Raw genomic sequence first — 553,108 nt, forward strand, 5'->3', positions numbered from 1 at the left:
ATAAACCCAGAGAATGGCCCCTGATAAACCAGAGAATGGCCCCTGATAAACCAGAGAATGGGCCCTCCCCAGTTAGGATTTATTGATATTTCAGTCATGTGTGTTGGATCGTTAGCATTCATGCTAGCATCCTGGCTAACAGTTAATTCCTTTTAGAGATGAAAGTGTGTGATGCTGTTATTGTTACTCTTATGGAAATAATTTACTTGCTTTTCCTTTTCACTATTGCCACTTATTTTGCCTCTTTCAACCAATTTTGCCATTTTTCTTGCCACTTTTGTCCCATTTTGCCCATTTCTCATCTTTTTGAAACGCTTATCCTTTTTTCCACCACCTTTTTGCAGCTTATTTGCTGCATTTTTCCATTTTGCATTTTGTTGCTTTTCGCCCATTTTTCCACTTCCCTCCCCATTTTGTGCCCCGTGTACCATTTGAGCCATTTTTGTCTGCTTTTCGCCCATTTTTGCATTCTTTTTGCCATTTTTTTGTCCACTTTTGCAACTTCTTTTTACCACTTTTTTCCAACTTTTTAAGTTTTTAGCCACTTCTAACCCATTTGTGCCACTTTTTTCACTATTTTAACCCATTTTTTGACGGTCTGTCGTCAGGCAAATCCACCTTAAAAAGTTCCATTCAGCACCTTATGTGCCACACTGAGCATGGTTTGGACCAATCGGCATCATTGAAGGAGAACGAGGCGGTAGCTAGTAGACCTCTGCTAGTAGCGATTAGCGACAGTTAGCTCGGATGTAGCGACAGTTTTATCAGAATTGTAGCACATTTCTGCAGAATAACGAGCACAGAACCACACTGAAAGCTTCCAATGATGGAAAAGGTGTTCTTGCTTCTCTGCCAGCCTGCTTTGGCATGATAGTTTTAGCTCATTTGTGTAACCCCCCATTTAATGTAGTAAAATAAGAAAGTGCCAGACTATAACCCAGTACACCAATATCACATTAGCAGCAGTGTAGTAAAGGCAATGTTGCTACTGAGTGTTTTAATATCTGCGTGCAGATGAGGAGTGGAGGATGAAAAATGGAATAAAGAGTAAAGGGGAACCCCACCCGCCCGTCCTGTAGTCCACCCACCCATAGGTGCCCCTGTCAGGCAGCAGGGAGGGATGTCAGAGAGTCGATTACACGGCGTTTATTAAAGCATTATGTGAGTGACGCTGTATGAAGTCAGCACCTCGACCTGCACAAAGCTGAGCATTGTGAGTGTTTGGAGTCTGATTTCCTGTCGGTCCTCATGTGGTGTGTGTTCATCTTAATGAGATAATCCCCGTTAGCATGCTCGCTAATTTAAAGATGAGTTCTGTTACAGACGTTTCCTCTGCTCCCTTAAACCGGAGTCTTCTCTGACCATGTTAGAGCCTTTATTTTGGCTGTTTTTATCCAGCCGTCTCCAGGCCTGCTTTATTTCTTTCAGGTGACTTCATGGTTGAAGTATCAAAGCTGCCACGTTTCCTTTTATAGCCTGTAAGCTAACATCAGTCTGACAGCTGTATGATTAGCATTTTCCACACAGAACACTTTTCTTTTTCTAATGACTCACAACAATCCTGATTGGCTCTGCAAACATAGATTCATGAAATAACTGATGCAGCCTGATCGGACTGGGTGGGATTTTTAAGACCGGCGTGTTTGACCTGCTTTTTCTGGAGCGTTTCACCAGATTTGATTGATCTTTTTAGCCCGTTTAGGCTGACTCTATTATTATTCATTTGATTAATGGGAGTTACACAATGTCGCTTTTGGCAGAAGCCGTGCCAAATCATGCCGTCTGAGTGGCGTTTACCGGGCAAGAGTCCTCCAGAGGTATTTATACAGAACTACCACTGCCAGCGTGAAATCAGTCAGTTAGCTCCTAAATATCTGTTGTAACAATGGAGCGCCAGAGTGGCATCTACAGGATCTCTGGAGCTCAGTCAGAGTGACCGTCAGGTTCCTGGTCTCCTCTAAGGCCCTTCTCCCCTGATTGCTCAGTTTGGGGACCAGCTCTAGAAGAGTCCTGGTTGGTCCAAACTCCTCCCATTAGAGGATTCTGGAGGCCACTGTTCTCTTGGGAACCCTCAGAGCAGCAGAAATGTTTCTGTAGACTTCCCCAGATCTGTGCCTGTCAGCAATCCTGTCCCTGCAGCTCTGCAGCTCCTCTGACCTTTGACCCTTGGTTTCTGCTCTGATATCATTGTCAGCTGTGAGGCCTTCTATAGAGAGGTGTGAGCCTTTAGAATCATTTCCAATCAGTTTAATTTTTAACCCTTTTTTGCCCTTATTCACCCATTTCTGTCACTTTTTTGTGCCTCTTTTTGACCATTTCTGCAAAATGTGTTTGCAGATTTTGGTCTACATTTTTCCACTTTCTGCTGCTTCTTACTCATATTATTGTCTTTAGCTACTTTTATCTTTTATTTGCCCTTTTTCACCCATTTCTGTCACATTTTAAACCATTTCTGTTTTCATCCGTTGCTGTCACTTTTTAAATCTTTTTTCTCCTTTTTTTCCCATTTCTGCAAATGTTTTTGAAATTTTTTCCTTCTTTGGCTCCCTTTTGCAATTTTTATTCAGTTTTCACCCATCTGTCACTTTTTTAACGTTTTCCTGCTCATTTTTTCTTATTTCTGCAAAATGTTTGTACAACTTTTTGCCTACTTCAGCAGTCTTTTATTACTTATTTTGTGACTTTTTGATGCACTTTGCCTGGTTTTGCCACTTGTTTGAACTTTCTTTGTAACTTATCCAGTTTTCACCCATCGCTGTCACTTTTTAAACCATTTTTCACTCATTCTTTCCCATTTCTGCAATTTTTTTGCAATTTTTCTCCCTATTTAAGCACCCTTTTGCCATTTTTATCCAGTTTTTACCACTGCTGTCACCTTTTTAAACATTTTTTGCTAATTTTTTCCCCATTTCTGCAATGTTTTTGCAATTTTTGCCTTCTTTAACTCCCTTTTGCCATGTTTATCCAGTTTTTACCCATTGCTGTTACTTTCAAAACTTTTTCTTTGATTCTATTTTCACCATTTCTGCAATGCTTTTACAACTGTTTGTGTACTTTAGCAGCCTTTTGCCGTTTTTATCCAGTTTTTACCCATTGATGTCACTTTTTTAACCTTTTTTGTTCCTTCTTTCCCCATTTCTGCAATGTTTGTGCAATTTTTGCCTTCTTTTACTCCTTTTGCCATTTTAATCAGTTGTCACCCATTGCTCTAACTTTTTCAACCACTTTTTGCTCCTTTTTTCCCCATTGCTGCAACTTCTTTTTGCAACTTTTTGCCTACTTTAGCTGCTTTTTGTCATTTACCCCCCTTTTTGCTGATTCTTTCTGCATTAAACCCTTTTTTGCTGCTTTTTATCCATTTTTCGATACTCTCTGCCCATTTATTTCCACTTTTTGTCAATTTTTTTGCCTCTTTTCACCCAGCTATGCCAATTTTTCCATTTATACCACCTTTTGTACCTTAAAACCATTTTTGCATTGTTTTCTGCCAATTTCTGCCATTTTTTTCTGTGAAAAAATAAATTCACATTTTGTGTCTTTGATAAGAGAGGTTATTATTCAGGTGAAAAATAAAATATGGTTTTCACAGCTTAACTTCACAATGGACCATGACTTTCCTGACCTCCATGGGCCCCCAGTTTAGCTGGGTCTCAGAGAGCTCTCCCCTTTATCCCCCCTCATGGGCGGCCTTGCTGTTCTGTCCATTAAAGGCAGCAAAGCCCCAAAATTAAAGATCCATATTTAAGTCTGACAGGTAAACTCTCCACAGGCTTCCACCTAACCCTCACCCTTCTCCTCTGTTCCAGCTCCTCCAACGACCCCGAGTCCTCCGATGACCTCAACTCAAACCAAACCTAAACCTGGACTAGCCGTAGACCCTGAAAAGGCTGAAATCCAAACCAGAAGACCAGATTATGCTGCATACTCACCCACCCAGAGACCGCACACATCCACTCCAGACCAGCACGCAGCCCCCACCGCCGCCCCCGTGATCCCCACCGTTGAGTTTGTCGACTACGATGTCGCGGACTTTGACTCCCGCCAGGTCGAGTCAGTCCCACTCAGAGGAGACATCTTGGCCCCCATGCACCTCCCGGCGCTACCCACCACCCGCTCGCAGCCCCCGCAGCTCGACATCTCCAGCGGGGAGGCGGGCAGCAGCGACAGCAGCTCCAGCTGGGTGGTGACCCCGATGCCATCGCATGTAGGAGTGGAAGACGCATCCAGACCGCCACTATCAGGGGTCATTCCAGAGACGGGGGCCGAAGAGGACAGGAGACCGCCTGCTGTGGTTTTTAAGGAGGATGTGACTGGAACCGCCCCCGTGGTAGACATCGACCAATCAGTGGCTGTTCCCGGAGACTCGGACAAACCGCCAGTCCATATCATCATCGTCAACGTGCACGACCAGAACCAATCAGGTGAGTTACCTCATATTTAACCAATGAGAAGATGAACAGTGACAGCTGGCTGATTGTCAGGCCTGCTGTCAGGAAGTAAGGATGGAAAACAACACTTTCAGTCACATTTTTTCCCATCTTTTTGCCAGTTTAAGTCAATTTAAGTCACTTAAGCCACTCATTTTTGCTACCGGTTTGCTGCTTTTTGCCAGTGTTAGTCACATTTTGCTCATTTTTTCCCATCCTTTTGCTGTTTTTCACCCTTTTAAGTCATTTTTTACTTATTTTATCCCACCTTTTTGCTGCTTTTTGTCCATTTAAGTCTCTTTTCATGAATTTTTGGCCACCTTTTTGCTTCTTTTGGCTTGTTTTAGTCACTCTCACTCATTTTTTCCAATGTTTTTGCCTTTTTTGTCCATTTAAGTCATTTTTCAGTCACTTTAATTTGATTAGCTTTGACTTTCCGCCATTGAAGCCCGTCTCATGGCCGTCTGATGGCCGTGGGCTGAAGAAATCACTGTAAAAATCCAAAAGGATTTTACCCATTCATCATTCAGACCTCAAAAATTATCCAAAATGGGATCTGGAAGTGCATAAATCTGCTCGACATTTTTATCCATCTGCATCTCTGAAAAGACTGCTGAGCTTTGGGACTGAAGTTTCCTGTGAAACTTTCAGTCCTTTAGAAGCATTTATCTGCTGAAGCGACCCCGTATTTGTTGTCTCCATAGGAAGCAGCTAACCGTTTGCTACCTTTGTGTTTGCATGCAGACAAATATGACGCTCACAAACACACACTCCAGATGTGGAAAAGTTCTGAATTGAGTCGTAGCAGCAGCGCGTCCAGCCTTGCAGCTAAACATGCTGTAAACACATCACTGTGGCGCTCTGAGGGAGCAGAGAGATGTAGGAACATCACATAGATCAGGTCAAAGCGGCCTGTTTCTCACACAGTCAGACGGACTCTGGTGGTCTGATTGATCGGCCTCTGTTCTCTTGTGCAAGCCTTTCTAAATATTCAACTGTAGGCCAAGCTGACAACACACCACAAATATTTGCTCTAAGTTGTCTTTCCTCTGAGGACCGTCCTAAATTACTCTAACTTCTAACCTCTCCATAAACGTCTGCACTCTCCCTCTGTTCCCACATTAGTCTGAATTAGTTTTACATAAATATATGACAGGGCACAGGACCAGAGGGCTGACAGACAGAGGAGACGTACTCTAAAAATAAGCCTGCATGCAGACACAAGTCCAACCGTGAACTCAGTACTTCAAGCAGTGAAACTCAACGTCTGGCTCTGGGGCCTCATGCAGCTCTTTTGTGATTATTTGAGGCTCTTTTATGTCTTCATTTAAAATATATTTCCCCCAGAAAACCTTGAAAAAGGGAAACTTTTGCCCTTTTTCACCATTTTTCTCCAATTTTGCCCATTTAAGCTACCTTTTGCTGTTAAATACCACTTTTTCCTATGTTTTTACCCATCTTTTGCCGCTTTTATCCCATTTTTACCCCTTTTCACCATTTTTTCTCCCCATTGTCACCTTAGTCATTAAATTCCACTTTTTTCCTGTCCATTCTAGCCCCGTCTTTTTGCAACTTTTTACCCTTTTTTTTCCACATTTTGCCCATTTAATCTACCTTTTGCCATTAATTACCACTTTTTTCCTACTATTTTGCACATTTTTGCCAATTTTTTCAACTTTGTACCCATTTTTGCCACTTTTTCCAATTTGTTGCCACTTCTATCCCAAGTTTGCCCATTTAAGCTAGCTTTTGCCATTAAATACCACTTTTCTCTACATTTTTACCCATTTTTTTGCTACATTCTCCCATTTTTGCTCTTTTATGCCATTTTTTCTCTCCATTGTCACCCATTTAAGCTACCTTTAGTCATTAAATTCCACTTTTTTCCTATTTTGTCCATTTTGGCACATCTTTTTGGCAACTTTTTACCCATTTTTGCCACTTTTTTGCACATTTAAGCTACGTTTTGCCATTAAATACCACTTTTTTCCTACATTTTTACCAACTTTTTGCCACTTTTATCCCATTTTTCCCTTTTACACCTTTTTTTTCTCCCCATTGTCACCCATTTAAGCTACCTTAGTCATTAAATTCCACTTTTTTCCTAGGCCTGTGCATGCTTTTCCTATCAAAAGACCTTTCTATAAACTCCCTAATAACTGCTTTATCATGGTTTGAGTCGCTATTTGCAAATCTAATTTTAGCAGCTTCAGTGCAGACAAAGCCTCGTGCCCCCCCTTAGATCTTCGGCATCCCCCTGGAGGGTCCCAGACCCCAGGTTGGGAACCGATGCTCTAAATTCACATCACAAGAACTCTGTCAGAATCAGCTTTATAACATCACATGTTCAGGCTTTTGCTGACTTTGCTAGAAGGTGGAAATCTGATTTAAAATCAGCATATTTATCCTCTAGTGCACTGATCATCAACTGGTGGCCCGGGGGCCATATGAGGCCCCCAAACCTTCCTGTCCGGCCCCCAAAAGGTCATTAAATTCAGAAAAGGAGGAAAAAAAGATGCTGTGATTTTTAGAGAATCTTTTGGCTGCAGCTGTTAAATCCATCCCACAAAATATTAATATTGAAATAGTTTTAAAATGAGTTAACATTTGATCTGTTTTACAGAAATGGTCATAATTAGTATATATTTAAAAAAAGAGTTAAGGTTCCTGCAAAAATGACCAGATAGTGGTGAAAAGAAGTTAAAATCTGGCAAAATTGGTTAAAAAGGGAAAAAGTATCATAAATTGGTAACAAATGACAAAAATTGTTCTAAAAGTAATGAAAATGGGTTTCAAATTGGCAAAAATGGAAGAAAAGTAGCAAAAATGGATAAAAGAGTAGCATAAAACATGAGGGCAAGTGGTTCAAATGGGTTAAAAAATGGGGAAAAAATGGAATAAGAAAGAAAAAGGGGCAAAAAGTATCAAAAATGGGTTAAATTGGCAACAATAGCCTGGAAAATCAGTGAAAAAGTGTTCAAGTGGAAGGGAAATAATTGGCAGGAAAGTTGAAAAAGGGGTGAAAAGTTGCAACTATTGTTGAAAGAAATTAATGAAAAGAGGTTAAAAAGTGGCAAGAACTGGTGAAAAGAAGCAAAAAGTGGTGAAAAGTGATTTTTTTTGCTGCTTATTACCTGTTTTATTCATTTTCTCCATCTTTTCCCCGCTTTTTGTTCATTTAAGTCACTTTCACTCATTTTTTGCCACCCTTTAGCTGTTTATTGCCTGTTTTAGTAACTTTTCACTCATTTTATCCCACCTTTTTCTGCTTTTTGTCCATTTTTTTGCTGCTTTTTGCCCATTTTAGTTACTTTTTACTCATTTTTTACTCATTTTTGCCACGTTTTTTCTGCTTTTTTGACCATTTTTGCCATCTGTTACTAATTTTTGTGTCACTTCTTACCTATTTCTTCCCATTTTCTTCCTATTTCTTTTTTGACTAACCCCTGCTTTAGTGTGTAGCTTTATTAACTTGAGTTGATTTAGGATTTATTCAACTTTTGCTGCTCCTGAAAGCTGCAAATGCTGCAGAAGCCTCTTGTCTTGGCTTCTGACAGGGTTTGGTGTAAGCTGAACTCTCCTCTCTGCTCCTGTGTTTGCCCCCCCCCAGCCGAGCGGTGCCATCTTCCTGCAGCTTTGTTTATTATTGAAATGTTTGCGGTGGATTCAGTTGCAGCTCGTACATCATCACATGAAGCCGCGTTGGTGCGTGTGAGGCCCAGACTCTCTGTTTCCACGTCCCGAGGAAATCAGGGAAATTGAGCATCAAGCGTTTTAATGAGAACTTCCTGTTTCATGTTGGATCGTGTTCTGAGTCACACAGAGGCTCTCCAATCCTCGGCCACATGCTGCGGCTAACACGGGTTAACTAGTTAGATCAGTCCGGTTCAAAGACGAGCCCCCGGCGGGAGCATTCGTCGTCACACACATAACCAAACTCAGGTCCGTGTTTGCGTCACGTTTGAGAGTTCCAGTTCCCACGATATAGCTTCCATGTGTACCGTAAAGTCTTAATGAAGACACACAGGCGTGCATTGTTTGAGAGCGGCCCCCCCGGCACACGCTGACCTTAATCATAAGCTGACTGTTAACATCAGGGTCTGCAGAGAGGCTTGCTTTAATAAACATCAGAGCTGGAACAGGAACAGGAACAGGAGCGTGTTTAGGACTGGTCCAGGATCAGCCATGAGTCCAACCACACATGTTTACTCTCCTTCTCTGTAAATTCAAGTATTGGACGATTCTACACCACTCTACTTCAGATATATCCCATTTCAGGAGAATCTTTGTACTCAAACTCTATTTATCTGACGGCTTCAAACTCTTTCGTTCAAACAAAACCCAGTCCAGATAGCTTTTTATAGACTCTAGTTCAACAACATTGTTGTTCAGTGACTCACAGAGGATATCAGGATGAAGATCAGCAGACTGTGTTAGGTCCATTTGCTCTCCACATGCAGCCAGATCTGGTCCTGCTCCTGCAGATCCTGTAATGACGTGCAGAGTCCCAAATCATCCATTTATGTGGATCCGTGGCTGTAGCAGTAAAATATATCAGGATCATTGGCCTTTGGATGGGTGATGTTTAGTGCACACCGTGCCCGAGCATGTTTGACCTATGGGAGTGCTCCGTACTGCGTTCAAGCTTAGTCCACTTCCTTGGCCTTGGCAGGATGGAGGAGGGGGGCGTTGGCATGATTTCACAGCAGGCTGAGTTTGGTACTACCCTCCCTCTAAACCACTGAGACTCAGCGCAGAGTTCTTGAGCCTCATGTGGCTCTTTTCTGTCTTCATTAGAAACATTATTCCCCCAGAAACCTTAAAAAGACAAACTTTGACCTCAGAAATTATCCATGCAAGTCACATTAATAAGTTTGTTTCCCACACTTATACAGTTGGCTTTAATTGTTAAACTTGATTGTAGACCTTTATTTTTGTTTGTATATTTCCATTGCCCTTTTTTTGCAATTTTTCTTGCCCCTTCTTTCCTGTTTTGCTACTTTTAATCAATTTTGCTGCTTTTAGCCCATTGTTGACACTTCTTTTTGCCATTTTACAATATTTTTGCAAATTTTTTCCTGTTTTTGCCTCTTTTATCCTGCTTTGCAATTTTTCCCTTTTTTTAAAACTTTTTTTGCCCATTCAAGCTGCCTTTTGCCAGTAATACACCTTTTTTTTTCTCGTTATTGCCACTCTTTGCTGCTTTTTGCCCATTTTAACCACTTGTCACTCATGTTTTGCTACCTTTTGGCTGCATTTTGCCTCTTTCAGGCACTTTTTGCTCTTTTTGCTCATTTTTTGCGCATTTTTTGCGCATTTTTTGCACATTTTTGCCCATTTTATTCAATTTTTTGCTCATGCTTTGCTACCTTTTTGCTGCATTTTGCCTCTTTAAGCCACTTTTCACTCATTTTTTGCGCATTTTTTGCTGCATTTTGCCCGTTTTAGCCACTTTTCACTCATTTTTTGCTACCTTTTTGCTACCTTTATGCTGCATTTTGCCTCTTTAAGTCACTTTTAGCTCTTTTTTTGCTACCTTTTTGCTGCATTTTGCCTGTTTTAGTCACTTTTTGCTCATTGTTTGCCACCCATTTTTGGCGTTTTTTGCTGCTTTTTGACATTTTTCCCACTTCTTTTCACCACTTTCTGCCAAATTTGCTACTGTTATTCTGTTTTGGCCCTTTTCACCAGTTTTTGCCCTTTTTTTCTAGGGTTGTTCCGATACTGATACCAGTATCAGAAATATGTCCGATATTGCTTAAATACAAGTTTTGTATCGGCGAGTACACGAGTTTATATTTGATACCGTTTGGTTGAACTTTATATTTTGCTTCATTTAGCCAAGTTAACTGTTAGCTCTATAAACCAGAAATAAATTCTTCTTCAAAGCCACTGTCTGAGCGGACTTCCGTTTTTGGCGCAGCGGCAGTGAAGAACAGCTGCAACGTAAGTTGTCTGTGTGACAGTTTTCTCAGAATGTGATCGTTAAAATGGCTTCCAGACCGGCGCTGTTGTACCAGACAAGAAGTGACTCAGTTTATAAAAAGTTAAACAACTTTTGAACTATAAATTGTTGCCTCTTGTTTGACTCTTAAAGCTAGCCGTTAAGTTTTCCCATTGACACTATTGATGCCTTTGAATCCCCTGCAGCAGCATTTTCGGCGACCCTGGAACTCGAGTGTTTTTATGCCATTTATGCCACTTTTCACCCTTTCAAGCTGCTGTTTGCCATTAAATGGCAAACTTTGTCACCCAGTCGCCAATTTTTCTCCCAATTTTTGTCACTTTTAACCCAGGTTTTTTCTTGACGTTTTGTGCGTATTTGACCCATTTTCACCCTTTTTGCCACAAATTTGCTGCTTTTTTACCTTTTTTTGGCGCTTTAACTTATCTTTATTTCCAGTTTCACTGTTTTTTTCACCACTTTTCACCACTTTTGTGGCTCTTTTTCAACAATTTGTCTCTTTGGTTGAGGAACACTTCAGTTCAAACTAGGAGACTGTAAGAGACTTAAACAACTCTAAATTAGCCACGCAGTCAGTAAGTTGCTCTCTGCCTGGTCCTCCTTTGTGCTGACTCTTGTGAACAGAGTCACATGTGTGTTGTATTACACTGTCATGAGGTGTGCATAGGAGATAACCATGCTCAGGCCTGCAGCAATGTGAATACAAGCCACGGCGGGACTGGGAACAGATTTAGCCCTCTTTTAGACTTTTAGAGACCACTAAAGGATATGTAAAGCACCAAAAGTAACTTGCATGCATTAATAGTAAAGGAAAATATTTTGGTATAACATAAAACCAGGTGTAGAAAATGATAGAACTGTTCTATTTGACATTTAAAGTCTTGTTCTCTGTCTGTCTGCAGTCGACCACGTCCTGGACATCCTGAACAAACCTATCAGCGAGTTCGATGGCGCCTCCTTCCCTCAGATCACCGACCTTTCACAGTTCTCCAGCGGCGCCGTCCTGGGCAGCGGAGACGTCGATGCTTTCGGGGCTCCCATCACTCTGCCTCCAGCTATCAGCTTCGTCAACGGGAAACACGAGGTATCATCAGAACAGGAGATTATTTTATTAGTTTAGCTCTTTTCTGTTACTTTCTCTCAATTTTTGGTACTTTTTCACCCCAAGCTTCAAGTTTATACCTGTCTTCATGTGTGGCACAGCATTTATACTCCTTATACTCTGCAACCAGTAGTCACCTGTATATTTCCATTGCCCTTATTTGCATTTTTTTCCCCTTTTTTCCTGTTTTTGTTGCCACTTTTGATCAATTTGTGCTACTTTGAGCCCATTGTTGCCACTTTTTTTTTTTTTTTTTTTTTTTTTGCATTTTGCAATTTTTTCCCCTTTTGTTAAACATTTTTTTGCCACTTTCTGCTCATTCAAACTGCCTTTTGCCTTTGCATCCATCTTTTTTCCCATTTTTGGGACTCTTATGCCCATTTTAGTCACTTTTTGCTTCTGTTCTGCCACCACTGCCTCCCTTTTCACTCATTTTTTGACACCTTTTGGCCTGTTTTAGTCACTTTTCACTCATTTTGGCACCTTTTTTGCTGCTTTTTGTGTGTTTTAGTCAATTTTCACTCATTTTTTGACACCTTTTTGCCTGTTTTAGTCACTTTTCGCTTATTTTTGGCACCTTTTTGCTGCTTTTTGTGTGTTTTAGTCACTTTTCACTCATTTTTTTGGCATCTTTTTGCTGCTTTTTGCCCTTTTTAGTCATGTTTTGCTCATTTTTCCCATCTTTTTGCTGCTTTTTGCACTTTTCAGTTACTTTTTACTCATTTTTTTCCCATCTTTTTGCTAATTTTATGTCTGTTTAAGTCACTTTTTGCTTATTTTTGGCACCTTTTTGCTGGGTTTTGCCCGTTTTAGTCACTTTTCACTCATTATTTGGCACCTTTTTGTTGCTTTTTGCCCATTTTTTGCTGCACGAAAAGTAGCTTGCATGCTTTAATAGTAAAGGAAAATATTTTGGTATAACATAAAACCAGGTGTAGAAAATGATAGAATTATTTTATTTCATATTTAAAGATCTATTGCTGTAAAAAGAACTTAAACATAGTTTGCACTGACTCTTTTTACTTTATTGCACAGTGTGTAAAAGTCAGACCCATGTCAGAGCATCACTAACAGAAAGCTGCTCTGTTCTCATCCTTTCAGGTGACGTTTGCTCCACAGCTGCCGGAGGAAGCCAGAGGAGACCAGTTTGAGACGGTCACCCCGATCCTGTCCAATGAGATAGGAGAACCAGAGGATGACTTCAAGGAGGTGGATCATGTGACCCCCTTTGACTACGGTACTATAATCCACACAGAGGAGATGCCTTCAGAGGAGACCGGTGATGGAGCCTCTCCTCCTACAGAAACCTACCCAGAGGAAGTCCTAGACCTCTTCCCTGAGCCTGACTTTGACAGAGTCAAAACTGAAGAACCAGGAGACCACACAGTGACCAGAACCACCACCATGACCCCCTACATGTCCCACGCCTTGTCATCTGTATCTTCAACAACATCAGGCCCACGTCAAGCCGTCTCCAAGCCCGGTCCTGATGGACTCTCCCCGTACGAGGACACAGAAGGTTCAGCAGGCCGTGGAACCGACGCCGAGGCAATAGTGATGGAGGAGGGCTCTGCAGGCGCTGAGCCCACCGCCGCTGCAGAAATCCAGGCAGTTGATAGGACTGATGAGACAGAAATCGGAGGGACGGAGCCTCCTACGCTCATCCCAGACATGAAACCACAGCAGACCACCACACAGACCCAAACTGAGGACCCTGAAGGGTCAGCGTCTGGAGTAGAAGATGAGGCTTCAGGACAGGAACCACCCGAGATGCCGAGAGGAACCAGCACGGTGTCACCAATTTACTCCCCAGCTCAGACCCAGCAGCCCCGCACTGATGTCCCAGAAGCCTCTGCGGTTCTCCCGGCTGTGGATGCGGCGTCAGAGGCCGGTACTGATGTCCCAGAAGCCTCTGCGGTTCTCCCGGCTGTGGATGCGGTGTCAGATGCCGGTACTGATGTCCCAGAAGCCTCTGCGGTTCTCCCGGCTGTGGATGCGGCGTCAGAGGCCGGTACTGATATCCCAGAAGCCTCTGCGGTTCCCCCGGCTGTGGATGCGGCGTCAGAGGCCAGTACTGATATCCCAGAAGCCTCTGCGGTTCCCCCGGCTGTGGATGCGGTGTCAGTGGCCGGCACTGATGTCCCAGAAGCCCCTGCGGTTCCCCCGGCTGTGGATGCGGCATCAGAGGCCGGCTCAGATGGAGAGCAGCTGTCCGGAGAGGGGGAGAGGGAGGGGCAGGTTTCTGGGGAGCAGGGTGGTCTGGTTGACCTTCCCACAGGGGTCTCTGCTACTGTTTTTCCAGATGTGGCAGCTGTGACGTTTGGAGAGCAAACCACGCTCGCCACAGACGTTCAGGGCATGACCTCAAAGACCAGCGCGCCAAAACCCACCACACTGCCCCTGCCTGCTGCTACAGGTGAGAAGAGACAGCCAGCCGAGGCCGGGGCTCAGACCCCACACCCCACTGAGTTTTCAGTAGCCCACGTTGATCAGTCCACCACCAGAACCACGCCACTGTACACCTTCGACCACAGCTCCCGCTCTGTCCCACAGTGGGCTCTGGTCCCCGACCCTGCCGCAACCCCTCTGGGGGAGGACTTTGAGGACTATGATGGACGCAGAGAGACTTCCATGGTGGAGTCTCAGCCTCAGAGACCACAGCAGACCACGGAGCAGCCAGAGAGCGGCACGGACTTGGACCATTCTCTGGAGGCCAGCACTGTGGATGTTAGAGGTACATAAATCATACCAGGTTTATTCTTTGCTGTCCGCGCCGTTAAAAACACAGCATGCGACAAATTTTACCATCGGCATGAGGAGAATTGTCTTTGACTCCAAATGCTGCACACATTTTTCTCCTCCTGCAGTAGAAACAATAAATAATCAACGCACATGTAAAAAAAAACCAGACATGCCGATGCAAACCAGAAAAACGCAACAAGGTGTATTTCACAGCATTAAAAGACACATGACAATAGAGCACTGTCAGGGTTTCCTCTGCTGTTTGCCTGATTCTACACCAATGAGTGAACAGCTTTAAATGAACCTTTAACTGAAACACTGCAGGGAAGAGTTATAGACTGAATGCCCCTGCATGATAACTGTCTGTATAGCAACATTTTACTCAATCAAACAAGCAAATGGGCTTCACATGCAAATATATGAATGAAAGCAAGGCATGCATGGTCTCAGACCCTAACCCTGCCCCTCAAAACATCCCACAATCCATGCACAAGGTGAGAAAATGTGTTATAAATAATGAAGGGCTCTGTAAAAGTAGGAACTGAGGAACTGAGGCAGTGATGTCTTGAATCCAAAAAGAGGAAACAAAGATGGTTAGGTTAAAATCACAAGAGCAGTGTTACTCAACCCTGCACAACAAAGAGCCACAATCAAAGTGGTGAAAAGTGGCAAAAAAAAGGGTCGAAAGTGGCAATAAAAATAAGGTAAAGGTGGCAAAATGGCAAAAACGTGGCAGAAACCGGGTGAAATAATTGGCAATAAAGGGAGAAAGTGGCAAAAATGGTTGAGAATTGACAAAAGAAGGAGTTACAGGTGGCATAACTGTCTAAAAGCAGCAAAAACATGGCAGGAAGAGGAGTTAAAATGACTAAAATGGGCTAAAAGCACAAAAAAGGGGGAAATTGGGCAAAATTAAAAGAGAGGGGCACAAATGGGCCAAAAGGGGCATAGTAGGCATAAAATGGCAAAAACTGGGTAAAAAGTGACAAAAGTAGGGAGAAACAGTGGCAATAAGGCAGAAAGTGGCAAAAATGGGTGAGAATTGACCAAAAATGAGTTACAGGCAGCAAAAATGGTCAAAAAAATGACACAGACATTGCAAAATGAGTGCGAAGGGGATAAAACAGTTAAAAAAACAGCAAAAAGCCATGAAAAATGGGCAACAGCAGCAGACAGTGGCAAATTTGGGTGAAAGTGGCAATAAAAATGTTAGATGGCAAAAATGGTGATAAAACACCAAAAAAATGGCAGAAATTAGGTAAAAGTAACAGAAATAGGAAGAAAAAGTGGCTTAAAGGCAGAAAGTGGCAAAAATGGGTGAGAATTGACAAAAAAATGAGTTGCAGGTGGGGAAACAGTGAAAAAGCAGCAAAAACATGGCAAGAACTTGAGTGAAAGTGACTGAAGTGAGCTAAAAGCAGCAGAAAGGTGGGGAAAATGGGTCAAAAGGGGCAAAGTAGGCATGAAATGGTGAAAACTGGGGAAAAAGTGACAAAAATAGGCAGAAAAAGTGGCACAATATGGGCAGAAGGTGGCAAAATGGGTGAGAAGTGACATAATAAGTTACAGGAAGCAAAAATGGTCAAAACAAACAGGATCAGTGTAAAGTGAATAAAAAGCAGCAAAAAGGTGGGAAAAATGGTCAGAAATAGGAAATAAAGATGCATTAAATGGCAAAAGTGGGCTTTAAGCAAAAATGGATTAAAAGTGGCAAAAATAGAAATAAATTGGCCAAAAATTGCAAATAAGGGCAATAGAAATATACAGACCAAAAATTAGGACTTGACATTTAAAGCAAACTCTACAAGTGTGGGAAACAAACTGACTGCAGTTGATCATTTCTGAGGTCAGATTCCCTTTTTTAAGGTTTTCTGGGGGAATAATATTTCTAATTACGACATGAAAGAGCCTCAAATCATCACAAAAGAGCCGCTAGTATCACTGCACTAGAGAATTAAACAAAGAAAAAGTCTGAAGTCTGTCTGAGACGACTTCTTTGGTTTCCTTGGAGCCAGAGAGGAGGGGCGGAGATCTTGGTCCAACTGGGTCCAGGGCTTTAGGCCATGTTAGACTGGTCTAACTCCAAGTGCTTCACAGCTACCCAGTCCCCATGTACCCAGAGTAACATAAACTAATGCACCACACATGCCCATGCTACTGATGGACAGTAAATGCTAATCATATAATAAATCAGAATGAGGAAAAGATCAAATGCAAACAGATAAGGAACAGAGACCACCATGAGATTAGTACACAACACTTACAGCCTCAAGAAATGTTTGAAATTTCAGCTGAGATGGTACTAACACGTACTTAAACTTGTTCTGCTGCCTATAATGGAGCCGCTGATGTGATCTGAAAGTATTTAATCCATGCTTTTATCTGTATTTGTGGTAATTTTTGCAGATCTCCTGCCCTGCTCCACCAGCGTGTGTCAGAACGGAGGGTCCTGCTACAAAAAAGGATCACAGAATATCTGCGTGTGCGCACCTGGATTCACGGGGCCGCGCTGTGAAACAGGTACGCTCTCATTAAACCTGCAGTCCTCTACTTTAACTGGCCCCGCTGACCCCGTACTGACAGATAAATGATGCCGGATAATATCGGCCTGTGCCGTGTGTCCGCAGATGTGGATGAGTGCCACTCTAACCCGTGTCTGAATGGAGCCACCTGTCTGGATGGAGTCAACTCGTACACCTGCCTCTGCCTGCCCAGTTATGCCGGGGAGCGCTGCGAGCAAGGTCAGACCTCCTTCACCTTCAAATTCCTGATGCTACAGTAGAAGACTTTTCAATTATATGAAAAATAAAACTGAAATATCACCTTGATTTAAGTATTCAGACCCTTGACTCAGTCTTAGCTGAAGCACCTTTGGCAGCGATTACAGCCTCCAGTCTTTTTGAATATGACCCATTAAGCTTTGCACACCTGGATTGGAGGACTTTCTGCCATTCTTCTTTGCAAATCCTCTCAGGCTCAGTCAGTTTGATTCGGGGCCGTCAGTGTACAGCTATTTCCCGGTCTTCCCAGAGGTTCTATAGGGCTCACATCAGGACTCTGGCCAGGCCCCTGGAGGTCATTCGCAGAGTGGTCCCTAAACTACTCCTGTTATCTCTGCGGTGTACTTGGGGTCAGTGTCATGTTACAAGGTGATCCTTCGGCCCGGTCTGAGCTCTGCTGAGCAGGTTTTCATTGAGTGTCTCTGTACTTTGGCTCTGACTCATGGCTTGGTGGAGTCCCAGATCATCAAATTATAGTGAAATCATTTTTCTTGTTTTTATAATCAACCACCAGGACTTGTTAATAGGCATGAACAACATTTCCACTAAAGTTCTGAATTTTCCCTTCCATAATCCACACAAACTCCCTAAAACTTCAGAGAAATCTCCTGTGACAATTCTTGAACATATTTTTAAAGTATCCCATGAAAAGTACCCCAAAATTTCTGAAAATATGTCACAAATGTTTCAGTGAAACCTTATCATAAAGCTTAAACATTCCAATAAAAATGTTCCAAAAATCCATAGAAATCCTGAATATTTTCAAGCAAATTCTGCATAAAATAAATCAAAATTCTTGCAAAATATATGCAAATACATATCCCAATATTTTATGAAAATAAGAGGAAAAATTCCTCCAAAGCTCCCAATAAATTATCTTAAAATTTTCTTTAAAATTCTTGAACATATTTTTGAAGTATCTAATGAAAAGAACCCGAAACATTCCAAATAAAATTTTTCAAAAACATCCATATAACTCCTAATTTTTTCAAGCAAATTTCACTTAGAATGAATCAAAATTTCTTAAAAAAAAGCACATATATGCGAATACATATCCCAAAATTCCATGAAAATGAGTGAAAATTTACTCCAAACTTAAATTCCTTAAATTTCTAATAAATAAAAAAAGATTTAAATCAAATCCCCTGGAAACAGTCAAATCAAATTCCCAAAATGTGCAAATGCATTTCTCAAATTTCTTGAAAATCCCCCCAAATTTTCCCTAAACGCCCACGCACATTTCAGATTTCCCAATAAAATGCAGGAAAAAATCAAAAGTAAACTCCATTAAAAGTTCAATCCAAAACGGACAAACATTTCACTCAAAATTCCATGAAAGTACTTTAAAATTTCAAAGCAAATTCCCCAAATTATTCAAACAAATTCCTTAAAATTTCATAGCAAACTCTCCCAACACTTGAAGAAAATTGCTTGAACTTCAGTGGACACTCCTGACAATGATCTCAAAAATTATAATCGCAGAACATTATAAGTATGCTGCAGGAAAGCCAACATGTGGTGTCCTCATATGTGCCTGCAGGGTCTTAGAAGGTTAACAGGAGTCGTGTCCACTCACCCACACAGGTGGACTGAGCGTGTGCGGCCCGGCCGTACATCAGCCTCTCCTCTCAGCTGTCTTCCAGCGTTGGGTGTAGCCTCTTCAGCAGAGATTAGTTCCAGCTTCTCCTCCAATATTTGTCCCATTACTCAGCAGCTAATCAAAGTTCAGCAGACTCTGGGGATTAATTTTTTCCATGAAATTTACCAGCATTCGAAGGATTACAGATGTCTCTCTTTAATTCCAACACAAGGAAACAGTCATCGGGTGAAAAAGCTGAAATGATAAGGTCACATTCTTTGTCTATAGAAGAGTTTGGTTGTTATTATAAGCCGTCCCACTGAGATAATCTATAATTTAGCAAAAACGACCTTGTCATTAATGTTTTATTCACTAGCAGATTAAATACCGAGGTTTTACCTCTTAAAGTACTGAAAAAACCAATGTTGGATTTCATTCTGACTCTTAACCAGGCATGTGAGGCGTGAAAACACTAAGCTATACATGTAAATGAAATGATAAATGGGTTATTTCTAAGCTGTTTGATGCTTTGTTTTCACTTTTTCCTCCGTCTTTAGAAGGTGGAGTGGGCTGAAGTGGAAATCCCCCAACCTAAATTCCCAGTTTGTAGGGCGTATCCATGTATGGAAGACGTATGCATGACATAATGCAGAGCTTTTGAATGGATATGGGCACTCTGCTGTATATTTCACCCATATATTTCATCCCTGCAGTAATAGTTCGACAAACCTCAGACACAGCTGTCCTCTCAGTGGAAAAAGGAGGAAAAAAAAACAGATAATTGCTCTTTTATTTTGCCAGAAAGCTCTTGCAGCTGTGTGGCATTGAATAGAGCTAAATACTGCCCCGGACTTCTGCAGGCTCTTCAAGAGAAAGCTGACTGCTGCGGTGCGGGAAGTTATGGATGCATTTATTAGAGTCCCGCAGACCTCAGCTGGTCCTCCATGTGGCTGCAGGGTGAAGTTATTAATACGAGGCAGGTTGGCGGTGGCGAATACCCCGAAGCCTCCGCAGCAACTGCATCCATCACTGCTTTATTGGCGCTCTCATTATTCTAAAGCCACAGATACAAGACAGCCATTGTTCACAGAGCCTGACAAAGCAGAGAGCTGATTATACGGCTTACAGGCATTGTTCAGATAAAGCGTGCTGTACATTAACTCCAGTGTGTTAACGAAGTCCAACTGTCGGACACTGAGATCATTCAGGCTGGACCTCCTCTTTCTCTCCCTCCTTCTGGCCTGAAGAGCAGAGTATGGTCAGAAATAAACAAATCAGACATATTCCAGCTGTGAGAGGTCACTGCTACAACAGCTGAAACTAAAACTGAGGAAAACATGGTGGATAAAAGCACGTTTAAGTACTGAGGGGTCACTGCTACAACAGCTTCAACTAAACCTGAGGACAACATGGTGGATAAAAGCACGTTAAAGTACTGAGAGGTCACCGCTACAACAGCTGAAACTAAAACTGAGGAAAACACGGTGGATAAAGTATTTAGCTCCTTCCTGATTTCTTAATTTGTGACGTATGTGTCAGATCATTACACAGATTTTGGTATTTGACAAAAAAGAAACCTGAGTAAATACAAAATATAATTCTGGAAAGAGTTACAAAGACATTTCTAAGCCTTTGAGGCTCTGAGAGTCATTACCCACAAATGGAGAAAACTAGGAACAGTGGTGACTCTTCCCAGGAGTAGCCACTCGTTACTTAGGCTTTGGGAATCCAACAAAACAATTTGACAGCTATTACTCACAAATGGGGAAAACTTGGAACTGTGGTGAACCTTCTCAGGAGTGTCCGGCCTACCAAAATGACTCAGAGATTGTAAGGACGACTGCAGGCCTCACTTGACTCTGTCAGCATTTTTCTTGTAGAAATACAAGGCGAGGTTCTGACCATGAACCTTAAGGAATATTATTGCTGGAGTGGAATGTGTTATGTCTAATTTTCTCAACAAGATTCTTCTGTTTGCTTCATCATAATCTATATAAAACTAGAGCTGAGTACCCAAAACCACCACCAACATGTCTGATACCTACCAGGCCTAATCAAAGTACAAATTTTGGTTCTTCATCTCAGTACCTCCTCATCTTACTTTATCCTTCCACAGCTGCCGTTCTTTAACGTGCTCTTTTTCTCTTTATCTTTCAGACACTGAGGTTTGTGGATACGGCTGGCAGAAGTTCCAGTCTCACTGTTACAGATACTTCACCCACCGTCGGACCTGGGACTCTGCTGAGAGGGAGTGTCGGCTGCACGGCGCCCACCTGACCAGCATCCTATCGCACGAGGAACAGACGTTTGTCAACCGTAAGTCCATATGACAACTATCAGACTGGTTCTCCTCAGAGTTGGTTCAGAACTTTATGTAACCCCTAAAGTAAACCCTGGAGTCTGGCTTAGAACTGATTTTTGGGGTTTGGTACCCTTCAGCAAATGCTTGGAAATATCCAACAGAATCCTCTTGAAGGAAAGTAGTAGTCAATATTTTAAGGTTTAAATGAGCTTCTGTTTTAAGTACCTCTCATATATCGGTGGCTCTCAAAGGCTGTTGCAGCAGGATACCTGGAAACTGGCCTTTGTCCTAAAGCTGGTATCATAAGTCCCGCCCCTCCTCCATTTTGATTGGTCAGTGAGGAAAACGTGGCACTGACAAGCATGACGCTGTTCCAGAGGTGTGCTGTTCAGCTTCTAGAAACACCTGGAATAGAACAGTAAACCACACAGGGTCTTAAATTTAAACATATGGTAACTAACGACTAACCAAACATCTTCTCAAACTGAAAACATCTTTCACATTTTAAAAAAGTGCTTCCATTTTTAATGAGAATATTTACTGAAGTGTTTCAGACAAACAGACATTCATTGGACCATTATTAAAGGAATGTGTGATGCATTAAATACTGCATAAATAATAGTTTTAATGGTGTTTACCCCACTGATTCCACTGCTACTCGGACAAATATCTGAAGTGAATCAGCCTTTATTATCCTGTTTTTCTGCTTCCGTTGACAAACTGGCCTCTCTCAGTGGGTCTGAGTCTTTACTGGAGGCTGCATCGTCTGTAAAACTATAAAGCTGCGGTTTAAGGTCAGTGTACTTGGAGAAGTTTATGTGTTTGGAAAGAAGCAGGTAATAAATGCTCTCTAATCCGACGATGAGTGTTAGGACGATAAAATAAAATGGTTTAAACTGAGACTTTCCATATAAGATCAAAGCAGAGCTTCTCTGAACAACATGCAGACAGTCTGAGGGTTTATTGGGGAAACTGCTGACTGAGATGAGATGGACCCGTGCCACGGAGCCGCGGCGTTTCCTCTGCTCCCCACACTCCTGTTTGTTCACACTCGGGTTGTTCACCGCAGCTCCTGCTGCCGCACACATGTTCGGACCGCAGACTTGTAAAACACTGCATCAACACTTCAGCTCCTTGTACGTCTTCTTCATCGCTGCTCTCTTCTCCAGCCAGAACTCCCCGAAGACCCGCTCTGGCTGGAGTTTTCTCTGTTTCCTGTTTGTATAAATAAGATGAGTGAACACAGATTTCCTCATGTTTCCTCGCTGCAGGTCTGGGCAGTGACTACCAGTGGCTCGGACTCAACGACAAGATGTTTGAGAGAGACTTCAGATGGACGGATGGCAAACCAATGGTAAGACATGTGATGGATGAGTCTGTAACTGAAGCATGATTGTCTAAAGAAAACATGGGAGTTAGCTTTTTATTGCATGTGGTGTCATTTTAACCTTACTAAGCCGATGGATAGTCCAGATTCCAGATCCATCTTGCAAGGCTTCAAGCTGATACTCTTCTCTTAGTGAAAAAATGCCTGCACTAATGAAGGAGAAAGAGGCCTTAGCTATGGCGTGTTTTAGTTGGAGCGACTGCAAGTCTGTCAACAAAGGTGGCCAGTGTGGAGATGATTGTGGAAGCAGCAGGGTGGTTGTTCAACAAGCTTTTTCAGACAACAAGTCCAGGTGAGACAAAAGAAAGGTTAAAAAGAGCTCAGAGGGTTAAACATCAGCAGGTCAGTGTTGTAGATGTTGAAGATTAAAGTGAATATCTTCCATGGGAATCCACTCTTCTTCTCCCTAATCAAACCAAAAACATAAACCGCATCACTTCCTCTGGGCTGCACTTTTCTGCCTTGCATCACCTACACTCATCCGTCTCTTACTCATGATGTCACGTTCTCTCAGACTTTCTCCTGGGAACGTTCAGCTGTCAGAGAAACCGATGATGGTCTGAAACCTGAACCTGCTGTTGTAATGTGTTATCATACAGAGAGAGGCACACCCTCGACTGTTTCTGAGCGAGTTTTCTACTGTAGCACACACAACTGTGGCACCAGGGCCGTCAATACTGCAGGGTTTTAAAGTTTAATACAGGAGTAGTGATACAGAACATCTGATGCCACAGCTACAAATGCAGAAGTCCTAGGCAGGCTCTGCATATGACTGCTGCTCTACCAACTGAGCTGAACCGGCGGATTTTGTGCTGCAGATCAGCATGCATGTTTTTATTTACCCTGTCTTACTCTTAAACTAAAGCAGCTTGTTGTAGATTTCCTCCTGCATGTGAACGACAACACGCTGCTGGATTGTGGTTTGCTCCTGCAGCACCACTGTCTGCTCTGTTTCTGAATTACATCCATAAACAAATGTGCAATGAGTGCCATCTGTGCATGCAGAGAGGAGCTACTTTGAGATGCTGCAGAGATTATTTGATAAAGTGGAAGCAGAAGAAATGTAAACTTCATATTTATTGAGTTATTGCTACTAAAGCGATAAAACTGAATCTGTGTGTTTCTGCAGCAATTTGATTACTGGAGGCCGAACCAGCCGGACAGCTTCTTCCAGTCAGGAGAGGACTGTGTGGTGATGATCTGGCACGAGGGTGGCCAGTGGAATGACGTGCCCTGCAACTATCACCTCACCTTCACCTGCAAAAAGGGGACAGGTACGCACACACATGCACAACCTCAGAAATCTACAGCATCACTGATCAGGCTGTAAAATAAGTAATAATTCCAGTCAGACTTTTCCATAAGAAAGGTTGTGGAGACCAAAAACAGAGCACTCAGTGATCATTCCTTAAACGTCATTACATAAAATCTTTCTCTTTTATTTGTTTTTTAAATGTGTAGACATGGGCTTTGTGCAATTCATTCACAAGTAACAGTGCTAAAGGGTTATGTGCAATAGTGATAATGTGATATGTGCAATAGTGTTAAAGGGATATGTATAGTGTAATTATGTGCAATGAAGACAGGGATATGTGCAATAGTGATTATGATTATGAGAAATGTGCAATGTTATCATGTGCAATAGTGACAATGTAAAAAGTGCAATACAATTATATGTAATAGTGTCAGAGGGATATATGAAGTGGAATCTTGTGTAATAGTGACAGATGGGTATGTGTAGTATAACAATGTGCAACAATGATTCAGGGATATGTGCAATAGCAACAAAAGGATATTTGCAATATATTCATGCACAAATGTGAATTAATTAATGCTTGGTGGCTTGCCTCAGTCTCCCTGCTTTTGTCTGTTTGTGCGCACTATGTGTTGTTGTTTTTTTTTTCCTTTTTGTTTGTCTCTGTTTTTGTTTTTTGTTGATTTTTTTTTAACCTGCTAATGGGACTCGAGATGGAAATTAGCCGTATGGCTATAATCTCTTGTATTTATGTGTAAATGTTCATTAATACGAACTGTCCCATTTTAAAAATAAATAACTTTACTCCTTCTCCAGTCTCCTGTGGTCAGCCTCCTGTGGTGCCAAACGCCCGGGTCTTTGGAGCCATGAAGCCTCGCTATGAGATCAACTCCTTGCTGCGTTATCACTGTAAGCAGGGCTTCATCCAGAGACACGCCCCCACCATACGCTGCCGCCCCAACGGCCAATGGGACACGCCTAAAGTCACCTGCACGAGCCGTAAGTTAAACTGATGTTTGAGGAATATTTTGTTAACAATTTTAAGCTCCTTCAATTTTAATGTGCCTTTTCCATCCGTCTCCTCAGCCGCGACCTTTCACAAGTCAGTAGCTCTGCGGCGCCGCACCAATCAGATCCCAATGCAGCAGAGTCAACCGTATAACCAACACATCCATCACACCAAGACTCCTCAGTTACACAACCCAAAACCAGAGCAGCCACAGAGCTACAACTTCTTCCAGCGTCTGTTCCAGAGGGCGAAGAGGCATGAGGAGGAAGAAACACACATCGAGGACCAGATGAGACGCTGACGGGTTCATGGGGGTTCATCAGAATGTTTGTCGCTCCAGAGGCATCGTTAGACCGAAAGATTTACGGGTTATCGATGCCTCTTTAGAGGGAAAGGGACGTGTTTTACATAAATGTCCAAAAACACTTCAGATTCCGAACCATAACACTAGTGAGGATTTAGATCGTTGTTAAAGGTAGATCTCAATGCCCCATACTGCAAAAACGGTGCCTTAATGTCCTCACTGTGTGCTACTTTTTTATCTCTTAGCCATCATTACCGTGTTTCCAATCCAAAAAAATCTATCAGCCCAGAGAAATCTCATTTAAAGGAACCCTATGGAGCTTTTATAAACCTGCAGACTTAGTTTGACATTCCTTAGCAAAACTTGTTTGTGACTGTTGATTGTTTCCTTCAGGCCTCATGTTTCTAAAGGCATTTCCATCCTCATAAAGCATTAGCAAGGATTTGGAGCCTAACTTTGTTTACATTCATGTTGAAACTCTTAGGGGACCTTTTAAAACCTGCAAGACTAAGGTTAGGGGGGTTTACACGTGGAGCCTCCTATAGCTCATTAAACATGCTCCTACATAAGTGAGGTTTTAAATACCAGACTTTTACCTGCAGCTTTACTGTCATCATAGTAAAGAATATGAATGCATCTCTACTTCTGCAGCAGCACTCTAGCAGCTGCATGCTTTTTGTCATGCATACATCTCTTACTCACATTTCAGCTTTGTTTAGCAAGAAACTGAGCTTAAAGCAAAGACAAGACACAAGTATGGAGCAGCTGAAATGTGACAAACCATGTTTGCATATGTAGAATTCATGCATCATACAACTTTAGGATGGATTTATTGATGCATCCAGATGTTGCTGCTCTATGCTTCTGCTCTCGCTCCTTGTCTCTTCAATCTGCATGCAAGCTTTGATTTAACTTTGCATTATTTGAATGTATTTAATACTGTGGTTTGCTAGAATTGCAAAGCAAAGGAAGAGAAGAAGCAAAGCAGCTCATTATCTGTTACATGACTAACTTTGTTTTTGCAATTTTTCTCTGTTGCTGGTGAACAAAGGAAATATTAGACAATCTGTGGCCAACAAAAAGGTTTATTCTTGCAACGTCAATCAACACGTACAGCAGTCAGTAAGCATTATAGACGGGGGGGGCAGGGAGAAGGAGAGGGAGAGGGAGAAGTGGAAGGGAGCAGAGTCAGAGACAGAAGAAACCCCCAGCATCGGGAGACTAGCACCTTTATCCTTGAGCTACGCCCCCTCTGTCTGGGCAGAATCCACGCCCCTAAAACATACTTCCTGCCCCCTCTGTCTGCTGAGACCTTCACCAAGACCGGGCTTTGTTTCCAGGTGGTCTGGACATCACACAAAAGGACCCTTTGATTCAGTCATGGGCTCCAGGTTTCACACCTTGTCAGGAAACTGGCCCAGCCAGCCGTTGTTGTTTTGCATTTACATATGCAGTAAGGTGGACCTTCCTAGTCCTATCGTTTCCCCATGTCTGTGAGAGGATAGGCGACATAGAGAGAGAACAGTAAGAACAGTAGAGGGTGTTGGGGATCACAGTTGGAGTGCTGAGGCAAAGGAGCTAATACCCCATTACACTTTCACTGCAAAGACTCAAACCTAACCTGTTTTTGTGTTGCTTCTAGCAAAATACTCTAAGTTTAAGTCCAGATTAACATCCTATTTTAAGATAATACAAGCGAAAGTGACATGAAATGAGATGCACTTGCTTGTTTGGATCGTACGTCTCATTTCAAGACAAATATTTTACTGCTTACAAGCAAATCAGGCCTCATTTTTGGGTCCTATGTCTTGAATTAAGATATTTTTCTGGATTTGTCAGGTGAAAATAGGTCAAAACAGCATTTTTTTCTGATTAGGTATTAGATGCATACACATTATGTTTGACTTTTTGCAGAGCTGGAAGTACCCGGTGAATATGTTGAAGCATTTAGCTGCAAAACATTGCAAAAGCTGCTAAACTGACAAGTATAGTAAAATTATTTGTTGTGTTTAAAGACTAGATGGTCTTGTTTTAAGGTAAAATGCATCCCCAATGGTCTTCTTAAGATCCTTGGTTGCAATTAAAGTAAAATTTGCTTTTTTTGCATGAGCCTTTTATGCAAAGCTTTAAACTTGATGCTACAAGCTTTAAGCAGTGAAATTTGTTTGTTGATGTTTTTACTTCCTACCAGTTATTCAAGTGCATTTCATTTTTTCTTCTTTTTATGTCTTGAAATAAGACATTTTTGTGCACCTATCAGGCAGATACAGGTTAAAACCTTATGTAAATAGAAATTTACACTTCATAATATTCACTTTTTTGCAGTTAAGCAAAACATTTGGCTTCTTAATCCCGCTTTAATTGCAAATATTATTAAGTCTAATGGCCTTATATGGAAATTAAGACATAAAGAGTCTTGTTTCAAGTATGAATATATTGCCAGTTGTTTTCTTAGGAAAAACCTTGATTGCATTAAAATGCATTTTACACAGTTTGTCTAGATAAGCATTTTTTCCTCATTTAGGAACATTATCAAGGGACATGTGTACAAAACACTTGGCAGATATTTTCACTTCTAACAGATTTTCTTGCTTTTTGTATCTTGAAATAATACTGACTTTTTGGCTTCTTTGGCCTAAAAAACTGTGCAGACATGCATGCTTGGATTGAGTTTTTGCAGCGTTGCAGGTCGTAGCAGCAACTCAAGTGCTTTTTAGTTTTAGTTTTATTTCTCTGCAGTATATGCCAGCTGATACATGGATAGCAGAGCTTTTTTATCATAGCAAGTGTTTGCAGAAGCATCTTTACTTTACTGCAAAAAAAGAGAAAAGAACACCCTATAAACACTCCTTCTTACTTCCACAAGCTCGTATAAACTCCACAGGGTTCCTTTAAATTACGGGTTGATCTTCGGTGCATTTGAAGCTAACATTTCACCAGCCAAAAACAAAATGTGCACCTAAATATTTATGCATTATAAAGTTGAGTTCTATCATCGTCCATCCTTAAATGAAATCCATTCTTTGAGCCACTTTCACAGGAGAATTATCCAAACATATTAGCATGATTCATCACTTTAAATTATTTTCATTGAATATTTTTCATAGCATCAGTTTTCCTTGGTCCATTTTAGCCGGCTGATGTCCCTTGTAGATTTTTGTACAAAATGTTTTAGCTGAGAGGTTTAAAAGGGAGAGCAGCACAGACACACAGATGAGGATGAGTGTGCAGCGCGCTCTGTGTGTGTGTGCCGCTGCTAATAATCATAGGATTTATAAGATAGATACTCTATGAAGCCATATGGATTTAACTTATTGTATACTTTAAAACTATGAATGAACTGTGATATATAAAGGTCATTGGATCGATGACTTCCTTTGCTGTTTACAGACTCTGTCATGTGTTCGCTGCACGTAGCATCTTGTTAGCGATGTTAGCTTGTCGAGCTTTTGATGTGACTCCATATCGACCCGACTTCTTCCCCGCCAGCTGACTTTTTTTGAGCATTAAAGTTTCCTCAGCTGGAGGTTTTATAGATTTTTGTCACAGATCTGGAATCTGTGTTTAAATCCAACAAAAAAGGGAATGTGAAAAACTTCGACGAACTCCAGGAGATTTTTCTATGTGATCTTTATTCATTTTAGCTCCTCTTCTTCATGCTCTTTTCCTTTTTATATATTGTTTTTTCAGTGTATATGCATTTTTAAATGTTTTTCTACTCCATGTGGTTAAAGAGGATCACTGTATCTGTGGCACAAGAGCTTTTTTATGTAATCATTGTTTCTTACTGTAAAAGTGTCCATCATCTTCCTGGTTTCATTGTCAGCTGTGTGTGCAATAAAACAAACTCTTATAACTCTTAAACTGTTGGCTTGTTTCCAGTTTTTCCTCATGACGTCATTTAAATAAGTCCGGTTTTATTCAGCGTCAAAGAGGTGTTAAAGCAGCGTTACTCAACCCTGCTCAACCAAAGAGCCAAACTGTTAAAAAATGCCTTTGCAAGAGCCAAAATCCAAGTGGTGTAAAGTGGCAAAAATGGTCAAAGTGGCTTTAAAAATACATTTATGGTAGCAAAAATGGCCAAAAATCAGCAAAAAATGGGTGAAAGTGGCAAAATAGGCATACACTGGACAAAACTAGAGGGAAAAGTAGCAACAATGGGTGCAAAAATGAGTAAAAAAGACTGAAAAGGGCAAAATATCTGTAAAAAGATGGGAAAACGGGGGAAAGTGACATTTATTGGCAAAAGGCAGCTTAAATGGGTGACAAGAGGCAAAAAAGGGGGAAACGTTTGCAAGAAAGCAGGATGAAAGTGGCTAAAATTGATGAAAAAGGGCAAGAGTAGCAAAAATGGTGAAAAGGTGACTAAAAGAAGTGGTTAAAATGGCTTTAAAAACACGTTAATGGTTACAAAAATGGTCAAAAATCAGCAAAAAGGGGCAAAAATGGGGCAAAGTAGACAAGATGGGGAAAAAATGAGGAGGGAAAAATGGCAAAAATGGGTGAATGATAACCAAAAATTGTATTACAGGTGGCAAAAGTGGGAAAAAATAAATAAATAAAAATAACAGGTCAAAAAAATGAGTGTATAAGTGACTAGAATAGGCAAAAAATTTTGGAAAAATGGAACAAAAGGAGAAAAGAGTGGCAAAAAGAAGTGGTTAAAGTGGCCTTAAAAATACGTTAATGGTGGCAAAAATGGTCAATAATCAGCAAAAATAGACAAAAATGGGGAAAAGTAAACATGAAATGGCAAAAAAGGGAAAAATGTGGAGGAGAAAAGTGGCAAAAAATGGGTGAGAAGTTACCGAAAATTGAATAACAGGTGGCAAAAAACGGGGGAAAAAAGAAAAGAAAAAAAAAACAGAGCAAAAAATGAGAGTTTAAGTGACTAAAATGGACAAAGAGGTAGGAAAAATGGGGGGAGTGGAAAAAAATGGGGAAAAGATTGGCATTTAATGGCAATAAAGCTTATATGGGTGAAAATTGGCAAAAAAAAATGGCAAAAAGGGGGCAAATAGACTTAAAATAGCAAAAAAATGGGTAAAAGGGAAAAATGGGGAAGGAAAAATGGCAAAAATGGGTGAATGGTGACCAAAAATTGACTTACAAGTGGCAAAAATTGTAAAAAAAAAAAAAAAAAAAAAGAAAAGAAAAAGAAAAAAAGAAAAAAAAAACAGCAAAAATGAGTGTTTAAGTGACTAAAATGGACAAAGGGGTAGGAAAAATTGGGGGGAAAGGAGAAAAGAGTGGAAGAAAACAGGTAACAGATTGACATTTAATGGCAATACAGGTTGTAAGGGCGAAAAGTGGCAAAAATGGCAAAGAAAAACAGAAAAATTGCGAAACGCAAGATAAAATGTGCAAAAAATGGTTAAAAAAGTGGCAAATATGGGATAAATGGCAATCATTGACTAAAAGAAGTGGCAAAAGCAGACATAAAACAGTGAAAATTAATTAATTGTGGAAAAAAATGAAAAAAATGGCAAAAATTGCAAATAAGGGCAATGGAAATATACAGACAAAGAATTTAAGATTGGCAATTAAAGCCAACTGTGTAAGTCTGTGAAACAGTCTGATTAATGTGACTTGCAGTGGATCATTTCTGAGGTCAAAGTTTCCCTTTTTACACTTTTCTGGGGTAATAATATTCATAACATACTTATTATATATAATATTTATATATAAAAATTATAAAGGAGCCACAAATCATCACAAAAAGCCACATGTTGAGTATCATTGTCAAAGCAACATAAAGGTGCTGATATGTAGGGTGAGCGGCTGCTATGCTGCATCCATCCACCAGAGGTCACTGTGCTGCTTCAAAGATGTTGTAGAAGAAGAGGCAAAGAGTTCAGAAGGCTTAACCCAGAAATAATGTGGTGTACTGACTACAGAGACAGATATTCCTCCCAGAGGTCGGTGAGACCTAAAACAAACCATCTGGGTTTTATTTTGTTTTGTTTTGTTTTTTGACAAAAAAAAAAAAAAATGTCAGTTTAACAAAAATAAGTGACTGGATAAATATAGGTCCAGCCAATCAGTGCTAGGAGTCTCACAATTAGTGGGGATCACCTGAGTGCGGTGAATGTGTCTCAGTGATTGTAGTATTCACAGTATTCATGGCTACCATTACACCATGAAGACAAAAGAACACTCCAAACAACTCAGAGAAAAGGTTATTAAAAAGTCCAAGACAGGGGATGGAGACAAAAACATTTTCGAGGCTCTGAACATCCCCCAGAGTTCAGTTAAATCCATCCTGAAGAAATGAAGGGTTATGTCACGTGTAAATCTGCCTAGATCAGACCGTCCTCACAAACTGAGTGGGCGTGCAAGAAGGAGACTAGTGAGAGAGGACACCAAGACCCCTATGACTACTCTGAAGGAGCTCCAAGCTTCAGCAGCTGAGATGGAGAGACTCTGCAGACAATAACTGTTGGTCGGGTTCTTCACCAGTCAGAGCTTTATGGGAGAGCGGCAAAGAGAAAGACACTGTTGAAGAAAACTCAGATTCAATTTGGACTAGAGTTCACCATGCACATCACCACAAACACAGCATCCCCATTGTGGAGCACGGTGGTGGCAGCATCATGCTGTGGGGATGCTTCTAGGCACCCAGCCCTAGAATGCTTTTAAAGGTAACAAAATTTTAGAGTCCGGATGTTTGAGCCTGACTGACACCTATCCACACAGACTCAGACTTGTGACTTCAGCCAAAGGTGACTCTAAATACTGACTAGAAGGGGGGAATATTTATGCATTCACTTATTTAACATTACATATGTGTTTAATTGGTATTACTTTGTATAAATCTGGCCTCACTTTGACATTAAAGAGGGTTTTTGTGTTTTTTTTGTCTAAAGAGCCAAGTTATATTGACCATGATTAAGTTCAGCATGGGTACTGTATGTGCCATCGCTCCCTTATTAATCTATCTGGACTTACTCACGTAGAGCCACCATGGAAAAAGTGAACTGACTCGATTCGGTCCTTATTTGGTGTCCCAAAAAGCTTTCATATAAAGGCTGAGGTTCAGCCAATTAGGCCATGCAAGCACATCCGCATGTCCAGAACTGGTCAGATGCAGCCGTTGTGATAAAGACTGAACAAGGATTCAGCCCAGGGATGTCAGACTAATCACAGCAGGGGCCAGATTCTGAATCTGGGTCTACCCTGAGGGCCTAACTGGGCCAAAATTTTCATAAACTGTCAACCTCATCTCCAAACCAAATATAGAGGAAAAATGTAACACTGATGATAAATAATCTTGTGATAAAAAATTCAAAAGTTAAAATCCTGATCTTTAACAGTTAAAGTGCAAAACAAAATCCAAATCATGAGTTTAAAAGGTAAAAAGATGACATTAAAGATTTCAAAATATTGACTTTTTTCGATTCAAAAAGGTTTGGGATTAAAGTTATATTTAGGAGTTCAAAAGGTCAAGATATTACAAAAAAATCTAAATAAAGAGTTTAATAGGTGAAAATATGAGACAATATTCAAAATCAAGTTTTAGAAGTCAAAATATAAGATAGAATTCTAAACCATGATTTTTTTTTTTGGTCGAAACATGAGATAAAATTAAAAATACTTAGTTATAAAGGTCCAAAGATGGATAGAAATTAAAGATTTTAAATCAAGAGGTCAATATTTGGGATTAAAATTCAAAGTTAGGAGTTGAAAATACCAAAATATAAGATAAAATGCAAAATATGACTTAAAAATTCAAAATATGAGATAAAAAGTCAAAACCAAAACTCACAAAAGTCTTAACTGTGAGATGCAAATTAGAAAATATGATACGAAAACACCAATTTTTCTCCCCACATTCCTGACTTTTTATCAAATTATTTTAACTCTTTCTGATTCTTATGACTTTTAAATGATATTTTCAATCATCAAGGTTAAGTTTACATTTTTATCCTGGTGGAAATCTGCAGACCTCATACTGGTGGGTCAGTTAGAATAAGTTTGACACCAAAAGTATTGGTGCATTACTTGTATGACATTGGAAAGAGTTTATTTATTGTATTTGTTTGCAGATTTATCTGCTCAAGTTGGAGGAAATGGTGGATTTGTAGGACCTATAGGATTGTTCTTTGAACAAAAGTAAGGATATATGGATCTGAGAGAGAACAAAAGTCAGTGTTAAGATGGATTAGTTTTCACTAGTTTTCAATGCTATTGTTGATTTTGGGGATTTTTTGGCACGGCTGTCTGTAAAAGAACCCGTAAACATAAATAATTTTCTCCTTGAAGGCTTAGATGTCCTCATTAATCAGCTATCCATGCCTTTTTAAATGCAAACAGACTTTTAATTAGATTTTTACCTTCATAATACATCAGAAACATCCAATGACCATATTTGGAGCCATACTTTGAGTCAGAGTGCTGGTAAATGACATCCTGACACCTGTGTTGCCCCACCTTCACCAGCGTGAGAATATGAACCAACATAAAAACCAACACGTCACCAGCATGCCGTCACTCCGTTCCTAAAACAGTGCCATTCTTTGCTAACGTGTTCTTCAGCTGAAAGTGTAAGCAGCACCATGAATGGCCTCGGTGTTCGAGTGAGGAAAACATTCAGCAGCCAGCTTCCCTCCCTCTGGAAACACATCGACCACATTACTGCATTACCCTGGAACTACACCTGGCACCGCCTGCTAATAGCCATCCTAGAGTCAATTACAGAACCACCCCGGACGACGTGAGCTCTGCTGACTCTCGTATCAGCAGTGTGATTTCTCTGAAGCTGTCATGGTGAATTTGGGACAACAGATGAACTCAGAGACCTCTGTTTAAAGAGACAAAGCAGAGCTGTGGTTGGACTGTCTAATTGTCCTTCTGTCCTTAAAGTTTCTCTTTATGCTGCCATTACAAACAAGTCTCCTGATGGGAGAAATGGTTTACCTGAAACCGTCCATAGACGGTGTTTGGGAAAGGGCAGAGCCTTTGAAAAAAAACTTGGGCGGTGATTGGATGAAGGTTCTGTCTGTCACAACTTTACGGGCCAATCAGAGCAACAAAACACGAGACGTCGTAGCCGCTACCCAGGAGTAAACTCCATAGAGAACTGCACAACGTGAACCATGGCGACTGTAGACATGTCAGTACACGACTTTTGTCGTTTATGAAAAGAAAACAACTCACTGCTGTTCTTTGTTCTTCTATAAACAAAGAATTGTTGTCAAGTTTTGATACAACTGGCGTTTTAGCAGCATCCATGCTAATGTCTTCCGCCATATTTGCACTGGCCTCTTGTTGCTGCCTGCATACGTCACAACTCTGTCATTCCAGAAAGTACTGCCCCTTGACGCTGATTGGTCCTGTCACTTTCTAACCGGGCCCAAACGGGAGCTTTGCAAGATGGATTCGCCAGTGAGAAACACAGAAACAGGCGTATCCATCTGCTTTGCAAAGTTAGGAACTGGTCAGATTTAACAAATAAATAAGGCACTATACCTCTAATTTACACATACTACACCTGCACCATGATGCTAATGCAGCACTTTGCTCTGAGTGAAACCAACAACCTTGCATGTCTGGGGCGCTGCGCACCAGGACACCAGGAACTCCAGGTTTCTGGTCCTTTGCAAAGCTAAGCTGACTTCGAACTTAAGCCTTCAGTTTTTATTCAGCTCTTTATGTTTTCTTTTTTTGTCCAACCCAAATAAATACGTTGCTAACAATAATGGATTTCACGGAGGCAACTATTCAAGCCTCATGCTGCCATTAATATCTAATAATTGGACACCTCGTTAGGCATTAACCCTTACTTAACCAAGCTAAGATTACAACTGTGAGCTGAGACCTTAAATTGAACACAGTTGTAACAGTCTGCACCTCTAGGGTTAATTTAGCTAATTATATCCTGTTTTGTGTATTTTTCCCTGTTGCATTTCTTTCAGCTTAGCTAAGCTAAGCCCCCGCTATGTGGAGACTCATTTCGACTTAAGAGTGCATCTCTAAGCTAGCTTACCAGCCTTTCATGTCTCAGTTAGCTTTAGAACTGGTGGTAGCTAGGCTAACTGTCTCCCTTTGTTTCCAGTTAGTTTGACAAGCTAAGCTAGCATTCTGCTAACTAGAGTTTCATTTAATGTGTTTGTATCATTCTGCAATTCTAATTTTTGACCTATGAACATGTCATAATTTTTTCTGTAATCCTTGCCTGAGAAAAAAATATAAATACAGCTGCTTTTGGTGTCATTGGCTCTGACTGTTTCTTGGAAAATGTCTGCAAGTTTTTCCCAAAAACATTAAGTAACAGCAAGTAAAAGGAAAAAGTTGAGCAACACATCAGACAACTCATCAATAAGTGTTTACTTCACAGCCGTTGTTCTGTAAAACCGTTTTATTTCCTACAGTGTCTCATGGCTAATCATTACAGAAATCTGTTTCTACGAGTCTGCCCAGCAAGTCTTGAGTGATAACAGCAGCAGGCGGACTCTGATTAGTGGAGCCAAGTGAAGCTAACTCAGTACCAGGCCTCAGTGGATGATCTAAACCAGGATCGGGGCCAGCTGGGACCGTGTACAGTGAGCTTACACTTGATCAATGTGCACCGTTTACGCTCTGATACCCTTACATGGAAGAAGCCCTTTAGTGGCTCCATGCAGGAATTTTTGTTGTTTTGAAGGTATTGTATTCCTGTCTCACTCAGCAGGCCGGTGCAGGCTGGCTGCAGGCCCGCTGGGTCTGAACGGTTCCTCAGAGACAGGTCAGAGCTTAGATAGCAATCAGAAAGCCAGTCGCTGCCAGGAAAACCATGCTCACTCAGGGCCTGGCGTTGTCCCACTGGTGACTTCAGCAGTCCACACGTTACTCCATGATTCAGTCATTAAGTTCCCCCTTTATTAACCTTAACAGGACCTTAAACACATTATCTATTCACCTGAATCCAAAGACATTAATGAGCATCATATAAGAAAAAAGTCATTACTCTTGAGCTTGCTTTAGTAGTGTGATAAACTGTTTTAGTTTGGAGGCTCAGTCACAGATTTGGTGAATGTGCCACTGGAAGATCTGTATCCGGTGGTTCTGTCTGGGTAAAGTAGGGTCAAAAATACACTGAAACTAACAACCTTACTATAGTTTAAGTTGGTGCCAGTACAAAACCAGTGTAGCTCAGTGTTTTCAGAGTTGGATCTTCCAGATTCCATGTCAGTCATCAGGTAGATCCACCTTGCAATGCTTCGAGCTGATATGCTTGTTCATGGACAAAGTCAGAATGGCAGAACCAATCAGTGTCACTGGAGGAGAAAGAGGCTGTAGCTATGGGCGTGGTTTCGTTGAAGCAACCGTAAGCCTGTAAACAATGGTGGCGGGTGAAGAGGTTGGTGTGCATGTCATAATATTTCCAGAAAAAATCATAATATTAGTATTGGTTTCACAAATAAGGAAATCCTTCATCTTTTGGCACATCAGCATCAAATTATTATCAAAATCAGGACAATACTCCGTCGTAGATCCACGGCGCCACGGCAGACTGTCTTTCTTGTAATATTTTATTCTCGTAATATTACGACTTTTTTCTCGTAATATTACGACTTTATTCTCCTAATATTATGGCTTTATCCCTCTAATATTACAACTTTTCTCTCATAATATTACAACTTTTTCTCTCATAATATTATGATTTTTTTTTCCCCTAATATTACAACTTTATTCTCGTAATATTAAAAAAAAAAGTTTTATCTATTTATTTATTTTCTCTTCGTGTGGCCCTAATACTCAGTCATAGAACAGTCTATGTGGTGTGTCTGGTAAGTGAAATGTATCCCATGCAATATATGTGTGAAACAATCTTTCTGGCGTTTCAGGTTAGCAAATATGCCCTTGGGAATTTTGTTGCACTTTTATTTGAGAAATTCAACTTTCTGGACATTGCTCATCAATGCCACCTCTTCCACACTGACCAATCAAATTTTGGAAGGGCGGAACTTCTGATACTCTCTTGTGACCTTGGTGCAAAAAAGGAAAAAAATAAAAGGCCACTGGTGGACACAGGTGGTAATTCGCCACTTTACTCAATTACAGTTGAAGTTAGCAGGAGGCTAATATCTGCCTATGGCATAGGTAGCAGGGGTCCTAATCCAGGCAGTTTAAATTGACGGCAGAAAAAATATTCAACGGAAGGAAAATAGTCCTCAAATCTATAGGTTTTAGGAAGGAAGGCCACTAACTTTTAATGCTACTAAACAGAATGTGCGGCTATGAAATTACATCACTTAAAAAACTGACTAAACATTGTGGGAATAGACCTTGGTGTGACATAGTAATGTTTGTTTTACAATGATAACCACTGAAATGATGCACAGCTTCTTTACAAGAATTTCAACTGTTTAGTTTTATTGGTTTTTTTAAGAGCCCCCTAGTGGCAGAAATTCCAAACTGTGCCTCTAAATGTTGGTTTGAACCCCAGTGACGATTCAGTCATGCTGTGCAGAAAGCAGACAACCCAACGATTACAGCAACTCATCCAAATTTGACTTTTTCTCTCAGAAGTTTGTGTAGGAATTCCCAACAGATAAATCATGGAGTTATGTCTGGAGATGAGGCTAGCCTCGACTCTGCTTGTTCACTATAAGAAACTACAGTATTTGTATCAAAAATAGCAGTTTATCAAGGCGCTACAGATAGATCTACACCGACAGCTGCTTGTAGAAGCTACGTCATGCTCTGAAGTCTAACATGAAGCCAAACAGAGATACAGCCTCAAAGTTATTCACGGTAAAACTGAGCTTAAACTGCAGCACAGTCGGCTTTTTAGTCTTGCCAGGCATTTTCTACTGCTGCTGCTAAGGCCAACTACTGTCTGCTTTCTCCTTTAGACATCTTCTACATGTTCAGTGCAAAATTTTATATCTTTTTTTTAAAGTGTGGAATATTTCTCCACTGTAGTTATGTTGTGTTTTATGTAAACCAAAGAGACTTGGATAGTTTGGCCGAAAAGACAAATAATAATAATAATAATAATGTAAATATTTCTACATTATATCAAAAAATAGTCATAAACAGAAATACATTTCTAGATAACATTCTACGTATTAAAAGACATAAGCAATGCTAACATGTTCCTGTTTCTTATGTTTGTTGATGACACTGATGTTTGGTCCAACACATTAGTACAAAAACAGAAAACACTGGACGGTTTGATGAAGTACAAAGTACCAGTTGTAGCACCTTGAGGAAAGGTCATTCCAGTATTTTGGAACATAGAACCTATCTTCACATATTCTCAGGCTTTTGTATGAACTTATAGTTTTGGAATTGCTCCAACAGATGGCTTCAGCTTGTGGCCATGCAACAGGCTGTCATGGCTGTAACCTTGACTGAACAAAGTGCACCCAATAAAAATGCCTATGTCCACTACTAGTAGGCTTGCATTTTAATTCTGTCTCTTTAGAAGGTATAAATTAAGAGATAGAGCTTCTTTTTGAAGTAGGACAGTGAGTTTTAAAACTAGGAAAAGCAGCCGTATCACTCAGTCTAAAACCAGGGACTCTCCTGATAGGGCAAATGTTTTTATCTTGCAGGCTACAGTGGTATTTGCTGCTGCAATCAGATAGTTTGTCTGTAATATTGTATTTTACACAAGTATTGCATTGGATTAAGCCGGGTATACACTGTTTGATTTCAAGCTGAGCATACGACAGAAGTGGCAGAATGTTATCTCATACTGTACGACTGAATTGCTTATGATGCATGACCATCACGTACAAGTTGTGTGCTCACACTGTACGATCCCACGGGCGTGCACAACCTGAGCGAGGGCTGTGTCGGGACAGACTGTGGCAGAAACCGTTTTCTTTTTAAAAGTCTCACACACTGAGGTTGAAGTGTCTCCAGTCATATTCTCTTTCTTTCCCCCCTCCATCTCTCCCACGCTCTTCTTTCTCTCTCTCCCTCTCTCCCGCTATCTCTCTCTATCCCATACACACAAACAGCATCACCTCTGTGTCAGCTGCAGGTCCGCGGATAGGAACATTTCCTGCTTGTTTATTTCCTTTATCATGGCAGGGTGCATCAGAGAGTCATTCCAGCTGTTGTCATGGTAATTTAGGATGTTGTCTGACCGTTTACAAAGGAAAACAATCCCCAAAGTTGTTTTTTCTGCTCGCGTTTCTCTTCTCACTGTGAAGTGTCAGGAGTCATACAACCAAAATATCAAACATGCCAGAAATCCTCACGACCAGTCGGGAGCAAGTTGTGGGGTCGTAGTTGGGCCATGGTCGGCCACCTTACCCCCTGTACACTGCACGACAAACGGCCCGACTTCAAAGTGAGTCATGCAACTCTAAATTCGTGGCTGAATTGCAGGAAAGTCGCACAGTGTACACCCCGCTTTAGCTCCTACCATTTGAAACAAAACAACCCAAAAGCAGATCCTGTGGGGTGCGAATGGCCTAGTGGTTGGGTCAAGCAGGATGTATGCATGCTGCTGGGGTTCAAGCCCGACCTGTGGCTCCTATTTCTAATTCTGTCTATCGTCCTTTCTATATAAACAACGGCATAAAAAGCCCAACTCTTAATCTAAAAAAAAAAACAAAAAAAACCCCAGCAAATCTGAGGCACTGATGGCTGAGTGGTTGGGTCATGGGTGTGGCTGTCCTGGTTTCGGGTCCAGCCTGTGGCTTCCTTCCCTGCTCTCTCATACCTGTTTCCCACTATCCACTGTCTTGTGCCTCCTACAGACTGTCCATTTTTAGCAATCTTTTAAGTTCCTTGCATGCTACACTGTGCAAGATAAATCTCATAATACATCAAGTTTGATGTGTGCAGACTGAACAATGACAACTCCCGCTAAACACCCCTGAATCACAGGCTACGCCGAATGCGTGTATGCAGGAAATGTACATCATCCATCTACGCCACCAGTGCCATGGTAAATACTGAAGCAGGGTTAGGGGGCTAATGCTAACCTGATTGTTAATGTCAGTGTCATGTTTATTGTTATGCCATTCCTTGCTGCATTCCTATTGGTTGGTTATTCAGCTTAGGTTGAAGCAGCAGTCACATCATGAGATAGACAGCCTAAATTTCGAACTCTGTTGGCCTATCTTTGGTCACAAGACCAAGACAACCCATCTCACAGTGCAACGTAGGACCACTGACCAATCTCCACGACTGTTCAAAAAAAGCCCAAAGACATATCTAAAAAAAAAGACAAGCAAATATTTACCCTGTGCAGTTACAGTCATGTACATAACTTTTAGGCGTGTACGGTGCTTAGGAGTCATCACGGGCCCCAATGTGCCTCAACCTGAGGCTTCAGACAGGGGAAGGGGTTCGCTAGAGTCAAGCTCGACAGATGTCTACACACATGCATCGCTTGGTAGCCAAGGTCAAGCGTGACTGCATCTCTTTAGACCTGGCCTTTTTACCCCCGGTGATACTCCCATAGACTGCTGGTGGTTTTCAGGCTCTTGGGTATCCACAGGACAACCAGGGCTCATGGAAACCCTACTACCCAACCAGACAGCATCCAATACCATGCTTACTCACTATATCCACGCCCTACTCTGCCCTCAGCTTTAAAATGTTTTCAACTGATTATTTTCCCATGGCCCTGGTAAATGCAAGGACATCCAGAGTACGACTGGGGTTGTGTCAATCCTCTGGCATATTCTCCAGCAGACGCCTTACTTTAGCATTGATTTTTTGGCCCAAACATGCCTCAAAGTTCTGCACTGTACTGTATATTACTGTTCATGATAAAATGTTGTTGCTTCTAAGAGAGTTAGTTAACCAAAGAAATAAGTGTAGTCTCAGTGATGTCAGCCATTAGCCCAATAATAGCAGTTACTATGTTAATAAGGCTGTTTCAAACTAACCTTTTAACGATGTAATAATAAACACAAATGTGGAACTAAGTCAAGCTTAAGCCTCCTTGTAAAATGCTACAACACATCTAGTTCAGTCAAAACAGACATACCACCAGTAACACATATTTAGTCATAACTCTGAGCCTTAAAACAATCTAAATGGATAAGTTATAAAATGCAAACCTTGTACACTTGTGCAAGTAAAGAACTGAGGTATTCCACCATCTTCACCTTTGAAATTGAGCTGTAAACATGGTTATTTGTGCTGTAAAAATGTGATTTTTAACATAAGCATTCATAGGACTTCTGGGGCTTTTGCAGCCAGCCTCTAGTGGTCAAATGAGGAACTGCAGTTTCTTGTACCTTTGTCAGCTTGACTACAAATATCAGAGGTTGCAGTTTGAATTTAAAAAATGACTTACATTTAAACTAGAATGTCAATTTCTGCAGAAATCTATATGTTGGTAGAAAATAATCTAACCCTGAACATCTGGAGGAGCAACTTGGATTTGGTGCATGTGCTTCCTAGGATAACATAGCAGCCATTACAACCTTTTTCCAAGCTTTGTGCTGAAGCAGTCTGCTGGAACAACTCCAAAACTTTTTGTACTTTGTTTTGTTTAATACCCTTAAATATCAAAAATAGGGCCTCGGTTGAAAAATGCAGGAATTTCCCTTTCAGTATGGACGCCAAAGATCAGTTCTGTTGTGCTCGGCTTTTGTATTTTCCTTACAAGTATGACAGGATTTGAGCTTTTCTGTATTTTCTGTTTCATGGCTTTGTTCTTGTTGTTTGTAGTCTTGAACAAAACAACATTAAGTGCCCAAAGTGTCCATCCAACCAGGTCGTTCTGCTGTCAGACATGTAGTTCCTCGTTAGATGGCGTGTTGAGTCCGGTCTTGAATGACAGTGTGGCTGTAACTGGGATATCCCCGACCCTTAACCCCCCCCACGACAACCCCCCACCCCCACCCCCCCCACCCTTCAAAGGCATTGATTAAATAATATGGACCTTGAATATGTGTAAACTATCCTTTGTGGAGTAACAGGTCCCAAAATACAACAACATGACTCAAGAATGTCAGAAGGTTTCCATCAAAAAAAGCATCACAGTTTGAAAGTCTGTTGAGTCTCATGAGTGTGTCGATGTGTGTGTTTGTACATGCCAATGTGTGTTCAGGTTGTGTAGCTTGTGTTGTTGTTCTAGCTCAGTTTTGGCCCTTGAAGCAGTAGACTCCGTACAGCTTGTGCTTCTTGTCAGGGAAGCCGTTGAACCTGACGGCAGCTTCCGTGGGGCTGCAGCGCCGACGAGGGTTGGAGATGGGATAACGGACACTACCGTCGGCCAACCAGCCGGCGTCACAGCGGTCGTAGCCCAGCAGCTTCCAGGCAGCGTACATCTGGCCAACCTTGGCGATTTGAGCACCATCTTTCTGGCATGCCCTGACCGCCTCATCGTAGGTCAACTTAGAGGGATGGATCAGGTAATAAAACCTTCCTAAAAGACAAATAACAACAAGACAAAAACATTAGTTACTGCCTGCATTTTATTTTGAAGCCCCACTAACACCCCCCAAAAGGAATGGTTCCCTTTTTGAAGTGGGGTTGTAAGTGCTTGTGCTTGTCTAAATGTTGCTAAAACCATAATATATCTAGTCTTAACAAAAAGAAAATTTCATAATGAAGGAGAATTGCCTTGAAAAAGGCACGAGGTTCCTGCTAACAGCAGTCCCAGGATGGACATGTGCTCTGGTGGAAAGTGACTAATTACATTTACTCAAATGATGGCTCGTAGCACATAGAAAGAGAATGAGCCCACATTTCATCCCAAAACAGCTGTTGCATTTTACTTTAGCATAGGTCACACCATATGATAAACAACCTAGTTGTACATAAAGGAAAAATTATATTTCACTGTGAAAATTCCGATTGCAGGGGTGTCAAACTCAAGGCAGGGGGCCAAATACGTTCCATGGTACAGCTGTACACAGCTTACAAGATCATATTATATTTTTATTATAACTGGCCCACTTGAAATATTCTTACCCTCTGGTACCCCTTGTGCCAAGAATGCACTCTTAGTTGATATGTAAAAAACAAAACAAAACAAAACAAAAAAAAAACTCTGTCCTCTTTCACAATTAATTTTATCATGTATTGTATTTTTTGTTTATTTGGCACAATTTTCCAAATTCTGTCCCAGCCACAACAATCAGCCCAACATAAATAAAATAAACCTTTTTCATAGCGTTAATATCCCTGGTGTGCAAAAAATGCGCATTGAAACCCATTCAAACCACTTCTTTTGATCCATACACCATTAAGGCATGAATCATGCATTTTCTGGTTTCTGGGCTTCATTTGAGAGTTGGGGCTTTACATTTGCACCTGGACCATTTCTTTTCCCCGTGACCTTACTTTTTCCATATACGGGTGAGGGCAGGAAATACATGTTTTTTCCACTAGATTTCAGTGTTATACTGCCCTCTGCTCCCCTTCTCACTAACTCTCTGAGGCTTTGTTTAAGTGCAGATCCATGTGTGAGTCTGTGAGTGTGTCTGTGCAATAATCAAAAAAGAAGTTATCTAATTTTCCTGTAGTAACTTGCAAAAAATTATTTTTTTGTGTATTTTGCATCTACCAATGCAGCAACATCATCAATGAAACATGGCATTTAAAGGGTTAAAAAAATTAAAATGAATGAGTATTTGACATTTATGATTAAGGCTGACCTTAAATGAGAAAAATATAGTTCAATAACAGTAAAACAATTTTGAAATTTATGATATTTATAACGTGATTTAAAGGTATGCATTTTTGCGCAGAAGGATGAAAAACATGAGTATTTTAGAATAATTGATCTCACAAAATAATAATAATAATAATGATTTATTTTAACCAGTGTTGCTACTAATCAATGACATATGCCAGGCTGCAATCACCCATAAATAAATTATTCACTTTCAGTGTAGTATCCTGGAAAAAACCATTTTTTGTTTTTTTTTTTTTTCTTTTTTAATCAAAAAAATTTGTCTGTTTACATTACAAACATGGCAATTAAAGGGTTAAAAGATATCACAATTATTGAGTATTCGGTATTTTTGTTAATGGCACAAGTTGATGAAACAAGGAAAAAAATAAACAATTAAAAATACACTTATTTAACTTTTTTATTTACAGTAATAACCCCCCTGTGCTTTTTTTTTACACTAGGAGGAAAATGAGGCAGCAATTTGTAGGGATACCGGAGGGTTAAGTCATAAAATGTTTTTAAAAAGTAAAGAGTAAAAATAAATAAAAAATAAAGTCAGGAATGTGGAAAAAACAAACTAATTTATGTAATCATTTTGTGTTTTAGATTTTGCATCTCACCATTCTAACTTTAACTCATCATTTTGACTTTCTATCTCATATTTTCACCTTTAAAACTAATTATTTCAACTTCTATATAATTTCTTGACTATAAAAACTTGTAATTTTGAATTTCTCTCACATTTTTTACTTTCTAGCTCATATATTTACCTTTTACAAACATTATTTTGACCTTAAAGTTCATGTTTTGACCTTTTATACCAATAAGTTTGAGCTTTTATCTCAGATTTTTTGTCCTTAAATATGTTATTTTGACTTTTTTGAAATTTCAAAATCATATATCATTAGTGTTAAGTTTTCCCTCATAATTTATCGCTGGTGAAAATAAGGTTGACAGCTTATGGTTAAATGCTGTCCCATAGGACACCCTACACTGTGGTGTCAAAAGTCCCTTCTTAGTACTCTGTACTTTGAGTAACCTTTAAATGACTTACCTTTTACTTTTACTTGAGTAGATTTATAGACCAGTACTTTCACTTCTACTTAAGTAAATTTTAACCAAAGTAACTGTACATGCACATTGCCTGTGCCTTTTTAGTGCATTTCTCCCTCATTATGAGAAATTTATAAGTGAAAACAAAATGTTTGTTTTCTGTTTAGTAAATATGAGGTGCTGTTTTTATTGAACATTCAAAAGAAGTAAACAGAGGAGATAGGCAGCACTGGTCTGTACCCATCATATTGTGTTGTTTTGGTTGAGAGCCCCCTGGTGGTGGAGTTCTACATTTCATGCATTTAATAAGCAATGTATTATAATTGGTTGTTTTTACTCCAACCAGTAGGGGCACTGTTGAACATACTCCAAGGTCCCTTTTGGAAAAAGTTCACCAGAGTGTTTTTGATACGATTTTGTAGCATGTCCAATAAGAAGTCCCCTGTTGGTACAAAACCAATGCTAGGTACTAAGTTAAATAGATAAACAAGCGCTCGCTCTCGCTCACACACACACACACACACACACACACACATACAGGTATAAAGGTAAACCATGTCCACCTTTGTAATGGGAGGTGAAGCAGAACACGTCGTAGTGGTTCTTGTCTTTGTCTCTCAGACCGTAGTTCCTTATGCCGGGTACCGTGTTCTTCCCTCCACAGGGTTCTCTGGGGACGTTGATCGGGTACTGGACGGTACCGTCGCTCAGCCAGCCGGCGTTACACCAGTCCATCTTCCCTCTCCACGCCTCATACAGTTGGTCAAAGGACGCCACAATGGCATCCTGGTCCCTACACGCCCGCTCTGCATCATAGAAGTTCAGGTTGTAGCGACCGAGGCGGGGGTAGTAAGGGAATACAACACCTAAAGGGACAAACAAAGACGTTACAACCTATTCACAAAGATTTTAAATTCTTAACTGATATTTCAATTTGAGACCTCACATGTGGCAACCAATAATTGCTGATTTTACCATTTTGGAATGACAGTGTGTGCTGTAGAACTAGAAGATCAACTCAGCACACCACACACAGATTCTTTTCTCTGACTACCAGGATCTCGACTCTCAAACCACCAAATCTCACACAGTCAAACATGAAACTGCTAATGTTGTTGTTTTTTACAGCACACATTGTTAAACACTTGTTTTGTTGCCACAAATCTACAAGTTGCTCATCCATTTATGGCGTCTATCTAACTTTATGCTTCCTGTTTATAATCTGTGCCATGGCTGTGTTTTCATTTTCCTTCCTCCTTGACCAGCTTGCTTCCTGATTGGTTATTGCTCCGTTCCATGTCCAGAGGACAGAACCTGAATCACAGTTCTCGTCACGCCTGCTCAGCTGTCCTCAGAGCTCCCCACACACAAAAGGATTTCTGGTCATAAATACTGAACATGTTTTATGTTTCCACTCTTGACTTGGTTTGCCTCTGTCCAGGTAAGGTAGGAAAATATTCATTCTTCACACATCACACAGCAAAATCTGGCAAAATAATCTTAAGAACCAGCCAATAACTGGGCCTTTTCTGATTTTGGTCAGAAGTGGGGATTCAGGCTGACATTTGGCACAATAGTGGCGTAGTGTGTGGCCCGCTTTAGCAGATCCACCCAGGTTCTGTCCTCTGGGTTTTCATCCGATGTTTTATCTAACCTGAAGACTGAAACTGACAGCACGTCTCGCTGAGTAAGCACAGCTGTTCCTACGTCAGCCTGCTGCCAGCGCTGCTGGCCTCAGGCTCTAATGGCTGATTCTCCGGCTGCTCTTACACATAATGAAGCTGCTCTGGCTCTGATGAACACTCTGCTTACAGAACAAACTGGCTCCTGACTGACTTTGCCCCGAGCACTCCCTGCTTCCAAGGCTAAATTTAGCCCGCCTATTGGGAGAAATCATATATAATAGAAACTGTGAAGGGTTTTTATGTTTTACCTTCAAGGTCGAGGGACACAACCACAGTGCCATCCTCCAGCCCGTCGATAACTTCACATTTATATTTCCCATAATCCTCCAGGGTGATCTCTGTGATGACCAGGGAAGCGTCCATGGGGGAGGAGCCTTGTAGGTGAACACGTCCGTGGAAGCTGCCATAGCTCCTTTTGTGGTAATCCATAGCAACAAAAACATCCACCTGGAGTAAGAAAGAGTCTTTTTATTAGGTGTGCATTTATGATTTTACTTGTGGATGAAAACTGCAGAAAAGATAAAAACTAAGAGATGAGAGAAGGTATGAAATCAGACAAGTTTGCAGGGTGGCAACACAAGTATTTTGTTGTTAGAATACAGTCTTTTTATTGTAAGACAATGGCAGATAGTTAGCTTAGGTTACCACATAGTCCCACACCCTTTGGCTATGTCCCAATCTGGAACCTCCTCTGGAGGGTGCATTTGAAGGCCGTTTATGTCACAATAGGCGTGTCGAAGGCTGTCCCAATTTGATAGTTCTTTTAAAAGTGTCCTCCTTTCCTCATTAGAAGAACGACCCATCCAGTGCTTCATTTGTGGTCTAACGTAACCAGTGGTTCATGTTACACCAGCTCAAATGAGCTAGCCAACTCTCAGATAGTTGAGTTCTACAATTTTCAATGGGAGTAATTTGTTTCCACTCAATTAGCTACCAAAAATGTCAGAAGACAAGAGACACCTATAAATTCTTCTTTTATGTCTCACAACAAGATGTACAATTTTTGCACAGAAATCCATCCATTTTCTACACTGTCTATCCCGTTGGAGCTCACGGGGCTGGAGCCTATCCCAGCTGTCAATGGCTGAGAGGTGGGGTACACCCTGGACTGGACGCCAGTCAATCAGAGCTGACATGTAGAGACAAAAGACCAGGCGCTCTCTCAGTCAAACCTACCGGCAATTTAGAGTCACCAATTAACCTAACGAGCATGTCTGTAGTGGTGGGAGGAAGCAGGAGTACCCAGAGAGAACCAAGGAGAACACACATACTCCGTATGGAAAAGCCCTGACCAGGACGCGAACCAAGAAACTTCTGGCTGTGAGACAACAGTGTTAACCCCTGTCTATATCTAAATTCATTACAGAATGATGACTCCTACAACTATGGTTGAGAATTCGCATTACGTAAAATATTTCCAACAGTTTTCAAAGCGAGAGAAATTCATAATTTTAGAGTTGTAACAGGATTTTTACCATCTTGTGTATATATATGTATACATTGTCCTATGCATATGTTTTAGGCTTGTAGGGTGCTAAGGTTCCACCGTGGGGCCTGACATCCCACAACCTGGGGCTGGGGGTTGCAACACAGCCAGAGTCAAGCTCGACACATGTCTAAGCACGTGCCACTTGGCAGCGAAGGTCAAGCTCAATGGCCTCTCCTTAGTCAAGGCCTTTAACCCCTGGTGGTTTTCAGACCCTTGCACGACCAGTGGCCTGTGGCAGCCCTACTACCCACCCCAGCGGTACCCTAGCGATTTCATTTTCCAGCAGGACTTGGCACCTGCCCACAGTGCCAAAGGTACCAAAAGCTGCTTCAATGACCATGGTGTTACTGTGCTTGATTGGCCAGCAAACTGGCCTGACCTGAACCCCATAGAGAATCTATGGGGGATTGTCAAGAGGAAGATGAGAGACACCAGACCCAACAATACAGATGACCTGAAGGCCGCTATCAAAGCAACCTGGGCTTCCATTACACCTGAGCAGTGCCACAGGCTGATCGCCTCCATGCCACGCCGTATTGATGCAGATATTCATGCAAAAGGAGGCCCAACCATGTATTGAAGGCATAGAAATGAACATACTTTGCAGAAGCCTGACATTTCTGTTTAAAATATCCTTTTTTTATTGACCTTATGTAATATTCTAATTTTTTGAGAAACTGAATTTTGGGTTTTCTTATCTGTAAGCTATAATCATCAACATTTCAAGAAATAAAGGCTTGAAATATTTCATTCTATGTGTAACATGTCTATGTAAGGTTTTCACTTTCAGAAAAGATGACAAAAAATATTGAACTTTTTCATGATATTCTAATTCTTTGAGATGCACCTGTGTATACATAGGTGTGTGTGTGTGTGTGAACATCCAAGAAATCATGTCTGGCCCTCGGCTTTCTGTCCTTAAATTACTGACTAACTGACTAATTGGGGAACCCTGCCCTGGGCCATGTTTACTCCCCACGTCGAACCCTTACTCTGCCTCAAAGGAGTCGACCTTTAATTTTTTCAACAGATAGTTTTCCCATGCCCTGGTAAAATGCAAAGACATCTAGAGTATGATCTGGGTTGTATAAATTCTACTTCCTGCCCAGTGGTGCCTTCAAGCAGGCATACTCGCCACATCTACGCCTTGCTTCAGCTGTAGTTTTTGGCCCAAAAATGCCTAAATGTTCTTCACAAGAATGTTTATTCAAAAACTACAGAAATAGCTATTCTTCTCATGTGTACACTTTATAGTTTTATGTATTTGGATGCCACTACATTTTGGGATTAGTTGTTTTTCTTATCTAATAAAAGCAAAACCTTCAACAGCGAGAGCTAAGCCCTTTAAGGGCCTGATTGGGCCCACCAACTCTTAATATACAGAAAACAGCCGATGAACCTCTGCCCCCGCCATGTGGACAGGTGATAGATTAAAAATAAGTGATTACCGGCCCCAAAGCGTGTTCATCCAGATGCCAGATTACCAGTCCAGCCCTGCCAGACTGTCTCAGTCCAGTTTAAACGGACTACACAGGCTGCGAAGGATGAGTACTTGGAAGGTAAACCTCTGATATGATGCACAGTTAGTATCTTGTTTTCTAATTTATAAGAAATGCAAAATTTAAATAATGAAAGGCCAGTTTCTCAAGTATTCCTTATGCCAATAATGGGTACTCTGCTTATCTACTAAATGATACCTAGCAGCCATACTAAAAGGAGTCTGAGCTGGATAACTGGCCTAGCAGCCTTCCAACACTGATCAGTGCTGGCATGTAGAGTCATTCTGACACCAGAGGAGCAGTTCATGAAACAGAACATAAATGTTGAACCTCTTTCAGGTAGTCCGAGGTCAGTTTGGTCCATTTGATCCTCATCTTTCGATTCGGAGCCAATGATTGGTCTCTTTGGATCCTGCATGGTAAAGTGGCGTTTCCTCCTCTTCTTGAAACGACCTTCGTCTGATCTGCAGCCACTGAGAGTTTAGGGCCATTTTCTGCAACAGAGACACACAATCACTCCATTTATGCTGGTCTTACTGAGTATAAGAACCTTTAAATGCTTGATATCTGCTGCTTTAACCTTCAGCCTCAGAAACTCTCGTCCTCTCCTCAGATCTGAACAAGCACAGCGATTCACTAGCTGCTGTATAAGCATCAGTGTTGGTCAGTTAACCTGATTGATCATTGATCCACTGTTCTGTTCTGGAGAGAGGTTAAAGAGACAGTCTGCGTTTTCTTCAGTTGTTCCTGAGTTAGCACACTGCCCTTAAAGACTTTATTTATCTTTATTTCTTCCTCTCTCTGTGTTATCCTTAGCTTTTACAGTTCAGTTCTTTAGTTAGTGAGTTTGTTGGTTACAGCGGTGGTATATAGCTCCTGAGTGACATAGACGTGAATATATAAATCTGATTAGTTCATACTGACAAAAATCCCTCACCATCTGTGTGAGAATGGTTTATGTGACTGCTAGGATAAACATGCTTTGAGTGTTTTTTTGTTTGGTGGTCGGTAGGTGGATTGAGTCACTGGTTGGTTGGAAAGTTCGCTGGATGGTTGGATGATTAGCTACTTTTCAGGATGATTGGCATGTTTGTCAACTGGTTCGTTATTTCATTGTTCGGTGGTTAACTGGAAGCCTTGTTGCTGGCTTGCTTCGGTTTGGTTGGTTGATTTCTCTGATCGCTTGTTTTAATGGCTGGCTGTTTGTTTGCTTCCCATCTTGTTTCATTTTTTTGGTAAATCAGTTGGTTGTCTGATTCTTGATTTGTAATTTGGATGGCTGGATGGCTAATTGGTTGGTTACCTTAATCAATATTTTCTTGATTCAACAGTTGGTTGACTGATTGATTGATTGTTTGATTGATTGATTGACTGATTGATTGGTCGGTTGGTCGGTTGATTGGTTGGTTGGTTGGTTGGTTGGTTGGTTGGTTAGTTGGTTGGATGGCTGATTGGTTGGTTGGTTGGTTGGTTGGTTGGATGGCTGATTGGTCGGTTGGTTGGTTGGTTGGATTGGTTGGTTGGTTGGTTAGTTGGTTGGATGGCTGATTGGTCGGTTGGTTGGTTGGTTAGTTGGTTGGATGGCTGATTGGTCGGTTGGTTGGTTGGTTAGTTGGTTGGATGGCTGATTGGTTGGTTGGTTGGTTGTTTGTTTGATTTGCTGGAAGCTTTGTCCTCCTTTTCTGTTTCGTCCGTCAGTTTTATTCCTATTTTTTCATAGTTGACACATTTATTAGTTTTTGTTAAGTTGCATTTTAACCTTTAGTTGTTGGTTCAAAGCTTTATGTTTTTAATGAATTCATATTGAACTGTTTAAAATGTATTTGCTGCTTAATTTCCCTTTAATGAGTGAGTAAAGATCAAGTGAGCTGTTATTTCTATACCAAACATTTAGCCTGGTGTTCAGGTAACATATTTATGTAACCAACAATATATTTTCTTATATTCTCTGTTCAGTTTTGAATCTTTCTCGGAGTATATAACTTGGCTGACAGTTTTTTATTAGTTGCAAAATTTAAATGCGTTGCATTTTTGTTGGGGGTAATGAGGTATTATTTGAAAGTTAAGATTAATAGAGTCAGCTACAGCCATTTGTAGAATTTGTGACTGTGCCTGTAGAGTTAAGGGTCATTAGCCAGACTGTTCTTAGTTCACCCAGGAAAACTACAGAAGGAGCGGTTGGTCAGGACGAACACACTGAGGTCTAATTTTTCATTGAAAGGAAAGGTCATGGTCTAAATTTATGAGGTTCGGATGGTTTCAGCAGCATGCAACAAGACTACTGTATATGCTTCCTAGAAGTTATACTGACCAGTTGATTTCTGTGAAGTTAATAGGATTATTAATACCAGATATCAGCTGAACTCATTAAGATGAACAGATAAATAAAGGAAGCGTTATTCTCCGTACTCAGCAGACATGCAGAAACAAAGTTTTCATCTGTCAGAGTAGATTAGTTTATCTGAGTGAGCTAACAATCCCCACATAGCAGCGTTATCTCCCAGCTGCAGCAGCAGGACGACCTGATAAACAAGGAAACAGACGACATGCAGAGAGAGCGTCCGGGACGAGTCTCAGAGAGGACGAAGAACCAGAGGAAGATGAGAGCATGACGCTGCAGCATCACAGAAAATACTCCAACTCACCGAGGACATAGATGGTTCTGGAGTGCTCGAGCTCAGGGAACAGGATGTCTAAATCACTCTGTGCTAAACTCAGAGAGACGAGAGCACAGATCAGGACAGGAATCATCTTCACTCAGCAAACGGGGGGGTCGATCACTGCAGACACAGAGAGAGGAGGGGGGTTAGGGTGGTTAAATATGCACGATGCAGAGGGGCAAGGTTCCCTTTAAGAGGAGGGTAAGTAACAGGCTAAATAAAGCTTTTTACAGTAAAGCATTCTGAAAAGAAATTAAAAAATAGAGGACAGAAAAACTAAAGTATCAGTGAGGTAAGAAAGTGAATCAAACAAGGTCTTTTCTTAGTTTTATATTTGTGGAATGGAGCCAAAATGATGAGAGTTACAAAGAAAATGTGTTCAAGAAACTGAAACTACAAATATGTTCCTGATTACAGTCACATTTGTGAGAAATTAGGGCAAAACCTTTGAAAGAAGATGTTTAAAAAAGGCTTAAATGAAAAGAAATGGAGCCCAAAATGCTCAAGAAGAATTAAAAAGTCAGAAAAGATCAAAAATAAAAGTAGAACTGTTCAAATAAATTAAAAAAAAAAAACGGTGTTAAGGACACGCATGACAAAAAGATAAATACAGTTTAAAAGAAAAGAGCATGGTAAAGAAAAAGTTGGAAATAAATATAAAATCATAGATGATATTTTTCTGTCAATGCTGAAAGTAAAAACACTGAAACGATGATGAGTATGACTAAAAAGCTATAAAATAACATGAGAGAGAAAATATTCATGTTTGAAGCAAAACTTTTTAAAATAAAAACAAAAAATGTTTGAAAATAGAGAAGAAAATAAAGCCTGAATGCAAAAGAAAAGATATGAAAGGGACAAAATGTGGAACTGTTGAAAAAAAGGACGAAATATCTTAAATTGCAATTCATTAATTTAAAAAAAAGCTGAAATTGTTAAAGGAATGAAAATAATTCAAAATGAAAGAAAATTTGTTAAAATGTTAGAAATCAGAATATTAAAAAAAAAATCACAGAAATTTAGGACAAAAAATAAATAAAGTTAAAGTAAAAGCTTACAAATTCAGCTGAAATAAAAATGATAAATTCCAAAAAAATAATGGAAATTCAAGTGAAAAGAAAAGATTCCAAAAAAGATTTCAAATAGTAAACAGTAAAAAACAGGACAAAAATGTTTGAAAAGAAAGAAAGAAAATGACAAAAGTCAAATAAAAAATAAAAACACAATGAGGTAAAAATCTGGGAAGGAAAGAAAAATTGTAAAAAGAAATTAGAAAAGTTCTAAGAAATGCAGACGATAGATTCTGAAGAAATTACATTATATATATATATAAAAAATTTGAAAAAGTAGAGAATGTTTAAATAACTAAAATTGTATACAATTAAAACAAAAATATTGGAAATAAAGGGGAAACTTACAAAGAATTACCATTAATGCACACTCAAAAAGAAAATAAGGAGGGAAAGGTTAAGAATAAAAACAAAACTGTTCAAACTTCAGTCTAAATAAAAGAGGAAATCAACAAAAGTCTGCAATGTCAAAGAAGACAGCAAAAACGTTGGAATAAGACACTAAAATGCTGAGGATGGGGGGTTTGCTTTAAAAAAGCCCAAATGTCAAAAACGTCAATAAATCTCAAGAACATAGTGAAAATCAAGTGAAAGAGTCAAAAACACATGTGAGAACTTCTTTCAAAGCCAAGAAACAAACATTTAATTAGACAAGGAATGGTTTTTAAGCCTTTAGATTGTCAAAAATGAAGTCTAAATATCAAGACAAAAAATCAACTTCCAGTCTTAGTGCTATGTGTAAAAAACAAATTATTGATGGAGAATTATTTCCATGAAAATAAAATTTAGATCTGAAAAAAAAAATTAGAATTGTATTTTTGGTTGTCACAGATGTGGACAGTCAATCAGAGAATGATTTTTGCTCAGACCATTCAATGCAAATAAAACAAAATGTTGTAGTCTTGTGTTTTTAAATGCCTTTAGCTGTGACTCTCCTCCACATAATCAGAGCAGAGTGTGACCCAGAGTTTCTATCTGCAGTGCTGTTTCTCCTCTGTCAGAGCTGCAGGAGAGCAGAGCAGCCTGCAGCCAAATCACTGAGACTAAATCTGCACAAACACACCTGATATAACCCCTTTTCCTTAAGTTATCAGCACACAAAAGCTCTGCTGCATGATACAATAATGACATAGACCTGATGTTGAATGCATCAATGGGACGTCCCATCAGAGACTTCACATCTCAGCTGACACACACGACACAAGCTGCATGACAAACCCACACACACTGCTCAATGCTGGCAGATCCGGCGTACGTACTGTGCAGTAAATGTTTCCTGTCATCCAGCAGAGCGAGGAGGCAGCATGTCCCGGTGACACTGACAGACCACAACTTCAGAGAGAGACTGATCCACAGTGCAGCGTCACACACACCACTGCTCAGCACTCACACACACACACACCTCAGGCTGCACGCCCACGCTCACACACACTGCAACCTGTCCTCTACACACTCATCCAGAACAGAGAGGGTTTCACCATTTGACTCCAACATAAGGGGTGTGCTGTATGGAAGCCCAGAGCTGCCAAAAATTTAACTGAAGTCAATCAACAATATCTGTAAAGATTCAAAAATGATCAATTTAGACAGAACAGCACAATATAATACGATATGTCATGATAGGATATGTCACAATGAGACATGATATGTCACAATAAGGTATGTCACGAAAGGATATGTCACAGAATAATATGTCATGATACAGTATGTCACGACACATCGTGTCATGATATAATATGCCACGATATATGTCACAAAACAATAAGTCATAATACCATATGTCACAATATGATGTCAAGATACAGTATGTCATGAAAGGATATGCCACAAAACAATGTGTCACAGTACAATACATCAAGATACAATATGTCATAACACATCATGTCACAATATGATATACCAGGATATGATATGTCACAATACAATATGTCAAAAAGAAGTCACGATAAAATATCACGATACGATATATTATGATGCAGTATGTCACAATATGATATGTCGTGGTACAATATCACGATACAACATATTACAACGCAATATGTCACAATACAATATGTCATGATAAGACATGTTATGATACAACCTTACAATATGATATATTATGATGCAATATGTCACAAAACGATATGTCACAATACGATATGTCACAATAAAATATCAAGATATAATATATCACAACATGATATGCTAGAAAAACAATATGTCACGATACCATATGTCACAATATGATTTGTCACAATGCCATTTGTCACGATACGATATATCATGATACTATATGTCAAGATACAATATATCACAACATGATATATTACAAAATAATATGTCACGAGACAATAGGTCACGATATGATATCAAGATATGATATATCACGACAAGACATGTCACGGTAAGATATGTCACAAAATAATTTCTCCGTGATATGATACGTCATGATTGATGTCACAATACCATACAATACATCATGATATTGTACAACTGTGAAATTACTCTACAATTGAGCTGGACTTTGACTTTTAAAAGCACAAACTGGAGGTCCAATCATACAGTCTATATCTTGCCTGTGGTGCATTCTACCGATGAGGAAATAGAAAGTTTGAGCATAATTTGAAGTTTAGAGATCAGCTTTGTTAATCAAATGTTCTTCAGCTTGTGGCCTTCATCAGGGCCATCAAGAAGCACACTGCTGATATATTTTACCAATGTTGACATTCATATCTGCCAAACAAGGTAAATACAGATCTCTAGGATTTTCCTGCACACTGTTCTGAGTAAAAGTAGGCAAGGCCTCTATTCTCTAGATTCTTGAAGAAGATGCGGTGCTCATGCAGTTAGATTAAATAGTTTATTTCAAAACTGGCAGCCCAGGACTTCCATAGACAAGAGTTTTTGTGATTCTTTTTAGCTGGTGTGTGAGTTGAAGGAGTGTTGGTGTGTAGATAGTGATTTGGATTGATCCCCCCCACCACCCTTATCTCCATTCACCATCCCAAACTGCTGATGCTCCGGCCCCTCTGCCAGGTGGAGCTCCTGCAGTCAGCAGAATAACTCTGCAGCACTCGCACACCCTCCCTGCCTGAGAATAGTCATTACGCATACGGGGACAGGAGGAGGCGGTGGTGAAGCTGCAGGGATAAGTAGGTGGAGCAAGAGGAGGAAAACTTGATTTGTCCTTTTGAAACAGGGTGAAAACTTGAAGCGTTCTCTGCAGGAGATGAGGAGCAGCTGAGGTGTGAAATGAGAAAAGAGGAGAGGAGATGAAGATGATGAGATACAGAAAGGAAGATGCTGAAGCACAAGTGGAGAGGGGGGGCTCTGCAGCAGCAGAAATGATGCAGAGAGCTGGAGTTTAATGCTCCATTAACACCCAGTCCTCTGTCGGTAATGTACTGGAGTCCTCCCATTACATAACAGGTTACACCAGTTAATTTCAACATGCATTTTCAAAATCAAAGTGAGCTTAAATGATCAATCATTTGAAAAAAAAAAAAAAATCAGCAACTGTTTTCATGCAAAGATGCAAAACACTCATGTGTTTCACATTTCAGATGTTGATCCTCAAAAACTTGCATCACCCTCCTCCGTCTTACAGAGCAGGTCCAAGCATTCATTCTCCTCACAGTATTTTTCCAGTTAGAAATATTTTACTTAAAAATAGTCACATTTTCTCTGTTTTGAGTATATTTATTATGAGTCATTGCCAGAGTTAGAGTAAAAACACAGGAAATTCTGCAGGAGTAAAACTTTAACCACGCCCACTCATGTTTGAGTTCAGCTGCCATCACTCATGGGCGGTCACAGCTGCAGCTCGTTAGAGTCCCAGCCGCTGATAATCACTGCTAATCAGGATCTACACACCTGGTGATGAACTTTCACACACCTGTGGACTGCAGCCTCCAACCAGGTAACCTGGCTCCTCTTCAGCCTCTGAATCTGGTGATTTTTCACTCATATGAGTGCACTGCAGGTCAGTCTGATGTACTACAATATTTTTAAAATCTGAGCTGTTTTAGAGATGTGAGAGCACACAAGATGAAGACTAATGACAGATGTAGTGTGTGGTGTGTGTTTTTTTAAGGTTTTCTTGGGGAATAATGTTTAGAATTAAGACATAGAAGAGCCTCACATGATCACAACAGAGCCACACGTGGCTCCAGAGCCACACGTTGAGTATCACTGCTCTACATTAATGCCCCATCTGATCTGGGACATCCCAGCAGGAGCTGGAGAACTCAGGACCGTCTCTCTCAGCCAGCTGCGACTGGGCATAAGGTTGGATCTGAGAATCAGGACTTGGTCGTGTTAAAGTAAAGATCATAAAGCGGGTTAATTACTGGCCAGTGTGGCTGACATGTCTTTTTAAAGCAGTGACCTTCAGCAGGTGAGAGCTGCTAACGCTCAGCTGTTTACGATGAACACCTCCACATGGCCCAAACATCAACAGAGAGATCCGTGGTCACAGACGGCTGATCTAGATGACGGCATTCCTCAGAGTCCATCTGTGTGGAGGGTAAACAGGACCAGGGCTTTATAGGCCAGGTGTACCTCTGTTTAAATGAGTGGCTCACATATTTATCCTTAAACATGGAGATGTTCGTCTCAGAGTGACTGGACCTTTGATGCTGTGACAGTTTGACTCTGCAGACTATTTCAGCTGTGAGGACCTCAGGGGATCATTCTCGTTCAGTTTGATTTAACAAGAGCAAAGGCAGAAGATGCACTGAGATTTAAAATTGTACATGCTCTCTGTACTGAATCAACATTGATTTAACCATTTCTATAACTCTCTAAATGCACAGTATCAACTCTGCAGATGCATCAGTATTTGGAGCTGTCATGCTGTGAACTGTGATGCCTTAGAGCAGAGGTGTCAAACTCAAGGCCCAGGGGCCAAATCCGGCCCATGGTACAGTTGTACCTGGCCCACCAGGTCATATCCTATTTTTATTAAAACTGGCCCACCAGTATGAGGTCTGCAGATTTCCCCCAGTTTAAAAATGTAAACCCAACCCTGATTTTTTCTGTCATAAAAACAAGAAAAAGTAAAAATACTAATAATACTAATAATAATTAGATAAAAAGTCAGGAATGTAAGAAAAATAAATTTCTGTTTTCATTTCATATTCTTGATTTTGCATTTCACAGTTATCACGTAAAGTTGTGGTTTTGACTTTTTATTTCATATTTTGACATTTTCAATTCACATTTTGACTTTTTATCTTATTTTTCCTTTAAAGATCCTCAATTTTGAATTTTAAGTAATATTTTCACCTTTAAACTCTCAATTTTTATTTATTTTTCTCACGCTTTTTTTTTAGCTTCTTGCTTTGACTTTTATCTCATAATTTTGCCTTTTGTGTCCCTAATTTCAAATTTTAAGTAATATTTTGACCTGTATAACTCAAAATGTCATCTTTTTCTCAGCTTTTGAAATTTTTAACCGATGATTTAGATTTTATCTCATTTTTGACCTTTAAAACTCATGAGTTCACATTTTTATCTCTCGTTTGGACCATTAAAAACATGATTTAAACTTTCTTGCTTGTATATTTGCCTTTTAAAAACATGAATTAGACTTTAAATGCTTTTTGGGGCTAATAAGTTTGAATTTTTATCTCAGATTTTGAGCCTTTAAACTTACCACTTTTACTGTTTTAACTGTCAGAATCATGGATCATCAGTGCTAAGGTTTTTCCCTCCCATAATTCATTGCTGGTGAAAATGAGGTTGACAGTTTCTGGTTAAATCTTGACCTTGTTCGGCCCTCAGGTTGGACCCACATTCAGAATTCCCCTGCTGTGATTAATTTTGACATCTCTGCCTTAGAGAAAAAAAGAAAACAATAGAAGAGAAACATGTTTCAAAGGGAGGAGGTCAGATCAGTGGATGCTTGGAGCAGATATTTTCTTGTTTTTGGATCAGAGCTGAATTATTGTTCTAGAAAAACAGACCTCCACCCGCTCTCTGATTATTGGGAATCAATGCAGGATGCCAAGCACACGCAATCATAGAGACTTTTATTTTGAAAGGCCAGCAGAATTTGCTTGTTTGCTTGTATGTTTAGAGCAACCTCTTTGTTTGTTTTGTTGTTAAAATCCATGAGGTGAGTCAGTTAGGTACTCAGCTGGATGGAGGTGCAAGCCCGGACTGAATCAGACTGATGTCTTTGTCCCAGACCAGCACCATGGAGGACCCGTTTATCCCTGAGAGGATGTCTGACTGCTAAGTTAGGAGCTTAAATGCTTCCTTACAGCTCGATGGACGTTCTTCAGGTTGACTTTGTTGAACAGTGACAACATAAACTTTACGACTCAGTATCTTCTTTACGCACTGTAAAGTTTACAAACGCTGTACATGCTGTCCCTCTAACTCAGTGGGTCTCAAATGGTGCGGCAAGGCAGGCAAGTCAAGGTTTGCCTCGGGGATCTGGCTGGGCCCTTCATTAATTCATGCTTCTTTTAACAAAGTTAACAATTTTTCTACCCATTCTGACATTTTGACAACTTAAACTATTTTGCTGCTTTTTTGCAATTTTGTTGCTTTTTAAAATGCTTTTGACCCATTTTTCAACTTTTTTGGAACTTTGTACCACATTTAACCCATTTTTGCTCCTTTTTTCTTTGACAGTTTTTGCCTACTTTTGCTATTATTTGGACATTTTTTGCCATTTTTCCATCATTTAATCCATTTTTACCTCCTTTTGAGCAACTTTAACCCTTTTTGCCAGTTTCCTCTACCAATTTTCACTCACTTTGCCTTTGTTTGGCCACTTTTTGCCCGATTCTGCCCATTTTTTAAATCACCTTTAACCCGTTTTTACTACCTTTTTACAACATTTCACCCTTTTTGGTCACTTGTAACCCATTTTTTGACTTTGTCTTGCCATTTTTGCCCAATTTTGCCGTCTTTTTTCATCACTTTTAACCCCTTTATACCACCTTTTAGCAACTTTAACCCTTTTTGCCACTTTTCTGCCACTTGTAACCTATTTTGCCACCTTCTTGCCAATTTTTGCTTACTTTGCCTTTGTTTGGCCACTTTTGGCCCAATTTTGCCCATTTTTTAAAGCACCTTTAAACCTTTTTTACCTCTTTTTTTATATTTTACCCTTTTTGGCCACTTGTAAATCATTTTTGCACCTTTTTGACACTTTCAACATGTTTTCGCCACATTTAACCCATTTTTGCTACTTTTTTGGAACTTTTTGCCACATTTTACCCCTTTATGCTACTTTTTTGCCAGTTTTTGCAAGAGTGTATCTTGATGCAGACAAGATGGCCGACATACATCCAATCCATACCGGAATTCCGTACGTCTAAGGTTAGGCTTTGGCATTAGAACCCACTGTTTCCCAAATGCTTTCTACAGGTTTCCCAGATGCGACTGTAAGATCCCAGATGACTGGGAAATATGCAGCAGCTTTATGAAACAGTCTATATGACGTATCAGGTAAGAAGAACCTGCAGGTGTGACACTGCCTGGATCTTAGATGCACACATAAACTGTGCAGTAGAGCATTAATTTTTTTTCCCTTCACCCCAAACGTACCAGTACATCTGCTGATGCCCAGTTAGGGGTGCATTTGACTGTTTATTTTCTGAATTAGACGGTCTTTTGGACTCATTTGTGCAGTTTTAGTGGGCATAAAGCTGCACAAATCTTTGTGAATCAGCCCTCAGTCTTTACAAAGCCTCACATGTTATTAAAACCAGCATTAATCTTCTTTATCCCATCATGTTTATTCAATCCCTCCCACTTTGGCGCTCTGACTTTATCGATATCCAACCAAAGTAAGCTGCCAAATTTCCCTGCCTGCCTTTAATTCACTGACATTGTTCTGATTCAAACTGTGATGTATCTCCAACATAGTCCTATAAATGCCTTTGACCTCAAGAAGATTCATCTCCTTATTTTCACACGTAGAAAAGAGAAACAGACATAAGACATGGGCCAGAAGGGATGTGAGGAAAACTGGTTGAAGCTAACGTCACTGTGAGAGCTGAGGGACCATGCAAAAATAAACAAGACGCTACAGCATGGGCCTGATTTCAAACATCATTACAGCCACAACTCTGAGGTAAAATAACCAGCTCTATCAACACTCACTGTCATACTGCTGCTTTAGTTCAGTAAAATCCACCTTTATTTAAACACGCATGTCTGTGTGTTGATCTGAGGTAGAAGTCTTTTAAAGAGTTGGATGGACCTTTTTGTATTTTGGCAAACTTTAAACATGACACAGTCAGAATTAAGAGGAAAGACGAGTGTCTGGCACAGGTGGAAAGTTTCCGCTCCTTGTTTGGTGATGTTGTGTTTTTCTCTGCTAACAACAGAACAGAGATTCTACTCACTAATGCACTCCATTAGACTCATGTTTATACAACCTTTAACCCCCTCTAAAAAGCCCTTTTAGCAAATTTCATCATCTCTAACGCCCATTTAAATTCTAGTAAACAACTCTGTACACAGAGACTGATGTAAAATCTAACTACAGATAAGAATACAGTGACAGAACTTGAAAATGTTGACTTTTCAGTTGTACATCTGCACATCCTTTTCTTGCTTTCTTCTCATTTTCTGTATGTCTCCGGGGTCCTGAAGGCCCTAGGGAGTCATTTTTAATTTGCAAGTGTATATTAGCTATTTCTCTGCATTGCTGAGATGTGATCCTGTGAAAACTCAGTGTTGGTAGTATTGATTGTAGATCTCTGAGTGTCTGTCAAAATCTCTGACATGCTCGCTGACTTGAAATGTTTTATACCATGTTTTCAGTCCTTTCCCCACTTATTTCCAGAGTTATTAAGAGACATCTTTTTGGTTTGATTTGTAAAATCTTGGAGAGTGATGGCATGATGTTTCAGATGATATTTGAATTTTAAAAATGTCTTTTTGTATCCGTGTAAATATCAGCATTTTGTCTGTCTTTGGGACCTCCTGGATAAGTCGTCCATGCAAACAATTGGGGAGACCAGTCACTCCTGGGAAGGTTCACCACTGTTCCAAATTTTCTACATTTGTGGACAATGGCTCTCCCTGTGGTTGGCTGGAGTCCCAGAGCCTTAGAAATGGTCAGCAACTTATTTGAAGGTTCTTCGCTGTTCCAAGTTTTCCTCACTTGTAGATAACGGCTCTCACTGTGGTTTGCTGGAGTCTCAAAGCCTTAGAAATGATCAGCCACTCCTGGGAAGGTTAACCCGTGTTCCAAGTTTTCTTCATTTGTTAATAATGACCCTCACTGTGATTGGCTGGAGTCCCAAAGCATTTGGAATGGCTGGCCTCACCTGGGAAAGTTCACCACTGTTCAAAGTTTTCCCTATTTGGGGGCAATGGCTCTCACCATGGTTTGTTGGAGTCCCAAAGCCTTAGAAATGGGCAGCCACTCCTGTGAAGTTTCACCACTGTTTCAAGTTTTCCTCATTTGTAGATAACGGCTCTCCCTGTGGTTTGCTGGAGTCCCAAAGCCTTAGAAATGGCTGGCCTCGCCTGGGAAGGTTCTCCACTGTTCCAAGTTTTCTACATTTGAGAATAATGGTTCTCACTGTGATTGGCTGGAGTCCCAAACCTTAGAGATTGCTTTGTGACCCTTTCCAGACTGATATTTTGTATTTACTTAGGTTATCTTTGTCTAAAGTCAAAATTTGTTTGCTGATCTGAAACATTCAAGTATGACAAACATGAGAGGGAAAAGGATTTAGGAAGGGGGCAGATACATTTCTACAGCACTGTTCATGATGATGGTTACTAAAGGTCTTCTTTTGGAGTCTTGAGTTTGAAAATGCCTGAATGTTCCCTCATAGAAACGGGTGTAAAATCCACATTTTCTGTTTTAAAGTCATCAGCTTTGAGCTTGAACTAGCTAAGCATCATACTTTGGTACAGTTGAGTTTCCATCTAATCCCTCTCAGCTACAGTCATCTACAGGCCTCTATAAAAAAACACACCATGTATTTGCCTGCACTCAAAATAGTCCAGACAAGCATTCAGTTTATTTTGGATATGGCTGTGTCATCATTTTGACTCATTTTACCAGGATTTCTATTTAAAAAGATGCTAATGTAGAAGAGTACAGAGTATTCCATGTATAAACAGAAGGTTTAGTTCTTGAAGAGCGTAAGGTCTCATTTCTCTCCTGAGACATCAGTCCTTCGCTCCTCGGACGTCCCACCGCTTCACGCCTGTTGTTGCCAGATATTTATGACGAAGCTGAAAAAGGAGCGAGAGGCCACTTGACCCTCACAAACCCGGTCCAGCAGCAGAACTAAACGACCTGTGAAACTGCAGAAGCCTTCGAGTCTGACGGAGACCCAAGGGGACACTAGAGACAGAAGATTGAAGACAGAGAGGAGGGTACAACAAAGTACAGTGAGAGAGATGTGTGGACCGAGGTCTGCACGGGTCAAACATGGCAGACAGATGCTTTAAGACAGGGATACTCGATACGAGAACAAAAGGTGTTTCCATGGCTTTGTGACCGATATAAAGACGTCATAATGTTCCCGAGGTTTGACTCCATCTCTAACAAAGCAGTTTAGTCAAATGAAGTTCCAAATAATCAACGTGTGTCATCAGCATAACTGCAAACCCTCAGGCATCACTTTAATTTACTACACTTTAAAGCCTTTACAAAAACTGCTATAAAAACTTAACAGATTAATAATTTTTTCTGCTTTTTTTTTTTACATAAATCTCTTAAACAACTTCAGCTGTGCTCAAAACTACCAAACATTCAGTCATTTGAGGACTTTCACCCTTTAAATACTAGTTTGATTACTTCAAGTCAATGTTGTTTTTATGAAAAAAAAGGGATATCTTAAACATATGCACACACACGTGCACACACGCAGACATACAAGCACAAAAACTAATGACATGACAGGCTTTTCATGCATAGGCCTATAATGGTGAAATGGCTGATTTTAGTGATGAGCATTAAAAGTGACAAATTTGACTATTTTTCTCAAAAATGAAACCATAACATTACAGAATGCTTGATTATATCATGCAATGGCTATGAGATCAAAAAATCTGGTTTAAATGGGAGTCAGTGGGACGTTTTGTCCACAAGTGACTCAAAAGGGTAGTAAATTTTAAATCTGATGCTACACAAAAACTAACAATGCATCATAGTCAATATTTTGGCTAATCATGGATATATCCAGGCTGGATTCAGAAATAATGCCCCAGCCATCCATTATTTGGTTTAAGGAAGATTTCACATTTTTTCACTTTTTTTCATAAAAAAACAACATTGACTTTAAGTAATTAAACTGGTGTTTTAAAGGGTTAAAATCCTCAAAATGATTGAATGCTTGGAAGTTTTGAGCACAGCTGAAGTTGATCAAAAAATTTGACCAAAAAAAAAGCAGGAAAAAATATGAATCTGTGAAGTTTTTATAGCAGTTTGTTGGAAGTGGACATTTTGTCCTTAATGGCTTTAAAGGGGTAGTACATTTGTTTCAGTGTTTTCCTGACCTACCTGAATTGAAATGTGAGTTCAAAAATTTGCCAAGAAAGAACATTTGTTACAAAAAATTAGAGCATGCACTAACACAGCTAAAATGGTGAGCAGAGAAAGAGGACAAATTTGCCCAAATGGACAAAAATGTCCCTGGTGATGCCTGCGGGTTAATCTAATGTTGTGTTTCATGTGCAGGGCGTGTTATGGGTGTGTGGAGTAAACGGCTCAGTAAATCCGCTCCTGAGAGCCTCAACTTGGTGAAACTTTATCTGAGACTTTAACAAGCCAGGTGGAGAAGACATCCATCTTTATTTAGGGCACACTGGCAGGTTTTACTTGTGGAGTATTTACAAGAGCTTCTGATTTCCCAGAGATTTACCTGCACAAATATTAACCACTGACCAAAGTAGCAGGGTTTTGCCTGGTTCTGACAGGGGTTTTATCTCAGATTGAACAAGTTTTCACCAGTAAACTGTCCTGGATCTACAACCACAATGAGAGCGCAGATGGTCACATAGTTACGTCCCTTTCGAGATGAAGAAGCCAATTCAGAAGTTATATACCAACCTTCAGTAAGGATACCAGAGTTAAATGAAGACATCCATTACAGTGCAATGTCAATAGATTTGCTCAGTGCACTGACTGAAAGAAAGTGGTGGTGGGGAAGTTTTAGGACTGAGTGATCAGCCCTGAGACCAGGTGGATTATCATCTGACAGTGATCCTGTTAATAAGCTGCTTTTGATCAGTGCAATAATGTGTCAATTTTACCCACTGGCTGCTTTAGGTGTGTAGATTCCTGGCAGTGTTAGTTACAAGACTTGAACCATGAAGATCAGTTGATCAGTTTAGTCAAAGTATGCCTCAGATTTTGCACACAGCGCTTGAAAGCAACGATCAGCTGATTTATGCTTGTCTTTGCAAACTTTTTAACCTGTTTCACAACACCTGGAAATTAAAATCCATCATCTCTTTAGGGAATTCTAAAAGATGTCATGCAGAAAGTTGTTCTGCAGAAAATCATGCAGAAAGTCTTCCTGCTCTCTTTGATAAATATACAGGTTCTTTCTAAAATTTAAAGTGCTGAATGACTGAGAGAACTTTGCGTAGTTGAACTCTGGTGATGCTTCAGTTTAAGTGAATCTGACTGCACACAGGAGGGCCTCTCTAAGTGTGTGTGTTTATGTGTTTAAGTGTGTGTTGTCGTAACATCGGGGGCCTCAGCAGCTCTCAGGCAGGCCGATAAACGTATGGAGTCTATTACACACATGTCATCCTGACATGAACGCGGACTTATGTTGAGAAAACATGATGTCAACCTGTGGGTTCTGTTTCTCCATCAGACGGACAGATTTACTGATGTAACTCTGATTAACTTGTGTTTAAACTGCTGAGACAGAGGACGCATTACTTCAGTTTTCTGCTTTAGATTTGTCCTTAATAAACAACATGAAGCTTCAGGATATTTGGTAAGAATGTATTTCCCACAGGAAGGCTCAAAGTCTTATAGATCATCATGTTACAACATGCTGGCTGCATGTGGTGAAAGTTTTTCACTTCTTTACTGTCTCTAAAGGGAGCGGCGTGAAGTCTGATAAATGCCTCAAGTGATGTCACTTAAGGCACCTTTGCATGCACAGTATAGTCAAGCTATGGTTATTGCAACTTACATAGTAGATCTTATAGCTTGTGCATGAAAGTTTTAGATAAAGCACAGACTCAAAGATCCATGAGCTCATGCATCCATGAGCAGGTTGAATGATCTTATCATGCATGCATCTTTGTTTAACGTGTTCCCTGCTGTTTGCAGGGAACCCTAAGGCACCTTGGGAGCACTGGGACATTTCCCAGTGCCCGTATCAAAATGCACATATCATCATATGTGAGGCAACTCTTGTGGTTGGTTTATTGTGCTCAGTAAGTTGCTGGAGTCTGCAAAAAAATGCATTAGCTCCTCATGCACATAGCAACCGTCAACCTGCTGCTTTTCAAACCACACAGTGACATCATCACCAGGTAAAACAGACTGTTAGAAGGTTAGGAAAGGTGGGGTAGGAGGGGAAGGAATATAAGAGATAAAGGCCCTGTACACAGAAGCAGCAGAATGCTTCAAAATAAATAATATTTTCACTACCAATTAACCAGTTTATGGTGTTTTTACATGCGGTGTGATTGTTTTGCACCATGCAAAATAGTTTAACAAATAAAATCGGAGCTATGACTGCAACAGAGCGGTCATATTAAACTGAAGGTGGCATTGCAACCAGTCGGAAACAGTGTATTGAAAATGCAGAGCTGCTTCAGCGAAAAGCTTATTAATGAATCTGTTGTTTTTGGCTACCACATTTCCAAAAAAGCTGAGGCGCTGTGAAAAATGTAACTTAAACAACATATCCGATGTTGAAACGGCTGTGATGGATGTGGTATGTGGTTTAGCATCGTCTGGATGGAGCATATCTTGCTCTAAAAGCTCTCTCTACTTTCCAACATTGATAGTTCCTTTCCAGATGTTAGAGCTGCCCACACCATAGGCACTAATGCAACCCCATACCATCAGAGATGCAGGCTTTAGACCTGAGCCAGGAGAACAAGCTGGATGCTCCCTCTCCTCTTTAGTCCACAGGACACGGCGTCTGTGGTTTCCTCTGACCACAGAACAGTTTTCCATGTTTCCTCAGTCCTAGTAAATGAGCTTTGGTCCAGAGAAGACGGCGGTGTTTCTGGATCCTGTTCACATATGGCTTCTTCTCCCCATAATCCAGCTTTAGAGGGATATTTCAGTACTTTTGGAGACGGGCTGTATGAGGTAGGTAGCAGTAGTAGTGACGTTATCCTCCAGTGATTTTTTGGCATTGCTCCTTCAAGGACTAGCTGGTTGTACCGACCAGGGTATAAGTTCTTGGTAAAAATGGGCCACAAAACAATGTCGGCTCAAACTGGGGCACTACTTTAAGCATTTTAAAGACTCTGTGTTTTTTCACTATTTTACAGTACAGGCCTTGGCTACCAGTTAGCTCTTGCACTGAAAAATATTGACAAAAACACAGCGACTTTTTGGGTGAAAAGATAGCATGTTTATGCTATAGCCTAGCCTCCTGGTTAGTGCAACCAATGAGTCCTTCCTAAAGGAGCAAAGCTCACTAAAACCACTGGAGGTTAATGTCACTACTACTGCTGCATACCTCATATGACCCAACTTCATAAACACTGAAATATCCCTTTAACTGTCATTGGTGGATGGCACGGCCAACTGTGTTGACAGACAATGATTTCTGGAATGTTCCTGAGCCCATGCAGTGATGTCAGTCCAGAATCATGCCTGTTTTTAATGCAGTGGCCCCTGAGGGCCCCTTACTCACAGAGATTTCTCCAGATTCTCTGAATCTGTTGATGATGTTATGGACTGTAGTTGGAGGGAGATTCAAGTCTTCACAATTTATGGTGAGAAACATTTTTCTGAAATCGTCCTGCAATTCTGAGACTCAGTTTTTCACAGATTGGTGAACCTCTGCCCATCTTTACTCCTGAGAGACTCTGCCTCTCTAAAATGCTCCTTTTAACATTTTTCACAGCGCCCCAGCTTTTTTGGAATTGGGGTTGTAAGAGACAGATGTATATTCTGTGCCTGAACTCGTCTAGATAAACACAAAGACTTGATAACAGGCTGTTTCAGCTGAACGGGCAGTTTGAAGGCTTAAATAGCAGAGGGCCGGCGTTGCCGCTATCTCTACGTCTTCCCTCTGAGAACACGGCTGCAGCTCAGAGCTCTGGAGAACATTCAGCTCACCGGGCTGACACTTCCACTCCTGATGAACTGATAAGAGATCACTCTGAGTGTCACTGCAGAGATTCAAACCATCATCACTTTAATTGCTATGAAAACAGACCATTTCAGTTCAATCTGAGACCATAGAAGGGGGGTTAAAGGGGGTCCCGGTATGCTGAAGCCTTTTATTTTGGCATATTTTGGAGAGTAAATGACTAAAAAGTGCAGAATGAAGCCTAAATTTTGTGTCATTCTCCAAATAGAACCTCTTTTTAAAAAAGCATGGAGATCTCAGCCCTCCGACCACACACATGGCCCTCTGTTTTAAGTGAATATAAACCAGAGTGGAGCTTTGGAGAGGGTATTTCCTCCTCTAACAGAGCCTTTTTATGGCATACTCCCCTCAGACCGGCTCAGGAAAGATTCAGTGTCTCTGTTTCACCAGAGGAACCGTTGATGTAACAGCTGTGAGACACCCCGCCGTGGAAAAGTCGACAAACTCCGTCACTCCTGTATGTTTGTGAGTGGGTGGGTGGGGTAGGAAGTGATGGGTGGGGTATTTACCGTACACTCTCTCTGGTATTCACAAACAGCACGCTAAGGTCCCTCTATGTGTTTCTCAGAGGTTAAAGAGGAGGGTTCAAATGGGTCCACACGTCAGCCTCTCACCACAAAGAGTCCTCAGAGGGAGCACAGAGCCGCTGTCAGGGCAGGTGTTGGGGGCGGAGACTCAGGCAGGGCGGGAAGAAGGCTTAAGGGATACATCATCCAATCAGAAGAGCTTCATAAGAAACATTCACGGTTTTCATGTTTTAGCAGCAGATTTCCTGAACTTGAGGCAGCGTCTATGAGCTCAGCTCTCTCTCAGTCAGCCATTCATTCAGCTCCCGCTTCATGAGGATTAAAATCTAAAAATAGCCTCAGTCATTTTTGGGATATGACATTACTAAAGCATATTCAGAGAATGAACTAATGTCAGCCTGAATAATCCGCCTATCCAAGTCGTGGTGGCAGCGTTTCCCAGCTCCTCCATTTCCCAGATCTTAAGGCGTTCCGAAGCAAAATGGGATATCTAATCCCTCCAGAAAGTTCTTGGTCTGCCCTGAGGTCTCATCCCAGTTGAACAGGCCCAGAAGCCCTCCAACAGGAGGCAACCAGGATGCATCCTGATCAGATGATCAGTAAGTTGCATCTGTGACCAGTGGCTCTCAAACGGTGTGGCAAGGCACTCTGGGGCGCCTTGAGCCAAGTCTTGCTGTGCCGTGGGACTATCTACAACCATAATTACTACAACTAAACAGTAACTTAAGTACAGCACTTTATCAAGGAACACTCATGATGTGTGGTTATAAATATTTTTTCTTTACTAGCCGTTATGACACTGATAAAGTCAGAGGCAGAATAAAGGAGGAGCTGGGGTGGAGGATGGCTGTAAAAAGAGGCTTGCAGCGGGAGCAGCAAAGCATAGACCAGCAAGAGCAGTTTAAACATGGCAGCATGAGCGCAATTAGCCAATAGCATGCTTAGAATAAATCAGCTGGCCGTCAGCTGATGACGCCTTGTGAGATCAGCTGATCCCAGTTATGTGGCAGCACTTAACACCATGGACTACCTGAATTAATGCTATATACTTGTTTTACTGTAGCATGTAAGAGGCTGTTTTGTATTGATATGGTTTTGGAGTGCCTTGGGCAAAAAAGATTGAAAACCACCGCTCTAGTCCAGCCTCAGTCTCACAGGGTTCTTGAACTCCATCACTTAATGTGAAGACTCACTCCCTACCCAGCAGGCCTCGGATTTAGAAATACTGACCCTGCAAACGTCTCCAGTGCATACTGGACTTCCCTTATTGAAGAAGGCAACAGAACCACATCATCTGCAAAAAGTATTGATGGAATTCTGTTGTCTCCATACCAGAAACCCTCCTCTTCCCAGCTGTGCCTTGAGATCCTGGCCATGAAAATCCTAGATGGTCTCTGACAAGTAAAAGTCAGCATTTTGACTAATAAATCGCACTGTCTTTAATGCATTTCACAGAGTGATTTGGGGCGTGCCTGACTGATGCAGAGAGTTGCTTGATTATACATGTATGTATTTAATGTAACATGAATTAAACCAATCAGAGCCAAGTTCTTCTGCAAGCTGGCAAGTTGTTATTAACCTTGCAGATTATATATAAATGGACTAAACTTCAGCTGGCTTTATAAACTTCTCTCCTTTCAATAAACATGCAGAATGTAGGATTTATGTTTATGTTAAGCCTTAGTTTCAGCCTTTCTGTTACCAGAGCTGATCAGTTATCAGAAATTTTCTTTAATAAATTTTCAGCCAAATAAAGACCTGACATTTAGAGGCATTAACTGTTTCCGTACCAGGCTGGGAGCATGATTATTTTTGCTTTAAAGTCGCACATTTTAACATGGAGGTCTATGGGTATTGACTCACTTTGGCAGACAGCCCCAAGTGGACACCAAAGGAACTGCAAGTTCTTGCACTACAATGGCTCCACCAAAGTCACTGCTAGCTCTCCATTCAGTTAGATACTGTACCAGTCCTGTGACTCCAAACCTAAGAGCCTGGCCTCTTTAGAGGTCAACACATGAATCTGAAGGGTCACAAGACAGAATAAAGAGAGAGGCTCAGCAGCTGTCTCTGCAGAAAAAAACACACGGGAGGGCTTGTTCTGAATAATTTCCTCGGTCTTGTTTAAGCAGAGCTGTAAGTTACAGATCCTGATTATATAACCTCTGCTGCCCCCCATCCCCCTCTGAGAGGTTAATTTACAGCCGCTCTCCTCTCTGTTAGCCACTGAACTGACCCCAAGCAGAGTCACACTGTTAAAAAGTGGATCTGGCTCTGCATCCCTGCATGCACTGTGTTTTAAATAAGAGTTAGTGTGTGTGTGGGGGTGTGTGTGTGTGTGTGTTCGGGGTTAGAAACAGAAGTCAAAGATCAGTGCTGGTCTCAGAGAGAGTTACAGGCAATATTAAAGAGGTTAAAGCCGCTGACTTCAGGGTTAGAGCTCATTTCCTCTCACTAAGGCAGTACTTCTTTTTAAACAGTTAGAAACAAGGATGTAACTCATCTATCTAAGCCTAAATATCTAAACACAGAATGTTTACAGCTCTACATTTATGCCTCAGTGTCGGTGACAGCCGGGGACAGAGGGAGTATGTTTTCCATGTGCTGCTGATGCTTCAATCCAAACTTTGCAGATGACTCAAGGATCTACTGAATAGATTTAGGAGGTCAAAGGTTATTTGGCCTCATGTTGGGCCCCCTTGCTCATAAGACCAAAAAAATCACACCACAGAAATCACCCAAACCTGTCGCCCTGACCCGTCACTGTACTTTCACTGTCCTGTAAGTACACACTGATGGAGGTGTGTAACCACCTGGTGATAGTTCTGTTTAGGATGGTAACCATAGGACCATGCCAGGAGTACAAAAGCAGCGTCTGTGTGAGGGTATGGGTTCTGCAGATGATGTCCTGCAGTAGCAGGGGACTCCCTTTAGGGGGGCGAGTAGTGATTTCTACATAGAGAAACAAAAAGCTACAAAAAGACCATGTCTTTGAGCTTTTTTACCACTATGCAAAGCAGGGGTGTAGCACAGGGGGATAAAGGGTACTGATTACCCCAGCCCACAGTCAGGAGGGGCCCTTGGGAAGCCTGCAATGTTTGAAGGCTTGCAGTCGCTCTAACTAAACCATGCCTGTAGCTACCGCCTCCCTCTTCTTTATTTCTCTGGTCATTCTCTGACCAAGGGCAGGCATGGATCTTCCTCGTAACAGACCTGGAGTCCGGACGGTCCATTGGCTTTGTAAAGAGGACACTGGGAGCTTAAACACCTGACATGTCCAGATTCTCTCCTCACAGGTAGAATGACGTCTCTCCACACCTAAAAACATCTGTGTGTACTTTGTGACACATCAGAGCAGCAAGCTAACTTCATTAATGTTTGGTCTAAGTATGGAAAAGTTCATAAAAAGTGTCCTCATGAAGGTGTTTGCTGCTCAAATAGAGGAGAAAACAGTCAAACAAACACCCACAGGGACTATTTAGAGCCCCGTTTCCTCTAAAGCTGCAGCTCTGGGTGAAAACACGTTACCCAACACGACACAAACTTCTATTCATGAGTGAGAAACACAGACGTCCTCTTAATGGACACAAAAACACGCTCACGTTGTTTCCTCGTCAGCAGCGTTTTACTCTGATTGGAGCTGACTGTGTGTTTGTGAGCGTGTCGCTGCAAAGAATACACCCCCCGTTTCCTTCAGGGGGGCTGACACTGCAGGCCACAGTCTGTGTGCCGGGCGGGTGGGTGCAGGGAAACGGGTGGGGGTCAGGGTGGAGCCGCTCAGTCTAAGCCGGCACACAGAGAGGGGTTGTTGGGCTCTGGGTGTCGCTCACAGCTCCTCCATGTTCTCCGGTTCTAAATCACCCGGCGTCCTCGACCACAACTATGACAACTCTCACAAACACGAGCGGCGGCGCTGACACCTCGCTTAGCTGAGCGCCGCTGAGGATGTTTCGCACGCCACTTCTCCACATGACTGACGGGAAAACGGCGCGGGTTGCAAAAGGGCAATAAAGCAATCAATCAGACTAATAATGTCAAATACTCTCCATGAAGGATGCTGTTGTTTACACTGAAATAAATATGGTTTTAATAAGCCAATTTAAAGGGACACTTTTGTAAACATCACACATCTTTACAGTAAAAAACAAAACAGCAAAGTAACTTAGCTTAGCACAAAGACCGTTAACGAGGGAGGAAAAAAATGACTAAAATCACCCACAAACTTTTATAAATATACCTTAACCTTTGCCAGGAGACAAGGATGCTCATAAGGGGGGGTAAAGGGGAGAGCTTTCCAGGGCCCAGCCGAACTGAGGACCATGGAGGTCAGGAAAATCCTGGTCCATTGTAAAGTCAAGCAGTGATAAAATTAATAAAAGGGGACAAAGAGGGGTCAAGAAAGACGACAAAGGCAAAATGGTGGAAAAAAATGGTGAAAGTGGTAAAAAGTGTCTAAAATGGGTAAATAAGAGGAAAAAAAGTTGATAAATAGTAAGGAAATGGTGAAAAGTGGTTAAAATGTGGCAAAAATGGGATAAAAGTGGAATAATGGATCAAAAACGGCAAAAAGGGGGCAAAGACGGGCAGGAAATAGTGAAAAGTGGTTAAAAAGTTGCAAAAAAGGGTTAAAATAGGCAAAAATGGGGAAAGACCGGTAGCAAAGGGGGCAAAAATGTTGCAGAATGAGTAGAAAAAATGGTGAAAAGCAGTTAAAAAGTGTCTAAAATGGGTAAAGAAGGGAAAAAAAGTTGGTAGAAATAGTCATGAAATAGTGAAAAGTTGGTCAAATGTGGCAGAAATGGGATAAAAATGCAAAAATGGATCAAGAAAGGCAAAGATGGGCAGGAAATAGTGAAAAGTGGTTAAAATGTGGCAAAAATGGGTTAAAAAAAGGGAAAATGGGTAAAGACTGGTAAAGGGGGGGGGGGGGGGGGGGTCAAAAATGAGCAGAAAATGGTGAAAAGTGGTAAAATAGTGATAAAAATTAGATACAAGTGAGAAAAAATGTGGAAAAACATTTTAAAAAATGAAACAAAAACCAGTGAGGAAAATGTGTTCAAGAGTGGCGTACATCAGTAATTTGAATATCAGTACGCAGTAATAGTAATGACACACTCTCAGCTCCAACATGAAGAAACTGTTAGCCAGGATGCTAGCACCAATGCTACGATCAGACACACATGCACTGATATGTGCCTGATGAACCAGGCACACTTTTGCACCGGTGTGCAGCAACAGAAGCATTATGAGCTCCAAAAATGAAAGGGCACAGCAGAGCGCAGACTGGCAACAAGACACAGGTAGACCACTCAGGTCTGAAAGTGCACCAGCAGGGGGCGCTCATGACATACAAAGCACTGGTTGAGGAAATTCAAAGAGGACATAATGCCATGAATGACATGGTGCATTCCCTTTGATAGAATTTCTCGCAGGCCTAAATGCTTCATTCAGCTGCTACTGCAAGAAAATCAATCAACTAAAAGCAATGAGGCTGTCAGGACTGCAGGTCCACAGTTGGTGCATTTTAAAAGATATATTTTTAGCTTTTTACGTCTTGATTTATGGACAGATGAGAGCGGGGAGTAACATGCAATCAAAGAAAGGAGCCACAGGCCAGATTTGAACCTCAGCCGCCTGCAAACATGGAGCTCTACCTAACTGCTAGGCTACCTGCACACCACTATTTTTGTTTTAATCGCATTAACTGCATGCTTTCTTAAGCCATGGAAGCGTCTCCCTGCAGTCACATGATGTGAAATAGGTCCACCACTGCTCCTTAAAGTCTCTATGACACATAATATAAAACATTACTGTTCTACCATCAAGCATGTCTCTAATGGGAGCTGTGTCTGTGGAAGGATATGTAGAAATGATCATCTCTGCTAATCAATCACATAACACAAACAACATACATAAAAAATAGAAAAAAATAGTTACAATGATATAAAACAACTCACATCCACCTAGACCAGAGCTTCTCAACCTCTTCAGCCCGCGACCCCCAAAATAAAGGTGCCAGAGCCCGAGGACCCCCACTGTACCTGAAGCTGGCCGAACAGCCATGAACATGCAAGAACAGTCATGTGCAGACAAGGCCGCCCATAAGGGGGATAAATGGGAGAGCTTTCTGGCACCCGGCCAAACTGGGGGCCAAACTGGAGGTCAACAAAACCATGATCCATTTAAAAGTTATGCTGTGATATCCATATTTTACATTTAACCTGATAAAATAACCATTCTTAATATCTTTTTAAAATCATTTGTGTGGTATATAGCCTTCCTAAAAATGTAAATCCCTTTTGTTAAAAATGGGGGAAAGGTGGGAAATGTGGTAAAATTAGGTTTTAAAAGTAGCAGAAATGAGTTAGAGGTGGCAACAATTACATAAAAATGGTTAAAAAAAAATCCAATGGCAAAAATGGGTTGAAGTGGAAAAAATGGGCATAAATAGTAGTAAAAGGGGGTTAAAAAGTGGCTGAAATGGCTTTAACTTGGCAAAAAAAGAAAAAAAATGTGTGGAAATTTAGTGAAGCGGGATGAAAAATTGATATAAACTGGCAAAAATGAGAAAGAGAAAATAGGCAGACATTGGCAGAAATTGGTTAAACTAGCAAAAGTGTGCATTTCAGAGAGTAAAGTGTGGGTAAAATGGGGAAAATTGGCTGTAAGAGTAAAAAGGGGTTAATAGTGGCAATAAGGAGTCAACAGAGGCAACATTAAGATAAAGTGGTAAGAACTGGTTTAGAAGTGGCAAAAACATGACAGAACTAGAAAAGCACTCAGAGAGCGCAGGCCTTGCCATTAGCCATATCTCCCAATAGTGAAGAATCCTTTAAAAATATTCCTGGACCCAGACGGTGATCCGGGTTACTCCCTCCCCAGTGGGGTGAAAAGGTGGTGAGGTAAAGCATTTGTTTTGCGACATATGTGGACTGTCATGGTGGAAGCATTGCCTGCCGGTGCCAACAGACGCACTGACAGTCTCACCCATGGTCTCACTGGATGACTGGAAGTCATGTCAGAGGGTGAATATTCCTCTATTCCTCCCAGCATTGTGAGTATTCTCGCTACAATTCGCTGTCTTTCTCTCTGTTACGCTCCGACTCGTCTCCTCGACCGGGCGTGTGTCTTTCAAACTCTATAAACTCCAAAACTTTGAATAGAAACACACCCAAACATGCTGCTGGGATTGAAGTTACTCATGTCCGCCATCTCCTGGTGTAAAGTGGTAACAGCGCAGACCTCCACCATTAGCCCTATCTCCCAATAGTACAGATTCCTTTAAAAAAATTCCTGGATCCAGACGGTGATCTGGATCACTCCCAAAATTTATGCAGTTCTTCCTTATGCCATTTCTGACATTTCCTGAAAATTTGATCAAAATCTGTCCATAACTTTTTGAGTTATGTTGCTAACAAACAAACTAACTATCAAACTAACAAACGAACAAACCCACCCGATCAAATAACCTCCTTGGCGGAGGTAAAAAGTGGTGGAAAGGGTTTAAAACGGACAAAAAATAGGTGTTAAACTGCAAAAATGTGGTAAATGTGGGTGGAAACTGATAAAAGATGGGTTACATTTTATGTAAAGTTGCAACAGTGTAAATTTAAAAATATTTATTCTTTAGGGAATCTGGGGACCCCCTCTCAGTGTCTCGCAACCCCCAAGGGGGTCCTGACCCCAAGGTTGAGAACCACTGGTATAGAGGACTAAAAAAAGGCACAAAATGCACTACAAATAGTAGTTAAGAGCATCCTCTGCAAACAAACGTAACAGTCTCACAGTCTGCAGTCTAACAGACTCAAAAAGAATATGATCAGTCCCATCCTCAGCGACATTCTCTACCAATCTGAGGCAAAAAAGGGCATTAAATCTGCCCCTGTCAATCTGTCAGATATGATCCTTAAGATAATTATCTATATCAGTGTTTTCTCCTCTGTTAATCAGCTCCTCCATCTCTGACAAAGTTCTTCTTCTTTCAGCTCCACAACATTTCCAGCATCCAAAGAAAAACCTTCTGGTTTTTCACAAGTCCGGTTCACAGAAGACCCCCCTGGAGTGACCAAACCTCAACCTCAACTTCTTCAATAGGACCCAAAATTCCTCCAATCAGAGGCAATCCAAAGATACACCAGAGGAGAAGCAAAAATAAATCTACCCATTTTAGTGCCGAGCCTCATAAATCAGCTTTATGGTTCAATTAAAGTTTGTCAATCTGCAGGAATTCACTCAAACCGCTTAAAAGTTGTAAAAGCAAACATGACAAATAACACAGCACTTTAAAGCATATTTATCTGACTTATATTGATGATTAAGTTTATATTTAACTTAAATCTGTATCAGTTTCAGATGAGGTTTCCTTCAGCTCCAAATCTTCAAAGACATCAATGATGCTTTATCCAAAAACCTCCAAGGCACTTTAAAATCTGATTTTTGCTTTTTTTTAACACTAAATTGGAAAGATGATGATGCTGGGAATGACAGAGATGCAGATTTTTATCTTTAAATTCCCTTTTCTTCTATTTAGAAATTATTTTTCTGCTTCTTTGTCTGTTTCTGGAATAAAAACTTGATTTCTTGCTATTCTCATTCATTTTCTCTGACTTTTTGCCTTCAACATGAGTGAAATATTTCAATAAATAAAGCTGTAAATCACGAGGTGCTGTGGTTTTAGCGTATTAGTGGTCTCTGTGAGTCAAATCCCCAGCGTCTGTCTCTGATTGTCAGCTCTGTAGTGAAGGCACAGTGCCAAGAAAAGGAGTATTTGGGCCAAATTCTTTACTACACAGCAGAAAATCAAACAAGAATTTCAAACGGAGCCAGATATCTTCAGAACAATGATTAGAATGAGTAGAAACAAAGTTTCTGTACCTGTTCAGAGCGCTGTGTTGCGGTGAAGTCTCTCCTCGGGCGCTCCAGACGCGGAATGAAGCGTAAAACGTTTACGCACGTGAAGGTAGCGCGTAAACAGCCCGCGTGGATGTCTGCAGTCTGTCCTGTTTGGAGGTCTGGAGGTAAAACAAGTGTGGCACGAGCAGCGAACAGGCGCACTCCCTCTCCCGTGTGTTAGTGGGGGTGTGTGTGTGTGTGTGTGTGTGTGTGAGGAGTGTGCGCTCTGACGCACACAGGTGAACTTTACGCACAGCCGCCGTCAGATCTGCAGGTTTTTATTTCCACATCCGTGTGAAATGAGCTGAACTGCCTGTGTCTCTCTGTCCCTCATCTCTGCAGAGGAAACCAGCTGACCTGATCCGGATCTGCTGCCTCTCTGGGTTGTTGTTTTTTCAGCCTCGAACAAAGGAGGACCCCAGCCCATGTTGCTCAATGTGAGATTAGGGATTTGGAGAGTTGCTGTCTCTGCTCCTCCTGTCGCTCAGTCCTAAAAAATCCTTCTGCAGAACATCTGCTTGAATTAAAAGATTATTTTAACCACTCTGAAGATTCTGAGGACACCTCAGCCTCCATTTATTTAATTAAAAGTGTAAAATCAAATTCATTTCCATGCTTTGATCCAGTCACCTGGGTTTAATGACACTGTGTGCCATGCTTTGGTCCACATTTGATCTGGATCAAACACCAGGGGAATTTCTGACTCTGTATAAACCAGCTCACATCGCTTTGTGTCTCTACCCTCCACCAGGGGGCTCTAAAAATAGATACAAGATTATTCAGAGGGTTTCAGGGAGTCATGGGAGTTAACCATGAGCAGAAGAACCTCCTGAATCCTGGTCCATCATAAGTGAGCAGCTCGGCTCAGAAGATGACCAAAGAAGAGCAACCTAGCACTCTGGAAGCGCGTCTAGAGCGATTCTCCACAGCGTTGAGGTCAGGGTTCTGTGTGAGCTCTTCAACCCATGTCTTTATAGTCCTTCTTTGTGGTCTGGGGTCAGAGTCATGTTTTCCCCAAACTGTTTCCACTCAGTTGGAAGCATAGCATTGTCAAGAATGTCTTGGTCGGCTGAAGCATTAAGATTGGCCTTCACTGGAGATAAGAGGTCTAGACCAGACCCTGAGAAACAGCCTCATACCATCATCCCTCCTCTACAGATCACGTCTCCACCGCTCCACAGTCATGTCAATGTGCTTTACACCACTCCCTCCGATGCTTGCATGCAGCTGTTACCATGGAAACACATTCATGAAGCTCCTGCTGCAGTTTTATTGTTTAAATGAATGCCAGAGGAAGTTGAGAACTATGGAATCAGCAGAGGGCCGGAGACGTTCACCCATGATCCTTAGCAGTCGTTGACCCTGCTCTGTGATTTTGCGTGGTCTTCCTCTTCAGGGCTGAGTTGCTGTTGTTCCTAAACTCTTCCACTTTCTAATAATATCACTAAATCTAACTGAGAATATCCAGCTGGGATGAATTTTCACAGATTGTCTCACTGCAAAGGTGGCATCTGTCACAGCGCTAGACTTGAAGTCACCTGGCAGTGAGTCTGACTGACACACCTGAATCCAATAATTAATAGATGTGGCCAAATACTTTTGTCCAAGTAATGTATCTGACCATGTAAAAGACATGAGAAAGAATTGTTAACCTTTTTTGAAGGAAGACAGGGTTTATTTTTGATCTCAGGCTATAGCACTAAATTACCCATAATCCTAGAGCAGTGATACTCAACATGTGGCTCTTTTATGTCTTAATTTCAAATATTATTCCCCCAGAAAACCTTGTGAAAGGGAAACTTTTTGCCCTTTTTTAACCATTTTTTGCCACTTTTCACCCATTTAAGCTACCTTTGTCATTAAACACCACTTTTTTCCTAGTTTATGCCCAGTTTGATGTGTTTCTTGGCAAATTTTTAGCCATTTTTTTGCCAACTTTATCCAATTTTTGCCCCTTTTCACCATTTTTTCTCCCACTTTTCATCCAATTATGGTATCTTTGTCATTGAATACTACTTTTTTTCCTACTTTTGCCCATTTTGACACTTGTATTGCAACCTTTTACCCATTTTTTTGCCAATTTTTCCCATTTTTGGCACTTCTCACATTTTTTTTTCCCAATTTTCACCCATTTCAGCTACCTTTTGTCATTAAATACCACCTTTTTCCTAGTTTTTCTCAGTTTTGCCACTTCTATTCGCCACTTTTATCCCATTTTTGCCCCTTTTCACAAATTTTCACCCATTTCAGCTACGTTTTGCCATTAAATACTGCTTGTGTCCCATTTTTGCCCATTTTTTGCCACTCTTGACTGCTGTTTGCCCATTTAAGTAACTTATCACTTGTTCTTTGCCACATTTGGATGATTTTGTGTCACCTATAACTCATTTTTGTCATTTTTCACCCATTTTTTGCTACTTTCTGAACCCTTTTCCACTTTTCTTCCCCATTCTCACCCCTTTTCATCCGTTTTTGTTGCTTTTTGAACATTTTTGCCACCTTTAACTTATTGTTAAAGGTGGCAAAAATATTATTTGTTGTTTGTTATTCAAGCTGGTTTTGCTTCACCACTTAGATTGTGGCTCTTGCAAAGATATTTGTCAACAATTTGGCTGAGAAACACTGTCCTAGAGTGTCAGCAGTATCTCTGATTGGTGTAGCCCTGAATTTTGGCTGTGGCAGCTACCAGTGAAGTTAACAGCAGCAGAAAACTGTTGAGCTCTGTGGTGAAGACAAACGTTGCAACATGTGTCACCAGATCAGGACGTAGATTTCTTTTTTTTTTTTTTTTTTTTTTAATCAGTTGCAGTTGACGTTTATTCCTGTAGAGGGCGATCATTATGTGCATTTCAATGCAAAATGTAGAATTTAAATTCTTTGAACTAAAATGCCAATATTTGGACCCCTAATGATCAGCAGCACTTCTAAATCCTCACAGACTTTACAAAGTTTTAAATCTGAGGACCCTTAGCTTGGACGATTTTGGCACCCCTCTGGGCAACACACCTCTTATTTCTTTGCTGATTTTGTCCATTAGATGTTGAAGTGGTGCTTTAAGGTTAAATGAAATCACATCTTGCTGTCTTCTGACAGTTCTTATATCTCTCATGAGGAGTCTTTGCCATAGAAGTCAATAAAAAGTCAATCAAGAATGACAAACATTGAGAACAGAGGAGGGGGAACGTTGTGGGTGGCTGTGACTCATGACTTCAGTGTTTCTGAACTCCTGCCTGCAGATCTGTTGTTTACATCGCCCTCTTTATTGCATTTGAGGATCGAGTTCTGCTGAAAAATGAATTCAACCTGCTTTTTGCAAAACATCCCAGATAGTCAGTAAATCTCTACGGTGGAGGATTAAGTCTCTCACTCCAGTTTTTTATCTGAACTTGGCACAAAAAGTAAGGAAATGAGTGTTTGGTTGATTATTTATTTGTTGTAACAATGCTTCTCTGTAGTAAAGCCTGTTTATTTCCCTTTTATATGGAGCCACATTTGTAAGGAACATGCATTTGTGGGATGAGCAGCAGAGCTGAGTGTGTGAGTTGGTCCATGAAAAATGAGCCAAATCTCTGCCAATGCCATTTTACTGTCATGGACAAAAGTATTGGCACCCCTGGAATTTTTCCAGAAAATACATAATTTCTCCCAGAAATTGTTGCAGTTACAAATGTTTTGGTATACATGTGTTTATTTCCTTTATGTGCATTGGAACAACAAAAAAAAGCTGAAGAAAAAAGACAAAATTGACACAAAACAAAACTCAAGAAATGGGCTGGACAAAATTGTTGGCACCCTCAACTTAATATTTGGTTGCACACCCTTGGGGAAAAAATAACTGAAACCAATCTCTTCCTGTAAGCATCAACAAGCTTCTTACACCTCTCAACTGGAATTTTGGACCACTCTCTTTTGCAAACTGCTCCAGGTCTCTCAGATTTGAAGGGTGCTTCTTCAACAGCAGTTTTGAGATCTCTCCATAGGTGTTCAGTGGGATTTAGATCTGGACTCATTGCCAGCCACTTCAGAACTCTCCAGCTTTGTCTCCAACCATTTCTTGGTGCTTTTTGAGGTATGTTTGGGGTCATTGTCCTGCTTGAAAACCCATGACCTCTGACCCAGACCCAGCTTTCTGACATTAGGCCCTACATTGCAGCCCAAAATCTTTTGATAGTCTCCAGATTTCATGATTCCTTGCACCCAGTGCCAGAGGCAGCAAAACAACCCCAAAACATCCTTGAAGCTCCACCACATTTGACTGTAGGTACTGTGTTCTTTTCTTTGTAGGCCTCATTCTGTTTTCTGTAAACAGTCGGTCCACAATCTGTCCACAAAATGTTCTCCCAGAAGGATTGAGGCTTACTCAGGTACATTTTTGCAAACTCCAGTCTGGCTTTTTTATGTCTGTTTGTCAGCAGTGGGGTTCTCCTGGGTCTCCTGCCATAGCGCTTCATCTCATTCAGATGACCACGTATGGTCCCAGCTGACACTTTTGCACCCTGAGTCTGCAGGACAGCCTGAATTTGTGTGGAAGTTGACTGAGGATGTTTATCCACCATTCCAACTATCCTGCGTTGCATTCTTTTGTCAGTTTTTCTCTTCTGTCCACGTCCAGGGAGATTAGCCACAGCTCCATGGTTATAAACTTCTTGATTATATTACACACAGTGGACAAAGGAATTCAGGATCTCTGGAGATGGTCTTTAACCTTGAGATTGTTCATATTTTTCCACAATTTTGCTTCTTAAGTCCTCAGACAATTCTGGGCTCTTCTTTCTCTTCTTGGTCCTGTCACTTTCTAACTGGGCCCAAACGGTTCAGACGGAGCTGACAAACACAGAAACAGGCGTATCCTTCTGCTTTGCAAGGTTAAGTTTATATCTGATAATATGTAAAGGAGACATATTGAGGACTTTTTGAGCATTCTTTTGCATCCATATTTGGGTATCTAACCCTGGAAATGAGGAAAAAGCCAAATCAGTCCTGTCTTCTGCTCTGCCTACATTTGAAAACATGAAATCTGACGGTCTGTTCAGAGTATGCTCTCCCTGAGATGTTTCAGCATCAAGCTCAACGTTTACAAAGGTCGCTGTACTTCATATCTGCTACCAGCAGGGGGCGTAGCTAGGGATTTTGATTCAATAATGGCACTAAATCAGTGATACTCAATGTGTGGCTCTTTTATGTTTTAGAAACATTATTCCCTTTCTTGCCACTTCTTCTGGCATTTTTATCCTGCTTTTTGCTTTTTTTTTTTGCCCCTTTTCACCCATTTAAGCTGCCTTTTGCAATTTAATGCCACATATTTCCCATTTTGTCACTCATTGATGCATTTTGACCATTTTTCCACCTTTTTTCAGATTTTTGCCCATTTTAGTCACTTTTCACTATTTTTGCCACGTTTTTGCAACTTTTGGACCATTTTTGCCACTTCTCACCAATTTTGCCACTTTCTGCCCTTTTTGCCACTTCTTTTTGTCACTTTTCACTCATTTTTGACACTTTTATCCTGATTTTGCAATTTTTTGCCCCTTTTTGCATATTTTTACCACTTCTCACCAATTTGTGCCACTTTTTCTCCCCATTTTTGCCACTTTCCCTCAGTGTTTGCCCCTTTTTGTGTAATAATTGCCCCTTTCCTCCACTTAGATTATGGCTCTTGCAAAGGTATTTTTCAACAGTTTGGCTCTTTGGTTGAGCAGGGTTGAGTAACGCTGCACTAAATGCTAGGAAAAGTAAATAAAATCACACTTTTTATTGTGGGCTTCTCAAGGGCCCCTTCCTGCTGTGGTCCTGGGTAATCAGTACCCTTTTCCCCCCAGTGCTATGCCCATGGCTACCAGCATGCATCGAACTTATTCCCACTTAGCCAGTGATAGCCAGGGCCAATGAAGGCTCACCTACACCTGACTGTCCATGCAATATTCTTTAACAGAGATTGTTTGTATTGTAAAGCTGTGATTTAAGCTGCTTTTTCTGTATATTTACAGAGCATATCTTAAATTTTTCCACATCTGCAGTATTTACAGGGTGTTTGTTATGTGCAGTTTTGTTGTTCTTACAGATGTTAAGGATCCAAACAGTCCCTCCAATATTTTCAGAGGACAGTTTTATTGTTGCCTTGGTCCTCCAGTCTCTCTGATTGGATAAGACTCTGATTCCTGCAGATTTAGAGCAGCCAGAGCCTAAACAAAGCTCCGCCTACACTGAGTCACCATCAGAATGCCAAGAATCATGTAAACAGAGATTTTGTAACTCGTACTAAATGCCAGTTAAATGATGTTTCTGGATGCACGTGCAGGACGGCTGTTCTGTTCTGCAAGTCAGAGTCAGAGCACCCACTCCTCACATTAATGAGGAACAGCTCTGGGTGTTGGGTTTGTCTCCGCTCACAGGAACCACACGCTTTCACAACACGTCCGCCCGAGGATTCATGAATCTCTCATTATCACATTCCCCCTCTCTCTCTCCACGCTCTTTATTTCTCTCTCTCTCCTTATCTCTCTGCTTCACCTGATTTACAACACGGTTGACCCTGGTCTCCTCTATTAACCCGTCACATCTGTTGTTTTTGGGGTACAAAGACTCGTAACAGTGACAGGACTCAGAGTCAGCTCAGCCTCACGGCTTTATGAGGTTACTGAGAACATAACTCCAATATTTAAGAGGAATTTCACATCATAAAGCACAGAAAGCATCTAAATAATGTCTAAGCTTGAAGTTTTCATCACCCTCTATTCAGTTTTCTGACATGTATTTCCCAGCAAACGAAAAGGGCGTTCAAAAATGTTCTTACTTTAGAAGACTGAGTTTTCTCAAGCCCTTAAGGAGCTCTCACTGATTAAACTAATGTCAAACATCCAGAACCACCACATCTAGAGCCTGAGCGAAGACAAAGAGCTGTCAGGAGTAAACGCCAGAGCCAGAGGCTCTCAATCAAAACAAGAACAAAAGATGATGTGTAGGGGTGTGATGGAAACACTCCATTCACGGCACAGAGATCAGTGCAAAAACCCATAAAGCAGGGGTGTCAAACCCAGTCACAGCAGGGGCCAGGTTCTGGATCCAGGTCTAACCTGAGGGCCGAACAGGGTCAGCATTTAACCATAAACTGTCAATCTCATTTCACCTGTAATAAAATATAAAAACAGCACTGATGATAAATCATTTAGAAATTCAAAAAAGTAAAAATAATAACTTTAAAGGCTCAAAACTGAGATAAAAGTCCAACTTATTAGTTCAAAAGATCAGAAAACGATATTAAAAATAGAAACATTGTGTTTTTAAATAGAAATATACAAGGAGAAAGTTGAAATCATAAGTTTGAAAGTCAAAATATGAGATAAAATTTTAAATTGTGAGTCTGATAGGTCAAAATATGGGATTAAAAAGCCAAAATAAGAAGTTAAAATGTCAAAATATGAGCTAGGATTCAAAATGATGACTTAATAAGTTAAAAAATATGACTTAAATTTAAAACTGAGAGTCTAAAAGGTCAAAATATGATATAAAAGTTTTTAAAAAAAAGTTTTCAATCTCAAAATATGAGAAAAAATTAAAATCCTGGGTTTAAAAGTCAAAATATGACTTAAATTTTAAAATTTTGAGTCTGATAGGTCAAAATATGGGATTAAAAAGCCAAAATTAGGAGTTAAAATGTCAAAATATGAGCTAGGATTCAAAATGATGACTGAAAAAGTTAAAAAATATGACTTAAAATTAAAAATGGGAGTCTAAAAGGTCAAAATATGATTAAAAAAGAGAAAAAAAAAATCTCAAAATATAGAAAAAAAATTTGAAATCATGAGTTTAAAAGTTTTTAAAAGGGTTTCAAAAGCCAAAGTAAGGAGTTGAAAAGGTCAAAATATGACTTCAAGTTTAAAATTGGGATTTCAAAAGATAAAAATGTGACATATAAGGTCCAAATTATGAAAAGTATTGAAAAGTATGAAATAAAAAGTCAAAATCATAAGTTTGAGTCGTAATCTTGTTATGCAAAATCAAAAATATGAAATAAAAACACAAATTAATTTCTTTTCCCTTTTTCCACTTTTTATGAAATCTTTCCTCTTTACTTTTTCAGATTTTTATGGCTTAATAACTCATACTGGAGTAAATCTGCAGACATACTGGTGGGCCAGTTAGAATATAAATATAATATGATCTTGCGGGACTGATATAATCGTTCTGCGGGCCAGATTTGGCCCCCAGGCCTTGAGTTTGACACCCCTGTGATACTCAACCTGTGGCTCTTTTATGTCTTAATTTGAAATATTATTCCCCCAGAAATCCTTAAAAATGGGAAATCTGAACATTTCAATTCCCCTTATTTGCAATTTTTGCAATTTTTTTGTTTTTGCCACTTGTAATAAATTCTCACTGCATTTAGCCCATTTTTTGCCAGTTCTTTTTGCCACTTTTATCCCGGGCCTCACAAGAGTATAGTAGGATCAGAAAGAGGGAGGTTTCACCACTCGCCTTGAGCCTGTCAGCCTGGATCCCCACCCCGGCCCCCAGCCTGTTAACCGGCTGACGAGTCTCCTCAACAGTTGGTGGGTCTGAGCTCACAGGTGGGTCAGCACTCTCTGCATCTGCAGCATCCATTTGGACTCACGACTGGGAAGATCTGCCTGATATGACTCCTCAAAGTAGCCAGACCATTGCTCCTTGATATCTGACTCCTCTGTCAGGATCATTTGGCATCTTTGCTGCAGAGCAGCGTGGAGAGGATGCAGCTGACCTGAGGCTCTGGATGGCCCTGTAAGCTGGGTGGACATTACCTTTGCCCAGGTGTTCTCCTACCATCTTAAACAAGCCATGAACCCTGGCCTCCACATCACCCTTGCATCCTCACACCTCAGTCTCCTACCCAGTTTGGTTTTGCAATCAAGTCTTGCTCCTCCACTCACATCAGCGTTATTTTTGATTTCTTCAGCCCCTTGGGGATGCATTCACTGGCAGCAGGCAGGGTACTGGACTTGAAGTCCAGAGGTGACCGGCATGCAATCTGATTCGACCAGGGTCATCCTGGGATGCCTCAGCTGTGATTTAAGGGTTGCAACCAGAAGCCGACGGTCACTACTCTGTATCCAAAAACCCAAATGGATCAGTACTGCGAATCATAAATAGGGTCGAGCTGATGATCCTGGTGTGAAAGCACCCTGAATGTAGAACTGAAGAAAACTGACTTTACTAGATGTTAAAGCTTAGATTAATCAGTTTTCAAATTGAACCAAGCTTGAAAAGGGTGTATTTCCCCCCAGAGATGTGGTTTACATTTGTATGTTTCACTACATTGAAGGAAACTCTGGGGCCTCAATGGGAGAGAAACTGTCAGTAAAGTTGTTGCAGAAACAGTTTAATGTTGATGGTTGGAGGATTATCCTCCACATACAGGTGCAGATCTTTAAGCTCCCCCAGAGTCTGCTCGTCTGCAGACTTTAAAGCGTGCAGCGTAGACTAATTCACGTGATCAGCCTTTAACGGAGCCGTCAGTGCACCGTCAGGTCAGCCTCCATCACCACCCAAACAGTTTACTGAGACCCAAACTCATTAAGAAGAGAGGAAGATTTACTCTGAGAGGATCCTGTTGTTCAGCCGTCACAGCTGACAGGCCGACTGCTGACCTTTTCAACCCTTTATGACTTTAACCTTCTGCTGAAAGCTCGCTGACCCAAACCATGTGAACTTAAGGTGCACATTTAGCAGAGCGAATGGGAGAAACGCAGCGGGGACGTTTTCTCTTTACTGACCACATACCTGAATCCTGCAGACATGCAGCGACTGAGTCCTGCAGACATGCAGCATCTGAGTCCTGCAGACGTACAGCGTCTGAGTCCTGCAGACATGCAGCGTCTGAGTCCTGCAGACGTACAGCGACTGAGTCCTGCAGACGTGCAGCGACTGAGTCCTGCAGACATGCAGCATCTGAGTCCTGCAGACGCACAGCGTCTGAGTCCTGCAGACATGCAGCATCTGAGTCCTGCAGACGTGCAGCATCTGAGTCCTGCAGACATGCAGCGTCTGAGTCCTGCAGACGTGCAGCATCTGAGTCCTGCAGACGTGCAGCGTCTGAGTCCTGCAGACGTGCAGCATCTGAGTCCTGCAGACTTGCAGCGTCTGAGTCCTGCAGACTTGCAGCATCTGAGTCCTGCGGATGTGCAGTGTCTTACTTTGCCTTTAAAGCAGATGTTTGTTTGATTATTAAGGTTTCTGGCTGATTTCCACCCACAGAGGTTTCTTCCTCTCTGTTCAGCTCCTTTCACACAGCTTTAAGCTCCATTGTCTGTTGGTGTGTTCGTGTCTCTTTGCAGTCATCAATTATGCCAGTTCCTGGGTCCAGGTGCCACATTTCCTGCTTGTGTGGCAACAGAGGACAAGGGAACCTTATGCACTTATTATGACACCGAGAGAACCATGGATGAGGAAATGCACGTCTGGAGAAGGATTTTGAATACAGAAATGTTGACCTTCCAGAAAATCATGCTCATTTAAGCAGTCTGTACTTGGTTGGAGCTCCTTTTGCATGATTCCTTCATCTACTGTATACTCATGTCATGGAGCCGATCAGTCCGTGGTCCTGCTGGCGTGTTTTGAAGCCCAGGTTGCTTCAATAGTCTGTAGTGTTGAGTCTGGTGTCTCTCATCAGGTCCTTTGTGATATTCAGCGCGTGGCTCTAGAGCCACATGTGGCTCTATTGTGATGATTTTTGACTCTTTTATGTCTTAATTTGAAATATTATTCTCCAGAAAACCTTAAAAATGGAAACTTTGACCTCAGAAAACTTTCCCCCATGTTCCCACCTTTTTACAGCTTTTTGCCTTTTTGAATCACTTTTTACTCATTTTTTGCAGCATCTGTACTGCTTTTTGACCATCTGTAACTCAATTTTTGTGACTTTGCACCCATTTTTGCCATGTTTCACCAAGTCTGGTTCAATTATTTACCTATTTTGCCCCTTTTTCATCAATTTTTGGACATTTTTGTCACCTGTCACTTTTTTTTCTATTGCCACTTGAACCCATTTTTTCCACTTTTCCCTTCTGGATGAATCTAAAATATATGGAAGTTTAACACTCTGAAGTAAATCACAGGGGCAAAGATAAACTTTTACATGATATTCTAGATTTTTCAGATGCACCTGTAGATTTTTAGTAGTTCTTTAACTGTCTGCAGCCATTTTTCTCTCAGCAGAGTAAACAGAATTACTCCAGGAGGAGAAGGGTCTACGGCTCTTTCTTAAAGGTAGAAAGGGTCTCTGTTGGTAACTCACTCCACCACCTGGACTCTACAGAGGAGACGAGTCTAGCTGCTGACTTAGAGCCCTGTTGTGATGAGAACACCAGGTGGCTTTCACTGCCAGAACATAGCGGGTCAGAGGGAGAGGAGACCTGGAGTTCAGGTGGGCTGGAGCCTTTTCTGATGCTGTTTTGTAAGCAAGACGGAGAGAAATAAAGATCAGAGTGGCTGCTGCACTCTGGATCATCTGCAGGAGTTTAAATGTGCATGCAGAGAGGAGCTGCAGCAGTCAGTGTGGCGTATGAGTCTGAAGCTCTGTTGCATGCTCTGATCTAGGTACTCAAAGACAAGGGGAACCTGAAGATGTAGTTGGTCCTGGATCGGGACAGTTGCCCAGATCCTGGGGCAGACTGAGCATGCATGAGCTGGATCCACATTCAGGGGCATCACCAGGAACCAGTGAACATGGTGCAAGTTTTCACTGTTTTTAAAGCTGTTATTATAAACGTGAGCGATAAAGTTTTAACCAGCTGTTGTTCGTCTGTTGTGCAGCGTTTTATCCATGCAGTAAAACTCAGAGTGGAGTGCATAGAGAGGGGGTACAGGGGGTCTTTTGTCCCTGGTCTGGGTGGAGCTGAGGAGAATTTGGTTTAATGACATGAACACACAGAGCAAACACAGAAACGTTAACATGCTGCAGCCCCACCCCGACTACTTAAAGGAGAGAGAGCCATTCACCATTCATGCAATAGAAGAGCTTTTATTGTTTACTGCTTGTTTTTACTGCCTTTTTATTTCAGATTTACAAATCCTGGGAAAATAAACCTCTTACATCTCCTTAGACCTCGGCTTTGTTCCTTGTTTACGGTTGACTAAAATTAGCTTTATTTGATTGTTCATGATTGGAACCAGGACTGGGTTTTTTATTTCTTCAGGACTAGAGTCACGTTTATATTTGGCTGGTGTGAGAGATTTTTTAAAAGATTTTTGGGGGTTTTATACCTTTATTTTGGAGAGGACAGGAGAGTGGATGGTGAGGGTTATCGAGGAGAGAGAGAGAGAGGGAATGATCGTAAAGAAGCCACCGGTTGGACCAGAACCTGGACCATCAGCATGGATGACAAGTCTTAGTAAATGGGGCACAACTTAATGTGCTAGGATATCAGCGCCCTGGTTTCATAGATGTTGAAGCCTGAGTCAGGGAGACGGGCCGGTTGAAGGTGAGATATGAAAGTCCATCTGAGGTCAACAAGTGAAGCAGCAGACTCTCCGCTGTGTCCTATGAGTGAACTTCAACTCTGTCAGACTGAGGTCGAGTTTCAGCCTCCTCTCTCTCTCGTCTTGAACTCTCTCCTTGTTTCTGAGCTGAACATGAAGGTGGTGTGTGTGTGTGTGTGTGTGTGGGGTGGGGGGGGGGGGTTATAATGAGCGAAGCGTGTATTTACCTTATCCAGAATCAGCAGCTGCACAGAGGAGGCTTTCTGAGGACGCTAACATGAGAGAGAGAGCAGCTGGAGCATGTATGCTGGAAACAGAACAGAGGACATTCAGCCTGATGGGGGGGGGCAGGACGAAGGGGGGCGGGGGGCAGGGGAGAAAGGTGAGGACCTGGACCCCGAAAGCAGCTACTGTTTTTCCTCTGACAGACTCTGATTCAGCCTGTTCAGAACCAGACTCCACTTAGACCAGGTTTATTGAAGTTCCTCATCAGGACTGAACATGACGTCTGTTCTGCGAGAAGAAACAAGTCAAGACCGGATCAGACGACGTGATTCCAGCAAGATTTAGCCCCGGTGGCGTCCCTGCAGCCCATCATCAAATGCTCTTGTCGTTGGACAATGAGTCTACGATGCACAACAACCCTGTTTGACAGGACTGACGTCAGGATTTTTCTTGCATCTCCTGTCCAGTCTAACATTAGTGAGGTATATCCTGATGCTGGCCAATGGGAAGCTTTGGGGGGCCTGATATGGCCCTCGGGCCACCAGTTGATGATCAGTGCTCTTAAACTTCCCAGCTGGCCTTGGAACGCCTCAGGATCCCCCAACAGGAGTGAGAGGGACCCAGCTGCAGTCAAGATGGCCGACATAGGCGTCGCTATACATCCAATCCATGCTGGAAGTCCCAAGCAGAAGTTTCTTCTTCATGTTGGACTCAGCTGCCAGTGTTTGTCAGTCTTTTTCGCGCCTAAGCCTAACCTTAGACATACGGACTTCCGGTTGAGACTTCCGGTATGGATTGGATGTATGTCGGCCATCTTGTCTGCATCGAGGTACTCTGGACAGGAGTTGGAAGATGCTGCTGTGTAGGGGGATGTCTTGGTTGACTTGCTCAGCCTGCTACTACCAAGACTTGACCCTGAATAAGCAGAGGATAAAGATGGATGGACGGATGGATGTAGGCTGCTTGTGGTTGGATCTTTAACATGTCAGCAACAGAGTCAAAATAAAGTCTTTCATTGTTTGGGTGTAACTGACCCCTAAAATGATCACTACTGCGCTGATGTGGAGCAGATTTGTGCTCAGAAAGTTACACCCTGCTCTTTCTTTCTAGATAGTTCTACTTTAGTACACTTCAGGGATTCCGTCCTCCTCAGCTGGGTGTGACTGGATGAGTTTTATATCATAAATGCAGATAAATCTGACATTGTTTATGCACAGCTGAGTTCTGTAGAGTTGTCTTTTCTGCACGTTTTCTCATGCTCTGTGCTTAAATACACATCTAAGGTTGCTGAGCGTCACGTCTTCGTTATCTCGTCGTCTTTCCTGAGCGGAGGAAGACGACGTAAAGGAAGAGGAGAGAAGACGAGTCTTTGAGGCCCAGATAGAGCCTCTATCTCCGCTCACACACATGAAACAGGAGACCCTCTCACTGATAAGCGGAGACCCAGCGGCTCCTCGTTCACGCCGAGCCGTCACTGCTGCTGAGAACTCTGGGAAATCCGTGATAGAGCTGAGGAGGAGGTCTGAGGTCAGCGAGGGAAGCAAAGCTTTGAAGAGGCTGGATTTATGGACGGAGGGATTAGGACGCAGCTCTGGGAGACAGTTATTCTGGAATATTCTCTGTCATCTACTGAGGACTTCTGAATGGATCAGTGTTAGAAAACATCCAAGGGATTAAAAAACTCGTCTAAAGCATACATTCAGAGGTCAAAGGTCACATATGTCCTTGGCAGATGCTTCAAATGTAATGCTCTCTGATAATTTATGTTAATTTATGGTAAAAAAAATGTAAAGACAACTAAACCTGCAGGAATATTTCATGAGAGTCTCCCCGGAGGAAAAAGATCCGGTTTGGGTTTTAAAGACTCAGCAGAGACTCAATAAACAAGAAAAATGAAATATTTTAATGAAAGATTCTTCTCTTAAAGAGGCCCTGCAGAGATGTGTTCATACTCAGCCTTTCTTCATTTAAACTATTGTGTTCTATTAATAACTCGGGGTTCTTTTCCCCTCTTTTCCGCCATCGCAGACACTTTGCCGTCCTCTGTGCTCATTAGCACACGCACATTCAACCACGCAGAAAAAATAACAACAGTTAAATATCCAACTTTTAGTGACAGAATAAGGAGAATTCAAACCTTAAACTCAAGGTCATTAATCAATGCCTTACATTTTTTAATTGTATTAATTGTTTGCTATTTTGTCTTTTTAGGTTCATTAGCTTAACCTTACAAAGCAGATGGATTTGCCAGACTCCATCTTGAAAATCTCCGATACATAACGTTTGTGCCAACCTGACTGACCAATCAGCATCATTTAAGGAGAAGGAGGTGGTAGATAGGGCGGGGTTTAGTTGTGAAAGCTGTTTGCAATGTTGCCTCCCCTCAAGGCCGCCCATAAGGGGGAGAGTTTTCTGGGTCCCAGCCACACTGGGGGCCCATGGGGGCCAGCAAAATCATGGTCTATTGCAAAGTTCAGCTGTGATTACCATAGTTTATTTTTAACCCCAATGATAACCAGTCTTATCAAAGCAGCAAAACATGAGTTTTAGGCCCTGTCCACATGGAGATGAAAACGATACATTGCCATTTCACTTTGAAAAAGTTTTCTGTAAAGACGGGATCGTTTCAGGAAATATCCGCGTAAGCATGAAACCAGTGGAAATGACTGAAAACGCTGTAGTGCATATGCCAAGCCTGTGCGTGGCGCTGTGTTGCTGCCACAGAAATGCACCAAAAGAGAAGAAGATCACAGAAAACTGACACAAACCTTCTTCTAGTTGTCCTTCTGGTTGTTCTTCGCGTTGGGTGGGTTGGGTTTCGCGGTGGTGGTAAAGGAGCATCAGATTTTGCTGTAAAAGCCATAACAAGCTCAGTAGCTTCTGCAGCACGAACACAACCATGTAGTCCGCCATGTTTGTTTTGGCCGGACCCGCGCAGGCGCCTTAAGGGAGCTAGGCTGTGTGTGACGTAATCGTTTCAAGAGAGATGCGGGTAGCCGTCCACAGAGAGACGAAACGGTAGTCGTTTACGGATTTATGCACTCTGGGAATCGTTTTCAAAAAGTGTCATTTACAGTCACCTGAAACACTGTTTCCGTGTGGATGAAATGCTGGCATGACAAAACGCTTTTGCGTATACTCCTGAATTCGTCTCCATATGGACAGGGCGTTAAATATGGTGTATTACCACTAATCCTTGCTTGCATCAATGCTGATGCACCATGCTGCTGCTGCAAAGCTCCACCTCCTCCATCCCAGCCTCCTCCTTTATAGATTAAAGCTTCACCTCCTCCACCCCAGCCTCCTCCTCTATAGATTAAAGCTCCACCTCCTCCATCCCAGCCTCCTCCACTATAGATTAAAGCTTTACCTCCTCCACCCCAGCCTCCTCCTCTATAGATTAAAGCTCCACCTCCTCCACCCCAGCCTCCTCCTCTATAGATTAAAGCTCCACCTCCTCCATCCCAGCCTCCTCCTCTATAGATTAAAGCTCCACCTCCTCCACCCCAGCCTCCTCCTCTATAGATTAAAGCTCCACCTCCTCCACCCCAGCCTCCTCCTCTATAGATTAAAGCTTGTTGCACCCTCAGATTCAGATTCATGCTACTATGGATTAATTGCTTTTGAAATAATTCAGTTGTTTGGTTAATAAATAAAAAAATACAAAATATGGAATATAAAAACGTCAGCTTACAAAATATAACTAGTATTTACAAACAGTTATGTACAGGTTGGATAAATTACATTGGGTGTGGTGGAGATATTTATATGTACACCTATATGGATGGAGATCGGAAACGACAAACGCAAGAGACGTGGTAGAATGCCAGTGATGGCGGAGGCCGCCTGCTGGTGTCAGAATATGCAAATTTCATGACTGAATTTACTCCCATCACAAAGTTTGGGTCATACTGAAGATTTTCTGAAGGATTCTTTACTATTGGGGCTAATGCCTGATGTCTGCGCTCTCCGAGTGCTTTTCTAGTTTTTTAAGTGTGATCATTGATTTAAAAGTGAATAAATGAATCAGTCAGCAGGCTGAGCTTTGTATCAAATAGAGTAAAATACAATCCTGGAGGGCTTACTCCTCTCTTAAAAATGTCCAAATGGTGTAGTACAGCGCTGCAAAATAATGCACGTTCATTTAGTTTAACGGTAGTAAAAATATTGCTCATAAATTAGGAAATTATGGTTCAAAAAGACATTAAAATGCATAGATATTTGTAAGAACGAAGCATTTGTGGGGCGCGCAGATGGTCGCGTGGTTTATGGTGCTACCCACGTACACAGGCGGCCAGGGTTCGAATCCAGCCTGTGGCCCTTTACTGCATGTCCCCACTTCCCTACTCTCCTGTCTCTGAGTCTATCCACTGTCCTCCTCTATCTAATAAAGGCACGAAAATGCCCAAAAATAAAGAAAGAAAGAAAGAAATATTTGTTTCTCGGCTCGCTGGTTAAGGGGGGCCCTGTGTAGCCCTAAATCCCTAGCTACGCCCCTGAGTACAACATAACCTTTGTCAAAATGTAAATCCTTCTTATTAAAACAGAATTACCGAAAAATAGACAAAAAGCGGCCAAAACTTTGCAAAAAGGCAAAAAGCCTCTAAAGTACACAAAAAATAGCAAAGAGATGTAGCAAAAATGGGCAAAAAGTGGTGGGGAAAAAAAAGAACAGGCAAAAAAATCTTCCAAATATGAAAAAAAAAGTGTTTTAAAGGAGTGGTAGAAATGGGTGAAAAGGGGCAAAATGGGCAACAGGTGACAGTAATGGGCAAAAATGGGTTAAAAGTGACTAAAGAGTGACAACAAGGCAAAAATAGCAAAATGGGTGAAAAGCAAAGTGAGTTGACAAGAGAAAAAATTATCCAAAAAAGTAGCATAAACAGGCAAAATGGGTTCAAATTGACACTATTGGTGAAAAGTGGCAAAAAGGGAAAAAGGTAGTAAGAAGCAGCTAAAGTAGTTAAAACAAGTCAAAAAGAAGCTGCAGAAATTAGTAAAAAGGGGGAAAAATCCCTTCTGAAAATGTAGCAGCAAAAAGCAGCAAATACTGGTTAAAACTCTCACAAGCACCAAAAAGGGAGTAAGGTGGCTAAAGAGTGGTAAAATGGGGCAAAGTGTGACAGAAGTGGAAAATCGGCAGAGAGTGGATAAATAGATTAAAAAATGTGTGAAAAGTGGCAAAAAATCTCAGGAAAAAGCAGAAAAAGTTGCACAAAGATGTTGCATAAACGGGCAAAAAGTGGCAAAAAACAGGCAGAAGATCTCTCAGATATGGGCAACAGGTGGATAAAAAAGTGGTAGAAACGGCTGAAATCTTGGTAAGAGGCTGGAGTGAATATAAAAGGAGCTCAAACTCAATGACTTGTTCTCTGGATGCTTTTAAAAGAATGCTGGATGGCATGGAGCCAGACACACCTGTGTGTTCTTCCTGATCTATGGAGTTTTTATGATTGTTGTCCAATACTAACAAATATTTCCCTGATTTAACTTTGTTCACTGTGCTGGTGTGTGTCTCGGCCAGGGAACTCCTGAAAAGGGATGTCTTTAATCTCAATGAGGTTTTTCCTGCTTGAATGAAAAAAAGTATATGAATCGATTTCTTGTCAAGTTTACAAATGTTCATAATATTTTTAAATGACACACTCTGTTCTGTTTATAGTTTGAAGATCTACCAAAACTCTAACAATGCAACAACTTTTAAGTCATGTTTAACTAAAAGCTGCTGCAACTGAGAGGGAAAAAATAGACCAAAAGCACTGGTAAGATTTATGTAACAGGTGTTACATGAATGAACATCACAGATTTCAGTTTTTCTATAGTTTATTTTCCATGTTCGTGGGGGATTCACCAACAGAAGTTTGATGATTAAATGATGAATAACGCAGCATTAGGTGCCTCTGACTTTTCTGTACCGGTTACTGTCCTCATCCTCAGTCAGCAGGTGTCAGACTTTATTTACAGGGAAGGTGTAAGGTTTAATTGGATAATATATTATATATTTATCCTCACACACTTCTAGAGTCTGTAATTTTAGAGAGCTCTGCACTGCCATCTAGAGGAGATAAGTTAGACAAGAATATTTACTGGGTTTATTTAGGCTGCCTCAGCATCATGGACTTAAACATTTTAACAGTCCTGATCCAGTTTGCTGCTGAGCTGAAAAGACTGTGGAGGATTGAAGCTGTTGTGGTTAAAGCTTGTAAGCCATGATAAACGGGTTTTGTGTTTAAACAAAATACATTTCAAAAACTTGAATGTTCAAAAATGTTATTTTTTTATTAATGTCAAATCATAAGTTAACTTTAAACATGACAAATAAGCATTATGCCATAAGCAATATTAAGTAATTGTTAAAAACCATCACTAACGAGGAGGCTGTTTGATGATTTCTATAGAAATCAGGCTGAAATAAACGGATCTGTGAGAAATATGGGACAGCAGAAAGTTAAGACCACTTTTGCCTATAAGAGTGAGAATAAATCAGTCATAACTCTCTGTAAACGTCGTACTGACATAAATATACGGCCTATGTCTGTGATGTTGAATGTGATGATGAATAAATACAAAAATAAATCTGTTAAATGGTGTTTATTGAGCTCCATGAGGCACAGGAGAACAAACACATTCCACATGGGGGCGGTGATGCAAAAACAGATGAGGTTTGAACCACGGAGATGCCGAAGAAGGATCCAACCAATCAGAGAAGACTTCACTGCTGCCTGGTGACCAGTGACCAATAGGAAGCGTCCGTATGAGCGCGGATAAACGGATTTGTTGTTGTGTCGGTGTTGCTGTGATTTCTCTGTGCTGGACACCGGCTACGTCTTATTGAACATAAAATAACCGACTAAAATGAGTCTTTCTCTGAGGTGAGACTTTTGTTTTTACCTTTAGCTGTTTATTAAAGCTGTCTGGTTCATTCTAATGAAGCTAACGGTTAGCCGTGAAGAGAACACTAGCTCAGTTTACGTTAGCTAACGTTAGCATGTCTCTTAGCATCTGTGACCACAGGTTTAAATACCTGTCAGTTCATATTTTAGCCATAGATACTCAGATCTTCATGTGTTAACATGCTTCATGTTCTGCTGCTTTAGACGGTCCTGAACTAGGCTGTGATACAGAAGGTCAGATAAATGAGTTAACACTGTATGCTAATGGTGCAGTATTATCATGTATTTTAGCATCCATAAAGAGAAGAGTTGTGTTCCTGTGAGCTATCAGTACCACATAAGCGTTTACACTTTAAGATAAATGTATCTAAGTGTTGCAGAAATGAAGGTAGGAATAGTAAATGCTGATTCTAAAATAATTATGAGATGATCGGTTCATCTTATGAGGGGTGGTTTCATGAGTTTAAAGAGAGTTTAATCCAAAATGTGCAATAAAAAAGTCAGCCCAGACACTTTCCAGCTCTTCCTGGGGGATCAATAACAATAATTATTCTATTTTAGCATCAAAAATATCATTTGGGTTAAAGAGCTTCTACATATTGGTGTATTAACAGTTGCAGAAACATCAAAAATGATTTTGGTAATTACCAGTGCTGTTAATTTAGGGCAGCTGTGGCAGAAACCTGACTTTGGGTGGTGGTCTAATAAATTTGTTAAGCACTGTATATATATATATATATATATATATATACACACACACACACACCACACACATACATACATATAATGCATTGGCCAGCAGGATGGTGCAGAAGAAATGGAGAAAAATCAGAGAAATGGTTGTTTTTTCTGGTCACTAACTTGCAAATTTGTCTTAGAAATTTAATGAAATAAATCGTCATAAAATTGAGAGCGTCATCTGACCATAAAAAAAATCATGATATGATTTTTTTTTTCCATATCGCCCACCCCTAATCTGCACCAATGCTTGGATACCAAAAAATAAAATAAAAGAAACTGGGCATAAATGAGTTAAAAGTGGAAGTCAAAGGCAAAAGGTGGCAGAATGGGTGAAGTGGCAAAAAAGGGCAAAAAAAAAAAAACCCAACAAATAAAAAATGGGCAAAAAGCAGCAAAAATGGCTTAAATGCAGCAAAAACTGGCAAAATGGGGAAAAACTGACTAAAAGTTGTTTAAAATGGTGAGAGAAACCAGTGGAAAAAGGGCTTAAACTGGATAAAAAAAACTGGCAAAATTTGTGAAAAGCAGCAAAAGTGGCAATAGGCTAAAGAGGGCGAAAAATTTAAAAAGCAAAAGAGCAAGAAATGGCAAAAGAAAATGGACAAAAAGTTGTTAAAAGTGGAAGAAATGGGGCAAAATGGGATAAAAGTGGCAAAAATGGAAATTTGAAAAAGTGGTGAAAGTGGTTTAAAAGTTGTACAGATAAATCATTCTATCACCAGAACCCAAAAACAGCTTGACACACTTTCCAGCTCCAGAATGAGGGAACTGTTAGCCAGGATGCTAGCACCAATGCTACTGATAAAAGACACACAAGCACTGATATCAGTAATGAATCAAAACAGGGGAGGGCCCATTCTCTGGGTTTTCAGGAACCAGTCAAATCTGTGGGCAGGCCTGTCTGTTTGTGACACTCTAAAGACTTCCCAGCATTCCTACTCTTATGTCTAGTAATTATAAAATAATGTCTGTGTGGCTGTTTCTTGTTGTGAGTGAGGTTGTTTTATAATGCACACTTTCTTGTGTTTGATTATGTATCATTTGTGGACTATAAGGCTTGGAGTGTAACCTTAAGAAAACTTCATCTCTGTTTGCATATCTACTTTATCATTTAAAATAAAGGCACGGCTGCAACAGTTCTTTGACATTTACTCAAAGATTTAAAATAAAAAAAAAAAAATTCTTGACAGCTCCAAGAGTATCTGGTTTATATATCGTGTTTTCTTTCCAGGACGGACCTTACAGCAGACAAAAACAAGAAGAAGAAGAGGAGAGAGCTCACCGAGGATCAGAAACATGAAATCAAAGAAGCCTTCGATCTGTTTGACACTGACAAAGATAAGGAAATCGATTATCATGAGCTGAAGGTGAGTTATGAAACAAAGCTCTTTCTTCAGTTCTAAATCCCCTGCTTCTCTTTTCTTCAGCTTTCTTTGACCCTTCAATAAAAGCCAAAACTGTGCTGCTTCATATTGATTCAGGTAGAGAGTAGGTGGAGAACACTTTCTGGAGAACACAAGAAAACAACAAACAGAAGTACAGAAGAGCTGGGCTGAACAGTTTGAAGGCTGTTGCCCAGGCTGACAGTTTTTTCCTTTTGTGAAGGTGAAATGTGACATTTCATCATGGATTCTGTTGTGAGGGACAAAAAAACTGACGATGCCAGTGGTTCCATTACTGTTTTTCTCTTTCATTATACCTAGTTAATGTTTGCCAGGCTGATGAATATTGAGGAAGTTTAAGACAAGATGACTCATAAGAGTATGAACTTCTAATGGTGGATTTGCCTTTTTCAGACTGATTTGATTTTCTGCATCAGCCTCTGTTCTAGAAGTCATTTGATGACCAAGATACACCATATGGATAAGGCTTTTTCACACATGTTCTCAAGTATTTAAAGAAATCAAATCTTAATCTGAACATCCCGACAGGTGGCGATGCGAGCTCTCGGTTTCGAGGTGAAGAAAGTCGACGTTTTGAAGATCCTGAAAGACTACGACAGAGAGGGAAACGGAAAAATCACTTTTGATGATTTCAATGAAGTTGGTAAGTTCGTCTTCAACTCATTATCTTTTTTGTTTCAGAGAAACTAACTAGATATGGCTGTAACACGTAAGGAATAAAAAAATCAAATTTGTCTCTGCAGTGACGGATCGCATCCTGGAGCGAGACCCGAAAGAGGAGATCATGAAGGCCTTTAAGCTGTTCGACGAAGACGAATCAGGAAAAATCAGTCTGAGGAACCTGAGACGAGTCGCTCGAGAACTCGGGGAGAACATCAGCGACGAGGAGCTGCGCAGCATGATCGACGAGTTTGACACAGACGGAGATGGAGAGAGTAAGAGATCAAATCTTTACCCCTACACTGCAAAAATGATCTGTCTAGATTTAAGAAAAAACTTGATTCTAGTCTGAATCTTCTCAAATCAAGTGAAATTATCTGCCAGTGCAGTGAGATCATTTGACTTGGCAAGATATCTAGAAATAAGTAAGTCGACAGAACCCTTCAAAAGGCTTAAAATAAGCAGAAAATGCTGGTTTTAAGCTTAGATTGCTTAAAATTACTCGATATAAGCAGATATATTACTAACATTTCAACCTAATGAGCATGTTTTTGGTGGTGGGAGGAACTTGGTGTACCTAGAGGGAACCCACACATGCTTGGGGAGAACATGCAAACTCCACACAGGAAGGCCCTGACTGGGAAGCGAACCAGGGACCTCCTTGCTGTGAGGCAACAACCCTAACCCCTGTGCCACCGTGCAGCCCGAGTCTAAAATTCATTTTAAAACTAAAGCATAAAACTTAAAACCAGTCCATATTTTCAGACCATACATCTTAATGTTTCTACTGAAATCACAACCAGGATGGCAAGTATGATAAAACTGTCACTGTTTATTAAACTGTCAGCACAATCAACAGTGAGTCAGGCTCGCTGCACATTCTCAAAATCAGTCTGACAACATTCAAAACCTTTTTATGGCTCAAAGACATTTTAACAGAACTTTAGCACCACAGAGCAAATGGTAATCATACAAAAACATGTTCTTAATGCCAAAGGAAGACAAGACAATCCAAAGGAAAAAAGGAAGAATACAAATGAAAATAATGCTCTGTTACCTCTCAACCATCTCAGTTCTACATCAACATTTTTCAGTTGAAGTATCTTGTGAAATTCAGGCCTCTGTAAAGTAAAAATTAGACCTAAGATGAACCCGGTGAGTGATTTAAGCAAATAACAGAAAAACGTGGTATAACAAGCAAGCGAGGCGGGGTACACCCTGGACTGGTTGATGCTTTTTGTGTGTTTTCTTAAATCAAGCAACTTGAGTTTGTTACTGACTCTTGAAACCAGATCTATTTTAATGAGACTGTGGGTGAGAGAACTAATGAAGCTTATTTTAAGAGTTATTTACTTAGTTTAAGGACTTCCTGTCTAATTGAGACAAAAAAAGATATGATCATGCTTGATTTAAGATTATACTTCAAAGTTACACACTTAAAATGATAAATTAACCTTTAAACAAGATAAACTATCTAACACTTCTTAATCTAAGTTTTTAGATTTTGTTAAGCACCAAATAATTTGCAGTGTATTATTATGCCTGGCAAACTGGCGTTACATTATCCTGCAGTAGTTGTCTCTAATAGAAATGGAAAAAGGTGTCTGTCATATGTGACCTAAAATATTCAAACTAGCCATGATACAAGGAGGAGGAAACAAATGTCTCTGTGGTGCATTGTCTGTTTGCAAAGAGGTGCAGGTCAAGTTAGAAAAATGTCTGTCAGCAGGATGAGAGAAGAATTGCAACAAACCAAAAATCTCAGCATGACAGAAATTCCTCTTTAAGATCAGACACCACTTCCTATTAAGTGTTTTTGGGAGCAGAATAATTCTTTAAATAGTCTTCTAATGTGATGCTTTCTGTGCAGCTGTGTTGCTCTTTTTTGTTTGTAATCTTGCTAGCTAACAGTTTTTAGTTGAGCTCTTGGCCCACAGTGAAAGCTATGAAGTTGACGGACACAGCCTCTGCTGCTTACTTGTCTACAACTGAGGAGTCTTTTCTATCAAACCAGCTCTCCTCGAGGTTCACATTCTTAACAGTTTGTCACTGTTTTACTTCAAGACAGGATTATGAGCCAATAAGGCAGAAAAGCTGTTAAAAAGTGTTGCTAAACTCAGCTGGTCTCGCCGTGTATCCCAGCATGTTTTGGGCGGCTGCTTGCAAACCACAATGAATGCGTAAAATTTGTACTCCTGTCAGGTGTTGTGCTCCGTGTGATGTTGGAAATAATCATTAAAAAATCTTCTACACCAAAATGTACATATTTTCAGTAGTTTATGCTGAAAACAGGGTTTTCTTCGGTCAGTTTGTAAGATTAGAATGATCAGTAAAAAAAGATTGTGTATTTAATATTGGAATGTTCAGGGTTTATTGTTATAAAATGTTTATCAGGAGTGTATTTTAGAAGATGACCAAGTTTCTTTTCTCTTTTCCAGTAAATCAGGAGGAATTTCTCTCCATTATGACCGGAGACTCGTGATTCATGGAGGATGTTTTTGTTGGATCGGTCGTCCACATCGACAGAGAGGATACATCGTATGAACTTGATGGACTCTGGAGGGTCTGAAGAAGTCTGGACCATCTTTATTGGTCATTTGGTTTCTTACAGTTGATGATCAGATGTCTGAACAGACGTAGTCTGGTCAGTCCAGCTCTATACTTGGTTGTTAATGTCATGAAGGGGTTAAATTCTGTGCTGTTGACTTTTACATGTTTGTGTGTGAATGTAAACGTGCTGTCAGAATATTTCAGACTTAATTTTATCACTTTAGATCATTTTTATTCAGCTGATGTTTAAGTTTGTTTTCTGGTCACCTCAAAAATAACTGTTCATGAGTGAGTTTGTGGTCTTTTTTTATTTTGAGGAGAAAAAAACAACACGTTTCAAAAATGACCATTTATGACTGATCCTGTTTATGGCTTGATTGTTTCATTGTGCTATTTATTTTATACAAAATTAAATGAGTTTGCCAACACATCTTTTCCTAAGTCTATGCTTGCTTTTTAAGTTTGCATCCAACAGCTCAGCCTGGTCTTTAGCATCATTTTTACCATTAAAAAACCATGAGATAAAGAGTCAAACACTGAAGAATCAGGAAAGGAAATACAATCAAGAGGGAGAAGAGAGAGAGAGAGAGAGAGAGAGAGAGAGAGATATAACAAGAGATATAACTTTAGAAAATAGGAAAATGAGGAAAAGAGGTCAATCTTAATCTGAGGGAGGCAGCGGGTCTTGTGTGTCTTTGCTGTCATGCAGGTCGTTCTAGTTAATTTTCGATTTTTATGTTCTATAAAAGCTGCTCTATCTCTCTGTCTTCATTTCCCTTTTTGTGCATCTTTCTGTATTAGTTTTGCACCTCTTTGGCATTTATACCTCTGATCTGACTCCAGTTTAGGTTGCTCTTAGTCTTGACTCATTTCTTGTGTGCACAATCCATCTTATGATGATTACTACCTCATTTTGGTAGAAATTTTTAATCTCTTTAGGTTTACCCCCCCCCCCCCGTTATTTTTTAGTTGACTGTAGCATTTTATTTGACTTGAATTTTATTGTAAGTTTATTTATGTAAGTGATACTCAACATTTGGCTCTTTTATGTCAATCTTAAATATAATTGTTAAATATATATTATTAAATACCACTGTTTTCCTACTTTTTTTGCCATTTTTATTCCATTTTCACCTATTTAAGCTACCTCTTGCCATTAAACACCACTGTTTTCTCTACTTTTCACCCATTTTTTGCCACTATTATCCTGTTTTTTTCTGTTTTTCACTATTTTTTCTCTCCATTGTTACCATTTCAGCTACCTTTAGTCATTAAATACCACTTTTTTCCTACTTTATTGCCCATTTTAGCCACTTTTTTTCCTACTTTTTGCCCATTTTGGCCCTTTTTCACAATTTTTTGCCACTTTTCACCAATTTAAGCTACCTCTTGCCATTAAATACCACTTGTTTCCTCTTTTTTGCCTGTTTTTGCCACTTCTTTTTGCCACTTTTATCCCATTTTTGCCATTTTTCACGACTTTTCACCCATTTCACCCATTTCAGCTAACTTTTGCCACAAACTACCACTTGCTCCGTAATTTTTGCCCATTTTTGCCCCTTTTGGCTGCTTTTTGCTCATTTAAGTAACTTCTTACTCATTTTTTTTGCCACTTTTGGACCATTTTTTGCCACCTTTAACTCATTTTTTGTCACTTCTCACCCATTTTTTCTACTTTCTGACCCTTTTTCCACTTTTCCTCCCCATTCTCATCCCTTTTCACCCATTTTTGTAGCTTTTTGACCACTTTTGCCACCTTTCACTTATTGTTGTTGCTACTTAAAGCCAGTTTTGCCACTTTTCATTACTTATATTGTGGCTCTTGTAAAGGTATTTTTCAACAGTTTGGCTCTTTGGTTGAGTCACGCTGACTTTTGTGTTGTTTCACGTCTCTTTTGCATTTTTTCCTGGTTAGTTGTCATTTTACCGCTGCTTTCGTCTTATATCAGCATCTTTGTTTAGTTTTTTTCCCTTTTTGTATCACTACAGGAGTTCTGACCATCTTTATTGTCACTTTCTTGACTTTTAAACATCTTTTGTGCTGTTAACTATAATTACTGTTTGGAAAAATTCCCCCAGCATCCTCCCTGCTGTACCTCAGCCGTCCACCAGAGGGCAGCACTCATTCACAGCTCTCATTAACTATAGGGGTGTGTTTGATGACAGTGAACAGCTGAAATCCACTCTGACTGCTTTAAAGTGCTTTAACATCCATTTTCCTCGTCTCTGAGCGCTTTCTACTCGATGATCAAACCCACATCAGACTCCAGTCCTAACTTTTTCCATTAGAATAACACAGAGCTGGGTCTTTCTGTGATGATGAGTGTGTTGAAAAGCTTTTGTCACACTCCTCGCTCCCAGCAGAGACGCAGGATCTGGACCACAGAAACCCCTCTATAGGCGGTTCCTCCTGCTCTCTGTTATTTGGCTACCACAGATCTTTAAGCATTGATTTAGATGAAGGTCTGTGGTCTGCTTTTGCTCCGGTTAACCCCTCGCCTGCTGCCCTCATGATGAATACGAGTGTGGTCAGCTAGCCCAGTTTGCTTAGGTAATAACAGGAGCCAATCACACAATGACAGGCTGCAGCTCTCTGCGGCTTTGCTCCCCCATCATAAAGGGCTGAAGTTTCAGGGCCAGACAAATGAAAGTGAGGCTGTGAAGCACGGCGATAGAGACACTTCTTTAGCATACACCAGATTATTTCAAAAGAGATATAAGACAGCGTATATCCACATAGTTAAAGCTGATGTTTCATAGAAGGACGATGCTCAGTAAAAGACTGTAAGAACCTCTAACAGTGGTAAAAGCACTGATGTGGCTCCATGTAGAATCATCCTCATGTTCTAATCAGAAATGACATTAGTAACACACCCTAGACACCCAGAGGAAGCTTGATTTCAATAAGGTCAAAGGTTGCTGGTCTGAAACGCTGTCATACAGGGCCGTTCTCTATCTTCCCCCTGTGTGTGCTTCACTCTGGTTTCCTCCCACAGTCCAGAGACGTGGTCACAGTGGGTGGAAGTGGCAGGGAACGACCCTCACTCCTCGCCACTTCCACCCACTTTTCCTCATGTTGCTAGTATATTTGTGCATTTTATGCTCCGCTCAGACATCATGTTTCAGGGAGCAGATGGTCTGGTGGTCAGGTTGTTTCTCATGAACACAGATGGCCGAGTTTAAGTCTTTATGGCTCCCATCATTCCCCACTCTCTCTGTCAACCCTGCTCTCTAATAAAGGCATAGAAATCCCAAAATCTTAATATCTTACCCAAAAAAGTCTCAGCTGGTTGCAGGTCATCGCTGTTTTTCCCTTTTTTCAAAGTTTACCCACATTTTTTCCAACTTGTATCCCATTTTTGGTACTTTTTAACCATTTTTCACCATTTCCAGCTTATTTTTGCCTTTCTTTACGGTTTCCTATTTTATCCCTTTTTTGCAACTTTCAAATCACATTTCACAAATTCCTGCCCATTTTGCCCCCTTTTATGCCCTTCTTTACCAATTTTTTTTGTCAAATTTTTTGCCACTTTTTAACCACTTTTCACCTTTTTGCCATTCATTTTGTCCCTTTTTTGCATTTCTTGATTAATTTTTTCCACTTTTATCCCATTCTAACCACTTTTAACCCAATTTCACCCCAATTTCACCCTCCCCTGTCCAGTTTTGCCAACCTTTTATCCTTCTTTACACATTTTTGCCAAATCTAACCCATTTTAATCACTTTTAAACCCTTTTTCATCATTCTGCCAATTTTTGCCTTTTTTGACTTCTTTTTCAATTTTCTTTTTTTTCTAATTTTTGCCACCTTTTAACCACTATTCACCATTTTGTCTTTTTGTCTTCCTGGGCCCTATTTTCTTTTCTATAACCACTTTTAAACCACTTTCCACCATTTCTGCCCTGATATTTTTTCCTTTTTTTTTTTTACCAATTTTTTGCCTATTTTATCCCTATTTAACCACTTTTCACCATTTTTCTTCTCATTTTGCCCCTTTTTGCCTTTCTTGAAACATCTTTTCCTCTTTAAACTCATTTCAACCACTTTTTAACAACTTTTCACCATTTCCTGCCCATTTTTGCCCCTTTTTTGCCTTTCTTGATCCGATCTGAAAGAGAGTGCCTTGGCCTTTTCTTCCTGTTTGTTATCAACTTTATGAATCTCTTTTTCAAAGAACACCTCAAACAAACTTTTTATTGAGTCCTAGAATCCCTCCTTCCTATGGTTTTTTTAAACATTTTAAGAGTGGTTATTATTCAGGTCATATATAATATATGGTTTTCACAGTTTAACTTCACAATGAACCAAGATTTGCTGACCTCCATGGCCTAGAAAGGTCTCCCCTTTATCCCCTTTATAAACGGCCATGTTCCTATCAGTTAAACAGTTTAAAACTGACGATAAAAACCGATCAGGTAAATTTTTTGAAAACAGAAAGGTCGTGAATTAAAATGAGTTTCCAGGTCTACAGGTGCTGCTCATGTCAGGACAGGATTACCTTTAGAGGGTTTTATGTTGTCTTTCAACATCTATTAATTTTTACTAGAATAAATCAGAGTTCATCATTCTGATTTTATGACCATCATTTGTTATTTCTGACAGAAAAAATAATCCAGTTTTATTCCGAGTACCGCCATAGAGCTAAGAATTATTGAGATTTTATTTTTGCTCCGTATCGCCCAGCCCTAGCTCTCTCTCTCTCTCTCTCTCTCTCTCTCTCTCTCTCTCTCTGCAGAGACCGGTGCGTTGAAGGTCAGCAGCTCTGATGTTGATGACCAGAACCTGGACCCGCTCAGTCCTGCAGCAGGACTGTGCCCTTGCTCCGGTGCATGCTCAGCTGTCGGTCCACACGCTCCAGAAATAAACCAAACCAGTTCCTCCCCAGTTACAACCTCAGAGTCGCCCCCCTGTGGTTAGCACCGCACCTCCCTGCACACACACACACACACACACACACACACACACACACTCAGAGTCTTTTGTAGTGCTTGTAATCATCAGAGTTGATGAGAAATCTATAAATAGGCTTGTCTGGGGGAGCTGGTCATGGTCTGATTGCTCTTTGGTTTAGGCTGTATGGATGAGCTAATGTGGAGGTTTGGAGGTTCTGACATCTTTATTTTCAGTCATCTCTGGCCGTAAACACCCAAACTTTAGAATCAACCCTCTAGATGTCCAAGAGACAACACAATCAACAAAGAGAAGGACTAAAAATCAAGTTTCAGATAGAAGATGAAGGCATGTCTCCTTCTGCAGTAATCTGAGGAATTTTAATCAGATTATGGAGACAATAAAGCAACAACCCAGCAAAGGTCTTTGAGTGCAGCACACAGGCTTGTGAGTGGAGATAATAACGGCTATGCATCAATTATTTATGTAATATTTAGGCTTCTATCAGCACTTTACAGGACAGTTTGAGATTTGAAGTGGAATTTCTCTGCAGCTTTCCAAGGATTTGTATATTTTAGCGGCTTAGCACATTTTTGGCTAGTTTGGCTCAGGCTGCCTTATTTAAAGTGCTCCAGTCTGGCTCTCTTTGCTGCTCCCTCCTCCACCCCAGCTCCTCCTCTATTATGCTGAATCAATGTCATTCTGTTGTCATAGGCCCCGTCCACACAGAGACAAATTCAGGTGTGTACACAAAAGTTTTTAGTCGTATCAGCATTTCAGCCACACGGAAACGGTGGTGACTGTAAACATTACTTTTTGAAAACAGGTCCCAGAGTGCATAAATGCGTAGGCAACTACCATGGCTCTGAAGTCTCACACATTCAGAGTGTGGCACACGCATTTAAACCTTTTCACACTCTCACCCACCACACCTGGTATTTCTCACGCATGAAAATTTATTGTGTGAGGGGGGCAAGATCACTGGTTTATGCCAGTTTAACTCTGACAGGAAAACCCCAATAAAACAGAGCTAAAATGTGGGATTAATGTTATGATGAAAATAACTCTTAAAAAGTCAGATAGACATTAAAAACATTATATTTATTATTGCAACAAGGAATAAGATCATTGGAAGCAATTATCATTTTTGTGACTTTTTTCAGATTAAAGTTATTTTTCTGAAAGACACAGGTCTGTGGTAGTTTTTAGGTGCCATCCTTGATGATGACTCAATTATAACTAGTTTTGGGGGCGGGGATTTGGGGCCTCATATCAGGGTCTGCTTAGGGCCTCACTTTGGCCAGGGGCGGCCCTGCCTACGTGGCTTACGCTGGACTCAAACAGTTGAACAGAGTCCTAAAGGCCACTGAAATTCATTGTATAGCCCCGTCAATTTCCTCCCTATAGTAGCATAAAGACCACATTTTTTAGTGAAAATGTTTGGGCCTGTATTAATTTTGTACCCTGGGCATGCCCACAATGGGAGGAAAAAGAGTGAAAAAAAGATGTTCAACTCAAAACAATTCAAATGTAAACAACACATCTGACAATTAAAAGCAAAAGAGAATTGTGTTGGATGTACACATTCAAATTGTTGAATTTAATTAAACATAACTCCCCTGGTTACGGCACACACAGTGTAGCTCTCATAAGACGCCTGCGCAGGTCTGCATAAAACAGTAATGGCGGATTACAGGGTTGTGTTCGTGCTGCAGAAGCTACTGAGCTTGTTATGGCTTTTACAGTAAAATCTGATGCTCCTTTACCACCACTGTGAAACGCACACATCATATGTTCTTAACTCACTGAGTGCCAGCCCTGTTAAAAAATGGAAAGTGGCTTGTGCCAGCATTTTTGGCCATTTTCAGTCATCTTTCAAGACCCACAGAATATTTTTGTTCTATGATTCTGAAAACACCAAAAAGCTCAAATGAAAGCAGAAACTCTATTTCATCATGGAAAAAAACGTTTGTTTGTAGCTTGTTCCGTTCTTGATTTATCTGGATTTAAGTTGAGGCTAGTTTCACCAAAAAGACCACTTTTTTATAGAAAGCTGAGAAAAATGCATTTTTGTGAAAGAAAGTCTGTCAAGCAGAACAGTGATTTTAATGTTATAATTTTACCTTCAATGACATAAAAGACATCTGAAAGTTGAATTACAAATGTTATTTTATTGTAAGATAAGAAACAATGCTTCCAGTCACTGTCATGCCATTCACACTCTGGAACTGGACGACCTCCACGTGACCTCCCTATACACCCACGTCCTCTCCTGCTTGTCACTGTATGCATCCAGCTGGCGAGAGGCTGCCTTATTTCTCCAGATCTCGCGGTACTCTTAGCCTATAGCCTCTTTGCCGGCCGAGGCAGATGAATGAAAGCGCTGATCCCTGGATTCGCTGTCGTTAAGTTCAGTGCCGGTTTCAGTGAGTAAGAGATTTCTAAGGCAAAAAGTTTAAAGTTTCTTCCAGCGTCTAAGTTAGAACTTTTAGCTTAGGTTACCTCCGTAATGATCGCTCTGCCCTTTGACCCCAGGGTCTCCACCTCTGATGTTTGATCTACTGTCACTTCCGACTTTAGTGTTCCGACTACGTATCCCAGAGGCCCCAAAATTACTCACAGGGAGTGTGAGAGCGCCCCCTTGTGCCAGCCGCCAAAAAAACACTTTGACATATATATACGTCTATGGCACTCAAGCGTTGGTTTTTAAATGACGTATATATATTCATGCCAATGGCACTCAATGAGTTAGATGCGTGGAGAACAACCAGAGGGGCAACTAATTAGAAGAAGGTTTGTGTCAGTTTTCTGTGATCTTCTTCTTCTCTTTTGGTGCATTTCAGTGGCAGCAATACGCCACATACAGGCTTGACATATGCACTACAGCGTTTTCAGTTGTTTTCAGTGGCTCCGTGTTTACGCGGGTATTTCCTGAAACGATTCCATCTTTACGGAAAACTTTTTCAAAATAAAATGGCAATATATCGTTTCCGCTTGTGTGTAGACGGGGCCATAGTTGCCTGCCCTGCTCTGGATTTTCGCTGCCTCAGGATTTCCTTGTTGGCACAGGAAAGTGTGCTTTTCCTGTGAGATACTTTCTGCGTAGGCTGGTGGAAGGGCAGGAGGATCCCAGAACAGCCGCACCGCCGAACATAAATAACAATAAGTGCTCATTAATAACCGCTTCCAAAGAAAGATATTTATAATCACAAACCATGTGTTTCATAACAAAGTGGTCCTGACTGAACTGATTGTTTATTGATTTTCTTTTCTTTCATGAAAAAAAACTGAACTGGATTAAAACGGATCTTTTGGATCCCTCTGCTCCTCACTTAAATCAGAGTGAGAGCTGACTTGTTTAAAGGGGCAAAGAAGACGCTGCTGTAAAGGAAGGTTGTCCATTCATCACTCATGAAAAACAAACAAACAAACAGAACGAGTGCATTCTTACAAGCCAAAATTATAATTGAAATTAAAACTCTACCTACTTATCAGCTGATTTATTCTCTCTGTAAACATTTCCCTAATGAGTTGATGGACTCCATCTCTAGTTCCAAGTCTTCTTCAAAACAGCATGATGTTCATTTAGTCAATAATGGTCCCATTTACAGTCAAACAGACCAGAAAGAAGGGGCGGGGCTACCTGGGATTGACAGGTCATCACAATGGAAGCACAATGGTTTTGGCTGTACCAAACTTGGACGCTCACTGAGTGAATTTCATTGAGTTTTTGGCAAAATGAATACCTCGACCACCCTCTTGATAAAATTTGATTGATTTTGGACTCAAAAACCAAGAGAATGATGACCAGAATGCACACTTCATAATCTTAGTCAGTGAGTAAATGAGGCATGTTTCTGGGTTCCTATAAGTCCTCTGGTCTAAGAACCACTATCAGAGACGTGGTTTCCCCATAGGTAGATTCATATTTGTCACATTCAGTCAAAGTCTACAGTTGTGCCAACTTTTTTGGAACAGAGCTGTGTTTCTTCTTTACTCTGCCCGACTTGAAACACAGTGTAGGGTTCATATAACGGCAGGCTTTGGCACAGTGAGAATTAAGGCTCAATGGTCCTTTTGTGGGCCGTCCTGTTAATGAACATGGAGTTTGTGCGTCTCAGCGGAGGAGACAGAGGGGCTCTAACGAGAGCTGAACAAATGTCAGATCAGATCATTGTCCCCAATCAATTACAGGTCAATTAGTGAGGGTATGAAGATAAAGAGTGCACAGTTATATCACAACAGTTGGGTCTGAAAAAGGCCCTCAGTGTACAGCGGGGACAATAAAGGTCCAAAAACCACTTCATATTTAACCCCTAACTGCTGCAGCAGGACAACCAAATGTGACCATGTGTCAGGGGACAACCTGGTGCTGAAGTTTTGATTTAGTCGTCTTTATATGTTCTCCACAGTGTCAGAAAGTTTTCCTGTTAAAGCGCTTTGTTTATATTAACAGCAGATTAAATTCTCAGTGGTACCGGCATGTCTGTGCTGGTTTCTACTATTTGGAAAAATCCTCATCAGGCCCATATAGTTATGGTCTATCAAAATACATCTCCATCATCCTATTAGGGTATTGTCATACCATATTAGGGCCACTCTAAATGCTCTTAAAATTGAAACGGATTCAATGATTTTTGGGGGGAAAAAAGGGGGACATTTCTGAATTTCTAAAGTTCTAAAGATTCCAATGTAACTAAAGCTGTCACATAAATGTTAGGTAAGAAAACACTGAAATGCTCCAGTTAAGTGACTCAGAATAATAAGTGATTATAAACCCTAATGAATCAGGACACAGACACTCTCACCTGCTCAGGTAAATGTTGATATTTACCTCAAACATCCTGGTGTTAGTCAGATATAAGATCCATTCCTCCTGTGCTGTGTCTACCTCATCTTTAGGGGTGATTTAAAAAGGGCCAATGAAAACCTTCAGACGTGTTTTCAGTGTTTAAACCTTTGAAGTGCTCTGTAGTTTGGCGTCCTTGTGTTTGCTCGCCGGGCGTCTCGTCAGTAACCAGAGTCAGAGTTCAGCTCCACGTCCACCTGTCAGTCATTAGAGCAGATATGTCGACCATGTGACAACACTTACCCTCCGACCCCCGCTCAGACAGGGGACCAGAGAGGGGAGTAGAGGGGCTGTTTACTGCGGGGTTTAGGTCTGAGATGATCCTGACTTTAATAAACATAAAAACTTTGATTTCAACATGAATAATCCTTATATTTAACCTGATGATGAATGAATCCTCAGAGCGCAGACAGAGAGAGATGTCAGGATGATCCCGAGTGTTTACGACGTCTGTCAGCTGGAGGGTGACACTAGCCTCCAGGTGGGGGCCCCGACCTTTGACCCCTCCGTAAGAACGACCTCAACCTGCACGGCCACCTCGAGGGGAGCTGCATGGTGAAATGATCGGCGTGTTAAGCAGCTCATTATGAATTTTTTATGAACATTTTTAACCTTAGAGTTGGTTTTCTATTTAGACTCTCTGGACTTTAAGGCTGAGGTTTAGACGAGCTGAAATACTCAGCTGATGAACTCATCAGCAGAATTAAATCTAGTACATGTTTACTTCAACAAACATTTCATACTGTTATTTAGTTCAACATGTTTTTTCTTCTATTTTTTTCAAGGTAAAATATCTCTGTTCACAAGATATTTCATTCAGTTCAGAAAATATAGGGTTATTCCTGATTTAAGGGGTCCATTCTCTGGGTCTATCAGGGTCCATTCTCTGGGTCTATCAGGGTCCATTCTCTGGGTCTATCAGGGTCCATTCTCTGGGTCTATCAGGGTCCATTCTCTGGGCTGTTGTGTAGCTGTGCTGTAGAGGTTGTGAAGCTGTGTTGTAGATGTCATGTAGCTGTTGCGTGGCTGTTGTGTAGCTGGGTTGTAGCTGAGGTGTATCTGTTTAGAAGCTGTTGTTTCGCTGCGTCGTAGATGTTGTGTAGCTGTTGTGTAGCTGTTCTGTAGACATTGTGTGGACACTGTGTAGACGTGTAGCTGTTATGAATCTGTTGAGTAGCTGTTGTGTAGATGTGTAGACATTGTGAAGCTGTTGTGTAGCTGTTGTGTAGCTGTGTCATAGCTGTGTCATAGATGTGTAACTGTTGTGTAGACATGTAGACCTTGTGTAGCTGCTGTGTAGCAGTGTTGTAGACATTGTGTAGCTGTTGTGTAGCTGGGTCGTAGATGTTGTGTAGCTGTTGTGTAGCTCTTGAGTAGCTGTTGTGTATCTGGGTCGTAGATGTTGGGTAGCTGTTGTGTAGCTGTTGAGTAGCTGTTGTGTAGCTGTTGTGTTGCTGGGTTGTCGATGTTGGGTAGCTGTTGTTTAGCTGTTGAGTAGCTGTTGAGTAGCTGTTGTGTAACTGTTGTCTTGCTGGGTTGTAGATTATTGTGTAGCTGTTGTGTAGCTGTTGTGTAGCTGTTGTCTTGCTGGGCTGTAGATTATTGTGTAGCTGTTGTGTAGCTGTTGTGTAGCTATTGTGTAGCTGTTGAGTAGCTGTTGTGTAGCTGTTGTGTAGCTGTTGTGTAGCTATTGTGTAGCTGTTGTGTAGACGTTGTGTAGCTGTTGTGTAGCTATTGTGTAGCTGTTGAGTAGCTATTGTGTAGCTGTTGAGTAGCTGTTGTGTAGCTGTTGTGTAGACGTTGTGTAGCTGCTGCTCTCTGGGAGCGGACACAGACATGAGCAGGGAATGCTTCGAGACATGCTGAGGATCGTGGACTATGCTCGGCAGTTGGGTGAGGATGGATTAGTTTACACACGCTCATGGCTTTCACAGTAACTCTATCTCTCACACTGAACCAACTTCACCCAACACACACTCACGGCATCTTATCCAACACTCAGAGCAGCGAATCAGAGTGAAACACATCCTAGTCTTTGTAGCACAAACAGAAAATATCAGAGGAGACCGGCTCTGATGCACCACTGTAGAAACACAGAACATACTAGAACTCTGAGATTCTTACATCCATCATCAGTAGATCTACCACGGACAGGTGGGAGTGACCCGACCTTCAGGAGGAGTTAGCAGCATCTCCAGCCATATAAACAGGATACTGTCATAGCTAGATAGACCAGTGATGAATGACTTAAGGCTCAAGTGAAGGAAAAGTCCCTTAACTCTGTACTCCAGGTGAAATACCTGAGAAAATGAAACAGGCCGATGTGGAGCTGAAGAAAAGGTCGACGAGGCAGAATCATTTCTGGGCTCACATCTGGTTCTCTTCACAATGAGCTTATTGCTTCTGTCACAGCTTGTTTATGTTTCTACAACACCTCATCCTACGCCTACAATATCTGCCTACACGGACAGCAGGCATGGATGAACACGGGCTAACACAAACACAGTCACACATTACATATGGAGCTGCATACACAGACATACGGGACATGAAAACATTATTTTACTGAGGCAGGAAGGCTGAAATCCTCAAACCGCCTCAGAAAAACTCAGTCATGGCTGTGCCATAGAAATAAATGTGTTAGAGAAAGTACATGTGGGGTAAAAGGTGAGGAATATAGGATTAATGATTTAGAAAACAGATGGAATTTAGCAGTTATCACAGGAAAAGTGATTCAAACTAAAATATGGATGCATGTCTGCTTAGGGCCTTCACATTATGAAACCCAGAGTGTAATCCAGTGCAATTCTGTCAAACATATAATAGTGGTGCAACATGCTGCACAAGCCTTGAATATCTGGAATATGATATATGATATGATATGATATTTATTATTTTATTGCACTTAACTTTTACGTCTCATATTGTGCTTTTCTACTATTGCATAATTATTCAAAAGAGACATTAATATTTAAACTACAATACCAAACTGTTCTATTCATCTTCATATTATCTTTATAGTTTGTTCCTCCATAAGGCACCTATAACATCTCATTCTTACTGGACCACATTACACTGCCCCATGTTCATGTCACCCCGCTGCTGTGTCCCTAACTGGATGCTAGTGTACCATGTCACTTTGCATGAACACGTGTCTTTTACTGTTATTGTCTACACAGGATGTCAATTGTATTTACTGCCAGTATTTTTTTCTAGTTTTTTTATGATGCCTAGCCCTGTTTGCTATTGCTCTTTGCTAATCCTGCTGTATTTTTACCACCTATTTTTTCTTGTGTTGCTACAATAACAGAATTTTCCATCTGGGGATCAGTTAAACCTTATCTTATCTTATTGTATCTTATCGTATCTTAATTAATTGTATTTTATATTGCTTCATTGTATCATAGCTTTTATCTTATTTCATCTCATTTTATATTTTCCTATCTTATTTTATCTTATTTCATCTGATGATATTTTTCTTATTGTATCATATTTTATCTCATCTTTTTTTCTTTTCCTATTTAATCTTATCTTTTCTTATATTATCATACAGCATATTATATTTTTTCTTAAATTATTTTATTGAATCTAATTTTACATTTTGTCTTATCTTATTGTATAATTTTTTTTTATCATATTTTCTTTTATCTGATCTCATTGTATTGTATTTCATCTTACCTTATTATATCATGTTTTATTTCATCTTATTTCATTCTATCTTATCATTTTTATCTTATTGTATATCTTATATTTTCACGTCTTTTTCTTTTGTTTCTTATCTAATTTTATTTAATGTTATTTTGTTTTATTTTGTTTTACCTTGTATTTTATCTTAAATGTTTATATGATCTTATTTCATCTTGTATCTTTTTTTGGTTGTATGTAATGTAATTTTATTCAATCTTATTCTATCTTATGATGTCTTTTGTGTCTTATTTTATCTTCTTTCACAAAACCAAATAAGGTCTGCAGTGTACTCTAACTTATAAATCTCAAAGACATGTACATCATCTGCATAACAGTGGAAGGAGATGTCTTAAACCTGGAAAATAGGTGGCAAATACAACACATACAATGAAAATAGGATGGGGCCAAAGCTACTAAGGCCTATTAGGGCCACTGTTAAAAATAAATAAATAAATAAATAACCCATTAATTTTCATGAGAAAAAAATGATATTGAGTTTAAAGGAAAACAATTTTTTTTAGTTCAAATGGTCATAAAATTACAAGTAAAAAGATTTAAATTCTTGAGTTTAAAAAATTGTAAACTTGAACTTAAGTTTATTAAGTTTGTAAAATAATAAATTCATGGCATTATAAAGTTTTAAATTTAATGTTTGGATATGAAACTTCAGACACTTGTCAGATCAGAGTAGGTAGTTTTCATCTGAATATCTCCAGTTTGTGACAATGAATCTTCAAAGTCCAGACCAAGGTTATAATAGTTTGGGATTTTTCAGTAGTTTTTGTTTTTATTTCGTTTTCACTTTCTTTTTTTCAATTTCAGTTTAGTTTTTATTAGTTTTTACTGCTGGTTTGTTAGTTTAGTTTAGTTCTTATTCTGCAAAGATACTTCGTTTTAGTTTAGTTTTTATTAGTTTTAGTGTTAGTTTTAGTTTTTTGTAATAGATGTTGGGGCTGAAGGAACGTCATACATTTTTAAAAACATTCAAACAGGCTACTCTTCACTTTTCATTTTGTTTAAAGATGATGATTGAATACAACTCCAGATATAAAACTACCACTGTGTGAAGTCTTAACCAATCAGATCATGCAATTTTACTCTCTAGACTCTGGTGTAGGTGCTAGTCAGTATGGTTGTGTCAAGGACTAAAACTAAGGATATTTCATCTCAATTTTCATTTTATTTTAGTTAGTTTTGTAAGCGCACTATACAGCTTTGGTTAGTTTTCGTTTTTTTTTGTAAAGCTTAATTTTGATTTAGTTTAAGTTAACTAAAACTATTATTGAATTTTAGTTTTAGTTAGTTTTAGTTAACTATAATAACCATGGTCCAGATTATGATGATGATGATGATTATGATGATATCTTTATTCTGGGTAAAATCCAACTACTTCCATATATCAGTCCCAGTAAAAAAGCATCATTTGATTAGGCTCTCAACTGCAGGATTTCATCTAGTTGGATGTCATCTAGTTTTTATTTATTTTTGATGTTATAATCTCAAAAATTCAACATTTTGCTCCTCTTAATTTTACCACTTCATTAATGTGAAACACTTGAATTTTTTCTTGTAAATTTCTGACTTTTTAGACCTAAAGATTTTAAGTTTTTCTCACACAGGAAAAACCGAACAAACTCAAAACCTTTGAGTTCAGCTTCTCATGAATTTACATTTCAGTAAACTCCAAATTTTCAGTTTTCATCAGGAAATGATCTTTTATATTTTTCTTAATTTTCTGAATAGCCTTAAAGAAACTCTCATACTTCCTCTGACACCAACTGTACATGTGTTCATCTCAGAAGAGGAATAGTCCCAGGGTTAACAGAGAAGCTCCAACCTGGATAAGACTGCAACACAAACATACATTTCAATATAAAAAAAACAGATTTAAGGGTTAGTTCTACCTTAAAAATGTTTAGAGATGCTAAAGTGAGTGTTTGTCTTTGAGGGCCATGAATCAAGCATCATTTTCCTCAGATCTGTCGATCTGTTGAAGCTTTTTTGTGCTTTTAAATCAGAACCTGTAGTCATGGGTGCACAGGTGAGGATAAAACTCTCAGGTGAAGGTTGAATGTCTGCTCCAGCCTCCAAACTGAACTAGAATCATTTTCCTGTCAACTCAAATTTGCCATAATTCAATTCCAGCCTCATGTTTTTCTCTTTCCTGAAGACGGGCTGAAGTACAAACAATCACTGTTCGCCTTTTTCCTCTCCTTCCCACCTCTTTTCATTTCCTCGGCCTTCCCCAGGTCTAAATGGTGCCGACAGGAGTCTAAACAGCCCACCGGGGGGGGGGGGGGTTAAATGAACAGCACGTTTCTTTTTTCAGGTCGAGGTAAAAGGATGGATGCGAACCAACGGAGGGGAAATTAAAACACGTTAAATTAACTCAGCAGAACACTTTACACATTCCCCCGAAGCCTCGGCGCTAACAATCTGCCCCCGTCTCCATCTCTGCGTGGTTGAGGAGGGAATCAGGCACTAAGTTTATTTTAAGGTGGGATTATCATTCATGCTTCGACTGTTTCCTTTCCATCACCACGTCCTCACGACTGAAACTCTCTGACCTGCAGGAGGGAGGCTCCTATAGCAGAAGGTATCAGCTGCTCAGAATTATGAATATTATACCACTAAATCTTTGATGAAGACACAATTGGTCTATGTTTGTTGTAGGTTGGACCTGTTGACAACCATGAGGTAAAATAAAAACCCTTTACAGTATAGTACAGATGACCTTGGTGGTCTTTTGGCGTCACTGAGCCAGAGATGCATCAAGGTGTTTCATGTTAGCATGCTAAATTGTCTCATTAGCACAAGAAACCTAGCATGAACAACTTTCTCATACTGCAAGAAGATTACCCTGTGGAACCTTGTGGACATTTAGAACTGCTGCATAAAAACAAAACGCTTCTTCTGACCAGGTTAAAACTTCTTATCAGCATGTCAGACCTGTAAGAAGGTAGAACTTCTGAGTGAACATGCAAGTTTCTTTTATTTTTAACAGTCAATGAAAAAGGAGGGTTATCTATGATTTCTTGTATTAAATAAAAGAGTATCTAAGCTACAACCTGTTTTTGGAATCCCCCAGAGGAAAAAAAGGTTTCCATCTTCTTGCCTCCTGATAATTAGGGCCCAAGCATTGACCTCAGTCAGCGAGAACCCTTTTGGATAGGTAGGTGTAAATTTTCTGACACAATTGCTAATTTGGGGGCTTTAACACGCTCAGAAACTCACCAAACTTTACAGAAAATTGTCCCCCAGTGGAAGTTTTTGATTCTGTTGGAACTGTGCAAGTCCGTCATGCAGGGGCCCCACAGGGACCTGAGCTAGGGACTGGGTAAGAGCTACATGCATGAAAATCAGCACATATTTGTATCATGACTAGACAAAAAAAAAGTCTCTTGGGGCCATCCTTTAAAATGTACAGGAAGTGTACTACTAGCAGCTAAAGGTCAAATTTTGGCGTTTTTGGGCGATTCACAACTTTGCTGTTTAAACAAACTAGTCCAAGGAATTTCATTGGATTGACTCCAGATTTTATTTGCTCATACTAGACAACCTGGAGATCTTAATTGGTGCAAACTGGGAGATTTCACCATAAGGTGGGGCCGTGACCATAGGCCAAACTTAAACTTCTTTTTCTTACATGTTTTGCAGTGAAAATACACCAACAATGCCTTATAACTTTTTAATGCTTATGTCAATCATCACCGAATGTTTTTGTATTCCTCTCTACGTTCACTTCTTCATTAATGGACCTGTAGTTTTAAGTTTCATCTTTCTCCTAATGAGGTGTGTCAAGGTGCTAACAGCACCATGTTTCCGAATGTGGGCTGTCACAATAAAAGCGCTCAGAGAAAACAACACTTATGGATGTTTATTGTGAAGGATTTGTCAGCAGTAGCATGTTTATCATTGATTTAAGTTTGCTTTAGCAGCAGTACCAGCAAGTTTAAGCCACTATGGGTGTTTTCAGACAGACATGGTTCTGGTTCTGGAACTGGTTCCATTCTGGAGACTCAGAACCTTGGTGCTTTATGGCAAACCAGCCCGTGTTCATACCAGTTTAAGCAGAACCAAAGTGGGAGGGCATGATGGACATGTATTACCACCAGTCCCAGTATTCCTTCTTCAGTTTCTTGAGTAAATCAATTATTTGGTCTGGTGTTCAGGTGAACCCAGCCTTTGCCATCTCTTCCACACATAATGTGCCTTTCCTTTTTCTACTCTCCAGCTTCACCTGGAATTCTGTCAATGCCCTGATCACAACCAAACATTTTGTTTAGCAACAGACCATTTTTTCTTTTTTTTTCTGCTCATCTTCACAACCTAGAATGTAATACGCCCACTGATGATGTCACAGTTCCCAAGAAAGAACCAACTGTTTTTGGTTCCAGCTGAGAACCAACTTTTCAGGTTCAGAACCAATTTTTTTCCCGGTTTGAACGTGCCGGCTGGTTCAAATTTGGGTTCAGGAACCGGAACCAGCACAGAGCCCTGCCAGTCTGAAAGGCCTATATGAAGTCTACAGCTGCTTGCAGTGTTAATTTTGGCAGCTATTTTTAATTTTAGTCTTAGTTTTAGTCTTTAAATGAAATACATTTTAGTTTTAGTCACATTTTAGTCATGTCTATCCTTTTTAGTTTTAGTCAATGAAAACTCAAAACATTTTAGTCAAGTTTTGGTCCATTAAATCTGGGGTCCCTGCTTTCTACAGCTGAGAGGCAGAATAGGTACAGATGCATTGTTTTTTGATAGATTTACCTACAGTGGAGAAATATCACAGATTTTGAATGTCCGACAAAAACTACATTACATTTTAGTCTAGTTTTAGTCATCTTAACACAAACTAAACTTAGTCTTTGTCAGTTTTAGTCATCACAGATCTATTTTTGTTAGTCTTCGTCTAGTTTTAGTCATGGAATAAAGGCTGTCGACGAACATTTTTAGTCATAGTTTAGTCATAGTTTTAGTCAACGAAGTTAACACTGGCTGCTTGTTTGTCTCCATATTATGGACTTGAAACAAGCAAATTATCAGTTTAGACAGACCTCTACACTGTTGTTTGAGATGTTGTAAGACCAGTCGCTGCAGCGCAGAGCTAAAGACAAACTGTCTTGAGTCCAAGCTCATGTTAAAGCCCCTGACACTCGCTTCATGTTGCTATTATTACATCAAACTTTAGGAGAAGCAAACACACCATTTTTCCTTATTACTGTGCTTCACCTGAGCAGATTTTCAATCAGACCAACCCTCCACAAGGTTTATTCACCAGATAGTTTATCACTGTTTCCTTTAAATGCAGAATTATGGCCTAGCAAGGGTGAAAAGCAGTTAAAAGTTGGCACCAACCCTCACCAGTCTGGTTTGTGCTGCTACGTATCTGAGCAGTTCAGCGGCTGCTTGCAAAACACAATGAATACAGGGAATTTTCAGTCATGTTAGGTCTTATTTGCTTCATGTGTGATAATGACTGAGCACTCTATAATGGTTTATTGGTTGCACTGATGTGTGGGATGCAGCCAGCTTTTTAGACAAAAAATATGTATAAGCTATGTCTCAATCTGTCCACTGCACATCTCATTTCCTGACCTCTTGATGCAAAGATTGCTGTTGTCTTGTTAGAATCATTGGATCCAAAGAGATTCATACATCATCAGGATGACAAAGAGAGCATCCCGGTGTAGTATGATGGAGCTCAGGAGGACGTGAGTCAGCGTCATGCCTCTCCGTCTTCCTGCTCCACTTATCTTTGGTGTGGAAACCAGCGGGGGTGTGTTGGTTTTGGGCTTTTCAGTGACTCAGTCGTGTTTCTGTTCTGATCGTGCGTAGATTCATAGATCACCTAGTGAACCAGCCCTGCTGTTCTGGTCCTCTGGCTGTGACAGGAGAAAACAGCTGATAGTAATCCTGGGCCCTGCAGATGCTCCGTGTGCTGATATGTAGGACAAGCCTGCAGGTTTGATCTCTCTCTCTCTCTCTCTGGATGTAATGTGTCGAGCCGCCGCTCTTTGGAGCCGTAATCCTGGGCTCTTACGCCGGGGCCCGTCGAGGCCCTGAGTGTCAGCAACACATTTTTCTCTGCCACACACACACACAGGCTGCATCAGTGACACCTCCGAGCTAAATATACCGCGAGTGACAACGACAGGTGACCGGGCTCCTCCACAGACCGCCGCCCGGACACCGGAGGTCACAGGGTATACGACTGTGACTGTAACTATGTGTGTGAGTGGAGGGGGTGGTGTTTGAGTGTCACCACTGCCTCTCCTCACAGCGATCTGAGCTCAGATCCAAACGCAGCCCAGTTCTGGGTCCCCCTCTCCTCTAAGCCAGCTGGTCTGGCTTAAAGTCACTTTTCTTTCTTTCTTTGTTTTTAAAAATCCTTTCTTGTTTGATACAAGGGATTGAGCGAACTAACCCACAGCTGGAGCTGCTGGGGAACCTTCCAGGTGAAGACAGGACAAAAAGCACAGGTGAGTGAGCTCCAATAGATGCTATCAGTGGCTGCTAAATCTGATGGAAAACTGAGATTTACAACATTTTTGTAGAAATAAAGGGTTTACTAGACTGGAAAACAGTTGACAGTCGGAGATGGACATGGAAGTGCAGTAAACAGGTGTCTTCTTACATTTTTGACCACATGGGGGCAGCAGAAACAAGCTTTTTACAAAATAAAGTGAATATGGCTGATGAGATGGCAAAGTCCCACTTTTTATGACACTCGACAAAATTTAAGTCTAATATTTTTGGTCTTTTTGCTCTGTTTTGGGTCTCCACCAGTTATGGGGAAATTGACGTAGTTTATTTGCTTGAATATGTTCACCATTATGTTTGTTTAGTGTTTGTTTTTTGCTGGCTGCAAAATATCAACCTAAGAAAGTTAATATATTAATGATATGCTAATATGCAGTATTTCATTTGCATACATTTAAACACTCAAGTTTAAGTCAAATATTTCCTTTGTTTTGACTCTGTTTTTGGTCTCCACCAAATCCTGAGCAAAATGTCTGTCTTTTTTTTTACTTTGCTTGAATACCCATACTGCTATTCTTCTGTTTAGATTTTTTTATTATGATTATTGGAGAAAAGAAGGACTTAAAAGAAGGTGGTAAAGTTTCCGGAAAGATATACAAGGAAAACAGGAAAATACATATTGCTTTTGTACAAAATTATTGACCTTAGAAAATTAAGTGATATTTCAGTATTTTTAAGTTAGCCTGTATGAAATACATAACAGCAGCAGTGGCATTAGCCTGCAGTGATTTTAGTGAGCATTGCTCCTTTTTAAAGGACTCACTGGCATACCGGCCTGGAAGCTAGGCTATACAGGCTAACAGATGGGTAGCTACAGTTTCTTTGGTGAGTTTTTTAAAAAAAATGGGCCACAAAACAATGTTGATTCAAATGTATGTAACACCAAAAGCTTTTGAAAGCTTTTATTTTTTACCCCGAAAGCCTCTGTGTTATTGTCACTATTTTGCATTGAGGGCTTTGGCTACGATTTGCGTGCACTTGCACTGCAAAACAGCAACAAAAAACACAGAGGCTTTCTGGATATGAAATAAAATGCTTCAAAACAATTTTGATAGTGTGTACTTTTTGACTCATTATTTTGTGGCCCATTCTTACCCAAAACTTGCTCAATTCGACAGAGAAACTGTATCCATCTGTTAGCCTGTATGGCCTAGCTTCCTGAGTCCTTCTTAGAGGGTCAATGCTCACTGAAATCACTGCAGGCTAATGCCACTACTACTGCTATGTACCTCATACAACTCAGTTTCAAAATACTGACTTGACAAAAGGCCCAGGTATGGCCACTTTTTCGACATCTGAAAAAATTCAAGTATAATATTTCCCCTCTTTTGGCTCTGTTTCTGGTCTCCACTGACTCCTTAGCAAAATAACTGTCTTATTTGCTTAAATATTTTCACTGTTGTGTGTCTGTCTGACTTTTGTTTTGGATTTCTGGAGAAAAGAAGGAATTACAAGACAGCAAAATATTTTCCAGGAAGAGATAGAAGGGAAAATGTCCAATATTTCCTTTTTTATATCTCTGTTTTTGGTCTTCACCAATGTCTGGGTGAAAAAACGCTGTTTAGTGTTTGAATATATTCTCTTCTATGTCTGAATGGTTTAAGTTTTGTCTTTCTGGAGAATAAAAGACTAAAATACTAAAAGTTTTCAGTTAGAGATTGAAATGAGGTGGGGAAACAGGATTATCAATCTGATGATGACATAACGTTGCTTCTATGCTCACTTCTTTTGACATTTGTCAAATCTGAGTCCAATATTTCCTCTCTTTTGGCTCTGTTTTTGGTCTCCACTCACCCCTGAGAAAAATAACTGTCTTTATTTGCTTGAATATGTTCACCGTGTGTCAGTTAAGTATTTGCTTCAACTCTATGGAGAAAAGAAGGAGTTTGATAAATGCAAAATAGTTTCTAGAGAGAGATAGAAGAGATGACAACTTGGAGGCTGCAGGATAGTGACCTCAGACAGTACATATGACCAAGCAGTTGGGGAAGGATGGCTAGAATCCTGCTTTTTGACACTCAACAAATTTAAGTCTTGTGCAGTCTCTCTTTTTTGGCTATATCTTTGGTCTCCACCAACTCCTGAGGGAAATGTCTTTATTTATTCTGCTAGATGTGCAATTTTTCTTTGCTGTTTATGAAGTAGTCAACAGCAGTGGATCTCTATGTTTATGTCTATATTCAGAAGCTTGATAACCCTCAGTTACTACCATCTCTTGTTACCTCATCCAGAGCTAGGGATCCTCTCAGGAGGACGTCAAAGATCTCAGGGGGAGCTTAAAGTATTTCCTGCTCTGATGCAAAAGCCTACTTTCTCAGGGTTTTCTCTGAAACAACTACAACTGATGTTGAGTTTTGACGCCACCATGCCTCTTTGGAAAAATGGATGGGAACCACTGAGTTGTTTAAGAGGGACAATTTTAGAACCAGAACTTTAGGGATGCTCAGGTCCTGAGGACTCTGTGGTAATCAGAAGAGTTCAGTACTCATCAGAACAGATACTATTTCCCTATGTATATCGTTTATTCAGTTTACAGCAATACAAACTGAGTGACATGAGTTTTAATCCTCAAAATATATCTATATATCTGTTTTTACTTTTAAATTCTGCATGTAGTTGCCACCATCTATTTTTTCCCGCCTCCCTTGGACCAGCAGCTTTACCTGCCTGATACCATGACCATCACATGTCCTCTGATTTCTGAAATGGTCATTTAAGAGAGAAAGCAAAAAGAAGAAAGCAGAAAGCTTTTAAGTGTTATTTTTAAAGATCCTACCTCTAGGGGAAGTAAATGTGTATGCCCACATTACTACAGTATTCTAATACAAATTTAAGGCAAAAAAAGAAAAAAGATTCATTCCAGTAATTAAGCCTTTATTTTCTGTGTTTTTTTATTATTGTTGTTGTTTGTTGTTGTTGTTTGTTGTTTTTATCTCTGCTTTGCCTTATTCTATAAGGGTCTGCTTTAATTATTTCTAAACTACAGAAATGTGCTAACATCAGGTTTCTTTTTTGTGCAATTTCAGGTTGTTTAAAATATCATGCTTCTTGGCCCCTTTTTCAGGGATGCTAAGATGATATTTGGGGAGCATCAGATAAAAATCGCCATCTGAATTTTGGGTAAATGCCAGAAGGGTAACTAAATCATGGGCTGTTTAAGCCAATTAGATGGCTCATTATTTAATCAGTTAAAACAAACAAAAAAGGAAAAATACAAACTATTTTAATAATTATATTCTTAAGAAGGTTTTTAATAGGAAATGGATACTGATGAAACATAAAGCCGTTGAAATCAACCTAATTATAAGCTCTAACAAGGGCTGTCAAATAATTTTAATTTTTAATAGTGATTACTCTCATATTTTCTGTAGTTAATTGCCATTAATCACATCCTTTAACTGGATTTTAAAATTCCACTATTTTCCATCCAAAACTGATTTTGTGTCATTTTGGATTGTTCTACTAAAGGTAACTGACTTCCTGTTTGGATGCAGCCATGCTTTTATAGGTAGATCCAAGATTTTAAACATCAACTTAACCATGGAAAGAAGACTTTGCTATGGATTGAAAAGGACATAAGTGGCCAGTTAAAAGCTATATGATTGATAACGCAAGGGGCACATGACTTATGACAGGGATGTCCAAACTTTTTCCGCTGAGGGTAACATGCAGAAAATTTTAAGGATGGTGAGCCGACTGTCATATACCTCCCCTTTATGCTATCAAAGTTAGTCAATCCAGTCCAATTTAGGTACAGATACACTTATTGATTCTATATGCTTTAAAGTTTATATCAAGATAAAAAGCACATAAATGAATTGTCTTGTCAAATTGTTTGTTTACAAAATTAGCAGGGTAGCACAGCCTAGTGTTGAAACTAAAACATATGCCAGTACAAATAAATTCAGACCACCCTCACATACCGTGATTTTTTTCTGTCTTCTTATTGACAGACAGGTTTAGTTTTGTGTTACCTTCCCGAACAAGCCCCCAAAGTAACATTAAACTATACCAATCTTTAAATATGAAAACACAAATAAAATATACACTACAGCCAAGCATGGCCTTCAGGTTTTATTGTGGGCCATTTTCACTTATGTTTTAGCATTTGCTGTAGGCTAATTAAAAATGGGCCAAGGCCTGCATTTGGCCCCTAGGTCATAGTTTGGACACCCCTGACTTATGGCTCATCCACTGAGCTGTCTGTGAGTTCTTTTTAAGTGAAATTAGACAAAAACAGGCAGTGGTGTATTTATTTTACACCACATTGTCTGCACAGAGAAGCTGATGTGGCTTAGCCACAGTGAGCTGAAAGGGACAATAAAGCATGAGATTAATCATGATTTTTTAAATGAGTGCACTAATTTAGTCATGATAAATGCAATTATTCTTGACACCCATAGTTTTAACTTTTGAACTGCAAAGGTATGCATTTTGATTGTTTGATTGGAGTATAATTCAGTTTAATTCAAATTTATTACAGGCTTGAGGTCCACATTAAATAACAACACAACACATAAAAGGACAGCACAATACATACATTTTTAGAAAGGCATCATAAAAGTTAATAAATAAAATTTGATATGAAAAAGTTCCAAGTTGAATCAAGTTGGCAGATAAATTTTACACCAGATTTCTTAATACAGCATGTAGAGCATTTACTTGTGCTTGCACTGCACTATCTAGGTCTCTTCAGTAATTATCTCATATCATCATTATAGGCTACTGTAGCCTCTGCACACTTGATTTCTTATAGTTTATCCATAAGTTTGCATTATCTACTTCCCTTGTCATTGAAATGGTAGAATCTTAAGTAAATTTGGCCAGGTTATCCGCTGACCAAAAGATGACTGTCTCACAGTTACAACAGCACCCATCATATCACAAGCTCTCTATATTAACAGCTTGGTTGGTGTTTTTTTTTTTTTTTTTTTTTTTCGAAAGAGCCAGTCTGTTACAAATGCCAGGGCCTTTTTTTGATCCCAGTCCGCCTACGCTGTTTAGTGAGATAATATTATTTTTAGGCTTTTTTATTTTACAGACGTGTCATTTAAGTACTGGGAAAGGCCTCATAATGGTTGCCCGATAATACACAATACTCTGTGACATGTCCTGCATTCAAAACGTTGTTTAGATAGTAGTATAATGGTTTTAGAATTAAATTATGGCTGGACTTATGGAATGAATAAGGGGAACTGTGTTTTCTTTTTCTATAAAAAGTGTTTTAAAAGGAGTGAACACTTTCCAGGAAGTCTAAATGTCACAATTTAATAAGCACCTGTAAAAGTCTGATGCTAAAATCCCCCCTGATTTATCAATAAAAGGGAGTAACGTGTATTTCGCTCTGAGTTGTAGTTTCAATAGCGTTCGCAAGGAGGCAGCCTTGAGCCTGGTGTGTTACACAAATGTTTGTCCGCGTAATTCCACTGTTTGTAGGCATGAACCTGTTGAAAACAAGCGATAAAATCAAAGTAACAATAATAAACCTGTTAAACTGCACTTTATATGCTTCAAATGACGTGTTCTTTTAGTTTTTATTAGCTTTTTCCATGAGTCCTCACTTCAGAGCTCATCTCACGGTTGTCGTCCTTGTTTGTTTGCTTGGTACGTCGTCTCCTGACGTCCAGGTGCTGACAGCCTGAAGCAGCGTGTCTCCAGGAGATTCACGAATGGACTGAACCGCTGGACGGAGGAAGAGAGAGCAGCAGGAAGAGGACAGAGAGGTAAGGCTGTTCGCGGGTCTCTGTGGATGTGTTAAAGTCCATGTGTGTGGGTCTGAGTGGGTGGGTGAGTGGGTGAGATGCGGGGCGTGCGGGTTTGACACGCCAGGAAACAAACAGCAGCGGGATAATCCTCCTCTGGTGTGTCCGTGGATCTCTTTCCTTCACTCTCATCTCAGTAGATCAAGTGAGGAGGAGAGGAAAACGTCTCTGGAGAACTTTCTGGCTCCTCCGCTCGGTTTTTGTTTTCTCACCGGGAGCTTCAAGTTTCTCTGCCCGGAGAGGAGGCTCGTGCAACGGCGCTGGTCGGTTCACGTCCCCCGGCAGACTCGTCAGGACACTGGGGAACTTTTCTGTGAGGAATGAGAGAGTTGGTGTGTCATTTTTCTACAGAAACTCGGGGTAAGAAGAACAGATATAGCTTATGTTAAAGCTGGAGAAGTTTGGTTTTCATGTGAACCAGAACATGCACCGTGTTTAAGGGTAGATGTTTTATTTCTAGGATCGTTGTTAGATTTAAGTTTCCTCTTTGACCGTGTTTTTATGCCAACATGAGCCTGTGCTACATTAACACGTTAGTAGCCAGGGCCGTACTGAGCAATTTGGGAGCCATGGGGTGTCACTTGTGCCCTATAAAGCCCCCTTTGTTCGGATTAATCTATGATGTGAAATAATACATTTACTCAATGCTAATTGAGTCACTCTATAGAGGCATGCATTCTTCTGTGCATAACCTGTACTAAAACATTTCACTTGGGAAAAAACATTCTGAATACTTTTTTGTATTGAATCTGAAACTACATGTTTTTTTTATCAATCCTACTACCTTGAGTGATACATTTTTTATTATATGAACCACTTATATGGATGCCAAGAGACACAAAAATATATAGCGAGTGAGGGCAATATTTTGAGGCCAGATCAGACTTTTCCACCATTTAGGAAACAAAAAGTATAAACATGGTCATCAGAAATATAAGACATTTAAAAACCAAATGTGAAATAAATATTAGAATGCATAACATAAGTGTAATTGTCCCAGAGTCATGTCTCTGAAGTTACCATATTGAAAACTGACTTTTATTTTGAAATTAAAATCATGCTGAGGATATCTCTTGACTTCCTGTGCCCATTTCTTGATAATCTATGTAGAAATGCCAGGGATAGATCTGCTAATCCTCCATTTTTTTTTGTTCAAAATTATCTGTTGATAAGGGCTGAATGATTCATGAAAACAACCTAATTGCGACTGCAATTGAATATGCAATTATTTTTAGGTTCCTCATCTTATATATTTTTCAATAAATACTAGCAATGAATTTTTAAATTATAACCTACAAAATACTAGAAATTGAATATACTACGGCAAAAGAATTAAAAACAAATAGCTAGTTGCATTTCTTTGGCTCATATTCCAAATTTAATATCAATTGCTACATTGAAGGGATGATCATTTTTATGTCATCTCATTTTAAATAGTAAAAGAGGAATTTCTATTCAAAAAAAAAACTTGAATGTTTGATGTGCATAAGTATCAGCTGCAAAACATTAGAAATGTAACTGGTATTTTGACACATTTCAAGTTTAAGAAATATTGCAGCTTTTTTGATTTTTAAAATGCAGCAGGCCTTATTGCAATTTAATCTGATTGGGATTAATTGCCCAGCCCTATTCTTGATTATACATGAAGTTTTTACCCACTGGTGTTACCCACTTTTTCAGGAACTATTCATTAATTATAATTTCTCAAATATTTTAATTTTTGAAATACATTTATTGCTGCCACAACAACTGTTGCCATTGAGTTGCATTTAAAAAAATATGTTTAAAATAGAAAAAATATAATCTTCTGTTTTTTTTTTTTTTGTTGTTGTTTTTTTTGCATTCCCGTAATTCTTCAGTGACTCTGATTACATCTGCTAAAGAGCCTGAGATGTACTTTTTCCCAAAGTCTCTTTAATGTGGCTAATAGGATAGTGTAACACCAGTGACAAAAATATGGTAGATTTATCTTTATCGAATGCCACCTTAAAAATTTTTAAAAATCTTTCAGCTTTAATTTATGCAAATTCACGGAGCAACAAAGTTCTTTAATAAAGTACAATAAGATGAATTGTTAGGAACATATTTATTAGCTTTTGCATTTACAGCTGTAAAGGTGCATATTTCAGTTGAATGATCCCATTATTGATTGTGGCTGTTTGTTTGCAAGAAACTTAAAGTATTTACAGCATAGCAAAGAACGTGTTAAGATTCTTTTTTTTTTTTTTCAACGACAAAAAAGATCCATCATACTTGTGACTGGGATAAATGGATAATCTTTCATTGGTAAATTGACCTGTCTAGATGGCGTTAGCAGGTCTGAGCTTTTTGCGACATCAGTTGCCTCCATGCCAGGTAAAGTGTTGGGATCGTATTCATTGTATGTAGAAAGTTTTTGATGATAATTGCAGCGTACAGGTCCATTTAGAGCTCTAAAGTACTAACTTTCCTCCATTCACTCCAATGGCTGTCCCCCACTGCCTGACAGTGAACAGACATCTGTGATCATGTGACTATGAACAACCTTTATATATTTTTCTATTCAGGACTGTTGTCAATCAGATTTCCTCTTCTTGCACCAGTCTTTTGAGTCAGCAGGTCTTCCTGTTAACATGTTAGTATGCAGGACCATGACGAGTAATTTGGAGGATTTGGCCAAACTTGGAAATGGGGTCCCGCTTGTGCAAGTCCCTTCAGTTTAAAAATAATCCAGCAATGTGAATTGTAGGGTCTAACATAAATGCTAGTATTAATTAGAGATGTTTACAGGCAAGGTTGCTCCCTGTATAAGTAAATATCAATTAGCACAACAAAAATGGGAGTTTGAGAAAATAAGAAGAGAAACACATTTTATTTTTTCACTCTGTCTATTCTTAAGATCTAATCTTTTAAAATAATGCCATTTGGCAATCATGCATTATTTTATTAAATGTAAAATCATACATCTTTTTTGGATTTTTTTTTTATTGCAATCAGAACAGTGGAATTTGCAGTTCTGCATTATTTTTTGTGGCATTGCACCAGCTTTTGATAGTTTTAGCAGAGAAATTATCATAAGCCCAGGTATGCAAGAATATATATTAATACCCTGTACATATGTAGTAAACTCTGGCTATCATCTTTGCTCTTTACTGACTTTTTACTGATTAATTAGCAATTTTGAAAGCCCAGCTCAGCCTTTCTGCATAGAGCTGATGTTATCGTGACTTTGGATGTCTATTTTTTGAGCTTCGGTTGATGCGCCTCGCTACGTGTGTGAGTAGAGCGTCAAAAACATGGCATTCCTGGAATTTAAAACCAGGTTATACTGACAGTGTTGCAGTGTATTCCTGCTGTTCTCACACTGACTAAACTTGAAAGACTTTACAACTGGCTTTGCAATCTGAGTATGATTCACATGGGTTGATGACCTGGTTTCATATCTTTAAGATCTTTTATGATCTATGAAGGCTCTCCTGTCTCACCTTTAAGGTGCAGAATGTTTGTGTTTGGGTGTTTGTGACGTAGATGACATCTTCACTCTGTGGTTCAGCAGCAAGACGCCTCTGTGGAACTTTAAATATTTCTCATCTTCTTTGTCTTGTGTCATCAAATATCTAAAGAAAACATGCCTCAGACACTTTTCTCTGCAGCCTGCATCACTCTGTCATGTTTCCAGCCGGTTGGATGGATGACTCTGATGTCAGTTTTATGTAACTTTAACCAAAACAAACCAGCATTGAAAGAACTGATAAGCATGAAGTTAGTGTGGAAAAAAGTCATCGAAAGCTTTCGTTTATTGTCTGTTAAGAAGGAGCTGAGGCATCCTCTTGGTTTAAAAGAAGAGTGCCAAACCTGCTTTCTTCTTGATTACCAGTAGGGGGTGACTGCATTCATAGCACAAAGAAATTTGGTTGTCTAGACTCAGCCATAGCCTCAGTTTCAGAGCACTTCTCAACCGTGCTGATTGTTGCTAGGCAACTAACATGAACTTCTTCTTCCCTCAGTTACCAAATTGGAAAAAGCTCCTCCTGCTGATTTTTTTCTATCCCAAATAAAACCCTGAAGGAATCCTGCCATTAGTAGCAGCTTCACCCTCAAATTCCACATACTCCATCTGAGCACCCTTTCTCGTCAGTCTTTGTCATTTCATTCCACAGCACACGCTGAAATCCATGCCTTAAGTGCTTCACTATTCTTCTTTGCTAAGATACATGCTCGGTCTGTTTCCAGTAGAGTCCTCAGTTTTAAATAATTAAAACCAACATTAACAAAGTGGCACCGTACACTTTTTGTTCTTTTTTATGCTTTTTAGTCATTTAAATGCAGAAATCTCGCAGTAATTAAATTGCCAAATCTGCTTTAAGAAAAAAGTTTATTTGGCGAGCTTTTTTGGTGGAGGTGGCTTGTAGGAGGATGAGCATATGACTTGATGCTGGTGAACTGGAATAGAGGTGGCTGGGGTGGAGGAGGGTTGCAGCATTTACATTGAGAAAGAATAGAACTGCTTGAACTTCCACTGAGATCCATTTCAATCCATTTCCATGTTTGTTTTTCCCAAAATGATTTTATTTATTAGCCCTGCAATTGACTGGTGACCAGTCCAAGGTGTACCCCGCCTCTCGCCCAATGACAGCTGGGATAGGCTCCAGCCCCCCCAGCGACCCCGAACAGGATAAGCGGTATAGAAAATGGATGGATGGATGGACGGATGGATTTTATTTATTCAAGCTTATTTAACGAGGGAAACCTTATTAAGATCAATAATCTCATTTATAAGAGTCTTCTAGCCAAGACAATTGGCAGCACTTTCAACAGAGTCACAGACATAAAACATAAAACCTCTTTGAATACCTTTAGAATGATGAAAATGTCGATGCTGATTTACTTCAATTGGTACAGTCCCTTATTCCCCTAGTACATCGGTTCCCAACTTTTTTCTTCAGGGCCCCCCCTACTCGCATTGAAGAAAGCAAAGCCCCCCTTGGACCCACTCGGAAAAAAGTACACATCATTTGAAATTGTTTTCACTGACAAAATCCCAACATAACAGACCCATATAGACTTGTTCTTGACTAAGGATCTATGTCTAAACTATCCATTAGTATGACAGTGCATTAGGACCACTCTTGGAAAAAAGAAAGACTAATTTCGAGAAAAAAATCAGGTTTAAAACATTGATTCATTTGAAAAATTACATTTTTATGACTTTAAAAGCAGTAAATGTCCCTGAACTCCACATAAGAATTTTTAAGGTTAAAAAGCCCCAAAGTCAGAACCCGACCACTGTTTACAGCTTGGTTTCTTGTGAAGTTTTGACTTTACACTGTTGTAAAAATAGGATTTAAAAAACTTTTAAACTTAAAAAAAGTGTATTAAAAAAATACGTTTCTAATGTCAATTTAAGACTTTTGAAATCCTGAAATTTTGATTTTTTTTTCTTGTAAATTCCTGACTTTTCAAACTCTGAAATGTTGTAAATATAAGACTATCATCTGAAAAATTTGGATTTTTTCCAAACAAAATTTTGACCTTTTTGATTAGAAATCCACAGATTCTCCTTATATTTTAATTTTTTAGGTTGGCCCTATACTCTTTTGTACATTGGGTTTGTAATCATGATTTATTTTTATAAAGAACATCTAATTTTGACAATGTCAGGGCAGACAGGGTCCGGCGCCCCCCCTGAAATCTGAGCCCCCCCCCAGGGGTTCCTGGATCCCAAAGGGGGAACCACGACCCTAGTAAACATTTGCCTACTGAGCTCAAGGTCTTGATCTTAAGTTTTAAGTCTTCTCAAATATGACAGGTGTCAAAATACAGTCTCATTCAGAGTAAAATGCACATTAAAGTAAAGGTATGTTAAGGAGTGGCTACCTCGGCCACCTTTGTGTCCAGTATGGTCACTTTCAGTGCCAAAAAACGAGCCAACAGGAAGGAAAATTGTAAAACTCGTGGCTCTGAAACTGTAGTCCTTAAGCCAATGGGCGTGGTCGGTGTAGCTTCGTCCACTTTTTTTTTATAGCCTGTTCTTTTGCGTGGATGTGGCGGAAGTCAAGCACGTTTTTGCTAATTTGTTGTCTAAATTGTTTACAAATCCACAGCGGCTTTGGCTCAGGGGGAGGAAGAGCCGGCCGGCCGCTAATCACAGGGTTGGCAGTCCAAATCTCCACTCTTCCTGTCCACATGTCAGAGTGTCCTTGGGCAACATGCTGAACCTCACCGTGCTCCAGATGGCGGGGTTGCTGAATGCCGTTTTTGTGCGAGAAAGGGTCATTTAAAAGTATTTCATTTTTAGTTTAAGGGCATTAAAAGCAGGCCATACTAGCTGTTTGTAGTGCACCCATGCTGTCACAGTACTAATTTAACCCTTTAAAATCTTCAAAATGTACAAATTCTGCTGTAATAAGTTTGTGCACAGATCTGTCCTAAGGTCCAAAAAGAGTCTGCATGCTGTGGAGAAGTTGCAGACGTCGCTGTAACATCATTCTCGTATGCTGAGCATGTGTCGTGGCGTCTGTGCCACAAAGTGACTCACTTCACTTCTTATAGCGGGGCATCCCTAACCAAACCACATTTGTCAGATCAAGTTTCCTGCCCTGACACCCGAGACCTTAAAAGGGACTTATTTAGTTGCTTTTTAAAGAAAGGCAGCATCCTCCCCTGCCTTGTTTCACATCCAAACAAACCATCTTTCACTTTTATAATTGGCCTACATTTAAGCACTCAGGCATTAAAAAGTCCCTCATTTTGCTGAAGGGGGTTGTGTTATTTTTCCATCAGTGATACCACAAAGATGCTTCCCGCTCATCACTGCAGTAATAAGAGAAGTTCACAACATATTGTTGAGTAGCCTGCAGTCAGAGAGGCTCAGACAGAGGAAGCCTTGTGTCTGAAGATGTTACAGTACACCAAATGTTGTGTTCTGTATGTTTCTGTGATTGTCGTGTGGTTATGCAGCAATAAAGAGTCGTAACTCTGAAAAGAAAATGATCTTTGCACCTACAATCTTTTATTATGTGGATAATCTGTGTCATTAAGGTGAATAATAAATCGCTTTGATTGCTGGTGTTATCTTTCAGAGTTCAGGGAGTTTACACTGTGATCCTGGACCAGGATCCTTCGTCTTTCTTAAACATAATCGGGCGTCACGTTGCCTTTGGGGACCGGGCATTGATGGGTCTAAATTTGGATTCTTTGTTAGTTAACTGGCATGTAGTACACTGTGTACACTATCCATGTGCAATGACTTTCACCGGGGCTGTTCCCTCTCAGTCCTGAAGCTGGATACATACCAGGCAATGTGGAACCAAGGCCCAGCTCCTAGCCCACTTGACCCCAAGGTCTGGTTCCACTTGGTCCATGTGGATGCAAGCACAGTCTAGTTGAAAAGCTGGTTTAAGGCACATGGGAACCCAATCATGCATTTTTTTTTTTTTTTAATCAGGTATGCATTTCCACCACACACACACACACACACACACACACACATATATATCTATATCTATATATAGATATAGATATAGACATATATAGATATATATTAGGGGTGGGAATCACTAGTGGACCCACAATACGATATTATCACGATATTTGGGTCACAATTCGATATTTTTGCGATTTTAAACATTTTGCTATACAGTGAGTTTTGCAATGCCATATATTGTGATATATTGCGATTTATACCATTTTTTCACCTGTTTAGCTGATTTAGCACTAGCCTTGCCCTCATGTTTGTCATATTTCTGCAGTATTTTATTTTCATGTAGCACTTCTTGCTAACCTCGTGTCATGTCCATCTATTTCATGCCCTGCTTTCATTCCTAATGTTCTTCCCCTGGTGCTGCCATGTTTGTTGTAATAACTTTCTCCTGCTCTATAACCCTCACCTCTGCTGACCTCACTGGACAAACAATTGATTTTATTTTTCCATTATCATAGACTTGAGTTCATATTAGCAATTAATTTTAAAAAATCGATACTCGGTGGAGAAAACAGTAGAATATATCACCAGACAAAATATCGTGATACTGTGCTGTATCGATTTTTTTCTCCCACAGTACTTAACACATTTATTAGACCACCTGTCATATTTGTCAGAAAAATGAGAACAGAACAGAAAACAGAAAAATGAGTTTTAGGGGTTGAATGTTATGCTTGATTCATTTCTGACTTCTCAGAGAAGCTCAGTGAGCCGGCTCAAATTTGGGTATAAAAAGGTGAATTCAGTTTGAAATTCCTCATTCCTGTTCAAAATGGTAAAATGTGGAGAGCTGACTGAAAATGAAAGAGTCCGCATTAATCAAATATGATTAAATATTAATCAAATCGCAGTTAGTTTATTTTCCCAAATCGTTCAGCCCTAGTTTAAACCAGGAATCCACCAAGCAGCCAAAGCTCCATTTTCATCATCAGCAACAGGTAACCACAAAAGCATTCAGCACGTTATGTTCTGTGGCCTTGTTCTGGACATATTCGTCTGTGAGGTGGCGTTTTGGTCTAATTTTCATGACTTTGCTTTCACTATCTTGTGGTAAAGAGCAGAAAGGAGAGGCCTTGTTTCTCTCTGCCTCATCAGGCAGAGGATTTGTGCTGATTTGAGTGTTACATAGAATTATCAGGAGGCAGCAGCTGTCTTTAGTTGACTTTATTAGCAAGACTTGACTTGGTCTTGACTTGGCACATATTCGCTAAGGTGTGTCTTCTAACATCACTGCTTGTGTTGACATCACTCATGTATCCCTACATCTTATACTGCATGAAATAGTGCCGTTACATTATAATAGTAATCTAGAATAATCTTATCTTAATGGTCAGCCTTTTTAAAGAAGGGGCCACTCCGTTTCCTTTCTTTCTCGTCTTTTGCAGGCTGTATTTGCAGCTACTTCAGCATCATCATACCAACATGTGGCTGGTATCAATCATGCTGTCACACTCCTATAAGGAAGCAACTTACCACTGGCTGTTGAACTTTTTTGCCTCTTTAGAGTCCTGTAATATTGAGTAGGCAGACTTTGTTAGAAATAGGTTGCTCATGCTTACTTTCCTTGTTTTTCCAATCAATTCAGATCCAACTTTGCAAACATTTGAGGTCTAAAAGAGAGAGCATCCACCTTCTGTCCGTCAGCCACCATGCAGGAGATCTAACACCCTTCCCCCCTCGCCCCTGACCCTCCACCGACCACCCGCCCTCCCCGGCTCGCAGACACCGAGACACACAGAGTGTCCTGCCAAGAAATACAAGGGCAGTGCCACATGTCACCCATTAGCCCTCAGCGGCGTTCTGCTCAGACTCACAGTACGTACATCACATATGCACACGGGCCGCTCGCATACAGCCAAACTCTCCCGCTGCAGCTTCAGCGTGTTGGAAAATCATTGGCAGGGGAGCAGCTGAGGACTGCATGAGATGGCTGATTTCCATCGCTCTCTCTCTTGTCTGTGAAACCAGAAACCAGTCGTATTGTTGTTTGGGGTAAAAAGTTCATTCTTTTATTTTTGGAGTCCTTCTGCTTTACACTGAGCCTAAAAATAGCGCAGAGGTTTGTGCACGTGGGCGTGTGGAGGGTGAGATGGGTGGAGATTTGCTGTCATCCTGGAAAAGATCAAGCTGCGTATTAAATCATACCTACAGATAAGAGCACACACCCACGCTCTGATTTTTATTGTTTTATGCAATCTCCCCTCAGCGGCTCACGTCTCGGTTTGGCCTAAAATTCCCTTTTCACGACAACATGCTGAGTGTGCTCGTCTGCAGGAGCTCTAAATTTAAACCGTGTTGATCCTTGTTCTGTTTTCCTGAAGCGAGGTAGGCTCACAGGCAGCGTGACTCAGACACTAGATATTCATGTAATGCTCTCCGGCTGGCGTGTTGCTGCTCGCTGCACATCACTTTGATACTATCACGTCGCTCCACTTAATCAAAGTGTTTGGTTTTGCTGTGGCAAAACACATCAATTATGACTTTATGTCAGAGGCTGTCAGTTCATATTCAGCCATTACTAATGTGGAAAAACAAGGAGCGAGGAATAACAGAGAGGAGGTGGAATTACACAACTGTGCAATTAACGCTTACTGTCACAGATTGATGATCTGTGGATCATTTCTGTATCAATCGATTAAAGTCTTTGTCATTAAAGTGTCAGGAAAAGTACTCCCAGTCTAAAGTGACGTCTTTGTTTGTTACTATCCAGCTAAAAAAAAAGTTATTTTATCCATTTAAAATCATCATAGGGATTAAAAGAAGCTAGAAAGACGACAGTTAAACAACGAGATTTTTCTTTTTGAGTCACCAAACCCCTTAAAATAGTCATCAAACATAAATCGAAACTTTCTCTGCAGAAGTATGGAATTTCTGGAAGACTTATTTACATCACAAGGTGGACCAAAATTTCCAAGAAACACAGTATTAGCCTAAAAAAGAGGAATTCAGAAGATAGTGGTTTAGGGCAGAGTCCAGAAGTGGTGTATGAGCAGTCCTACGAGACAATTCTCATTTTTAAGAAAGTCCAAACATGCACTTCCTGTGCAGCTGTGCTGCTCTTTTAGTTCCATCTGTTATGCAAGGGCTGAATGATTTGGGAAAATAATCTAATTGCCATTTTTTACCCCAGTATTGCAATTGCGATTTGAGTTGCGATTATTACTAAAGTTCCTTATATTGTGTTTTTAACCAGCCAACACAAGCAATGAATAAAACTATATAATAACCAGCACAATATTAGCTAAAACTAGAGCTGAAAAATTCTGAAAAATATGTACCTGTGATTATGATGATGGTTATGATTATGGCTCGTACTGCAAATTGGATAGGAATTGGTGTATTGAAAAGAGTTACAATTATAATGTAATTCTTAAATTTAATAAGAAAAAAATATAAAAAAAGAATGATTTTTTGTAAACTATTCTAAAAAAAATGCCTGTGGATGATTGCATATGTCATGCACAACATCTCTGCTACAAAAAAAGTTTAAATCTGCTATTTTGACACACATTTCAGGTTAAATAGCAGGCCGTATTGTGATTTAATCTAATTTTCAATTAATTGCCCAGCCCTAGTTGTTGCCTAATGGCGTTTGCACATCTACCATGTATAATACGGTAATTCAGCTGCCCATCACCTGATGATCATCAATGAGTGTTTCCAGTCAAACCAGCTTTCAGTGGTAACAGTGCGGTCCTGTTTCTTTAAACGCACCCTTTTCTCCCTTTACAAGGGAGAAAAGTGGCACCAGGGGTGCTGATGGCCTAGCAGCTAGGTCACACCCCATGTGCGTGGGTGGCCTGGGTCAAGGCTCCTTCTCTGCACGTCTTTCCCCCACTCTCCACCATCAATTAAGGCAGGGGTGTCCAAACTTTTCCATTAGGGCCACATACAGAAAAACATAAGGACAGAGGGACCACTTTTATAGAACTCTCATGAGGAAATTAAAGTTGGTAAAACCGATCTTATGTAGGTTAAACTGCTTTTAGTGATTGAGTACACCTAAATGAATTGTTTGTTTGGCCCTGGCTCTGCCCCTGAAATGTTATTGGTCCTGCTATTTGCTGCCATAATCCATCAGGATGTTTTTATGTTAACCATGTACAGTGTTCCCTCAATCTAGTCACAAAAACTCATTAATAAATTCTACCAGTTTTAAACTTTTTGCTGCGGAGATGTTATGCATAACATATGCAATCATTCAAGTGCCATTTTTTTAGAATAGTCAGCAAAAAAATCCTACCCTCTTAATTTTTGTTATTTTGTCTTATTAAATATGAGAATGACAAAACCTCTCAACGAAACAGTTCATATCTATTTGGCAGTAGGAGTCAAAATCATCAGAATTCAGTATTTTTAAAGAATTGTTCTGCTCTAGTTTAGGGTTAAAAGGAAATTAAGGAATCATAGTGTATCAAATAGCAATCGCAATATTGGGGGAAAAAATCACAATTAGATTATTTTCCAAAATCATTCAGCCCTACTACTACGTCATCAACTGCCATCGGAGGACTGTCTCCGTAGCTCCAAAGGACGCTGTTGTAGCGAGCCCAGAACTTTGGTGACTTTTCTGGGTCTTTGGAGATTAAATCCACAGCGTTACATCCGATAATAAGTGTTTTTTTATCCACTTTTAATCCATTTTCAATCATGTACTTTGACTTTCTTCTGTGGGCAGCCATATTTTTTGGCATGCAAAGCATTGTGGAAGTTGTAGTCAACCAGTTGCGTCTCTACTGCGTAGAGGAGACGCAGGAGTAGAGAATAAACAATGGTAAATGCAACTGTTAATTCACATGTCCACCATTATTTACTATAAGACTATTATACAGCGTTTTAACGTCGTCTAAGTTGCATCTTTGTGAAATAAACAAAGATAATATAAATATAAGAATTTGTGTTCATGCACAGTATATATCCTGTGTATATCAATGTTCTTATTTCATATATTGGCCGATATATCGGATATCGGCTTTTTTCTAGACCCCCAATATCAGCATCAGCATCGGCCCCAAAAATCCCATATCCGTCGGGCTCTAATTATTTTGATTACATGATGGTGTGATAGCTTACTAGACAGCGCAGGGTAAAACTTGTGAAAGTTGTTGTCAGTGCCCCTCCCATTTTGATTTCTGCCGCCGCCGTGTATTTGGGCGTGACCCTTACTATGATGTAATCACGCACACACGCTAGCCAGTTCCAAATGTGTGTTCAAGAGTTGCCAGGGAGGACTCTGGAAGATCCTTCCCACAGAAGAAGGATCCTGGACTTTGAGAAGCAGCTGTTGTGTGTCTGAGCAGGTTATACCAAGGGTTCCCAAACTTTTCAGCCTTTGACCACCAAAATAAAAGCACAGGTGACTGGCCACCTCCAGAGCTAGTTAAAGCATATGATGTTGCACAAAGCTTCAGTACAAATTTACATTTAAAGGAGTCTTTGTACACATTACTGGCATTTAAGAGCAAGTCTTAGATATATGTTTTTTTTAAACCTGAACTCATTTAAAGATTTTTTTTTACAATAATGGATACATCACAGAAATTATTTTAAATTTCTCTTTGCTGCTTTGAGAAGCATCCCTTGTCTTGGGTTCTGTCCCCCCACTCTGGGAACCACTGCTTTGTACTATACCTGGTATGTTTAAGAATAGGTATTTATAGGTATTAAAAGTGTACCTCAAACACTGGATTTTACAGTAGGTGGGTATTTTAGGCTAGTCGACTAAATGCAGTTCTGATATGCATTCAATCAGATGTGAAATTATCACCTAGGACTGAGATTTTCCAACTTTACTCACCTACAGCTGGGCGTACTGTCATCTCAAGTCACCCAGTGCCCACATTGTCCCAGTGCAGCTGAGCCAGACTAGGAGGCACGAAGAGATCGAAGTCACCTATAGTCTTGTTTTCACATTTCAAAAAGCTGCATCAGCATCAACAGCATCTCCAGCAAACACAACTAGCAGTTAAATAATGACAAATATTCAGCTGGAGTTCCACGGAAAGGCTTATTTTCTGCCTGTTATTATAGGGTAAGCACTTCAGAAAGACATTGCTGCTGTTTTCAGGGTGATTTAGGATGCTGTCTGACAGTTTACTAAAAAGCCTCAAAGTTGAGGATCCTGTTTGCGGCTGTGCTCTTACCGTGGAGGCGTGTGCAGCCGTGCAACCGAAACGTCAAACAGGACGGAAATCTGTTGGGCCGTGGTCATCCATTTTTGCACTGCGTGACAAATGATCAGGCCGAAATTCAGCCTGACTTTAACGGGAGTCATGCAACTCCAAATTTGTGTCTGTTCCGGCTTGAAATTGCACAACATACGCCCAGCCAAAGGCACAACTCAGGTCCTGCCTAAATTTCACGGCACACTGTGTTCATTTCCAAACAAAACATCTTCCTTTACACACATTCCTGTGCTTGAAGTTGTTATAGTTGTTTAATTGTGTGTTGTAGTAATAACATATAGTTGCGCAAATTCCCACGGCACACCTAGACTCACCTCGAGGCACATGAGCGTGACATAACACCGTTTAGGAACCACTGAACGTCAGTGATTCCAGTGTAGATGTGCAGGTATGAAGCAGTGATGGGTCTCATCAGAGACGGTCTACAGCCAGTCCTCTGTACGCGGTCTTCCAGGCTGCAGGATTCAGGATTATAGAGCCTGATAGCTCATGGTGATGCAGCAACAGTCATACAGTGGGTCTGATTGGCATGTTTTTAATAGTTTCCCCAACAATAGAGCTCTATGGCACAGAGGAAGAAGATCCACACGCTATACTTGTTGGTAGAATAAAGAGCTGAATGTGTGACGTCTCTTTGTTGAGGCTTCACAGGCGGCATTGTTCAGCACATGTGTTATTGTTTTTGCTCTGCTTGTTTCCTCATTCTTCGCCTCCTTGTTAACACATCGGTATTTGGCTGCTGGTGAACGTTCAAAGGAGGAGGAGGAGGAGAGAGGGATGAAGGTTTAACAGCTTTAGAGAGGGTCTTTGTGGAATCAATACGCTCTTAGTTTTGGTCTTCTGGTTGCTTTTTAGTGCAGATAGTGCATGCACATCAATCTGATGTTTTCAGATTCAGATAAGAGTATACAGAAGATGATGCAGACGTTTATGCTCAGTTGCTCTCCCTGATTGGTCAGACCTAAACCATGTGACCGTTCACTGGAAACAAAGACTTCTCAGCAGTTAAATTACAGAGTGAGTACTAATTACAGGCATTGTCAAACATATAAGCTGCTGTAGATCCTGCTTTTTCTAACACTGCTGCTGCATTCAGACACAGAAAGGAAATGATTATTCAACAGCTTTGGAACAATTCCTATGTCAGCAGTGTTGCTCTGTGTTTTTAGATGTGAAAAAGTGGTGTTAGAGAGACTGTTTAAGCACAGCAGACTCACCTCAGCTGGTTTTCTGTCAAAATAAAGACAGAGAAGAACATCTTGTTCCTCTGTTTCAGTGGAGCTCTAAAAGAAAGACCAGAGAGACAGCTGAAGACATCTATGACAGGATAAATGTGCATGAGGGACAGATTTAGCCCTGACAGAGACTCTGGGGGCCAGATGTTCAAATAAACAGAAATTAAATCAATATTTTGGCCTAATTAAAAAATGATTGTGGAAGTATTTGTATTTTGTTTTCAAATCCCAGAGGATGAGCCCTGCCCAGTTGTGATTAAGCACCATTATTAACTCATTTTTGTCAATTTTTAACCCATTTTCACTACTTCATTTGCCCATTTCTGCAACATTTTTCCACTTATAGCCCATTTTGAAAATTTTGGCCACTTTTAAGCCAAAGTTTTGCCACTTTTCGCCCATTTTGTCCCTCTTTCATCTCTTTGTGCTACTCTTTAACCATTTTTTACTACTTTCCCAGGCTTTTGCTATATTTTTGCAGGCTTTTATAACATTTTTGATACTTGTTTCCCCTTTTGCCTCTCTAACCAAATTTTTGTCACATTTTAACCTCTTGTCACCACATTTCCTGCCAATTTTTGTCCCTTTGTGCCACTCCACAGGCCATTTTGCCACTTTCTAACCTCTTTTCACAACTTTATCTGGCCATTGTTGCAACATTTCTGCCACATTAACCACATTTTTGACCATTTTTGCCACTTTTAAACCAATTTTCCCTCTTTTTTGCCCATTTTGCCATTCTTTAACCCATTTTCCCTAATTTGCCTGGCTATTTTTGCCACTTTTAACTAGTTTTTGATACCTTTTGTCTCTTTTAGCCCCTAACCTATTTTTTGCCATTCTGTAATCCGTTTTAACCACTTTTGCTTCATGTTTTTTCACCTTTGTGCCACTCTTTTATCCATTTTTGCCACTTTTCATCTATTTTTCTAGTTTATAACTGCTTTTCATAAATGTTTTTGACCACTTTTTGCCACTTTTTAACCCTCTTTAGTACTCTTTTGCTCCATTCTTGCCTCTTTTAACCAATTTTTGATACTTCTGACCCCTTTTCACCACTTTCCTCAATTTTTGTAACATTTTAACCTCTTTCCACCACTTTTCCTGCCAATTTTTGTCCCATTGTGCCACTCCACAACCCATGTTTGCCAGTCTAACCCCAGGGATGTCCAAACTTTTTCCACTGAGGGTGGCATCCAGAAATATATAAGAATGGTGGTGCCACATTCATATCCCTCGCCTTGAGTATATTTAAGTAAGACCAGTCCAGTGTAAGTTAATACATACTTAGGGATTGAATAGGCCTGAATGGCTTTTTAATTACTGACAAGGCAAATAGAGAGTCATTTTCAGGATTTGGGGGATCCAATCTGATTTCAGGGGGCCCTGTTTGGCCCTGGTTACCACTAGCTCGACCCCTGAAATGCTACTAGTGTTGACATTTGCTGAAGTAATCTATCAGGACATTATTAATCACGATATCTTCTTGTCAAAATGTTTGTTTACAGAATCCACATGGTAATATTTTGGTTAGTTTGGACGTAGAGCTCGACTACAACATAAGTAAATTGAAGAAAGTGTCGGGGGGCTGAAGACTTTTAATTGCGCTGTATCTCCTCATCAATGAACATTTTCTATCTTGATGAATTTATGAGTTTGTAAATAGAAAAAATAAATTATGTTAATGGAAATTTTCTCTGAAGCCAAAGAAAACCTGCAGTAAGGTTTTATACAAGCCTGGAAACACTAGTTTGATGGTATAGATGGGGAAATAATTGACATTTTTAGTTTAAGAGAATTTAATCAGTTAGTTTAAGATATAAAAAGAAGAAGAGCTGCATCTAAAAGCAATAGAACTTTTATACTAAATGCAAAGATGTGGAGTTTCAGTTACCAAAACTGAGTATTTCTAAATGTCACACTTGGATTTTGTCTATTTTTGGAGCTTTTATAGCAAAAATAATCTGAAATTGAATAAAACGTGGGCACGATTGCTTCATTAAGTCCTAGTTTTCTCTCTAATGTGGTGGTTAATCAGTCTAATAATGATGAAGAACATTCAAGGATGTGTTCAGACTTGAAAGTATCGCTGCCGTCATTATCTCCTCTCTTTTTTGTTCACAGAGAGCACACCTGCGTCATCCTCTTACGTCTTCACGAATCCCAATTTCATTCTCCATTTCCTTGGCGTGCCTGAGGGCCGGTACCTCCTGACGGCGAGCACGCCTTTCTTTTCTTCTGTCCCTCTTTTTCTCCTTCGCCCCGCCGCGATGACAGCGACCGAGCTGCCAAGAAAACCTGCCGTGTGTTTGTGTTTGTGTGCGTCTGTCTCAGCGTGTGTGAACATCCAGTTAACTTGGCGACCCGAGCTCTTAAGCTCCACTTCAGGAGCGACACACGGGTCACATGGCACACACACACACACACAGACGGTCCTGCACAGCACCACACCTGCTCTGTCTCTTCTTTGTGCTCTCCGACTGGTTTTCAGGCCCTGTGGCACAAAAGAGATCGACAGAAGGTTTGTTAAAAATCTCAGAAATAGAGCTCAGCAGTGACAGCTCACTCTCTCCACAGCTCTGGTAGTAAATTTCCCACTCAAATCTTCTGTTGACATCAATATTTTTATCTTAACACCAAGCCAACCTGCTCCTGAAGACTCTGTCTGTCAACAAAAAATGTTTCTGCAGAAAAAAAGTGTTTACAAAAGATAGACCATCACTTTTCTTGGAGTAATGAGACTACACATCCCACAGTCCATTGCAAGTCCTGCAAATGACAGTTTCAAACTTCCAAACTATACACAGACCGTCTTTTCACATTTTTATGAAGGTTTTTTCCTCCAGAGACTGGACCTTTTGTGTCAAATGCATTTTTATTTTCACACCCTTTTTTAGGGTCATTAGCGCCGTGAAAGCTCAGCCTTCTCCTGGAACAGGAAGTAGTTTTTACCAAAATTATGTCCACACATTTTCTGAAGGTCCTGTTTCTACACTGGATCAGTTTTTAGAGCAGATGTTCTGGCCGTGTGTCTTTTTTGGGGTCTTCAGTCATTTAGGAAGAGATATGATGGGGGTCATTTTGATGGTGGCCCTTAAGGACTGTTTGAAGCCAAGCATGAACATTTCCACTTATAGCTCTTTATTTCTCTGAGATTTTCCTGTCTTAAATCCACACAAATTCCCAGAGGAATCCCTAAACACTGTGCAAAAATTCTCAATCATTTTTAGAGTATCCCATAAAAAGTATTCCAAAATTTCTCCTAATATTCCCTAAATGTTTCAGTGTAATTCACATCACATTCCAATAAAACTCCCAAAATGTCATGGAAATTAGTGAAAACCAATTTTCAAACAAATACAAATATATGTTCCAAATTTCCATGAAAATGCCTTAAAATTTTAGAGAAAATTTGCCTCAAAATTCAAATCAAATTCCCCGAAATTCTAAGTAAGTTTCCAAAATTTCCCTGGAAACACCTCAAAATTTGGGGAAAATTTCAACCCAGAATCCTAACAATTTCCCCAAATTCTCATTTAAATGCCAGAAAATTAAAGAACATGCTCCCAGAACTTCCAATCAAATTTTGCAAAAACATTCCCCCAAAATTTTTGTGAAAATGCATAAACATTTCCTAGCAAAATCCCACAAATATCCAAACATATTTCCCATTATTACTTCAACACTGTGGGAACGTTCTTAAACATTTTTAACGTCTCCCATAAAAAGTATTCCAACATTTCTTTGAATATTCCCGAGAAGTTTCAGTTAAACTTTATCATGAGGCCTAAACATTACAATAAAAATTCCTCCTAAATTCATGTAAATTCCTGTAAACTCTAAAGCAAATGGCAAAATACATTCCTCAAAGATCAATGAAAATTCCCCCTAATACTCAAACAAATTCCATGAACTTTCCATGAAAATTTTGAAAATTACAAAATACAACCTTAATTCCAAACAAATACAAAAACTAATTTTACAAATTTCCATTAAAACACATCAAAATTTCCAGTCAAATTTGCCCTAATATCCAAAGAAAATTACCAAATTCCCATTAAAATGCCAAAAATAAATAATTAAATAAATGAAGAACATGCTCTACAAAACTTTCAGCGTGATTTTTCAAAAACATACTTCCAAAATTTTCATGAAAATATTTAAAAATTTTCAAGCAAATCCTACAAATGTTGCAAGAAACTCCCCTAAATTTAAAATGATATACACTGTGTGAAAAATTGAAAATTAAGGCATTCCATAAAAAAATATTCCAACAGTTCTTCTAATATTCCCTAAAAGTTTGAGTTAAAAGCCTTAACATTTTAATATAAATTTTCAAAAGTTCAAGGCATATTTCTACTAGAATAAAAATGGAAATGACAGAAAATTCCCCAAACAGCCATACAGATTGTGTGAATTTTTCATAAACCTTTTTGAAAATTCCAAAGGACACCCCCATACCCATTAACAAAAAAATGCAAAAAAAATCTCCAAATTTACCTTAAAATGACCTTAAAATTTCAAAGCAGATTCCCCTCAATATTAAGATACAGTTTTCCAAAATTAGAATTACATTTTCAAAAAGTTGCTGAAAAAGTCCAAACTAATTCCCCCCAAAATCCAAACAGATTTCCCAAATTCCCCTTAAACCTGAACCCAGGCCACCTTCATACGAGCTGTATGATTTAACCATTAGGCCATCTTTGCCCCAGTTTTTATGATTTATTTTAATCTGGGCATTACTGATTTCTTCTGCTATTTTCCTGTGTGCCTTCTGTGTTTGCACACTGCCCTGCAGTCTCATGCCCTTATATGGGCATAAAGGGGACTGTCCTAGTGAGGAGAAACATGCACAAGCTTCCAGCTTATGAGACAGTTTCAGGACGTGTCATGAATCCTATGTAGATTTCTCTGGTAAACAGATTCTAGAAGAATCTAAGGAAGATACTGGTGCGTGAGGCCATGTGTGTACCTGTCAGCTGAGGTGTTGGTGTTTTAATTCCTCTGTCTTATTAAAAGCTTGGTTGACACATCAAAGAAATATAATCACAGATTTTAGACAATGGTTGAGGTCTTTGGAGCCCCTGACGTGTAAAAAATATTGCTATCAAAATTAACATCAGCCTTGATTGTTTTAAGTATTAAACTCCCAGGAAAACAGACCAGTATACACTCGTTTCAACCAACAGACATATAATGAAGCATATGATTAAAGACTTTCTTTCTTTGATTTGTGTTAAAATGTGCAGTTTTGACAACCCTATGAAAGCAATGACTGTCTGAGCTGCAGCCAGCACGCAGCAAACACGCATCCAGTCTGACACCGCTGTAGAGAGCAGATGTTTTCTGACCGCACCAGTTTTTCACCTGACAACTCCTCATTCTGAAAAAAAGAGTGCAAGTTCTCTGTTATTTAAACTGGATGAGTGCTGGGCATAGAAATGACACCTGCATCAGGTGGACAATAGGATGAACTCCTCTATGGCAGACCTGAACGCTTAGCAGCAGGAAACAACAGCAAATTGATGAAATCTGTCCCTCAAAGAAAACCTGCAGTAAATTTGGTGCTTTTGCGGGGTCAAATGCTTTTCTTAAATAGCTTAACTCCTTTTTAAACTGAGCACCTTTTCTCTTTAAGAAGTTTTAATCTTAGGAACTGATGTCTCTTCCTCCTCTTGCTGTCTTAGAAACAGAATGTCATTAAAAAGACAAGAATGATGGAAATCAAGCTCATCTTTTCAAGCTTCAGAAACATTAAAAAAACTTTTGAACTTCAATGAAAGTTTAACCCCAGTGAGCAGTGATTAACCTTTTAATCGTCTTGTATTTACTTTTAATTTTAATCAATTTCACATCACTTATTCAACATCTCCAAACTCTCTTATTGGGATCAGCCTCTGTTTACTCATTTTATCCCTTCTCTTGGTTTAAATTAAGCATTCCCTTTTGCTGGTCTGGTCCCAGCCTCAGTTAAAACAGAATCCTGTCTTCAAATGTGTGTTCTCAAACCTGCAGATGTTTCATAATGCGGTGTCTGATCGAGCCAAGTTCATCTCTCTCCATGATTTGCATGCTTACGTGCCCGTCTGTTTCACTTCCTCATGAGGGTGCAGCAACCCCCCGAGGAAGCCGAGTCTCTGGGTGTGTCGGGGGAGGGGGGGGGGGAGATACGGGACGAGCATGCAGACGGAGAAAATGCAGCCTGTCTGTGCGTGCATGGCGGTTAAACTCCGCATTAAAACATGGCATGATACCCACACGCTATCCAGCTTTTGCTATTAAACGCTGCGTTCATACATGTTTCTGTTTACGATGCATCACCATAGAAATGTGTAAATGTTGACACGCCAACTCTTCAAGTGTGACAGAGGATCCTAGAACCAGTTTATCCTCTTCCTGCCGTCCGTGTGCAGGCGTGTGCCAATGACTGATGCTCCGGTTTATGTCTTTAGCACTAATGATTTTGTTTTTCTGTCTGTTTTTGCAGGAGCCAGCAGTTTGGCAGTGAAAAGTGAAAAAGTGTGAGAAGCTGAAAGTCGATTAAAGGAGTCAGACAAGAAGAAGAAAAAGAAAAACGACAAAATATCCAAGATGGGGAGGAAAAAGATCCAGATAGCGCGGATTATGGATGAACGGAACAGACACGTAAGTTTAAAGAAGAATGCAACTCCTCTAAGATGTGGACCCACTAAAGTACACGCTCTAAGACAAAAGCCGCTGCATGACATTTGCAAGAATTTGTATATTTGCCTATTTGCATACAACCTGAACCTGCACATCAGCAGGAACTCATTACTTATGAACTTACATATAACAGTGGAAGCATTTCTATTAATGTGGAGCCTCTGACATGAGTTTGCGCACAAGTTAGAGCTAAGACAACTAAATCAGTGGAACTGACTTCAGCAGTCAATCTCCTAGTAAAGGCAAGCTACCGCCAGTGGGTTACACACCTCTGTGACCTTGCTAACTGTTGTTGATGTTCTGTTGTATGCCTCTTTTTGTTTGCATTAGCTTACAGCTATAAACAGACTGAAATTGCAAGCATTTGCACACATGCATAAAGAAGGTGCATCTCCTAAGAGGCTATGACATGGTGCAAGGTCACACTGACCTATGACCCCCAAAATCTAAGAAATTCATCCCTGAGCTAGAGTGGAGATTTATGCAAAGTTTGAAGAAAACCCCATGGTTGTAAACGATGGCGCTTTCACACCTTAAACGTTTAAAATTGAGTCAGTTTGTTGCAGGTTATTCATGCTGGTGTGAAAGCTGTTAGCTGCAGACTGAGTCCAGCTATAAAGGCGGCTCAGCGTGGTTAGTCTGTAGTATGAACAGGAACCAACTTCGATCTGAGGTATCTGCAGGAAGCATTGAGCCTTTTTGAATCAAACCAGCTACCGTAGCCAGTCAAATGGGTTAAAAACCGCAGGCAGACCTGAAGTTACCCATGTATGAATCTTAGCGTTGGTTCATGCAGGACACAGTAGTCATTCACCCAGCAGAGCTGATCCCAGTTATCGCCTCCCAGCTCCCACAGCCAATCACAGCTCTTTCTCTTAACACAACGGTGTATTTAAATATGACGTACCTCTCTCTAATCCCTGCTTACTTAATGCTAAAGCACCGCTCTGCTGCTGCTAGCAAAGCTTCACCGCCTCCACCCCAGCTCCTCCTTTATAGCAGTGATTCCCAACCTTTTTTAATAAGCCCCCGCCCCAACAAGACCCACTTGGAAAAATAAAACCTCAGTTTTATTATTTCATCGAAAAAAATCCCAACACAATAGTCCTACGTACATGTTTTTCTTGACATACTAGCTATCAATTATTATAATGATGTATAATAAAGAAGATCAGTTAATTGCCAAGAAAATCTCCAAATTTTTAAGTCTTAAAAGTGGTTAATTACAAGAAAAAAAAAATTACTTTAAAAGTTGTAAATGTACTTGAACCAAAATGTAGAATTTTTGAGACCATAATGTTTAAAGTCCAACCACTGTTTTCACCTTTCTCGCATTTCTTTTCACTTTACACTGTTGTAAATTTTAGGTTTTAAAACTTGACATTTTGAGTTTTTAGTGTCAGAATTTAAGCCTTTTTACACTTTGAAATTTCACATATGTTCTAGTAAATTTCTGACTTTTTGGACTTTTTTTTCCTGAAAATGTTGATGGTTTTGCACAAAAATCTAAAGATTCTCTTCATTTTTTCATCTTTTAGGTTGGCCCTTATATATTATGCTTTTCTCAGCATGGTTTAAAAAAATATTTATGCACATGTAATTTTGACAACATTAGAGAAGACAAGGTCTTACGCCCCCCCTAGCGGTGCCGAGGCCCCAGGTTGGGAGCCACTGGTTTATGGCATAAAGCTTCACCTCCTCCATCCCAGCCTCCTCCTTTATAGCATAAAGCTTCACCTCCTCCACCCCAGCCTCCTCCTTTATAGCATAAAGCTTCACCTCCTCCACCCCAGCCTCCTCCTTTATAGCATAAAGCTTTTCTCCTCCACCCCAGCCTCCTCCTTTATAGCATAAAGCTCCACCTCCTCCACACCGGCCTCCTCCTTTATAGCAGTGGTTCCCAACCTTTTTAGAAAGCCCCCCCCCAACAAAACCCACTTAGAAAAATTAATGGTTTTGGATCTTGGCATTGCCATAAATGTATCCGTCCATATGGAGATTTCTAGGCATGCACTTCCTGAACTCTTTAGACCAGAGCCTTCTCCACTCAGTAAAACTGTAAAACTATTCTGCAGTAAAACAGTTAAATATGTGACGAGTGTCCCTGACTGAAATCCATTGCATGGATATATTTCATATTTATCTGGGAAACCTCCCATAAAGCATGTAGGAAGGGCAGGACTTTTTTTTAGGTGATTGGACAAACATTTTTCTGTCAGATTCAAGATTTAGACTCAGAGCAACAAGATGAGGCAGTCGGCAGCTCCAGTAAGAACCTGAGCTTGGCAGAAAACAGCAGTGGTGGTTTTCCAATGGTGGAGCTTGTTGATGGAACTGATGCCAGGGCCGGTCGAAAGAAGTGCAAAAACATAATCTCTCCGCCAAGAAAAGCTTTCAGTGTGGCACTTTGCTCTTCTTTTAATATAGGAACTCAGTCCAGTTCTGATAAAATGGCAGCTATGCTGTAGCTATATCTGAGCTAATCGCTATAATGGCAGCAGACACTGCACATTCACCCCCATGAATAATTTACCTTTTTATTGATTTTATAAATCAGTCATGGTGAAGATTAACATGTTTGTTTGTTTGTTTGTTTGTTTTTTTGGCAAAAAAAAATACAAAATAATCTTCTTTAATGTCCAAGTGAAAACAGATTTCTACAAAGTAATGTCAATTAAATAAAAACATGTATGGTAAAATAATTAAGTGCATAAATATTCTCCCTATTTAAAGTGACCTAATTCAACAGAGGTCCATCCAACTGGTGCTAGTAATCTCACAGGTAGTGAAATGGGAATCAGCTGAGTGAAGTGAGTTTAAGGACACCTGTGTCTGGAAGCTCCAGTCTCTTATTAATCAGTATTCCTTGCTACCATTACACCATGGTGACAAAAGAACACCCCAAGACACTCAGAAAAGAAAGTATTGAAAAGTCTAAGTGAGGGGATGGAGACAAAAACATTTCCAGGTGTCTGAACATCCCCCAGAGTTCAGTTAAATCCATCATGAAGAAATGAAAGAGTATGGCACATGTGTAAATCTGCCTAGATCAGACCGTCCTCACAAACTGAGTGAGCGTGCAAGAAGGAGACTAGTGAGAGAGGACATCATGACACCTATGACTACTCTGAAGGAGTTCCAAGCTTCAGCAGCTGAGATGGAGAAACTCTGCAGACAACAACTGTTGGCTGGGTTCTTCACCAGTCAGAGCTTTAAAGAAAGACACTATCGAAGAAAACTCAGATTCAGTCTGGACTAGAGTTCACCAGAAGGACTGTGGGAGACTCCATGGTCAAGAGGAAGAAAGTTCTTTGGTCTGATGAGACCAACATGGAGCTTTTAGACCATCAGACAAGAAAAACACACCATCCCCACTGTGGAGCAAGGTGGTGGCAGCATCATGATGTGGGGATGCTCCTCAGCAGCCGGGTCTGGAAGGCTTGTAAAGGTAGAGGGTAAAATGAATGCAGCAAAATATAGGGAAATCCTGAGGAGTTTTATTTTCCAGTAAGACAATGAGCTGAAGCATGCAGAGAAAGCTAAATAGAAATGGTTTAAAGACAAGGGGAATGTTCTGGAGTGGCCGAGTCAAAGCTCAGATTTTGTGGCTAGTTGTGCAACCTGACAGAGCTTGAGCTGTTTTTATAGAATAGAGTAAAATTGTCCAGATGTTTGAGCCTGACTGAGACCTATCCACACAGACTCAGAGCTGTGATTGCAGCTAAAGGTGACTCTACTAAATACTGACAGGAAGGTGGTGAATATTTAGGTCAATGTTACTCAACCCTGCTCAACCAAAGAGCCAAACTGTTGAAAAATACCTTTGCAAAAGCCACAATCTAAGTGGAGAAAAGTGGCAAAAACGGCTTGAAGTAGCAATATAAATAGGTAAAAAAATTTAGTTTAAGTGGCAAAAATGGTCCAAAAGTGGCAAAAACATGGCAAAAAAATGAGTGAAAAGTGACTAAAACAGGCAAAAAGCAGTCAAGAGTGGCAAAAATGGGCAAAAACATAGGAAACAAGTGGTATGTAATTGCAAAAGGTAGCTTAAATGGGCAAAAAGAAGAGGTAAAGATTTGGATTAAAGGACACAAATTGTATTTAATGGCAAAAGGTGGCTTATTTGAACCTAAAGTGGCAAAAAATGGTTTTAAAAAAAGGGCAAAAATCAGATAAAAGTGGCAAAAATGGGGATAAATTGGCAAACAGAAGTTGAACAATTGGCAAAAAATAAGAAAAAAAATGGATATTTAATGGAAAAAAGGTACCTTAAATGGGCAAAAATTGTGAAAAAGGGCAAAAATTTGATAAAAGTGGCAAAAATGGTGAAAAAGAGCAAATATTTGATAAAAGTGGCAAAAATGGGGGAAAAGTGGCAAAAAGAAGTTCCGCAATTGGCTAAAATAGGAAAAAATGGGTTATTTAAAGGCAAAAGGTTGCTTAAACGGGCAAAAAGTGGCAAAAAAATGGTGTGAAGGGCAAATTAGGATAAAAGTGGAAAAAAATGGAGAAAAGGTAGCAAAAAGAGAAGTTGCAAAATGGCCAAAAAATAGGAAAAAATAGGTGCTTATTGGCAAAAGATAGCTTAGATGGGTGAAAAGTGGCAAAAATGGTAAAAAGTTTCCCCTTCTTAAGGTTTTCAGGGGGGATTATATTTAAAATTAAGATCGAAAAGAGCCACAACTAATCACACTAGAGCCACATGTTGAGTATCACTGATTTAGGTAGCCATTTTTTTTCTTGTCAAAAAAGCCAAATTAGAGAGCTTTTTTATTGCACATCACAGATTTTGGTCCTCCTCTGTGTAACAGCGACCAAAGCTGACGTTGTTGTGCATCAGAGGAACAAATCTGTCCATGATTCAGACCAGAGCAAATGATCTATAGGTGTGAAAACATGCTGAGTCTACTAATGTCGTCCAGTTTAATGAGAGAACTGTAGAGATGAGAGCTTGTTTTCAATGAGGCTGAACTGCATTTTCACACACAAACGCTCTCACACTGACATACACTCCTCTACAGAGTCACGTCTTGTCTGGGGGAGGGGTTCTCTTCCTGTTATGACAGGAAATGCAGGCACATGTGCTTCCTGACCCCTGCAGCAGAGCGGGGCACGTCTGACCTCATCACAGCGCTCCTGTGGACGCTGTGACGAGGTTTGTGTTGTTCAGTTGAGTTATTTTTTAAAGGGTCATTCTGGTGTTTTTATGCATTTAAACTCAATCTTTACAATCAGAGAATCTCTGATTTATTACAGTTTCGGTTTCATTCTCATAGCTACAGATGTTTGGATGATTTTTAGCATCTTTACTAAAAACAGCTATCTTAACAGGCAGCAAACATAATCAGACTGGGAATAAAATCTCAGGTCTGTCTGGACACAAATATGATATTTAACAGTTAAAGTTTCAGCTTAAAGTGTCCAATCACCAATCACACTCTGATTTCCTGCTTTAACTTTGACCCTCAGTGCTTACCGTAGTGTGCTCACACTTTTCCTGCTTTATGAGTGATTGCCACCATAAAAGTCAGGTGCATTTATGAATGATCTGTCTTTGTTTACATGTCTGCTCATCGCTCCATTCACCTCTTTGAATGTGCAAGAGACACTTTAGATAAAAATTCTCCAAGATTTCTGCCTGGGCGACATTATTGTTCATGCATTTCACAAACCCAATTACAAAAAAGCTGGGACGTCATGTAACGTGAATAAAAACAGAGATTTGCAAATCCTTTTGAGCCTAAATTTATCCGAATCCTGCAAAAGGAAAAGGTATTTAATATTCAAACTTATGTGATTTTTTTGGAATGCACATATATTCTGAATTTGATGCCTGCAACATGTGCCAAATAAACTGGGACAGGAGCATGTTTCCTACTGTGTTATGTACTTTTTTTCTAAAACAACACTTTGTAAGAGTCTGAGGATTTGAAAGCAGAATTCTTTCACTTTGTTGTTGTTGTTCATCTTAAGTTGATCAACTGGATCTGTTCAAGGGCTGGGAAATTAATCTAAAATTAGATTAAATCGCAATATGGCCTGCTGCAATTTTCAGATCGCAGACGATGCAATATGTCTTTGACCTGGAATTTGTGTCAGATTTGCAGATTAAAACTTTTTTTGCTGCAGTTTCTTGTTAAGTGCAGAGATTTCTCCAGATTCTCTGAATCTGTTGATGATATTATGGACTGTAAACGTCAGATCTATTAATACCTTGCAGTTGCATGTTGTTGGACTATTTGCCCATGCAGTCTTTTGAGCAATCTTTGATTGTTGAAGTGACACTCTCATATCCAATCATGGCACTATCACCTGTTACCAGTAAACCTAGGACTCACCTGTGTAATGTTCTCTTTGATTTTGAGCATTCAGCTCTATCACAGATATTTCTTATACCAACTTTTCTGGAATGTGTTGCATGCATCAAACTCATAATGTGTGTAGATTTACATAGAATTATATTGATTATGAGTTGACATTTTTAGTACCTTGCTCCGGGCTATTTTCAGTTGAATGTAGATTCAAAAGGATTTACTGTTTTTACACACTGTCTCAACTTTTTTGGAATTTGGGTTTGTAAATTATTTTTAGAGTAAATCAATTGAGAGACTTTTGAAAGTTTTATGAGATGTTTCTCCCCCTACAGAGAGCTTCAGGTGTGCATTTAGTTCAATTATTCATGAGTGGTAATGTAGTTTTAAGTGCAGATTGATTTAAACAGGCTGCACTTTGTCACCTTTTATTGCACTGAAATAAAAAGGAACAGATGCATGCCAGGAGACGTCGATTAAGTACACAGAATTATAATAAACTACAACAACCATCCTGCCATGTGTTACTACTGGTGGGCAGTGCCAGTACAAGCAGGAGGCTTTGGTTTGAGTTATAGAAATGAGGCCCAGTGATCCTCAAACCTCCACAATCGAATCACTTCACCTTTGACCCTGCTTGGTCTTTTTCTCTCCAGGTGACCTTCACCAAGCGCAAGTTTGGCCTGATGAAGAAGGCGTACGAGCTGAGCGTGCTGTGTGACTGTGAGATCGCCCTCATCATCTTCAACAGCACCAACAAGCTGTTCCAGTACGCCAGCACCGACATGGACAAAGTTCTGCTCAAATACACCGAGTACAACGAGCCGCACGAGAGCCGGACCAACTCTGACATCGTGGATGTGAGTAACAGACCCACGTGTACCAACCTGCAGTGCAGATGCTGGCATCGGAGCTTTAATTGATTAACTGATCAGTCAATTAGGAGTAAACAAGGTGCTGTTGAATGAATATGACCATGAGTTTTGGTCCCGGCTTGCTCCATTACCTTCCTGCTTTAACATCGTCTGTGATGGCCAACAAAAAGGTTCAAAGATTTGTTGTTTGATCAGATAAAAGCGAGCTATTAAATATGTGGTTCTAAATGCAAAAAATCTTTGTTTCACTTTTAGATCATTTTCATATTTATAAACAGTGTGACATTTTTAGCTTAGCTGGAGACCAAACATTCTTCCTCATTGGTGGGCCAGTGCTGGCTCTCGAGTCCTTTTTGGCTTGTTTTCAACAATTGCAAAAGATAATGCAAGTATCTCTGAACATGTGAGGTTGCTTAGGGTGCTTTTACACCAGCCAGTTTGGTTTGGTTAAGTTATAAAACTGCTTTAAAGAGATGAGAAAAAAGCCCTGACATTATCAGATGTGGTGCAAATAAGGACACCTAGCTCTAAGCTTTATTTTCCTCCGTGCTCTGTTCCCCTGCAGCAGCACAGAGCCACGCACTCAGCCTTTACATTAAACTGAACCTTGCTCTGCCTCCACTTATGTAATGGTGTTAGGAGAATACAATAGCAAGTGTATACCTGCTTGGACACATGCTAATACACACACACAACACACTCACACTGGGCTCTGGCTAAGCACGCCATGTCAACAAGGTCGAGCTTAATCTGTGAGAAGTCAAAGATCAGGAGGAGTCTGCTGCTGCTGCAGCGACCAAGAGGCCGAGGTTTTATACCTGATGCACCTCCTTAATCAGCGTACATGTAAAAGCATTTAAAAGAATCGTTTAGGGTCATTTAGAACAACCCTAGAGTCCAGTTATGACCTGGTGAAAACCTTCAGAATAAAAGAATTCTCCACTTAGGCTTGAGTCGGTCATGCGCCGCTGTGTGCACATGTACTTCCTGTGTACCTGAGCTTTCCCTCCACGCGGCCCACCACATGGACTCTTGGCCGGCTCCGTCAGAACCGGGCTTACACGCTCTGTAATCCTCCATAATCTATTGCAATCCAGTTTAGCTCGTTACTCTAATCTGCCCGACAGCCTCTTCTTCATCTCTGCAGAGGATCTGCATGCTGCAACCAGCCCGGGTATTTACCAACACCCCTTACATCCATGCTACCCTGCTATCACTTTTACTGTCCAGTTTTCTCCATGCATGCTTAGATTGCACTTATTTATTTACTTCTTTGTTCTGGAGCTTTTAGGTAATAAAAATAGGGTTTTAGCTACATTCAAGCCCAATATTTTCTTCATTTTTTCCCTCCAATTGTTTGCAACCTTGCACAAATTTCCTCATCCTAAACAATTACCTCAATTTTTCTTCTGCTAGCATTTTTTTTAGCTTTTAAATCTTAAATAATTGTTGAATTTCTGCAGATTTCTCCAAATAAAAGAAGAGTGACGCTTAACAGGTGATAGCACTTCAATGCATAGAATCATTTTGCCAAAAAATGTCCAAAACTAACGAAGAATGGCTCCATTTAATATTTCCTTTGTATCAGATCAAATGTGACAATACGTTATGTTAATTAAACAGTGCACTTCTAAAAAGCTGGTACCCTTAATCCCTTGAAGTCATCAGAGGAGCATAAATCTATGCAAAAGTAGCATGACGTCTTTGGTTCAGATGGACTTGAAGGACCTGTGCTGTCACACGTTTGCAGCGATTCCCGTGTTAGCGGTTAAACTTTTGATTAGTTGCCAGCGCAGCAGGTTTAATCTGCAGCGCTCTGAATGGAGGATGAGAGGGATAGAAGTCTTTGAGAAACATGTGTAACCTCTGAGGATAAAACAACAACAACAACACATGGCACAACACGGCGCCAAGGTCACTGCCAGAGTCAGAGGAGAGTCTGTGAGGCTGGCGTTTAAAGGAGGAGTTCAGCGTTTTGGCTTTTGTAATGACAGCAAAATTATACCGTAGATACGTATGTGAGGTTTAGAGCTGGAGTCTGGGGTCCATATGTACTGTTTTTGTGTTTTCAGCAGCATTGACCCATCATGAATCAGCAGGCTTTGGCAGGAAAAACAGTCTGCAGTATGAGCAAAAGAGGAAGCATGCAAACACAGAACTTACTGGTGATCACTTTGATGAAGATTTGGCCTTTTTTTCCACTTCTATAAACAAAAATCTGCTTACAAATGCAGTAAGAATACACGTTTGGCAGCCTGGTTGCATCTGAAGCTGCAGTCAGATTGCAGAAAAGGAAGTCGTGACCACAGGCAGGGTTGACAAAGTTTTGCATTCTTTACCACCTGTACAGTACACTTCTGACTGTCTGTTGTAGCTAGTTTAAAGCAAAAAACCTTCAATGTATCATGAAATTGAATTAAATTTAACACCTATCCATGCAGACTCAAACATCTGTGATCCTGAACGGGTCGTCCTGAAGAGCTCAGTGACTTCCAGAGTGGTACTCTGATGTTGCCACCTTAGCAATAAGACTGTTGGTGAAGTTTCATCCCTGCTGGATATTCCAGAATGCTACCTGCCTGACTGTGAAGTTTGGTGGAGGAGGGATAATGGTATGGGGCTAGACCCCTTATCTCCAGTGAAGGCCAGTCCTTGTGCTTCCAGACATTCTAGACAAAGCTATGCTTCCAACTGTGTGACGACAGTTTGAGAAAAGGCCTCTCCTATTCAAACCAAGGATTTTAAAGACATGACTGGCCCACGCGGAGTCCTGACCTCAGCCCCATCCAGCACCTTTGGGATGAACTGGATCAGAGATTTTGAGCCAGGTCTGCTGGTCCAACATCAGTGCCTGACCTCATAAATGCTCTACAGAATGAATGGGCACACATTCCCACAGAAACACTTCAGAATCTTGTGAAAGCCTTTAGAGAAGAGTGGAGGCTGTTAGAGCTGCAGAAGGGGGCCAACTCTGAAGACAACTGAAAATGTTGTCCTCAAGCTTATTTGAAGCAAACTTGAGTGCCCTGAGATGTGCATTAACTTTTAAAGTCACTCTCTATGTATGACTGCTTAGCGAGGCCACACATTAGTAGCCCTGAACTAATGTCAGTAGTGAATGTTTATCTGCTGTGTTGCGCTGAGTTAATGCTAACATTAAGCACATTTAACAGCTGATTCAGAGATCACTTAAAGACTATTATTATGGGGCCAAAGATATGACCTATTGGACAAACTCTGGTCTGTTTTCATGGTCAAACATGAGAGGAAATGTTGTTGTAATCAGGGTGTTACACCAAAGGAGCAATGGAAAAACATTGGTATTTGCTACTGGTTAAACTGTTATTTTAAATATTAGTTTACAGTCCATGCATCTCTAATTTGGATGAATAAAAGTTTGCGACAAGCCTCAAAGAAAGATGTTCTCCCATGATTATCGGTGCCTAAAACAGGTTTAAAGCTTTCTTATGTGTGGTCAGCCTAAAGCAGTGATACTCTACGTGTGGCTCTTTTGTGATCATTTGTGGCTCTTTGATGTCTTCATTAAAAATGTTATTCCCCCAGAAAACCTTGAAAAAAGGGAAACTTTTTCACCATCTTCACTAATTTTGCCACTTTTAACCTATTTAAGCTATCTTTTGCCATTAATCCCTCCCTTTTTTCCTTTTTTGGGGCCTTTTTCCAACTTCTTTTGTCACTTTTTACCCATTTATTCCACTTTCATCCAATTTTTGCCCTTTTTCACCATTTTTTGCCCATTTAAGGTACCTTTATCATTAAATACCCCCTTTTTCCTATTTTTTGACCATTCTGCAACATTTTTTTTTTCTAATTTTGCCACTTTTAGCCCATTTTTGTCACTTTTTTTTAACCATTTTTGCCACTTCTTGTCCAAATAAGCTACCTTTTGCCATTAAATACCACTTGTTTCCTTTTTCCCCAATTTTTTACCTCTTCTTTTTGCCACTTCCCATTTTTGCCCTTTCTCACCGTTTTTTGCCACTTTTTGACCATTTAAGCTACCTTTTGCCATCACATACCACTTGTTTCCTATCTTTTTGCACATTTTTGCCACTCTTGAGTCATTTTTGCCCATTTTAGTCCCCTTTCACTATTTTTTTTTTTGCAACTTTTGGACCATTTTTTGCCACCTGTAACTAATTACTTTGTCACCCATTTTTGCTACCTTCTGACAACTTTTTTCACTTTTTCTCTACATTTTCGCCCCTTTTCACACATTTTCACTGTGTTTTGACCATTTTTGCCACCTTTGACTTATTTTTATTGCCACTTTTCTCCACTTAGATTGTGGCACTTGCACAGGTATTTTTCAGCAATTTGGCTGTTTGGTTGAACAGGGTTGAGTAACACTGGCTAAAGGCTCTAGCACACCAGATGTTTTTTGTTTTGTGTGCAAATACTTTGCACATATTTTTTTTTCCTTTTGAGCATGTGTTGGTTTGATGCAAACTTTCAAACCAGCACTGTTATGCAGCAGATAATCTCATTCCATCTGATTTGCATAGAAAGGTGTATCCTAAATGTGCCTAAATTATTCACATGTTCATGATGTCCATGTGTCGCCTGCAGTTTGTAATGGCCGAAAGGCAGTAATTTTCTCATTTTAGTTCATGCAGGACATGGTAGCCATACGCCCAGCTGAGATCAGCTGATGGCTGATGTCCTCCCAGCTCCAACAGCCAATCACAGCTCTTCTCTGTCAACACAGTGGTGTATTTAAATATGACATACTTGTCACTAATCCCTGCTTGCATTAATGTTGATGCACCACGCTGCGGCTGCGGCTGGCGAAGCTTCACTTCCTCCACCCCAGCCACTTCCTTTACAGCATAAAGCTTGTTGCACCCTCACATTCAGATTCATGCTACTGTGTGTTAATTGCTTTTGAACTAATTCTATTGTATTCAATATGCATCGTCATAAATGCATCCATCCATATGGGGGTTTCTGGCCATGCACTAGAAAGTCAAAGCATGCTTGACTAACCCAGAGTCTTCTCCACCAAGTAAAACTGTAGACCCATTTTGCAGTCAAACAGATGCATGACGAGTGTTCCTGAAATGTCTCCTGAAGGTCAGAAACAGTGTTGAGGTGTGTGATACAGTTCTCTAAAGTCCAGAGCAACATGTCCAGACTAGTTTTGTTTCATGACTCAGTCCTGAACTCAAAGAAATGTCATTTTCCATCACGTAAGATGAAGAAAAGCACCAAAATCCTCTCTGGTGAGCAGCTGGAAAAAGGAAATATTGATTCTTCAGCTTGCATAATGACTATAACGATGATTTATGGCGTTTATATTCACTCGTCAGTGTGTTTGGAGTGTGAGGATTGTATGGTAGTAGCTGTGAAAACGCTCTGCACCAATGAAAAATCTGCCAGACAGGAATTCAGTCGAAGAGAGGCTCCTTTGTTTTGGTCATGGTTTTTTTCCCCCCTCATGTGGCGGGCTGGCACGTTGCCCCCGTGTGTGAGGCTACATGATAACTATCAGCGTATTGTATTTGTTCATTTAGCCTGGGAACTTTGCAGCTATTTATAACTCGGAGGAGTTCTGCATTCCTCACTTTTGCTCTGTTAACCTTATTTTGACGCTCCGCTGTGCGTGCATGGTTGTGTGAGTGTTTGAGATTAGAAACAGATGAAGTTCTCAGTAAAGTCACACATACACACTCTGTGACGCTCACATATGCTCGCAGAGTTAGTCCAGTTCCTTTGTGTTGGCCGCGTTCCCTCCCAGCTAAATGGCTGGAAACCGGTAGTGGTCTAAAAATAGCCCAGAACACGGCTAAGAATAGCCATGACGGGGCTGTGAGTGTGTGAGTGCGGTTTGCCTGCTGGATGAGTGTGAGTGTATGACTGTGTGAGCCGCTGGAGGAAAAGGAAGAGGAGGAAGAGGAGCGACTTAAGGCTGAGTAACCCAGTCTGAGTTCCCCACAACCTCCACTTCTCCTTCTTCTCCTTCTTCTCCTTCTTCTCCTTCTTCATTATTCTTCTTCTTTTCCTTGAAGCAGAAAAGTGCAGAGTAATGAACACATGTCACAGAAAAAAACATTTATGGCAGATAAGCTTAAAATCTGTATTTTTAATTGAAAGATATGGTTGTTTGCAGTCACATGATCCCAGTGATGCACTAGTGGGGGTCAGGAAGTGGGCAACAGCTGTTAGGAATAAATGGGGACCGAGGAAAGTTAGTTCTCTACAGCTCACAATGGACCTGAATGCTGCAGTTATCAGCTGAAAAATTCTACTTACAGTGAGTACAATACCCAGAAAAATTGTTTTTTTTTTCTACAGCAGTGTTACTCAACCTTGCTCAACCAAATAGCCAAATTATTGGAAAAATACCTTTGCAAGAGCCACAATCTAAGTGGTGAAAAGTGGCAAAAATGGGTTAAACTGGCAATAAACACAAGTTAGTGTGGGTAAAGTGCTCAAAAAGTGGCAAAGAAGTGGCAAAACATGGGTGAAAATGGGCAAAGTAGGCATAAAACTACAAAAACTGGGTAAAAAAAATGGCAAAAATGGGGGAAAAAAATGAGTTACAGGTGGTAAAAATGGTCAAAAAGCAGTAACAATGTTGCAAAAAAAATGAACGGAAAGTGACTAAAGTGGGAAAAAAGCAGCATGAGTGGCAAAATGGGTAAAAAAGTGGCGTTCAATGGCAAAAGGTAGCTTAAATGGGCAAGAGGTGGCCAAAAAATGGCAAAAAGGGGGGGAAATTTGCAAATAGCAAAAAGCTGGATAAAAGAGTCAAAAATTGGTTTAAAGAAAATGGCCAAAAATAGGAAGATAGTGGGAAATAGAAGTGGCAAAATGGGCTTAAAAAGCAGAAAAATTGATTAAAAGTGGCAAAAAAAAGGAAAAATAAGAGGGGAAATTACAAATAAGTGCAATAGAAACATACAGACAAAAAATAAAGGTTTACAGTTAAAGCTAAAGCTGCACAGCAGTGTAGCTTTCTTCAGTCTGAGGTCAAAGTTGACCTTTTTTTAAGGTTTTCTGGACAAAACAAATTTCAAATGAAGACATAGAAGAGCCACAATTCACCACTAAAGAGCCACATGTGGCTCAGGAGCCATGCGTTGAGTATCACTGTTCTACAGTCAGGTCAGATGAAGGGGGACCAGGGTCTAGAGGAGTCTAGTTCTCCAACAAGAGAACAAAAAAAAAATAAAGAGAATCTCCTAAATTCTGAGCAAAAAAGTTTTAGGTCAAAAATGTCCAAATTTTGGAGATTGTAAAGTTGGATATTTACAAGAAAATGAACTTTGAATTTCAGAGTTTTAAAACTCTGACATTTACAAAATAATCCTGCAATTTCTGACTTTAAAAAGTCTTGACTTTTGAGAGTAGAAACTTAAAAAATGTACTTTTTAAAATTCCTACGTTTACCAACAAGTGTTAAGCCAGAAAATATTACAAGAAACCAAAATGAAAATAGTGGCTTGATTTTCAACTTTATGATCTCAAAAATTCTTTGTTTTGGTTCACATTCATTTACACCTTTTGAAGAGAAAAATGTCTAATTTTTTCTCATGAATTAATGACTTTTTAAACATGAGAAGTTCTAGGTTTTTTCCTGAAAATTAAAAAAAACGTCTTTCTTTTCTTTTCCAGAGTGGCGATAATACACTGTTCTAATAATGGATAGTTCACACATTTAATCAGATGGAGGCCCATTGGGAACAAAAATCTCTTTACCAAGAGTGACCTGGCCAAGAGGTAGTGGTCCAAAATAAGTCTATAGGCCTATTATGTTAGGGTTTTCTTGATGAAAACAATCAAAATTGATGTTTACTTTTCCCAGCTGGGTCCTGGGGGGGCTGAGTTTGTCTTAGACATTAGCATGGGGGCTCTAAGGAGTAAAGGTTGAGAACTGATGCTCTAGTTAATTCCAAATGTCTAAAAATTGTGAAATTCAGGAAACATGATCAAATCTGCCATGGAAGTATGAAAAAAAGAAACATTTCTGCAATTATCATTGATTACTGGTATTTGGCAAGAAATTAGATATAATTGGCTTTGATTGTTGCTGTAAAAACATTTTTGATTGCATCATTAAATCCATTTGTATGACACAAAAATAAAGGAAAATATGCCAAGAAACATCAGTGCTCATTGCACAACTAAAATGCTATGTATTTATTTTATTATTACCAATTTATGTATTTATTTATTCTTTATATTGGCTGAAATTCTGTCAAGCTGATTAATTAAGTTAAACATTGCTATTTGTATGATGAAAGTGATCCATTTGTTTTTTGTCTTAATTTCAAAGTAATTCTAATTGTTAAAGTAAGAGTATCACACACTTCATGACAATGTGGCCCTCTGAGTAACCACAGTTGTCCACCCCTGCTTTAGATGAGGCTTTTTTTCATTTTTGCCATTTCTAAGGCTTTAGGACTCCCGTGACCCACAGTGAGAGCCATTATCCACAAATGGATAAAAACTGGGAACAGTGGTGAACTTTCTCAGAAGTGGCTGGTCTACCAAAATGACTCCAAGAGCGCATGGACGACTCATCCAGGATGTCCCAAAAGAACCCAGAGCAACATCTAAAGACCTGCAGGCCTCACTGACTCAGTTAAGGTCAGAGGTCATGATTCAACACTAAGAAAGAGACTGGGCAACAATGGCATCATGGAAGAGTACAAGCAGTCATTAGGTTTAGGGGGGACTGACTTTTTCACATAGGGCCAGGTAGGTTTGGATGGCTTTTACCCTAAATAAATGAAATAATCCTTTAAAAACAGGCTTTTACTTTTACTTATAAAGCGCATTGTTGTCTATTCTAATAATATTTTTACTCCTTTCGTGGTCTGAGGTGAAGGCTGGAGCGGCTGAGTGACAGTCAGGAACCGTGGACTGGTAACCAGTCAATCAGGGCTGACTGCTTGAAGCTCTCTATAATAAATAATAAATAAATCTCTGTGTTTATTTAAAAATCTCTGACTGCACGACTTCTGCTTGTAGTGTACAGTAGTGTTTACTCAGTGTGGTGTTTGTACACCGCTGCACACATGCACTCCTCAGAGCATCATCAGATGTGGTGAAGAAGAGGGAGGAGGAGGAGGAGACCACCCACGAAAACCAGTCCAGTGGAAGGAACTGGAGCCATTAAAAAAAAAAAAAAAAAAAGAAAAAAATCGATGGAAAAGTAAAGCAGAGCGGGCGGAGGTGTCGACGGCTTTGGGAGGAGCAGGAGGGGAGGGGATGATGGTGGTGGTGGTGTGATATTACGGCATCTTCATCCTCCTTCTCCTCAGCTGTCCAGAGGAAGCTGCTGAAACCACCTGCTACAACACAAACACGCCCCGACACACATTCCTGACCACGGGGATGGGAATATTTCCTCCAGAGTGGTTTAGAAGCTCTAAAGATTCTTGCCATACCTCTCATGGGAATCCTGATTTTAATTAACTGCATTTAAATGACAATACAGCAGAGGATACTGTGACAGATTCCTCACTGCTGACTGCTTTTATGGTCCTGTTTACATCAGCTGTTCCAGACCAAAAGTTCAGGACCCCCACCGTGGGATTAATTCACCAACTGTTCCTAGGAAGGAACTTCTTCTTTCAGCCCACTTACTCAGTTTTAGGAAGATTCTGACGTTAACCAAACCTTTCTTATCCACTAAGATAGAAAACAGAACATCAGAGAACTCTCAAAGGCACACTTAGAGCACAAACACACGGATCTTCTTATTCCAGCTTCATGCACGTCAAGTTGCTCAATATGAAGCTTAAAAGTCAGAGAATCTTCAGTTAAGGTTTTTATAAGACGACTACATCGCCCTGAGATGTAGGTTCAGAGGCTTTTTATTAGAGTTTGAAAACATGAGTTTGGTTTAGTCAGGATTCAAAGCCAATTTAAACTCATTGTTTTTTCAGTAAAAAATGACCACAGGAAGTGGAGATTTGGAAATGTTCATTCAGTTGTCCTTTCATGGAAATTCAGAAACCAAGATCAGCAGAATTAGAAAGATGCACTTTATTTTAAGTGTTGACATTTAGAGCTCAGCTCTGTTTGAAACTTTTTCTTACTAGTTCCTTTGTTGTCCGTTAAGAAACCTTTAGATAAAGTAAAATAACATTGGATTATACAACTGTAACTCCTTGGCATTTATACTCAAAGTTTTTTCATTACATTAAAAAAAACAATTTTTGACTAGATGTTGTTTTATTTTAGTTTCTATTTTTGAGAGGGCGGGCCTACAACGTTTACATGCATATTAACAGGATAAATAATTTCTGCAACCATGTTTTTGGTCTTTTCACATTAGGGACTGAGGCTCTGATCTGAGTTGATTGGATGGTCCTAGGCACCTGTTCCTATTCGTCTAAACGCCAATTTAAAATGGGATTTAACGGACTGGTCTAAAGAGGAGAAAATACCATAGGCTGCAGAAAGAATTGGACAAACCCTGTGTGACATTAGGCGGACTCAAACAGCTATTGAAGCCAATCCGCAGAGGCTTCCATATTGAAATCGCAGTCTCAGCTGAACTTTGGATCAACTTAACGGCCCGCCCACTAAGCTCGACTTCCTGTCAGCTAGCTAGCTAGCATTCTGAATGACAGAAACGTAGCATCTGCCTGTCAAGCTATCTGTCAATCAAATGAGACACGCCGATCAGTCCTCAGTGAGGTTTTTCATCAATATAATCAAAACAATTGTGGTATGAAAAAATTCATCCCCCATACAGAGGGAGCACATGAAGACACTAGCTAATGAGACACGTTTGGTGATTTGAACCAGGCTGTAAACCAGTTTATTTCTAGTGTAAAAACTGGCTGTTTAACAGGTGTCCAGACGGGACTTCCGGTGGTCCTGCAGCCAGCCTCTAGTGGACACTCGCTGTACTGCAATTTTTTGCACTTCCGCATTGGCTTCATTTTTAAGGACCGGAGGTTGCCGCTTGGAAAATGCCCATAAAACAGCCAGAATCCCCACAGGGTTGTTGTCAGTGATGTGAGCCTGTTATACTCTGTAAAGCGGGGCTAATGTTAGCAGCTAGCTCAGCCAGCCTTCGTTCCTCTTTAGAGTAATATCATGCTTTGATGTGTGGCCTTTTCACTTCGAATGAGGTCAAGCCTGGACAGCCTGCCTACCACTTTATTTGCATTTACTACTTAAACTGTCAAACCGCGATGATCCTACTATGCGCTAACTGCTAAGCTAACGCTAAACTTCGCATATTTACATCTGGTGAAGTGCCGGGAGAAAACTCAGTCAAGAAGGCAGCTGTTATTAACTGAAGCTACACAACCTCTTGTGGCGAGAGGTCATTGCAGTTTAAAAGAGCGTTTGATAAACGCCAAAGCTAAAAACAAACTGTTTAACCACGTGCATCCCTAATATTGACCCTAGAATGCCTTATGTTGGTACTGGACCTGAGTCTGCTTGTAGACGTGGTCTCTGGCAGGATTCATGTTGGTTCAGACATAGTGCATGGGAAATGTGAACCGTACTGTGCCTGAGTACAGCATCCTCATCAGTTAGTAGTTAATAAGCGAACTCTCATGATCTCTAGTCTCTTTAAAAACCTTGGTATCAGTGCAGCATGGGCCCATGTCATCCTCTGAGCTCCATGGTAGACGTGGAAGTAGGTAGAGGGTCGTTGTTGACGTCTATAGAATGATAAAGACATCCATAGTAGAAAGATGGACTCCATTGTCCACATGGAGGGTAAACAAGTCTCAATGCCAGGGGTTACTATGGCTGTCCTCTTACTTTTTCTTGAGAGATTTTCAGACCAGCTACAGGCAGTGTTTTCTTTTTTCATGAGAGTTTTTTGTGTTTTTTGAAAACCTGTAGTGGTCACTTGATGTTTTTCTTGTTCTCCTCTTCAGTAGCGTCTGTTTTGCTGAAGAAAAAACTGCAAAAATTCTTTGTGCAGAGAGATAAGGGGGATACGGCGGCTAGGATGACCTTGAAGTTTGGTTGCGCCTCGTCTAAGCAAGCGGCTTGATCTCGGGCCCAGCCTCTGGCTCCTTTCCTGCATGTCATTCCCTACTTTCTTATCCCTGTTTCTGACTCTTTCCACTATCCTATCTCTATAAATAAAGGTCTAAAAAGCCCACTGGGACAGGTCTCTCCCTTTGTAGTGAGTTGGGACCAAAAACAGAGATAAAAAAGTGAGGATATGAGCCTAGATTGATGAAATGGACCAAAAACATGAGCTTTAAACAGCTATGATGTCCTCCAATGACTTGATCTTTTAATAAACATAATGATAACTCATTTAAAGGTGATTATTTACTGATGTTGAGTTTATTTGGACTGTAAACAAGCGAAAAAACGGTCAGTTATTGTAGGTCTAAAGGAGCGATCTATTCCAGGCTGCTCTGAGGAGGTTACCCACACCAGCTCTGTTTCTTTTATTGAAGAAGGAAGCCGTGGGTGTCTTCTAGAGATGTCGAATGTGTGTTTGAAGAGGGGAAAGTGGGCTGCTGGAGTCGGTTTTATGTTTTAATAGACGAGCCAGATTGACAGATTGCGAGGGAGGGATGGGAGTGACGAGAGTCTCTGCCACGGAGCAAAAAATAGCCTTCTACGGCCATCCCTCCGGTCCACAGGCGAGCATTGGTGGTGGCTGCCTCACCCTGCCCCCCCCCCCCATCAGACCCCCACTCCTTCTCTCCACAGCCAAACAGGTGGACATGACTGGGATGAATGGGATAGCTGCTCTGGGCCAACCGCTGAGCCCAGTCTCTCTGTGTGAGTGTGTTTTTCAGTGATCCAGTGACAGAGCCGACTAATGGGCTGTGAAGTGCTGAAGCAGGAGACTGAGAGCCAAACCACAAACCGCATACAGTACAACACACAAACACAAGTTTAGAGAGAAGAGGTTTAACTTATGTGAAAGTTAGGGATGGAAGCGGATTTAGGAATAGTCACAAAGTCAGTAAAGATATCTAACACTCGACAGGACCGTTTACTCAGTTTATAAACAGACTTTTAGTAATGCCAGGTTGTGTTGTGGCAGACGGTGGCTGTAGAGCATCTGAGAGCTGTTTACTACGGTTGTTGTCGGGCTAAATACATCTCTGTTCATCAACATAATGGGAGAAAGACTGTGTAAGGATGTGTAGGCTTGGAATTTCCCACTGCCTCATGATACACGTTGGTTTTGGATATTAAACATGCCCTGCACAGATCTCACTACAGCACCTGTTCTCTATTGTCGAGGATATTAGCTCAGGCGAGGTTTGAGGGCCCAGTAAATCAAAACGCTTACTCAAATCCTCAGAAATCCAGGAAGTAAACTGGAACTACTCTGTCTAAAGTCACTGAGCTATTAATAGATGCATGAGATTGACCAAAAATGTCTACTTTTATGGTCCGAAATGGACTGAAGTTTTGGAGAAAAATCACATACACAGCCCTGGGCAAGTTTCTGGCACGTAGGGCGCTAAGGATTCCGATACTCCACAATGCCGGGCTTGATTAAGGGCAGCCAAGGTCAAGCTCAATGGCTCTTCTTATGTCGGAGCACTCTCACACCTGGTAATACTCCTGGACTCCTCCTCGTTTTGGCCCAAACAAGTTCTATCAGTACTGAACAGTCATATGTAAACCCTGCCGAGGCTTTTTATGCCTTTATTGACAGTGGAGGACAGTGAATAGAATCCCAAACAGGGAGAGATGGGGATAGACATGCGGGAAATTGCCACAACCCGGGCCAACCGCGTACATGGGGCGTGCCTTAAACCACCAGGCCACCTGCGCCACATAGGCGCCGCAGTTAGACAATGACCTGACAGGTGAAGATTCAACAATAATCCTTTTTATCAGCTATGCTGTTCCTCTCTTGTCTTTACAAATAAAACATGAAATTTCTGCTTGTAAACATCTGATCCTGTTTAGAAGTTGAAGAAAATTTCAACTTTACAGCACTATGCAGTTCTAGATGTGACGGCACAAACCGCCCTGGTTTCATAAGCCTAGCTGACGTTGCTAATTGCTAATTAGCCTGGTATCTTGTCATGTAGGTGCAGATTGGTTGCATTCCTTATGACTCATGTCTGGTTGAAGAAACTCAAAATAATTCAGTGCCTTTTCTTTCAGTCTACTGGCAGCAGAAAAACTTCCTCGTCCGTGTTAGCTGTTTGTTTTGATCTGAAGCGTGTGCTACATCATGCATTTTTGCAGCCACAGCGATGCTCTGACATCTCTACTGATGCATGCATTGGCAAGAAGTATGTTTATGGTAGTATTTGTTTCTATTTTTGAGTGTGTAAGCATGTCAGTAGTCAAGTTCTAACAGGTTATAGTCTGGGTGACTCTGCATCAACACAGTGGCAGTGTCTACTCGTTTTGTTGATGATGTTCAGACACATAATGAAATATTTTTGACTGCTCCTCTTAAATAAGGCGTGGCCACATGCAGTGATACACAAAACTGAGGCTGCATCCCATTATTATTCATCGTGATGCATCTCGGTACCAAATCAAATCCCTGACAGGAAAATGGACCTGAAACACGAGACCACCAGTGATTCAGTCACACCACAGCCATTACAGCCGGTATGATCGCTGCAGAGGTCTCCTGGAGTCATTTCATAAATGTTTTCATCATTTAGACCTAATACATGTTCAGAGCGAGGGCCCTGGGTTAAACATGCTCCAGGATTTTGGTTAAGTGCTCATTATGCAAGATTACAGACACATATTTATCTGAAACAGGTCAAATAAAGCAGAGATTAAACGGAAAGTACCTCACCAACGTGCTCAGGCTTATGTAAAGGTACAAACAGATCATCATCATCTGATAGCAACGTGAGAGCAGAGATTTCACAACACTGAGATGAATCCTCGACTGAACCACGTCACATCCACACTGAGTTTACTTTCAGAAGTTTAACTCATAAAAACTGCATAAAGTCAGATCATTTCTGACGTTAAAGAATTTTAAACATATTCAAGCCTGATTGAAGGTGTTACCTTTGAAAATGCTTCGCTGTTTGACTCCAGAAGTGAGAGGAGGATGATGACGGCTCAGCTCTGTTAGGATATGTACTCACATGGCGCCCTCTTGTGGTCAAAGTGGACATTACCTGGTCCTGGTGTGGTGATGGTGAAAATATTTTAGTGTTTTTATTTCTTCAGCACTAAAGTGATCCACTTATGAAAAGATGAAAAATAAATCTTCAGAAAAAAACAAAGAAGAGGAAAACATTTTTTTCTGCCACTGAAAGGAAGAAACATTTCTTTCTGATGATAAACAGGTAGCAAGTTTGAGAAGAAAGTTTTCCAACTTTATTCATGGAAATGCCCCACTATAAGTGTGACATGTGACTGTAATTCTTCATCATTTATAAAATATTGATGATGAAGAAAGAAAATTATTTCTGGTCTGTAAAACTAAAGCAGAAGAGCTGTGGCTTGGGAGTATTATTACTGAATTATCTAATCCAGGCGTGTCAAACTCAAGGCCCAGGGGCCAAATCCAGCCCGTGGTACAGTTAAACCTGGCCCGCCAGATCTTTTTTTTTTTTTTTAATTATAACTGGTTTTGACTTTTATCTCATATTTTGAACATTTAGATTCCCCATTTTAATTTTTAAGTCATATTTGGATGTTTTAAACTCATGAAGTAGAATTTTATTTTACATTTTGACATGTTCAACTCCTAACTTTGAATTTTAATCCCAAATATTAACCTTTTTGATTTAAAATCATACGATTTTGTCTCATATTTGGACCTTTATAACTTAGTATTTTGAATTTTATCTCATATTTTCACCTTTAAACTTGTGATTTAGATTTCTTTTCTCATATCTTGTCCTTTTCAACTCCTAGTTATAATTTTTAATCCCAAATATTGACCTTTTTGATTCAAATTGTTATTTTTTCTCTCATCTTTTAACCTTTTAAACTAATAATTTTATGTTTTGTCTCATATTTCAACATTTTAAACAATTGTTTTTTAATTTATCTTAAATATTGACCTTTAAACTCAGGATTTTTTAAAAACTTTTTTTTTGTATTTTGACTGTTTAAATTCATGATTTTGAATTTTGTACAGTATTTTGACATTAAAAATCATGATTTTATAAATTTATATCATATTTTGACATTTAAAACTCATATTTGTGAATTTTATCTCCTATTTTGAATTTGAAACTCATGAATTTGAATTTATTTCGTACTTCAACTGTTAAAAATCTTGATTTTAACTTTTGACTTTTTTAATCATTTAAAAAAATAAAAATCATTTATCAATCTTAGGTTTTCTTTCTCCACTATAATTGGTTACAGGTTAAGATGAGGTTGACAGTTTATGGTACATTTTTGCATTCTTTGTTTTGTCTAAAACAAAATAAATATAGTTTTTCAAACGTATGATAAAGTATAGTTTTACAAAAAATTACTCTTCAGGATACCTTCAACAGTAATTGATGATCAAAATTATTATGAGCAATTTCCCCTTCTATTGACTGATCAAAGTATCGATTAAATATTTCTGCTCTAAAGCTAATCTGTCACATTTTACCACTTAAATGCTGTTGAATTTTGAGTACTTTAGTATTTTAAAGAATCCTGTTGTTTCTGTTTGTGTTCCCTCTGATCAGACTCTGCGTAAGAAAGGTTTAAATGGCTGCGACAGCCCCGACATCGAGGCCGACGACTCCGCCGGTCAGAGCCCAGAGTCCGATGACAAATACCGCAAAATCAACGAGGACATCGACCTGATGATCAACAGACAGAGAATCTGCGTAAGCTCACACCTCAGGGATTCTTGTTCTGAACTTAGCACAGAAAGTAAGAGAATTTGTAGATCAGAGTCTAGATTAGAGTCTGTTTATTCCCCTTTTAAATGGAGCCACATTTGTAAGGAACATGCATCTGTGGGATGAGCAGCAGAGCTGAGTATGTTGATAATAAAACATTCCAAATCTTCTCTGCCAAAAAGCTGATTCTGCCATTGACTCTTGTTTTGTGTTTGGTGGATTTGATGATTGAAGTTTGAAGAAACAAGACATATTGGCAATTTAACAATTTATTCATTTAACAGCCAGGAGGCTCAGTAGAAGAACCATACACAGCCACAACAGCCTGGCTCCTCCTCCTCATTCTACTGTAGAATGGCATCCCATTCTTCCAGTTGATGCAGCTTAGTCAACATGGTTGTGTTGGTCACTCTGGCACCAACAGCACACCCAAGCTGATCCCACAAGTGTTCAGTGGGGTTGAGGTCAGGACTGGCAGGTCGTTCCATCCTCTCCACTCCCAATTTCTGGAGGTAGTCTCTGATAAACCCTGCTCTGTGGGAGCCTCGTTTTTCCAGTGAGAGAGATGCCACCCCACACCATCACGCTGCCTCCACCAAAAGATGTTACTCTATCGGTACTCTGTCAGCATAGCGTTCTCCGCGTCTTCTCCACACTTTGACCCTACGATCCAGCTGCCGTAGGAAAAATCTGGACTCATCGCTGAACATAACATTCCTCCACATGTTCAGGTTCTGGTGCACGTGTTACTGACAACAGTGCAAATGGGTCTGACGGTGAATGGCAGTCATGCAGGCCTATGAGACCAGAGATTGGCTGTGTGCAGTCTTTTCTGGATTGTCTGGACAGAGTGCTGTCAGCAATATCATCCAGCAAAGCTTCATGGGCACAACCTGCATACTCAGCTCTGCTGCTCATCCCACAAATGCATGTTCCTTACAAATGTGGCATCATTTAAAAGGGAAATAAACAGGCTTTCCAACAGTATGAGACTTATTGACAAGAAGCAACAAAGAAATAATCTACCGAGCACACATTTCTTTTCTTTATCTGCTGAATTTATTTTCAGGTTTGAAAGATTTTCCACACTGTGATGCTTATTAATATCACATGTTTGAAAACAGCACAATCTTGGTTATTTTAATGTTTGATAATACTTAAAAATAGAAAACCTTTTAAAAACTTCAACCCTTAGTCTTACTTTTAACCAAAATCTGCAGCCAGAATAAGAAGAGCATGCAGTCAGGTGATTTTTCCTGGATTATTTGGTAATAAAAACAAGAAACGACCCATTATTGTGTGTCTAGGACTCCTATTTTAGTAGCCATGATATCAAATGTACTGATATTGTTTGATTTTTCTGTTTTCTCCTCCTGCTCCGTCCAGCAGGGTCTGCCTCCCTCTAACTACGACATGGGCGTCTCCCTCCCTGGCGGTAACCCCGGCGGTCTGCTGTACTCCCACCCCGCCGTCGGCTGCGGTCTCTCCAACCACAACCTGCTGCCCGTCTCACATGCACACACATCCATGCAGAGGAACAGCATGTCCCCCCAGAGACCCTCCAGCGCTGGAAATGCTGGTGTGTTAAAGTAAACGTCAGACATTAAAACAAAATAAGATTGAGCCGTGTTTCATGAATTAATTTTTCTTATCTGTGCCTGCAGGACTGATGGGATCAGAGCTGCCGGGATCGGTGGTCTCCAGCGTTGGTACGTCCAACATTTATTTATATATCTCAATCAATTCATGTAAGACCATTTTGGAAAGCAGGTGATTACTTGGAAATGCTTAAAATCTGTGTTTTAGGTTCATCTTTAAGGAAAGAAAAGCACAGATTTTTCTTGAATTATCCTCAAAGTTCTTTTTTCCATGCAAGCATCAACAAAACATTACAAATAAGTCAGCAACCTCAGAAATGTTTAAGACTGATAAAGTTTTTCCCGCCTGATTTCAATTGTGTATTTAATTTCTAATTTGCTTTGGATGGAACATAATGCTTTCAAATGTAAAATTTTACTCAGAGCAAACTTTTTAAAAGTATTTCATGGCAGCTAATTCTAAAATATTGCTGAATTTCCTCCTAAAAATATAAATATCTGATTCTGATTTACTGACTTGATCGTAGTACTAAAAAGCTGAAGTGTTATTGAAAAAATAACAGATTCATGATAGATTTGCTCAAATTTAAAGGCACATAAAAATGAAGCATATTGAGAAATCAATAAAAACAACAGCAGTAAAGAAATACTAAAGGATTTCTTGTGATAGAACTATAAAAAAATACAGTCACACCAAAAAAAAGAGTTAAGAACAAATAGCAATAATGTAGTTACCAAAACAAAGCATATTAGGTAACGGACAAAAAATTAAAATGCCAATATTCAATAGCACTTTATTTTAGTGGGCTATAATTACTGACTAATTCTACAGAAATAAGTGGGAATTATCTAGTAATAAGTTTTTATTTTACCAAGTCAAACCTTGGTAATAATAAGGAAGTACTTACCTAGTAATAGTGTATTAATTATGAGAATTTTTTCATAATATTGTGTCAATTTTCTGATAGCTTGGTGGTGTTTTACCAAGTAATTTCTTAGAAATAAGATCATAATTTTCTATATAAGTTGCTTGATCATTCCAAGGTAATTTTTTTGAATACCCCCTAACCTTAAAAATTATTTTAAAATATTCATGGAGGAATTCAGTGGGCCAAACTAAAAAATTACCTGGGAATTATTAGACTTAGGGTTAGAGGGTAAGGGTTAAATACCACCTAAAAACCAGAGAATTGCCAGAATATTACAAGGGTAAGGGTTAGGGTTAGGGTACATAACCACCTTATTATGGGAAAATCGTCACAATATCAGGAGGGTAAGCGTTAAATACCAGAAATTTTTATCTCAGATTTGAGCCTTTATACTTATTATTTTTGCTTTTTTGAATTTCCAAATGATTTATTATCAGTGCTGTTTTTTATATTTTATTACTGGTGAAAATGAGGTTGACAGTTTACAGTTAAATATTGACCCTGTTAGGCCCTCAGGTTAGACCCAAATCCAGAATCTGGCCCCTGCTGTGATTGTGTTTGACACCCCTGCGTTAGAGGATAAGCGTTAAAGTTGGAGGAAAGTCCCACTAAATTATGGGAAAATTTCCACAGTATTATGAGAATTAGTTTTAGGGGTAGAGAACTCTTAATATTACCATCCTTCTGAGTTAAAACTGTGAAGTGCCAGCTTTTTACAAGGTAATTTCAACCTTATTCTTAAGAAATTACTAGACCAGCCTTTCCAACTCTTCAGTTTACTTCGGCCCAATTTGAGACCTGAAAACCGTCTCAGGGCCCCTAAAAGCCCTTGTACAACCAGCAGACTGGAATATTTAGCTTTTATTTAGCATATTTCTGTTTCATAAACAGGGAATTAAAATGTCATTTTGTTTCAGATACAATAACAATAACTCAGAAAGTGTTTGGGGAGTCACAAAGTCCAACTATTGTGCCACTGTTGTTTATTTTGTTTTATTTAGACAGCTGCAAAGAGACTTAGATTTTATTTTCTGATCTTCACCTCTGTAAATGAATGCTGTGGCCCAGCACACTCTTTATAAGTTGCACTGATGTGTTGAAGATGCTGATAAATTCCAAGCGAGCAGCATCATAGAATATTTAAGGGAGTGACACCAATTATTTCAACACCAGTTAGACCATGACACCGCTGAGACTGAAATCAGATCAGATTCAGTCATATATCTTGGCTATTTTCTTAAAACATACAGTGTATCCCTCTGAATTTGCATGTAATTTTCATTAGATGTGGTTTACATGCATAAATATCAAACTGAGACGTAAAGATAACCCCGGTCCTGTCCTCATCCTCAGTGAACGGCAGCTACAGCAGTCACTGCTCGTCCCCCGGCCTCCTCTCTCCTGGAGGAGTCTCCAAGAGCCTGCAGGAGAAGAGTCCACCTCACATGAACCTGAGCCGTAAACCCGACCTGAGGACGCTGATGCCCCCGGCCAACAAGTGCACCAACATGCCCACCATCGTGAGTCTGGTTTAACCCTTTATCACCCGTCATCTCTGTCTGTTGGACTCATTTTTAGCTGTGTTCAGTTTTGTGTACAGTCCTTTATTCATGCATGAAAACTGGCTCTGTGCTTTAACGCTGCGCTGCAGTGTGAGGATTTTGATCTCATGTTGGTGAGTATTTCTTTAAGCACATGAGAAAAATACTCAGATATTAGGACAAAATTATGCAAGGCTAAACCAGCCGTGTGTGAATTCTGGCTCTTTAGACTGTTTTTATTGATTAATCTTTATTTATAACATCATTAGTTCTCTTATATTTGTTTCATTATTAAATATAATTAATATATCTTGTGTAGTATCAAATCTAATGGTATTTTGTTATTTGTAGGTCCTTTTATGTGATTTTAGTTTAATCCACCCATGCTTAATTGCTGTGGTATTGAATTAAGCCATTGTCTTTGTTTTGGCGTGCATTAGTCTGTGTTCCTCATTTTATCTCCCTGTGTTTGTGAGTCATTGTCAAGCATTTATGTTAATGCTTTATAATGTATACTTATTGATCATTATATCAGGTGAAAAGTGTTAAATTCTCAGTATTTGTGGCTGTATAATATCTCATAAATTCGTCTTTTCCTCTCCAGAATCAGAGAATAAATCACTCTCAGACGGCTCAGACTCTCTCCACCCCGGCCGTGTCGCTCTCTGCTCAGACTCTGCCAGGACAGGGGATGGGGGGGTACCCGTCCAATCTCTCCTCGTCCTACGGCACAGGTGAGAGCAGCAGAAGCAAACGCCTGCAGCAGACATGAGGCTGCCTTGTGTAGGATTTGATGAGTGTGTTTCTGTGTCTCTCAGAGTTCTCCCTGGGCAGCGACCTCTCCTCTCTGTCCGGGTTTGGAGGTTCTGGTCTGGGATCAGTGAGCTGGCAGCAGCAGCAGATCCAGAATCTGCAGCACTCAGCACTCGGACACATGGGGTGAGCTGCTGGTCTTTTTGTCTACTGTATCTTTAAGACTTCAGATGTGTACGTCTAGATTTTAGGCAAAGAGAATAAGATGTTCAAAAGTATTTTTACTCTTTAAAGGAAAAGGTCTGTGTCTGTTGGGATCTTTTCTGTGATGATTTTAAAATACTAGGATGCCTTTCCTAGGCTTGTAGAGTCACAAACAGAAAGATTACCTCCAAACGGGTGGGTTCAGATGTGAAAAAAAGATATCCCAATTTTCCATCATTCTCGATCATTCCATTTTTAAGACAACCGATAACCAGGAAAAACAAATTTTCTCTCTCTTATTTGGATGCACAAATACTGTGTTCACAAGTCTGTTTTTTTTTCTTTTTTTTCTGCAACAACCTGTTGATCAATGCATTAGGTCAGGGGTGTCAAACTCAATCACAGAAGGCGCCAGATTCTGAATTTGGGTCTAATGTGAGGGCCTAACGGGGTCAATATTTAACCACTGAGTGTCAACATAAATGAGTTTGAGACTGTAAGGTCAACATGATAAGTTAGAAACTCAAAATCTGGGATAAAAAAATCAAACATAAGTTTTAAAGGTAAAAATATGGCATCTAAAGTCAAAATCATGTTTTTAAAAGGCAAAATATGATATAGAAAACTGAAACCATGATTTTTAACAGTCAAAATATGAGATCGAATTTCAAATTCATGAGTTTTTAAAGTCAAAATATTAAATAAAATTCAAATCATGGGTTTTAAGGGTAACAAATTAAATAAAAGTGAAAGTTAGGAGTTGAAATGGTCAGCAAAACAGATAAAATCCAAAATTATGATATTTAACAATCAAAATATGAGACAAAAGTGAAATTTAGGAGTTGAAATGTTAGCAAAACTGAGAAAAAAAATCACAACCATGATATTTAACAATCAAAATGCAAGATAAACATCAAAATTGTGAGTTTAAAATGTCAAAATATGAGATTAAATTTCAAATTCATGTGTTTTAAAAGTCAAAATATGAAATAACTTTAAAAATCATGAGTTTTAAAGGCAAAAACCATGATAAAAGTAAAAGTTAGGAGTTGAAAAAGGTCAAAATATGAGACAGTGGTCAAAATAATCAATTGAAAAGATCAAAATATTCAATAAACAGTGAAAATAATAAATTGACAGTCAAAATATGAGATAAAAGTCAATTATAAATTGAAAAAGCCAAAATATTAGATGGAGTCAAAACTATAAGATGAAAAGGTCAAAATGTAAGACAAAAAGTCAAAATAATAAATGTAAAAGGTCAAAATATGAAATAAAAGTCCAAATAATAGATTGAAGTCAGAATTGTGCAATGAAAAATTTACAATAAGAAATGAAAACACAAATGAGTTTATTTTCCCATATTTATTTTTATCTCATTATTTTTACTTTTTATTCTTTTCACATTTTTATGACTTAGGGATAATTACTATCATACATTTTTAGACTGGAGGAAATCTGCAGACCTCATGTTTTAGGGACAGTTATAAAAAGAATATGATATCATCTTGTGGACTGGGTGTGACTGTTCTACGGGCCGGATTTGGCCCCCGGGCCTTGAGTTTGACACCCCTGTATTAGGTCTTTTCCCAAAATATTTAAGGACCAAACGTTTATTTTTCTGCACTCTTCAATTTTGTTGATCAAATTTCAGCATTTTTCTGCCTGGTTAGTTAGTTGTAAAATTTAAAGCTCTGCATATTCTGACCCCGCCTCTCCGTCTTTCATCTTTCAGGAACTTGTGTCAGAACTCGAACATGAACCTCCCGTCTGCTCACCAGCTCCACATCAAGTCTGAGCCCGCCTCCCCTCCCCGGGACCGGAGCATGATGGGAGCCGGACTCGGAGGTGGAGGCGGCGTGGCCACGGCCGGGTACTCCTCCGCCGTTGGCCGGGGTCCTAATGAGCCTGGCCGCTCCCCCGGCGACAGTGCGGCGTCCAGCTGCGGGAGCTCGTACGAAGGCAGCGAGGAGCGGGAGGATCACCACGGCAACGACAACTTCCTGCTGCGGCCAATGTCCGGTCAGGAGGAGCGGCACAGCCCGTCGGTGAAGAGGATGAGGCTATCGGAGGGATGGGCCACATGATGGGAGGGGCCTGCAGCCAGAGGGAGAGGGGCTTAGCAAAGTTACCTTATAGTGTTATTATTATTATTATTATTATTATTATTATTATTATCATATTCTTCTGTGCTGAGTGGGTGTGCTAAACGTGTACGTGAGGGGGGCAGACGGTCTGATCATGTGGATGCAGACGTTACCTGCTGTATTTACATCACATACTGTCAGAGGAGCCAGACGACAGACGGACGCCTGACAGACAGAGAGCAGGGTTTATTTAACTGCTGGAGAGTGACAGAAATCTTCACTGGAAATACAGAATAAAAATACTCATTAATGAGCTTTGTACTCCTGTTAAAGAAGGTAAACATTAAAGGAAGATTTGCACACTGAAATGCCAAGTTTCATGAATGAAGGCAATAATTTGACTTATTTCCCAGGGTTAAAAATAATCGAGGTGAAGCAGCTCTTAGTTCCAGGTCAATGTTCACTTAATTATCCCCATGAAGGGCTGTTTATTTTGCAGCCAGCAGTCAAACATACGCCCAGACCAATCATAAATGCAGTATAGAAAACACAATTAATCGAGGCTTGGATAAGTCACTGTAATTCTACGTGAAGATTTTTACTCTCCACAGTTAAATACCCAGCGTCTGAGTCGAGCGTGTCCGTATGCTGCCTGAGAGTTTGTACATCCTGTACTGCTTGTTTTGTGTGCGTGTGTTGAGGGGGTCGGGGGGGGAAATCTACGTAAATAACAAATATGTTACATGCACACTGAGTATGTGCACACATGTATGCAAACTAACACCAAGTGAAGAAGTCTGGTACTCTGAAGCTACTGCTGAGATTCAAACGTGGAGGAGGGCGGGCGAGGAGAGGCAAGGCAGGGCGCTCCGTCCACGCCGTGTTGCAGGTTCAACATTTAGAGACTTTTAGCACATTTAAATATGAATGTACGGGAGGCAAAGAGGGTCAAAAATCAGGTGGAAAGAGAGAGGAAGTCCAGAGAAAGAGGAGGGATGATGAGGAAGAGGAAAGAGAGGAGAGTGTCAGTGTCAGTGAAGAGGAAGTGATGTAAAAAGGTTGATAAGAATAAAAGCTTTGGATAATTTCACGAGATGTGGAGATTTTTGTCAGCGTTAGAGGGTCATTTTCAGAAGAAAGTTTGAAAATTTTATTTTCTGTTAATGTAATCCACATGCACGATTGTACGGAAGCAAACAAAGGACAAAACACCTAATCAAAAAATGTACATGTGCTGTTTCCTTAAAAGAAGACACAAAAGTACATGCTAAAATAAAATAATAGTAATAATTGAAACAAAATATGCCAGGAAAAAAAGACAAAAAATAATAATTTTATCCTAGAAAATAAAAGTAAAGTAAAACTATAAAGAAAAGACATAAGAAATTAACTTATTTTTTAAGAAAAACATACACAATTTGCACATTTTAAACTACAAAATTATACTTTGATACATTTTTTGATTAAATTCTGCAACATATATTGCAAATTCTCCAAAGGTTTTTTGCAATTTATGGGGATTTTATTTCCAGTTGCCGATCTTTTAAAGATTTCCTCCTTTGTTTAGGTTTTTATTTCAAAGTTTCACTAATTCTTTTTTTTGAAAATTCAGGTTAAAAGTGGACAAAATCATGGTTACATCTGTTTTACTGTAAACAGTGATTCTTTTATTTGTGAGCAAATAAAAAAATCAGATATTCTGATATTATTAAAATATCTATTTATATTATAGGTGCATGTACGAGTGGTAATGGTTTAAAGTTTTGACCTTTATTTGCCTCCGTACAAACAAAATAAACTGGGTCACTCTAAAACAAGCAAAGCTTCTGTGGATTGAAACAAACTGAAACTCGATTGAAAACGGCCATGACGGCGTTGTTATGCACAGAGAAGCCTGATGGAGTCGTTGAGCGAGGTCGAAGAGGTCGAGCATGTGCTGAAAGCTTTCGCAGGAACTCGTCGGAGTGACGACGACGCTGGCGTCACTCCTTAAAGCCATATCCACCCGGACAGAGATGCTTTGCTGCACAGACTTTCTAGTGTTTCTCGTGTTTTTGAACTCCTTATTGTATCAAATTGATATTGTCAGATGTCTGCAGCTCTATTTAATAAGAAGAAGCAGTAATATAAAAAAGTCAGACATTTTCTATTAATATTTCAGGGAGATTTTAGGTCGGTTTGAAGGTTTCTGTTCAGCGGGTGTCAGGGGAAACACGAAGACAATCAGAGCACAAAAAGCACAACATGGATCTGTTTCCTGCAGGGATTCTGGTGTCAAATTAACGTCTGGGCAGCTATGGAAGAATTTACTCAACTACTTCTCCTCTGTTAAAAGTCCTTCATTAACACCTAAATAAAACAGCAGTGTTATCGTAAAATTTACTTTTAATTACCTTAAAGAATCACAATAAAAGAGCCAATTCTGCACTTAAATTTCTGATTATGTCCTATTTACAGTATTGGTCTAAATGCATCAGTGGTAGAGCTGCATTTTAAAGTCACTCAGTTAAATTAAGTTGTTTTCAGCCCCTTAAAAGAATCATCAGCTAAATCTGAATGTTTGTTCCCATTGAGTTTTTATTGTTAAAGAAAACTATCTCCATTTCTTCAACCATTTATTCCTTTTTTACTTGGATATCAAAAATGAACTTAGAGAGGTACATTTTCACCTTCAGAGTCACTTCATCAAAGTTAATTACTATTCAGTTTGAGTCCATTTACATGGACACAAGGATCCCCACTTACTCGGCTTACTTACAGAGGGATTTCATGTCCCATCTGGCCTGGAAACCCCCCCTGAAGGAGCTGGTAAACATCTGATGTCTGGGTTGACTTGCTTATCCTGCTTTACTGAGACCCAGCCCCAGATAAGCATAAGAAATGGATGATGTCTTTTGGTTTTACATAAATTTATACAGTGTCCCTACATTTAAGAATTGGGCCTCTCCAGCAGTTTCCCCCGCCATGAGAACCATCCTTCACCTTCCCATGTTTGCTAGTTTGCACCTTCCTGTTTCATGGCGAGGCTGCCCCCCTGGATGTTGACAATATTGGCACTTTTAAACAACACTATTTCCATTGGACAAGACTGAAGAAAAACATGCTCCTTCTCCTTCATGCCATGTTTACTAATAAACAGCTTCCTGTTTCATGGTGAGGCCGCCCCCCTGGATGTTGACAATGTTGGCACTTTTAAACAACACAGTTTTTATTGGACAAGACTAACGAAAAACATGCTCCTTCTCCTTCATGCTATGTTTACTAATAAACAGCTTCCTGTTACATGGCGAGACCACTCCTATTGGATGCTTGCAACATTGGCACTGCTAAACAAGACTATTTTCATTAGACAAGACTGAAGAACATGCTCCTTCTTCTTCCTACCATGTTTACTAATAAACAGCTTCCTGTTTCATGGCGAGACCATTTTCATCAACTAACGACTTGTGATATTATTGAAAATATTTGGGTTTATTATAATGCCAAAATGAGAGAAAGACTGCCTTAAAAAACATGTTTAATTATGAGCTAAAAACTTTATGACTCTTATTATTTTCCACTTTTAATCTCAGATTTTGGATTACAATATTGTAATTCAAACCCTTTATTTCTTTTTTTTTTAGAATCAAGGTTCTCTAGTAGTCTGTCATGTACCCTCTCCACCCCATCATGTTTACTAGTTTTTAACTTCCTGTTTCATGGCAGACTGCTCCTATTGGATTTTGACAGTGGTGGTGGTGTTTATCCACTTTTCAAAAGACAAGGCTAAAGACACATTTCATTTAAAAGTTCTTGTGTTATTTATTTATTTTACTTTTAATTTGGCTTCTTATCCGATGATTTTGACTTTTTACATCATATTTTTTTTTAGAATTGGTATTCTGTTAGAACAAGAACCACATGTTCCAGATGTTTCTTCTCCCTCTCACCTGGTTTACTAGTTTGCAATTTCCTGTTTCATGGCGCGGCAGCTCCTATTGGTTTTTGACAATGGCAGTGCTATTAAAAAACGCCACTTTCTTCAGGCAAGACTAAAGACTGATAATATAAACATGTTTGATTTCATCATAACCCCAAGATGAGAGAAAGACTGCCATAAAACAGTGAAGCTTACGATTATTGGCAGCCTTATTTAGCTTTCCCCAACTCCAAAACCATCATTGTTCCTCTAAAATGTGTGACTTTGAAACAGCTTGAATTAGTGTTTGGATGAAGGCTAGCATAAGACACAATGATTTTTTTTTTGTTTTGTTTTCAAGTATTTTATTTATATTTTAAAACAAGAATCGTTGATCCCTTTATAAAATCTTCTTTATTATTGATCTTCTTGTTTTGAACACCAGATTGGTTTGCATTGAAGAGAAAAAGAGGTCAAATTAAAAGCACAATATCTAACAATGAGAATCAGCAGAAGAAATAAGAAGCTGCACTTTAAACAGGACTGAAAAGCTCTGTCCACTGCTGTGTATTTGTGCAGTAGCTCCAGAATCACTGCAGACTTACTAGAAATATCGTGTGCCTTCTGCCTAAGCTGCTCTGACACCATAAAGCTGAACAGACTCCTTTGACATCCTCAGTTTTTTATCTTTAGCAGACAGAGTGGTGGCTGGGGGTTGTTCACATTTGAATATTTTGGTTTAAAAACTGTATATTTGGAACTCAGACCCTCAGCCACAGTCGGCAGTCTGTACGTCCCCCCGTTAGCGACTAAATTCTCCGGTCGAGCCCCCGTTAGCTGCACTAGCTGCCTTTTAGTTAGCCGCGTGTTGAAGGGCAGAGCCCACGTGTTTTTATTTTTCGGCACTCCTTTATTTTACGATGCCGTCTCCGGGTTTAGACTCGCTGAAACGCACCGGCCCGGTCTGAGCCACCCTGGGGGGAACGGGGAGCCAGGAGCTCGTCCTGAGGCCCCCGGTGGAGTCGGCCGTGAGCGGGTGGAGGTGAAGGAGGAGTGTCAACTAACCAAAGTGTGAAATAGCCTGTTTCTTGTGTTTTTGGTTTGATTCTTTAATGAGTAACTGCCTGATGAGATGATTAACTTTGTATTTGGAGACATCAGTGAATGTCCTGTACTGTAAATGTACACGCTCCCCTCTTTGAATCAATAATCACATTAATAACCACCAGTATCATATTCTTAAAGTGAGATTGTTAGCGGCATAAGCTGGCCTTTGTCGCCACTTTGGAGACAATGTTTCTCAGAATATTCAAGTGTTGTCGCAGTCAGAGATCATGTACAGAGAAGTCCCTCACTCACAAATGTGCTAGTATTTGTATTTTGCAGAAAAAATATACAAAAATATACAGGCTCTGTTACAAACATCACTGTGTGCTGTGTCGTCATTTCTTCTTTCTTGTTTTTATATATAAATGTTATGTTATGTTTAAATGTTTGCAGCTGTTAAATCCATCCCACAAACAATTTATACTGAAATAGTTTGAGAATGGCTTCACATTTGATCTGTTTATGGAAATGTACTTTTCAGTCATACTTATTAGTTACTTAAAAAAAGGGTAAGGTTGGCAAAAGTGTTACAAAAATAATAGGTGATAAATGGTAAAATGGGTTGTGGGGTGGCACAAAGGGACAGAAATTGGTGAAAAAGTGATGAAAACAGGAAAAAAGGCAAAAAGTATCAAAAATGAGTTAAAAGTAGCAAACATACGGCACAAATAACCTGGCAAAGTAGTGGAAAGGAGTTAAAGAGTGGCAAAATGGTTGAAAAGTGGCAATATTTATCTAAATGTTGAAAAAAAATGTAATGAAAAGGAGTTTAAAAAGTGGCCCAAAATGGTGAAAAGTACATTAAACATGCAGGAAAAGGGGTTAAGAGGGGTTAAAATCTTGCAAAAATTGGTGAAAGAAGAAAAAAAGTGTCAAAAAGTATTAAAAACTTGTTAAAAGTGGCAAAAATAGTGCAAAAAATGAATGACAAGGTGGAAAATAGAAGAAAAGTGGCAAAAATGAATAAAAGCGTAGCCTAAAGAGGATAAAACATGCAAAAAAAGTGGTTTAAAATTGGCTAAAGAATTGAAAAAAAAGAGTCAAAGAGGCAAAAAGTATAAAAACGGGTTAAAAGTGGCAAAAACAGCAGTCATAGCCTGGCAAAGTTGCAAAAAGGGGTTAAAGAGTGGCAAAATTTGTTAAAGTGGCAAAAACTGATTTAAAAGTTGCAACAATTACTGAAAAAATGTAATGAAATGGTGTTAAAAAGTGGCAAAAATGGATAAAAGAGTGGGTAAAACATGCAGGAAAAGTGGTTTAAGAGGGGTTACAAGGAAAAAAGTGGCAAAAAGTATCAAAAAGGGGTTAAAAGAGTCAAAAATGGGGGATGGATAGGAATAGATCTCACTGGTAATGAGTGAAAATGTCCTGTGTTTTTAAAGAAAATACAAACACTACAATAATATTTCAATCAGACCAAAATATTTCTTTAATTGTTGTGTATTTCAAAGTCTGGCCCCCAGGGTCTCTGTGGAGAATAAACCTGGCCCTCGTGCAGATGTACTTGATGACCCCTGAAATAGAGTTTAAAAAAAAACCCGAAGCTTTTCACGATGGAGAAGATTTAACTCTTGTACCAACCTGCCTCAGCATTAGTTAGTGAGAGTTACAGGTTGGTCGTTGTACTGTCAGTGGTTTTATACAATGGCTGCTAGCAGAGTAGCAGCAGTTTGGTCAGAACTGGACAACATTTTTTAAAACAGTTTTCTGAAACGTCCTGCCCTTCTATGTGCTTTCTATGGGAGCTTTCCCAAATAAATGGGAAATATATCCATGCAGTAGTGGAAGGGAACAATCTATCTGGAGTGTCAGGTTACTGATTTATCAATTTTGTATTTAAAGCAGTGGTTTTCAAACTTTTTTTGACCAATGCACACCTAAGGTTAAGCCAAAATCTCAAGGCACGCCATATTTAAATTGATACAAAATAGACCTTTTAATAATGTCACAGTCAAGATGGCTAATAAGTAGAGATAAAAGTGAACAGCTTTCTGGGGCCCAGCCAACTGGAGGATCATGGAGATGGCAAAAATGGGTTAAAAGTGACAAAAACTTCTTTAAAATTTCAAAATAGTTGGCAAAAATGTGTTACAGGTGGCCTCAAAGAATTAAATGATGTTAAAAGGTGGTAAAAAGTGATCAAAAAAGCAAAATCGGGCAAAAATTGGCAAAAAGGTGGCAAAATAGATCACAAGTGGCAGAGAAGTGGCAAAAAAGGGTTAAAGTTGTTAAAAGGTGGTAAAAAGGGTTATAAGTGATGGGGCAAAAATGGCAAAAAAATGGCCGAACTGTAGTTTAATAGTGGGCAAAAAGTGGCAAAAAGGGAGCAAAAATGGGTTAAATGTGCCAAATGTGCAAAAATGCTTTAAAAAAATCAGCAAACTGGTTTAAGTTGGCAATAGAGGTGGCAAAAACGGGTAGAAAAATTGGTTAACTTGGTTAAAAATAGCATGAAATGAATAATTTCAACAGAAATTTCAACCCAATAATAGCTTGCCATGCTTTTCAGCTCTTAATGAGGTAACTGTTAGCCAGGATGCTAGCACCAATGCTACTGATCCAACACGCATGCACCGATTTTACCAATAAATCCCAACTGGTTAGGTCCCATTCTCTGGGGTTTTTCAGGGGTCCAGTCTGGTCTGTGGGCAGGCCTGGTTACAGTACTCGCCATAAAGTTTAGTGATGACGTATGGTACAAATTCCCACGGCACACCTAGACCTGCCTTAAGGCACACCAGTTGAGAACCTCTGATCTAAAGACATGATCAGAGCACTGCAAACCCTAACCCAGTCAACAATTAAAATCATGTGTATTTTTTCATAATTAAAAAGTTATTCTGAAACGTAAGTAACATTGTAATGGCATTCAGAACACCTGTTAATTTTAACTTTGTCGAAAACACATGTTTAGATCAACTCCTTTAATAACTATTCTGCATTTAAATCAGTAAAATCAATTAAGAACGCATGATTTACAGCTTAACCCTCTTTTCTTTTATCCTGTATCTGTTAAATGTTGTAGAAATAAAGAGACAAAGCTAAAATTAGACTGAGATTTTTCTTAGACTCTATTAACAAATAAAACTATGACTCCATCTTCTAATTTTTGTGTCTTCAAATGATAAAACTCCAAAGGCAGGTACTGTCCTGATGTAATGTTGAAGACTGGCCACCAGGGGGCGCCACTGGCTGCAGTATTCACTCTGTCAAGAGTCCCTTTGGTAAAACAGCTGCTGATGTAGGACTATGATCAAGGATTTTAAAAATATGTTGCAGCTGATGACGTGCATTTGATTAATATTATTTATTTAAATAAATGGATCGGTTTGTCTCAAAAGGCTCACCAAAAAGCCGAGGTTCTTTCTTGTCTTGGGTTGTCCCACCAGATAAAAACATCTGCATTATTATTTTCATACTAACCTTTTCAAACAAAAATATTGAATGTATTTGATATTCCTCCTCTTAATCACTTCAACCACTTAATAAATAATTTATCATCAACTGTCATGAAAGATTTATGAACAATATTTCATTTGCTGTCAGTTTTACTCTCTTATAGGCCAATCTTTATGAATCAGTATTTTTAGTGTTTTAAATTGATCTTGGTCTGATCCTTTGGTGATCTTAAATCCTATCAAATAATTGATGAAACACACGTATTTACTCACGACTCACTGCTGCCCCCTGGTGGTGGAGTAGTAGTTTCATTCACAAAAGTTAGTTTTGGACCCTGAATGGAAGCATGTTGCTCTAAAACCTGTATGTACCTCTCAGTGTTAACGAGGCCTTCACAGATGTGCGAGTGACCCCTGCCGTGGGCACTAATACACCCACAAACCACCGCAGACGCTGACTTTTGACCTTTGATTACAATCTGGACGGTCCTTTTCCTCTTTAAGCCGGAGGACTCAGTCCTAAAACAATCTGACATGTGGACTTGTCAGACCACAGCACACTTTTCCACTTTAGGTCGGTCCATCTCAGATGAGCTCAGACCCAGAGAAGTGGGCGGAGCTTCTTTGCATTTGCATGGTAGAGTCTAAAGTAAGACTTGGATGCAGAGATTTCTCCAGATTCTGAGTCTTTTGATTATATTGTGGACTGTAGATGGTCAGAAGTATAAATTTTCTTCAGTTGCATTATAACAATCAGCTTACCTTTCTAAAGCTTAGTTAAATATCATGGGTTCAAAACTACCGTGAATTATACTTTGATTTTGGTCAGTTATTCAATTAAAGAGGCAAGGGATCAAGAAGTCCTGAAGCTCAAATAATCAGCCAATAACTAGAAAAATCACCACAGAAAACTCAGGTGTAAGCTTAAGGGTTAATTTAATGATCAGAAATTAATCAGTGAAAGGTTCTCCTACCCTAGCTATAGTCCCCTTTAAGCCTGCAGATCAGGCCCTGAAATCCCAATTCCCCCAAAAAAACAAAAAATAGAAGAAAACGTCCTCCAATTGTTTTGGTTTCCCCCTTAGTTCCCCCCAAAACTCAAAAAGTGGAATAATCCAGCCCAAAAGCAAAAACCAAAACCAATGCTTTGCAAAAATCCAAAAATAATCCAAATGCAGCTGACTCACCAATCCTGGGATCGTTCTTCTATCAGTCTGACTCTTGTGGGTTCTTCTTCAGTGATCTCCAGTATTTATGGCCCTCTTGCTCGGCACTGATCAGGTTCACGTCCAGAGGAGGCATCACCATAACAATGGAGTGGTCTTCAGTTACCCTTCTCTGGGAAAACCACAGTCCTTGTACAGATCCACAACCACATCCAGGAGTCACAGCCACTTCTCTCCAAACATTTCACCTCAGCCTTTGTTCTGCCTCAGCCCCTCCCCCACCTCACACCTGAGTCAAATCTGGCTGCAGCAGGTCACCTGACCGGGCAGACTGCAGCTAAACAGACTATTTAACAGGAAAAATAAACTCAGATAGGGAAAGCTAGGGGATTTAACCTTGCAAGGGTTTTTTTCATGTAAATCCCTAAATTAAAAATTAGCCATCCCCACCCCTTAAATTTTGTGGCTATGTCACAGCATGATGAGGAACAACATTTATAAACTGCTGGGCATTTTTCCCACACAGTTTTTCACAGAGTGGAGCCTTTCAGGAGTGCTATCACCTGTTACCAGTTAACCTACGTGTTCCCAATGTTTCTGAGAATTCCACAGCTGTCCTAGTCTTGTTTCGCTTCTGTCCCAGCTTTTTTGGATCACACTGAAGACATCTTATTCAGAATGTGTACATATTTCCCCAAAAACAAAAATTTATGTGTTTTAATCTTGTCTCTGTGTTTGTTCAGTTGAAAATATTTTGAAAATCATTTTCAAATCTCTCTCCTCTGTTCCTATTAACATTTTATACAATGTCCCAACTTTTATCTTATCATTTATCCCTACAACAGTGGCTATATGAGTACTAACATGTTTCCATCACTGCTATTGGATTGGCATCCTGGAGCCAATAGTGCAGGAGAACCCAACAGCAATGTTCTCAGTGCCTTCAACCACAGTGCCAGTGGTGTGCACGGGGGCAGTGGTGTGCACTCTAAAGTGTCCTCTTGGGAGCCAAAACACATGCTAAAGTGCCCTTGAGAGGCAAAAACTTGCTAAAGTGCCCTCGCGAGCCAAAACGCATGCTAAAGTGCCCTCTTTGGAGCCAAAACGCTTCCTAAAGTGCCCTCGAGAGCCAAAACGCTCTCTAAAGTGCCCTCTTTGGAGCCAAAGTACACATTAAAGTGCCCTTTTGGGAGCCAACACACATGCTTTAGTGCCCTCAAGAGCCAAGACACATGCTAAAGTGCCCTCTTGGGAGGCAAAACACGTTCTTAAATGCCCTTGAGAGCCAAAACATGTGCTAAAGTGCCTTCTTGGGTGGAAAAAAACACACTAAACTGCCCCCTTGGATGAAGAAAACACACTAAACTCCAGAAGACCATTAGGACCAAGAAATACTATGAAACATTACTATTGCAATGACTTTTTGATCTATACTGAGCCAGAACTATAGCTGACAGAAGCAGTTTGGATTATCTGGTGCTAATATGGTGTTAAAATGCACTGGAATACAAGAAATGGCATCTTCTTCATTGATAATGTTCAGGGGGCAGACCCCCAGACCCCCTAGGGATTTATTTATTTATTTATTTCTATGTGTTCTTCACAGTCCAGCGTTGAATCTACACAGTTCTTGTGGATGCTGATATTAACTACAAGCTAACTTGAGTAGTCTGTCTAGTTAGTCTGTTTTAAGGCTATATAATGTGTCATTGGTAGAACATATATGTCTAAAGTGCCCTTGAAAACACACCAAACTTAGTGCCCTCTTCAGTGGCGAGAACGTGCTGTATTTGCCCTTTTTTTTCTTTTCGCCCCTGCCCTTGAAAAAGTCTGTGCATGCCACTGCACAGTGCTGTAGTTTTGATGCAGATCCATGATCTGATGATTAAATGGGGGATAGGTGGAGAAACTGCTGCTCTTCTCTGGCTCATTTTAAAAATTTCCATGCATAAACTTAAAGTATGATGATAAAAATTGATTTGACCAAACTTGGCTTCTCCAGCGTGTCTTGTTATTACAGCTGTGGTTTATTTTCTATCTCTGGTGCCACCGAGGAACAAGATTTTAAAATACAAACTGCTCATAAATTATGTCTCAGAGCTTTGATATGAACGCAGACAGCTCGGGGTTTTATTTTTGGCAGTCTGGGTAACGTCCATAGATTGTTGGCTCGCTGTCTGCACATGGACGAGATGCCAAAACACAGGGTGAGGGTTTCAGCACTTTTTCAAGAAGACTCTCCTGCTTGTCATCAGGATGGAGTTTAATGTCTGTAAACAGCTGTAGAAATGGTGTGTTTGTCTTCTGGTTTTCTGCACACAAAGTCTGGATTCGGTTAAATTGAGGGTTGACGTCGGCCAGTTGGAAACAGCTGACCCAAACGAGGACAAGCAGCCAATCCTGAGCCGTGTTTAGAAGTCACCAAGGACAGCCTGTGAACTGGCCCTCAGCCCACATACCGCACACCACCTTGCACGTTTGCGTGTGTTCAGGGTGTGTGCATCAGCGCGCACATGTTTGTCTGATGCATATGCAATTTAAGAAGTCATGTCAATACTTTAAATGCTTGTGATGCCATGCCATGGTTTGGTCAACATCATCTATACGTATTAATAAACCCATAACATCAGCATGTCAGCCCTCCTATTGTTGAACATTTACATCCACTTCAGTTCAGTTTATTCTTAGAGGTGATAAAAATGCAAATGCAGTCAATCATGATTATTCATGAAAATGTGACTCCTGAGAAGACGTGCAGCAGGTGAATAGAGGCCAAAAATCATTCCAGAATTTACTTTATATAAGCAATGTGATCAACAAACACAAATCCCCTTTAGACCTATGTTTGAAGCTGGTTCTCTTTCTCCACAGATGCATAATCTGATATGTATATTTGAGTTTAGGTTGCATAAATTGAAGGTCTATGTAACTGGAGTGCATACCTCTGAAGTATTTATGAATTAACATTCCTCCGGATGGTAATCCATGAAGCTTCATAGTACAACATGACATCAGTTATTTCATCTTTAGATAACTGTGCTCAATAAGGGATCCATGAAACCCTCATTCGTCGAGCAGTAAGCATTCATAATCTAGTGAACACCACAGACAACACGACTGTTAGACCGTCAGTGGTTCTGCAGGAAGTATGCATGTTCAGTACAGACTAGAAAAATAATTGGTTAAGCCAAATCTCCTGACAATTTGTCCAAAAGTAGAAAAATACTGTGATGGGATGTGACGTCTAAAGACAGACACGATGTGTCATCGCTGGAAATGCTGGATGTTATGCCAGCAGTAATTTCAGGGTAACCTACTCTGGAAATCTCCTAACTTGCTTGTTTGCAGGATGTTTTCCTGCTGCTTAAACGCCTGTCAGTAAAGGGGTGGGGGAGGTGAAATAACACGGAGATTTTAGGGTAAAGTCTGGGTAAAAAACTCTGTGTTCACACATGCAGATCACCGAGGTAAATTCAGGACATTTGCAGGAGTTCTGTGGAAGCATAGTAAGGTTATGTTTTCAAGTTGTCAGTCTGTCTGTACATCTGTCCAAGCCATTCTTAAGAACACAATATCTAGAAAACACTTTGAAAATGGGAATAGTTTTCAGACCAGAAACTTTGATAAAAGTATATTACACTCCATAAATATGAAAAATACACGACAAAGTTCTGCATTTAAAATCAAAGATGAGTAAAACAGTCTCATATGACTGGGATTCATGCTTCCATGCCAGCAAAATCCAGGTCCAGATTTGTGATATTTACAGGTTAACTGGCAGTCCATCCGTCCATCTCTCTCTGTCCATCTGTCTGTCTGATTATATGTATGACCATCTTTCCATCCATGCATCCATCCATTTGTCTATCAGTCTGTCCATCCATCCACCCAGTGGTCCATCTGTCTGTTCATTCATCTGTCTGACCATCTATCCATCCATTCATCTATTGATCTGTCCACACATCAGTTCATCTGTCTGACCATTCATCTGTCCATTCGTCCGCCAATGTGTCAGTCCATCCATCCATCCATCCAGCTTTCTATCTGTCCATTTCTTTTTTTCCATCCATCCATCCATCCATCCATCCATCCATCCATCCATCCATCCATCCACCCATCCATCTAGCCATCCATCCATCCATCCATCCATCCATCCATCCATCCATCCATCCATCTATCCACCTAGCTATCCATCCAGCTTTCTATCTGTCCATTTCTTTTTTTTCCATCCATCCATCCATCTAGCTATCCATCTAGCTATCCATCCATCCATCCATCCATCCATCCATCTAACCATCCATCCATCCATCCATCCATCCATCCTCCTATCTGTCCATCTATCCATCCATGCATCTGTCCATCCATCCTCCTATCTGCCTTTGTCCATCTGTCCATCCAGTTTTTATCCATCGTCCTATCCACCAGTCAGTCTCTCTGTCCGTCAGTCAATCCATCCATCCCTTGGTCTGTCCATGCCCGCATTTCTGTCCGTCTGTCAGTCTTTTTCGTCCATCAAGGTCATTTTTGTGAAATACCCTGTCTCAAAAGCACTTTTAGGGGCTTTTCCTCAACCTTTGCAAAAATTCCTGCTGTGATTCAAGAATGAACTGAAGAGATTTTGGGGGTCAAAGTTGAAGGTAACTAGGACTCAGGTTCAAACATGAAATGTCAAAAATGCTCAGAGAGACTTTCCTTAAACTTTGCACTGATGTCCATTTTGCCTCAGGTGTAGCTACACTGAAAACATTTTAGATACAAGGTCAAAGGTCAAGGCCTGTTTTCTTGACCCACCCTTGGACTTCATGTCTGATTCCTCTGATAACTAGATACATTAGATGTATCTAGTTATCAAAGGAGTGTGGTTTGCTTTAAAGGAGGACTGAGGTGTTTGTTTCTGACTCTATCACATTTATCTATCTCCTCTATCCTCTGTAATATCATCAGACACTTAGAATAAAAATCTGATCCCATCAGTGACACAAAAAAACAACTTTTAGTGAACAAACTTTAGCAGAACAAAAGCCCTGAAGGATTTCTTTGCAGCAGTTGTTGCCTGTTTAATTTCTGCAGACCAGAGCGATGTAAAGAAGCGATTCAAAAACATCATTTAAGCCTTAAAGTCTGTGAAACATGCAGCATGTCCCAGATTTAGAAAGGCCTGATTCCTCTTTAAGACGGTGAATCAGAACCCAGAGAAAATGTTCCCGTGTCTCCAGAATCCAGTTTCAGCCAGCTTTACATCGCTCCAGCCGACATTTGGCATTAAACACGGTCATGTGAGACCTGCATGCAGCTTCTCAGTTCATGAAGTTTTTCATGCACGCTTACATTCATGCTGATGGATTCATGCTGCAGAAGTCAGGAACTAAATGTACCCAGACACAGCAGAGAAATTCTCATGCTTGTGCTTCACATTAGGAGCAGCTTTAAAAGGCAGAAATCTACTCATGCAAAATAAGTCTAATATCAGCCTGTCTACTCATATCTGTTTGTTATACTCCAGCAGTGTTTAGTTGTAGAGAATGCACGTCTTTTTGGGCTTGATTTTCCTCTCATATTTGTGTCCGAATCACATGAACTCAGCAGAGATCAGGGCTGACTTGTTGACATGTTTGTGTCTTTGTTTTGTTCAGACACCTTCCTGACGATCCAGTTTCACCCTCTCATTCCAGATATTCATTGCACCAGGAAATAAAGCAACTCTTTTCCCAGGCCATGACATAATAAAACAAAATGGTATCATTCGTGGCAGCAGGACAAGGTCTTTGAAAACCCGATGCCTATCTGTGTGTCTCTGTATCTGTGTGCGGATTCCCTCTGCAGCCTGCCTCTCCATCCAGTTCGAACCAGTTTGTGTTTATCAGGCGCACAGACGCAGCCTGTATAAGAAGAAGCCAAAACATTGTTCATGTGACCTCTCATCATTCATACCAGTGTGTCTCTCTTGGTATGTGAGAGTTGTGTAATGAAGAGTCAAGGTAAAACTGAGAGCTAGCAGAGACAGAGCTGAAAGGTTAGAAGAAGGAGAAGAAACTGTGCAGAGATATCTGTCCGACACTGTGCAGAGATAATAATATATCTGAGCTGCTCTTCTGCCTGTTTACACATGCATGGATGTTTGTGCTGTTATTTACAGCAGTGGGGGAAGTTTTCACACCAGAAACTTTAAGAAAAATGCCAAGAAAGGACTCCTAAAAATGCACAAAAAGTTCTGCAAAATTAAAGATGAAAATGGCAACATAAAGAGAGTAATATTGATGCTTCTGCAGATAATCAATGATATTCATGTTATAGGTGGTTTTACCATGAAGCAAAGGTGCCTAGGCCGTATTCTACAAGAGTCCTGAAGATTTAACTGTTTGAGATGTGTATCAATGAGCTTTATGTCAGAAATTACTGAATGTCAATAAGAGGCCAAGAGTGAATGCAATAGCATTAATTTAGTTTTTTATTGTCCAGAAAGTCCCTGGAGAGGACCCCGACCCCTAAAAAACCCAATCTCCTGGGTTCTGTGTTCAAATTTTGTGTTTAGCTTGTTTTTGTGTCGTAGAGGAGGCTCTGTGTGTTTATCTCTCTCGCTGCAGGCTGGTTGGAGAGAGCTGGAGCTCTGGGCAGTCACAGCTGAAGCTTGATAGGCATCACCCAGTCTTTATGTAATCAAGATCTCCTCTTTACAACCCGATGTTGGGCCTTCAGAGTTTTCTAAAAATACATAAATGAATACAAGAAATTCAGTAGTGCTTCATGACTGTGTTATTTACAGTGATTTAGTGCATTTATTGATAAAGTACTAGTATTGTTTGAACTGAACTGCTGCCCACCAAGAAAAAAAAATGTTCCAGCTCAATCAAAGCATGCTTTACCAAAATAATGGTGTCTTCATTCCAGTGTTGTAGTCTCTAAGCCTCAAGTCTGAGTCCAGTCCGAGTCACCAAAGAAAAATCCGAGTCATGTCCCCTTTTCTTGAGTCAGAGTACCCAGTACCATGTTCAAGTCCTCAATGAGTACCCAGTACCTAAAATCTAGAGCCAAATTAAATTTAATTATTAATCATTTTTAAGCCTTTCTAGCTTTCCAGACTTGCTGCGTTGATGTGTTGTATTAACGTATACATTTATTCAACTTTTTATTTTACAGGACTAGAGGAACTGTTTACAGCAGGTGTGTATGAACAAAACCAGACACCTAAGACCCAGTGGTGGAGAAGCCTTAGAGACGGTGTTCATTTTGGCAGCCATTTTTAGTTTTAGTCTTTAGACGAAAGTACGTTTAGTTTTAGTCACATTTTAGTCCTAATCGCCCTTCATAGCTTTAGTCAATAAATACTGAAAAAACATTCAGGTCAGGATGAGAGTCATAGATTTCTGTTGATATTGATGCTCTTATTAAAACTGCTTAATGATCACACTCTTCATCGATAATGTTCATTTTATTAACCATGGCAATCAAACACAGGTGAGACTAAAACAATCAAACACAGCTGAGACTAAAGCAATCAAACACAGGTGAGACTAAAACAATCAAACACAGCTGAGACTAAAGCAATCAAACACAGGTGAGACTGAAGCAATCAAATACAGGTGAGACTGAAGCAATCAAACACAGGTGAGACTGAAGCAATCAAATACAGGTGAGACTAAAACAATCAAACACAGCTGAGACTAAAGCAATCAAACACAGGTGAGACTAAAACAATCAAACACAGCTGAGACTAAAGCAATCAAACACAGGTGAGACTGAAGCAATCAAATACAGGTGAGACTGAAGCAATCAAACACAGGTGAGACTGAAGCAATCAAATACAGGTGAGACTAAAGCAATCAAACACAGCTGAGACTAAAGCAATCAAACACAGGTGAGACTGAAGCAATCAAATACAGGTGAGACTGAAGCAATCAAACACAGGTGAGACTGAAGCAATCAAACACAGGTGAGACTGAAGCAATCAAATACAGGTGAGACTGAAGCAATCAAACACAGGTGAGACTGAAGCAATCAAACACAGGTGAGACTGAAGCAATCAAACACAGGTGAGACTGAAGCAATCAAACACAGGTGAGACTGAAGCAATCAAATACAGGTGAGACTGAAGCAATCAAACACAGGTGAGACTGAAGCAATCAAATACAGGTGAGACTAAAGCAATCAAACACAGCTGAGACTAAAGCAATCAAACACAGTTGAGACTAAAGCAATCAAACACAGGTGAGACTGAAGCAATCAAACACAGGTGAGACTGAAGCAATCAAACACAGGTGAGACTGAAGCAATCAAATACAGGTGAGACTGAAGCAATCAAACACAGGTGAGACTGAAGCAATCAAACACAGGTGAGACTGAAGCAATCAAACACAGGTGAGACTGAAGCAATCAAACACAGGTGAGACTGAAGCAATCAAACACAGGTGAGACTGAAGCAATCAAATACAGGTGAGACTGAAGCAATCAAACACAGGTGAGACTGAAGCAATCAAATACAGGTGAGACTAAAGCAATCAAACACAGCTGAGACTGAAGCAATCAAACACAGTTGAGACTGAAGCAATCAAACACAGGTGAGACTGAAGCAATCAAACACAGGTGAGACTGAAGCAATCAAATACAGGTGAGACTGAAGCAATCAAACACAGGTGAGACTGAAGCAATCAAATACAGGTGAGACTAAAGCAATCAAACACAGCTGAGACTAAAGCAATCAAACACAGTTGAGACTAAAGCAATCAAACACAGGTGAGACTGAAGCAATCAAACACAGGTGAGACTAAAGCAATCAAACACAGGTAAGACTAAAGCAATCAAACACAGGTGAGACTGAAGCAATCAAACACAGGTGAGATTGAAGCAATCAAATACAGGTGAGACTGAAGCAATCAAACACAGTTGAGACTGAGGCAATCAAACACAGGTGAGACTGAAGCAATCAAACACAGGTGAGACTGAGGCAATCAAACACAGGTGAGACTGAAGCAATCAAACACAGGTGAGACTAAAGCAATCAAACACAGGTGAGACTGAAGCAATCAAACACAGGTGAGACTAAAGCAATCAAACACAGCTGAGACTGAAGCAATCAAACACAGGTGAGACTGAGGCAATCAAACACAGGTGAGACTAAAGCAATCAAACACAGGTGAGACTAAAGCAATCAAACACAGGTGAGACTGAAGCAATCAAACACAGGTGAGACTGAAGCAATCAAACACAGGCGAGACTAAAGCAATCAAACACAGGCGAGACTGAGACAGTCAAACACAGGTGAGACTGAAGCAATCAAACACAGGTGAGACTAAAGCAATCAAACACAGGTGAGACTGAAGCAATCAAACACAGGTGAGACTAAAGCAATCAAATACAGGTGAGACTAAAGCAATCAAATACAGGTGAGACTGAAGCAATCAAACACAGGTGAGACTGAGGCAATCAAACACAGGTGAGACTGAAGCAATCAAACACAGGTGAGACTAAAGCAATCAAACACAGGTGAGACTAAAGCAATCAAACACAGGTGAGACTAAAGCAATCAAACACAGTTGAGACTAAAGCAATCAAACACAGGTGAGACTTAAATAATCAGACACAGGTGAGACGTAAATAATCAAACACAGGTGAGACTGAAGCAATCAAACACTGAGGCAATAAAACACAGGTGAGACTAAAACAATCAAACCCATGTGAGACTTAAATATTCAAACACAGGTGAGACTTAAATAATCAAACACAGGTGAGACTAAGACAATCAAACACAGGTGAGACTAAAGCAATTAAACACAGGTAAGACTTAAATAATCAAACACGGATGAGACTTAAATAATCAAACACAGGTGAGACTGAAGCAATCAAACACTGAGGCAATAAAACACAGTTGAGACTAAGACAATCAATCACAGGTGAGACTAAAACAATCAATCACAGGTGAGACTGAGACAATCAAACACAGGTGAGTCTAAAGCAATCAATCACAGGTGAGACTGAGACAATCAAACACAGGTGAGTCTGAAGCAATCAAACACAGGTGAGACTAAGACAATCAATCACAGGTGAGACTGAGACAGTCAAACACAGGTGAGACTAAAGCAATCAATCACAGGTGAGACTGAGACAATCAAACACAGATGAGACTGAGGCAATCAATCACAGGTGAGACTAAAACAATCAAACACAGGTGAGACTAAGACAATCAATCACAGGTGAGACTGAGACAATCAATCACAGGTGTGACTTAAATAATCAAACACAGGTAAGACTGAGACAGTCAAACACAGGTGAGACTGAAGCAATCAATCACAGGTGAGACTTAAGCAATCAAATACAGGTGAGACTAAAGCAAATTAATCACAGGTGAGACTGAGACAATCAAACACAGGTGAGACTAAAGCAATCAATCACAGGTGAGACTGAGACAGTCAAACACAGGTGAGACTAAAGCAATCAAATACAGGTGAGACTAAAGCATTCAATCACAGGTGAGACTGAGACAGTCAAACACAGGTGAGACTAAAGCAATCAAATACAGGTGAGACTGAGACAATCAATCACAGGTGAGACTTAAATAAACAAACACAGGTGAGACTAAGACAATTAAACACATTTGAGACTAAAGCAATCAAACACAGGTGAGACTTAAATAATCAAACACGGGTGAGACGTAAATAATCAATCACAGGTGAGTCTTAAATAATCAAACACAGGTGAGACCAAAGCAATCAATCACAGGTGAGACGAGGTGAGAAGTTGGGAATAATTATTAATGGAAGAAATTTAAACAAGACTTGTAACAAGAGAACTACAAAATAAAACAGGAAGTAGGAGAGACCTCACTAAAGTACACAAAATGAACACAATGTGGGATTCATACAGAAACACAAGGGAATGACTTTAGAACTAAATTTGAAGCTTGTTCTCCTTCTATTGGATAATTTAATATGAAAACAATGACCTGAGTTTAAGTTACATAAATAGTTATATAAATCTAGTTTTATGTAACTGAAGTGCGTACTACTTTATGTATGAAGAATCTGTGAATTAACATTCCTCCTGATGATCTGTGAAGTCTGATCGTACAACATGATATCAACGCGGTTTCATCTTTAGGTAACAGTGCTCATCAAAAATCCATGAAACTCTGATCATTCAGGCTTTTAGCTTTCATAATTAGTGTATCATTTAGTTGGCGGTTCTGGTACGATGATCAGACACCATGGACATGATGTTACTTAACAGCTCTTTTCTACGAGGTCATTTATCACTAAACACAAATATTAGTCCAACGCTGGTGCTGCAGGAAATATTGATATTTTAAAGAGCAACAGCATAACTGATCAAACAAATCTCGTTACAGCTGGTCGAGTACTTACCCAGCTTGCTAAAGGTTTTTAAAGCCTTAACCTTCATACGGGATATTTCTGTTCCTCAAAGACAACGTGTTTATTGTGGCTGTGGAAATGCTGGATGTTGCGTCAAAGACTGCAAAATAAAAAAGCGTTAACAGTTGCAGGAAGCTGCTGTTCTGTTGCTGTATCTATCTATGATGGGATTTCTCTCTGACTCTGTATTTTGTTGCTCGAGCTTCCAGTGTTTGTTCTGGTCCACCGTGAGTTTGTTTCCATTCGGGATGAGGGGATTGATCAGCTTTTGTTTTGTTTAAAGAAGAGCTCATGAAGACACGTTTAGCTTGACATTGGCAGCTGAAGACGAATCTTGGCTCTTACCAACCTTACTGCTGTTTTGAGACATTTTCCTGCACAAGCAGCAGAAATAACTGACTTATTTTTGCTTTAATCCTTCGCCACTTGTGTCAATTTCATCTAAAATCCTCCCTCCACGCCAAGATAAGTTTTAATCCCAACAAAGTGCTGATGAAGTCTTCCTAAATGTTCCTTGACTCAGCCCCCATAGCCTACAGTAAATCCCTGTTTAACCTATAAACACCCAAAAACACAGATGACCGAGTATTTACGTCCAAATCTTCCATCCAGGAGTGAGTTTCTGTTCGTACGGTCTAGATTTAATTAACTTTAATGGAGGACATCTGCTCCTGCTCCCACTCAGACCTATTTCTGCTGTTTACTACCAGTTATGAAATAGCTCGGGTGTAAATAGCATTAGTCAAAACGCTCAATTCTATTTTTCCCTGCATGCATTTTGTCTGTCTGTGGTGGGGATTTAGGTCAGCAGCTCACGTGAGAGTTGTCCTACATCTGGTTTGCTGTAGCTTCATCCGACTGGAGGCAGAAAGTGGTGGAGCGAACCGGCTGGATGAGGAGGACGGAGGAGCAGCTGCTGCAGAAGGTCGCCCAGAGGAAAAGTCCAGGAATGTTTAAAGTCTGACGCCATGCAAAGGAAGTAGATTTAGTGAATAAGTGAGCAACACACACAAGGCTACAACTTGGCCTACATTTCAGCTAAGTGGCTCCATCAAATTAAGACAAACTAGCTGTTTTTGTCCAGTCACGATGAATATACACATCACTAAAACTGGCATTGTTTCTATAAAAAGGTCAACAATGAGAAGATTTTCAAAAACTCCTGCTGCTAAGAAAAAAACATGATTTGTTTTGTTAGGATTTTGAAGCTGTAGATCTCCAGTGCTTATAAGAGGTAAAGATATAATGTGGGTCATCTGATAAATTTTTTTAAGTATCCTACAAATGGTTAATTCCTGTTAAATGTAAGAGAGGAGACCGAGAACCTGATGGTCTCTGACTGAGCTCCAGAGATCCTGTGTGGAGATCAAACAAAGTTCTAGAAGCACAACCATCACTGCAGCCCTCCACTGATCTGGGCTTTATGGCAGAGTGGACAGATGACACCTCTCCTCAGTGGAACCATGAAAGCCCGCTCAGAGTTTGCATAAAAGCACCTGAAGGACTCTTAGACTGAGATAATCAACATCAACCAGCCACCACCCATCACCTGCCCAGTACCTTTCTGGCAGATCCATTTCCTGGTTTAAACCAGACTGAAAAAAAATGGGAGAAACTCTCGTTTTTCCGTTCTTGACCAAAAATGAAAAAAAAATGGAAAAACAAGCCATTTTTCCGTTTTTTTTCGTTTTGGTCACAAAAACAGAAAAATGAACAACATTTTTAGAAACTGGTCCAATTTTCATTATTTTCAATTCCATTATTTTGTTTTCTTCATTTAGTGGAATTCTTGGGTAAAAGGAAGTCATGTGGCCATTGAGAAAGGTGAGCATTTCAAAATAAAAGCCTCCATGTCAAAACAAGAGCCATCTACTGTGTTTTACAGTATTACAATAGGCTAAAACCTTCTTTATACAAAAAGTATTATAAATAATTTAAGCTGTAAACGTACAGGGCATTGAATGGATTTTAATTCAATTACCTTTTATTATCTTTTATTCTCAATCCAGGTCCATACACAGCAGGCCTTTTGCAGTATGCATTTGCTGATGTATACTATTATAATACTGTCCAACTTCCTGCAGAGATAATGATACTCTAGCACAGTGGTTCCCAACCTTGGGGTGGGGACCCCCTTGGGGGTCGAGAGACACTGAGAGGGGGTCTCCAGTTGCCCTACAAAAACTAAGGATATTTTTTAAATTACACTGTTGCCACTTTACACCAATTTTGTCAATTTTTTACCCCTTTTCATAATTTTTCCCACCAGTTTTAACACATTTTTACCTCTTAACACCTATTTTTGTCACTTTTTGACTCTTTCTACCACTTTTTTTCTGCCCATTTTTGCCACTTCTAAACCACTTCTTGCCACAAGTTTAATATTGTCTCTGTTGGCCCATTATTGCCTCTTTCAGGGGAGAGTGGGGTGAGTTGTGCCTTTGGGGAGAATACGTTGGGGTAAACTGTGCGAGTGATTACTGAAGATTACTGAAGTAAAACAGAACATTTTAATCTCATAAACTGTAATGCTATATAAAAGCAAGACAAAGTCAATACAAAATTACTCATTTAAGGTTTATTTAGATATCATCACCCTATTAAACTAATGGCATGAGTCATATTTTCTAGTTTTTGGATGCAATAGATGCCTGTTGACATACATGTCAAATGTATAACGTATGTGAATAAAGTGATTTGGGCCAGTTTCTGAACATCTCATTGTGACTTAGGCCGCTTAAAAACTGAATAACACTGCTCTTTAATAACAGTGCAAACCCTAAACTGAAATCAGCATTAGCTAAATTAAACAAATGGCAGGTAAATCACACACTGATGAGGCCCATCTCCTCACTCCTCCAGCTGTTTTTGGCCCTTCTTTGCTGGGTTCTAGGTGTTTAGGGTTTGGTGTGTGGTTGTGTGAATTTGTTAGGGAGGGTGTGTGTCTGGGTGTGTGGGTCTGGGTAAGAGGGTGTGTGGGTTAGGGTCTATGTCAGTTGGTCTGGGATTTGTGTCTCTGGGTGTGTGGGTCTGCATGTGTGGGTCTGGGTTTGTGGGTGTGCCACTGGCACAACTTAACCCAGGCCCTTTGGCACAAACCCCCCAGCCCCACCATTTTGAAAAGCTAGCATAATCCAGCAGTTTAGAGCTAACATCATGCTAACTGTATAGACTCATTGTGTAACATACTAAAGCACTAAAACGTGTGAAACGTTTTCAAACTTGTCTATAATTGTTTAGACACAATCCAAAAACCTTGATCATAGAAATTTTACTTTGAAAGGCAAAAAACAGTTTTTGGAGCTAAAATGTGCTTACCTCTCATGCCATGTGTCTCTGTTTTATGCAGGATGAGTAGAATGGATGGCTCTTCAAAAATATGTGGTCACATGACCAATTTCTTCTATGGTTTTGTAGAAACAAGGGGTGGCACTTCCCCTTTGGCACAAATCCCCCCACTCTCCCCTAACCCTTTTTTCCACTCTTTATGCCCAATTTTCCCCATTTTAACCACATTTCACCATTTGATGTGCCCATTTTTGCTAGTTTAACCAATTTCTGCCAATATCTGCCTTCTTATCTTTCTCAGTTAACCCTTTTTGGCCTGTTCATATTAATTTTTCATCCCATTTCACCAAATTTCCACCCATTTTTGCCAATTTAAAGTCATTCCAGCTACTTTTTAACTCCCTTTTACCCTTATTTATGCCCATTTTTTCTTTTTTGCCATTTTTATCTTATTTTGCCACTTCTAACCAATTTCTGCTACTTTTAAAATCCAATTTCATGACATTTTCCATCAATTTTTACAATTATTAACCCATTGTAGCAACTTTGAAACCTTTTTAATTATTTTTTAACAAAGGGGATTTACATTTTTAAAAGGCTATTTACTACATGAATGATTAAAACAGTTTTTTTTAGAAAAGTGGTAATTATTCAAGGTTAAATACAAACTTGGATGTCACAGCTTAACTTTACAATGGGCCATGGTTTTGCTGACCTCCACGGGTCCCCAGTTTGGCTGGGACGGGCTTGTCTGTACATGATTATTCTAAATTGTGCATGTCTGTGTTCAACCACCTTCAGGTACAGTGGGGGTCCCCGGTCTCTAGCACCTTTATTTTGGGGGTTGTGGGCTGAAAAGGTTGAGAACCACTGCTCTAACATAGTGCGTCTACAAATGTAAATCTGACTGAGTTAGAACAAACAGGAAATGCAAATGGGTTGTGGGTAAACTTAAATTCTTTAGCCCTCAATACAAGTTCATGACAGAAATCTGAATAAAAGTGAAGCAAATAAAAACAAAGAAAAGGTGTAAATATTTTATAAAATAAACTTTTATTTTATCAAAAGTTGATCATGACAGCAGTAAGATCATGACAATAATATATAATGCACAGAAATGGAATAAACAGCGACAGAGTATATGAAAAACTAGTGCAAAAAAATCACAAATACAAAAATATATTGCACTTGGTACTTTGAAGTTTCAGGTGGAAGAATTCATGTTCAAACAACATTCTGGATCTGATAAACTCATCTGTAAACATTTGATTTTTTTTTTAAACATTTTTGTAGTTCGTTTTGCAAGCACTAAGCTTCTTAACATCGAGTTTTAGAAAAGTCTACAGCGACAGAAGCTTCAGTTCAGAGCAGGAACCAGCAGGCGACTTATGGTACTTTTTCTACGTTGGTCGGACTTGTGCTTTTTCTCTTGACCCTGTCTCAGCGGATACGTGGTCTTTAAACCAACACACACTCTCTCTCTCACACACACACACATTCATACACAGTCTGAGCTTTACTAAGTGCTCCAGGTGGTCGATTATTCACACGTTTCTGCTTTGCATTATGTCTCTACTGACTGAATTTGTTCTTAAAGAGGTCGTTTAAACCTTTCATGATCGTCTGTTTTGGCATTCTGACACCAAGCTGGCTGCAGTTTAGTACGTTCTTTTATACTTTGCATTAACGTCTTCAGCACATGCATTATTTCCATGGCTTGTTTACTTTAACCTTATTCATGTCTGTACAGCCTCCATCAAGTCCGCCCTTCTAAGCAGTTTAGCACTGTGCCCCTTGACAGCTCTTTTATGGCAACTTGAGGGAGAAAAGCCGTTAAAAAAGCAACCCTTTTCCCTTTGGCTTGTGGTTAAATATCCCTTCATGCTGCATCAGAAGCTTATAGATGTAGATGGAGATAAAGAGCAGCCTCTGGCATGGCTGTGTGAATGGGTCTTGCATTATAAAACTCTGTTAAAATCCAGTATATAATACATGCCTTTGATATAGTTTTTACCCAAGAACCTGTCTGCATGCTAGACACTAGTGCAACAATATATGTGTAGAAAATGCTCATACACACCCTGTCACGACTGCTACAGCAACAGCAACCATCACACATTACTCACAACTAGGGCTGGCAAAAAGCGAATTTTTAAAATCACAATTAATCTCAGAATGTATTAAATTAAACAGGATTAATTGCAATTTAAAATTCAGCTATTTCATTGAAAACAGGGTTGGATACAGACCTCCGGACTGAAGATTTTAACATGAATTTAAGCACAGAAAAAGGAACTTGTTCTGGATTGCAAAGGAGTAAAAAGGTGACTTTAACAGCAGTGATGGACTTATTTTACTTTGCTCTGGCTGCAGGGAGACGCTGGTGTGGCTTAACTAAAGAGTGCTGAAATGGTCAATAAAGCATGTGATTAATCAGTTAATGCACTAATTGTGCAACTTTATTTATCACAGTTAATTTGATTAATCTGTTCATTTTTTACACTGAGCTGCTGCTTCATTTTTCAGTACATGAGGGGGTGACTAACAATGCAGAACAAGCTGACAGGTGTTGGCGCTACTTTTTAACAGCTTTTGCCCCTCATATCGTTGTAAAAGTGCATTTTAAGAAAACAGGAGTCTACTGTTAAGTACATAAAGCTTTTGGAGTGCTAGCTTGATTGAAAAGGCCCCTTTAAAGCCCTGTTTACATGTTGCATTAGCAATGCCCTTTCCATGCTCTGCATTAATAGTCTGTTTCAGTGCTGACCCGATATCTGAGCTCACTGTCCTTTCTCTCACTCTAACACAGCCAATGGTGAATGGGAGTGAATTAGCTAGATTGAGATCGGACGTCATGATTTGAAGTTGGTGTCAGGTGTGAAGCAACTTCCTGTTTAACAAACTGTTTGCCTGATGAAAGTCTAGTACTGAAGCATTGCGAATATTGACATAAAAAAGCTGTCTAAGGGCAAAAAGACCGACTCTTCTTACTGAGCCAAGTCTCTAAAAAGAACCACAATTACATTCCTTTGAATGAGGCTGCACAGACAGAAATAAGACACACTTCTTGCTTAGTGGCGAATTACCACTGACAGTGTGCATGGACGGGATGGTCTTTCACTTATGCCAGTGCATGCACTACCAGTCCAGTCTGGATGAAGGCATCCAAGACCCCCTTTGTGCACAGTCTAAACTCTCAGATATCAAATCATCAGTACACGTTTTGGAGCCTCCAAACAAAGCGTTAGGAATTACCACAAGGTATAAGGATGCCAAACACAGATGTTAATGTGAGGTATAAACTCACAAAAAGAGACCACCTGCTGCGATATTGACCACGCTCGCATCTGATTCGATCAATTTTCTGAAATAGCTTTGTCCTGTCTCTACATGTGCCTTTAAAAATGTCCTTATCGTTTACATCTGTGGACAGATTCTACTGTAGCATAAAGGCCTGCGGCAGTCTGCAGAATATAAAACCCACCCCTAGAAAAACAGTAACAACGGTATGTGCAAAATTCTCTGTGAGGCAGGAGGAGGCGTCTTCTGACCACCGGCGGCCATCTTTGATTCCAGCCTCGTCAGAGTCATAGTGGTATCAAAGAGAAGCTTTTAATTTGCCTCGTCTGGAGCACAGGATATGGAGGATCCAGCATGGCTCGAAATCCCTGGTCCATATGTCAATGGTCACCCAATACTCTCCCAGCTGACTCCCCCCTCCCCCGGTGAGGGAGGGTCCAGCCGTATTTATGGTGCGATATAATCTGGTGAGAAGCTGGGGGTGACGGTGTCGTGTTCGTGCAGAAGCCCTTTGAGCTCTCAGGCTCTCCTCAGCGGGACGGACACGTGTCGGGTCTCCTGACGTCAGAGGGCCCACACACCTCCACGGGGTCGGGGTAGGGGTCAACCTGAAGGTGGGGGGTGGCAGAGACAGAGATGCATGTTTACAGGCTGCAGAAAGATGGACGTTGACTAAAGAAAACTAACTTTAACAATGCATTTTAACTGATTTATAACACACTCTTTTTGCAGCTACTTTTGAAATGTTTGGGAGGATTTTGTTTGCCATTTTTATGGATGCAAAACTCAACAAATAAAACTCTTGATTTTGAAATTGTACTGCATTTGTTTAACAATTATAAAATGTCACTATTAACTTTTTTGCAAGTTTATGGGAAAATTCTCCTCTTTTACTTCTATTTAACCAGATACTTGGCATCTTTAACTGAATCATGACAGGATTCTTACCCAGTTTTAAATCTAACCTGGTTATTTGTTGATTATTTATGAAATATTAACTGTATATTTTGTTCTCTAATCATTGATTGATATTTTGTACTTCATCATAGCAACGATTCTGGATTAACCTCTCAGACCCTGCATGCACATATGAGGACATTACATTTTTGCTTTTCTACACCACAGTAATAATTTCTGGATTTTTAGATAATTGTTCAGAATGTCCGTTAAAGTTTAAGAGATTTGCTTGAAATGTTGGCATCATTTGAGGTTTGGATATGTTGGGTGAACACTGAAATTTTGGTTCTACTTTTGCATTTTTGGAGAGCTTCATTGGAAGTTTTGGGGAAATTGCTTTGCACTTTTTTGGCATCTTCATGGGGAATTTGGGAAATTTATTTGTGCATTTTTGGGAATTGGATCTTTTGAAACTTTTGGGAATTTTCAGAAAATTTCAGGGAATTTGGACATTTGGATGTTTCTGTCATTTTCCATGAAATTTTGGGGAATGTATGTAAAATTTTTAGAATTTGCTGAGATATTTTTGGAGGAATTTGCTTGAAACTGTTCAGGAATTTGCAAGGCTTTATGATCAAATTTCACAGAAAGATTTGACCATTAAAAGTAATTTGTGTGGTACTTTTAAAATATTATGAATGTTCACAGAAATTGGAGGTATTTTCTATGAAATTTTAGATAAATTCAGAAATTGGAGAGAGAATTTTGCAAGAATTTACTGTTCAAAAACAACACTGATGTTCTAAATTATCACTATTTATTCCAAATACGTGGGAGAAACTAAAAGTGCTTTCCAAACAAAAGCTTGGGTCTTAGGAGGTTAATTGTAAGTCTTTTAGGACTTATTGCCTTATCAGTCAGTATTTTTATTTCTATTTTAGTGCACAATTGAATGCTTTGATTTCATTTTGGTGGTCACTCTTTAAATATTCAAAGGATTTTTTCTTTATGTTTTGGTACTTTCTTTGTTTTCTATTTTTGGACTTCTCCAGTACAAAATATACATTTTTTTAATCACAATTTTGCACTCTTGTCACACCTTTATAGGAACAACAATGATTCTTTGTAGCCCCTTGATTTAACATTTAGAGATTTATAACGTCGTGTTTCTGGACTTTTGCTGTAAAAGCATTACTGGTTTGTGAAATCTTTAATGAACATAATCTAGGATTATTTTATTGAATCACCCTACAGATGTAATGGTTCTGTTAATATCACTGTTAAGAACAGGGACTTTTGGAAGCATTTTGGTTTCCCGGTGTTGAGAAAGCAGGAAAGGTGACGGATTATTCAGATTGGGGTGAAATACTCTACAGGGAATACGGTAACATAAGGAGCAACTCGGCAAATCATCACCCCGTCAAGATCCGCAACGATGCGAGGGGCAGAATCTGGCCAGGTCAGAAGACTTTTAAGGAAGTGTTCACAATCCCACGTCACCGCAACAGCGCAGTGATTCAGCAGATCGTTGAAAATGTACGAGTGAATAAATCACCAAAGACCTACAGCTGTTCTCAGCGATGGATGACGAAGGTTTTAGACGGTTAGTAAACACTGGAGCTTAAGAATGAGAGATTTTTAAGCCTGATGCACACCTATGGCACCATTTTCTTTTTTAAGAGATGTACAATATTGGATTTTTGCCAATATCTAAAGATACATTTTAGCCGATATCGATATTTAAATATGCTTTCAGGACAAGAAATTTCAGTTCTGGACACACTTTTAGGTTTGAGGATGACCAAGGACACAAACTTTAGTCCTTAAAAACACTGCAAAGTTTAAAGAATGAGGATAAATAGAGAAAAAGAACTCAACTGACACGGGTCTGTTGGTTCAGCCAAAATCTCCACTCATTTATTTATATTTATGAGGGTTGAACGATTAGAGAAAATAATCTAATTATGATTTCTACATTGTGATTGAGATTTAATGTGCCATTATTTCTCAAGTTCTTATCTCATGTATTTTCCAACAAAAACAAGCAATAATTCATTCTAAACTATAACCAACACAAAATTAGATTAAACTAGGACTGAACAATTTGGAAAAAATTTTAATTGTGATGATTTTGACTCATTTTGCATAAATGGATACGAACTGTTGTATTAAAGGAAATGATAGTTTTTATATAATTCCAATAATTAACAAGAAAAACTTACAAAAATGAAGAAATTAGGATTTTTTTTTGGTATACTTGTCTAAAAATATGCCACTAGAAAGACTGCATGATATGTAATATTTTGACCTCATGTTGTCTTTTTAATCCCATATTTTGACTTTTAATCTCATGATTTCAATTTTTTTCTCATATTTTGACCTTTTACACTCCCAATTTCAAATTAAGTCATCATTCTGAATTCTGGCTCATATTTTGAGGTTTTCAACTCCTAATTTTGGCTTTTTAATCCCATATTTTGACCTATCAGCCTCACAATTTAAAATTTCATCTTATACTTTTACTTTTTTTTTAAAGGTTTATTTTGGGCATTTTTGTGCCTTTATTTGATAGAGAAGGATAGTGGATAGAGTTGGAAACAGGAATGAGAGCGGGGGAGAGACATGCGGTAAAGGGCCCCAGACCGTCCGCGTACATGGGGCACGCCTTAACCACTTCGCCACCTGCACCCGTCATATTTTCACTTTTAAACACATGATTTCAAATTTGATCTCATATTTTGATCTTTCAAACCTATGATTTCAACTTTCTCTTCGTATATTTGCTCTTTAAAAACATTATTTTTCTATTCTTAATGTCGTGTTCTGATCTGTTGAACTAATAAGTTGAACATTTTTATATCAGATTTGAGCCTCTAAACGTAATATTTTTACTTTTTTGAATTTCCAAATGATTTATCATCAGTGCTGTTTTTTTTTCATATTTTATTACAGGTGAAAATGAGGTTGACAGTTTAATGTTGACCCTGTTAGGCCCTCAATCCAATCAATCCAATCCACTCAAAGTGCCTTCACTACAGTAAAACTCATGAACAGAAGAGCTATATGAACGGATTTAGTTCCCACATGAAGTCAAACTCCAGAATTCCTGGTATTTGAAAATGCAGTTAAACTTTTTTATGATTCAGATTCTATCAGAAGATTTGCTGCTCATTTACGCAATTTCATATTGTACTCTACACTTTTAATGACTTCTCTCTGGACATTTTGTACTTAAAAAGCATAAATAAGGCATTTTTATACTCCTGTTCAACCTGCACTGTAACCTTTTATGAGCTCTTTTCACACATGTAATCCTGATTTTGTTCTCTGAATATTTTTCAGGGTAAGCTCAACTTCCTGGCTGTTTAATCTCATCCCTCACTGCAGGAAGTTTTCCTCCGGTTTTCCTGTCTGTCAGTGGTGGGAATATAAGAAAAATAGGACAATGTCAGCAGCTAAATTTAAGGGTAAAATCAGGTTGAAAAACATATCTGTTCGCATTTCTAAATGCAGCTCATCCTGATAAATTCAGGACATTCTCAGGAGTTCTGTGAAAGTGTGAATACAGCTTTAGATAAATCTTTAACTGTTTACTAGATATTGAATTGTGATTTTTGCATTGCTTTTGCCTCATAACTGGAGATTTGTCAACACTGACTAAATATTTTGTTCCCTTTAATTGCAATTTGTCTCTGCATTTAGCTTGGATTTCTTTTTTCACATTATACTGACTGCTTTTTTGTTACCCATTTTAATAAATGACATTTTTACTCTTCTTCTGTAATGAAACTAAAGTTTTAAGCTCTATAAATGCATCTGCAAGTATTCAGAGCTCTTTTGTGGCCTCCCTGAAATTTAAGAATCCCTTTCTTGTTTGATTTTGACCACTTTTTTGTTGGGTTATTTCTTTTCTTGTGGGGCATGTGTTTTATCATATTTGTATTTATTGGAGTGTTTCTGTGCTGCTTTCTTGTCCACGCCTCTCATTTATGAGGACACTTTATTTGCTTGCAGCTGATGAAATGATAAATGTTGTTGGTCACTTTGCTGTCATATCTGAAGGTCCACATGTGTCTGTGTGCGTACTTCATGTGTTTGTGTGTTGGTATTAGCTGTACCTCTGAGTAGAGTGGTGGGGGCAGATATCTGAACTCTGTGATGTATGTAAGCAGAGATCCCGGGTCCTCTCCCTCCCCGTCAGACCTATCACAGCCCTGCAGGCAGTCCCGCCTTTCTGACTCTGATATCGCCAGATCGCTGTAACTTGGCGGTGCTGCAGAAAAACAACAAAACCACAAGAGTCAGGGATCATTTCATGCTGTCTGAGAAGTCAAAGAAACCAGAGCAAACATGCGTGCTTGTGTTTGCAGTCTGTACCCTCAGGCCTCTCCTGCAGGCCCAGCCAGCTCAGCGTGCTGCAGTTGCTGCTGATGCTGGAGGTGCGGGAGGCGCAGGCGTGCAGAGGAATGGTCCCGATCACCAGCGGCAATGAAAGTGACAAGTTCAACCCTCCGGGGACATCCACGTACACCTGCGGGCAGAAGAGGGAGGGTTTCAGACTTTAACAACACGGTTTACAGCAAACATTCTGTCCTCTTGAAGCCAGTTCTGCCTGTTCATGTCGGGTTAAATCAGCTCCTCGGGTGATTATTTTTCATTTACACAACACCTATGCTGTCTAAAAGTACCTGGCGAGCTGGAAACTAGGACACTTTGTCCCAAAACAACATCACGTTTTTTCTGATTAACCCACTCACCTGCCTTAACCGTCTCTGGATGAACTATCACCAGATTTACAACAATAAACTCACAAAAATTACATGTTCAAACTTGTAAAAATAGCTGCAACTTTGGGTGATTTCCATTTTGATCATTTTCCTTCTAAGTGCTTAAACAAGTCCCCCCTTGTTCTTTAGGAAACAGAATACCATTTAGTGATTATCGAGGTCAGTAGGTTGTTCTTTGGTGTGTTCTGAGCAGGGACTGTCTGACTTTTTGAGGCCTGTTAAGAAGGTTATCAACAAGTTTCTTTGAAGGTATTAACCAGGTTATCTAAAGGCATTTAGTGGGCAGATTTTGTCTCATTTTCAGTGCTTTGAGGGTTTTTAGTAGGTTGTTAAATTGCTATTATCTTTGCAGTTTGCCGGTTTTTAGCCTGCAGAGTTTTCACATTTGTATGCTGTGTTTCAAACGATTTTAGCATAAAGACACCTGTGTCTGAAAGGTCCAGTTACTGGTTAATTAGAATTCATGGCTACCATTACAACATGAAGACAAAAGAACACACCAAGACACTCGGAGAAAAGGTTATTGTAAAGTAAAAGTCAGGGGATGGAGACTACTCTTCCACTCTCTTACAGTCACAAGGATGTGTTCAGGTACCGAAACATGGTACCATTTGATTTTACGTTACAGAATTTGGTCGGTACCTCTAAAAGTACCAAATTTGGTACCCATCCCTAATCATGATGTGGGGATGCTTCTGGGCAGCCGGCCTTGGAAGGCTTGTAAAGCTAGAAATGGTTTAAAGACATCAATGTGAATGTTCTGGACTGGCCCAGTCAAACCCAGACCTCAATTCAATAGAGAATTTGCGGCTGGACTTGAAAAGGCTCGTCACGCTCAGCCCCTGTGGGACCTGGCAGAGCTGGAGAAGTTCTACAAAGATGTAAATGTGCAACCCTGATTGAGATCTCTCCACAAAGACTCAGAGCTGTGATTGCAGCCAAAGAGGGAACTACTAAAGACTGACTTGAAGGGGGGAAAATTCAAGCACTCACTTATTTTACATTACAGATTTTTTAAGTGACATTATTTTATAGAAATCTGTTTTCACCTTCACATTAAAGAGTTTTTTGTTCATTTTTTTTGGTAAAAAAATCAAATTCTATTAACCATGATAGATTTAAAAAATCAGTAAAAGGATAAAACATCCCAGAGGGTCAATACTTTTAATAGGCACTGGTGAATCGATGCAATGTTTCCTTTACCACTGATTTTTACAGTAATGCAACTGAAAAGAGGCCTGTTGCAGAGACCTTCTGTTTTTAAAACACTGCTCATGCTGCAGGGTCTACTGCAGGGTTATTTTGTATTTCTTGTATTCCTGGGATTAAACACGTGTATTTCTACTAAATCTAAGTATTTTAGTTTCATTTTTCAGTGTTTGGGTTGAGCTAAACTCATGGTAGTCTTAGACTGAGGCTGAACTCACCACGAGGGCGTACTCCACCCTGATGATGGGACAGTCCAGGATGGAGGGCGACACTGGGGGGATCTTGAGTAGCTTCCCCTCCCAGCTCTGGCTCTTCCCCTGCGGCAGAGGGTCTCCTCTCAGGTTGGACACCAGCTGCTGGATCTGCTTACCCTTCCCCTTAGCGAAGAAGGTCTGAGTCTGGTACAGGGCGGCTTTGGGAACCACGACTCTGGAAGAACAGTTCTCCACCTCAGCGAAGATCTGGATGGATTCGCCTGTGAGAGAAGGAGAAAGGATCAGTCCGTCAGACTGAGGGAGAAACGACATAAGTGAGGAGGTAAAGATAAGGAGGAAGAAGGAGGAGAAATGGAGGAGGTGGAGGAGGTGCTGCTTACCTGGTGTGTAGCCCTTTCGTTCGATCTTGGCACTGAGGGAGATCGGACCAGAAGCACAGAACCAGCAGCACAAAGTTTTCTCCTTCGTCCCTGCCTGAGGAGCCTGATGATCACAACGAAAACACAACATTCATAAAACAATACATCCAAGCCAGCATGTTTTAAAGAAAAGGATGAACTTTAGATGATATACTTCTTCTGTTTATTAACAATGGCAAGAGAGAAAGATTGATGCCACTCTAATGTCTGCATGCTCTATAGGAAGCTATATTAATTATTAATTAAATATAAATTAGAAACACAGATTTGGCTTGGACCCTGACAAACTAAGAGAATGTGTCAACCCCAGGTGTGATTTATTGATGTTATCCATTCATGTGTGTTGGATCAGTAGCACTGGTGCTACTGGGAATCAGTTTAGCAACATTTTTTTCCCATTTTTGCATCTTTAAAGCAAATCTTGGCTACAGTTTACCCCTAACCACCACCTTTTCTTTCCATTTTTACCACTTTCCACCTAGTGTTGCTTCTGTTGGCCCATTTTTGCCCCCTAATACCCATTTTCAAAAAATTTTTTCCTGCCAGTTATGGCTACTTTTGACCCATTTTTGCCACTTTCTGCCATTATTTTCCCTTTGTTTCCCCTTTTTGTATATTTAAACCTGTTTTTTGACCATTTCAACCCATTTTCAACATTTCTATCTGCTAGGTTTTTTTTGCCACTTTAAACCGTTTTTTGCCAATCAAAACCTGTTTTTGCCACTTGTAACCCATTTTTGTTCATAATAACCCTTTTTTACAATTCTTTCTGCTGGTTTTTGCCTCTTTTAACCAATTTTTCGCCCCTCAAAACCTGTTTTTGCCACTTATTACCCATTTTCAACATTTTTTCTGCTGGTTTTGGCCACTTTCAAACCATTTTTTTTACTTTCAGCCTTTTTTTCCTTTTGACCAATTGTTGCAACGTTCTAACATCCTCTATAAACCCATTTTTGCCACTTTTAACCTCTTTTGCTACTTTTAAAATCTTATTATTCCAACTTTCTGCCCATTTTAAACATTTTTTAATCGGTTTTGGCCACTTTTAACTCATTTTTGCTACTAATAACCCCTTTTTAACATTTTTCTGCCAGTTTTGGCCACTTACAACTTATTTTAGCCACTTTCCGACATTTTTTCCCTCTTTAGCCAATTTTTGCAACTTTGTTTTTTTTCCCTCTGTAAACCCATTTGTGCCCCCTTTGCCACTTTTAACCACTTTTGCTACTTTTAAATTCTTATTACTCCAACTTTTTGACCATTTTTGCCACTTTTAACCCTTTTTCAACATTTTTTTTCTGGTTTTGGCTACTTTTAAGCCATTTTTGCTAATAAAAACCCCTTTTCAACATTTTGTTTTGTTGATGATTACCTTTTATGCCTCCAGAAACCTATTTTTGCCACTTTTAGCCTCTTTTGCTACTTTTTAAATGGTATTTGACCACTTTTTTTGCTCATTTTTGCCACTTTTAACCCATTTAAGAAAAAGGATCAGCATTTTAAAGAAGGCTATATTTCTACAGCATAAACAAATTAATACAATTTTAGTTGCTTTGAGAAGAGTGGTTATCAAAATAAAATATTGTTATCACAGCTGAACTTTACAATGGAGCAGGATTTTACTGACCTCCATGGGCCCCCCATTTGGCTCTCCACTCTATCCCCCCCATATGGGCGGCCTTGTTCCAATGTTCCGATGTTATAAATACTTTTTGGTTGAGTTCAGACTAGCATATTTAAGCCAACATGACTAATCACTGCTGTGGAAATATTTTATTATCTGAAAGACTGCTACATGACGAATCATGAACTGCTACTGGAAGCTGCTGTTCTGTTGCTGTACCTCGTTCATATTTTGTGCTGCTCACTTTTGATGAAAGAAAATTATTCTCTGAAATTGACTGGAAGTTCAGTAGGCCAAGCTCAGCCCCCATAATGGAAAACACCATCCCCCCAAACCCCCGTAATGTTGTGGCTAAGGATGCAAGCAGTTAGGTGAACCCCTGTTTTGGTTTCATGGATGAATTTCACACAGTGAGGGAGAAAAGTGGTCAAAAGTGGCCTTTATAGTTTGTGCTAAAAATGATCACAGAATGCTTTCTTAATTAGCTTGCAGTGTGACCCAGAAAGGCCACATTCAACTGCTTTTCCCCCTCATTTAAAAATCTGTTTAGTAAATACACCCTATGGAGTGCAGTTTTCTTCAGCAGAAACCTCAGTTTAAAACAATATAGGCTGCAGAGGTGGGTGAAGCTGAAACTTTTAATTTTTTGTTTGGGCTGTAAATGAGAGCCCCTCTGGTGGCATTCTGAGCGTTTCAGCAGCTATCGCGCTCTCGCTTCAACCACCTGGAGGCCCCAAAGGAGGGTTTAAGATACTATCTTACACTCTTCAAATTTGCTTGTAAAATAAATCTGCGAGGAGTGATGAAATCAGAGCTCAGAGCCACACACTGATGTTCTGCTGCTGGGATATTTTCAGTGATGCTTGTGTGTGAGATGAACAGATTGCATTGCTTTTCTTTTCAAAAATGTGTTTTTATGGAAAATAATTTACAAGAACCTTGCTTTTCATGTGTTTGTAAAGGAACGATGTGTGTTATCAGGCTTAAATGTGACAATTTGACGGCATAATGTTGGCCCAAAGCACAAATTAACAGCAACTTATTAATGCATCGCTGTGATAAAGATGAAAATTTATTCTGACATTTTTCTTTAAGTTTGGTTGCATGTGCAGATTATTGGATGGACAGTTTTCTTTGAGTATCACTCTAATGCTCTGTATTCCTTCTAAATAGTCCATGCAGTCACATTGCCGTCTCGCCCATATTTCTAGCTCCTTTGCAGAGCAAAGCTGGCTAACTTCAGCTTCATATTTACCATAAAGACATAAGAGTGGTGTCATTTTCCCCTCATTGGCAGAAACATTTATAAGCATTTAACCCAGAAGTGAAAACAGAGCGTGTGCACAGCGTGTACCAGCAGCAGCGGCGTGTTGATGTCGATGTGCTCGAACACAATGAACTCTTTCTTCACCCTGACCGGCAGCAGCCATGGACGGTGCAGTTCAGCTTTCACCCAGTACCTCACGCTGCCGTGCTTCCCCTCGAAGGACGTGGCCAGAGCCCTGACGGACGAGAGGAAGAGGAGGAGTGTGAGGAAGGAGGCGGTTTGTGTGTGCTGTATATGACTGAGAACACACTGTATGTTCTCACTACAGGAAATAGTTAGTCATGCCTTTGTATGACGATATCTCCACTCTGTTGTGACATATTTAGGTAATTTCTTCCCTCATGTAACAAAAAGTTCGCCATCTCATATGTGAACTCTGATATTGAGGTAGTTTTACTGCTTGTAAAATATTTTTTCTGAGCATGACTGATGTAGTGGGACTTTCTACCCAAGGCCAACACTGGAGAAAGGGTCGTTTGTTATTTGAATCTGTTCCTTTCCAAGTCCTAACTGTCATAGCAAAGATAAAATCGATCATCCTAGTCAGAGGTATTTCATCTGATCAACTTGTACTCTGGCAAAGAGCTCGAAAAGACCTTGCTTATGAAAAATTATTCTGGACTTTTCCGCTGATTGAAAGGCTCGGCTGTGGTGAGCCCTCAAATTTTGCAGTCTGAAAAATGTGTTGTTGACAGAGGTTTCAATAATAGCCCTCAGGAATTGTCTCAGTATCTCTCTTGTGCTTCTACAGAGCAGCCCCAAAAATTACTTTTGCCTAGAGTTATGAAATTTGGTAGGTAGATTCGGCTTTTGTAGATCTATAAAAAAGTCTCTTGGGGTAAAACCCTACCTCCAACAGGTAATCTGCCATTTTGATTAAATTAGCAAAAGATTTGGTATTATGGACCTGTTCTGGGAGTCATATTTGACCGTACTAGTCCGTGGGATTTCATCCGATCTACTTGTACTTTGGCAAAGCGCTAGAAGAGACTTTGCTTATGAAAATTTATTTGGGACTCTTCTGTTGGTCAAAAGGCTTGACTGTGGCAAGCACTCAAATTGTAGATTTTTTAAGTGCATTTAGAGATGCACATAAGAAAGTTTTAAAAGGACCAATTACAGCCAATTAAATCCACTAATTTCTTTAGTATTTTACAGGTATTTGGATTTAAATTGGGGGCCATATTGAGTGAGTTGGAGGGTTGCATGTGGTACCTGTGCAACCAGTTGCCAAAACCTATTTTAGATGCTTAAAACAATTTAGGAAAGAAAAGTGAACATTCCTGTCAGTCACTCCTGGTACCTTGTCATCTCCCTCTTTTCTTGCTTTTTGCCCTTTTAATGCTAGCTACAGAGGAGAAAATAGGAACAACAGGGGTTAATGGGGAAAAAAAACTGCGCTGCATCACACACGTTGATGTTGTTGTTGTTTAGGGAACAAGTGCTCTCCTATTGGTCAGTGTCGGAATAAACATCATTGTCCTCAGGTCAGGGTGTCAAACTCGACAGAAGGTACCAGCGAACTCTGACACACCAGTCTTATCAAATCATGGTCACATTGTTGATCATGTCACACTACAAGAGCGGTCCTTATCAGGCCTGAGCTGCACCAATGCAATCAGGTCAACATCAGGCTAATTTATGTAGTCTGATCTAGGCTCTGATCAGATTCCCTATCATAGTAAGTCATCAAATGATCTGATTAGGCTTGCTCCATTTCCATCTGCTGTAAAAATCACTAGAATGTTATTAAACCCACAGAATGTAAAAAGCTAAAGGGGCTGATGTACTCATTTGCAAACAGCCGGAACATTTTCTTCTATACTGTTTGTGCACTTTGTTTTGCATTCTGCATGAAAAGTAGCTGTGCTTTTAGGAAAACTGCAGACTGTGCTTGTAGACAGTAAAGAATTGCTGTATTTTCACTTATTTTAGATTTCCTTTGGTTTAACATTTTTTAAAAACATGCAGATTTGACTTTGAGTCACTTGAAGTGAACTATAAAGAAAGTCAAATCTGCTGAAACCTCCAGTTTTTATCTTCCAAACATGTTTTTATGTAAGATCTAGGTACGTCTTCCTCCCCTTAGAATAAAGCACAAGCCTTAGTCCAGTCTTAGGTAAACTATGAGCAAGCACTCACATCTGTGGCAGGTTGAAGCTGAAGGCAAACTCGTGCAGCCCGGGGTGCAGAACAGTCAGACCTTCCTCGGGACAGTCCTCATCTGAAACACAAAGAAAAGCAGGTTTTTAATCCATCTGTAAACACAAAAAACCCTCCATCTAGTCTGTAAATCCATCCTTATATACTAAACACAGTGAACTTTGTTCATCATTTCACCTCAAAGGACTCTAATCTCACTGCTAGAGGCATGTAAGGAGAATATATTAGTTTTACTGAGCATAAAAACAGCCTTCAAATGTGAAGATTTATGACTCTTATGACAGGAAAGTTAATATATCAGTTTTGAGCTGCTAGTTGATTAAAAACAAACCATTTGAGGACGTTATCCTCATTATTTTCTAAAGCTTTAGTCTTTTCCAACATAGAAAAAAATTAACCTTGACATGCCAAATAAATTCCACAAAATATCCAAACAAATTTCTCAAATTCCCATGAAAAGGCAGAAAGAAATCAAAGCAAATTTTCCAAATTAAGCCTTTAAAAATACACAAAAATATCCCCAAGATTTGTATTAAAATACTCAAAAATTTTTAAAACCTAACCTGCTAACATTCAAAATATGCATTAAAAAACTTGAAAATTTCCATGCAAATTCCCTTAAATGTACATGAAAATTTCCAAGCAAATTTTCCCCAAAACCTCCAATGAAAAGTCTCAGAATTTACTAACATTTCCCCCAAAATATGCATTAAAATACTTGAAAATTTCCAAGCAAATTCCCTTAAATTCCCATGAAAATTCCTGAAAATTTCCTGGCAAAGCCTCCAAACATTTTGAGTGGATTATTTAAACTTTAACAGGACCTAAATGGACATTTAATGTTCAATTATCTAAAAAAAACTCTAATAGCACACATTAAAACTAGGTTGTAGAAAAACCAAAATGTAATGTCCTCGTATGTACATGCAGGATCTTAGGAAGTTAAGGGTGTTGTGAAAGTATTGACAGATTTTCTCAGCTTTAAAAAAGTTGGGATATTTATGGTACTGTAAAAACTCAGCTTACATATAAATATATAACATAAGTTTAGTCATCTTTAAGTTATTTCAAACATTTCAGTGCCAAAATTCGGTGTATTGTCCCTTTAACTTGTTGCTGTAAGTTCATGCATACATGCTTTATTGTATAATTAAAACATTTTTGTATTTAGATGATGAACTTTATCAAAAATGCTGCTTAGTCATCTAAAAGTGTCGAAGATTTCACCCTGCCTCAAAGAAAAACACAAGTAAAAGTTAATATAAAGGAAATGAAGACATTTCCTTTTGTTCTTGATAAACTGCATCTGAAAATGGAGTGTTTTTGTTGCGTTAAAGGGCGTAGAGACAAGCAGCAGCAGAAACACACCCTTTAATAGAGAGAACATGACCTCTATCACTTCCTCCTTTCTTGTTTTTATTTGTATTACTGTAAATGTCTGAACTGAACCAGATGAACTCGAGCTTCCTGCCAGCTCAGCAGCCGCTCAGCCTCCTATCTGTCTGTCCGTCTGTCTGTCTGTCTGTATGTTAGAGATGTCATAAACAGCCTGCATGTGTGTCAGTGTGTCTCTATGTGTGTGTGTGTGTGTGGGTGTGTGGGTGTGTGTGTGTGTGTGTGCCTAAGTCAAGTCACCGGCTCGCAGCCTGAGCAGGAGCAGACCGGTATGAACCAGCCTGAGCTGCAGCTTCCTTCAGCTGGAAACTCCAACGCATTGCATTACAACTTGGCCTCCCATTGGTCGACGGCCTGACATGAATTACAGCTCGCGCTCTGATTGGTGCGCAGCCGACAAGCCCCTGCCCACATGAGCACGGCCATGTGGTGTGTTGCGTGAGAGGGAGAGGGTGAGGAGGAGGGGGGAGGAAGGGTGTCCCACTCTGACTGTGAACTCCAGGTGGACCTGAACGTCTCACGCAAACAGATGATGGAAGTTAGCGAGGACAATGGAGAGAACGTCACTCTCACAGCTTTTTATTCCACTTAAACAGCACATTTAAACACAGAAACAGATGCAGAAATAGAACTAAATCAGCAGAGTTACATCACAGTTTCATTTCTGTACAAAGACAGTCAGAAAGTTTGGGAAACTGAGCTTGGAAACTTGTACAAAAACACAGTAAAGCCCCTTTTAAATACACATTTTGCAGCTCTTCTGGACCTTTCTCAGCAAATAGAGCATGCAGTTGCAGCTTATAACTTTGCAAACCTTAAATGACTTCATCATTTGCAACTTTAATGAAGCTCGACCCAACTTTTAGGTGAATTTTGCAGGCAGTGTTGCCAAAAATCATCAGATTAAGCTCCTTAAATGTGGAGATTTGCAGCTTTCCTTTAACTAATGTGACATTAAACTGATTGTTTTTGGGTTTTAGCCTTTAGTTCAGATAACAGAAGAATTTTCTAAAGTTTTAAAGATGAAAAACAAGGAAAGAAAACGTCTTTTGTTGACAGTTTGTGATGTCTGTAGCCAGCTGTGTACTCCTACTTTATTTGACATTGCATATGTGGATAATTGCATTTCAAAATTAATATTTTAATGCACAATAATAAATATCCTTTGCTTCTTGCACAACTAACTGATATAAAGACATGATATAAAATGAGTCTGGCAGTTTTAAAGAAACAAGCCTTTGCTAAATGGTGCTAAATCTTGTTCGGAATTTCCATCCCACATTTCTCTGCCACATAAACTCAGATTCAGTTCATCTTTATTGGATTTAAATTATCCCATATGTACTTTAGTTCATCAGTGTAGCTCCAGTGCACTCCAAGAATTCCTCCCTGTACCCTGTCATAAAAAACTGGCTCGCTCCGTCTGCTGAGGAAGATCATGTGAGGCGTTTGAAAGCTCCAGAAACAGCCGACATAGACGGAGGCAGTCTCTCAGCTTCCGATGGAGCACAAGGGGACTTATGTTAAAATAAAACACGTATGAAACTGAGAATTTAGAGGTATAAACTGTGTGACGAGTTTAAGCAAATCTAGTAAATCAGGACTGTAGCAGTTTGTTAAAACGCTGCTAAATCACAAGACCAAATCCTAACTGGAAGAGATGCTGTAAAATTGTAGAGAAAGACTAATTGATTCAAGTTGACGTGGAGGTTTCGGGCTATAAAAGGGTCAAAATAACGCTTAATTTTTTCCAGGAGGTCCTCGTTAAAATCTAGTCTAGTAATGACTCAATGCTTCCTTACTTTTCCTTACATTTACACCTAAAATTTAATCTTATCAAAGCCAAACTGGGTTGTTCTGGCGTCTTAAACTGCATGTTTAAGCATGTTTTTGAACAGCTAGTGCATTTATTTGTTTTTTGCAGAAATGCACTGCAAAGACGTCAGTGCAATTTCACAAAATATGCATGAAAAAAGCCAAACTTTTCAGAGTGGAATACACCAACAAAGTTCTGTGTTTAAGGCTGTAGAAGCATTCAAAATCATACATGTTTTTATAAGTTCTCCGTGGGATTTTCAGAAAAGATGGGATGCTATCTTTTGTTTAAAGCAGCACTTTTCTCCTTTCTTATGGCTCACAAGTCGATGCCCAAAGCAGGCATGAATCATACACTGATTTTACTTTGTTTTCCTGCAATAAAGAGTAAATTAGTTTTTATATCAAGATTTTTGCAACCAAGGAGAAGGTAAATAAGTCAGAAAACAAGTGAAATTTACATGTTATTACAGGGAAAAGGAGCAAAGGAAATGCAAGGATGCATGACCGCCTAGGGCAGGGGTGTCAAACTCAAGGCCCGGGGGCCAAATCCAGCCTGTGGTACAGTTATACCCGGCACGTGAGATCAGATCATATTTTCATTGTAACTGGCCCCTCGGTATGAGTTCTGCAGATTTCCTCCAGTATAAAAATGTAAATTTTACCTCATTGGTTAGAAATATCCTTGTTAAGTCATCAAAATTTGAAAGAGTAAAGAGAAAAATGATGAGTTAAAAGCCAAGAAGGTGGGAAAATAAAATGAATTAGTGTTTTCATGTCAAATTTTTAACGAAGCATCTGAAAATTCCAACTTAAGCTTATGATTTTGGCTTTAATTTCATATTTAGACCTTTTCCATTCATAATTGTGACTTCTTATCTCATACTTTAACCTCTTTTTTAAATTTCAAGTCATATTTTGACCTTTTCAACTCATGATTTTGAATTTTATTCCACATTTTGACCTTTTCAACTCCTAACATAGACTTTTAATCCTATTTCTTAACCTCTTAAAACTCGCAGTTAAAAATTTAAAACTCGCGATTTGAATTTTATCTCATATTTTCTCCTTTTAAACTCATGATTTCAAATTTTATCTCATACTCTGACCTATAAAACTTGTGATTTCAAATTTCTATTAAATATTTTTACCTTCTAAAAGCTTTATTTTGATTTTTAATTTCAAGCTTTGACTTTTAAAAAAAATGGTTTGTTATTTTAGATTTAGATTAGATTTTGAGCCTTTAAATGTATAATTTGGACTTTTTAAAAACTCAAAATCATCTTTCATCAGTTCTGTTTCTCCATTTTCATTAGTGGTGAAAATTATGTTGACAGTTTATGATTAAATGTTGACCCTGGTAGGCCCTCAGGCTGGACCTGAATTCAGAACCCGACCCCAGCTGGGATTAAGTTTGACACCCCTGGCTTAGGGCTTCCGTAGAGTCAGGCATTCATCTCTAAAAAATGACATATTTCTATGGGAAATATCAACATTTTGGCACCCTCAATCACAGTTCTCCAAGCACAAAAGGCCGTACAGGATGTTTACAAAGTCCTCTGAAACATGTCAGTGATATGGCTGCTTTCCTGCAAACTTTTGGTTGGATTTCGACAACCAGCATGCCCAAAAATAACAAGATAAAGAGGTCAAAGTTTTAAGAAATTGACCAAAATTTGCATGTTATCACAGGAAAGTGGCGCAAGAGAAATCTAAGGATCCATGCCTGCTTATAGGGCTCCTGTAAATTTAGAAAATGGTTTTTGGATGAGCTCCATCACTGTTCTCCAGCACAAAGCACTAACAAGGTGTTTACAAGATCCCTGAGACATCTGACACCGATCTCCAAAATTTTCTCTCAAAAAATTGCCAGTTTGATTAGTTCAAGATCAAAAAATGTGGTTTGAATGGGAGTCAGTGGGGCGTTTTTGTCCACAAGTGACTCAAAAGGGTAGTAAATTTTGAATGGGATGCTACACAAAAACTAATAATGCATCAAAGTCAATATTTTGGCTAATGTTTGACATACCCAGGACTGATTTAACAACAAAACAAACAAAAAGTTTGCCCAGAAAGAAACTTTGTTACAAAATATTAGAGCATATGCACTAACACAGCCAAAATGGTGAGCTGAGAAAGAGGACAAATTTGCCCAAATGGACAAAAATGTCCCTAGAGGGTTAAAGAGTCCAAATTTGCCCCCCAGTCTTTCAATATCATATGAACATGTTTAATTTGAATCCAGCAGTAAGAGCAGGGGATTGGCTCACACTCATCCTGATGTAACCGCTTTCATTTACATCAAACTGTCTTTTTACACATTTGCATCACGCTTTACGGGCAAAACACAAATCAACACAGGTGGAGGAAGTGGTAACCAGCAGCTGAGATCTTATTCCACTCACATAACAAGCACACAGTCAGCCGGGTCCTCCCTCCCTCTCCTCTCCTCCTCCTCCCCCCTCCCCTCCCTCTCTGGCAGTTTCTGAACAGGTTTGAACCGCTTCTAACAAAGGGAGTTGCCTGTGCTAGCCTACTTCAGGATGTCATCAGTTAAAACGTTAATTCCACATCAGTTTATGTGCTGCTCTGAATGTGAAAAACACCAAACATTCGGTTCGGTTTCGGTTTTTGGATCGATTTGCGTCTTTTTACGCGAACTGTCCCTCCAGCATGGCAACTTTTCCTGTCTTGGTGCTGCAGCAGAAAGATGATGCAGAATGAGCCTGTTAGAAAAGCTCACACATCTATGAGGTCTTTGTGGGTGTCTGGGTGTGTGAATTGTTGATTTAAAGAGTGGGGGGTGTTGGTAAGGGGGGGCTGCATCAATGATCAGCTGTTGCATCAGCACCACTGTAACTGAAGGAGCTTTTTGGGGCTCTGTGCGTCATTTTTACGCACGTTTGCAGCCATTTCTCGTCTAAATGAAGTTTTCTAGAGAAGTTTGCGTGGCCCAGCTGAACCCCCATCTTTCCACTCAAAGTGTCAGTAAAAGATGCACGCGCTCTCTTACCTCTCTCCTCTCCTATCAGCGTGTCATAGTGGTGGAGGTACTCCACCTCCTCCGTGTAGTTCTGAGTGTAAGCCGTGTTCGCTCCAGCGTTCCTCGACTCCGTCCAGCGCACCTTGGCGACTCCTCTCGCGGTTATGTCCAGGCTCTTGACCCGCACATCCCCCGTCACGTCCACCACCACCCTGCCGGACACCAGGTCCCCTCCGGAGAACACGGGCAGGTTGTTCTCATTCAGACTGTCAAAGTAGACAGCCAAGGCCCGCACTTTGCCCAGCACCATGGTGGAAAAAAAAAAGACCAAAATTAATCAAATTAAGAGTCTAAAAGGAGGAGAAGTTGATGGGAGAGCCACGGACATGCGCCCTAGCTCCAGGAGCCCAGCTCTGAGCCGGGTCTGCGGCCGGGGCCGTGGTGGCTCATCTGAGGGGGAGACACTCAGCTGATGTGCCGGCTCACTCCCAACTCTCTCTCCTCTCTCTCTCTCTCTCTCTCTCTCCTCTTTCTCGTGTCAGTGCGCTCCTCTCTGCTCTCCTCCTCCTGCCGCTCCGCTCTTAAAGCCTCTGTGCGCAAAAATAACCTCACTGAGCATGTGCGCACAAACCGGCCGGCCTGCTCGCTCTCTCTCCTCCTCTCTCTCACTCACACACACATAAACAGAGAGGAGATGAGGCAGTACAGCCTGTAGTACTAATAAGAGCTCCGAACAGACAGGAAACGTCCCTGCTTGTCCTCACATAACTTCTGTTTAATGGAAAAGAGAACATTGGCAAGAAGAGTTATCTAACTCCATACCACTGATGTCAGACAGTGATTTCACTCTGATATTGTAGTCTTTGAGGTCTGGGATTCAAAAACTTACCCCCAAGATACCAGGGCCAGAGTTCTGTTGGGACCCCCAGTGTTCCTGGAGGTGATGGTAAGGCTGGACACGCAGATGTGGGCCAAAAACGCCGGGTTAGTTTGGTCCTAGTCTGGCCCTGGTGATAGAAGGTAACAGCATATGGAATGGAATGGCCTTTATTGTCATTATACAGAATGTACAACGAGTGCAATAGATAGATGGTTAAGTTAAAAAGAGAGTATACAAAAATAGTTAAAAGTGTAAAAGGTTGTGAGAAGACTTTATATATACAAGATATATACAAAACAAAAGAAAAAAATCCTGACAGACAGCGCAATTGAAACTCTATGTACAATATGAGGTAGAGGATAAATATTAAGAATAAAAATATTCCTCTTTTCTAGTTCTCGATATTTCTATTGTATATGAAAATGTATTGCACAGGACAGCTGAGTATATACTGAATACTTATAGTGCAAAAGGTTACTAGTACTTACAGATGATTATGTCACATACGGGATGAATAAATATAAGTATTGAGGTAGTATTTTAAAACACAGCATCAGTGACAGTGGTAGAGATATTGCACATTTTTCATTATATTGATGGCTGGGGCCGTTGCATGTGCGAGTTCAGGGTGGTGATGGCTCTCGGGAAGAAACAGTTTTTTTAGTCTGTTTGTCCTTGTTTTGATGGACCTGTAGCGCCTGCCAGAGGGCAACAGGTCAAACAGCTGGGCACCGGGATGTGAACTGTCCTTGATGATGTTGTGAGCTCTGCTGAGGCACCGGGTGGAGTAGACGCCCATCAGGGAGTGGAGAGGGCAGCCAATAATCCTCTGTGCTGCATTGACTATCCTCTGAAGCCTCCCTCTGTCCGCCTCAGGACAGCTCCCGTACCAGATGGAAACACAGTACGTCAGCAGGTTCTAGATGGATGCATGGTGGAAGGCCAACAGCAGCTCCCTATCCAGGTTGTTCTTCCTGAAGACTCTCAGGAAGTGAAGACGCTGCTGGGCCTTCTTTATGACAGCTGAGATGTTGGCTGTCCAGGAGAGGTCATCAGAGATCTGGACTCCCAGGAACCTAAATGTGTGGACCCTCTCCACACACTCGCCGTTGATGTAGAGGGGGGGCGGGTCAGTTCTGTTCCTCCTGAAGTCCACGATGATCTCCTTTGTTTTTTGGGTGTTCAGTGTGAGGTTGTTGTCTGAGCACCAGGTCGTTAGCTTCTGGACCTCCTCCCTGTAGGCTGCCTCGTCTGCCTTTGATATCAGTCCAACCACTGTGGTGTCGTCAGCAAACTTGACGATGATGTTGTTCCTGTGGGCCGGACTGCGGTCGTAGGTGTAGAGGCAGTACAGGAGGGGGCTCAGCACACAGCCCTGTGGTGATCCGGTGCTCAGGGTGTGCGGGTGGAGGAAAGGTGGGGGCCAAGTCTCACAGTCTGGGGTCTGTTGGTGAGAAAGTCCTTAATCCAGGTACATGTAAGAGGCACAGGGTGTCCAGTTTGGTGGTCAGGATGCCTGGGATGATGGTGTTATATGCTGAGCTGTAGTCCACAAAGAGCATCCTGGCATAGCTCTGCTGTTGTTCCAGGTGGCTCAGCACAGCATGCAGGGCAATGGCGATGGCGTCCTCCAGGGATCTGTTCGCCCAGTATGCGAACTGGTGGGGGTCGAGTGTGGGGGGAAGACAGTCCTTGATGTGCTGGAGAACCAGTCTCTTGAAGCACTTCATGATTACGGGTGTGAGGGCAACAGGGCGATAGTCACTGAGGCTGGATTTAGGTGACTTTTTTGGTATGGGGATGATTGTGGTGGATTTCAAGCAGGTGGGGATGACTGCTTGGGTCAGGGAGAGGTTGAAGATCCTGCAGAAGACACCGGACAGCTGGTGGGCACATGCTCAGAGCACCTTGCCAGGTACTCCGTCAGGGCCAGAGGCCTTCCTAGGGTTCACTGCCAGGAGCACACGCCTCACATCGTGCTCTCCTGCAGTGAGTGGGGGGGGTGCTGAAACCTGGTGGGGGTGGGGGCAGGGCTGGAGCAGTTGAGTGTCACTGCAGTGATGTTTCAAAACGGGCAAAGAAGCTGTTGAGCTCCTCTGCTAGTGACAAGCTCAGGTCTCGTGATGTTACATCACATCCTCTGAAGCTAGTGACGCTTTGTAGACCCTGCCATACCTCCCGTGGTCTGTACACCTCCCGTGGTCTGTGTGTTTTAACTTATCAGATCATAAAACAAATTATAATATTAGACAAAAAAAACACAAAAGTCAGTTTTTAAATGAGGCTGTTGTTTATTAAGGTTTCAAATCCATCCAAACCTACCTGGCTCTATGTGAAAAAGTCGCCGCCCCTCCTTGTTAAATCATGAATTAACTCTGATTAACTGACTTTAATTTCTCTGTCCAGACCAAGACCTGATTATTACCAGACCTGTTGAATCCAGAAATCTCTTAACCCCTTTGGATCGTACTATGTACTTTTTGAGGACATTCATCATTTTTATCATGATTATTTTGAATTGATAGTCACATTTTTATAGTGGAGGCATCAAATTTGGCCAAAGTTAGCATTTTTCTTCATATTAAAAAATAATAATAATATAATGTGTTGCCTACAGAACTCTATTGACCCCAAATAGCTCCATCCATCCTTGTTTGTCCAAAATCTGGACAACAGACTTCCATTAAAAACATGTTTTTTGACTGTGTGTCTATGGCACCAAAACAACATATAGCAACCTTTTCTATGCAGTCACTCGATTACCAGGGCTCTAAATTTCACCATTCCACAGTGATCCAGCAGATGGTGCCAGCACATCTTTTAACCCCTTCAGCTACGCTGAAGCTTTGGTTGAGCACAGTGTTAATTTTGGCAGCTATTTTTAATTTTAGTCTTAGTTTTAGTCTTTAAATTTAATTCATTTTAGTGTTAGTCATATTTTAGTCTTTACTTTTAGTCCAAGCATTTATTCTCTTGTCTAAATCTGGTACCAAATTATGGTAGTGTGTTCTCTGTCTAACCTGGGGTCCCTGCTTTCTACAGCTGAGAGGCAGAATAGATAGAGATGCATTGTTTTTTGACAGATTTACCCACAGTGGAGAAATATCACAGATTTTGAATTTCCAACAAAAACTACATCACATTTTAGTCTAGTTTTAGTCATCTTTATGAAAACTAAACTTAGTTTTTGTCAGTTTTAGTCATCACAGATCTACTTTTGTTAGTTTTAGTCTAGTTTTTGTCATGAAAAAAAAGGCTGTAGCCGAATAGTTTTAGTCATAGTTTTAGTCAACTAAATGAACACTGGCTGAGCAGGGTTGAGTACACTGCTCTAAAAGCTCTCTCTACTTTCCAGCATTGATAGTTCCTTTCCAGATGTTAGAGCTGCCCATGCCATAGGCACTAATGCAACCCCATACCATCAGAGATGCAGGCTTTAGACCTGAGCCAGGAGAACAAGCTGGACGACCCCTCTCCTCTTTAGTCCACAGGACACGGCGTCTTAGGTTTCCTTTGACCACAGAACAGTTTTCCATGTTTCCTCCGTCCATGTTAGATGAGCTTTGGTCCAGAGAAGACGGCGGTGTTTCGGCTTCTTCTCTCCATGATCCAGCTTTAACTGTCATTTGTGGATGGCACGGCCAACTGTGTGGACAGACAATGATTTCTGGAATGTTCCTGAGCCCATGCAGTGATTTCAGTACAGAGTCATGCCTGTTTTTAATGCAGTGGCCCCTGAGGGCCCCTTTAGCCTTGTCCCTTGCTCACAGAGATTTCTCCAGATTCTCTGATGATATTATGGACTGTAGATGGAGGGAGATTCAAAATCTTTGCAATTTTACATTGAGGAACATTATTCTGAATATTTTTACAATCTTTAGATGCAGTTTTTCAGACTGGTGAACCTCTGCCCATCTTTACTTCTGAGAGACTCTGCCTCTCTAAAATGCTCCTTAAATACCCAGTCCACTTTAACCTAATTGGTCTCAAGACTCTCCTCCAGCTGTTTTCCATTAGTACCACTTTACCTGGCTTTTGTTGTCCCATCTCTGCTTTTTTGAGACGTACTGCTGCCATCTTAATTTTTTTAAGCATAAGAAGTAAGGTGATGCAGAAGCTTTGACCTGAGAGAAAATGTTGGTCAGCACTGGCTAAACTGTTGTCTCGATCCATATCAGCCCTAAATTCAACAACTGGGACATCTCTGTTAATCTCTATGAAACATATATATTTTAAATTTCAGGTTCTAGCTATAGGTTGATAAATTTTCTTTTTTAAATTTGTATTTTTATTCTTGCTATCATTCCATTAGTGCCTGTTTTAAAATGTCTCTTTATCATCTTGTGTCTGTTGTTGTGATTTCCATCCTTAAGATGAAGTTGTGAAACTCTGGTGACACAGCTGTCTGCCTCTGAACGGTAAAAAGGTCAGGAAGTGTAAACAAACCTGCTGAGCTCAGCAGAGGAGAATAAATCAGAAGATTCTCTCTGTGAGGGAGTAGACTGTCACTGGGAAGAATGGAGCAGAGTTCATGTCCAGGCCCACAACATCAGAGGAATGCTGCTGAGGAGAAAACAAGATAACTTTGCTTAATAATTAAAACTGTGTCAGAAAAATAAATCTGAAAAGCTCCTGTTTTTAATTCATGCCTTCATGCCAGGGAAAGCCAAGATTGGAGGCTTTAAGTCTACAGGTTGTCCATCCATACAGACGTCTTGTCAGCACGATTTCTCAATAACGCTTCGACAGACCAGATCCTGACTCAGACATGGACTGGTTGCCTTTTGTAGGTCATAGTTCAAGGCTGTGGGGATCATACATGGGCGTAGCGGGGGGGGGGTTACTGGTAACTCTGAAATTCTAAGTTTATTTTCCTGTAAACCTAAAAATTATAATCTCAAACAGCTCTATTCCCCCACCCCCCAAAAAATGTCAACTTTTTTGCCCAAAATTATTGGATTGTCTTAATGTTTGTTTCTTTTAGGGTGACATAGTTGTAAATTATGTTTCTAATTATGTTTTTTTTTTTTAAACATATGGACATCTTATTATGACAGCATCAGAGCAGACAGGTTTGACGCCCCTCCTTTGGGTGCCCCGACTCCAGGTTGTGAACTACACTAAAGTGTAGTCACTTGGTACGGAAGCCCAAAGTGTAGTAACGATACAAAACGGGGTCTGAGACTCACCTGAGACAGATGAAGAGGAGCTACAGGAGGATGTGATGAACCAAGAAAAGGCCGGAGTCTTCTTGAAGAATTACCAAAAGGTGGTTGTTATTTCCAGAGGCTCATCTCCAGGCCAGCTTTTAAGTCTTTCTCCAGTTTGTCTGAGTGAGGTTTCCTCTCTTGCTGCAATGGTCATGGGAGCTTTTCCTTAGATTTCTTCAAGGGGGACAAGTTTTATAATGTGTCTTGTTGTAAATGCTGTAAATTCCTCTTGAGGTAAAATTGTGATTCCCTAAAAAATCTAAAAATATGATTCATTAAAAGTGCTGTGAAACTGACCTCTCCAAAAATAAAAATAAATAAGCCTCATAATCTTGTTTTTTTTTTTTTCTTTTAACTACAACTGATGGAACAAATGACCTCAGGTATCTGTTGGATTTGGCCCTCCAGCATTTAAGTCAAAGCCCACAATTTCTATGTAAAGTTTAACCATATTTCCTAGTCTGGTTTTGTGAACCACGCTGAGAAATAAATGGCTAATTACTTATTTTCCCTCATCAATAGTCTCATTGTTGGTAATAAAACTAAAACTGTAGGTGAAGAAGGAAGATCTCAAAGGTTAACAAAATACTAATGGCTTTTCAATTGATTTGGGATATCAATCAATGATCTTTGGAGCACTGGTGGTATCTCTCTTCTTTCCAAACAGGAAGCAGAAGAAGACATCCTGCTGCAGCAGCTGCTTGGCTGGAAGCTGGTCTGGAGGTGAAATGGCTCCCTCTGCTGGTCAAATGTGTGCACTACTACAAGCAGGATTAGCGCCACACTCCAGTGTCTACATGCTCATTTGATTTTTTTAATTTTCTGGGTAAAGTTTATATAAAAAAAAAAAGTGCAAAACTATTTAAATGAAAATTAAGCCTATTAATGTTTGCCCCATACTGTGGCTGGAAAGTCCATAGGCTAGTACTGCAGGAAAATGAAAGTAGCCTAAAATAATTTTGAAAAGTCAAAAAAAAGATTCACCACGTGTGCCTTATAAAAGTTTTTAAAAATGTGGGCATACTTTTAGAGGGGAAGGAGGAAAGAAAAGAGAAGAAATTAAGTGTTTAGTCGAGTAAAAAGACAAAAGATGGCAAAATATCAGCTCAGTTATAGATGTTTTAGTTGTATCATGAGAAAATATATGATATAAATTATTTTATATATATTTCTAACGTCTAAAAAACATAAATAAACGTAAACATACAATAAATAAAAATGTGACTTACCTTTCGTGAGTAAAGGTCCGTACATCCACAGAGAACAGATGAAAACTAAAGGACTTTTCAAGAGTATTAAACTTTTATTTAATATCGAACTGTTTTAGTTTTACTTATGGACCTAATTGTGTAATATTCGTAAACAGGAGCTCTAAAAGCCGATTCGTTATACTTTTAATGGCGCTAATTTATCCAAACAGATCATTTAAGCTAGAAATCGCTAGTTGATGCTAGTTTTAGTTTACGTACTCCAGGGAAGCTAGCATACTTCCTGTTTACATTAGCCAATGCATTATGGGAACTGTTGTTTAAAATAAACAGATAAATAAATCCTCGGGAGGGAGGGATACAGTCAAAAATAGAAATAAAAAAATAAAATATACAATGTTTGAAAAACGAATATATAATGATACCTGTATTCAGAATGATATTTAACATAAGCCCTGTCAAAAACGTAGAAATCTTTATAACTATCAAGCTTAGATTTTCTGTAGTTATTGGTGATTAATCGCAATATTTTTATAGTATTATATATTTCCATACTTTTGAATTCAAACTGTTTTTTGTGTTGTTGTTGTTGTTTTCTACTGCCTGAAATGAGTAATTGACTTCCTGTTTGGACACAGGCCGGTCAGGAAGAGAATATAGGGCCACGGAAAAAAAATTGAGACGAATTTTTTTTTTGTTTGTTTTTTTTTTTTTTTTTTACTTGTGAGAAAAAAGTAATAATTCTGGGATTAAAGTCATAATTCTGACTTTTTTTCTCAGAATCAGAATTCTGAAAAAAAATATGAGAGGAATTTTTTTTTTCACTTGTGAGAAAAAAGTCAGAATTCTGACTTTTTTTTCTCACAAGTAACAAAAAAAAGTCTCAATTTTTTTTTTCTTTTTTCCAGTGGCCCTAATTTTCTTCCGTAGACCTGCTTTTATAAGAAGACTGAGTATGTTAGCATGAACTTAACCACAGAAAAAGGAACTTGTTATGGACTGAAAAGGAAGTAAGGGAATAGTAAAAATGTAAATGTTAGATGACTTGTCCGCTGAGCTGTCTGTGAGTTTTTAAAGTGAATGAGACATTGGTGGACTTCTGCAGGGATGGTAGCATGGATTAACCAAAAGTGTGCTGGAAGAGATAAAGCATGAGATTAAACACATTTTTTGAATTAGTGCACTTATCGTCAAGCTTAATTAGTAACGATTAATGCAATGAATCTATACAACCCTATTTATAATGGTTGATGATTTTTCTTTCTAAAGGTGCAAAAATGAAGATTTGTTCACAGAGTATGCACCAACTCCTCAGCAGAAATAACGATTCAAGATTCTGAGACTTTTAAAAACTGATATTCCTCTTCTCATATTCAGATATTTCTGTGAAGTTGTAGATAAGTTCCAGAGTATTTAACTTTTTTAAACTCTGAAAATGATTATCAGTCTGGAAATGCAAATCAATTTTAAGAGACACCTTGGTGGTATTTCCCGACATTTAGCCCACTGAAAATGTGCTCAACTTTATTTCTAGCATCATAATAAAGAGAAAGAGCCGGCTGTGTGTGTGTAGAAATATATTTTATCAGACAAATGCTACACAGTCGTTAAAGTCGGTCCAGACTTTATGGCAGTAAACGCTCACCAGCAGCAGGAAGTGCATCAGGAAACAGAAACTGACAGAAGTGACGGAGATCGGGTGGTAAAGAGAGAGTAAACATTATACTTGACATTCAGTTTCTGTAAATGCTCTTGCATATAAGTTTAGTTCAGTCATGCAAAGAAACACTGAGACACGGACGGATGACAGACCACAGACATGCAGGAAAACATCTCACCATAAATCACATAAATCTGAAATCAAGCTGCAATGTTTGAGCTTACTGTTAAATAAAAACACAAATCAGCAAAAGGTGAGGCTGAGACGTTTTACATAATATTGCATTAAAAGTTCATTTTCTTGTAAAACATTTCATACTGTTGACTTTATAAGCTTTACTCTTATTTAAAATGTTTTATGGGTTTTTGTGCAAATATCTTCATCTGTAAACTAACTAAAGCTGCCAAAGTTGCAAAAAAACAAACATCTAAAAATGTAAACAAACCTAACTAAATGTTGCTGACAATTTAAATAAAGGAGTCCAGACCTTAATGTGTGAGTGAAAACAGAAGAGTGGTTTTAAATCCTTCCAACCTACATCCAGCTGAATACAGCACAAAAACATGCTCAAATTAAAAGTCTTTGTTGTTTTATGGAAATATACACACATTCTGAATTTGATGCCTGCAGCATGTTCCAAAAAAAGTTGGGACAGGAGCGGGAAAAGACTGGGAAATTTGTGAAATGCTCAGAAAGACGTGGAACGTTCCACAGGTAAGCAGGTTAATTGGTTACCATGAATGGGTATAAAAGTAGCCTGTAGCCTTGTACTCTGAAAAGTATTTAAAACCTTTAGATCCAGCAGTCGATGGACTGATTCACAAAAGGTTTGCTCTGCTTTTATGCATGCTAAATTTGAGCAAAAATTAGTCTTAAAGACCCAATCGTGTGAACAAAAGATCCTCAGAGGGCTGAATACTTTTCTCACTGTGTTGCATGATTGGGAATAAAAGGAGCACTCCTCTCAGCGTGAGGTTCTCCACTTTGTGAAAGACTGCATGTGCAAAAAGTCTAACAGTTTATGAGCAACATTGCTCAATGTGCAACTGAAAAGATTTGAGAGATCTGACCATCTACAGTTCATAATATCATCAAAAGATTCAGAGAATCTGGAGAAATCTCTGCACGTAAGAGGCAAGGCTGAAAACTCCAGCATGCTGCATAAAAAACTGTCATCACTCTGTAATGGATATGACAACGAGGGCTCAGGAACACTACAGAAAAACCACTGTTAACACAGTACATCACTTCATCGAAGACTCGAACATGCCATATACAAACAACATCCAGAAGCCCCGCCCACTTCTCTGAGCCTGAGCACATCTGAGATGGACTGACCTAAAGTGGAAAAGTGTGCTGATGTCTGATACTGGCTGTGGAGGAAAAGGACCATCCAGATTGTTATCAAAGTTCAAAAGCCAGCATCTGTGATGGTGTGGGGGTGTTTTAGTGCCCAGGGCACTTACACATCTGTGAAGGCAACATTAATACTGAGAGGTACATTCTGGTTTTGGAGCAAGATATGCTTCCATTCAGACGTCTTTTCCAGCTTATTTTAGCGAGAAAAACCCTAGACACATGCTGCACGAGTTACAACACCATGGCTTCACAGTGAAAGAGGGGCCTTAGCACTCCGTTGAGCAACTGAATGTGAACATCAGCAAGAATGAGAAAAAATTCCACTTTCAAAACTTCAACGATAACTGTCTTCATTCCCCAGATGCTTAAAAATTGAGCGATAGGTGATGGAACACAGTGTTAACATGCTGCTGTCCCAACTTTTTTGGAACATCTTGCATGCATGCAATTTAAAATGTGTGTACATTCCAATTAAAACAAAAAGAACATTAAATATCTTATATTTGTGCTGTATTCAGTTAAATAAAGGAGGAAATGATTTGCAAATCACTGTTTTCTGATTGAATTGTCTCAGAGTGATTCAGTGAGGTAAAAACATAATTATTTAGAAATCTTAATTCATTAAAAGGTGGAAATCCTTTCATCCATAGACTTCTTATAAGGAACTGACATACTGTAGCCTTGTGACTTTAAAAGTTTTTATAATCTTCACATCCAGCAGTTCATGGCCTGTGCAAAAAATGAGTCTTAAAGACACAATCTTATGCACAAAAAATCCTAAAAGGGTTGAATGTTTTTCTGAGTTGCACAGCAAACGACATCCCTGCAGGGCTGTTTGTGTACTTTAAGAGCTTTTGTGCTGTTATTTTCCTATGAGTTGTCCTGTCATTCTCTATTCAGAGAGGAATCTTGGTTTAAAACAGTGAAGCATCCCATGTTTTCAGAGGAGTCCACCCCTCATCCTCTTTGGGTGGACAGAACTGAGCTCCGTCAGCGTGAGAGCGGCACTCTGTGCAGGGTAATGCTGCAGAGAGCTTCTCCCCACATTCAGACACAAAACAAGAGCAAAGTGCATGCTGAACCACAGCTTTATGGGTCTGTTTTTGTCCGAGCATCATCAGAGCTGTGAGCAAATAATGCTCTGTTTCTGAGCTGTTAGCGTTTGCTCTACATTCTACATGAACTAGGCCCCGGTTAGATGTAAGTCTGTAAGAAAAAACTACAATTCGGCTGATTTATTCCCTTTGTAAACATTTTCCAAACAATTTTATGGTCTTAATAACTAGTTGAACATCATCTCTATTAAAGTATGGTATTTATTTAATAAATATGCTTCCATTTGGGTCAAAGAGACCAGAATGAAGAGGAGGGTTTTTTGCAGTGCTACCTGGGACTGCTAAATTGCTACCACGTTACATTTTAAGTGTTTTGTTTTGCATATAGTTGTCAGGAAGACTTTCTAGGAATTGAATTTGCATCCTTGTGACCAGCAAACTTTGCAAAATAATCTAGCTAGTGCTAGCTACTAATTTAGCATTATTTAAGTCCATATTTCTCTACTGATCTGCCCTTTTCGTCCATTACTGGTCACTTTTAGGCTATAAAAAACACATTTATGAAGCCAGATTTCAAGAAAAATAAGTGATGTTTTTGTCAAGGCCAAGTGAAGACGTTTTACAGTTTTTACAGGCTGAGTAACAGGATTAAACTGACCATAATTTTAAAGAAAAATGGTGTAATGCCCTTTTTTAAAGAAGGTTAAAATGTATAACTGTTTTTGCATTGCAGTGCTCACAAATTAAGTGCCTTAAAAGCTGTTTTTCACTACGTACATAAAGGAATACTCAATGAGTTTAACATGCTACTGTCAGTGTGGGGTAGCTTTGACCATATCTGACATGTTTTTGCATATGAAGTCTTATTACTGAGCGTGTAAATATCGTCTTACATGTAGTAACGATGGCAGTAAAATCATGCAATCCTATATAAAAGTTACATCGGACACTGACGACACAGCCGAGTTAAAAATATCCCAAAGAAATATAAAACATAACGATCCATGCAACAGTAGCACACTGTCATACATGCATACTGCAACACACGTGTACATTCATAACATACGTTATTAACATGTATACATCCTGTATGTGTGGAGTGTTCTTACAGGAAATAAAAGGGATTAAAAAACTTTCTTTACAAGCTTTAGAAAATAAATCTTTCCACAGTAACAAAACAAAAGACAAACAGAACTTCTGGTAATAATGTCAAATATAGCAGAAATATATAAATAACGTAGTTTACAGTGTTTACAGGTAGAGAGGAATGACGACGGAGAGCTCAGAGAGGAAGCGGACGCTAGCTCGGGTTCGTCCTCCTGCGCTTGTTTGGACTTTGACCGGGGTCCAGTTTCAGCTCGCGATACTGCATCTGCACAAACACAGATGGATAGAACCAGAATCAGAGATAAACACATGAAGGAAAGTAGCTCAAAGGCATGTTTACACCACGGATGTTTGCATGATTGCAATCACTGAATCAGAAGGGAAGATGGTGCAAAGTTTAAAGAAAATTGCTTAGTGCATTCTTGACATATCATGTTTGTAAACAAGGAACTAACATAAGGCCTGATTACCCTGACCTTTGACCTATGGCCACCAAAACCAGATCAGTTCATCCTTGAGTCAGAGCGGACATTTGAAGAAAACCTCTCAAAGCTTTCTTGAGGTATCAGATTCTCAAGCAGGGTTGAACATGAGGGAAATATTGACCTACGACCTTGAAAATCTGAGTGGACATCTGTGCAAAGTTGGAGAAAATCCCTAAAAGGCCTTTGAGATGGTGAGTCTGCAAGCAAGGGATGAATAGGATGCCATAGGAGCTTTCCCATCAACCCGCAAAACCAAATCTATTCTTTCTTTTCATTTAAGCTTGAAGGAAAGTATTCAGAGTATTCTAGAGATGTCTTGTCTGCAAGCAGGGGGTGTGTATGAGACTTACTGACCTTACCTTTGACCACCAAAATATAACTAGATCAAAATTGCAATTTCAGCTGACATTGCGTGCGGATGCTGAGAGCTGAATTGTGGCGTAAAAATAGTTGAAAATGGAATTCATTAGCTATAAAAAGGATAAAAATAGCTTAAAGTAGCCTAAAAATAGCTGAAAGTAGCCTAAAAATAGCTAAAAATAGCTTAAGAATAGTGGAAAATAGCCTTAAAATAGCTGAAAATAGCATAAAAATAGCTGAAAATGGCATTCAATGGCTGAAAAAGCATAGAAATAGCTACATTTTAAAAATTACAAAAGTTAGAAATGAGAATGGTCACAGCAGTTGAATGACAAAGAAACTGATTTTTTTTAAAGTTTAAAGGAGATAGCCAGCGTGGAAGAAGAATTATAAACAAAATGGCGGACGCGAATATCAATAGTGTGGATGCTCATCATGAAAGTTTGAAGAAAACCCCTCAAAGTGTCTGAAAGATACCGAGTTTGCAAATAAGAGGTGAACATGAACTCCTAGATTAAATCAGATCATCCTAGAGTCAGGTCAGATGTGCATATGGACAAACAATCTAAATTCATAAGAACCCAGCCCCTGACTATCACTAGCACAGAAACATAAAAAGCAAAAATGACTAGCTACTGGACATTTTGACAACACAGGTTACTAATTTTTGTTTTGAGCCACAATGCTGCAAAGTATTCCTCCCACAACAGCCATGATGTTTACACTTCTATCAATTTAAAAGGTAAACTTTTTCTCACTTTCTTTTTATCACACTGGTCACATATTTGACAACAAAAATGGGAGATTTTTCTTTATCCTGCAAACTCGGACGCTGCAGCATTTGCAGGAAGACACTGCAAATACAAGCCTGAGTGTGTTTGCATCCCCATGATCGACCCTACCCCCAAACTCTTCATATTTCTGCAGCGATTTTTGGTGCAGACGGCCTAGTAGTCACTCACCACTTGCACATCTGACGGCACTCTGGAGAGAAAGTCGAGAAGCTCGTTGTTGTCAATCATGTACGGATCACGAAGCTTCTTCGTGAATTTATTCACACCTGCAAACAAAAAAGAAAACACAGTAAGGTTTTAGGAACTATAAAAGTCTGCGTGTTGGAGTGACCATCCGTGTGAATGAAAGTGTTTCTCACCCCAGGCCAGCACGAGGTAGCGCAGAGGTATGAGGTAGAGCAGAACGGTGGCCAAAAATAAGGCAGTGATCGCCAAGCAGCTGAGAAAAGGCACTGTCCAGTTCACCGTGCTGCAAGAAAACACAAGAGCAGAGCATTAGTGCATGCAAAAATGAGCAGCTTTTCTTTTCAATGCACAAACTATGAGGTTATTTCTGTGGTTTTACCTTAAGTCAAACAAAGATTAGAAAGCAAACATACTGATACTGCAGCGAAAAAATAATGTTTCTCTGCACCCCACTGACATATTTCTCAACATTGTCAGCAGTTTCACCCAGATATCTTGTTTTCTTTTGGAGTTTGGAAACCTTTGCTCTTAAATCTGTTCTGTTTAATTGCAAACTAACATCTCGTCTTTTTGGTCATTTCCTCTCTTCTCTTGACTGGACACTTAGCAGAAAAATACTTTAAAAAATCAATTTAAACTAGACAACAGCTATTAGAAAATAATTCTGCAAGAACAGGACATGGCGTGGAGAAGAAACACTGTAGTAATGAGACCTACTTCTTTATCCTCTCTCCATACGAGGCCACTTCATCAAGAGCGCTCTGCACGCTGATGAACACGTCCTGGATGGCGTACAGTTTATTCATGAAGCCCTTGTGCTCTGACTCCTGATGAAAACAAAGGAAAAATACACATTTTATTTAATCCAGAATAAATACAAGCCACTATAAGACAGCTTTTTTTACTGATGTTACCTTGTCCTCTTTATCCTCCTCATCTTCTTCCCATTCAAACATGGCCTCCATGGACTGCATGGATAAAGATATCATTAAACATTTGACTATTTTAAATGATGGTATTAGAAATAGCATTTTTTTTTCAGGATTGTCTCACCATGTCAGCTGTTTCTCTGCTGGAGGAGAAGAAATAGTTCCAGACGAGCAGCAGCAGCAGACCCAGAGGCAGCATGTAGAGCTCGAAGTTCCACACAACCACCACAAAGAGCTGAAAACACATTAAAATAACATGAAGCTGAATCATCTGACCAAATATTGGAAAGCCAATGGATTGTTCTGTCATCAGGCAGATCCAGCTGCAGACTTTCTATGTTCTTGACAGTATTAACCACCATCTAATAGCATGGATTAGTGCCTCTGAGCTGAAATCATTAAAATAACTTGTTGAGTATAGTAGCCATAAAATAAAATTGATGAAAATCCCTGAATCTCTGTTTATATATTTGAGTTTTCCTTACCACAAAGGAGACGATGCTCCTCTGAGCAGACTCCCACTCGAAGCAGCTGTTGATATACGTCCCATAGCTGATCAGGACCATGATGCACCTCTTCACACGGTTAAAGTTCTGCTGGAGTAGCTGAAACACACAAAACACATTCCACATTATGTAGATGACACACAGATTTCCTAACATGGATCTACATGGATTTGGTCCAGTAAAACTCCTAACTGAGTGAAAAAGTTATTGGAAATTTGTGCAAAAGATTCCTCTAGATCAGTGCTTCCCAAAGTGTGGGCTGGAGACCCCTGGTGGGTCCTAGGGGTACTTCAGGTGGGCCGTGAGAGGCCTTTTACTTTTTATAAAAACCACGAACATCATTGTAAAAATTAAAAGCAAGTGTTAAATTATCATATAATACTTGATCAAATGCTAAAATGCTTTTAAGTCCAAGAAGTAATAAAAACAGCCAGAATATTTAGCCTCCATGTCATCTTCACCTTTTCTGCTCTATTAAACATTCTACTGTGGCGCATTAATGTTACTAGGAAAGGATTTATGGAGTAGAGTGTACATTTTAGGATTTTAATGTTAGAAAACAAATCAAAGGTACTTTTGTAGATGCCTCTTTAAACAAAATAAAAAATCGCAACAAATTAATTGTACTTAATGACAATGCCACCATTTTTTGCAGTTTTAATGTCTAAAAAATGGCCTTGGCTTTGAAATCCTCTGTCTCTGAAATAGAAATAAAAAGGTTAATACTTAAAGTCTCATGTTAAGGTTTAATAAAGGATTTGGTGGTCCCCAGAAGAGTTTCAGGTCTCAAATTGAGCCGTAGCGCACTGAAGTTTGGGAAAGGCTGCCCCCGATAATCAAGGAGAAAAACAGAAACAACTGTCTTTGCTAAAAGAAGAATAATTTTAAGCTAGCAAACAGTTTTAGATAATAAATTAGTCCATGAACTGTTTAATACTGGGCAAAAACTTTGACCTCCTGAGACCTGAGCTTTTGTTCGGAGTGCATTTTTAGATTCTCCCTTATTTGTGGGGAAATGATGTCTACACACCTCCTGAAGGTCAAGTTTTAGCAGAAAATAAAGCACTGGGTCGGTTTTAGAGCAGATGTTTTGGCTTTGTGTCGGACAGTTGGTCAGTTGTTGGGGGTTTTCAGTTGGTAAGAAATGGTGGAGTCATTTTTCTCTTTACTTTGATACTGATCCACAAGGACTTGTTAAGGCAAGCATTAACAAAATTTCCTCTAAGTTCCTTTCCAACTTACAATCGAATTCCTTAAAATTTTCTGAAATTTGTGTGAAAATTCTTCTATCCCATAAAAAGTGCCCAAATTTTTTGAAGTATTCCCCAAACGTTTCGGTGAAACTTTTTTTTTATAAAGCCTTAACATTCCAATAACAATTTACAAACAAAAAAAAAGTTTCTCAAGGAACTTCCCCAAAATTTTCAAGCAAATTTCCACTGAAATGCCTGCTCAGATTCCAAAGGAAATTCATGTCACAGAATCCATGAAAATGAGTGAAAAATTCCCACAAATTTGCTGAAATTTCTTTAAAAACATTCTTCAAAATTTCAAAGGACACCCCCCACAAAATTTTCAATCGCATTCCCAAATATTCTCTGATAAATTTCCAAAATTTTCCAAGACATACATAAAATTTCAAATCAAATGCACCTGAAAAATTCAGATCAAAGTCTTAAAATTCACAACTACCCTTCCCAAATTTCCTTGAAAATGCCTGAAAAGTTCCAACTTCCCCCAAACATCCATACAAATTTCCAAATTCCCATGAAAACGCAAAAGAAAAAAAACAAGGCAAATTTCCCCCTAAATTTCCAAGCAAATTCCACAAAATATCCAAACGTATTTTTGCCATGAATTTTTAAGAAAATTTGCATGAAAATTTCTTCAAATTTCATGGCAAATTCTCCCAAAATTTCAAACTTGAGTAGGCATTCGTGACAATTATCAAAAAATTTCTGATAGCAGAATTTATTATTTTGTAGGAATTGTAATGTCCTCATATGTGCACGCCTGGTTTCAGGAGGTTGATATTCAAATAAAATACAAAAGTCAGCAGAGTATTTATGATATTAATAAACATGTATCTCAGAAGGAAGAACTAAAGGACATCATCATATGTCTCTGATAAATCAGCTAAACTTTTAAAACTGAGTTTCATATCAGTTCCCAATCATGAAGGGGATGTTTAACACAAAATTGTGACAGTATTTTTGTTGTTGCATCAAGTGTGGATAACTGTCTCTTAAATTTACTCTCTAAACTAAACAAAACTGCAGGTGAACTAACCTGTTTGGAGACTTTTGGTTCCTCCTCGATGTATTTCTGCTCTGCAGGCGTCACCGTCCTCAGTGCTGCTTTGACCTGAAGAACAGAAAGAGGATAAAGTCAGTGGAAGATCCAACAAAGGCAGAAAAATCTTAGCACCAAAATCCTGCTACATCTTAAAGTACTGTTACTGGGCAGCATGATTACTAATGCATATGCACTTAAAGAAATCCTGAGATCTGCTGCAAAGCTTGAATGAAACTACTCACAGTGTTGTAGATGACATCGATCTCAAGGTAGATATTTCCTTTAGTCGGGCCGGTTAACTCTTTATTCTTCAGCATGTAGCTCTTCTGCTCACCGTTACGGACCTGTGAAGACATTAAAATGTAGTTTAGGGTTTGGGTTGATATGCTTTTCTGTGAGACAGGTAAAAAAAACTCATCCAAGACCTATGGAAATCACAAGGCCATCTAAGACTTGTGTCTGTGCCCAGATTAGTGATGCAACAATGCAGTTAGCATTGCAACAGCCCGCACCTCTGTTATTTGGTCACAGATTTCTGTTTAGTTCTGATGGCCCAGCCGTCTGACTGTTTTTGTTTTTAGGAGTTTTTAGGGGCTGTATTCAGCTTTCAGAGCACTGTTTTATGGATCATTTGACACCAGGCTCTGGGATAATGCTATGACTACTAAGCTGCTGATTATTGTCAGTTATTGGATCGATGCAGACATCACGAGAGAAAGGAATAAGGCTTTTTTTGCAGATCTCCATGACACATGCATGTGCCTTTTCCTGCTTTGATTCTACTGAAAATCTGCGCAGGGATTTGTTGGCAGCAAATTTATTTATTACCTCTAGAACTGCAAGCACTTTAACTAATTCAGTCTATTTCACCTGAACAGTAGTGAGTAGTGAGAGTAGTGAGACGAGAGGGATCTGGGTTGCAGCCATGAACTTTAGCCATGAACTTCTCACATTTGTCTGGAGTTAATTTCAGACCCTTGTCTGTTTGTTTACTTGCAGTGATGAGTTTCTTTCTCCCAGCACATTGACTCACAGGCACAGAAGCAAAGCCAATTCAAAGAAATGTGAATAACTGAAAAAAGTGCAGTTCACATGTACAAATATTGAACCATGACAGCGAACCCAAAGGGACAATATTGTACTGAACTTTGCTGCAGGGACGCAGCTAAAGGTTCCTATTTAGTCCCCTACTGAATCTTTATTTTTCTTTAAATTAGCCTTTTTTTTCTTTACCCAGACCCAGACTATATAACTGAACACACTACAGGTTTAAAGAGGATGCTTACATTAGTTTTAACGAGACAAAACACTCCTAATCACCCTGAATTTTACTTTCAACCATTTAGACCGGGATAAAAACAAGTTTCTTGCACATTAAATGTATTTTTATGGACATTTCACTCACATGTAATAAAGGGATGACCACTTTCCCAAGAAAGTCGGCACTTCTGTCCCTGTCTTCATCGAACACCGTCACCTCCAGCACTGAGTGGATGTCCTTCACATTACTGAGGGGAAAACAGAGAAGACAGAAGAATAAATCAGTTCACGCATTTACATGCAGGACTATCTAACCTGAAGTATGGTTTACTCATTGACCTTGGGCTAGGCCAGTGATACTCATCATGTGGCTCTGGAGCCACACATGGCTCTTTTGTGTCTTAATTTGAATTTATTCCCATTTTTGTGACTTCTTTTTGACACTTTTATCCTGTTTTTTGCAATTTTTTGCCCCTTTTTTGCCTTTTTGGCCACTTTTTGCCCATTTAAGCAGCGTTTTGCAAATAATTGCCACCTATTCCCCATTTTGCCACTCTTTGATGCAATTTCCCATTTTCCCACCTTTTTGTCCATTTTAGTCACTTTTCACTCATTTTTTGCCACTTTTGAACCATTTCTTCCATCTGTAACTCATTTTTTCACCCATTTTTTGCACTTTCTCCCCTTTTTTGCCACTTTTCTCCCAGTATTTGCTGCTTTTTGCCAATTTTGCCACTTCTCTATGTCACTTTCACCCATTTCTAACACTTTTATCCCACTTTTTGCAATTTTTTGCCCCCTTTTGCCTACTTTTGCCACTTTTATCCTGCTTTATGCAATTTTCTGCCCTTTTTTGCCTATATTTGCCACTTCTTGCCCATTTAAGCTGCATTTTGCAGTAAAATTCCACTTAATTCCCATTTTTCCACCTTTTTTTGGATTTTTGCCCATTTTAGTCACTTTCACTCATTTTTTACTATGTTTTTACCACTTTTGGACCACTTTTGCCACCTGTTACTCGTTTTTTTGCCATTTCTCACCCATTTTTGCCACTTTACCCCCAGTGTTTGCCCCGTTTTGCCTATTTTTGCCATTCTTGCCCATTTCAGCGGCCTTTTGCTATTAAATGCCACTTTTTACCCATTTTCCCACCTTTACTTCAGATTTTTGCCACTTTTAGCCACATTTATCTAATTTTTTGGTCACTTCCCACCCATTTTTGCCACATCCTGCCCTTTATCATAATGTTTCTCCCAGTGTTTGCCACTTTTTAAAAACTTTTGCCACTTTTCACCACTTGGACTGTGGCTCTTGTAAATGTATTTTTCAACAATTTGGCTCTTTGGTTGAGCAGGGTTGAGTAACACTGGGCTAGGCTTTGCTTTCATTCCTTTACTGATTAAACTGTGTTCTCTTTCTGCAAACTTGTGGTCATTACCACTCACTTGGACTTAAGCCCATGTAAGACACACAGCAGAGGGAATCCTCCTTCTCTCTGAGAGCTATATGAACAGCTGAGGTCTTTGTCTGACAGACAGACAGCAGACAGACTTTTATAAGAAGGATTACTTCAAATGTGGAGCATTCGGTCACACTCTTGGCTGACACACTTCCTCTGATTCGTCCTAAAACCTCAGGATTATCTGCAGAAGCTCCAAACTAGGTTTTTAGAGAGGACACTTCATGCACTGACACTCTGCTGCTTTAATGCTCTTTTCTCTGCTTCAAGTTAAGCCGCTCTTTATTCTCCTTCATGAAAAGCACTTGAAGCTACAATTCTAAATTTAGGGCCTATAACAACAGTAATTAATTTCATAATTGTGTATTTTTATCGTTATCATCAAGAAATATTTACAACTAAATCTTGCCAGCAAAAGTAGGGACGCACTGCTCAGCTCCACCACTTATTCAGCTAAAGAGCCTCTTAGCTCAGTATAAAACATGTTGCTGAGTTTTGTTGTCCATATTCACCGCCACAATACAGGAAGTGATGATTCCTTTGGCCAATAAGCATCCTCCAGTGAGTCTAGCTCCAGTTTTTAGGTTTGGATAGGTGCGCTGGGTACCTCAACAGATGGATACCAAAATGCTCAGTACAAGACATGCTGCTTGTGTGTTTTTTGTCCATTTTTACCACCACTAGACAGGAAGTAATTATAATCTCAGCCAATCAACAGACCGCAGTGAGTCAAGCTGGACAGGTGCGCTTGCAACCCCAATAGAAGGAAAGCAAAAGGCTCAGTACAAAAGGTGTTATGGGATTGTTTTTGGTCATTTTTAATGCCACTGGACAGGAAGTGATGATTGTTTTGACAGTCTATAGACTGCAGTGAGTCTAGCTTCAACACTAAGGGTCAGATATGTACAATTGATACTTCAACAGAAGGATACCAAAATGCACAAGAAGTTGAAAGAAGCTTTTTTGTTCATTTTTAATGCCACTAGGCAGGAAGTAGTGATACTCTTGGCCAATCAACAGACTGCAGTGAGTCAAGCTCCAACTCTCAGAGTCAGACAGGTACAACTGAAACCCCAACGGATACCAAAATGCTACGTGCAAAACATGTTGAAGGCTTGCTTATCCATTTTTTCCACCACTAGACAGGAAGTGATGATTCCTTTAACTGATCTACAGACTGCAGTAAGATTAGCTCCAACCCTAAGGTCAGATAGGACTGATACCCCAACAGAATGATACCAAAATGCACAAGAAGTTCATTGTTCATTTTTAACGCCACTAGACAGGAAGTGACAATTCTCTTTACCAATAAAAAGACTACACTGAGTTATGCACCACCCTTAAAGTTTGGATAAGTATGTTTAGTCTGCCAACAAAAAGATACAAAATACTCTGTACAAAACATGTGGGGTTTGTTTGTTGATTTTTAATGCCTCTCAGCAGGAAGTGATAACTGACCAATCAAAAGACTGCAAAGAATGAAACTTTGGAATTGAATAGATTGGTACCCCAACAAAGGATACCAATATACTCAGTATAAAACATATTGCGTTTTTTTGTCCATTTTTACCACCACAAGACAGGAACTACACTAATCAACAGACTGCAGTGAGTCCGGATCAAACCTTTAGGGTCGGATAGGTATGCTTACCACCCAAACAAGGGAATGTAAAAAATGCTCAGTACAAAATAAGTACGCAGACATTTACATCCATTTTTATTGCCACTAGACAGGAGGTGATTACTCTTTTGATCAATCAACAGACTACAGTAAGCCTCTGTAACGCCACTAGACAAGGAAGTGATGATTCTCGTGGCCGGACAGTAGACTGCAGTGAGTCTAGCTCCAACCTTGAGGGTCAGATAGGTATGCTTACTGCTCCAACAAGGGGATGCCAAAATGCTCAGTGCAGACCTATTATGGGATTTTGCTGTCAATATGTACCGCCACTAAACAGGAAGTGTTGATTGACGAATCAAGACTGCAGTAAGTTTGGATGCAATCTGTAGAATCTAATAGATTTGATACCCTACAGCAGGATACCAGTATGCTCAGAACAAGACATGTTACAGGAGGGTTTGTCTGTTTTTAACGCCATAAGACAGGAAGTGATGATTTTTTTGACCAATCGACCGACTGCAGTGAGCCAAGCTCCAACTTTTAGGGTCGAATCCATTTCCTAAGTACCCCAGCTGAAGGATACCAAAATATATAATGATATGCATAGGTTATTCTGGTACCTTTTCAACTTTCAACAGTTCAAATGCAAACAATTGCTGACCATGAAGAACCAAACTAGTGTTAAGGTTGTATCCTTCGCGCAGGTTCAGATCTAACCTGTGGCTCCTTTCCTTCATGTCATTCCCCACGCCCTTTCTGGATTTCCTACACTATCCTAGATAAGTCAAAAAGTCCACATAAAAGTGTTTGTGCTCACTCACAAAGTAAAGGCTTTGTTCCACTCTGGATTGAGGTTCTTGTAAACAGTGTGCGTCTGTAGTCTGTCGTTATTCAGCTCCAGCACACAGAATGGATCGCTCTTACCTGGAAATGAAAGGGCATTATCGGAGATTTAAGTACAATAAAGCCTTTAAAAATACAGCATACAATGTGTAAAGTGCAAAGTAAGATGTTTCAATTAAAGATAGAGAGCTTCAGCTACAATACAGAATATTTTAAGCACACTGAAAGATGTTTAAAGATAGTTACAGGGATCTGGAGCACAGTTCAGGAGTCTTAAGGTCATTACAGAGGTGAAGTATTAAGTACAGGATGTATTAAGTACAGCACAGGAAGCATAAAATAAAGGAAATGACTTTTAAATACAGCACAGGGTGTAGTAGGTCCACTACAGGAATCTAGAGTACAGAGAGGAGACAGAAGTACTCTCCTGGGGTCAAAACTCTATTACAGGAAGTTAAAAAAAGTGTTTAAAAGAACATTACAGTATGTACACTGCTGAAATCTAAACACAGTAGATGGGTTATGGTGGTTTGGCTTAGGTATAGGATGATTACACTACAATTTGGTGTCTTTAAAGTCCAGAAAACTAATTTAAGGGTGCAAGAAAAGTGTTCTTCAGTACAGTGAAGAGGTTTCAGGTACATTTTCAGGGGTTAAAGTTCAGCACTGGACCTCTGGCCAAAATTAAAATGACATCACTTATGCCTAAGGATAAATCAGTCTACATATTTAAGTCTAAGTAAAGTGAAAGATTCCTAGGTCATTGTTGGAGCTTGGAGTACAGTTACCATTGTATAATGTAGATCAGTGACTGTCAACTGGAGATCAGGACCCGGAAGTGGGTCATAGAGCCATTTAAGTGGATTGTAGACGTGTGTCTGGACATAAAAGTTGTTTCAAAAGTTTATGAGGCACTTTTTAAAACATGTTTGATTCGCTCTGGCTGTGAGTGCTTTCATATGTATGTCCTAGCTGCAACATTTTTAATTGCAATAATCTGATTGGTTGAAAATACTGGAAATTTGGGCCAGAATGTGTCTTTAAGGACTTCATAGTGAGGTTAAACCATAAGTAGAGTATGACTCTCAAGTGAAATAGAGCATTATAGAATTACGTTATACAGGTTTGAAAGGATTTCTAACAATAAGTGGTCTCTGAAGTTCATGAGATGGGCCTAAAGTAAAGCTCAGGATTTCTAAAGTATATAACAGGATGTAAAATATAAAATTAAGCATGTAGGCATTACCCGTCACATCTGCAGCCATGAGCCCTTCAGCCCGCAACACCTTCACCTGCACAATGCCGACATCCTTCATGTTTGACAGCGACTTCAGCACGCCCTGCAGGAGCAACGTTACAACAAAAACAGGAAGTTGAGCATGGTCTGAGTATGCATGTTGGAATTGTAATGTGATCTGTTGTGCTTACATATCGTTTGAGGATCTCTCGGCGCTCCTGCGGGTCGTCCAGCGGCGTCACGGACAGGTCGGCGATGGAGACGTGAGCCGAGGCAGTGAGAGTGACCAGAAGCACCACGATGCCCCGGGACTCCTCCAGCTGCAGCTCCAGATGATGAGTCTGCTCCTTTGTCAGCGTGGAGAGGTCCAACTGACAGCTGGAGGATGGAAACGGGACAATGAGCTCATGATCGTTAAAGAAAGAGAAAACGAAACCATGCTGACTCACTTCTTGATGCTTTTGGGTTGTTCTAAAGTCTTTGTGCAGCTTTGTGACGATGGGGGGGAAATTTAAAGTCTTATTAGAGGTTCTTGTACCTCCACATTTTCCAATTTAAAATAAACAGTGGGTTAATAGAGCATATGCTTAACAAGAAATGTGAGGTATATCTAGTTATTTCAGTGTATTCTGCTCAGAAATCCTCATTTTCAAGGCTAATATTGCACAAGTTGTTGCAGTGGATGGCATGAATTTTAGATTTCCCAAAGAAATCTGCATCTTTCCTGCTTTATATTTTTTGTGATGATCTTTAAAAATGTTTGATTAAAGGGAAGAGAGAGAAAGAAAATTTGTACTTTTCTTTTGCATGTGAAACCAATCTAAACCACAGTGACCGCTCTCTGACTTTAGTCAGGGTTTCATCTGTGCTCTCTAGAGAATAAGTTGATATTATACATGCAAAACTTCATGAGGAGATGTGCAAATGCTTACACACCATGCGTTTGCAGCTCTGCGTATGCATATGTGGATCTTTGGATCATTCTTCTGAGATTTTGACAGATTCATTTAAATATCTACAGATAACAAAACTCTTCCTGTTAAAACTTCCATGCAATCTAAAAAATAATATAATATTCTGGTCACTGATGTAGCTCAGACCTCAGTATACCATGCTACCATCAAATGAGGAAGGGAATCATTAGTGGCGATGCTGAGTAAGCATCCACACTACTGATATTCGCGTCGGCCATTTTCTTTATTGTTGTCATTCTTCCGCGCTGGCTATCTGCTCCTTCATACTTTGTCGTGTTCAAATTTTATTCAACTCGGCCTCTTCTCGGGACAATTTCCATGACTTTTCTCATTTCTAACTTCTATACTTTTTTAAATATTTAACCTTTTCTGCTCTTTTTTTTTGCCCCATTGAACTGAATAAATATAGTGGTCTCCCCTTTACTTAGTGCTTTTGAAGCCTTTCAACATCTCTGACACCTCTGTCAAATTTCTTTTTTTTACAGCCATCATTGGCATTGGAAACAATATTTTTGGGCCTCTTTGAAGACATGTAGTCCATCTTTATCCTCAGATTGTTCATCAGCTAGTTCTGCGTCTTCTTCCTCTGTTTCTGTGTCTTTCTGTTGCATCACATTGTCTGTTTGTCATAATGCACTTCCAAACTACACAAATACATAAAGCTTATACTGTAATGGATTTAAAACTGTAAACCATATCTCCACCATCTTTAGCACCATCTCACACAGCATCAGCTTTTAGACTCAATAGACCGTTCTGTGAAGCAGTGTTCAATTTTTCTGTACTAAATTCACTAAATTCTATATTTTGAGAATATTTTTTCACATTTTTCACAAATCAGGTATTGCTCTCTTCAGATTTTAAGCTATTTCCAGGCTATTTTATGCTATTTTAAGCTATTTTCATACATTTTCAGCTGTTTTCATGCTATGTCATACTATTTCGTGCTATTTTCAGCTATCTTATGCTTTTTCCGCCATTTTTATGCTATGTCAGCTATTTTCAGCAGTTCTTCCACAGTTCAGCTCTCAGCATCCCCAAACAAATTCAGCTGAAATTGCATTTTTATCTAGTTGTTTCTGTGTTTGTTTTAAACTTCTACAACTCTAGAGATATATGATAAAGGTTAAAAAAATCTACAGACGCATGCATGTTTGCATAAGGCCTCATATAAAGTGTATATTGTACTATTTTACTGGTTTCACTGGAAGTTAAGGAGAAGGTTCTTGGGTGTTTTAGGAGATAAATAAAAAATGAAGGAGGTTTTACCTTTCCATTATGAAACCTTGTGATCAGTTCATCAAATACAGTTTTTTTCACAATGTTAAAGGAGATTTTTAAGAGGTTTATTGGCAATAAAAGCAGTTAATGTGTAATATTAAACACTGTAGGGCAACTGGCGGCCCGAGGGCCAAATCAGGCCCCCAAAGCTCCCTATCCGGCCCCGAGAAGATCATTAAATTCAGAAAAAGAGGAAAAGAAGATGTTCTGGTTTTAGGAGTATCTTTTGGCTTCAAATGTCTGCAGCTGTTAAACCCATCCCAAAAACAATTACTATTGAAATAGTTTTAGAATGATCTGATTTTGATCTGTTTTTACAGAAATGGGCAAAAAGTGGCAAAAATGATCAAAAACAGGTTAAGAGGGGCAGAAAATGGCCAAATGAAGTAATAAAAAGGGGTTAAAAGTGACAAAAATGAGTTAATATTGGTGCTCAATCACAACTGGGGAGGTCCCATTCTATGTGAGTTTCAGGAGCCTGGACATTTCTGGCCTGTCTCCTTGTGGCCTGCTGCATAGATAATAGGGATAGATCCCACTGGTAATACCTAAAAATTTCCTGCATTTTGAAAATAATTACTAATACAATAATATGTTAATCAGAAAAAAATATTTATACAATTTTTGTTTGTGTGATTGTCCGGCCCCCAGAGTCTCTGTCAAGACTAAATCTGGCCCTTGTGCAAATGTAGTTGATGACCCCTGCTGTAGGGTGTTTTTAAAGTTTAATGGCCATTAAGGACACGGCACAAACTCAAATATTACCTATTTTGTATAACTATTAGTCTAAAATACACGCTGTTTAAATTAGATGTTACATCTCATAGCAGAAACTTCAGCAGACTTTGCTGCTGCACTAGCAACTTTCTTGAACTCATTTAAAGTCCTATCTTTTAGTTTTATATCAAGATGCTTATCTTGACTTTTCATGTGATGTGGCTTCTCTCAAGTTAATGAGATATATCTGATAAGAAATTAGATCAATAAACGACTGTTGTCTTGTATTTCTTGTGCAGGCTGGGCTTTGTTTTCATGTTAGAGCGAGTGCTCTGTCTGTCTTGTGAATTGTCGTTCGTTCTCTGTTATTGAAGGAGAGTGAGTCCTCTGTCTTTGTTTGTAGCTTTGTTTGTTTCATGTGTTTGTGAGTAAGTGTGCTGTCTGTTGGTCATGTGGATCTTTGTTTCCCCTAAGGTGGAGAACAATGATTGGCTGGTGGAGTGGGTCTGGCAGGAGAGGGGGGGAGAGGGCTGACTCATCAGCAGTCAGATAGGCAGCCTGCAGAGGCTGGTGGGGTTTCTCACAGCTGCATCCATCTTCAGCTTCAAGACTGAAGTTTTTGTGCTAAAGACTGGATCGTCTGTTTACTTTTGTAAAAACACCTGCTGTTAATTTTTGGTAATGCCGCCATTTTTGCTTTCTTTCTGGTTAATTCTTATTTTTAAAGAAGCTAGTACCCCTTTCTTGTGCTTCCATGTGCTTTTTATTTGAATTTGACCCACTAGTCCAGTTTTGGAACTAGAGAACATTTTTAAAACATGTTGCAGACTTGCAGCCTGCATGGCTGCATTACAGGAAAATAACCTTCTAGCTGTAAATGTGTGAATATGTTTACCCTAAAGGTGGTTTTAGTGGTCCCTAACAAGGTTGTAGTGCTCATTATGCAGGATTTTTTTATTTTTGGACATCTTTAGAACACAGAGTTCTGCAGCTTGTATTATTTTATGGATGAAATAAATACCACTGAGATAAACAGATAAAAGCAGGCTGACCGTCCAATGAAGTCGTCTCTCCTCCCAGTGTCTCTGTCCCACACAGTGATCTCCAACACTCCTCCCGTCTCCTCATAAAGGTGGAGGTCAAACTGCTCCCTCCACTGAGGACTCAGCGTCTTTGGCACCGTCTGTGCACACAAACATACATAAAAAAGGTGCATTATGGGAAACATGCTCTTATTCTGAAGGACCAGCAGCTGTGTCTCTGATCATGAATGTCTCTTTCCTAATTTTTGCTGATGAACAGCCAAAGAAATGCATTTTGTACCTTGCTCCTGTACTTCTGGGGTCCCAGTCTGAACTTGACGTAGGGGTCACTTAGTCCGTTGGGGTCCATGGGGATCAGGTTTCGTCCTTCGATCAGAGCGATGCTGACGATTCCTCTCCACAGCTGAGATTTACGGTGAAGCTCAGAGAGACGCTGGGACTGCTGCTGCAGGGCCACAAACACACAAAACACACAAAAATCACACACAGAGACACAAACAATTAATATTATGTGTGATTTCTCCTCTCAGAGGTCTTTTAGAGGGCTCTGTTCTTCTGTATTTGCAAGATCTAACCAATGATGTAAGAAACACATCAGGATTTTGGTTGTTCTTTTTCTATCACAAATTGAAGACATATGGAAATCTGTTTGTATATTGAACAAATTTTACCTGCTCTAATATATAATAATCAAAGTTTCTGGATGCAATCAGCCCAAATCCACAGAAAACATGTTTGTTTTTACTTTAATAAGGGAAATTTGATGACAATTTGTCATTTATATGGTAAAATGCATGCACCATGGAGCATGAATTTTGATTTTCAAGCATGAAAACAAGTAAAAAACAAAATAAAATACTAGAAAATATATGCAAAGGTTGTTATGTGGACTGTTTAAGGGACATTTTGTCCATTATAATGTAATTCTAAACACTTAAACTTGATATAACTTCTCCAAATCAAGATTAATGTGCAAACAAGTACCCTCACTCTATGTGAAGAAGTAAGCATGATGATTTTACGCTGTTAGCTTGGAGTTAGACTGGTTTAATGTCAGGTGAAGAGCAGAGCCCTGATGGAAGTTGAAGGATGAAATAAAAGCAGCTACAACACAGGACAACAATCAACATTTATGAGCTGGACTCTTTTCTAGCATGGATTTGGAAACTAAACTGTGGAAAAATCACCGTAATGTGACAACAGAGAGCTTCTGCAGCTATAATGACATGGCAGAGACGGACAGAAAGGTGGAGCTGAAGGTGAAGAGCACAAAGACGACGATGATGATGGTGACGATGAAGATTTACCTTCGTGGATCGTTTCCAGGACCTCCTGAGCAGCATGGTCTGAACATATATTAAAAGATGTTACTAAATGAAGCCTGCACAGTGGAAACCTCTAACTCAGTGATACTCAACCCTGCTCAAACAAAGAGCCAATTGTTACAAAATACCTTTGTTAGAGCCACAATCTAAGTGGTGAAAATGGGTTAAAGTGGCAATAAAAACAAGTTAAAGTGGTGAAATGGTCAAAAAGTGGCAAAAATGGGTGAAAGTTGGTCAAAATGGGTACAAAAAGTGGCAAAAATTGATCAAAAAATAAGTTAAAGGTGGCCAAAAATGAGAAAAAGTGGAATTCAAGGGCAAAAGGCAGCTTAATGCAAGAAGGGGCAAAAAATGACAGAAAGGGGGAAAAAATTAAAAATAACAAAAACCAAGATAAACGAGGCAAAAACTGGTTTAAAAAATTGTAAAAATTGATAGCAAAAAACAAGTTACAGGTGGCAAAATTGGTCAAAAATGGTACAAGTGTGGCAAAAATGAGTGAAAAAAGACTACAATGGGAAAAAAAAGTGGCAATATGGGAAAAAATTGGCAAAGAAATGGGAAAAAATGGGTGAAAATTGGCAGAAATTTGGAGAAAAAATTGATTAAAAAATGAGTTGCAGGTGGCAAAATTATCAAAAAACTGTAAAAATGTGGCAAAGGATGAGTGAAAAGATACTCAGTTAGACAAAAGTGGCAAAAATTGATTTAAAAATACGTTATAGGTGGCAAAAATGAGAAAAAGTGGCATTCAACGGCAAAAGGCAGCTTAAATGTGCAAGAAGGGGCAAAAAATGGCAAAAAAGTGGGAAAAAAATTGCAAAGAGCAAAAAGCAGGACAAAAAAGAAAAAAAACTAGTGAAAAGGAGCAAAAGAAGTTGCAAAAGAAAAAACTAGATTAAAAGTGACAGAAAAAGGGGGGGAAATTGCAAATAAGGGCAATGGAAATATACAAAAAATAAAATAAAAGTTGACAACTGTACAAGAGTGGGAAACAAACTGATTAATGTGACTTGCAATGTATAATTTCTGAAGTTAAAGTCAATCTTTTAAAGGTTTTATGGGGGAAAATATCTCAAATAAAGACATAAAAGAGCCACAAATCATCACAAAAGAGCCACACGATGAGCATCGCTGCTCTAACTTTTAAAAGAGATCTGCAGAAGAAGAAGTGCAGTCCACTAGGGGGAGCTACAGGACGGGTTTATTTCTAAGAGGGATCTGAAAGCAGAGCTGAAGGAGAGGAGTGCATCCCCACTTAAGCTCCATGAATAAAGCATCTGAAAATAGACTCAAGGAGAGAAAATCTCTCTCTGCTGAATATTCATGCTCTCATTAGCTTTCATCTCTCCGTGTTCGGTCTCCTGGTCCTCCTGCAGCCTTTCCTTGGAGGATTGTTGACTTTTCCACATCTTCATTCCTCTCTTTTCTTTATCTTTTACTGTCGTTTCTCTGTTTCTCTCTGGCCGGAGCTGCAGCAGGCTGAGACTTACACCAATGATTAATTTAAATATTCTGAATAAAACATGGAAGAGGCCGACTGCGTGTCGAGGAAACACCCTCTGATACTCATATTCTTAAAGAAAGCTAGTTAGTATTTGACTGGACTGAGCACACAGACATCGTGTTAATGTGTTAAAAGTTTGGAAGCAAAGAAAGTCTAAGCTCTCAATCTTTAGGAAAAAAACATGCAAAGTGTGACATAGTTGTGTAAATTTCATAAAAAATATCAATTAAACTGCATTCAGCCATTCTCTACATTATGAGGGGTGCTTGAATGCAGAATTCCCACAGATACACAGATCATTAGCTATCATGGTGATGTAAATTCTTGTGCATGGTTACATCCATGTGCATGCACAAGAATCATGCAGTGTTTTTTGTTTTTGTTCTGCAGGTCTGCTGAAACACAAATTTTTAGATCTGCATGGCTTCCCAATAGTCATGCAAAAATGCATTAAAATGCATTTGAAGGTCTGCACAACCACTCATTAAAAACAAAGCATTTTAACCATTTTATAAGCGTGCTTTAGATATTTATGTTGTTAAATCTACTACTGCATGAATCCCTTGGCAATCGCAGGGATGTTGGTTTTATATTTATGCATTTTCACTAGGGTAACCTGAGATTTTTCACATTTTTAAAGGGGGCCTAAACAGAAGAGAGGTTGAAAAGCACTGCCTTAAATTAACCACTGGCTCTAACACCTGAACTAAACTCCTGCAGTTTTCAGGATAAGCTGATGTGAGACTGCAGCAGAATAAATCAAAAGAATTCACAGAATTTGATGATGTTGATTCCCTGTGATCGGTGCACAACCATGCATGCATGCAACCAGTGCAATCTCTGCACATGATGAGTCTGCTTCACTATATTTTATGTTCACCCGTATGTTCATCTCTGCTATTTTCTTATTGCTATTGTGTCAAACCACATGTAGCAGTGCTGTGAAAAATATGTGCACCCTGTCTTTATTCTAAATAAATGTTAAATGTTTCAGATTATAAAAGAAATGTTAATATAAGACAAAGATAACATGAGTAAATACAAAAGACACTTTCTAAATGAGGATTTCATTTATGAGGGGGAAAAGCCATCCAAGCCTACCTGGTCTGAACGAGAAAAAGTCATTGGCCCATTGTGAAATTGTCAGACCTGTTGAATGAATAATCCCTTAAATAGAACCTGTCTGACACTGTGAAGTAGGCTAAAAGATCTCCAACACATGAAGACATTTCCAAGGCTTTGGGACTCCTGCCAATCATGGTGAGAGCCATTACCCACAAATGGGGAAAACTGTGAACAGTGGTGAACCTTCCCAGGAGTGGCCAGCCTACCAAAATGACTCCAAGAGTTCATGGACAACTCATCCAGGAGGTCCCAAAAGAAGCCAGAACAACATTTAAAGACCTACGGGCCTCACTGACTCAGTTAAGGTCAGAGTTCATGATTCAACAACATGAAAGATACTGGGCAAAAATGGCATCATGGGAGAGTTCAAAGGCCAAAACCACAGCTGAGCAAAAAGAACACAAAGGCTCGTCTGACATTTGACCAGAAACATCCTGATGATCCCCAACCAACAGTCAGACATGGTGGTGGTAGCGTGATGGTCTGGACCAGGACCTGGACCTGGACCGCTTAATGGAACCATGAATTTTGCTCCGGCCATCAGTTCATGATCTCAAGCCCAAGACCACTCGGGTTATGGAGCAGGAGAATGATCCCAAACACACCAGCAAGTCCACCTCTGAATGACTTATGAAGGTTTTGGAGTGGTCTAGTCAAAGTCTGGACTTAAATCTGATTGAGATGCTGCGACATGATCTTAAACAGGATGCCCATGCTGGAAAACCCTCTAATATGGCTGAGTTTCAACAATTCTGCAAATAAGGGTAGGACAACATTCCTCCACAGTGATATGAAAGACTCATTTGCAGTTGCATGCAGTGATTGCTGCCAAGGTTGGAACAACCAGTTATCAGGTTTAGGGGTCAGTGACTTTTCCACATAGGGCTAAGTAGATTTGGATGAAATCATCATTTAAAAACTGACTTTTGTGTTTACTTAGGTTATCTTTGTCTAATGTTACCATTAGTTTGATGATCTGAAACATTTAAGTGTGACAAATGTGCAAAATAGTAATCAGGAAGGCTGTTGTTTTCAGTCCTTTCATCAGAAATTAAAGTATAAAAAAGCCAAAACCTTGGAGCTTGCAGCAAGAAATCCTACTGCAACTAAAAAACTAACAATGACAACACTAGAGAGAAAATGTTAACATTTTTAGAAATGTGTTATAGGAGTGCAGATTCCAGCTACTGTGACTAATGACGAACACAAACCTAAATACTGTGGGAGGTAAACTAGGACAGGAATCTAGGAGGATGGAGCTACGGGAAGTCAGCACGGTGCTAATCACCTCTACCTCTGCACTCACTTTATTCACATAGGGCTTCCAGCGATAAGTCTTAACCTCCAACTGCTGCAGGACAAAGACAGGCAGCAGAGACATTCACTGAGAGGAAACTAGGGATAAAATCCTCAGAGATAGCAGAGAGTGATGAAAACAGAATTTACTGAACTACTGAACTCTGTTTTGTAACCAAATAATGTTGAAACAGCGACTGGATTCTTTGATTAGAGTCATGGTTTCTAACTTTTATGTAAGGCATGACTCATGAGTCCTTCTGTCACTGGTTCTTCTGTAAAAACAAAGACTTATTCTGCACTTTCTATCTTTTAAACTTTAGAAAACATGTCCAAACTTGCTCTCTGTCTAGTTTCTTTAATGTCCTCCCAAAGAGGGGTCTGCAGCCCCAGGACTGCCACAGCTGATCAACTGACTAAGGCAGGGGTGTCAAACTCAAGGCCCGGGGGCCAAATCTGGCCTGTGGAGATGATCTCATATTTCTGTTCTAACTGGCCCATCAGTCTGAGGTCTGCAGATTTCCTCTAGTATAAAAATGCAAACTTATCCTGATGATTTAAGATATCATAAAAACTGAAAAAGTAAGGAGTAAAAATATTTAGCTAAGAAGTCAGGAGTGTGGGAAAGGAAATAAATTTGATTTAAATTTCACATTTTCAATCCAGCATCTCACAATTACGACTCAAACTTATGATTTTAACTTTTCATTTCATGCTTTGGCCTTTTCATCTCACAATTTGGACTTTATATGTCACATTTTTATCTTTTAGATTCCCAATTTTAAATTTTAAATTATATTTTGACCCTTTCAACTCCTTACTTTGACTTTTTAATCCCATATTTGACTTTTAAACTCATGATTTCAGATGTTTTTAAAATATTTTGATATTTTATTTTATTTTATTTTTTTACTTTTTATATCATATTTTGTCTTTTTAATCACATATTTTGACCTATCAGACTCACAATTTAAAATTTTAAGACATATTTTGACTCTTATTTTGTACATCTAGCATTTCAACTCATAATTTTGACTTCTTTTTTTTCTATTTGTTCTATTTTGCAATTTTACCTCCTAGCTTTGACTTTTTTAATCCCATAGTTTGGCCTTTTAGACTCACAATAAAAAAAAAAAAGGAAATCATATTTTGACTTTTAATTTAATTATCACAGATGTTACTTTATATTTTGACCTTCTAAGCTCATAATTTTGACTTTCTTTCTAATATGTCTGAAAATTTCTAATGTATTTGTTTAAGAAACATTATTTTTCAATTTCAAGTTTGACCTTTTTGAACAATTTAATCTCCTTTTTTCATATTGTGAGCCCTTAAACTTCACTTTTCAACTTTTTTTAATTTCAAAATCATTTATCATCAGTGCTTTTTTTTTTTTTTTTTTAATTTATTATCACTGGTAAAATGAGGTCGACAGTTTATGGTTATAAAGGAGGCCCTGTCTGGCCCTCAGATTAGACATGAATCCAGAAAACGGCCCCGGTTGTGACTGAGTTTGACACCCCTGGACTAAGGGATTAAAGGTTAAAGTTGTTCATTACATCCAGCAAAAGCTGCTGAATTATTCCCTCATTGCATCAACTCTTACTTTTTTCAATGCAACTATCCAGCCCACATTCAGTGTCAACAAATTTTACACAAATGACTTGGAGTCAAATCCAGTTGAATTTCTGATTTAAAAGACAAAGCTGGAATGAGAATCTGACGTACCGTGGAGTCCCGTCGTTCCTCCAGAGGACTGTCTTTAGGAGTCAGAGTCACAGCGAGCTCCAGGGAGCCCAGATCCTGATCAGGGTGTTGAGGATCCTTCAGGACCAGAGTTACCGGGATCATCCTGAGACAGAGGGAGACACAAAATATGAGAAAGAGCGTAAAAACCCTCTTTAATGTCAAAGTCTGTGTGGATAGGTCTCACTCAGGCTCAAACATCTGGACTCTGCAATTTTGCTCCTATCTTCTTTGCAAAACTGCTCATTTCTGTCAGGGATCAGGTGTGAACAGCCCTTTTTAAGTCCAGCCAAAGACTCTCTCTTGAATTGAGGTCTGGGCTTTGACTCGGCCACTCCAGAACATTCCCCTTGTTCTTTAAATCATTTCTGTGTAGCTTTCTCTGTATGCTTCAGTTCATTGTCTGACTGGAAAATAAATCTTTTCTCAAGCCTTCCAGGACTGACTGCTGAGAAGCATCCCCACAGCATGATGCTGCCACCACCATGCTTCACAGCGGGGATGGTGTGTTTGTGGTGATGTCAGTGTTTGGCATCACCATCCTGGTCTCATTAGACAAAAGAACTTTCTTCCTCTTGACCATGGAGTCTCCCACATGCCTTTAGGTGAACTCTAGTCCAAATTGAATCTGAGTTTTCTTCATCAGTCTTCCATTAAGCTCTGACTGGTGAAGAACCCGGCCAACAGTTGTTGTCTGCAGAGTCTCCCCCATCTCAGCTGCTGAAGCTTGGAACTCCTTCAGAGTAGTCATAGGTGTCTTGGTGTCCTCTTTCACTAGTCTCCTTCTTGCACGCTCACTCAGTTTGTGAGGACGGTCGGATCTAGGCAGATTTACACATGTGACATAATCCTTCATTTCTTCATGATGAATTTAACTGAACTCTGGGGGATGTTCAGAGACTTAGAAATGTTTTTGCATCCATCCCCTGACTTAGACTTTTCAATAACATTTTCTCTGAGTGTTCTTTTGTCTTCATGGTTGCCAGGAATACTGATTAACCAGTGACTGGACCTTCCAGACACAGGTGTCTTTACTACAATCACTGAGACACATTCACTGACCTCAGGTGATCCCCATTTCAATAACTGTCGGACCTATAGCATCAATCGGCTGTACCTTACATATGTTTTCTGTATATTTTTATAGTCAAAAAAGCCAAATTTTATCGACCAGGATTGATTTATAAAATCATAAAAAGATAAACATCCAAGGGGTTGAATACCTTTTTTATGCACCTTATGAGGCTTTCATGGATGCAGACATAAACCCAGCCCAAACAGCGGCATGAATCATATTAACATGACCAACCTCTGCTGCTCCAGAGACTCCAGGTAAAGGTGAGCTGAGCCCATGAAGTCGTCCTGAAGGCCGAAGTCATAGTCAAACACCTGCAGAGGGAGAACAAACCTCGGCTGACTCTCATGTTCATTAATTATTAAAGTGGAAAAGCTCTGAGCGTGTTTATGTCAGTCTTTACCTTCACATACAGAGGTTCACTCAGACAGTCCAGGATCAACGTCGTCTTCTCCTCCCACACCGGGTTCAGGTTTTTATGGATGGTTTTGCTCCTGAACACTTCTTTACCTGAAAGCTTGAACTTCACATATGGGTCACTGGTGCCTAAGGAAACAAAAAAAAAAAAAAAAAAAAAAAAAACCCACATGAACTACAGGTTGTGTTCATCCCTTTACAGTACATCAGTGACAGTTAAAAAGTGACTGAACAATTTTCAAAATAGTCTAGTTGTGATTTTTTATTTGTTGATATTGCAACAAACACAACAAACACAAAGAAAACCATTCTATATTCTAACCAGCACAAGATTAGCTGGTGATTACACTAAGGATGGAAGATTTAAATGTGATTATTTTGGCTCATATTGCAAATTTGAAAGAGCTGATCATTTTATGTCAAACTTGATTTGTTTAAGAAAAACATGCATGAGTACAAGAAAAATTGGGTTTTTGAAAACTATTCAAAAAAAAAGATGTAAATGTTTGCATAGTGTGCAGAGCACAACATCTCTGCTGCATAAAGTTGCATTAAACTGGTATTCTCCCACATTTCAGATTAAAGAATATTGCACTGTCTGCAACTTAAACATTTCAGTATGCCATACTGCAATTTTATCTAATTTTCAGTTAATTTCACAGCCCATAAAGGATGCACAACAAATACAAAGAAAAAAACTGCACATAAGAGATAAAATTGAAACCAAGAGACGTAAAAAAAGACTGCAATAAAAAAAGCACACTTAATAAAGACAAGGACACAACATAATAACACAAACAACATCACTAAAAAGTGCTTGAAAATTAGCAATTCTCACAAAACAAGATCAACAAATGTTAGTCAGTTAAATAAATCCCTGCAAAGTTATGCTCAAGACTGCAATAAGCTGTATAATTACTGCAAAGATGCAGAGTAAGTACAGAAAGCATGGCTTCAACACTTAAAAAATGAGTAAAAACAAACACAAAGCAATGGGAACGATGGAAAACGAGGGATGCATGATATCAGACTTTTGCCAAAATCAAAATGTTGATGTTTTTAAATCCATTTTAGCTGATAATGAAATATAAATGTGGTTCTTTGAAAGGCCACGCCCTGCAGTGGGTCTCCATCCCAACATAAAGGATGCACAAGGCTTTGAGCATGCGCAGTTTTAATGTTTAAAATGTATGGACTAGGGCTGTCAAATAAACACTATTTTGAGTCAAGATTAATCTAGATAATCCCAATAAATATCTCCATCATGAAGTTTTTAAGATATCTTCAGCTAAGAGTGATTTGCATCCTGTTTGGCTAAAGACCTGCTTTTATTTTGAAAGAAATGACTTATGGATTGAAAAGGAAATAAGGGACCAGTGCTGCACAATTAAATGCAAAAGAAATCATGATGTCAAGTTGCCAATCACATAACCACATGAAAAGCTGCTGTTATTTTAGTACTGAGTGGTACTTTAAAGGTTTACATAAATGTCTTCAGAAAGGCCTTTGAGTTTATAATAGAGCCACTATTGCAAATCATAGCATTGCCTTTATTTTCTGAAGAGAAAAAACACTTACATTTTTTGAAAATTGAAATTATTTTGAAAGCATCCATCCATTTTCTTTATCACTAATCCCAATCAGGTTCGCAAACAGAGACAGACAGCCAGGCATGCTCACCTACGGGCAATTTAGAGTCACCAATTAACCTAACGAGCATTTCTTTGGTGGTGAGAACCCATGCATGCACGTTGAGAACATGCAAACTCTGCACAGAAAGGCCCTGACTGAACCAGGAACCTTCTTGCTGTGAGGCATCACCATAACCCCTGTGTCCATATTTTGAAAGCAGTACTGTAAAAACGTCAGCTTTGTATCTTAATGCTATTTAATATTTGCATGTCTTGAATTGAGAAATAAAACTAGCATTATTCTCAGTATTCTCCTTGACAACAAAGCAAGTAGAATCATGATTAAGGCTAAGCAGTTAATCCATATCTAGATTAAACTGCAATACGTCCTGCAATTTTCAAATTGCAGAAGCTGCAAAATGTGTTTTTTGTCCTGAAATGTGTGCCAAAAAAAAAAAAAAAAAAGATGCATTTTTTTTTGCAGCAGTTATGTTATGCAGATTTACATTCATTTATGAATTACGTCTTAAATGCAAATCCCAATGTTGTCCAATAAAACTGAAATTGCATATTCATACCAAATCGTGCAGCAATATAAGTGAACAGTTAAAGGTAAATATTTGAAAACACAATGTGCATTTGACCTCTGCCTTCTCCTCTGAGCCATCTGTGAGCTTTTAAAGTGAAATGAGACTTTAAGGAGCAGTGGTGGAATTATTTCACATCACTGTGGCTGCAGGGAGTTGCTGATGAGGATTAACCAAGATGTGTACACAGAGACAATAAAGCTTGCAATTTAAATAAATAAAAGCAGTAATTATGGATCTTTATTACTTGCAATTAAAGCATAAACTCTGACAACCCTAATATGGATCTTCTTTCATAAAAGGAGCATAAATGAGCAATAGGCACGGAGTGATACGCCCAGCAGCAATCAGCTTTGTCTTCCATCATTCTCTGCCAATCACAGCTCATTTTCTCAAAAAGACGGCCCATTTAAATATGACATATAAGGCTTCATCAACCCTGATCACACCACACTGCTGCTGGCTTTTCACCTCCTCCACCCCAGCCTCCTCCTCTCCAGCTGAAGCTTTGTTGCACCCTCATATTCACTTCTATGCAGCTGAACTAGACTTTATTATATCAAATATGCATTATGATTAATGCATGTATTTATTTAAAGGGGGTTTGTCGCTCTGTGCTCTCTGAGAAGGCAGAAATGCTGCTTCATGAGTCCAGGGAGCGTCTTTAGAGCAGAGGCTTCACCATGAAGCACAACTGTAAATCCATTTTGCTATGAATGCTTAAATTCAGGAGTGATGTCCCTCAGAAATGAACCTGAAGACTGCAATAGACATAAAAGAAAGAAAAACTACAAAAGAATACAGAGAGACCAGCCAGTGTTAAAGTAGGCTACATAAACTAAAAATGAGAGTCAAGTTATGGGCGTACCTCCTCTGTCCCTGACGGCCAGGTTGTTTCCTCTCTTCAGCTCGATCTCCAGTTTGTACATCCCTGAACTCGGGGCCGCTCTCTCAGCCGAGCCCCCTGAGGAGCACGGAGCACCCATACCCTGTCAGGAGAGAAAAGATTCATTAATACAAACCAGAAATCAATTACCATGCCATACACAGGCCACAAATCAAACTCACCGCTGACATGCTGAATAGAAATAAAAGCTGCAGCAGGAGAGAAGCCCTCACTTCTCTTTCCTGTGAGTGCAGCGTGCACACCGCTACCTCTGACTGAAGTGTTTAATTCAGATCAGTGACGCTCCCAGGGGTGACCACTGACAGGAAATTACACCAGAGTAACTTCCTCCTATAACAGCAGAGTGTTGATGATTTTTTTTGTTCCTGTAAAACTCTTTACTTTCACCGCAGCGGCGTCACATTGACCGTCACAGCGCAGACTAGAAAACATGACTGAGACAATTATGGCCAGACACTGATGTATTAGTATCTGAGAGGAGTTTCTATTAACTCTGAGAAGATGAAGCGTCAGAGAAGTCAGCAGCATCCATCTAGAGCTTTCTCCATCATGTAGAGATTTATGACTGCAGGTGAAGATGATCAGGCCTACATCACAGGAGCTAGCCTCATTTTCCCTGTACTTATAAAACCGTTCAGATCCTGTCCTCTGCAGGTTCAACACGTTTGCTTCTCATTAGCTGAGCAGGTTGGAAAGTTGGAGCCATGTCTGCAGTTTAGTGACACTTTTACACAAATAAGGATGAGAAATGTAGAGCAGACTGCAGACTGTGCATGGCTCAGTAGTCAGAGGTGGGCGAGGAACATCTAATGAAAATGAAACAAAGTTATTTTGAAACTGTAAAGGATGTGAAGTAAACAGCTGTCTGAAAAAAGTATGATCAGTTATGGACGCACAACGTTATCAGCATAATAAGAGCAGTTATTATGATAACCATACATCAACTGTAAATATAGACTGAAGTTACAGGTCTGAGCTACACTCAACAGCCACTTTATTAGGTACACCCTGCCAGTACCAGGTTGGACCCCCTTTTGCCTTCAGAACTGCCATAATACCTGTTGGCATAGTTTCAACACGCCGTTGGAAACATTCCTCAGAGATTTTGGTCCTTATTGACATGACAGCATCACAGAGTTGCTGCAAATTTCTCTGCTGCACATCCATGATGTGATGTCATGTTCAAGAAACTTGTTTGAGATAATTTGAGCTTTGTGACGCAGTGCATTATCCTGCTGGAAGTAGCCATCAGAAGATGGGAGATGTATTTTCCAACCTGAATAAGAACTACTCTTATCAAATCAGCAAAAATGAATTCTATTTATTTATTTATGCTGTAGTACAGTATAGCATTGTCAAAATGTAAACCCCTTTAAGAATGACCTTTTTATTTGTAATGTTAAGTGTTAACTGATTAGGAGAGTAATGTCAGACTGCATGGCTATGCCATGATGTGCACAAATGTCAGAAAGCATGAAGTAGGAGAAACTGAGACAACCTTTTTGAAAAAGAATAGAATAATTGTGACGAGAGAAAATAAGTGAAAAGTAAAAAAAAAATCAGTTAATAGTCAAAAATGGGTAAAAGCAGCACAACAGTGGCAAAAACTGACAAAAAAGGTGACAAAAAAAAGAAAAAAGGGCAAAAATTGGTGAATAATTACAAAGTCAGGGTGCAAGGATTAGTGCTGTTACCTCACAGCAAGAGTCCCTGGTTCACTTCCCGGTCAGGGGCTTTATGTGGTTGTGTGTTCGCATGTTCTCCCTGTGCACACGTGGGTTCTCTCTAGGTACTCCGGCTTCCACCCACCACCAAACCGTGCTTAACAGGTTAATTAGTGACTCTAAACTGGCCGTAGGTGTGAGTGTGCCTGGTTGTCCGTCTCTAAATGTCAGACCTGTGATTGACTGACGTCCAATCCAGGGTATACCCCGGCTCTTGCCCAATGACAGCTGGGATAGGCTCCAGCCCCCCACCCCACCCCGTGACCCTGAACACGATAAGCGGGATAGAAAATGGATGGATGGAAAAAACATAACCAGCTGAAATAGACAAAACCTCAGAAAAGATGTTGCAGAAATGTGCAAAAAGGGCTGAAAAATGGGCAACAAAGTTTAAAATATGGGCAAAAAGGGGCAAATAAGGAGAAAAGGCATTTTAAAACAGGGAGGGAAAATGGGTGAAAAGGGGCAAAACAGGATAAAAGGGCGAAAAAATGGCAAAAATGAGGAAAAACTGGCACAAATGGGTAAAAGAAGCAAAATTGTGGCATAAATCGGCAAAAAGTGGATGAAAAACAGCAAAAAAATGGCAAAAAATGTCTGAAGAGATGTTAAAGGTGATAAAAGGAAAAAATGGCTGAAAAATTGTGAATGCCAGCCAAAATGGGCAAAACCTTATAAAAAGTTGCTGCAAAAATGTGCAAAAAGGGGAAATAAGGTTACAAATATGGAAAAAAAAAGTTGCAAAATGGGGAAAAATGCATTAAAAAAAAAAGGTTGGGGGGCAAAATGGGTGAAAAGGGCCAAACCAGGATCAAAGTTGCAAAAAGCTCCTTAAAAGTGGTAAAGATGGGCAAAAAGCTTCAAAAATGGGTTATAAATGGTAAAAACAGACGGAATAAGTGGTGAAAGGGTTTAAAAAGAGCACGAATATGTCATTATTAGTAGCAATAGTATACCACAGTAAGTAAAACACCAGTTAAGTATCATGTTCAACGATTTAATTCTGTGTTTATCTCATTAAAGAAGCTGTTTCTATTTGATCAACATAAATGTTGGTGTAATAAACCATCAGGAAAGGAGAATATGCTTCTTTTCATAGAATTATTTATAATCACAGGGATTAAAGTGAGAATATCCAACAATCTGTGACAATTTATAGGCAAAACCACAAGAAGAAGACCCTAAACTGCTAAAAAAAAAAAAAACCTCAGAGGCACAAAGTCACCATGAAGAGATGTAAGACTGCAAATAGATCAAAGAGATGAAATGGCGGCAAAGAGAGGAAATATGTGGGAGATAAAAACCACTACTGAGAACAACAGTTACCACTAAAATGTAGAACAACTGTTAGGTAACACCCAGGAGAAACATGCAGATAGAGAATATCACCAAAATAACTGAAATGTTACAAATAAACTGAGAATAAACACAGAGGAGGTGCAAAGATTCCTCAGAGACACTGAAAGATGCTAATCTACTACTGACAACAGAGACGATGAATAGAAAATACAATAAAGATGCAAACCAACTAAAAAAAAGACATGCAATCACCCCTAAAGAGCTGCAGAGATTTCAAAGACAAATGAACCACTACAGACATTTAAGAGATGTAAAATAAAAGTACATAAATCACAGCTTTCCCTACTCTAAAAGTCCCAAATCAGTAAAAATCTGCACATTAAAATGAGTGAGATCCTGTTCAGATCGCTGTGGTTCATATAAAAATAAAAGTTCCAAACCTGATCCTGCATTAGCCTGCTCTCCTGTACGGGAGTATTTTCCTGTTTGTTTGAGAGCAGAGGCTGTTAATCAAACATTTATCTCTACATTTATCTTTTCTAAAGCAGCAGAGCCGCTCTGCTGGGACCGCCGCTTCCTGTCCACACAGACAGATCCACTTCCACTGAGATGCTGCGATCGATGCTGTTAGAATGAGATATAATGTTTGATGGCAGTGGTGATGAAAAGAGGCCTCACTTCTCTGTGTTTATTACAGCTCACGTGTCCACAGGATCCACTCTGGGTCAATACGATCAGAACAGGAGACATCACAGCAGGTTCATCACTGTTTCACTGGAAAAATCTACGTTTGAATGCATGAACACAGCAGGAAGCGTGTGAGAAAGGAGGAACTAAGGGAACAATCATCAATTATCTCTATATGCTTCAATAACAGCACTGTAAGTGTTCTAAACCACAGCTGCTGCACGTATGGCTGCTCACGTTTGAACGCCTTCATGTATTAGGGGGTAACTTTGACCCTGTGCTTCCAAAATGTGTTCAGGTTAGCCTTCAGTCAGAGTGGATACTTACACAAAGTTTGAGGAAAGTCCCTCATGTTCACAACAATGAGCTGCAAGGATGGAAACCCCAAAACCACAGGGCGACTTGTCTACAGCAGGATGTGGCCAGGGGGGAAAATGAACTCATTATAACCCTCCAGTCAACTTCAAATATCAAAAAATTATAAACACGAAGAAGACATGAGGAAACCTGCAGCTGCAGGCGCAGCATCATGCACAAAGTGAAAATGCAACCAAGTAAACAAATAAATATTTATCATTATCCTGCTATTAAGCAAATAGAAATCATTTTTGTTATCCTAACTGACCTAAAACAGGAAAAGCTTAGTCCAATTTAATGTCAGAGACAGAGAAATCAAGGCTAGGTTAAAACCAAGTATATGGCTGACCGCAGCTCTCTGGGATGCCGGCTTTAATGCCAACAGGGGACAGGAGTAGCTCCGCCTACTCCCCCAAACATAGCGCAGAGCAGTGGTTCTCAAATGGTGTGGCAAGGCACACTAGTGCGCCTTGAGGAAAGCCAAGGTGTGCCTTGGGGATCTGGCTAGCCCTTTAAAAACCCCCAGAGAGTGGGCCCTGCCCAGCTGTGATTTATTGATGATCAGTGCATGTGTGTTGGATCAGTAGCATTGGTGCTAGCATCCTGGCTAACAGTTACCTCATGTGGCAAGCTATTAAGATGAAGTTAGTGTTGCAATTATCAATTCATGCTTCTTTTAACAAAGTGAACAATTAACTATTTTCTACCCATTCTGCCACCTATTCTGACAACTTAAACCATTTTTGCTGCTTTTTTTCAATTTTACAACTTTATAAAAAATATTTTTGACCCATTTTTGCAACTTTTTTGGAACTTTTTTCCACATTTTACCCCTTTTTGCTACTTTTTTGCTGGTTTTTGCCAAATTTTACCGCTTTTTGATACTTTTCTGCCACTTGTAACCTATTTTGCCACCTTCTTACCAGTTTTCGCTCACTTTGCATTTGTTTGGCCACTTTTGGCCCAATTTTGCCCATTTACAAATCACCTTTAAACTGTTTTTACCTCTTTTTAAACAATAATCACCCTTTTGCACCTTTTTGACACTTTAAACATGTTTTTGCCACTTTTAACCCAGTTTTTGGTCCCTTATGCCAATTGTTACCCATTTTTGACTTTGTCTTGCCATTTTTGCCCCATTTTGCCATCTTCTTCATCACTTTTAACCAATTTTTCCACCTTTCAGCCACCTTTTGCCCACTTTTGCCACCCCAAGTTGGCTGGGCCCCAGAATCCTCCCCCCTTTATCTGACTGCTATATTAGTCTATTTTGTATTGATTTGAATATGGTGTTCCTTGGGCAATAAAAGTTTGAAAACCGCTGGCGCAGGGGTCAACTATATATTCAAAAGGACCAGCTTTATTCTCAGCAGACATTTAAGGCGCCAGACCTTCAGAGGAACAAATGTGAACATTCTGCTCTTATTAATAAATTATTGTCAAATATTTTATATTTTCTTGTAAATTCAGCCTTTACCTTTGAGACCACCTATACGTCAGCCTGCCACAAGGGGGCAACTGAGATATTTTTTTACAATTTTGGGCCTGATTTGCTGTTCAAGACTACATTTGATGCTAAAACGCTGTGTTTCGATTGGTGGAAAATCTGTGCAGGAGGGTGATTCTTATGCATGTATTTTCACTCTCCAATAAAGGGAAAAAGACAAAAAAAAAAAAATATGAAAAACAAAAAAAAAAAAAAAAAAAAAAAAAAGAAATTCAAGTTTCTCTTCCTGACAATAAATACAACCAAACTTTTGCTTGTTGAGTGAAATATCTGAAACTTTTCCTTCTTTGGGCTCCTTGCTGTTATTCAAATGAAAGCTTTGCAGAGATAAAGCTTCTTTGGTTAAACCAACAACAGAAAAACGTGACACAGGGATCAAAGAGTGGGGTGATTTTTATAAGAGGTCACAGGTCAAAGATGTTTAAAACCCCTGCTTTAATATTTAACAGTCTTTTATTTGCATTTTTCTCCATCTTCAAGCTTTAAAGCTTTAAAATCACTCTTAAAACACTTTAAATTGCTGCTCCTATAAAGTCATTCACTCCTTTCTTTCTTTGACTTTTAAGCCCATAAAATTTATTTTTCATAGATCAAATATTACAATCCAGTTTGCAGGTGACATGTTTTGTCTTTTTCAATGAATTTGGAATATTTATTTAACAAATTTAATAAATTTTCCTCACTCTAATGAACATGAATGATTTTTTACAGTGTGTAAAGTGTTGGGGCATAACTACATTTAACTACCAAAAAAAAAGAAGATTTTAATACACATCATCCCAGTATTAGGTCATTTCTTGTTTAGAATTACCAGAATTGCACCAAACTCTTGCACACTTTCTAAATTGCACAAACACATTGTCAAACTTTGGTACCAATGTTTTCATGCAATGCAATCAGTGCTCTCTCTCTTTCACTTGCAGCAGCTTTGAGTTCAAAAACAGAAGCTTTGCTACGTTCTGATCATTAAATAGCAGAGATTTACAGTTTTAAAGCCGCTATCAGAAGGAATCACAGTAGTGAACACTCTAACAGCCCTGCTCTCCCTCTGGCTGCAGACAGAGATCAGTCACACACATTAAAACACACATTATGAAACTCTCCTGTTTCCTGACAGCTTTTCAAGTGAGCCAAGATCTGCTGTGAAATTTTGCAAGCTGCGGAAATTCCAGCGAGTAGTGAAAGGACTCGTAAATGAGCGAGGCCTTCCTGACGTGAGCGGGTTTTTACTGCAGGTGGAGGTTAAATGTTATGCAGCCTTCGTCCTCAGCTCCACGTCCCGACTGGAACGGGCTAAATCCAGTTCAGACATTATGTGTTGAATAAGGAGATAAGAAGCCAGGTACAAAAGGAGAGCTTGGCTTAACAAGGTCAGCTTTAGATAACTAAAAACATGGACAAATTACCGCTGAATAACGCTGCTACTGTCAGCTGATAGTTGTTTTATTGTTCTTTAAATAGGCACAGTAATTGTTTGATCGTGCTTCCAGCAGACACAGAGGAACATTCAAGAGTCTTATCTGTGTCCAGATTTAAGTCCTGTTTTTTACCTTTCATCTAGCTTTATTTATGCTGAATCTATGCTTTTTTTAATTCCATAAAATGGAATCTATCAGTCAGACAGTGAATCTGTTAATCTACAGTACCTATCTATTAGTGGAGAAGCAGTAAACCAGTATCAGCACAGTCACTGGTAACATTCCTGCAGCACTGTCCACACAGTTTCAATGCATGCACTGAGCTGTAGTGTGATGCTAGTGTTAGGGAAGCAGAGTGATATGTGACATCTCAGTCTGAGTCCAGTCATCAGCATTAAGGTCAGCCAGGTAACTAACTGAACCTCACCCACTTATGCAGCATGGTAAAGGAAAAACATGGTCTTTCCTCTCCAAGATTGATGTGTGTAATAACAGCAACATACAGCGAGCATCCTAGATGGACCTCTAATACTCGCCACTTGTTGCATGAGATCTACTCGCTTTGCCTTTGGCCCAGCGCTGCAGCAGCCTCATGAAAACAGATTAAACAGCTGTTTAGGAGAGTTTTAACTCATGACTTGCTCATTTTAAGTCCAGAACGATTCAAAAAACCCAGCTGTGGCATTAATGGAGGTCAGAGAATCAATTGTAGCAGCTTAGACCCACTGGTGCTGATGCTAAGGCTAACTTAAATACTGATTAACTGTTTCTGTTAAGATCCTCTACAGACATTACAAGTCTGGAGCTGTTATGTTTCTCAAGTGCTTTTATTGCAGACAACTCAGGAGGAGAAAAATTAGACTTAACAGTATAGTTAGAAAGAAGTGAACACAGACAGACTTTTACAATATGTCTCCTTGATCTTACAGTCAGACATGACTTTAGTCTGCCATCACAGGTTTGTTTTAGAGGGAGAAAGGGGACTGTAGCACCTATAAATGCATTTAAGTGTTTTATCTCTTTAGTGCTGTAATACCATGTTATAATAGCAATACCAAAGAAGCAAGAAAAGTACTCTGATATGATTTTCAGGGATATTTGGGAAAATAATCGAACTAAATAATCTAACCCAGGATTGCGATTGCAATTTGATATTTGGTTATTTCTTAAGTTCTGCAATTTATATATTTCTCAACAAACATAAGCATTTAATTAATCTACAATATAATCCACATAAGATTAAACTAGGGCTGAATGTTTTTTTTAAAAATATCTAACTGTGATGAAATTGACACATATTGCAAACTGCATGTGAATTGTTGTATTGAAAATTGTTGTATTTGTGAACTATTCTAAAATAAGGCACTTGAATAATTGTATGATATGCAGTGCATAATCTCTATTACAAAACAAAGCTTTAAACTGTTTTTTAGGAAATATTGCACCTTTTGCAATTTGAAAATTGTATATTGCCATACTGCAATTTCATTTAATATTGGATAAACTGCCCAGCCCTAATTCAAGCAATGGCACCAGAGTCAGAGGAAAAAGAAGGTCAAAAGAAATAAAGAAAATTCCATAAAATGAAACTAAGAATAAAATCTATCAATCTATTGATCTATTGATTGGAGAGACATATAGATAGAAAGACAGATAAGGTTGGGTACAGATGACCCCACGTACACAGGCGTACGCACCCCAGCCTCCTCCTTTATAGCGTAAACCTTCACCTACTCCACCCCAGCCTCCTCCTTTATAGCATAAAGCTTGTTGCATCCTCATATTCAGATTCATGCTACTATTAATTTATTGCTTTTGAACTTATTTTATTCTATTTAGTATAAATTGTCATAAATGCATCTTTCCATATGGAGGTTTCTAGTCATTTCCTGGAGCATCTTTTGATAAGAGCCTTCTCCATTTTGCAATAAAATGGTACAGTTCTCTGTGATAAACCTTAGTTTCTCCTAGAGAACAATAAAACTCCTCATTGTCCCATATATCTCTAGAGGTTGATCAGCCAATATCAGAGGAGGTTTGATTAAAAACATTTGGCTCCAAGCTCCTCCTGAGACACTCCTCTCATGATGACGATTGGTGTTTGACAGCATTAATGTGGCACAGCACCAACATGTAACTCCACATCTAATCACCTTAGCAGGTATGAATAGAGAGGCTGAGTCAGAGAATGAACGGAGCGAGCAGAGTTAACAAGCTGCTTAGGAGATTAACTGACGTGTCGCGGTAAAACAGGAAGCACCAGGCTCAAAATAGATGCAGATCACACAAAATCCCATCAGCCATACGGATGCTCTTATTTTAGCACCACGCATTTATGTTTACACACAAACGGGCACAGATCTGAGAGTGCAGGAGAGGATTCTTCTGTCTGCTGCTGAAGGATTACAATCATTAGACATAAAGCTGCAGCTCCTCCCTACTTACATCTACTGTTTTAAAGATTTAATGTTGAAAAATGTTGTTTTGTTCAACCAGAACCCCAGAGTCATCATGTTTTTGATGATATATGAGAGGGAAAAGTCTCAAACATTCCCATTAAAGAGGCTGAGAACAAAGCCTGAAACAGTTTTTATAACTTTTGCTTGGCAGAGCTTAAAATAGGACCAAGTGACTGAAGCATGAAGACATTTCATTTCTAACCAAAGACTGTGTAAGAGCTGTTGAGGCAAAAACTTTCAACATCTTTTCTGGACCAAAGCTCATTTAACATGGACTGAAGCAACATGGAAAACTGTTCTGTGGTCAGAGGAATCAAAATTTGACACAGTGTCCTGTGTCCTTGCTCAGGTCTAAAGTCTGCATCTCTGATGGTATGGGGTTGCATTAGTGCCTACGGCGTGGGCAGCTCTAACATCTGAAAAGGAACTATCAATACTCTAATCCAGACGTCTCTGTCAGGGAAGGCCTTGACTATTTCAGCAGGACAATGCTAAACCACATACCACATCCATCACAACAGCATGGCTTCACAGAAGAGTCCAGGTCCTGAACTGGCCTGCCTGCAGTCTAGACCTTTCATAAACAGAAAACATTTGGAGCATCAAAAAAGGAAACACCAAGAAAAGAAGACCCAGCAAGAATCCTACATCAGAAGAGAATGGGACAACATTCCTCTCCCAAAACCCCAGCAGCCACTCTCCTGACTTCGTAGACGTTTACAGACTGTTGTTAAAGGAACAGGGGATGCTACACAATGGTAGACATGACCCCGTCCCAACTTTTATGAGATGTGTTGCTACCATCACATCAAAATGAGCTGAATGTTTTTGTGAAGTGGTAAAATGTCTCAGTTTGTTTATGGTCTGTGTATGTTTTACGCAATGTCCCAACTTTTCTGGAGTTGGGGTTGTGATTTGAGTTTGCTGCTTACTGCCACTGTTGTTGACAAAGGCGTTCATCTCTCTGGTTCATGCTTTATGAGAAACAAAGATGAAAAGAACCGTGTGTCCAAGGCAGGGGTTCTCAACGTTGGGGTGGTGAAACACTGAGATGGGGTCTCCAGACGCCTTAAAAAAACTAAGAACATTTTTTAAATTACACTGTTGCCACTTACACCAGTTTTGCCAAATATGAATTCACTTTCATCACTTTTTCCAACAAATTTTTATCAATTTTAACCCATTATTGCAACTTTAAACCCATTTTTTGCCCATTTAAAACCCTTTCCACCACTTTTTTCTGCCTATTTTTTGCCACGTCTAAACCAAATCTTGCAACTCTCTCCCTATTGTTGGCTCTGTTGATCCATTATTGCCACTATTAACCCCTTTTACCACTTTTTAAGCCACATTTCACAATTTGATATACCCATTTTTGCCAGTTTCTGACATTTTCTGCATCAGCTAAGTCTTATTTTGCTGGTTTATATCAATTGTCAACCCATTTCACCAAATTTCCACCTATTTTTGTCTCTTTAACGCCATTTAAGCCACTTTTGAATCCCCTTATACCACTAAATATCCCATTTTTGCCACTTTAACCCATTTTTTTTGCCATTTTTTTAAATTTTTTTGCCACTTCTATCTAGGTTTTGCTATTTCTAATCCATTTCTGCTACTTTTAAAAACCAATTTCACCACCTTTCCCACCATTTCTTGTCATTATTTACCCATTTTAGCTATTTTTAATGTATTTTAATTCGTTTTTCAACAAAAGGATTTACATTGTTACTACACAAATGAATTAAAATTAGTTTCTTTGAAAAAAGTGTTATATATAAAATGCCATAGTTTAACTTTACAATGGACCATGATTTTGCTGGCCCCCAGTTTGGCTGTGTCCCAGAAAGCTCTCCCATCCCCCCCAAATTCTTGAACATGCATGACTGTGTTCATCCACCTTCAGGTACAGTGGGGGTCCCCGGTCTCTGGCACCTTTATTTTGGGGGTCGCAGGCTATATTACCAGGGCGGTAATATTGGAGTCACTCTGACTAATTGTAGGGACCTTTCTTTATGTCTCTGTTTAACCCTTGTGCCCTCCTCGGGCATTTTTGGCCATTTTTCTCAACTTTTTTTTAAAATTTGTGATAATTTTGCTTGTGGCATGAATTTTTACAGGAACTTTTATTTCTAGTTAAATTTTTGAAATCCAACATGGTTTACTCCTAAATGTCATTCATACTCAGTGAATTTTGTACCCTCTGGACACCTTCAAGGCAAAAATGTACATGTGCAAAAAAATGCAATTAAATCAGCATACATCAATATTTTTTTCTACTTTTTCATAAATCTCTTAAACAACTTCAGACCTGCTCAAAACTACCAAACATTCAATAATTCCCAGAATTTTAACCCTTTTAAACTCATACAAAACTCTCCATAATATAACGGGCAAAAATACAAGAATTTGGTGCATGGTCCTACAATGAGGAAATGGTTGAATCTGGTGGAATACAGTAAAAATGTCAAATTTTACTAGATTTCTTCAAATTGAAATGCAGACATTAAAGAATGCATGATTTTATACTGCAATGACTGGGATTAAAAAACGTGGTTTTAATGGAAGTCAATGGGGCATTTTTGCCTTGAAGATGTCCAGAGGGTATTTCTGACATTACATAAAAAATATTAATGCAATCAAATCAATTTTGTTGCTAATCTTTGACCCATCTAAGACTCTTATTACCCCCCAAAGCTCCATCTTTCTACTATTTACTATATGGAAAATAGTTCACTTTTTGTGTTTTTTGCAGTTAAAAATGAAATATTTCAATAATAAAACTGGCATTAAAAGGGTTAAAATTCTGAGAGTTATTGAATTTTTTGTAGTTTTGAGCAGGTCTGAAGTTGTTAAAAAGATTTATGGAAAAAAAAGATAGAAAAAAATATTGAGGTATGCTGATTTAATGGCAATTTTTCTGTACGTGTACATTTTTGCCTCGAAGGTGTCCAGAGGGTGCCCTCATGTTAAAGCTGGCACGACATAAAAATACTAATGCAATCAAATCAATTTTGTTGCTAGTCTTTGACCCATCCAAGACTCTCATCAGCACCAAAGCTCCATCTTTCTACTATTAATTTTATGGAAAATAATTCACTTCAAATGTTTCGTGCCTGCCCCCTCCAATGTGGCTAATTTGCTATGCTAGTAGTTGTAAACTTTGAATAAACCGGTCTGACTGAGTAAAATATGGCGAAGTTTGATATACGTCCGTACGTGTTAGACCCGGAGTCTGACCCTGATAGTTCGGAGAGAGAGGGGGAAGAAAACCAGCAGCAGTGAAGGATAGAGCAGGACGTATCTGTTTGGTGTTACTGTGTTACTAAATGGCTAAAAGGCCTTGTGGGGGGCGGTCTGTTCCGCTTTGCTGGCAGCACGGACGAACCAGTCAGGAGATCTTATTGCAATGACCTCATCAGTTCGCTCTGTCGAAATCTCATCTCGGGAAGATCTTGGAGAGATTACCAGCGAACTGTTTTCATCCGTTTACACTCTAATTCCAAGATTACTGCCACATACATTTATCTTGCAGTTTGAAAATTTGGATACGTGAAGTATGGACACCCAACATTGTGACTTTATATTTATGTTTTAAAAATCAGAAAAGTTTAATACCCCCTCTTTAAAGAGATTTATGAAAAAAAAGTAGAAAAAAATATTGACGTGGGGATTTAATAGCAATTTCTGCACATGAACATTTTTGCCTCGGAGGTGTCCCAAGGGTAGTAAATTTGAGGAGGGCACAAGGGTTAACTTTCTTCAAACTCCAGAACTCTGATGATCCTGGCATCTCCACAGAATGTCCTAGAGCTTTGGACCATGTGGTTAAAGCAGGAAGTCACACTTTAGAGTCTGGCAGCAGAGATTATGTGACATTTCTGTTTGAGAAATGAGCAAAACTAAATCACCATTGATGAAAAAAACTATTGAATTCAATTTGAATCTTTGTCTTCAAATATTTATGTGTAAAGTCGAGAAGTCAACAGTTAGAGACGAGTGAAAATGAGGTTGCAGCCCCCAGTGCAGCACTGGCAGCTTGATGCACGGTCGATAAACCCACGAAGGCGAGCTGAATACATGTGAGCAACATATATCTTCTTCATGTCAACAACAGAGGCTTCCATTACATGAGGCTGTAACCTCAAGGGCCCATTAACATCAATGCTGCTGCCAAGTGATCGATGAGACCGAGAGGGAGATGAAGACGAGCTGCCAGCCGGCTCGGCTCAATCCGACAGAGCTCAACGATGTTTTCATGCACTTACACTTGATGGTTCTTTCTGCTTTATACAGAAATGATTCAGAGGAATCACATCCATCAAAAGGTGGGTTTAAAAACAGCACATCGTCTGAAATTCAATCAGCTGTTCCAGTCATTAGCCTTCCCATCACATCTCATGAAAAAGTGATCTAAGTTTGTTTGTTTATGTGTGTAAACATCAGAGGAAGCACATGAGAGTTCCTGCAGAGCTGACTCAGCAGAGCTGCAAAACGGCCCCATGACTGTGGCTAGCAATAACTTCCTGCACAAATGCAAAAATGTTGCTGCCTCACCGTGGAGAATGCATGAGATGCAAAAGATAGCTCTGTCCGTTTACCTTGAGGTCCTGATACTGATCACATGTTTGATCAAATGCAGGTCAGGATTAAGGATCAGAAGCGACAGGTGACTCTACACAACAGGACTGGGACACGTCCTGGATAGACGGACTGATCTCTAATCAGTCTGGGTCAACCATCACACACAAATACACTCACACATTTAACCTGCTGGAGTCAAACACCAATTAGGTCAGACCCGTCCTTTATTCCAGTGATTCTAGACTGGAGTGTCTGGACTTAAAAGTGAGTCGCAGAGCCGTTTTCAGTGAGTCAGGTTCAGGTTTCTTCATCTGTAGCTGCAGGTAGAAAAATACATGGGACTAAAAGAGTCAAATCGTCATTATAGCCAGAGTGAGCTGTCAGTCCTGTGATTTAAAAACTTGATGCAGTATTATATGGTCACATGCACCTTTCTGATGCATTTATTGATACAGGATTGAAACTAACATAAGTATTGAGATGGGAGATTTAACATATACATACCCAGGGTGCAGTTAACACACTAGCCAGCAGATGGCAGCAGTTGGAAAACTGCATGATGCAACATACACATCCTCACTCCAAAAAAAGTTAGTGATCATAGTTTTTATCTACTGTCAGAAAGACTTCAAGCAAAGATACTGGATTATTTCAGCTTTTTCGAAGTCATGAAAGTAAGGAGTTGGATATGAGTTTTGTAAACTATGCAATAAACAAGGTAAAGCACTGCAGCAACATCAGTCTTCAACAGTACATGACACCTGGCTTATTGGCAGATACCATCAACAGCTAGGCTAATCTGTGATGCCTCCTCACTCTAAAACAAGTCAGAGATCAAACTTTAAACTTTGTGTTTTAAGGACTGAAGTTTGAGCTCTGAATTACATCTAAGTATCTATATACAGCAGTGTTACTCAACCCTGCTCAACCAAAGAGCCAAGTTGTTGAAAAATACCTTTGCAAGAGCCACAATCTAAGTGTAGAAAAGAGGCAAAAACGGCTTGAAGTAGCAATAAAAATAAGTTAAAGGTGGCAAAAATGGTCAACACAGTGAAAATGTGTGAAAAGGGGCAAAAATGGGCAAAGATGAGTCAAAAGTGGCAGAAATGTGCAAAAAAAATAGGAAACAAGGGGTATATAATAGCAAAAGGTAGCTTAAATGGGCAAAAAGTGACAAAAATGGTGAAAAAGGGCAAAAATGGGAAAAAAAGTGGTAAAAAGAAGAGGCAAAAATTTTGGAAAAAAGAAACAAGTGGTATTTAATGGCAAAAGGTAGCTTGGACAAAAAGTGGTAAAAAAAATGTTTAAAAACTGACAAAACTTCTGTTTTCCAGAGTGCTAATTTTTCATTCAAACCCACAGTAGTCCAACATTTTCGGGGCTCAGCATCCTCAGAGCAAATATTACACTCAGCAACAGCTGTTTTTAGTCCCAACGCTCTTGATCAAAAAAAGTTAAACTTCTGGAACAATGCCTACTCGTCACTGTCACATCTCCCCGGCTGACCAATAAAAATCAGGAAGGGGCGGGACTATAGACAGATGAAATATTGATCTGACTGACAGGATTCATTTGTATTGTTTTCAAGCCTCTTGGTGAAATTTCCTTCAGTAAAAGAAAATATTTGGTGCAAAGAGCTGTTCAGAAATGCTGTTATAGATACTACTGATGAGAGCAGATGTCACCTGTCATCACCTAGCAACGATAAACACTGATGAGATGATGGATTAGCAGAAATGGACATTTCTGTGGGAATTTACAGCTGATATATCAGCAGAATGTACCGTTCTCTACAGCAGAGGTTCTTAACCATTTCAGCTCGCAACCCCCCAAAAAAAGGTGTTAGAGATCGGGGACCCCCACTGTACCTGAAGATGGTTGAACACAGCCATGAACATTCAAGAGCAGTCATGTGGAGACAAGGCCGCCCATTAGGGGGGAAAAATCAGAACGCTTCCTGGGGCCCAGCCAAACCGGGGGCCAGCAAAACCATGGTCCATCGTAAAGTTAAGCTGTGGTATTTTATATTTAACCCGAATAATAACCACTCTTATCAAAGAAACACATTTTAATTCATTTGTGTGGTAAGTAGTCCTCTTAAAAATGTAAATCCTTTTATTGAAAACAGAAATAAAATACATTAAAATAACTAAAATGGGTAAATAACAAAAATGATGAGAAAGGTGGTAAAATTAGATTTATAAGTTGCAGAAATGGGTTAGAAGTGCAAAAATCAGACAAAAGTGGCCAAAAAAACCCAGAAACATGGCAAAAATGGGTTACAGTGGCAAAAATGGGCATAAGTAGTAAAAGGGGATTAAAAGGTGGCGGAAATGGTGTTAAAGTGGCACAAATAGGTGGAAATTTGATGAAATGGGAGGAAAATTGATATAAACTGGCAGAAATGGGTTAGCGGAGAAGAGAAATAGTCAGAAACTGGCAAAAATGGCCATATCAAATTGTGAAATGTGGCCTAAAAAGTGGTAAGAGGGGTTAAAAGTGGCAGTAATGTGTCAACAGAGCCAACAATAGACAGAGAGTTGCAAGATTTGGTTTAGACGTGGCAAAACAGGCAAAAAAAAAGTGGTGGAAAGGGTTTTTGAATAAAAAAATAGGTTTTCAGTTGCAAGGATATGTTAAAATTGGCAAAATTGGTGAGAAAAAGTGATGAAAATTGGTTAAGATTAGGCAAAACTGGAGTAAAGTGGGAACAGTGTACTTAAAAAATGTTCATAGTTTTTTTGAGGCATGTGGAGTCCCCCTCTCAGTGTCTCGAGACCTCCAATGGGGTCCCGACCCCAAGGTTGAGAATCACTGCTCTACAGTGTTTCGTCTAATAAGGAAAAAAGCACCATGGCTGTAGAGTTTTAAGCAGAACCATGTTTACATCAGTACTGCACTGGTATCAGAAATCCACCTTGGCTTATATAGGACTTGTCTAGTCTAACTCAAAATGCTTTAACAGCACAGGTCACTCTCAGCCATTGGCACACTGATGGCCTAAGTCTCCATCAGTAGTAACTAATCTCATTCATGCAAATTCAGACAACTGACGCAGCACTAGGACTAATTTGGGGTTAGCTGTCTCGCCAAAGGACTAAATGTAAACACTCCAGTGAAGTAGAATATCTTTTTCATTAAACTTGAAGGTAGTGGCTGATTCCTTACAGTGGTAGAAGTGAGGTTCACAATGAAGAAGTTGTTTTTTTGTGAGCTAAAATGGCATTTTTCCTGTCTTACTTTGGAAATAAACACACCTTCCTGTCCATCTCCAGATCACTGTTCACTCGATCTAAAGAGAGATCACCCAGAGGTCTACGTTTCTCACCGACAGCAGCCGTCCACACGTGGAGGCGAGGGAGAAAGACTCATCGTAGGAGCCGCAGCGAAGCAACCCTCTGATCACTTGACGGGACTCTGCCACCACCGGGCCCTCGCTAATGAGGAGATCCAGGGTTCGAGGAGGACGCAGCGGGGCGATGCAGACCGGGGGAGGAGAGGGTAAGGAGATCTCCGAGGGGAGGAAGGATCTTCTTAAGAACACCGAGACGATGTGGGAGACGTTTTGGAGGGAGAAAAATAACGGATAATTCCAGGATAGATCCAGATTTGCAGAGAAACGAACGGCTGCGATACCTCCGGAGAAAAACAACAGCCGGTGAGGTTCAGCTGAATGAGAGAAGGAAGCAACAAGTGAGGAGGAGGAGGAGGAGCTGGGAGGCTTCACTATAATCCTCCTGTAGTGGACTAATCCTGACGGTCAGCTGAGAGGAAAGTCTCTTGAGGATACAGACAGATTTAGGGTCAGGTAGAGTCCAAAAATATAAAGATGTCATGACAGGAATATCAGCCGTCTTTTTCAAGCTGACCGCCACATCGAGCCCGAGCTTTAAAGATGGATCTAGGATGGTTTTAAAGGAATGGTTACAGGCAGGCAGCATGGTTAGAAAGCTCAGAAAGAGCAGCATCTGGTGGTTGAAACAGGGTACTACAAGCAGATCAAAGATCAGATTTTGCAGCCAGTGCCAACCTTATAAAACTGTTATTTTAGTAGCAACATCCAAGGCTGAAAAATTGCCAGTGAGAAATTACCAAAATTGCAGTTCCTCTAGCGTCCACTAGAGGCTGTATCCTACAGTGAGTCTATCCCCATAGAGCCCCATGTTAAAATGTCATAGGACAACACTGTCCTCAGAGACTCCAGAAAGTCAGCCAAGTTCCAGGCTCACTAGAAAATGTTAGTGCCCATGATTGACGGTTCAAACGTTACCAAGTCATTTTTAAAGGGATGTGCCTGCACATATCCGTGCCACGTGAGCTCTAAGGGTTAATATATCTGTTACATATTGGCAGATGTTGATTAATCTGTGCTATGCTATAATCGGCCCGCCAACCAATCGGTTGGGCTCTAGAGGAGACCTCAGGGAAGACCCACTGAGAGCACTGGAGGGATTACATATCCTGTATGGTCTGGAAATGGCTTGGGATCACGAGGAGTTGGACAGTGCCCCTGCTACCCCCACGACCCAGCCCTGGAAAAGTGGAAGAAGATGGAAGGGTGGAAAGTCCTGAAAGCCAGTGTAAACAATGGCTGCTGCTGGTGTAGTGATTGGCTGGGATGTGGCTGTAGTATAGAAACAAGAGCAAAAGCCACAATGAAAGCTACTTTTGGCAGAGGAGATATTTTTGCACTTCTACCGGCCGGCCTCAGCATGAGTTTTATCCACCAACAAGCTAACCAAGGTTCATAGACTACTAGAGCCTGTGCCTGTCAAGTTAGCTAGCCTCTTTGTTCTGTACAAGACTCTTAAAAACTCTTTTCTTCCTTCATTTGCAAAGACATGTAGTAGGAGATCTACAACACTAATTCATTTGTGCTATTGATCACCTCAACTCCAGGTAAATCAGATAACCTGTGGGAAAAATCACTTTCTTATAAAGTGTAGTGAACACAGCAAATGACTGTAGATGTTTCTGATGATAACTGCAGCATGCAAGTCCACATAGCGCTAGCTCTAATAGCTAATAAATGTGGCAACTGCAGAAATGCTTTCTGCTTTCTGCAGACGGACACTCCTGCTACTCACAGCGTCTCCATAATGTCTGAAACTTGACCCAAACAGGTCAGCACAGGTAGATACAGGAATCTGACGTCCCAGAGGGAGACACAGACAACTCCAGATAAACAATGATGTTTTATCTCCCGTCTCCTCCAATAGAACAGTGAAGAACAAAGAGATAAGACATGCATACACACATTTAGAGTAGGCTTTCTTTACACAGAACAACTATAGCTCCTCTCTGCTGTGCTTTTACCGCCAACACACCGCCTGTCTTTATCTCCCCACTATCAAAGTCACTTTCTCTAATTTAATTCTTCCTGACATGCAGGCCATTTCCTTCCTTCCTGCTGGATCTGTCTCTGCTCACAGCTTCCCTCTTTCCATGACAACACTGTTTTTGAAGGATCTAATTTATAAAGCGCCGCCTAAGGAGAGGACTTTTCTTCTCACAGTTATTCTTATGAAAAACATCTGCAAAGGGAGTTCAAATTTATGCCACAGATGAGGAAGTTTCCTTGTTTTAAAGCTAAAAAATCTCTCAAATAAACCCCCCTTCTTTGATTTTCTTTGCTGCTCATGCCCTGCACGTACCCGCTCACTCATCTTCTTTCTGCTGACGTGAGCAGGACACCCCACCCCCCTCCCCCATCATCCTCCTCCATCACATGTGAGTGACTGAGCTGCAGGGTTTTCCCCCTGAGGAAACTGGTTAGGCGGCCTAGTCATCCATATTAATATTCACACTCTATACAGAGTACAGTACAGAATACTGTATGGGTTTCAGAGTCACAGCTCTTCTTGATCCATCGTCTCTGATGATCGGATAAATCGAACCCTGAAGCTCTGTGCAGACTCTCACGTCGGCTTAGACGAGATGATCAAACTGATTTCTAGGAAAGATGCATGATTTGTGCATGAGGGGAAAGAGGCAGTAAAAAGTGGCTGCAAACCTGGAGATTATGGGGGCTGGTGAAGAGATTGGCGTGTATGCAGAATTGAACAACCCTGCCCCCATAACCCTCTGTGACTCCACAGTTTCCAGTCTGGGCTCAACAAGACCTCCCTCATCAAGAAATCCCAGCAAAATGTTCCTTCTTCCTGCAGCAGCTGAAGAAATCCAGCCTGCCAAAGATGATGATGGTGCACTTCTACACCACCATCATGGAGTCCCTGCTCACCTCCTCTATCACAGTCTGGTACGCTGCAGCCACGGCGAGGGACAGGAACAGGCTGCAGCATATCATTCGCTCTGCAAAGACAGCAACCAGCAGCAATCTGCTTGCAGGACTCTGAAATGCGGGTAAAATTGCAGCCGATCCTGCTCATCCTGGACACAAGACTTTCCCGCCACAAGACCAGTCTCTTCCTCTCTGCTTTCAGTCTCATGAACTGTAGTCCGGCCCTCGCCCCTTAGGCTCTCATTGAACCCCGGAACCAGCAGAGAGAATAATGCATGTTAAAACAGACTTCTGTGTTACATTAACACTCATTAGAAAATCCAAATATGGGCGAAACCTACGGTGCGAAAGCAGAAGTACATTAACCCTTTACCTACTGACCCAGTACTGGCGCTGTATTTATATGTCCGGAGTATTATTACCCTAACTCTGTCAAAGTTTGTCTGTTCAGAAAAATTCCAACGTTGTTGGAAAGCTGAGAATCGTGGGCATGCGCACATTTATGGTTCATTATGGTACTCGCAACCATATGACGTGGGCATTCATAGCAAAACACCATAGCAAAACACCAGAAGTATCGTGAGACCTCTACACAGATTCTCAACACTGTAACTCCTCGAAAGTTTGCTCAATCTAAAAAATTCTAACGCTGACAGAGAGCTGAGAATCTGTGCTTTCCGGCAATATATGATGTGTGGTATATATATTACGGTAATGTCAAACAGCAACGCGAAAACAGCAGCTTTGGCAGAGGACGAGTGAGAAAGGAGAGTGAAGGAAGAGAGTAAAAGGAGAGTGAGCGAGAGTGGTGTTTTGTTTTCAAAAAATAGCGTTAGATAGTGGCATTTGTGCATGTCTGTCATGTGCAATAACAATATGTTACTTGAGAACGTTAAGAATGCATTTTCCACCTTTTTTTCCACAAACCTCCCTCCTTGTGGACTGCCTTGGGGGTCCCCGGTCTCTGGCACCTTTATTTTGGGGGTTGTGGGCCAGAAAGGTTGAGAGCCCCTGCTTTAATGAATAAAAATCAAGATTACATTAAAATAATGTTACTTCCTAATTGCATGATCATGCATCACAGAAATTACTCCTCATTTGGATTATGTTTGCATTAGCTCGTTTTGCTGTTCTGGTCTTCTAACAAAGCTAATCCAACTCTATCATATAATATCAGATATGAGCATTTTTTAGAGGTGGAGAGCTATGAAAACCATCACTGAACATGCAGCTGAACACCTACATCAGGCTGATTTATCATGCAGTGCAACTAGTTGGTCATGCACATTACACCACTGCCCTAATGAGACAGACTGAACCACATGGCTCTGCTTTCCAAACTTGTAAAAACTTAAAATACCCTGAAAAGCCCGTAAATGCTCTCTGAGGCCCTACTGTGTGTCGGCTCCTTCACTAAACAGCTGCTTTATTTCTGGCCACTGTTCCCCAGTGTTGTTACCGCACAATGGCAGGAAAAGAAATAATTGTGGAGGCATATCTTAAGCTCTAATTCTTCTTTGCCTCTTGTTATTTCTCTACTACTCCACTAGGCTTAATTACCACAACTTATCAGACAGTGAGACACTTTTAACACATCTGCCTCCCTTATCTGACTTGTATAGGCTGTAATTATATCAAAGAAGTTTTTCCAGTCATATAAGCCGTTTTCTAATCTTATACCCTGTACTGTGACCTCTGAGCAGCCTTGTCTCTTTCACAGATGAAACCTTACGTGATCCCGTCTCCTGGGATGTTTCTCTTCATCCTGAAAGTCTCTTCATCCTTTCAAACTGTCTGCTCTGATCTCCTGCAGCTCGTCTTCCTGACGACCCGAGGCTGCAGAACCAGCCCCATCTTTCAAATAAAGCATCAGCTAGAAAGAAGCCTTTATAAGTGTCTGTATGCTGTGTTATTTCCAGAGACAGGTGTGCATCTGTTTATCTTTAATCATCAGTGTTAATATTTGCATTTCTTTTTTAGATAGATAGACGTTCATTAGGAGAATAATTGTAAATGACTTTTCCTTTGGTAAATCAAGTTTCCACCAACTCGTATCATACTGTATGCTGTCTGTGGAGAAGGCAGAAATAAAGTCTGTGAAAAAGGTGAAAACTTCTCCTCCTTATGTAGAGCTAGTGAGCCTCTGTGTTGCATTGCAGGAGCTGCAGGAACAATGAATGCATTCCAACTTAACTCACAAATGGTTTGTTTATCTGAGAAGGAAGATGGATCCAAACTCAGCTCTTACATGGTAATCTTGAAAACCCAGAGCAGCCACTGTGGTTCATGTGCCCCGCAGCCTGACTCTGAAGGAAAATGCCCTCACCTTTCGGGTCTGTTCTGAAGCAGAGCGGAGAGAAGAAAAGTTCAGAGCAGCTACATTTGCAAGATTACATCACACACAGGAGTAAAGAGAACAACATGTTACTTAGCTGTTCATTTGCTTCCTGTTTTGACGTAGCATGGATGTACTGATGGAATACAGCAGTCTGTACAAAGTGTTTTATTTTGAAACTGAGTGGATGCTCTCTACATCCCTGGGTCTGACTTCCTGGCTAGGTTCATCTGCTCTTCTCAACTGGCTGTGCACTGGAAGTCCCAGAGTGCATGGCATAGATGCAATGCAGTGTGCATGCATCCTGTGGAAAACAAGATGCATGCCAGACTGGGTGCATGTACAGTCCAGGACTTCTGCATCAGTTTTACCTTAATAAGTCTCCATACCAGTGACTTGATTCAGTGTTTAACTAAGCTGGAAAATTTCAGAATAAAAGCATTCCATAAAAAAGAGGTGAGTGTCTCCTCATGCATGCCAAACTGGGCTTTTACTTTGAAAGTGTAGAGAGGAAGTGTAACCATACCATATTTATCTTCCCTGTGACATATTCTACATATAAAGACAGACACATCTGCTAAAACAAAGTGAATATGACTCTCTTTCTATCATTTCCCTCTCTATTTTGGCCAAGAGACGTACGCAGCTCACTGTAAAAACAGGCGAGCCTTCTGTTCTCTAGATTCTCTGCATGTTAGAGCAGATTCCAGGCACACGGCACTAACACAGGTGATCTAAAAGCTCTGATTTGTTAACAAACACACCAAAGTGAAAATTAACTTATGATGCAGCCACTTTGCAGCCTCCCAGTCTAGAAGATCTCTAATGCTACCCATACATCAGAAGACTTTGAAAAGATTTGGAAAAGATTCTTGGAAAACTATCAGCTCACACCTGCTCACATGTAAAGACAAGTTTTTAGAGTTTTTAGCCACAGCCTAGTCTCAGACTGAGATTTTACAAAGACTGTGAATCTTGCAGGGTCACTATTTACAAGACGACTACTAGATTCTTTTAGCAATTTTTTCCCACCATGCAATTTTTTTCAAAGTGATGATATGTTGGACAATTCACATCGAACAGGCTGGGCTGATCTGCCCACAGCTCCACCAGCTGCTCCTCTTTCTGGACGGTCCATATTGGTCGGGACCTTCAACGTTTCACTGCCGGTGTTTCTTGTTCGTCCATGCTGCTCTGCTGCTTTTGTGGTTGTTTTGACCGGCAGGTTTCCTGTTTCCGGTTTTTGTCAGAGCTCATCTATTGGTTGTTGATAGTGTTACGTCACTGCGACTTGCGATCATATCAAACACATTTGATATAATCGCAAGTCCAAGACTAGGAAAAGACTGATGTAAAACAGCACAGATTACCACCTTAAACTTAACTATAGAGATGACGGGAGCGCAGCGTGACTCCAGTAAGACTCCTAAAATTTACTAAAGACTTTCAGTTTTTAGTCTGTGACTGTGAAAATCTTTTCAGCATAAGACACATCACAGACAACCAGAACAAGATCACATGACCTTCTGTATTTAACACAGCTTATTGAATAATCATCCAAAATGCCCGTCTCTACCCGCAGGGCTTTTATTGTGGAGTGCTGCTTGACCTACATGAGTTTGCATACTTCTGGAGTGCAGCTAGAGTGAAGACAGTGATGATATTTTCAGAAAAGTGTCTATAATTTGAAGATTTTTGACACAGATGTGTCTCACATCTGGTTTTCTAAGTCATCATGACTTCTTAAAGAGCCACACGATTTTGACCTTTTAAAAGCTGATTTTTGGTTAATTTTTGGTAATAATTGTTAACTGAATAATTAATAGAGTTAACTGATTAACTTCCAAAAACAGTTAATATCTCTTTTAATAGCTTATTAGTTAATGAAGTGACATTTCAGGTGTTCAACACATTTTATCCGGTGCATGTTTGCGCTCACTGTTAGGCAGACTGCAACAGCATGTATGTACATATACATACAGTGCCTACCAAATTTATCAGACCACCCTAACCCTAACCAAAGTAAGGTTTATGCCACAGCTGCCCTAAATTAACAGCATTGGTAATTACCAAAATCATTTTTGATGTTTCTGCAATGGTTAATACACCAATATGTAGAAGCTCTTTAACCAAAATGATATTTTTAATACTAAAATAGAATTATTATTGTTATCCATGAATTTTCAAATGTTCTGATTTACAAAAAACTGAAAAAATAGTAAAGCACATAAATATTTCTTTATTAATATGTCAGATTATAGTTATTTACTTGCATTCCTGAACAGAAAAATGAGTTTTAGTGGTTGAATGTTATGCTTGATTCATTTCTGACTCCTCAGAGAAGTCCAGTGAGCCGGCTCAAATTTGGGTGAATTCAGTTTGAAATTCCTCATTCCTGTTCAAAATGGTTAAACGTGGAGAGCTGACTGAAAATGAAAGAGTCCGCATTAAAGCACTTCATGATGCTGGATGGTCTTTGAGACAAACAGGGAAAGACAAAGTGTTCTCACAGTGTGATCAAGAATGCTTTGGAGTCAAATGCCCAGACTGGTACTTAGAAAATGCGCCAAAGAAGAGTGCTAGAGACAGAAGGAAGACCACTGCTGATCTTCAGGCAGAGATGAATGCTTCTAGATCAGAGTCTGAGAAAGTCTCCAGAATGACCAGACGACTGAGGGAACAAGGCTTAGAGGGAAGAATAGCTGCTAAGAAGCCATTATTGAGGCCTGCAAACATCCAGAAACACTTCAGATTTGCCAGGGAGCACAAACACCGGACTGTTGATGACTGGAAGAGGGTACTCTGGACGGACAAGTCTAGGTTTGAACTCTTGGGTCAGCATCGTCATGTTTATGTCTGCAGAAAAGCTGGAGAATGTTTTGATGCCAGATGCACCCACAGTGAAACACAGTGGAGATTCCATTATGGTATGGGGTTCATTTGTAGATACAGCGTGGGCAAATGAGTGAAAATGGACGGTATCATGAACAAGAACGTCTACAAGACAATGACCCCCAAGCAGACTTCAAAGCTGTGCAGAGACTATTTGACCAAGAGAAAGGAATCTGGAGTACTGGAACTGATGGACTGGCCAAGTCAAAGTCTGGATTTGAATCCTATTGAAGAAATTTGGGATTTAGTAGATTCAAAGATTGATGGCACAAAAGTTTCATCTAAAGCAAGTCTGTGGGAACAGCTAGGAACTATTAGGAACTCAGTAACAAAAGAGACTGTGGAAAAGTCCATAAAAACATTAAAAGCAGCAAGAATGAAGCTGTTATCAAGGCCAAAGGAGGCCATACACAATATGAAGTTTTTAGGTTATTATGTGTGAAGAAGGACTATTTAGTTGTTTCAGTTTGTTATTTGCCAAATAAATACCAAGAACATTTTTAGTTTTAAACAAGTTTTTGAAAGATTTCTAAAATATTTATGTTTTCTCATTTTTATGACAGGCGGTCTAATAAATTTAAGCACTGTACATAGTGTTGGCGTATTGATGTTTAAGTTGCCTGAAATGTTAGAATCTAGGTTCAAACATGTTTGCAATTTAATAAAATCAAACTAAATATATTTATAATTCTGTAAAGATCCAACCAAATTAGAGGAATTACTCATGTCACCTACAGAAGATAGATGCAAAAAAGGGTTGATTTCAAAGATATATGAAGCACTACAAAATGAATTAATTGGAAATAATAGTGATGTCAAAGAAAAATGGGAACTTGAAGCAAACATAATAATATCAGATGAGGACTGGGAGGACACATTTGTTTCAGGACATAAACTAACAAATAGTCCATCATGGAGGGAGTTTGATTGGAAGGTGAAGATGCGCTCTTTTAACACCCCGTTCATCACTGCAAAATACAACAACACATCTAACCTATGCTGGAGGAACCATGGGGCAGTGGGGGATTTCACCCATATATTTTGGGATTGCCCAAAGATAGCAGAGTTTTGGAAATGTATAGGAAAGGAAAGTACCTGAGGGTATGTTTGATAAAGATCGCAGTTATCTGCTGAGAGTGATGCTCTTGGTAGCAAAGAAGACAGTCACAGCTGCATGGATGAAAACGCTACCCCCCAGTATTGCACAGTGGAGACACAGAATTATAAATCTATGTACCATGGAGAAGCTCACAGCCAGATTACAACTGAAAATAGGAACATTTGAAAAAATTTGGAAGCCAATACTGGAAAAATCAAATAAGCCCTGGATACCTCCTCTATTATACTTTATTCATTTATTTTTATGTATTTTATTTTATTTATTTATTTATTCTCATTATGTTTGTTGGTTTGGTTTAGGATGGGATGGGGGAATATGTATTTAATTTGTCTCTATTTTTGTCTTTATGTGAAGTACGTCTCACTATTTTAAATGTAAAAGTGTTTTGGATAAATAAAAAGTTCCAAAAATATATATTTATTATTCAATATATTCAAAGCTCCCCTCCTCCAGTGTTTAACCCCCCTCTGACTCAGACCTTTCCCCTTTAAGACTGTGTAAAATTAACCAATAAATAACATGTTTACCATCTAATTGACTTCTTTACAACCCAATAAATCAAATCCTTGCCTTGCATTGGATCAATTCTGGGTTGGGAATTGCTGCAGTTGTGTTCTTCTTGAAGAGTAATTCATTAAATTTGTTTGTAAAATGTCTTCCCCCCCCCTTTTCCCCCGGCTGTAGCCCCCTCACGTTTCCCCTCTTTGTCTTTCATCATAACTAAAGGTTTATTTTCTTTGAAAGGCTTTAATCAGGCAATAAATGTTCTGTTTGCTTGTTTTATTTTCCCATGGTGTATTTATCTTTGACTCAGGTGTGATGACCTAACTTCTGGGCCTTTAGTACTTAGAAAAAGATCAACATGTGACCTACTAGAGCACAAATGATTCATTGATTAACCATTAAGTTGTGCAACAGAGAATTAATCAATTAATCGATCTGGTTATTCACTGAGACTTTGTTAGGCCTATCTGGACCCAGATCTACACCTATGGCCTCTTTAATTTATCTTAATATACGAATGTGTTTGTGTTTGCTTGCATGATGCTCAGAAAAACGAGGATTTTGAACGCACCACTATTAAAAGTTGATGGGAAAATAATCCAGGGATTTAATGAGCCGAATAAGAGATCGTTCTTTGTAGCAGCTCTGTTGTACATGCCTGTGAGATCAGAGTTTTGATTGGATGAAACTGTGTTTTAATCCTCCTGTAATAAATCAATCCGTCTTGCAGGCAGTCTGAGCTGTTCACACGCGACAAGCTGCAACAAAACTTGCCCCTCAAAGTGTCCAATCATCGATCAACCGATCACACACTAATCGATTAAGACAGTGCGTGGTGACAGGTGACATGAATGGAGGAAATGTCTCACATTAGATGTGTATTTCGCTCACCGATTGCTCATCTTTGCTCTCCAGCGGTGCTTCTGCCGCTGCTGCAGATGTTGCCGCGTCGCCTCCGTCGCCGCTTCCGCCGCTGCCGCTCGGAGGCTCTGCCAGCCTCTCCAAACACGCAGACCCCAGAGAGGAGCTCTTGTGGTGGGACTGGACTAGCTGAGCCACCGTGGGCTTGTGGGGGCTGCTGGACTTGTGCAGCTTCTCCTTGTGTGCCGCCGCTTTGCCGCAGAGCTGAGCCTCCTCCACCTTGGAGGAGGAGAAGAGCAGGTCCGGCTGTGAGGAGGAGATCACTCTGTCCAGGGCGACGTTTTCCTTCCGCTTCATCTTCTTAAACATCCAGCCGGACTTCTCCTTCTTGTCCTCGGAGTCTCTGGAGCCCAGCTTGGGGCTGAGCAGCGGCTTGGCTTTGGCTTGAAACTGTTTCCACATCGTGTTGTGTTGTTGGGACGAGCCGCTCTCATTCTGCTCCTCCTCGCTCCGCTCCATTCCCGCCTCTGATCCCAGCTCGAACAGGCGACACACAGGCTGCTGATCTGCGGAATAAAGTTACGCAACCTGTATCGACACTATCCAGCAGCATTGCACCGAGAAAGACACGCGGAAACACGGACATGAAAGGTGGGCTGCACCGCTGGCAGCGGGGGTCGTCCAGCCCAGAGATCGCGGTCCAGCCCCCTTTTCAGGAAAATAAAACACAGGCGGCAGGGCCTGACTCAGCCTGAAGGGGGTCCTGAGGGACCACTCAGCTTTGGGCCCCCCTCTCTCAACTTTGTATGTCTCTGGCCAAAACTGAAAAAAATTCAAAAGATTTTCAGAAGCAATGTCGATAGAAGAAGTCATTCCAGTAGACTTTTAAAATACAAACCTGATTCCAAAACAGTTAGGATATCATGTAAAATGTGATACAGTGATTTAGAATCCTTTTCTACATTCTACGGAGCCCCAGACATGACATGCTCAAAAAAAATTAAATTGTGGCCACAATATAGCTATATAAGTATTTCCTGCGCACGTTCTACTTATTTTGTGGCCACGAATTAGTATTTTGTGGCCACGATTTAGTATTTTGTGGCCACGAATTAGTGTTTTGTGGCCATAAATTAGTATTTCATGGCCTTGAATTAGTATTTTGTGGCTACAGTTTTGTAATTTGTGGCCATGAATTAGTATCTTGTGGCCACAGTTTAGTATTTCGTGGCCACAAATTATTATTTCATGGCCATAAATTAGGATTTCGTGGCCTTGAATTAGTATTTTGTGGCCATACTTTAGTATTCCATAGCCACTAAGTAGTTTTGTGGCCACGAATTTGTATCTTGTGGCCATGAATTAGTATTTTGTGGCCATGAATTAGTGTTTTGTGGCCACAAATTAGTATTATGTGGCCATGAATTTGTATTTTGTGGCCACAATTTAGTATTTCATCGCCACGAATTAGTATTTTGTGGCCACGAATTAGTGTTTTGTGGCCATAAATTAGTATTTCATGGCCTTGAATTAGTATTTTGTGGCTACAGTTTTGTAATTTGTGGCCATGAATTAGTATCTTGTGGCCACAGTTTAGTATTTCGTGGCCACAAATTATTATTTCATGGCCATAAATTAGGATTTCGTGGCCTTGAATTAATATTTTGTGGCCATACTTTAGTATTCCATAGCCACTAAGTAGTTTTGTGGCCACGAATTTGTATCTTGTGGCCATGAATTAGTATTTTGTGGCCATGAATTAGTGTTTTGTGGCCATGAATTTGTATTTTGTGGCCACAATTTAGTATTTCATCGCCACGAATTAGTATTTTGTGGCCACGATTTAGTATTTTGTGGCCACGAATTAGTGTTTTGTGGCCATAAATTAGTATTTCATGGCCTTGAATTAGTATTTTGTGGCCCATAAATTCATGGCCACGAATTTCTACATTTCTAGCCAAAACTGAAAAAAAACTCACAAGATTTTGGAAAAGCAATGTAGATAGAAAACGTCATTCTGGTAGACTTTTAAAATACAAACCCTGTTTCCAAAAAAGTTGGGACATCATGTAAAATGTGATACAGTGATTTAGAATCCTTTTCTACCAACATTCTAAGGAGCCCCAGACATGAACTATTTTTATTTCATGGTCGCAAGTGTTTTTGCTATTTATAGTGTTGTCTCAATTTAGTCCTGAAAATAACAGCTATAAATCCTTGTCAAAATGTTTGTTTACAGCATTAGCATGGTTGCACTGCCTTGTTTTGAAAATAAGAATATAATACAGTGTAGCACAAGCTTCATGACATATTGAGGGCCATATTTTATTTAATTTAAAGAACAAAAATGGGCCGTGGGCCACATTTGGCCCCCAGGCCACAGTTTGGACGCCCCTGATCTACATAGAAACGACATCCACATTCACACATAAATGAATTCAGACATTTTTAGATGAAAACGACTGTTTAATTTAGTTTCCAGCCCATTATTACTTGCTCTTGTTTAACTGTACAACACTCATTGAACTAACATTAACATTTTGAAAAGAGCTTTACAAAATAAGTTATTACTCTTTATAACTTTAAAGCTGATTACTGGGTCTTACTACAGCTGTGACAGTTTCTTTGCAGGCATAAATGTGTCTGGACAGTCTGCTCCAGGACAACTGTGATTATTTTTAAATCCACCTCACATTCTCAGGAGTCCCATTTGTTAGATCTGCAACATCTCTGAAATAGTGAGTTATTGTATAATAATGTGTATAATATGCACAAACCCAAATACACACACTCTGAATACTATGTACCATATCTGAGACTGTTAGACATTGATTCTGTCCTTGCTTCTCTCTTTTATGATTGTTCTCTGCAGCTTTCTTCAGGAAATTCATCATTAAAAGCTCATTATAGGGATTATGACTTTACTGATAGCATCACTGAGTAAAAACTCTTTAACTCAAACAAAATGTATACATGAGCCCAAACACTCGTACAGTAGAGGCTGATGGTTTGTCACTTCTGTTGTGGTTGCTTTTTAAGCCTTCTGATTGGTTGTTTTGCAGCTGTGAATGCAAGTCTCACACTCACTTCAGCACTTTAGGTGTTAACATGACAGGCCAGCTTGACAGAAATAAGGCGGCGCAAACATGAAGGAGGAATAGAGGTTTTCTTTCACATGGCCTAAGATTATAAAATGACTACAGGTTTGTCACGTTGCAGCTGAATCACCACATGTGTTTCAGGGTTAGAATAAAATCAACACAAACTGGGGATGTGTTTGGTCAATCAGCTTAACAATCAAATGTCCAGGCTCTGCTTGGATGGCACCAAAATTACTATTCGGTTAAAGTAATGGTGCATTCAAGCACTCTTCTGTTAGGGTACAAAGAGTACCGAAGCCCTAAAGAGCAGAGCTGGACTTGTCTTAGTTAGCCGGTTGGTCGAAAGAGTTGTCACTTCCTGTGTGACACTGGTACAAACACAAACATGGAACATGTCATGTTTGGTTGTTTTTTTTGGATTTCAAACAAGCAATTTCAAGGCTGTTTTTATATTTCGTAACATAATTTCAGCGTGCAGGACCACCCCGGAGGTGCAGACCTTCCTAGGGATCAGTGGTAAAAAGGAGGGAACTGGACTGCATCATCAGGAACAAGCATGTCTCACAATGCATGTCTGCAGAGGTGTTATGTGGGCATTCGAGCATTGCCGGGCCAAATGCAAGATACTCCTTAGCGAGTACCAAAAGTAAAAGGCTATTTGATCTGTAAATGAGGACAAAGTTATAGCTAGTATGTGCCAGGTCATACTCACATAATGTATAAGGAAGAGTACCGACATGCAGGACAGACATGTGGGCGTTAGCATTAGCCATGTTCTATGAACCACCTTCACATCCTTTACCCACTATCACTGTGCTCCCTTTCAGTTTTGACCATATATGAAGCTCAGCGTTATCTCATCCAGGACACGTAGCCTTGATCAGCTGACAGCAAGCTGATTCCAATTATTGGCCCCCAGCCCCCGACCAATCACAGGTACTTCTCTAACTGCAGTCGTCCTTTTAACTATGCCGTACTTCTATCTAATCCCTGCTTGCATTATTGCTGATGCACCATGCTGCTGCTGATGGTAAAGCTACACCTCCTCCACCCCAGCCTCCTCTTTTATAGCATAAAGCTTGTTGCACCCTTATACTCAGATTCCTGCTACTATGGATTAAATGCTTTTGAACAAATTTTATATTTTTCAGTACGCATTGTCATAACTGCATCTATCCACATGAGGGTTTCTAGCCATGCACTCCCTTGAAAGTCAAAGCATGCTGCTTGAATAACCAAGTTAAACTGTAAATCCATTTGGCAAGAGAATGGGAAAATGTATGACGATAGTGTTCTTGACTGAATTCAGATTTTTTTAGGTTTAGACAATTAGACAAAATGCAATTTATAATTTGCAGCAACAGTACAAGAACATTGGTTGATTTGGGGCCTGATTACTTCCAAACAAATTTAGCAAAGGCCCAAATATTTCATGGTTCTAAAGATGATCAGGGACCAGGAGAGTGAGCATGCATTCCTTACATGGAACACAAAAATTGCAAACAACAAGCACAGCAATGATAGCCACAGTAAAGGCAGAGCATAAAGCTGGATGGACATCAGAAATGGAAGACCAACTTTCTGATTAGAGGAAAAAGCATGCGTGTTTATACGATGTGTCCTGTAAAAAAAAAATACAACAATCCAGCTGTCAAGTAGAGGAGATGGACTACATGTAGCAAGTGGCAAACAGCTAGCCACATTTAGCTAATTTACTTAAAAGTCGTGTTTGATCGCGTCAGATATGGAGTTTTGAGAGTCTAGGCCAGCGTTACTCAACTCTGCTCAACCAAAGAGCCAAAATGTTGAAAAAAGCCTTTGCAAGAGCCACAATGTAAGTGGGGAAAAGTGGCAAAAACTGATTAAAGTGGCAATAAAATTAAGTTTAAGGTGGCATATAATGGTCAAACAGCGGCAAAAAAGGAGCAAAAAAGGGGCAAAAAAGGAACAAAAAAGGGGCAAAGTAGGCATAAAATGGCAAAAAGTGGGTGAAAAGTGAAAAAACAAGGAAAAAAGTGGCAAAACAGGGCTAAAAGTTGCAAAAATAGGTGAGAAGTTCCCAAAGAAATGTGTTACAGGTGGCAGAAAATGACCAAAAAAAGTAAAAACACGGCAAAAAAATGAGTAAAAGTGACTAAAACGGGCAAAATTGTGGGAAAAATGGTCAAAAAGCAACAAAGAGTTGCTGAAATATTGAAAACAGTGGCATTTAATGGCAAAACGCAGCTAAAATTGGTGAAAAGTTGCAAAAAAAGGGAAAAATGCAAATAGTAAAAAGTAGGATAAAAGAGGCAAAAAAAACTGGTGGCAAAAATGGGATAGAAGTAGTAAAAATGGGCAAAAATAAATGGCAAAAGGGGGCTTAAAGCAGTCAAAATGGATTAAAAGTGGCAAATAATTACAAATAAGGGCGATGGAAATATACAGACAAAAAATAAAAGTTGATAATTAAAGCCAACCGTATTAACGTGGGGATTCAAACTGATTAATGTGACTTGTAATGGATAATTTCTGAGGTCATAGTTTCCCTTTATAAAGGTTTTCTGGGGGAATAATATTTCAAATTAAGACATAAAAGAGCCACAAATCATCACTAAAGAGCCACATGTTGAGTATCACTGGTCTGCACTCTGGCTGTTGGTTAGGATAAGATTTTAAAAATCTTTGAGTGTGTTGCCAGCTCAGAGTATCACTGTCCCTGCCATTGAGACTTTGCACTAGAAAAACATGGATTCATGCTTTTCTGTTTCACTCTGCAATGGTATCTTTAAGTGAGCAGTGTTAGCAGATCCAAGGAGCTAGAACTCCATAACCCACATCTGTTGGCTCGGCATTACCATGAAAGGCTATATAACTAGCACTGATGCTTGGAACACCCATCAGAATGTGCAAAACACCACCAAAACTAAAGCTGCAAACCACCAGCTTCTTCCCAGCATGTGTATCGCTCCTCACATACAGCATACTCACACATCAGTGCATCTACTACCAAAGAAAAGAGGCTAAGGTGCTTCAGTCTCATTCAAGTCTACTGTGGTTTAAAGGTAACAAAGTGCAGTCTACTCTCTATTGCCTAACTACAACTCACTTGGCTAACGACTGTATAAAAAACATTTAAATAAAGTAAAATTACGTCTTCCAGCATGCTGTCATTCAATGATTATTACTTTGTGAGTATTATTCAGAGAATCTGGTGACTATTTCCTCCTTTCACCGCCTGTAGTGATTGATTTTAAAGGTTTCAGGCAGTGTTATGTTTGATTTCCTCTCCAGAATAAATATGAACAGATGTAACGCTGTCCGAGGTCACAGGTCCTGCTCATGCATCTGCTGCTGCATCTTCTGGAGCATCTGCTGCATCCTCCTCAGCTGCACAGAGAGAGAGAGAGAGAGATAATGACAAGACAAAGAGACAGGAAACAAGAGGGGATCAGAGACGGATTACATAATCCCACATATGGGTCATCATTTTAAATCAGCATCTTGGTTATGTAACACCTGCTGCCGTGCATTATTCACCATTTCGGGTTTATTACAGACTCACTTCTTCATCTTTCATTTTGATGAGTTTCTCCGTCTCCACGTCCGGTGTGGACAGAGGTAGGATGGGGATGGGGCTTTCCACTCGCTTATCTGCATTCATCTTACTGTGAGGGGAAACAGATAAACATGATGGATGACAGCAGGGGGGGCACTTTGTTTCTCTGCAGAGGGAAAATCAGCTTCAAGAGACTCAGATAAACAAGATTTCATTCCTCTAAGTACCTTTTAAAAGCCACCGTTAGAAAAGTTGTTTGACTAATACACTTTCTGATCAAATTTAGAGTAAAAAAACAAATCCATGCAGATTATAAAATGATTACAAGCAATAAATCTCAGTGTTTACTTTATCATTACTGAGCCTCCCAGGATAAGCCAGAATTTTAAACTAATGTGTTATAACAATAATGCAAATAAAAACAAATATACATTTGCTTCAGTACCACAGCAACAAAAAATAGAAGTCGTAAGCATATCAATGGGATAGAATTTGTGCCACTTTTTAACCACTTCTGCCACCATTGTTCAACAATTTAGCCTCTTTTGAAATTTTTTCTATCAGATTTTAACTATTTTCATCCCCTTTTTTAAATAAAATGGGTGATGACTATTTTATTGCCTCTGTTAACCCATTTATGCAACTTTCAACACATTTTTCCACTTTAAAACACATTTCTGTTACTTTTAAATCCCATTGCACCACTTTTCCAGACCGTTTTTTGACATTTTCAGCTATTGTTGCCTTTGTGACACATTTTTTACCCCTTTCAACACTCTCTCCACCCATTTTGCTCATTTCAAACACATTTCACTATTTGTTCCATCCATTTTTACCATTTTGAACCAATTTTTGCCACTTGTAACTCATTTTTACCACTTTTTCTGCCTGTTTTTGCAACTTTGATTCGTATTAGTGACTTTGCACCTATTTATTGACTCTTAACAAAATTTGTTGTTGTTGGGATTTATTGATGATATCAGTGCATGTGTGTTGGATCAGTAGCTTTGGTGCTAGAATCTTTGCTAATGGTTTTCTCATTTTAGCACTGAAAGTGTGTCATGCTATTGGGATCTGATGTTGAAAAGATTTAATTGTAGTACTTTTTAACCACTTTCACTGCTTTTTTCTATTCATTATTGCCACTTCTTATTGCCACGTTCAACTGATTTTTGCCCATTATTGACATTTCTGCCCCTTTTTTTTTCTTTTTTGCTACTTGTATCCAGTTCTGCCTCTTTTTACCAACTTTTGCCACTTTTATTGCTCTTTCCCAAGTTTTTTGCCCAAATTTGTCACTTTCTTGATGCTTCTTGCCCATTTTTTCCCATTTTATGACCCACTGTTGCCTCTGTAAGCCCATTTATTCCACTTTTTTGGCTTTTTGCCCATTTTTGTCCACTTTCAACCTTTTTTTTGCCAACTTTTGCATGCTTTTGCCTCTTCAGCAACTTCTTTTTGCCACTTCCACCCATTAATGCCACTTCAAACACATTTATGCAACTATAACATCCTATTTCACCACCTTTTCTGTCCATTTTTGTACACTTTTAACCCATTTTTGCATTTTGTTGCCACTTCTTGTCCATTTTTGCAACTTTTGCAACGTATTTTTGCCTCTTTCACCCATTGATGCCATTTTTTCCACTTTTGCCACAATTATGCCACTTTTAAAATCCCATTTCAGCACCAATTTCCATCCATTTTTGCCATTCTTAACCTATTTAATACTGTTTTAAGGTAAGAGGTTTTAATTTCCAAGAAGGCTATATATTACAGCATAGATAAATTAAAAACGTATTGGTATCTTTAATATATATATATATATATATATATATGGTTATCCCAGATTAACTTTACAATGGTCCCTTGGGCACCCAGGTTGGCAAGGCCCCAGAAAGCGCTCCCCTTCATCCCCCTTATGGGTGGCCTTGGTAGGTGTTACACTAATATCAATACTGTCAGACCCATGCATTGTAATGTAGTGCACACATGCACACACAAAGTATGACTGATGTTGGTAAAGCAGAGTGATATGTGACAGACAGCAGCTCAGTCTGAGTCCTGTCATCTGCATGTTTCGCTCTGACAGCAAAAAGCAGCCAGGTAACGAGCCAAACGCCACCTGTTTGTGTCAGCATGAGTAACGTAAGGCCCAGTAATGAGGTCAAATGTGTGTTCTTTCCCTTTCCAAGTTTGATGCCTGTAATAACAGTAACTTACAGCGAGTGTCCTTGCTTTGCAAAGCGTCTCTGCCAGCATGTCTGGAGCTTTAACACAAGCTGTGAGCTGCAGCAATCGTTTTATAACAGCGTAGACAGCTGTTTAAAGGTGTTTTTAAACTGATGACTTTTGTTTTAAGTCCATGATGAGTCAAAGCAGTAAATGTGTTGAACAAGGTCGGAGAGGCAGCTGCAAACACAGCAGTACAAGTCCACAGCTGTCATTTTGTTGGAGTGCTTTTACACCATTGCATGGATACGGAGTTCTGTGGATCCTTGAAAAGTCTAAAAAAGTCTGACTTTTTTGCAGTGAAAAGGTATTAAATTTTAGAGCCCACATTGATAAAGGCGTGTCTTTAACCAGTTGTTGTTTTCTAGCCACCAGTATACAATCTAGATTATTCCTTTTCTGCGTATATGTTTGTTAATGGCATTCATGCTACAGCACTGCTGCCTGTATAACCCGTGAGTCATCCCTACCCCCTCAGTGGGCTGAGAGGATCCTTCAGTGTTCGAGAGACATTAGCTAAATACTTTAGGAACAAAAGAAAAACTAATTCAGCCACAAATTGTGAACACCCACATACGGAAACGTGGGGTTTGAGACACAACAGCAGGAGAGAAATGAAACTTAAAACTACAGGAGCAGTTACAAAGAAATGAACACAGAGAGACTAATAAAATCATTTTTCTGTGATCTTATGCTCAGACATTTATGCTTTCAGTATGCTGATGGCATACTGAAAGCATAAATCTCTCTGGTTTTCTCTAACTGTGCACATTTCTGTGTAAATGAGGTAGAACTTCTACCCTGGATTTAGCCTCTCAGGTTACACTCAGGCTGATATAATCTTCTGGTTGGAGTAGGTCAGAGAAAGTGATTTTAATGAGATACTAATCCGACATCAAGCTGTAAAGTCAGCCTCAGACACAAACAGAACAGCAAACATGACTGTGGTTCTGTTTGAATGTAGGTACCTGGTCATGTTCTGGATGCACTGGGCTCTGTAGTTCTCATAGTGACTGTCTGCAGTGATGTCCTTCAGGTCGTGCATGTGGGTCCTGATCAGCATGGTCCTGAGCTTCACAAAGTCGCAGTGGGACGGGTTCTCCACTGTAAAATACAGGAAGAGATTAACATCAAAGCTGGGCGGTCACTCTTTATCGGTGTTTTCATGGAGGGTTAAAAATAGCCGCAGAGAGATGAGATAGACGGCTGCAGCAAGGGATTCCTACCCTCCACTATTCCCCACGGATACAGCCTCCCTCGCACTCTCTGACCTCGAGCTTCCACCACCGTGTTACTGCCAATCACTGCAAACGGAGTGCTCTCCTGCGTCACAGAACAACGTCAAAACAAGGAGGATTCAGATTAAATAAAAATGGGAACAATCAGCTGTAAAAGCACTGCTGACATCCTGGATTCATCATTGCTGGTGTCAGTGAAATGCATGAGGGTAGTCTAAAGAAAATCACTCATCAGAGAGATAAGGATTTAATGCACTGGTTTCCATTGATTCCATTGCATGCAGTGGAAAGAGCAATTTTAAAATTCAACTAACAAACTTTATCACAAATAGAAATTTTAAAATTGCTCTTGAGGGGAAAAAATCACTTCAGCAAGAGTAAAACTGGTGGAGCTGCAGAGATTTTTTTCAGCATTTTCTCTCCTTAAATGCAAACACCAAACTGCACTCTAGCATTATCCAAAATGTAATTTGGACCGATCGTATGAGAATGGCGCTCACCTTCAGCTCTTTATCCTGCCGCTTGAACTCCTCGTCCTCATCGGAGTCACAGTCAGGAAACTGGTAGATCTTTATCCCGTATTTATCGATCTCCTCCCTCAGCTGGAACAACGTACAAACAGGGGATGTGGTGAATAACAGCAGAAACACACGAACGCTTACACCCTCCCACTGAGTGCTAAAATTTATCAGGAAGCTTTACAACTCAGTCCAAAACTGAGTCATCCGATAATAAACTGAGCTGGAACTAAAGCCAAACCTACACATGAAGCTCACAACTTATTCAAACACTTTTCTAAAGCAATACTCAACTTACAAGTCTGTATTCATCTCTTCATCTCTTCTCTTACCAAACTTTACAGAGAATTGTCCCCCAGTGGAAATCTTAGTATTCTGGTGGAATTGTGCAAATCCATCAAGAAGGGGCCCCACAGAGGCCCCAAACATATTATCGGAGACTGGATAAGAGCTACAAACATGAAAATTTGTACACTTATGTATCATGATTAGACAAAAAAAATAGTCTCTTGAGGCCATCCTCTAAAATGCACAGGAAGCACACTATAGCAGCTAAGTGTCAAATTGGCATTTTTAGACCATTAACAAGTTTTAGGGATTTCATCCGATTGTCTCCATCATTTTTTTGCTTATACTAGACAAGCTGGAGATCTTAAGTTGTGAAAACTGTGAGTTTTCACCATAGGGCAGGGACGTGACCGGAGCCCAAACTTGGACCACTTTTTTGCACATTTTTTTCAGTAAAAATACACCAATAATGCCATATAACTTTTTAATGCTTATGTCAATCATCACCAAACTTCACAGGGATGATCACACATCAATCCTGAATAGATTCATGCATCAATAAGAAAATGTTGTCACAGCGCCCCCTTCTGACAATTGAACATTTCTGCCACTGATTTTTTTTTCAAATATCCCTTTTAATATTCAGTCCCTGCACACCATTCAGCCTAGGCTTATAATTTTGGTCAGCATATTGGTCATCATAAGACCTAGAAAAAAGCCTCTTGGACCCATGCCCAAATCCAAACAGGAAGACATGCTTTGGTTGAGGGCTCTTCAATACTGCATGCAGCCGTATTATACAAAAACTACTTAGTTTTTTGGTAAAAAGATTAAACAAGCACAAGCTTAAACCAGATATAATCCTGTTATATTCTAACCTGACATGCCAGAAAGACTGTGAAAACAATGCTTAAAGCTTAAAGCTCTTTTGTCCTGCTTCAGCAGGATTTTGTGAGAGTTATGGGGTGGTGGTTAGTTGTTGTGTCAGTGGTTGTATACAATGGCTGCTAGTGGAGTGATTAACTCTGACGTAGCCACAGCGGCAGGTTTGTCAGAACTGGACATTTATTTATAAAAACAAGGGCAGAGAGCACTGCTGAAAGCTTTTCATGACAAAAAGATGTTGTTGCTCTTCTCCCAGTCTGCTTCATCATGGGTTTGCAGTCATTACAGGTAAGGTTTGCCAGTGTATCCGATGGCTGTTGCTGCAGTAGCTGTAAGCTCGGATGTAGCTGTAAGAAAGCAGCAGTTTAATCGAAACTAGACCACATTTCTCTTTTAAACAAGAGCATAGAGTCACACTAAAAGCTTGTCTTGGCAGAGATGTATCTGCACGTCTCATGACCGGCCTTGAGATTGATTTTATTTACTGTGGAGCTCAACCATTCACAACTACAGCAGCGGTAGCCTGACAGTGCAGCAGCTCTGCACGCTTACAACCTTATTTTGTCTTGTCACTCTGATTGGCTTGTCATGAATGTAACAGACAGAATGCCCTCTGAGTCGCTTTCTATGGAAGCTTTCCCAGATGAATGTGAAATATATCCGTGCAGTAGATATTTGGAACAGTCTATATGGCAGGTCAGGTAAGTTTTGTTGCTGTTTGAAATGTGAAAACCAGACAGGAGATCTGACCTCAACATCTGTGTGTGAAACTTCACTGACATCAGTCAGTCCTGTCTGACTTCACTCGTACACTAAGAGCGCTCAGGTCTGCACAACCAACGGACTGTATGGTGTGGCCACATGAACCATGTGTGACAGTCATGATTCAGTCACACATTCCACCACGACTGCTAGAGTCTGCAGAAGACTGCACAGTGTAGGCCTGGGTTTATGTGATTTAACTGAAGAGGTGTATGTGTATACGAGAACCCCTGCATAATTCGAGGCTGAAACCGAGAGCTTGGCTAGTTAACTGTTAGCTAGCAGGATCACCTACTCCACATGGTGAAAAATATAAACTTAAAACAAAAAGTAAGGGAAATTTGTTTTTGGTACATTATTTCTTTGTTGTAACAATGCTTCTTGGTAATAAATCTTATACCGTTGGAAAGCCTGTTTATTACCCTTTTAAATGATGCCACATTTGTAAGGACCATGCATTTGTGGGATGAGCAGCAGAGCTGAGTATGTGGGTTGCACCCATGAAAAATGTGCCAAATCTTCTCTGCCAATGCCAAACAGCTGATTCTGCCATTGACTCTTGTTTGGTGTTTGGTGGATTGGATGATTGAAGTTTCAAGAAACAAGACATACTGACAATTCAACAATTTATTCATTTAACAAACAGGAGCCTCAGTAGTGTGTGGAAGAACCATACACAGCCACAACAGCCTGGCTCCTCCTCCTCATGTTGGTCACCAGCCTGGTCACACACTGCTGTGGGATGGTATCCCATTCTTCAACCAGCATTTGTCGCAAGTCAGCCAACGTGGTTGTGTTGGTCAGTCTGGCACCAACAGCACACCCAAGCTGATCCCACAAGTGTTCAATGGGGTTAAAGGTCAGGACTGCTGGCAGGACATTCCATCCTCTCCACTCCCAGATTCTGGAGGTAGTCTCTGATAAACCCCGCTCTGTGGGGGTGAGTGTTGTCATCTTGGAGGATAGAGTTCTTGCTGACAGGGTGAGAAAACAGTATTCTTGGGGTGTTGTCTTTTTGGGACGCCCACTTCGTGGCCTGTTTCTGACATTCCTTGTTAGATAGATCTTGGCCTTTAGTCTGGAGATGGTACTAGGGTTCACTCCAAACAATGCCACAACTTGGTTTCGTGGAACACCAGCTTGAAGTTGCCCAACCGACGGGCCCTATCCAGATCAGTCAAACATGGCATGCCAATTCTTGAAGCAGGCATCTACTGACCACTGTAGCAGGGCCCATGCTCACAGGTGCTGCCAATCAGGCACCTGATTGGCAGCACCTGGGGGTACCAGAAGCTCAAAACAAGAGTCAAAAGCAACAGCAAAATAAGCTGTTCGGCATTGAAGAGAGGATTTGGCATATTTTTTATGGGTGCAACCCACATACTCAGCTCTGCTGCTCATCCCACAAATGCATGATCCTTACAAATGTGGCATCATTTAAAAGGGCAATAAACAGGCTTTCCAACAGTTTAAGATTTATTACCAAGAAGCATTGTTACAACAAAGAAATAATCTACCAAACAAAAATTTCCTTACTTTTTGATTTAAGTTTAGTTTTATGTGATGTAACGGCGTGGTTTGCTGAAAGCAACATGCAGGAAATTAGTTCCAACAGTTTTACTTTCAGACAGATCCCAAAAACAGACAACTGGGGAGACTCGTATTACAGAGTTTGGTGTAAAAAGACCTCTGTTACCATAGCAATATCATCAGTCAAAGGACAAAAAAGGGAAATGGGAAAATTTAAATTAATCTTAATAAATTTGAAGAAAATTTGATTTTATTTAACAGAAGTTAAAAAAAACATGCCTTTTTAATTTCATGTTGTTGCATTATCATTATTGTCAACTAAAGTTGTTTCCAATAAAAAACAAGAGCTGCTCTAAAAAAATTTCAATTAGCTTTGATCAAAGGGAAGGATTGCCATATATGGGCATATATAGTGGTATTATTAGTAGTATTTTTTATTTATTTATTTATGTTCTTTATAAGTCTTGTTATTTCATCTAATTACTCTTATTTTTCTTATTATGCATTGATTATTTGTGGAATTATGTAATATGCAAAATTATATTATGTGTAAATATTTAATGCATTTTTATTTTTTACACTACTTTGGCAATAACTGATCTGTTCATGTCATAAAGCAAATTGAAATTGAAACTGAAAATTGAAATGATGAATCTAAGAACAATATTTCCTCTTTTTTTAAATAATTCTAAATCATGAACATTATTTGGTGTTTGTGTGATTTTTAATACATCAGCTTGAATCAGAACACTAAGCTTAGAATATCAGTGAATAAAAAAAGGGGAAAAGATTTAAAATAACAGCACTGGATCCTTTCCTTTTAAAATTTAGTCACATATATTGCATGTGAGTAAATGCAGGTCATTTTGTGAATAATTTAGCACAGAGGTAGATTAAATCATTAAAGACCAGCAGCAAAGAGAAATGCTGAGCAGATTGAAAGGTCACAGCATAAATCCAGCTTTAACTGTGAAAATATAAAGATGTCAACACTGTTCAGAAGAAGAAGGTGGAGCATTTAAATCCTAGAGACATGGATTATTTATCAATTTTTAGTGGTGTTACCCGTTCTTTTAGCTTCTTGATCTCCGTCGGAGTGAGACAGTCGGCTTTAGAGATGAGGGGAACCACGTTGACTTTGTCCTGCAGCGCCTTCATGAACTCAATGTCGACTGGACGGAGCCTGCAGGAGGACATGAACTTTACTGAGCTTCTCTGTGCATGCATATGCATGATTAAACATCATATTAGCCAAATATAACAGATGTTACCCATGTCCAAACGGAGGTATGAAGTAGAGGCAGCAGTGGACTCTGTTGTCCTGGATGTTCTTCCTGTTCAGTCCACTCTCGTCTCTGAAGTATTGTTCAAACTGCTGGTCGATGTAGTCTGTGACCGCCCTCCAGCTGTGAAACACACAGAAACATCTGTGGATATTTATATGATCTTACAAATCAGATAACTGCTATTTCAGAGACTTTGAACCAGTCGGGCCCTGACCAGGTCCACTTCTTACACAGTCTGTTAGCAGCCATATAAACCTACTGTGACTGCAGCAGCCAAACTATGCTGTCACACTGCTCAAAACTAACATTTTCTTGATGTAAACCCACCGTCTACAGTAATGCTTGTAATGCTGTTTAATGCATCCTCATCTCTGTGAATGGAGGTCAACACGTAGAGGTCAACCTCGCCCTCAGGGATGAAGAGCTGCCTCATCCTCCCCCATCCAAAGGTATATAAGAAGAGCAGTCGATACTTATCACATTATTTATTTACCTTTATGCCGGAATATTCAATACATCTGTTCAAGCACTTTTCCTGCTGATACTCCATTTATTCTGAGGAGTTCTTTTAGCCTCAGTGACCAGGGTACGGTCTGAACAGCAGGCGATGAGGGTGTCACTGCTGAGGTGTGCAGATTAAACTCAGCAGGACAGAAACCAGACCTTATCTTTGGAAAACAGAGGTTTTTAAAGTGACATTAGTCAGCATAGTCACTTCATCTGGTTAATCAGATAGCAGCACCATGAGGGTGGCACTTTAAACCACAGCTTCAGCACACTGAGCGTACGTTTGGAGTAAAAGAGCAATGATAGTAAATCCTCATCAGAGTGTGATTGAAGAAAGGAAGTGTATCTGCACTTTAAGACTGGAATCTTTCATTGCAAGTGTTTGTTTTCTGTTCTATTGAAGATACAGTTTATGAGGTAACAGGGCGCTCTCTTGGTGTCCTCTTACTGGACGAATTTTGACAAAGGTGCCCCGTTGGTGTCCTCTAAGTGGACAAAATTTGACAGGGTGCCCTGTTGGTGTCCTCCAGGTGGACAAAAGTTGACAGGGTGCCCTCTTGGTGTTCTCTAGGTGGACTAAATTTGACATAGGTGCCCGAGGTATCCTCTAAATTGACAAAAGAAGTATCAGGAGTTCCTCGGTTTGAAGTTAATTTCACTAATCTTAACAAGGTTTCCCAGCATTTATCTATTAATGAATAAAAAACATTTAGTGCTGGTGCCCCACAACATCCAGCAGGTAACGCTTTTATATACAGTATGTTTTTGCCCCTGGCCCTTAGACATCCTGACTATTAATTCTAACAACCGTCCTTAATAATATGATGATTCCAAAAGACAAAAATCCAGGAAGCTAATTTTCTCATTACATGCCCTTCGATTCTTCATGATGTTAAATCATGAAAGTCCTTTAATCGGTTATTGTAAAATACTTAAAAACAGCAAATCATGCAGAGAAAGAATTTATAACTGCCTCACACAGTAGAGCCATCGATGCAGAGCGATTACCAATCAATACATGAGGGTCAGAGAGAGTGTGTGAAATACAATTAGAGGGATGATGAAATCAGATCAATGTTGTAGCTTTGAACCAAGCAGCAACCTCTGTTGTTGAGAAATGAAGCCAGTGTGGTGGTGCAAGAAGTGCACTTCCTGGAGTGTCCACTAGAGGCTGTCTGCAGATGTAGCAGAAGTCACACACAGACCCCATGTTACAATGTCCATGGTTACAGCCTGGTTTAAAAAAACATTTTGGTCATATGGTTCATGTCTTTGCATCTTTATTTGTAAAGATGGGTTCAATGTCACTAGCCACACCCATGCCTGATTAATGCCAACCCTGCCAGACAAGACACTCGTTAACTAGAACCTGTCTGACAAAGTGAAGTAGGCTGAGCTCTCCAACGCATCATGGCACCATCTAAAGAAATTCAAGAACACATGAGAAACAAAGTCATTGGCATCTATCAGCCTGGAAAGGCATTTCTAAGGCGTTGGGACTCCTGCCAATCATGGTGAGAGCCTTCCCAGGAGTGGTCAGCCTACCAAAATGACTCCAAGAGAGCATGGACAAATCATCCAGGAGGTCCCAAAAGAACCCAGAACAATATCTTAAGACCTGTGGGCCTCACTGACTCAGTTAAGGTCAGAGTTCATGACTCAACAATAAGAATGAGACTGGGCAACAATGGCATCCAAAGTGAAAACCACTGATGACCAAAAAGAACACAAAAGGCTCTTCTCACATTTGTCTTGAATCCCAAGATTTTTGTGAAAATATTCTGTGGACTGACCAGACAAAAGTTCTTGAAGGTGTGTTTCCCGTTCCATCTGGAGTCACACTAACACAGCATTTCATCAAAACAACATCAGACCAGCAGTCAAACATGGTGGTGGTAGTGTGATGGTCTGGGGCTGCTTTGCTTTGCTGTAATTCATGCCATCAGTTCATGACCTCAAGCTGAAGCACACATGGGTTATGGAGCAGGACAACGATCCCAAACACACCAGCAAGTCCACCTCTGACTGGCCTATGAAGGTTCTGGAGCGGTCTAGTCTAAGTCTGGACTCAAATCTGATTGAGATGCTGTGGCATGATCTTAAACAGGCTGTCCATGCTGGAAAACCCTACAATGTGGCTGAATTAAAACAATTCTGCAAGGAAAAGTGGGTCAAAATTCCTCCAGGATGGTGCAAAAGACTCATTAACGGTTACCACAAATGCTTGCTCGCAGTTGTTGCTGCCAAGGGTGGAACAACCAGTTTTCAAACTATGGTTTACTCTCCTCAACAAGTGGTAAAAAAGAACTCGTATATTTATGTCATTTTGGTCTGTAAACATCACAATGGTTAAGTTCAGACTGACTTCTCTGATCTTGGTGATTTAAATAGAATCCCTGTGCTGTATAAGGGCCAAACACTAAATAAAGATACAGTTTAATTCCATAAATAAATTTTTCTGCGGGTGTCAGGTGATGCAAACATGCATCATTTTGGAGAGATGGGAAATTAAAATGCTGAGTGCTGCAGCTCCACAAAGTGGTCAATGGTAGCTGCTTCTACACTCTTTTTGCCCTACAGGTCTCTGTGCTGGTCTCATGACTGGAGCTATGATCTGAGCTGTCAAAAATGAAAGCATTTTGGTTGCCATATTGAAAATAGTCATCACTTGTGGCCCTAATTTTGGTCATGTGTTCACAAGAAATACTAAACGTGAATATTTGCAGACTGTCTTAGTTCTTAAGCTGGTTTCAGTGTTTCAGTAGCATTTGTTTAAGATCTATAGAATCAAAGCTGAGCTAATCTAACAGTCTTCAGAGCAGATTTTATGATGAACAGTGTTAGAAAGTGTGAATGTAGCATGGTGTTTTCTTTCACTTTCATGCTGAGGAGAAGGACTGCAGAGCTTTATTTCAACGTGGGTGAGGGAGACAGAGCTGAAAAGGAAGGGTCACATAAGTGATGTGTAGGCTTCACTCAACTTAAAGCCATAGAAATCTCCCTCACTTTGACATAATCTGAAAAACAAGCTCCTAAAGCTGCCTTTAATAATCAGACTTGGACATCCTGTCTGAACGCTCACCACTCTGAGTTGTTCACAGCGTCTCCAAACCCCGGGGTGTCGAGGATGGTGAGCTTCAGCTTCACCCCCTTCTCCTCGATGTCCACCGTGTGTTTGGTGATCTCCACCGTCTGACTGATCCGCTCTTTAAGGAACAGAGACTGGTGTTTAATAAAGGTGTAATTAAAGATATGAGAATGTAGGTGCAGTATGCAGACGTGTGATTGGTCGGTGACTCACCCTCTGCATTGAGCAGCTTCCTGTCTTTGTGGAGATCTGTGAGAAAGAGGCTGTTCACCAGAGTAGATTTACCCAGACCAGACTCCCCTGTAACACACAGATACACACATTTAGAGACGAATAAATAATGTGACCTACGGATTCAGATGTTTCTGGACATTTTAACAAACTAAGGGTGAAGCTGAATTGTGATTCTCTGGAGCCATTCTCTCTAGGACTTGTCTTCTTCCTTAAAATTAAAATTCAAGCAGAGCCCAAATTTCACAGGACAAGCAGAACTTGTGAAATCTGAGATGGTGTGGAGGTGTTTGGGCAAATTACTGCCACAGAAAAAGTGCTTCCAGCATCCTCAGTTACAGCCTTTTATGCAAATGGATCTTTTAACTTGATTAGCATGCAGACGGTGGGCTGAAACTAAAAGATGAACCATTACAGAGCAAAAAAATTGAGCACAAAGTGTGACTAATTTACTAAATATTTACGCTCTTAAGCTGCCTGCAAACAGGCTGTTAGTTAGCATGCTCATGAGAAGAGACCACATGAATACCTCCCATTCTTCGGTATGTAGATGTCTGTTTTCAGCCATATGAGACCAAATGGAGCTATGGCAAGTCCACATATACTTTGCCACCTTTATCATCTTTTCTCTCATTCTTTGCATGGCATTTTAAAACAAAACCTGACAATACAGAAAGAAATAACCCAACATAACAAAGTTAACACAGCAAAACTAAGCTTATTAACTCTGTATTGGGTTTTTTAAGTTAATAACTGTATTCATACTGAAAATCAAGATCAAGCGAGCTTTTGCCCTTCTGCTCCACGGGAGGTTTCTGCCCACCCTGAGCTCACCTTAGGATACCTGCGTAACTGTTTGACAGGTGTACCGCCGCAGTCAAACTCCCCACCTGCCACTGTCCCCGGAGCGGGTCATGTCCGGGCTGGGCTGGGCACTTGACGCCATAAGCGAGAGCCCGCTCGGGGCTCGCCTCCCCACCTCACCGGGTAAGTGAAAAAAACGATAACTGGGGCGGCACGGCGGCACAGGGGTTAGCGCTGTTGCCTCACAGCAAGAAGGTCGCTGGCTCACCTCCCAGTCAGGGCCAGGGCCTTTCTGTGCAGAGTTTGCATGTTCTCCCTGTGCACACGTGGGTTCCCTCCGTGGGTAATCGGGCTTCCTCCCACCACCAAAGACATGCTCATTAGGTAAAGTGGTGACTCTAAATTGCCCATAGGTGGGAATGTGAGTGTGCCTGGTTGTCTGTCTCTATATGTCAGCCCTGCAGTTGACTGGCAACCAGTCCAGGGTGTACCCTGCCTCTTGCCGGATGACAGCTGGGATAGGCTCCAGCCCCCCTCCTGTGACCCAGAACGGAATAAGCGGTATAGAAAATGGATGGACGGATGGAAGTTAATAGCTGAGCATTTCCAGGTGAATCTGCATTGCATTGAGATATTTTTTATGACACTTTGCTGACTTTATTATAAATTAATAAATATCTTTAACAACCTACAACTCATTCTGAAACAAAAAACAACATAAAGATGCAAATAAGTGTAGAATAAAGTCCTTCACTGTGCAACTTTAATCAGTGTCAGCTGTTTTCATCATGTGATGCCACCAGAAGTATGACCTGCATCAGTACAAAAGACGAAGTAGATCAAGTGTGAACACAAAGTGCAACTATGTTTTAAATATGTTCTCCATATTATTGCCATTATATAAAGATGGATGAAGTAATAGCCGCCTGGAAGTGAAGCCAAAAGGTTTAAAGCTCCCCCTGCTGGCTGGCTGCATGTTAACAGGTAGCACAAAGTTAAATATTTTTGTCAAACTCAGACTCTGTCCCAGTTTTTCCACATATCAGTTCTTAAGGCATGTATGCATCATTGAAAATAAACTATTCCTCATCCTCTGTGGACAGAAAATAGAGATGCTTGATCACTTACCCGCTACCATGAGGGTGAAGTCGAAGCCTTTTTTCACCGACTTTCTGTGCACCTGGTTTGGCAGAGTTGCAAAACCAACATAATCTTTATCCTAAAAACACAGAAGAAAGGATTAAATCCACGCTGATGAATAAACAAGCCAAGAAAAGTGACAACTGAAGTAGTTAAAGACAAAATCAATAATTAACCTAAATTTAGTTGATGCTAAGGCTAGCCATAGCTTCATTGCACGCCACCTGACAAGCTCCTACTTATCTGCGAAGTTGTCTTTATTTCTGTGGGTAAAATACACCACATGGACAAAAGTATTAGCCACACCTGTCCATTTGCAAACATTCACCACCTTTGCAGTAGGACAGTTCATAAAATTTTATCCCTGCTGGATATTCCACAGTCAATTGTCAGTGATATGATCAGAAAGTGGAAGAGTTTAGGAACAACAGCAACTCAGACATAAATTCACCAATGCTCTGCTGATTCCATAGTTAAAGAGTTCTGAGCTTCCACTGTCACTAATGTAAAAACTAAAACTGTGCAGTGGGAGCTTCAGTAATGGTTTCCATGGCCACGTTTCTGTCTGCAGGGAGGAAACGCTCACTGACATTCTCACATGGACACGCTGACCACAAACATCGTTCTCACACTAGAACTCCTCCTTTTAACGGAGAGAGAGAGGTTTGGTCTTATAGCTTATAAATATAGGAGAAGATTGTCTGCATATCGTCTGACAATTATGACTATTAAAAGACAAAATTGACATTTATCGGTAAAACATCAGGAGATTTTATGGATGAATTGAGCCTTATTTGTCCTTCAGATGTCCTGCTACTACGTGAGGCCCAAGCAGGTCTATAGGAAGCCTTCAACAGCAGTCAAACTTTGAGCCATGGTAGCTGCTCAAAATGTGCAAAAATTGCAATGACAGTAGGAAGCCTCCCTAAAGGGGCCCCATCTTACAACATTAACTCTAGTTGTGCTGCATGGTGTAGTGTGCATTACTCCAGTGGCATTAATGTAAGTACAACTGTGCAGAGCTTCATGTTTGGGTTTCTACGGCCAAGAATCGTTCCATCCCTCATATATAATATGATAATAGCAGACCGAGGGTGTTCTGGGTCATTGCACCCTCACAGCTCAGAGCGCCGGCTCACTCGTTGTGTTAGTGGGACATTCCCATGATTCCTTTCATATTTTATTGAAGTGGCAGAGAGAGGGCTGAGTAGAGACCGAGAACATACCCTGAGGTTCTCCAAGTATTCATAATGGAGTATGGCAGGCAGCCACGGGCACAAAGAGGGGGTGGGGAGAGATAATACAAAGGCATATGTACATCTGAATACATAGAAAGAGCAGGAATAAAAGCTAAAGACAACAAACAGAAGAGGAGATAAGAGAGAGGAGACAGATGGAGCGTGAAATCAAAGTGCTTGACTCAGAGTTTTCCAATATTTCTACCCCAGGATGCTGCAGCTTTTAAAACCAAATCTAATACTGAGTGCATCGGTGTCAGTGAGGAGGTATCTGCGTATATGTAGGAGTGTGGAGAGGACTTTTTGGTATTGCTTCCATATTGACATTTTGTCTGTGGATGTGTTAGCGAGTCACTCCCACACACAGACATCAGACTGCTGGGTAACACTGAGCTGCGTCTGTGTCCGCTGCTCTGACTCAGCCTCAGCACTGCCGTCCAAATATCCAGGAAAAAAAGAGGAAGAGGAGCTGTGAAGCAGGATGAAGGCATGAAGCTGCTCGTGGGATTTTTGAAAATATAGATCTGAAAATAAAGATGCTGAGAGAAGGCGGTGAGGAGAGGCTGCATGTAGGCCATACCAGGACAGATCCGTTGGACTGTTCAGTTTTTACGCCAGAGATGACAATTAATGATTTAAAATGTCCTCTTAACTTTTCTTTGAAATGACACAGCTCAGAGGGACTTATATCACTGATTTATTAGATTATTTTAGGAAAACTTCCCACTCTATGACGATATTACTTAATGTGCATGTATATTTCCTTTATTTCTTGATATTTTTTGCACTTTAAGACTGAAACATCATGTTAGTTAACGCATATATCACAGCATTGTGCAAATATCAAAGTTAATTTGAACAGTTAAATGGTAGAAAATAAATCAAGCATGTTTTTAAAGAAAATTTTCACTATTTAGTTGCAAAACTGCAAATATTTATCAGATTCAAGCTCCTCCAATAGCAGATTCTGGCACATTTACTTGTTGTTAATTGCCGTAAACTGAATATTTTTAAAATCATCGATGGTGGACAAGAAAAACTACCAATTTGTTGACCCATTGCTTTTTTTGTGTTATTTACAAGCATTTTTTCACTATTTCTGATATTGCAATTAGCCAAGAGAATAATAGTTGCATTAATCTGCAGTGAAAACACTCACGTGATTGAGTTTGTCTTATGAATTATTTTGCCAACTTTTCATGGAAGATCTATAACTCTTCCATTAAGTGCAAAACCTACACATGCTTTTATGGCTGTATGCTTGCACTATGAAACAGAAATGTTTCTGAAGTTTTCTGGATCATTTTAAACTCTTGACAAGCAAAAGGTTCACTCTAGCTAACCAGGAAACAAATGATAACTAACAGATGCTGACTGATAACCAGAGGCGCCAGCTGGACTCCTTTGAGCCTGGGGGCCACCAGGAGGCCAGAGCAGTACGGGACGAAGACTGACCCAGCAAAGTGCAGAACTGGTGACCTTGCAAAGCAGATGGATACGCCCGTTTCCTTGTTTTTCATTGGCGAATCCATCTTGCAAAGTTCCCATCTGAACCGTTTGGGCCTGGTTAGAAAGTGACAGGACCAATCGGCGATGAGGGGCAGTACCTTCAGGCTCGGCGGAGTCGTGACATAAACAAGCAGCAGCAAGAGGCCGGTGCAATTATGGTGGACGAGATTAGCATGGATGCTGCTAAAGCACCAGTTTTATCAGAACTTGATGACATTTCTTCATTAAAAGAAGAACAAAGAACAGCAGTGAGTTGTTTTCTTTTCAAAAACAACAAAAGTCGAGTACTGACATGTCTACGGTCGCCATGTTTCCCGTTATTCCTTGGTAGCTGCACACGCGCAGCTCAATAGCGGCTACGTCACATGTTTTGTCGCTCTGATTGGCCCGTAGAGATGTGACAGAACGTTCATCCAATCACACTCCAAGTTTTTCTCACAGCCTCTGCCTTTTCCCAAACATTTCCTTTTGAAGCTTTCCCAGATGGATGTGAAACACATCCATCTGGCGTGTCAGGTTACAGAACTGCGAAATGCTCCCATAATTGACCCGACCTTTAAACTCCAGGGAGATGGATATGAGTCATGCAACATGCAAGTTGTGCAAAGACAACACAACCAACCTTCATCTACACATGACAAGACCAGGCTAATTAGTAGTTAGCATTAGCAGCTAAGCTGGTCACACTGGGCCTGGACTTTTATGCTTTATTTTAGCAACGCACGATATTTTTGGCCTGATACCAGTATCGGCAGATATGAACATTTCTGTTGATGTTTACAGTGGATATTCTAGTCATGCATGTCAGCAGAATAAATCCTATACTGGCCTCAAATATCAGCAAAACGTGCAACTCCTCCATCAATGGTTGTCTTGAGTGCTGCTCCTAAGGAGGCCCAATGAGCCTGGAAGATTCTGACTCAGCCTCTCTTTGCACACTTGGGGATTTTATGATAAAAGCTTCATATTAGTGATGGATAAATTAAGTTTGGAATTATCATCTATCGGAAAAAAAACAGATTTCGTGAATCCCTATTAGTAAAGACTTGAGCTGTACAGCGTGGCAGATAACCAATTCTTCAGGCAGCTGTTCAATGAGTGAGTAATGCTGCCTAATCCCTACTAAATACAGATGAAATACAAAAACACACTCCTGCAAATACAAGTGGACTTATTGTAAAGTGAAACAAGAGCAGAATGCATTTGCATAATAGCTCAGTGATTATGAACAGGGGCGTAGCTAGGGATTTAAGGCCCCTGGAAAGAATATTACAGAGGGGCGGGTGCCCCCAGTGTTGTATTTTACTCTGTTTCAGTGATACTCAATGTGCAGCTCTTTTGTGATGAATTGTGGGTCTTTTATTTCTCATTTGAAATATTATTCCCCAGAAAACCTTAAATAAAGGGAAACTTTGACCTCAGAAATGATCCATTGAAAGTCACACTAATCAGTTTGTTTCCAGCACTTCTACAGCTGGCTTTAATTGTCAACTTTTAAATTTGTCTGTATATATTCATTGCCCTTATTTGCATTTTTTGTCACTTTTAATCATTTTTGCTGCATTGAGCCCACTTTTGTGACTTCTTTTGGTCCAGTTTTTGACTCTTTTATCCTGCTTTTTACTATTTGCAATTTTTTCCCATTTTTGCCACTTTTTTACACATTTAAGCTGCCATTAAATGCCTCTTTATTCCCAATTTTTTGCCACTCTTTGCTGTTTTTGCCCATTTTCCCACCTTTGGCTGCCTTTTGCCCATTTTAGTCACTTATCTACGGAGCCCGGGAGGTGACATGAACTTTTTTTTTATAAATACGCACGTTCAATTTAGTATCTCGTACGTGCGATTTCTCAGTATCTGCACGAGAATAAAACGCGCGTGCAAGATACTAAAACGCACATATGAGATACTAAATCACATGTACGAGATACTAAGTCACGTACGAGATACTAAGTCGCACATACGAGATACTAAATCACACGTACGACATACTAAATCGCATGTACGAGATACTTAAACACACATACAAGATACTAAGTCGCATATGGGAGATACTAAATTGCACGTACGAGATATTGAATCGCACATGCGAGATACGAATAAAACACACGCACGAGATAATAAAATGCACGTGCGAGATACTAAATAGCACGTATGAGATACTAAATTGCACGTGCGTATTTTTTTTTAAAAAAAAGGTTTATGTCACCTCCTGGGCTCTGTACTTTCCACTCATTTTCTGTCATGTTTTTACTACTTTTGACCATTTTTGCCACCTGTAACACATGTTTTCTCACCCACATTTTGACACTTTCTGTCCTTTTTTGCCACTGTTTCTCCCCCATTTTTGTCACTTTTCACCCAATATTTGTCTTTTTAAGCTGATTTTGCCCCCTTTCACCTTTTTTTGCTGCTCTTTGACCATTTTTTCCCATTTAACATATTTTTATTTCCACTTTAAACCATTTTTTTCCACTTTTCACCACTCAGATTGTGGCTCTTGCAAAGGTATTTTTCAACATATTGGCTCTTTGGATGAGCAGGGTTGAGTAATGCTGGAGGGCACTTTGGCACGCGTTTTGGCTCTCGAGGGCACTTTAGCGTGTTTTGGCTCCAAAGAGGGCACTTTAGCGCGCGTTTTTCAACAATTGGGCCACGAGGGGGGGCGACCCCCCCCCCCCCCGTACATCACTGTTAACAGATATTCAGTTTACTATCATAAGTAGGAATTGAAGTCACATTTGTGTAGATGGAACTAAAAGATCTGACATTATTTGCTCTGAAATGACTGGGCTGTTCAGTCTCAGGTCATCTTTGTGCTTTAATCATGACTCCAGATGTGCACAGATGTTTAAATGAAAATGAATGGATCAGGATGAGTTTAATTCACTAGGATTTAAATGAATCATTTTGTAGTAGTAATGGGTCTACGCTGAAAGAGAAGCAGACAAAGGAGGGCAGCCTGGCAGGACAGAGCAGGGTCACTGTGAGCTCCACAGCCTCCAAAACAAAGGGATGAGAGTGGAGCCCAGCGGGGGGCTTTTATTTTGGAAGAGTAATCCTCTCTCACACACGTTAGTCTGCTGCGTGTCTTACCTCTGCATCCTCTGTGTCATCAAGTCAGATTCCAGCAGTCCGTGGATCCACATCACAGCCGGAGGCAGCACGAATAAAAGCATCGATAATTGATTAAATCATCAGCTGAGTCGCGCGGCGCCTCATTAATCACCTGCACGCGCTTACCTGTCCGTGGCGCGCGGCTCCTGTACCTGCTGTTGGCCGTCATTTCTGGACACGGTTGGTGGGAAATGCGTCCAAACTGAATGAAAGGGGCGGGTCTGCAGCCGCTTCAATTTAGGGCTACACAATCTGGGGGGATATTTCACCGCTACAGCAACAGGAAAGGGACAAAAAGGGAGTCTGTATCTGCCGGAAATCAACCCCAATAATCACAAAAAAATCCTCAGTATTTATGATTTTCTCGTCCCATCCTTCACAGCGGCCCGTCTTCATGCACACAGACTGATTCAGTCATGGTAATATGATTTATTGTGTGGAAAATGGTTGTAGTTACCTCCATGAGCCGGGAGGGGGCGGTATTACTCCGCTCTAGCTTTCTTCATGGATTTAACTGAACTCTGGGGGATGTTCAGAGACTTGGAAATTGCTTTTACTTTTCAATAACCTTTTCTCTGAGTTTCTTGGGTGTTCTTTTGTCTTCATGGTGTTATGGTAACCAGGAATACTGGTGAACCAGTGACTGGACCTTCCAGACACAGGTGTCAGTCTTAAAGAGGGTGAATATTTATGCAGTCACCCTTTTTTACAATGCAGATTTTTCTTAAATTGACATTACTTAGTAGAAATCTGTTGTCAGTTTGACATTCAAGACGTTTTTTTGTCATTTTTTGGGGGGGAAAAGCCAAAATATATTGATCACGATTGATTTATAAAATCAATAAAAGTGTAAAATAATCAAAGAGGGTGTTAGGACTGGTACATGTTGGATAAATGCTGTGTTTGAGGAGACAATGAGCAGTAGTAGAGTGTTTATGTGAAGGTCAGACTATTATTGTTTAATGCAAACAGTCTGGAGGATGCAGAGGAAGACAACATGAATGTTTTTGGAAGTAAATACTTCTTGTTGATGTCTGCACATTAAATGTTTATGCACATTTTAAAAATAGGGCATGGTGGATTCATGCAAACAAACATGATGTGCAAAAGACAAATCAAAAGCTTGGATTTTAAACTTTAGATGTGAAGGTTATAGAGGGACATGGATAGAAAGATGTGCTCGATTCTGACTGGATAAATCACGTGTAACAGCAACCACTTAGTGGCATAGGACCGGAAACAGAGGCCTGGATTCAGGATTATAGAGACAGGTTTTTGTTTTTCTGTCTTCTGTCAGCTTTTTAAGCATGAATTTAAAGGAGAAGTCTGGAACACTGAAGATATAAACTATGTATTTAATTTAAACACCAGCCTTATATCACACCTGCAAAGACAATTCTTCTGCTGCCACTCAAAGATTGACCCAAGCTCTGCTGAATTCACATCAGATAAAGATTTTTCACACCTACTGGAGGTGCAACCTGGTTCTTTCTGTGGGTTACATCCCACACAGAGACAGACAAAGCTGCATTGTTGTTGGAAATGTTCTTTAAAGCACAGAGTCCTTACCAGGAGGTCCAAATTATATTCAGACATGTGAGGACATAAATCTGTGTGTCAGGGTGTTGAAGAAATAAAAACCAACACGTTAATGCAGCTCATCACTGACATATCCAAGGCTGAGATAACTCCTTTAAAGGAAATCTGATTTGCATGAAGTTTAAGAAAATTTTATGCTTTTAAACTGGCGTCTTAAGGGTTAAGTTCCTGAAAAATCATTGAAAATTTAGTATTTTTCTTAGGTCTCATTTCGATGAAAAGAATTATGCAAAAATGTGGTTAAAAAACCAAATAATATTTTTCTAACTGTTAAATTGTGGAGTCCATTTTTGGACACAAAGAGGCTGTGTGTCACTTTTTTAATCTTACAGTGTGAACAAATAAAAATGCATGCATTTAAAGTTGCAGCTCATCACTGACATATCCAAGGCTGTGGTAACCACTTTGAAGGAAATCCAATTGCATGTAGTTTAAGAAAAATATTCCTTTTTTTTTTTGTATTTTTCCACATCAGAAACAGGGGATTTTACATTTTTAAACTGGCATCTTAAGGGTTAAATTTCTGAAAACTGATCAAAATTTGATCATTCTCATCACACCTCTTGTTGATGAAAAAAAAATGCAAAAAGTGGGTAAAATATGAATGGCTTATATTTTTCTGGCTATTTATGGTGTCCATTTTTGGACACAGGAGTCTGTGAGTAACATTTTTTTAGGGTATCTGAGAATGAATAAAACCTCTATTTTAGAGAGTTTGCAGGATTATGATGATTTCAGTTCTTGTTGAAAAATCAGAATACTTTTGAAAACCAAAGTCATCCTCATGGTCAAGCATTTGCTGCAGAGCCGTGACATGACGGTCATTTCCTCCCTCCTGTTTGTCAGAGTCGTTCTGATCAATCACTGATAAGCATCAGTGATCAGTGACAGTGACTGATTCAAAGACAACAAAACAAGCCGAAAACAACAGCAGGCTCTGTCAGAGCTGTCCTGCAGATACCTGCAGGGAGGAGCGGGGGAACAATGATGTGAGCGTGGGACTGCAGGCAGCGGCACGGTGCCATGACTGCCTCTGTTTCCTGTGCTAGCTCACAGGCTACATGGGTGGTGGGGCAGCAGGGGTCAGACAATGAGCGACCTTCCCTCCCACCATCACTGAAGCAGATTTCTGCAGATCTAAAGAGGAGCACTGGGACCACAGTGACCTCTGCACAGTAACAAACAAACCCTGTAATTGCTCTGTATTTATTTTAAATGCCTACACGCTACTTCACAGCTCTCTGGGTTCAGATGGTATCCTGCAGGGAGAGCCAGAGATGGACTGGGTGTAATAAACAGAGATTTACAGAAGCTGTGTGGACCAGAGGTCAGAGATGTGACTGAATAAGCCAGACTTTAGAGGTTTAATCCATGCTGGTTGACAGAGAAGGCCTAGAAATGTCATTGAAGTATCATCATTAGAAAGACCAGCTATAGTAAGAGCCCTAATGTCTTTATTATGACACTGACCTAAACCAACAGGGACGGATTCGTCTCTGTTTCCCACCATTTTAGCCACATTTGATTCAACATTAAACCTACTGTTGACACTTTTTAACCGCTTTTCACCATTTTTACCACCTATTTTTGCCACTTTAACTCACATTTGCCGCTTTTTAACTGTTTTTCACCATTTTTAACAGCTATTTTTACAATTTTTAGTCGATCTCTTGCCACTTTGAAACCATTTATGTGACTTTTAACCAATTTTTGACAGTCTTTAACCACTTTTCACCACTCATTTCCACCAGTTGTTACCACTGTTAACCCTGTTTCCTACTTTAAACCTCGTTTTACCACTTTTCAACTGCTTTTCACCATTTTTACTGCCCATTTTAACCTCCCATTTTGACCAATTTTCAGCCAATTTATTGCCACTTTGAACCTATTTTTGACACTTTTCACCACTTTTCAGTATTTATTTCTGCCATTTTTCACACTTTAAATTCATTTTGCCTATTTTGCCCAACTTTTGCCATTTTTCACCATTTGTACCTCTCATTTTTGCATCTTTTTTTCCTTTCTTATCCAAGATCTGCTGCCTTATCCCTTTATCCCACCTTAACCAGTATGTCACTTTGAACCACTTTTCACCACCAAATTTTGCCAGTTTCTGCCACTTATAACCCATACATGACACTTTTTTGACCCCTTTTACCATTTTAACCTCCTATTTTGCCACTTTTAGCCCATTTGGCCAGTTTGCCAATTTATTCTGCAAATATTTTATCATTTTTCTTTTGCAATTGCTTCTACTTTATATTCCGGTATCCTGACATTCGTGCACGTCATGGCTTAGCTATGAAGTCTGACATTACTTAAGCTCAGTGTGCATGTCCTAACGGTTAACATTACAAATTAAAATCTAATTCTGTTTCTGAAATGTGGTTAATCTTGAAGATTCTATATTGTACTAAAGCATAAATAAATAAATACAGTTTATTTAGTTGCTTTGATAAGAGTTGTTAAAATTCAGGTTAGATATAAAATATGTTTACCACAGATTTATTTTACAATGGACTGTGATTTTTCTGACCTCCGGGGCCCCCCATTTAAGTTCACCCTTTATCCCCCTAATGGGCTGCCTTGCCCAGAAAACAAAGAGTATTAATGCCAAGTGTAACAGGAGTTGCGCTGTAGTCCGACTTTGAGAAGTTCAGTTTAGTTTCAGCCTGAGTGTCTACATGAATTCTAAAGTCCAGTTAGTCCCACTAACACAATCATTACGATCTTTCTATCTTTTCAGTATTTATTTTTGGGCCTTTTGTCTTTACTTGGAGAGGACAGGATGGTAGACTATCATCATGGGGCTCAACCTAGCAGCTAGGCCATCTGCACCCCAATTCAACATTTCCTTTCCTCTTTTTATTTCCCTCCTGGAATTGATAATTCCTTTTACATTTCCCCTAAACTTTCACTGACAAGCTCAGGTTCTCACTGGAGTAATGCTGTGAGATGGGGCCCCTTTAGGGAGGCTTCCTACTGTCATTGCAATTTTTGCACATTTTGAGCAGCTGCCATGGTTTAAAGATTGATAGCCACTGAGTGCTTCCTACTGGCCTGCTGGGGCCTCAAGTAGCTCCCTTGACAAGCAGGACATCTTAGGGACAAATAAGGCAAGGTTCATACTTAAAATCTCCTGAAGTTTAACCCCAAAGTGTGACTTTTTTCAGTCATGGTTGTCTTCATTTGCAGACGATTCTCTGCTTTATTTATCAGCTATAAGCACTAGCCTCTCTCTCTTTGTTTACAGCAGGAGTTCTAGTGTGAGAACAGCGTTTGTGGTCAGCCTGTCCATGTGAGAATGTCAGTGTATATATGTGAGCGTTTCCTCCCTGCAGACAGAAACGTGGTCACACAATGACTTCAGCGAGGAAACCGGCCGACGCAGGAAGAACTGAGCTCAGCACCGTACAATAGCTCATCACATGTGCTCTGAGCTGATTCCTTGGGCACGCTGGCTCACAGGACGAGGAAGTGTGTTTTGTTGTGAGCGAGCCTTTTCTCTTTCTCCCTGACAATGGACGACGAGGGGGGAGGAGGTAGGAAGGAGGAAAATGTTTTTACTGCAAAAAGACTCTGGATTAAGGATAATAAGAGACGGCGTTATTCTGCAGTAACTATCGTAGATTTTACTTTAAAAGTTCTCTGATATCATGGATGAATATGGGATTTTCTTCATGCATTTTTGCACTAGCTTTGCTCTAGATAGTCATGAATTTCTGCAGTTTCCTGCCCTCTTTTAAGCTGAAATATGGGTCAAACGTCAGGAATAACAAACACAGATATAATAACAGTGACAGAGATAACAGTTGATTGTTGGACCACTGTTTAATGACTTCAAAGTGGTTTCAAATCCCTACGATAAGATCTGAAAGAGAGCCAGACGCTGCAGGAGGGAAAAGAGAGGCTCAGGCCCCTAAATAGAAAAAGAAACATGCAGAAAAAAGGTTTTTGTGTAGCCACAGTGTTATCTCTGTGATTGTGCTCCACAGAGAGAGGAAATGGGGCTGTTACACACAGGAAATGTGCTGATGGAGAGGGATAAGGGAGGAAAACAGCTCCGGAAATCAAAACAAGTCCACGCCGATGCAGCTAGAGGATGGCAGGGAAGAGACCAAGACTCAGCCAGAGGAAAAAACAACTCTATTTCAGCTTTTTAACTTTGATATTCTGCAGAGGTTAGCATGATTTTGCTGAATTCACCTCTGTGAATGATTTAAAATCTACTGAAATCATGAGTGTTTAATCCTGAAATCATGAGTGTTAAATCCTGAAATCATGAGTGTTAAATCCTGCAATCATGAGTGTTTAATCCTGAAATCATGAGTGTTAAATCCTGCAATCATGAGTGTTTAATCCTGAAATCATGAGTGTTTAATCCTGCAATCATGAGTGTTTAATCCTGCAATCATGAGTGTTAGATTCTGAAATCATGAGTGTTTAATCCTGCAATCATGAGTGTTTAATCCTGAAATCATGAGTGTTTAATCCTGCAATCATGAGTGTTCAATCCTGAGATCATGAGTGTTAGATTCTGAAATCATGAGTGTTTAATCCTGCAATCATGAGTGTTAGATTCCTGAAATCATGAGTGTTAAATCCTGAAATCATGAGTGTTAAATCCTGCAATCATGAGTGTTTAATCCTGAAATCATGAGTGTTAAATCCTGCAATCATGAGTGTTTAATCCTGAAATCATGAGTGTTAAATCCTGAAATCATGAGTGTTTAATCCTGCAATCATGAGTGTTTAATCCTGAAATCATGAGTGTTAAATCCTGCAATCATGAGTGTTTAATCCTGAAATCATGAGTGTTAAATCCTGCAATCATGAGTGTTTAATCCTGAAATCATGAGTGTTAAATCCTGCAATCATGAGTGTTTAATCCTGAAATCATGAGTGTTAAATCCTGCAATCATGAGTGTTTGATTCTGAAATCATGAGTGTTAAATCCTGCAATCATGAGTGTTAAATCCTGCAATCATAAGAGTTTTATCCTGAAATCATGAGTGTTAAATCCTGAAATCATCAGTGTTAAATCCTGCAATCATGAGTGTTTAATCCTGAAATCATGAGTGTTAGATTCTGAAATCATGAGTGTTAAATCCTGAAATCATGAGTGTTTAATCCTGCAATCATGTGTGTTTTATCCTGCAATCATGAGTGTTTAATCCTGCAATCATGAGTGTTTAATCCTGAAATCATGAGTGTTTAATCCTGCAATCATGAGTGTTTTATCCTGCAATCATGGGTGTTTAATCCTGCAATCATGAGTGTTTAATCCTGCAATCATGAGTGTTTTATCCTGAAATCATGAGTGTTTAATCCTGCAATCATGGGTGTTTAATCCTGCTATCATGAGTGTTCAATCCTGAAATCATGAATGTTTAATCCTGCAATCATTAGTGTTAAATCCTGCAATCATGAATGTTTAATCCTGCAATCATGAGTTTTAAATCCTGCAATCATGAGTGTTAAATCCTGAAATCATGAGTGTTAAATCCTGAAATCATGAGTGTTAAATCCTGCAATCATGAGTGTTTTATCCTGAAATCATGGGTGTTTAATCCTGAAATCATGAGTGTTTAATCCTGAAATCATGAATGTTTAATCCTGCAATCATGAGTTTTAAATCCTGCAATCATGAGTGTTAGATTCTGAAATCATGAGTGTTTAATCCTGCAATCATGAGTGTTTAATCCTGAAATCATGAGTGTTTAATCCTGCAATCATGAGTGTTCAATTCTGAGATCATGAGTGTTAGATTCTGAAATCATGAGTGTTTAATCCTGCAATCATGAGTGTTTAATCCTGAAATCATGAGTGTTAAATCCTGCAATCATGAGTGTTTAATCCTGAAATCATGAGTGTTTAATCCTGAAATCATGAGTGTTTAATCCTGCAATCATGAGTGTTAGATTCTGAAATCATGAGTGTTAAATCCTGCAATCATGAGTGTTAAATCCTGCAATCATGAGTGTTTAATCCTGAAATCATGAGTGTTAAATCCTGAAATCATCAGTGTTAAATCCTGCAATCATGAGTGTTTAATCCTGAAATCATGAGTGTTAGATTCTGAAATCATGAGTGTTAGATTCTGAAATCATGAGTGTTAAATCCTGCAATCATGAGTGTTCAATCCTGAGATCATGAGTGTTAGATTCTGAAATCATGAGTGTTTAATCCTGCAATCATGAGTGTTAAATCCTGCAATCATGAATGTTTAATCCTGAAATCATGAGTGTTTAATCCTGCAATCATGAGTGATAAATCCTGCAATCATGAATGTTAAATCCTGCAATCATGAGTGTTAAATCCTGCAATCATGAGTGATAAATCCTGCAATCATGAATGTTAAATCCTGCAATCATGAGTGTTAAATCCTGCAATCATGAGTGTTTAATCCTGAAATCATGAGTGTTAAATCCTGCAATCATGAGTGTTTAATCCTGAAATCATGAGTGTTAAATCCTGCAATCATGAGTGATAAATCCTGCAATCATGAGTGTTTAATCCTGAAATCATGAGTGTTAAATCCTGCAATCATGAGTGTTTAATCCTGAAATCATGAGTGTTAAATCCTGCAATCATGAGTGTGAAATCCTGCAATCATGAGTGTTTAATCCTGCAATCATGAGTGTTCAATCCTGAGATCATTAGTGCTAAATCCTGAAATCATGAGTGTTGAATCCTGAAATCATGAGTGTTAAATCCTGCAATCATGAGTGTTTAATTCTGAAATCATGAGTGTTAAATCCTGCAATCATGAGTGTTTAATTCTGAAATCATGAGTGTTAAATCCTGAAATCATCAGTGTTAAATCCTGCAATCATGAGTGTTTTATCCTGAAATCATGAGTGTTTAATCCTGCAATCATTAGTGTTAAATCCTGCAATCATGGGTGTTTAATCCTGCTATCATGAGTGTTCAATCCTGAAATCATGAATGTTTAATCCTGCAATCATGAATGTTTAATCCTGAAATCATGGGTGTTTAATCCTGAAATCATGAATGTTGAATCTTGAAATCATGAGTGTTAAATCCTGAAATCATGAGTGTTTTATCCTGCAATCATGGGTGTTTAATCCTGAAATTATGAGTGTTTAATCCTGCAATCATGAGTGTTTTATCCTGAAATCATGAGTGTTTAATCCTGCAATCATGAGTGTTTTATCCTGAAATCATGAGTGTTTAATCCTGCAATCATGTGTGTTTTATCCTGAAATCATGAGTGTTTAATCCTGCTATCATGAGTTTTTAATCCTGCAATCATGAGTGTTTTATCCTGAAATCATGAGTGTTAAATCCTGAAATCATGAGTGTTTAATCCTGAAATCATGAGTGTTTAATCCTGCAATCATGAGTGTTTTATCCTGCAATCATGGGTGTTTAATCCTGAAATCATGAGTGTTTAATCCTGCAATCATGAGTGTTTTATCCTGAAATCATGAGTGTTTAATCCTGCAATCATGTGTGTTTTATCCTGAAATCATGAGTGTTTAATCCTGCAATCATGAGTGTTTTATCCTGAAATCATGAGTGTTTAATCCTGCAATCATGAGTGTTTTATCCTGCAATCATGGGTGTTTAATCCTGCAATCATGAGTGTTTAATCCTGCAATCATGAGTGTTTTATCCTGCAATCATGGGTGTTTAATCCTGCAATCATGAATGTTTTATCCTGAAATCATGAATGTTTAATCCTGCAATCATTAGTGTTAAATCCTGCAATCATGGGTGTTTAATCCTGCTATCATGAGTGTTCAATCCTGAAATCATGAGTGTTTAATCCTGCAATCATGAGTGTTTAATCCTGAAATCATGAGTGTTTAATCCTGCAATCATGAGTGTTTTATCCTGCAATCATGGGTGTTTAATCCTGCAATCATGAGTGTTTAATCCTGCAATCATGAGTGTTTTATCCTGAAATCATGAGTGTTTAATCCTGCAATCATTAGTGTTAAATCCTGCAATCATGGGTGTTTAATCCTGCTATCATGAGTGTTCAATCCTGAAATCATGAATGTTTAATCCTGCAATCATTAGTGTTAAATCCTGCAATCATGAATGTTTAATCCTGCAATCATTAGTGTTAAATCCTGAAATCATGAATGTTTAATCCTGCAATCATTAGTTTTAAATCCTGCAATCATGAGTGTTAAATCCTGAAATCATGAGTGTTAAATCCTGAAATCATGAGTGTTAAATCCTGCAATCATGAGTGTTTTATCCTGAAATCATGGGTGTTTAATCCTGAAATCATGAGTGTTTAATCCTGAAATCATGAATGTTTAATCCTGCAATCATGAGTTTTAAATCCTGCAATCATGAGTGTTAGATTCTGAAATCATGAGTGTTTAATCCTGCAATCATGAGTGTTTAATCCTGAAATCATGAGTGTTTAATCCTGAAATCATGAGTGTTAAATCCTGAAATCATCAGTGTTAAATCCTGAAATCATGAGTGTTTAATCCTGCAATCATGAGTGTTTAATCCTGAAATCATGAGTGTTAAATCCTGAAATCATCAGTGTTAAATCCTGCAATCATGAGTGTTAAATCCTGCAATCATGAGTGTTTAATCCTGAAATCATGAGTGTTTAATCCTGCAATCATGAATGTTTAATCCTGCAATCATGAGTTTTAAATCCTGCAATCATGAGTGTTAGATTCTGAAATCATGAGTGTTTAATCCTGCAATCATGAGTGTTTAATCCTGAAATCATGAGTGTTTAATCCTGCAATCATGAGTGTTCAATTCTGAGATCATGAGTGTTAGATTCTGAAATCATGAGTGTTTAATCCTGCAATCATGAGTGTTTAATCCTGAAATCATGAGTGTTAAATCCTGAAATCATCAGTGTTAAATCCTGCAATCATGAGTGTTTAATCCTGAAATCATGAGTGTTAAATCCTGCAATCATGAGTGTTTAATCCTGAAATCATGAGTGTTAAATCCTGCAATCATGAGTGTTTAATCCTGAAATCATGAGTGTTAAATCCTGAAATCATGAGTGTTTAATCCTGCAATCATGAGTGTTTAATCCTGCAATCATGAGTGTTAAATCCTGCAATCATGAGTGTTTAATCCTGAAATCATGAGTGTTAAATCCTGCAATCATGAGTGTTTAATCCTGAAATCATGAGTGTTAAATCCTGCAATCATGAGTGTTTAATCCTGAAATCATGAGTGTTAAATCCTGAAATCATGAGTGTTTAATCCTGCAATCATGAGTGTTTAATCCTGAAATCATGAGTGTTAAATCCTGCAATCATGAGTGTTTAATCCTGAAATCATGAGTGTTAAATCCTGCAATCATGAGTGTTTAATCCTGAAATCATGAGTGTTAAATCCTGCAATCATGAGTGTTTAATCCTGAAATCATGAGTGTTTAATCCTGAAATCATGAGTGTTTAATCCTGCAATCATGAGTGTTAAATCCTGCAATCATGAGTGTTAAATCCTGCAATCATAAGAGTTTTATCCTGAAATCATGAGTGTTAAATCCTGCAATCATAAGAGTTTTATCCTGAAATCATGAGTGTTTAATCCTGAAATCATGAGTGTTTAATCCTGAAATCATGAGTGTTTAATCCTGAAATCATGAGTGTTAAATCCTGCAATCATGAGTGTGAAATCCTGCAATCATGAGTGTTTAATCCTGAAATCATGGGTGTTTAATCCTGCAATCATGAGTGTTCAATCCTGAGATCATTAGTGCTAAATCCTGAAATCATGAGTGTTGAATCCTGAAATCATGAGTGTTAAATCCTGCAATCATGAGTGTTTAATTCTGAAATCATGAGTGTTAAATCCTGCAATCATGAGTGTTAAATCCTGAAATCATCAGTGTTAAATCCTGCAATCATGAGTGTTTTATCCTGAAATCATGAGTGTTTAATCCTGCAATCATTAGTGTTAAATCCTGCAATCATGGGTGTTTAATCCTGCTATCATGAGTGTTCAATCCTGAAATCATGAATGTTTAATCCTGCAATCATGAATGTTTAATCCTGAAATCATGGGTGTTTAAATCCTGAAATCATGAATGTTGAATCTTGAAATCATGAGTGTTAAATCCTGAAATCATGAGTGTTTTATCCTGCAATCATGAGTGTTTAATCCTGAAATCATGAGTGTTTAATCCTGCAATCAATCATGAGTGTTTATCCTGAAATCATGAGTGTTTAATCCTGCAATCATTAGTGTTAAATCCTGCAATCATGGGTGTTTAATCCTGCTATCATGAGTGTTCAATCCTGAAATCATGAATGTTTAATCCTGCAATCATGAATGTTTAATCCTGAAATCATGGGTGTTTAATCCTGAAATCATGAATGTTGAATCTTGAAATCATGAGTGTTAAATCCTGAAATCATGAGTGTTTTATCCTGCAATCATGGGTGTTTAATCCTGAAATTATGAGTGTTTAATCCTGCAATCATGAGTGTTTTATCCTGAAATCATGAGTGTTTAATCCTGCAATCATGTGTGTTTTATCCTGAAATCATGAGTGTTTAATCCTGCTATCATGAGTGTTTAATCCTGCAATCATGAGTGTTTTATCCTGAAATCATGAGTGTTAAATCCTGAAATCATGAGTGTTTAATCCTGAAATCATGAGTGTTTAATCCTGAAATCATGAGTGTTTAATCCTGCAATCATGAGTGTTTTATGCTGCAATCATGGGTGTTTAATCCTGAAATTATGAGTGTTTAATCCTGCAATCATGAGTGTTTTATCCTGAAATCATGAGTGTTTAATCCTGCAATCATGAGTGTTTTATCCTGAAATCATGAGTGTTTAATCCTGCAATCATGAGTGTTTTATCCTGAAATCATGAGTGTTAAATCCTGAAATCATGAGTGTTTAATCCTGAAATCATGAGTGTTTAATCCTGCAATCATGAGTGTTTTATCCTGCAATCATGGGTGTTTAATCCTGCAATCATGAGTGTTTAATCCTGCAATCATGAGTGTTTTATCCTGAAATCATGAATGTTTAATCCTGCAATCATTAGTGTTAAATCCTGCAATCATGGGTGTTTAATCCTGCTATCATGAGTGTTCAATCCTGAAATCATGAATGTTTAATCCTGCAATCATTAGTGTTAAATCCTGCAATCATGGGTGTTTAATCCTGCTATCATGAGTGTTCAATCCTGAAATCATGAATGTTTAATCCTGCAATCATGAGTTTTAAATCCTGCAATCATGAGTGTTAAATCCTGCAATCATGAATGTTTAATCCTGCAATCATGAGTTTTAAATCCTGCAATCATGAGTGTTAAATCCTGAAATCATGAGTGTTAAATCCTGAAATCATGAGTGTTAAATCCTGCAATCATGAGTGTTTTATCCTGAAATCATGGGTGTTTAATCCTGAAATCATGAGTGTTTAATCCTGAAATCATGAATGTTTAATCCTGCAATCATGAGTTTTAAATCCTGCAATCATGAGTGTTGAATCCCGAAATCATGAGTGTTAAATCCTGCAATCATGAATGTTGAATCCTGAAATCATGCGTGTTTAATCCTGAAATCATGAATGTTGAATCCTGAAATCATGAATGTTGAATCCTGAAATCATGAATGTTGAATCCTGTAGTACATTGATTATTTCTGCAGTATTTTCAGGTCACTTGTCAGCAGGACGACGTAAACATCCCTCAGGCCAAACTAACAGACCGCTGCCTAAAGATGTGGCATTGAAACATCCACTGACCTCCATGTTCAGTGACATGACTTAACATGTTTTTAACATGTAGAGTCTGGGTCACAGAGGGCACGAGAGATGGAAACAGCAGGCTGGAATCAGGAGGTTCTTTCTGTTTGTGAGGATCATTGTAGGATAAACATAAGAATCAACACAAAAATCAGTGCAGAAATAAAACTAAGAAAAGGATTTGTTTTAGCGTGAGCATGATTCAAACATAATATGACATCTAGTCAATAATGAAAGTGTATCTGCAGGCCTGATTACAGCATCCTCCTCATAATAAAAGCTGAATAGTCTCAGGATGAGTGTGCAGTGATGAGGCTGTGAGCTGGTTCTTTTCCCACAGGTGCGATGAGTCACCAGAGAAAGAGGAGGGTCATTAAACTCACAGAAACATAGGATTTTATCTCTGATCTCAGCAGCTCCATGACTTTATTCTGTCAGGATTTCCTGCAGCCTGAGTCAACCTCAAACACCCTCTGATAGCAGCTGATTACATAAGAATAATCAGCACCAGGACCAGAACCAGGACTTCTATAGGACACCAACTACCTAACCTACCAGTAAACCGACAGGCCAGACAGACTGTTTCACATATCCATGGCATGTGAAATATTTCACATCCTCTTGGGAAACACCTCATGGATGGTGTTGGGGAAGGAGAGATCCTTACAAAACATTTTCAATACTCATTAAGCTGTCACTGCAGCTCGAACCTTTTTAGCTTTTTTAAAAATATTGTTTCCCGCTCTGTTGTTTGCATTGAGGTTAGCCAGGAACAATGAAAGAGGGAGATGACATGGTATCAGGAGTGTCTGACAGGGAGATTTCCTTTATTTTCTTTTACAGTCCTCACTCACAGAGCTTCTCCTCTTGCTTCACAAATCAGAGATAAGTGTGCATTAATAAAATCTACTACTGATGATGATTTCTGCCAACATGGAGGCAAAACTTTTGGGTCTAAAGCTGTCAAAGGCTTGTCAATGCAAAGCGCTGCTCTCATGTTAATCTGCATTCTGCCTGGAATTCACTGGGGAGAGAATTGAAGATTCAACACATGCAGTGTGAGCTGTGAGCGTGCAGTTAGGAGACAAGAGAACTTGCACTAGGCAGTCTGTAGTGCAACAGCATGGTTGACTCCCACAGTCAGCTAGTTCGTCCAGTGTGAGGGTGCACTCACACGGGACCCAGTTGTCCTGTACTGTGCAAAAGCACGCTTGACCCCCTCCTCAGTCCCTCACTGGCTTTTACTCTCATTTCCCCAAACCCACTGAGCCCGAGGTTCAGATACACCGTGTCAAAAGACAATGTGACAGTACTTTTAATCGCTTTGCAGCTTATTTTCTATCATTTAACTGGATAACGTACTCTAACACTCGGCCATTGTTTAAATGATTCCCAGGAGGATCATCACAGTGGTTACACATCACGTCCACACTGCACACTGTGCCAAAGCCGACCTCTTCCATCCATGCCAGGGCTGAGGAAGCCCACCCTGCTAGAGAGAGGCACAGAGATCTCACACACGTACACTGGACTTTAGAGCTCGGAGATACTCGGACAAGGACTGTCAGCTGTGAGCGTGTCCTGAGTCCTTCGTACTGCGCTCAGGCTTCCTGGGCACTGACACGGAGGGAAGAGAAGAGCTTTGGCAACTGCTCATGCATGTGCACTAGCATGGCTTTGCAGCACTGACATTATATAGATACTACAGATCCTCTTATCAATCCTTTGAAACTATGGTGAGGTTTTACAGATCCAAATCTACCCGAACAACTCAACATTAACCACAAAGTGAGTCAGATAGCTGCAAGGCACCTGTAAGGGGGTAAAGAGGAGAGTTTTCTGGGGCCCAGTCAAATAAGAGGCCCATGGAGGTCAGGATAATCCCTGACTGTTGTAAAGTTAAGCTGTGATAACCATATTTTATTTGAAACTCATAATAACCACTCTGATTAGAGCAACAATAATGAATTTAATCTTTTAAAATACAAACCCCTTTCTTAGTTAACAGATGGCTAAAATGGATTCAAAGAGGTTAAAACTGGAAAAAGGGGCACAAATGGGTGATGAAAATGGTGAAAAGGAGCTATAAAACAGTAAAAATGAGCAAATATGGGTTCAGACAGCAAAAATGGGGAAGAAAATGGCAAAAAAAAAAGGAAGGTAAAATTGTGGATTAAAAAAGTGGCAAAAATAGGTTTGAAGTGGAAAAAGTAACAAAAATGATTAAAGAGCACAACAAGGGAAAAAGCTGTCAAAGAGAAGTTGCAGAAATGCAAAAGGGGTGAAAATAGGTTACATAATTTTAAAGCTGAGCAAAAATAGGTGGAAAAATTGGTTGATCAGGGTGATTAATTAGTAAAAACGGGCAAAAAAGTGGCAAAAGGGGTTAAAGAAGCAAAAATGGGTAAAAATGGTCAAGAAAGACTTCAAAATGGGAAAAAGGGGAGATAATGGGTAAAAATGTGTGGCAATGGATATAAAGAGGCAAAAATAAGATGCAAAAAATGCAATAATAGGTGGAAACTTGGTTAAAAATAGTTAATAGTATCAAAAATTGGCAAAAAGACGTAAATTTAGGTTAAAATGGCAAAAATAGGTTACAAAAATGTAGCAAAAACAGTAAAAATGGGTGTGAAATGGCAAAAATAGGTTTGAAGAGGCAAAATGGGCAAAAGTAGAAAGAAATGATTACAGAGCCAAAAAAGGGAAAAATGCATCTGACACTTATTCTCTATTTTTTGCCCATTTTTGCCACTCTTGACTGCTTTTTGCTCATTTAAGTCACTTTTTACTCATTTTTGCCCCATTTGCACCATTTAATGCCACCTGTAACTCATTTTTTTGCACTTCTCACCCATTTTGCTACTTTCTGACCCCTTTTTTTCACTTTTCCTTCCCCCTTTTCACCCGTTTTGTTGCTTTGGACCATTTTTGCCATCTTTAACTTATTGTTATTGCTACTTCAAGCTGTTTTGCCACTTTTCACCACTTAGATTGTGGCTCTTGCAAAGGTTTTTTCAACAACTTGGCTCTTTGGTTGAGCAGGATTGAGTAACACTGCAATAAACACTGATATCAACAGTAAACCATAACTGAGGGCCCACTCTCTGTGTTTATCAGGGTCCACCCTCTGTGTTTATCAGGGTCCACCCTCTGGGTTTATCAGGGTCCATTCTCTGGGTTTGCCAGGGGTCCAGACAACCCTGTTGCTGGGCCTGGCTAACTGTCATGTTTCTGAATAGTTTTTTTTTAATAGTTTCACAACATTCCTGCTAGTGTGAGTTTGCTTTCACTTCTGACTAAAATCTGGAGGGACTTTTATCTCAAAGAAATGCAGAACGAGTGAGTCACTGCAGTGAAGAGAAAGCAGAGGTGAAAACCAAACTCACAGAGCAAATGGTGGCACTCAAACAGAAACACACACACACAATCGTCAGATAAAAAGACCAGAACCGAACAATAAAAGCCTCTGATTCAAACTGGCCTCCTCTGTGCCAAACATCAGCATCTGACTGACGCACAACTCCGCAAAAAGCCAAGGCCTCGCACCTGTGAGAGTGCCAAACACACTCTGCAGGTGACACGTGTGTGTGGATAATAAAGAGAGTTGATGTGGAGCAGCAGGAGGACAATCTCCCTGACGACTTCGAGAACAATGGCGAGGACAGGAAGTGATAAGAGACAGGACATCCTAACACCGCTGTGTGTGTCAGCAACAGCCATAAACACTGAGATGCTGCTGACGCGTCACCTGGAGACCTGCAGCTGTCAGTCAGAGTCAGACGGGCTGTAGAAAAACAACCAATATCACACTGACAGCAGAATGACACTGATTAAAACATGGAGAATAACGCCAGAAAGACAGGAAGTATACCCACTGAATCTCCTGTCAAATTCATCTAGCTCTAGTTATGTAATTTCCCTCTGTTGTATATCAGTCTGTGTGTTAGACAGAGAGTTCCCCCAGATTTTGACTTTGTGGTGTATTTAAACATGATCTAAGACCTAAACAAACAATCGAATCCTAAAAACTTTTGCAAGATCCAAAGAACTTTTCTGAGGTTCTAAGATACATTTGGAAGAACTGTTGAGGGGTCCTATCAAATTATCATGGATCCAGAAAATCTTTCCTGGGAATAAAAAAAGAGGCTTTTTGCAAGATCCTGAAAGTATTTGTAAGATCCTGAGATGTTCCTGAGAGATCTTACGAGACTTCTTAGAGATACCAAGGTTTGTTTTATACCCTCTATAGGAACTTTTTTGAGATTTCTGGAACATTTTACAAGAGAAATAATAACATAATCCCAAAGAACTAACTTCAAGAAATATTTGAAAGATCCTTAGAAACAAATCTTACAAGATCTTGAGAGATTCTTTGAAAGTGATCCACAGAGGCCTTGGTTGGATCCCAAGAACTCTTAGGTAAATCTTACTAAAAATGCTTTTGAGGTCCCTTGAAACTTTCATTGCTCCTTTGATGCATTCTAAACAAACTTTTGCCAGATCCTGAGAAAAATTGGCAGGATCCTCAGAAAGGTTATTAAGATCCTGAGAATTCCTGATGGATCTGAAAAATTATCTAGACAAGCTTTGCAAGACCAAGAGAAATATTTTCAACATCTTGAGAAACTTCTGCCAGTTTCAGAGAAACTTTTGTAAGATCCCATCAATTCTTTGCAAGATCCTCAGATGTTTCTGGAAGATCTTACAAGACTTCTCAGAGATACAGAGAGTTTTTAACCTCTATAGGAACTTAGAAAAACCACTTTGAACATTTTACAAGATCTAAAAAACTATCTTGTCCTTATAAACTTTGCAGGATCCAGAGAAACTTTGACATCTTGAGAATCAAAACAAACGTGTCCATCAAAACTACAGAGAGATCTAGAGACTGTTGAAACATTGTTTTAGAAATTTGCAAGATACTGAAACCTTCAAAAATCCTTGGAAATCCTGAGAAACTTTTGTGATACCCTGAGACTTCAGTGAGACCCTGAGAACTTTCCGGATATGCCTAGAAACTTACTGTGAAACTCTTGGGAGATGTAAAGATGCTGTTGATCAATCCTGGAATCATTTTGCACATTCCTGAGAAAGTTTTGTAAGATTCTGTGGAAATCAGTGGGACATGTGGAACCTTTTATGACTGGAATCATGAAGACGTAGCCATGCCAAAGTAAAGAGTTACGCTCACAGAGTAATTATAAACCTGTTTATTCTGGCTGCTGTGAAACGAACACCGCTCTCATGAAAAGTCAAACCCATTCCAGGGAAGTGTACAAGAAACTCCCTAACATGATCCATGATGGATTATGTGAATCTTTGGGCAGTCAGTCAAAAAAAGGGGGCTTTTGTGTTTCTCTTATTATGTAACCCTAAATAAACCCTGTATTCTACAAAGTCATATGCCACTCTGAACTTGCGCTTAAGTTTTGGTATTTTTGCACATGTTTCGCTTCTATTTGTTGCATTTATCGCTTCACGTCAGAGCCAATAAATCTTAATGTGTGGTAGCTGGAGCCGTTTTTTTCTGCTAACAGCGGGAGGAAACATCTGTCCCTCTAAGGACCCACTCTGGCTGTTGTTTCCCTCGCTCTGCCGGCTCTTGGCAGCTCCTTCAGCCTTGATTGTGATTAAGAGATCGGAGAGTTCGGAGTGAAGGAGCCAACAGGAACAGGTCTTAATGACCCACTCACCCACTACGTGACATCATGACTTTCTTCTCCTTCACGTGCATGTGTGCTTGTGTTCGTGTTTGTGATTAATGGGCTTTCCAGACGGACGCCTGATTGTGTTTTTCTGCAGGGATGTTGTTTGTGGGCAACACCTGCTGTAGCGGACGACTTATGGCTTTAAAAATAAAGTGTATGCATGAATTTAAGATGAAACTATTCCTAAGAAACAGATGAATCCTGCAACATTAACATATAGGCTTTAAATCTCCACATCAGAATGTAAATGTGAAGTTCAGCAGCGGTTTTCTTCTGTTGTGGTTTTATAAAGCTGTTATCTTCCTGCACCCTGGTCTTGTTTATCAGCTGCAGAGTGATTCAGACCCTCTGTCTAAAATGCCAGCACTCTGATTCAGAGCTCAGGAAGATGGAGTCATAAAGCTGAAACTTCCAGAGTAGTTACTGAGGGTGTGGTGCAGCTTTAATCTCCATGCATCACTTTCTCTGCTGTAAACATAAAGAAGCAGTCACTCACACATGTATGATAACACAGGATGCTGCTAACGGGGTTTCCAGTAAGGAGGAAATCAAACTCGAGGCGGTTTGACCTCCATGAAAAGGAAGACAATCCTCTGAGGCCTCCAGGCATACTCATTATAGCTGTGCATCAATGATGAAGTTCATCCTTTTATCACAGTTCCTACAGCGCTAATCATAAAATGCCGGAAATAATCCTGATTGTCATCTAACCCTAACCCTACCCTAACCCTAACCCTAACCCTGACCCAGGTAAGAGGCTGGGTAAAACCACCTCTGACAGCGCCTCTATATCTTTAAACTTCTACATGAATGATTCTAGTAAAAATAAAACCAGAGATATCAGTACCAACACCAGGAAAAACAAACACAGAAGTCCTCAGCAGGCCTGCCGCTGTGTCGGCCCACAATGCTTTGGTGCGTCTGTCATCGCAGCGCTGACATACAGAGTGTTTAGGGTGTGTACGCTGGGTCAGATCAGGCCGTCCGATCCTCTGTCCCGTCATCTTAAAGCACAAAAACAAAAAGAGAGCTGAGTGGATTTTTCAACAGCGTCGTCGCGGCACAATGAGGCGAGTCAACATGGCCGCCATGTCCTCTGTGTGGAGAGCTTCCTGTGCGACTCTTTGAGTGTTTAGTTGTTTAACAAATGGGTTAACAATGTCATTCAGAGGCAGGGGAACGTGATGATAGCTGGTAGTGGAACAGAAAAAGCTGTGTCACTGCTATGAAGAGTTTCAGCTGAGACGTAATTCATTCTATAAATGTTCTGATGAATAAACAGATTCAAATTTGGAATTACAGTGCTTTCTTTCTTTTCTTTCCAAGCCTGGGAAGGTTCACCACTGTTCACAGTTTTCTCCATTTGTGGATAATGGTGCTCACCATGGTTGGCTGGAGTCCCAAAGCTTTAAAAATGTCATTGTAACCTTTTCAGACTGATAGATGTCAGTGACTTTGTTTCTTTGTTTGCCCCCTGACCAACCCAGCAGCGGTCCCTCCCCAGTTGTGATTGATTGATGATGTCATTCCTACAGGATCAGTAGACATTGGCTAACAGTTCTCTCCTTTTGGACCTGAGGAGTTTATCAAACTATTACTGAGTTCTGAAGTTGGACTTATGTATTCATGCTGCTTTAAACCACTTTTTATGGTCAACCGCCGCTCTTTGCCACTTTTAACCAACTTTTGCTGTTCATTTCCCTTTTTTCCAACATTTTTTGTCACTCTTTTTTGGCACCTTCTCCCTCTTTTGCTCATTTTTGTCCTTTCTTCCTGGCGTTCTTTGCCACTGTTTTGGCTTTGCCCGTTTTGCCACTACTTTAAGGCATTTTCATCCCATTTTTGCCACTTTGTTTTGGTACTTTCATCCAATTTTTGCCGCCTTTTGCCAGTTTCTGCCATTTATAAACAATTTTTGCTATTTGTTGTCCTTTTTTGTCACTTTTATCACTTAATGCCCACTTTTTTTCCCATTCTTGCAACTTTCAACCATTTTTGACACTTTCTGTTCAATTTTGCTTCAATGAACCTTTTGCTGCTCTGCACATTTCTTCTACTTTTTACCCATTTTTGCCACTATTTTGACACTTTCCCCCATTTTTGCCACTTCATTTTGGCACTTTTATCCCGTTTTTGCCACTCATAACACATTTTTGCTGTTTGTTGCACCATTTTTGTCACTTAAAGCCTGTTTTTCCACTGTTTTCATTTTTTGGAACAATTTATTAAATGTTTTGTCCATTTTTACATCAGTTTACCATTTTTGCTGCTCTGAGCATTTTTTTTTTTTCCCAATTTTGCCTATTTTTTGCCACTACTTAATGGCATTTTTACATCTTTTTTGCCACTTTCCCCTCATTTTTACTGTTTTTTTTTTTTTTTTTTTTTTGCGATTTAATGCCTGTTTTTCCACTTTTCTCATTTTTTGGAGTCAGTTTACCCATTTTTGCTGCTCCCTGCGTGTTTTTACAAGTTTTGTCCATTTTAACGGCCACTACTTAATAGCATTTTTACGTCTTTTTTTGCCACTTCATTTTGGCACTTTTATTCCATGTTTGCCACTTTTTGCTACTCATAACCATTTTAGGCTGTTTGTTGTTCTTTTTGCCACATTTTTGTCACTTATTGCAGATTTTTCCAGTTTTTTTTCCCATTTTTACCACTTCTTTTTGGCACATCCATCACATTTTGCTGTGTTTCCCCATTTTTGCAACTTTTGACCAATTTTTGACATTCCCTGTCCATTCTTACTATAAGTCACCCGTTTTAGCAGCTCTCTGCACATTTTTTGACACTTCTGTATGCCGTTTATCCCATTTTTTTCCACTTTTTGCCCTTTTTGCCATTTAAAACTAATCTTTGCAACATTTTTTTGTCATTTCAAGCCCATTATTTTAAAAACTTTTTCCCCGTTTTTGCTACTGAATTTGGCACATTTATCCCGTTCAGCTCTGTTTCACACATTTTTTGAACGTTTGACCAATTTTTTACTCTTTCTTTCCATTTTAACCACATTTTGACCATTTTTGCTGCTCTGCACGTTTCTACCTTGTTTTGTTCATGTTTTGCTGCTACTTTACAGCATTTTATCCAATTTTTGCTGCTATTCCCTCATTTTTGCTACTCCTTTTTGCCATTTTTAACCAATTTTTGCAGTTTTTTGGCCAACTGTTGCCACTTGTAACTAATTTTTGCAGTTTTTCGCCCTTTTCTGCCACACTTTTGTCATTTAAAGCCCTTTTTCTATTTTGACCCCATTTTTGACACTCCTTCTTGGCACATCTATCCTATTTTGCTGTTTCTCCCACTTTTAAACTTTTTTCCCATTTTTTCTGCTTCTGCATATTTTAATGACTGTATAAAATGAATTTGCCTCTTCTTTAAGGCATTTTAATGTCATTTTTGCAAATTTTAGCCCATTTTTCCTCCATTTTGCCACTTATTACCAATTTCTTCCACTTTCCATCCATTTTTTAGAATAAATTTTACCCATTTTTGTTGCTTTTGCCTATTTTTGCCATGTTTTTTTCAGCATTATTCCTTTTTTTCCATTTAGTGGTTAAAGTTTTCTCAGCTGTTTTCCTGCATCCTGAAGTTTAATACCTCTGCTATGAAGTCTGACATTATTAATTGTTTAATCGTCAGCATCACCTCTAAAAAGGATATCCGGAGCTTTATATTTCTAAAAAGGCTATAAAGAACTAGCACAAATAAAACTATTGTGTTTATAAATCAGGTTAAAGATTGAATACTGTAAGCACGGCTTAACTTTCCACTGGACCAGGATCTTGCTGACCCCCATGGCCCTATAAAGCTCTGCTCTGTCCCCCCACCATGGCTGGTAGATAGAAATGAGGAGCGGCAGGGATATTTGAGGATATTTGGGTAAGAGGAGCAAAAGCAGCCGGATTTGAAGCCAGGATGTTGTTTTTATTGTCCTCAGACCAACAGGATGTGTTCACATCTCTTTCTGGGAGTATTTCTCTCTTTCAGGTTTCTGTTTTCTCTCAGAGGTTTACAGTTTGGAGTTTTTACACAACCATCTATAAGCTGAAGCTCAGATTAACTTCCTTCACCTCCACGAGCTCTGAACCACAGGAAGACAGCAAACATCTGGAGCCTTCCAGCCGGAGCTCTTCATCACTGTGGTGCGTAAACGTGCACGCGCAGCATTGTGAGGAACCTGCTGCATCAGTCCTCCCTCCTCCTCCGTCCTGATTGGCTGGGAGAAAGACGCATGTGGCGCTGATTGGTTGAAAGTTTGCCCTGTTTGTTTTGATGGTGGAGCAGCAGAGCGTCAGGCTCGCGCTCCCTTAAATGAAAACTCTAAGGGCTCAGAAACACTCAGACTACTATCAGACCAGGACTACCACCAGACCAGGATCGTCACCATGCTCGCTGCGTGCCTGGAGTTCCTCGGCCTCGCGCTGTGCGTCGCCGGCTCCCTGCTGGTGATGGTCGCGTGCGGACTGCCCATGTGGAAGGTGACGGCGTTCCTCGACTCCAACATCGTGGTGGCCCAGACCATGTGGGACGGCCTGTGGATGTCCTGCGTGGTGCAGAGCACCGGGCAGATGCAGTGTAAGTTCCACGACTCGGTGCTGGCGCTCACGCAGGACCTGCAGACGGCGCGCGCCCTCACGGTCATCTCCGCCGTGTTCGGGGTGGTCGCGCTCACGGTGACCATCGCCGGGGCTCAGTGCACCAACTGCATCAAGGACGAGACGGTGAAGGCGAGGGTGGTGCACGCGGGCGGCGTCATCTACATCATCAGCGGGCTCTTCGTGCTCGTGCCGCTCTGCTGGATGGCCAACAACATCATCGTGGACTTCCACGACCCCCTGGTGCCCTCGTCCAGGAAGAAGGAGATCGGGGCGTCCATCTACATCGGCTGGGCCGCCACCGCGCTGCTCCTGCTGGGGGGGACCCTCCTCTGCTGCTCCTTCTCCCAGGGGGTGCGAGGGACCTACCCCATCAAGTACGTGCCCACCAAGAGCATCACGACCACCGGGGACTTCGACAAGAAGCACTACGTCTGACCTGGACCGGGACTGGACTTGGTTTTTCAGACTTTAATCTGTCCCAGCAGAGCTGGAGAGGCTTTTCTGCGGTCAGACTTTGACATGAAGTGCGCCGGAAGACGCGAGGCGCGCGGAACGAACTGTTTGTGTAAAAATGTACGGAGGCTCAAAGGTGCCAAACACGACGCGTCTAAAATATACGTTAAAATATATTTTACTGCTGCATTTTAGAGGGGAATCACATTAGTAGGAGGAAAGTGAAAATAAAACTTGGACGTTTTTTTTTCATCCAGATCTTTACAGTGTGTTTGCAGAATTTAACCCCTTAAAGCCTGTTGCATCATATTTGATTTATGATACCTCCATCTAATCAATACAATCAATAAATTACCAAAAAAAAATCTGAATACAATCTGATAAATGATAAAAAAAAATCCCTCAAGTGGATTATCAGTTACCAAAAACACCTGATGTATCAAATGAGATTTTAAAAAATATAAATGTTACATTTTAATGGAAATTTAGATTTTTGGGGGATTTCAGTAGAAAGTGAAATAATTTTCCAGTTCCAAAAAATTAGAATTTTCTGGCTATAATGTGTGTTTTCAGGCTTTAAGGGGTTAAGAAAACTCCAAATGTTAAAAAAAAGTTTAAATAGAGACTGCAAATGTAAATTAGCTTCAATTTATCTCTAATATAAAGCATCAAATCTCAGCATTTATGTTTAATGTTGCTCATTGTCCCTTTATGAATAATAATTTAAAAAATAAGTACAAATTAGATGTGAAAACTTAAATTTTAAGGGTTTTTTTTCAACCTATCATCTGTTACAGGAAGTCCTGTTGGAACAAAAATGGTTTACATGTGAAGAAAAAAAAGTCAAACTTCCAGCATTAGAGCGGGAAATAAAAAATAAATATGACTTCAAATTAGCTAAGACCAGGGGTGTAGCTAGGGATTTTGGGTCCCCAGAAAGACCGGGCCCCCCTTAACTGGCTAGCCAAGCAACACATAGTGCATCATTTTTACAAATAACTCTGATTTTTAATGTTTTTTTAAGTATTATTATAATTTCACCATTTATGAGCACTATGGTTAAATTAAATCCACTTGCATTATTTTGCAGCACTGGACATTTTTAAGGGAGGAGCCGGGGCCCCCAGTATTTATTTTACTCTATTTCATTTTTACAAATTTCATTCTGTTGACCGCCCTACTGTGGGCCCAGGTCACCAGCCCCGTGATACGCCCCTGGCCAAGGCACTTGTTTTACATAATGATGATAATTCCTCGTTTATTTTTTTTGCCCTCCACTAAAAAGCTATGTTTTTTTAAATCAGTAGTCCTAGTTTAAAGAAGCACTCCAAATCTGAGTTTTGGCATGTTTGTGCATATTTGGAGACAAAATTGGTAGAAAATTCAACTAAGAAAGTCAAGAACAGGTCAAACCATGAAGAAAAGTCAACATTTGGAGCATATTTTCATCTCTTAAAGTGTCTTTTTGACATTTCCACTTCATTCTCAAGCAAAAACATGAAATATTTGTTCTCTAATCTTCTGTGTGGACATGTGTTTGGCTTGAATGTACATTTAAAGCTCAGGTTGATGGATGAAAGCAGCTATCTGAGCCTGTGAAGTGGTTGTTTTATCACGGGCTGCACTGCCTCTGTGTTAATAGTGTTTTTATTCTCTGCTTGTGTCGGTTCCCACAGTGAACAGCAGACGGTGGAGCCGTTCACACCAATTAGCGCTCATGCACCGATCAAAGGCTCATTTGCATCTGAATGCGTGTACAGTGGTCCGTCATTCCTGACGTTTTTGTTACTCTTCAACAAAACTGTTTTCTAATAAAGACCAGAAACATTCATGTGTCTGCATTTTTATTTACTGCATGTATGAGATGATTTTAACACTCATGGAAGCAATATTCATTTAAATATGAGGTATAAACAGGGGCGTAGCTAACAGATTTCGGGCCCCTAGAAAGAATCTTACACAGGACCCCCCTTAACCCGCTATCCAAGCAACAAATACTGTACTTACTTTTATAAATATCTATGCATTTAATGTATTTTTGAACCATAACTTCCCCATTTATGAGCAATATGGTAAATTAAATTTACCTGCTGCACTGCATTACATCATTTAAAGCAATGGCTCTCAACCTTTACAGCCCAGGACCCCCAAATTAAACGTGCCAGTGACCCAGGACCCCCACTGTACCTGAAGATGGCTGAACACAGCCATGAACAGTCATGTGGAGACAAGGCCGCCCATTAGGGGGGAAAAATGGGAGAGCTTTCTGGGGCCCAGCCAAACTGGGGGCCAGCAAAATCCTGGTCCACTGTAAAGTTGAGCTGTGGTATTTTATATTTAACCTGAATAATAACCACTCTTATCAAAGAAACACATTTAATTCATTTGTGTAGTAGTAGCCCTCTTTTAAAAATGTAAACGTAAATCCTTTTGTAAAAACAGAATTAAAATGATCTAAAATGAGTTAATAATGGAAAAAAAATGGTGGGAAAGGTGGTGAAATTAGATTTTAAAAGTAGCAGAAATGGGTTAGAAATGACAAAAAATAGATATAGGCAGCAAAAAATAACCAAAAATGGCAAAAATGGGCATAGTAAGTGGTAAAAGGGATTCAAAAATGGCTGAAATGGCATTAAAGTGTCCAAAAAAGGTGGAAATCTGGTGAAATGGGATGAAAATTGATATAAACTGGCAAAAAAGGGTTAGCTGAGAGTCAGAAACTGGCAAAGAAGTGGTAAAAGGGGTTAATTCAGGCAATTATGAGTCGACAGTGCCAACAATAGTCAGAGTTGCAAAGTGGCAAAAACAGGCAGAAAAAAAAAAGTAGTGGAAAGGGTTAAAATGGACCAAAAATGTGTTTTAAGTTGCAAAAATGTGTTAAAAAGGGCAAAAATCGTGGGAAAAAGTGATAAAAATGGGTTAAAATTAGGGAAATTGGTGTAAAGTGGCAACAGTGTATTTAAAAACTGTTCTTAGTTTTTTAAGGCATCTGGAGACCCCCTGTCAGTGTCTCATGACCCCAATGGGTCCCAACCCCAACGATGAGAACGCCTGGTTTAAGGGAGGAGCATGGGCCTGCTGTATTGTATTTAATTTTATTTGATCCAAATGTCAGTCTGTTGACTGGTTCATTTAGTTGGTATGAATGAAACAAAAGAAAAATAATTAGGTCTTCTCCGGTATCTTTAGTTTTTCCGCAGTGACAGGCTGTAGTGGCTGCAAAGTCTCACAGTGCAAAGAAAAGTTTATTATCAACACAGGACAGATGTCCAGAAATATGTACTGTTAGTAGATAGATGTAGAGCTTTTGTGACTGAAAAGTTATCTAGTTTTGACTCCTCAAACAGCTGTCACAGCTGTCGGTAGAGTAACAGAGCTCCCCCTGCTGGCTGGCTACAGTAAAATGCATAAACTCCGCCCCCTCAGTGAACCTCAGTGAAAACATATGTGACATGAGTTGAACTATAAAGTTAAAAATACACATCAAATAAATTTGTTCCTCACACTCAGATTCTGTTAATCTGACAGGTCAGACAGTTTCACATCTTCATCAGATGAAAATATTTCACATTCATGTGGGAAAGCTCCGATAGAAAGTGTTTGGGAAGGCAGGACTTTTCAAAAACTCTCAGAAGGTGATTTGCCGAATGTTAGGTCTGTCAGATTAATTATGGACCAATCAGAGTGACAAGACCAAAGGAAGTTGAGGAAGTTGACGTGGTGCATGGCGCATGGTTGGCTTGTTGTTGCATAAAACTCATGCTGAGGGTGGTTGGGAAAAAGTTAAAATTTCACCTCTGCCAAGAGAGGCTTTCAGTGTGGCTGCTTGTCCTTGTTTAAATGAAGAAATGTAGGCAAGGTCTGATTAAACTGCCACTATATTATAGCTATAACCAAGCCGATTGCTACACAGGTGGTAGCCATTGTATACACTGGCTTACAACTGAAGGCTGGCTCAGACTACAGGTTTTATTTTGTCCTTTTACAATGGCATCATGTCAGATTATGCAACTATAGTCCTGTCCTGTCTTGGCAGACAGTCTAGCCACACTACAAGTGATCCTGACCCCTTACCATATGCTTTAGTCACCACTGTCTCCACAACGGTGTGCAAACTTCCAGGTCGGAGGGGAGGGTGAAAGAGCGTGAATCATAGCTACTACAGATGTGCTGTGTATTGCTAACGGTGTTGTGCTCTGACAAGAAGAAAAAGGACAACATGGACTGACTCTTTCAGATAGAACCTGAGGTATGAATGTGAGAACATGGAGAGAAAATTAGCCCAGTTAACCTCGCCAATACATACAGCTTCTCCGAATTTACACATAAATGATGATACAAAGGACCTCCAAGTAGTAGGCATCACTCAGGATTCACATCATTGACGTCAGGTCAGGGTGTCAAACTAGACGACGATGCAAAAACAATTCTGACATGCCAGTCTTGTTGATTCGTGGTCGTCTGGCGTCTTGGACGTCTTGTTGATTATTTCAGACTACAAAAACATGTCGCTCCTGATGCTCGACAAGAAGCTCTAATGATGCAGTTGGTCTCATAAAACAGCTGCTGCCCTATAGCTACATCAAAGCTAAGTGCTACACTGATGGCAGCCATTGCTACCACCTTCCAGTATAACTAAATCCCATCAGTAGATACAGACTCGTTCTCCTCAAACCATGCTGATTGGTCCGGTCTGTTTTCAGACCTTGCACAATCGTATCAGTTTGGAGATTTGCTGGATGCTGTGGAATCTGGACACTTTCTTCACTTTTGTCTTATAATTTGATTGTTAAATATCAGAATTTAGATTTTTTTTTTCTCATGCTGACGTGCATGCATGCGTTATGCTGACATTTCAACTACTAACTTTCACTCTTATGTCATATTTTGATTGTTAAATATCACGATTTTGAATTTTATTGCAGTTTTGCTAACATTAAAACTCCTAACTTTCACTTTCATCTCATTCTTTTAAAAGTTAAATATCATGATTTGGATTTTATCTCAGTTTTGCTAACATTTCAACTACTAACTTTCACTTTTATCTCATATTTGATTGTTAAATATCATGATTTTGATTTTTTTCTCAGTTTGGCTGACATTTCAACTCCTAACTTTGACTTTTATCTCATTTTTTCACCCTTAAAATTCATGGTTTTAATTTCATTTCATATTTTGACATTTAAAACTCATGATTCTGACTTTCATCTCATTTTTTTGACTGTTAAAAATCATGGTTTCAGTATTCTATCTCATATTTTGCCTTTTAAAAACATTATTTTGACTTTAGATGTCATGTTTTTACCTTTAAATGTTATAAGTTTGACTTTTTATCTCATATTTTGAGTTTTTAACTCATCATGTCTACCTTACATTCTCAGGCTCATTTAGGTTGACACTCAATGGTTAAATATTGACTCTGTTCGGCCCTCAGGTTAAACCCAAACTTAGAATCCGGCCCCTGCTGTGATGGAGTCTGACACCCCTGATTTAAGGAGACAGAGGCGGCTAAACATAGTGACTGTAAGCTTGTAAACAATGGCAGCCCATCCACAGGCATGGCCCCTGTAAAAGCCCAATCTCCAATCTTACTTATCTATATCCGTGATTCTGAACTGGTCAGGCATCAGGAACCATTAACAGCTCCTTGTGATAAAACTCAACCCAAATTTAAAAATAAGATCAACCACATAAATATATTTAACAGGGAATCTTGTAGTTTAGACCTTAAATGGAACAAAAACCCAATTATAGAGACAGAACAAAACAAACATGTTTGAAAAGTGCACAGAAGCGCATGCAAACATTTTATTTTTACTTTATTTTCATGAGATTGAATGGAAATTCACTGCTTCAAATCCATTACTTCCTTAATGTCCTTCAGAATCAAAAATATGCAGATGTAGGGCCGTCATTGTATAAGCACCAAAAAAGTCCCAGATCCTTATCCTACAGCTCTTCAATAATTAGGACAGGGTTCAGCAACACAATATTGTTTTTTTTTACTTGTGCACTTGTTTGCATGCAAAATAAAGGAAACAAACAAGACGCCAAAAAAGACCTGACGTCAACAGAATCAGGTCTCTGGTTCACACACCCTGGTGGAGCAGTAAAAGGCCACTCTGAACAATGAAGCCAGCAGACCGTCGGGGTGATTAGCACAATCAGCAGGGTGCAACACCAGCGTCAGGAAGCTTGGCCTAGATCTGCGCCAGTGGAGCAATCAGTGTCTCTCCGTCACGTCACGTGGATAAACAAGGAGAGCAGAAACTGAGGCTGGAACAACACATCAGACTGCACATACACACCACATCAGACTGCACATACACACCACATCAAACTGCGCATACACAACACATCAGACTGCACATACACACCACATCAGACTGCACATACACACCACATCAAACTGCACATACACACCATATCAGACTGCACATACACACCACATCAGACTGCACATATACACCACATCAAACTGCACATACGCACTACGCCAGACTGCACATACACACCACGTCACACTGCACATACACACCACGTCACACTGCACATACACACCATGTCAGACAGCACATACACACCACGTCAGACAGCACATACACACCACATCACACTGCACATACACACCACGCCACACTGCACATACACACCACGTCAGACTGCACATACACACCATGTCACACTGCACATACACACCACATCACACTGCAGATACACACCACATCAGACTGCACATACACACCATGTCAGACAGCACATACACACCACGTCAGACTGCACATACACACCATGTCACACTGCACATACACACCACGTCAGATTGTACATACACACCACGTCAGATTGCACATACACACCACATGCATGAAGGAGGCGACTAAGCAGAATATAAGCCTCCAAAAAGTCTGATACCAAAGAGACAGAACAGACATGAGTCCTTCTGTTTTCATGTCCAGAAAATCTAATTTATGTCAGTCTGATGTCTAAGAAAATTTTGGGGGGAAGATAAAAATGTTATAAATGTTAAGCTAGGTTTCTTTTATAATTATAAAGTGCAGTTCTACTATGCTAACAGGAGAATTTTTAAGCAAGGCTAACTACATATATTTTGCTGCAAGATTTTCTGCATAAATCTGCAGAGGAATGTCCTAAACCCAGGGGCAGGAATGGAGGAAAAGGGGGGCTAGAATGTTCAGCCCATCCTATATGAATGACCCACAAAGACAATAGAATAAATGGCTCTTAATGAAGGGTGGAGGGGCCGTGACTGCCTATGTACAGCACCCACGCCTCATTCCTGCAGGATTTCCGCATGCACGTGCACAAGTCTGCAGACTCTCTATTTAATGAATGTGAACAATGGAAATGTAGGAAAAAGAAGCAAAATCTCATGCAATAAGTCCCAGCTTGCAAGATGTAAGAACAGAAAGTCTATAAAAGCTGGGACGTTGTGAAAATGCAAATCCTTATTTGTCTTAACTTTACTTTCTGAAAGAATGCAAGGTCAAATAGTCCATCAGTTTATGAACAACACTCTGCAACACAAAAATTATGAGATTTGTCCCTCTACATGTCTGTAATATTGTCAGATGATTCAGGGAATGGGTGCCAGTTTAGCTCAGTGGGTAGAGCAGGCACACATATAAAGAGGCTATTTAGAGCATGGCCTCCCCCATTCTCTCTCTCCTTATTTCCTGTCCTTCTGCAGCTGTCCCAGCTAAATAAAATGCAAAAATGTCCAAAAAATAATATGAGGAAAAAAGATTCAGAGAATCTGGACAAATTTCAGCACGCATGGGGCAAGGATGTAAACCAACACTTAATGCACGTGACCTTTGACCCCTCCCCCCCAGGTGGCACTGCATTAAAAACAGTCATCATTCAATGATGGATATTACAACGTGGGCTCAGGAACAGTTCAGAAAACCATTGTCACTAAACACAGAAAGTCACTGCATCTACAAATGTAAGTTAAGGCTCTACCATGCACAGACAAAGACAACAACATCCAGAAGCCCCGCCCACTTCTCTAAGCATGAGGTCATCTGAGATGGACTGACCCAAAGTGGAAAAGTTTGCACATTTCCGATTGTTTTTGGAAATATTGAGTCCTCCAGGCTAAAGAGGAGGAGGAGAATCCAGACTTTGAATCAAGGCAAAGAACAAAAGCCAACGTCCTAGACAGTATGAGGCAGCTATTTTTAATTTCAGTCTTAGTTTTAGTCTTTAAATGAAATGTATTTTAGTTTTTGTCACATTTTAGTCATTTCTATCCTTTTAGTTTTAGTCAACGAAAACTCAAAAACATTTTAGTCTAGTTTTAGTCCATTAAAAAGTCCTCACATTTTAGTCTTTACTTTTAGTCCAAGCATTTATTTTCTTGTGTAAATCTGGTACCAACTCATAGTAGTGCATTCTCTGCACCCTGCCAAACCTGGGGTCCCTGCTTTCTACAGCTGAGAGACAGAATAGATACAGATGCATTGTTTTTTTGACAGATTTATCCACAGTGGAGAAAATATCAAAGATGACTAAAACATTTTAGTCTAGTTTTAGTCATCTTGATGAAAAATAAACTTGCTCTCAGTCATCACAGATCTATTTTTTTAGTCTTAGTCTAGTTTTTGTCATGGGAAAAAAAGGCTGTCGATGAATTGTTTTAGTCATAGTTTTAGTTGATGAAATTAACACTGCTGAGGGTGTATTGGTGCCCATGGCATGGGTAACTTGCACATCTGTGAAGGCAGCTTTAACACTGAGAGGTACATACAGGTTTTGGAAGAACATATTCTCCATCCAGATGACGTCTTCTTCAGGGAAATCCATGTAGGTTTCAGCAAGACAATGCAAAAACTCAGTCTGTTTCTCAAAACCGAGGAAGAATAATGGAACATCACTTTTTGAAGGATCCTACATCATCGACTGCTGTCTGAGCACTGCTCCAATGTTAAGGATCTTCAAAACTGTTGAAGGACTGAGTCCTTCGATCAGTTTTCAAGGATGCACATTTGCATCCACTCGCAGGAGTTACCCACAATCCACTGTGCACATTTTCCTTTTCTTAAAAGAAAAGCACAATATCAGGAGGAAGCCATGTCCTTGGAATATTATTATTTTTACATACACTATACTGCTAAAAGTATTCACTCACCCATCCAAATAATGTAAATCAGGTGTTCCAATCACTTCCATGGCCACAGGTGTACAAAATCAAGCACCTAGGCATGCACACTGTTTCTACAAACATTTGTGAAAGAATGGCTCGCTCTCAGGAGCTCAGTGAATTCCAGCGTGGTACTGTGATAGGATGGCACCTGTGCAACAAGTCCAGTGGTGAAATTTCCTGGCTCCTAAATATTCCACAGTCAACTGTCAGTGGTATTATAACAAAGTGGAAGCCATTGGGAACGACAGCAACTCAGCCACCAAGTGGTAGGACACGTAAAATGTCGCAGCGGGGTCAGCGGATGTTGAGGCACATAGTGCACAGAGGTTGCCAACTTTCTGCAGAGTCAATGGCTACAGACCTCCAAACTTCATGTGGCCTTCAGGGTAGCTCAAGAATAGTGCGTAGAGAGCTTCATGGAATGGGTTTCCATGGCCAAGCGACTCCAAGCCATACATCATCAGGTGCAATGCAAAGCGTTGGATGCAGTGGTGTAAAGCACGCCGCCACAGGACTCTAGAGCAGTGGAGACGCGTTCTCTGGAGTGACCAATCTGACTGACCAATACTTGTCTGACTGCACTGTGCCAAGTGTAAAGTTTGGTGGAGGGGGAATTATGGTGTGGGCTTGTTTTTCAGGAGCTGGGCTTGGCCCCTTAGTTCCAGTCAAAGGAACTCTGAATGCTTCAGCATACCAAGAGATTTTGGACAATTCCATGCTCCCAACTTTGTGGGAACAGTTTGGGGATGGCCCCTTCCTGTTCATACATGACTGTGCACCAGTGCACAAAGCAAGGTCCATAAAGACATGGATGAGAGAGTTTGGTGTGGATCAACTTGACTGGCCTGCACAGAGTCCTGACCTCAGCCCCATAGAACACCTTTGGGATGGATTTGAGCGGAGACTGAGAGCCAGTCTTTCTCGTCCAACATCAGTGTGTCACCTCACAAATGAGCTTCTGGTAGAATGGTCAAAAATTGGGAAAGAATTATACTTTAGTGCCAACGCTTACAGAGTATCAAAGGAATCGTTGATGTAGCACAGCTGTAAGCATGATTTTGTCCCAACTTTTTTGGAACCTGTTGCAGTTTTATTGTTTTTATTCACAGTTTAATACAATCTCCCAACTTTTCTGGATCTTTACCTTCAGTAAAACCTTCGTGTTCTCCTTCCACCACTTAAAAGTTTAAATTGTTGAAATAAATCCACTATTCCTTCATGGTTAGGACTGTAGTTGTGTTTTAATTCTCATCTGCACACAATAAATTACATTAAAATATGTACAAGTTATTGAGGCACAGAAAATCTGAGTTCAAAAACAAAAGCAGACATGATGAGTCACAGATTAACCCTTAAGATGCTGAAAAAGCATCTTTAAAGTTCTCTTATGGTTAAAACAGAAAAGCTGCACATTCTGATAACACCAGTGTGTTTATGATCACTTTCTCTGCTTTTTTTTAGGTCATTCATGAATCTGAGAGAAAAAAACTGGGTCAAGAAACATGAAGGCACGCTGCCGCCCTCTGCTGGTCAAACCTGTCATATGAAGTGGATCTTAAAGGTTCAGTTCACCCAAAATTCAGCACATAGGAGTGGGAATTTATCCATGATAGTTTTGATAGTTAGGTACAAATTTTCATTTATAAAGACACTTAAATAATTCACTGGTAAATCAAGTTAATAACTGAGAGTTAAATTTAGCTTTTTTGGTGATCTGAGGAGCTAAAACTGGGTCCTTTAACACTCAATCTAGCAGTCTGGTATTGTTTTCAACAAACATTCATTTTAAGTGACTCAGAAACTTCCAGAGAACTCCAAACACAGACATGAGGCATGCTGATGGACGGTGCATTAGCTTCAACCATGGATAAAGCTCTTGAAAAGCTCTGCAGTGATGCCAACAGTCCTATTGCTCTGATATCTAACGGCGCTTTTTTGGAAGATTTTGCCATTTCCAGGTGTTCTGGAGTCCTGTAGTATTTGGAGATAAAGTGTGGGCTGTGAAAATGTGCAAATGCATGGAAGAAAGGAGTTAAGGGGATTTGATTCTTGCCATGTTTGTGCCTCTTTGTGTTATTTTCAAAAACCCTGACACTGGTTTCAGTGTGCAATCTTGAATATTGGCTAAATACCTTAAAACCCCTCTAGCTCTGTTCATACATAAAAAGTGTACGTTCTCATTCATCCAGGCCATGGTTACTAAAATCCTGGTCCAGAAGGAGGCAAGTGGACTTGACTGAGGTTCTTTAAGGCTTTCTTAGTTCTCAAACTGAAGAAGAACTTAAGAGGGCCTTTGGAGGAGAGGCAGAGTATCGTCAAGAGCCTCAATCAAGTCCACCTGCCCCCTGTTAGACCAAGATTTGCATACATATGTTTTTTTTGCACCCAGAACTAAATCCTTAACATTTTGAGATACTTTAAAGAAGCAGCCTACAGCTATCTGTTAGGATTTCAAAAGGCAACAGCTGGTGGAACATTTATGCTTTTAATTGTTTTATTGGATAGAAAACAGGAAAAACATTGGATCTACTGAGCAATTTTCTTCAGCTTTTGGCAAGTGCGTGTCATTAATTTTTGGATGTAAAGGACAAATTTATGCTTATAAACTTTCGATAACCTTAACTTTTTATCACATTTATTGCCTAGGCCAGTGATACTCAACATGTGGCTCTTCTGTGATTATTTGTGGCTCTTATATGTCTTAATTTAAAATATTATTCCCCCAGAAAACCACAAAAAAGGGAAACTTTTTTTGCTATTTTCACAAATTTTGCCACTTTCCACCCATTTAAGCTACCTTTTGTCATTAGGTACCACTTTTTTCATTTTTACTGGCCATTTTGCAACTTCTTTTTGCCACTTTTATTCAATTTTTGCCTTTTTCCACCATTTTTTTTTTGTTGCAACTTTTTACCCATTTAAGCTACCTTTTGCCGTTGAATACCACGCTTTTAACCATTTTTGCAATTTTTCCCCAAATTTTTGCCCTTTTTTACCATTTGTTGCCACTTTTTGTCCAAACCATCCACCTTTTGCCATTTAATACTACTTGTTTCCTTTTTTTCCCAAATTTTTGCCACTTTTTCCAATTTTTGCCCTTTTTCACCGTTTTGCCACTTTTTGCCCATTAAAGCTACCTTTTGCCATTATACCACTTGTTTCCTATTTTTTTCCCCACTTTTCACTCATTTTTGACACAATTTTGCCACTTTTTGCCACCTGTAACTCCTTTATTTGTCACTTCTTACCTATTTTTGCTATTTTCTGACCATTTTTTAAATTCTCCCCATTTTTCACCCCTTTTCACCCATTATTGCTGCTTTTGCCCATTTTTGCCACCTTTAACTTACTTTTTATTGCTACTTCAAGCCATTTTTGCCACTTTTCCCCACTTAGATTGTGGCTCTTGCAAAGGTATTTTTCAACAATCTGTCCCTTTGCTTGAGCAGGGTTGAGTAACACTGGCCTAGGCAGAAGCTTACATCTTGTGTTTAACAAGTACTCATTTTGGAAGCATGTTGTTGGAAAGGCAGCACCTGGAGGAACATTTTTCTGCATTTTTACTGCAAATAATAGAAAAAGTATCGCTGACAAATGTTGGAGAATTTGAATTTTAAGGCAATTCTTAAAAAGCTATCAGAAGCAAGTTTTCATTGGTTTTCCCATCTTAGAAAAATGACAGAATTTTGCATGTATCTGATTAAAAAGGCAACACCTGGAGGAAATATTTCCTCCATTTCCAACTGTGAATGCAGCTCATTGTTAAACAGGAAATGATGGAAACGTGGAGCTTAAATAGCGGAGGTATCTTGGATGTTTTAGCACGTTTGAGGTGCAGCCTGGGGCTCTAATCTTGTTTAATATTTTCTTTACAAACTAGAAATGCAAATCATTAAAATCACCCAACTTGAGCAAACATTCCTGCACATTTGAACGATGAGTGCAGTTACTCCTTGGACGGGGAATAATGGGAATAATGAAGCTTATATGCTGAAAATGCCAATGAAACTCACATGATATTCCTTTGATAGTGTTTGTGGTTAAATTGACTGACGGAGGTAGAGCAGAGTGAGCACATAAGGACGGCAAAGATGGATTTTTAAAGTTGGTTTTGAAGCAGGAAAAAGAAATTCCACTTGTTGGCTTGAGCAGAAATTTGCTATAAAATAATGTAAAATCAATCTACCTGTACAGCTCAATAGCAGTAAGAGAATTTCCTTTAAATTCAGGTGAACTAACCCTTTAACCTGCAAAGAACACTGGTATCTTAACAGCAACAGAGATGTGTGATGCTATTAGGCTGACAGTCTCCTGCACTCCTCTGACACAAGACGAAGGAGGTAATGGCACAGAAAATCCTCACAAACTCAAACATAGTCCTGTTTTGTCACCTGTGATCTAACCGTGATAGAAAGTCCTGCTGTCAGACCAAATCAAAGCTTCATCAGATCAAACCGGCTCCTTTAAATCTCTACGAACGAGGCGGTGTCCCAGTGTCTGTGATTATTTGTCCATACTGAACCAGAGTCGCCGCGTCTACTGCTGGTATTCCTTCAGAATCTGTCCGGCGATAACCAGCCTCTGGATCTCACTGGTGCCCTCGTAGATCTCTGTAATGCGAGCGTCGCGGTAGTGCCTCTCAGCGGGCATGTCTGACACGTAACCCATTCCACCCAGAACCTGGATCGCCTGATTTCAAATGCACAGAAATACAAAGTTGTTTACGTCCGGTTTGCTGCGTGTTCTTAGACTTCAGGTTTTGGTAGCTGTTGGTTTCTTACCTGATGTGCACAGAATGTGGCAGCTTCGGACGCTGCTAATTTGGCCATGGCTGCTTCCTGCAGGAAAATACAACATGTTAATTTAAGTTATACTGTAAAAATCTGAAATGCATTCGACATACGGCCACTACACACCTTTATGAAGGGCTTCTTTGAGTCTCGAAGGAGTGCAGCCTTCCACGTGAGCAGACGAGCGCTCTCTATCGCCATATTCATGTCTGCAAGTTTGAACTGAACAAGGTGACAAAGACTCAATTAGTTGATCCATTTATGGAGCAAAACTACAAAAGAGTCTGCTCACATGTGAAGATATGCTGGTTTTATTGGTTGAAAGACTTTATTAAATGAAGGTCTCGTAAAAAAGCTCACTTGAAATCATAATACACCTGGAAATGTAATAAAGATGTCTAAAAACTCAAGGAAATGAAAGGTTTCTTATACAATAACGCAGGGATGTCAGACTGAGGGCCCGGGGGCCAAATCCGGCCCGTGGTACGGTTACACCCAGCCTGCAGGATCATTAATATTTTTATTATAACTGGCCAACCAGTATGAAATCTGCAGATTTCTCCAGTATAAAAATGTAAACCAAACCTCGACGATTTAAAATATGCTAAATTCATAAAAATGTGTTAAACTAAAGAGTGGAAATAAAGACTACCATATTTCATATATACATTTATTACCATTAATATGTTTTTATCTATGATTTTTACATTTTAGATTCAAAATTTTAAATCTGAAGTCATATTTTCAATGTCTAAACTCATGATTTCCAATTCATCTCAAATTTGAACCTTTAAAACTCATGATTTTGAATTTTATCTCATATTTTTACTCTTAAAAATAATTATGTATTATATCACACATTTTGATTTATAAAACTCATAATTTACAATTTTACCTCATAATTGGACCTTTAAAACTGGTGATTTCCAGTTTTATCTCATAATTTGAACTTAAAAACATGTTTTGAATGTTATCTACTATTTAAACCTTTAAAACTCATGATTGTTGTTTTTTATCTCGTATTTACTTTAAAACTCATGATTTGACCTTTTTCCCTTATATTTTGACCCTTAAAACTAATTATTATGTATTATATCTCATATTTTGACTGTTTAAACTCATGATTTACAATATGATCTTATAATTTGACCTTTAAAACTCATGACTTTTCATTTCATCTCATATTTGGACCTCAAAAACACATGATTTTCATTTTTTTTCATATCTTGACCTTTAAAACTCATGATTTCTGGTTTTATGTCATTTTTGAACCTTTTAAACTCATGATTTTTGCTTTTAATCTCACATATTTGCTTCTTAAAACATTTTTTGGACTTTTAATTTCATGTTCTGACTTTTTGCACTAAAAAGAGTTTTTATCTCAGATTATGAGCCTTAATTTGTCACTTTGACTTGTTTTAATCTCAAAATCATTTACCATCAGTGCTTAGTCAAACATGTAAGAAGCCTGACTTTTCTCGCTCAGTGATCAGGAGTGTTGGTACCTGTACGGCCTGCATCTTTCCGATGGGTGCCCCAAACGCTGTGCGTTTGTGTGCGTAGTCTGCAGCACAGTCCAGAGAAGCCTGAGCGATACCAAGAGCCTGAGCTGCAATCCCAATCCGTCCGCTGTCCAAGGTTTGCTGCACAAGGAAGTGAAATAATCGGTTTGAGATGCTTATCTAGCCACCATAACATCACTTTTATTTGCATGCAGAAGGCCAGTAACCAGCCTCTTAAATCTCAAAACTTATTTTACAAGTATGACAATCTTAGTAGCTTAGCTCTTACTTAAAAAAATGAAAAAGCCTCTGTGTCTGAGAGACTTTAAATACCATGGCAATCTTGAATCCTGCTCCTCGAGGGCCCAGCATGTTTCCCAGCGGTATCCTGCAGTCCTCCAGGATGATGTTAGCTGTTGATGTCGCTCTGATGCCGAGCTTGTCCTCCTTCTTCCCCAGAGAGAGGCCTGGGTGAGGCATGGGGATCAGGAAGGCACTGATGCCCTGCAGACAGAATCAAACAGTCGCTATAGTTAGATACATGCCTCTACTCACTCTAGATCCAGTGAAGTGTGCTTCATCTCACCTTGTGTTTGAGCTTCTTGTCTGTGGTGGCGAACACGACGGTGGCCGAGGCGTCCCAGCTGTTTGTGATCCAGGCTTTGGTTCCATTCAGTACCCACTCGTCTCCCTCCTGGCGGGCCATCGTGGAGGCTGCACCGGCGTCGCTGCCATTACCTGGAGTTTACAATCAAACAACTTTAGAAAAACAGGTGTGCATTTGTATTTTTAACTCACCACAATGCAATAGCAGAATCAAACACTGGTGCATCTTTTTAGATAACAACAAAAGTTAAGGAAGGTTTTGAGGGTTTTAGGAGTGGATTTCTGCAGCTGGTTGCATTAAAAGGCTGATAAAAGGTGCAAATTCACATTTATGTTCTTGCAACATGCAGGAGGACCTACTAGTATTAGCACATGTTACTTTTACTTCATGCATGTGGTGTGACAGTTACCTGGCTCGCTGAGGGCGAAGCAGCCCACCTTATCTCCAGTGGTGAACGGCGTGATCCACTCCTTCTTCTGCTCCTCTGTTCCAAACTTCAGGATGGGTCCGATGTAAAGAGACTGAGGACCAGACAAAAGCAGACACATTTACGATGAAAGAAGTCCGTTATTTTCACAGGTTTATCTTTGGAGACGGACTGGACTCACGTTGTTCACAGACACCACACATCCAGTGCTGGCACAGCCTCTGCTAATCTCCTCCATGGCTAAACTGTACGCCAGATAGTCCATCCCAGCTCCGCCCAGCTCCTCCGGGACCTCCATCGCCATCACCCCCATTTGACCCAGCTCCTGAACCTGAGAGAGCATCAACAGGGATGTGCTAACTCATCAGGAATTATTTTCACCACTGGGGGGCAGCAAATGGCTGTACATTAGAACTTCATTAATTTAAGTCCATCATTTACTCTCTTTGAGCTCTTCTTAGGCTCCACTAACATTGAAAAATCCAGTTATTTAGAGGCTTAATACTCCACCATGGTTACCAGGAAATCTCTGAGTCTTTCTGCAGCTGAGGAAAAAGGGAGCATCCTTTGATTTATGATTATGTACTGAATCATCATATTGTGCATACTTGTGTACCTGTTTGGCAGGGAAAGCATGCTCTCTGTCTAGTCTGGAAGCGATGGGGATCAGTTCTTTGTCTGCGAAGTCTCTGCAGGTTTGTCTGAGGAGCTGATGGGTGTCCGGTAACTCTGCCAGCTGTGTGAAACTCCGACAGCTACTGAGACACAAACCTAGCGCTGAGGGAGAGGAGGAGAAAAGATTTCACTGTAAGAAAGTCTGTCAGGTTTAGTTGTGAGAAAGGCTGTAAAAACATCAAAGAGCATTATCCAAATAGCAATACCAATACTTTTGACCCTTAAAATCTGATCAGTCCATCCTTGAGTGGGTGTAAACAGGGGCAAAGTTTGAAGAAAATCCCACAAAATGTTCTTAAGATATCAGATTCATAAGCAAGGTATGCACATGAGCTCCATGACCGGCAAAGATTAATGAAAATCTGTCAAAGCACTGTAAAGGTGTTGTGCTTATAAGAATAGCCTTCAAGGCAAGGGATAAACATGAGGTCCAATGACCTTGACCCTTGGCCTATGACCTCAAAATATGGCATGTTCATCATTGGTTCAGGGGGAATATTTGTGAGAAGTTTTATGAAAAATCCGTCCCACTGTTTTCGAGCTATGGCGTTAAAAAGAACGACCTGGATGGATGGACAACTTAAAAACATTCCACCTCCAGCCTCAAACATCACCACATCACGGATGTTATGGCAGAAAAATTGTATTTTAAGATGTTGTTTGTTATGATGGGGTCAGATAACAGAGTACAGAGATAACGCTTCAGCTGTTACTGATATATTATCTAAGAGAGGAGTCACCTGTAGAAAAAGGTTCAATGGAGGAGAATGGTAGCAGTGTGTTGTGAAACAAGGTGCGTCGCATCAGCCTCTGAATTCTTACAGTGCAATCAGTAACCTCTGCTGATTAATTTACTGTGACAACAGGAGAAATAAAAACTGCTCTTTCAATTCTTTTTGTGAACATGCTGGTGTATCAGCTTCAAAACGTTAAATATTTATTGGTTTTCTGTGGATTATCTCAAAGCAATCTTAAAAAATTAAGTCTCAATGAAGTCTGACTGTTAGTTAGATAGAAAACAATACATGAAGATCACCCACCACCCAATAAACCATAAAAAATTAGAAAATGCATCAGAATAGATAACCAGTATTCAATATAGCAGTGGTTTTCAAAGTGTAAGGGCGGGCCTCCCCTGGGGGGCACCACAGATGTTCAGGGGAGGAGCGGAACCATAAACCAGAAAAAAGGTGATTTGCTTTGCTAACCTCTGCTGTGCATGGAGCAAAATGGATAGACTTACAGTTACTATAGGGACTATGCTTTAGAGCAGTGTTACTCAACCAAAGAGCCAGATTATTGAAAAATACCTTTGCAAGAGCCACAATCTAAGAGGTGAAAAGAGGCAAAAACAGCTTGAAGTAGTAATGAAAATAGGTTAAAGGTGGCATAAATGGTCAAAAAGCAGCAAAAAATGGGCGAAAATGGGGAGAAAAAGTGGAAAAATTGTCAAAGAGTAGCAGTAATGGGTGAGAAGTGACAAAAAAATGAGTGGAAAGTGACTAAAATGGGCAAAAAGCAGTCAAGAGTGGCAAAAATGGGCAAAAAAAAGAGGAAAAAAGTGGTATGTAATGGCAAAGGGTAATTTAAATGGACGAAAAGTGCCAAAAAAAATGTAAAAAAAAAAAAAAAAAGGCACAAAATGGGATAAAAGTGGGAAAAAATTGTGAAAAAGGGCAATAATGGAAAAAAGAAGAGACAAAAATTGGGGAAAAAGGAAACAAGTGGTATTTAATGGCAATGGGTAGCTTAAATGGACGAAAAGTGCCAAAAAAATGAAAAAAAAAAAAAAAAGGCACAAAATGGGATAAAAGTGGCAAATAGTCATGGCAAAAATTAGCAAAAAAAAAAAAAAAAAAGGAAAAAAGGGATATTTAATGATGAAAGGTAGCTTAAATGGGCAGAAAGGTGAAAAAGGGCAAAAAAGGGATCAAGGTGGGAAAATTTGGGAAAAAGTGGCAAAAAGAAGCTGTAAAATTGCCAAAAAAATATGAAAAAGGGTATTTAATGACATTATAACCGAATAAGAGGGGTCCTTAAAGATATTTAAGGACATTTGCAAACCAAAATACCAAAAATATCCAAAATATATTAATGTTAAAATTTTTAAAGATTAGACATAAATGTTTGAAATGTTGCTGTTTAATTTTTTTTTTAATTTGAATCCTTTTTGTGGGTGGGGGTCCACCGAATGAATAATTTCTTCCTAGGGGAGGCTCACTCTCACACACTTTGAAAACCCCTGCAATATAGGCATTATAATAAGAATACAATTCAGAAAACTTGGAGCTTTGCTGTTTGAGTCTACTGTGATTTGCTGATAACAGGTTTGTGCTTCAACTTTAATAAACTTTTTCAAAGAAAGCCTTCACTTTCAACTGGAATCTTTAATTCTGGTTTATTTAATATACATCAGCATTATGGCTGTAAACCTCTGTCAGTGGACAGAACGATTTATTTTCATTTTCTCTGACATACACATGCCGAGAAGTTTGCATCACTTTCCTCTAGGGCTGAATAATAAATAGAAAACTTAAGATCAGTCTAAGTCCCGACAGATGTGCAGTCTAAACTGTACAGATATATCTATGCGTATGGTGCCAATTCTTTTGTACAATTTAAACGGTGTGCAGGTGTTTGAGTGCCTTTTTGGTCATTAGAAACAAGAAATTGCCCAAAACTGGGTGCTTCAGAATTTCTTTATTGTCACTGTAACATCAAAACAAAGATTTTATCTCTAACATGGTTGTATCTAATCTTGAATCTTGTTTCTTGACATCCCTCTTTTGCTTACGTTTCCCATTTTTATACGTTTGTCCCACTGCTCATCCCGTTTACTACAGTCCTTGAACGCATCCCCATCTCTCTGGTTAGCTTAGTTATGTAGGTGAAAGGTTAACCTCACTATCAGTCACCTTCCTGTCACTTTCACAGCTTTAGAGTTATTGATATAAACACAGACCAGTCTTAAGAAGGTTCTCCTAAAGGCTGAGCCAACAGTATTCTCTGAACATAGATCCGTTTGAGTTACAGTGTCTGCTGCTAGCCGGCTAACTTGTAACCTTAGCTAACTAGCCGAGAAGCTAGGTGTCATAAACAAGTTAGCCGTTAGATCAAGTTATGCATTAGCTCAGCGCTGCGTTTCTTCTGTCGCCGCAAAGAAGAGACAATTAATTTGTATTTTAAGCGGACATGTTTACTGTTACAACAACAACAACAGCTAATATTATAGCTTCCTCGGTGTAAACTATACGGGTTACGTAGCAGGTGTTACGGTGTGGAGAGTGACCGTGTTAACTGGCGACTGTCGTAATTACAGCGGATGTCAAACACAGCAAATGCCACGTTTTAGTTGCGGTTTTCATGCCTTATGTGTGTTTAAATTATTTTTTAAATGATTTTAACGAGGAAGTGTTCGCCTTTTCCAGCCTTAACCCTTGGTTGTCACTAAGACAGCATCGGGCGTATTCGAGTAGAAGTCACCAGGCAGCACGGTCACTCTTTACACCACTACACCTGCTAAGCTAACCTGGTTTGCTATGACTCTATGGGTAAATCTAGCTCATGCATACCCGCCCAGCATATTCCAGACTAGCACTGCCTTTTATAATAGACCAGTACTCATTTTTACTACCCCGTTAGTGTGCCTACCTTTTCTTGCTTTAAACAGGGCAGCCATGTTTCCCTCCTCTCAGCTCGCTGCTGCTGCAATGAAACACTGAAGAGTTCAACTGAGGTGTTATGAAGCAGACTGCTGCCTTCAAGGTTGTCGGATTTATGTGTTGCTATTATGAGAGCACAGATAAGTGTGAACAGCCAGTCATGTGTGTAAGGTAAAGGTAGATGGAAAATATTTTACATTGATGGAAACACACTATTCAAAACAGCCACGAGAAGAAGGTGCATAACCCGTGTTTTGCTGTAAGAGTCACTTTCAACTTGGGAGATTCATGAAGTCATTAGGAAACTTTTCACCTCAAAATAGTGGTTTAAACATGGATCTATCAGGCAGTTCTCTTGAAAGACACCTGCACGGCTTTACAGCGCTGGTTCATGCACCAGTCTTCAGCTAAAATGAAGCCAGTGAAGCCCTCTGTATATTCTGATTTAATAGTTATGCCCACATGCTGTAGACACAAGCAGAGTCATATTTGTTAAAATCTAGCGTTATTGTGGTTAGTTGACATTGTTGTCTCTAACAGTAACTAACTGTATTAAGAAGCAATACTCATGGTTCAGGATGTTTACTGGTATTTAAGTCAGTCCTTTGGAAAGATTGTTGGCCATTCAGAAGTTTAAGGAGTCACTGATTTGGGTAGTCACTGAGGAAGTTCCTAGGGCAGGGGTCATCAAGTACATCTGCACGAGGGCCAGATTTATTCTCCACAGAGACCCTGGGGGCCAGACTTTCAAATACACAACAATTAAGGAAATATTTTGGTCTGACTGAAGTATTATTGTAGTGTTTGTATTTTCTTTAAAAACACGGGACATTTTTAGTCATTACCAGTGAGATCTATCCCTATCTATCCCCAATTTTTGACACTTTTAACCCCTTTTTGATACTTTTTGACATTTTTTTCCTTCTAACCCCTCTCAAACCACTTTTCCTGCATGTTTTACCCACTCTTTTGTCCATTTTTGTCACTTTTTAACCCCGTTTCATTACTTTTTTTCAATAATTGCTGCAACTTTTAAATCAATGTTTGTCACTTCACCCACTTTGCCACTCTTTAACCTTTTTTTGCAACTTTGCCAGGCTATGACTGCTGTTTTTGCCACTTTTAACCCGTTTTTATACTTTTTGCCTCTTTAACTCTTTTTTTTCAATTCTTTAGCCAATTTTAAACCACTTTTTTGCATGTTTTATCCTCTTTAGGCCACTCTTTTATTAATTTTTGCCACTTTTCATCTATTTTCTACTTTTTCATCCCTTGTCATTCATTTTTGCACTATTTCTGCCACTTTTAACCAATTTTTAATACTTTTTGACACTTTTTTTCTTCTTTCACCAATTTTTGCAAGATTTGAACCCCTCTTTACCCGTTTTCCTGCATGTTTTATCCACTTTTAACCATTTTTGGCCACTTTTTGACTCCTTTTCATTACATTTTTTTCAACATTTAAATAAATATCGCCACTTTTCACCCATTGTGCCACTCTTTAACCCCTTTCCACTACTTTGCCAGGCTATTTGTGCCGTATGTTTGCTACTTTTAACTCATTTTTGATACTTTTTGCCTCTTTATCCCATTTATTCCATTCTTAACCCCTTTTAAACCACTTCCAGCTTGTTTTATCCTCTTGGTTCCACTTTTCTTCTATTTTTGATCCTTTATGACCCCTTTTTATTATTTTTGCGTTATTTTGACGGTCCCATTCTCTGGGGTTCTTCAGGGGTCCAGTCAGATCTGTGGGCAGGCCTGGTTACAGTACTTTGCATAAAGTTGTAGTAATAATGTATGGTACAAATTCCCACGGCACACCTAGACGTGCCTTATGGCACACCATTTGAGAACCCCTGTCCTAATCAGAGACCTGAACCCAACAGCAGACTGTTTTTGATGTGAAAGCAGCCGCTGCACGGACCCCTGAGCTCCTCGCCCTTTTTCTAAGGCTGAGCCCGGACATCCTCTGGAGGAATCTTGTTTCATCTGCTTTCTTTCTAATTCTTTTGGTCTACATATGAAGACAGCAGGCTTATCGTACTTTACAACACAAAAAATACAGATTTCCAAATATGTATACACTCTGAGCGTTTCTCGGCCAGTTGGTTGGGGGCGTTCAGCCAATAAGCAATGGTGTCAGTTGTTCAGAGATGTAGGATGTCCTAGAAAACTCCCTTTTGAATAAAGAGATTCCCAAAACATAAAAAAAACAAACTCCTTAAAACCTTGTAAGGCATTACCAAAAATTTCTGTGAAAGTTAAATAATCCTTCATATATCTCAGTAATCCTCTCTGAAAAAGCTGTAAGATTTACATAAAATTATCACCATAACTCCATGAAAATTCCTGAAAAATTTTCAGGCAAATTCCCCCAAATGTCTGATAATATTTGCAAAAGATCCCCCGAAATTCCATGGAAAATATGGAAAACAAATCTCAAACAAATTTTCAAATAACACTGCCCCCCCCAACAAAAAAAAGACAAAAAAAAAAAAAAGAAAACAGTCATTTCAAGCAAGTTACTAAAATTGTATGGAAATTCGACAACTATTTCTAAAACTCTAGTGGAAGATTTTGCTGCTAATAATCCTTTTCCATCATTACGCTTACATAAAACTGCAATCCTACTAAAATACTGCACTTCAGCCAAGGTTATGGAAGGTTCAAGGGTCCCTGAATGCATCATACGGCCTGAATGCACCTTACATAAACTCACCAAATGTAAGGCATGCATGCTTGTTAACATTCAACACAACTTCCAGGTGAGTCTCTTAATGAATTACCCAGCGAGCTCAAAGATTATGTAACAAACACTGATGCAATGCTACATTATACAGCCAGGCTCCCAAAGGTTAAAGGGCATGATAACACTCATGGACAACACGCTGATAAAGATTGACCATTTCTGAGCCAAAGGGAAGCTGGCTGATGGATATGTAATGTTATTCTAAGGCTCAGTTACAGCACCACCTTCTGTTCATTTCAGGGATAATTTTGAAATAAATATTTGGATTGTGTTGTGTTGTGAATGTGAGCGTGCCTGGTTGTCCATCTCTATATGTCAGCCCTGTGATTGACTGGTGACCAATCCAGGGTGTACCCCGCCTCTCACCCAATGACAGCTGGGATAGGCTCCAGCCCACCCCCAACCCAGAAAGGAATAAGGGGTATAGAAAATGGATGGATCTCATAACTTCGACTTTTTCTCTCAAATGTTTGTCTTTTAGATACATTATTTTACATTTTAAATCCTATCTTGACCTTTTAAAGTCATGATTTTGACTTTCATATCATGTTTTCACCATTTTCCACACCTAACTTTAACTTTTATCTCATTTTTTAACCTTTAAAACTCACTATTTTTAAAGATATTTCATATTTTACATCTCATAACTTTGACTTTTTCTTTAAGATGTTTGTCTTTTAGATTATTTTACATTTTAAAACCTATTTTCAGATTCAGATTCTGACAACTTTATTTATCCGAAAGGGCAATTCAGTTTTTGCAGTCTACCCAGACCATACATACAATCACAAACAGCAGAGACAATAATTACTTTGACCTTTTAAAGTCATGATTTTGACTTTTATATCATGTTTTCACCGTTTTCAACTCCTAACTTTAACTTTTATCTCGTTTTTTTTTACCTTCAAAACTCACGATTTTTAAAGATATTTCATATTTTGACTTTTAAAACTCACGAATTTGAAATTTAATCTCATATTTTGACATTTTAAACTCACGATTTTGATATTTATCTCACATTCTGATTATTAAATATCATTATTTTTAATTTTTTTCCCAGTTTTGCAAACATTTCAACTCCTAACTTTGACTTTTCTCATTTTTTACCCTTAAAACTCATGATCTAAATTCATTTCATATTTTGACTTTTAAAACTCATGAATTTGAAATTTAATCTCATATTTTGTCTTTTAGAAACATTATTTTGACTTCAGATGTCATGTTTTTACCTTTAAAACTTATAAGTTTGACTTTTTATCTCAGATTTTGAGTTTTTAACTTATCAGGTTGACCTTTAAATCTCAAACTCATTTAGGTCGACACTCAATGGTTAAATGTTGACCCTGTTAGGCCCTCAGGTTAGACCCAAATTCAGAATCCAGCCCCTGCTGTGACTGAGTCTAACACCCCTGCCATAATTCAAGGCAATATCTGACATCTTTTGTTGTTTTTCCATATAAACATTGTTGATGTAGGTGTGTTGAATATTTCATTAAATAAATTTTTGATTAGAAAACATAAAATCTTAAACATTATCTCTATAAAACTGAGACATTTTCTATAATTATTCCATCTTTTGCATTATAGGTACAGCTAAATGTGAAACACAAAATATATCAAAAGATTATATGCAACATAGAACATAATAATCTAAAAAGAGGGATTCATGTAAAATAAAAAGGACAATTCCTCCTCCTTTTCACATATACACTGTTTGATTAACGCTGAATGTCTTTGTTGTTATTTTCATTAAATCCACTTTATTATTGTTTCTTTTCCATTTATTTTTACATTTATTTATGTCTTCTTGAACACGTTCAAATATAGATATCAATCAATCAATAAAAATATTCCACAAAAATACTTTTCTCATACCAAAGAAGAAGCAAAACTTCAAAACGTCCAATTAAAAGTTACAGGTGTCTCTTGTGAGATTCAGATGAATAAAAAACAGTGTGAAGGCCATATATAACCACATTAGCGCCATTACTTTCTGGATGAATATTATCCAAACATGTGGGTGGCGTTTCTGAAGAAAAATAAAGGTAATCCAGTCAGGGAACTTTGAGGTTTTTCACAACATGTTTATTTTTTAGCACCATAAAAAGTCAGTTAGTGTTGTCCCATGTTTTTGCTCTCATTGTGTCTTTCCTCAGGGATGGAGCGTTGACGGTAGAAATTTAGGAAAGTTTTGGAGAAAGGAGGGGCCGTTTGGAGAGATAAAAAGCTGACAGGGCTGCATGGTTACTGCAGCATCAGACGGCCGGCAGGTGAGGTTCACTTGCTGGCGGAGGTGAAGGTGAAGCATCCTCTCTGGTGGAACTGCATGTCCCTGATACGACGAATAGACTGGATCTGGGGCTGTAGGGCGCTGAAGTCGTTGTAGTGTCTGTAATCACCGCACTCAAACAGATACTGGTAGCCTCTGTATCCGGGGTACTGGTAACCCACAAACCTGAGAACAGATGGGGGATAAAGGTTAATACACAGTCACGGTAATGCTTTAGTTTTCACAAAACACAATTATTGGTCATTGGAGAGGTTCTAAGAATGAAAAACAGGGTCTAGGATTAAGGTCTAGAAGTCCAGGAGGCCTAAAGGTCTGTGTGGTTCTTAAAGAGGATCTTGGCATTGGGAAAGGCATTTTGGTGGTTACTGGGGAGTCTTGGTGTCTTTGAAAGGGCTCTAGCTGATAATAAACTGATAAGTCATCATCAGCAAGCTTACGGTGTCCCCACTGGGTTCTAGCAGTCACTTATGCAGTTCTTAGAGGACCTTAGATAGATTCTACTTCTGATTGGTTGGTGTAGGTGTCTTTAAATTGGTTGTGGTCCTGATGAATAGATAATTGGTGTTGTTGGGGAAGTTTAGTTCCTTCAAATGTTTTTAATTGCTGCTTTTTTAGTTGTTAGGGGTCCTTAGAGATGTTCTAGTGGTGATGAGGTTGGTGTAGGTGTCTTTAAGGTTCTCAAACTCCTAAATGCCCATTGGAACCACTCTGGGTGTTTTAAAGTTAAAGGGATTAAGATTTATTTTTGGGCCTTTTCATGATAGAGGAAGGACAGTGGATAGACTTGGAATGGGGAAGAGAATGGGGAGAGACATGCGGTAAAGGGCCACAGGCCGGATTTGAATCCGGGCTGCCTGCGTACATGGGTAGTGCCTTAAACCACTCGACCATCTGCGCTCCCAGCTTAAGGTAACCTTAAACAGGTTCTAGCAGTCACAAAGTTCTCAGAGATCTTTAGAAAAGTTCTACTTGTTACTGTGTTGGTGTAGGTGTCTCTAAAAAAAAGGGTTGTGGTCTTGATGAATAGATTATAGGTCTTGTGGGGGAAGTTCTTAGTTCCTTAAGAGGGTTCTTGCTGCTGCTTACTGAGTTGCTAAGGGTCCCAAAAAATGTTCTAGGGGTGATGGAGTTGGTGTAGGTGTCCTTTAAGTTCATTAACTCATTAAGTGGCCATTGGGATCATTCTAAGTGTTCCTAAATTAGTTCTAGTGGTACTATGAAAACTGCATGGGTTCCTTTAAGAGGTTCTTTAAGGTTCTTTAAGCTTTAAGACAGGGGTGTCAAAACTGTGGCCCGGAGTACAAATGTGGCCCATGGTCCATTTTTGATTGGCCCGCAGCAAATTCTAGAAGTAGAATGAAATGTGGCCCACATTTGAACATAAAGCTTGTGCTTGACTGTATTGTTCTGTTTGCTTTCAGCACAAGGCAGTGCTTCCATGCTAATTCTGTAAACAAACATTTTGACCAGAAAAATTTATTGAGTTGAGTTTTTTGTGACTAAATGAAGACAACACTGTAAATGAAATTGGCAACCAGAATAATAACAATAGTTTGATTTATAATGCCCTGATGGATTACAAAGGCTTATAGCAGTACCAATGGTGTTTTGGAGGCGGAGCCAGTAGTAGCCATGGCCAATCAGGCCCCCTTGAAATCTGTTTGGCCTCCCTAAAATCCTTAAAATGATTGGCTAATTGCCTTGTCAACCATTAACTATCCATTTAAGCATACCTAACCACTGAGCATATCTTAACCATCATAACACTGGTTTTACTAACTTTACTATCTTTAAGGTGAGGAATATGAAAGTGGCCCCACCATCCTTATACATTTTCATATGCAGCCCTCAGTGGAAAAAGTTTAGACACCCCTGCTTTAAGAGAACACTGGAGATGCTCTTGCTTCCTTCAAAAGGCTCCATAATACTCTTGAGCAGACGTTGGGTATAATTAAAGAGGTTCTGGTTCTCCTTCTAGTTACTGGGGCATTTTCTTAAAGGGTTGCAGTCTTAACTGAACTCATGAAGTGGTCATTGGGGGAGTTCTGGGCCTGTTAAATGGGTTCTGGGGCTGTTGCAGGAATAAGTGATGATCCCAGGGGACCAGGTATTTTCCTATCTGTGTAAATGCACATTTAAATTCATTTAACTGACTAATCTAAAGCAGAAAGAAATGCTCAGAAAACAGTCAAATTCATCACAGGGTCACAGTGTCATAGGGTACATGATGTGAGGCTGGTATGCTGAGTAGAGGGTGGCTTAAGCTAGCAGCTAGCTCAACCAGCCTTTGTTCCTCTTTATCAATATTGTGCTTGGTGTGGTTACTGTCACTTGGCAGAGTGGTTATACGTGAGTATAACCCTAAACAGTCAACATGCTCCTTTATTTCCATTTTCTAGTTCAAAACTGTCATACTACTGTTCCAACGACAAGCTAACCGCTAAGCTGTTCATGTTTATATTAGTGGAAAACTCGCCAATTAACTGAAGCCACGAGTTGCACAAGGCTTCATTACAGTTTAAAAAGAAAATCTGACCAGCATTTCAGGACTGTATTTATATAAATAATGATAGATACTTGGTGTAACCAACACATAAATCTTGCGCCGGCCAATTTTGGTATCTGAACCTAACCGTTTAGCTAGCTCACAGTGTGCATTCCTAGCAGGAATCTCAATAAAGGTGCTTTGGGTCTGTTTTAAAGGTTGTATGGGTTCTTTTAAGATATTCTGTAAGTCAAAGACATAAAGAAGGGTATTAAGAAGTCAAAGATATGGAGAGGTCATAACAAGGTTCTCTGTTTTCTTGTGGAGAAAACTGGCATCCTTAAAGACGTTGTGGCAGTACAAGGGTTGGGTAGGTGTTCTTTAAAGGGTTGTCACATGAAGTGGTCAGTGGGGAAGTTTAAGGTTGTTGTAGGGGTTCTTGTAGTAATTAAGTGTCCTCTAAGTGGTTCCCAGAATAACTGGGGCAATATAGGTGTTTTAAGTGCTGTAGTTGTTACTGAACTCATCAAATAATAATTGGGGCATTCTACATGTCTTTACAAGGGTTTTATTGGCCACATGGGCAGTCATAGGTGCATTTATGAGGTTCTAATGGTAACAAAGAGGTTGTATGGGTTCTCACAAAGAGGCTCCATTGTTCATGTACATTTAGGATTTCTGAAGATGGTCATAAAGGTTCTTGTAGTAAAATACATTTCTAGAAATCCATTTAGAGGATCTCAGTGTTCTTGAGGAGCAACTAGGCATCCTTGAAGAGGTTCTAGTAGTAATTGGGGGATGTAGCTGCCTTCAGAGAGGTTCCAGTTTTCTGGTTCCATTGGTCATTGAAATTACTTGAGAACAGAAAGACATCTTGCACACTGCAGGGCTCAAAAAATATAATTATTTATTGCACCACCGTCATCACCAACACCATTGGTCATTGAAATTACTTGCCATAAAAGAGGTTCTAGGGGTTGTTTTAAAGGTATCTTGTGGTCTTCCAGGCAGTGTAAAACTCCAAGGTTCATGTGCCATTGATGGGATTCCAGAAGTTAGTTAGGTGGTCCTCAAAATGGTTATGGTTGTCACCAGAGACATGGAGTCGTTACTGAATGGGTTCTATGCTTAATAAAGAGGTTCGACAGCTTATTTAGGAGTTTCTACGGGTCTAGGCGGTTTAGATGCCATTTCTTGGCTCTTCTTGTTCTTCAGGAGAAACGAGTTATGTTTTCAGAGGCCTTATAGTGCCTAGTGTGTGTTGCCTAGTGTGTGTTAGTGTGCACTGGAAGCATGTAGATGATACCACAGTCATTGATTCACCTGTGGGGAAGTTCTAGGAATCCTTACAAGGGTTCCAAGGGCTAACTTAAAAAGTGTTTTTGGTCTTCAAAGAGGTTCTTTGTAGTGTCCGGACAGGTGTATGTATCTTAAAAGGGTTATAGTTGTTACCAAACTCATTAAGTGAGATTTGGCAAAGTTCTAGGTGTTTAAAAGGATTAAATTGGTCACTGTGGCAAATTTAAAGGTTCTAAAAAGAGTTCTATCTTAATGCCTGCTGTAAAGTGATGCTGTGCTTTTATCATTCTCAGGTTTGTACAGGTTCCTTTGAGATGAATAGAGCCTCCTTGTCATAAAGGAGGCTCTAGTGGTCATTTTAAGAGGATTCAGGTCTTTCAGGCAGTGTGCAAGTCTAGAAGGTTTATTGACTCTTCATGGGTTTTTGGAGATCATGTATTGCGTAGTGACTTTACTTTAAATGTTCTGGTGGTCACCAGAGACATTGAGTTGCAATTGGGGAAGTTCTTGTTGATTTTTAAGAGGTTCTTGTGGTCAGTTTTATCAAGCTAACTCATATTAATGAGGTTGATTGAGGAGATACTAGCTTCTACTAGTTACAGATTGACATTTAGAGGTCATTGTGAAGTCAGTAGAGGCCTTTTTTTGTTACCATGAAGGAGATCCCGGTGTAGTGGTATTTTCACACTTTGACTTTTGAGATTTTAAAGGGGCTTTAAGAAGGTTTTAGGGTTCTATCAAAATATCTTACCAATCAAGCATGATTCAAGACATATTTTTTTTATGAAACTAAAGTCCTGGAAGTATTTTGGTCGTTGATTAAGTACTGGGTGTCCAAACTGAGGTCTTCTATTCAGTGAGAAGGTTTAGAGGGTTCTATGTCAATAAAAATATCTATAGATCCTTGAGGATGTGTAGGAGGTCTTTTCATAGGTCTAGGTGGTACCTAAGGAGGATTTCAATGCATTCAGAGAGGTTCGAGGGTTCCCATTCAGCTTTACTAAGTCCAGAAGTCCTTCCAAATTGTTTCTGGTCACTTTGAGGACTACAGAGATCCCTACTGAGGTCTGTTGAATGTGTGTCATGGTATTTAAGAGGTTTTGGCAGATCAGAAGCCCCTTTAAGGTTCTTGTAGATGTCAGTGAAGTGGTCTAAGCTTTCCGTGATATCAACTCTTTCTCCATTTTTAAATCTGTCTCAAAACCCATCTTTTCAAACTGTCATATTTGGTCTGACTGATTTCTTTCAGCCGACCTACACTGTTTCAGTCATGGTTTTAACTTATTACTAACTAGTAACTTGTGAATATTTTGTGGACTAATTTATTTTTCTTGTTTTGACCTTTTCTTGTAAGGTGACCTTGAGTGTTTTAAAATGTGCCTATGTATAAAATGCATTATTATTATTATTTAAAAATCTTACTGCAGTTAGAAATGAGTCACTAGGATGTTCTATGTTTGATTTAATAGGATTTGGTGTTGTATAAGAGATTCTGTGTGCCACGTAGCGGGTTCTACATGAAGCAGCATGGGGAATGTTACGGCTTTGATGGCATTTAAAGAGGTTCTGGATTACATATAGAAGGTTCTACTTGGTTCTGTGGTGGTTGAATTGTAAAATCCAACATAAGAATAACATCTGTTTAAGGGAATCTAATGTAGGGATTGTTCTCATAACTGTCAGAGTCTAGAAAAATTGATGCGTTTAAAATTCAGACTCATAAATCAGTGAAATGTGAAGAAAATTTCCCATCTAAAAATAAACGTTTGAGGACAAACATGACACGGAGCCGTCAGAATTAAGCCTTGTGATGACATGCCATTTTTCCATTTACTGCATTGTGGTGAAAGTCCCGGCGGTCTGTGGGTTTCTCTGACGTTGTATCCATAGATGTATTTGCATAGAAATGTCCTCTTATGCTACTAGAAACCCAATGCCTTTTTGTTTGCCTGAATATTTCATCATGATCATAAGTGGTGATTTAAAAGCCTGTTTGTGTGTACTCACGCTCCTCCAGACACCCTCACGCTGCCCACTCTGTCACAGAAGCCGTGCGCCCAGAGGGTGGGTACATCGTCCTCCTGGATCTCCATCTTGTTGCCCTTGAAGTCAGAGAGCTCATACAGGCAGATCTTGTGCTCCAGGCTGTCCTGCAGAGAGGAGACAAAGCACAAGGATGTTAAGAGTCAGTCCTAATGTTGCATTAACAACATACAAATGAGTATGAATCCTGTTCTTATGTTATTAAACCATGATGCTAAGGCTCTGATGGTGGCAGTGTTGGCTAAAAAAAAACATTAAAACATTGCAGCCTGGATTGACTATAATGAAATTCATTGCAGAGTTTTTCAGAAACCAGATCATGGATCCTAGTCCCTCTGACTCTAACGTCATCAAGCGAAACTTTGTCTAATGTGTTGATTGAAAATGTCTATTAGGGCATTCCTACGGGGAAGTTGTGTGGTTAGGGAAAGACATAATCTTTGGTGCTGCTTCAAAGTAGCTTCTAAGAATAAATTCATTCTTCTATCAATTGATCTTTCTGGGCAAATTTAATGATAAATCAGTTACTGTATTAGTAAACAACCAACTTCCATTTTTGTCTTACCAGGAATGCCAAACATTTGGTGGTTTCGGCTTCTCCCATGTGAGGTCTTTCAACTTTTCTTTGCAACATTTGTTTGAAAGCTAAAATCTTTGCCTTTGGGTTATCTTGTAAAAAAAACAGCTACTTTTTGGTGCAAGGACACAAATATGGGCTTGTTCTTACTATTGCTGAAACTTTTACCCCTTGTTTCCACTTGTGTATGCGACTTATCTCCATATGTCTGTTAATATACAGATGATGCCCTGAAGTTTAATCCAAGGAAGAAGTCTTTTTTAACAGGTAGATAGAAACTAGATAAAGCTACCTGTTGTCATGGAGAGAGGATGATTCTGTCAGTTTTTTTGGAATTCAGTACCAAAAACATGTCAACAAATGAATTTGACCTACCAGGAACGTAGCATATTTTGGGAAATATTTCAGTACAAATATATATAAATGGCTCAACAAGCTAGGCTAAGTCTTTTAGCCATCGAAATCTTCTTTTTTAAACCTGTTCTTAAATGATGCCTAATTTTCTCTTGAATCTATAAATAGATCTAAAAATGTCAAGATGATCTGAGCACACTCAAAGGGATATTTCAGTATTTTTGAAGTTAGCCTGTATGAGGTACTTGACAATAGCGGTAGCATTATCCCCCTAGAGCAGGGGGGTCAAACTCAAGGTCCGGGGGCCAAATCCAGCCCATGGCACAGTTGGTACACTTAAAATTCTTAGTCATATTTTACCTTTTAAATATGTGATTTTATCTTTCTATCTCATATATTTGCCTTTTCAAAATATTATTTTGCCTTTAAATTTCGTGTTTTGGCCATTTGAACTCATAAGTTTGATTTTTTTCCTCTCAGAATGATTTATTATCACTGTTTTTTGTTCATTTTTTCATATTTTACCTCTGGTGAAAATGAGGTTGACATTTTATGGTTAAAGGTTGACCTCGTTAGGCTTTGACTCTCCTGGCCTAACTAGTCCGGCCCTCAGGACGTCTCACTGGAGCAAATCTGGCCCCGGACTAAATATGAGTTTGACACCCCTGCGCTAGAGTTTTAGGTAAAGAAGGGCATAAAAACAAAGTCGATTCAAACGTACGCACTATTAATTTTTTTCTCCCAGAGGGCTTCTGTGATTGGCTGAAACATCTGTTGGGTCTGTGACTTCGACAACAACAACACACTTAACTAAAGCTAAACTAAAAACAGGTTGTTTTGACTCCAGTGACGATGGCACGCCATTTACAGCAGATATGAAGGAATACTTCTATCCACAGGGATTTCTACAGATAGAGAATCAGCAGGAAGAAAGAGAGAGGAGAGAAACTTTAGTGAAAACTAGAGATCAAGTAACCTGGTGGTGTGCAGACTGTAAACATAGAGAGCTACTACTTATCAACACTTCTTAGGACACTTCTGATCGAGCACAGCGGCTCACAGACGCCTGCAGCCTGCATCACTCCCAATCCAGAGTTCTCTGCCTTACAGAACGGTCTAGTTTAAACAATCTTCAACTTTCTGAAAATAAATTGGCGAAAGCGACCCCGACCAAAAGAGCTGAATGAAACTTTGTCATCCTGGTAAGTTTACAGCTGTGGCTTTATTTTTCTAATGGCTGATAACTAGACAGGCTACAGTTGGGATGACATGTTTGCTTCATGGAAACAATGTGTGAACTGCTGAAGTGAAAAACTGAACTGAAATAACTAGGTTTAGTTTAGTTTGTTGTTGTTTCTGGCAAAGCTACATGCAAGCTTTCATACCAAAATAACTCTGAGCACAGATTTTTTCCAGTTGAAAAATAAAACGCTTAAAAACTTTTTGATACCTTGCACACATGAACTGACATTGTTTTTTGGCCCATTTTTACCTCAAATTATACCGTGTGCTACACTGTATAACATAGCTTCTCTGGTACGACCAGTGAGCCCTTCTTAAAGGCACAACACTCTCTTAAATCTCTGGCGGCTAATGCCCCTTCTACTGCCAAGTACCTCATACAACCCAACTTCAAAAATCCTGACATATCCCTTTAATATGGACTGATAAATTATGCATACGGTCTCTCCAAAGTTAACAACAAAAGTTGTGAACGTACTCATGGACATTACGGTCAAAAACATTAGAGAGGGAGGAGTTTCACCGTTTTTCTTTCCAGTTGGTTCGCCTTTGTAACCATATGTAAGTGGAAACAAGGGGTTAAAGACGTGGCTCTAAACTGGTGGGTCAAGACCCAGCAGTTGGTCGCTGACTTGTTGTCAGTGGGTTACAACTGTGTGTCACTAAAGCCCTGAGTGGACATGCATCCATCTATTTTATTTTGCTTCATCTTCCATTTATAACAAGTAAAATTTGATTTAACTGCATGATTAATTATGGCAGTATCTGGGACAAAAGAGCTACTTTTACCTTGAAAATGTGTTTTTTGATGAGATCTACAAAAGTCAATCAAAATCTTCATGCTGTCACATGAAAAAAAAAAAAAAGTGTACTTATGTCCCTCCAGGGCTTCTGTTCTTATGTGCTTTCAGACATGCTTGTTTTGTTCCATCTCTCTTTATTTTTTTTATAAAATTAGGTCATGATTTCTAATTGAGGGAGGTGGTGGTGAGTTCTAGGGCAAGGCCAATTGAGAATTACTGATTTAGAAGAAGGTGATAAACAGAGAAAACAAAAAAGGTAAAAGCCTTCCACTTTCATTTACAGGTTATAGAGCCTCTGTTTTTCAAAACTATTTTTGTTATAATCATACATGTATGATTTCATGGACCGCGGAACCGGTAGGGCCGGTAGGGCACGGGCCCGGGCCCGACCAAAAATGGACCAAAAAAGTAAAAAATAAGGAAAGAAAAAAAAAATAAACTGGTAAAAAACACCAGGTAAAAAAATCGTGTAGGCCTGCTGAGTTGTGTCACAATGAATAATTTGATGTGTGCTCACATACACAAGGATATTTTGGCAACAGTGGATGTTATGGAGATTGCCAGAGACTTCACTCAGCTTAGCGACGGAGGGAGGCAGTTCTTTGGCAGCAACTGAGAAGTAGCGGTGAGTTTAACATTCATCTTACATTTTATTGTACGAGACCACATATGTATTAATCTTCTAGTCACGGGATCTCTGCAACACTGTAATGACAGTAGGTCCGCTGGCTGCTTGTTTAGGGTTGTGTTTTTTTTGCTCGTGTTTGTGTGTGCGCATGGTGCGTTTATGGACTCATAGCGTGGGGGTGGGCCCCACCAAATTTAGATGTGCTCCGTGGTCCATGTGTGGTTTTGCAGGTGAGTATGTGTACCTCCGTAGACCTGTATAGCACCATCTGCTGGAGGGTTTGCATGATGACACCCTCTGAGGGAGAATCCCTAAAAAGGACCTGCTATTTCCTGGTGTGTGCTAATTTGACTTCCTGCTGCTTAAGTGCATCAAAGCATGTTCTTCAAGATCTGTACAACCATGCAGTGAAAATAAAGGCATTAGTTGTTCCATGAGAGCGCCTTGCAGTTTTAGTCTTGTTAAATTCTATAAGAATCCCATGCCAAAGAGCACCTCAAACATGCTCTTTAGTCCAGGAAGCTGTTCTTTACACATTTCTGAGTCGTAAAAACAAACTAAATTTGATTTATGTAATCAATCCTTTCAGCAGTTCCCTTCTGTATAATTTTATATAAATGAACAAATGACATGCCATTGGGCGCACCATGCGGATGGGCCTGAGGGACATGAGGCAGTCGCTGCGGTAAGAGTTGCTCCAGGTATCCCAGCGAGGATACTCTCCCTTCTCCAGGATGAACATCTCCCCACGGAGGTTAGTCTGCTCAAAGGCAACAAAGCTGGAGGAGGGGGGCCGCCGCGGGCAGGGGGGGCGCAGGGGAAGGAGGACGGGAAAGAGGAAATTAGAGAAAGAGAAAGACAATTGAATATATCAGTGAATTAATGAGAAAACACACAGACAGTCTGGCTGTAGCTACTTTAGCCAGGCTTGTGTGTCCACTTACGGGCCGCTCTCCACAATGATACTACGCACTTTATCCATGCCACGGTCACACACGTTCATACACTCAGTCTGGACCTCGATCATCTTGCCCTGGAAGTTCTCCTGGTCGAACAGCATGATCTGCACAGAGGAGACACTGAAAGTTACACCAAGATTCAGAATAGGGATCAAAATCACATGCATTTTATTCATTAATGAGGAAGAAATATTGTGTATGAATATGCATTTTCCTTTAAAATATAAGATCTCTCTATTGATGAGAGCAGCAAAACATCACTTCCTGCTCTCCAGAGTGACCACGCCCCCAAGTAGTTGAAAACAAAACCAAGACTGCATGGTGTCAGAATAGAAAACACTGCAAGTGGCATAAATAAATGCTGTTGTGTTAAATTTTTACTTGAAAAAAAAAAAACAATATTTAGATGATTTTCATCTTCAGATGATGAAAGAGTGTAAACTAAGAACTCTGTGGCTTTGGGCTGAAACTAGAGAGGAGTAAAGTGGTCAAACATGGGACTGGTGTGGTGTTTAGGGATGGGTTTATGACCGGGGAAAACTAGTGCCAAAATGTCTAGTAAACACTTAGGAAGCAATGCCTGTTTCGTCCTGTTTTTTGTTTTGTTACATCCTTTGTACTGTCCAAGCTGTACTATTTTTGAATAAATAAATCTGAAGGGCCAAAACGTATTAGAAATTTGGAAATTTGCAATTTTCATACTGGCCTTAGATACTGGCAAAAACCAACTACCCGATAGTCTCCTTCCTCAGTCCTCTCTCAGCTCTGCCTGACTCAGCCTCTCTCTGAACCAGAGACACTTGGTGGTTTTTACCGTTATAAAAGATGTTTTTATCAGTATCAGCTAAAATGAGCTTGGAAACAAATGTGCAGCAATTAAATTCACTCAAATTACTGTACTTGAGTAGTTTTTTTGTGTACCTGTACTTTTTTGAGTACATTTTGAAATCAGTACTTTTATTTTTTACTAAAATAATCTTTTACCAAAGCAACTCTACTTTTACTTAAGCACAATTCTCGTGTAATTTTTCCACCTCTGTTGACCTCACAGTTTCCCATCATGCCCTTGGGCAGAGCGTTTAGATGTGTTTTATATGTGTTTAGTTGTGTTTGGATGTCGTCTGTTGTACAGTAATCCCTGCTTGGGTTCTTTTGCTCATTTTTCTGGTGGATTGTTGTTCTATTGATGTCAGACACATTTGCACTAGGGATGCACGATATTATCGGTTTGGTATTGGCAGATATTAGCTTAAAGAGGCAAATATCGGTATTGATATCAAAATTTCTGCCAATATTTACATCCGATATTTTGCCTGTGTATTTCAGCATACATCAACTGTAAATTTTTTTACTATATATACTGATCAATGGGAGGAGTTTTAGGTTGAACCAACAGACCTATGCCAGTTGAGGTCTTTTTCATCATATATCCCCATTCTTTTAACTTTAAAGTGTTTTAGAGGACTCAAGTTTGTTTCCTTGGTCATCCTCAAACCTTAAAGTGTGTCAAAAAGGACTGACATTTCTTGTCTGAAAGCATAATTAAATATCGGTATCGACTAAAAGGAATCTGTAAATATCGGCATATAGGATATCGGCAAAGTCCAATATTGTGCATTGCTAATTTGTACCATGGGTGAAGTTATCCACTGGGTTAGGAGTTCATGTCTGTGACATCAGGTGACCCTAAAGGATGCATAGAGCATATTCTTCATCGCTATGCATTGCCTTGCTGTGAGGATGAGTCTGTCATGTTGCTTTTAAATGTGTAGTTTGACTGTATGTAGTGTGGACAATTACAGTGTTAAATATTACTCTATATGAGTTCAATGAACATTGTTGATTTTGTTATGTATTTTATTTTATTACAGAGGTGTGATTTTACCTGAATAACCCAGCTGGAGATCTATTCTCTTGCTGTTCTTGCCAATAAGGACAGATCAGATTTTACTGTTCAAGTCCTTATTATCTACTCAGTAATCAAAGTAAACTTTAAATGAAAAAGTTTTTACTTTTACTGGAGCAGATTTACAGACCAGTACTTTTACTTAAGCTTATTTTAACCAGAGTTACTGTACTTTTACTTCAGAACAATAGTCATGTACTTTTGCCACCTCTGGATGCAGTTTATGATATTTCCAGGCACAAGATGGGGCTGTTTGCCCAGTGTGACAGAGAGAGTCTGAACAGACACTTATAGACTGTTAACTTTGTTTATTTTGGATGTTATGATGCCAGTCCTTGATCAGAAAAGTGATCATTTTTATATTTAACTCAATGGTTGTTGGATTTGGGCTCCTTTAAACAGTGTGGTTTTAGTGTTGTAAGCTTTTAAATCGATCTAGACCCCAGCTTTCTCATTTAGACACATAGATTTTAACTGAATGTTTTCCCTCTGACAGGAGCAGGGCTGGCATCCTCAGTACCCAGATGTACTGCTCTGACCCAGTGGCTCTCAAATAGTGTGGTGTGCTCTGGAAGTTTATGCAACTGTGAATGTTTAAAATGACTATACAACAACTACGGATACTTTTACATGTGTTTCTATGTATTTTTGATACTATCAGTGATTGAGATGACATTCTGACCATCAGATGGCTTTAAAACTCACAATATCTTAAATTATCATAAAATCACAAAATTTGACAGCCTCTTAGAAAACTACTTTTTTTCTGTGGTATTTCTGGTATGTTCTAACTGGGATTTTTATTCATATATTGGATTATTTGGAACAAAAATGACCAAAAAAAAGGTCCAAATGGTCTTGATTTGGTACTTGATTTGGTTTGTTCCCAAATGGTGTTGCAAGGAACGTCTAGGTGTGCAACCACGTGTTATTACTACAACTATGCATCATTTAAAGGTACATGTAATGTTAATGTCATGCTTGATCTTTGGTGTCTTAATACCTGCTCTAACCCATGTGGATTGTTTTAAGAAGAGTATTGCATTCACATGAAAAAAAAAGTACTCTGTTTTCTGGTTACATTTTATATCTCTTTTTTTCCTTGAAGTTTATTTTTGGGCGTTTTTATGTCTTTATTTTGAAAGGACAGCTAAAGAGAAACAGGAAAATGGGGAGAGAGTGGGGAAAGATATGCTCCAAACAGTGCAGAGATTGGACATTGATCCTGCGACCAGTCCGCCAGGACAATTGCCTCTGAATATGCACGCCCGTTCTTCAAATCGAGCTAAACCGGCGCCCTTTTCTCTGCTTTTTTTCAGTTAAATCTTCTTTTACACCGACCGGTACATCAGTCGAGGCTTTCTTCTGCGTGCTGTTGCTTCTACCTATCACGGTCACCCTCCAATGACCACTTTCACAAGGATCTCCCAGCATTTTAGTCCCAAACAGAAGCAAAACTGGATTGAATTTCACAGTCAGGCCATTTTTACTTCCTCAAATCAGTGGTTCCTAAAGTTGGGGTTAAGGGGGGCTGGAGCTTATCCCAGCTGTTCAGTGTAGAGGTGAGGTACACTCTGGATTCGCCAATCGCAGGGTTGACATATAGAGACAAACAACCAGGCACACTTACATTCACATCTACGGGCAATTAAGAGTGATCAGTTAAACTAATGAGCATGTCTTTGGTGGTGGGAGGAAGTCGGAGTACGCAGAGAGAACCCACGTATGCACAGGGAGAACGCGCAAACTCCACACAGAAAGGCCCTGACTGGGAAGCGAACCAGGGACCTTCTTGCTATGAGGCAACGGCGCTAATTCAGAGAAGACAAAAAATCTCAGGGAAACAGAAAAAAAATCTTTTTTAATATGAATGCAATACGCTTCCACAGGCCTGCTCACAGAAATGGCTTGGCCCCTGAAATACCCAGTAGGGGCACTCCCTGTCCCCCAGACATGATCAAATAATACCCATGATCAGTAGCACTAGCTCCTAGCAGGGTAATTGGAGGGTCGAACGCCTTGATTAGCTCCCTCTTTCTTTTTGCCATCTCAGATTTTGTGCAGGCTCAGAAATACTTACACAGCAGTCGAGTTAAACTGACTTTTGCACAATGTGAGAGTTTATTCTTGTTTTTAAAAGGGCTTTAAAAGCATTCTGAAACAAGCAGCATGAACTGAAGCAACCTTAGATGACATGAAAAGCCAAAAAATATATATCTTCAATCAAAAAGGAGAAATTGTGAGTATTTAGGTCAAAGTAACATTCCCATACCATTGTTTACAGTCAGATGGACCAAGTTTCTTTGCCTCCATGGGCCCACGATGGGACATGGGCTCCTGAAAGCCCCCCCCCCCCTTGTGTGCAGCCTTGTGCTTCCATTATGTCTTAACCCTTGCTTTGCTCATGGTTGTATGACTTGTCTGGTGTGCTCTTGCTGTCTATGTGAAGCAATATGTCACTTGAAATAAGCAAAAAGTGCAAAAAGTTTTTTCTCATTCTTCCTCATTTAGATAGAAACATCTCATCTTAATGTACTGGACAGCTGTGGTTAGGGGCTTTTTGAGACCATAGGATATATCATTCTGCTGTTGTAGTATACAGAGATGTTTCTGTTCATCAGATTTACATGAACACAGGCTGGTTTATTATCTCTGTGCATTGCTCATTCTCTATGCCTTTTAAACTGTAAACTCTTGCAAACCCCGGGGGTAAATATCTTGTATATTCTTGCACTGACTGTACTGCTCTTTAAAACATAAACAATAAATATAATAGAGATATTGGACATATTTGTGTGGCATTCCAACATTCTTAGTGTATATTTTGCTTTAGTTGAATTAGAAGTTCTTCTTTCCAGGCTTTCTGCTTTTAATATTTTTGTACATTTTCTACAAGCGCAAAAACAACTGGAATGCATGTTTGCCTGCTTTGCTTAGTTACTAAATTTGCCTCTGATTATCTAAAGATCAATCTTAACCAACCACAAATTGACTGATTGATGATTTTTACATCCTTTTGAACCATCTACTCTTAAATTGACTTTTCTACACAACTAGTATGCTCCCTTTGCTTACAGCTGTTTGTCCTGGTGTATGTTTTCTTCTTCAACCATTTAAAAAGCTGTCAAACTTATTTCAATAAGTTATTTGAATTAAAAAAAACAAGCAAATCAAGCACTATCCTGTGGTCAAACATGCCTTTAAAGGGAATTTATCACAAATCAAAAAGACTTACAATAACTATTCCAGTAACGACCTCACTGTGGACTATTTAACTGCTTTATCTGCTATTATTCTAAAATCTAAGTGAGTAAAATCAAAACGACCAGAGAGATTTGATGTGAGAATGTGTTTTCTTTGTAATTTGAGTGAACTGTCCCTTTAAATAAAACCAGAGCTGGTGTAGAAAAGCAGCGATCGTTGACTCACTCTGAAGGTTCCCAGGCTGGGCTCTCCAGTCTTGGTGGCCTTGCTGGAGGCAGCAGGGGCGGGGGCTCCCTTGTCCTTGGCATCGGCGCCCTGGCTCGAGGCAGACTTGGCAGTCTGAGACATGGTGAGGGGCTTCAGGAAAGTCTGGGTGAGCAGAAATAGAGGTGTCAATGGAAAAATTCAGAGGGAGAATGGTGTGAATGTTACCAGAGGGGATATTTCAGGAATGTTTTTTGCGATTTGGACTAAAGTTTATGAGGGAGGCTTATTTGGGCTTCGTTTTGGGCGTTTTTTCCTGGGTGTGGGCCCGGCGGTGAATGTTATGGATGCTCTTGTGCGTGCGTGTCTGCGTGTCCTTACCTGCGTTAGTATAGCTTGCTGTGCCGTGTGAGGGAGGCTGGCTCGTGCTGGTCCCTTCAACGCCCGACCCAAGCTTTTATACTCTGGCAAAGGCCAAACGTCGAGGCTCAGCGCACAATAGAAAACCTCTCGTCATCACTGTTCGTCTGCGCCAAAGCCACCGGGTCATCGCATAGCCTAGAAGCGCCGCCGGCCCCTCTGGCCTGCCTGTAAGCGTTTTGCTGTCAAAGGAAACCACTGACTGAGGCAGTTTGTCCATGTGTTGGTGCTGGGAGGGCTGTAAGCTTTAGATACACGTAGAGAAGAGGAATGCAAAGGTCCAGGGGCCACAAAGAGGTAATCCCTGCTCTGTCACCTACACAGGCACACAAAAATACAACATATTCTCTGAAAACAAAGACAGAGCGTCTGAAACCACACCTTCATCCGGTCCTGAGGAGAAAAACAAGAAAATGAAAGAGAAAAAACACAACTTTAGCACAACCCAGACTTAAAAGTTTGCCGTTTTATGTTTTAGTTTTAGAAGACAACTGCAGTGCTATTAAACCAGATTAAGATGTTTAAACCATTATGAACTCAAACTATAAGATGTAAATAAACAGCAAGAAAAACCCAAGAGAAGTTCTATACTTAGGGAAACACACTTAAAGCATTCTACTCGGTCAGAAGGATAATCTCATGTCTGTTAGCTTTGCAGTTAGCCTGGTAAAGCTCTAAAATTAGAGTAAACAGCTAGCCCAGCCCTCTTCAAAGTCACGAGAACACACCTGCCAGCCCCACTGAAGACCTGAATGGACCAGAATGTGGCATGGAGAAATTTATCTGCATTTCTGTGCACAGTATGCAGCAGCGGACACGTGCCGAGGCAGGGCTGGATGCCAATGGGCAGTTAGACTGCCACAAAAGTTGTTTGGCTAACGGCTAAAAACAACACACGTACTAGCCACAACCTGCTAGTTCCATTAAAGTATATCAGCTCTTTTTTATGCAGTTTGCCTATTAAAACCCTCCAAATATTCCCCTGCAGTTTGAATATACAAACCCCAATTCCAAAAAAGTTGGGACATTGTGTAAAATGTGAACACACATCACAGTGATTTGCAAACCCTTCTCAACCTTTATTCAGTTGAATGCAGCACAAAGGCAAGATATTTAATGTGTAAACTGAAAACTTCATTTGGAAATATATTAACATTCTGAATCTGAAAGCTACAGTTAGCTCCAAAAAAGTTGGGACAGGAGGAAATTTATCACTGTGTTCCATCACTTTTTCTTCTAACTACACTCCGTAAGCGTCTGAGGACACATTTAAGTCTATAACCTGAGCCCTAAGCTGTTTTTAACTATGCTGTCTGCCCTGGACTTGTCTTAAAAATCTTGTAAAAAATCAACCCGATGGATGTCTAGATGTTCACAGTCACACCCTGTCCTAAAGAGACATCAGGATATAAAAATTGTATTGGGCGCATATTTGGCACCGAGGCTTTCAGGTTTCATTTGCTGTATTTAACATGGAGAACGCATCGAGTGATAGATGGGAATGTTGTAGTCCACCAACGTTAAATTTAAATATAATAATCACATCTCTAACATCCCCCTAGGGATTACTTACTCCCACCTTTCCTTGACCCTGTGATATTTTTCAGTGGGGTTAAGGAAAAGTGGATAAGGAAGGACTTAAGACGTATTTTTTTGACGTTTCAGATGAAGCCCCCGTCTTTTATCAATTCTCAAGCGGCATCCCGAGTCACCAATTATCAGTCTTTTTTCTTCAGTCTTTGGTCGAAGCAGAGGTAGTCTCTGACCTGCCATCTTAACTCTTTGGGCACCAGAGTTTTTGCAAGAAAATATTCAATTTTGATATCAAGATTTCAAAAGGCTGTAGCTTGAAAGTGGTTAGAGATAAAGGCATATTGTAAATGAGAAAAATCTTCAGAATGACCCAAATTTTGTGATGGGACTAAAATCACTCATCTAATTTGCATATTCTGACATCACCAGGCGGCCCCCATCGCCACTGGCTGTGAGTTTTCTCCCACGGCTTCTAACATGGCTGCCCCTACCTCCGTGGTGTTTTGATCACCACACCGGACGGACGCGCCGTGGGTGCCACAGGCTCACTGTCAGTCTCACCCATAGTTTCATCGGATGACTGAACGTCATGTCAGAGGGTGAATATTCCCCTATTCCTCCCGGCATTGTGAGTATTCTCGCTCTCTTTCACTCTGTTACACTCCGACTACAACCATCGCTTCCTCGTCTCCTCAAATGGGGATGGCTCTTTCAAAACTCTCTCTCCAAAACTTTGAATAGAAACATACCCACAAATGCTGCTGGGATTGAAGTTACTCATGACCGCCATCTCCTGGTGTAAAGTATTAACAATTAGGCACCATATTTGCAGCTAAAGCCCGTTTAATTCAGCAATATTGCTTGTCGCAATTTTGCAACTTTGGCACTTAAAGGGTTAAAGACTGTCCCAAAGGTCCTTAGCTGGTCCGAAGACCGTAGACCGAGGACCGAAGAAAGAGATTTAAAGACCATGAGAGCCAGCTTCAGGAACTCTTTTTACTCTTTTACACGCCCCCTTATTGAATATCACTCTCTGGTTGGACGCTACTACAGTCAATGCAACTTCACAATACCAACAGAGCTAAATGATAGAGGAGAAACAGAGCTTATAGCATCTGATAAATGGTCACAACAGACTCTGAACAAAATATAAACTTCAGAAGTTTTAGGAGTCAATAACTGAACTGGGTGGGATTTATAAGGTGTTTGAAAAAAGCATTTACTGTGAAATATTGAGAATTAATTCAACTAAATAAATATAAAAGAGTGACTTACTATGGAGTTTAATTTTTTTTTTGTTATTCACCATCAAACATAAAACATGTTGAAAGTTCATAAAATCAAAAGAATCCGATCTAAACACTTTCTTTACCAAAGAGAGAAAGTTATTTCTGTGTTTATTAGGTAATGAAGAGAAGTAAAGTCTGACAGAGCAGCAGTTTGTTTGTCAGTAAGAAACATGAATAATTAGGATACAAATAATTTTAGAATAAAGCATTTGTAGAAAGTGTCTACATGTTTTTTTGATAGACTGCAGGTTTCTCTTCATGTTCAGGTGTTTGTGATCCCACACTGAGGCCAAACACTTTAAATGTGGATATTTGATTAGAATACATACAGTACAAATTTACACAGACACAATCAGCTGTTTATGCTTCATGATCAGCTGATTAACGATCAGCTGACTGATGACCAGCTGATTGATGACCAGCCCGCACTGTCATCATAAACTGACGTTGCTTTTTTGGGTCATTAAACATTGTTCTTTGGTCTTCAGTCCTCTGCTTTGATTCCTCCAGTCTCTCCATGAGTCTCTGGTGTGACGGACTAAGAATCAAGCCAGAGACCCAAGCCTTAAAAAACAGGAAGTGAGGGGCGCAGGTGGCCGAGTGGTTAAGGCACGCCCCATGTATGCAGACAGCCCGGGTTCAAATCCAGCCTGAGGCCCCCCACCGCATGTCTCTCCCCCACCCTTGTCCCTGTTTCCCACTCTATCCCCTATCCTCCTCTATCAAATGAAAGCACAAAAATGCCCAAAATAAACCTTTAAAAAGAAAAAAAAACAGGAAGTGAGACACAGCCATCATTGCTGTTGACGTCAGTATTTGTCAAGTTCTCTTCTTGTTTCCTGAAACTTTTGGCTGTTGTCTGATTTAATTTTTGACTGCTGAAGTAAGTTTTGTGTATTGGTTTTCTTGGACTAAATAAGATGTTTTTTTGGGTCCTTTTCTTGTTTTTTTGCCATATTTTAACACCTGCACACAGCTTTTACCATCAGAATTTCAACTCACAGTGTCTACCATCCTTACACTTTACAAAAACAGTGATTTTTCCCTCAAGTTAACTGATTTTTCTGGCGTGAAGGTGACTGATATCAAAAATTAGACTACTTACATGCTGCTACATACTAACATGTCCCAGAAGAAGGGGGATGAGACCAGAGAGGATCACTGAGCTAAGGGGCTAGCTGAACATGGAAATTCTAACATATTATTAAGACAATAAGCATTGTGGGAGAAGAAACAGAACAATGGTGTGTTTGCCAACAAGTTAGTTCTATGAGGCATTTTGTAAAATACGAATGGCAGGAAGTGGCTCCAGTTTGAGAGCCAGTTTCCTTTCTTCCATTTTTGTTCTTATTTAATCCACATTAAAACAGCCAAACTGGTAACGAATGAAGAACCATATGGGAGCCAAGAGACCAGCTCCTATAGCTCAGCTGAGCCAAATGACCCAGATCTCTAAAAACAGACAGATCTCTTATCAAAACAAACAAGACTAGACGGACACTGGCTGAGGAAACGGACAAAATCAGGGTTTACTGTGGCAGACTGTACTAGATGAAACTGGACAGGTTGGCTGACTACAGGTGCATCTCAGAAATCAGAATATCATAAAAAAGTTCATTTTCCCGGTGATTTAACTCTAAAAGTTTAATTTCACACTCAAAGTGAAATATTTCAAGACGTTTTTTTGTTTGTTTAAATCTTGATAATTACGGCTCACAGCTCAAAAAAGAGATTTAAAAAACACACTCTCAAAATTTAAGAATATCAAAAATCACCAGTGGAAAAAGATTTATGATATAGAAATGCTGCCCTCCTGGAAAATTCTGCTCATTTTTCTCTCAGTTCTTGGTCAGAGCTTCTTTAGGATAAATTCCTGCCTCTCTGCTCGTGTCATGGAGCCAGTCAGTCCTGGTCCTGCTGGGGTGTTATGAAGCCCAGGTTGCTCTGATAGCAGCCATCAGCTCGTCTGGATTGTTGAGTCTGGTGTCCCTCATCTTCCTCCAGAGATTCTCTACCGCAGGGGTGTTACACTCAAGGCCCGGGGACCAGATCTGGCCCATGGTACAGTTACACCTGGCCCGCAAGATCTTATCATGTTCTTATTAGAACTTGCCCTAAAATACGAGGTCTGCAGATTTCCTATGATGTAAACTTAACCTTGATTTTATTAAATATCCTTAAGTCATAAAAATGTGAAAAAATAAAGAGTAAAAATAATTACACAAAAAGACATGTGGTAAAGGAATTCATTTGTGGTTTTATTTCATAATTTTCAATTTTGCATTACATAATTATGACTTAAATTTATTATTTGGACTTTTATCTCATATTTTAACCTTTTCAACTTATATTTTTGACTTTATCTAATAATTTTAGCCTGGCTATTTATAATTTTGACTCTTTATCTCATATTTTGACCTTTTCAATTTATTATTATCTCATATTTTAACCTTTCAATTTATTATTTTGACTTTTTATCTCATATTTTGACCTTTCAATTTATTATTTTGACTTTTTATCTCAGGTGAGATGTGATGGCATCTGTGGTTCAGGAGTGGCTCTAACCTTCCTAAGCAGAAGGATGTTCCAGACCTCATCTCTGTCATCAGGCAAATCCATCTTGAAAAGCTCCAATCCAACACTGTTTGTGCCAAACTGAAAACTGGACAAATCAGCATCATTTAAGGAGAACAAGGTGATAGCTATGGGCAGGATTTAGTTATACTAGCTGGCTCCCTTCAGTGAAGAGATTAGCTCGAATATCGCTCTAGTATAGCATTATCCTGACCAGAACTTGACCAGGTTTCCATATGAAATAAAAGATAATAATAAAAACTCTAAAAGCTTTTCATGATGTTAAAGAAGTTTTCATTCTTCTGTTGACTTGCTTTGGCATGAGTTGGTGAACATTACAGGTGGGGCTTGCTGCTGTGTCCAATGATGGCTGCCATTGGTGGCTGTTAGCTTGGATGTAGCTCTAATATAGCATCAATTTGACCAGAACTTGACCAGGTTTCTGCATGAAATAAAAAATAAAAACAACATTCAAAGATTTTCATGATGGGAAAGATGCATTTGCTCTTCTTGCTGACCTGCTTCGGCATGGATTTGAGAGTTGCGGGGGGAAAACGTTAGCTGTTGTGTGAGTGGTTGTGTACAATGGCTGCTAGTAAAACGATTAGCTGGAACGTAGCCACAGTGGCAGATTTGTCAGAATTGGAACACATTTCTTTATTGAGACAAGGGCAGAGAGCCACACTGAAAGCTTTTCAGGACAGAAAAGATGTTTTCACTCTTTGCCCAGTTTGCTTCAGCGTGGGTTTGTGAATATTACAGGTGGGTTTAGCCGGCATGTCCAATGGCTGCTGCCACAGTAGCTGTTAGCTTGGATGTAGCAGTAGGAAAGCTGCAGTTTAATTGGAAATGGACCACATTTCTTCTTAAAACAAGAGCACAGAGCCACACTGAAAGCTTGTCTTGGCAGAGAAGATGATTTTCCATGTCTCCCGACTGGCATTGGCATCAGTTTTACTCACCAAGATGCTCCACTATTAACAATCTATGGCAGCGGTAACCCATTGAAGAGAAACGCATGTGTACAATGTAATTTTGTCTTGTGGCTCTGATTGCCCATCATGGATGCAATAGACAGGGCTTTGCTCCAATCACCTTCCAAGAATTCGTTTTATAAAGTCCTGCTCTTCTCAAACACTTTCTATGGGGGCTTTCTCAGATGAATGTGAAATACATCGAGGCAATGGATGTATGAAATAGTCTATCTGGCGTGTCAGGTTGGAGTGGCTCCACACTAGGAACTCAACACTTGTAGACCATCTCCTGGACCCGTCTGTATGGTGGCTGTTGGTCCACTGACTCCAGTCTCAGTTCTTGTGAAGCTCTCCTAAGTTCTTGAATCTGCTTTGTTTGACAATCCTCTGAAGGCTGAGCTCATCCCTGCTGCTTCTGCTTCTCTTATGATACTTTCCCTTTCCAGTCAACTCTGAGAACAGTCTGCTCTTTCAGCACTGACCTTCTGTGGCTTACCCTCCTTGCGAAGGGTGTCGATGATTGTCATCTGGACAAGAGTCAGCAGTCTTCCCTATGATAGAGGTTGTGTGAACAGAACCAAAGTGAAGGAAATAACTGACAAGAAACGGGAATATTCCACAATTTTCTATTTTAGAAATAGTGGATTTTTGTGTGCTGTAAACTGTAGTTAAGATCAAAACAACAAAACACTTTAAAAATATTTCACTTTTCATGCTAAATAGAGAACATATTTAATATATTTCTCACTTTAGACAGAGGCTCCATGTCTGCTGTCATTTGTCTGTGAGCCCTTCAAACTTTTTTTCTAAATGTGTCCCTACATTGGGGACTTAAAAGTAGTTTAAACAGTTTTCCCCCCACACTTTGAACAGTCCACAGAGCCTCAAACAGCACAAAATGCATGTATTATAATAGCGCTTCCCTAGGTAGAAACCTTTTCTCCCCCTCTGCAGTTCTTCACTGTGACATGAGTGTTTCTATAATAACAGAAAAAGAGTAAAGAGGTGCAGGTTATTTAGAGGAGATTATAAAAATCAGATCAGGAGAAACAGGGAGAAGTCATGCTGTACATACACTGACTAAAACAAATCAAAGACACTGACACGCTGCAGGAATAAAATAATTTCAGGGACTAAAAGTAAGACCTTAAGATCAAAAACAAACAGATACTGATGCAATGTTCTAAGAATTTACAGCACTATAAACACTGTGTCATAATCTTAGCTCTAAATGAGCAGCTGTCTTCAGAGGTGAGATAAAGAATGTTGTTGTAGATGATAATTCTGGGATTACAGCAGGATTATTTGTTTGGATTATGTCACCTCAGTTCTGATTATTCCCACCATGGAAGCAGGATTAAACAGTGTTTGATACGTGGAGCAGATTAGGTGTGGACTAATCCTGCTGTGTAATCTGTGTGGGTCTCGTTTGAGGCTGGATATCAAAACTCTGCAGGTTTTGGCAAAAACTGAAATATGTCCAGTGTCCAAAAGCTGCTCTGGATGGACTAGAGAGTAAAATTAGAGCAAATACATCCACAGTTAAATAGAGAAAAATGACATTTCTGGCAATTTTACAATAGTTAGACAATAGTTAACTCCTTTTTAAGAGTGTACTTGATTTCTAAAGTAAGCATTACTCTTGAACCTTTCTAAAGAAAAAGAATGATAATAAATTAAAATGACTACTTTCATGAACTTGTGTGACCCTGACATTCCTAAAAGCACAGAGTTATTCTCTGAAATATGCTATCTTAGAAATTTAATGGAGCCATTATAGAATGCCTTTAGAAATTCATGTTAAAATTTGATGCAAAACAAACCAAATATGACAATAGCAATGGTTCCTGAATACAGGTTGACCTGGCAGATTTCAAAATGGCCATTTGGAGACTCTAAATGGACACCTGGTAACAAAATGAGATTACAGCTCTTTAGGGATAAATAGATGAAGATTTGACAAGACAAGACAAAAATGGTGGAACACTGTTTAGTAAATTCACCTTTAGAGAGCAGTTTTTATTGAACTGACTCCTATGTAGGTTCTTTGCAGTCAGGATATTCTGATGACCCCCTCTTATGCTGGCTTCATGGATCCCATTTCACCACCGCAACACTTCTGTCGAGAGCCACCAAAGCTGGCATTAGTAAGGGATTGCTTTGTACTTCTAATGCACCTCTGTGATGGTCAGGGTGGAGTAATCACTATAAACAAGCCTACAACCTCACAGTATAACTAATGTGTATTTTATCATCCTTTTCACCAACTATCACCCAATTACCCAATCTCTTTTTGTCTTCTAATTACCTCCGCCAAGGAGGTTTTGTGATCTGCATGGTTTGTTAGTTAGTTAATTTGTTAGCAACATAACTAAAAAAGTTTTGGACGGATTTTCATGAAAGTTTCAGGAATTGTCAGAAATTGCATAAGGAAGAACTGATCAGATTTTGGGACTGATCCGGATCACCATCTGGATCCAGAATTTTTTAAAAAGATTTTGTACTATTGGGAGATAGGGTTAATGGCGGAGGTCTGCGCTGTTACCACTTTACACCAGGAGATGGCGGACATGAGTATCTTCAATCCCAGCAGCATTTTTGGGTGTGTTTCTATACAAAGTCTTGGAGTTTATAGAGTTTGAAAGACGCACGCTTGGTCGAGGAGACGAGTCGGAGCGTAACAGAGAGAAAGACAGCGAACTGTAGCGAGAATACTCACAATGCTGGAAGGAATAGAGAAATATTTACCCTCTGACATGACTTCCAGTCATCCGATGAGACCATGGGTGAGACTGTCAGTAAGTCTGTTGGCACCGGCAGGCAATGCTTCCACCATGACAGTCCACACGTAGCAAAGCCAGTGCTTTGTCTCACCATATTTCCACCCCACTGGGGAGGGAGTGATTGGCAAATTCAACTTTGGGAGTGATCCAGATCACCGTCTGGAACCAGGAATGTTTTTAAAGGATTCTTCACTGTTGGGAGATAATGGCAGAGGTCTGCGCTCTCCGAGGGCTTTTCTAATTTAATATATATCACTTTCAATGTCTCTAAATGCCCTTAATGTTATAAATGTTTTTAGCACAGTGAACTGCTGTCTCTGAATCACTGTAATTATTTCTTTAGTGTTTTATTGTTTGTTTATTGTTCTTTAATTTAATGTATGTACAGAGCATAATCTATACTGCATGTGTGAGCATACCTGGCCAATAAAGCTGATTCTTTGACAATAGTTGATACTATTATCAACACGGATGTTTAACCCCTTAAAGCCTGTTGTCGCATATTTGATACATACCTTTATGATACCTTTATCTAATCAATATGATCATAAATTACTAAAAAAAACCCTTCTAAATACAATCTGAAAAATGATAAAAATGTCCTCAAGTGGATTATAAGTTACCAAAAACACCTAAAGTATTAAATGATATCAAAAAAAATATAAATGTTAAATTTTATGGAAATTTTGATTTTTTTGGGGGGGGGGATTTCAGTAGAAAGTCAAATAAACATTTCATTTCCAAAAAATAGAAGTTTCTGGCTATAATTTGTATTTACAGGCTTTAAGGGGTTAAATGTAGCTGACTCCTAAAACCTCAGTCCTATTCCTAGTCCTATTTAAAGCTTGGGGATGAACACATTTTCAACAAATCTCGGTTCTTAAAACAGACATTAAAGTTTGAGAAATGATGATGAATAAAGAAAAAGAGTCAGCTGATGTAGGTCTGTTGGTCCAGCCTAAAAATCCACAAACTTGTTTGTTCATATGGCCAATATTTACAGCTGATAAAGGCAGATGTTATAAAGGTTATTTTTGGGTTGTTATGCCTTTATTGACAGAGGACAGTACTGGAAACAAGTATGAGAGAACTAGGGAGAGACATGCTGGAAAGAGCCACAGGCTGGATTCAAACCTGGGCCGACTGCGTACATGGTGGGCATGCCTTAAACCAACAGACCATCTTTGCCCTATACAGAGTTTTAACGTTAAATATTGTTGTAAATATTGGCAGAAATGTTCATTTCATGTTCATCATTTTATTTAAAAATGCAATTGCTGCCATCCATGTGCTTGCAAGGTTTTAAGTTTTGAAACCAAAATGACTACTGAACAAGATAATCAGAGAAAAGATTGTTTAACAGTAAAGTTATATTTAATGCCTTAAACTGTGGTGTGGAGCCGGTATCAGACAGAGGGATTAACAGCACACTGCTAGGGCATTTCTGAAAACTACATTTTAACTGTCAGATCCATGTAAGTCAGCAAATACAAAGCTAGACTAGATGTTTTATCATATAAACAGGATAAAATAAGCAAAGAAATAAATCCTCTCAACAGGGGGCACCAAATCAAGACAACACAAACATTCCTCACAGGAGCTTTAATTCAAATAAAAGTAATGAATCTGGGCTCCTGGGTGATCTACACATGAAAACATAAACACCAGAGTTTTTCATCCTGCTAGTCTGCTAGTATTTCCCCTCCCCCACCCCTCCACTGACAGCCAGACTGCAGAAAGACTCCCTACTATGAGGGACAACTGTGAGCAGGCAGGTCAGAAAACTTTCTGCGTTGGTAGAATTTCAGGATTTAATGTTTGAATGGGCTAGATGAGATCTATGAATCTATATTAACTGTTATTTTGTAGACACTGAAAATGTATGGATGTTTTTGTGTGATCTGTGCCTGTTGTAACACTCTGCATCTTTTATTTGTGTCAATATTAACTAAAGACCCCGAGAAGAATGGCCTCTAATTTATGCTGAAGCTAATGACAGGTGATCTGGCATGTTAGATTAGAGCTGAGCTGACATTAAAATTTGACATTAAACATGGAGAGACGTGTAAACAGGAGTGTAATGAGTGGGATGCCTCATAAGAATCAAACCCTTCTATTCGTCGACTTTCCAAACTCTCCTGAATTTCACAATGGTATTTTGGAGTTTTGCACAAATCAGAAATAACATGCAGTTGGGATTATACTGGACAATATTGCAATTTGCAATTATGATACAAAACATGAATGATATCATAAATGTACTTGCAGATGTTTGTCAAATGTGAAAAATAGAAGTGCATGCTGTTTTGAGAGTCAAAGCTAAGATAGGAAAAAGAGATTTTGCACTGTGCAGCATTATTGGATATGGTTAAATTTGCTGATAAATAGTGTGACACTTCAATATTTCTCCTGTTGCCTATTTGCTTGTGCAGGCTGAGTAGGTTCAGTTGGGAAAGAAGCTAAAAAAAAAACGACGTCTCGAGGCGCGCAGATGGTTGGGTGGTTTAAGGCGCGCCCCATGTGTCTCTCCCCACTCTCTCGTCCCTGTTTCTGAGTCTATCCACTGTCCTCCTCTATGTAATAAAGTCCAAAAAATAAATCTTAAAAAAAAGACGTCTTGACACAGTGGAATAAAATGCTGTTTTACATGATCCAAAGCCTCTTGAAACAAAAGCAAACTCTCACCAAAGATCTACCGTGGACTACGATCTCCCTACAACTTTAACTGTCCAACAGTTAGTTTGAAAACTTCACATGTTGGCTTCATCAGAGAACTGAAACATTTTTTTAACAGCAGCTAATAATGGTTAATAATAATAATAATGATAATAATTATAATAATGGTTAATAAAAGACAAAGACTACTTTATCAGAATTTAATAAAAGTCTGATCCACTTTTCTGCATTGCTTCCTTACAAGGACAGTTATTTTGAAGAGGATGTTAAAGCATGCAAGCGTAGCTCACTGCACAAATGTTTAGCATGCACGCCAAAGGAGACTGGTTCAGCTGCCACCCTGCTGTGATAAAAGCTGCAGAGCAAGATCCAGGTAAACTACTGCCTTTATTTTCTCCATTGTCTTTGTGGCAGTTTCATGCCAGGACAGCCAAGCCTTTATTGGAAGGTGCCATCAAAGTTGACTCAGTAAAGGACAACAAAGTGCCTGGTGCCAAAACAGAGCAGAGTCAAGCCTACAACATACAGTATGTGGAAATGCACCATAAAAGGATCTTCCAGCCCTCTGTTGTCAAACCTCGTCTCAATACACTGGTTTACATCTGTAACATTTTCTGCTTCTTTTTATCAATAAAATGAAACTTAAACTGTATCTTATTCATTTAAAATTATTCATCATCAGCACCTCAAATAAGCATATAATACCTGCTCAAATTCATATCAGCTGGCAAAATGATTGAGTTAAACACTGTATTAGGTTTAAACTGACAGTCACTAGACAATAATGGCATCAACACAATCATGATTAGATCTTTATAAATGATCCAATAAAAGTGGCTGAACAATTGGTGCATCTAGCACAGACTGGATGCATAAATTCCTTTTGGCTCAGAGGAAATAGAGCTGTTGTTTAGAAAGTCGTGATGCCCGTACAGAGCCTCTGCTCTGTTGTTTACAACTTGATTATGTAAGATGGCACACACACACACACACACACCCCCACACACCCACACACACCCCCACACACACACACACACCTACACACACACACACACACACACACACAAGTGGTGGACAGCAGCAGAGACTAACACTCAGTACGTTTACATTCATTTAGAAAAAGTCAAGTTAGTTCGATTAAAATTGGGATTTTAAAATGCATGTAAACATTTTAGTCTGACTGGAATTGTACTATGTTAATTTTTTCAAAGTAAGATTAAAACACCTTCATAATGTGGTTGGATATGGATTTATTCTGAGCATGCTCCAGTTTCCATGTCATACTTTGACCAAGGAGAGCATGAATGCATGAAAGATGCCACGGTGTCATCCACCTTCAGATCTCAGTTGTAAACTAGTGTTGTGTCGGCACCTACCTCCCACTTTTTAAAGGCAAACTGTGACCCAAAGTTTTTAAAATTTTCATTCATAATCAAATGTTTTGAAGGAAAAATTCTTGAGATGGAACAAAAGATCTAACAAAACACAGAGATATAGATAGGTCCTGCAAAAACATTACACTGCAGATGTTTTGCCACACTTTCTTTTCCAAGCTAACATCCATGAACTCCTGAAAACAGCTTTTGCGACCCTATTTTGGGTCCCCATTCACCAGCTGAGAAGCAAGGAGCTGGAGAGATAGTGTGCATTGTATCTGTGCCAAAACTATAGAACAGAAAATGCACAAATTGTAGAGCCACTAGGGTGCAGACGGCCCAGCAGTTAGGTCACACCCCATGTGTGCAGGCGGCCTGTGGCCTCTTTCCCACATGTCCCACCCCCACTCTTTTATCCCTAAGTCCGACTCTATCCACTCTGACTCCAAATAAAGGCTTGAAAAGTCCAAAAATATACATATAAACATGTAGAGTGCTGTAAGACGTTTTTCCATGTTTTCACCATTTAACATGTAGTATTTATGACTTGTTAAAGCCCACTTCTGTGTTGAAGCTACACAGCAGCGTAACAGTAGCCCTGAACCCTACACGTGCACCTCCTCTAAAATGTAACAACACGTTGAGATGATACAGACTGAGACCCTGTGATTGGTCTGCTGAGGTGCACTGTGAGACTGCCAGGCTCTGCGTAATGTTTTCAGGCATTTTGTCTGTACTCTGCTGTGAGATAAACAGCTGCAGGCGAGGTACAACCAGTCAAATCTACTTCCTGGCATCTGAAAATATCAGATGTGCATTTCCTTCTCCACGTCTCTCTTATAGGCAAAACAAGTGCAAAAAAAAACAAACAAAAAAAAAAACCCTTAGCTGATTCAGCACGCTAACTCATCTGTACTTTCCTCCTCTGACATCTCCTGTTTTTTCTGCTTTGCAGTAACAGCAGCATACTTAACTAATGATCAATACTGTGCATGTGTGCTAGCCAAATCGAGCTATACCGGTATCTTTACTTGATTTTAAATGTAAACATATTGACCATGTCTCTGGTTGAGTTACAATAAACTGAGGAATGTTATCTATTTAAATGTCAAAATTCTTAATCATGCATGACTCTAATCTTTAAAACAGAATGAAACTGATTGAAATGCAAGGCTTTAAGTGTAGATAGTGATGTAGCAGAAATGTTAACTGGACCTCTGCCACTGATGTTATAAAACCCTGTGATGTGCCAGTGTGTCACAGACTCATCAGAGGAAGTATTTATGCACACTAAACGCTTGAACAAATGGCCCCCTGTCTGCTGTCAGGACTGTCTCTGCTTGTGTGTCTTTCATAAGAATGTGTTGTTATTGGAAATCATCTCCCCCTAATTAGGCAGAACAAATAAATGACTTCAACCTAATTTGTAACTCTGCCAAAAAAAAGCATGTCCACTAAAAGTAGTTTTTGTCACTGACAGGCTCTGAAAAAACTTCTTATTTAGGAGTAACATGCAACGACTTCTCTGACAAAATAGCATATATTTGTGAAAAATAACTGTAATAATGATGGCTGTCCACCTGTTATATTTATCACAACCCAAACTTACCATTTCCAACATGTCAATCTGTTAAACAATAGTACCGTTAAAAAACAACAACACAGGGGCACAGATGGCGTAGTGGTAGGTCTTGCCCCATGAATGCGGGCAGCCTGGGTTCAAGTATGGCTTGTATCTCTTTCACAACATGTCATTCCTCACTCTCTCCTCCTGGTCTATCTGTCCAATCTCTGTCTCATTAAGGCAAATAAGTCCAAAAAATAAATCTTGGGGAAAAAAACACAACAAGATTGTTCAAGGGCAGACCAGCAGCTCCCTAGGCTGTGATAATGTAATGTTCCAGTTGATCTCAGAGCCTTTATAAATTCCAAAATGCCTTTCAGATTTGCCATCTCAAATGCTACCTGAAGTTTGAATTCTGACCTGGAAACCCTAAGGAACTTCAGTATCCCAACTTACCAACTTGTACTGGGTGAAACACAGTCAGCGAAGGTGTGGCATCATTCCTAACCCCGTCATCTGACTTCTAAGGTCAACTGAACACAGCAGAAGTGTTGGATTAACCCGAGAGATGTCAGCCATTTGGTAACTGAGGTCTGAGAACCAGACTGTAAACATGTTCATTTCTGCTGTAAAAATGGACATTTTATCACGGGTATGTGATTTCTACTGCTTCTGCAGACCGCCTCCAGTGACCACTTGGGGAACTGCAGTTTTTAAAACTTTCATAGCTTTATTTTTCAACCATGGAGGCTGGCACTTAAGCAAATCCCATGTCCATTAGGTTAAATTAAGGTATAATGTTTTTTTGACAGGTGGAGTCAAAAGCCTGCCTTAAACTGAAAAAACATTGAAAAAATCAGTTATGATTTTTTCAATGTGAGAGACCCAAATCCTGTGACAAATCATCACTGATATTACCGTTTCCTTTGTATAGTGTGTGGTATAGAATGAGAGGATCAACACAGCCCAACACACACTCACTAAGCTGCTCTCAACTGGTGGGTCAGGATCCAAAAGTGGGTCGCAAAGCTGATTCCAGTGGGTCACAATGGGCGCCTTAAAACAAAGCGTGGCAAAAAATCAATGGCCTGTGGAAGCCCTTAGCCAGCATACATCCATTTATTCTATTTTACATAGTTTTCCTCTGAAAATTAGTGAAATTTGGTAATTTTCCTGAGATTTCAACCTTATGATCTCCTTTTCTCAGGACACCAAAGCTGGTTTTCCCAAGATTTCAATTTAATTACTTGTAGAATTGCCAAAATTTCCATACTTTCAATCTAGAAAAGAGTAAAATAAAATGCAAGTATGTCCTTCTGTAACAATGCACTTTTAAAAAAACATCAGTGTTTGGTCTGATCTCTTTGTTCCATCATGTTTTTCTCGTCTAAGGTCTGGACCTCAGCAGTTTCATTAATGTTAATAAATTAAATAAATGAAGTTTTATTGATAAGACTGACATTATGCTGTCATAATCATGACATGACACCTGTCATTAACATGAATAGGGCTTCATGAATGTTGCCATTAAGCATCATTCACTAAATTATGACACCTTTACCACAAATGTCAACTTATCATGATTATGCCTTCAGAAAAAATGCCAACTTTTCGGTAAAGGTGTCATAATTTAGCGAATGACAATGACACTTAATGGCAACATTCATGAAGCCCTATTCATGTTAAAGCCAGGTGTCATGTCATGATTATGACAGCATAATGTCAGTCTTATCAATAAAACTTCAAATAAAGTGTTACCAATAAATGTTAATAAATTTAAGTTTTTGAAAATGTTAAAAATTTGAGTTGCACTTTCCCATTTGGAGTTGGTGGTAGATTTTAAAATTTTATTGTTTGTTTTTAAAGCTCTTAACGGCCTAGCCCCCCAGTACCTGACTGAGCTCCTCCACTACCATGTCCCTGTCAGAACACTGAGATCGTCTAGTCAGTTGTTGTTGGTCACCCCCAAAACAAGGTACAAAACCAAAGGTGACCGAGCCTTTGTTACGGCTGCCCCTCGACTCTGGAACAACTTGCCCTGGCATATCCGCTCTGCGGAATCAATTGAGGTTTTTAAATTATCTCTCAAGACTCACCTCTTCTCCCTGGCTTTTGATCAAGGTTAAGTGGACGTCTGGCAAAATCTTAACTAATTTTTAACTTTTAGTATATATATATTTGCACTGTGTTTATGTATCTTGGTATTGTATCTGCACTGCTTTGATCTGTACAGCACTTTGGTCAACCCCGGTTGTTTTAAACGTGCTTTATAAATAAAGTTTGAGTTGAGTTGAGTTGAGTAGATCCTGATGTTTGGCCAGTTGAGAACTCTTGCATTTTGTTCACCAACTAGATTCTAAGGCTGGTCTCGACTACAAAAACTCCAAATCTCACAGGGTCAAAATTGTCTGCAGAGTGAGAAAGCTAATGTGGCTAGCTGTTAGATACCTGCTAAATCCACTGCTGTTGCAATTTTTGGTCCAGATCCCTCCCTTGTCAGTTGGATTGTGGTATACTTCTAAGGAACACAAAAAAATCTTTTCAACATATCAACAAGTTCGTCCATTTCTGACGTCCATCTAACTTTATGCTTCCTGTTTACTATCATTGCCACGGCAGTGTTTTCAGTTTGCTTCCTCCTTCGGCCAGCTTGCTTCCTGATTGGCTATTGCTCCATTCCACAATGATTCCACCTGTACTTGCTCAGCTGTTGTCGGTGCTAAACACAGAACAGAATTTCTGGTCATAAGAATTAAACGTTATCAATATTTCGTGAATCGGAGCGCCTTTACACTTAACACACCATAGGATAACCTAGCATGATAATTTAGTGAACCATCAGAAGCCCTTGTTTACAATGGTCAGAATGGAGGATTCAGGCCAACAACTGGCCAATTATCAGAAGCGTGTGGCGGGTAAAGATAGTGACTTATTGTCTGTTTCTGGTTTAACAAGATTAGATGAAAACCGAGTATATGTCTGATCGCAGCTATCTGGGATGCCTGTTGAAATACCTAACTGAATTGTGTGTTCTGGCAGAGTGATTAGTGTTGGGGTGTGTAATACTGCTTTCCCACTAAAATTAGCGCGTAAACACGGGTTTTTTAAAACCCGCTAACAATCAGAAAGTGACTCCTTTCCCATTGCCAGCAGACCCAGGTCTGATCGCCAGCAGACAAGCTGCGTGGCAGTTTTTTTTTTTCCTCTGGTGCATCAAGCTGATGTGATCACGTTGATGACATCGTCATCAGCGCGCCGAAACACAGCTAGGAGCATGGAAGCCATGGACATGGTGGTCAACTGTTTTCCATACTTTGTACTTTTGTCCCTCTTTAAAAACATACAAACTCAGCGTAGACTGAACGACATTCGAGCGTTGATGATACGAAGGCGGATGGAATTTGTTGCTGAGATGGCAACACACACTGAGTCCAAAAAACAACAATGCTCATCCCTCAGCTGCCGGCGTCCTTTTGTTGCCCCAAGTTACAGGCGCGATACTATGACTTAGGCAAGTTACGCCAAAGTCATCCCGCGTTCACCTGGGTGTGATGTTCCCACTGGAGCCGATCAGAGGCGAGCCGATAAAAACCATTGCAGGGTCAGTTGATGCAGGTTAGAGCCTTTCCCACTGTCAACAGGAGCAGATTGTGAGCGTGTTTAAACGGGTTTTTCGGCCAGTGGGAAAGGGGTATGAGTGTGCTCTCCCTAATGTCTGTGGGTTGGGAATTGAAGGACCCTAAAGGTTTAAACCAAGCCCTGTTGGCAGGAAACAGCTAACCTGACACGCCTGAATACACAGTACTTCACAATCATCTGGGAATGCTTTCACAGAACGCGTTTGGGAAGAGCAACACTTTTCAGAATATCTTCAGAAGATGATTGGAGGATTGTTCTGTCTGTCACATTCATGACAATCAGAGCAACAAATGACGTAGTGCGCATGCGCTACTCTTGTGCAGGCTTCACGTAAAATGATGCCAAGGCTGCTCAGAACGCTGCAGAAACGTCATCTGTTTTAAAAATAAATGTAGTCCAGTTCTGATGAAACTGCTGCTTTCCTGCAGCTACATCTGAGTTATCTGCTACTGCGGCAGCAGCCCCTAGATACACCAGAAAAGCCCACCGTAAATGATCGCAAACCTGTGCCAAAACAGAGTGGGAGAAGAGGGAAAACATCTTTTCTGTCACGTAAAGCTTTCAGTAACATTTTCCCATAACTATCACATATTGATGCTGAAGCAGGTCGGCAGAATAACGAAAACACCTTTCTCAACATGAAAAGCTTTTAGGGTTGTTTTGGTTCTTTATTTAAAACAGAAATTGCTAAAGCCTTATCTGAGGTAATCGCCGCAGAGGAAGACATTACCGACAGCTTTCAATAGAACTAAATCCCACCTATAGCGCAACTCTGTACGTATGGCTCTGAAAGTAGAGTCAGTCAGCCAGTCACATACAGACCCATGTGTAGAGCTGACCTCAGCTGTCAGCCAAATATGTATTTTTCTATTTAACAAAAAGACTTATCTCTGTAAGGATCCTCTATGTGGTAACACTTCAAGTATCAATCTGAGCCTGTCGGTGACAAAACAACAACTTTTAGAGGATGTACTTTGTCGCACCAAGATGACCCAATCCCTTTTTGCAATGTTGAAATTTAAAGAACAGAATTTTCTCAAAAAAAGCTCCAAGCCTAAAAAAATATATTCCTTTACAGAAAAGAAAATCAAGCCAAAAATAAACTAGAATGGCCATCTGAGGCGGCAGACCCATGCCTAAGTAGCGCCACCGAGGAACTTATGCTCCCATTGATTACTGTGGTGTTCAAAATTTCGAAGTCTGAGAAAAACCGAACGGGTGCGCGGATCATCATCAAAATCTAATCGATTCTTCCCTGTCACTATCCCAATATTCCCTGAAAGTTTGGTGAAGATCCGACTTTCCGTTCTCGAGTTATCTTGTACACATACAAACAAAGAAACAAAGAAACGAACAAACAAAGATACGGAACCCTTTACACAACCCCCTGCCGATTTCATCGGCGTGGGTAAAAATGCACCGATTGTAAAAATCAGAGCAGATGTTGATACCGATGTTAAAAATAACAGTTTAGGGTCACAGATGGCCTTGTGGTAGTGCCCTACATACACAGGTGGCCTGGGTTCACCGGCTCTGGCTCTTTCACCACATTCTCTCATCCCTGTTCTGACTCTATCCACTGTCCTAGCTCTCAAATAAAGGCTAAAATTAATCCTAAAACAACAACAACAACAATAATTTAGCCAATGGCAGATAGGAATGCTGATGATTTTTTCATCACGTTTCTAAGTGTATCCCTCTTTAGAGTTCCATGATTTCTTCTTATGTCTGACGATGAAAACACATCAGAGTTCGTCCAACAGGTCACGTCTTCTGTCCAATAACAAAAAAAAGCGGCTTGGTGTGCCAAATTCCAGCTGATACAACACAACGGATAAACATCTGCTACTGAGAGCCACGATGGCTTATGTTAGTCAAATCTGCTGGTACTGAGCCAAACTGACGCATCCGTACATCCCTATCAAAAATACTTGTTTACCTATCAATAGGCTATTCAAAAGCTTGATCAATAACTAACTTTAGATAATCTAATAATTGTTGGAGGATTTTTCTGGTTTGTGTTTCCTAAACTTGATGCTTTTTCAAAAATATCTGTTTAAAAATAAAGCTTTTTCTGGTTCTGGAAACAGTTCATGATATTTTCATTAACGCTAACTAGATTAGTTAATAGAGAAATAATCATTAGTATTAGTGATCAATTCCAGTACAGCGTATAAATAGCTACCACTCTCCTCTCTAACCCTCCCTGGTGTCCTTGTCTCCCTGTACTTTCTCCTCCTCTTGTCCCGTATCTCGTCTCTCTTATATTCCTCTCTCTCTCCTGTGTCCACTGCTGTGGGTGATAATGTGGTGTCTGCACTTCTGCCCCTGCACAGATTAACCACGCTTTTGTCGGGGGGGGACAAAGGGGGGGGAAAAAAAAACTCCCCTCCCTCGCTGCTGAGCCGGGGCTTTCAGCATGGCCCCCTGCCAGGGGAGGCTTTAAAAGGGTGGGGGCGCGTGGCTCCTCTCACTCTCACGGCAGGACAACCGAGGAGCATCAAGGCAAGGTGAGTCTCTGTCCCTCAGCGAGCAGACAGTCAGGGCCAGGGTACCCACACACTAGGGTTGGGCGATATGGAACAAAAATCTCCACATTTCTAAAAATACCAAATAGTTGTCAAAACACAAGAATTATAAACTTCGATAAAATTCTAGTTAAACACCACAGCAACAAAAATAAAAGTCCTAGACACCCAAACAGCCAAAATTTTATTTTTAACAGCCAAAAAACTCCTCCGAGAAATTGTGCAAAAACATTGGCGACATTTCTGTTTATTAAAGCTGTCATAATTTTCTCAATCGTTCTTTAATACCATGGTCAAATCTATATTATTTTAATGATAAAACTACAGAAACGTCATGATCTTCAGTCACATTTTAAACCAAAATAAGTAAAGAATACTGTCAAATTTGCCTAAACACATTGGAACCATCTGGATTAGTGTTTGGAACTGGTGAGGAGTGAGGGCCTGCAGAAGTTTGCCTGATAATAATTTTGATAATTAAAACCAATAAATCAGCCATTATTGGGTGTCTAAGACGTCTTTTTTGTAGCTGTATTGAGGTTGTCAGAATTTTCGGGATCTTTCTTAAAGGTGATCTTTTCAAAACAATCAAACCTTAATGGATGGTGTTATCAAAACATACATTAACTTCAGATCTTAAGTTAGATTTTTAACAAAAAAAAAAAGAGAGCAAATGCCGTTCTTTAATTTTATTTAATAACAGTTTTTCATTACTGGTAAAATCAATTAATATTGCTTAGCTTTCTGATTCCACAGCAATAAAAATAAGCATCCTAGGACCCAAAACTGGGTAATTTACTGATTTTAATCATGAAAAGTTGCAGGAAAACTCAGGCACATCCTTACTATCGACCAGTTCCACTTACTTCTTCAAAAGTTGCCAATGTTTTTGTGCAGTTCGGTCATTGCTCTCTTTATCTTTGGTGAAAAATATCAAGTTTTGTATCTTTTGATTCTACCGATCATCGAAATAATGGAAGGATTCATCATTTCATCATTCATCATTCATCACACATAGTATTTAGTCAACAGAGTTTTTACAACCTTTATAATCTTTCTGTGCAATTAAGGCAGAGTGCAGGAGTTTGCAATGCAATTTTAATGATTAAAAACAGCAAATATAGGTTGTTTTGGACTTTTGTTTTTGTTGCTGTGGAGTCTAATAGGTTTCAAAATTGTTCGTTTTTTTTTCTGCAAACAAAAATGCTCCTAAATTACAGAAGACAAATCAAATGACAGTTCCCCATTTGGACAAAAAAATTCAAATAGATTATCTTGACAACAATAATCGTTATATAGTTGGTATTAGTTGATTCTAATGGTAAAGCATCTTTCTCTGAGCCGCCGGCATGTTTTTTCTTCTATTTTGAATCAGATCATTTAACACGGCCCTCACTAATGGGCAGATGAAGCAAGGAAATCCAATGCAGCCTAAACTATTTAGATGTAATTGATATTGTCTTACCAGTAATCTTGTTTGAAAATTCATCAATATATCTTAAAGGCTTAATATATTTCCCAGCCCTACTCCACACAAACACAGCAGCCTAAAGGCCGACACAGCACCCGGCGGGTGAGATAAACGGTGGCGTCAGCAGAGGGGAAATGGGCATAAATAAGATAAAGAGATAAAAAGGGTGGGAGAAGGAGGTCTAGATGAAGCCTGAGGGGGTTTTTACCCTCCTCTTATTTGTGTTGGATTTATAAATAGATGCTTGCACTTTCAGATTGGGCATCTTTCACTCAGGCTGATTCTAGCAGCAGAGCCATTAGGGTGCTTCTAACATGCTAGAGCAGACACTGTTGCTGTTGCATAGACCAACTAACACGTGTTATTTTCACAAAACTGCACTGAAGTTGCTGTGTGATAAAAGATTTAAAACCCTGGCTTTTTGTGGTGCTGTTATCAGATGTCAAATCATACTTTTGCATATTTTAGCTGCCGTTCTGTTAGTTCCAATGCTGTTTTATTTTGAGCATCAGAATTGAGCTTTTATTCAGCTTACCTCTCAAACCACAAAGTCTCAGCTCTCTTCTTGCCTCTGTAATCTCTGTGCCGAGGGTCTCTTTTCAGCCATTTTCTGTCTCTGTCCTTCCAGACAAGATGACTCACCACTGCACCAAGTTCTCCGGCCACTGGAAGGTGAGTCTGCAGACGGAAACACGGATTCATACATCACCTCAGCGGAGGACCTTCAGAGCTAAAAGTTTGTTATCTCTGAGATTTGACGGGCTGTCTCTGCTTACATGACTCTGATATTAAACTCCTTTAAAAGAGCAGCGCTGATTAGCAGCTCTTTAAGCAGTCCACATAGTGGCACTTTAACCCCTTAAAGCCTGTTGTATCATATTTGATACATGCTTTTATGATACCTCTATCTAATCAATATGATCAATAAATTACTAAAAACAACTTATGAATACCATCTCATAAATGATAAAAATGTCCTCAAGTGGATCATCAGTTACCAAAAATACCTAATGTATCAAATGAGACACAAAAAATATATATGTCAAATTTTATGGAAATTTTAATTTTGTGGATTTCAGTAGAAGTGAAATAATCATTTCAGTCCCAAAAAATTATAATTTTCTGGCTATAATTTGTGTTTTCAGGTTTTAAGGGTTAAAGCTCCTTTTATTTAATGTTAAAAACAGTACTTAACAACCATGTTTACCAAAATAATGCACTGACTCAAATATAAGCTGCTTAAATGATTTCTTACCTGTAATAGTAAACCTTTAAAGTGTTTCTGAGTTGAATGTTGTTGACGTTTCCCCTTCAGATCATTGTCTTCGATGAGGAGTGTTTCCAGGGACGCCGCCATGAGTTCACCTCCGAGTGCTGCAATGTGATGGAGTTCGGTTTCGAGACCGTGCGCTCCCTGAAAGTGGAGAGCGGAGCGTGAGTAAAAAGGAAAAGTTTAACGTGCACCGAAAATATAAACACAAGGAGAGGCAACTGGGGAAAAAGTGTTTTCCAAGATTGAAGTAAAACGAGAGAAGAGAAGGGTTTTGTTAGCTTCGCCCTCAAAAGTCCCTTAATCATGTTTTTTGTGAGTAAATAAGTAAAAAAATAGATTTGGTGGGTGCAGAAAAATCATCTCCAGGTCACTGATATTATGGGCATGAATTCTAACAAGTAACATTCTTATAGAGGGCAAACTTATATTTGAAAATAAAACACATTCATGTCTAAAATGAAACCCATTGTTTTAGAGTTATAAAGGGAACAGAGAGACTATAACCCTTGTCAAACAGAATAGGAATGCTCTGGGCTTCATCATGTGCCTCTGGTGGCTGAAATTTGTATACAACAATAAATGAAACCTGATAAACTGACAGTCAAACAAGTTTGTTTCTCATTATGTTAAACCAACAGAGGGAAGAGTATCCTGACTATATGTAGAGATTAACCTTTGATATTTGCTTCCTGTTCGTTTCACAATAGATCCAAAAAAGTCTGAGAACATTTCAATACAATTTTGCCCTGTTTTTTTAAGTCATGAGCAAGGGGAAGAAAGCAGGTTTGATTAGAGTTTACAAATGAAAATGATCCTGGAAATCATTTTTATGCCTAAAAACAAAAGATTACAAAGAAAAGAGAAGAAAATGATGCAGTTAAAAAATTCAAGGGGATGAACGGTATTGGATTATTGCCAATATCCAATATGCCGGTATTTATTAATCAATGTAAGCCAATACTGATGTATGAATGTAGTTTTAACCTGAACATCAGTCCTAAAAATACTTTAAAATTAAAGAAATGAGGAAAGACCTCAGCTGACATGGGTGTGTTGGCCCTTCCTACCCCCACAGCCTCCTTCTCAATACTACATCTAATGTTTTTTATTATTGAGCACTCTGATCAATAAAAATGACCTCTCATAAGGCGTATTTAACAAAACATTTACTTTTTGTTTTCTTTCATAAATTTCTCATAATGAGGGAGAAATGCACTGAAAATGGCACTTCCTGGACCCGTTGGAAGAGGTCCCAGAATGCTCATGTGCAGTGGAAGTGATGTTAGAGCTCATGACCGCTTCCAGTACCACCAGGAAATGCTTTTTCAGTGCATTTCTCCCTCATTATGAGAAATTTATGACTAAAAACAAAACTTTGGTCTTCTGTTTAGAACATTCACCTTATGAGGTGAACAGAGTCCTTAATTCAAAACAGGAAGTAAACAGTGCTGGTCTGTATGTTAGTTTTTTGGTTGATATGTTATTTTTTTTAGATGCTTTTGAGGAGGACAATGGGAAATGAGATAAACTATGCAAGATAAACCCTTCCCAAATTTGTTTAAAGAGTATAAAGAAACTTGAAACTTATGAATAAAACTCTGTTTTGAAGTCATAAACAAAGAGGAGAAAATAAGCATGCTTACACACTAAAATAGTATGATTTCTTTCCCACCTGCCTCTCAGGGCTTTCTGTAGAAACACACCGCTATCAAAAACAAAGAAACGAGGGGTGCACATTATCAGATTTTTGCCAATATCTAATAATTACAAAATAATTTCATCTAACACTGATATTGGTACTGATATTTAAATATATTTCAGACTTAAAACATTGGTCCTTAAAATGTGCAATTTAAAGTTTGAGGAAGAACAAACGAACAAATTTCAGTCTTTAAAATAGACTTTAAAGGAAAGAAGACTTCAGATTTAACATGTCTGCTGGTCCAGCCTAAATCTCCACTGACTTATTTGTGTGTACAGCCAATATTTACAGCAAAAATGGACAGATTTTATAGCCAAAATACTGGTTGTAAATATCAGCAGAAATTTGATATCTAACAATACAAATATCATACAGATGTTGTCACTGACCCTAAAAGAAACATAAAAAATAAACAAACGAAAATGCTAATAATTCCTCCCCAGTTAAAGTGATGAAATTTTGCATCAAATTAGAAAAGGATTGGAGTTTTTGAGGTTATAGCCTTGCAAGTGGGTGGCCCTGACTTTGCTGCTTTGTGTCATTAATTCTCTGTCCCCTACTCTATCCACTGTCCTGTCAAAAATAAAATGGCAAACAAGAGAAAAAAAGTCGTGGTTATTGACCCTGAATGTCTTCCTGTTTCTCCACAGCTGGGTGGGTTATGAGCATGCCTCCTACCAGGGGCAGCAGCTTGTCCTGGAGAGGGGAGAGTACCCCCAGAGTGACGCCTTTGGAGGCAGCAATGCCTATCACATTGAGAGGCTGACCTCCTTCAGACCTATCGCCTGTGCTGTATGTTCAACATCACTTTTTTAAAATCATTTTTTCCTCTGTAATTGTCTGCATTGTTCTCAGTGACCAGGCAAACCACTCAAATGCTCTCTGTGCTCTTTTGTTTACATCCCTCCTCCCCTGCAGAACCACAGAGAGTGTCGTATGACTATCTTTGAGCGTGAGAACTTCCTGGGCCGTAAGGGTGAGCTTAGTGATGATTATCCCTCCCTCCAGGCCATGGGCTGGTGCAACAATGAAGTGGGCTCTCTCAAGGTCCACTCTGGAGCGTGAGTGTCCTCATTTTTCTTCTCCAGAGCAATCTTTGCTTAGAGTTTCACAATCTTCAGCAACATCTGATGACTACTTCCTCCTCTTTTTTCTGTGATTTCTCCACAGATTTGTGTGCTACCAGTACCCTGGTTACCGTGGTTACCAGTATATCATGGAGTGTGATCGTCACTGTGGGGAATTCAAACACTTCAAGGAGTTTGGCTCTCATTGCCAGACCCCTCAGATCCAGTCCATCCGCCGTATTCAGCAGTAACAACCCCCCTCTTGAACCCCCTCCTCCTCCTTCACTCCCATGTTCCCCTGCTGCTTCCCAGTGCTGAATAAATTGTCTTTCTTTTAAACCTTACTGACTTAAACTAATGTTTCTGCTTCAGACATACATGAAAAGCCAAACTCATTTCTGTATTAGAGTTTCTACGCTGCAGTGTCATTATTTTGGCAATAAAGGTTGACTTTACAAGAAGAATGCTAAATGAACATATAGTTCATTGAGAACATCATAAATAATGTATGTGAAGCTATTTGTAAGAATATATTCTGACATGTACCATTTTGAATAAATTCAAGAACTGATTAAAAACCAACTTGTCACATTTTCAACAATATCCTACCTTTTTGGGGTTAATTATGATGTTAACAGCAGAATATTTGCTGGCTTAAAAGTACAGCAATGAAAATCAAGTGATAAAAACAGACTAAAGCTATTGTGTTACACTTTTTCTCCTCTGTACATGTATATTGTGATTAAAAAAATAATTTAATATAATACTACACTGTACAAATGTTGAAATATTTGACTCCTATTGCATTTTATTGTGGTTGTCACCAAGCATTAACCTCCAGTGATGAAAACATGAAGTCAGTGAAAGTGCAAAACACTGCACCAGTATAGGGCAGGGCAATTAACCAAGTTTCAGTTTCAACAACAACTTTAGCTTCCCACGATCATGAGAACAAGATCAGTAGAGATTGAATGATTACTGTGCAGGATGCCCTGCTGCCAAGAGAGCAGAAGAAGTGGCAAAAAAGCAGCCATGCTTATCAGAAAGGTAAAACTACCTCTGTCGTATGATTTTGAGGAGTCAGTCTAGAAACAATGCAGAATAAATTGCAGAATTTGCTGCAAAAATGTAGCTTTCCCAACAAGCAATATAAAAACGTATCTAATCATTTGAGTTTCACACACAAATGCAGATGTAAAATCCCACCCTGCCTCATTTAGCTGTTAGATAAACAATTTTCTTTTACAGTATGCTTTATAAAGACAATAAAATAACGTGGATTGTTTTACTTTGTGTTTTACTAAATATTCTGTGATTGGTGATTCAGTGAGCTGCATGTGTAAAGGCGTACACCCAGCTATTGGCTCCATCTCTCTTCTGTGACAGCCCTGTCTTTCTGCATCAGTGTTATCTCAAGTAAATCTCTCTGCAGGTGAAATGATTCCATGTAGGGCTGAACACCTGAAGTGTACTCATACTGTGTTAATCTTGGCTGTGACAAAAGACTACAAATGTGAAAACAGAAAGATTCCCTAAAAGTAGAAGCTTAGCACACAAATTTATTAAACAGAAGCCTTTTAGCTTGTAGCCTTTCTCTGGGTCATCAAAAAAACTAACCGCAAACATATTGTACCATGAGGATGTGCATATTTGCAACAACAGGGTAAATAAAGCTCTATTTAGCATTTTCCTGTCTATTCTGGCCGACAGCCACAAATCGCTTGCAATAAGAAACAAAAATAGGCCAGCCCTTTATTCTCTAGATTCTCCATGCATGAGATGTGTGTATCAGAGGCAACCCACATGCCCAGTCTGAGCCCTGAAAGGGCTTGGTTATTAATTAGGTATTATATAGGGATGTACAATATTGAATTTTTGCCGATTTCCGAAATGCCAATATTTATAGATTCATTTTAGCCAATATCGATACCGATATTTAAATATGTTTGACATAACCAAGAATGGAGTCCTTAGAACATAATTTAAGATTTAAGTATGAAAAAAGAAACTAACTGTTTTTCGTAAAACACACTTCTAAGTTTAAAGAATGAGGATAAATACAGAAAAAGATCTCAATTTTCACTGGTCTGTTGGTCCAGCCTAAAACGCCACCAATTTATTAGTATATATGGCCAGATTTTATAGTTAATATATGCTGACATCCATGGCCAAAATATCGGATGCAAATATCGGCAGAAATTTTGATATCTGCCAATATCGATATTTGCCTTTTTTAGCTAATATCTGCCGATACTGATATCAGACCGATAATATCGTGCATCCCTAGTATTATATCACATCCATCATGCTAAGGTTCAAGAGTGCAGGATAATATTGGATTCAAATGGCTACAGAAAAATGATGAAAGAAAAAACCCAACATAGCTTATTTAAAACTAGTTGTGCACCTTAACACCTTATTATAAAATTGAAATAAAAGTGTTGGGAATTAGGCATGGCTCAAAGAGGATGTTTTATAGGTCAGATAATGATCCATTAACTGCCTGAAAATTATAAGCCATTGTTAAACAGTCTGCCCAAGCTGAATATTTATAGTGTTTCAGATGGAAAAAAATAAATAAAAAAAACTTACTCTGAGGACAACACAACAGTCACAGAGTCACTCTAATGACAACACAACAGTCACAGAGTCACTCTAATGACAACACAACAGTCACAGAGTCACTCTGGTGACCACTCAACAGTCACAGAGTCACTCTGATGTCCACTCAACAGTCACAGAGTCACTCTGATGATCAGTCAACAGTCACAGAGTCACTCTGATGATCTTTCAACAGTCACAGAGTCACTCTGGTGACCACTCAACAGTCACAGAGTCACTCTGATGTCCACTAAACAGTCACAGAGTCACTCTGATGACCACTAAACAGTCAATGAGTCACCCTGATGTCCAATCAACAGTCACAGAGTCACTCTGGTTACCACTCAACAGTCACAGAGTCACCCTGATGTCCAATCAACAGTCACAGAGTCACTCTGGTGACCACTCAACAGTCACAGAGTCATTCTGAAGACCTTTCAACAGTCACAGAGTCACTCTGACAACCACTCAACAGTCACAGAGTCACTCTGGTGACCACTCAACAGTCACAGAGTCACTCTGATGACCACTCAACAGTCACAGTCACCCTGATGAACACTCAACAGTCACAGAGTTACTCTGGTGACCACTCAACAGTCACAGAGTCACTCTGATGACCACTCAACAGTCACAGTCACCCTGATGAACACTCAACAGTCACAGAGTCACTCGGGTGACCACTCAACAGTCACAGATTTACTCTGATGACCAATTTTTGCACAAATACACCATTTTTTACCCAGTCCACTTCATATACATCCATGTACATATTTAGTAATATCTATATATATATATTTTGAACTACAACCACTTTTTACGCAGTATTGGTCAATATCACATTACCATGTTTCTGTATTTATTTTCGATTGAAATCTTTTTCAATTTGCACAACCATTCTTTGTCTTCAAGTTTTTTACTGTAATTGTACATCTTTATTCATATATCCATCTGCTGTTAGTGTCAGTATCTGAGATGTATTTTAAAATTGTATTTTTACATCGTTAATTGTATCGTCCATAGATGTACATGTACCGTAAAACTTCTATTTTCATATTTATAGTTTATATCTCCAATTGTGATTTTTGTTTAGACTTCTGCTACTTTTTGGGATGCTGCTTGCTCTAAGTTTCTCAAATTTCCTCCATGTGAAATTTTTTTTTTTCTGAATTACCACATCAGGTGTGATTTTAGCAGTTATAGTTAAGGCCTTAAGCAGAGGGGTCTTAGATCTGCAGTATCTGAGGAGCATTACCACTCTTAACCAGGAAACGGCACTGTGTTTCCACTTAACCAACCCGTCCATAACACTGGTGCATCATACAGAAAAGCATTTACTCTGCTGTAACATTTACTGTCAGCGGCTTCGTGACTGTTCAACGGGGAAAACGACGCATTTAATGCTGACATCGAACGACAGTGGTGATTTAATGTATGCTAATTGTTCTGAGAAGAGGCTTTCACTCATTTGATTAAAAATAGAGCTAAGTCCATCCTCCTTTCTTGTTTCCCCGTGGGAATTTTCTTGAGTGGTCGATGCTATTCCCAGTTAACGTCGTAAATCATCAACTGCCAAAATAGTACACATCTGCATACAAGGGAACTCTTCTTTATGAGGCTGTTAGGGTAATTGTATTTGCATTTAGCTCGACTAGAGTTTCATAACTGGTTCAGTTCATGTAATAAAGCCTGTTTTTGATCTAATAATCCATCAAAACTAGCTAAAACACAAACCGTCTCCTCCATTGTAGTCCAGTTCCAACCGACAGTTACCCTCTCCGGGTTTTACTTGCGTCTTCCCGTCGCAGTGGGAGGAAGTTGGTCTACAAAGCAAGCAGTGCCAGTGTGTTAGAAGAAAATTTGACAGGTTAAAATATTTCAGAAATGAATTGAACTTAAATATGCGATAACTAAGCTGAGAAACGAAAAGCGTACCCCCAGTAAGCGGACGGAATCCCCTGGCCAACGGTCGAAAGGAAGGAAGGCACTGGGCGCATTAAGCTACTTACGTTCAGGTGTTGTCGGAATAACCGGATAAATGAATATCTCACTTGGGAAATAAGCCCACATCACTCAGAAAATTATCTCCGACAGTGGAGGTTAATTTTGACACACAAGTTTATGTCACATTATGTAGAAAAATGGCTGATCAAACAAAATGCTGCTTGATTGAACAGTACAAATGACTTCAGATGATCTTATCGGCTTTTTTGATCGTAATTTGGCTTTCGTTGGTCGTTAAAAGACAGTTGCTGCACTTGTTAAGTTAAATTTGATCATTTGCATTATATTAAAGTATTTGTTATGCTTTCGATAGCGTTCGTGTTGTTTTTTGACGAATAACACCACGAGAACACGTTGAATTCGGACGTACTCCTACAAACTCCGAGCATCCGAGGAGCACCTGAAGGCATGACTAGCTCTTCTTAACTAGCCAAGCACGGGCTCCCCCAGAGCAGATAGGAGAGCAGGCACCAGTGATGGGCTGTCCGCGAACGAGTTAGCTGAAAGAGTCGATTCCTGGGGTCTCGCCCCAACGGAAACATATTTATTTAACCTTTTATTGTTGAATCAAAACAAATAATACACAAACAACAAAGAAATAAAACTTTAATTTACCAGCAGGAGAGTGAGAGATAAAGGAAACAAGTCTAGGGGAACTATTGGTTGAGCTGTAGGCCGTATCTACCTGTTAAGTCCTAAAACAGGGGTAAAATATACATTGCAAAGCTTGGATTTACAAGGTAACCGTTTATCTTAACAGGCAAACTAAGCACTGGTCAGCTAATTTCCATCTCCCAGCGCTCATTCCCTCTTTTTCACTATTAATGTGTAGTTCAGTAACGAGTCAGCTTTCAGAATTGACTCTTTTTTTGAGTGAATGTATTCATTTAAATCCCGTCTAAGAGCTTCTCTATTTCCAGAAAAAGTGTGATTCTGTAACTTGAATATATTCCAGAAAAGTTGTAGTGCTCAGAAACTAGTCTACTTTAAAATCCAGCTTCCTTGAAAATCACAAGAAAAGTTTCTAGAGCTCACAGATAAATTGTAGGGAAAATAAGTACAAGAAAAGAAAAATACATTATATTTCATGTAATCTGTAGTTTCCTTTGTTCATATTATGTCATAAAAGTAAAGAACAGTCCACACAGAGCTGTTTAATCAAGCCAATTAGCAGTGCCTTCCTTGACACAACAAAGTTAACTATATAAACACTTTAATATGCTCCAACTCTAGTTGTATTGATGGTGTTGATCCATAAAACATCTATCGAATGCTATTAGTCAGTGGTGTGCTAAAAAATAAAGAGTAAATAGCCCCTCAGACTACTATTTAACTGCAAACCTATGTATATGGATATTTGTTCTTGATCCATTAAGGTACGTAATTTGAATTTCAAGTAAAAAGTACCATATTCGAATTAATCGTATTGTGTTAGAAATAGGAAATAGGTTGTGCATATGGCTGCCCCTATTAGGTTGAAGCCTGATTGAAAGCAGCTCTCTGTTTATATGTAAATTTCCCCATTAAAATCATCCATGGTAAAAAAAAATAAAATAAATAATAATAATATCAGTAACTCCACTAGTAGTAGACAGCAGCCAAGTTTGTGGAGATAGTAAACAATTTTATGGTACAACAATCAGATACATGACTGTGGCGTTCTAGGATTGTGGGAAGTCTAGTATAAGATAAAGAGTAGACAATATTTTTTCTTAAAACAAGATAAAATACAAATGTTTGTCCTCTTCAAAGGCCCTGTTTAACAGTCAGGTAGCGTTTATAATTACATTTAAGTTTATATATATTTGTGAGGATGTACAGATAACAGGCTGATAAATTTTGAGTTATAAAATAGACAGCCTACTAAATGGAGATTCGTGTTAAAACGGAAGAGTCGACTCGTTCTGCTGATTCGAGCCAAATGATACGATTCATCGAAAAGGGCCGAAATCTCCATCACTATCCTCCACCACCACCATCAGCGTCACCATCAGCCCACAGTCAGTCGCTCTGTGCTGGGTCTACAGGCGAGGAGTGTCCCCCCTAATGCTCGGGGTAACTCAACAAGAAGCTATGGATTATTTTGTGCGCGTTTCTCTCGGTTTTTGAAGCCATTTTGGATCCGTGAAGACTTCTCGGAAGCGGTGCAGGACTTCCCCAATACGAGAACTCGCAGCCGTTAGCTTCACGTTATTAAGTGTTTGAAATCGAGCCAGTGTTGCTGTTAGTCAGTCTGATAGCTGGTTGCAGCGGGGGCATTTTACGTACTGTCTGGACTGAAATAATTCAAACTCGATGTATAGGCTGATAAATCACTCTATACCTCACTCGATAGTTAGCCCACTGAGGCTAGCAGGTTTCATTTTGCTAGCTAGCGTGGCGGCTAACTAACTAGCAGATCTCGATATTGCCAGCAGGCTAAAGCAAGTTAGCCCCCCCAAGATTAGGTCCTCACACCCTCTCAGTCGGACTGGAGTCGGTGTTAAAGCTCTTAAGGCGTTAAACTACATCTGTAAGGACGACGTTTTTTTGTGATTGATGAGCCGTTAGGGAACATTTCAGCCTTACAGGAAGCCAGCAGCAGCTGCAAGAGAAGGAGGAGGAGGACGGCAACATAAACAACAAGACGCGCTGTGAAGATTTTATGGAGTCCTGAACGCGGCTGAGAGATTTGCATTTTTGCTGCAAACAGGCAGAAATTAAGGAGCTAGAGGTGGCACCTTAATGATACTCATTTCAGCCTAACTCCTCCCTGATTTCCTTCTTTCCTGGAGCACGTGTCGATGTTTTATAGCTGTAAAGCAGGTTTTCTGCTGTCACCGTGCAGCCTCTCATATTAGTGAGCGCTGTGTTTACATTTTAAAGACACTGAGGCACATGCAGCAGTGGAGAAAGACCAGTCATTTGGACGGAGAGTCCCTCTAGAGACCTGTAGGATTTGACAGCTGTCTCCAGAATCCAGCATCTGGTACATCTCTTTGAGATATATCACGTTACAAAGCGAGGAAGCCTCAAACGAGATCTCCCTTGGCCTTTTTTTCTTGCAGTGTTTTTCTCACTGCATGGAGAAACCTGCATTTCTGCACTAAATGGGATTACAACGAGGGAGATCCAGCGGCCCTGCATGGTGACTGTGTGTTATTTCTGCAGTAACCTGTCACCCAAATGTCTCCCCTCCTGAATTTCCTTCTTTCTGTCACAATGATGGTAGTTTGAGGGGAAGAAGAGCAAGCAGAGACAACGACACCAACCATTCCAGTCGATGGTCAGCCCAGCCGTGCACAGCTGGCCCCTTGTCACGCACCTTCACCAATTCATGTTGCTCTCATCTGGTGGTTGTTTTTTATAATCCCCCCCAAACCAGAACCCATCCCTGGTTCGCTTATTTTATTGATTTGGTCGTCCCAGGGTCGAAAGATGGCGGACCTCGAAGCAGTGCTCGCCGATGTCAGTTATTTGATGGCGATGGAGAAGAGCAAATCTACTCCAGCAGCCAGGGCGAGTAAGAAAATCATCCTGCCAGAGCCCAGGTAAGCACGTCAACACAAAGACATAATGTTGTTGCCGTTTGCACGATAAATTCGTGAATATTTGCAAATGCATTGCAGCCACACAAGGAGATGGAGGCGTGCTTCCTCCTAAACCTGTGACTTACTGTAGATGCTCAGAGAAATATGACTGTGGAGCTTTCTGCAAACATGCAGGGGCTTCAATAAAAATAACCACGCAATATGCACAACATTTGACTCCCAAAATCCATCAAGAAGTTTACATCATGTGGCAACAAGATGTTAGGGTGCAAATGCCCCATAAAGTAGTCATTTTCTGCAAACATTACCAAATATTAATGTTGTTCTTCCTTTTCCTATTAGTGCCAGATTATTCTAGTGCTCTTGTTTCATGTATAACCAAATCATAATTACGTTTTATGTTTTATTTTCAGCACATTTATAGTGCTGTCAGTGGTGGTGTGTACTACAGATACTCAAAGAGGATGCTTGTAACATACAATAGCTTCAGGAAAAACAACCATGCAATGATTTAATTTCACACCATTTTACATTCAAAAAAAAAAAAAAACAAGAAGAAGAAGCAGCAGCTGGGGGCAGAAAATTTCCCATGATTCTACCATTTGTTTTTGCAGAAGATACCTAAAAATGAGCTCTTTCTTTGCCATTAGAGCCCACTTAATCTGTCAAATGACCCATGATTTTGCAGTTTTTTTGTAAACAATACTGGAGTTCCTCCTCTGCTATTAGTGCCAGATTAACCCATCAAATGCTTCTCATATATCCCAGCTTGCTTCATTTACAACCACACCATAAATACAGCGCTTAACAAATTTATTAAACCACCTGTCCTATTTGTCTCAGAGACCATCCAGCATCATGAAGTGCTTTAATGCGGACTCTTTCATTTCCAGTCAGCTCTCCATGTTTTACCATTTTGAACAGGAATGAGGGATTTCAAACTGAATTCACCCAAATTTGAGCCGGCTCACTGGGTTTCTCTGAGAAGTCAGAAATGAATCAAGTGTAACATTTAACCACTAAAACTCATTTTTCTCTTCAGGAATGCAAGTAAATAACTCTAATTTGACGTATTAATCAAGAAATATTAATGTGCTTTACTATTTTTTCAGTTTTTTTGTAAATCAGTAAATTTGAAAATTCATGGAATCAGTAATAATTCTATTTTAGCATTAAAAATATCATTTGGGTTAAAGAGCTTCTACATATTGGTGTATTAACCATTGCAGAAACATCAAAAATGATTTTGGTAATTACCAATGCTGTTAATTTAGGGCAGCTGTGGCATAAACCTTACTTTGGTTAAGGTAAGGGTGAGCTAATAAATTTGTTAAGCACTGTAGGTTTCATGTTGCACATTTATTGATGCTGTCAGTGGTGAAATATATCATAGATGCTCAGAAAAATGCCATGCACAGGCTTTTAGCAAAAAAAAAAAAAAAATGCAATGACTCAATTTGCATCCCATCTATCACCTCAAATTCATCAAAAGATGTGCATAAATCTAATGAGGCAAACATGAGGTTACAGTGCAGCTACATCCAGAATATTTCCCATGATTCTACCTTTATTTTGCAAACAGTACCTAAAAATGATCCCTTTCTTTGCCATCAGTGCCTCGTTAATCCATCAAATGCTCCCCGTATATCCCAGCTTGCTTCATTTACAACCACACCATAAATAGGTTTCATGTTACACATTTATTGATGCTGTCAGTGGTGAAATATATCATAGATGCTCAGAGAAATGACTTTTCACAAACATGCACAGGCTTTTAGCAGAAACAGCCATGCAGTGACTCGATTTGCATCCCATTTATCACCTCAAATTCATCTAAAGGTTTGCAGAAATCTAATGAGAGTCAAACAAGAGGTTGGGATGCAGAAAAATCTCCCATGATTCTACCTTTTATTTTGCAAAAGTACCTCAAAATGAGCTCTTTCTTTGCCATCAGAGCCCACTTAATCCGTCAAATGTCCCATGATTTTGCAGTTTTTTTTTAAACAGTACTGGAGTTCCTTCTCTGCTATTAGTGCCAGATTAATCCATCAAATGCTCCCCATATATCCCAGCTTGCTTCATTTACAACCACACCATAAATAGGTTTCATGTTGCACATTTATTGATGCTGTCAGTGGTGAAATATATCATAGATGCTCAGAGAAATGACTTTTCACAAACATGCACAGGCTTTTAGCAGAAATAGCCATGCAATGACTCGATTTGCATCCCATTTATCACCTCAAATTCATCTAAAGGTTTGCAGAAATCTAATGAGTCAAACACGAGGTTACAGTGCAGCTGCATGCAGAATATTTCCCATGATTCTACCTTTATTTTGCAAACAATACCTTAAAATGATCCCTTTCTTTGCCATCAGAGACCCATTAATCCATCAAATGCTCCCCATATATCCAAACTTGCTTCATTTACAGCTGCATCATAAATATGTTTCATGTTACACATTTATTGATGCTGTCAGTGGTGAAATATATCATATTTGCCCAGAGAAATGACTTTTCACAAACATGCACAGGCTTTTAGCAGAAACAGCCATGCAGTGACTTAATTTGCATCCCATTTATCACCTCAAATTCATCTAAAGGTTTGCAGAAATCTAATGAGAGTCAAACAAGAGGTTGGGATGCAGCTGCATGCAGAAAAATCTCCACGATTCTACCTTTTATTTTGCAAAATGAGCTCTTTATTTGCTCTCAGAGCCTCTTTATTCTGTCCAATGCCTCCATATATCCCAGGCTTGCTTTATTAACAACCATGCCATAAATGTTTCATTTGCAGCACATTTATTGAAGCTGCCAGTGGCAGTGTAGACAACACATGCTCAGATTTGAACAGTAGAGCTATTGGAGCCTTTATTGTAACCAAAAACAACCATACAATCACTGAATCTGATGCCATTTGTCACTTAAAACAAGTGGATACTAGAGCTTACAGCTGCAGATTGTGACGCCTCTCTTTCCCGGCTATATTCTCATAAACATCCTGAGCGTCCTGCAGGCTTGTTCAGTGATAGTGAGATCATTAGTATGTTTTGTGATGCATGTTCTGCATGTTTGAATTCGGCTGCTGAGTCTTGTTTTGTGTCGCTGTAAAGCGTTTGTTGCAGTCCATGCAGCTCATCTGCTCATCCGTGCTGTTTGCATGACGATTAGGCCTTCAGATGAGGCTACAGCTGACATCAGATTTAAATAAACACCCCTCCACCTCCCCCAAACATCCACACACATAATTGCACATCCTTTTGTCCCTGTTGCACAGCTCATCAGGCCTTTGAATGTGTCTCTTCAGACTAGGCTTCATTTAGTGTGCAACTTCAATGGAAGAGGATGTGGTTGGAATTTGGTTATTGAGATAGATGCATTTCAGACCAGGTTTCAAAAATGTCACAGTTTGTGTAAAGCCAAATAAACCCCATGTGTGAGCGGGCAGCAGCCGTGCTAAGTCATATAGCATTGGTGTTGATCTTGTTTACAGTTCTACTCCTTTCACTTCATATTGATTAATCACAGTGTGTTTCTGACACACCCACACATGTGTAGAGAGGCTCTACAAGTGTAGATGTGGGTTAAAGCAGCCATTATAATCTAAACCGGAGTGATTTCAGAGGAGGTCAGCTATTCATTCACTCACTGGCTTGTCTTGGCAGATCAGCAGAAAGCAGTGATCCGCACAGTGTGCTCCACACAGTAATGAATCTGAGGCCTGTTGATTGTTCCACCTAAAATGATTAAATAAAGGGGTATTATATAATAGCCATCATCAGTTCCCATTCATATATCAGCGTGTACTGCAGTATGAAATAAATCATTACCTTCTATATCTCTTCTATCATTAATACGTCATAAAAAGCTGAAAGGCCCTGCCCCGTTGACATGTTTAAGACAATAATTTCACCTTTAGTGCTCAGGTTGAAAGGCCCTCAGGGTTTGTAATGAATTCTCCCCTCTAGCACTTCTTGACAACAGCTCATTATGTTGCTTAGCTGACAACTGTCAATATTAACTGACATGGGTTAAAGGCTAATTCTGGCATTTTTTAAACCAGGGCCCTGAGTTGTTTGTGATTTTGGTCTCAAATCAATTACTTGCAGCAAAAGCAGATTGCTTCGACTTGCAGATATAAAACAGGCTGTTAAAGCTGGAACATAGTCTCTAAATTTACGGTGCTTGTTTTGCCTTGTAATTGGTGTTTTAAGTGTTTGACATCACTGCAGAAAGGATCCTAGCTGAGATGGACTACTTTGTTAAAGGAGTTATATCTTTACCATGAACATATGTTGCATTATATGAAATCTACGCTGCCCTGAGCATGATGTACAGTCCTGTGCTGCAGTTTAAAGCATGTAGAGCGCAAAATATTCCCCATGGGGCCTGATGTACCGCAATCCAGGTCTTGGGGGGGGGCTTGACACATGTTGACACGTGTATTATGCAGCAGCAGCCAAGGTAAAGCTCACCTTTTCACCCCTGGTAATATGGCCAGAAACTGCCGCTGGTTTTCAGGCCCATGGGACTCCCACAGCATGACCAGGGGCTCACAGCAACCCTACTACCCACCTGGATGATACCCTGAGCTGTGCTTAATCACCACATCCACCCCTGACTGTGCCCTAAATGTGTGGACTTTGTTATTTTGTCAAATGTTTATTTTCCAATGCCCCTGGTTATATGCAAGGACATCCAGAACATTTCTGGGGTTTTGTCAGTCCTCCTTCCTGCCCAATGGTGCCCTTAAGTGGGCTTACCCCCAATTTCCATATACAGCGTGCGTGCTGCGCACCGAAGTGCCGCAGGTTTGCTCTGACCAAAAGAGAGCGACCTTGGCCACTGGAAGCGAGTCTAGAGCGCAGTGCCGTGGCGTGCAGCCTTGATCAGCAGAAAGAGACCATGGGAGAACTGTGAGTTCACGCGGGAATAGTATGTCAACAGTGGACTATTTTACCTTTTGGGTTAATTTTCGGGTATAAGTCCATGATATTATTGCTTCCGCCATTGGGTGAGTACATTAGGAAGTTCAAAGGTTAATGTTTGCTTAAAGGATCTGTGTTTTTATGCAAAATTCTTTGGCTAAATATCCCCAAAAGTCAACTTTTCCTCGTGCCATTGTAGCTCTGTGACCCACTGACCTCTCGGTGACCCTTTGCTCTTGCTGCAGGATGAGACGTAACGTTGATATAGTAATGATTTACGATCGGGAGTCCGTGCATTGTGTTTTATTTTGAAAGAACCAGATGTTCTAAGCTTGTGACTTCCATGGTTGGTGCTTTCTGAACGACAGTGAATTTACGAGGTTTGGCAGCGGCCGGCGCTAAAGTAGACCTGCAGTGTATCTGAACCGAAGCAGAGCAAGGTGTCGGTCCAGGCACGTGCCGCTGCCGGTCTGGAGCGCCGGCTATGGAAATGGTCTGATAGACTGGAGTATATACAGCCCCCGCTGTATATGGAAATTGGGGTTTACGCCCCACATCTACGCCTTACTTCAGCCTCAGTTTTGGGCCCAAATATGCCTAAGTGTTTCACAGTACCATATCTGCACTGTGGATGCACCATATTGGGTTACTGCCAATATACAATATGCCGTTATTTTCAGGTTTATTTTAGCTTATACCAGTATCAATACCAGTGTTCAAAAATCTGTTTTTCAGACCTGAAACTTCAGTGCTCAAAAACACACTTCAAAGTTTAAAGATCGAGTCTGAACAAAGGAAAAGACCTCAGACTCCACAAACTTATTCATACATACTGCCAATATTTAAAGCTGTATGGCAGAAATATACATATCTGCCAATACTGATAATTCACTTTTAAGCTAATATCTACCGTTCACATTGATTTGCGTGCAGCTTTGCAATACTGCACCGAAACACAAGCATGCCATGTGATACCTGTGCAAGATGAATGACCAGTTTCCAGTTCTGCTGCGTACATTGCTCGTTCGTGTACCGGAAACCATGGGGAACGAAACCGAGAGTAGCATGTTGGAGTCGGAGCTGTTGAGCAGTAGTTGATAATACTGTAATTACAACGAAGAAGAAAAGAGAAGAGATCAGAGAAGTGCACAGAGACAGGGGATTGGTTCAACTGACGTCAGATACGTTGTTGTAGGAAATCCGATGCTACCCAGTGGACCAATCACAGCACAGATACTTTTTTAAAAACGTCTGTGTAGGTTCAGGGTAGAGATTCAAATGCTCACTAGTAATAACTACCATAATAAAAAATACATGGCGTATGGACCTACAGGAAGCCCAGTCTATTTTCTGTGCTGTCTGTTCATCAGTGCTTTCCATTTCTGAATGAAATAAAAGAAAATAGGAGGTTATTAACTACATAAATATAAGTAAAAAATCAAAACTGAGCACTGCTGTACGAACAAGACGGTCCAAACTTTATTCCGCCATCTTATCAACTTCTCCATAGACCAAAACACACAACATAGAGACAAAAAACAAACGGAGATATGATTTTATGTAGAGATCTGTCCATGAGTCTGTAGTTACAACCATTTCATCTACACGCTGCTCTTTCTTCATCCAGCTGTTTTTAGCTGCGATGGTGGCTTTTACTTCAGCTTGACAAACACTGTTGGCTCACTGAAACCTTTCACCTTCTCTAAACTTAAAGTAAGCACGTCTCCAGTCATCTGTTTCATTATCAGTAGGCTAATATTTTCTGTGACGTTTGCAGGTCTCTTTGGAGTCATCCGCCCCTTCAGACTGTTGTAAAGCAGTGGTTGCTGTAATTTAGCTCACTATTCTAATAAAGCCAGAGCCATGGCTGTAGAAGTTATACCTCTGTGTACAGTTAATTATATCCTAACTTTTGATGATTTCTTACCAAGTATATTCAGTTAGAAAAATTCAGAAATTTTGAGTGCTCATGTACAAATACTGTACAGCCATGCAAACTTGCGGTTTAGATGCAGAAGTATAAATTAAGCTTTATGTGATACAACATGATAATGCAGGGGAAGAACAGCAACTCCTATGCTCTGCAATACATGATAGCTATTTTAAATGGATTCTGGTTGATTCAAAAAATGTTACACTGCTTTTTGCATTAACAAATGCTTAAACACCTAACCGTCAAGGCCTGTCTCCATAGGAATCTTTCTCAGATGCTGTCAGACCCTTAGAATAACAATCCAAGCCTGTCAGTGGACGAACAAGAACTTTAAATGGATGTAATTTTATCAGGCTCATGTGGATTACAGGGATTACGTTACAGCCATCATGGTCTGTTTCAAGGCCGCAGGCTGAAGCCATCAGTTGGAACAATCCCAAAACATTTTTGCACCTACAAGTCTTTCGACCCTCAAATATTTAAAAAGGGGGGCTGTTTGAAAGTACCAGGTTCCATTTTAGCATCAAAAGGCTCACCATATAACTGTACGCGATCATTTGATTGGCTGTTGGCCTTCATAGGGGGTTTTTGCGTGTGGTTTCTTTCACATTGCATTAACTCCATGACTACTAATCATTTGTGAAATGTTTTTTAAGGTGATAAATGTGGTTTCCTTCAGTCAGACAGCCATTGGTTTCGGTTCACATCAGTTTGGTTTTAAAATGAACTCACAGAAACTCGAGGCCTGCTCAGACGGCCAATCCATTCCAATGAGCACAATGTCACATTTAATTTTGGGCCAAGTCAAACCATGCAAATGTTACATAATAGCACAGTAGTGGCAGTGGCATTATATTTCATCATGTTCTGGAGCTCCATAGTAAATCTGACCCTCAGTCTGCCTTCAGTAGTAAAACACAAAAAAAATGTCTGACAGTTCAGAGAAAGAGGCCAGCTCAGCTCTGGCTGATAGGTTTTCAGCCCAAAAGTGACAGAATGAGTTCCAAGGCATGGCTGCTGGTCGGCCTATTAGAATTTTAAAGAAGTGTGTTGGAGGGATGTTGCTTGCAGCTAGTTTCCCTGTCGATCAAACGGAAATTTAAATTCACATTAGAGCAGTAGTCCAAAGGTAAGACAGCTGTCGTGCTGTGATAAGATGCATAGTAGTTCGGTTAGCAGTGTCAGATTGTCTTGGCTAACGTTAGCAGTGCTAGCTGTCTTCGCAGTGCTCCTTTTTTGTTAATCTCTACAGCTCTGTGCTGAATGTAGTCGAGTTGTTTTATGCCATTTAAAGGTGAGACAGCAGGTCCTGCATCCTTCTACTGAGCTGGTTTACATCCAGACAATGAAGTGAGGAGAAAGGGTTTAATTAATGCCTGGGAGATCACCAGTAAGCAGCAGAAAACATCAACACAGAGATACAGCAACAGAACGGCAGCTTCCAGGAGCGGTTTCTGCTTCCTTATCGTTTTGTTGGCAGTGATGAACAAGTCATGTCCGTCACAGTGGCGCCATCATGACAGCTACTCTTACAGGACATGTCCCGTTAAAGTCGATAGAATTAAGAATTCCTTTTGGCTTTGAGAACTGTTATGAATATGTGACTGTTTCTAAGAACTCAGCTAAAAACATGCCCAACAGGGGAGTAGTATTTTTTGTTAATATAGACATGTCTGTGCAGAAATTCACACCTTTTACCAGAGCGACAGCCCTGACCAACAAGGGCTGGTCGTGACAAAAGTCACAATCGTGATTAGTTTGATTGGCTAGAAACATTATAAAGGCCTTAGTGTTTTTAAAACCCCTCTGAGTGATTGAACCTACATCAGTGAGAAAAAGACATTTTGTTGTTCTGCTTTGCAGTGCTCCCTTCAATGAGCATCAGTTGTGAGCGATTCCAGAAGCACTTCAGTTGTCTCCCTTAATTTTTTGGATTTTTTTAATGTTGGCCACACACTAGATAATTTTCAAATCTTACACAACCTTAAAAACATGCGAGACCACAAACACAAGGACAGTTTTGACATTATAATCATCCAAATGCACACACTACATCAGTGGATTTCACACTTTGTTTGCCTAAGGCATATCTCAGATCAAGCCAGAATCATAAAGGCACAACGTGTCCACATCCACGCATAAGCCTCTTTAACATGTGTTGAAGTAACAAATTGCCACAGCACACCTAAACTAGACTCACGGCACACCAAGGCACACGATCAGATTCAGAGAAAAACTGTCACACAGACAACATTCTCTGCTGCTGCAGTGGCTCCTTTGTTTCTTCACTGCTCTAAAAGCGGTAGCTTGTGCATGACGTGTTTTCCTGACCTGACACGCCAGATGGATTTGTTTGATTTGTGGGAAAGCTTCAATAGGAAGCGTTTGAGAAAAGGCAGAAGCTTCGAAAAAACTCAGAGTGTGATTGGGTGAACGTTCTGTCTGTCCCATCTCTATGGGCCAATCAGCAACAAAACACGTGATGTAGCCGCTATCGAGCTGCGCAGCCACTGAGGACTAACGCGAAACATGGCGACTATAGTACTCGACTTTTGTTGTTTTTGGAAAGAAAACAACTCACTGCTGCTCTTTGTTCCTCTTTTAATGAGGAAATGTTTTAAAGTTCTGATAAAACTGGCGCTTTAGCAGCATCCACGCTTATCTCCTCCTCCATAACTGCACCAGCTCTTGCTGCTGCTTGTTTACGTCACGACTCTGCCGTGCCTGAAAGCACTGCCCCTCATCACTGATTTGTCCTGTCACTTCCTAACCGGGCCTAAACGTTCAGATGGGAGCTTTGCAAGATGGATTCGCCTGTGAAAAACAAGGAAACAGGCGTATCCATCTGCTTTGCAAGGTTAGTGTTTTCCGGCAGCAAAGAAGAATTGGTTTCTGGTTTATAGAGATAAAATTATCACAGCTAAACGAAGCAAAATATTAAGTTCAACCAAACATTGTCGGATCGGTGCATATACTCGTGTACTTGCCGATACCAGTAGCTGCGTTTAAGCAGTACTGGACGTATTTCTGATACTGGTATCAGAATTGGAACAGCTCTACTTTCAGACTGACTCAAACTGAAAATCAATAGTCAGGTACCCGTATACAGAGGCTGAAGTCCCCAGCGTACTGGGTTTCCCACTCTCTCTCCACATGCTTCCTATCTCTCCTCAGCTGTTCTATCATATAAAAGGCCTTGCAAAGAAGATGGATTCGCCCCTTTTCTGTGTTTCTCACTGGTGAATCCATCTTGCAAGCTCCTATCTGAACAGTTTGGGCACGGTTAGAAAGCGACAGGAGCGTCGAGGGGCAGTACTTTTAGGCGCGGTGGAGTCGTTACGTAGGCAAGCAGCGAGAAGAGGCCGATGCAATTATGGCGGAAGAGCTATGCATGGATGCTGCTTAATCACCAGTTTTATCAGAACTTGACAACATTTCTTTGTTAAAAGAAGAACAAAGAACAGCAGTGAGTTGTCTACAGTTGCCATGGTTCATGTTATGCACTTCTCTCGAGTTCACTCCTTGGTAGTGGCTACGATGTCGTGTTTTGTTGATCACCCTCTGAGTTTTTTTCAAAGGCTCTGCCCTTTCCCAAACACTGGCTATGGGAGGTTTTCCAGATGGATTTGTGAAACAAATCCATCTGGCATGTCAGGTTACCAAAAATATATTTAAAATAGCAGTTGTCAGAATTGTTGTCAATTTATTGACGATGGTGAAATACCCATTGATTGTTGCAGCTCTAGTTTTGACACACAGAACTCGTGAAAAGGATCATATTATTGTAAATAAGTAGGAAAATGTCAGCAGCTGTTAATCCTAAAGATAAATAATCCATCAACAGAAGAAGTTTAACATCAGGAGAGGCTTAAACATGCAGATGACAGACATGGACCTCTGCTGAAATGCTGACACGTCTCGACGGTTGTGTGGTTCTTGGTGCGTGCATTCTGCTTCACATGCAGTATAAAATGATCAGTATTAAGTACAGTACGTTTGTTTTTAGCCTTGGACAGCCTAATCAGGATCATCTCGTTTGGCTGTAAAGCTTTTTGCCACGTTCCTAATTGAGTTCCCCACTCCTCATTACATGTTTGCACACAAATCCAGGTCGATGCTGGATGCTAATCCAACGATTGGCAACCGTGCGCCGCTGAGGTGCTGCTGACAACATCTGCTTTAATTCCACCTGAAGAAAACGGCGATTATCTGGCTGATAAACTGTCGCCAGCAGATTATGAACGCAGCGTAGCTGGAGGTCGTGTATTTGGGGTGTTTGGGTGTTCTTGTAATTTTTAAGCGAACCAGAAACAGGCATTTCAAACGGCAGTGGTGATAGGCCTCAGGGAATGTGGTTATGAAGTGATTTCATGTTAGATATGAGCTTTTTTGTTTATTGCTCACTGATGCAGGAGATAAAAGCCTCAGCTAATGGACGTGTAAAAGCACTAATTCACTGCTGCTGACTATCGCTGAGCTAGGCTCACTGAAACAGAAAAATGTACCTAGAACGTGTCAGTGAGGTCATTTTTATTACAAAAAAGCCTCCAGTATAAGAGCTGCTTTGTGGTGAAACCATATCTCGTCTGTATTTTGTCATGTTTCAGAGTAACACGTTTGAATCCGGATTGATTTAAAGTAATGTGAGAAGAGAGGAGAGAGGGATTCTATTTGTGAAAGTAGTCTGAAAATAGCCAAAGCTGCAGAAATAGTGTCCAAACTGACAAACTTTTCTGCATGCACTGTTAGCAGTAACAGTTGTGTGTGTGGGAAGCTTTAAGCCACATGCTTGTTATGGGGGGGGGGGCCAGTTAAATGTGGCACTTTGGAGATAGCGTGGTGCTGCCACATTCTCGGCGGGCCAAGGCTGTGTCCTCTGGCAGAGAGGTGAGACTTTGACAGCAACACTGGAGGCCGTTCAGATGAGAGGCGTGGGGGGAGGGCGAGAGGAGGACCCGCTGTGATAGAGAAGAGACGAGATGCAACGACGTTCTCCAGGAGGCGGAGATTCAAATGAAAACAGAGACTCGGAGAGCTCCAGTCCCAGATGGCCAGCCATACGGAAACTGACCTTAAGATGTAAAAACGCTGCCGTTTCTAGGGCTGTGCGTGTGAAAGAATCCGAATATTCATCACAGTATCATTCTATGTCTTTTGGTTCCTAAAGGGTGTGATGAGGCACCCGCACAGGTGTGCCATGGGAGTTTTTACAACCATGTGTTATTACTACAACTAAAGCTACTGTAATGTGTTAAAGAGGCTCATTTACATGGATATGAAAATGCCCTGCCTTTAGAGTTGGCTTGATCTTAGATGGGCCTTGGGCAAAAATGTTTTAAAGCCTGCTCTAAGCAATAGTGGTGAAACATCATTGTCCATCTGTATCACTCTCACTGCTCTGGCTGTGATCAACAGATTGATCTGCTGTACGAATAGGGGGTAAATTCAGTCTTTAAATAGGTTTTTATATGTATTTGCAGACTTAAAAGTGTGTCGTAAAGTGTTGATATTTCATTTTGTGGTTCAACAGCTCTTTGACTTTTGTCCATTTGGTCTCATTGTGCCTGGTTAGTTATATTTACATGAATTTAAATCTCACCAGTATACAAGATACTAGAGATTAGGGATGTTCTGATACCATTTTTTCCTTCCCGATATGAATCTGATACCAAGGTGTTGGGTAGCTGTCAGTCCTTTAAAATCCTGCTGGATCCATCCAGAGATTCATACAGCACACACTCATGCACACTAAATGGCACACACTCTTGCATCCTTATAACCTTATAATTCAGTCTCTGTTATGAGCTGTGAGTAGGTTACAACTTATGCCTTTATCTGTCATATTTCCAGGGCTGATATCCACATAATACACCGGCAAACTACGGTGTTTTAAGTGAGGTTTCGATACCAGAAAGGGAGAGAGAGGGAGAGGTTGGGCGGGGGTGAGCGAGCGAGAGAGAATAAAGCAACAGGCACTGATCTGAATCATCAACCACCCATCTATTTCTTATATTTCCATGGTTGAGATCCACATAACAAATGAGCAAACTTTGGTGTTTGAAGTGAGGTTTCAGAGCGTGAGAGGAGGAGAGAGAGAGGAGGGGTTTCGGCGGGTGTGAGCAAGCGAGAAGGAAGCAGCAGGCTCTGTTCTGAATCATCAATCCCCCATTTAAATGACTTGGACTGATGCACATTTCACATAAAATCAAACGTGTTCCAAAAAAAATGTGACGGATGAACATTTTGGCGTCAGTGTACAAACATGATTATGACAACATGAGCCTGATTTTCTCTTTCAATGTGTGAAAAATTCAGACGAAATAAACAGACTCAGTCTGCAAAGGCCTTTACTGGGGTGGATTTAAATGTCACATATTATGCAAAAATCACTTTCTCAGGCTTCTCTAACACAAATGTGTGCCCCTGGCCTGTCCACAGTCCCCTCAAATACCAGGAAAATCCCCCCCCCCCCCATCTTTCAGAAAATATGTGCTGAAACGAGCCATTCTCAGATTTTACACCTAGTGACCTCACCAGGGTCTAAGCAACCCCCCCAGGTTTGTTTGGCCCTCCCCCACTTGGAGGAAAGTTCCGCCCTCCTCTACTGATCTTCCTCTCAGCTGCCAGCTGAGATGCCTGATAGCTCAGTGGGTTACCCTGCTGCCTGCAGTCTGGGAGATTGATGGTTCAAATCCCATGCAGGTCTTAAACTTTGAGAAAAAAGTGTCTGTAACATCAGGAGAGGTGCATCCATTTCCTGAGAGGAGCATGGTCTGAGGCGGAGTCAGACAGCTAGCTAATTACCATTTAAAGCCACAGACACAGAAACGGCTTGTTCTGAGCAGGGCTGAGAAGAGCGTTTTTTAGACCTGCAAAAATCCAATACTGGAGTGTTTTTTCAGCAATAAACTTCATAGGCATGTTTTGGGGACCTCTCAGAACAATATAGACTTGTCTTAAACAGGTAAAATATGTCTCCTTTAATCATTAAAGCTTGAAGTTTTTTGAAATGTACTGATTAAATTAAAAGTAACTTTACACCGCTGTTCTTCATCAGTGCGATTTAAAATGGTAATTTATTTCTGCTGATTGAAAACAGAACGAGCCTCATATCCTCTTAATGATTTTAATATTATTCTGTTGCACCAGTGGGACATCCAGATGCAGCAGTGACTCATAGAAAACTACCATTGGGCTCATTCAACGTCTCCAAGACAACTCTGCATCAAACAACAGAAGCAGCGCAGCATATATAAACATCCAGCAAGACACGTGCCACATTATCAGGGTTTCTTTTTGACACCTCGTCTCAACGCCTGCTGATTCTTTTTCAGTCACTTTACAAACTCACTTTACTTTTACTGCTGCTCATCTATTTATTCAGGTTATTTTTACCTCTTCACTAAAGAGCAAAAGAACATTTTCAACAAAGGACTCCCTGAGCAGACAATCCCTGCACATTGGAGGTATTCACAGATCTTATTTTGAAGTGCGGTGAATTAGGACAGCCCGTGTTTACTTTTATAGTTTCATAATCTTGCTGGAGAATGAATGTGGACGGTGCCATCGTGTTGTAATCACACCGGGTGCTAAATCCTAAAACTAACATTGTTACTACGGCTGCCGATTCCAGCCAGCACTGACGTCGTATTGTTCCTCTAAAGAGCTTTTGTTTCAGCTTTGAAAAAAAACCCAAACATTGGAGTATATCGGCTTTTTAAGGTTAATTCTTGTGTGGTTAAACAAAGTCTGAATGGTCTTGTTTTTGCCTGACAGGCTCAGATTGTTATTCAAAGTGTCTGAAAACATTACAGAGAGGATCCCTGCAGAGATGGACCTTTTTCTCAAAGAGTGAGATGCTTTTTAGAAACAGGAAACAGCTGTTATATCGTTCTCTTCAAACCCACCAGACTCCATTGAGAAAACCAGGAATTTCTCAGCATACAGGAGTCACTGGGTTCCAGTCACCTCTGTCTATTTTTTAAGTAATATTCAGGATTACAGAAATATTGTGTTGGTTCTGATCAACCATCAAAGTTACAAAGACAAACTTATTCCAAGTCCACTGATAAATCCCAAAACCTGCAAGATTAAAAACTGTTTCAGAGTAAGAATGGGATATTCTCCTCACATATACATTCCTATTCGACAGAATTTTGGTCAAATTAAATGCATTTCCACTATATTCAGATTTTTAAGTTTTTATTGGCTCTTGTGATTCTTTCCCTCTACAGGCATACACAAGAAAACAAGTTTAGGATGGATTTGTGGCATGGACAGCCATAAATGTTTCTTTTTCAGTGATGCTCTGCTTGTTATCTGTCTTTCTGCTTCTGTCACTTTTCTATTTCTGCATCTCCCCATGTTCCTTTTAACCCTAACACAGCCTTCCTCAGCAGATGGCTGTTCAACATTCTGGTTCTCCAGCAGAACCAGAGTCACGTCAGACAGCCATCACCGTGAGTCTGGACCCGCCCTCTCTGAAAATGTCTTGGAATAACTTAAGTTACGAACTGGCGTGATACAAATAAAGATTGATTTATCAGTTGATTAAAGAAAGCAGTTAAGTCCAGTCACATGGCAGAGATGCTGAAAATTATCTTCACTTCTCTTGACTTAAGAAACTGCTGAATTTGTAGCAAATTCAGCATCGAAGCAATGACCTTAGATGTACATCCCCGTTTATCTGTGAGAAATCCTAACTCTCTGTATAATTACCTGTGATTTTCAAAGAGTATTTTCCTTAATAGACTCCAGGGCTGGGCAGTTCATCGCAAATTAGATTAAGTCACAATATGGCTACTGCAATTTACAAATTGCAGAAATTGCAATATTTCTTTAACTTGAAACGTGTCATAATACCAGTTTTATATATTTGATTTCTGCACCAACAAAGATTTAATGCACATTATGCAAACATTCAAGTGTCAATAAAGCAGTCCATTTAGGGCCTGTCCACACGGAGATGAAAATGATATGTTGCCGTTTCGTTTTGAACAAGTTTTCCATAAAGACGGTATCGTTTTAGGAAATATCCGCGTAAGCATGGAGCCACTGAAAACGACTGAAAACACTGTAGTGCATATAAGCCTGTGCGTGGCGCTGTATTGCTGCCATGGAAATGCACCAAAAGAGAAGAAGAACACAGAAAACTGCCACAAACTTTCTTCTAGTTGTCCTTCTGGTTGTTCTCCGCATTGGGTTTAAGAACATATGGTTAATGCGTTTCGTGGTGGTGGTGGTGGTAAAGGAACATCAGATTTTGCTGTTAAAACCATAACAAGCTCAGTAGCTTCTGCAGCATGAACACAGCCCTGTAATCAGCCATTATTGTTTTGGTTGGACCTGCGCCATTTCCTTGTGGATAAAACGCCAATACGACAAAAAACTTGTGTATACGTCTGAATTTGTCTCCGTGTGGACAGGGCATTAAATATGGTGTATTACGGCTAATCCTTGCTTGCATCAAAGCTGATGTGGTGCTACAGGAGCAAAAAAAGGGGAAAAGTGTCAAAAAGAGGTGGCAAAAATGGGCAAAAAATAGGAAAAAGGTGGTATTTAATGGAAAAGGTAGCTTAATTGGGTGAAAAGTGGCAAAAAATGGTGAAAAGGGAAAAAAATGGGACAAATATGGCAAAAATGGAATGGATGGGACAATTAAGTTTGACAATTAAAGCCTTCTGTGTAAGTCTGGGAAGCAAACTGATTAATGTGTTCATTTCTGAGGTCAAAGTTTCCCTTTCTAAGGTTTTCTGAGGGAATAATATTTCAAATTTAGACATAAAAGAACCACATGTGGCTCCAGAGCCACATGTTGAGTATCAGTGCACCAGAGTGATGCACACACTAACAAACTGTCCAGCAGTACACCAGCAGCTCCTATTATATGGGAGGTAAAATGACTGCTTCTGAGAGCGCTGTCTAGTCTAGAGGGAAAAACCTCTGTTTCCAGCTAAAACAGCACCTTTCTGTGTTAAAAAGCCTGTAGAGATTTCAGACACTTTGAATAACACTCTGAAAGTCCGAGCCATGCTTGGGTTACGTTGCAGTCATTGCATCCTGGTTCACAGCTGCCAGCTAAAACAATGCACTGAAGCATTACCAAACTCAGTGTACCTCATAGACATGCAGTCTCCTGAATCTGCAGAAATAGAGCCTGAGAGTAAAAATATCAGGACCTTTTCACTGCTTTTATTTGAGCTCATAAGACAATGCAAGTTTAAACACTTCTGAAACTTAAACTTGAATATTATTGCCATGAGTTTGTAGGAAATGAACCCTTGTTTGAAAATTGCTCAATTTGTTGAACGCAGCTCCATTCACACTCCCTTAATCCTCCACTTGTTGCAGTCAGACGCTGAGCAGTAGCTCGAAAAACAGGTTCCAAAGTCTGACTAGTTTCCCATGTAAAGGGAGTAATAGCATGTCTGGAGGCTTAAATAAGCTCAAATAAACATTCTGCTCCAATTCTGTTTGTGTGCTGGCTTCAGAGCAGGCTGCTGACAAACACAGAGCAGCTTCAAGTGAGAAACAGTGAGGTTAAAAAATCAATAAAGCCGGGATTAAAGACGAGTCTAAAATAAACTCCAGCCGGTCAGGACCTTGGCTTCTGGCTCTGTTATCAACACAGTTCAATTACATGCCCACAGACCCAGCTGTAGAAATGTCACTGACATCCTGTTAATATGTTAAATATTTACACATCAGCATACTTCCTGCTGCGTTAAATGCTGTCCAACACCGTGTTGTTCCAGCGTCCGTGTGGAGATCAGCAGCTAATGAAAGCTGAGCGCATGTCTTTACACTTAAAGCTCCTGTTAGTTTAAAACTTTAAAAGGCTCATGCTAAACAAAGAGATAAAACCCTGGATTAACACAGACAGTCAGGCTGGCTGCACACTACACCATCCTCAAGTCTTATCTGATGAGACCACAGACATGAGGACAAAGTTATAATCTCTGAATGCACACAATAGACCATTCTTCAGACACGCTCTCACTGGTGCTGTCTCATAGTCTGTGAATCCCACAGCTCAGTTACACCAGTATGGTTTTCCACCAGCACATGGTGTGTTTAGTAGTTATTTTTAAGTTACGTTCAATAAATGAACAAGTAAAGCGTTATGGTTTATTGTTGCCACCATACTAAAACAGGTATTGTTTAATTTTTACTAGACTTGCATCAGAGTTGAATTTTATGGAAAAGGATGAGGACCACAGAAAAAATTAGAACTTTTTTTTAGAGTTCGATAAAACAATCCCTCTTGTATATATATATTTTTAATTTCAGAATTCTGACATTAATCGCAGATTTTTTTTCCTCATAATTCTGACTGTAATCCCGGAAATCTTAGTTTCTTCTATTTTTAAATTCTGACTCTTTTTGGGAGGATTTTTTTCAACTTTAATCTGACTTATTCGGTTCATGACTTTAATCTCAGGTTTCTGATTTAGATCTGAGTCTAACCTTAGAATTTGACGTATATTTCTCGGAAAGCTGATTTACAATTCTGCCTCTAATCTCAGATTTCTGATTTTAATCTCAGAATGCGTACTTTATACTGCTGGCAGTTATCTTTAATCTACTCCCAGAATTCTAACTTTAATCTCAGCATTATGCCTTTTTAAATTCTTAATCTTATCTCAAATTTTTACCTTTTTTCAGAATGCAGACTGTAATCTAATCTCAGAATTTTCTTAGAATTTTGCCTCTACTCCCAGAATTCTGGCTTTAATCTCAGGATTTGGACTTGTATTTCTCAGATTACTGGCTATTATCTCAGAACTCTAACTTTAATCTCAGAAGGCTGAATGATATCTCAATATTCTAACTTTAATCTCAGTGTTCTGACTTTAATCTCAGTGTTCTGACTTTAATCTCAATATTCTGACTTTAATCTCAGTATTCTGACTTTAATCTCAATATTCTGACTTTAATCTCAGTATTCTGACTTTAATCTCAATATTCTGACTTTAATCTCGGTATTCTGAGTTTAATCTCAGTGTTCTGACTTTAATCTCAATATTCTGACTTTAATCTCAGTATTCTGACTTTAATCTCAATATTCTGACTTTAATCTCGGTATTCTGAGTTTAATCTCAGTATTCTGACTTTAATCTCGGTATTCTGATTTTAATCTTAGTATTCTGACTTTAATCTCAGTATTCTGACTTTAATATCAGTATTCTGACTTTAATCTCGGTATTCTTACTTTAATCTCAGTATTCTGACTTTAATCTCATTATTCTGACTTTAATCTCAGTATTCTGACTTTAATCTCAGTATTCTGACTTTAATCTCAATATTCTGACTTTAATCTCGGTGTTCTGACTTTAATTTCGGTGTTCTGACTTTAATCTCAGTATTCTGACTTTAATCTCAGTATTCTGACTTTAATCTCGGTGTTCTGACTTTAATCCCGGTATTCTGACTTTAATATCGGTATTCTGACTTTAATCTCAGTATTCTGACTTTAATCTCAGTATTCTGACTTTTATCTCAGTATTCTGACTTTAATCTCAGTATTCTGACTTTTATCTCAGTATTCTGACTTTAATCTCAGTATTCTGACTTTAATCTCAGTATTCTGACTTTAATCTCAGTATTCTGACTTTAATCTCAGTATTCTGACTTTAATCTCGGTGTTCTGACTTTAATCCCGGTATTCTGACTTTAATATCGGTATTCTGACTTTAATCTCAGTGTTCTGACTTTAATCTCAGTATTCTGATTTTAATCTTGGTGTTCTGACTTTAATCTCAGTATTCTGATTTTAATCTTAGTGTTCTGACTTTAATCTCAGTGTTCTGACTTTAATCTCAGTATTCTGACTTTAATCTCGGTGTTCTGACTTTAATCTCGGTGTTCTGACTTTAATCTCAGCATTCTGACTTTAATCTCAGTATTCTGACTTTATTCTCAGTATTCTGACTTTATTCTCAGTATTCTGACTTTAATCTCGGTGTTCTGACTTTAATCTCGGTGTTCTGACTTTAATCTCGGTGTTCTGACTTTAATCTCGGTGTTCTGACTTTAATCTTAGTATTCTGACTTTAATCTCAGTATTCTGACTTTAATCTCGGTGTTCTGACTTTAATCTCGGTGTTCTGACTTTAATCTTAGTATTCTGACTTTAATCTTAGTATTCTGACTTTAATCTCGGTGTTCTGACTTTAATCTCAGTATTCTGACTTTAATCTCGGTGTTCTGACTTTAATCTCGGTGTTCTGACTTTAATCTCGGTGTTCTGAGTTTAATCTCAGTATTCTGACTTTAATCTCGGTATTCTGATTTTAATCTTAGTATTCTGACTTTAATCTCAGTATTCTGACTTTAATATCAGTATTCTGACTTTAATCTCGGTATTCTTACTTTAATCTCAGTATTCTGACTTTAATCTCATTATTCTGACTTTAATCTCAGTATTCTGACTTTAATCTCAGTATTCTGACTTTAATCTCAATATTCTGACTTTAATCTCGGTGTTCTGACTTTAATTTCGGTGTTCTGACTTTAATCTCAGTATTCTGACTTTAATCTCAGTATTCTGACTTTAATCTCGGTGTTCTGACTTTAATCCCGGTATTCTGACTTTAATATCGGTATTCTGACTTTAATCTCAGTATTCTGACTTTTATCTCGGTGTTCTGACTTTAATCTCAGTATTCTGATTTTAATCTCGGTGTTCTGACTTTAATCTCAGTATTCTGATTTTAATCTTAGTGTTCTGACTTTAATCTCAGTGTTCTGACTTTAATCTCAGTATTCTGACTTTAATCTCGGTGTTCTGACTTTAATCTCGGTGTTCTGACTTTAATCTCAGCGTTCTGACTTTAATCTCAGTATTCTGACTTTATTCTCAGTATTCTGACTTTATTCTCAGTATTCTGACTTTAATCTCGGTGTTCTGACTTTAATCTCGGTGTTCTGACTTTAATCTTAGTATTCTGACTTTAATCTCAGTATTCTGACTTTAATCTCGGTGTTCTGACTTTAATCTCGGTGTTCTGACTTTAATCTTAGTATTCTGACTTTAATCTCAGTATTCTGACTTTAATCTCGGTGTTCTGACTTTAATCTCGGTGTTCTGACTTTAATCTCAGTATTCTGACTTTAATCTCGGTGTTCTGACTTTAATCTCGGTGTTCTGACTTTAATCTCAGCATTCTGACTTTAATCTTAGTATTCTGACTTTAATCTCAGTATTCTGACTTTATTCTCAGTATTCTGACTTTATTCTCAGTATTCTGACTTTAATCTCAGTATTCTGACTTTAATCTCAGTATTCTGACTTTAATCTCGGTGTTCTGACTTTATTCTCAGTATTCTGACTTTAATCTCGGTGTTCTGACTTTATTCTCAGTATTCTGACTTTAATCTCGGTGTTCTGACTTTAATCTCGGTGTTCTGACTTTAATCTCAGTATTCTGACTTTAATCTCGGTGTTCTGACTTTAATCTCAGTATTCTGACTTTAATCTCAGTATTCTGACTTTAATCTCAGTATTCTGACTTTAATCTCGGTGTTCCGACTTTATTCTCAGTATTCTGACTTTAATCTCGGTGTTCTGACTTTATTCTCAGTATTCTGACTTTAATCTCGGTGTTCTGACTTTATTCTCAGTATTCTGACTTTAATCTTGGTGTTCTGACTTTATTCTCAGTATTCTGACTTTAATCTCAGTATTCTGACTTTATTCTCAGTATTCTGACTTTAATCTCAGTATTCTGACTTTAATCTCGGTGTTCCGACTTTATTCTCAGTATTCTGACTTTAATCTAGGTGTTCTGACTTTTTTTCCCAGAATTCTGACTGAAATCCCATCTCAGAATTCTGACTTGTTTTTATAGAATTTGCATTTCAATCTCAGAATGCTAACTTTAATCCTAGAATACTGTCTTTAATCCCAGAATTTTGTGGGATTTATTTCTCAGAATCCTGCCTTTATTCTCAGTATCCTGACTTGTTTTTTGGTATTCATTTGTTTTTTTTTTTTAAATTCTGTTACTTTTTATGAATCCTGACTTTTGTTAGGTTTCTGTCTCTAATCTGAGATTAAACTCAGATTCTGAAATAAATTCAAAATTCAAACTTTGTACTCAGAATTCCATTTTCTTAGAATCCTCACCTTTCATCCATTATTTGAAAAGAAAGGTAGCATCTCAAAAAGTTTTAGTAAGTGTCCCTAATCCTTCTCTGTATATTTTTTTAGTATGATTCCAGATTAATAGAGTTTATTCTGATTGGATCTTTCTACCCCCAGAGATCATTCTGCAGCCATAACAGCCGTTTTCACTGCTACACATTTTTGATTTGAACCTTTGCATGATTATGAAACAGAGGCCACATTTGAAAAGACTCAGAGCAGAGCTGAAATGAGGTCAGAGTCTCCACATTGAGGGCTTTAACTTTTGGGGCTTTTAGAATAAGGTCACAGCCGTAAACTCCTGTGGAGAGTTGTTGGGCTGTGGTCGTTTTGTCAGTGAAGTAAACGCTCTCTCTTCTCACTGTGCTAACAGCTGGTCCAGGCTGGAGCAGATGTAATGAAGGCAGAGTTATGTAACTGCAGCCGAGAGGAAGATGCAGGGTGTGCTAGCGTTTCTCCTGGACCTCGTCTGTGTCCGAGCAAACAGCTGGTACCAGAACAGAACGGTGTCACGACTCCCCGACTCTCACAGACAGAAATAAACGGTCTGGCTTAAGGACACTTCTATATTTCTGTTGACATAACCTGCCCTCTGCAGTCGCCCACTGACCACTGGCACTCCCACCCAGCTCATACGCTCTCAGCATTTTACAAGCCTTGATGTTTTTTCTAGATAAAGCACAAAACTGCCCCTAGAGACGTGGATTAGCGGAGCTCTACCACCATTATGAAGTGTCTGTCAGTGAAATGGCTTTAATTTCAGGCTGGGATAGGTTTAGGGTGAAACTAGCTAGCAGGCATGGAACACATGATGCAAGGAAACGTTACAGGCTGCAGCACATGATGCATACATGAGGAACATGCTGGCATTTAAAGCTGGGCTGTTGTGCATTTATGGTGTCTTATTATATGCATTAAATTGTAAAACATAGCTACAGGACATGAAAATGCTAACAAGTCATCGAACATATAGGTCAGGATCTTCTCATTGAGTTTATTTTGGACTTTTTGTTGGCCAGACCCTGCAGGAGATAGCGTGGTTGAATCACTGGCAGTGCATGGATGCCTATTTTATCTGTACATGGTACATCTGAGCTTTACATGCCAGGCCACAATGTATTTTGTCAATTGTGTCTTCTCTTTAAATTCACTAAAACAGAGGGACATTCATAACGCAGCAACTGAATAGCAGCATTTGTTCTCCATTTATCCAGTCATGACAGCCCACCACATTCCCAGCGTCATGGCAATCCCCTGTAGATAATATTGCCTTATTTATCACTGTGTGCCAGCAGTCATTCTGTCACTCAAACTGCATTGTCACAGCAGGAGGCTCTTTGTTTTCTGCTGCGCTCCGGTCATCTGCTCCCGTAAGCTAATGTTGATGTGTGAAGCTGCTGTTGTTGTTATCGCAGGTTTTCTTTGCAGCGAAGCAGTGAAAGCTGTTCCCAACAATCGCTGATGATTGCAGAGAGAATAAGCTTTGTTTTAGGACAGGCATGTCGCTGTGAAAGCTCGAAACGTTTGGGGGAGTGATAGAAATGTAAGAAGTCTGGGGCTGGGTCACTAATGAAAATTCTTTATCCTTATGTTTTCATAGGAGATAAAGTGCAACACAATATAGGATGAAGGAAGTTATTTAAAAAATGAAAGCTGAGGCTCAACGCTCAGTAAAATCAGTCTAGAGTAAGAACTACTAACAGTCAAATGCTTGTGGAACACGACCTGTTGGTCTGTTTATCCGTTTACTTCATTTTACCAAGCCTGTCATGCTGCTGTGAAGGCTCAACTGATAGACACCCATGGCACGTTTACATCTGTGGTGCTACAGCAGAGGTCATCAAACAAACGTGCACAAGGGCCAGATTTAGTCTTGACAGAGACTCTGAGACTTTCAAATAAACAAAAATTAAATAAGTATTTTTGGCCTAATTAACGTATTAATATAGTAGTATTAGTATTTTCTTTCAAATCCCAGAGAATGGGTCCTCTCCAGTTGGGATTTATACAATATTAGCTAATTTTTGACACTTTTTAATCCCTTTTCAATACCTCATTCAGCCATTTGTGCAACTTTTTTGACACTTTTAAACCTAGCTTTGCCACTTTTTGACCATTTTGCCACTCTTTAACCCCTTTTAGCCAATTACCTACCAATTATTGCCTCTGTGTGTCTCTTTTTAACCCCTTGTCACTAGTTTGCCAGGCTATTTTTGCTATAATTTTGCCATTTTTAACTCATTTTTGATACTTTTTCCCCTTTTTGCCTCTCTAATGGAATTTTTTACCAGTCTTTAATCCCTTTCTTACCAATTTTGTTTCAGGTTTTACCCCCTTTGTGCCACTTTTCATTTATTTTGACACTTTTTAACCCCTTTTCCTGACTTTGCCAGGCTATTTTTGCTAGAATTTGCTACAACTCATTTTTGAAACTTTTTATCTCTTTTTTTATTACTGTTTTTGCACCATTTTTGCTGCTTTTAACCCATTTTTGATGTTTTTTCCCCTTTTTGCCTCTCCAACTGATTTTTGCCTTTTTTTTTTTTAAGATTTACTTTTGGCCTTTTTTTTGATAGGACAGTGGATAGAGTCGGAAACAGGGGAGAGAGTGGGGAGAGACATGCAGGAAATAGTGCCACGGGCCAGATTCGAACCCGGGTCACCTGCGTATATGGCATGCGCCTTAACCACTCAACTACTGGCGCGCCGACCATCTTTTGCCATTCTTAAATCCTTTTTTTACCACTTTTCCCTCATGTTTTATTTGCTTTCTGCCAATTTTTGACTATTTTTGCCACTCTTGATCATTTTTGACACTGTTAACCCCTTTTCATTACTGTTTTTGTGCCATTTTTTACTGTTAACTCATTTTTGATATGTTTTGACCTTTTTTCCCTCTTTTAACCCCTTTTCACTACTTTGCCAGGCTATTTTTTCACTATAATTTCCCTTTTTTTTAACTCATTTTTGATAGTTTTTCCCCTTTTTGACATTCTTAAATACCTTTTTTTACCACTTTTTCTTCATGTTTTATCCCCTTTGTGCCACTTTTTATCTATTTCGACTATTTTAACCCTTTTCATTACTGTTTTTGCACCATTTTTGCCACTTTTAACTATTTTTTGATACTTTCTGACCCTTTTTTCCTCTTTTAACCCCTTGTCACTGCTTTGCCAGGCTATTTTTGCTTATAATTTCCCCTTTTTTAAGTCATTTTTCATACCCCCCCTCCTTTTGCCTTTTGTCATTCTTAAGTACTTTTTTTTTTTACCTCTTTTCCTTCATGTTTCATCCCCTTTGTGCCCCTTTTCAACTATTTTTGCCACTTTTTATCTGTTTTGACTATTTTAACCCCTTGTCCTTACTGTTTTGCACCATTTTTGATATTTTTTGCCTCTTTTTCTTTTTTACCAATTAAACCTCTTTTCAACACTTTTTCTTTTTGTCCCTTTGTGCTACTCCACAACCTATTTTTTCCATTCTTTAACCTCTCCTGACGCTTTATCTGGTCATTTTTGCAACCGTGTTAATCCATTCTAGTATTCTATTTATTTTAAAGTATATTTTAAAAATATTGATTAATAATGGATGACAAGAGAATTTCTGTTAAAACAGATCATTCTAAAACTATTTTAATATAATTATTTTTGGGGGTGGATTTAACAGCTGCAGACATTTAAAGCCCAAAGATGCTCTTAAAACCACAACATCGTCTGTTCCTCCTTTTCTGAATGTGATGATAGGGAGCTCTGAGGGGCCTGACATGGCCCTCGGGCCACCAGTTGATAATCCTTGTGCTGTAGTGGTAGAAGTCTATCTCTCTGTGATGTGATCAGTGAGAAAGTTTGATTTGGTTGATGGTTATGTGACATTGTTTTTAAAGGGTAATTCTGGTGTTTTTAAGGTAATTGTTGAGGTTAGCTGCTTTTCTAAGCAGTTATGGCTGTCTCATTGTTTGCTATGTTCCATCTAGACAGTATCACCGACTTGTTGCAGAAGGGTTAGACTTTTTCAAAGTATTTTTACCCAGTGTTGCCTAATGCAGATGCAGAAGTTATTTAGATATGTTTTAGAATTAGAGCAGAGGCGGAGACGGTGTCAGATGTGAACTGATATGTTGGCGGTGTTTTGTTTTAGAATGATCACAGATGCACTTCTGCAGTTTAGACACTGTGCAGGAGTTTGCTTGTATTTTTTACCATTAAGATCAAACATTTAATCTGGCCTGCCTAGGTCTTGTTTTTTTGTTGCTGTGGTGTTGAAATGAGCATTAATTCTGTCTGAGTTTATTTAGACAGAATTAAAGTGTACATCTCTGGTAATAGACAGCCTCATGCTCTCATGTCTGTTAGACATTAGTCCCTGTCTGCACACATCCTTATTACTAACTTCACCAACCCATCTTTATGCATTAGACCCATTTTGTCCCATTTTTTGTGCATAATAAGGCTTGACCTTTACAATAAAATGTGACCGTGTGTGTTATTGTGGTGTCAGAGGTGGCGAGGTCTGATACAAATAACCCCGAGTCAGCTGCTGATGATTCAGAGGCACTCACACAAACAGGCGTCCTCTAAAAGAGGAAGTGTTTACTTCCTAGCTTCTTGTTCCTGTAGCCGCCACTGCCGCTGCTGCTGCAGCTGAAACCTCGCATCCATTGATCATTCCCGCTCTCCCATAAAATCTGCCCGCACTGGCCCAGGATGCACTGGCTCAACCAGCCGGGACCGCTGAGCTCCCAGTAACAGCAGCACCGGTTGTTGCCTCGTGACTTGGCAGAGTTAACATTTAATGCAGGTTGCTGCGTCTTGATGTTTTTATTGGCTCCAGAAGATCTATGACCTGCAATAACAACAGCAGCTCGTCTTTCAGAGAGGGAAGAAGGTTAACTTTGCTTTTATTGGTGTCAACGCTGTAGACAAACAGTCACACCCTTATTATTCTTCTCTCACTTTTTTGAAAAGCTTAACTTAACTACAAACTTGTCAGCACAACAGCACACGTGCTCTTACGCTTCCTGAATGGGAAAATGCAAATATTTGCATACAAAATGAGTCATTAGTCATGAAACATGTTTTTATGTTCCACCACAAGCCGCTGCCTATTTTAATATCAGAGTGACTTCTGACATGTCAGAACATTTATGATGCGTTTCCTACGTATGCCATGTTCAAAAGACAGCCTCACACACAACCTTTATATTTACATTTTGGCTGTTGAGCATCGATGTTAGCGTTATACAACCATACTAGGGTTCAACATTTAAGAAAAAGTATTGAATTTCAATTATTTTGACTTATACTGCAATTTTGTTATGATTTGCAGATTAAAGAGTATAGATTTTTACATCATTGCTCGTTTTTTAATTGAAAGAAAAATCAAGTAAAACAACTATTGAAAGATTATAAACATGATTGCCAAGTAGGATTTTTTTCTGCAAAAACGATGATGTATTCTTTCCTCTGTGTATGAAATGTGTACTAGAACATATCTGCTGCAGAGTGTTTAAATTAAAATGGCACTTGAAATGCAACTTTGACTCACAATTTACCTCAAAGAGACTTTGCACCTCCTTTGATTTTAAAAGGCCAGAATGCCATCCCTAAAAACATTCTGTTAACCCTTAGAGCTCACAGCTTTTTTTTCACCATCATCTCATCTGGACTTTTTTCTTAAAAAGCTTGTAGAACATCAACCCTGTGGTGCACAGTCAAGCTCTATACATCTGTTTTTCTTTCAGGACAACCTGGGCTTTAAGAATATATCTACTATGTAATGTCACTTGAATTTTGAAAAACTTCTAGGACTTTGAAGACAAAAGGAAAAAAAAACAAATCGGAATTTGAAACTGAGAGATTTTCATTAATAACACACAGTGAACAATAGTGACAAAGCATTTTCTCTGCACAGACTTGTTCTCTATCTCTTGGGGACAAAAACAGTGACAAAATAAATATTCTGTGACTAAAGGTTTTCAAAATATCTACATATATACAAAAAATGTCATTGCGTTATTTTGCAGTTAGATTTATTTGTGTTGTCCTTTAAGCAGTAGAGATGCAACATCTTGCTATTTGAGACAGCCCTTCCCACAATGCATTGCATGTAAACATTGCCCTCAACAAATGTGGCACTACCCACAGATAAAAGCCAAAGTACATGATTGAAAATGGATTTAAAAATGGACTAAAAGACGCTTATTATCAGATCTAGATTTAATCTTTAAAGACCCCAAAAAGTCATCGAAGTTCAGGGCTCACCCTTAAGGGCTACAGAGACATCGAGGGTAGCAAACAAACGACAAGAAAGACAGCTTTCAGAGGAAAAAAAAAGAGTGTCCATGACCTATGGTTCAAAAGTTATGAACGTCTTTCTAAACTTTGTCACTTCTTGTTGTATATGATGACCCGGGAAGTCAGCCAAGTCAGCCAAGTCCTGGGCTCACTATAAAATGTTCTGTAAGAGCTATGGATACATGAAAGACATATGTAGAAAGGCACAAACCAGAGATTTCACAGGATAAAACAAGTTAGTGTCTACGACCTAGGTTCAAAAGTTACCAAGCAATTTACAAAGGGGTGTGCCTGTGGCACGGATCTGTGCCGCGTGTGTTCTAAGGGTTAATTTCCCAGCCCTGACCTTCACTAATGAGGCTGAAAAGACAAACCAATTGTTCATCAGGTTCAAGATTTCAAATTTCATTAACATTTGAGTCATGCAATGCTTTCATGATTAAAACATGATAGTCTTATACGTGAATATTTCACTCATTTGTCTTTTCTCTGACAGTTCTCTGTTGGTTTGGGAAAAAGGGAGACATTTGAAGATGTCTGGTTTCCATTCCTTTTACTGTAGACATGAGATGTACAAAATTGTACAAATATTTTTTTTAGATTTATTTTCAGGTCTTTTTATTCTGGAGAGAACAAAACAGTGGATTACATAAGAAATAAGGAAGATCATGGGAAACTGCATCCAGGAAATGGGCCACAAGCTAGATGTGAACTAGCGCTGGGCACTTAGTTGCAAATTAGATTAAATCCCAAATTGGCTGCAAAAGTTGCAATATTTCTTTAATTTGAAATGTATCAAAATACCAAATCAATTTTTTGCAGTGGTAGAATTTTTATGCACATTATGCAAACATTCAAGTGTCCATTTTTTTATAGTGGTTTACAAAAATCATCCTTTTTTGTGTTTTACGTATGTTTTTCTCAATCAAAATGAGTGACATAAAAATGCCAATGCCCTTAATAAAGCAAATGACATCACATTTGCAATATCAGCAAAAATAGTTAGCTCATTCTGTCTAAATCTCATGAAGCCTAGCATTACTTCATGAAAGTCATACCTTGTAGCCAGCTTCACCTCCCCCACCCCAGCTGCCTCCTTTATAGCTTAAAGCTTGTTGCCCCCCCCCAATATTCAGGTTCATTCTATTATGGATTAATTGCTTCTGAAATAATTTCATTCTTTTCAATAGACATAGTCTTATTTATGGATTTATTTTTTGCTTGAATTTGTCAAAAACTACATAAGATTAACCCAGTAATAATCGCATATTAAATCACAGTTGCAATAATTGGGGGAAAAAAATCACAATTAGATAACTTTTGCAAGTTGTTCAGCGTTAATGTGAACCTGCTTAGTCAGTCTGGGAGACTAGCTTCAGTACCTGGGTTACTATCAGTGTCCCATTGGATTGAAGCCTTATTGATTTCAGCTAAGCACCTGTTTATAAGAATAAACACAACATCTAATCACTAACACTCAAACTGATCAAGTGTAGATAAATCTGAAATTCTCAAGTGCAGTAAGAGATATAAATGTAAATAAATTAAGCTTTATTAAAAGACCATTTTCCCATGACAGCCATGTCCCTGTGACATCACAATTTATTTGTGTTTATTTTTATTCACATTTATCTGTATACATTTTGAAATCTGACAGCTGTGTCCCTGCTGAAAACTGTCTACAAAGATATTGAAAATCCAGAGAGCGATCAAAACAAATATGTAAAAAACATTGATTAACCTTTTAACCACCGTCAGGTTGATGCTAACGTTAGCCTCCAGACACCGCCCTAGTTAACATTTATGCTTCATTCATGCTTCTATTAAAGTACAGTAAATTGTGGTTTATGAGCCACACTTTTAACACCTTCTTCCATCTAAAACCCAGATTTTTTTGTTTGCCTGTTCACTAAAGCCAAAGCTAAGTTGTCAAAATTGCAGTGTTGATTTGATACATGTAGCAGGATCACAACATTTGAGTTGGTCATAGGAGCATGGCTGCCATGGGAGTATGGTCTGTTACTAAAGCAGAAATGTAATTCTGAAGAGCTGTATATCAGCTCAGGGTCAGCTGTTTTCATATTAATATGAAGTCATACAATAATAAATCATACAATTATAAGAGCAAACAGCATGGCTGCTCCCTGCAGTCTCACACACTGCTCAGGAAATTCTTTGGTATTTTTTAACCTTTTCTTTGGACGTGATCCTGGAAGCTAAAGGTTATTTATGACTGGGCTGTTTGTCTTCACTGGAACAAAAAGAAAAAACTGAGTGAGCATGTGAACCAGCAGGGAGAAAAGAGCAAATGCTATCAAAATGTAAATACAGTAGAAAATATGAGTCAGTCAGAAGGAGCCTGTGGTTCTCCTTGCACACGCTCAGTAGACGCCTGCTGAGGTGTTTGCAGGTGAAGTCTGGCCACTTCTCTCCTGAGCATGCAGGCTGCTGCTGTGGTGTTAATGGGCCCGTGGAGGGGGTGCTAATTGATTCATTCTCCCCGCTCTCATTCTCATTAACGCACGTTCCCAGGGTAGCATGTATCTCTCCAGGTTTCCTCCCCCTGCAGCCTCACATGTATCCCTCCTTCCCTGCAGCTCGGCTGTCAGGAGACAGGCGGCAGGGAGAGTCCTAAACCTGGGCCGGGATCACACGTGGAAGGTGGAGGTGGAGGGGGATGTTTGTGCGGCTGATTAAACTAGTAAAGATGTGGTATGTTAACCTGCTTTTTCTTTGTGTCCACAGTATTCGCAGTGTGATGCAGAAGTACCTCGAGGAGAGAGACGAACTGACGTTTGACAAAATATTCAACCAGAAAATTGGTAAGTGGAGACATTTTTATTACACTTGAGAAGAAAATGGATGCCTTGTGAAAGAAGCAATAGTTTGAATCACTAAAAGTCAAAATTAGTTTTGTTTGATCACAATCACAGAGCCTGCTTATGCTGCAGAAGACTTTTAAAATTTAGATTTCTTACTGAAATATCTCAAGGCAGTATGAAGGATTTAATCCAAATTACATCTCAATAAGCTGATGGATGAAATGTGAGGAAATCAATCTCTGATGTGTGGACAAAAGCAGCTTTTTAAGGTTTATATTGATACACTCATTCAGGAGTTCAAGTTATAATCTACTGGGCTGTGCAACTCATTTTCATTTTTATTTGTAGAGCTGTGTGCTAAGAACCTCTTGATGATACTTAACCGTGAGGGTTTTAACTAGTAGTGGGTGGTAAACTGGTATCAGCACCATCACTGGTAAAATATCTGCCGCAGATTGGATGTTTGCAACCCGTCATCACCGGCCTATGAGGCATAAACGATGCCACCGCTAGGAGAGTGATATGTGAGAGACAACAGCTCAGGCCGAGTCCAGTCAGCACGTTTGGCTTTAGCATTAAGAGCAGCCAGATGGCAGGCCTCCTATTTGTGTCAGTGTTTTATTGATATATGGCACAATAATAAGGTAAAACATGTCTCTCATTTAACACCTGTATCAGCAACATGAAGCAAGTGCGATCACTTTGCGTCTCTGCCTTATAAAGTGTGCCATCACAGGTTTGTATTAGCTGGAGTCTACTTAAATCTGCATTTAAATGCATTATCCCTTTAAATATCATAACACTGCAGTATAAGACTGATACCATGAAGAGCAGAAAAAATGCAGCAATATGAATTTTAGGCCTTTTGTCCAGTTAAAGGGTGGGATTCCAGAATATGTCTCCCCAGGTATCAGCCAGTATTTTTTTTGGACAGTCCTAAAGAGAAAGATCTTTTTTACTCCATGTTGATCCCCATTATTTAGCAGTTTTTTTGCAGCTGTTTTGCTCTGTTAGCACCATCTTTTTTTTTTTTTGCTGTTTGGAGTTTGTGCATCTACTAGCTGTAATATAAGGCTGGCTCACAGTCCTGGAGTTGTGCTTTTCATTTCAGAACTCTGCTTTTAAACCAGAGTATGACTACACACATTAAAAGGGAATGAGTAGAGGTTTATCCTATCTTATCTTGTCTTGTCTATTCATTGGCTCTCAGGCGTCCATGCTGGTAATAATCCAGTTCTAGTAAAAACATGCCTACCAGCTCTGCTTTAATATTAAATTACAAACTGTAAGCATGCTAATATGCATGGTGGGCATGAAAAATAGCACCTGCTGTCTGGTCAGTCAGCTCTCTGCTGAGTGGATCAACTTTCTACTATGAAAGAAGCCCCTCATTCAGAAATGTTCAAGGAATCCTCCTGCAGAACAAACCGAATGTGTAGTTTTTAGAGTTGTGGCTCAAATCCAACCTTTCTTTCATGCTCTAGTCTTTACAACAAATATGGAGATGTTATCAGGTGACATCTCTATCACTGATGTGTCAGATTAATTTAATTCCCGTCTCCTATCTTCGTTTGTTTGCTCTGTCTGCCGACACAAAGAGCACATCTCAGCTGGATTGTGGTTCTGCTGCTGTTTTCAACTCTTCACAGCCATCTGTTTCATTACTGGGTGTTTGTGCTGCAGTGAATAGTTCTGAAGTAATGCGAACCTTCATCTTTAGATATTAGATCCTTTCACATTGATTGTTGTTGGTCAGAGACGATGCCTTCCTCTGTTTTTATCTGCCTCTCCGGGATTCTTCTGTTACTGTTTCTTATCCTGATATCCTCACTCACAGAGCTGAGTGGACAGATTACATCAACCTCAAACTCATCGCCTTTTCCTTGTGTGTACACCGAGCTCTTTAGATAATCCACTTTATTTTCCACATAGCTGTTCAGAAACTTTCTAATAAGTCTCTCAGGTTGTCCGGAAGCACCAGATTGTTCATGCGTTTCTAAGGATCCCCATTGACTTTTCTCATGGTCCGATTCTTCATTGATTCGCCTATTGATTTATGATCAATTTTCTTTGCTAGGCTAGAAAGGTAGTTGTTCTTTGGTTTTAAAGGTCAATGCAGCTGTTTTTTTATCGATTAATTGGTGAAAGGACACGTACCTTTAGGGAGCCTTGGTGAAAGAAAATGCCTGCTTGAGTCCTCTGTGTTGAGCACGTTCAAAAATTAAATGGTTATCTAACTAAAGCCCGGTTTATACTTCTGCAGGAAATCTGTGCCATGCATCTGTATAGCAGGACTGGTGAACTAATCACAATTCTAACTTTTACCTCAGAACATCACGACTACAGCAGAGTTTACTCAGGAGGATAAATCCGTCTGTAATGAGAGGTTTCAGCCAGCTGAGAATATGAAACTGCAGTCAGGTTGTCAGAATTTTAGACACTTGAATTTTCATTCAATACCACATAATTTATAACAATGGAGTCTGTTATTTAATGATGGTGGTGTCAAAAAATCTGAAGCTTTTAAAATCATCATGAGCTAGATGGGTAGGAGAGGAATGAATCCATCCAGATTTGCAGAACCCTGTCACACTGTCTGATTTCAAAGATGTTTTTGTGCAAATACTGTGATTGTGATTTAGTATACGATTATTCTTAGATTAATTTTATGTATTTTTCGACAGATTCAAGCAATAAATAATTCCATAAATAAGACCATATTTATTGAAAACAATGGAATTATTTCAGAAGCAATTAATCTATAGTAGCATGAATCTGAATATGAGGATGTAACAAGCTTTAAACTATAAAGGAGCCCTAGTGCAGGCATTAGCAGGAAGTTTTAAAAACTAAAACAACTCCGTATTGGCTCCTTCAGGCCTGTACTTTTCATGCTGTGTTATCGAAACAGATTTGATTAGGGCTGGGAAATTAATCGCAAATGAGATTAAATCGCAATATGGCATGCTGCAATTTACAAATCGCAGATGTTGCATTATTGCTTTAACTTGAAATGTGTGAAAACACCAGTTTAAAACATTCATTTTTTGCAGCAGCAGAGATTTTATGCACATTTTGCAAACATTCAAGAGCCTTTTTTTATAAATCATTTCCAAAAACTGTCCTTTTCATGTTTTATGTATGTTTTACTTAATAAAAATAATAATTCTCATTCAATACAGCAATTGATGTCAAATTTGCAATATCAGCAACAATAATTGCAATTAGAAATATTTTGAAATCATTCTGCCTTAGTTCATTCTATCCAATATGGATTAAGCTTCACGTCAGTTCATGCAGGTCGTACCCCTAGCTGCGATTGGCTGATAGCCAGGTACCTCCCTGCTCTCAACACAGCCATCCATTCAAAAATGACGTTCTGCTCACTAATCCCTGCTTGTGAATAATGCTGATGCATCACGCTGCTTCACTTCCTCCACCCCAGCCTCCTCCTTTATAGCTTAAAGCTTGTTGCACTCACCTATGCTACTATGGATTCTTTGCTTCTGAATAATTTAAATGTTTTCAATGCACATTGCCATAAATGCATCTATCTATATGGGGGGTTTCTAGCTATGCACTCCTTGGAATGTCAAAGCATGCTGCTTGACTAAATGCAGGTTGTAATATAGAATGATTTAGTGATGAATTTGTTGAAAATACACAAGATGAGGAACGTAATGATAATCGCATATCAAATCGCAATGCTGGGGGAAGAATTGCAATTAGAGTATTTTTGCAAATGTTTCAGCCCTAGACTTGATATGATTAGATTTTCATTCCTATAATATCTGAGTCTGCTATCTCACCAAACCGCCACAGCAGGCCTCCAAACATCCAGCCGAGAAGTATTATGCAATTCCATAGATGCAGATGTACCGTGCAATTAAAAGAGCATTAAGCAATTATGTAGCAGTAGTTTGTGATTTCATTTGCTCGTTTTCAAGGAGCTGGAGCTGCTTTCAAATGAAAATGTGAGGATGAATTAACATGAGGGCATGCTGAGGTTGTTAGCTTATCAACTTTATGGTCGCTTGCTGCAGACTTGTTTCTCCATCTTCACTTCATCCCTGTTGAAGTTCTCGTCGGTGGAGATGCATCAGCCTGGCATGTGCAGCTCTAGAAGGATAAGCCAGCATTATTAAAATGAATCAGCCAATAACAGGTTTCAGTTTTACAAACCAGACTTGTTTTCTTATCCCCAAAGTGTATGTGGATTTTTAATCTTCTTGACATTTATGAGCATGGTTCAGATCTTTAGGTGGTTTTGTTTGTGTTCAGCTTCAGTCATGTTGAACAGAGCGTCGTGTTTCCTGCTTCCTCCTTCCCCGCTGTCTACCTGCCTCCTCCGAGTGTCTCTCCTCCGAGTGTTTCCTCCTTTCGCAGACAGGCCGTGTGCTGGCGGTTGTGGCGTACCTGGGGACCACAGCCGCCCTGCAGGCTTCTCCTTGGTTTACTTACCGTTCTCGATCTCGGCCCCCCTGTGAGAACAGACAGCGTTAATTCTGCCTCTTTCTCTTTTGTGTTCAGCTCTTCCTCTGTCAAACTTGCTGCTCTCTGTAGTTCTCTCTCTCCTCTGCACAAAAGCAGCACCCTGTATTTCCTCCTTTCTACACTCTGTTTAAATCCCATGACATTCCCCTGGTGACTTTTTGACCTTTTTATCAGCAGCTGTTACGTGTAAAAAAACAGCTGGTCAGATGCAGGCAGATAATCTGAAACTATTTGTGCTTTTCTGTCTATTTAAAGTCAAAGTAAATTAAGTTTAAATTCAACCAGAATTACCAATTATCATCTGCTCCTTTCCTCCAACATGTGACAATCAGCTTGATATTGCTGTAAACTGAATTTCTCAGGTTTTTGGATGGAAGCCTGGAAAAAAAAGAGGAAAAAAATCTGATAATGTCACCTCAGCCTGTGGGGAACTGTGAATGTCATTTTTCACCATTTTCTGACATTTAATAGAACAAAAATAAAATCATTATTGGGGAAATGAAGGCGCTGTAGACCAAACTGTTTGTCTCTGATGAAGGCTCTGTGCACTTCACCTGATTAAATTTACAAAAGAAACTCATGTGATCCAGCTTCTTCTTTGGATTCACCTGTGAGAGAGAATCCACTGAAACACCTGTAGAACCTGAGCACTGTTACCTGTTGTGCATCAAACCATAATGTTGCACACGGCATAATGTTATCATGAAGCGTCCTTTAGTTCAGTGGTTCTGAGCGTGGGGGTTGCAGCACACTGAGAGGGGGTCTCTACATACCAACTACACGTGTACAAGGTCCAGCTTTTTTGTTCTAATTAACATATTTTTAAAGATATATTTATTTTTAAAGATATATTTATTTCTTCTTAATGAATGCTATTTTTAGCCTTTAACATGAGTTCAGTGCCTTACCTTAGCCAGCCACAAGGAGGTGATTGAGATATTTTAGCGGGATATTTCTGGGGCTGTTTTGTTCTCTTTTACTGAGTTTGATGGTGTGTCATAACCTTGCAAAGCAGATGGATACGCTTATGGGTGGGTAAAAATATCGATTAATCAATGCATTGCAATACCCCCCCCACACTCCATACTGTACTCCATATGCACAAATAAGTTATTATTGTGCAAATTTTTATTTTCAGATGTTTTATAGCTCAAAAATGTGAGTTAACTTACCACATATGTACAAATGGGCATGAAAATAATGATAAAAAAATTGTCAACAGGTTATCTGTGTAGTACTACTTCTTACTGAATCGACATCAAAGCATTTAATCAATATCCAATTGAATCGCAACCTAAAAAATCGAAATCGAATTGAATCGTGACGTTCTTAACATTACCCAGCCCTAGATACGCTTATTCCTAAACAAGGGCTGAAAAAGTCTTTAACGTGGTATGATAATGTTGATTTGGACTCATATTGCAAATTGGATTTAATTGGTGCATCGGAGGGTTTTTGTAATTCTCATTATTTAATACGAAAAAAGTACAAAAATGAAGGTAGGATTTTTTTAGACTACTCTAAAAAATGGCACTTGAATGGCATAACATCTCTGCTGCAAAAAAAGTTCAGAACTGCTATTTTGACACAAATTTCAGGTCAAAGAAATACAGCACCTTCTGCGATTTTAAAATTGAGGCAGGCTGTATTGCGATTGAATCTAATTTTTGATTAATTTCCCAGCCCTTGAATGAACTGAGAAGTATGTGATTATCAAGCATCGTGTTTGTTGATAGTGGCTGACAGGTGGATTTCTGCAGAATGGATCAAACATTAAACCATCAGGATAAAGTTGCTTCAATCACAAATGTTTCTGGGTTCATTTTATTTGCTATGGAGAATGTCAAAACAGATAGAGGCATGGACGAAAGTATTGGCACCCCTGGAATTTTTCCAGAAAATACACCATTTCTCCCAGAAATTGATGCAATTACTAATGTTTTTGGTATACATGTGTTTATTTCATTCATGTGCATTGGAACAACACAAAAAATCAGATGGAAAAAGCCCGTGGGAAAAACTAACTGAAACCAATGGCTTCCTATAACCATCAACAAGCTTCTTACACCTCTCAACTGGAATTTTGGACCACTCTTCTTTTGCAAACTGCTCCAGCTCCTTCTTGCAACAGCAGTTTTGAGATCTCTCCATAGGTGTTCAATGGGATTTAGTTCCGGACTCATTGCTGGCCACTTTCTGCTTGTGTCAGCTTTCTGACACTAGGCCCTACATTGCGACCCAAAATCTTTTGATAGTCTCCAGATTTCATGATTCGTTGCACCCAGTGCCAGAGGCAGCAAAACAAGCCCAAAACATCTTTGAACGTCCACCATGTTTGACTGTAGGTACTGTGTTCTTTTCTTTGTAGGCCTCATTCTGTTTTCTGTCAACAGTAGAATGACGTGCTTTTCCAAAAAGCTCTACCTTAGTCTCATCTGTCCACAAAATATTGAGGCTTTTTTTTTGTGTTGTTCCAATGCACATAAAGGAAATAAACATGCATATACCAAAAACATTTGTAAGTGCAACGATTTCTGGGAGAAATGGTGTATTTTCTGGAAAAATTCCAGGGGTGTCAATACTTTCGACCATGACTGTATACCAGATATACATCAACATTTTTCCCTCTGCATATTTCTATGTTTGATCATTTTCTGGGGGTCGGATGTTGCCCTAGAGCCGCCAGTTTCTGATCACTTCCATATGCCTTCCAAAAAACAAAGTTTTTTTTTGGAATGATTTCAAATTGTATTTTTTACCAGTTTTTATTAAAAAATTACATGCGTAAAATGATTTTAATGTAAAATAAAAACTTGCTTATTTGGTGAGATTTTTGCTAAAATCAAAGTAATGTTTAAAATCCTTAGATTGTAAGTCTGCACATTGCTGTTCTGGAATGTGCATGGTTGTGTCCAACTCTGCTTCAACCACCTTCAGGTACAGTGGGGTCCGCGGGCTCTGGCACCGTTTTTTGGGGGTTGCGGGCTGAAAAGTTTGAGAACCCCTGCTCTAATTCACTAGAAGTGCTATCTCAAAGTCTGAACGTGGAAATGGTAAATAAACTAGAGCTTGTGAAGCACTTTTCTAGTCGCCTGACAACTCAAAATGCATTTTTCACAGCAGGTGTCACTCCACATTCACATGCTGATGGAGGCGCCTTCCATCAGTGTTAACTAATCCTATTCATATGCATCCATACTTAATCACATGTGTTTGACAAAGTGGTGGGAGCAGCGTGGGGTTAAATGTCTCACCCAGGAGCGGGGGATGAAACTGACTCCTCCAGCTGAGCGATGTAGAAATACTGAGACATCATGACTGCAGCTTCTCTGACTTTGAGACTTATTTTCAGTCGTTTTAAACCCACTGCAATGATTTCCCAGAGGAGCGGCTGCATTGATTATGCAGCCAGTCCATGTTGCACACCTGTGTTTGTAGTTGTGCATGAACCATACCTTGTCAGAGCCTACTTCCTTCAGCCGTGCCATCTCTAAAGAGCTCATACTTGTCAAACAGACTTGACTTTGGGACATCAAACATGCTTAAGCACCGTACAGACTGCCTTGTGTCGTTTGAGCGCGCCCTGAAAGTATCTCTGCACACAGAGATCAGACTCTCTTAACCTTTTACTTAAAGCTCTATGGCACACAGATGTCTCATTACAGACAGTTTCTTCTTCAGTTTGTTTGTACCAAACATGAACAGGACATGTTTCCTTCTACACAGTGAAGCCTTTCAGCAGAGCATCACGGATCACACAGGGTTTTAGGAAGAGAAGGTTAGACAAACAAGAGAAACATGTCACCTACAGCTGACTGATGTGGCACTAATACAGACCTCCAGCATGTATTTATTTTGATCAAATACACACCAGGTTTGCTTCAGGATGCTGCTCCACACTTCTTCCACTCCACTGCATGTATCTGCTTTATATACTTGACTGAATTAATGTGCTGCAGCTTGTTAAGGAAAATACAAATGAGCCTACTTCTCTCTTTAATGCTACCTCCACAATGAAGCCCCCTGATATTAATCTTCTTCAGGATCTTGTTTTACATCAGTTATTAAGTTTTTATCTAATGTAGTTATTTACACTCAATATAGATGAGTTCAGTGGTTAAAATAGAAGAAGACTCCATTTTATGGTTGAATTCCTCATTGTCATTCCTTAAACAAAAATACACATCACTTTGTTCACAAAAAGGCTTGACCATAAAAAGTCAAAGTTACAAGTTTTAAAGGTAAAAACATGACATCTAAAGACAAAATAATGTCTTTAAAAGGGAAAATATGAGATAGAATACTGAAACCATGATTTTTAACAGTAAAAAGATGAGATAAAAGTTAAAATCATGAGTTTTAAAGGTCAAAATATGAAATAAAATTTCAAATTCATGGGTTTAAAAGTCAAAATATGAAATAAAATTCAAAATCATGAGTTTTAAGGATAAAAATATGAGATAAAAGAGAAAGTTAGGAGTTTTAATGTTAGCAAAACTGAGAAAAAAATCAATATGATATTTAATAATCAAAATGTGAGATAAAAGTGAAAGTTAGGAGTTGAAATGTTAGCAAAACTGAGAAAAAAATCAAAATTATGATTATTTAACAATTAAAATGTGAGCTAAATATCAAAATTGAGTCTAAAATGTCAAAATACAAGATTAAATTTCAAATTCCTGAATTTTTAAAGTCAAAATATGAAATAACTTTAAATATCATGAGTCTTAAAGATAAAAAACCGAGATAAAAGTCAAAATCATGACTTTAAAAGGTTGAAGTAGGATTTAAAATGTAAAATACTGAATCTCAAAGGTAAACATATGAGAGAAAAAGTCAAATTTATGAGATGTAAGCGTTTCATTTTTGCGACATACCTCTGCAGCCACCTTCATGTCTATTACTGAACTTGATGCTAACATTCTGTCATCAAGATAATAATGGGTGTGTTTCTACCATGCCAAATTACAGAAGCACTGGTGTGCTTCTTGTCTGATAAGCTGCTAGATTGAAGGTTTGATTTAAACTTCTAGAAAAAAGCTGTAAAGCTAAAACTTTCTGACTTTAATAATCCTCTCTGGGCCGTATGAGAAGCCCTGGAGGGCCTGATGTGGCCCCCGGGCCTCCAGTTAGTGATCACTACTTCATTAGAATGTAATCAAAGCTAATTTCTGCACATTTCTGCTGCTTTTTAAGGCTACAATAGTGCTGTATCTCTTCCGACAATCCTGTTTATAATGCTGCGTTTAATTAACTGTGCTTATAAACATCTGACTTATGACAAGTGTGCTGTAATCAAAAACAAGTGGAGTCCAGTGATTAAACACAGTCTTATTAAAGCCAAGCACATCCATGTACTGTCCTGGTTTGAACTGGATCCCTGTACATTTATTCCCATGCTTCTCCTTACATCACCACCAACAGTAACTGCTGCAAATGCACAAATCCTGAAGTCTTTCAGAAGGATTGTCGTGGTATTTGTGAAGCTTTTTATGCTATAAAATCAAAGAAATCAATCATAAACTGTCATTTATGTTTTAGCTATTTTAGTCAAACTCCTAAGATCAATCGTTTATTTGTAATTCTGTATCTAGAACAAGTGAATCCTTGTTTTTTTGGTTGTGTATTTCCTAGGAGGTGAGCTGAACTGTGACCACTTCATCTCCCCGCTCTCCTCTCCTCTCCTGGCTCCTCACTGCTGTCTGTTGTCCTTCTGAGCCAGCTGGGTCCCCTGGTTGCTGCTGGTCATTAGTCCAGCTCTCAGCTCTCATTAGTGAAACTGGTAGAAAACACTCGTTAGGAGGCCGCTCGATGTGCCTCTGCCTCTGGGACGTTTTACATTCCAGGTAATCAACAGGCAGTCGTCTCCCTGATATAATAGTCAGGCCGGACTCCTCTTATGTGAGTCTCTTTGTTACACCGAGCTGAGCACACTTTCTCTTTTTGCATAAATCCAGGATTTCCTCATGCCTTTGTGACGCCATTAGTGTTGCTTCTGCACCGACCAATCAGCAGTGATGGGCATATCTGGGCTGCCATTGTCATTTTCTGTTGATGCAGAAGCTGCAGGAGAGGAAATATTCTGTTTCGTTAACAGTCTCAGTAAACCAGGATTCACATCAGTTTCCACAAACATTACCAACTCTAATGGATGTCAGAGGGGCCTGGAACCTTTTTGTTTTTGAACTTTGGAGAAGTGTTCAGTTTAAAGTTAAACTCTTAATCTCACATGTGGCTTCTGTCTAGAAATGAAAGTCTGTATTTGTTTTGTCTGGTAAGATCCAACAAATGCCCTCACTCCAAGGCTGAGAGGAGATGCCAAGAAAAGAAGCCGGGATGTATGCAAAGATTGATCTCTGGGTTTTATGGATCGATATCTTAATTTGAGAATGAGAACTGATCTGATTTGATGGGTCAATTGTTATTATTAGGCCTAACTGTTGGGGCCTTTTTGCATAAAATCAGAGGATATCAATCGTTGGAAAGCACCCCTGTGATTAACTGGTGACCAGTCCAGGATAGGCTTCAGTCCCCTGGAACCCTGAATGGGATCAGCAGTGTAGATGATGGATGGATGAATGAATGATGTCTAAATGCTGAGACTCTATCTTTTGCTTGTTGTATGGACAAAGCTGCAGATTCATCCCAGACAAGCTGATCCACCCCCGGTCCTGCTTGGTCTCTTACAGTGGTTGACCAATATTGTTTTTTAGGACCGATTGTTATTAGACCAGAAGACCAGTACTGATAACTGGAAATTATATGCCCTTTTCATGATGTACTAAAGCAATAGCATACCTAAGGATGTTCCTAAGTGTCTGTTTCCCTATTCAGCTAAACGCTCATTTGAATTTCATTTAAGCAGGAAAACAGGAAGTGATGCCGTCCTCCACTGCATCAGTGGCACCCAGGCTTAAGATTTGATTGGCTGCTACTTATGTGACCTCTAGCCAATCAGATTGTTTTAAGCAGGGCATTTAGTGAAACTGGGGTCAGTAAAAATAAAGCCAGAAGGGAAGACGTGCCTCACAGTGCTGCCAAAATGGAATTTTATCAATTATCAGCAAAATATTGACCTCAGTAGTTGCCAACCAAACCAGGTGAGGCACGTTCTGCACATGCTTCTGAGTCTCTCTGCTGGGCTTTGACCTCATGTCTCAGTTGTGATTTAGACATCTAAATCATTCATTCTCTCAGCTATCAGGTTACTAAATGCTCCTTTGGTTTTCTAGTTCTAACAGTATTTTGTCTTTTTACCCTCACAGATCCTTTTATGCCTCCATTAGACTGATCCTTATTGTTCTCAGTGTGTTTAGTCATTTGTCAGTCTAGTTTATATCAGTTTATGTCTGAGGTCTTGTTTTATGTTTTGCTGTCTGTGTCACTGTGTTTTTATCTATGCTGTATTTACAAGCTGCTCTAAACCAGCTGCCCCCTAGAGAATCTAATGGAGTTTGATTGAATTGATCTAGATGCTGATCAGCATAGCAGGAGGTCTGTTTTTGCAGCCTTTGGATGTCTCCAGAAAAGTAAAAGGAAAGCACAGAGTGTTTAGGAAATGTTTGATGGTTAGCTGCCGGCTAACTTGTGGGCAGGGCTGATGGGGAGAAGATCCACTGTTAACTGTCTGAAAAGCCGCAGCAGAGCCAGACGTACTCCCATCCTGCTGGGACAGGAACACCTGTTCAGTTAAATCACCTAAGTGAGCTCTAACTGTCGCTCTACGTAGAGTGTGTAAACGCACTGACTGATCTGCACTGCTCATAGAGGTAGCTTTGAGTGTTAGCTCTGAGAGCCGCCTATATTTGAATGGTAAATGTGCAGCTTTGCATGTCATTGATTATAGCAGTCTAACGTGATGTGGAGTACAGTAATGCAAACAGTGACCAAGCTTCATTTAACCTCTCTGAGTGTGAAGTTACTGTCATAATGTTAGAAATAAAGGAAAAGGAGTATTTCTGTTAATTTGTGTTTTAATTTGCAAAACGTCAAAGTTAGATGTGTCTGGTCTGAACAGAACACAAAGGCTCATTCATGCTGTAATAATCACTCTACGGCCTCGTCCCTCCACTCTTTAAAAAAGCTTCAGCCGCGTTTGGATTGGACAAAAGTGTGAGACCTTGAAAGACCTGCAGTATTGGACTATCATTTGTGCCTTTGTCGGCTAGAATTGATTCTAAAAGTTCTTGTACTTCAAAAATCTTTTATTTTGAAGCCTGCTTTCTGATTTCATCCATTCCTATTTCTTATATTTAAACCTTGAAATCTGTTCTTTTTATCCTTGTACAAAACTGCTCTGCTCTCTCTGGGATCTGAGGCCTGAACTGAATAAAAACTGAACATGCTGAAAAGGAAGTAGCTCCTAACCTCATGTAACTTGCTTAAGTTTGCCCACAGGATGATTTGTGTAAGTTTGTGCAGATAAAACACACGCCTTATAAGTATTTGTCTCTTTGAGACACTTCAGAAACCAAAGAAACCACAGGCTCACACAAGTTAATTTCCAAAATTACAGGTTGTTCTGAAGTCAGGCTCACTGTGGGTTCATGACTCAAAAACAAGCAGACTTTTCTGTGATTTATTGGGCATGAACTGGTTGAGAGCGTGCAGTGATAAGTGAATCTGGAGGAGGATTTCAGGACAAAATGACAAGACGATTGTTTTCATTGCTTTGGTAGCAACCGCTTTGCACACAGGTCCACAAAAAACATGCTGTGAGAAACATGTGCCAGACTAGTAGCTGATTGTGCAACTTTACAGTGAAATCACATGCACATGGCACAGCTTCTTTAATCAGTCAATCTTTATTTGTATAGCGCTAATTCTTAACCAAAGTTATCTCAAGACACTTTACAACTAGGGCAGGTCTAGACCGTACCCTTTGATAGAACCTTGGTAAAAACCCAATGGTGAATATCATGAGCTTTAGCGACTTTTCAGTTGTGAGGAAAACCTTCCTTTTAACAGGAAGTAGAACCAGACTCCCTCTACAGAGCTTTTAAAGAGGTTTAAACATTTTTGAACAGGAGTTGTCACTACAAGTGAGCCTGAACTACAAGAAACTGCTGGCTTGGATTGAGCAGCAATCAGGACTCAGGATTCTTGGTCTAGTCCGGTGTTTGTCTGTTGACTGGAACTGTAATATTCTCAGAGGAACTGCATGTTGCTTGTATACAACAATGGAAACCAGGCCGTTGTGAAAGTGTCCACTCTTTTCAGACACTGTAACACCATTGTGTCGTAAATTAGGGGTTCTCAACTGGTGGGTCGGGGCCTAAAAGTGGGTCGCAAGGCTCTTTTCAGTGGGTCACAGATGTGTGACTGGGTAAAACAAAAAATACTTATCGTGCATCACTAATGTTGACATATTAGATATTTGCAAAAATGTAATATTGTGCATCCCTACTTAAAGTCCATAGTTGTGCATATTTGTGTTTATAATGAAAGATGTCTGATTTTTATCAGAGAGAAAGATCCCACCCTGGCGTCATTAAGCCAGTAATAATAAGAATAAAAACCGACTCTGAACTCAGCACTCACATTAACATGGACCTAGTCAGAGTGTAGAGACACGTCTGATGTCCAGATAAACCTCAGCAGAGTTAGTCTTATTACGATGGATCTACTCGAGGTCCTGTCATGTTTTAAACATCATTTTTTCAGCTCTCTGTGTTTTGGCTTCAGGACTGTAAGTAGAGTCCAATCAACAGTTGTGTGAGCTTGGCTCTGAGTTTGCTTTTGATTTTAGTACCCTCAACATGCCTCGTCCTTGAGCTCAACGAGCCTTGTTGACTGTCATGACAACCAAGGACAGGACGAAGACTCTGCTCTTCACTGCTGCTGGAATGTTTTTTTATCCTGAAGGGGAGAGCTCTACTGTCGAATAGTCCATTTTTATTGTAAAGAGTGAATTTAACATCGCTAAAATGAGGTTTCTGACTTTAATTTCCATACAGAAAAACTGGATAGAGCAGCATTAAGCATCTTTAATCGTGAATCACAGGCAGTGATTGTTTAATTTTGTTGAATCCATGTTAAGATCGTCCTTCACCTTCTTGAACTCAACCATCCAGAGCATCCTGAGGGGGTGCCAGTCTGCATCCTATTTTTATTCCTGTTACACAGCTGAAGAAGGCAGCGCTGAGGAGACCCACCTGCCTTCACAGCAGCTTGGCGGGTGAGCGAGCTAGCGAGCGAGGGCTCGGTCCTCCGTGAGAGCTTGAGAACGAGCCGAGTCCTTCCTGTGAAGTCCACGGACCAGACAAAATCAGGGTCAGCACGATGACCATTATGTAATGGACGTTCTCTGCTGGCTAAATATAGCGGGCACACTGGACACTACTTCACCTTGAATATGATTTAGAAAATATCTACTGGAGCTGGAGCAGGGTACTGGTGTGGGCTGATGTTTTTCAGTGCTGCCTTTATGTTTGTGAGAAACTCACATTGTTCAGGGATCATGATGCTGGGTTATGTAGGAAATTTAATCAGAAGCTATGACTATTTTTTTCTTTTTTTTTCGTTGTTTCCACAAAAAGACAAATATTTAATCTGACAGGAATACAAGTATTTACCTGTTGGATTGTTTCTGGAATCTTCTCTCCAACCAGCCTCTGTGTTCTTTCGGGCTGCCAAATGATTCGATATTTAATTAGTAATTAATTGATGTATTTTAACAGCTAATCAGGATTAATTTCAGTTCAATAACATGTTGAAAATGTAATTATTTTACATAAAAAATAATTCCATATTGACATGAATCAGTTCATCCTGCTGTGTTGATGAGTGAGTCAAATATAGTCAGAGAGATGTGTTTTATCATGTTGACTATAAAATGGATTAGCTAAATCAGTGCTGCACTCATTAAGATAATCTGCACCATTTTTGTGGAGGGGTGCATGTACAAAATGACTCACAGAGCCAGTGATCCCTGACTAACATGACAGCATTTACACTTTCAGTGATTTGTTTAGTTGCATTCTCTGTGCAAGCACCTCATATTAGATGAAGAGATTGTCTCAGCAGACTGTTGTTAGCTTTCATTTTGAAATTTTTACTGTCTTAAGCTGAGAGTGCTAAACTCCCTGTTCTGTTAAAAGCCTGCTTTCATTTTGAAAGAAAATAAGGAACAAAGTGAAGAGTAAAATGGTAAATGTTTAATATCACGAGGTGCAGATGACTTTTGACTTGTCCAGTGAACTGTCTGTTAGATTTTTAAAGTGAAACGAGACGTTTATAGAGCTGCGATGTCCTTATTTACATTACTGTAAGAGCAGGTAGATGCTCCAGTGGGTAGCATCCAGCTGTTTCCCTGCAATGGAATGAAAAAGAAGTAGGGCTGAACGATTTGCAAAATGAATGTAATTGCACTGATGATAAATGATTTATAAATTTTGATAAATATTTTTAAATTTAAAAAAGTATAAATGGTAAGTTTAAAGGCTCAAAATCTGAAAAAAAATTCAAACTTATTAGCTCAAAAGGCATTTAAAGTCAAAATCATGTTTTTAAAAAGGAAAATATATAAGAAAGAAAGTTTAAACATGAGATAAAAATTTAAAACCATGAGTTTTAACGGTCAAAATGTGAGATAAATTTCAAAATTATTGGTTAAAAATGTCAAAGCCTGAGAAAAAAAAATTGAGTTTCACAGGTCAAAATATCACTTAAAATTTTAAACTTTTTCTCATTTTTATGACTGAACAAGGATGTTTTAGATTATCAAGGTTAGGTTTACATTTTTAAACTGGAGGAAATCTGCAGATCAGTGAGCCAGATATAATAAAAATATGAGATGATCTGGCGGGCCAGGTACAACTGTTCCACGGGCCAGATTTGGCCCCTGGGCCTTGAGTTTGACACCCATTGATACACACTAATGATTTAAATAAAAAAAAAAAAAAAAATGGGTTCTAGTGCCCAGTCTGTTTGTTTTGGAGGGAATGAGGCTTCCATGTTTGATTTTCCCCCCATTAAAACTGAACATTGACCACTGAAGAGTCATTCTGAGGCTCACCAGCCAGACCAGCTGTACCTCCTGCATTTAAAATGACGCAAACCAAAAATCCATAGGGTCATCTGTATGCAGCAGATTTTCCTCCAGTTCTGAAGCTGTGCAGCCTGCTCCATATTTACACTGTTAAGCTTCACCTTACTTTCTTTATGCTTGCAGTGGAACAATCTCAGGTAATTGTCATTAAACTCTGCAGCTTGTTCGACATCTTTCAGCCTGTTTCGTTTGGACAAATGTATCAGCTGCCCAGTGAATGCTACTGCTGCTCTTTTACATGAATGGGCACTGTGTCTCCTGCTGTAATGTTTGGAGGATTTCTGTGACATGATGGGCTTTTAATCTTAACACCCTGGGAGCAGAAAGCTGAATAAGACACATGAGCATGGACGTGTATCAACCAGCCTCCTTTAATTCAGTTTCTTGGATGAAGATTCAAACTAAAAAACTCTATTGTATTATTTGCAGACTGTCATGGCGACTGAATTCAAGTGTTTGCAGATTACTAAACATCTGTGAATAAGTCATCGTGTACTGAGTCATTGACACACAGGAGGTCAACGCTTCCTAGCATACTGATGAAATATGATTCATAAAAACAAAATGAGTTAATAATGGAACGCTCCCCATGTGATCGTAGTGAAATATGAAGCTGTGGACTAATAGAGGCTTTGAGGCCGAGGAGGAATCCAAGAGAGGATCATTGATGAGCGTATTGGAACCAGCGCCATGTTTAATTTCATCACCCCCACCTCACTGCTGCACAGCATCTCCTCTTTTTCATGCTTATTTTTCCTTTTATGCTCCTTTTTCTTCTCCTCGTCCCTCTCTTTTGTCTTCTTCTGCTCCCTGTACATCCTCTTTTATTTCTCCTCCTCCTTTTTTATCCTGACATCCACCCTTTCGTTCCCCCCTTTTCTCCCTCTCTCTCCCTTGTTTCTCTCTCTCTTGGCATCCTCTCTCTCCATCTGTCAGACTACTGGAATGGATGATGGAGAGTCGTGCGTTGCCTAGCAACTGCGGTTACCATGGGAACCCGGTCCAGAACTGCTGCATTTGCTCGTCGACGGGGAGAAATGAAATTGATTAAAGGAGGAATAAAATAGGTGATGAGGATTGGCGAGAGAGGAGAGGGAGATGAGGAAGGCGTTAAAAAACAAAGAGGAGGCCAATAAACGGACGCACAGCCAAGGCCTTCTCTTTTCTGATTTTTACCCAGAATGCAACATTTCTCCCGGAGGCCAGGATTGGTATGTCAACAGACTGTCCACGCCTCCAGTCCTTCTCACGTCTGTCCTTTTATTCATCCATCATGATTCACACAATCTGCACTTCATAGGAATCTGATTTGTGCTGCTCGGACTCGACACGTGAATAATGAAGAAGGCAGGCTCTTTAATGTTTCTGATTCATGCAGTCACATCATTTCACTGTGATTTTATTTCAATAATCAAAGATTAATGGTAACCAAACATGCCCTACATGACCCTCATTGGAATAAGGTTCTATTGATCCCTAATGGGGGATGTTAGGATCAATAAAGTTTATTTAAAAAACACAAAATCTTTAAGGTTTAAAACGATGTTACAATAAGAATCACATCAATCAATATGGGACAATGTGGAAAGGAAATATGCAAGGTCATCATGAGCCCTTTGAACATGGATATAACGGAGAACCAAACAGCGCCTGCATGCTGCAGCCACGGTGTTTTAGCATGCAGGAGTTCTGGAGGCAAGCAGGTGATGAACAACAGCATTAGCATGATGAACATGCCCTGAAGACACTGCTTTTGCTTCTAACAGAGATAATGTTTTCTACTCTCCTTTAAAACCAGATCTTGCTCTGATTCTTTGGTCAGAGGTGAAGAAACCCTTAGACGGTGTTTCCTGAGTTAGTGGACAGCTCTGATTGCTTTAACTTCTCTTCTTGTAGTTATTGAGTCATTCACATGTCGGCATCCTCCTGTTGAGATCATTTTAAGCGTTTCTATGTTGGTGCTGATCAGACGTTCACAGATGATTCACAATGTGACTGCAACTCTTCAAACGACAGGATCATATCATCCATACTGGCTTCTCTTTACTGACTTCCTGTAAGCTACAGGATCCAGTTCAAGACTATATAATTTTATATATACTTGGTCTAAGCTGTTGCACCGACTGTGGTCAACACCAAAACTTAAAATGTTCCAGAATCAAGACTAAGGCCTTGTTTACATGACGTTTTGCTTCGTTTTCCATTTTTGTTTCCAAAAAGTTTCACGTTTGCACAGCAACATTTTGAAAACAATCTCCATCTACACGAGAACGCAGGAAACAGAAAAACACTGTAGTAAGGTGATTTACCGCACAATGAAACTGTCTCTACAGAACGGACAGTGTTTTTCATGTGTTTTTGAGAATATGTAACATTTTTAACATACACGTGTGCATGAGAGTCATTCATCACTAAATCCTCCTCCTCATCACCATCATAGTGCAGCAGCAAAATTTTATGGCAAATATAAAAATGCACTGCAAGACCAGCTTCAGGGCGCTGCGACACTTACGCTTGACAGCTGACTGCGTAGTGTGTGTGTACATTTTCCGAAAGTGTTGTTTTCCCTGTTTACATGGAGACAGAGACGGGGGTGTTTTGAAAAACTTCCACTCTGGAGCCTGTTTCCAAATTGTTCCGTTTTCAGGTGCCAAACGCCATTCTTGTGTAAATGGATAGCCATGATGCTACAAACGTCTTGCGTTTTCACCTGAAAACATTGTCGTGTAAACAGGGCCTAAAAACTCCCATATGCTCCCAGTCTCAAAAACTTCCTGAATACCCACCCTTTGGTGTTAGATTTTAACACAAGAGATTAACCAGATCAGATTCATTATCAGTATTGGGTCTCATAATTACGTTGCTTTTATATTGGATGTCATATTTCACTCCTGACACTAAAGAGCAGTCAGATAACAACCCAAACATCACCTGTTTGTGTCTGTGGGATTAATGTGAAGCTCAGTAATGAGGTAAAAATTTGTTTCTCTCCTCTCTTAACTATGTTATTAACAGCAACACTAAGCACTTGTACTCTGCTGACCTGTGTGACTTTAATGCGAGCTGCAGCGACTCGTGTTACAACGGCTTAAACAACAGTTTAAAGGTGTTTTAACTCTTTAAGTCCATTGTGATTCAGAGAAGTGGACTGCAGTGTCAGAGAGGCAGCTTTTAAGGGTGACGGCTAAATTATATCATCTACGTACTAACATGGTACTTCTGACAAACCTTTCACAATAAAAGCCTGTAGTTGTTGTTGTCCTTGAGTTCTTTTATTGTGAACGCCCACATCTGGATATGTAGTGCTTTCAGTAGCAGCTTTCCTTTTATGCTGGTTTTAAATTTGAAAACTTCCCTTGTTGCTTCCTTCTGCAGTAGTCCCTAGTTATAATTTGTTTTTTCAAGTAAGTTTTGTTTTCATTTTTGTAGATACTTATTTCTACATTTTTATTTTTTATACAATAATACACGTTAATTTTAATTATTCACTTCGCTGCAGTAGCCCTGTATTGCTGTTGGTTGTCTACAGTTTTTGCTGCTGTTTCTGTGCAGTGCAGATTCAAATATTTATGTTGAAAACAAAACATTTTGCTGCATTTTGTTCCTATGTGGAGCCATCACAAAGTTTAAATAAATTCATTGTTTTTTTGTGCATTTTAAAGTATGGTTTGGTATTTGAATAACAAACCATGTTTCAAGTTACTAGAGTTTTGCCTAACCTCAAACAGTATCACCAAAAACAATACAAGCTTTAATTTTGACAAGGAAAAACTGCAGAATTCATATCAGGTATGGGTTTATATGTATCTGAAAAAGTGGATCATCCCATCTGTAATATCCAATATTGGGAGCTACAGCTCTGCCTCCATATCCCATTAATCTCGCAAGACATTTCTCACCTTGATGAGAACTCTTGTGAGGTCTTGGTCTCATGACACTCCTGGTCATTAAGTAACATGAGCTACCTAAAGTTAGCTAATTTGTGAAAAATGTCTTGCCTTTCACTTCCCGAAAAGCAGCACTATTGACCCAAACACATGATGACATCATTAAACTGTCCAAACTTTTGTGGACTTTAATCCTGGTGGTGTAAGAAGAAGGATTCTCCTCTTCTGTAGCTATACCAGCAAGTAAACATCACTGAGTCTAAGTTCTGAATGGGACTTCTGCTGTTTCAGGGTGCACCCTGTCAGAAACTCACTGTCCTGATTGTTCTGCAGTGGTCAGAGGATTCTAACATGTTTTGAGGAGATAGAGAATAAATGCCCAGTGCCATGATGGTTTGACTGAATTCATTGTTCCTAAATGTTAAAATGGAGAAGGAAACCAGGTTCAACCTGAAAATCAATATCTCCCGTCAGGTTATGTTAAGCCTAAATCCAATCAGTGCTGCAAAACTGATTGTTTCTAAACATAATTGAATCTCCAGACGATAAATACTAAGCACATCAGCATTGTCAGTCAGATTAAATTACAGCACCTTTGACTGTCAGGTGGAAACTCCATGCCCCCGTCTGCTGCAGGTCAGTCATCCTTCTTTCAGAGCGGCCTCTCTCAGCTCCCCTAAACTCCCATTCATCAAAAATATTAGTCTGACATTGAAGCCATATGGGAAGCATCAGGAGAAAAGGTGGTTGTTACATTGAACAAGGATATATTACACTGTGTTTAAGGTCGGGTCAGAGAAACGATTATTAGGCTTATGGAAATAATTATGATGTGTTCAAATATAACTTAAAGAAAATGGAAATTTAGGTTTAGGTGAGAGACTTAAATAAATACAGCTATTGGACCAGAAATCTGTTTGCTCTCTTAAAATAGGTACCTATGGCTGATTTTAAAATTTCATAATAGAAAAAGTATTGATGTCAACAAGGTCTTGGATCATTAAGGAGTATTGTTTAGGGGTTTTTTGAAAAAATATGTCATTGCAGTTACTTTGAAATCTTTACAAATAAGATATGAACTGTGGAAGGGAAATACCATCTTTATGTCATTCTCATTTATTAAAAGACAAACATACACAAAAATAAGGACTGAAGGATTTGTAACTATTGTAGAAGATATTGGGGTGCAAATGGCCTAGCAGTTAGGTTGTGTGCCATGTACACAGGTCGCCTGGCTTTAAGTCCGGCCTGTCATTGTTGTTGTTCAGTGTGGAAGTAAGTTGTCTGGCTGGTTGGTTAGCAAGTCAGATATGTGGTTGATTAGGCAGATCTTTGTATGGTTGGTTGGTTGGTATGGTAGTTATTTGTATGGCTGGTTGGTTGTTTGGTGGTTGGTTGTTTGGTAGTTATTTGTATGGCTGGTTGGTTGTTTTGTGGTTGGTTGGTTGGTTTGGTAGTTATTTGTATGGCTGGTTGGTTGTTTTGTGGTTGGTTGGTTGGTTTGGTAGTTATTTGTATGGCTGGTTGGTTGTTTTGTGGTTGGTTGGTTGGTTTGGTAGTTATTTGTATGGCTGGTTGGTTTTTTAGTGACTGGTTGGTTGTTTGGTAGTTATTTGTATGGCTGGTTGGTTGTTTGGTTGGTTGGTTGGTTGGTTGGTTGGTTTGGTAGTTATTTGTATGGCTGGTTGGTTGTTTGGTGACTGGTTGGTTGTTTGGTAGTTATTTGTATGGCTGGTTGGTTGTTTGGTTGGTTGGTTGGTTGGTTTGGTAGTTATTTGTATGGCTGGTTGGTTGTTTGGTTGGTTGGTTGGTTGGTTTGGTAGTTATTTGTATGGCTGGTTGGTTTTTTAGTGACTGGTTGGTTGTTTGGTAGTTATTTGTATGGCTGGTTGGTTGTTTGGTGGTTGGTTGGTTGGTTTGGTAGTTATTTGTATTGCTGGTTGGTTGTTTGGTGGTTGGTTGGTTGGTTTGGTAGTTATTTGTATGGCTGGTTGGTTGTTTGGTTGGTTGGTTGGTTGGTTTGGTAGTTATTTGTATGGCTGGTTGGTTTTTTAGTGACTGGTTGGTTGTTTGGTAGTTATTTGTATGGCTGGTTGGTTGTTTGGTGGTTGGTTGGTTGGTTTGGTAGTTATTTGTATTGCTGGTTGGTTGTTTGGTGGTTGGTTGGTTGGTTTGGTAGTTATTTGTATGGCTGGTTGGTTGTTTGGCTAGTGTTTGGTTGGCTCGTTTCCCACATCTCTCCCCCACTCTTTCATCCTTGTTTCCAACTGTCCACTGTCCTTCTGACTGAATAAAGGCATAAAATCCAAGGCAAAATTTATACCGTCACATTGCATCCTTTGCAGTTTGAAAATTGCGATTGGCCTTATTGCTATTCAATCTAAATTTGGTAGGTTTTCCAGCCTTAGTATTAATTATCAATGATCAATTAAGACTGATAATCCCCATCCCTACCCTCGTCTTTAGGTCTGCCTGTCCCATCGTCATGGCCTTACAGTTCACACAGATGTAGATTCAGGTCTGACACTTTAAAGGAAGAAAACCACGTCCCGTTTTAATCATGCTGTCACTTTTTGTCCAAACACTGAGGCGTTATAAAGGCACAACATTCCTGCCTTGATTCTTTCTAGTGATGCACTGACCAGATGGCTTTGTAAAACACATCACACTTGGCCTTTTCATTGGCTAAAACTTTGAGCTGTTAAACATTTTCCTGTCGTAGGTTCGCCATGCTAACTCAGGCAGGTTAACATGGGGAACAGTAATGGCTTATTTTTCTCCTCTCCACAGAGACAGATGTCAGCCTTTCGCTTTGTTGCCCACTTTCCATGTTCCCTCTGACCCAAACTGCCCCCCTCCCCCTTTCCAGATTCTGGCAGCCGGTGTGTGTGTGTGATCTCTTAACTCACCATGTGTCTCCCAGTCTGTTTGTCTTTGTCCTTAATTGTCTGTTTTGAACTGGTTCATCCAGCCTTTTGTCTTTTACTTTAGAAACAAGGAAACCGATGGCTTTTTGGAGAGGTGTTTTTGACCTTGGCCATATTTCTGCACATTTAGGGGTCTTAATGAGAGAAAAAGTTTAGGACAGCTCTGATCCATTTTGTCAGCCAGTACCTCCACATAAAGCTCTTCAAGCTCCTGACTGACTAGAAGTTTTCTGTCACAGTTGGGCTTAGATTGCCGCTCCATATGTTTGACATTAGAGAAAGGATTCCTACAGGGATAGACCATTTTGTTCAGTCATTTTTAGAAACCAGGCACAGCTCTTAAATCCCCGCCATCAAAGCCACCGGTCCCTGCTGATAAAAGTGGTCGTATTTTGTTGTTTGACTGCTGCCTGGATGATTTAGTGTGAGAACTGTGGTACCACTCTGTGCTAAGATTGGGTCAGAAATGGTATTTTTGAACATTATAACAAAAGTTATTAGGAATTTGTGTCTTACATGCTTCAAAATGTTGCAGTACCCAGTATTTTTGCATTAGATTGTCATGAAAGATACTGAAAAACAGTTCTTGTTTAACCCCCAGCTGCCACGGGTGAAAGAGAAAGAGGGAGGACTGGCAGTTGTCCAGGGCGGGGGTTCTCAACGTTTGGGCTGGGACCCCATTGGGGGTCGCAAGACACTGAGAGGGGGTCTCCAGATGCCTTAAAAAAAACTAAGAACATTTTTGAATTACACTGTTGACACTTTACACCAATTTTGCCTATTTGTAACAAATTTGTATCACCTTTTCCCACCAGTTTAACCAATTTTAGCATTTTAGCAACTTAAAATCCATTTTTTTGTCAGTTTTATCCTTTTCCACCACTTTTTTTCTGCCTGTTTTTGCCACTTATAAACCAAATCTAGCAACTCTTTGCCTATTGTTGGCTCTGACACATTACTGCCACTATTAACCCCTTTTAACACTTTTTAAGCCACATTTCACAATTTGAAAAGCCCATTTTTGCCAGTTTCTGATCATTTCTGCCTCAGCTACCCCTTTTTTGCCAGTTGATACCAATTTTCATCCTGTTTCACCAAATTTCCACTTATTTTTGCCACTTTAACGCCATTTCGATTATCTGTGTTATCAGGCACCTTAATAAAATCTGAGCCTGTCACTGATAAAACAACTACTCCTAGAGGACACTTTGATCAGATGAAGATTACATCACAACCATCGATCACCACAGATGCCTTGTACATGTCCCAAATCTTGCTTCAGTTGCATGCAGCTTGGATGTGATTAATTGTGCAAATTTAGGCACTTAGATCTTATCATCATTGGACTTTTTACCATGCTATTGTCTCTCCACATGCAGCGTGGGAACCCTTAAATCTCTTTACACACTTTCTTTTACAGCCTTAACCCTCCCATTGTTTATAATTCATTGTATGTTGTTGCATTAGCATATAAAAGTACATTGTGTTCACATGTGAAGGCAGAGCTGCAGTGCTGACTCTGTGAACAGCCAAAGTCGCTCCAGGACCAGAGATCCGCTCTGCAATTTGTTTTAAGTTTTAGCAAACAGTGGTGTGGTGATCAAGGTAGCAGCTGTCATGTTCCTGCTCCAGTTAAACGGCTGGTTTGTTTCTGTATACATTATATGATCTGTTTAATAAAGAGCTTCTTAAAAGTGAGCAAACAGACAGCAGACACATCATTAAAGCTAGATTAAACAGTGTGTGGTGTCAGGGAGGAAAAATCATTTGTTGATACTAGTAGTGTGTCGTAAATCACTGGTACAGTCACTGGTTTGAATGCATACATCATATTGTAGTGCATTACCGATGTCTCAAGCTTAATCAGCTGACAGCTCAGTTTGACTCCCTTGTGTTCTTTACCCTCCATGTCTGATGTCTGTAATAAAAGCAACATACAGCGAGAGTGCTCGCTTTACACAGAATCTCTGTCTGCCAGGGGTTTTAACACTAGCTGTGAGCTGCAACGGATCAACTCGGTTTATCTTAAGTTCAGCACAGCAGTGATTGGTGACCCTTGACCCTTGTTTTAAACCCATTGTGGCTCTAAGAAGTGGGCTATAGTGTTAAAGGAGGCCAGAGAAGCATCTTTAGCTTTGTACACTTGCCTACACCTCTGCTAAAGCTACATCAATGATAAAAACTCTATTTCAAACAAGTTCTTCACAATAAAAGCCCCTACGTGTGAAACTACAGCTGCAGTTACAAAGAAGTGATCGCAGAGAGATTTATATTTGCCTTTTTTTCTGTGTTCTTATGCTCAGGCATGAGTTAAGTATCATTTTTTATAAACACAGGCCTGAATCCTGGTCTATAATGCTCCTTTAAACTGTAATGAAACTACCACCACTAGAGGTAGCTTCAGTTAATGGCCACTGCCTTCCTCTCTGACACTTCGCGGATGTAAACGTGAGAATTTCAGCAGTGCTTTAGCGGTTTGCCTGTAGTAGGGACAGTGCAGTATGGCGGTTTTTAAAGTAGTAAATGGAATGGAAAGTGGTATGTAGGCTGTTGAGGGTTGAACTCACGCATTACTTCCATCTGAAGTAAAAAGAGGCCACACATCACAGCACTATATTAATCTGCAAAGAGGAATGAAGGCTGGTTGAGCTTGCTGCTAATGCTAGCCACGCTGTAGACAGTATATCAGGCTAACATCACACCCGCTTACACAATGACCCTGTGAGGAATTTGACTGTTTTCTAGGGATTTTCTCCTCTTTTGACTAGTTGGTTAAACAGAATTTAAAAAAAGCGTTTAGCTTAATAGGGAAACAGATGCTTAGTGTGCTCATCCTTAGTGTTTAAAGTTAGTTTTAGCATCTGTAAAGTGGAAAACTCTCCAGTTTTGTCATAAGACACGTCTGTACTATTCTTCTTTTGTTGTTTAATGTCTTTCAGGAAAAAAACTTGTAGCTTTGATACAGCAACCATCTGGGTATAGCTCTGCACTACAGCCAGGTTCCAATAAGAATAATGGAATACAGATATTTTAAAATCATGGCCCATTCCAGGTATTTTTCAGTACTATCATGGCTCCAGACTTATTTTTTTTCCTTAGTCCCTAAATGGTCCTGAATAAAATTTTCAGTCCTGTTGAAATTGGTCTAAATCAACCCCTAAAACAGTTATTTCTTTACTCTTCACTGCCTCTGACATGTTCTCCTAAATGAGATCTTTGCAATCATAATACTTTATTCGGAAGTATAACATAAAAGCTATTGTACCCAGTCTTTCTATCAGTTTCTTTCTTATGTTGAGCTTTTACATTTTGATATAAATATTCTTGGTATTTTCTGTGCAACTCAATAAAAGAGCTTAAGGTGACAGAGTCCATGACAACCATTTTTACATACTTAGCTTAGAAAATAATAATACAAATGTGCTTTTGTCATGGTGTCTTCTAGGGAAAGATTCTGGATCGTCCCTGGAATAATGGGGCCTCTCTGGTCTTAAAGCCTGACTTAAAAGATTTGAGATGTTGTTAAAAACGTGCAAATAAAAAAAAAAAAAGAAAGGAAATTTGACGAGCTGAATCTACCGTCCTCTGTGTCATATTTTCAGCCATGATTGAATGCAAACTTGTGCTCATTTATTTGCTACATTCTCTAAACTGAAAAAAAAAACAGCAGAAAGAGCTCAGGCCATTTTATTTCTTCCTGGAACATGTTTGTAGGTCCCTGGATGCCTCTCTGGTGTATTTCATTGGTCTGTCTCTTCCTAAGGACAGTTCATTTGGAGCTAGTGACAGCACTACAACGCTGTATATAAAGGAGTGAAACCAGAAATAGACCATAAGGAGTTCCTCAAAGTAGATTTATTAATGAAGCTGCACCGGTGTTGTCTGAAACCCGCTTTATGAAATTAGAATTCACGACAAACGGTCAGACGTCAGCCATTAGCATTTCAGCGGCTAATATTAGCAGCCTTTAGCCCGCTCTCACTCTCTGTAATCAGCATCAGACAGCAGAGCAGTAGGACTCGGAGAATACTTAACATTGTTTGCTCATCCTGATGCTGCACTTGAATGAATATCTGACACACAAACACGCACACCGCGGCCTGCTCTGAGCTGGCTCTGCTCCACCAGAAAAGGTCAGTGTATGTATAATTCAACACAACCCCCCTTGTCTCACACGACCCCCTATAAAAGCCCTTTTTTCACAAATGTAGCTGAAATGAAATAATTTTATTTCTGCTGCCTCTTCACCCCGACATGAGCAGCTGTATGCTTAACGTCTCATCACTTCTCGTAAAAGAAACCGAGAGACTTAGTCTAAGAGGAACAGAGATCCAAACCTCAGCTGGATGCTTATTATTTGGACCCAGCTGATGCTGAAGCACATATTTGTTAAAGAAAAAGTGGTGAGAGTGAGTCAACTGTGGTTGAAAAGTTGGTCAAGTGTTCACTTCCTAAAGATAATGTTGATGAGAACAGGCAGGAAGTGGCACTTCAGGAAGAACACTGAGACCAGTCTGATGTCTCTGATAAAGTACTCTGACTCTGAAGATCTGGTATCCTGAAGTTTCTGCCCACTTTGATTCAACTTGTCAGTTCTGCTCCTAATCACATCTGTTTGAGCAAAAACCAGGACACAGAGGGTTTCCTGTAAAAACATTTAGAGTTGTCCATAATAGTTAAGTATTTATCTTGATTTTCTAAAGTTACAGTTGATAAATAGAAAAAAGACAGAGTTATTGCCTAACAGCTGTCATGTCTCATGTTTTAACTCAAGCTTCTTAGGGCAGTGATCTTCAACTGGCGGCCCGAGAGCCACATCAGGACCTCCACATCTTCCCACCCATTCCCATTTTCAAATTTAGAACAAATGCAGAGGAAAAAGATGTAGTATTTCAGGCATCTTTTTCCTTCTTAAAAAAAACAAACTCCCTACAGCTTTAAAAACTAGAAAAGCACTCAGAGAGCGTAAACCTCCACCATTAGCCCTATCTCCCAATAGTGAAGAATCCTTTAAAAACAGATTTAAAACAAAACAGGCCGATTTAAAAGTTCCTGTAGTTCTATTTAAAGTTCGGCCCCCTAAGTGCCTGTATAGGAAAAGCTGGCCCTTGTACTAATATAGTCAATGACCCCTGTCTTAGGGCTTTGTGTTAATCTTTTTTCTGCAGCTGCTTCCTGTCAGAGAGAGTAACTAACTACATTTACTTAAATTACTGTAATTGAGTAGTTGTTTTGGGTACTTGTTCTTGTACCAAAACAGCAAAAACTGGAGTGTTGATGTCTCAGTGTGTTGGAGTTATTTGACAGTGTGAGTTTCCCATCATGCCCTTGGGCATATTGTTTAAATGTGTTTTAGATGTGTTTAGTTGTGTTTGGATGTTGTCTGTTGCACAGTGATCCCTGCTGGGGTTCTTTTGCTTATTTCATGTGTGAAGTTATCCACTGAGTTAGAGTTTTCATCTGAGACTTGTGTGCCTCTAACGATGCTTAGTGCTTATCTTGCTATGAGGATGACTCCCTGCTTTGTTCTTGTTAGAGGAGACCTGCCTTGTGTATAAAATATTACCAATTCAAGTATTAAAAATGAAAGAAAACAAACTACTTCCTCTGCCATGAACTATGTGTACTGCACATCTTCTTTCCTCATGCACTTCTTTTCCAACTAAACTAAGATGTCATCTTTCCCTGGTAAGAGCAGAGTCTGCTCCTCACTCATCAATCAATCATGCACCCGTCCACGCAGAACATAAACAGAGCCTTAATACGAAAAAACGTCACACACCTGATCCATGCACACTGGGCCTGTTACGTTTTATTTGTATTTACTGCAAAAAAATTAATAGAAAGTGGCAAATTGTTTCATTCTGTGATGAAAATAAGCAGTGAGGACGAGCCTGTGGCTCTGTCACTCCTTCAAAATCACTCTGGATCCATCCATCCTAACAGAGCGCTTCATATGGCGCCAGCTTTGCCAAGTTGGAGAGATGGAGAGCAACTTTTAGGACGCACTCACACTAGTCAATCCGTGCCGTGCCTTAATCCAGGTGACTGAGCAAACAAACATATCCCTTTATCTACTATATTTCTATGGTTGATATCCACATGATAAATGGGCAAATCACGGTTTTTAAAGTGAGGATTCGGTACGAGAGAGAGAGGGAGGGGGGCGAACAGGCAGGAGACAGCGGGAACCAATCTGAATCATCAATCATCACACTGCTTCCTCAGATTAGAAGTTTTGTTGTGGTAAACTTTGAACTTCATGTCACAAATATTGCAGCATGGGGAGCAGGTGGCCTAGTGGTTAAAGGCGCTCCCCATGTACGCGAGCAGCCCGGGTTCAAATCCGGCCTGAGGCCCTTTACCACATGTCTCTCTCCCCCACTCTTGACCCTGTTTCCGATTCTATCCACTGTCCTCCTCTATCCAATAAAGGCACAAAAATGCCCAAAAATAAACCTAAAAAAAAAAAAAAAATATTGCAGCATATCCTGCATCGTATTTGGAAAAGTTGAGCACTACCTTCGACCTCCTCCTGTCAGCCATGCTTGTTCTGTTGGTTCACTGAGCTGCTACCGACAACATTACTCATGTGCGTGCAATGCTGCATTCAGCATGGAAAATTGACTACTCTTCCACTCTCTTGCCGTCACAAGAATGCGTTTGGGTACTGTTAAACCATGGTACAATTTGATTTTATGTGAATCGGTACTCAGGAGTACCGATGGAATTCGGTACCTTTTCCTAGTTGTCATAGTCTTTGCACTTTCCCAGATATACCCTCAAAGAATCCTGAAATATTTCCATCACTGTTTATCAGAACCTCATGGGTCATCAGATGTATTTTTCTGCAACAGTGGCTTCAAACCCAAATTTATTCTGGTTAAAGCAATATGAAGTTACCTCCATGAAGGTGTTATGGGCTGAATCACTCATTGATTGATCTAGAAAGAATGAGATCAATCAATAATGAAACATTTACTGACAGCTTAAACTATACTTTAGTTGTGTTAAATCAGCTCATGGTTCAGTGGAGACATAGATTTCCAGAATGTGTAAACTGTTAAACATTCATTATAATAAATGTAAAATGTCCTGAATCCCTAGTCCTGGTTCTGGTTCCAGTCTGATCTTCGTCTCTAAGTACTCTACACGCCGCAGCCAACCGTTCAGCTCGTGCTGATGATGAAAGACGGTGGCAGCTGTGTATTTTTAGAAAGTTCAGGTGATCTGGCTAATGAGACGGCGCTCTGAGGAACCCGTGTCTGATTTGAGCCGCGTCTGTGTTGTGTGTGTACAGTACATGCTGCGTGTCCGCTCTGGAGGAGGCCATTTGTTGAATTAGCTGGGCAGTGTTGAAGTGTTCAGCGATTAAGGTTAATCCTTGAGTCTTGGTGATGTAAGAACAGTCGTTTTTCCCTCTCTGCTAATACCTCCATGGCACGTTTAGTCCTCCCCGCTGAAAGCCCTCCCGTCTGTGCGGTTGTCAGTAGCACCCATTCTGCAAACAAGGGTGCCCCGTGCAGCGGGCTGTGTACACTCGGTTCACTGTGGGTGCACGCGAGCACGTTTTCTTTGTGTCAGCGTGGCACAGAGAGGAAATGATGCATCACGTCTGCAGCGGAGATAAAGCGGAGAGGAAGACGTGAGGATGGATGATAGTCGGCACGAGGCCCAAAACAAATGGCTTCTCCTCCGAGCGAGTCGTAAACGCAAACAGTGACACAGTGAGGAGGAAGAAGTGGAACAAAAGACACTTCTTAGTGCAACCAAGCACAAATTTGTGTTTGTTCTGGGGCTGATTGCTGTTACCAAAAAAATAGCACAGATGCTAAATATAGGACTCTATCTATACAGGCCTTGTTTTTTATTTCCCCTCTTTTATTGTTTATCAATGAATCTCTAAGTTTACCCTCAGTAATAATGCTTTAAAGCTGACAAAATACTCAGATACTTTTTGATGCAGCATGCTTTCAAATCTCCATTTTTTTAGGATGGTTTCACTTAAGGACCTGAAATCCTAACCCTAAGGTCTGCTTCATTTGACCAATGTGAACATAAGTGTGTCTCACTTAGGCACTGAGCCCAAGTCCACTCACAGAGGTGGTCTCTGGTAGGATTCTTGCAGATTTAAATACTGTATGCAGGAGATGCAGATGCCACATACCCAAATAAACACGATGTATTCTCAGAAAAGATGTGTGCAATTAGCCATGGCAGCCCAAATCATCACTGACTGTGGAAACTTCACACTGGACTCCTCCCTCAGACTCTGGGACCTAGAAAATTGGAGAGGCACAGAATCCACGTTGCTTAAAGTCCAGTTGAAGTTTCCACAGTCAGTGATGATTTGGGCTGCCATGGCATCTGCTGGTGTTGGTCCACTGTGTTTTCTGAAGTCCAGAGTCAACGCAGCCATCTACCAGGATGTTTTAGAGACCTTCATGCTTCCTTCTGCTGACAAGCTTTATGGAGATGCTGATTTCATTTTCTAGCAAGACTTGGCACCTGCCCACAGTGCCAAAGGTACCAAAAGCTGGTTCAATGATCACGGTGTTACTGTGCTTGATTGGCCAACAAACTGGCCTGACCTGAACCCCATAGAGAACCTATGGGATATTGTCAAGAGGAAGATGAGCGAAACCAGACCCATCAATGCAGGTGACCTGAAGGCCGCTATCAAAGCAACCTGGGCTTCCATTACACCTGAGCAGTGCCACAGGCTGATCGCCTCCATGCCACACTGCATTGATGCAGTAATTCTGTGTAAAACATCCTTTTTATATTGATTTTATGTAATATTCTAGTTTTTTGAGACACTGAATTTTAGGTTTTCTTATCTGTAAGCCATAATCATCAACATTTCAAGAAATAAAGGCTTGAAATATTTCACTCTTTGTGTGACAAGTCTATACAATACATGGGTTTCACTTTCAGAAAAGAGTGACAAAAAATATTGAACTTTTTCATGATATTCTAATTTTTTGAGATGCACCTGTGTATATATACAGTGCTTAACAAAGTTATTAGACCACCCTAACCCTAACCAAAGTAAGGTTTATGCCACAGCTGCCCTAAATTAACAGCATTGGTAATTACCAAAATCATTTTTAATGATTTTTTTTTAATGTTTCTGCAATGGTTAATACACCAATATGTAGAAGCTCTTTAACCCAAATGATATTTTTAATGCTAAAATATAATTTTTATTGTTATCCATGAATTTTCAAATTTACTAATTTTACAAAAAAACTGAGAAAATAGTAAAGCACATTAATATTTCTTGATTAATGTGTCAAATTATAGTTATTTACTGTCATTCCTGAACAGAAAAATGAGTTTTAGTAGTTGAATGTTATGCTTGATTCATTTCTGACTTCTCAGAGAAGCCCAGTGAGCCGGATCAAATTTGGGTGAATTCAGTTTGAAATTCCTCATTCCTGTTCAAAATGGTAAAACGTGGAGAGCTGACTGAAAATGAAGAGTCCGCGTTAAAGCACTTCATGATGCTGGATGGTCTTTGAGACAAATATGACAAGTGGTCTAATAAAATTGTTAAGCGCCATATGTATATAAATATTTGCTTTTTAAACTTTTTTTACTTATTACTTGTTTTAAAAAAATGTCAGCATGTAAATAATTCTGATAAAGATGCTGTAAAATCAGTGGCTAATAACAGTGATCTTAATATCAATCAATGATCAGTCAGTGACTCTGACTTCTCTAGCAGAAACAGACGAACAGTTCCATTTATTTATGGTTTAAGAAAGTTTTCAAGCTTTAAGATAGGAAGACTGGTACATCAGTGGGAAATGAATGCATCAAAAACTTAAAAAGAAACTCCTGCACTCGTACAGTAAGTGCACAAAAACACTGGCTTCATGTTTTAATGCAATGATTACAGTGTAAAGGAGTTTTCCTGTAATAAAGCATGACATTAGCCAACATTGGCTGTTAGAGAAGTCTGTTTTTGTTGCTTTGGTATTATCAAGCCTCCATATCTGGTGATTTTTCATGAACCGTATCATAGTTTATAAATCTGGTGATGTGGGGTGACTGTTATGCAGTTTTTCTCAGTCAGTGTTTCTGTCTCTCTCTCTCCACCAACCCCGCCGTCTTCCAGGAGAGTTAAACGAAGGTCGAAGTGACCGTCCCGCTCCCTGATCGTTTGTCAGGAATCTCGTTAGCCGTCTATTTTTGCTAATACCTGATGCTAATCAGGTAAAGCCACACCGAGGGGACTACATGCCAACGATGAATGTCAGCGACTCTGATGGACGTGCTGCGGCTCAGCTCGTCTCCTCGTGTCAGGCTTCATTTTGTCCTCATGTGGTTGTCCTGTAGTTTGATAACGCTGCAGACATCAGGGGATCACCAGATCCCAGCGCCTTCACTGTACACCTCCTCTCTGTTTTCACTCCATCCTGGCCTACAGCAAAAGAGGCAATTGCCATGGCAACAGCGGGCTCATCCATGCAGGCGACATGGCAGCCCCTCCCCTTCCTCAGATAATGTTTGGATGAGTGTGGATTTGACTGCTCGTGGTGAGATGATTATCCTTTGTCGGTGTGTTTGAGAGTGACACATAGTGTGTCATTTTCAGCCTATAATGCCTGGTGCCATCTTCTCTAATGATGAGCACTCTGTGTGAGTGAGTGTGGCCGGATGTAGGAGAGGCTCAGAATCAGCTGCTCCAAGAAGAACAAGGCAACCTCAATCCATTATTAAGGCTAATACAGTAAACGGAGCTGCCCTGCTTTCATCCTAAGTTGTTTGTGTGCGTTTGTGTGTCACTGCGTCTGTTGGTGTGCTTCTCATGTCTAACATAGAGTCCTGATGGAAAAACTTACTCGTGCTTTTTCTTCTCCATCACCTTTAACCAAGGACAGAACACATTTTTGATCACTTCCAGTGAAGTAATAACATTCTTGTGATGAAATCACACCGGCTGAATTACTCTTTCACTATCTATGTATTATAAACTCTAGAAAGAGAGCAGCAAATACACATTTCAATCATTTCCTCCAGTAACTTGCACAGACAGAAATCTCTTGTATGCGATTGCAGCAAAGTGTGTCTGCAGGTAATTTGTAACCCGAACAAACAAGTGGAACCACAAAATACAAACACACCACTGTACAAACACAGAATGAATAAAGATCCATCCATGTGAGATAATGCATGTTTGAACAGTACAGTCAGTGCGTTTATTAGAGCTAAATAATCAGTTTATTCAGCTCCCAGAGAGTTAAATTTAAGCTAAGGAAAGTCTTAATATTTCCACTCTCTTGCCACTTTCTGCCTTTTGTTGCCTCTGTTGACCCATTATTGCCTCTATCAACCATTTTTTAAAAATCATTTTGCCCATGTTCACCACAGTTAACCCATTTTTGCTTGTTTAGATCAATTTTTTATCGCATTCCACCTGATTTCCACCATTTTTTGCATTTCATAGCCATTTCAATCACTTTTTAATAGCCTTTTACCACTTTTTGTGCCTGTTTTTGCCACTTTAACCTATTTTTTTGTAATCTTTTCCACTTTCATCAAATTCTGGACACTTTTAACCCATTTATGTTTTTAAAAAATCCAATTTCACTATCTTTTTACCATTTTTAGCCATTATAAACAAATTTTAGAATTTTTTAACCCATTTAAATGATGTTTTTAACAAAAGTTTTTTCATCAAAAGAAGGCTAAATGAATAAATAAAGACATTTGTTGGTAAGAATGGTTGTTATTCAGGTCAAATATAAAATATGGTTTTCACAGCTTAACTTTACAATAGACCATGGTTTTGCTGAACACCATGGGCCCTTAGTTTGGCTGGGTCCCAGAAACCTCCCCCTTTATAACTCCTTTTGGACAGCCTTGTCTGCACATGACTATTCTTGAATGTTCCTGGCTGTTCAACCTTCAGGTTAAGGTTCAAATCCCAGCTCACATCTGCCTATAATGCACCTATGATAATGCATTCGTAGAAAGGCTTCACCTTCACTTCAGTCAAACTGGACCAGTCACTTTGTGCATGCTCCACAGTTTCCAGTCTGGACTTTGACCCAGAAGTTGATGAGCACGAATGCCTAGGAGTCATGTTGGCGTCTGCCATCAGATATCAGTGATTGCCATAAGGTAGAGGGATAGAGTACATGATATTTAAGCCACATGGGAAGCGTAGAGTATGTAGAAAATGTGTGAAGCTGTAAAAATATCCATGTTTTAGCCATTTTACATGGAGCCTGTTTGCTAACTTTTTTGCAAGCTCAGCATAATAAGGTGAACGATGCACATCACTGTAGTCTACTGTAGTGAAGCTGAAAATGGTCCTGTCAATAAACAGATCCTCCTTTTGCATGTATACTGGAACACGGACAGTAGTTAAGTTAAATATTACCTTTGATAGTTTGACTTTACTCTGCATGGAAACATGTTAATTCTATCATGAGAAAGATTTGGGTCGTCTATATGAGACTTCAGGGCTTGTTTTCACATTGCATTTCCTGCTTTGCTGTTATTATGTCTTAAAGAAACGTATAGATGGCGTGATATTTGGCGTCCCTGTCTGCCAGTTCATTATGCGAGATGGCGAGAGAGCATTTTACAGCAGGAGCTCTACATACATGCAAAATAAGAGAGCTGTGCTCCCTTCACTGGCTCTGCTGTTTCTGTACACCTCCATTAGGCCTCTCTTTTACTACCTTTGAAAATCACCCTTGCTGTGATACTCACAGTAAAAGCAAAATATTACCTCCTTAAACAACACTTTCGATTGTGTATGAAATTGCACATGCAACGTTTGGATGAAATTTATAGTGACAGGACTTTTGCAGGGCAACTTTGTATGCAGAATTGGTTAAAATCAATGTTTTTTGCATATTTGTTGGAAAAATCTAGCTAAAATTATCATTTTTGCACTAAACTCAAACTCAACCACAGCTGGGGCTGAAATCTGAATTTCGGTCTAACATGAGGGCCCAACAGGGTCAACATTTAACCATAAACTGTCATCCTTTTTTCAGGTAATACATTAAGGGGGAGAAAACTGATGATAAATGATTATGAGATTTAAAAAAAAGGACAAAATGATAAGTTTAAAGGCTTAAAATTCTGAGATAAAAAGTCAAAATATTTGTTAAAAAGGTCAGAACACAAAATCAAAAGTTAAAACAATGTTTTCAAAATGCAAATATATGAGATAGAAAGTAAAAATCATGAGTTTAAAGGTCAAAATATGAGATAAAATACAAAATCATGAGTTTAAAAGGTCGAAATATGGGATTAAAAATCCAGAGTTAGGAGTTGGAAAAGGTCACAATATGAGGAAAAAAAAAAAAAATCCAAAATGTTGAGTTTGAAAAGTCGAGAAATAACTTAAAATTTAAGATTTGGAATCTAAAATGTTAAAATATGAGATGAAATTCTAAATATTGAGTTTGTAAAGTCAAATATGGGATTAAAAGTCAAAGTTAGGAGTTTCAAAGGGCAAAATATGAGATTAATTTTGAAATCATGATCTTGAAATTTAAAATTGGAATTTAAAAAGTTCACATTATGAGATAAAAAAGTCAAACTGCTACGTTTAAGTCAGAATTTTGAGATGCAAATTGAAAACAGTAAATGAAAAAAATAATTTAATTTCTCTCCCCCATTCCTTGCTTCCTGTTTTTACTCTACTTTTTCAATTTTTTTATGACTTAACAAAGAACATTTTAAATTTTCAAGGTTAAATTTACGTTTCTATACTGGAGGAAATCTGCAGACCTCAGACCTGTGGGCCAGTTCTTATTAAAATATAATATGATCCTGCGGGCCGGGTAAAACTGCACCATGGGCCGGATTTGGCCCCCGGGCCTTGAGTTTGACACCCCTGCTCTAATGAATGAGGGTAGTGTTTGACTTGCACAGCCTTTAAGTGTAGAGTTTATGGCTCTGATGGATCTGTGGCCTTTCAGTGCAAAGATACCAATGTAGCAACCTCTTAGGCATTTCTATTGCAGCCTGGAGCAGCCATTATTTAACAACTTGATGATTATAGCAGTAAACTTTTAAAAAGTGTTGATTAATCTGGTGTTTTTCATGCATGAATAAGAACCATCTGCATGTTCAAGCTTCTTAAAGTATTTTCTAAATGGAAATCTTGGTTTTTAGATTGTTGGTTTGATAAAAGAAGTCACTTTAAGATGTTTATCTGATTGGTATCTTTATTGATTGCACAACTCTGAAGGAAATGATGCAGTTTTAAGCCTTAGCTTCCTCTTAGCCCAGTCAAAAGTGTTTAGGTGATTAGTCTAGTCACCATGGGATCATGAAGGCATTTATCTCTGCTTTTAAGTGAACTGTAAATATCAGAAGGTGTTTGCTTGTCCTCACTGTGCGTTTTTGTGTCCTGCAGGTTTCCTCCTGTTCAAAGACTTCTGTATGAACGAGATCGACGAGGCCGTGCCGCAGCTCAAGTTCTACGAAGAAGTGAGTCAAAGTGTCCCGTGTGTGTTTGGGATTAGACGGCATCATGGGATGGCTGGGAGATTAGGCCCTGTAATCCTGTTCATTCAGATTTGGGGCCTCCCAGGAAGCGCCCGGTGTTGTTTTGTCGTGTCGTTAATCTGACCTCGTGTTGTCCGTCTCAGATTAAAGACTACGAGAAGCTGGACTCCGAGGACGAGAGGGTGAGCCGCAGCCGGCAGATTTACGACGGATACATCATGAAGGAGCTGCTGTCCTCTTCACATGTGAGAATTCACACTCACAGCCACTGCGTCACCGATGCACCAAAGGTCACAGAGAGAGAGACAGACAAAGCACGCACCTGTGGGGGACTGGGTCCCAGTAAACCATCAAACAACAATCTGGATATGCAAATGAGACAGAAAGGATAAAAAAGACCAACATAATCCATCAGAAAATATAATCATTTTCTGTCTTTGTAGGACTTTTACTTTTTTAAAATATTTGTCTAGTTTTACACCTCTAGATGTCTGAAAATGAGTCAAAAAGTTTGAGAAGCAGAGCAGTGTTTGGAGTATAAATGAGCAAAATAAGTTCCCAATCAGAATATTTTATTGATCTTACAGAGAAGCTGTGGTGCCTAAGTTTGCCACGTTTAAGAAGGGAGAATCGCATTAAAATAAGAGGCTAGAAAAATAAAGCTTTACAAATATTAACCCTAGCATATGCACAAACATTTATCAATAGGGCTGTCATTATTAATATGTTGATCACAACCATTTAAGGCCCAAAGTAAGCATGTTGTGTTCCTATAATAAAAACACTGAATTGTCCTTTGAAGTGCAGAGTGATTAAGCCACCTTAAAAAGACATAAGCTGGATGTAACTCACCGTAGTTTGTTTCCTGCTCTCACAGTGGTGTAAAATAAGTCCGCCACTCCACCTTAATGTTGTATTTCACTGTAAAAAAACTCACAGACAGCTCTGTAGACAAGTCAAAGTAAAAAGCACCTTGTGTTATCAAACATTTACCCTTATACCATTCTCTTTAGACATTTCTTTTTACTTTTCAGTCAGTTGCAAGTCCTTTTTTCCCTCAGTTAAGCTAATGTTACTCTCAGTCTTCCAAAAATTCCTAATTTTCTTGCAGAAAAAGTCCCTAAGTTAAAAGGTTTTTCCTCTTCACAGGAAGTATAGCACCCTTAGAATAAACAATAAAAATTTCAGAATTAAAGCACAACAAATAACAGTTTGTTTAGAAAATCTCTCATCTTAATTGTTAACCTTAACTGGTTTACTTGCACAAAGAAAGCAATTGCATATGAACTACTAAAAAGTTTAAATGCTGTCCCATTATAGGGGGGTCACTGGATGTTATTGAGTCATTTTGTACATGCACTACTAGATATTTCCTAAGAGAAATGTATCATTATTTTTGAAAAATGTGTTATAATTAGGGCTATCAAGATTAATTGAATTAATTGCAATTAACTATGAGCTACAATTAATCAACAAACTTTGGTTAAGCCACAGCAGCATCTCCCTGCAGCCACAGTGATGCAAGTAAACCACTGTTCTTTAGTGTCTAATTTCACTATAAAAAACTCAGACAGCTCAGTGGGCAAGTCAAGAGTCACCTACCAGTCAACTATTTAGAGTTCAATCCATAACAAGTTCCTTTTTCCATGGTTGAGTTTTTAATGAAGCTCTAAAGGCAGGTCAGTATCTAAACTGTAAGTCCATTAGTCTCAGTCTAAGACTGTAGAAAGAGCCAAAAATGACTCATAAACAGTTTAAATGCCAAATAGTGGAATTTTGGAATCGATGAAAAGGATGCGATTAATTGTGATTGACTACAGAAATCCTGGGATTAATCACTACTAAAAATGCTAATCTTTTGACAGCCCTTATCATTATTTTTGATAAGGTGATGATCAAAAAACGAGAGGTAACATGGAGTTACTTGCAAACCAAAGACAGATTTATTTACAGAAACATTTTAAATATAACAACGATAAAAAGCTCGGCGCTTTATAGCAGCGTGGGGCGCGGGGTTAAAACTGGGTCTCTCAGCCTCTCCTTCTCCCTGTCTTCCACCAAACACGCCTGCTCTAATAGGCCCAAGTTTTCTCAATCCATCACCTGACCTTGAGCGCCTGCCAGTTTTTACCCACTGGTACCTGAAAGCACACACACAAACAACCAGCAAACAGCAGGGTCGCCCCCCCCATGAAGACGTGGGTTCAACAGACACCATGACTAGACATGAGCTTGACAGATTATTCTGTAAGAATGAAAATATACATCCTGGTGGTGGCTCTCTCCTAGCCTCAGCATCAGGGTCCTGTTTGAGGAAGGGGAGAGGGTCAACACAGGTTTTTGGAGATAATTTTTGAGTTGTAAGTAATTTTTTAGCTGGACTTTGGTCTTAAAGGGTTAAAGAAGAGCTCTGGGTCTCTGAAACTAGACAGGAGTAAAGTGGTCGAATGTTGGTCCAGTGTTGAGTTCCCTCTGACTTGAGGCCAGCGATCGCTCTGTGACACCAGGAGCTGTCAACAGATTCTTCTCTCATTTACTAATATTTTTAAAGTTAAGATCAAACTCTTTTTACATGGTTAAAATACACACATAAGGTATGGGATGTCAGTTTCTGACCTCTCTGGTCACATGGTGGACTCCTTGGTCCAGTTTGACAGAGTCTGAACAGACCACCATATGCACCTATAACTTTGTTTCTTTTATAATGTTATAATGCCAATCCTTGTTTAGAAAAGTCTTGATGTTAATGTTTAACTCTGCTGCATTTGGGCTCCTCATAACTGTGAACCTGCAGCTTTTCTATTTTAAACTGCCAGAGACCCTTACCATTCATTTAGATCAGTGTTACTCAACCAAAGAGCCAAATTATGGAAAAATTCTTTTGCAAGAGCCACAATCTAAATGGTTAAAGTGGCAATAAAAATAAGTTTAAGTGGGAAAAATGCTCAAAAAGTGGTAAAGAAGTGGCAAAACATAGGTGAAAAGGGGCAAAGTAGGCATAAAACTGCAAAAACTGAGTAAAAAATGGCAAAAATGGGGGAAAAAATGAGTCACACATGGCAAAAATGGTCAAAAAGCGGTACCAATTTTGCAAAAAAATGAGTGGAAGTGACTAAAGTGGGCAAAAAGCAGCAATAGTGGCAAAATTAGGAAAAAGTGGCATTTGATGGCAAAAGGCAGCTTAAATAGGCAAGAAGTGGCAAAATGCACTTTTATCCTGCAAATGGCAGGACAAAAGAGGCAAAAATTAGTTAATATGGGCCAAAAATAGTACAATAGTGGGGAAAAGAATTGGCTAAATGGGCTTAAAAAGCAGAAAATTTGATTAAAAGTGGGAAAAAATGGAAGAATAGGGGGGGAAAGTACAAATAAGAACAATAGAAACATACAGACAAAAAAAAGTTGACAGTTAAAGCTATAGCTGCACAAGAGAGTAGCTTACTTAGCTCTGAGGTCAAAGTTGACCTTTTTTTTAAGTTTTCTGGGTGGAAAATATTTCAAAGAAGACATAGAAGAGCCACTAATCATCACCAAGAGCCACACGTTGAGTATCCCTGATTTAAATGAACATTTTCACCCAGAAGGGAGTGGGACTGGCAGAATTTGGACAAGGTACCCGGATTAATTGCTCTTAAAAATTCCCTGCTGTCACTATATTTGAAAACTACGTTTATATCTGCTTAGAAGCAGAGGTGGCACAGTGTTACAACACGCTGACCTGCAGTTTTATCAGCTGTGCCCCTGATTATGCATACTCGTCCTCTTCTTTGAACCAAACAGACAAGTCATTAAAAAAAGTTCATGCTTTTCACACTTTTGCATGGGCTTCCTTTTTTAACAGCGGAAGTTGCTGCTTGGCTTCACACCCTAATCTGGCTATTTATTTACAACATGCTGTGTTTATTTGCTGGAAACTCTCTGTGTCAATGTTTCCTGACAGCTGCACAGACACACAACTACAAACTTAATAAAATGTCTTAACTTGATCATGACTGAGGCGCTACCAGTGACTGAGGAGATGGATGTAACACAAATCCTTCAGAATCTTCCTCACAAAGAGAGTCAGATTATATCTCACCAGAGATGAGACGCTTCTACCAGATCATGCAATCATAATGCTCCCCATCATGCAGCATGTGCATTAAAATAGTAATGAAACCATCCCTCTCTGTCTAGAGTTTCCTCTTCATGGGTGTTTGCTGTAAAAGAGTGAATGTGAACATCCAGCTGTAGACTTCTCTAAAGGAATGTGAGCTGATAGAGAAGAATTCACGCTCTCTGTCTAAATAAGTTATGTTCACTACGTCATATATCATCACTTTGGCAACGCTCTGTGCCAAATATGTCAGAGCATCATGGATTTGCTGCAGTTTTATTATGGATGAATAAAGGAGTAAGGAATGTTGACGTAACAGACGTCTCCTGGAAATTAGATTTTATCTAATACCTGCATTTCAAGCGTTATAAATAGGAATACAATCCTCCACGGCACAGTTACTCAATGTTGGCAGATTTTTTTTCCAGAATTACTTGATTTCTTCCCAGAAAAAGGCAAATACCCGGACAGTCTCTGACCCCAAATCAACTTAGGCTTCAATTATGTAACTGAAGTTGTTTAACTATTTAAAAAAAAGTGGTTTAGTTGCTCTTTAAACAACCAGACTTTGCTCGTATTGCAACACACAATGATGTTAGGAAATCCACAGCGAGTCCAAAACAAACTGTTCTCCTGCAAGACAAAACTCTGGGATGAAGGTCGTGTTCCCTTCTACCTCTGAAGGGAGAAGGTGATTAAAGACAGCGCCCACTCACACCCAGATATTAGTCCTGCTTTGGTCTCTCAGCAGCATAACGTCCCGCTCATGTCACACTAGGGGATGCACATAAACACTCAGAGAGAAAGAGAAGTGAAACTTCTGGTAGCGCTGCATTTTTTAATGACCCTTTCTTTTATTTCCTCCTCTTTGTCTCCTCAGCCTTTTTCTAAGAAAGCAGTGGACCATGTGCAGAGTCATCTAAAGAAGAAGCAGGTTCCCCCCACCCTCTTCCAGGTAAAACAAAGCTCACACCTGTTTCAGTACTTCTGGTTTCCTTAATTCACATGAAATATGTTACCATGCACAGTTAAGTTGAGCTGGACCACTTAAATGTCCCTGTCCCAGTACAGTCCCCTATAGAGAATCTTTTTATTGATGGAAGTGTCCCAATCCATGCAAGCATGTGTGGGTTCTCGCCAGGTGCTCCAGCAGTCCAAAGGCATGCTTGTTAGCTTCATTGGTGGCTCTAAATCAGTTTTACTCAACCCTGCTCAACCAAAGAGCCAAATTGTTGAAAATACCTTTGCAAGAGCCACAATTTAAGAGGTGAAAAGTAGGTGGAAGTGGCAAGAACATAAGTTAAAGCTGGCAAAATAGGTATAAAAGCTGCAAAATAATGGCAAAAATGGGTGAACAAGAGTAAAAGAGGCAGAAAATGACAAAAAAGGGAGTGAAACGTGACCAAAAATGTTGAGAAAAAGTGGCAGAAATGGTTGACGTGCCAAAATAATGACTTACAGATGGCAATAATGGTAAAAAAGGGGCAACAAGCAGTGACTGAAATTGGCAACAAGCAGCAAAAAAGTGGGGGAAAATGAGTGTCAAAAATGGTTGAAAAACTTTAAAAATGTGGCAAAAAGAAATTGGGGAAAAGAGACTAAAATGGACAGAAGTGACAAAATGGTCAAAAGCTGGCAAAGAAGTGGCAAAAAATGAGTGAAAATTTTAAAATGGGGAGAAAAAGTGGCAAAATTGATTAAAAATGAGTTATAGGTGGCAAAAATGGTTAAAAAACAGTAAAAATGTGGCAAAAAATGAGTAAAAAGAGACTTAAATGGACAAAAGCTGCAATAACTGGGGAAAAAAAAGTGGCATTCAATGGAAACAGGCAGCTTAACCCTCGCTCCTTTGTAATTTTTAGCTCCATCTGTCCTTCTTTATCCAGAAAACAGACAAGCAGAAAACTGTTAATAAAATAATCATTTTTTAACTTTTTTTTTTTTTTTTTTTACTTTCGCTGCTTCAAATCTCTTCAACAACTTCAACCCTGACCACTAAAAAAAAAAAAAAAAAAAAAAAAAAAAATTGATGTTACACCCTTTTAATGCCAGTTATTGTACACCATGTCACCGGTATTTTTTATGGAAACAACCACTAAAACGCCATATTTCCCATATAAAATGATGTAGAAAAAAATTTTTTTTTACAATAAATACAGTCTGGGCCATGTCAATGATGAGTAGTAAAATTGATTTTGATGCATTGACATTTTTTTTGTAGTGCCATATTCCGTATTTTAGCTCCATCTGTCCTTGTTTGTCCAGAAAACGGACATGCAGAAAGGTGTTAATAAAATAATAATTTTTCAATTTTTTTTAACTGTTACTGCTTCAGATCTCTTCAACAACTTCAGCCCTTACCACTTAAAAAAAAAAAAAATTCAAAGTTACACCCTTTTTATGCCACTTCTTGTACACTATTCCTATGACTTGGATTCAGTGAGATAGCGTCCATGCTAAACAGATGAGTCTATCAGAGCCAAAAACACGCCAGTTTTACCATCCTTTTCTCCAGCCTCCTCCTCTACCAAATCATATGCGAGCGAATGCATTTGTTCATGTTAGGTTTACTTTATGTACAGCCATAAAAAATCAGAGGAAATATGTAGGATATGAATCACGAACATGCGCATTTCCACCTCTAACCAAAATGTGACCACAGTTACGCCAGTTATGCACATGTAAAAATTTACTGCATATTTGAGATATGATATATTCTCTCCTATTGATTGAAAGGACCCGTGCATCCTCATGCATGTCCATCCTCTTGCTTTGAAGTGAGGGCAAAGTTGAAATTGTCCAAATGTCCCCCTTTCTTAGTCCCAGGCCGCAGAACACAAAAGTAGCATTTTGGACTGTAAACACTCCACTTGCGGCATGTCCGGCTGTAAACATAGACGCAGATTCGCACCCAAGCACACACACAGTAGCACACAGACTTTTCCTTACACATGTAGCCCACTCTGGACATCCATATCTAGTGGCATGAATCATTTCATTTAATTCTGATGATGTTTGTGGGTGAACTAGCGCTTCAAACACTCTGAGCCCATGGAAGAAACCTTGCATGCACGTTGTTGAAGGGGTTAAAATGGTGCGCTGGCACGATCTGCTGGATCACTGTGGAATGGTGAAATAGAGCCCTGGTGATCGAGTGACTGCAAAGAAACAGTTGCTTTAAGTTGTTTTGGTGCCGTAGACACACAGTCAAAAAACGTGTTTTTAATGGAAGTCTATTTGTCCGATTTCAGACAAACAAGGATGGATGGAGCTATTTGGGGTCAACCGAGTTCTATAGGCAACACCTTATTTTTTTATTTATTTATTTATTTTTTTAATATGAAGAAAAATAATAGCTTTGGCCAAATTTGATGCCTCAATCTATAAAAATATGACTATCAACTCAAAAAATTATGATAAAAATGAAGAATGTCCTCAAAATGGACATAGTAGGATCCGTGGGTTAAAGCGGTGAGAAGGGGCAAAAGATGGCCAAAAAAAACAAAAAGCAAAAAAATAAAAAATAAAAAATAAAAAAATAAACTGGTGAAAAGGGGCAAACGAAGTGGCAAACTTGGGCTTAAAAAGCTGTCAAAATAGATCAAAAGTGGCTAAAAAGGGAAAAAATTGCAAATAATAAAATAATAAATAAAAAAAAGAATAAAGGTTGACAATTTAAGCCAACTGTACAAGAGAGGGCAACAAACTGATTAATGTGACTTGCAATGGATATTTTCTGAGGTTAAAGTTGGGGGGTCTTCAAATAAAGACATAAAAGAGCCACAAATCATCACAAAAGAGCCACATGTTGAGTACCATATGTGGTACTAAAATAATAATGAGACTCCCTAGTTTGGTCATCTATGAGAGTGTGCACTTCAAGATGTTTGTGCTTGTTTTTTTTTCCCACAGACATTTCATAGAAAATCTTGCACAGTTACCAAATTTCACATAGATCTATTTTTAGACCAAAATCAGACAACAGGCCAGGGGAAAATATGCCAGAATGACCCTTTAACACGTCCTCAAAAGAAGCTTTTGTCTTAATATAGCTTCATGCTTTAAGATGCTAGTATGTCAGCTGCATATGTGAGGTCAAAGTTTCTCATATAAAGAAGTGTTTGTGATGTCATCCTGTCCTATTTTTAAACACTGTGTTTTCAGCTTCATGCTGTTGGTAATTATACATTTAGTGAAGAGCATAAATTGCCAAAAGGCCACCCAAGAAAATCCAATCCTGAGAAGAGAGGAACAGTCGTTTCTTTTCAGCTGCATAAATCTAATCACCAATCTCCCCGTTTAGACCACAACATGGCTCTTTTTCTGGGGTTGAAATTATCCCCAGTGACTTAATTTTCCCTCAAACATATGACATCAACCTGCCAGCATTTCCTGGATATTTTGTCAGCTCTTTAGCTCGACTCTCAGCTGGAGAGCAGAGAGATCTTTGGGTTTCAGACTCAAACAAAAGCAGAAGATTTAACCAGAAAAGTTAAAAGGTCAGCAGTAGGAGCTGAGAGCACGCGTCCAGCTCACTCACCATAACAATGCACGGAGGAGAGATTCACGCACATTTGCAAAAAATTTTTATCACATAGTTACTGAGAGGATCCCGGCCTGAGCTGAGGTTTATGTGTCTGTCCCCCTGCAGCCCTACATAGTGGAGATCTGTGACAGCTTGAGAGGAAAGATCTTCCAGAAGTTCATCGAGAGGTGAGGCAGGAGTGGAGGAGATTAGATGAGAGTATTTCAACGTTTTAACACCACAGACACCCTTAAATCCTCATTTGTTCTGTTTTTGTTTCCCTGAAGTGACAAATTCACTCGTTTCTGTCAGTGGAAGAACGTGGAGCTCAACATCCATGTGAGTATTTTTTTTTTATTTTATTTTAATGTTGTTTAAAAGCCAGCATTAGCAGTGTAATAGAGGTAACTGTTTTATCGTACCCTGGTTTTACTGTCATGATTCAGTACAAGTTTGGTTTAGCAGGAAAAACACAACATAACTCTCTGCTCAGACATATTTGTTGCATGAGTTTTAATAAAACCAAAGTTGTGTGTTAGCATAGATGCTAACATACTTGCCAACATGTAGGTTTTAAAATACAGGAGGTTTTTTTTGGCAATTGGTGGTGACACAGACATTTTTTGTAGGGATGTAAAGTCTTGAGGTTTTCCCCCTAAAGTTATGTTACGTTATGTTATGTGTTCATGCATATTTTTATACACTTACTTGTCATTGAATCAACTTCATTTTCACAGTCAAATAATGCCTCTGCCAAAATCATAGAAATTTCTCTTTTACATTCAATTAAGCTGATTTTATGTTAGGGTGCTGATTATTGCATGCATTTTATTATTATGATACAGAGAAGGGAAAGAGGCAGAAGAATGTACAATAAATGATAATGGGACGCTGTTCTGCCCTGTCATTTTCTGCTACCTCCCTCCTCCATGCAGCTCTCATCTCGTCTGCCTGCTTGTGCAGAGTTCAGCTCACTCCTGAATCAGGTCTCGGGTTGCCAGGTCACAGAGACAGAGGGGTTGAAATTTTATGTTGATGTGGATTGTGTGTATGTTACATGATCCGGCAACTTTGGTGTCCTCAGTAGGGGTGTCAACAACTAAGGTTTTTCATAGTCGAATCTGATTCGTCAGATTTTGCCTTTAGTCGACTAATAGTCAAACAGCGTTTCCGCTAGACTTTTTTGTCCCCAGACCAGCAGTCCTCAAGAATTCCGGCCATTTTAGAACAACTACTGGACATTTGCTTTAACACTATTTTGCTGCATTAACAGCAGCAAAACACGTAAATCTCTCTCTTATTTTTTTGTGTAAGTGGTTTAAAGTATCAAAATGAAAGCTGCGCGCTTTTCCTTACACACGCAGTCAGTTACACAATATACGCCCACGTTAAACTCATAAACAACAACAGTTAGCTTCACAACATCACCGTTAGCCTGTTAGCACTTTGGCCGCTACTATAAATTAAAAGCTTACAACAGCCAAATACCATCCTCCACCTACAACAACGAAGCATCCAAACACATAACAAAAGTGCTCTGTTAACTGAACACTGCGTTAGAACTCTACATTTCAAATGAAGAATGAGTCTTAATAGTCTAATATCAGTCCTCATGATGATATGACTGTAACCTTTGCTAAAGCTGGAAATCAACAATCCTGGTTTATTTGGACTAGTCCTGAAAAGACAAAAGCTCCACAGCAGATAGTCTGGTCCAGTCCTCCTCTCATTAATGGCTTATCCAAGACTACTCCTGCTAATTAGCCAGCGTAGGCCTCTCTCTCTCTGCTGCTGCATCGGTGTTTCAGCAGCTCAGCTATAGTTCCCTTCGTTTCAACCTCTTCATTACTTGCAGCGATGACACAAAATCCCTCCATACCGCTGATGATATTAAGCCTTTGGTTAACCAGGAAAACCTCACTTAGATTAAAATTCTGCTTTACGAGAAAGTTCTGGTCAAACTTTACCACTTTCCCTGCATAGTCCCCAGCTACTGAGCTTGCGCAGAGAGATAGGCTTACTTTGACGTCATCGTACATTTATAATTAGCCATGTGCTTGCCGTCTGAGGTGATAAACAACCCCAGCACCACAGGACAGTGGGTGGAGTCTGATCTGACTATGAGGCTCATAGTCGAATCAGACTCCTCCGAAGCGAATCGTCGAATCGCTGACTATTCCAGGTCAGCCCTAGTCCTCAGAGAAACATACAAAAGGTGTGATTCTGCATATTAGAATTAGCATTTTTCTGGCAGTCATAAAAATGACAGGAGTATCCCAGGAGAAATGACAAAACAGGAGATGGGCATGAGATTGCCTGAAGATATGGGAGAAACCTGTGAAAAACAGGAGTGTCGGCAGGTATGCACTAACATTAACACAGGATCAAGACGTGGTCATCAAGATACACTGGCAGAGCTCAGAAGACCTGGATTTGTCAATAAAACAACAACTAAGCTAACTAATGCAATCGCTAAATGGGTTTCCAAAGACTGCAGAGCATCAACTTTGTCTAAGACGAGGGACTTCACGGCCAGCAGTTTACATTCACTTTACAGTGGGAGTTACTTTGCACTTGATGTGTTTGTCTGCTCATCTAATTTGTAGTTTTTGGACTCTATTGCTCAGAGAATTAAGACATTATAATTTACAAAGCATTACAACTAAGCTGAGATGTTAAAGTATGAAAACTCCGATTTCTCATGATGATTTTCATAATTTTAATCCATCAGCCTCAAGTGTGAAAGGTCAAAATGCACAGAAAAAAAGCTGTGAGCTTGGCCACAGTAGTGTAATTGATATTGATGAATGATGGCTGTCAAAAATGAAGACTTTTGTGGAAATTGTTAACACTCACAAGATTTGACACCTCCAAAGAGTGTGATGTTGGGCAGCAAATCACAACAGTTTGGTCCCAGTTTGTTCATCTCCCAGTGTCCTCATGCAGCTCATGATCTGGTTTCTGTGGTGAAATCAATGCTCTTAAGCCTTGGAGCTGCATGCACCCGTCCTCCTCACCACATCGTCTCACATCCTTCGCTCTCTGTCGTTCAAGAGAAAACAAAACACCCTTTAGTTCCAGTCCATTTCATTTTCACATGTCTCTATTACACTTTAACAGTGAGTAGTAAAAACATGACATCACAGGATCAGTAACTCATTCATCGGGCAGCTCTAGTGACTCACTCTGCATCATCCGGATCAATAACAGCAGAGACGTCATGGAGCTCACCCACAGGCAGATGATCAGGAACATGAAGACTGTATGTTCACATTTAAAGCTTCATAATCAAGCTCAGGGTCAACATAATATCCTGACTATGATCCAGACCAGGATACTAGTGCATACAAACCCCCCCCCCCAGTCTGCCTTCAGTTACTCTTTAAAGGTCTGCGTTAGCGTGTGCTCACTTTTTAATGAGGAACATGAGAGCGACACCTTTAAACTGTGTTTAAACATTTGTTTACAAAGCTGGGTCAGATCCAGGTTCACTCATTTAGCAGATGGTGTGTGCTGAGCTGTTTATGATACACCCACCTTTTTATCACAAGTCAAAAGCTTCATACTTTACTGACATCTTGGCTAATTTAAGCTTTTGAAGAAAACAACAAGGTGTGATTGAAAGCAACAGTAAAAAGACATGGAAGCGGAGTATTTTCGTGTGTTTTAATCACCGATTCAAAGTGAAATGGAATTTAAAGATGCTAAGCTTTTGATTTGTGCCTAAATTGCACTGAAAATCCACAATCTAGGAGTGAATATGGGGTCGACATCATAACTGTGTTTGTAACTTAGCCCAGTCCACACGTAGGCTGGTATTTCATCTATGTTTTCAAATAAGATCACATCAACATGCTACGCTCTCAAAAACATTATTCACATTTAAGCACTTGGGATACACGGTGTTGGATTTATGCCGATATTTCCAATCCCATTTTAGCCGATACCAGTATTAGTCAACTCTGCCAAACCAAAGAGCCAAATGATTGAAAAAACCTTTGCAAGAGCCACAACATAAGTGAGGAAAAAGTGGCAAAAAGTGGGTTAAAGTTGCAATAAAAGTAAGTTAAAGGTAATTAAAATGTGTCAAAAAGTGGCAAAAATGGGTGTAAAGGGACAAAGTAGGCATAAAATGGCAACAACAGGGTGAAAAGTGACAAGAATGGGGGAAAAAAGGGCAGAAAGTGGCAGAATGGGTGAGAACTGAAAAAAAATAAGTTAAGGCGGGCCACATAGGGCTAAAATGGGCAAAAAGGAGCAAAAACTGAGAAAAAAATGGCAAAAATGGGGGGAAAAGTTGCATTTAATGGCAAAAGACAGCTTAACTGGGCAAAAGCATACAAACTCAAGCCAACTAAATAAGATTGGGAAACAAACGTATTAATGTGACTTGCAACAGATAATTTCTGAGGTCAAAGTTTCCCTTTTTTAAGGTTTTCTTGGGGAATAATATTACAAGTGAAGACAGACAAGAGCCACAAATCATCACAAAGGAGCCACATGTTGAGTATCACTGACCTATACCAATATATAAGTACATATACACCTTTTTAATTTAAAAAAAAAAAAAAAGAGTGTCTCGAGGTGTGCAGAGAGGCTAAGTACATTCAGATGTTAAGGGGTCACGATGGACCCCCTGGTTGTATGGCGCAACCTAGAAAATAGCACTGTTACATGCTTACATGCTGCGATGAGCATGCCACGGCAACAGTAGTCCTTCCTTTATTGTGCAGTTGAAACCACTCACTCAGAGACAGTGACTAACATGACCTGACTCTGCAGATTAGGGTTTGCTGATATATCAAGTACACTCGATGTATTGTGGATGTATAAAATGACTAGATCATGACCATCACTTATGAATTACATGGAAGTTGGAAGCCGTCAGCATGCATTTCTCTGGAGTTTTCCTTCTCCCACTGTCTCCTAGTGCCTCTCTCACAGCAGACGGCGCACTCCCTCGCCCATCCATAAATTTCTCTTATGCAAACGTGCAGTAGAAGAGCAGAAAGTGTAAAAAAGAGCAGAGAGTGTAAATAGAAAGCCAGGGTGAGTTAGTGGTGTGAAGAAACTGAAGTTTGAGATGGAGACAGATGTTTTGGGTAGGAAAAAATCAGCACTGGATCTGTCATCTGGCAGCGGCTCAGATTCAAATGGAAGATGTCCAACAAACGCGGTATTCTCTAAAATGTGTCACATGGTGACCCAGCAGCTAACAGATGTGACCACCCTGTGCACTACTGTGGACCTTATCTCAGCCTAACAGTTCTTTACATTGACAACTGGAAGTTGTAAAGTTCTAGCCTCCACAACTAGCATTTTCCCAATGATCACACAGGAGAGCTTCTTGCCCACAGCCTGGAAGATGCTCTCATGTCATGAACTTGTCAAAAAAATCGTCCAGTGTGCATCAGCACAGACAACTGGACTGATATCAAACGCTTGAAAAGTTTTTGATAGTGCGTATGTTTGAGCCAACATTGTTTTGTGGCTCATTTTTACTAATAACTCGCTAAATTCTGTGGAGAAACTGTATCTGTTACGCAGTATAGCCTAGCTTCCTAGCCGGTACAACCCATGAGTCCTTTTTAGAGGAGCAGTACTCACTGAAATCCCTGGAGACTACTGCCGCTACTACTGATGTGTACCTCCTACAGGTCGACTTCAAAAACACCAAAATATCCCTTTAATGCCACACATGGTTCAGTCAGTCTCTGACCAGAAGAAGTGTATCAGCTTTGAGCTCTGTCTGATGACAGACATGGAATCTGGACAATCCATTGGCTTTGTGAGGTTATGCATTTAATTTTTGATTTTCAGAGCTGGCCCACCATCCTGAACTGGGTCTTGTCCAAACGTGCAGTCCTTTCAGGCAGGGGTTGTGTTTTAGTGTTGTATGAAGCAGCAGTGACCTCTGTTGAAGTTTCTAATAAAAACCTCCCTCTTCAATACATTTTTGAAACAGTTTCAGCCACCTAAAATGCTGTTTGCATGTGTTTAAGATAGACCACAACAGAGAAAAACCTTCAGTTTTCAAAAATACATATCTACCTGTGGACTTGACTTTGTATAGTACTTTTTCTTTATTGAAATGTAGACCTAAATTAAACCTTTTCCTGTAAACACTGAAAATGTGATAAATATTAACTGCTTCTATCCCAGCCTGAAACAAACAGGTTTTAAGGTTTCATGTTCTAACCTCTGTTGTTTCCTTCTTCTTGTCTTCAGCTGACCATGAACGACTTCAGCGTGCATCGGATCATCGGCAGGGGCGGCTTCGGAGAGGTGTATGGCTGCAGGAAGGCCGATACAGGAAAGATGTGAGGAAGGACACGTTAACAAAATAAAAGTGAAGAAGATAATCTCGCTGTGACAGTTTTTAATCTGTGCTGTCTGCTGTTTGATCACCAGGTACGCCATGAAGTGTTTGGACAAGAAGAGGATCAAGATGAAGCAGGGAGAGACTTTAGCGCTCAATGAGAGAATCATGCTGTCATTAGTCAGCACAGGGGTGAGTTCTTTTCACTGTTGGCTCTTTCATAAGTCTACACTCAGACACTTTGAAGTACAAGCGTGCACAAAGACGAGATTTAAACGTCTTTACACTTTAAAAGGAGTCTAGAAAATAAATTATTTACATTTGTCTGGTGACCCTTTTGGAGGAGCCAGACCCTCCTCAGTCCTATGAATGTTGTAAAAGACCAATATTTCCTTAAGGTTTTCCCTCAGTGTAATTATTTTAAACTTTTAACCAGTGGAGCCTTAACAAAAATAAACAGGGAAATCATCTTTTGTCATTGCAAAGTAACACTGGAACTTTTCCTTGTGACTAACACCCTGTAATGTTGTTTTAAAAGATATTTTTTGTACACATTGACCAGCTTACAGTCACTGAAATCCTCTTCATCAATCATGCAGCCATGAGATTTTCAAGAGTAACGTTCCCACAAAATTTCCTGACTGATTTGTTCACACTTTACCCATAAAACAGGGAATTTTCCAGCCTTTGCCTGTCAGGATTGTACGAGAAAACTAGCAGGGAAATTTAGGTGTTAAGCCATTAGCTTAAAATTGATTATCCTTATAAGCAAATATGAACATTTCTGCTAATATTTACAACCTATATAGCATCTATAAATGTCAGCCTATATCAACTAAATATTGGCATCAATTAGCTGTAAATATCAGCTGATATCAACTTTAAATTTAAACCTACATAAGCAGTAAATGTCCCCCTTTTTTACTTTAAATGCTAGCCTACATTTGATGTCAATATAAGAATATATTGACTTAAATACTGGCCTACATCAGCTGTAAATATTGGCCAATATCAGCTTTAAATACTGGCCAGCATCAGTTGTTAATATTAGAATATATTTACTGTAAATATCAGCTTTGAATATCAGCCTATACAAACTTTAAATGTTCGCCTACATGTACTGTAAATATCAGCCTATATTGACTTGAAATGTTGGCCTACATCATTTGCAAATGTTGTTCTTTTTCACTTTAAATGCTGGCCTAAATTGGTCATGAATATTAGCCTACTTTAACCCTAATATTGGCCTTCATTCGCTGTAAAAAAATGGCGTATATAAACCTTAAATGCTGACCTATATGACCTGTAGGTATCAGCACATCTATATAATATGTTGGCCCTCATCAGCTGTAAATGGGGGATATGTACAAATAATTTTTGCAATTTTTGTAGTAACAACATAGCTACGTCTGCGAAATTAATCTTGTATATCCAATGTGCAAACATCTGTTATCTTGCAGCCCTAGTTTTAGTCTTGATACCTTATTCTCTGGTCTCATTTCTGTTTTTGTCTCCAATTCTGCAGGACTGCCCGTTCATTGTGTGTATGACATATGCCTTTCACACCCCTGACAAGCTCTGCTTCATCCTGGACCTCATGAACGGTAAGAATAACCCATATCCAAACGGTCTGGATTAAACCCCGAGCAGTCAGGCATCCTGTCATAAAAATCTGATTACTAACTGGTCCCAGACAGGCCTGGTTTCCCTCCCTCAGAGATCCAGAAGATCTTTACTTCACAGTTGATGCCTCATGTGTTAGCCTTCCCACCATCAAACATCAGGCGTCTTTAAACTCTCCTCACACCACATCACGAGTGTTTCCTCCTCAGGATGTGCCGTGTTCATCAGGGTCAGCGTCAGCAGCAGGCCTCACAATCAAAGCCTGAGTCACCTTCTGAAGAAAACACAGTCATCAGCACGCCGTCGTAGCTTCAGTAGTTCTATAAATACAGCTTGTCAATACATCTTAAGACTGAGTCGGCCCCAGTAGAGGGAAGAGTCACAGAAGGCCTCCCATTGATTCTCATTTTCTCCCCTGAGAAGATTACCACAACATATCGATGGCCATCGATCCAGGCATGAGGTGTTATGAGGTCACTCTGCAGCCTCTTATTCTGTGTGCTTGTTTTTGTGTTCAGGGGGCGACCTGCACTACCACCTGTCTCAGCACGGTGTGTTCAGTGAGAAGGAGATGCGTTTCTACGCCGCTGAAATCATCCTGGGTCTGGAGCACATGCACAACCGCTTTGTCGTCTACAGAGACCTCAAGGTAAGAAACTAGTCCAGACTCATGAATCAGCTTAATTGTTGAATTGTAAAGGTCTTTGCACACAGAGTCTGTTTCCTTTTATTTATGGCCCAAAACATTTACATGTGCTCAAGCCTTGCACACCTAGTCCAACACATTTATTTTTAATTTATTGCTAAAAGTACCAAAAAAAAAACTAGACAGCAAAATGTTTGCATGCTGCAGGAAACAAGCAGTGAGGATGATTTTGGAGCTCTCTGACTCCTTGAAAGAAAACACAGATCCATCCATCCTAACAGAGACATTCATATATCTTGTTTACTTGCTCGAGCATGTGTGCCACAGCGTCAGCTAGAGAGGGAGAGCGCAGCTTTTCAGTTTAGTGTCTTTGTTATGTGGCTGTGGGCATACATTTTGACCTTTTTCTGTGACATTGGAGGGTGATTTCCACGTAATGCATGAGGAGCATGGTGTTTAAAGTGAAGTTTCAGCGGAAGGAGAGAGAGAGAGGGAGCTGCAGTCACTGCCCTGAGAGGTCAATCACCAAAGACTTGGACATATATGAAAACAACATGCAGAAAATTAGACCTGTTTGTAAAAATAATGATTGACAAATGTTTAAGATTTAGAGTGCAAGCATGAGGAACACAACTTGAGATTGCAATTAGTTCTTTTACTGTGCAGCAGTTTTGAATGGAATAAAAAGGGCTCAATTTGCAATGGCCTTAATGCACTGTTAAGAAAACTGCATCCTGTTATTCAGTATTTCGGGATTTCTGAACAAATGTATTTTTTAGATTTTACAATTACTCCTTGTATTGCTTCAGCATGAATTAATGAAACAGGCTACATACAAGTGTGTTTCAATGGATCTACCCGGTAAACCCAATGAAGAAACTGGAGCACATGAATCACTTGTTGCCGTTTAATCAGGTGCAGAGGACTAACGTGCACTGTAGTTTGACTCTGATGAAGATGTTTCCTGTTCCTGTTAAAATCAAATAATAGCAGTTCACCAGTTCATGTAGTGGATGCCAGTTCGTAAAATGATATCAGCAACAGTTCATATAGCAGATGCCAGTTTGTAATGCATCAACAGTTCATGCAGTGAATGCAGGCCAATGTGCTGGAACTTTCTCTTCGTTTCACATTTTATGTCGTTTGTTTTATTTTTATTCACGAAGTGAAATAAATGTGCAATATGTGGTCAAATCAGTAAGCCTCTAAATCTATTCTGTTGTGTATAGTGTTATTTATATGTCAAACTCTGCATAAACGTTAGAAAGGTCGCTGATTAACACTTGCAACTCAGTGTCATGACGGTTTAAAAAAAAAATTCCAAAGGTATTAAAAAAAGTATTAAAAGGTATTAAATTTAACTTAAAGTTTGCTGTATACCCTGAGAACATAACAGCCCCAGAAATATTCAGCAAAAATATCTTAATTGCCCCCTTGTGGCTGGCTACAGTATAGGCACTGATACCAATTTTGAATATGTAAATCAGACCAAAATGTCTTTAATTTTATTAATTATTTCTTTGTTGTAACAATGCTTCTTGGAAATAAATCTTATACTGTTGGAAAGCCTGTTTGTAACCCTTTTAAATGATGCCACATTTGTAAGGATCATGCATTTGTGGGATGAGCAGCAGAGCTGAGTATGTGGGTTGCGCCCATGAAAAATGTGCCAAATTTTCTCTGCCAATGCCAAACAGCTGAATTTGCTTTTGCTATTGACTCTTGTTCTGAGCTTCTGGTACCTTAGGTGCTGCTAATCAGGTGCCTGATTGGCAGCACCTGTGAGCATGGGCCCTGCTACAATGGTCAATAGGGGTCTGCTCCAACAATCGGCATGCCACCTTTGACTGATCTGGATAGGGCCCGTACAATAGGGTAACCTTCAAGCTGGTGTTCTGCAAAACCAAGGTATGGCATTGTTTGGAGTGAACCCTAGTACCATCTCCAAACTAAAGGCTAAGTTCCATATAACGGGGGATGTCAGAGACAGGCCGTGAAGTGGGCGTCCCAAAAAGACAACACTCCAAGAATACTATTTTCTTACCCTGTCAGCAATAACTCTATCCTCCAAGATGACAACACGCTCCCCATCGGAGCAGGGTTTTTCAGAGACTATCTCAAGAATCTGGGAGTGGAGAGGATGGAATGGCCTGCCAGCAGTCCTGACCTCAACCCCATTGAACACTTGTGGGATCAGCTTGGGTGTGCTGTTGGTGCCAGAGTGACCAACACAACCACGTTGGCTGACTTGAAGAATGGGATGCCATCCCACAGCAGTGTGTGACCAGGTTGGTGACCAGCATGAGGAGGAGGAGCCAGGCTGTTGTGGCTGTGTATGGTTCACACGCTACTGATGCTCCTGTTTGTTAAATGAATAAATTGTTAAGTTGCCAATATGTCTTGTTTCTTCAAACTTCAATCATCCAATTCACCAAACACCAAACAAGAGTCAATGGCAAAATCAGCTGTTTGGCATTGGCAGAGAAAATTTGGCACATTTTTCATGGGCACAACCCACATACTCAGCTCTGCTGCTCATCCCACAAATGCATGCTCCTTACAAATGTGGCATCATTTAAAAGGGTAATAAACAGGCTTTCCACTGGTATAAGATTTATTTTCAAGAAGCTTTGTTACAACAAAGAAATAATGTACCAAACACAAATGTCCTTACTTTTTGTGCTAAGTTTAGTTAAAGACCCTTGTCCTAGGCCTTCTGCTATGTTGAGCTTTTAAACGTGTTTATTTTGTCCCGTGTCCTTGTTGAGTCATGTCTTCTTCCATGTATTGGTCTCTCTGGTTGCTATTTTTCAGAAACGTGGGTCACGACTTCTCATTAAGGAGAAGGTGATGGGTCCTGAGGCTAGACCAGCTGAGAACCATTTGGTGTAGTTTTGATGCAGAAGCATAAATCTAAGGAAGGATCTCTCTGTGCCCTCAGTTCATCTCTGTGACATTCATACTGAAGGCAAAACATCACAGGGGCGTGAATATTTCACCTTGGACTGACAGTCTGAATAGACTATTAGAGCTGAGCCTGTCAGAGACAAAAACAAGTTTAAAATATCAATCTTTGGTAGGTGTTTATGGGAATATATAACAGCCATTACTGCCTGTTTCACTGCTGCAGGACTGAGCAGTCTACTGGAGCAGATCCTAAACCGCTTGGACCTTTTATTCATCAGGAAGTATGATCATTGAAGTACTCAAGCAAAACTTTAAACACTTTTCTATGAAGCCATTAATGAGTCAGAAATGAATAATGGTGATCTTTAATTAATCAGATGATTTCTTTTATGCTGCACACTAAAAAAAAAACAGTTAAACATGACATTTATGAGTGGATGACCTGTCCTGGATGAAAGCATGACTCCATCCAGTGATCCACGGACGCGCCCCCTTTTAAAAGCCGTAGATTGATATCAGCTGTGTTTCCTGCCCTCCTCTGTTTTTCCTGGTTCTGCTGTTTAGAACGGTTGCCACAATAACAGACATATTCTGCTAAAAGTCAGGGAACAGTTTTAGGGCTTCAATAAACAGAGCAGCTGATAATACTCGTAGGCCGAGTGTTGGAGGAGAGAGAGAGACCGGGAGGATAACCAGGACTGGGAGATTTCTTTTATTGTCTGAATCCCCATCGAGTTCTCCTCCTGCTGCTACGGAAATTGTAACTTAAGCCATGAATTAGCGCGGTCTCCAACATTGTTTCCTTCACTTATGATCTTATCTCTGATACTCTCCATCAATATCACCCTCTCTATCCTCTCTGCCTGTCCTCCTGCAGCCAGCTAATATCCTGTTGGATGAGCACGGCCATGTTCGGATCTCCGACCTCGGTCTGGCCTGCGACTTCTCCAAGAAGAAACCCCACGCCAGCGTGTGAGTATCTGAGTAACACCCAAACCCTCAGGGGGCGGGGCTTCTTTCTTTTGATGTCATTTTTTCTGATGTCATGTATCTATTTATGCTTTTTTAAACTCTGCAGATATTTGAATGTTGCTTTATTGCTAAACTTGCCTTTTGAATAATTACCCTATCAGAGAGGCCTATTACCTCCACAGTGGATTTAGATTTGATCTTTGTGCACATTTAATCCAGTTATTACTGCTGCTATAATTGTATTGATAGTCACTTATTTTGAAGGGGAAGATTCTGAAAGTTGCAGGTGAATATGCTCACATCCTTGCATTATATTAACTCCACAGTCCAGTGGTTTGGTTTGACTAATCCTTATGTCACAAGAGAGCTTCTATTCTAGTCCAGATCCACAATTTTGTCATTATGATGGGAACAAAAAAACAAACAAATACGATTTATGACCTCTTTGGGCTCTTGTAGGGTGTAATGTATGGTTTAGAGCAGTGTTACTCAACACATGGCTCTCCAGCCACAGCCAGTGTCTTAATTTGAAATATTATTTCTCCAGAAAACCCAAAAGGGAAACTATGACCTCAGAAATTATAAATTAAAAGTCACAAGTCAGTTTAATTCCCACACTAGGCTTTTATTGTCAGTCTTTATTTTTTGTCAGTATTTTTCCATTGCCCTTATTTACATTATTTTGCCCCTTTTCTCTATTTTGTTGCTGCATTCCTGAACAGAAAAAAAGAGTTTTAGTGGTTGAATGTTATGCTTGATTCATTTCTGACTTCTCAGCACTTATGCTAATACTAATGCTGGATGGTCTCTGAGACAGGTGGTCTAATAAGTTTGTTAAGCAATGTACATGTCTGGGCCGAGTGAACATCATACATTTTTAAGAACTTATTTGAACAAGCTAGCCTTCACTTATCATTTTATTTATTTAAAGTTGATGTTTGAATACAACTCTTGACATTAAAATCCCACTGTGTGAAGTCGTACCCAATCAAATCGGAATATTTTACACTCCCCAGACTCTGGTGTAGGTGCCAGTCAGTATGGTTGTGTCGAAGACTAAAACTGAGGATATTTTGTCTCTGTTTTTATTTTATTGTAGTTAGTTTTTTAAGCACACCACACAGTTTTAGTTAGTTTTCGTGTTTTCGGTAAAGCTTAGTTTTTATTTAGTTTCAGTTAACTGAAAGGACTTTTGAATTTTAGTTTTAGTTAACTATAATAACCTTTCTTCTCACCCATTTTTTGCCATTTTGTCTCCCCATGTGTGCCACTTTTACCCAGTTTTAGCCATTTTATGCTTATTTTGCCCCTTTTCATCCATTTTTGCCACCTTTAACTTATATTTATTGCCACTTTTACCCTTTTTGCCCCTTTCCACCACTTAGATCAGTTTTAGCAAGGTAATTTCCAACAGTTTGGCACTTTGGTTGAGCGGGGTTGAGTAACACTGGTTTAGAGATCGGTTCACTATTGCAGAAATAAACTAAAGTAAAGCAGAGGGTGTTGTCTTCTTTCTAAAAGAGGTCCTTTCTGCAGAGATGAACAGCTGACCGTACATTTTCTTGCATATTATTAGACTCCTCCTAAATAAATCCATAAGTGGGCATAAAATATTAATCTGTTAATGATTTCTTTTGTTCTGACTAAAGATAAATGTGAACTCTATTATCCACAGCAGCTAATTTCAGTGCATACACGATAGTCTGACAAGAATGAGTGCCGTGGTGAAGCTGTTGTAATTTTCTGCCATTTTAACGAGAGATGAGGGGAAATATTTTATGACCCTTCATCTCAGTTGATATTAATCCCTTCACATGGAGCTTCAATGTGTGAAGACGTGACGTAGTGTTTCTGTGTTGGTTTCAGTGGCACTCATGGCTACATGGCTCCTGAGGTCCTTCAGAAGGGGACGGCGTACGACAGCAGCGCCGACTGGTTCTCCTTAGGCTGCATGCTCTTCAAACTCCTCCGAGGGTAACCACTCCACTCCCTCTTATCTCTTATCTCCCCCTCTTCTTCTCCTCCTCTCCCTCCTGTCCTGACTTCCTCTCTGCTTTCAAACCTCTCCTCCCTCTCTGAATCGCCTGTCTCTCCTTCTCCCCGTCTGCTTGGTGCGTGTTTGATCTGGTCGCTGTGCGAGCCTGTGTGCGTGTGTTTGTTTGATCTGGAGTGTGTAAATGCCACAGGTCTGCGCCCAGTAGGTCAGGAATCAGGTAAAAAGGGGGGGAGAGAGTGAGCGTCGAGAGGAAGAGCGAGCCGAAAAAGGCAGAAGAGAGTGTGTGACGTGTCTTTCCATTGATGTTTGGATCAGTGTGTTTGAACACTTTAAAGGAGAGGAGTGTGGTGGTCTTTGGTGAAAGGTTGGCTGCAGCAGAGATGGATGGAGATTTTTCAGCACTCTGAAGCAGTTTGTATAACAGTAAAGCTCCTTTTAGTCACATGAATTCTTTAAAAACAAAATTTAGACCATGGCATCCCTGAAAAATCTAAGTTTAAATCAAAGTCTTGATTGCAGTCGGTTTATTTTTATGAAATTATCGAGGAAGGTTGCAGGAATTTAGCAAAATTTTCAGTAGGAAATGTGATTTTATTGTGTCTAGAGAAGAACGGCTGTTAAGGTGGTTTTACATCAGAGACCTGGGCATATATCTGAGTACTTAACCCCAAAATATTGCTCATTTGAGGGATGCACAATATTATCTGCATTATATCGGTATCTGCAGATATTAGCAGATATGTAAAATTTCATCCCGTGTTTACAGCTGTTTTTTGGCTTTAAAGGCGTTTGCTCATTGATTCTTTTTCATTATTTGAACGGTTTGGACTGTCATAAACAGTGAAGATGTCTGTATGTTGGTCGTGAAATCACTTCTGGAGTTCTCTGCTGTGACGTGACGTCATCTGCAGGGAGCCTGGAGCAAATTTTCTTCAGTCATAAACAATAAAAATCAGTGAGGTTCAAACTTGAGACAGAGCAAAAGATGTGACAGAAGAAAGACGTGGAGATACATCCTTCAAATTAAAAGCATGTCATAGATTTTTTGACAAATCAGTTCTTCCAGGTTCACATCTGAAAATGGCTTTGCAACCTGGCTTTGGGTACAAACTCCCCAGTTGAGAACTAAGTGTGTTCATTCAGATGAAATATTATCAGAATCTCTTCTCATGTCCGTTGTTTCCCATGTTTTATAAATCAATAAAGATATGAATATCATCAAGTGTGTAGGCAGCCTCAGCTGTCTTAATTTACGCTTAAAGGGGACATATTATGCAAAATACACTTTTTCAGGCTTTTCCAACAAAAGTATGTGCCCCTGGCCTGTCCACAGTTTCCACAAGTACCAAAAATTCCACCACCCCTCTCTTTCAATACCTAATTAAATGTGTGCTAAATCAAACCGTTCTCAGATTTCCCCCTCATGACGTCATGTTGGGAGTTAGCCCCGCCCCCAGGTTCCATTGATCCTATGTGCTTGGAAGAAAGTTCTGCCCTCCTCTCCTGATCCTCCTCTCAGCTGAGGGAAGGATCACGAGAGCCACATCCACTAAGACACATCCATTTACTGAGTGGGGCGCAGTCAGGCAGCTTATTTACTTTTAAAGCCGCAGACACAGAACCAGCTCGTTCTGAGCAGGGCTGAAACAGAGGGGGTTTTTGGACATGCAAAAATCTAATACAGGCATGTTTTGGGGACCTCTAAGATGAAAATCTTGTCTTTAAGGGGTAAAATATGTGATCTTTAAAAAATAAGGCGAAGTGCTGATGACAAATCTTGTCGGACTATTTTCAAAACGCCCAAAGTCCATCGACAAATCTTTCTATTAAATGTCATATCATTTAATGTTACGGTTGCTATTGCACAGTGATCAGTAACTGTGTGTCTTTTGTGAGTTTTGGCTCGACTTTGGGAAATTCTACTAAAAGTTGTGTGACAAGAATAACCTCCCACAAATCTTACCCTCGGGCATGGCGGCATTACTTAAATACAGTATATATTTCATATCAGTCATGAGGATTTCATCCCTGTTAGCCTACACTCGTCTGTCTTTGATGCAGCCTTATATGAAGCCTTGTGATCTGTAGTATGTGCATTTTAAAGCTGAGGACTGCTGACTCCCCAGTTAGAGTCATCTGAGGTCACAGCTCCTCAGACGTCACACTGACCTGACTCTGCATCTTTAAGGAGAATAAAACCCTTATAGGGACATTTTATTCAGCCTGTGTAGGATAGATCCAAGCTTCAAACTCCCGATGTTTGCATTCAGGCTTTTGCTTCGGTGTAGGTTTAAGGAAATCAGCCATCCACAGCATTCAGACGTGGATTTATTGATCAGCATCCATCCTGTTTCCTCAGAAGTGCATTCTGCTCTTGTTTGGCTCAGGCTGAACAATCAGAGTCATTGAAGATAAAGCGAGGAAGCTGAGACTCTTACATTAAAGCTGCATGTCATTATATGATCACTTTCACTAAGTGGACTGCAGCGCTCTGTGCTGGATGGAGCTGCTGTTCTCTCTCATGAAAACGTTTGACTGATCCATGCGCACTCAGCTGAGGGCTTCCCAGATGAAAAACATGCTGAAGAATCCTTCATGTGAACTCGTTGGCTGGATTTCCTGTTGAGACATCCTCTGTTTTAAGATGAGCGCTCTGACACATTTATAATCTGTGATTTGAATAGAAAGAGGAGGAGGGGTAAACTTATGTCATAATCTGCCTGAAGTCCTGTATTTTCCTTCAAAATAAAATTGGATCTTTATCAAAACAGGAAGTTTAATTACACTTAGTTTAAGGTAGTGGAAAAATCCAAAAATGCTCCCAAACAAAAGGGAGACAAATTGCCATTAACTTTAGAAATTCTGAGATCAATTGCATTTTTTTACTCAATCATGTGATTGCCCTAATCTCTAAGAAATCAAACAAACTGGATTAATTTAAATTCCTCACCAAAGCCTTTATTTACTTTACTTAATCACATTTCAACACATAGTAACACTTGATTTACCTTCGCCTGATCATCACTTACCTTTAACCCTGGATGCTTGATGGACGATTCTGACTTTTAAGCTTCTTATTTAGCAAGTTGTAAAGAAGTTAAAGTTCTGGCTGGGGTTTTCATTTCAGAAATTAGTCTTGTTTTCTTGTGCTGCTAAGAAAAAACTTGTTTCTGCCGCTTCTATGCCTCTGATTGATTATGATGAGGTTTGAAAATGCATGCATCTTCTCAATGCCTTAATTCTCTGGATACCACAAGGCCTTAAGGTTGATAACAAATCTGAAGTCCTTAACTCATCATTGTATCCTGTGTTACCAAGTGATGGCCTTTTTTGGCCACTCATGGGCTAAATCAGTGGTTCCCACAGTGGGGTTGGGGGTCCCGAGACAGTGAAGGAAGGTAACAGGATGCTTTCCTTAAAAAAGAAAAAATGTTATATGATTTATAATCATAAACTTTACTATTGTAAAAAACTGTTAAAATAATTTCAATTAAAAAACTTAGTAATCATGTGATATTTGTGCTTAAATATAAACAAAAGTTATAAAATCTACTGCTGACAAAGCTTCACCTCCTCCACCCCAGCCTCCTCCTTTAAAGCATAAAGCTATTTGCACCCTCATTCACATTCATGCTACTATGGATTAATTGCTTTTGAACTAATTTTTTTGCGTTGAATATGCTCTGTCATATATGTGTCTGTCCGTATGGGGCTTTCTAGTCATGCACCCCCTGGAAAGTGAAAGCATGCTGCTCTACTATCTCAGGGAGCATCTTTAGAGCAGATCCTTCTCCATCAAATAAGACTGTTGATCCATTTTGCAGTAAAATGGTTAAATGTGAAGAGAGTGTCCCTGATTGTTGAGTTTTAATGAGAACAGGTCGATAACCTCTGCTAAAATCCTCAGTATAATAAATCTTGTTTATATAAATATTCCTTTGCAAATGTTCTATGCACACAAGCATTCATATTTTATTCTGTATTCCCATCTATTGAACAGTCTGACTGTTAGATAGAGAACTGTATTTTACAGTCCAGTTTGATTACATGCATGCTTAAACAACAGCACTGTAGAAAACTAAAGGGACTTTGTGCTTAAAAAGGTCAAAATTTCTGTAACCATCCTCCGATACTCGACACTCTAACACCCTCTTAAAGCTCCGAGTCAGCACTCGAACATGCAGGTGGTTAATTAGAGTGAGTGAGATCTGGGTCATTTCAAATTACCATTCCTTAATTCATGCTGCTGTAATATTTATGAGCGTGCTGCGCCGCTTTTGACCAAGAATGATGAGAAATGAGGAGGTTTGAAAGGTGTGACTGTGAGCGTGTGTCGCATCGATTCCTTGGTTTTTCTATTTTTTGTGTCCTCATCTTACCTCCCCCCTCCTCCCTCCTTCTCCCTCAGTTACACACGGTCACAGTGAGAATGTCTCTCTCTCTCTCTCTCTTTCTCTCTCTCTCTCTCTCTCTTTCTCTCTCCTATTCAGGCACAGTCCCTTCAGACAGCACAAGACCAAAGACAAACACGAGATTGACCGCATGACGCTCACCATGGTAAGACGAATCTACACGCCACACAAACGGTGACAAACTTACACACGATGGCGGATCCACATATGACATGTGTCTCTATGTAAACAGGCTGTAAACACAAAGGCAGCACGGCTCTTTACTTAACCCTGAACACATGGGTTTGGCTGTGTTTGCCTTCCAGTAATACCAAACACACACAGATGTTTATATCCTTTACATACTGTATTATTGTCTGTGAGGAGAGCATGCACGAGACTCAGGTCCACATGTGAGAGACTTACCTGAGCCTCTAAAGGTGTCAGCTCCTCTGACAGAGAATAATGTCTTTGTTTTGGAGTCGTCTTTCACTCTCTCTGCCCGGTCTGTGTTTACTCTGCCGTGTCATGTGAACACAAAGGAGATGAAGCATATGACAGAAACCCGGCTTAGATTAACTGGACTGGCAGCCAAACTAAGAAAGTGAGTAAACGCCCCCGGGTCAGATGGATTTACAGCCTCGTCCAGGTCAGGATCAGCCATGCAGGCATGCTTTTGGAAAAGAAAGGCTCTTAAAAATGCACTGTGCATCAAAATTTCATCAGGTTTCAATCTGTTTAAAGTCCTAATAACTGTAGTTTTTGGTTCTTGTGTCTCTGTGAGGTTTGAGCCTCACTGAGCAGAGAGGAGTCTGTGTTTACTTTCAACTGAAAGGAAAATTTCTCTGAGCTCACCTTAGAGGAGAATATATAAAAAATGTAAAGATTTTTAAAGCTGTGCCCTGTTTTTATCTTGCAACATGGATCAGCACCCATTCTGGGCACTCCGTTATTATGGCTCAATCCCAACCACCCTAGCCATGGCACATTCACATCTACTGGTAGGGTGTCCTGATTCCTGCTGAGATGGAGGCGTAGGGGGAATTTCTAAGACTACATAGCCCTTCAAATGGAGACTTATTTTAGAGACTCCAGACTGTTTTGGCAAATCTATGAGAACCTTGCAAATCATTGGAAGAATTTTAAAACAGTGACAGAAATGTCATAATTAAATGTTGTTTCAATGCATTATGGCTGCAGCCATTGTTATGGTAAAACAGGATTCTTCACAGTGGAGCCAGTTGGTAACTCAGACTCTTGCTGAAGCTCGTCTGGAGAAAAGCAAAAACAGCTTTTCTAGGAATGCATAATATATCTGCATAATATCAGTATTGGCAGATGTGAAAAGTTCTGCAGATGTTGACAGCTGATAGCTCAGCCGTAAATTACAGAAGGAATCTTTAATCTGTCTGAAGTATTGGCAACTGCACCATCAGGTATAGGTGGCCGTCTTGAGCGCCACACTCAAGGAAGCCTACTGTGAGTCCTGAACATTTTAAATGAAAAAATAAGTTACAGGTGGCAAAAATGGTCAAAAAGTGGTAACAATGTTGCAAAAAATGAGTGGAAAGTAGCTGAAGTGGGCAAAAAGCAGCAATAGTGGCCAAAGGGGGAAAAAATGGCATTCATTGGCAAAAGGCAGCTTAAATGGGCAAGAAGTGTCAAAAAGTGGCAAGAAAGCGGGGAAAATGTGCAAATAGCAAAAAGTTAGATAAAAGGGGCCAAATTGGTTAGAAAAAGGGCCAAAAGTATTACAATAGTGGTGAAAAGAAATGGAACAATGGGCTCAAAAAGAAGAAAATGGTTTAAAAGTGGCAAAAAAAGAAAAATAAGGGGGAAATTACAAATAAGGGCGATAGAAACATACAGACAAAAAACAAAGGTTGACACTTAAAGCTATAGCTGCACAAGAGTGTAGCTTACTTAGGTCTTAGGTCAAAGCTGACTTTTTTTAAGGTTGTCTGTGCGAGATAACTTCAAATAAAGACATAGAAGAGCCACAAATCATCACTAAAGAGCCACGCATTGAGTATCACTGTTGTAGAGCATTTTAAGAAGGCCTGGATCACAGTCTCCATTTCAGTTCATCCCAAATGTGCTCGATTGGGTTGAGGTCATGGCTCTTTGCATGCCAGTCAAGTTCTTCCTCATGAAAATCTGTACCAACACATCCGATACCTACCAGAGCAAAAGTTGTCATCCATCCCAGGGGCTAGGTGTTTGATTCGGTTACTATGGTAACGGGTCTGATCAAACCGCCTGAATTCATTTTTTAACAAGTATGACCAAAAACTTGCTAAAATTCTATCAAAGTTGAAAAATCTGTTATCTCTGTCCCTACGCCGCCGAGTTTTCTTTTGTTTAAAATCAGAGCAGAGGGAGGCTATCCAGATTAACTGGGTATGACAACACTCCTTGAGTTGTGTTTCCAGGAATCAGAGGCGCGTTATTGAGAAGAAAGTCAGCAGTGTGTTATCTGTGTGATTGTCCGTCAGAGAAACACGCTGCTGAATCTTTTGATGTCATGGGTCAGATGGAGCCCCCTCTCAGGATGAATGGCGTCCATTGAGCCCACCCGGTGACATATCTGCTCTCGCCCACTCCTTTATTTTCTCCGTCTTCACATCAGAGGCCGGAGAGCTCTGAGAGAGGGCGACATGTTGTGTTTGAGCGCCGACGGGTTCACCGTGACAAACTGCAGAGGGAATTTTTCACCACTGCTTCGCTCGTCCTCGCTCCGCCTCACTCTCGCCGGCAGCAGCAGCAGTTGTCCGTCAGCGTGGCGCTCGTCCAAATCCGCGCATCCGTTTATGTGTTTTGTCAGGACGTGAGGCATGGAGACGGGCTGCTTCCTCCCACACGCAGACTCATGCAGGCGTTATTTAGCAGAGCAGGACCTCTAAACAGAGAAAGCATCATCTTCTGTATCACAATAAATCCAGATTACCATTTTAATCTAGCCACTTAATCTGGTTTATCCCCTTAATCCTTGTCTGCTGCTGTGTCTGTGAGAGAGAGGGAGTGACACAGGCCTGAGAGGGCTAAAAATACTTCACTATATGTCTTAATGTTTATTAAACGTGATGAATGGACTCATTACATAAACACGATGGAAGCAGAGCACAGAGAGGGACCAGGACCAAGAGCCAAGACAGGAAGAGATGGATAGAAGAGAGGGGGGAACAGATCTGGACGACTGTCCAACTGAACGTGAAACCCATCAGCAGAGAGAGAAGAGGCGGGGAAAGACTCGGCGAGGTCTCCAGGGGCCTAAAATGACACAATCTAAGCTTTTAAAGCTCTGGGAAACTTCTTCAAAGAACTATTAGAGCTGACATTTTTTAGAGATTATTACCATCCCCTCCCCCTTTGTTTACCAAAGATGCAATAATCTAAATATTTGTGATGCTGTTTGTCAAAGTTGTATGGGTGTTTATCTTTTTTCTCAAGAAGTTCAAGATCCACTCAACTTTTTTACTTAGATAATAAAAGGTTCGACACACAATACTGTGAGTTATACAGCTAGAAAACCCTACAGCATTAGTATAAGACATTTCCCCCCGAGAGGAGTTCATGCACTTGCTCTGCAGTCATTTCCATTTTGTTTACATTCCTCTATCACTACATTTCCTGCACATTTAAGTTTGTTCTTACACAAGACAAGTAACTCCCCTTTATTGTCTAGTCAGTTTAAAGTTTGTTGATATATCCCATCTAAAACCAAAGAATGTGTCTTGTCACCATTGCTTTCATTACATGTTTATGCCTCTGTTTGAAGAGGAGGACAGTGGTTAGGGTTGGAAAGATTGGTGGAGAGACATGCAGGAAAGGAGCCACAAGTCGGACTTGAACCCGGGCCGCCTGCCTACATCGGGCTCGAGCAAAACTGCTTGACTTGCGCCCCGAACTTGTTTATTGTTGACTTAGAACAGGGCTGTCAAATTCAAGGCCCGGGAGCCAAATCCGGCCCGTGGTGCAGTTTTACCTGGCCCGCAAGATCACATCATGTTTGAATTAGAACTGGCCCGTAGGTCTGAGGTCTGCAGATTTCCTCCAGTATAGAAATAAAAATGTAACCTTGAAGATTTAAAATATCCTTTGTGAAGTAATAAACATTTGATAAAGTAAAAAAATTGAGACAGTAAGGACTGAGGGAGGGACATGAATTTGTGTTTTCATTTTATATTTTCAATTTGCATCTTAAAATTATGACTTAAACTCAGGATTTTCAATTTTTATCTCATATTGTGAACTTCTAGATTTCAATTTTGAATTTCAGGTCATATTTTGCCCTTTTAAACTCCTAATTTTGACTTTAATGTCATATTTTGACTTTTTAAACTTGTTATTCAGAATTTTAATCTCATATTTTGACTTTTTAAACTCATGATTTAGAATTTCAATCTTATATCTTGACCATTTAGAGTCACAATCTTAAATTTTAAGTCATACGTCAACCTTTTCAACTCCTAACTTTGATTTTTAATCCCATATTTCGACCTTTTAAACCCAATATTTTGAATTCAATCTCATATTTTGAATTTAAACACGTTTTTGGATTTTATCTCATATTTTGACCTTTAAACTCGTGATTTTTTACTTTTTTTCTCATAGTTGCCTTTTGAAAACATTATTTTGACTTTTGTTTCTGTGCTCTGACCTTTTGAACTAATATTTTAAGTTTCATCTCAGATTTTGAGCCTTTAAATTTATCATTGTGACTCTAAAAAAAATCTCAGATTCATCAATCATCAGTTTTCCCCCTTAGTCATTTACCTGTGAAATTACCATTTACAGTTTATGGTTAAAATTTAAATAACAAAAAGGTTTTCCCTGCTAGGCCCTCGGGTTAGACCTAAATTCAGGTCTCGGCCCCCACTGTGAGTTTGACATCCCTGACTTAGAAACTCTGGATGTAAGCTGAAAGACTGATACATAAGGCAGCATTGTCTGGTACTGGAAGGTGCCGCTCTGTTGCTGTATCTTATTCATGTTCTCCATGCATACTTATGATAAACCATGATTATTCTCTGACTTAGTTTGGGAGTGTAGCCACCAAATCTCACCCTTGTTATAAGGGTTATTAGGCTAAACAGTTAAATTGCAATACCAAATTAGTTAGACTAAGATTTACGTCTTTGTTAAATAAATTATGTATCTTTTTTTATAACTACAAGCCTTAGATTAAATGCTACTTTAAACTGTAACAAGGCCTCCCACCACTTGTAGCCACTGTAGCTCCTTTACAACTTGACCTCGAAGTGTGTAGTAGAGCTGCAACATTACTGGGGTCATGGAGTTCTGGTAGCAGAACAAAGCATGAATGAGATACAGCAACAGAACAGCAGCTTCCTGTAGGCGTTCGTGCCTTACTATGTAGTTCTCTTCAATATGACACCCATTGTTCAAACAGCAATGATGCACATATGCCTTTTACATTGGCGCCATTCTGACTGCTTCCATAACAAGACACGTCCTGTTACAATTATCAAAATGAAGAATTTCTCTAGTTTTTAAAACTGTTGGAAATAGCTGAATTTATGTAAAAACTCACCTGAAATAGATATAATAAAATAGTCATTTTTTAAATTGATACTGACATTTGAGTGCAAAATGTCCACACACTGCAGCTTTAAGGTGAGAAATTATAGAAATAATTCTAAAGTGTGTAGGAAAAACGAGTCACAGCTTTTTAGTCAAGCTGTTCATGAGTCAGCAAGAGAAAGAAATAGTTGGCTATAATTAAGTGAGTAGTCGGCTGTTTGACTGGCAGCTGGTGTTTGTGAAAAGCTGAGAATGAAGCCTCCAGTTTTTCCCTTTTTATAATTCATGTGTAGTTTACAAGGAGGAGAAAAACATGACTGGAAACAGCTTTAATATGAAGGTATGCTGATATTTGTGTTTCAAAGACATGTAAAAAAAAAAGGAGAGGAGATTGAAATGATAGGGCTAGAATAAGAAGAAGTGGGTAGACATTTGAATAACTGTTTTAATATAGAAAATCTGTGGACATGAGTGTCAGAATTAAACTATTTAACATATGGAGAGTTTTGAATATGCCCTGATGTCTTGTTCATGGTCTCTGACTTCTTTGAAACCGTCTTTATTTCACTGAAAGCTGCAAATGATGTCAGTCTATTTTCAAACAAGCAATTCTCACTTTCACTCCCCCCCTCCCCTCCTCTTCTCTTTTTCTCCCCTCCTCCCTTCCCCTTTCTTTCTTGCAGAATGTGGAGCTGCCAGACTCGTTCACTGCAGAGCTCAAAGAGCTGCTGGAGGGCCTGCTGCAGAGAGACGTTTCCAAGAGGCTCGGCTGTCAGGGCCGGGGGTACGACACTCACACCACACGTACACATGAACCCCCCCCCCCAGTCCCATATCGGCGTCCAGCTCGTGTCCATGGGCTGAGTTCATCAGTCAGACACCGTGCGGCTCATTAATGCTGCCCACACTGGTTGGTGTAGTTTGAAGACGGACTCGAAATGATCCAAAAGATCAAAACTAATTTCATCACGTCTGCGTTTCACAGCAGCTTACAGCTAAAGCCCGCTGATGGATCTCTGTCTGCACTGGCTGTTTGCCCAAACAGCACGATTAAGAGTGTTTGTCAGAGAGGAGTAATGTGGCCAACACTGCCACCTAGTGGTCAAAAGCATACTAGCACTGAAGGGTCAAAAATAAAGCCTTTTTCCCCTCTCTGTTACACTCTTGCAGGGCCCCGGAGGTGAAGGAACATCAGTTTTTCAAAGGCATCGACTGGCAGCAGGTTTACCTCCAGAAGGTGAGTCAGTCAATCAGCTGTTGGTCTTTATGGGAAAAAACAGCCAGTCAGTGTGGTCCAACTCTGATAGGATTGATCTGTACCTGCAACAGTCAGGGTGAGTACCAGCTATGAATTAATGCTCCAGGAAACTGCAAATATGATACAAATAATAGCACATTTTACAGTTGTACAGTGTAGGGAAGGAGCTATCAATTAAAACTTTACAATCCATTTGGGCGCAGATGGCATAGCAGTTAGATCACGCCCCAGCTTGAATTCCTCCAATAACTGCTGTCCTAACCTCTTCAAGTAAAGGCACAAAGCTCAGTAAAATGCATAATTGAGTAAAGATTCTACAAAGTTCATCAAATTACTCTCAAGCAAAGGTCCCCATCATCATAAACGTCTATCCTGATTTGTTCTTCTCGATCAGAGCATACCCTGAAACCTGCACCGAGGGGTCTCCTAGCTCTGAAATACTGGGAAAAAAATTGCAATTAGATTATTTATTCAAATCATTCAGCCCTAATGACTTAAAGGGAAAGACAGAGCTGTTTAATGTTTGAGTTTATCCATCCATCCATTTCCTATACCGCTTATCCCAGTCGGGGTTGTGGGGGGCCTGGAGCCTATCCCAGCTGTCACTGGGCGACAGGCGGTGTCACCCTGGACTGGCCGCCAGTCAAATGCAGGGCTGACATATAGAGACAGACAACCAGACACGCATTTACACTCACACCTACGGCCAATTTAGAGTCACCATTTAACCTAAGGAGCATGTTTTTGGTGGTGGGAGGAAGCTGGAGTACACGGAGAGAACCCACACATGCACGGGGAGCACATGCAAACCCCGCACAGAAAGGCCCTGACCGGGAAGCAAGCCAGGGACCTTCTTGCTGTGAGGCAACAGCGCTATCCCCTGCACCACCGTGCAGCCCTGTTTGAGTTTATTTTAGCTATAAAACATAAGGGTGTAAACAAATCTTTAGCTTTTTTAATATTTGTAAATCATTATGTGAACTTGGCACAATTAACAGCTGTCTTTAGTTAGCCTACTTTTTATTTAAATAGCCTTCAAAGCTTATTGTACTTGCAACAAAAATAATTTTATTGGCACTTCATTAGTGTTCTTAGATTGTTATAATTGCATTATCACTTCCAGTTCATGAAATATTGGTATTAAATTCCTGACTTTGGATTGAGGAAATTTAGTCTAGGCAGACCTCCAAGAATCTTACTTGATGACCCCGTCCTCTAGCCTTGTGTGTATCCTAGAGTATAGTTCTCAACTGGTGGGTCGGGATCCAAAAGTGCGTGGTAAATCCATTTTCACGAGGCAAAAAGTCAATAATGTACTTTTATTTAGAAGGCTGTCTCTCCGTATTTTTGTTCTGGCATATTTTGGTTATGATTGAAAAATAAGGATGATTTGTTGTCAAGGAGGTGGTGATTGGTCTTGATACCAGACCATTTAAGATCCTCTGATCTAGATTAGTGCTTTACTATTAATCTAATTGCATTTGCAATCGCGTCAGGCAGTGCAATTACATAATGGCATTAAAAGGCTGCAGTTATTTTAGTGTTAAGTAGTACTTGATAGGTTTACAAAAATGGCTGCAGAAAAGCTTTCAGGTTTACAATTTGTTCTTTGGAAAGCATGAAGTTATTTTTAAACTTTAAACTTAAACACTTTAAAAACTTTTTTTAGTTTTGGTTTGATAAATACACATTTCAAAACTGTCATTATTCTCTGCATTTTTCTCGAGAACCAAGCAAATAGCCTCATAATACCATTCATGGATTATATTATGAATTGCAGTATTGTCCAGTATAACTGCAATCCTATGTTACCACCAAATCTTGCTGCACCAGTCTATAGTAAGACAAATGGCTGCAGATGCAGTACAACTAGTGAAATCTGGATTTATCAGACATGCATTTCCTCATCCACGTCTCTGTCAGCAGCCAAACGTGCACAAAACAATCCCCATCCTCAGCTGATTCAGCGGCCGTACTTTCCATCCCCTCCAATGTCTCTTGTTTTTTTCTTCTTTGCAACTGATGGCCAACATTTAACAACCTTAACTCCAGCATAATACACCAGTTCCAATTGTTTACTTTTACAAAAACAAGCAGAGCAACGAGGCAACGAGACCAGGGACTGGCATAAAAATCAGAATGCAGAGTAGCATTTAGGCAGAGTATCGCAGAGCAACATGAACATGCCAATACTCAAGGATGCTGTGCTCACTACGGCATAGCTACAGCCTAGAATTGATGCAGAAGTCTTAACTTGTCATATGATTCAGTCAAGGAAAAAATAAACACTGGATAATAATGTTTGTTGAGATCTGGAGGGTGCTATGATAATACTAGTGGTGCTGCAATGCTGATGAAGCTGTAATGGATCATTGTTGTCATGTTGTAGGCCAGTGAGAAATCGTGTCACGGTTCTGGTGTATCGATCCTACCAGTCATTCATTTTCTACTTCTTCAGATCAGATGTGGGTCAGGGTCAAGCCTGCTTTGTCTCATCAGGATGGTAGACATGACTGCATTGATCACGACAGCATTGACACATGAGCAGCACTGGATTTAGACTGAATGTAGGGAAGCATGAACAAATCTACCCGTACTTTCCCTGCCTCACTTTGTTTTGTTCCTCTGAGTTTTAGAAACTCACCTCTCTGTTGACCGAGTAGTTACCATAAATGCAAGAGAAGCTGCGCCCTTTAGAATAGACTCTAACCATCAAACCCGTACTGGTTATGTTGCATTTGAATGGCTCTAAATAAACCTTTGCTGAGCAGAATGCAGCCAATCAAGCCAGGTCTTCCTGTTGGTACACAGCACTCCTCTTGTTTTTAGCTCTAGGTGTCATGGATCACCTGGAGGAATCACTGCTGTGAGCCTGTGGTCTTACTGTTTCTTCCTTCCTCTGAAAGCGTTCCCTCTTCCTCTCTGTGTCTGTAGTACTCTCCTCCTTTAATCCCTCCCCGGGGAGAGGTGAACGCCGCAGACGCTTTCGACATCGGCTCTTTTGATGAGGAGGACACCAAGGGCATCAAGGTACGAGACGCTCTCACACAAACACAAGCCACTGTTATGGCACACTTCCTCTCAGCAGAGGCTTCCTGTGCTGTCAGTATCATCCCTGTGAATGTGCGTGTCCAACTCAGCAGCGATGGAGGATGCACGCACAGCAGGGGGCGGAAAAAGTCATGATAAAGGAAAAAAATGCTGAAACATTTCTGTAGGAAGCATGCACAGCAGATTTCTAAAACTTCACTGCAGTAGATGTATGCAAACTCTGTCTAGGAAACTTAAGAGTTATGTTGGCTATGCTTACATGTGAGATAACACTTAGATCAAATAATTCTGATTTGGATTCCAATTTCACCGTTTGCACAGAGGCTAAATGAAGTGATATGCTAATTCAATGAAAAATAATCTGTTTTTTGAACATCTTTCAGTGTTTACTCTTCCATTCATTTGGAATTTTCTTTTCTATCTCTGTCTTATGCAGCTTCAGGATATGAATTTTGGCTAAGCCTCTACCTGGAGAAGTTACAGCTCTTTCCTGGTCTGCTGGCTTCTTTTAAAGATATTTCTCTGAAACATTTAGCTGCAGCTTCTGCTCACCCCCTCCAACTTCTCGTATTTTAACTGACAAGTGTAAGAAAAGCCTGCTTTTCGCTAATGGTGCAAAAATAGTAGGCGTGGATGGTATAGAGTGGACCAATACAGATATTTTTGCAAGAGAGAAAGTGATGCAGAGCATTTTTTTGAAGGAAAGATTGTCATAAATTCACAGGAAGTTGTTTGAATTTACCTGAAGGACTTCCTGTTGCCCCCTCTCTCCTGTCATTAGAGCCCACTGCTCTGCAGCCAGAGTAACATAGGCCACCTGTTAGGGCGTTAATCTGCAGGCATGGACATTTTGACCTGGGTGCCCAGCTAGAGCCCTGCTTATCCAGGGGTGGCATAATAACTTTGTTTTCATAAATCAGTAATTGTAGAGTGGCGAGAAAACCTCCCTCCTGTGGTCACATGCTCTCATCTGCTCCACATGGGGAACAGGCATCATCCCTACCTAAACACCAGCGGGCTTTACACCTACGAGGTCTACGGAAGTCTGCATCCTGCCACTGCAGGTCCACACTGAGCGCTTTTGGAAATTCAGTAGAAGGTTGCTTGCGAACTATGTTTACGTCCAGAAGGCTCTATTTCCTGATCCAGAGATGCTGTGAAATGTTGTGGCTCCACCTCTGACTTCTTCCAAGGTGATTCTGGGGTGAGGCAGGGGTCCGTCCTAGCCCCTCAGGTACTCTTCAGTACCTGTATGGACTAGCGTCTAGGGCGGGTAACAGGGGCAGCAAACTGGAGTGTCATTGCCGATGCCTAGATCACTGATCTGGACTTTGCTGATGATGCTGTGATCCTTGCGGAGACTGAAGATATCTGAGAATGATGTTAGAGTCTTTCGGTCCCTCTGGTCCTTCTGGTCTTACTAGTATCTCTTGACTGATGGCCAGAGGTGCTGACAGTCTCCTCAGTGCATTTTTGGTACCGTTGGCAAGACCGTGTTTCTAATGCTGATGTTTGTAGGAGAGCAAGGATGGGAAGGATCAGCTGTACTGGTTCAGACGCTGGGGGTGGCTGTGTGTGTCGGGGAGGGGGCAGCTGGGAGAGATGGGGGGATGGTAACCAGGAGGCCAGAGCAGTACATGATCAGGGTTGACAAACCGGCATATGCCCCCATACCTGACCTGACCGAACCTCCAAACAGACAGACCTGGGAGAAACAGTCTTTGAGATTGATGTAGTTTTATCAGAGCAACATCCCTTCTTGCCTTAAAAGATGGCTGGGGGGGGGGGGGGGGCATGCAGATGGCCGGGTGGTTTAAGGCGTGCACCATGTACGGTCCTCCTCTATCTAATAAAGGCCCAAAAATGAATCTTAAAAAAAACAACAGATGGCTGGGTCATATATACCAGTGCAACCAGTATACTTTTACATGATGCACATTGCACACAAACCAGTGGTGTAAATTCTACTCATCCTCATATGTGGCCACTCACATGGATCACGCAAGGATAAACACAATGTTGATGCACAGGAAGACACTTACGTTTTTCTATCCAGTAGAGCCTCCAAAAATGGACTGTGACTTACACACTGGTGCAACTTTTAATCTGGATTTTGCTGTGTTTAATAATACAAAGTTAGTACGTGTATGAGAAGAGGAAAATATTTGTTCTGTAGCTTTTTTCTGTGCAGAGAGGGGTTTTTTATGTCCTTAGAGGCCTGAATCACACAGACGGTTTAAATCAGTGATACTCAACATGTGGCTCTAGAGACACTCTTTTGTGATGATTTGTGGCTCTTTTAAGTCTAAATTTGGAATATTATTCCCCAAAAAACTTTAAAAAAGGGAAACTTCGACCTCAGAAATGATCCATTGATCAGTTTGATTCCCAAGCTTGTACAGCTGGCTTTAATTGCCACCCTTAATTTTTTATCTATAGTTTTTCATTGCCTTTATTTGCATTTTTTTGCCCCTATTTCCCTTCATTTGCCAATTTAAATCCATTTTTTCTGCTTTAAGCCCACTTTTGCCACTTCTTTTTGCTACTTTTTGCCTATTTGCATCCCGTTTATACTCTCTTTCACCTTTTTTGTCTCTTTTAACCTGCTTTTTGCTATTTTTCCCCTTTTATTGCCACCCCCCCCACCCCCCACTCTTGCTGCTTTTTGCCCTTATTTCTACCTTTTTGCTTCTTTTTGCCTGTTAGAGTTCCTTCTCACCCATTTTTGCCACTTTCTGTCCTTTTTTGCCACTTTTTCTTTCCATTTTTTCACACAATTATTGCAATTTTAAGCCTACATTGCTCCTTTTCACCCATTTTTAACCATTTTTTCCCCTTTTTCCATTTTTTTGCTACCTAAATCCATTTTTACAGCTTTAAGCCCACTCCCCGGTTCTTCTTGCCACTTTTTGCCTTTTTTCACCAATTTTAGCCTCTTTTTTCCTGCTTACCCCCTTGTTTGCCATTATTTCTCACTTTTATTTTTATTTATTTTTTATTTTATTTATTTTGCACAATTATGAAATACACAAAAGACAAAGATGACAAATTGTATGAGGTGCAGGGAGAGGCGAAAAGCCCAAAGGGCTTATTTGAAGCCTCCACCTAAAGGATATTAAAGTTACACAATATTATATGCACATATAACATACAGAAAGAAAGAAAGAAAAAAATAATAAATAAATAAAAATAAACAAAAAAACAAGTTACTCAGAAGTTATGACAAATTAAACTTTCACACATTTAAGCTGCCTTTTGCCATTAAATACCACTTTTTCCCCCGTTGTTGCCCATTTTTCCTACCTTTTTGCCTGCCTTAGTCACTTTTCACTCATTTATTGCCGTGTTTTTGTTGCATTTTGACCGTTTTTGCCACCTGTATCTTTATTTTGACACTTTTGATCCAATTTTTTTGCCATTTCCTGCCATTTTTTGCTTCTTTTTCCTCCCTATTTTTGCCATTTTATTCCTACATTGCCACTTTTCACCACTTAGATTGTGGCTCTTTCAGAGGTTGAGCAGGGTTGAGTAACACTGGTTTAAATCATCACTCACCATAGATGTAGCTCTATGAAGTTGAGAGGGGCTGCTTTGGTATTACAGCAATCAAACCAACTTGTTCTTCTCTGGTTTCTTCTTTCATTAACATTAATGCGTCTGCAGTAGCATTTATTCATCCTCTGACACTGCTGTGCTGAGAAATAAAAGCGCATGTTTACATTTCCCTGGACAGAGCCAGTTATTAACAGCGGTAATAATCTTCATCACCGCCGGTCTGTTATGTGAAAGAAAATCCCCCGAACGTTCATGAAGTCAGAACAAAACGACCAAACGAACGTCTGAGAGCGAACTAATACCAGAGAGACACTAATGAGGTCTGCAGGATAAATGCAGTGTGTACATTTTCTTTATTACTTTCCCGTCAGAGGTAGAAATGAGGAGATCTGGATATTAGAAACACCTGAACATCATTATCTAAGAGAAAGTTTTAGATCACAACTGCAGGGCATGTTAGCTCCTTAGTCATCTTTTTAAACCGCCACAGATTGTGAACGTATTTTATTTTAAATGACTCAGAATGTAGTGAAAGCTATGTGCATTTTAATCTTCCCAGCAGGGAACCTTAGAGTCGAGTGTTCGCTACCAATGTCCCTCTCTGTCTCTGTTTGCTGTGTAGCTGCTGGACAGTGACCAGGAGCTGTACAAGAACTTCCCCCTGGTCATATCAGAGCGCTGGCAGCAGGAAGTGGCCGAGACGGTCTACGAGGCCGTCAACTCGGACACGGACAAGAACGAAGCTCGCAAGAGAGCCAAGAACAAGCAGCTTGGCCACGAGGAGGGTAAGATAACCACAGCTGTGATCACATGTCGTTGTTATAATCTCTGCAGATGTTCTAACGGTGTTTCTGGGTGCAGACTACGCTCTGGGTAAAGACTGTATAATGCACGGATACATGCTGAAGCTGGGGAACCCGTTCCTCACCCAGTGGCAGCGCAGATACTTCTACCTGTTCCCCAACCGTGTGGAGTGGAAGTGCGAGGGGGACACGCGGGTGAGTTTGAGCCATGCACATTTCTTTCTGTGTCATGTTCTGTCATTTCCACGTCTGTCTGTCCTGAAGCAAGTTCATCTGTCTGTCTGTGCATGAACGTTATCTGTCTGTCTGTCCTGACGCCTCTCTGCATGAAGGAGTCGTGGTTAAAACAGTTTAAAAAGAGAGACGGGGTGAGTGTTCAAAGGTCCGGGTCCCTGCTGCGTCCTCACTGTAGCTCCATAGACATCCTCCCTGCTTCAGGATGTGTAGTTTTACTGCTTCAGTCTGTACGCTGTTCTTTAGGCTGCTGCTTTTAGAACACGGAGCAAGTCCTGTCATGAAGATAAAAATCCCTGAACTCAGCATCTCTGTCTGAAGATCAATGAATAAAAGAGCACAGAAAATACTGCTATCATTTATATGATTCATATTTTTTTAATTTAGACATTAATCATGTCAGCAGTCCTCGAATAATTGTGGTTGTGTGGACTGAACCAGACTGAGAGAATGAATTCTCCGGAAACATTTGTGAATTAGAATTTTACACAATATTCTAATATTTAGAGATGGTGGATTTTAGATTTGCATGTGCTGTAAGCTGTAATCATCAAGATTTAAATCTTTTACTTTGTATGAAATGAACCTAGAATATATTTAAGTTTAACTCCTTGAATTAAATCTCAGGGAGAAAAATAAAACTTCCACATGATATTCTATTCCACTGATATACAAACATTTTTAACATATACATATACAAACATACATCTGTATTTCTTTCATTGAATTGCCAAAAAATAACATGGATCATTCCCTGTCACATCTTTTATAAATACTCTACCCCAGTGGTTCTCAACTCAATTTTCATCATTTTTTTCCCACCAAATTTAACACATTTTTACCATTCAGCATCTATTTTTGTCTATTTTAAACTCTTTCCACTACTTTTTTTTCTACCAGTTCTTGCCACATAAGCCTAATGTTGCGTCTGTTGACCAATTATTGCCACAATTAAACCCTTTTTACCATTTTTAAAACCCAATTTTTCCCATTTTAACCCCATTTCACCATTTGATATGCACATTTATGCTAATTTAACCAATTTCTGCCAGTATCTGCCTATTTTATCTTTCTCAGTTAACCCATTTTTGCCAATTTAAAGCAATTTCAGCCACATTTTAACTCATTTTTACCACTATTTACACCCATTTTTGCCTTTTTTGCCATTTTTATTTCATTTTTGCCATTTCTAAACCATTTCTGCTACTTTAAAAAAAATCACCACCTTTTCCACCATTTTTTGCCATTATTAACCCATTGTAGCAATTTTTAAACCATTCTAAATATGAAATATGGATACCACAGCTTAACTTTACAATGGGCCATGGTTTTGCTGACCTCCATGGTCCCCCAGTTTGGCTGGGTGCCAAAGACCGGGGACCCCCACTGCCCCCACTGTACCTGAAGGTGGTTGAACACAGCCATGCACATTCAAGAATAGTCATGTGGAGACAAGGCCGTCCATGAGGGGGATAAAGAGGAGAGCTTTCTGGGGCTCAGCCAAACTGGGGGACCATGGAGGTCAGCAAAACCATGGTCCATTGTAAAGTTAAGCTGTGATATCCATATTTTATATTTCACTTGAAAAAATAACCACTCTTATCAATGAAACAAATCTATTTTTTAAATCATGTGTGTAGTATATAGCCTTCTTAAAACTGTAAATCTATTTTGTTAAAAATAGATAATTAAAATGGGTTTAAAATTGAAAAAAATGTCAATAATGGCAAAGAAATTGTGGAAACGTTGTGAAATTGGATCTTAATAGTAGCAGAAATGGTTAAGAAGTGGCAAAAAATTATATAAGAATGGGCGAAAAAAAAAGCAAAAATGGGTATAAATAGTTGTAAAAGGAAAATTCAAAGGGGCTGAAAAGGCTTTAAATTGGAAAAATGGGTGGAAATCTGGTGAAATGTGAAAAAAAAATGATATAAACTGGCAGAATAGTACTAACTTAGAAAGAAAAAATAGGCAGATATTGGTCAAACTGGCAAGAACTGGCATATCAGATAGAGACATGTGGTTGAAAAGGGAAAAATTTTGCATAAAAAGTGGTAAAATGGGGTTAATAGTGGCTATAATGGGTCAACAGATGCAACATTTGGCTTATGTGGCAAGAATTGGTTTAGAATTGGCAAAAACAGGCAGAAAAAAGGTGGTTGAAAGAGTTTAAAATGGCAAAAATGAGTGTTAAATCGCAAAAATGTCTTAAAATTTGTGGGAAAAAATGTTGAAAATGGTTTAAATTTGGCAAAGTTGGTGTAAAGTGGCAACAGTGGAATTTGAAAAATATTTTTAGTTTTTTTTCCTCTTAGTGTCTCATGACCCCCAAGGGGGTCCCAACCCCAAGGTCTAGAACCACTGCTTTACAGGATAGGGTCAACAAGTGTGGTTAATTTTTTTGCCATTAAAAATATGATATGGTTTAGATGTTGATCATCCTATAATAAATACAGTCATGATGATACAAAAAACCCTCAGCAAAGATTTCAGGGCCTTCAGTGCAGCATAGAGCTTTAAATGCAGGGCCGTGATATGAAATTTTATACAGATACAAGCCATCTTCAGCCCTGACACTGCCATATTACTTTTTATTATTTCTCGGTTCGCCCAAGGTCCACTGAGGCTTTTGTCCTCCCCGTGTCTGACCTCTGCAGCCCTGCAGCGACTGTAGTATAGCAGACTGGACGTCCTCTTTGTGGCCGTAGTTTATCCACTCAGCCTTAAAGCAGCGCTATCTCTGCTCTACTTCACCTTTGGCTCATTTTTTCAATTTTCTTCCAGCAAAACCTGCTGACGATGGAGCAGATCGTGACGGTGGAGGAAACGCAGATTAAAGACAAGAAGTGCATCCTGCTGCGCATCAAAGGAGGGAAACAGTTCGTGCTGCAGTGCGAGGTACGAGCGCCGCTCCACGTCCAACTCTTAAACACGAGAAAAACTCAAACCGCTGACGTCTTCTTCTCTTTGTTCAGAGCGACCCGGAGTTCGTGCAGTGGAAGAAAGAGCTGACCGAGGCGTTCACAGAAGCTCAGAAGCTGCTGCGCCGCGCCCCCAAAGTCATCGGGAAGGGCCGTGCCGCCGTGGTGGAGCTGTCCAAACCTCCGCTCACACACCGCAATAGCAACGGCCTGTGAATCGACAAACACACACCTGTCTATGTACAAATATCAACACACACCACAGATTAACACACACAGACACACTGCACCTGCCCTCCCTCCTCCTCAACCAGCTGCAGGACGTTTGACATCTCCCCAAGCCCCGCCCACGACTGACGCCTCGCAGTGTGACCACCAGCCTCTTACACACATAAACACACACGCACACACAAATCAACATGACGACCAATCATAGTTTTTTTTTTTTTTCACCATGGGACCTCGCCAGTTCACCGAGAGGAAGACGAGAAACATTCGGGGAGGACTGAGCATGTGAAGAAACCTCTGCATGAATGTGACGTCCCTGTGTCTCTCTGTCCCCCTTCCCTCCCTCTCTCCCCCCTCTGACCCCCTCTACTTGGACCACCGCCTCACCTGGACCTGAGAGACTTGAAACGTTTGATCTTCCGGTGTGTCCGAGGCCATGATATCAGGAAAAGGCCACGTTCATACGGCGGCCATGTTTCAGTGAAGTCACGCTCAGTGTGGTAAACTCAGATATTTCTATTGTGTCGTCTGGTAAGCTTCAAGGTTTTTAGTCATAAAAACTTTGAGAATCAAACAGATGTCTACTTTTTTATGCTTTCTGATTAAAAAGCAACGGCAAAGACAAAAGATCCTGAATATCTAGAGAGATCAGACCACATTTCACCCTAAAAACATCAAATAAGCTGCCATCAGATCAGAGCTAGAAGCAGAGCATCATTTTCATGCCCTGCAATGAATCTATGGTAAAGTGCATCGTCTCTAGTAATTAAAATAAAACTCAATTAAACGATTTAGAATAGATTTTTTCTAACCTGAGGTAAAACACTGGCTTTATTTATGCTTACTACTAAAATTATTCATGCAGCTCTAGCTTCAAGTTCCAGTTTTGGAACAAAATGAGTCAGCTGAGGTGGTTTGGGCGTATGAATATTTCATATTTAACATGACACAGCTCACTCTCTCATGCATTAACAGGAGAGGTGTAAAAGTGCTGGACTTTTTTTCTTCAGCAGCTCACTACAGATAGTAAAGATGTTTAAAAAGGTTTAGAAAAAGCACTTCAGCCCATGTTATTTATTACACACTCTGGTTAACAGTCTGGGTAGGATGCATGAAGGAAACGTCACCTGCAAGATGCAGAATTAGAATAAAATACTCACCTTGTGATTTCATTGCTGCAGCCTTGCAGTACCCTCATGTTTTCCCTCAGAAGTGTCTGCAAATTTAGGAACATTGCAGACATCTCTGTAGTGTAGGTGTAAATGCACCACATCAAACAACAACATCAGGGAGTAATTCAGAAATCATTAGACGTCCACAGTCCCATGAAAATAGGGCTTCACTCTGAACTTCTGCTTTTACCTTTTAAGCCCCAAAATGTGTCTCAAGATTAACACTCTATTTAATCTCGGACAATTTAAGATCATGATCCCAATGTGACTGTTTTTACTGAGAATCATCATGTCTTGGTTACTTTAAATTTTCTTATCTCAAGTACTTAGTTTCTAGTTCTCTGCCTTCAAAATAAAAGCCGTAGGTCTCATTGGAATCAATGGAATCTAAAGAGCAGAAAATTCAAAATAAGTGGATGCTTTGTGATGCAGAACTACATCTGCTCTGCTTGAACACTCAACAATGCATAGCACCAAACTTTCTTTACTCTGCCTTCAAAATAAAAGCGCGAACATTCAACAGTGCAAAGCACATAACTTCCTTTGCATCACCTTCAAAATAAAAACATTAGATGTCATAGTTCACTGGAGAAAATGGATTCTAAAGAGCAGAAAATTAGATATTTATTGGATGCTATGATGCAAAACTATATCTGATGCTCTGCTCAGACAAAGTCAACAACATAAAGCACCAAACTTCCTTTCCCCTGCCTTCAGAATAAAAGTACTAGATGTCTTTTTAAGGGAAAAAGTGAAATCTGAAAAGTACAAAATTAGATATTTCATGGTTGCTTTGTGATACACAACTATATCTGATGCTCAGCTTGGACTAAACATAAATGCAGCCACTGAGTTTTACATCAGGCTTAAATAAATCTGTTCCTAATGAACATTAATATTTTAACTTTCATTTCTGTGGTTATCAAACAGAAATGTTATTAAAGGAAGTGACTGAGACCTCATATTAGCTTTGATCTAATGGTAGCTAACAGGTAATTAAACGTGTTTATCAACATGAAATGTGGTCCTCTCTCTGGATTTTTAGTACTCATCGTCTTTGTGGTCACTTTTCAGTCAGGAGACGATAAAATTAAACAAAAGTCATCAGAATCTCCATGTTTGATGACACTGGAATATGTCAGTATGAGATGATAAACAACGTTTGAGCTTCCCACCATGAGCATGACGTCACAGGAAGGTGGCGGCCGTGGGAATGTGGTCCATCAGCTGGTGGAGGGGGGGAGGAATAAAAACAAAAGAAGAAGAGGCTGCTGACTTGTGCTCCTCACCCCTCCATCTCCTCACCCCCCTCCTCGTGTTACTGAAGTGCGTAAAGTGCCAACATGGATTTTTACTTGAGTCACCTGAAGCACCGGGGGGAGCCGCTCGGTGGTCGTGATGGACGGGGAGGGGGAGGGCGGGTTCGATCATTCCAATGCGGACAAACAGGAACTCCGAGAAACCACAGACTCGCTCTCATTGGCTCCTGTACAGCCAGTTACCATAGAGACTGGGATTCCATTGGCTGGCGGAAACAGCAGCCGGTTGCTATGGTAACCGTAGGACTGGTTTAGAGGGAGAGGGAGGGAGGAGGAGGAGGAGGATGGGGGGAGTGTATATAAGAAAAGCCTTTCTCTGTGCATCTCCAGTGTTGTAGTCCGACGTGTTTGGACTTCTCTGTCTCTCTGTGTGGATCTGTCGGGGGAGGAGGGGGGAGGCAGGATGAGAGGTGGAAGTCTGACAGCTTTGAGTCACTCACAGCGCTGTGTTACCTCAGCTGGACTGTGTCAGGATTTCTTTAGGGGCCAAATTTAACGCTCTCTGCTCGTACGCGTCTTCGCATCGCAGCTTTCGGAGATTTCATCATCCTGCTCGGTTCTAATCGACCTACAATCATCGCGTTCCTGCCACGGCGGTCTGCAGGGAGGGGCGTAGATTTAACAAATCAAACGTCAGCGCTTCACTCTGACTGTTAGAGAAGTTTTAAACGCTTTTTCTGTTGTGGAAGGGTTGAAAATGTTTACGCACTCACAGCGTGCCCTAACAGCAAGCACCTTTGATCAAATCAGCTTCATTTATTTCTTTTGAGAGTGTCCTAATGGCATCTGACGCCAGCGCAGGGTTCATTTTAGAAGCTAGATTTAATGCCTTTAAGTTTTAGCTGCATTTTAAGTTGTTTTAACTCTTTAGAGTTTTGGTTTACAAAAACTCAGACATTTTTATCCTGTTTTAGTCAATAAAAGTCCTCACATATTAGCCTTTACTTTGAGTAAAGGTATTTAGTTTTAATCTAATTTAATCAGCAAAACTGTAAAATGAATCTGAGTGTTAAGCAGAACTGTCAAGTGCTTTAATTGATTTAAAATATACTGATGAAAATACTGACATACCTTGAGTGCACAGTGGAGAAATTTCATGATGTCTGAGAGTTAGTGCTGCAGAATTTGGTAGTAATGGGTGATTGCAATTATACTGGACTACATTGCAATTTTCAATTATTACATTATCATTATTAGGGCTGTCAGTCAATTAAAAAAATACTTAATTAATTTCAGACTTTGCAATTATTGCAATAAATTGCAAATTTGAGAAAGATGAATTTCTGGTAACAAAACAATCAGAAAGGATTCTGAATGGCATCTAAACTCTCCACTAGTGTTTGAAACAAAGAGAAGAGACTGAGGGCAGATCGTCCACTCACTAGTCAAACTAGGATGCTGTTGATCTGTAGAATATGGATTTTATCCATAAAATTATAAAGAATTAAGAGCACAGAGAATTTTCAGGTGTTCCAGTTGAAGCTACTTTAGCTGGTTGTGCAGTGGCATCAAGTTCCAGATTGGCCCCAATACCAAACAAAGAATCTGATTGAACAAGCCATTAAATAAGAGTATGCAGACATTGCATTTCACTCCAGCTGCAAGTGAAAGTGGGAAATTTAGCAGCATTTTGCATGGAAATTAACCTGAGTTTACTCACTGTAATGGGGAAAGGGGTACACACATTCATGACCTACTGAAAACAGCTCTATGACCTACTTTTGGGTCCCGATCCACCAGTTGAGAACCACTGGTGTGGAGGATATCATCTCTGCTGCAGAATTTGTGTTAAAAATTGCATTAAACTGCTATTTTGACACATTGCTAGTTAAAGAAAAATACAAATTTTGATTGATTGTTCAGCCTTAGTTTATTGTGACTTTCCATTTTTATCCAGTTGCTGCGTTTATATTTTTCTTTCTGTTGCTCGTATCGTCGTATGAGAAATTATCAAAGCAGCGGGAGAGTCTTACAGGACTATTTTTTATCTTTTGCTCTCCTCATGTAGCAGAGGTTGCTACCTTTTTATCCCAGTTAAAGCTAGTGGTGCATAAATCATATCCATATCACATTTGCCATGTTGTGCTGACTCGTGTTAACACAGAGGCAAAATTATCAGGCTTCCTGCTGTCAAAGGCATACCTATAAAAGCACCACGCTTGTGTTTATCATCTTACAAAATAAAATCACTATATATCAAACTCTAGAAGAGCCAAACTAAAGAGAAGTGAATATTTAAAAGGCAGCATTCAATGCTGCACGATGTGAAGGACACTTGCTGTTAGGACACGCTGTCATGTTTCAACCTGCATGGACCCATAAAGATGGAATACATTTCCCATAATCCCCTTGCAGAAAAAGCTCAGGAGCAAGTTAAAGCAGAGCAGTAAGAAGTTTTCCAAAATAAAGTTGCACACTCAGACTAGAGCTGCAGAATCGTCGTTACTGACTGTTCATGAGTCGTTTGATTTTCACAGTGAACTGGAAGCCTTTTATATCAACCCTCCGGCTCCACGTGATGATTTTAGAGCTTTTCTTTTATTGGACTGAGCGTCCACAAACCCAGAGAAGTCAGGTTCACTGTAAATTGTGACAAAGAAGCCTCAAACCCTCACACGTATGAAGCTGCAGCCAGGGAATCGGTCTGCCATTCCTGCTTGCAAAAAATCACAAAAATCAGTCATTTCTGTTATGAAAATAGTTGCCAATTCTTGTTTTTGATTGATTGCATTGATTGGTTGTTGCAGGGTAAAGGTCAGTGTTGTTTTTAAAGAGAGCCAAAGCAGAGTCTGGTTTTACTAGCCTGCAAAAACACATTTATTATTTCATAAAGAAGGGTTTTCTCACTCAGTACGTTTACATGCAGTTAAGGCGAGCTATGCTTACCATCCACAGGTGGAGGTGTGACATTTATCATTTGCTGATCCTGCAAAATACCGGGTTCATATCATATTTTTATCTACACAACTGGTTTACAACTTTTCTTTCCAAGGAATACCTCAGATCAAGCCAAAACCTCAAGGTTTATCATATTTATATCCATGCCAAACAGCCTCTTTTGCAGATATAACAGGATATTTACTTATTTTGCAGATGTAGTGATAACATATGGTTGTGCAAATTCCTACAGTGTGCCTAGACATGCTTCAAGGATCACCGTTTCACTGTTCCAGCCTTTATCTTGGTTTAGTGCATGCTTTCCTTTAGCTCATTGGTTCCCAACCTAGGTGCCAGGACCCCTGAAGGGCGGCACAAAGATCCCAGACTTTGTCTGCTTTAAGTTTTCAAAATGGGAACCACACAAGTGAACTAAAATCATGATAAAGCACCTGTTTCATACCTGATACAAAGGCCTTTTTGTAGTAAAAACCTTAAGAACTACCTTCTTTGGGTTTATCGATGAAATTTCATATCAGTGTCAATTCTCTCCCCCTATGATTGGACTCTTTTCTGAGATCATATTTGGGGCATTTTGGCCTTTATTTGATATGACCGCTGAAAAGAGACAGGAAATAAGGGGACAAACGATGTGCAAAAGCATGCACCAAACATGCTCAGAGACCAGGAATTGATTACAACCGGTGCGTTGAGGGCTGTCGCCTCACTACACGGACTCCTGCTCCAACCACTGAGCTAGACTGGCACCGAACATATCACGCTTTTATCACATGGGTCTGAAGGGGGCTCATCTTTGCTTGGATTCATGTAGAAGGGCTCCAAGGAGAAGCAAATGTGCTATCCTTAACATCCTCCACATTGCCTTGCATGCAAACAGCTGGGTATGCACAGGCTCATTCATGCTCTACGTTTGAAACGGGTACAGACCTTTCTGTCCATACAGATAGAGACCAAACGTTGTAGTACCACTGCCAAACATGAGGGCAGCATTGAGCAATGTGGCCAACAGTTCAGCCAAGAGTAAAACGAAGAAGAATCATCGGAAAAAAGGCAGAACTTATTTGAGTTTTCTGCAGAAATATCGCCAAATATTGACTAAGTTGTTAAAAAAATCCAAACATATCCATGATATGAGCTCCCCTGGGCACAGACAGAAAGAGCACAGGACAGGCCGTTCTCTCTCAGTCATTTTTAGCCCCCAACAGCGAGATTGATCCTTCTATCGCAGCCAGCCACAAGGGGGTGATTGACATATTTTTGGGGCTGAAGTTTGTGTTTAACATGCATCAGATTTGCTAGTAACAGCTGATTGGTGGATTTTTTTAAAAAACAGATGAAATATTACGTCAATTTTTTATTTAATTTTTTTTGGGCATGTAGGGAGTTTATAAAAACAATAGAGCTAAACAGATTTCTTCCTCTGCACATTTTCTGAATGCACTAGTGTTCTAGGGGCCTAATGTGGCCCCAGGACCCCCAGTTGGTCTATGGGACAGATGGAGTGGCTGTAAAAGAGACGGAGACCTCTAGTGGTTGTTAATGTCTACTCTAACATAACAGACAAGTATGAGGGCGATGAAGAATGTAAAGGTAACCATTAAAAGCCTGATATCTCCAGAAAGTTCTACATTTTGTTTATTAAACCTTCTAACAAGATCCATTGAAAGAAGAATTCCTTAAAAGTTTACTTTTTTAATTACTTTTGATGCATGAGGTTTTTTTAGCAGATAATTCACTAGAGGGCATTTTTATCATTTATCAGATTGTAAACCAAAGGATTTTCAGGACATTTTTGATCAGATTGATTAGGTAAAGGTCTCACAAAACTTGGCTTTAAAGCAGGGGCGTCAAACTCAATCACCACAGGGGCTGGATTCTGGATCCAGGTCTAACCTGAAGGCCTAACAGGGTCCACTTTTAACCAAACTGTCAACCTCATTTTTTCACCAGTGATAAATTGAGATTTAAAAAGCCAAAATTATAAGTTAAGGCTCAAAATCTGAGATAAAAAGTCAACCCTTTTTTTTTCAAAAGGTCAAAACATGAAATTAGATGTTAAAATAATACTTTTAAAAGGCAAATACATAAAAAAGAAAGTCACAATCATGTTTTTAAGGCCAAAATACAACTTGAAATTTAAAACTGTGAACCTAAAAGGTCAAAATATGAGATAAAAAGTCAATTATAAATAGAGAAAGCCAAAATATTAGACAAAAGTCAAAATATTATTAAAAAAATCAAAATAATAAATTGAAAAAGCCTAAATATTAGCCAAAAGTCTAAATAATAAATGTAAAAAGTCAAAATATGGGATAAAAAGTCAAAATAATAAATGTTAAAAGCTCAAAACATAAGATAGAAGTCCAAATAATAGATAGAAGTCATAATTGTGCTTTGCAAAATTGAAAACACAAATGAATTTCCCACATATCTTATTTATTTGTACTCCTTATATTTTTCACATTTTTATGACTTAAGGATATTTGATATCATCATGGTTAAGTTTACATTTTTATACTGAAGGAAATCTGGGACCTCACATTTTAGGGCCAGTTATAGTAAGAATATGATACGATCTTGCAGGCCGGGTTTGGTCCCCGGGCCTTGAGTTTGACACCCCTGCTTTAAAGGGTTAAAACACGCTGATCTATTTTCATATGTGCACAGAGCATAAATGAGCCCTAAATCAACCCTAAACAGCGTTACCACGGCACCACTTTGACGATTTAGTACCATATCAGCCTAACGTGTCTTAAAGTCGTACTCCCACAATAATTCAACTCTTCCAGACTGCATGTAAACGTACTGAGTGACTGTTCAAAAATAAGCTAAAAAAGACTCACTTTTCATTTAAATTTCAGCCTGTAAATCTAAATATAACATGTTTTTTAGTTGCCAGTGCAGCTTTCTGGAGCCAAAGTTGCACCAACACATTCAGAGTTTCCCCCGTACGAGAACGGGGAGGTCGGTCCTCGGCGCTCTTTATTATAAGAAGGATAAATGGGAATCTACAGCGCTGATTCTCCAGCAGATTGGGCGAGTTAAAAGATGATGGAGCAGCTGCTGTGGTGATAAAGACTAACATGGTTCTGTTTCTATCACTTAGCTTAATCAGCGGCGGCGTGCTAATGTAGCTAGGTGAAAGCTAGCAGGAGGGAGATGGAAGTGGATCAGCGGTGTTTCTTTCAGGGTGGAGTCTCGCTCTAATTTAACGTCTACTCGGATCTGTCGGGTCTGTTTTCTAATCGGGGCTTTCGTCGATTTAACTGAAGGGCAGAAACGCGCTCAATCATAACCCACGCAGCAGCAGAGGAAGCGTTTCGAGTATCTGTGGAGACTTTTAATGATTTCAGGGTTTTTCTTTGGGATTCTCATGCAGTAACGGTGTCCTCGTCTGTGATGTCCATGCATTTCCAGAGCTGTGATGTGTGACCCGCAGTAGGATAAAGGGGATCCATTAGGGGTGCGTTGTGATGGATTATTTTTATGATTTTTCTTTGTAGCCTTTAACCAGTCGGGGGAGAAATGATCGTCTTATAGAGAAATTTATCACCTTTCAAGGTGTCTTTTATTTTTGTAAACCAAAATGGTTTTTATCGTTTTCATTGAAACTTATGTTGTTGCACCTTTTTAGCCCAATGTGTTACTTAATAGTTGTTCAATGTGCCAAATAACTGTTGCTGATGGAGAGGAACCAGTGGGAAGCCTCCTTTTTCTGAACTTTGTGACCCGATTTAAACTTTGCGGTGGAAGCTGTGGCGGCGTCTTTTTTGAAGGGTACAAAACTGTGACCAAACCGAAGAAGAAGAAGGAGCGGAGGTGCTCGTGCGTGCGCATCGCCACGAGGACTGTCGACACGCACGCAGTGCCCGGCTGTCTCTGCCGTGGTTTCCTTTCACACTGTATGTCTGTCATGTGAGTGTATGAGCATACGTGCAACGCTTCATTCTGTATGTTCATGCAGTGGACTCTATGATTTGATTATTTTTGTCATACACAGATTTTCTGCTCAAAAACACGCTCAACAATTTAAAAAGGATGGCATATAGGAAAAAAATCAAAGTATATATAAATATATGTGTATATGAAATGACAAAATGCTCTAGGTTTATTTAAAAGATTTAATGTAGAAAACCAACTGTCGGGGTTGGAGGTCGGGGGTTTCGATGTGACTTTAATTGTTTGTGGTGAAGACTTCAGCTCAAATCTTGCACATAAAGACTTTAGATATTGTACCTGCGAGTTCCAGATGATTATTTTTGTTTGAATACAGGACTCTTTGCTCTTTCATATTTATTGCGTGCGAGGGGAGCGCTCTCTGGCTCCGCCCCCCTCGGCGCGTTGGAGCCTCAGCTGAGAGCTCGCTGTAGAAACTCCTCCAGTTTACACCATCAGAAAGTTTATTTTGTTTTGTTTTTTCATACCGCCACAGACAAACACAGATACTACTGGCTTTGGGTTATTATTGCCATTAAGGTTATGATAATACTGATATATAATTGATAATATTATTCAATGATTATTATGAAATTTATTTTATTTCAATGATTTTTTTGGTTTTGTTTTCAGACAGGTAGGAAGTTGCGTGTTGGACTGCTTGTAAAAACAGTTCATGAATAAAAATCCTTTTTCCGTGTCGCCCCCTGTCACCGCTGCTTTATTTCACTGACATGGTCGAACTGTGAGATCACGTCTTAAAAATAGGGCTTTTATTTTGTAAGGTTCGAGATTGGACAGGAAGTGCTATATGTTATATGTCAGCATTTTATTTATAAAGCCAGGCCCTCCTAGAGCCCTTTAGGGCTTTTTGATTGTATTTTTTGCTCTTGCTTTCTCAGTTATCATGTTTGACAAAGTTGTTCATTTTTTTATGAATTTTTGAAATTTCATTATCCACACTGTGTTTACAGAATTTTCCGCTGTGTAGACCAGTGGCTCTCAACCTTTTCAGCCTGGGACCCCAAAAATAAAGGTGCCAGAGACCGGGGACCCCCACTGTACCTAAAGGTGGTTGAACACAGCCATGCACATTCAAGAATAGTCATGTGGAGACAAGGCCGCCCATAAAGGGGCATAAAGGGGAAGGTTTTTGGGACCCAGCCAAACTGGGGGCCAGCAAAATCATGGTCCATTGGGAAGTTAAGCCTAAAGTGAAATAACTTTTGTTAAAAACATATTTAAAATGGGTAAAAGATGTTGCTTGAGTTCGTGAATAATGGCAAAAAAATGATGGAAAAGGTGTTGAAATTGGATTTTTAAAGATCATAAATGGGTTAAAAGTGGCAAAAATTAGATACAAGTGGCCAAAAATGGATTAAATTGGCAAGAACGGCTACAAAAGTGGTAAAAGTGGATTAAAAAGTGGTTAAAATGGCTTTAAAGTGCAAAAAATTGAGGGAAAGTAGGTGGACTGGGATTAAAATTGATAAAAACTGGCAAAAATAGGTTAACTGTGGTTAAAATGGGCAAAAAGGGGGTGTAAAAAGTGGTTGATAGTGGCAATAATGAGGCAACAATAGGCAGAAAGTGGCAAGAATTGGTTTAGAAGTGACAAAAACAGAAAAAAAGTGGTGGAAAGGGTTTAAAATGTACACAAATGGGTTTTAAGTGGCAAAAATATGCGAAAATTGGCAACATTGATGTTTAATAGTGTTGTTAAAGGGTTAAAAATTGGTCAAATTGGTGTAAAGTGGTAACAGTGTCATTTAAAACACCCTCTCAGTGTCTCGCTACCCCCAATGGGGTCCCGACCCCAAGGCTGAGAACCACTGGTGTAGACAAAAAAACTCACACTCCCTCCTAAAGCCCTTTTAGGCCTCATTGACTACAACAGTGGTTTTCAAACTTTTTTCACCAAGGCACACCTAAGGTTAAGCCAAACTCTCAAGGCACACCACATCCATATCAATACAAAAATAGACTTTTTAAATAATATAACACTCAAGGTGGCCCATAGGGGGGGATAAAGGGGAGAGGTTTCTGGGGCCCAGACAACTGGGGGTGGCAAGACAAAGTCAAAAATGGTAACAATTGGCACAAGGTGCCATAGAATGGGTTAAAAGTGGCAAAAACATGTTGAAGGTGTCAAAAAGGTGGCAAAAATGGGTTACAAGAGGCCAAATTGGGTTAAATGTTGTAAAAAGACGGTAAAATGGGTTAAAAGTGACTTAAAAATAAAAAGGGTAAAATTGGCCAAAAAAGTGACCAAACAAAGACAAAGGGAGTGAAAACTGGCAAGAAGGTGGCAAACTAGATTACAAGTGGTAAAAAGGGTTAAATTTGCTAAAAGGTGGTAAAAAGGGGTTAAAAGTGATGGAAAAAAATGGCAAAAAATGTCCAAATAATACCAAAAGTAGGCAAAAAGGTAGCAAAAAATGTGAGCAAAAATGTAGCTAAAAGTTCTAAAAAAATTGTTGTTGCAAAAATGAGAAAAAATGTATTAAAAAAGTTAAAAAATTGCAAAAAGCAGCAAAAAAGGTTTAAGGTGCCAAAGTAAGTGGCAAAATGGGTAGGAAAATTGGTTAAAAGTAGCATGAATTAATAATTTTAACACCAATTTCAACTTAATAGCTTGCCAAATGAGGTAACAGTTAGCCAGGATGCTAGCACCAGTGCTGCTGATCCAACACACTTACACTGACGTCATCAATAAATCACAGCTGGGGAGGGCACGTTCTCTGTGTTTTTTTTCCAGGGGCCCAGCCAGATCCCCAAGACACACCTTAACCAGCCTCAAGGCGCACTAGTGGGCCTTGCTGCACCGTTTGAGAACCACTTATTTTCATTCTACTGCCTCTGCAATAAGAAATAAGAAATCCTGTTAATTCCTCTGTAATTCAGTCATTCAGAGGTAAAAAATATTTGCACACCAAAAAAATGCCATCAAAATTCACCATTTTTCAATGTTTGCAGAGAGGCATTGTGGGAGATAATGACCTTGTTTGAACTGGTAGGATATATCAGTGACTGTAGGCCAGGGGAATGAATTATTTCAACTAAGACTACTCTGGTTGTTTTCTATGGATGTCAGAGTCTGGTGGAAAATTTAAATGATGAAAATGGAATTACATCTGCTATACATGATGAGGACCAAAACATTAAAAAAGTTTTTTCTTTCATGTTTAATATTTCTAAATATAACCAATGACCTAAAAGGGCTTTAAGAGGGAGAGTGAGATTTTTTATTTTTATTTTTTTAACTTAATAGTACATCAAAATCAGTGTAGCTGCTAATCATTGACATATCCAAGACTAATAATCTCTGCACAAAAAAATCTGCTTTGCAGTTTTCAAATAGAAAGTAATTAATTTTTTTGTGTCAGAAAATGTGGCATTATGTAAATAAACTGGTGTTTATAGGGTTAAAATTATGAAAAATCAATTCACATCTGCTATATATGATGAGGACTGGAGTTGAGGCACAAAAAGGAAAAAAAATCATTAATTTTTAATACTTTTAAATATTTCCAATGTCCTAAAAGGGCTTTAAGAGGGAGAGTGTAATTTTTTAGAGGTCCTGAGGGTTAAAGTCAGCCTAAACTGTAGTAGAAGGAACTGATGCTCACAGAGGCTGTATGTTGTGCAGAACTTTGAGGCGTGTTGAGGCTGAGGTAAGGTGTAGATGTGGTTAGTATCCACCTGAGGGCGCCACCGGGCAGGAAGGAGAATCGACACAACCTCAGTCATGCTCTGGATGTCCTCGCATGTCACCAGGGGCATGGGAAAATAATCTGTTAAAAAGAGAAGGTCAGCATCTTAAGGGCAGAATAATCAGGGCCTAGGACAGCGGTTCCCAACCTGGGGTCCAGGCCCCACCCTTAGGGGGCACCAAAGATCTAAAGGGGGTCAAAGGACCCGATCTGCTCTGACGTTAAGACCATGATTAGAAACATAATGTATTAGACCAACCTAAGAGATGAACAAACGAAGAGGATCAATTAATTTTTGTGTCTAAATTTTAAGGGGGAAAAAAACACACCATATTGCCAAAAATATTCACTCACCCATCCAAATAATGTAAATCAAGTGTTCCAGTCACTTCCATGGCCACAGGTGTATAAAATCAAGCACCACTGTTTAACTTTTCAAAGTGGGTCACCGGGAGCTTATCTTTTCTTAGATATGAGGGGGGCCCGAAGGAAGAAAGGTTGAGAACCACTGGACTAGGATACTGTCCCGGTCATGCTGTGGATGTCCCAAGGACCCAAGACCTGCAGGTGACCTCCAGGTGTATTACCAGGGGTGGAACAGACCTGTAACTACACAGTCAGTCCAGTACGGGTAACTTTAGCACTGTAGACAAACTTTTGGTTAAAGTGAGGGGAAAAATATGACAGGAAAGTTTGTCATCAACCCTTTTTTCCATGGGACTAAGACAACCTATAAATAGATCTGTAACTTTAAAAAGTAGATACATAATAAACAGTCTTAGTCTTACTGTAAAAATCTTACTCCAATATTAAAATGTGTGATTAAACCAGCAGGATATAATCTAGTTAGTTAAATAAACCAGATTACCCACAGAAACACTGATGTGTTCAAACACAGCTCAGTAAAAATGACTACTAAGCCTTTCATGATTTTAAGGTGAAAACTTTTGTTGCCCAGTCTGGATTTCCAGTGAAACAAATAATGTGATATAAAAGTTCTTATTCCACAAGCTGAGTAGTTTCTGCTTCAGCGATATGTTGTCTTACATCCTCAGATTCTACATTTCTCTATTATTTCAAACATTTTAGTCTTTTGGAATGACAGCAAAAGATGAAATTATATTGCGATGACAGTGTTGTTACCATGGTAAATTTCACATACGTGTTCTCTGCCTCATTCTACCGTCATGCAAACAGAGCTAGGAAATCAACCGTTCATCCAGCTGATGACTGACCACCGGTATGGGCCAGTTAGACTCCAAACCAGAGACCTGATGGTCCTTCAGACATTTTCTACATTTCCTGAAATTTTCCAGCACTTGTTAAATTTGCAGATGATGCAAATAATATATAAAAATTAATAAATATTAGATGATGGACAGTTGAAATCTGACTTCAAACGAGAAGGTAAGTCTGATAAAACGGTGATAACTGTCACGTCCTAATGAAGTTTTCTAAGGAGAGTATTATCAGCACGAGTATTGATGGATAGAATGAGCTTAACCAGTTAAAGCTGAAAATTTCCCGATATTTACAGATATTATTATTTTGAAACATAAACTTCACCTTAAATATTTAAAACATTCTTGTTAAGTCATAAAAAAATTAAAGTTTAAAGATAATAAGAAAAGAAATCAGAAATTATTTTGTGTTTTCATTTCATATTTATAATTTTGTATCTCACAACTAAAACTCATATCATACTTAATCTCATATTTTGAAGTTTTAACTCATGATTCCGAATTACACTTTTAAATTTGATTTCTTATTTCAACCTTTGAAACTCAATTTTTTCCCTCATATTATGGCCTTTTAAACTCATGATTTCAATTTTTATCTTATATTTTGACATTGTCAACCACTTATTCTGAATTTTAATACCATAATGACCTTTTAGTTTTACGATTTAAAATTTTAAGTTATATTTTGACCTTTTAAAGCATTACCTTTTTTTAAAATTTCTCTTTTGTCCATATATATATATATATATATACAGTGCTTAACAAATGTATTAGAGCACCCTAACCCTAACCAAAGTAAGGTTAATGCCACAGCTGCCCTAAATTAACAGCATTGGTAATTACCAAAATCATTTTTGATGTTTCTGCAATGGTTAATACACCAATATGTAGAAGCTCTTTAACCCAGATGATATTTTTAATGCTAAAATAGAATTATTATTGTTATCCATGAATTTTCAAATTTACTGATTTAAAAAAAATAAAATAAAATAGTAAAGCACATTATGATTTCTTGATTAATGTGTCAAATTATAGTTATTTACTTGCATTCCTGAAGAGAAAAATGAGTTTTAGTGGTTGAATGTTATGCTTGATTCATTTCTGACTCCTCAGAGAAGTCCAGTGAGCCGGCTCAAATTTGGGTGAATTCAGTTTGAAATTCCTCATTCCTGTTCAAAATGGTAAAACGTGGAGAGCTGACTGAAAATGAAAGAGTCTGCATTAAAGCACTTCATGATGCTGGATGGTCTCTGAGACAAATATGACAGGTGGTCTAATACATTTGTTAAGCGCTGTATATACATATATATATATATATGTATATATATATGAAAAGAAGAAGCTTTGACTTCCAGTATTTTTGTTTTTGGAAGACACCAAAAATAATTTTGCAGTAATTTTCTATTCAGTAAATTAGAGATGTTAAATACCAGTGTTACTCAACCCTGCTCAACCAAACAGCCAAGTTGTTGAAAAATATCTTCACAGGAGCAAAATTTAAGTGGTGAAAATTGGCAAAAACAGCTTGAAGTAGCAATAACAATAACTTAAAGGTGGCAAAACTGGTCCAAAAGCAACAACAATGGGTGAAAATGGGGAGGAAAAGTGAAAAAGGGGTCAGAAAGTAGCAAAATGGGTGAGAAGTGCAAAAAAAATGAGTTACAGGTGGCATAAAATGGTCAAAAGTGACTTGAATGAGCAAAAAGCAGTCAAGAGTGGCAAAAATAGGTAAAAAAAAATAGGGAATAAGTGGCAGTTTGTGGCAAAAGGTAGCTTAAATGGGGGAAAAGTGGCAAATAATGTTGAAAAAGGGCAAAAATT

At 39.7% G+C, this 553,108-nt stretch overlaps 12 protein-coding genes and 1 long non-coding RNA gene across 24 annotated transcripts in view; 6 read left to right on the top strand and 7 right to left on the bottom strand.

Moving 5' to 3' along the window:
• Positions 1–28,716, top strand: part of LOC121524947 (versican core protein-like) — a 48,378-nt gene extending 19,662 nt beyond the window's left edge. Inside the window, exons 7-16 of the mRNA XM_041810570.1 lie at positions 3,807–4,421; positions 11,295–11,476; positions 12,596–14,228; positions 16,643–16,756; positions 16,864–16,977; positions 20,753–20,911; positions 22,169–22,251; positions 23,414–23,558; positions 24,356–24,538; positions 24,626–28,716. Of these exons, the coding sequence (XP_041666504.1) occupies positions 3,807–4,421; positions 11,295–11,476; positions 12,596–14,228; positions 16,643–16,756; positions 16,864–16,977; positions 20,753–20,911; positions 22,169–22,251; positions 23,414–23,558; positions 24,356–24,538; positions 24,626–24,849 (3,452 nt within the window). The 3' untranslated portion in view covers positions 24,850–28,716. The remainder of the gene's footprint in view (positions 1–3,806; positions 4,422–11,294; positions 11,477–12,595; positions 14,229–16,642; positions 16,757–16,863; positions 16,978–20,752; positions 20,912–22,168; positions 22,252–23,413; positions 23,559–24,355; positions 24,539–24,625) is intronic.
• Positions 28,717–41,680: 12,964 nt separating this feature from the next.
• On the bottom strand, positions 41,681–77,972 carry LOC121525322 (hyaluronan and proteoglycan link protein 1-like). Of its 2 annotated transcripts, none has more exons than XM_041811232.1 (6): positions 77,568–77,972; positions 51,807–51,941; positions 49,492–49,655; positions 46,422–46,620; positions 45,052–45,354; positions 41,681–42,181 (listed from the first exon to the last, which is right to left on the bottom strand). In XM_041811232.1, the coding sequence occupies exons 2-6, from the start codon at positions 51,910–51,912 to the stop codon at positions 41,892–41,894; spliced, it is 1,062 nt and encodes a 353-aa protein (XP_041667166.1). In that variant the 5' UTR covers positions 51,913–51,941; positions 77,568–77,972; the 3' UTR covers positions 41,681–41,891. The 2 variants fall into 2 exon arrangements, with proteins under 2 accessions (XP_041667166.1, XP_041667167.1); XM_041811233.1 differs by lacking the exon at positions 77,568–77,972 and adding an exon at positions 54,151–54,254.
• A 19,036-nt stretch (positions 77,973–97,008) lies between these two features.
• On the top strand, positions 97,009–102,940 carry cetn3 (centrin 3). The gene is made up of 5 exons (XM_041811219.1): positions 97,009–97,135; positions 99,129–99,264; positions 99,829–99,943; positions 100,044–100,235; positions 102,399–102,940. Exons 1-5 carry the CDS (start codon positions 97,119–97,121, stop codon positions 102,440–102,442), a joined length of 504 nt encoding a protein of 167 aa, XP_041667153.1. The 5' UTR covers positions 97,009–97,118; the 3' UTR covers positions 102,443–102,940.
• A 19,236-nt stretch (positions 102,941–122,176) lies between these two features.
• Positions 122,177–186,185, top strand: LOC121524854 (myocyte-specific enhancer factor 2C-like). Of its 4 annotated transcripts, XM_041810383.1 has the most exons (12): positions 122,178–122,413; positions 128,102–128,197; positions 137,284–137,513; positions 149,606–149,763; positions 156,770–156,973; positions 173,593–173,736; positions 175,138–175,330; positions 175,416–175,460; positions 177,632–177,798; positions 178,424–178,553; positions 178,638–178,758; positions 180,512–186,185. In XM_041810383.1, the coding sequence occupies exons 4-12, from the start codon at positions 149,710–149,712 to the stop codon at positions 180,861–180,863; spliced, it is 1,410 nt and encodes a 469-aa protein (XP_041666317.1). In that variant the 5' UTR covers positions 122,178–122,413; positions 128,102–128,197; positions 137,284–137,513; positions 149,606–149,709; the 3' UTR covers positions 180,864–186,185. The 4 variants fall into 4 exon arrangements, with proteins under 4 accessions (XP_041666319.1, XP_041666317.1, XP_041666316.1 ...); XM_041810385.1 differs by lacking the exon at positions 137,284–137,513 and having other exon boundaries at positions 122,177–122,413; positions 175,141–175,330; XM_041810382.1 differs by lacking the exon at positions 137,284–137,513 and having other exon boundaries at positions 122,179–122,413.
• Positions 186,186–206,117: 19,932 nt separating this feature from the next.
• LOC121524977 (arrestin domain-containing protein 3-like) lies at positions 206,118–227,825 on the bottom strand. Of its 2 annotated transcripts, XM_041810636.1 has the most exons (8): positions 227,248–227,822; positions 221,004–221,085; positions 218,889–219,036; positions 215,872–215,974; positions 215,495–215,751; positions 213,658–213,811; positions 213,399–213,553; positions 206,118–208,991 (listed from the first exon to the last, which is right to left on the bottom strand). In XM_041810636.1, the coding sequence occupies exons 1-8, from the start codon at positions 227,525–227,527 to the stop codon at positions 208,914–208,916; spliced, it is 1,257 nt and encodes a 418-aa protein (XP_041666570.1). In that variant the 5' UTR covers positions 227,528–227,822; the 3' UTR covers positions 206,118–208,913. The 2 variants fall into 2 exon arrangements, with proteins under 2 accessions (XP_041666570.1, XP_041666571.1); XM_041810637.1 differs by lacking the exon at positions 218,889–219,036 and having other exon boundaries at positions 215,495–215,785; positions 227,248–227,825.
• A 294-nt stretch (positions 227,826–228,119) lies between these two features.
• Positions 228,120–234,770, bottom strand: LOC121525492. 3 transcript variants are annotated; one of them, XR_005993225.1, is made up of 4 exons: positions 234,537–234,770; positions 233,287–234,330; positions 232,544–232,657; positions 228,120–228,224 (listed from the first exon to the last, which is right to left on the bottom strand). It is a non-coding gene; the product is annotated as an uncharacterized LOC121525492 (long non-coding RNA). The 3 variants fall into 3 exon arrangements; XR_005993223.1 differs by lacking the exon at positions 228,120–228,224 and adding an exon at positions 231,683–231,742; XR_005993224.1 differs by lacking the exon at positions 228,120–228,224 and adding an exon at positions 231,683–231,742 and having other exon boundaries at positions 232,544–232,660.
• A 1,321-nt stretch (positions 234,771–236,091) lies between these two features.
• LOC121525072 (multiple C2 and transmembrane domain-containing protein 1-like) lies at positions 236,092–295,809 on the bottom strand. Of its 4 annotated transcripts, none has more exons than XM_041810828.1 (21): positions 295,321–295,809; positions 267,264–267,384; positions 264,164–264,306; positions 263,995–264,074; positions 262,668–262,791; positions 256,994–257,032; positions 255,967–256,131; positions 255,696–255,826; positions 251,863–252,049; positions 251,681–251,774; positions 250,413–250,515; positions 246,657–246,759; positions 245,494–245,595; positions 245,246–245,320; positions 242,936–243,055; positions 242,575–242,685; positions 242,436–242,489; positions 242,239–242,348; positions 241,695–241,804; positions 241,504–241,601; positions 236,092–239,961 (listed from the first exon to the last, which is right to left on the bottom strand). In XM_041810828.1, exons 1-21 carry the CDS (start codon positions 295,807–295,809, stop codon positions 239,890–239,892), a joined length of 2,631 nt encoding a protein of 876 aa, XP_041666762.1. In that variant the 3' UTR covers positions 236,092–239,889. The 4 variants fall into 4 exon arrangements, with proteins under 4 accessions (XP_041666762.1, XP_041666765.1, XP_041666766.1 ...); XM_041810831.1 differs by lacking the exon at positions 295,321–295,809 and adding an exon at positions 284,595–284,691; XM_041810832.1 differs by lacking the exon at positions 295,321–295,809 and adding an exon at positions 267,464–267,549.
• Positions 295,810–300,729: 4,920 nt separating this feature from the next.
• sept5b (septin 5b) lies at positions 300,730–322,527 on the bottom strand. Of its 2 annotated transcripts, none has more exons than XM_041810814.1 (12): positions 322,429–322,527; positions 322,282–322,292; positions 316,427–316,517; positions 314,477–314,563; positions 314,258–314,381; positions 310,654–310,788; positions 310,448–310,565; positions 305,900–306,001; positions 305,388–305,484; positions 305,130–305,265; positions 301,936–302,038; positions 300,730–301,760 (listed from the first exon to the last, which is right to left on the bottom strand). In XM_041810814.1, the coding sequence occupies exons 1-12, from the start codon at positions 322,469–322,471 to the stop codon at positions 301,698–301,700; spliced, it is 1,110 nt and encodes a 369-aa protein (XP_041666748.1). In that variant the 5' UTR covers positions 322,472–322,527; the 3' UTR covers positions 300,730–301,697. The 2 variants fall into 2 exon arrangements, with proteins under 2 accessions (XP_041666748.1, XP_041666749.1); XM_041810815.1 differs by having other exon boundaries at positions 301,713–301,760; positions 301,911–302,038.
• A 23,126-nt stretch (positions 322,528–345,653) lies between these two features.
• On the top strand, positions 345,654–346,867 carry LOC121525632 (claudin-5-like). The gene has a single exon (XM_041811713.1). The coding sequence runs from the start codon at positions 345,731–345,733 to the stop codon at positions 346,376–346,378; it is 648 nt and encodes a 215-aa protein (XP_041667647.1). The 5' UTR covers positions 345,654–345,730; the 3' UTR covers positions 346,379–346,867.
• Positions 346,868–358,904: 12,037 nt separating this feature from the next.
• Positions 358,905–367,331, bottom strand: acads (acyl-CoA dehydrogenase short chain). The gene is made up of 10 exons (XM_041810119.1): positions 367,218–367,331; positions 363,508–363,668; positions 363,073–363,222; positions 362,874–362,985; positions 362,444–362,595; positions 362,191–362,361; positions 361,861–361,998; positions 360,482–360,577; positions 360,347–360,403; positions 358,905–360,254 (listed from the first exon to the last, which is right to left on the bottom strand). Exons 1-10 carry the CDS (start codon positions 367,243–367,245, stop codon positions 360,102–360,104), a joined length of 1,218 nt encoding a protein of 405 aa, XP_041666053.1. The 5' UTR covers positions 367,246–367,331; the 3' UTR covers positions 358,905–360,101.
• A 4,441-nt stretch (positions 367,332–371,772) lies between these two features.
• Positions 371,773–411,454, bottom strand: crybb1 (crystallin, beta B1). The gene is made up of 7 exons (XM_041810921.1): positions 411,337–411,454; positions 388,356–388,710; positions 387,996–388,139; positions 382,646–382,764; positions 382,348–382,480; positions 378,062–378,204; positions 371,773–372,435 (listed from the first exon to the last, which is right to left on the bottom strand). The coding sequence occupies exons 3-7, from the start codon at positions 388,116–388,118 to the stop codon at positions 372,258–372,260; spliced, it is 696 nt and encodes a 231-aa protein (XP_041666855.1). The 5' UTR covers positions 388,119–388,139; positions 388,356–388,710; positions 411,337–411,454; the 3' UTR covers positions 371,773–372,257.
• On the top strand, positions 411,433–415,094 carry cryba4 (crystallin, beta A4). The gene is made up of 5 exons (XM_041810922.1): positions 411,433–411,473; positions 412,117–412,235; positions 414,427–414,568; positions 414,695–414,837; positions 414,947–415,094. Exons 1-5 carry the CDS (start codon positions 411,435–411,437, stop codon positions 415,092–415,094), a joined length of 591 nt encoding a protein of 196 aa, XP_041666856.1. The 5' UTR covers positions 411,433–411,434.
• Positions 415,095–421,423: 6,329 nt separating this feature from the next.
• On the top strand, positions 421,424–544,362 carry grk3 (G protein-coupled receptor kinase 3). Its single transcript, XM_041810410.1, has 21 exons — positions 421,424–422,975; positions 454,022–454,098; positions 491,848–491,921; positions 492,083–492,184; positions 496,916–496,990; positions 500,687–500,748; positions 500,848–500,899; positions 506,789–506,880; positions 506,972–507,071; positions 508,405–508,483; positions 509,021–509,151; positions 512,933–513,027; positions 514,894–515,001; positions 519,514–519,580; positions 525,642–525,742; positions 526,129–526,195; positions 529,151–529,246; positions 533,445–533,607; positions 533,684–533,820; positions 536,644–536,757; positions 536,835–544,362. Exons 1-21 carry the CDS (start codon positions 422,863–422,865, stop codon positions 536,994–536,996), a joined length of 2,067 nt encoding a protein of 688 aa, XP_041666344.1. The 5' UTR covers positions 421,424–422,862; the 3' UTR covers positions 536,997–544,362.
• Positions 544,363–553,108: the final 8,746 nt, after the last annotated feature.

The sequence above is a fragment of the Cheilinus undulatus genome, linkage group 17 (assembly GCF_018320785.1).
Source record: "Cheilinus undulatus linkage group 17, ASM1832078v1, whole genome shotgun sequence".
NCBI lineage: Eukaryota > Metazoa > Chordata > Actinopteri > Labriformes > Labridae > Cheilinus > Cheilinus undulatus.

Bases quoted from the DNA above. Each gene is read 5' to 3' on its own strand.
- LOC121525322 (XM_041811232.1), bottom strand. From the start codon at position 51,912: ATGATTCCTGTCCTGATCTGTGCTCTCGTCTCTCTGAGTTTAGCACAG. The intron at 49,656-51,806 runs GTGAGTTGGAGT...TCTCTGTTGCAG, and splicing joins CAGAACCATCTATGTCCTCG to AAAATGGCCCTAAACTCTCA. The intron at 45,355-46,421 runs GTAAAACATAAA...TTGTCCCTTTAG, and splicing joins TGTGTCCCTCGACCTTGAAG to GTGTTGTATTCCCTTACTAC.
- cetn3 (XM_041811219.1), top strand. The intron at 99,265-99,828 runs GTGAGTTATGAA...ACATCCCGACAG, and splicing joins TCGATTATCATGAGCTGAAG to GTGGCGATGCGAGCTCTCGG. The intron at 100,236-102,398 runs GTAAGAGATCAA...TCTCTTTTCCAG, and splicing joins CACAGACGGAGATGGAGAGA to TAAATCAGGAGGAATTTCTC.
- LOC121524854 (XM_041810383.1), top strand. From the start codon at position 149,710: ATGGGGAGGAAAAAGATCCAGATAGCGCGGATTATGGATGAACGGAAC. The intron at 156,974-173,592 runs GTGAGTAACAGA...CCCTCTGATCAG, and splicing joins CCAACTCTGACATCGTGGAT to ACTCTGCGTAAGAAAGGTTT. The intron at 175,461-177,631 runs GTACGTCCAACA...CCTCATCCTCAG, and splicing joins ATCGGTGGTCTCCAGCGTTG to TGAACGGCAGCTACAGCAGT.
- LOC121524977 (XM_041810636.1), bottom strand. From the start codon at position 227,527: ATGGTGCTGGGCAAAGTGCGGGCCTTGGCTGTCTACTTTGACAGTCTG. The intron at 221,086-227,247 runs GTAAGAGAGCGC...TTTGTGTTTCAG, and splicing joins GCTGATAGGAGAGGAGAGAG to ATGAGGACTGTCCCGAGGAA. The intron at 213,554-213,657 runs GTACAGACTGCA...GTTTTTCTGCAG, and splicing joins CCTGCAGGAGAGGCCTGAGG to CACCGCCAAGTTACAGCGAT.
- LOC121525072 (XM_041810828.1), bottom strand. From the start codon at position 295,809: ATGGAGCGGAGCGAGGAGGAGCAGAATGAGAGCGGCTCGTCCCAACAA. The intron at 257,033-262,667 runs GTACGTCAGATT...ATATATGTTCAG, and splicing joins AGGAACGACGGGACTCCACG to ACCATGCTGCTCAGGAGGTC. The intron at 251,775-251,862 runs GTAAGCACAACA...TTGCTCCTGCAG, and splicing joins GAGAGATCCTCAAACGATAT to GGCGTGCTGAAGTCGCTGTC.
- sept5b (XM_041810814.1), bottom strand. From the start codon at position 322,471: ATGACGGCCAACAGCAGGTACAGGAGCCGCGCGCCACGGACAG. The intron at 310,789-314,257 runs GTGAGCGTTCAG...TGTGTTTCACAG, and splicing joins GCTGTGAACAACTCAGAGTG to CTGGAGGGCGGTCACAGACT. The intron at 305,266-305,387 runs GTAGGAATCCCT...TGTATTTTACAG, and splicing joins TCCGTGGGGAATAGTGGAGG to TGGAGAACCCGTCCCACTGC.
- LOC121525632 (XM_041811713.1), top strand. From the start codon at position 345,731: ATGCTCGCTGCGTGCCTGGAGTTCCTCGGCCTCGCGCTGTGCGTCGCC.
- acads (XM_041810119.1), bottom strand. From the start codon at position 367,245: ATGGCTGCCCTGTTTAAAGCAAGAAAAG. The intron at 362,596-362,873 runs GTAACTGTCACA...TGTAAACTCCAG, and splicing joins CTTCGCCCTCAGCGAGCCAG to GTAATGGCAGCGACGCCGGT. The intron at 360,578-361,860 runs GTACCAACACTC...CACCTTGTTCAG, and splicing joins GAAAGATGCAGGCCGTACAG to TTCAAACTTGCAGACATGAA.
- crybb1 (XM_041810921.1), bottom strand. From the start codon at position 388,118: ATGTCTCAGACTGCCAAGTCTGCCTCGAGCCAGGGCGCCGATGCCAAG. The intron at 382,765-387,995 runs GTGAGTCAACGA...TCCTCTGTGCAG, and splicing joins CCAGCCTGGGAACCTTCAGA to ATCATGCTGTTCGACCAGGA. The intron at 378,205-382,347 runs GTGCGCCCAATG...TCCTCTCTGCAG, and splicing joins CCCTCAGGCCCATCCGCATG to GACAGCCTGGAGCACAAGAT.
- cryba4 (XM_041810922.1), top strand. From the start codon at position 411,435: ATGACTCACCACTGCACCAAGTTCTCCGGCCACTGGAAG. The intron at 412,236-414,426 runs GTGAGTAAAAAG...GTTTCTCCACAG, and splicing joins CTGAAAGTGGAGAGCGGAGC to CTGGGTGGGTTATGAGCATG. The intron at 414,838-414,946 runs GTGAGTGTCCTC...ATTTCTCCACAG, and splicing joins CTCAAGGTCCACTCTGGAGC to ATTTGTGTGCTACCAGTACC.
- grk3 (XM_041810410.1), top strand. From the start codon at position 422,863: ATGGCGGACCTCGAAGCAGTGCTCGCCGATGTCAGTTATTTGATGGCG. The intron at 496,991-500,686 runs GTAAAACAAAGC...GTCCCCCTGCAG, and splicing joins TTCCCCCCACCCTCTTCCAG to CCCTACATAGTGGAGATCTG. The intron at 500,900-506,788 runs GTGAGTATTTTT...TCTTGTCTTCAG, and splicing joins ACGTGGAGCTCAACATCCAT to CTGACCATGAACGACTTCAG.